Genomic DNA, 545,460 nt, shown 5'->3' with positions numbered 1-545,460 from the left:
TCTTTTGGTCTTGTTGAAGAAATGTGTGGCCCGCTGCGCTGACCCTGGGCTGTGGCCCGCTGCGCTGACCCTGGGCTGTGGCCCGCTGCGCTGACCCTGGGCTGTGGCCCGCTGCGCTGACCCTGGGCTGTGGCCCGCTGCGCTGACCCTGGGCTGTGGCCCGCTGCGCTGACCCTGGGCTGTGGCCCGCTGCGCTGACCCTGGGCTGTGGCCCGCTGCGCTGACCCTGGGCTCATTAGGCTTCCTGAAAGTCATGCTTGATGATAAGGAGGCTGCCTTTGTAGGGGTACGTCAGGTGGCAGAAATTAAAAATGAAACATTAATATAATATGTCATGGATTAAAAGTTGGAATAGAGACTATAAAATGCATATATTAAACAGATTGGATTATAACACGGATCTAAAAATCGGATGGAGGATAAAAACCTGGCGAAATGGAAAGAAATAATACTAAAACGTTGTTTAAGAACTTTTGTTTCCAGTTTACCGGGTTTTTAATTCTCTATCCCATATATTATGATCTGTTATTGATTGATTTTCTGTACATAGAACTGTAGATATTTCCATTTTGTACTTACTATGGGATCATCATCTGCTTTATACTTACTATGGGTCGTCCCCCCCCCCCCCTCCCCTCCCCACCAGCTTTCTTATTCACACAATATTTCCCTCCTTTATATGTGTTCTTAAAGGAAATCTACCTTTCGCTTTTATGCATTATGAACCAAACATACATTGAGAATGCTGTAGCTACACTGATGCAGGATCATATCTTATCTAATCCCTGAACTGAGTGGTTTTACTGAAAAAGCAATTACCGTATTTTCCGGACTATAAGGCGCACTTAAAAGCCTTGGATTTCCTTGGAAATCCAAAGTGCGCCTTATAGTCCGGTGCGCCCTATATGAGGGCAGCGGACCCTACTTACATAGGTCTCCGCTACCGGAGACAGCAGATCTCCAGCGGGAACTGCAGACCACGTGGCATGAACAACTGTTGCCGCGTGGTCTGCAGTTCCCGCTGGAGATCTGCTGTCTCCGGTAGCGGGGACCTATGTAAGTATGCCATTCTCCACCTCCCCCTCACCTTCCCCGCTCACCTTCCCCGCGTTCCGCGTCTCTTCTCGGCGTCGCGTCCCGTCGGGTCTCCGCTCCACCCTCGGACCTCCGTCACGCCCCCGACCCTGCGCCTTATAGTCTGATGCGCCTTATATATGGAATTATTACATATATAAGGCGCATCGGACTGTTGCGCCTTATATTCCGGTGCGCCTAATGGCCCGGAAAATACGGTACAAGATTAATTAGGCTTTGTCACTCCCCAGCGCTCTCCTCCCCCCAATTATGCACTGCATCAGAGAATGATGTAATCACTGTGTTGTCCCTGACAGGCAAAAATAATCAATTGCCTCACCATCCCCCAGCTGCTGTGTGTGAGTGATTTTGAGCAAAACCACTCGATTTAGGGATTAAAGATTCTAAGCAAAACCACTTGGTTTAGGGATTAAACAAGATATGTTTCTGCATCAGTGTCGGAATTCTCAAGGTATGTTTGGTTCAAAGTGCATGAAAATAGGTGGTAGATTTCCTTTAACTACATGGAACCTGATGAAGTGGGAGATTCTACCTCAAAATGTGTAATCCCAATAAACCTTGCTGTATTATATAAGATTTTATCTGTTTAATTTTTCTTCTTTCCAAAACCCAATGGTAGCTAATTCACCAGCATGGGGCATCAGAAATAGTGACTCTTACACTGCAGGTTCGCCAAAATGTTGTCTTCCCAAAAATAGTTTTTTGTGTGATATATGTAGTGCATGAACTTTACCCACATCCTGCGCTCTAACACATACGTGTCATTTCTTTCGAAGTGACTAAATCCACTGTGAGCGTGTAAAACGCTGTTAGGATGGGAGCGCACGTAGGGTATTGCTAGTAGTAACCCCCCGTGTGTCGTCTCCGCTGATGGTGGTTTCATCATCTTTACCGAGACAAATAAATCCAGATGTGTCACCACATGGACTTCTCGTATTTGCGGTCATGGCACTATATACAGTGAGGGGTCGTCGCCGGTGTGTGGTGTAAGCAGATGGGTTTGTATGTTACACAACCTCCTCACTTCTAGAAAGTGACAAAAATAGTCAAATATAAATCCTAAATAATACTGGAATTGCCATAATCCGACTTAAAGAGGACCTGTCACCCAATCTACAGTAAGCAGCTCCTAGTGCTTGAACAAACGCTGCAGTGTTAGAGTGATAGCGTTACCGGAAACCTCCGGTAACGCTATCAAACACTGTGGCGGGTTAGGATGTAATTGTCGGACAGCTCGCAAAGCTGTCCGACGTATTCATGAGGGGGCGGGGTTGGGGAGTGGCTAGGGGCGGTGACTGCCGCCTAGCGCGGGGCAGTCACTGCCGGCCTATGGAGCGAGCGGGGCGGTCCGGGGTAGAGGCAGCGCCTCGGACAGCCCCCTCATGAATACATCGGACAGCTTTGCGAGCTGTCCGATGATTACACTATACCCCGCCGCAGTGTTTGATAGCGTTACCAGAGGTTTCCGGTAACGCTATCACTGTAACACTACGGCGTTTGATCAAGCACTAGTGCCGAAAATTTAGGTGCTCTTTAACCACAGAAACGTTATCAAGATCTGTGGGGGACATGTCACCTATTCCAGGGCTCCTTATTCTTTTTCACGTAGAAGATACTTCATTACTTCGCCTGGATTTTTGGGGTCCTTGCTCTACTTAAAAGAACCCCCCCCCCCCCTCCTTTATATATTACATACTACAAGCCAGACTCTGTAAGAGGTTATGTCTTTACAATGTGAACACAAAGACTATCTAACTTACCACGGGGGGGTTATTTTTGTGTGACTATGTACTTCATGTTAGTGTTACGTTTGTCCCAAATGTTTTGTGTCGGATCGTTAAAGGAAATATCTGCAAAGACTTTGTATGTCCTCTCCATTTTTGCGTGGGTTTCCTCCGGCTCCTCTGGTTTCCTCCCACACTCAACTAGTAAGTTGATAAGATTGTGGGGGCCAGGGACTGATTTGGCAAGGTCTGTGCGTGCTATATAAATAAAGGAATTATTAGTATTAAATCTCCCACCAGGATGAATGATTGTAAACCAAGCACACTGACATACTGGTGTGTCCTCCCTCTGGCAGGATCTGCTCTTCTTTGTAGAGACCAGAAAGGTTTTTTTTTTTTCGTTCTTAAATGCTGCACTGAGGCAAAAAAATGAGGTACAAAATAGAGGGGCACCATAAAAGAGAGGCATAGGAGAGGAAAGGGCATTATGAAAGAGGGGGCTTTATAAAATGGGCCACTATAAATTAGGGCATAATGGAGTTGGTACTACAAAAGGGGGCATAATGAAAGAGGACATTCTGAATGGTGCATAAGATGAGGGGGCATCATAAAAGGGGTCACTAATGGCATGAGAGGGGGCATTATAAAATGGGCCACTATAAATAAGGGCATAATAGAGGTGGTGCTACAAAAGGGGGCATAAGGTGAGGGTGCATTATAAAAGGGGTCACTATTAATGGCATAATGTAGGGAGCACTATAAAAGGGGGAATAGGGAGAGGTGGGGGGGGGGGCTATAATGTAGGCGGTGTAAAGAGAGGGGGACATTATGTATTGGGCACAACCAAGTATTTTAGTCTGGCCTTCTAAATCCATTCTGATTCCTCAGGTGGCCCCATGGTAAATGAATTGCCCTTCCCTTCTCTGGACGACTCTTACGTCTCCTCATGATAGAAACCTACTCATAGGGAGCACTGGAGACATCTCTAACCTCTACAACGTGTCAACTCTTTAGTGGCCGCCCTGCATTTTATTATTACCCTCATTGGGTCACCTATTCAAGTTTGACTACTAAACTAATCTGTGATCTTCTGTCCAACATGTCAACACCATTGGCTTATTTATTGTATTCAATATTCTACATTTTTTTAGTTTGGTTTTCAGCGACACTTCTACTTTCTTTGTTTTCACCATGAAAAAGACCATGAAAACAATTCTCACAAAAAAAAAAAAATTTTAATAAAAAATGAGCCGTGTAATTTTCTTACTCTTAGTGTCTGCCCACTAGATTTAGTGATTTGCTGTTGTATGTAGGAAGTAGCAGCATCTTAGCTCTACCACATGTCACATCTTCTGTCAGTAGATCTTCCGCAGCGTCTCGGGTTAGTCATGGGTGTCTCGGCATCAGTTTTCTTCTTTCTATCCATCATCTGTAACATTCATGGTAAGAAAAATAATTTGACTAACTATTTTCTTTTATTAATAGCTAATGTATCCGCATCTACACAGTGGGGGAGATTTATCAGACGTCTGTTAGAGCAGAACTGTTGTAATCGTCCATGGCAACCAATCAGAGCTCAGCTTTCATTTTCCCACAACTGTTTATAAAATGAAAGCGGAGTTCTGATTGGTTTCCATGGGAAACTAGAAAAGTTTTACCTCAGAAACTTATGATAAATCTCCCCCAGTATTTGTATGTTTTATACGTAGAGAATTTATAGACTGCTGTAAACCACTAATGGGCACATCCAGTTTTGGAATTTAGGAGACAGGAGAAGTTCTATATGTAATTTTTTTTATTGTATTATATTTTATCCCTCAAACTCCCCCCCCCCCCTCCCTCCCCCCACACACACACAAAAAAAAAAAATAAAGTGTAATTTATTTTTACTATGAACTTTATATAGTATGTATTTTTCTTTAAAACCATTATTTTTAATGTTCTAAAAACCCTATAGACGGAACTAGTTTAGAGCCCTTTTTTTTTTTTTGTGCTTTCCATTGATGCCAGAAAGGGATACATATACAGGCAGTCCTCGGGTTACGTACAAGATAGGGTCCGGAGGTTTGTTCTTAAGTCGGATTTGTATGTAAGTCGAAACTGTATATTTTATAATTGTAGATCCAGACAAAAAAAATTTTTGGCCCCAGTGACAATTGGAGTTTAAACATTTTTTGCTGTTTATGAAGGATTATCAATAAAACTTCATTATAGTCACCTTACAGCCGATTTCTTGAATGTGTCGCTTCCCCGCTCAGGTCTGCCGGAGTTCACCATCTTGTTCCCGGTGTATGTGAGTGCTGATCTTGGGGCACAATTTGAATTTTAAATTCTGCGGTTTTTCCGAATCAGTCGGGTTGTCCGACGGCCACGCCCCCGATTTGTGTCGCATGAAAGCCGGCGCCAATACGCCATAATCTGATCGCGTGCAATTCTGCGCATAACAGAAATAGTCGGGAAACCCGACAGAATCGCGGTCCGCGGGCGCCTAGTAAATGTGCCCCATTCTTAGTTTCAACTTTTCTCCACAGGATCGGTCTAGTGATACTGTTATATTCCAACCTTTATGTCAATATCTGCTTACTTTAGAAGTTAGGCACAGGACAATTTTTATAGTACCAAAGAAGTCACTATAGCCCGGCAATGTACACTATAACACTTAGGCTATATTCACACTGCCGTTGCCCGCCCGTACCGTACCGTAGCGGGCAACGGCAGTGTACGGGGAGAGGAGGAGGAGGTGAGCGCAGCTCACCCCGCCCCTCTCTATAGCAACCTATGGCGCCCGGCGCCGTATTACGGGAAAAGATAGGACAGGTCCTATCTTTTTCCCGGGTACGGAACGGTACAGTGCCGCACGTGTGCTGCACTGTACCGCTCCCGTAGGGTGCCGTGCGCCCATAGAAGTGTATGGGGGACGTGTATCGGCCGTATATACGTCCCCCATACGTTAGTGTGAATGTAGCCTTAAAGCGTATATATATCTCTTATAACTATATCTCTTGAGTTGGCACCATGTCTCATGTGATGTTAAAAATGTAAGAATTGGGGGCGTGGCCGAGCTGAGTATGTGAGCGGTCGCACGCAGCCTGAGCTCCTGCACAATATCCTGATTTATCCTGAGAACACCCGATTTCTGTGCTAACTGGTGCTGGAGCAGAGAGGGGAAAGCACCCGGAAAGATCACTGACTGCAGCTGCATCGCCCGAAATGGTCACCAAGGCGGATAAGGCGAAAAGCAAGACCAGAGGTAAAGCAGAGACGGGCGGCCCGCGCACGTCATCTGCCGCTGCCGTGAATAAGACGCTGCGCAACACCCCGAAAGTGCTGGATGTAGCGGCTCGTTTAGAGCAATTTGCCCGAACCACTAACTCACCGGGTACTGCCGAGGGTCGAAGGGGGAGAGGTGGCCTACCAGCCGGAGAAGACGGCAGCCCGCGTGGACAAGATGGCGCCGGCCTGAGCGGGGAAGGGAAATCCCCTGAGAAGACACGAGGTGAGCCTGCAGACATTCAGCAGGAAACACTGCAGACAGAGAGTGAAGCTGGGGAGGAGGAACCGACCCTATCTGATGTTTTTAAAGCAGTCATGCAATGTAATGGAGCCCTGACTACATTGACTGACCACATGGGCTATGTAAAATCAGATATCTCCATAATAAGACACGATTTGCAAACGGTGAGAGAGAGAGTGTCAGCAGCAGAAGAAAGAGTGGGAGTGGTGGAGGATCTTATACCCCCGATCACTAGAGAAGTCAAAAAGACATCTGGCCAAGTGGCGACATTAATGGCGAAAGCAGATGATCTTGAAAATAGACTGCGCCGCAATAATATCCGTATAGTTGGTGTGCCAGAAAGGATAGAAGGCAAGAATCCTGACGATTTCTTTGAGGCTTGGATGCTAGAGACATTTGGCAAAGAGGCCCTTACACCACTTTTTGCTGTGGAGAGAGCCCACAGAGTACCATCCCGCCCCTTACCACCAGGGGGCCCCCCAAGACCGGTATTAGTGAAGCTGCTGCATTTTAAGGATAGAGACCGGATCCTAAGAATGGCGAGAGATAAGCAGCAATTGAGTATTGGAGGGGGTAAAGTGGCGCTCTTTCCAGATTTCTCCGGTGAAGTGCAGCGGAAACGAGCTCAGTTCCAAAACGTGAAAAGAAGGCTTCGGGACCTGGACTTACCATATGCCATGTTCTATCCAGCGAGGCTACGAGTGGTGGCCATGGATACCACTCATTTCTTTGATTCGGCAGCGGATGCTACAACCTGGCTGGACGTCCATGAAAGAGAGCTGAGGGGGAGACGAACCCCATCCCCGTAATGGCGTAAAGTTCCTATCCTGACGGACAGGCTCTATCTCCTTGGACACTGTCGGGCAAGATGGTTGATATTATAAGCATACATGCAGTGTTCTTAGCCATTTCCTAATAGTTATTATAGAAGTTAATATGTGTGAACAGAGGGTGTTCTTATGTTATTATAATGCAGGAACGTAGGAAGGTACTGACAAATTGCATTACACTTGTTTACAGAGTTAACCACTATGAAAAAGTGCAATGCCTATACTTTAATGCTACTCAGCATAGAGGTGTTTATGGGTTTTTGCCCTTGGGATTTGCAAGAAGTTGGGGAGGGTGGGAGGGATGGGGTGGGTGTTGTTATGGGTGGGAATCCCCCTGGTTTTTGGCATAATAGGAAACCTGGTTCCACTGTGATTGTCTGGGACGTAGTCAACGTGGCTCTTTTGATTGTGGGGAAATGGTGTATAGGCTATTTTTATTACTGTCTAGATGGCGAGGATACTTAATGTCCATTCGTGGAATGTGCGAGGGTTAGGTGAGGCGAATAAAAGGTATGCTGTTATGAGAGCCTTGAAAGCTATTCCCGATTCTATTGTGTGCCTGCAAGAGACTCACATGACCCCGGAAACGGTGCACCTCCTTAATAGGTCCTGGATTGGGATGGCATATCATTCCTATTTTACGGCTAATTCTAGGGGGGTAAGCGTGTTTATCCATAAGAATGTGCCATTCCGTTGCTCTAGAACCTTAATTGATTCAGAGGGGCGCTTTGTATGCTTAACGGGTACTATCTACCAAACTGATATTTGCATAGCGGCCGTATATGTCCCTCCCCCATATAATGCAGGGGTTATTAAGACAGTGTTACCGTTTGTGATGGCTGACCCAAATGTACCGACTCTCCTGAGGTTGTAGTGGATATGGAGGAATTCTATAGGGATAATGTACCTAGGGAAGGGAATGCTAGCATTTGGGATGCAGCTAAATCGCATCTTAGAGGTGTATACTTCAAACATATCTCCAGAGTTAAAAAGCGCAGTTCTAATCTCACAAATACGCTACAGGGGAGAGTAGATACCACCGAAAGGGAATATGTGGAAAACCCATCAGATGCTAACAAGGAACAGTGGCTGGAGGCACAGAAAACCCTTACTGACCACTTGCTTCAGCAAGCGGCTAACAAGCGCTTCTTTCAAAAACAGCATTACTTTATTGAGGGGGAAAGTGCGGGGCATCTGTTGGCCACAATTGTTAACGCTCAGAATGGGGCTGCGCATGTGCCGTCTTTGAGAACTGGTACTGGCGTTTTGATGGTAGATACAGTAGAAATTGTAGCAGAGTTTCAAAGATTCTATGAGGACCTTTATACATCAAGGCTGAATAAGGAAAGGTCACAAATTAGGGAATACCTAGATAAGGTTCACTTACCTACACTCACAGTAGAGCAAAGAGAGACACTGGACCAGCCGATAACAGTGGAGGAGATAGAGGAGGCACTGGACACTTTCCAGAATAATAAAGCTCCAGGGTTAGACGGCTTACCAACAGAAGCTTATAAAGAACTAAGGGAGTTGCTTATTCCAAAGTTACTAGAAGTTTACCAGGCAGCGTTTGAGACTGGGAGCTTACCAGAATCTATGAGGGAAGCGGTGATTACAGTTATACCTAAGCCAGGGAAGGATACACAGCTGACAGAATCCTATAGACCTATCTCGTTATTGACAGTGGATATTAAAATCTTGGCCAAAATTATGGCGCGACGTTTAATAACTGTTGTAGATGGGTTGATTCATAGTGACCAATCTGGTTTTATGCCCAATCGCTCCACAGCAATTAACTTACGTAGGCTTTTCCTTAACCTCCAGTCGAAGCCAGACAATGTTGGGAGCCGGGCGGTGCTCTCACTCGACGCTGCGAAGGCCTTCGATAGCGTTGAGTGGGAGTACCTATGGGTGGTCCTGGAGAAGCGGGTTTGGGTCCCAACTTTAGGAAATGGGTGCAGCTGTTATATTCTTGCCCCAAAGCAAGAGTGAGGGCTAACGGGATACTGTCTCAACCTTTTGATCTAACCAGGGGGACAAGGCAGGGGTGCCCTCTGTCACCCTTGCTGTTTGCTTTGGCAATCGAGCCACTGGCGCAAATGCTGAGGGACAGCCAGTCGATTACAGGGCTCAAGTATAACATGCATACGGAGAAAGTAGCTTTGTATGCAGACGATTTGCTTCTCTTTTTAGGTGACACAGGAGTATCGCTAGAGAGTGCCATCACTACTATAGGGCAGTTTGGAGATTTTTCCGGGCTTCGGATTAACTGGAGTAAGTCAGTATTATTACCTATTGATCCCCTCTCAGAAGACTCAACGGTAGCTAACACTCCTATTCAAGTAGTTAATACATTCAAGTACCTTGGAGTTCAGGTCTCAGCTAGAGTCCAAGATTACCTGCAGCTTAATTTGACCCCTCTTATTGCGAGATTTGCTAATAAAATCACGACATGGTGTAAGCTACCACTCTCGGTCATTGGTAGAGTCAATTTGACCAAGATGATATTAATGCCTCAACTATTGTACATTGTACATAACACCCCTATATGGATTCCCCTTAGATTTTTCCATAAATTACAGTCTTTGTTTAGAGAATTAACCTGGAAAAAAGGGGTGGCGAGGATTAAATATGAGACGCTGCAGAGGTCTAAAGAGGCTGGAGGTCTGGCGGCTCCAAATCCCTGGATTTATTTTTTGGCCTCACAATTACAACATCTGAGGGGTTGGGGAGTGGAGGAGGGGAGTGGGGCTGTTGCGGCTTTAGTTAGTGAAATGACACCTCACAGACCCTTGTTAGCGGCCGTTGAAGCTGGGTTTCCGGGACAGGGAGGAGCTAGGATCCCCATGTTGACGCTTATGGTAAAGGTCTGGGGGAAAATCAAGCAATTGATGGAGGTTGAAGGCTGCACTCTTTTCACCCCCATCTGGAAGAATCCAAAGTTACCAGAATTTTTTAGGCTGGAGGGCTTTACTCCCTGGGAACAGGCGGGTGTGAAGTTTATCCATCAGCTGCACTCTGAGGGTACTTTTAAGGCATTTTCTGACTTACAGGAGCAATTCCAATTACCACATAGCCAATTCTACAAATTTTTACAGCTAAGACATGCGTGGGATACACAGGTGACCACAACAAAACTTACCACTGGTACTGCTCCTGTGATCACAATAACGGCCGCCAAAGGGGAAACCTCAGGCCTGATCTCCTTATTGTATAGTCATTTGCTTGAAGCCTACCTAAAGAATTTTCCCCTCAATTTGAAGCAGAAATGGGAGGTGGACTTGGGACCCATCTCAGATGACCAATGGGAGGGAATTTTAGCATCAGTTCCTCAGGTGTCAACGTCTGAGGCCCTAAGGATTTCACAAATATATCTTGTTCATAGGGTGTACAGAACTCCTGCCTTCCTCTACCGCGTTGGAGTTAGGCAGGATGATGTGTGCCCTAGATGTGCCCAGGGCCCAGCTGATCATATGCACATGTTCTGGGGATGCGCATTCCTGGGTCGCTTCTGGAGTGGAGTGCTTACATATCTGGAAAGCATATTTCAACTGACTATTCCCAAGAACCCTTTACAATGTGTCCTGGGATATGTTGAGGAACTACCGGGTAATGAGAGTCTCAGATTAGCGCTCAAAAGAGCATTATATCAAGCAAGGAAGCTGATAGCTCAAAAATGGTTGAGCCCAGACCCACCTACCTTAAAAGAATATAAGGATAAAATGATTAGACTCATTCAAATGGAAAAAGGGGTTTATCTTAAGAGGAAAGCCATTAAAAAATTCGATAAGATTTGGGGAGAGTGGCCGGGAGCGAGGTCGTGATATATTGACTATAGAATGAGGAATTGTTAAAATGTGACATTATATCCTGAAATCGATTAGAAATTGGTCGTTGATAACCAGGCTTCTTACTGTCTGTAAAAAGTTCATTGAGTGAACCGTAAAGCAATATATGTATGAGACTATATGTGTAACCAGGTGGGGAGGGGGGGTTGTTGGAAGGGAGGGGGTGGGGGGGGATACTGTTTTAATGTATGTAAAACTTGAAAATGTTTAATAAAAATTTATTTGATTTAAAAAAAAAAAAAGAATTATACTACATGAATACTGAGTTATTGCTTCTATACTTAGAGATGTCAGGTGGGCCGGAGCATCTCAAGTAAGACAGTTTATAATTAATTTTTGGTGGAATTAAATACCATATCGCTGTGCGATGGAGAGAAGGAGGAGATGACCCCTCCATAGAGAAAAGCGGCACATTGGCCTGCATACGGGGATAGAGCATGCTTCATGCTCTATCTTTTCCCCATGTACGGCACGGATCGATGCCACACATGTGTACTGCCGCCATTGCCGTCTATGGGGAAGCAAATTTGCAGCCGCATATATATCCCTACAGACGGCCGTCTAAATGTACCCTTAGTTAGGGCTCCTGGCAGCACATGAGTGCTGGAGCACTGAGCCATGAGGAAAATACCTGAGTGCAGGGAGAGGCGAGAGAGCGGGTGTCTCATTCCATTAGCAACAGCAATCTTAGGAGTCACTGACAACAGGGGGAAATCTGCAAAATACAAGAGAAAGGAGTAAGATTTGGGTAACTAATCCAATTGCTAAAGGGCTTAAAATTACCTGCCCTACAACATATCAAAAGTTTTTTTAAATGATGGTTACACTTTAATTTCATGGACGTCTGGTGCATTATGGAGCAGACACCCACCACTAACACCTGTTGGCACTAATTACAGGTCATTAGAGATCATTATCCCCTGTGGTGTCATGCTCTTGGCTCTCTCACTTTCTATCCTGTGACATTCCAACCATCATCATGGGAGACTTCAACATCCCTGTTAACACTCCCATTCCCCCTCCTGCCTCTCTGCTCATAGCACTAACTACTTCTCTATCTCTTTCACAACTCTGCGATTCCCCCACTCATAATGAGGGAAACATCCTCGATCTGGTCTTCTCCCGACTTCCTTCAATATCTAATGTTACCAATTCTTCCTTTTCACTTTCACCATAACCTCCTTTCTTTTACTTTCAATAATCCTTCACCTTCTCTGAATCCTATCACTAATCGTTCATACCAGAATCCACGTGCAATAGATATTCATCAACTCACAGAAAACGTACAGTCTGCACTTTCCCCCATCTCCTCTTTCACCTGTCCAAACCTGGCTACTAACCACTATAATCACACTGTCAGAAGCGCGCTAGATGAGATGCCACCGCTCACTATCCGAAATAGACATAGGCAACATTGGCACACCGAAAAACTTGTTTCCTTCGGCAGTGCTCCAGGATTGCTGAACGTCTGTGGAGAAAATCGCGCACATCTGCAGACTTTCTACACTTCAAATTTATGCTCAAAACCTATAACTCTGCTCTTCACCTTCCTAAACAGGGACTAATCTCATATCCTCTCTCTCTAACAACCCCAAAAGGCTCTTTGATACTCTTCACTCCTTACTAACACCAAAGGTGCAGCCACCAGTCACAGACCTTGGGGCTGAAATTGGGGGATAAAATTGATTGCATTCGGCAGGAAATAATTGCTCAATCCTCTCACCCCACTAATCCCCTTCCCTCACCTCACTAAAATCTTCAACCTCTCTCTCTCTTCTGGTGTCGTCCCCTCTTCTCTCAAGCATGCTGTTGTTACCCCATTGCTACAGAAACCTTCCCTGGACCAATCCAATGCTACTAACTACCGACCAGTTTCTAACTTCCTTTTCATCTCCAAACTCCTGGAACGCCTGGTCTATTCTCGACTAACCCTCTATCTCTCAGCTAACTCTCAGCTAGAACTGCTGCTCTATGCACTGACTTTTTAAAGTCTCCAATGATCTCCTCACTGCTAAATCCAAAGGTGACTATTCACTACTCTTCTGGATCCCTTGGCAGCGTTTGATACAGTGGACCACCAGCTCCTCCTCAGGATGCTTCGCTCCATGGGCCTAAAGGACACTGCACTCTCTTGGTTTTCTTCCTATCTCTCTGACCGCACTTTCAGTGTCTCCTTTTCTGGATCTTTCTCTTCTCATCTTCCTCTCAGTGTCGGGGTTCCCCCGCGCTCAGTCCTAGGTTCTCTTCTATTCTCCCTCTATACTGCCCCCATTGGACAAACCATCAGAAGATTTGGTTTCCAGTATCATCTGTATGCTGATGACACCCAACTATATACTTCTGCACATAACATCACCCTTGCCTTAATCCAGAACTCTCTCTTCTTGAAACTTAATCTTTCTAAGACTGAACTTCTTGTCTTTCCACCATCTGCTACCCGACTATGATTTCTCCATCTCGGTCTTTGGGATCACTATAGCACCGAGGCAGCAGGCCCACTATCTTGGGGTTGTACTGGACTCTGACTTCTCCTTTTCACCATATATTCAATCTCTTGCTCACTCTTGCCTCATGCATCTCAGAAACATCTCCAGAATCCGCTCATTTCTGACAACTTTAACTTCTAAAATGCTAATTGTTGCTCTGAATCACTCTTGACTAGACTACTGTAACTCCCTACTAATTGGTCTTCCACTCGCTAAACTCTTTCCTCTACAATCTATACTTAATGCAGCAGCCAGGCTCGTCTTTCAGACCAAACGCTGCACGGTACCTCCAGTTTGTGCCAATCACTGCACTGGCTACCTGTCTCCTTCCGTATTCAAAATAATAACCCTCATCCACAAAGCTCTGAATAATGCCACACCTCCCTATCTCTCTTCTCTCATCTCAGTCTATCGCCCTTCTCGTGCTCTTCGATCTGCCAGTGATATTAGATTAATCTCTACCTTAATTCCAACCTCTCATGCACGTATCCAGGACTTCTCCCGAGTTCCACCAATTCTCTGGAGTGCTCTTCCCCGGACTCTCAGACTAATACCCACCCTCCAAACATTTCAAACGTGCTCTCAAAACTGATCTCTTTAGGCAAGCCTATCACACTCACTAACTGCATGAAATGTCAACTTTCCCTTAACTAATCCATCCTATGTCTTATATTTACCAAGCTCCAGGCTTCTCTGCAGTCACTTTCTCCTTGTACCCTGTAAATAAGATTCGGCTGTTGGTTGATTCAAGCAGCAAAATTTTTATTTTTTTTATTATTTATTATTTTAAAATTATTTTATATTATTCCCTTATAAAGAATGGCTGGACCATTATACAATCTCTTGTGTCAACCCCTTCAGCCCCTTAGACTGTAAGCTCTTGTGTCACCCCCTCATCCTCATAGACTGTAAGCTCATGTGTCACCCCCTCATCCTCATAGACTGTAAGCTCTTGTGAGCAGGGCACTCACTCCTATTGTTCCATATGACTGTTTGTACTCAGTAATGTAATATTATATTTGTATATGTCCTCTATGATTTGTAAAGCGCTACGGAATCTGATGGTGCTATATACATAAAGATTATTATAGTAATATTATATGGTGATCCGTTACCAGGATAACCTCACTATGAGACACCCATGGCTGTAATAGAATGACATGAACAAGACCAGTGATGGGCAACCTTTTGAGCTTGGTGTGTCAAAATTCGCCAAAAAAACGAGCATAACTCGGGTGCTGTGTCACCTTTAGGAAAAACCTAATTTTGTAATAACATGTCCAGCAGCGGCCTCCCCTTATTAATAACATGTCCAGCAGCGGCCTCCCTTTACTACTAAAATACCCCTAGCGCCCTCCCTTTACTACTAAAATACCCCTAGCGCCCTCCCTTTACTACTAAAATACCCCTAGCGGCCTCCCTTTACTACTAAATTACCCCTAGGGGCCTCCCTTTACTACTAAAATACCCCTAGCGGCCTCCCTTTACTACTAAAATACCCCTAGCGGCCTCCCTTTACTACTAAATTACCCCTAGCGGCCTCCCTTTACTACTAAAATACCCCTAGCGGCCTCCCTTTACTACTAAAATACCCCTAGCGGCCTCCCTTTACTACTAAAATACCCCTAGCGGCCTTCCTTTACTACTAAAATACCCCTAGCGGCCTCCTTTTACTACTAAAATACCCCTAGCGGCCTCCCTTTACTATTAAAATACCCCTAGCGGCCTCCCTTTACTACTAAAATACCCCTAGCGGCCTCCCTTTACTACTAAAATACCCCTAGCGGCCTCCCTTTACTACTAAAATACCCCTAGCGGCCTCCCTTTACTACTAAAATACCCCTAGCGGCCTCCCTTTACTACTAAAATACCCCTAGCGGCCTCCCTTTACTACTAAATTACCCCTTGCGGCCTCCCTTCACTGCTAAATTACCCCTAGCGGCCTTCCTTTACTACTAAAATACCCCTAGCGCCCTCCCTTTACTATTAAATTACCCCTAGCGCCCTCCCTTTACTACTAAAATACCCCTAGCGGCCTCCCTTTACTACTAAAATACCCCTAGCGGCCTCCCTTTAAATATAATATAATAATAAACTTACATACTTACCCAGTGATGTCTTCTTCCCTGTAGCTGTACTGCAGGCGGCTCGGCTCCTCCAGGTTGCACCGCGCGCCTCGGGTCACGTGACTGACGTGACCTGACGTCAGGTCGCCTCAGTCACGTGACGAGCAGCGCGCATTGCAGCCTGGAGGAGCCGGAGGAGTTGCAGAAGGTGGGCGGACCAACGCGGCGCCGGACAGGTAAGCAGGGGGCAGAAACACAGGGACGGGGCGGGACATTACCACAGGGGCAGCACATTACACAGGGGCAGAAACACAGGGACGGGGGCGGGACATTACCACAGGGGCAGCACATTACACAGGGGCAGAAACACAGGGACGGGGGCGGGACATTACCACAGGGGCAGCACATTACACAGGGACAGAAACACAAGGACGGGGGCGGGACATTAACATAGGGGTAGCACATTACACTGGGGCAGCACATTACACAGGGAGGGGGGCGGACAGCGGGCGCCGGGCGGCCGCGTGTCAGCAAAAATGACTACGCGTGTCAGTGCTGACACGCGTGTCATAGGTTCGCCATCACTGAACTAGACTCTGACAGAGGCAAATTCACAAATACTGCAATGCAGTTTTATTCCAGTACAGTATATTGTAACTGCAATCAGACCCCCTAGGGTTAAAGTACCTAAGGGGCCTAAAAATTGTAGAGAAAAAAACCTCAAAGTTTAAATCACCATCCTTTTCCTAGAAAAAAACAAATGTAATCATAGCAAATCATTGGCGAATGGTTACATAAAAACATTTATTAACTAACACTGTGGAAGCCAACATATACCAGACTGCTGTAGAGCAATTGTCATCACTCCCTGCCCCGAGTGGGGTTCACACTAATCCCATCATATGCCATCAAGGGCACACATCATGGCCAGTTTTATAGAACCCTTAATAATGGACTATTTTTTTAGAGAAAAGTTATAGATTGTGAACTATTTCCACACAGACAGAGAGAGAGAACATACAAACTTCATGCACATGTTATGTTATCCTTGGTGGAATTAGTGTTCAGGATCACAAGTTTGGGTCTGGCTCAAGCAACCACTGGTACCCAAACCCAAACAGAATTTCAAGTTTGCGATAGACTGAAGTCAGCCAAATCTAAACAAATATGGGTCCATTCATCACTACCCAGGACCCCAATGCTGCATGTGACAGTCCTTTCTCCATCAGGTTTGAGATAACTTTTGGTTTTTTAATGCACAAGATTTTTAATATCAGCTAATATTATCCATTATTACCCCATGTATTGTAGACTCTGAAAACCTTATAAACATAATAAAGGTAGATCAGAAAGTCAAGACGTCGGGTCGCATTGCTTAGTATCAGGATGTGGTGTTATATTGTGGCGTTGCCTTCTTATGCATCTGAGGAGACCACACAAGCTGTTTAGCAGGTTGCTCCGTGGGACCATTACATCAGAGAAGTTCCACAGCAGCATCTAGCAGGTTAAAGGAAATCTACCATTTGCTTTTATGCATTATGAACCAAGCATACCTTGAGAATGCTGTAGCTTCGCTGATGCAGAAACATATCTTGTTTAATCCCTGGTTTTGCTGAAAAAACAATTATGACATTCAGGACCTTGGGAAAACCGGATTGCATGCTTCTTGCAGTACATAAACACATTGCACAGAAGCTGTCTGCACTGTCCAGACAGGACTAATCAACTTGAGCTGGACCACTCATACATGGCAGCTTGGGGGATGGTGCAGCGATTGATTACTTCTGCCTGTCATTGATTACAACATTCTCCTGAGCAGTGTAAGAAGAGAAGCACTGAGCCAGGCAAAGGAGCGACAGAGACTCATTACCATAATTTTATAATTGTTATAATTCTGCTCCATTAATCTCTATGGAGCTGAAGGAGATTGCAGAGCGCTGCGCTCACTGATCTCCGTCAGCTCCCTAGAGATTAATGGAGCAGAACGGTCATGCACGGCTGTCTGCTCCATTAGTCTGACGGATCGACGAGGGGTCCGATGGAGGTATGTGGGACACCATCGGACCCCTTTGTTTTCATGATCTGTGGGGGTCTCAGCACTGAGCAGCATATTAGGTCCTTTCTGTGGATAGGGTCTAACTTTTCTTTGTGGGAAAACCCCTTTAATGGGTTTTGGTTATAGTTTGGGGACTCAGTCTCTAAAAGATTTGCCATATCGAAATGATCAGACTAAATATTAGTTGATTTTGATGTAATTACTGCTTTAATGTCAATTTGGTGTCTGTTTTACAGCTGAAATGACTGCCTGTCCTCCTGTCATCCCCATCACGCTGGATGTGGTGGCACAACTAGGATCCGATATACTCCTGCCCTGCAGCTTTACTACAAATCAGCTACGACAAGCAGTCAAAAATAACAGTGCCGTCATATGGTTAAAAGAAGTAGAATATATTGTAGAAATCAGCATGACGGGACAATCCAGCTTCTGGCAGTCGCATCACATTAGGTTTCAGACATTTCAGTCTTTGGCTGCAAAAGGCAATTTCTCTTTATTTCTTACAAACCTGAATACAAACGACGTGGGAAAATATTACTGCAAACTCTATAACGGAGTAGATTGTGTTGTGGGACACACTGTGTGCAAACTGGATCTGGACAAATCACGTAAGATGCTATAAATGGTTTATTTGATTTTTTCCAGTACTTTATTTTATAACCAAATACTGCAGGTGAGGATAGTAAACTTTGTAATATTTTTTATTACAGGAAAATGATTCTTTGTAGAGCCACCCCCCCCCATTGTCTTTATAATTTTCCTTCCATACTTCCCCACACAGAGCATAGATAAGGAAAAGGTGCTAATGTTTCAAATGACCTAAGGAGATTGATTGTTCAGACACCAAAGTGGAAAAGTTTTCTCTTATCCACAGGATTAACTTGCTGGTTGGTGGGGGTGGGGGTGGGGCAGTTCTAGGACCCCCACAGATTATGATAATGAGGTTCCTTAGTACCCTAAATAAACAGAGTGTGCTCCCCGCTGCTCTATCCATCTCTATGGCACCGATGTAGAAAGCCGAGAGCCGGACTTGGCATCAGCAGGAGGAGCCACAAACACGTCTAGCGCAGAAAAACTGGACAAATACACATTTCTTAATACAGCAGAAAGCAGTACACTATATAAAAAGACACATATGATGTTTTTCTCACTTTCTGACATGAAATCAGAACAAACCTTTTACATTTAGGTTAATTAGGGATTACCAAATTATTCTTATTTGCCACATGCCAGAATAATGATCAGGGCTTTGTGAAGGCCAAAACATAGAATTTGTTATCTTTAAAGAGGACCTGTCACCCAATTTATCGGCATTAGGAGCTGCTTACTAAAGTAAGCAGCTCCTAGTGCTCGATCAAACGCCCCAGTGTTAGAGTGATAGCGTTACCGGAAACCTCCGGTAACGCTATCTAATACTGCGGCAGGGTATAGTGTTATTGTCAGACAGCTCACAAAGCTGTCCGACGTATTCATGAGGGGGCGGGGTTGGGGCGCGACTAGGGGCGGAGACTGCCGCCTAGCGCGCGGCAGTCAATGCCGGCCTATGGAGCGAGTGGGGCGGTCCGGGGAAGAGACAGCGCCTCGGATCACCCCCTCATGAATACATCAGACAGCTTTGCGAGCTGTCCGATGATTACACTGTACTGGCGTTTGATCAATGGGGTGACAGGTCCTCTTTAAGCCACTTTGTAACCGGTATGGCAGTAGCTTTGGGTCATTGTCCATTTGGAAGACCCATTTACACCTAAGCTTTATATTCCTGGCCGATGTCTGGGGATGTTTCTTCAGTATTGCCACATAATGTTCTTTCCTCATGATGCATCTATTTTGTGAAGTGCACAGTTGTGATGATCTTCTTAGGTTTGCAAGCTTCATCCTCTTTCCTCCAAATGTATTGATGTTCATTATTGCCAAACTGTTCAAATATAGTTTTGTCAGACCACAGGATAAGTTTCCAAAAATGAAGGTCTTTGTTCCTGTGTGCATTTGCAAACATTAATCTGGCTTTTTATGTTTCCTTTGGAGTAATGGCTTATTACTGGTCGAGTGGCTTTTTATCCCGTGTCGATACAGAACTTGTTTCACTGTGGATAATGACACACTCTTACCGGCTTCAGCCAGCATCTTCACAAGGTCTTTTACTTTTGTTCTTGGGTTCATATACACATTTCATTTCACAGAGCCAGTGGTATGATGGCTGGATACTCCCATCTTGTTTCTACTTGTGTCTTGTTCATTTGTACAAAGTATTATACACAAGTTTCTGGAAATTGCACCTAAGGATAAACCAGAATGTGCAAGTCCACAATTCTCATCCTGATATCTTTGGCTGATTTCTTTGGAATTACCCATGAAGTTACACCACGAAGCAGTGCGTTCCAGTTGTGTCTTCAAATACATCCAAGGGGTGACTCTAATTAACTCAGATTTTGCCAATAAACCCATCAAAAGCTTCCAGAGACATGGCATCATCATATGGGCTGTCCCATTGTTTAAAGGCATAGTAATCTTAGTGTATGTAAACTTGTGACTTCACACAAAGTCATAAAAATTGCCTTAAAAATTCTCTCTCAGTGATGGACCGCTTTGTTCTAATTTGGGATGACTTTTAGAGATGTAAAAATGAGTGTTAAAATACTGCTGTCATACACAGTCACTGAGAATTTTGTTCTGATCGACTTATGGTACCTACTGCCCTCTCCCAACCCTCCCCTATGTGTCTTTTGTGAGTTATTTTTTCCCCTATGGTATTTTGTGATTTGTCACTTTTCACTTGGAAATTGTATCCACTACTGTGATGCATCGATCCAAACTGTGAGATGCCTAAACTCCTAGTTATCCACAAAATATGTTGAAATATTTTGTGCATTGGTAAAACAAAAAAAAAGTCAAGAGACAAAAGTCAAGAGATTGCTGGAAGACCCATTCATATGATTGGAAGCTTTGAAAAAACATGCTGTTGTCCGAGGCTTTCCAAAAAAAACAAAGGTGGCCGGGAGGGGGCTGCTTAAAAAAAAAAAAACATGTACTTACCTCCTGGCGCCCTCCGGGTGTCCTGCTCTGCTATTGCTTCGTGCCCCATATAATCAAACATGGCCGCGGAAGCAGGGCTGGATTCAGCTTCAGGCCGTGCCCACCCGTCCCTATTCACAGCATTGTATATGCGGGACGGATGGGTGTCTGGTCCAGCCAGGGGCCAAGGACCGGAGCCTCAGCAGTGTGGGACACCGGAGGGCGCCAGGACGTAGCTACATGTTTATTTTTTTTTAAGCAGCCTCCTTTGTTTTTTTGTAAAGTCTCGGACAACCCCTTTAATAGGAGCCAGAGTAATTTATTTCAATGTATCTTTATGCTGCCCTTTTTGTTCTTAGCTCTTAGTAGGATCAGCATCCAGAAATACACTTTTCATCCTGTATGAAATACACACTGGGATATTTTCTAGGATTTTCTAATTTTTTTTCCCTCTAAGTTTGGCAGAGCCGTACATTTCTGATTGGTCTTGCTAGTGGCTGTGGAGGCTTGCTGCTACTAATCATCATCCCCTTCGCTGTCTATGCAGGTATTACATATTCAAAATCATTGTAAATATAAGATATTTATCGATTAAAACATTCAAATCTTATGATTTTATTTTCCCCCAGTCAGCAAAAGAAGACAAAACCAGAGGAGGTAAGATTCCTTATCCGTTTTTAAATTGTTAAAATCTGGACTAAATTATTGTAGTAGATGAATAAAGAAGCGGGTCCATCAAGTCCAACCTATTATCCTACAGCGTTTATCCAGAGGAAGGCAAAACATACATACATACATAGTAGGGAATAAATTCCATCACAACTCCATATAAATCCCTGGATTAACCTAATCCATTAGACAGGGCCCCCTCTTCCGCAGTATTCCATCTATAGCAGTGGTGGCACTCGGAGCACTCTCTGTGGGCACCCAGGCCATCACCCTAGACAGGACTCAAAACCTCCTCCTGCAGTCCCTGGCCACACAGGACATGCTGTGATCAGGGCTATTTTGAAGCTACACGTCCTAAAGGAGCGTGGGACTACAGGAGGAGCAAGGAGGTGCAGACAAGGCTGCGTTATTATTGTAGCTACTGCTCTGGGTTCCGCAATTCTTCCTGTTCAGGGACCCTGGAAGGAAGCTACGATGATAATCGGAATTTCTCCTCTTTCTTGCAACTGTTTTGGTGTCATCAGGACGCTGATACAATTACAGGTAGCGACATGTTACCACTTAAATTGCCACTTTGTATTTAAATAAGTAGGTTTTGTTCTAGTTTGGGCACTCGATCTCTAAAAGGGGCTAAGCCTCTATTCAGCAGATATAAACTAATGGAAGCAACATTTTTTTTTCTCCTTATACAGGCAGTCCCCAGGTTACATAGGTTTGTTCTTAAGTTGAACTGTATATTTTATCATTGTAACCCCAGACAGAACTTTTTTGGTCTCTGTGACTATTGGATTTTAAAAATGTTGGGTTGTCATAAGAATCAGGATTAACAATAAAGCTTAACTGAAGACACCTTTAATAACTGTTATAGCTGTTTATTGTAGCCTAGGGCCAAAGTACAGTAAATTACCAACATCCAGAGGTCCGTTTTTAACTAGGGGTCGTATCTAAGTCGAGTGTTCTTAAGTAGGGGACCGCCTGTATGCTCAAAAATAGCATTAAATTTAATGCCGTGTACAAAGATAACTGCATTACATTGTATATCCTACAGGAACCAGTCAACACCTCAGCCAAATCCATACGATACAAGTTCGGCCAAAGAAGAATATGAAGTTTATGCAAATGACATCTATCATTGGGATCACTGAGAAAATTATTTTAGTAGACCCCCATGGTTACTAAATAATATTCTACAAAGATCAGTACTATAGTCCAGGTCTATAGGGTCTGAGTTTATGTACTCTATCACTTTGGGGCTGCCATGATTCTTCCACTTCAGTGACCTGGCACTTACCGATGACCAGGACAGATCTCACCAATTACATGCTGTAACAGCGCTACACCTCAAGGTTTTCAATAACCTTTGCATAAATCAATAGAAAAAAACTGATTCTAACATAAGCTGTGATGGATCTTATCAGAGAAAAGTTCCTCCATCTCCACTGCCGTGCTTATCCCTTTGCCTTCTACTCTGAAATCTCTGCTGAATTCCATCTTGCTAGGAAGATACATCAAAGCTCCCCGAAATTACATAGAAGCTGAGAAAGCAGTGAAACGCAGAAGTAAAATCTCAACAAACCATTTTACCGCTTTCTTACTTCCAGAAACCATCATTTTTTTTATTCTCCATTTACAGAGATGTATGAGGCCTTGTTTCTGTGGGACAAATTCCACTTCCTAGCAATACCATTTAATATTCTGTGCAGTGTACTGGGAAGCTGGAAAAAAAAACAAGAAAAACATAACAAAAAAAAAACAAGAAAAAAAAAACAGTTTCGACTTTCACTATGCAATCTGATTGACAGATTTCCTTTATTCTTTGGGTCTGTGTGATCACATATATACTGAATTTATAAACAGGCAGTCCCTGTACATTTCTACAAATATTAAAAATATACAAGTAGGCAGGGTCCGTAGGTTTGCTCTTAAGTTGAGTTTGTATGGAAGTCGAAAATGTATATTTTATCTTTGTAATTCCACTGACAATGGGAGTTTCAAAATTTTTTGCTGTAATTGGACCAAGGATTATCAATAAAGCTTCACAACAGACACCTTACAGCTGATCATTGCAGCCTGGGACAATAGTAAAAAGATTTTGTATTAACATATTCTGATACCCGTAACTATCTTGTGAGTATCTCAGAGTAAAGAGCTATGGTTTTATTCTTCTTATATTTGTTATTCATGGCCGCCTCTCCTGCGTGCTGCAGCTTCACTGGTTATTTACACTATGCAGGAGCAGTGTAACGGCCTGTGAAGCTGCTGCACAGAGCGGCTCTCTTAAAGGGAACTTGTCATCAGGTGCCCTTTTTCTAGCTCCCCCATGTCCCCATGGAGACTAGTGTGCACAATGCCAAGGTAAATGACAATGTATAATGGAAAAATCTACACCTCTTCTGTGTGTTATTCCACCAGTCTCACAATAACTGACGGTAAAAACTGATGAAATAAGGGAGATGTGAACTGGCCCAAGACAACATGAATTTACTCAGAACGTTTACATAGAAGTATAATGTATCCTTCTAATCACAATAGTGAATCTCTGATTTTTGTGAATATTTGGATGCCGTCCTCTTTTTTTTTGCCAGTATTTAATAGATTTATTAACTTACATTTTATACATTTCTATACAGTGTAATTTAATAAAATCTGCAAATCCCTTTCTTAAAGGGCATCTACCACCAGGATGAAGGGCTGTATGCAAATGAGCCTGAGGGGTTCCAGGCTCCATAGGTGTTAATGAAGTCTGGAGCCCCTCAGGCTCATTTGCATACAATCTTTCACCCTGGTGGTAGATGTCCTGAGCATAGGTTACAGGTTCTGTTCCTGAGCCGTCTTCCTCCGGGTCAGCTCTGAGAGCCCCTCCTGGATGTGGTAAATGGATCCAGGGTCCTTCTTCTCTTCTGCCTTAGTTAAAGCTTCTTTGAAGATGCGCTCTGCATCCACCAAGTTCTCTGTAGGGGGGGGGGGGCGGGAGGGGAATTATTATTAGATAAAACCGTGAAGAACAAAATAAGTTATTCTCTAGAGAGATATGGATTGCCCTCCCTATGACAAATTTGCTATTCATCTTCTTTATGCTGATACAAGTGAGTTAGAGGACACCTGAAACCCACATCCTGCCACATCAGGGGCTCAATCTTTCCAACTTTAAATTAGCGACTCTCTTGGCTGTACAATTCCTGCTATCACCAGATTTATCATCTAAAAAGATCTTAACTGCCCCCTTGAAATATATATATTTTAGTAAACACTTGAATTCTAGATAAAATAACACTGATAGGACAAATGGTGACACCACATTAGCACCGTATCCTGTTAGAGCTGCCTTACAGAGAGTTCCTTCTAACAAGTGAAAAAGTTTTTCACAATTTAACCCCTTTTTTTCCACCCCTCATTCCAAAAGCCATTTTTTTATTTTTCCGTTTACACAGATATATGAGTGATTGTGATCTGCAGGAAAAATTGTACTTTTCAGTTGCGCCTTTTAATATTCTATACATCCTAGAATAAAGGGGAGTGCACATATGTACCTTGATGCAAGAGGATTGTTGCCATGTTACCAAGTATAACATGATAATTTGGGTGATCAGTCTTCTGTGCCAAATCAAGTGCTTGCTTTACATAGGTATAGGCTTCATCAAAGCGGCCCTGAGCTTCCAGCACCGTAGCCAGGTCACTGAGTAGATTCACAGTCTAAAGTCACACAACACGAGACAACAAGAGAGGAATGTTATTATCGACAAATATCCTGAACAAGCAGTTATTTTTACCCAATTAGAGAGAATTTTAAGATCTTAAAGAAAATCTACCACTTGTTTTTATGTATTGTGAACCAAACATACCTTGAGAATGATGTAGCTACACTGATGCAGAAACATATCAATTATAAAATTCAGGACCTTGAGAGAGTTGGGTGCAGATTGGCTGCAGTACATAAACACATTACACAGAGAGTCCGGAACTGTTCAGACAGGACTAATCAACCTGAGCAGGATGACTCATACATAGCAGCTGGGGGATGGTGTAGAGATTGATTACTTCTGTCTCTCACAACACAGTGATTACATCATTCTCTGGAGCAGTGCATAATTAGGGTAAGAGGAGAAGCGTTGGGGCAGCCACAGGTGTGACATTATCAAAATTTTATAATAGTTTTTTCAGCAAAACCACTTGGTTCAGGGACTAAACAAGATATGTTTCTGCATCTGTGTCACTACAGCATTCTCAAGGTATGTTTGGTTCTTAATGCATAAAAGCAAATGGTAGATTTCCTTTAAAGGGGTTGTCCACTTTGAACAAATACTTGATATTATTTGTGTAAAGAAAAGTTACACAATTTTCCAATAAACTTGTTAAATCAATTTTATTAAATCAATTCCTCAGTTTTTTAATTCTATGTTTGCTGTTATTCAAACTGAAGCTTTATTGTTTACTTCCTATGGATAAGAAAAATGGTCCCTGGTCAAGTGATGTCACACAGGTGCACGGCTCGTTATATCCCTGGTCATGTGATGTCACACAGGTGCGTGTCTCATTATATCCCTGGTCATGTGATGTCACACAGGTGCACGGCTCGTTATATCCCTGGTCATGTGATGTCACACAGATGCACAGCTCGTTATATCCCTGGTCATTTGATATCACACAGGTGCACAGCTCGTTAGATCCCTGGTCATTTGATATCACACAGGTGCACGGCTCATTATATCCCTGGTCATGTGATGTCACACAGGTGCACGGCTCATTATAACACGCAGCTCTGATTATTCTCTGTGATATACCGAGCCGTGCACCCATGTGACATCACATGACCATGGACCGTTTTATATCCACAGGAAGTAAACACTGAAGCTTCCTGCAGAATGACAGCAGATAATTGTATAACTTTTCTTTACACAATATTAATTATTTACTGAAAGTGGACAACCCCTTAAACCTAATACAGGCAAACAATTTATGAGCTTTTTTATAAATGCTTGAGAGGTCAAGCACAATCGGGCAGAATTTAAAATATTTTTGTTAAATGTGCCAACATTTGGTACATTTCTGGCCCATTTTACCAAGGTTTTAGGAAAACTTTTGAAGTGTGTAGGATGTTATACAGCTACCCATGACAGTAAATTAGAGCTTTTACTAAATAATAAAGCATCACGATCAACACATCGTATTCAAACAATTAGATTCCTTCCTCATTGGTAGATATGTAATGAGTAGTGATCGACCGCATAACAAACCAGACAAGAAAAACTGATTTGCATAGATGGCCCTTTCTTGCATCTCCTTTCAGCGGTGAATTTGGGGAAGTATGTTTTACAGTCACACAAACAGACATATATTTACATATAGGCAGTATCAGACTTAAAAACACCCGACTTACAGATGACCCCCTAGTTACATACCGACCTCTCTACCCACTGTGACCTCTGATAAAGTTCTCTGGATGCTGGTCATTTGCTAAACTTTAGTGCCAAGTTGCAAGGATCAGCTACAAGGTGTTTGCAATGAAGCTTTATTGTTCATCCTTGTTCCCCTGTCAACCCAACAATTTTAAAATCCAGGCAAAAATGTTATGTCTAGAGTAACACTAACAAAATATACCAGTTCCGACTTGCATACAAATTTAACTTAAAGGGAACCTACCACCACAAATCTACCTATAAAGGAAGATTGGGTGGTAGGTGGATCAATGGGACGTGAGGATAGCCCTTTTAAGGGCTAATCCTCACGTCCCTGCACTTTTTTAATAACTTTAATTTGGTATTTATTCAAATTTACTTATGCGGCTACCGGGGCGTGGAGTAGCCGCATATGAGATTACACGAGGCGGCTACTCCACGCCCCGGTAGCCATTTTACCCCTCCTACTCACCCATCTTCGGCGCGCAGCTCCGCGTAGCTGCGCGCCCTCGTCCGGCGATCCTGCCGTCTGCGCATGCGCAGAAGAGCAGGCCCGCGCCTGTTTCGGAGTTGTGACCGCGCAGGCGCGGGCCTGCTCTTCTGCGCATGCGCAGACGGCAGGATCGCCGGACGAGGGCGCGCAGCTACGCGGAGCTGCGCGCCGAAGATGGGTGAGTAGGAGGGGTAAAATGGCTACCGGGGCGTGGAGTAGCCGCCTCGTGTAATCTCATATGCGGCTACTCCACGCCCCGGTAGCCGCATAAGTAAATTTGAATAAATACCAAATTAAAGTTATTAAAAAAGTGCAGGGACGTGAGGATTAGCCCTTAAAAGGGCTATCCTCACGTCCCATTGATCCACCTACCACAAATCTACCTTTATAGGTAGATTTGTGGTGGTAGGTGCCCTTTAACAAACCTGTTTTGTATGTATCCCCGTACATAACTGCCTATATAATATACATATATCAAAATGTAAAGACAGATTATGCATGACCATTATGGATTGTAGAAAAATACAGTATATTAAAAATAAAAATCTTTAGGAGCCGCTGTTGTGCTCACCTGTGGGTGCAGCTCTCCTTGTTCCTCTCTACAGATCCGTAAGGCTTTCTCGTACAAGGTCTGGGCATGTATGAGCTGTGAGTTGGCTACTAGATAACGTGCATAAGAATCCAGACACAAGCCTAGAAGAAGGTGAGTGTTTGTCCTTTCTTCTGCTGTACAAGAAAAACCAAAAAAAAAAAAAAAGATATTGTGATTAATAAATCTAGCAGGGATCTCAATACTATGTATATAACATGGAATATATTGTCGGATTCCACTCTATTCACAGTGCACAAGCTACAGGCTCATAAAGAATGCAGCCAAATACAACCGTTACAGTGTCGGCATCGCAGTCGAGTCCTTGCATCATATTCCTGTGCAATGTGTTCAGTCCGTGGGATCAATTTAGAGGTCTGTTTTGTTAGGGACGAAAACAAGATCATTTGCAGCCTGCCTCAATCGCTGTCAAAATCCGCCTCCCATTGATTTTAGAATCTACTTGTTGAATAAAAAAAAAAAAAGTGATCTGTATTTTCCATCAGATTCTCAGCAAAGACTCCTAGTTTGTAACCTGGTCGCCAAATTCCACCACATCTTGGCCCAATTCAAGATTCTGTGACAACCATAGAGATTTTATTAAAAGGGGTCTCAATCCCCTTGATAGAGATTATTAGATTTACCAAAGGTGTCTGAGAGCAGAACTATTCTAGTTGCCCACAGCAACCAATCAGAGATCAGCTTTCATTTTCCCACAGCTGTTTATAAAATGAAAGCTGAGCTCAGATTGAGGTAAAAACTGTTCCAGTTGCCCATGGAAATCAATCTGAGCTTAGCTTTCATTTTATAAACAGCTGTGGGAAAATGAAAGCTGATCTCTGATTGGTTGCTGTGGGCAACTAGAATAGTTCTGCTCTCAGACACCTTTGTTAAATCTAATAATCTCTCTGAGGTAAAAACTGTTCCAGTTGCCCATGGAAATTAGAGAGTTCTGATAAATCCCCCTCATATATATATTATATGGGAACTTGTCACCAAGTTTAATCCCACTTAATTACTAGCTCCCTCTGCAAAATCTCTCCCATCTTAGAACTATGCGTTTTGTGTCTTATTAAAAGATAAGATAATAGATATATATATATATATATATATATATATATATATATATATATCCAACGAAATGAAGACAGGCAGCACTCCAAAATAGTGAAAAAAACAAGGGTGTTTATTCCACCTCCCGCAACGTTTCGGCTGTAGTCTCAGCCTTTGTCAAGCTTGACAAAGGCTGAGACTACAGCCGAAACGTTGCGGGAGGTGGAATAAACACCCTTGTTTTTTTCACTATTTTGGAGTGCTGCCTGTCTTCATTTCGTTGGATATCTACTACACTCTTTCTGGTGAGATTGAGGATAGCACCCATCAACTCTTTTTTTCTCTCAAAGACTGTGCTGCTTTTTTTCTTCTTTTATATATATATATATATATATATATATATATATATAAAATTATATATATTATATATTTTAGACAAAAAGCTAGACAGATAAATGGTTAGATAGACAGATATATAAGATAGGAAATTATAGGAGATGGATAACTAGACAGATCAATGCTAGATATATAAACAGGAGATAGATGATAAAAATCTTCACCTGAGCAATCAACCAAGGGGTATTAAAAGAGCAATACATTAAGTTAGGTGACTATACATATAACTCACTAGTAAGACAGTATGGAGCAAACACTTTGCTTCTTCTACTGGTGTGTTATATGTTAAACTACATCTACAAAGCTCTTTAGATCGGTCTAAGCTTTACTTTCCTGTGTTATAGGATTTCGAGGTTAGTGATGTTAATGTCCCACTCAAGTAATAGGTCATCAATACCATTAACCTGGAAGAGCCATTAAAGGGGTTTTCCAACAAACAAAAGTTAGGCCCTATCCACGGGATAGGACCCAGCTTGCTGATCAGTGGTGGTCTCCGTGCTGAGACTAATGGACGGCAGCGCATGACCGTTCTGCTCCATTTATCTCTATGGAGCTTACAGAGATCGGTGAGCGCAGCGCTCGTCAATTTCCGTCAGCCCCATAGAGATTTATAGAGCAGAATGGTCATGCACAATCTGTGGTGGTCTCAGCACTACAACCCCACTGATCAGCAAGTTAGGGCCTAACTTTTGTTTGTTGGAAAACTTTAATGAAATTAGTCATTATTTTGGATCTAAAACTCAGTACAAGTATCCTGTAGTTTTATAGGAGTTTTCAGAAATTCATCAGACAATCCATGATTTAAAGAGACCTTGGATTGACCAAAGCAGGTGCTATGACACCCACCCCCGGCTAAGTGCAGATACCGAAGACTGGAAGTACCTCCATGACGCGGGAACCGGAAACTGTTTCTATCTTTTTTAACACTTCCTTTAACAGAGCTGGTTGTAGAACTACTATCAAAGTATCTTTACAAGCATATTCATATGTAAAGTAGACACCTGTGAGAAGATCCTCAGGCAAATCTTTTTCTTTCTCAATTTTTTCCTCCAGACTGAGAATGCAGAACTGGAATCCAGCCACGGCCAAATCATTCCTATAGAATAGAAGCGAGTCAGTGACAAGAACTGCAAGGTTAACTTGTCAGACAACGTCTCCCAATGGTAGAACCGTCATCTGCTGGTAGTAGGCAGTTCCGATTTGTACAGCACTAAGGAATATTCTGTCCCTACATAAAGATTATTATTACGGTATCTATATTTCTGGGCCTTCATTCATCATAAAATTCGTGTCCTAGTAATATGCCATAACTTTACAGGATGGGAACACCCTGATCAGATAACACTTATGCCTGAACAAAGTAGTGAAACACTAGTGTGTGGCTAAAAGGGGGTAAGAGAGGAGCCACTTACTTGTCAAGAGCTGCATAGATACTGGCCATTTTCAGTGAAATCTCAATAAACGAGTTGTCATCCTATGGAAACACAGAAATGAACAGTATAACAATCTAACAAAGCAAGAGAAAATCATGGATCTATACATGCTCACTTCACAGTTATAACACTTAAAAATAAAAGTCACAGCAATCAGTATGACACAATATATTTAAAGGGGTTATCCGGGTTTAAATTTTTTTTTATGGCCGGGCTGGGGAGGGATAGTTAAACATAATAAACATGGACTTACCTCCTCCGGCGCCGCCGATGTCCCGCGCCGCGGTCCCTTCGTTCCGTGCCCCTGTAAACAAACAGGGGCACGGAAGCCGCGCACAGGGAGCTTCCGGTCCGAGATGTGGACGGCTCCTCCCATCCGTCCCTATCTCTCAGCGTTGTAAGCGCTGGGAGATGGTGCGCATGGGAGCATCCGGCCAGCCGGAAGCTCCCTTTGCGCACTGTTACTGAAACCGGCGCACGGAGAAGACGGGCCGCGGCGCGGGACATCGGCAGCACCGGAGGAGGTAAGTACATGTTTATTATGTTTAAATAGCCCTCCCCAGCCCGGACATAAAAAAAAATTTAAACCCGGATAACCCCTTTAATATTATATTCAGCAAAGAATATAAAGGAACTCGTTTTTGTGATGGCGTATTACATGTCAACATCAAACAATAATGTGTTAAGCTTTTACCTGCTTCACTCCTTCATTTATCATGTAAACCAACGTGGTCTTAAATAACTTCTCAGCCTGTTTTTCAAAAGAAGAGAAAAAATGTTAACAACTTTAAGACAGATAAGCCCAGGAACATTTATCACATTATTTTTGCTTGTTTTTTAATGTTTTTTTGTAACATTCTTGGCTGCCTTGGTAGATTTGCACCTTATTTTAATGGGAATTTATCACTTTGTCCAGCAACTGTGAACCAGTTTTCCAGTATTGCGTCTGATTTAAGTCCACATTGACACGTTCCACTAGCGTTGTGCTTATAATGCAAAGCCAGCGCACGAGGAGACGGACCTTGGCCCAATCGAATTTGCATTTCCAGGGAAACGCATGCAATCAGTAACTAGACCCTGGTTGTCTTGTATTGTTTAAATTGCTGGAAACACATATGCAATTGGTCCAAGGCCTGTCCCCCCGTGCGCTAGTGGGTGGAAGGTGTGACGGCAGCCTAATCCAGAGCTTAAGATTTTAAAAAGTTAAAAAACTATTTGAAGCACAGCTACAAAGAGTTGCAATTTTTTGCAGAAAAAACTCCACTTTGGTGTAAGAAAAATATTACAAAGTATTGCTCAAAAATGTGTAACTTTTGTGCAGCTTGTGCAAAAGACCAACAGACTCATTTGTCAGATTTAACACCTTCAAATTAAACAAAACCCCCAAAATCCCCCAGCCCCCAAAAAAAGAGAGAGACAGGGACAAGTCTCTAGACCAGTGGTTCTCAACCTGTGGGTCGGGACCCCAGCGGGGGTCGAACGACCAAAACCGGGGGTCACCTAAAGCTATCAGAGCTGCAATTTTACTGTGTTTTTACTGCGAGTTGCATGGTTTGGGGTCACCACAGCATGAGGAACTGTATTGCGGGGTCACAGCATTAGTAAGGTTGAGAACCACTGCTCTAGACTAAAGATAAATGACCCCCACTTGAATACTTTCATTCACATACAAAGCAAGCTCTTACAACAAGGAATATTGGTGAGAGTAGAGCTGGACAATGCAGCTTACACTTACATTGTTATATTCGCCTCTTAGAAAAGCCAAGTTTGCCATCTGGAAGAAAGAAGAACAAAGAATGATATTTCAGCTGAAGAGCTTCCAGGAGCTCTATGTGTCAAGTAATTCAATTGGAGAGATGTATAGATCTGTCAGAAAACTGGAGTCATTTGTACCTGCAATACCGTGCCCCAAATTTATTTAACAATTTAGACCATTTTTAAGCAGTCTTCCCACTTGTCCCAAAAAGGGGTGTATCCTCAGTAACCAGGACAGAAAATAACCTGTGCAACAGAAAATTCAATATTGTGGTGCAGCAAATGAGACCAACTAATAGGAGGTGCAAAGTACTGATGACGAATCTTATACTGCACTAGATTAATCATCGAACATCAGACACGGAGAATAATCTGCAGTATGGTGGCTTAGTGGGTAGCACTAATTCCTTGCAGCACTGGGGTCCTGGGTTTGAATCCCAACCAGGTCAACATCTACAAAGAGTTTGTTTGTTCTTTCAGTGCTTGCGTGGGTTTCCTCTGGGTCCTCCGGTTTCCTCCCACACTCCAAAACATACTGGTAGGTTGATTAGATTGTGAGCCCCATGGGGACAGGGACTGATTTGTCATGCTTTGTGCAGCGCTGCGTAATCTGTGTGCGCTATATAAATAAAGAATTATTATTATTATTATTAATCTGGGGCAGCAGAGGACGGTCTAGTTTACACTCTCTGTAAAGACACTAAAGACACATTTGTACATTTCCCCTAATGTGTTTCCGATTGATTTGTACGCAAGTTCTTATTTTCTGATAACTGATAAAAATCAGGTGGGGGGCTGGGTGAGGGAATATGTATATTAACATAATGACACCTTTATTGTCACATGTTGGTGGCTCTCAATGTTAGGGAGCCTGATTTATGAAGTTATATATAAAGATGTTATGTAATGTTGCAATGTATTATGGATATTTGATGAAAAAAAAAAAAAAAAAACTGATAAAAATCAACCTGATTCCTAAATCGCACCCCAATAATATGGAAAGAAGCTACATAACAGATACAGTATGAATTTCGTATGACCAAGAACAGACAGGATAGAATTGCCGGGAATTGGAAACTGTTTGAATAGACATTCTTGTTGTAAGGGGAAAACAATTTTAGCAGCAATAATATTAAAATTGTTTTCCAGGATCAGAACTTTTATTTTAGGTACAAAAAAATGTGCAAGTCATTACTGCACCACCTAGATGCCCCCCCCCTCCAAAAAAAACCTTGCCTTGACAACCCATTTAATAATTTTTATTCACCCATGGCAAGAATATTGAAGACCGTATAACCTGTCACCATGAAACTAACAAACAAAAAAAATACAGAAGGGGTAACTTACCAGATCATATGTGTAAATAATGGCTCGTTTGCTTTGACACTTGTGTGCCAGATGAAGAGTCTTGTGTAAAATCTCTTCTGCTTCTTCCATTTCACCTTTCATAATAGAAAACTGAAGGGAGGAGGAACACATTTAGGGGTGGAAAAATGATATATATACACACACAAACACATATAGATATATGTAAAAAAAAACATAAATTGCGTCAAGATTCAGGCTCCATAAGACAGAGTGTTAGTGTTTTAATCTGCATGTCTCTCACTATGAATGGAACGGTCTATGTCTTCTAAAGACCTAGAGCAGTGGCAGCGAACCTATGGCACTCGTGCCAGAGATGGCACTCAGAGCCCTTTCTGTGGGCACTCAAGCCATCACCCCAGGACAGAGTTCACCAAACAGGACCAAATACATTCCAGCTGTCCCAGGCAACTTGGAGAGAAGCTAGTCTGAAAGTCTGAATTTGTCCTCCTTCTTTTAACTGTATTGGGGGGCCTCGGGCGGCCAATACAATTGAAAGAAGTGGAAGACCAGGTAGCAGTAAGTTACTGCTTAAAATGCCATGTTGGCACTTAACGGTAAGTAAGTGGATTTTGGTTGTAGTTTGGGCACTCGGTCTCTAAAAGGTTTGCCATCACTGCCCTAGAGGGTTAAAGGGGGTTTTCCAGCTGCTAAACATAATGAAATAGGAAACAGAGGGGCACATGTATCATAGTTTTGTCTCTCTAAGGTGCATTTTAGAGACATTTGGCGGCTCTTTTTTTGCGCCTTATGTATGATCCTGTCTTTTTTACTTGTGATACATGTTCAGTTTTCCGATCCTGGCAGATGCAAATTTTGGCTTCTTTTTGAGACTTTTTGTTGCAAAGGTCTCAAATCCACATGGACACAAGCCACGTGAGAGGGTTATATGCAGGAGAGGACACAAGCCATGTGAGGGGGTTACATACAGGAGAGGACACAAGCCATGTGAGGGGGTTATATACAGGATTGGACACAAGCTACATGAGGGGGTTATATGCAGGAGAGGATACAAGCCATGTGAGGGGGTTATATACAGGAGAGGACACAAGCCATGTGAGGGGGTTATATACAGGAGAGGACACAAGCCATGTGAGGGGTTTATATACAGGAGAGGACACAAGCCATGTGAGGGGTTATATACAGGAGTGGACACAAGCCATGTGAGGGGGTTATATACAGGAGAGGACACAAGCCATGTGAGGGGTTATATACAGGAGAGTATACAAGCCATGTGAGGGGGTTATATACAGGAGAGGACACAAGCCATGTGAGGGGTTATATAGAGGAGTGGATACAAGCAATGTGAGGGGTTATATACAGGAGAGGAGACAAGCCATGTGAGGGGTTATATACAGGATTGGATACAAGCCATGTGAGGGGGTTATATACAGGAGAGGACACAAGCCATGTGAGGGGGTTATATACAGGAGAGGACACAAGCCATGTGAGGGGGTTATATACAGGAGAGGACACAAGCCATGTGAGGGGGTTATATACAGGAGAGGACACAAGCCATGTGAGGGGGTTATATACAGGAGAGTATACAAGCCATGTGAGGGGGTTATATACAGGAGAGGACACAAGCCATGTGAGGGGTTATATAGAGGAGTAGATACAAGCCATGTGAGGGGTTATATACAGGAAAGGATACAAGCCATGTGAGGGGTTATATACAGGAAAGGATACAAACCATGTTAGGGGTTATATACAGGAGAGGAGACAAGCCATGTGAGGGGGTTATATACAGGAGAGGACACAAGCCATGTGAGGGGTTATATACAGGAAAGGATACAAGCCATGTGAGGGGTTATATACAGGAAAGGATACAAGCCATGTGAGGGGGTTATATACAGGAGAGGACACAAGCCATGTGAGGGGTTATATACAGGAAAGGATACAAGCCATGTGAGGGGGTTATATACAGGAGAGGATACAAGCCATGTGAGGGGTTATATACAGGAGAGGAGACAAGCCATGTGAGGGGTTATATACAGGAGAGGACACAAGCCATGTGAGGGGGTTATATACAGGAGAGGATACGAGCCATGTGAGGGGGTTATATGCAGGAGAGGACACAAGCCATGTGAGGGGTTATATACAGGAGAAGACACAAGCCATGTGAGGGGTTATATACAGGAGAGGAGACAAGCCATGTGAGGGGTTATATACAGGAGAGGACACAAGCCATGTGAGGGGGTTATATACAGGAGAGGATACGAGCCATGTGAGGGGGTTATATGCAGGAGAGGACACAAGCCATGTGAGGGCTTATATACAGGAGAGGACACAAGTCATGTGAGGAGGTTATATACAGGATTGGACACAAGCTACGTGAGGGGGTTATATGCAGGAGAGGATACAAGTCATGTGAGGGGGTTATATACAGGAGAGGACACAAGCCATGTGAGGGGGCTATATACAGGAGAGGATACAAGCCATGTGAGGGGTTATATACAGGAGTGGACACAAGCCATGTGAGGGGGTTATATACAGGAGTGGACACAAGCCATGTGAGGGGGCTATATACAGGAGAGGACACAAGCCATGTGAGGGGGCTATATACAGGAGAGGATACAAGCCATGTGAGGGGTTATATACAGGAGTGGACACAAGCCATGTGAGGGGGTTATATACAGGAGTGGACACAAGCCATGTGAGGGGGTTATATACAGGAGAGGACACAAGCCATGTGAGGGGTTATATACAGGAGAGGATACAAGACATGTGAGGGGGTTATATACAGGAGAGGACACAAGCCATGTGAGGGGGTTATATACAGGAGAGGATACAAGCCACGTGAGGGGGTTATATACAGGAGAGGATGCAAGCCACGTGAGGGGGTTATATACAGGAGAGGACACAAGCCATGTGAGGGGTTATATGCAGGAGAGGACACAAGCCATGTGAGGGGGTTATATACAGGAGAGGATACAAGCCATGTGAGGGGTTATATACAAGAGAGGATACAAGCCATGTGAGGGGGTTATATGCAGGAGAGGACACAAGCCACGTAAGGGGGTTATATGCAGGAGAGGACACAAGCCATGTGAGGGGGTTATATGCAGGAGAGGACACAAGCCATGTGAGGGGGTTATATACAGGAGAGGACACAAGCCACGTAAGGGGGTTATATGCAGGAGTGGACACTACTGTTAATTTGGGATTTAACATGTTGCATTTTTAATGCATTTTGAAACAGCTGAGGAGAGATTTTCCAAATTACAATACAGTTAACATTTGAATGTATCAAACGCATAGTAAACGCAATGTTAACACATGCGTTAATGTGGAGTTTGTATTGCATTTTGTAAACACAAAAGGTTAACAGTAATGAAATAAGGCAAATCACCTCTCCTCAGCTGTTGTAATTAGTTTCAAAATGCATTAAAACGCAATTAAACCGCTAAGTGTGACCTCACCAATAAAAAAAAAAAATTGCAAAAATTTAAGAATTTTGACAAAAGAGGCTACTGTGCAAAGCATGTGAAATAATTCCAATTTACATGTTAAAATCAGGTCCATGAAAAAAAAATTCCTTTGCACCTGCCCTGGACCAGGTGCAGAATTGCGCAAAAAATGTCACAAAAACGGCAAAGTGTTGCACGGAACATCTGGAAAACAACGATACATAGGACAAACTGCACAAAGGTGCAGACAGGGCATAATAGAAACAGAGAAGAGTTAAAAGTCCAAAAGTGACCCAAAAAAGGCAAACGTCTCCAAAATTTGACAATTTTCCTAGCTGAAACTATGATACATGTGCCCCAGACAGCTCTGTTGTCTATGTAGGTAAAAAATATCATCCCCCGTTCACTGGAATAATAGCCGAGCTGTGATGACACGATTCACCTCTAAAATAAGAACGGAGCCTTCTGCTTCCTTTGCCATTTCTCTGTTGAACAGCATATATTGGGGTGCTAGAAACCAACAAATTTAATATTAATTATTAAATTAATATTAATATCTTACCTTGGATTTCTTCAAATGATAAATAATATTTTCCTCTTCTGGTGTAAGTCCTTCATCTTTGTCCTCCACAAGTTTCGAGAAAAGAGAAAATGCTGAGAAACAATGCAAACAAACTGCGGTAATGCCAAAGCTAGAAAAACATAAACTAACATTAAAAAGGGTTGTCCTTCCAGTGTATAGAGGCTACAGCTCAGCTACTTCCCAAGTGACAGGAGCAGAGTTGCAGTTTGCCCATATCACCACTAAATACTGAGCGCAGCCTTCTTGTTTTGGCTCTGTATAACGAATCAGTCCCTGAATGCAGGAACAGGTGATTAGTGCTGGGTACAAGTGCTGGACCCTCACTGATTACCCCCTGGCACATGGGCATTTTTTTAAATAATGAGAAAATCTGAAAATTATGTTTTGCTTGATCTTGGTACACAACGTCCACTCAACAACATTAGGTACATATATGTTAATCAATGACTTATGTACTGTAAAGTTGAGCAAACCTATTACCTTATCAGGAAGGTCATTCTTAGCTGTGACAAGTTCCAATAGCCTACACTACGCTGATTTTAAAAATGCAATTTTCAGTCAGTACTTTACAAAACTTTATTTCATGTTACCTGGCTCCCTGTCAGCAGCATGGCGTAAATCCTGGGGGAAGGAGTGGCAGCTGCAGCAGCCTGTGTGCCTGTTTCTCCTCATCCATGCTTCCTCTACTCCACACCATACTCCTCCCCTCTGCCTGTTCAATCTACATGACAGCATGAGTGTGGAGTACAGAAGACTGACACAGGCACACACCGGCTGCAGAGCTTCAGCTCCCTCAGGACTCACCATAAGCTGCTGGCAGAGAGCCAGTTAATGTGAAATAAAGTTTTATAAAATAATGAAATGATTCAGAATGCAGACAAAGGCATTTTAAAAATCAGCATAGCGTAGACTATTGGAACCTGTCACCAGCTAAAATTTACATTCCTGGTGACAAGTTCACTTTATGCTTTTAAAAATCTGACATCTCTCAAGCATCCCTGATTGAGCAGGACAGTCCTGGACTTTCTAGGTTGTCTCGTTATGCAAGGCAGCAACTCTATAGAGCCATCAGCTCCCTGTCCCACCATTGAACCACTGATGTGTGCAGCAGACTCCTGATGACATCATCACGTCAACCATAATTGTGTCATTTCCTCGCACCGGTCCGATGGAGTTCACCATCTTTTTTGTTGTGCACCTTTAACACACGGTGCGCGACACAATTTGAAAATTAAATATGTCGCTCGGTCCGAATCAGTCAGACCGTCCAACGGCCCGCCCCCTAATTTGTGTCACATGAGAACTAGCGCAGCTGCACCACAAAAAGGTCGCATGTGCCACAATCCCAGCGCAGACACTTCTTAAATACCTATGCCCCATTCTGATATGAAGCTCATGTAGGTGGGTTTTGGCCGTAACACTGTGAAGCAATGGGGCACATTTACTAAGGGTCCGCGGAACGCATTTCCATCGGGTTTCGGCTTTCATGCGACACAAATCGGGTGGGGCGGGTCGTCGGACAACCCGATTGATTCGGACAAACCGTGGAATTTAACATTCAAATTGTGTCCCAAGCCATGCACTCACATGCACCAGGAAGAAGGTGAACTCCGGCGGACCTGAGCGGGGAGCGACACATGCAGGATATCGGACGCACGATCTTAGTGAATTGTGGCAGCTCCAAATCCTCATCATAAATGTGCCCCATAGTGTTTAGCGATGTTGCCAGGTAAATCACGTGCGTCGCTAGTTCCGAGCACAAATGTGTTCTGTTCTGTGTAACGTGGCCAACGTGGGCATATACTGTGCGGGGGGGGGGGGGTCATTATATTATGCAGGGATCAGTTATACACCTTGTGGACACGCTAAGGGACTGGTGAGTAGTAAATATGCCATCTTTGGAGGTATAACTTCTCCGACCTTTGTATGCATTAGTACTTATAGGGTCAGGGATAAGGATCTTGGGGGGCAATAGCAGCGCCCTCTATCTGCGGGACAGGGGGGCTCACCTGCTGCGCTCACTACTATGCCTGGAGCCCGGCCGCTGCGGTTATAGGACCCGTCTTGCCGGCCTGGGCTCTGTACACACACATACTGAAACATGCGGGCAGGAGCCACCATGCAGCAGCTCCTCCAGGTCCCCAGCCGGGACACACTGCCCGCACATAAACGCTGCACCGTCCTCAAAAGCATCGTCCTACGTCACGTGACCGCCACCTTCCATCATGTGACACCGCGCAGCCAATGGGAGTCTCATGACGAAATTTTAGAGCGACCATGGACAGTCAGGGAAGGACTGGCAGAGCGGGCGGACAGCGCTAATGCCCCCTGCAGGTGAGAGCATGAACTAACATAATCAACTACTATACAGTGCCATAGCCTTGTGGTCACCCCTTGTTACACCCTGTGCCCTCCATACCAGGCTTCTTCTGCTTTGTGCCCAACTTCTTGTCTTGCCACGAGCCCCTGTGCTATGTCTAGGGGTGATGATGCCTGAAAATACTGAAAACATCAGTATAGTTTTTGTAATAAATCTATACTTTTAAACCAATTAAAAAAAAGTCAACCAAAAAAAAAAGTCCCACCGCAGACACTTACCTCCTGTCCCCAGTGGTGTCACCCCAGGATCAGGAGAGAAATCCTGTCTTGATAGTGTCCGTCTTGTGCTACCTGCAAACACACGTGGGCTGTTCTCAGGCCACAAACAACAGATCCGTGGTCCGGTTTTGCTGTCCGTATATACATCATCGGTGTCTAATCAGTTGCTTAGCTTTATGGCCCCCCAACTGTTTTTGGGGATCCACTAAAACTGTAATGTTAGCAAACGATGTCGCTAACTTCTCCCAACCGCGTGAAGTGTCCCATTATTACATAGCAACTGATCTGCAAATACGGGCCACATGTGGCTGACATCTGTACTCAATCAGTATATTTCACCTTCCCATTGAATTCTGGGGGTGCGTTCACATGGGGTGTTCTGATGTTACTATGAAAAAGCATGCATCAGAACGCCACCTGTGAAGGCACAGTTTGGGAAGGCAAGGACCACGATCACAGACAGAACGTGTTCATGTGAATGGCGCTATTGAAATTTATCTGTCAGTGTGGCATTAGCAAAAAAAAAAAAAAAAAAAAGGACAACACACAGACAAAAACAATGCATCTAGCCTAAGGGACAATTCCCGTCTGCGTCTTGGCTTCCATTTTGCAGTTTCCGGTTTTATGGATCCATTTGAAAAAAATGCATACTTTACTTTCCTTTAGTTTCAGCTAAATTTAGTTTTTCATTATTTTACAGCCACCTGTTTTTTTTTAAATTCCAACTATCCGCTCAAATAATGGAAGGTCTAATGGAAGGTATAAAAACGGATACTAACGGACACCATTGCAAGTCCTAGCTGGTTGCTAGTATTACACAGTATTATCCCCCGCCCTCCCTTAGTGTCCTACATCTCCCCTTCCCATTGTAGCCCTCAGCTCCCTGTCACATTGTAGCCCCTTTCATATTGTGCCCCTAACTCCCCCTCATATTAAAGCCCACATTATATTTTACCTATGGTGCCCCTCCCCCCTCAGCCTATTCCCCTCTGAATGTGCTCTCCTGGCAGATTTGCAACATCCCCCACTGGGCCTAGCCTTTTCTTGGGGTGGGGGCCAGCCACTCAGTACCTGAGTGGCTGGCGGTTGCGGCCTAGGCACGCTAGTGTCACGGTGCTTGGTATGGGGAACCGGAGGGCTGTCCTACAGCCTGGCAGGTCTCCAGCAGGTGGTGTTGGCAAGAAATGATGAGGGAGAGGCTCCTATAGCGGTTCTCCCTGGGGCAACCCTTTGGTGTCTAGAGTATGAGTCCCGGTGTGGTGGACAGGGTGCCCGTGATGGTGACAGCCGTAGTAGCAGGGACCAGACGGAGGCAGACGTTGAACAAAAAACAACTTACAGTTCTTTATTGGAACCGACAGGAACCGTAGCAACGTGCCTTAACAGGATGGTGGAGTGCTGGAGATGTAGTTGGAGGGAGCCACAGGATGTAGATCATCAGCCTGGATGCAAAGGGCAGGCTGGGAGATAGCTGGGTCCTGGAAGGATGCTTCAGCTTTATCCTGGATTGCTTCAGGTATCACCCTTAAAGGTAGGATGATACCCCTACTCATACTCACTATACTAGCTATTAGCTCCACTCTTCTGAGTCTCTAATCTGAGAGAGTGAACTCTCTCCTCACACTGCACTCTCTTCTGAGAGAGAGCTGACTTCTTCTGCTTCTAGAAGTTTCCTGACCAGAGGTTTTGTTACTCCCACTGGTCAGGTGGTGGCTACTCCTCCAATTACATCTCAGCTCACAGAAACAGAGTGTAACACATGTGATTGGCTGACACATATGACATCACACAAAACACTTAACTCCTGCCTTACCAGGCAGGTTCTACCACTGCAGTGTTCCCCTGTGTTATCTAGAGACTATGTAGTGACATGCTGTGGGGCTAGTCAGACCCTACACAGGCTGCAAGCTACATAATGGGACATATTCGCAAACACAGCTCTGCCTTGCATCGGCGAGGGTGTTGCATACCCCCGGGGCAATTGAAAGAGCCGCCCTCGGCTCGACTACGGACTGATTGGGGCACAGAGGTAGATAAGGGCACTTCTGTGAAGTGCAGGCTACATGATCTGTAGGGACAAACCGCCCATGGTCCTGGAGACAGGCACCTGGGTTGGTGTCGGACTAAGACAAGGACATGTAAATGCGAAGTATGACAGTTGGTCACTCACGCCATAAAACCAAACTGTACAGTAGGAAAGGTGTGGTGTCATGTACTGTAATCCACTCCTTGCACCAGGGCCTGTATATTTGTTATATAAACACTTCTTCCCTAGCGACAAATATATAGTGTGTATATGCATTACATTGGCATATGTGACACAATGAGATATTATACAAATGTATAAGTACCTGCCGACTGACATTCTTACCCTTGTATGAGTGGCATCCAGGTGCTAACTCTGTAACACCCCCGGTCCCCTAAGGACCCGCAGTTTACGGACTACCCCCACTTACAAAACTTCGGTTTGAGGCATAAGATTGCGGTCAGGGTTTTACATAGAGAGACGGTCCGACACAGCCACACTACAATCTGCAAAGTCTATAAAAGGTTAGTGCAAACTACTGGCATAAATTGACAGTGTGCAAACATTTTGGTAAACTCTCATTGGATTAGGAGCCCAATGGGTACATATCTTATAACATAACGTTGCAAACGTTACAGAGGTAGGCTACTCAAGGTAGCAGAATAAAATGTCTCTTTACCTGAAAAGGAAAAGGCATAAAAGTGCATGCAGAATGTCCATACCTAAAAGGAAGGCATTAAATGCAATATAATAAGTCAATGAGGTAGCAACTTTTCCTTGGAGTATCTGGCAAAAGTCTCACAGAAGGTCTTTAATAGCAAAGTCCATCTTCTGGGTACAGCCCTTGATGTGGGGAAAAGTGCAATAAAAGAAGCAAAGGGTCTCCTCTTTGTGTAGAGGGACAGAGTCCTTTGTAGGAATCTCTGCTGTGGCAGAGGAAGGGGTGCTATCATAGCACATGACAGTGGGCAGTTCAAGGAGAGTCTCTTGACCGAGATAAGTAAGGGTGAGAGTCCCAGGAAAGTCTCTGGCTCTATAGGGTTAGCGGGCGCTCAGCCCAAATGGGAGTAGCAGAAATAAATATACATATGTACAATAAGCACAGTACCTGGTAAGGCTTTCAGCCCATCAGGGGTTACTCAGTATCTTCTTCGGTGGTAAGTACTTCGGTGTCAGAAAAGCGTACCTGCCTCCTCCTACTGTGTGACACCAGTTGATACTCCTGCAGGTACGCAGGAGCTTTACCTTTTGTCTCCCTTTGAGACCTCCGAAGATAACAACCTCCTCATCATCCTCCTCTGAGTCAGGCGATGGAGTCGGAGTCTCGGCTGCCTCTGATGCCTCAGGGGCTGCAGACTCTGGAGCCGGATCATCCTCCACAGGTAGCAGTATTGGATACTGTGGTGGGGATGATGGTCTCTCCGGGGTACCTCTTACTGGAGTGGAAACAACAAAACAGAGTTGAGGCACAGTCACAAGTTCTAAGAAACTGGGGGTAGGTGAACACAAGGAGGTCTGTAAGTTGGGGGTCGAGGTGAGAGGTGTGGACATAGGGGCAAAAGGACGAAGACATCTCTTCAGCCGGTTCCTATGTACCCGGAGTAGTGGACGGTCTCCTCTTGAAATCTCGTAGACTTCAGGGGAGAGACTGTCCCTAACTAGGTATGGCTCACGCTCCCAACGCCCATCTAGCTTACTGGTGGGATGGTTGTTGCGCAACCACACGCGATCTCCTGGCGCAAGAGGCTCAGCACAGGCATTACAATCGAAGTCCCTTTTTTGTTTCTCTCGGGCCTCTTCCAACCGCAGATCCACAACTTCTCTGGCATCCGCCAAGCGCCTCTGGTGTTCGTGAACCCAGTCAGTCTGGGGGAGTAAAGACTGAGAATCAGGGGACTCCATGTCCCAGGTCATATCAGCAGGGAGATGGCCGTGTCTCCCGAACATCAGATAATACGTGGTGTATCCTTTTTGCAGGGGTCAGAGTCCTCAGCATGTTGATTAGAGTCTGATTCATCTTTTCGCAAAGCCCGTTGCCTTGGGGATGATAGGCTGTGGTCCTCAGTTTTTTACAGCCATATAGAGTGCACAGCTCTTGGAAGACTTGGGACTCAAGCGCTGTTCCTTGGTCCGTAAGGATCTGGTCCGGATAGCCATAGGGGAGGATGAAGCTCTTCCACAGGGCCGCTGCGGTGGTCCTTGCAGATAGGTCTCTGACAGGTACTGCAACCACAAATTTGGTATAGTGGTCGATGATCGTGAGAGCATAACTGTGACCGGATCTGCTGGGCTCCAACTTCACATGATCCAATGCCAGGATCTCTAAGGGCCGTTGGCTCACAATGGGATGTAGAGGGGCCCTTTGATTGTTTCGCTCTCCTCGAGCGATGACGCAGGCTGGGCATTCCTGACACCAGGCTTCGATGTTGGGCTTCATGTTGACCCAGTAGAAGCGCTTTCGGAGAGTGGCTTCAGTCTTCTGAGCACCAAAGTGTCCGGACTGGTCATGGTACATATCCAGTACTATCTTGGCGTCCCTCCTGGGAATCACAATTTGATACAGCCGGTCATAAGTGATAGGGTCCAGAGTTCTTCTCTTTAGCAGACCCTGATGCATGTTCAGAGTCTTTCTCTGACGCCACAATTGAGACAGTTCTCCATCAGCTCTTCTGCGGCGGATTCTTTCAGGCACTCGCCCACTAGAGAGATAGTCCATTACTTCTCCTATCGCGCGGCTATCAGCCTGAAGACTTATCCAGAGGTCCTTTTCCGCCGGGGGCTCTGACTCTTCTTGAGGAGTAGCTGGCGCTGCCTTTGACGGTAAGGAGTAAACTCTCTGGGCATCTTGACGCACAAACCGGGCATAGAACGCTGGCATCTCCACATCTTCCCACTGAGCATCCGTGGAGGGTCCCTCCCACTGGTCAGGGAGATGGGACAGAGCGTTGGCGTTGTCATTGGTCTTACCAGCCCGGTACTTGATAGTAAAGTTGAAGTTGGCAAGTCTGGAGGCCCACCGTTGTTCCAGTGCTCCAAGACGAGCGGTGTTCAGATGCGCCAAGGGATTATTGTCTGTGAAGAAGGATGCAGCCAGGTAGTCCTTGAACTTTTCGGTCACAGCCCAGACTAACGCCAGAAACTCCAACTTGAAGGAACTGTAGTTCTGGTCGTTTTGCTCCGGTTCTCGGAGGGAACGGCTGGCGTAGGCTATGACCCTTTCAGTTCCGTTTTGGAGCTGGGATAGTACAGCCCCTAGGCCTTGCTTGCTGGCATCGGTGTATAGGGTGAAAGGCAGATTGTAGTCTGGATATCCCAACACCGGAGGCTCAGTCAACCGTTGCTTGAGCATCTGGAAGGCAGCTTCTCGTTCGGCTGTCCACCCAATGGATACTCGGGAATGTTGGCTCTCTTTTGGCAGGCCCCTTAGGAGTTCTTGCAGGGGAGCCGCCAGCTGGGCAAACTTCGGGATAAAACGCCTGTAATAACTGGCAAATCCCAGGAAGCTTTTGATGTCCCGTATGGTTGATGGGGTAGGCCAGTCGTGAACAGCTGCAATCTTCTCTGGATCTGGCTCAATTCCATGAGCGCTCACCACATGTCCCAGGTACTTGACGCTAGGTTGTAGCAGGTGGCACTTGGATGGCTTGACCTTCAACCCATGTTGGGTCAGGATTTGGAAGACTTCAGCCAGATGGTGGAGGTGGTCTTCATAAGTCTTGGAGTAGATGATGATGTCGTCCAAAAATAGCAGGACGGTCTCGAAGTTGCGATGACCCAAACATCTCTCCATCAGCCGTTGAAATGTGCCTGGGGCGTTGCATAGCCCGAACGGCATGTTGTTGAACTCGAACAGGCCCATTGGGGTGGTGAAAGCCGTCTTCTCTCTGTCTTCCGGCGCCATGGCCACTTGCCAGTAGCCACTGGTCAGATCCAGGGTAGAGAAGTAGGCAGCTGACCCTAGGGCTGCGAGGGATTCCTCGATTCGAGGCAGAGGATAGGCATCCTTGTGGGTGATATTGTTGATCTTCCTATAGTCAACACAGAATCGAAGGGTTCCATCCTTCTTTTTCACAAGGACCAGCGGGGCAGCCCATGGGCTGTGACTCTCCCGGATAACGTTGGCTGTCTTCATCTCTTGTACCAGCTTTTTCACCTCTTGGTAGCGGGCTGGAGGTATGGGCCGGTATCGTTCTTTGATAGGAGGATGAGAGCCAGTAGGGATGGTATGTTGGATTAGGGTAGTCTGCCCAAAATCCAGTGGGTGTTTGCTGAAGGCCTGGTGGTGCTTCATAACGACATCCAGGACACCTTGTACTTGGTCTGCAGGAGTAAAATCGTTGTCTCCAATATTGAGCTCAAGCCACCAGGATTGCTCGGCAGGCTCACCTTCAGCACTTTGCTTCACTTCCAACTGTTGGGAGGCAGAGAGGTTTCCACCAAGTCTTCAGGATGGACGCTGAAGAGAGTGGCTACGGCTTGGTACTTTCTCAGATCCACTGGGGAGTCTCCCACATTTAGTAGTCGAATGGGTACTTGTCCACGGGATACAGTGACTAGGCTCTTGGCAGCTAGAATGGGCAGGTCTTCATCAGCAGGTAGAGGTTCTACTATCGCCTAGTAGTCTTGACCTTGGACGCCCATGCAGGCTCGACACCATACTAACGTCTCAGTCCCAGGTTGAAGGCGGACAGGTTGGGGATCTTTGATCCGGGCTCTGCAGATTTCTCCATTAGGGCCAGCAAACTTCTGTTGCGCCGCTAGAACCTGCATAGTCTCCTGAACTACCTTCCGGGAACCGTTGGGCACTGTTGGCAGGGAGTCATGGAGAGCCTTCAGCACTTCAGGGTAGCAGTTGCGGAGGACATTGGTACCCAGTACCAGAGAGAAGTTACCGTTTTCGGGCACTCGTGTCACCACTACGCCCTGTCTGGTTAACTCAGTGTCCCCAATGGTTAGCGTGGGTTCCCAGTAGCCGCGGATGGGTATGGGTTTTCGTAGCAATAATGTTCAAGTAAGCCTTGGGAGGCTGGACTAAGGATGCTCCTCCTCGGCATTTCTCGAAGGCAGCACTCCGGAGGTTGGTCACTTGAGAGCCGGTATCAATTAAGGCCGGTAGGGTAACTCCGTTGATGGTTACATGAACCATGGGGCGAGTCCCCACGAACCTGGGCATCCAGTTGGCATCTCGGGGACTTACAGGAACTTAGCTCCAAGGGTTTGTCGTTTAACTGACGACATCCATCCTCTTCATGCCCATATTTATGGCAGTAGCTGCACCGCTGGCGGGGTTTCTTCTGACTCCAGGTGCTTAACGACTTCGCTTCTCTTGGGCGCTGTTTGGCCGGGGAGTCACGAGGGGTAGCTGACCGTGCAGAGTTCTCTGGAGGTTTCCTCCTCATGGCGGAGACAGTCACTTCCAACTGGGTCAACCGATCGAGTATTTGATGCAGGGTGTCCGCCAGATTAGGGACCTGTCCTGCTAAGCCAGCAACTTCCGTAGCCGCAGGAGTAGGTGAGGTCGACTGTATTGGATGGCAAGCTAGAGCAGATTCCTCCATTTCCACGGATTCAGGCCCTTTCTGCGGTCTAGTAGGCGGTCGGTCCCCTAATATGTCAATATGGCAATTTCCTTAAACTCAAGAAAGGAGGCCTGGGCATGTTGAGCAGAGAGGATCTTTAGTTGACACCTTTGATTTCTATCAACAAGTCCATTAATGAATTGTTCCCTCAGGGTTTGGTCAGAGGTTTCAGCGTCTTTGGGATCAAGACGGGTTATGGCCTTCCATGTCTCCTGTAGGGAGAGGGCAAAGTCTCGGAGGGACTCTTGGGGCTTCTGTCTTTTCCAGAAGAATTGCTGCTTCAACTCTGAGGCAGTACACTTGTCAAAGGTGTTGCGCAGCCTATCAAGAATTTGGACCACATTCTGACGCTGTTCTCGGGGCCAAGACTTGACTTCCCGGAGAGCGGGTCCTTTCAACTGCCCGGTTAGGATGCCCACTTTCTGTTCCTCTGTGAAGGGTTCAAGGCGAAGGTGGCTAACAACTTGTCTCTGAATTCAGGGAGAGTGTGTGATTCTCCCTCGTAGTGGGGTAACCAGGGGGCCCCCAGATAGTAGGGCATAGTCAGAAGCATCATGGTGGGGGTCACAGGGACACTAGCTGTAGCAGGGCTGAAGGGACTCTCTGGAGGACTTAACATGCTCCGGTACCCTGAGGAGGGACCAGGGGACGGGACTTGCTCCAGTCCCGTATCTTCGTCCTGGGCGGACATGACTGGCTTAGCTGAGGGAAGTCTGCAGGGTTACACAATGTCCGTTGCTATGAGCGATGGCTAGAATGGGACGTGGGCACTTTAAGACACAGTTACTATTCCCTGGGAGGTGAGCCAATAACCTAGCGTCGGAAACAATCTCTACCCCCCTTTAACTTCCCCAGTGGTACTCACTCAGGATCAGCCGCGGTGACAGGACAGTTCCGGTGCATGAAAGACTCCGTTCCCGATGTCCGGCAGGCAGCAGGGGCTCTGTGATGCTCAGCGGTGTTCTCCTCCAGTCGCAGGACACGTGCGCCGGAACTCCGGATGAGTTGCTGGCAGGCTTCAGGCGCGGCCTGCGTCGAAATCCAAGATGGCCGATTAACCCTCTTCGTTGCCGGCTACACACGCTCCAGCTCCTCCTCCACGGTACTTCGCGCCACTCGCACACCTCCCACTGGTCAGGTGGTGGCTACTCCTCCAATTACATCTCAGCTCTCAGAAACAGAGTGTAACACATGTGATTGGCTGACACATATGACATCACACAAAACACTTAACTCCTGCCTTACCAGGCAGGTTCTACCACTGCAGTGTTCCCCTGTGTTATCTAGAGACTATATAGTGACATGCTGTGGGGCTAGTCAGACCCTACACAGGCTGCAAGCTACATAATGGGACATATTCGCAAACACAGCTCTGCCTTGCATTGGCAAGGGTGTTGCAGATTCCTTTCTGATTGTGATAACCCTGCTCCCCCTCTTAGTTTGACTCCCCCAGAAGCTTCTCTTATTTTGCCTCCCTGGCAGCTTTCTCTCTTATTGTGACCCCCCAGCAGCTCCCCCTCTTATTGTGACTCCCCCCCCCCCCCAGCACACAGATTACACAGCGCTGCACAGAGCTTGCCAAATCAGTCCCTTTCCCCAATGGGGCTCACAATCTTATCAACCTACCAGTACATTTTGGAGTGTGGGAGGAAAGTGGAGAACCCGGAGCAAACACGGAGAGAACAACTCTTTGCAGATTTTTACCCTGAGACTTGAACTCATGTCCCCAGCGCTGCAACGCTGTAATGCTGACCACTAAGCTGCCAGGTGCCCTAACATGTCTTTGTAATAACCAAACCTTTCACCCTCCATTCCATTAATCTTCTGTGTCTAGCTGTGTTGCTGCGCTACTGTTATGAGGGTCCACTGATGCAACATCCCCCACCGGGGGCCCATCCTTTTCTTGGGGCCTGGAGGCAGCAAGAAATATGGAGGAAGAGGCTGAGGTACTGGTTCTCTCTGTGGTAACCCCTAAGGTGTCTGTAGGATGAGTCCCTGGGTAATTGGTGGCCCGCAGGAAGGTTACACACAACCTTGTAGTAGATTCAGACTGGTCTTGTAGAAATGGAGCTGAGTCCTGGTGATAGATCTCAGCTCTGGGCATAAGTCTCCGGACTTGCCTTGGGTTCTAGGCAGGGGCCTGAGGCACCTGAGGTTTCTGGTACAGGCGGTCCCCTACTTAAGAACACTCGACTTACATACGACCCCTAGTTACAAACGGACCTCTGGATATTGGTAATTTATTGTACTTTAGTCCTAGGCTACAATGATCAGCTGTAACAGTTATCAGAGGTGTCTGTAATGAAGCTTTAGTGTTAATATTGATTCTTATGACAACCCAACATTTTTAAAATCCAATTGTCACAGAGACCAAAAAAGTTCTGTCTGGGATTACAATGATAAAATATACAGTTCCGACTTACATACAAATTCAACTTAAGAACAAACCTACAGACCCTATCTTGTATGTAACCCGGGGACTGCCTGTATTAGGACACTGGCTATAGAAGCACTCACATATGTGCTGCTCACTCTCACTAGACTCTGCAGACTAAAAAAGACCACATGCTCCCAATCACCAGGGGTTTATATACTCCCTTGGTCAGGTGGTAGCACTTCTCCAATCAGCATCCAGCTTGCTTTACAAGAACATTATTGGACAATAACCTTATGCCTTGTTAACTGTTGCCTTACCAGGCAGTGGCTACAGCTGCAATTACTACGTTCTGCTTGAAGTAGCTTCTGGATGAGTTGCGCAGGCTCACCAGATAGATCCTAACAAGGAGAGGGTGCTATTCGCAAACACAACCACCGTGCCTTTGTATTGGCAGGGGTGTTGCAGGGCCCATGGTGCAGGAATAAGAATTGGTGGGGTTTCCCAGGTTATTTTTATGGATTTCCATACATAGAGAGCTGCAAAGGCAGATAAAAAAGGGTTGATCAATGGTGGCACCTGCACTGATCCTACACCAATGACCTCTTCTATAAATAGGCCATCAATAAGCAGGAAAATCCTTTGAGAGTTAGCAATAGAAAATCAGTTTCACTTGTCAATGCTTGTCTAGTACAGGAGGCATTGATTTTGGGGGAAAAAATCAAGCTCCACGCATATTTTTATTACAGTCTATTCTACCTACTGTCATCTGCTGACACCTAGTGGACACATGTGCTAACTGACTGGTATTTGGCTGCTGAAAGAATTTACTGCACAGCACAAATATGATGGCCTCATTCTGCAGATACATACTGTATATATTAGCAAGCCTGTACAGACTAAGAAACTACAAATCCCAAGATTCTTTGCATGACAGCTGCCTCTTATACAGTGTACCAAAGTGTTCAGGAGCAGTTGTAAACTATAGACCAGGGATACCACAAGTCCCAGACGACACTGCTGACTGTTGACATAGGAGTAAGTACTTGAATTGTATGTGATGTGGGGTAAGAACAACTCCTTAGATGGCTGTACCTACACTGCAGTCTATGCAGGTGCTGCTTGCATTTCGCTAACCAGAGGATGCTGGGAGTTGTAGTTTTACAAAATATTAAGAACTAAATTAGCTGCAGGAAAGCAGACAAATCTTTATATATATATATATATTATTCAAGAAATGCATGGACTTCCCATAGTTTACAATAGATTTTCCATAAATCTCTATTAGAAACAAACTTTAGTTTGATGAACCATAGGAGGTCCAGGTGTCTTTGGGTCTCTGTAGTGGATCTTGTATCTCTGTTCAGTGGATATTTAGTAGTAATAATCATAGTGCCATTAAATTCTGCAGCACTTTACACATCAAGGAAGACGTAACACCTAAAAAAGTTGCAAATTGTGGCGCAAATCTAAGGCTGCCCCTGACCAGAAACAAAATATGAACACGTCCAGCTGTTCAGTCCAATAAATGAACATCCAAAACCAATTCAATACAAAAACATATTGGTGTGGTAATAAATATTTAAGACATAACTTTTAATAAAAGTTGCAATAAAAACGCTGAAACTAGTCAAATCTTAACAACACCACAAAAGACAAAGAAAAATAGCTGTGAGAAATGTTTCCATAAGTATATAAATGGTTTGATCTTACCAGCTATGTAGCTACATCGGGTAGGTTGGCAGGTGGAGTCATCACAGTTGTACAGGCACGGGGATGCATAAAAAACACCTATTGCACCTTAACTAGCAGACTGTACCCTATCACCCCACATAGTTCTCGCCCTGACAAGGACAGTCCCAATACTCACCTTAAGAGGTGATCTACTCGCCCTGTCACAACGCGTTTCTGGAGGCAATAGTACGGTCTCCCTCATCGAGAGATCGAAAAATATATCTGTGATATGACTGCTTGGCAAATTTGAGATTAAGACAATGGTTTGGAAGTCTCAACGGTAACTAGCACAGTGATGTCGGGAGTACCATACACAAAGCCTTGGCTGTTTGGCTTGTTTCAGACTTTGTTGCACCTTTTATTAAAAGTTATTTTTTTTAAATATTTATTACCACACCAATATGTTTTTGTACTACCCCTGACCAGAAGTAGAAATTAGCTTAGAAGTGATTGCGACATTTAGAGACTTTTTGCGACTTTTGTTTTAGAAAGTTACAAACTTACTAAAGACCAAACGCCACGAGTATCGATAAGCAAAAACATCAAAGCTACATTTCACCAGCAGAAAAAGCCAAGGAGAAAAAAAAAAGGATGGACGAAGCCAGACATGTGCCTCATAGTCATATGAAACAATAGGAGTGGGGGCCATGTTCACAAGAGCTTACAATCTATCAATACTTGTGTCGCTTTTTGTTAAAGGGGTTTTCCCACGAATAAAGTTAGGTCCAATCCTGTGGACAGGGCCTAACTTGCTGATCAGTGCTGAGACCCCCGTAGATCGTGAGAACGAGGGGTCCGACCGACCCCTCTTCGCTTCATAAGAGTAATTGAGCAAACTGCTGCGCATGATCGTTCTGCTTGATTAATCTCTATGGAGCTGATGGAAATTGCCGAGTGCTGCGCTCACAGATCTCTGTCAGCTCCATAGAGATTAATGGAGCAGAACGGTCGTGCACGGCCGTCTGCTCCATTAGTCTGAGTAGTGGCGAGGGGTCGGGCAGAACCCTAATTTTCGTGATCTAAGGGGGTCTCATTGATCCCCACTGATCAGCAAGTTAGGCCCGATCCCGTGGATAGGGCCTAACTTTGTTTTGTGGGAAAACCCCTTTAAGTCTAGGTGGGTGGTTCTGGTAGATTTAGTACTGTAACTCATTCTATATAGAATCTCCACTTATATTCTCTAACATGTATTTCTCTTCTCTCTTATGTCTAGCACTGCTGAGTTCACACTATTCTGTGAGATGGTCCTTGGGACTCGTGTTCCTATAACATGGAGTTGACATTGCCATCCGTAGCGGAGGAGCTTCTGCGAGAAATAAAACGCCATTTCCAGGAGACCTCACAAAGTGAGCACAGACTTTAATACTTACAAAGTAATAACATACCCTGACGTATTCTAGAAATGTTACCTAACCTTCTGTATAATACAACCCAAAAACCAAAAGGCCTGCTTCAACCCTGCAAGGATACAGACAATTCTTGCCTTTATTGACATTACACACTGATTGCTTCACACTGATGGACCTGAAGGTGCACGAGCTGTAATTATCTTAGAGAATATTTAGTAATAATAACGACTCCTGCACCTTCATGTCCATCACAAGACCATGGGCAGATTTATGTCCACAGGAAGTAAACATGGCTATTGGCACACACTATGATGTCAGAAAGCGGTTGACATCATGGTATGCTATGTGCGACAGCACCGCATGGGGAACTAAGAGGTGTTTTTTTTTTAAGGCTGGGCAGGGGGAAGGCGGTGGCTGTACATTTGGGGGTGGGGCAGGCACTGGCTACATACTTGGGGGGGGCAGGCACTAGCTACATACTGGGGGGGGCAGGCACTGGCTACATACTGGGGGGGGGCAGGCACTGGCTACATACTGGGGGGGGGCAGGCACTGGCTACATACGGGGGGGCAGGCCCTGGCTATATACTTGGGGGGGGTAGGCCCTGGCTATATACTTGGGGGGGGCAGGCACTGGATATATACGAAGGGGCTGCTGGCTATATACAAGGGGGCAGGCACTGGCTATGTACTAAGGGGCTGCTGGCTATATACTGGGGCAGGCTGCTTGCTATATAATGGGGCTGGCTGTATACTATGTGGAGGCTGTGACCAATGCATTTCCCACCCTAGGCTTATATTCGAGTCGAGTTTGTGTTAAAATTAGGTGCCTTGGCTTATACTGGGATCGGCTTTTACTCAAGTATATACTGGTAATATTTCATGCAATGTTCTGGAAAGCTGGTACGGTGCAATTAACAAAAAAAACAGATTTTTGTGGCAAACTCCTATCTTTACAGCTTTACTTCTGCACTCCAAATGACACTTCCTCTTGATTCTTCTGGATGATTCGATCACAGCTATACCAAATTGATATAGGTTTTATTAGCTCTTTATAGATTTAAAATAAAAATTTTTGTGGTAGGAGCTGGCATATTACTTTTTAGCAATTTGGGAGCTATATGACTGTTTGATCAATTTTTATTCAAATATTCATGGATGGAAAAATGTTGAAAAAGTGTCAATTCTGACTTTTGGGCGCTATTTTCCATTACAGCGTTCATGGCTGGGAATAATATTTTTTTATATTTGGATAGAACAGGCATTTTGGAACGTGGTGATACCTAACATGTTTATGACTTTTACTGTATTTATATATGTATTTTTAGTGAAAGGGAGGGGGGTAATTTAAACCTTTTTATTTTATTTTTACAAATTTTTATATTTTTTTTCAATATCTTTTAAATTTTTTTTACATTATTTCAGACCCTCTAGGATACTTTAACCCTGCAGGGTCTAATTGCTCATACTGTATACTGCAATACTACTGTATTGAAGTATATAGCAATTTTACTCATGATCTCTAATAGCCTAGCATTGAAAATGGTTATAACTCTTGAACCGTGGCAACATAAAAATACAAAGTATCCTGTCAAATAGGAGAATTCCATTAATTTTGTAGCATGATTATGTTTCTAGATGTCACAGAACAGGAAATCCATTGTTACATTTACAGTCAGGAATTGAAAGTTGTATACAAAAATGGATATCTAAAGTTCTGTGCCAATTAGAAACCCGTATCCCGATATAATATTAAAGCAATTGATATTCAAATGTTATTATATTAAGCAAGATTATCATCTTTAATAAATCAGAATTGTGTTTCTAGGAGTAACCGTTCAGAAAATATGAGTTGACCGCTGTTCATAAACACGTGGTGTGTGCAAATACAGTATATATATATATATATATATATATATATATATATATGTCGTGGCGGGGGGGGGGGGGGTTTAAAAATAAAAATTATATCCCCCCCCAGAGGTAAAAAATGATCAGGCATAATAAAATTCATCATGCCTGATCCTTTCTTCAGAACGTTGTCATGTGTCATGACCGAGTTTTGTGTTATGTCTTTTTAGACTCTGAGACTTCTAGTATTGTAGATAACATTCCGGAGGAATTAGCTTGTATTTTTATATCTTGAGTAAATATATCATGTGGCTGATCTTACTGATTCCCCCATGTGCTTCTCCCATTGTCATCATCGCTTAGTTCTGTTATGGATGGCCGGCAGCAGTTTTGTTTCCTGCCAAAATTTAAGATTCAGATCTGAAAAGATTCCAAACTTTTATTGATAAAGAAATAAAACTTTTTTTTTTTTTTTTAACTCCGACCAGACATGACACAAACGCTTCCAGATCTAGATGATTCCTTGACGTCAGTGTGTTGTAATGATTAATGGAATTGGGAGTATTTTGGTTTTCCTGCAATAGATCGTGACTGTTTTCTCGTGTCTGAAATGTTTGCTGAGATGCGACACGTTCTGATCTTAGTACATGATACACGGTACATCTCTGGTGATATGACGATAGGGACGGCAGATGTTGACTTATTACAGAACGTAATAAAAATGAAAACATCTGTATAGTAGTTTATGAAGCTGTCAGCATTAACACTTCTGTAAAAGGGATTTATGGTCAACCAGATGGCAGTACCCGTCTCCGACTTCTCCATAACAAATCCGATCCCTTCTTTCTGTCTTGTGCGCCCTTGACTACTTGTACCTCTCTGAGCATTACCATGATAAGATATACTGTCTGTCTTATTATCAGTATATCTTTCTCCCAATTTTTAGGCTTATGGGTTCAATAGCCGCCACTGGTATCCACCATGTGAGTTAACCATCTTTCTAATGTGGTTTCAGGCCACAGTATTTCACAAGTAATGCTTATGATCTGGGGTACTTCACCGCCAGGGCCATATGTTTAGTTTATATGTGACCCCAAATCTCCTTTAACCCCTTAAGGACGCAGCCATTTTACAGCTTAAGGCTCAGCCCGATTTTTTGGATTCTGACTTGCTTCGCTTTATATGGTTATAACTTTTGAACACTGTTACTTATCAAAACGATTCTGAGATTGTTTTTTCCCCACATGTTGTACTTCATTTTAGTGGTAAATTTTGGCAGATAAGTTTTGCGTTTATTTACAAAAAAAAGAAAATATGATAAATTTTTTGAAAAATTTGCCATTTTCGAAATTCTAAATCATTGCGTTTTCAGGCAGATAGATTTACCACCTAAATAAGTTGCTGAATAAGATTTCCCATTTGTCTACTTTACATTTTCATAATTTCTGAAATGTCTGGATAATTTATTTTGATGTCACGCGGCTTACAAATAGAATAGCGCTTTTCCGGATTTTCAGAATTGACTATTTTGGGGATAAATACAGTTTTGAATGAAATTTTACACATTTAGCATCAAAACCCCCTATATAATCTACCCATTTTCAAATCTGCACCCCTCAAGCTATCAGAAACAGCTTTTACGAAGATTGTTAACCCCTTGAGATCTTCATAGTAATTGAATCAAAATGGAGGTGAAATTTAGAATGGTCATACTGTTCCCTTATATGTTCATTTAGCACTAAAATTTACACATTTCCAAAATATAAAAAGAGAAAACCCACCATACAATTTGTTCTGCAATTTCTCCTGAGTACAAAGACCCCCCACATGTGGCTGTGACTTGTTTTATGGGGGCACAGCGAGACGCAGAAGGGAAGGAGCACCCTGCAGCTGCCAGGATTTTAGTTTCCTCATTGGCCCCTTTTGAAGGCTATAAAATTTTCGCTTTTTCGTTATTGAGGCCATGTGACGGCATTTTTTTTGCGGGATGAGATGCTTTTTCCATTGTTACCATTTTGGGGTTGGTATCACCTATTGTTGAAAATTTAGGAACTTTTTTTGAGGGCAGGAGTAGAAAAGCATCAATTCTGTACTGGATTTTTGACTTTTTTTTTTTTGGTGTTCACCGTATAGACTAATAATCATGTTAGCTTTATTCTATGGGTTGATACGATTACGGGGATACCAGACATGAATATATTTTCTTACGTTTTACTAAATTTGTCAAACAAAACCCTAATGTGGGGAAAAATCTATAATTTTTGTATTGCCATCTTCCAAGTGGCATAACTTTGTTACGTTTTTGGCTACGGAGCTGGTTGATGGCTTGTTTTTTGCGGGACATGTTGTACTTTGCCCCAGTATCATGTCTAAGTACATATGGTTTTTTGGTCGCATTTTATAGCATTTTTTGTGGGATTGAAAAGGTAAAAATCATAATTTTTGGAGGGTTTATAACAGTTTTTTTTTACGGCGTTTATCGTGGGGGTTCAATAATGATTTACTTTTATTCTACGGGTTGTTACGAACGCGGTGATACTATATATGTGGGGTTTGTGTTATGATTTAGACTTTTTTTTTGAGTTATATGTCTCTTTATATGTTTTGGGGGTTTGGGGCATTTTTAGTGATTTATGACTTTATTTTTTTATTGAATAACTTTTTTTTTTACTTTTTTACTTTTATACCATGGGACATGAAGAAGCAATCATCTGATTGCTTCTTCATGATAATATTCTGCAATACTCATGTATTGCAGAGTATTATCAGTGTCAGCCTATACACTTGCATAGGCTGGCACTGTGCCAGTAAGATGACGTCACAGACGCCATCTTACTGGCAATTCTTGCTAGTAACTCTGGGGTCCAGATCGGACCCCAGAGTTACTATAGCAACGATCGGCGCCCCCCGAAAACGGTTCGGGGGGGCCGATCGTGGGGGAAAGACACCCCAGATGCTTGTTAGATGCCGCGGTCGCGCTGACCGCGGCATCTAAAGGGTTAAGCACCCGCGATCGGAGACAACTCCGATCGCGGGTGTTACACTGGGGTGCCGGCTATTAGTTACAGCCGGCACCCCGTGTTTCCCGATGCCGGTTCGGCTCTGATCCAGAGCCGAGCCGGCATAAGCGCCGTGGCGGATATATCCGCCACTGAGCGCTAAGTCACTGCGCTCCGTGGCGGATATATCCGCCGCGGAGCGTGAAGGGGTTAAAGGAGTTGTCCAGGATTTTTTTTTTTAACTTTTGGCCCCAGGAGGTATTAAAGTAACAGACAACTTATACTCACTTTTCTGCCACTCGCCTCCACTGATAGAGTGTTAGCCTGACCGCATCCTGTGGGCATATGTCCCTGAGGAGGGGGGGCATTGCTAGCCCCCTCCATTTCTATGTGCACCTATAAGATGAGTGTTGTGGATGGTAGAATATTCAGTAAAAAAAAAATTTGTTTGAAAAAAATTTGTTTGCCACCATTTTGAAAACCACTTTTTTGATTGCATGATATCTATTTTTATAAAGTTATTTCTACTTTTTTCTGGATAAGCAGAATACAGAATCAGTCCATCTGCTATCATTTTCCCCACAATATTTTTTAAAATTTTATTCTATATCACATTTGCCACATGTATACGGTAACTTTATTAGCTCTTCTTAAAGGAGGTAGGGTCCAAAGCCCTTTTTTTCTTTGCTTTTTCAAAAGTTTCCAGCCTGTACTTTTATTTTCATCATTTCTTTACTCTCACAAGTTCTTTTTTTTCCTGTAACCTCACTTCTAAATGAACCTTTAAAGGGGTTGTGTCACCATAGCAAATGGCTGTAATTGGGTCCAATGCATTGTGACAAGTACTTTCACCATTTACACTTATTACAAAATCTGCAGGCTTACTGAGATAACTCCTTTTGTCCTGGTTGCTGGCGCCCTCTAGTGGTAGCTGTGTCCCGTCCTGAGCCACAGCTGATCTGGCCGAGTCTGCGCACAAACATTCCACCAGCTGCTCTGCACTACAGATCACTCCACACTGAGAGATCACCTGACACACTGCAGCCAATAGGAAGTGAGACAGGGGGCAGAGAGCTCAGCCGTCTACACCAGTGAATGAGGTGATTCCCACTGCTCCACAGTTGCTTCCAGCAGCAGATACAAGGTAACTGCAGACATACATGACATCTGCTGCACAGAGGAGTCCCCCATAACATGGATCATAGCAATGTAGCAGCCCTTCCTCCCTCCACCATTAGTCAGGTCACACAGGAGCCTACAGCAGCAGATACAAGGTAACTGCAGACAGACATGGCATCTGCTGCACAGAGGAGTCCTCCATAATATGGATCATAGCAATATAGCAGCCCTTCCTCCCTCCACCATTAGTCAGGTCACACAGGAGCCTACAGCAGCAGATACAAGGTAACTGCATATATACATGACTATCTGCTGCCCAGAGGAGTCCTCCATAACATGGATCATAGCAATATAGCAGCCCTTCCTCCCTCCACCATTAGTCAGGTCACACAGGTGCCTACAGCAGCAGATACAAGGTAACTGCAGACATACATGACTATCTGCTGCCCAGAGGAGTCCCCCCTAACATGGATCATAGCAATGTATCAGCCCTTTCCTCCCTCCACCATTAGTCAGGTCACACAGGAGGCTGCAGAGATAACACAAGTAACAGGCTGAGCTCTGATCTCTCCTGATGCAGTCCTCCTCCTGTACTCTCCACCATACAGTGTCCCTCCATGTTACACTGCTGTCCTGCAGTCCTCCTCCTGTACTCTCCACCATGCACTGTCCCTCCATGTTACACTGCTGTCCTGCAGTCCTCCCTCTGTACTCTCCACCATGCACTGTCCCTCCATGTTACACTGCTGTCCTGCAGTCCTCCTCCTGTACTCTCCACCATGCACTGTCCCTCCATGTTACACTGCTGTCCTGCAGTCCTCCTCCTGTACTCTCCACCATGCACTGTCCCTCCATGTTACACTGCTGTCCTGCAGTCCTCCTCCTGTACTCTCCACCATGCACTGTCCCTCCATGTTACACTGCTCTCCTGCAGTCCTCCTCCTGTACTCTCCTCCATTCACTGTCCCTCCATGCTACACTGCTCTCCTGCAGTCCTCCTCCTGTATTCTCCACCATTCACTGTCCCTCCATGTTACACTGCTGTCCTGCAGTCCTCCTCCTGTACTCTCCACCATGCACTGTCCCTCCATGTTACACTGCTGTCCTGCAGTCCTCCTCCTGTATTCTCCACCATTCACTGTCCCTCCATGCTACACTGCTGTCCTGCAAAGGGGCCCCTGTCCCTGACTAGCAGGGAAGTAGCTAAAGATCAGTAACATGTGAGAAGCTGTCACCTATTTATCTATACATCCATGCATGTCAGCCTGACCGACCATGATGCTGTGAGAATACATAGTACATGTGTACTATGTGCAGTGACCTGTGTAGTGTGCAGGGGGCACCAGATTCAGGATTTCTGGCGCACGTTCTTCATGAATCTGGTGCCCCCTGCACTGCTTTGACTGACTGCACCAACTTTTTTTGGTGCACTTTTAACATGGGGCGTATGACACATTTCTATTGGACTTCTATTGGATCAGTAAATGCAGGGACTATTTGAGCAGAGCAGGTGGAAGGAGACTCTGAAGGCTGAGCGCTCTGTAGCGCTGAGGTGAGGCCAGTGAGTTTCCTCTGTCAGTGCTGTGCATGTGCCTGGCCCCTCCCACATCTGCTTCTGTGTGGAGCAGAATAGAGGCTGAACAAGCATCATAATAACAAATAGAAAGGTATCTTTAATTCCAGGTAACCATTACAAATAGATTTTTGAAATATTTTAACCTCTTTGACAGCTTTTTGTAGTCAATTGTTTCGTGGCATAACCCCTTTAACTGTTTTCGTCACCTGCGAAGAAGTGTTTGAGTCTCCATATCAAGGCACATAGAGTATTAATTATGATATAAGTCCCTATTTTTTGTCGCAGATTTTGTTGCATACCGTATGGCTGATTTTGGAAAGTGGCAAGTTATTTGCAGAAATTATAGGACAAATCTATGCGGTTGTCAGAAGTGTAGATTTTGGCCATGTATTAGTAGGGCACAGTCATACCCCATGGACTTGCAAGCACGAGCCACTGTGGAAACAAAATCAAAAGTGTTGCATTTGACACTCCCTGTAAGGTCCAGGCGTTTGTTACACACTCTTTTCCTTATTCCTCCTTAAATCTTCTAATACCTTTATGTCCATTATGCCGTTTCTGAGAAATTCTGTTTTTATAATGTATGCAAATGAGGTACTTGTTGCACCAAGGTTGTGTCCCAAGAGCACTTCCATTCCTCTCTGGACCACTACCTTCACCCTTAGATTAAGTAAGAGATTTGGTTTGAGAAAATTTATGGGGTGACACTGGGATGAGCTGGAATAGCAGTGCACCAGTGCTGAGTATGCATCCTGAGTGCACCAATGGCTTCATTAGCATACGGATTAAACGTGGAATATCCTTGCATAATGGACATAAATAATAAGATACATTGAAAATAACAGTGCATTTCTCTACAACATGCTGCTAGCAGATTAATACGCTTGGGGTAGGTGGCAGACTCCTTCTAACCTTTGCCGTTTAAAGATTGAGCTAGAAACCCACTTCCGGAGGCAAATTAGTTTTCTTTTTCTGCCATCGTCAAAGTCCCTATAGAATAATATGGAATTCCAGGAAGCCTTTGATGGTTTATATTCTGCTGCAAAAGACTATATACATCTTTATTAAAGTCCTTAACTTTCCTAGAAATGTTCCTTGTGCTTATTGACACATTTAATGCTCAAACATACATATGTACACAAGAGGAACAATGAATTACCCCAAATTACTCTGTCCTAATGCTTTTAGCGCAATGTGGTAATATTGGAAAACATAGCGAAATAACACAAAATAATAATAGAAAATTTAGACAAATCATTTCTAATATGTTGAAGGGCCTTGGATGACTCTCTAGTGAATGTTCAGTGTAATATTGTATAATGTTAGAGGCGTCCTCCTCTGCGGGATTATCATCGTGCTAGTACAAGTGCCATCCACTTGAGGATACAGCAACACGTTCCCAATTTCATAATGGAAAATGATATCTTCACGCTTACCAAAGCATATATTTAACTACTCACGTTTCCCGTTCAGCTTCAAGGATCTCATCATCTCACAGCTCGGCGCCACGCCAGGGTATTTGTAGAACATTAGCGCTAATATGATTTCTGTGTATCTATTCCATAGCTGATGGTGTGTGTCATAGCTATTTGTTTTCCATTTGTATTAATGTTCCCCTTATTTCTCCACTGTGGACATATATTTACCTGACTCAGAGTGTGGACACCATATTCCTTAGCTTTACTTCCATACACAAACATAGCCATGTGTTACTAGTGGCTTTCCCTGTCCGTGTTGTGCGGAGTGTTATGTCTGGATCTGGGTATAGCACAGCAGGTTGTGACAAAGGCAGGAAAGTTACCTGTGACCGTCATTGTGCTGGAGAACATCCCCGGAGTTACAGGGGAAATCTCCTCCATACATGATTATTCTTAGAAGTCGTCTTTGTTCCAGGAATTCATGGGAAAGGAAAAGTCTAAATATAATGAATGATCCAGGGTGAGTATGCTAATGTCTTTTGAAGTGTCCTTATTAGATCCAACTCTTCGTACATGTTCAAGTGAATAAGAAGACATTACGGACATAGCAGTTCCTTACTATAAGGATTTGTCTAGTAATCACACTCATTTACATAGAGAGCAGTTCAATGCTACAGCTCGGTGTTACTTGCCTCGCCTGGTCCCATGAATCCTGGTGCCGACTGTAAGTGAATCCAATAGGCGTCTTCTCTGCTCATAATGGCCGACATGATCTTACTGGTTCTGTATGTACAGGCAGTCCCCTACTTAAGAACACCCAACTTACAGAAGTCCTCTAGTTACAAACGAACCTCTGGATGTTGGTAATTTACTGTACTTTAGCCCCAGGCTACATTGAACAGCTATAACTGTTATCAAAGGTGTCTGCAATTAACGTTTTTTTGTTAATCCTGGTTAACAACATTTTTAAAATCCAATTGTCACAGAGACTAAAAGAATTTTGTCTGAAGCTACAATTATAAATTCTACAGTTCCGACTTACATACAAATTCAACTTAAGAACAAACCTACAGAACCTATCCTGTACGTAACCCGGGGACTGCCTAGCAGTATTGCATTGCCTGGCTGCCAGGGCTTGCAATGACATCCATCTCAGCGGCCTATTTGTATGGTAAATGGCCATCAATGTTTTTGCAGTTTACAATCTTGCTCTTTGAGAAACAAATCCATAAAAGTATATTGTGGCATGTCAAAAAAAAAGGCATGCTAAAAAAAAGCCTACGCATTTCAAGTTTACGCACTAAGTCATGTCTAGTCTAGAGTGTCTAGGGAACCTGAAACGGAAAGGCCTTAGTAACACCCGTTATGTCTGGCACAATATACAATATACACAATGCCATAATATACTTTTATGGACTCCTATTGTTCCATATGACTGTACTCTGTAATGTAGTATTTTATTTGTATATGTTCCCTATGAGTTGTAAAGCGCTATGGAATATGATGGCCCTATATAAATAAAGATTATTATTATGTATGAATATTTTGGAATACAGTTTGGAATATTTTTTCGCATATACCTGATGATGTGGAGCCATCATTTGTATCTCATGTTGAAGATCTCTCTCTGGTCGGAGTGAAGTTACAGCGACGTACTGGTGAGCTAATAAGTGAGAGAATCTCTGGTGAGGATAAAACAATAGGCAGTAATACTGTAGATTATAGGTCTACACCTTCCGGCTGACCTAAAACAGCCCATGTTCTACTCACAGGCTGAACGTTTCCTTAAACGACTTGCAGCATTCCTACTGCTGTATAAATGTACTGAGATAAGACAATATCAGGGAGTTACTGTCTACAATCTTGTAATATAAAGTATATGACATAAATGCAGGAGTGAAGTACAATTCCTATTCCTCATCCTGTAGGTCATCTATTCTGGCCAACACCGGGAATAGCAATGTCCTTGACTCATCCTTTAGGTTATCCTATAGACCACAGGGAAGCTAATATTAACTTTCCTCTCTTCTTCTCTGGCTAAAGATCCTGTAGTGAAGTTAGTCTGAAATGATCTGCAAATCTTGTTTTATTTGTCAAGACTCAATGGCAATAAGTGAAACGATAATTCTCCATATTCGTAAATTTCTATTGAATGTCCTAATACCATTGGCATTTTACCTGCAAATACACATCTTTCTATATGGTCCTACTATGGTAATCCCAATGCACAGAATATCTGTCCCATGTAAGCACTGCCATATAGGACTACAGGGTGATGTCTACTGATGGATTGAGACAAGACTCCAGTCTGTTTCATTATATGAAGAGCACTTTGTATTTATCTCTTCTTGCTCATGCTCTGAGCTTCCAAATAGCATTAAAATAGTGTCAGTGTTTTATCTAAACTACGGAATGATAAATCAAATGTGATCACTTCAGATCATTTACTATTCTTCTTCTTCCTGAATAGAATAACACATTGGGGCACATTTACTAAGGGTCCGAAAGCCGCATTTTCGTCGGGTTTCGCAGTTTTTTTTCCGTTTTGACCCGAATTGCCCCGGGTTTTTGGCGCACACAGATTGTGTCACGCCGGCTTGCATGCGACACAAAAATGGGGAGGGGGGCGAGTGGACGTTGGACAACTCGACTTATTCGGACAAACCGCAGAATTTAAAAAGCAAATTGTGTCGCAAGATCAGCACTCACATGCATCGGGAAGAAGCTGGTGAACTCCGGCGGACCTCAGCGGGGAAGCGACACATGCAGGAAATTGGACGCATGATCTTAGTGAATCACAGCAGACCCGAATCCTCGTCGGACAAGGCACGGCGGGGATAGCGACGGGACGGGTAAGTAAATGTGCCCCATTATGTAATGTTATTCATACTGTCAAAAAGTAACAAAAAACATGTGGGTCAAGAATACAAATGTATCTCTAATTTATCACGTGATAAATGACATTGTATGGGGATGGTATTCCCAAAAATTGTGTTTTTTTTACTGCCCTAGAACACTTTAATAAAGGGTTTCCTGGTCTGTAGCTGCAATACCACCTCTACTATATAGAGGGCGTACAGTGCGTGTGTTGACCCTACTGACTGGGTTTCTGATAGTCAGACGCCCACTGATGGCCTATACCAGTGATGGTGAACCTATGGCACGGGTGCCAGAGGTGGCACTCCGAGCCCTCTCTGTGGGCACTTAGCACAAAGGCCATCATTCAGGACTCAAGACCTCCTCCTGCAGTCAAGAACAGCTCAGGACGTGCCACATTCAGCGCTATTGTAAACTGACTTGAAGTGCAGGAGGAGCATGGAGGTTTGGACAGATCTGGATTATCATTGTAGTCCATTTTCCAGACCTGTGATTCATCCTGTTAAGGGAACCCTAGAGGGAAACTACAATAATAATCCAAATTATTCCTTCTTTCTACTGTATTTGTGTCCTCAGGACACTAATACATTTGAAACCTGTAAGTTACTTTAATTTGGCACTTTGTGCAAATATGTGACTTCTGCTTGTAGTTTCGGCACTCAGTCCCTAAAAGGTTCGCCATCACTGGCCTATACAAAGGCCTGGTGGTAAATAATTTGCATTGTTATAACCTGGGGAACAGTGTGTGACGACCCCCTATGGCAGTGTTTGTCATGGCTAGGACTGTAGCCACACAGTGCTTTACTTATGAATGTACAAGCTACAACAATAGGTCATCAATATATAAGTTCCAGAAAATAGACTTTGAAGTATCAGTCATTGCTGACCTTCTTATCAATGCCACCACCGTGCTTCTGCGGAATTGATTGTGGAAAGTTCTTCGAAATTACTGGATTATTTTATATTGAACATTTCTTCACAATATGTTAAACCTTTGTAGCAGATCTTTACAATCCTGCATAAAATAATATCCTTCAAAAGAGAATCACTGGTGGACAATCTTTACTAACCAACAGTCATTGGAATATTGATCTCTCTGAAGCTTTCACTCATACGTACAATGAAATCTCTCGAAAAATGCCATGAATTTAGAAGGATCTGGGAAATTTTAGGACTGTGGAAACTCCTGAGTGGGACATTAGAGTGATCAGGGTGAGGATAAGATTGCCTGTGGATCAGGCATAGTCTTCAGTTGTGTAAATGCTAAAGAAGATACTACAGATAGTGTGAACCAAACCCTAGAACGACTGAAGCAATAGTGTAGGGATCTCACAGCTTGTTAGTAAGATCAATACTGTACAGTGCTGGGATTTGAGAGAATCTTAAGACTGAAATCTCATCAGATTATAAATTCTTGCAAGCAGGGTCTTCACTCGTATTATTTAGACTATATAAATAAAGATGTACAGACAATCCCCTACTTAAGGACACCCTACTTACAGATGACCCCTAGTTACAAACGGAACTCTGGATGTTGGTAATTTACTGTACTTTAGCCTTAGGCTACAATAAACAGCTATAATAGTTATCACAGGTGTCTGTAATGAAGCTTTAGTGTTAATCCTGGTTCTTATGACAATCCAACATTTTTAAAATCCAATTGTCACAGAGACCAAAAATAATTTTGGCTGCGCTTACAATTATAAAATATACAGTTCCGACTTGAATACAAATTCAACTTAAGAACAAACCTACAGAACCTTTTTGGTACATAGCCCGGGGACTGCCTGTATTTATATTATTCACTTTGCTTATATACACATAGGGGTTTTTTTTTTATCATTTAGCGACTCCCTGGGAGAGTTCATGTCCATTTTTGGAGCTCTGCTATCCAGCTGATTCATTAATGTTGCTTAAGCCCTTTAATAAATTTTATGGTCTACTTTCTACTTTCTGTTAAGGATTTTTTTAAAAGTCTCAATGCATAAAAAGTCCCAGCACATCGATCAGCAGGGGACTGGAGTAGCTATGAGACTTTTTATGGGACTTTTTGAAAATGTCCCAAGTCGTGAATCTGGCGTTGCACTAGCAGTAGTTGTATGTTTACGCCAGATTAATGAAGTAGTAGAAATGGACTTTTTAGCAAAAAAAAAAAATCTCAATGAAACTTTTTTTTACACCAAAAAAACAATGATAAATAACCCCCATGTTCTTTATCCTCTTTGTTGGACCTACATTGTTTGTATGTTTTTGTGTGTATTATGCCATTGCGCTAAATATGCCATTTTTCTTATTTTTTTTTCAGTTTCTGATGAGCATCTATTGGGGTGAGTATTTCAAATATTTGAAGAAGTAAATATTTTACAAATAAACCAAGTATGAACTTTTTTTTTTTTACATCATCAAGATCAACATTTTTTCATTTGGTAACAAGCTTTTGTGTCTGGATATCTTAATGATGCTCTTACCTATTTGTAATGGTGGCCCCTGCTGATTCCCTCTCGAAGTATGCTGACACATGCTCAGTAATGCTATCCATGTCTCCGCTGATGGATTTCTGCTATTTTGCAGGGAATCTTATTGGATTGGTTGCACTGTAAGCAAATCTTTGTATATAAGTCATTCAGTAGATTGAGACCTTCTAAATTCTCATAACATTTCTACTAAATTTACAGTTTCCAAATAAATTTTCACCCAGTTATCCTTTTAAGAAAAATAATATATGCAAAGGAGATCTCAATGGAAGGAGTATAATAATCGTTACTTGCTGTCTGCTCTTCAGTTGTTGTTACCACCGATCCCCACTAAACTGCACTGCCTGCTTGTCTCTTGACATCACAGGAAACGGTAAGAGAAGTGACTTTTCTTAGTATTTCCTGTGATGTCAGGAGACATCCAAGAACTCCGGAGCATCAGTAACAATACATTGAAGGAGCAGTTAGTAACAATTGATTCTATTCTATTTTCAAAATTTAATATATTAAAAAAAATATTTTTTCTCCAAAAATGGGTAAGGGGTTATTTTTAGGGGATGCCTTTTTCCATGAACAATAATCCACATTTGTTCTTCAGCAAATGTAATTCTGTCATGATAAGAGGGGGAGCTGGTGGGGGGCACAGTAAGAGGGGGAGCTTTAAAATGAGGATGTGTTGGGTGGCACTGAATCGGGTGGTTACAATTTGAGGGAGAGCTGATTGGGGGCACAATATCGGGTGGACTCCAATGTGAGGAGGAAAAGGGGGCCACAATGTGACACAAAGCTAGGGGGAAATGGAGGGCACTGTGTTGCGGAGTAGTAAGGGGCGGAGCAAAAGGTGTGGCCTAAGGCAAATAGAATTTTAGCTGCTACAAACATTGGGAGGAATGCGTGTAGATGGTTCTAGACATTGCATCTGTTAGATCCCTCTTCCATGCAGCTCCCTCCTCCTTTTCCATGCAGCCTTCAGTTGACAGGCTGGAGGGGGGAATATTTCGAAGAGCTATAACTTTTTTACCATGGAGCCTAGAAACAGAGTCCTGGCATAAATTTAAAGAGGATATCACAAAGAATTGTGTTTCTAGGTGCCAGAAAACCAGACATATCCACAGATTAGGTTACAGCTATCTGTGAAAATCACACTCACGACTGTAACTTAACAGTGGATATCTGTGGTTCTGTGGCACCTAGAAACACAAGGAGAGATTTCCCTCTCTAAACTGACACAAGAACTGTGTTTTCAGGTTCCACAGTTCAAAAGATTTAGCCGTTGGGTTTCTGGGTAGAACATATATTTCAATCCTACTCTGAGAAGGCTGAAAAGTCATTATTATTATTATTATTATTATATTATTATACTTTTTTTTTCTGTATCTACCCTCAGCTGATGTAGCAAAGTCTCATCTGAGAATTGGCATGCTATCACAGCAATGTGAGCTTAGATGCTGACCATACTGCTTGTCAGTCTGATTTTCTAGTATAAGCTAAAGAGAAGTTTGAGCAACTTGTCAGCAGAGGTCAACAAAAAGGCTTAGATTTACAACTTTTACCAATATGTTAGGAAATTATGCACTGAGGGATATTTAAATTCGGTATTTATTATTTTCAGACTTTGATTTGGCATTAATAATAATAATAATCTTTATTTATATAGCGCCATCATATTCCTCAGCATTTTACAAATCATATTGGACTTATACAAATAAAATATTATGTTACAGAGTACAAACCGTCATATGAAACAATAGGAGTGAGGGCCCTTCTTGCAAGAGCTTACAGTCTATGAGGATGAGGGTTGACACAAGAGCTTACAGTCTATGAGGATGAGGGGGTGACACAAGAGCTTACAGTCTATGAGGATGAGGGGGTGACACAAGAGCTTACAGTCTATAAGGATGAGGGAGTGACACAATAACTTACAGCCTATGAGGATGAGGGGGTGACACAAGAGCTTACAGTCTATGAGGATGAGAGCGTGACACAAGAGCTTACAGTCTATGAGGATGAGGGGGTGACACAAGGGCTTACAGTCTATGAGGATGAGGGGGTGACACCAGAGCTTACAGTCTATGAGGATGAGGGGGTGACACAATAGCTTACAGTCTATGAGGATGAAGGGGTGACACAATAGCTTACAGTCTATGAGGCTGAAGGGGTGACACAATAGCTTAGTCTGTGAGGCTGAAGGGGTGACACAAGAGCTTACAGTCTATGAGGATGAGCGGGTTACATGAGCTTAAAGTCTGAGGGGGTGACACAAGAGCTTAAAGTCTGAGGATGAAGGGGTGACACAAGACAATCGCCTGCAGACAAGGAGTCCTTGCATCATATTTCTGTATGATGCAAGGACTTTTGTCCAAAACACTGTGCTTTGTCTTAAAGGGACTGTGAATTTAAAGGAAATCTACCATCAAAATCAGAACTTAATCATAGACCCAGGCACATTGACTGTCATAATCTTCTTATATTTGTTATCCACGGCCTCCTTCCTTCTAAAAATCAACTTTTAATTATGCTAATGATACCTGGCGGTTGACGGAGAACACCCCTACTGCAGATTCACAGGTTATTACGCTGCCTTCCCCCTGCTCCCTTAGCACTTCTCCCCCCTCCCTCCGCCTGCTATAACCTTACTCTGGCAGAGGAAGTTTCAGCACATAGTGGGGATCTGGGGTGGTAGTGCTCTGTAACAGCCAGTGAATCAGCAGCACAAATTTATAATTCTGTGGATAACATTTTTTTAGGGAGGGTTGGACAGCTTCCAATGTCTTCATACTGGTAATTTACCCCAGGCCCCTGTCATTCAAGTTTATAATCAAATAACCCCTCTCCCCCACCCCGGCTCCCCTTGCCTCTACCACACCACAAGGTGTGTACAGGTGTCTTCCCCCAGCAGCAGTCCGCCACTGGCCCAAATTACCCAAAATATGGCCAATTACAGACAGTCAATGCACAAAACAGCAACCAAACCAAAAGAGCGGGAAACCCTCTCAGGAGGGGAACCAAGATGTCGATACCATGGTTCCCCTTCTGAGAGGCTGGGGGCCACAATTCTATTTATGAAATGTAACTAGGGCTTATTTTAGCAGGCCTTCTATTTCAAGCATACTCCAACAATCCTAAAAAATCGTGCTAGGGCTTATTTCAGGGGAAACGGGGTATTTGAACATAATGCAGAATTAAAACCATTTTAAATTCATTCAGACCACCCCTTACCCATCTACTTTTCTTGGTAGAGTGAAACGTAAAATCGGATGTAGCTCTCCTGGTATTTGGATTAAGGAGCCAAATAAACCAAACCGCGTCGATTTGCATTCTGACCCCCTCACATACATGTATTGCAGAAGTGGTGCAGGATATTTCTCATGAAACGCTCAGGCTGTCCTGTATTATCGTGCAGACGGCCACCATTGTTTATTTTATAACTGATCTGATTATTTGGTTGACTTTACACAATTTACATTGAGGATGTCGCTTATTTATATATACTGTATATATAGATTAATGTACAAATAGGAATATAAATATTTAGTTGGTTATTAGATAATGGATCAATTTAATCTAGCGTTATGGGTGGCCATAGGATTTGAAAAGATAAATTGAACAGTCTGTAATTGTACATTTTATACAAATCTAAAGATAAATATAGAATTCTATATGGTTTTGGTATATGGTTCGATCTTAAAGTAGTTATTTACTTGTAGAAAAATTTTACAGGGTAAGAACCTAATAGGGTCACTAACACTTGGGACTTATTCTGATGGACGTTTTTTAGTTCTGTGTTCTTTTGGCGTTTTTTTTTGTGGACAGACTGACCCATTGGTTCCTATGGGTCAGTTCACACAGACTCTTTTCTTTCAAGGATGTGCAGACAAGGAGAAAAAAATTGCAGGGGCCACATGTGGGCCACAGACCTCTACATAAGTCAATGGATCCGCAAAAAAAAAACGGACTGCACACGGATGACATCCATATGTGGTCCGTGTTTTCTCAAATCTTTCCAATGGGCAGGGCAGAAAGTACATTAGAAACCCATCCATAATTGTTGTGGATGCGAAAACAAACAGATGACATGTGGAGTTGTACAAAAACTGATGCAGATACAATGCGGACTGAACACTGACATCACACGTCAGCATTTTGAATGAGCCCTAAATCTATTAAAGTTTCCCTTCCCTATCGGGAGCTGCAGGTAACATGAGCAGCAGGACTCTGGATTTTTTTGTGACTTCCTGTGTCCTGCTGGCTTTCATTAGATGACCGGGGCTGTGCAGAAATTACCGTAAGCACACACCTCCATCATCCAGCAGGGGTAAATAAGCCTTTTGATTGCCCTTATTGAATGGAACAGTGGTGCGCATGTGTGAACGTTGCTCTATTCACTCCTATGTGCAGTTTTGACAGTGGGGTGAGTGGAACAGTAGACATACATGAGCACCCCTACCCCCCTGGAGTGCTTGGACATTACTTGGGGACAGTACAGACATCCCAAACATTATAAATTGTTGTGGCCAACTAGCAGTCTATCTCTTGAAATTTCTAAAAAAAACTTCACTGTCGGATGCTATGTTCTGTATTACATTTTACTTTGTCCTTTTTAGATTGAAATGTATCTTTGGACCCACAGCTCTGCACGCATTGGATTTAGTTGATCAGCGGTCTGTCACTCATGTCACAAGTCCCAGTGGAAGGAGCACTTTTCAGGTGACTATTTTTGTGATGTTTCAAAACTGATGACGGCAAAGAGAAAATGTGAATGTATTGTTCATGTATCATTAATTCAACTTTAATAATTTAACTAAAATCTGTCCGTCCTACGACCTCCTAATGGCGATTTCATTTCATCATGAGGTCATCTCCTAGGGCAATATTAAAACATTTTAAGATATATATGTATATATATACTTCTCCCATACTCTATTACGATTGAGATATTTGTATATTTTTTATGTACCTTTTTGCTTATGTATTTTTGTATTATTTTCCGCTTTTATTAATTTAGTTCACTAAACTGCTGCTCATCAATCGTTATGTTTCGTCTATTATTTACTGTTTTCAGGCAATTGCTCTATTTTGGGAAAGTGAAATTGGTAACGTGATGACTGTAATACAGGACAGGCCAAAAGTTGCTAAATTTTGTACAAATAAAAGTTTGTTCCAAATTTTACATTTGCACGTCAGAAAATTTCCCGTAATGTACCCGTTCTATTCGGACAGTATTATTGGCGAAAATAAAACTTTTGATGCTTAATTTTTTTGTTAGAAAATGTAACTGAACTGTATTCCTGGGGGATAAGTTGTATGAAGATTGGTGAATATGGCACAAATTGCATCTAAATGGAAAAAGGGGAGAAAAAAAGAATAGATAAATTTAGATTTTTAGATTCATGATTTAATCTTTTGGTTTGTAAAGACTTGCCAAGGTTATCAGCTGACTCTGGGCAATAATTTCGTCAAGGCATGTAGAGAAGGATTTGTCACATATTGATAGGACAGGCGGATAAATGTTTGATAAGGTCAGACAGCTGAGACCCCCAATGATAATAAGATCAGGGGAAGAATGTACCCTGTTAATGACCTTTAGAAGAAGGGCAAGTAGGAGGCTATCCATCTATTGGCAAGCTCTATTTGTTTTAAGGTTGATTTTCTTACCTTTGTTGCTATATTCAAAAGTACCTTTTGGAATGAATCTTCCACCATGACAGAGCCCTTTTTATCTTTTCATGACCAGGAGTGTTTTAAGCTTAAAGGGGTATTCTCGTATGGGCATTCACATTCAGTTTCATTAATCTGCCATATATAAACATTTCTTGAATTAGATGTTATTAAAAAAAAATGTTCCTGTGTGAAGATAATTTATCATAAATGTAGCCATGTTGTCCCTTAGAAACGAGATAGCTTCCTCGGATACGACCACCTTTGCTGGAGTGCGTGCACAAAGAAACAAAAGGTTATTGTATATAAAATGTCTGGGAGCTACTACATGTCTCACAGCCGTCCTGTGGTAATGATTGCTGAATCCAGGTGGTCCGGCAGGACTCTATAGTGCAAGTCTGGCCACCGCTGCCAGAGTATGACATGGTCGTATCCGAGGAAGATATCTGGTTTCTAAGGGACAGAATGACTACATTTATGAGAAATTATCTTCACACAGGAACATTTTTTTTTATTAAGATCCAATTGAAGAAATGTTTACATATGGCAAATGAATTTAATTAAATGTAAATGCCCAGATGGGAAAACCCCTTTAAGGAAAGACTATAAAGTATATAAACTCTTTAAAATAGGACCTGGAGTGATGTCACAAGCAAGTGACTCTTCACATTGGCTCTTTCCATAAAGTACCCTATGGCTGTAAAAACACTGTACAGGCGGTCCCCTACTTAAGAACACCCGACTTACAGAAGACCCCTAGTTACTAACGGACCTCTGGATGTTGGCAATTTAAGATTCTTTAGTCCTAGGCTACAATAAACAGCGATTGTTATTCCTAGTTCTGATGACGCTCCAACATTTTTAAAATCCAATTCTCACAGAGACCAAAAAAAAAAAATGTGGCTTGGGTTACAATTATAAAACATACAGTTCTGACTTGCATACAAACTCAACTTAAGAACAAACCTACAGACCCTATCCTGGATGTAACCCGGGGACTGCCTGTATATTGCTTGTTCTAGTCATAATCCTTAAAGTGAAATTACACCCACAAAATATAATAATTTCTGAATAATAAGAAGAACAAAAGTTTAGACAGCAGAGAATATAGAGTCAGGCATGCCATTGGTACAGCCTTTGCAGGTACATATGGGTGCAGTAGGGAAGAGAACACCGAAGTAGGCTCCATTTTGTATGTAAATGCCCAAGAATTTCATGGCCAACATGTACTTATAGAGAGGCATTGGGATAGTGGCCTATAATAAGATATGGGATAACAAGTGGCCCACTTACTGTTCCTGAACAAGGGCCCTCACTACCTCTGTCCACCAATAATACAGTATATCTAACATACCAGTTAAAACCTCCCTTGATATGCAGAGATAAATTTCAACAAATCAAGAATTTTCAATAAAAGCAATAATAACATTTTAGGTAAAGTCGTCCAGCCCTAGTCCACCCCTTGTCTGTTATATAAATTAAAGATTATTCTTATTATTATTATAAAAAGCAGGAAGTTTTATATATTTTCACATTTAGCCTTATTTTGAGTGAATGCTGTTTCACGTGAAAGGTGGCCTATGTTTCTTCGTCAATACTTGCCGATGATCCAGGTTACGACTGACATTGTGAAGGTTTCAATGACAAGTGTCAATCAACCAAAATATCTAAGCATTCAGTGTCTTCCAAGGTCATCACTAGATACTTTCAGGATAGAGTGAAACCTCTATTCCCTTGACAATTGACAATGCCTGTGGTTCTGAAATCCATACTGTACCTCTTGCTCCATTGTGGATCTACATGACAGTGTTCCACTTAACATGAGAAAGCGAAAGGAAAGCGATGCACAAATCAGGCCAATATGTAAAAATACAAGATATGTTCCAACAATAATCTCTTTATTAATGTAAACAAAGCGGACAAAATTACCATACACAGACATCTAAAAGCATTTAAAACAAAAATATACAAAAAGTGACCAATGTGGAGATCCCGGTCTGGATCATCCACAAAAAACCTCTAAGTCCAGACACAAAATATTGTCTGTGCACCTCTACCCAGTTAGTGTGAACCTATAATGGATTAGGGACACAGTACTCTGGATGGATTGCCTAAATTATGTATATTTTGACTATACTTACCCCTCCCTGTTGGATCGCATCTTGCCCTCTTTTCTTCAAATTCTACAGTATATCGTAATCCCAGTAGACGGGTGAGAACTCTTGAATCTTGACTCTGGGAATCTTCTTCCGCCGAGCCATAGCTGGATCTCTGCCTTCTCGCACTTTTCCTGGACTTTTTGGACCTTTTTTTTATACTTTCATGAATTAGGATTTGAAAATTGTTTATACAGGCACTAGCCAATTGATACATTAGGACAAATAACCATGTCAATGTTGCATATATTTTTGTACTTGTACTTTGTACTAAACACTCACCTTTTTTGCCCTCCACTGCTGCGTCTAGTGCATTAGCATATGATACTGCGGGCCAGTAAATCAGTGACCCCTTACCATACCAACCGATTTATTCAGGGGCTTCACTTGATTTAACTCTGTGTGTTAACCCATGTGTACTTACGTCCACATTTAATTTGTGTATATCCGGAATTCTGTGCGTTAACCCATGTGTGCTTTCGTTCACACGTAATTTGTATACATTCGGAATTTATAGGCTGTCACATATTTGACCAGGAACAGGGGATGGTTGGTATTTGATCTTTTACCCTCTCCTCTTGTACTACATCTACTACATATTTCTCTATGCAATACGCATAGAATGCATGTTATACCTGTTCGATCAATTGCGCCGTGCCTTAGGCTTAGTGATGCATTTCTCCCCCTTCTCTATATATGCGCCGAATAAGTCAGACCATATCATACTGTACCGCTCTGTGGTGGATATTGTATTCCACCATACTATCATGGTTGCACCTATGTGTTCGAAACCTTTTGGTGTTTTGAGATAATAGATGTGTATCTTGTTATCCTTATTACCACGCCGTATATATCCCGGATACTTGATGGTGGATGCTGTACCTCACCACATTGTAAATATTATATATAGATGTACTTGGTTACTTGTTACTCTGACTACTACGCCGCATATTCTGGATACTTCATGGGGGACGTTGTATTTTACCACATCATTAGGGCACATAAATGACTCAAACCGATCAGTGCGCCGTTATCACAGCTACTTGGTCATTTTGTTATTTTGTTACCTTGGTTACTATGTCGTACATCCCGGCCGGGATGCGCATGCGCATTGTTCCGTCGCCAGCCCCACTTCCGGTCCTATACGTCACTTCCGTTTTCATGCAGATTGGTTCATGCAGCACTGGCGCCGCCTGTACAGTTTAGTGGAGGGCTTATTTAAGGTGAGTGTCTTATGACCATGGTTACCTACCCCTGAGGAAGTCGTCCTTGGGACGACGATACGCGTGGGGAGCCGTGTACCTCTAGTCCCACCTCGTTCCCAATGCTCTACCTACCATACAGGAGCGAATCTTTTTACCTTACATGCCGTAAGATCCCTAACTTTATCCCACTTGCACCCAGCACTTTTCTCATGTTTTCCCACACTTTTTTTTATTTTCATATACATTTTCTACTTACTAGTAGGGTAAACATAGTTGTTACATTGGTAGCACTTGCACTTTAGAGGTTGTCTGATCTTCATTAGAGCATGTTCTTGGGGCAGAATGTTGCCCATGATTTACCATTAGTTTATAAGGAGCATTGTATGTAACATCCATTATAGGTTCACACTAACTGGGTAGAGGTGCACAGACAATATTTTGTGTCTGGACTTAGAGGTTTTTTGTGGATGATCCAGACCGGGATCTCCACATTGGTCACTTTTTGTATATTTTTGTTTTAAATGCTTTTAGATGTCTGTGTATGGTAATTTTGTCCGCTTTGTTTACATTAATAAAGAGATTATTGTTGGAACATATCTTGTATTTTTACATATTGGCCTGATTTGTGCATCGCTTTCCTTTCGCTTTCTCATGTTCATGCATGGTGCACAAGGCCAGCTCTGTATTTGGTTGTGCTAACCAGCTCCCCCCTTTTTCCCAGTGTTCCACTTAACGTGTCAGTGCCATAGTTTTTTTTTTTTGAGAATTTAAACCTCCATTCATTCATAATGGAGCTCAGCTGTCAGCTTTTAATAGGAAGCAGACCATAGAGTGCACAGTCACTTTACATCTAGGGAATATTTTTATCTGCTGACTTTAGCATCCTTCAGCTCGAGTGTTCCTTCTCTTCGTCAGCCTGACACATTGATGTGCCTTGTACCATTCATTATACTTCCAGGTTTTAATATTCATGGTATTCACTAATTTCAGAACATCTGTTCCCTATTTAGGACCATGCTAGTTCTATTATGTAGGAACATTGTTATTACTTACATGTACCATTACAAAGTTTCTAGACGTTCTACAGGACCCTTGGGATGCCAACGTGACAGACAGTGTCCTTAAATATATGAGCAAAATGTTAATAATCTAATTTTATTGATGCTATAGATGAGAAACTGAAAGACCTTTTCAGGTGACTGATTTAGGGGCAGTTATATACAGTATTATACATATATTAGCAATCATAAATATTTCTTTATATATGTCTTTAAGACATATTCCAGAGAAGGCATTTCCGTGGGGTTGTAATTTTGTTGTTCAAGCACTCTGGATGTAGACATTTTAAGAGTCTTTGCGAGGCTATATTCACATGTCTTTTTATGAAACATTCAGTGTTAAACATCAGAAAAGCTCCCAGTGTATACGCTGAACACGTGCATAGACATATACTGGCAGATGGTGCATCATTTTTGCCTCCATCTGCAGAAAGACAGGATGGAAAGACACCTCAAGCTATATCTTTTCATTCTGCTTCCTTCTGCTGAGCGACATATCATCTCTGTGTAGGCCATATTAGTCTATGCGGGACGGATGCAACAGTATTGCATCCATCCATGGTCTCCGCTGAGCATACACTTTGGTAGGACTCCAGTGATGTAAGTGTCCAAATAAGGATATTGACACACAAGAGAAACACCCTGTACATCAGCAGCAGCCAATCACTGCTTGCTGACTATGTGCAATCCACCTCCCACTTTCATTGGTACTTGTCCAGACATATTCTTAACAATGAAATGTTAATGTAGCCTTCGTGTACTATAAACCTAATGTTTGTCATGTCATGGAAATCATAAGTATCTTTTTTTATGTCTCATTGCTTCTTGCATTGGCCATGACCAAATTCCCTACTTTTACCATAAGAATATCAATATATAAGAATACATGATGACCCACTGCCAACTATGAATGTGAAAATACCTATTACACAGCTCCAGAATGCTATCATATGTGCAAACTATTTTTTGCATGCTAAAACCATCAACATTTTGATTCCCTCTATCTTCATCTTATAAAAAGTTTCTTATTTTGACTGACTAACAATCTACAGTACATAGGAGATAAATGTGATCCCGCGATGGAAGGAAGATCCCTACCATGATAGTTTTCTGGCAGTGCCCTATTCTTGCATCCCCTACAAGAATGCAGTTAACCATGTGTATGGGGCGCAGTGGCCTTGTCAGCTCTATTTGTGGCCTGGTAGACCTACATCATTTCTCTTCTGACCTCTCATTCAGTCTAAGAAAATGTATAGAATTCTTACATGAGGTCAAAGTGCAAAAGTGGCTAATGGGGCATATGCTAAATAGCTTCTTGTGTTCTACGATATCATAGTTGTCTGTGTACTCACAGAGGGCATCTCATATATGCCTTTAAAATGTGAGAAAATAATAGTATACATAGAAATATAGAACAACTGTTTCAAAACCATAATCTTTTATTTGGGGCTAACCTGTGTTGTCACACTTAAAGGAAACCTACCACTTGAAGTGGTAGGTGTAAGAAGGAAATACCAAGCACCAGCTCAGGGCGAGCTGGTGCCGGAGCTTATTTTTGTTAGTGTTTTAAACCGCAGTATCGCGTACCTCCGTGCGCCGAAGCAGCTTCGGCTATAAAGTTTAAAAAGTGTTTTAAACCGCGATACAGCGGTTTAAAACTCTAACAAAAATAAGCTCCAGCACCAGCTCAGCCTGAGCTGGTGCTCGGTATTTCCTTTTAAGGCCTCATGCACAGATCATATGGGGGCCCGAGATCCGGCCACGCATTTTGAAGCCAGATCATGGCTTCTATACAGGTCTATGGCACCCAGTCATGGTGCGGTGAGCACACAGTTTTTATTTGGATCATGACTAAAATTGGCGGCCAGGGGGTGGGGGGGGGGGAGTGAGGAGAGCTCACTTTTCCTCTCATCTCTGGCCTTGGTGCTATGCTGGGATCTGGTCCTGGCAAGCATACGGTCATGTGCACGAAGCTTAAGGCTATATTCACACTAACGTGTGCCCGCCGTACCGTAGCATGTCGGGCACACGTCGGCGCCGGGGAGAGGAGGAGGGGATGAGCGCCACTGACCCTGCCCATTTCCATAGAGATACATGGGGCATGGTGCCATATTCCGGGAAAGCTAGGACATGCCCTATCTCTCCCCTGGCTACAGAAACGTACGGTGCTGCACCTTACAGCTCCCGTATGGCGCCATGCGCCCATTGCCCTCTATGGGGGGCATATATATACGCTGTATAAACGTTGGCCGTATATACATCCCCCATATGGCAGTGTGAATGTAACCTAACGCTTATAAACAGTCCATTGATAATGATGTCAGCCCCCTGGATACATAGCTGCTGGGGTTATCTTCTTTCGCAGAGTTTTGGCTGACACCTCTAGCAATATTTGAGTTGGATCTAAAAAAAAATTCTGTGTTTTATGAGCCCTGAATACCATTGCTGTGTTAATTCTTTTAGGAACACCACATTACTCACTATAGGAAAAAAGCTTACTGATAATGTCAGTGAATAGAGACATTTGTATTCTTTCACAAATATTCTGCCTCTATGGCTCAGTATAACCTCTTTCTTTTAATCTTATATAAATCAAATAACCAGAACGTTGTATGAATTAATGATACAAGCGAGTAAAAGAAACTTGGTAATATATCTAATCCGGAACAAAGCTTTTTTCTTTATCAAACTTCTTCCCTGCTCCCCCTGAATTGATATTCACTATGTAATCTATGCTGAATCTGTCTTTGCCTAGCAAGACAAACCATCAGCTTACTGAAATATCAATTTACATCTGTCCATAGAAGTTTATGGAAAAAGTTCTAATAAGTATAATTCCTTTTTTATATAGCGCACACAAATTACCCAAAGCTACACAGAGCTTGCCAGATCGGTCCATGTCCCCATGGGGCTCACAATCTAATCAACCTACCAGTATGTTTTGGAATGTGGGAGGAAACCGGAGGACTTGGTGGAAACCCACGCAAACACGAAGAGAACATACACACTCTTTGCAGATGTTGACCTGGATGGGACTTGAACCCAGGACCCCATTGCTGCAAGGATGTAGTGCTAACCACTGAGCCACTGCCCATCTGCTTCACTGCACCTGTATCAGAGTCTGCATTACACGGTACAGACACAAGTATGCCTGGAGTGGGCCTATTATGTGACAGTAAGGAGGGGGATGCACAAGGCAGTGGAAAGGTGGATAAATGCAGTTTTCCCCTTTCCTACCTAAATTCCAAGTGAGCATGAAGCGGGGGAATGGCCATAGGTGATGGCACAATTCAGTGACACAGTCCCGGTGTATGATAAATCTCCCTCATTGAATTCATCATAATATTAAATGTTATGGGCCCATAGTTCAGCATAGTGCATAACCCCATGCATCTTTGTAGCATTTTCTTTTTTTTTTTGTAAGAAATCCAATTCTTAACAAATAATTTTTTTTTATAAACTCTTAAAGGGGTTTTCCCATCCACATTTAATTTAATGAATTTGTAAGCATTTCTTCAATTGGATGTTATTAAAAAAAATGTTCCTGTTTGAAGATAATTTCTCATAATTTCACTGTAGTCCCTTAGAAACTAGATGGCTTCCTCGGATACGACCACCCCACACCCTGCCGGCAGTGGCCAGACATGCGCTATTGAGTCCTGCCCAACCACCTGGATTCAGCAATCATTACCACAGGACAGCTGTAGGATATGAAGTAACTCGCGGATATTTCATACACAAAAACCTTTTGTGTCTTTGTGCAATCCCTCCAGCTGAGGCGGTCGTATCCAAGGACACAGTCTTGTTTCTAAGAGACCATATCACTACATTTATGAGAAATTATCTTCACACAGGTTAACATTTTTTAATAATATCTAATTGAAGAAATGTTTATATATGGCAGAATAATGAAACTACCGTAAATGTGAATGCCCAGACAAGAATACCCCTTTAAAGTGTACTGCCCAATATTATAGCTGCAGGTGATATGTTGTACAGATATGCCCTATGATTTCAAAGATACCATTATTATTTCTATCCATTATGGCGTTAATGGGATATTCAGATTTAAATCTGAATGCTAATGAGGTAGTTGGTGAACCAAAGTCTTGTCCTTAACACCTGGTGCACTGCTATTTTTCCATCAGATGAGTAGGTGATTTGATTTGTGAGAAGCTTGGAGGGATTGGAAGGAAGTGATTCAGATGGGAAGAGCAGTGCTTTCGGTGTTAAGGACACAACCTGAGTGCACAAACTGCCTCATTAGCATACGGATTAAACTGGGAATATGTTGGAAATTACAAAATGGACAGAAATGATTAAATTATGTTGTAGATCACAGTGCATTTCTTTGCAACATGCTGGGAACAGATTATAATGCTTGATAGAGGTGGAAGATTCCATTTATCACCTAGAAACTCGTCTACAATGCATGGTGGCTGAGTGAGTAGCACTTCTGCCTAGCTGCGCTGGGGTCCTGGGTTCGAATCTCACCCAGGTCAACATCTGCAAAGAGTTTCTATGTTCTCTCTGTGTTTGCTTGGGTTTCCTCCGGGTACTCCGGTTTTCTCCCACACTCCAAAACATACTGTTAGGTTGTGTAGATTGTGAGCCCCATGCGGACAGGGACCAAAATGCTTTTTGCAGCGCTGCGTAATCTGTGTGCGCGATATAAATAAAGAATTATTATTACAATGTCCCGACATTCTAGTAAGGAGTCTCTTACCGCATCTACTTATAACAATGACTGAGGCACTTGTCTTGTGTTACATTAAGCACCAACGCTATAAACATATGTTTTCACTCTGCACATTCAGCTGGCGGGCAACAGTTGTGACCTCTCTCATGTACATTTGCAGCAGAAGGCTTTGTAGTCTAGTGATGGACAGGCTGTAATTGTAGCGCTTCTCCATCCAGCTGTTCTCCTCCACATCTGATCATTATATGGCTATGAAGGCAGCTTTGTCTCTGTACAATTCGGTATGCTATTTACTACTGCAATCCATATCACATTCTTGGAAAAAAAACTAGAGATTTTTTCATATTCCCAGCTGCAATCTTTTCTTTATGTATTCTGTAAATAGCAGCCACTTGGGCTAAGATTTTAAAGGAAACCTACCATGAAGAATCTAACATCAGAAGTAGATGTGATGGAAGATGCCTCCTGCCCTAATCCAGTGATGGCGAACCTTTTAGAGACCGAGTGCCCAAACTGCAATCCAAACCCACTTATTTATCGTAAAGTGCCAACATAGCAATTTAGACAGTAACTTATTGCAATCTTTACGCTCCGTGCTGTACCACAGCTTTCAACGTTACTGAGGAAACCAATATGGTTGACAGGAGGGAAAATTCGGATTGCCTTTGGAGCTTCCCTTGATAACCAAGAGCAGGAGCTTCGATGATGATAGCCTGTCTATACCTTCTCTCCCTGCAGTCTCAGGTAGACCCGGATGCTTCACTTTAAAATTACGCCCAGCGTGTCACATCCTGGGCTACCTGCAGAAGTATCTCTTAATTTCCTATCTGGTGAATTCTGTCCTGGGGCAACAGCTCGAGTGCCCACTGAGAGGGCTCAGTGTGCCACCTCTGGCACCCGTGCCATAGGTTTGCCACCACTGCCCTAATCTGTAGTTTAATAATCCTGGAACCTAACTTGTTAAAAACTTTATTTTAATAATATGTAAATTAATTGCAGAGGCCACTAGGGCGTGTACTAGCCTGGCTGGGCACTTGGAGTTGAGTCTAATCCACGCCCCAGTAGCCTCTGCAGTTAATTTACATATTACTAAAATAAAGTTTTTAACAAGTTAGGTTCCAGGATTATTAAATTACAGATCTGGGCAGAGGCAGGCAAGAAGAGTCTCCCATCACATCTACTTCTGATAGAAGATTTCTCATGGTAGGTTTCCTTTAAGGAACTTAACAATATCTTGGATGGATCCTTGTATAGAAACTCTACGTACAGTATAAGTTATACTGTAAGTCTGTAAGGCATGTAAAATGTTAAAATGTATTTGTTTCAGCTGGGAATTGACTTTTACCATTGTCCCCTCCCCCAAATAGCCAGGATCAGTACTACAGGAGGTGATGATGGATCCGAATATATCCCCCTTTATTGCAATGTAGGGGCTTGAACCAATTTGGGTCACAACCCAGAAAATATAACAATGGAAAATTTGGGGTAATTGAAGGAATAATTACAAAAGAAAAAGCAGTTTTTAAATTGTTTTAAAACCAGTTTATATTTGTAGTAAACATTATTACAGGGGTTTTAACTTGGAGACAATAGCATCATTTGGTTATAAAAACAAAATGGTATACCGTATTCTGATCTCCTCCCAGTGGCGTAACTGGGAGAGGCAGGGCCCCATAGCAGGCTTCTGAATGGGGCCCACCTCTTCCCACTTCAAAAATATACTTATTTCTATACTCACTTGTGTGAGTTACACACCATACATCATATACATACACATACAGCATATATACATCAAATATATGTACAATGTGCAGCATAATATGTATATAATGGTGCACATCCTCCACTTTTTAGTTTGTTAGGTCAAATGATGGGGCCCATGAGTCTGTGGGCCCCATAGCAACTATTATGGCTGCTACCACTGTAGTTAGGCCCCTATCTCCACCCCTTCTGTGCTTCATGTGCTTCACTTCCTGCACCAGTTGTGAATACTCAGCTGCTATTTGGCCTCAATGGAGACCTGTCTCAGCCAATGATTAGCTGGAAAGGCACTGCCACCCATTTCCTGAGGGGTGCAGGAAGTTGAGTAGAGCAGGGACTCGGTCACTGTCAGAGGCAAGGGATCAGTGGTGGTTTTATGCACTCTTTTTTTTGTTTTTATAACATTAGGTAACTACCTGACCCTAATATTTAAACGGCTTTAAAACCTCCTTAAAGGGATTGGCCACTTTTACTATAAATTTTTAACTACGGCTTGAGGGCAGACTGTCAATTGTCCAACTTACTTTAAAGGACGTCCTGATCCTCCGTTGCTGTACTGCGGTACATGGTCCATCATCTTTCTTCTTTGTCCTTCTAGTGGTCTGTGCCGCCTCAATCACTGCGGGACACGCAATTTTCTTCCTGTCTGACTTGTGCATTCCTTTATTCTCTCTGTCGGGTGCGTGCATGTTGATGAAAGTGGGCAATGATGTGCATAGCGACGCGCAAAGAAGATGGCGCCTGATGATCTCGCTCACTCAGGGAGGCCACAGAGTTCCGTGGAAACGTGCTGGGACTATAGGAAAGTGTTGAGTTTGTGGGAGGGAGAATTAGTTATTAGCAATGTATGAGATGGCAGATTAATTGCTAGTTTTAAGCTAAAGGTGGCCAGCCCACCTTTGTACCAAAGGTTGTACCAAGTCTCATTGTTATGCCCCCATCTACAAGATAGAGTATAACAATTCGATTGGTAGGAGTCCGTTTAAAGAAGTGGGGTTCCCATTCCTAATAATTAATAGCTGGAGCAGCAGATGAAGCATGTGTATTCTGCTATTTCCGGCACTCTCTTATACAGTGAATGGGATGTGCTAGAGATAGGCGAGCACTGTGATTTGTAACTTGAGACTCTCCCAAATTATTGAATGGAGCATTGGGACCTGTGCTAGACCTGTTGCTCCATCAACTAGTGAGAATGAGAGCCCCATTTTCAAATTCAGTAGGGTCTATTATCAGTTGGGCTTCCGCTTATCGGATTGTTATTCATTATCCTACATATTCTTTATCCTGAAACAATAACTTGTCTAAGCGATGTAGGCAAGAAGTTTAGAACAAAAGCAATAACAGCAGATTGAGAAGAGTTGAAAACAAATTGGATGTAAGTAGTAAGTATGATAATAGATGAGGGGATGGCTCCAGTGTGCTGATGACCTCTTCCCAAAGTTTCATTGAAGGTAGACGTGTAGCACTTGTGTGCGCATTTATTTATGCACTAAGTGGAACTGTTCTTAGTGAGTAAAGAAATGGTAGAATTTGAAATATAAAGAGTTTTAAAAATATGTAAATTCCGTCTGAGGGGCTTAGGCTGACTCTCATCTGAGCACCTCGCACCATTGCCGACTCCAGCCGGAGGAGCTAGGAGAGAGCTTTCACCCCGCACTCTCCAAGCCCTGGCTCTCTGATGTCACCGACTCTCTCCCTGCTCGGCGGAAGACGGCAGGGGTCGCAGTGCAGGGCAATTAAAAGCCGGCCATACCGATAGGTGCTCAGGTGATGTCCGCCTTTCGGCTAATTTATAGATTTTTTTTCAAAAATTGTGCCGTCTCTTCCCACACTGATTTGCACTTGGTGCATAAATAAACGTGCACATAAGTGCTATGGTAGATGTCCTTTGTGATAACTTTTTATAAAGCGTCTTTCCCACAGGAACATTGATCTTGAGAATATCTAGGAAACATAATCTATTCCTAAATCCATGGATACCATGTATTATTCAGTGCATTATGTATTGTGATATAGCTCGCTTCATATTGTCCTATCTCCTTTCTTGATGAAAATAGCTAATCTAATTGGGGGCACCCCCAGTAATCTTCTTTTGAGGACCCATTCTATCATTAGTTCAGCAATATTTTTACCCTGCAAATACCTTTTTTAGTTTCTTCACAATTTGTCAGTTTCTCATAAAGTTTCTTGGCAATTCTGATCCTTAATGAATATTGGTCAAAAACCGAAAGACGGGTTTCTATATACTTCAGTCCCTGTGAACTAAGCGATTTTATTAACAGCTTCATTAATCCCTGCAGGTGTGTTCCTCTCCGTACTGACCACATGACCTTCTGGCCACCCATGTCCTTCTGTAATGAAGGGACGTGCATGACTGGTGGCGTCCTGTTTGATGTGTAACTTTGGTGGCCTTTCTTACATGCTCTTCGGTTAGTAATGTAACATCTGAACTTTTTGTTGCTCTGTCCTGTTCATAAGAGACTCTCTGTCCAAGATACACACATCTGGGACATACAATGTGAAAACTGGAGGCTCGGACAATATTATGTTTGGATGATGCTCAGAAGACGTTCCATTTTTTTTAGCACTCAACATTTTTCTCATGGTCTCTTAACCTAAAATGAAATGTACAGTTCAACTTTATGAATATAGACATACTGTATATATTTTATCATCTGTATACATTATGCAATCTTATAAAGTTATATAATGTATTACTAAATATATATATTTTTTTATATTGACATAAATTATGATTCATTCTTTTCTTTGTAGAAGGCTAAGTCAACTTTTTCTTTTACCTGACTATAATGGAATACAGGCGGTCCCCTACTTAAGAACACCTGACTTACATACGACCCCTAGTTACAAACGGACCTCTGGTAATTGGTAATTTACTGTACTTTAGTCCTAGGCTACAATAAACAGCTATAACAGTTATCACAGGTGTCTGTAATGAAGCTTTATTGTTAATCCTGGTTCTAATGACAATCAAACATTTTTAAAATCCAATTGTCACAGAGACCAAAATAAATTTGGCTGGGGTTACAATGATAAAATATACGGTTCTGACTTGCATACAAATTCAACTTAAGAACAAACCTACAGACCCTATCTTGTATGTAACCCGGGGACTGCCTGTATATGAAATATCTATATTATACAGACAGTCCCCGGACTACATATTCTGGAAGTTGGAATAGGTATATTTTGTACCTCCAGTCAAAGTATTTTTTTGTCCATGTGACCATATCATTTTTGGAATTTTTTGGTTGTCATGGGAACAATGATTAACCATAAAGCTTCATTGCAGACACCTTTAATAATTTCCAAAGTCATGGGGGGTCCGTATTTGGGGTGCGCGGAGCTAGCCTATTAAGGTGTATTGTACAAGATTACGATCACCACAGATTAGGTCCCCTCCCCACCTGTATAGCGGTAAGCCCTCTCAATTCCAAAACGAGCCGGAAATAGGCAATCGCTTTCCCCTGCCGTTTTTGGCGACCCGCATTGCACACACGGTCGTGTGTATGAGGCCTTAGTATCCGGTTTACCTGTTTTTTATACTTGTATTTGTAACTTTGTAACCAAATTATTAAGGCGCATGCTAACACACAGGAAATGTTCTATTGGAGTGGATAAAAGTCTACTATAGTTTAAAAATGCACTAACTTTCATTAATCGTAATGGAGGTCAGTGCACCATTGTGTTTTGTCTCATCCGAGTTCTGTCATCTTGGAACTAACGTGTGATCTTTCTTGCAGTGTCACTGGGCATGCGTCCTCTCAGCGTGTTATGTTAAACGTGGTCATAAATTACTTTAGGGAAGTTATTTTTCAGATAAAGATAATTCATGACTGAGGTCCATGAACTGAGAGTCAGTGTGTTTCCTGCTTGCCTTTAGTTTAGAATTCTGCAGTGTTTTCTTGCCACAGAGACATTGAATGTAGACAACATAAAGGAATTGATCACTTTTTGATATGCTACAATTTCCTTTTTGTTACTGCAGCACCTATGTTAAAGCTCCCCGTGAGTAACCATCTGACCACCTCCCTGGCTGCATACTAATTTATTTTTAGTTTTTAGACTCTAGAATTTTACCAAGACTATTTATATTCCAAATTGTTCTGATATAAGATGAAACGGGATAATAAATAATAAAACAGGATAATAATAAAACAATTGAACTTGCCCTGCTCTGTCTCCTGGTTCCAGCTTTACAGCTGTACTTGGGTGTTGCCAGAGTAAATAACCAGGCACTAATTGCAGAGAGAAGTGCAAAGCCAAAGTGAGAGTCACAAACAAGTTTGCGGTGTCCGGGTCACTAAGCAGAGGTCAAGGATTCACAGGAACAATTCACAAACTAAACAGGAGCGCTGGAGCACACAGAAAAGACCTGATACTCCGGCACTAGTTTTCAGTTCAGGAAAATATGAGGAATGTGGATGTTGTGTATCTGGACTTTTCCAAGGCATTTGACACCGTGCCACATATAAGGTTGATACATAAAATGAGACTGCTGGGACTAGGGGAAAATCTGTGTATTGGGTTGCCAGTGGAGTGCCACAGGGGTCAGTATTGGGGCCCCTTCTTTTTAATATTTTTATTAATGACCTTGTAGTGGGTTTACATAATTTCAATATTTGCAGAGGATACTAAACTCTAAAGTGATTAATACTGAGGCCAATAGTAAAATATTACAGAAGGATTCGTGGAAGGTGGAGAAATGGTTGATGAGGTTTAATGTAGATAAATTTAAGGTTATGCACTTGGGCCATGGAAATAAAAAATACAATTATGTTCTAAACAACTTAATTTTATTGACCAGAGCCAGCCAGCTGCTGCTAAAGCAAATAAAAGTATGGGATGTATCAAGAGGAGAATATATTCTCATAATGTCTGGTTATACCACATATAGAATATTGTGTACAGTTTTAGGCACCATTGTATAAGAAGGACATAGTAGAACTGGAACGTGGAGAGCAACCAAGATTATTAGGGGGGAGAAGAATACTTAAATACATAATTTGGGATTATTCATTTTAGAAAAAAGACGGCTGGGAGGGACCCTTATTACAATGTACAAATACCTGAATGGGCAGTATGCCTAGAGGAGAGGCAGTTCCACCATCACCATAGACAGGAGGCATCCTCTACACCTAGAGGAGGCAGTTCTACCATCGCCATAGACAGGGGGCATCCTCTACACCTAGAGGAGAGGCAGTTCTACCATCACCATAGACAGGGGGCATCCTCTACACCTAGAGGAGAGGCAGTTCTACCATCACCATAGGCAGGGGGCATCCTCTACACCTAGAGGAGAGGCAGTTCTACCATCACAATAGACAGGAGGCATCCTCTACTCCTAAAATAGAGGTGGTTCTACCATCACCATAGACGGGGGGCATCCTCTACACCTACAGGAGAGGTGGTTCTACCATCACCATAGACGGGGGGCATCCTCTACACCTACAGGAGAGGTGGTTCTACCATCACCATAGACAGGGGGCATCCTCTACACCTAGAGGAGAGGAGGTTCTACCATCACCATAGACGGGGGGCATCCTCTACACCTATAGGAGAGGTGGTTCTACCATCACCATAGACAGGGGGCATCCTCTACACCTAGAGGAGAGGGGGTTCTACCATCACCATAGACAGGGGGCATCCTCTACACCTAGAGGAGAGGCGGTTCTACCATCACCATAGACAGGGGGCATCCTCTACACCTAGAGGAGAGGCGGTTCTACCATCACTATAGACAGGAGGCTTCCTCTATGCCTAGAGGAGAGGCAGTTCTACCATCGCCATAGATGGGGGGGGATCCACTACTCCTAGAGGAGAGGGGGTTCTAACATCACCATATAGACAGGGGCATCTTCTACATTTAGAGGAGAGGCTACTCTACAATCACCATAGACAGGGGGCATCCACTACTCCTACAGGAGACGCGCTTCTACAATCACCATAGACAGGGGGCATCTTTTATGCCTAGAGGAGAGGCAATTCTACCATCGCCATAGACAGGGGGCATCCTCTACGCCTAGAGAAGAGGCGGTTCCACCATCACCATAGACAGAGGAGAAGCGGTTCTACCATCGCTTTAGACAGGGGGCATCCTCTACACCTAGAGGAGGCAGTTCTACCATCACCATAGGCAGGGGGCATCCTCTAAACCTAGAGGAGAGGAGGTTCTACCTCACCATAGACAGGAGGCATCCTCTACACCTAGAGGAGAGGCAGTTCTACCATCACCATAGACAGGAGGCATCCTCTACACCTAGAGGAGTGGAGGTTCTACCATCACCATAGACAGGGGGCATCCTCTACACCTAAAGGAGAGGTGGTTCTACCATCACCATAGGCAGGGGGCATCCTCTACACCTAGAGGAGAGGAGTTTCTACCATAACCATAGACACAGGGCATCCTCTACACCTAGAGGAGAGACGGTTCTACCATCACCATAGACAGGGGGCATCCTCTACACCTAGAGGAGAGGCGGTTCTACCATCACCATTCACAGGGGCATCCACTACTCCTACAGGAGACGCGCTTCTACAATCACCATAGACAGGGGGCATCCTTTATGCCTAGAGGAGAGGCAGTTCTACCATCGCCATAGACAGGGGGCATCCTCTACACCTAGAGACGAGGCGGTTCCACCATCACCATAGACAGCGGGCATCCACTACTCTTACAGGAGACGCGCTTCTACAATCCCCATAGACAGGGGGCATCCTTTATGCCTAGAGGAGAGGTCGCTCTACCATCACTATAGACAGGGGACATCCTCTACACCTAGAGGAGAGAAGGTTCTAACATCACCATAGACAGGGGGCATCCTCTACACCTAGAGGAGAAGCGGTTCTAACATCACCATAGACAGGGGGCATCCTCTACACCTAGAGGAGAGGCGGTTCTACCATCACCATAGACAGGAGACATCCTCTACACCTAGAGGAGAGGAGGTTCTACTATCGGCATAGACAGGGGGCATCCTCTACACCTAGAGGAGAGGTGATTCTACCATCACCATAGACAGGAGACATCCTCTACACCTAGAGGAGAGGAGGTTCTACTATCGGCATAGACAGGGGGCAGCATCCTCTACACCTAGAGAAGAGGCTTAATTGAATGAGCATAAGTCAGAGTTACATACATTTGCACAGACATACAGCGTATACTGTGTCACAGCACAGACCGCGAAACGACATACACAATAAATTAAGATTCACACATAGTGTTGACAGCACACAGGAGTGTAATCCTCAACTATGCCATGAAAACACTATACTAGCACACTGCTCGCTCAATTGACCTAACTAAACGTGCATTGCATCTCACTTACGGCGACGACAAAGTGTAAAAATGGAAAAAGGTGCGGGGTGGAAGGGGAAGGGGTGGGGGTAACACTTGCCCGAAGCTTTATTGAAAGAGACACAGAAGGGGGAAAAAACAAGGAAGGGAACCTAGCAAAAGTCCACTTCCTGGTTTGGAAGAGGCGGTTCCATCATCTCCATAGACAGGGGACATCCTCTACACCTAGAGGAGAGGCAGTTCTACCATCACCATAGACAGGGGGGCATCCACTACACCTAGAGGAGAGGTGGTTCTACCATCAACATAGACAGGGACATCCTCTACACCTAGAGGAGAGGCGGTTCTACCATCACTATAGACAGGGGGCTTCCTCTATGCCTAGAGGAGAGGCAGTTCTACCATCACCATAGATGGGGGGGGGGGGATCCACTACTCCTAGAGGAGAGGTGGTTCTACCATCACCATAGACAGGGACATCCTCTACACCTAGAGGAGAGGCGGTTCTACCATCACTATAGACAGGAGGCTTCCTCTATGCCTAGAGGAGAGGCAGTTCTACCATCGCCATAGATGGGGGGGGGGATCCACTACTCCTAGAGGAGAGGGGGTTCTAACATCACCATATAGACAGGGGCATCTTCTACATTTAGAGGAGAGGCTACTCTACAATCACCATAGACAGGGGGCATCCACTACTCCTACAGGAGACGCGCTTCTACAATCACCATAGACAGGGGGCATCTTTTATGCCTAGAGGAGGCAGTTCTACCATCACCATAGACAGGAGGCATCCTCTACACCTAGAGGAGAGGTAGTTCTACCATCACCATAGACAGGAGGCATCCTCTACACCTAGAGGAGTGGAGGTTCTACCATCACCATAGACAGGGGGCATCCTCTACACCAGTGGTGGCGAACCTATGGCACTGGTGCCAGAGATGGCACTCGGAGGCATCTCTGTGGGCACACGGGCTGTCTCCCAGGCAAACAGAGTTTGCCAGACGTGGCAACTTCCTGCAGTCTCAGGCAGTCCAAATAGTGCCCTGCTATTTTAAAGTGACCCATCCTGTGCTGCTTGGTCCTGTCCGAAGAGTAAAAAGGTGTGGACAAGGTCGAATTGGAGCTCAAAGATTCTGGTAACAATAAGTTTGTTTCTGCCTAAATTGCCGTGTTGGCACTTGGGGAAAAGCTAATGGTTTTCGGGTCTCATTTTGGGCACTCCATCTCTGAAAGGTTCGCCATCACTGCTCTACACCTAAAGGAGAGGTGGTTCTACCATCACCATAGACAGGGGGCATCCTCTACACCTAGAGGAGAGGAGTTTCTACCATAACCATAGACACAGGGCATCCTCTACACCTAGAGGAGAGACGGTTCTACCATCACCATAGACAGGGGGCATCCATGAAAACACTATGCCATGAAAACACTATACTAGCACGCTGCTCGCTCAATTGACCTAACTAAACGCGCATTGCATCTCACTTACGGCGACGACAAAGTGTAAAAATGGAAAAAGGTGCGGGGTGGAAGGGGAAGGGTAACACTTGCCCGAAGCTTTATTGAAAGAGACACAGAAGGGGGAAAATACAAGGAAGGGAACCTAGCAAAAGTCCACTTCCTGGTTTGGAAGAGGCGGTTCCATCATCTCCATAGACAGGGGACATCCTCTACACCTAGAGGAGAGGCAGTTCTACCATCACCATAGACCAGGGACATCCTCTACACCTAGAGGAGAGGAGTTTCTACCATCACCATAGACAGGGGGGCATCCACTACACCTAGAGGAGAGGTGGTTCTACCATCACCATAGACAGGGACATCCTCTACACCTAGAGGAGAGGAGGTTCTACCATCACTATAGACAGGGGGCTTCCTCTATGCCTAGAGGAGAGGCAGTTCTACAATTGCCATAGATGGGGGGGGGGGATCCACTACTCCTAGAGGAGAGGTGGTTCTACCATCACCATAGACAGGGACATCCTCTACACCTAGAGGAGAGGTTATTCTACCATCACCATAGACAAAGGTTCTTTACTGGATAAGCAGTGAGACTGTTGAACTCTCTGCCGCAGGAGGTTGTTATGGTGGACTCTGTACATTTTCAAGAGCGTCCTGGATGCTTTTCTGGAGAGCAAAAATATTGCAGGTTATGGGGAAAAAACATTTAATTCTTAAAGGTTGGACTTGATAGACTTGTGTCTTTTTCCAACCTTTTATACTATGATAAGTAGTTTTATAGACCATCCCATAGAAAAGATCCTGTGATCTCAGGAGGAAGTTCCAGGATTTGTCTGTAACCAAAAAAAAAAAAATTAGAGGACTTCAAAGGTTTATTTAAGGTTTAAGAGAAGATTCAGTATGAATTGTTTCAATTCTGTCGATTCAAACTGCAAAACCAGAAAACAAGTTTTGTTGCAAGTTAGTCTTTCTTAAACATTTGTAGCTTTGACGTATTATTATGTAAAGCTTTTTAATTAAATTCCATTAGTTTATCTATTTATTTTTTTTACACTGTGTTTTTATTTTTTTAAGGTTAGACAAATGAAGCCAGTTTAGTGCATACACTATGAGGTAGCAAAACCGCCTGTCCTTAGTTCTTTGCTGCCTTAAAGCAGTTATCAGGGAAGTTTAATAAATCGCCCAGCGGACAGTTTTACGTCCCTGTTATCCAACCTGTGGCTGGAAGCTCTCCAGCTATTTTGAATCCACAACTTCTACAATGCCCAGATATCCTGCAGCTTTCTGGAAGCTGTAGTTTTGGAAAAGCTGGTGAGTCACGGGATGGAGATCACTGCTTTATGGCATTGCCTGTATAGGTAGAATTTGTTACTAAATTATTCACAAATATAATGACTTTCTGTGTAAATACTGATTATTAAATTAGCAATAAAGTCCCCCTAGTAAGCCCTGAGGAAATACGGTGTATAGGCAGTACAGGTGCTTCCTGCTATGTGGTTTGTATAGACCCAAGGCACTTGCTGAGAATAGGCCGCTCTCTTCCTTTACAGCTTTCTTAACTGGGTGTGGGATGTCATATAATGTTACTATTTGTCTTTTCAGTAAACCCTTAAACAATTTTTTTTTGTTCTGTTGTTTTTATGTTTCCTGGTTCTCAGTTTATTACTATTAAGATAATGTTGTATTGTCCAGCAAAATATCTCAACTTTCTATCGGTGTTACATAATGTCTTATTACATCTCAATTTTAGATGTACCTCACGACTCCATTTATCAAAGCCCAAGCTACAAGTTGCACATGATCAATTGATGTACACATAATTATCTTGGGCCATTCAATCATTTTCTGGTGTTTATCACTCTCATGGCTAACCTACCATGGTTGGCCCATGATCATGCACAGTGAAGAGTCCAGGGTCACACACTAATTTTTTTAATTAAATATTGATTTATGATTCAAAGAGTCCCTGCTTCCCCACTAAAGACCGAGCTGACACTGTAATCATTACAGGGACTCCTTGCATCATATATTGTTTTTTTATGTTTAATTTTTTTTTAGTCTTATAATTTTTTTGTGACTTTTAGATTGATTAATTTCTGAAAATGTATTAAGTTTGCCACAATATTTGAATGGAAAACTGTCTTTCTGCCTTTCTTCTGATGGTACTATTCACTGAATATGGGCCTAAATCCTCATGACTGAGTCACATTCCCTGTGTGCAGTCACAGTTCTGAGGTAGGGGAGGGTAAAATCTTAGGTTTTTTTCTCAGAGGTTTCCAACTCTTCCACTAGCCTCGGATGTAGCTCCCATGGTTTAAGAGATTGCAAGAGTTAGAGTTAGTATTAGGATAGGATGAATTATTCTGTTTGCTTGTTGTGACTGTGGATTGTTCGCTATTCTCTTGTATTTCTGCTTTGGTACCTGATGTGATTTCTTGTTGTGACTTTGACTGATTTGACTCCTCTTTGTACCTCTGCCCTATTATCTCTACCTGTATGTTCTAACTTCCATTGACTCCTTCTCTCCTGCTTGCAGGATCACTCCGGGTCTACTAGAAGGTTCCAGATAGTGGTTTTGTCTGTACTGTTTTGTATGCTTTCGGAGGGTAGTCTCGTAGTCTGGTTGTGGATGTACCTTTTGCTGTACAGGTTGTGACAGTATCATTTCTATGTGTGCTTTGAACCAAACTACTACCAACTGTTTATCGTTGGTAACGGGTTCAAATTTATGTCCTTCTGTTTAGGATTTAAACTAAAACCTGAGCCCACTCTGAATGTATCGATCTCTGCTCCATATGAGATAATTATAATGTGTGCGATGAAAGAATCAGACACCCAAAGTCTCTAAGGAGATTCTCTAATTTATTATTGAACTGAGTTTTTATCTGGCTTAGGAGAAGCTCGCACCCCGCTAGGTAATATGCTTGGTGGGGATTGGCTTATCTTAATTTGGTCACACTTCCGAATCTGCACATTGGCATAAACAATAAATAAAATGTCTCATGAGTTATACGCATCTACTTTACTTGGTGGTAGACAAAGAAGGTAGAAGAAGTGCTTCTTCAGGGTTACTGAAGACTTGTAGACACTACAAGGTCATTTACAAACTTAATTCCTTGAATAACTTCACTAGAAATGAAAATCATATCCATAAAACTTCTGTACTCTGGAAAATTCAGGATTATGGTCCAAAAAGATCGGTGATGACCTGTATGGCCCCTCCTGGCTCATAGGAAATCTACCATCCGTTTACTGATGGCAGCTGTGTCCTAATAAGAAGTTCCTGATGAATGTGGGGGTGTGCATAGATTAAAATACAAGGCTCCCTGAGGCACTTTGGTGATGTAGACTGAACAGCCCAGGGTAATTTGCATGACTCTTATACACTCACCGGCCACTTTATTAGGTACACCTGTCCAACTGCTCGTTAACACTTAATTTCTAATCAGCCAATCACATGGCGGCAACTCAGTGCATTTAGGCATGTAGACATGGTCAAGACAATCTCCTGCAGTTCAAACCGAGCATCAGTATGGGGAAGAAAGGTGATTTGATGCCTTTGAACGTTGCATGGTTGTTGGTGCCAGAAGGGCTGGTCTGAGTATTTCAGAAAACTGCTCATCTACTGGGATTTTCACACACAACCATCTCTAGGGTTTACAGAGAATGGTCCAAAAAGAAAAAACATCCAGTGAGCGGCAGTTCTGTGGGCAGAAATGCCTTGTTGATGCCAGAGGTCAGAGGAGAATGGGCAAACTGGTTCGAGCTGATAGAAAGGCAACAGTGACTCAAATCGCCACCTGTTACAACCAAGGTAGGCAGAAGAGCATCTCTGAACGCACAGTACGTCGAACTTTGAGGCAGATGGGCTACAGCAGCAGAAAACCACAACGGGTGCCACTCCTTTCAGTTAAGAAAAGGAAACTGAGGCTATAATTTGCACAAGCTCATCAAAATTGGACAGTAGAAGATTGGAAAAACGTTGCCTGGTCTGATGAGTCTCGATTTCTGCTGCGACATTCGGATGGTAGGGTCAGAATTTGGCGTCAACAACATGAAAGCATGGATCCATCCTGCCTTGTATCAACGGTTCAGGCTGGTGGTGGTGGTGTCATGGTGTGGGGAATATTTTCTTGGCACTCTTTGGGCCCCTTGGTACCAATTGAGCATCGTTGCAACGCCACAGCCTACCTGAGTATTGTTGCTGACCATGTCCATCCCTTTATGACCACAATGTACCCAACATCTGATGGCTACTTTCAGCAGGATAATGCGCCATGTCATAAAGCTGGAATCATCTCAGACTGGTTTCTTGAACATGACAATGAGCTCACTGTACTCAAATGGCCTCCACAGTCACCAGATCTCAATCCAATAGAGCATCTTTGGGATGTGGTGGAACGGGAGATTCGCATCACAGATGTGCAGCCGACAAATCTGCGGCAACTGTGTGATGCCATCATGTCAATATGGACCAAAATCTCTGAGGAATGCTTCCAGCACCTTGTTGAATCTATGCCACGAAGAATTGAGGCAGTTCTGAAGGCAAAAGGGGGTCCAACCCGTTACGAGCATGGTGTACCTAATAAAGTGGCCAGTGAGTGTATATCTATATTTCTGAGATCGTAGAATGATGTTACTCGGGAACTTCTTATTAGGACACATCTACCATCAGTAAACTGATGGTAGATATCCTTTTAATTAATACCCATCTGGACTAGCATAGTTATCATGTTCTATCTTTAGCAGCTGTCATCCAGCAATTGACTTGTGATGATGTACCTGGCCTATAGGATCAATAAATCCAGAAACTGACACTTCAGTCTGATTAATCTCTACCCCCATGACAACTTACAGGTCATTCTTCTGAAAAATGGTGACTCTCCCGTTTTCCATGAAGACTTCATTATGATTCTGTCAGTGTCCTGTATAATAGGTTTGGTTTGTGGGACTTAATTCTCATCATCTCCCATAGTTGTCCGCCACCTGTTCTTTTGACTAACAGCTCTGCTTTTTAGTTGTACCCCTATAGCACCCCCACACAGGGGGGGGGGGTTTCATCATATAGCGTATGCTGGTAGCCCCACCCCTCCGGCATCACTGGTTACATCAAGAGTCCTAGGCCTCCTGATGTACCGGCAGGTGGCTGCACCGTCGGCCAAGACTATGCCAGTTACTAGCTGGTGTAGTTTTGTGCAAAAACCATGCAACCGTTCAAGGTGAATATTTACATGGTCTAGGTAGTGCAGAGGTGCCGGGCTCACTCCACCGCTGGCCAGACCCCTCCACGCACCCTTGGCATGGAGCTGCCGTAAAAGATATAATCACAATTCCTGGCAGTTCTCAAGGCATTGCAATGATATCAGGGCCTCTATGCAGTTCCCCTGTAACTTAGCACTAGGGTCCTGGGTTTGAATTCAACCAAATAGCTAGCTGAATCTGTGTATTTCTCTGCAAAGAAACTCAGATAAGTTATCTGTATAGCGTTGGAGAATATGTTGGCACTATATAATGAAATAAAATAAATGTGTCAATGGAGAGAGAGGGGAAAATCACTATTTGTGTCTGTACAAAGTATCTGTCATGTTGAATGTCAGAGATCTAAGCAGAATAATGCAGCATTGTATTTTTGAAGTTGTGGGTGTCCCAGGAATGTTCCTAAAATGTTATTGTTTCATCCCTCACATGAGTCTAGGTATTTGGCTTCCTGTTACTGAGGAACCATTTTTATTCCTGCAGACCACTGCCTATTAAGTAAAACTACCCATATATCCAGAATGGAAGAACTCTTTATCCTACAGTCATAATAATATAAAATTATCTTGTCACTTCCATCCTATCCCATATTTTATTCCTCCTTTTATTTAGTTACACACTTGACAACAGCTGCTGCAGAACCTCACCACACCTCAAGTGCAAACCGCAGCTTCCAATGAACATCATAATACACACCTTGTCTTCTGTGAATATCACTATACACACTTTAGCTTCTGCAGAACCTAACAATACACATATCATCTGCTCAGTTACATTGAGCAGTGACAGCCGTGGGTCCCGGTCGACATGCCATGGTCTTCAAATAGGCAGGGACAGTTTTGTGGGCTTAGTGGTAGTTTTCTTTATCTCTTTCCCACCCTCTCCAGTCTTAATAAATACCCCCAAATGTATCTAAAATACAAAACAAACAGAAATATTGGTCTGTTCACACAACCAGTTTGCAAAAGTAAGAAGGCAGCTTAGAATAGAAGCCAACACTTTACAATTCTGGAGAATCAAGGGGTGAACTGTCCTTCTTTGTATCTGGCTTCACAGGGACAGAGCATGGCGTGACGAAGATTAACAGCTCTGTTTGTTTTCGTTGAGAAAGCTATGTATCTCAAAGAGCGGAAATCTATCACGAGAGAGCCACTGTGCCTGAAATCTCATGGCATACAACCAGCCCATCTGCTGACCCCATGTCCTTCATTTTCTGCAAGTCTAAACACAAATCAATGGTCTCCCGTCATCTATACACTTTTTGTGGAAGTCGGAGATGAACAAATCAGCTGGATTTTCCTGTGCTGTTCCTAAATTTAGAGGAGTGACAAGTGGGTTTAGGAAACCAAATAGAATTCTGCCTCATCCTTTGAAGTGTCTATAGTATAGAGGCTATGAAAGCCTTCAGACCATGGAAGAATAGTTATGGGTCATGTTTCTAAACAGTAGAGACCAACAAGAGGCCTCCAAAGAACATTAGGATGTGATTTACCTTGCCCTTTCAGGACATCACAATTTCTGCCATTGCCAACCAGTAAGAAATGACACAAAAGAATTCATGAAAATGGGAACAAAGCTTTATAAAGAGAGTTAAAAAACCTTTGTTCTGGAGGAGATCAACTGCCTTCAGAATCGCAACTTTGAGTTTCAAAAGCGTTTCATCTATATGATGAAGCCAATAATCTAGCCCCCTGCAATAACATGTGATGGGTGTGAGGATTGAGGGAGTTTCATGACACTCAACTCCTAGGCTGATTCCATTGGAGCGAGTCTAAATCGAAAAATTGTATTTTTGTTCCTTAGACAACGCCCTTAAAGGGGTTTTAAAAGAAAAAAAAAATCATTGTAGCCCAATCTGTTAACCAGAACTACAAAGAACGCTCTAGGTCCTAGATTGTCTGTGCAATTGTTTTCCATTGAGATCACAACTCAAAGTACAGTCTCAAAGTACAGCAAAAAATATAATGGTGGGCCTTAGTATTGAAGAATTAGCCTAGGATCGCATCACGTTTATATGATACGCCAGGGAAGCTCTTACTGTATACGCTGAACATATGCAGGCAGTTGGTGGCCTCCTTTTTGCCTCCATCTGCACGGTATACATCATATACTGGGGCTCATTTACTTACCCGTTCCAGTCGCGATCCAGCGATGCGTTCTTTGACGTGGATTTGGGTTTTGCACTAAGGTCATGCACTCGATATCCAGCAGGTGTTGCTGCTGCGCCGTGGTCCGCCGGAGTTCACCTGCTTCTTCCCGGTGCATGGAAGTGCTTGATCTTGCGACACATTAAGTTTTTTAAATTCCACGGTTTTTCCGAATCCGTTGGGTTTTCTGATGACCACGGCCCCCCCATTTCTGTCGCGTGAAAGCCGGCGTGATTGCGGCAAAATCCCAGCGGAATTCGGCGCAAAACTGAAAAATTTGGGAAACCCGACGAAATTGCGGCCGTGGAGCCCTTAGTAAATGAGCCCCATTGTGTTAAACACAGAATACAAACTACATCTTTCCATCCAGCTCCCTCCTGCTGAGCGACATATACACTCAATAGAGGACAGGGGACAAATGCAACGTATCGCATCCCTCCTAAGGCCTCTGCTTAGCGACTCAGCAGGAGGGGAGTTCCCAGTGATGTCACTCTCCATATAAGGACAGTGACGCCACTCAGAAAACACCCTGAATATCAGCAGCAACCAATCACTGGCTGCTGCCAATGTTTATTCCTCGTGGGAGGCCAAAGACTAAATATCCCACTAAATGCGTGTCTTTGCCCTCCGTTGTAAGGACATGTCTGGAATCTTCCCAATATATCCTAACAACATAGGGAAAAATCAGGTGTGAATGAAGTCGTAGTCTGCTCGAAAACTGAGATCTGGGCGACTATCTCCACCTGTTGTTGACTTTCCCATGAGTGAATATTGCCCCCCACTGTAACAGCAAATGCCATTTGTATGACTATTTACTTTTTTTTGCCGTTTTTGTTTGTAGAACTTTGATGAATAATTGGCTTCCAGATAACAGAACCTGCAATCCAAATAATAACAAAGCATATCTCCAGCGACCTTGTGTTCTCCAGATAAAATAATATGCTGCCATTAAATAATGGAGTGTCATTCCACAGACAAAAGCAGTATCCATTATCCAAGAACTCCGCAGAGCCAGTGTCTAATTATTAGATAAACAAAAGTTGCATACATTTATAACCCCGTAAAATAGGGCTGAGATGATAAGTGCTTCTAACCTGAGCCAAACATTTTCATCTGCCGACTGTTTACACAACACATAAAGGACGGGATCATTTCATTATATACATCTAGATGGATTGGTAATATTTTAGAAAGATCAGCTCATGTAAACTGTGCATGTGCCTTGCATTTATCAAGCTGATTTATTTATTTTTTATTTTTTTGCAAAGGATCTGAAGCGCCTGTCCCAACTGAATGGTGGTCCTTCTGTTGGCATAATGGGGAAGGACTTAAATGCCTTATGCCTGTATGACATTTTTTTAGACACTGGCATGTCTAAAATTGGCGTTCACCATAAATTAACCAGGAATGAATGTCAGGGAGTGCATTATCAATTACCAAGACTTAAAGCAAATCTAAAACCAGGATCAAGGATTAAAACCAAGCACACTGACATACTGGTGTGTGCCCTCTTTGCCCTTGTTTTTAAGAAAAAAAAAAAGGCTTAAAAAATAATAATGAACCCGAGGGGCTCTGGGCTCCATTAGCGGCTATAAATCCTGGAGCCCCTCAGTCTCATTTGCATAATTTTTAAAGATGTTTTTTTAAAAAAAAAACAGGGCATAAGAATCTAAAAGAAGAGTGAAATCTATCTGAGGGGGCACACACCAGCACGTATCTGTCCTTTGTTTTCAATCCTTGATTCTGGTGGTAGATTTCCTTTAAAGGAGATTGAAGTGGGCACAATGCTGGATCTAGGGAGCGGGAAGGAGCGGCGGAGTCGGTGAACCACATATAATAGAATGGAGCTGCAGAACGCATGCTCGCCCTGATGCTCCACACATTAGTGAACGGAATTCCTGTTCTATGGATCATGTAGGTGTCATGTTCATGATCAGTGGGTTTCCCAGCAGTTAAACCCAGAACTCTACCCAGGTTTTTGTTTGGGAAAAACAAGTATAATCAGCAGACTACCCCTGATCCCATGCAATATTCGACCCACTGAATTTAGACAAAGTTTTAAAAAGCACCAACACTCTAACCAGAAGGCTCTGACAACATTACTAGTGACTGATGCTACACATGTTCTACACATTCACCCCCAGATGTCTTCAGCTCCTTGGAGCACATCTCCACACTGCACCCATAAAAATACCAAAGTCACTTACAGTATACAATGTCACCTGGATAACTATGCTTGCTTATATTATGTATTGAAACCTCAGTACTTGTTCGATACTTTTTATAACAGTTCAATACCGTGTTTCTGTCATTTATGGTACTGAATGTCTTATCGTATTCTACAGATAAGTATCTGCAGATAAGTACAGTATCCTAGTATATGTCTGCAGGGAAATCCTCAGAGGACACATCGGGCAGGGAATCCTTTTGTATAGATCAGGGAAATACCATGAACTGTCCATATATATTGTTTTTATATTTCTGAGAATACCTGTGACAGCGAGGTTGCTGAGGACATGCTACACATTTCTATGAAGAGAAAAGCCTTTTAAGATCTCTCACCACATTTTTCACAAATACACTTAGTGGCAGGCTCCCATAAAGCCCTAGTAACTATCGGACATCCTTCATTTAGCTAAAAATTGTTTCCCTCAGATCCCCATATATTCAACTTTATAATTTTACCTGGTATCCAGGGATATCTATAGTGATTCCAGCTGGGCGTGGCCTCTTCGGGCTGAATCCAGCACCTCAATCCCATGCTTTATTATTAATGTCCTGTGACCAAGGTAACATCTCAGGTCTTTTAGCCTTCTCACATTAGCAAACTGTACTCAATGAATATATCTGATCACATGAAATCACAGCATTTCTACATCCAATACTCACTTGCTGGCCAGCTGGGGATCACATGCACCTGGGACTCTTGATGAATGTGGCTACCGTTTTATTGAATGTGGCTGCCGTTTTATTTTGCATGGTGATAGATATCTTGGCTGGTGAGCTGCTGTGAGCTGCTGCTTTATTCTTACAATGATTATTGAAACCACAGCATGCCTGCATGGAGGGATAAAGAGGAGTAGTAGTCCATGCAGGCATGCTTTGATTTCATGTCATCAGATATATGCATTGTGCACAGTTTGCTACAGTTAACACACATTCACAGTAGGGGCCGCATGAGGCAGGCAGCCAAGGAGTACATACATTAAAACAAGGCAGAGCCCACAGGGGCTCTGTTGATGCCCCAGAGCCTCTAAGGCTCAATCACAAATTTTTGAAATCTATTTTATTTTCCCCCTAATATTTCCTTTAAGTTTTTGAATGCTAAAATATATTGCAAATAGTATTGTGGCAATGCAATTCTTTTTGTTTGAGATACTACATACCATCTTCCCATTGGAAAAACTTGCCCAGTATGATGGCTTTTAAGATGTCGTCTATGCTTTGGACATACCCAAAAAGCTACTTTCACCCATTACTTGCTGGGGTATTCAGATTGTTTGTTTTTTTTTTTCTTTCGTTTTTTTTAAATAAAAGGGTGTTCTGAGACTTTTGACTCCCTCTGTATATGTGTATCTATGCATTCACTTTCAGTGTTGATTTGTTGGTCTTATCTTGTGGTCAAACTTCAATCAAGCTCCGAGTCTTCTAATTTATGTTCTAGGTTTCAGAATGACTCTGGCTACACTAAACGGATGAGCCAGGGTAGCATCGTAACCCACTCACATGGGAGTGCTACTCATACAAGCCGCAGTCGGGCTGGGAGATGTCGCTAAGATATTGGTCATATTACTTACCATGAGAATTCTCATTAACAGTTTGACAAATTTTGACACATTTTACAGTCAAAAAGATAAAAGTACCACTACAGGCAATGAATGGAGACTGGCGCAGAATACCGGAAAAGCTACTTCATGCCAATAATTTTGGAGTTGATTTGCATATATTTATGCTTTGGTATGGTTTTTATAAAGCGGATAATTTGTCTTGTCTTGTATAGTAACCTAATTTAGACATAGAAGAAATGTTCTATTGTTTTCATTCTTAAAATAAATGCCCTATGATAAAAAGCATTGTATTTGCTTTGGCTGGGGGCGCTGAGACGACTCCTTCTGATGGTTTAGCGTGTGGCGCTCACAAGTACATTCTGACATGCAAAGTTATTTTTAAGGCAGTAATTTCGGACTAATGCCACATTCTGTTTTGGCTGACATGTTTGGTCAAGTAATGTAAACTGTGAGTCTGCACGTGAACTAAGCAAAGCTGTAAATTTCACTGCAGAAAAATATTTCCGTAAATAAATCTGCCGAGAGCTTTCTGCAGCCAGAGCCTGTCATCAAGGCGGCTGCCAAGTCTGGCAAATACAGTATGTTATCTCACTGCCATGCCTTGTATTATAATGATAACATCATTTATGACACTGCTTACAATTGATTTTCCGAACTTCAACAATAAATCCATATTCAAGTGAAAATTGTTAAAGGAAATCTACCATTTGTTTTTTACGCATTGTGAACCATCAGCGAATGCTGTAGCTACACTGATGCAGATACATATCTTGTTTAATCCCTGATTCCGAGTGGTTTTGCTAAAAAAAAACAATTATAAAATTCAAGACCTTGGGAAAGCTGGGTTGGTTGCATGCAGTATGCAATTCATAAACATATTACACGGAGCTTCCTGAACTGTCCAGACAGGACTACTCAAGCTGAGCTGGATGACTCATATACAGCAGCTGGGGGATGGTGCAGCGATCCATTACTTCTGCCTGTCAGGGACAACACAGTGATTACATCATTCTCCGAAGCAGTGCATAATTACGGTAAGAGGAGAAGCACCGGGGCAGCCACATCATCAAGAGCCTCATCATAATTTTTCTAATTTTTTTTTTTCAGCAAAACCACACAATTCAGGGATTAAACTAGATATGTTTCTGTATTAGTGTAGCTACAGCGTTCTTTGGCTTTTTTTTAGACTTTTTGTTGCAAATGTCTTAAATCCACATGGACACAAGCCATGTAAGGGGGGCTTATGTACTGAAGTGGACACTACTGTAAATTTTGGATTTGAAGCCATGGCCTGCATTTTTAAGCACTCTAGTCACACCACAGGGAGATGACGACATATGAAGGTAAAAGCATGGCAGAGACGCATGTGTTGTACGTGCTATCTTGCGTTTGGTTGATTTTGAAAGCGTTTCTCTTTATTGTTGAAAGTGTAAGCAGCTGTGTTAACATTTTCACAGCTGCTTACAATTCCAGCAGAAGAAATTTCCAGAAGAAAAAAAGCTTTCTAACCAAACGCATGTTATGTAAAACACATGCATTTTTTCTGCAATGCATTTATAAAGGCATCTCAAACGCCATATGTGACTGCACCCTTGGAATTAACCAATCTATTTCAGTAAAATATAAATGCAAAAATGTATAAATTTAAAAAAAAAAACACCCAAACTTACAATGTCCAGCAACTTAAATGTGGAAAATTTTAAAGCATGTGGAATTATCCCAATTTACATGTTAAAACATGATCCATGAAAAAAAAAAATCCTTCCCTGGTCCAGGTGCAGATTTGCGGCTAAAAAGTCACAAAAGAAAGCAAAAAAAGTTAGACATAAGTGAAAAGTCGCACAAAACATTTGGAAAATAAAGATGCATAAGGCACTGCACAAGATGCAGACCGAGGTTTACTTGAGAACCGACAGCAAAAGTTGCAAAAAAGAGAGGAAACAACCATGCAGAAATAAATATACATGTCCCCCTATGAGTGATGGCGAAAAATGGTTCTGACTAGTATATGCTCTACTTTTAACAGAATAGAGGCATGGTCTGTTAAAATAATTGGCATGTGAACTGACTGGTCCTTTAAAATGCACAGCATTTAGTGCTGTTAAATACATGCACGGTCCATGAAAAGCGATCTATGTGTTGGTCAGATCCCACCGACCAAGGACAGTGCAGCGGACAGGAGTCCTTGCATCATTAGGAATTATGATACCAGGAGAACCTGACTGGCAGCCAAACGGCAGTGTCGACCCTGTAGAAGTTGTTACGATGGCTGGCTGTCGGACTCCTTGCATCATAATTCACTTTGATGCAGGGACTCCCATCCATTGCACTGTACTCAGTCCAAGGGATCTGACCAACACGGGGTCCAGTTTCCACAAACCAAGTAGGGGGCCTATTAGCTAAGTTTTTTTTACTTCAGTAATCCAAGCAAAGGTTTACCTTCAAAAAGATCATTAGGTTTCATCCAGGTCCACCTCAATACTCTAGCCAATAAATGTGCTATCTTGGGCACATGGATAACATGCCTCCCCAGCAACACTGTGGAATAAGTGGCACCAGGGATTTCTAACAGTGAATTTATGTTGGACTAAAATATTGAGGGCTAAGAAACCCATTATTTCCCCCAAGGTAATGCTACAGGGGAACAGTTCCCCCATAGATAATGGATAATAACTGGGGGTCCCCAACAGCTGAAGACCCTGGGAAAAGTTTACATGTGTACAGTTATCTTGTAAATCTGCTTCCTGTGTTCTCTTATTTCAACACTGAACCCTTGGGAAATTTCAATTCAGATAGGATGTTGTTAAATAGATTTGTGAGGATATCTTAAAAATAGGAAAATCTGGATTGTGTTCTATAGCTGGGAACTACACTAAATGTTGAACCAGTAACATAATGTAAATGTATGGGGCGGGGGAATCCCAGGAATATATGAGCGCTGTATATGTTACCTCCTAAGCTTATCCATAAATTGCTGTACTCTGCTCCTGTTTTGCTTGGGATTAAAAGGAAATTTTACTGATTTCAGATTTTTCTTGGAGGTGTAAAGACCTTTCCAGCTGATATGAGAAGATGGTGTAGGAACCAGGATTCTCTATTGGTTTTTGCACTAGAAGACAATCATAATTGTGCTTTTAATTTTTCTAGTCAATAACATCACCTATACAGTGAGGATGAGACCGTATTACTATGAGCATGCTGCCTTAGCGATGGTATGTCATGTAAGAGAAGGAGGAGCTGAGCAGATTGTACATTGTGTCCTATCTGCAGGCAGCATGTTATAGAGGAGGAGGAGCTGAGCAGATTGTACATAGTGTCCTATCTGCAGGCAGCATGTTATAGAGCAGGAGGAGCTGAGCAGATTGTACATTGTGTCCTATCATCAGCCAGCATGTTATAGAGCAGGAGGAGCTGAGCAGATTGTACATAGTGTCCTATCTGCAGGCAGCATGTTATAGAGGAAGAGGAGCTGAGCAGATTGTACATTGTGTCCTATCATCAGCCAGCATGTTATAGAGGAGGAGGAGCTGAGCAGATTGTACATAGTGTCCTATCTGCAGGCAGCATGTTATAGAGGAAGAGGAGCTGAGCAGATTGTACATTGTGTCCTATCATCAGCCAGCATGTTATAGAGGAGGAGGAGCTGAGCAGATTGTTCATAGTGTCCTATCGGCAGGCATGTTAGGGAGCAGGAGGAGCTTATAATATTGTACATAGTGTCATGTCTGCATGCAGCATGTTATAGAGCAGGAGGAGATGATCAGATTGTCCATAGTGTCCTGTCTGCAGGCATTATGTTAGGGAGGAGGAGGTTCTATATAAAAATAATAATATTAATAATTCATATAGCGCACACAGATTACGCAGCGCTGCACAAAGCATGTCAAATTGGTCCCTGTCCCCATGGGGCTCACAACCTAAACAACCTAAGGCTATATTCACACTGCCGTTGCCTGCCCGTACCGTACCGTAGCGGGCAACGGCAGTGTACGGGGAGAGGAGGAGGAGGTGAGCGCAGCTCACCCCGCCCCTCTCCATAGCAACCTATGGCGCACGGCGCCGTATTACGGGAAAAGATAGGACAGGTCCTATCTTTTTCCCGGGTACGGAACGGTACGGTGCCGCACGTGTGCTGCACCGTACCGCTCCCGTAGGGTGCCGTGCGCCCATAGAAGTGTATGGGGGACGTATATCGGCCGTATATACGTCGGCCGTATATACGTCCCCCATACGTTAGTGTGAATGTAGCCTAACAGTATGTTTTGTAGTTTGATAGGAAACCCACGCAAACATGGAGAGAACATACAAACCCTTTACAGATGTTGACCTGGGTGGGATTCGAACCTAGGACCCCACCGCTGCAAGGCAGAAGTGCTACTCACACAGCCACCGTGCAATTTCAGAATTGTTTGGCACATTGTTATAGAGCAGGAGTTGATCAGATTTTCAGCAACCCCCTCTGCCCAGGTTTTTTACGGTACACAATGCAAATGATGTGATACATGCCATTTGCGCCATAGAAAGAGTGCAGGCAGAGCATATAGTTGCGTCTCTGCCTGAGCTGCTCTTGTAATCAATCGTATGTGCATCTCAAAGACACAGATACAATTGATTCTCTGTCCTTGTGGACCCATGATTTGCCAACTGACAGATGAGGGCCTCCTTTAAGGGAACCTACCATTTGATTTGATGCATTATGAAGCAAACATACCTTGAGAATGCTGTAGCTACACTGATGCAGGATCATATCTTGGTTAATCCCTGATCTGAGTGGTTTTGCTTATAAGACAGATATAACATCATGATAATGAAGCTCTCTCGCTACTGTGTGGCTGCTTCAGCGCTTCTCCTAGCACATGACTGCATGAGAGGATGATGTAATCCCTGTGTTGTGCCTGGAGAAAGAATAATTGAGTGGTTTTACTGAAAAAACTATTATAACATTCAGGACCTTGGGAAAGCTGGGTCTGGCTGGCTGCCAAGATAAACACATTACACAGAGCTTGTAATTACAAATGGAAGTTAGTCAAGACATGACTACTCAAACTGAGCTGGATCACTCATACACAGCAGATTGGGGATGGTGCAGCAATGGATTATTCTGCCCAGAAATTACATCATCCTCTCCTGCAGTGAAAAACTCACCTGCTAGGGGAAGGGCTGAACCAGCCATAGAAGCTTCATTATCATAATGTTATATGTGTTTTATCGGCAAAACCACTCCGCTCAGGGATTAACCAAGATATGATCCTGCATCAGTGTAGCTACAGCATTCTCAAGGTGTGTTTGCTTCATAATGCATCAAATCAAATGGTAGATTTCCTTTAACCTCCAGGGTCACAGTAACTTCCCCAGGGACCACAATTGTTACACCCCTGATGTATTATTTTTATGTGATTCAGTTTGTACATGCTGCCAGGCTTTGCGGTGATATCTTGGTGTGGAGCTGGCCTGAGTACTGAAACATCTCTCCACACATTGCATCCAGATACCGGTAGCCTGCAGCCTGTGTATGAGTCCTGGCGGTGTTATGGGAACCACTGAGGATTACTCATGTTATCAATCCATCTAGTGAAGTGTCATACATAATCTTAGGCTTTGGAAAATGTATTGTCTGCTTAGAGATGCAAGCGAGGGAAAACCTTCCTGTGTATATTTAGAGCTGAACGGTATCTATGTGGGTGGATTTATATTGATCTCACTTCATACATTGCTATTATTTTCCCCTTTTTTCTCCCTTTTTCATTATTTTATGGGATTTGTTGTTAAAGCCACCTATAACTTTAAAGGGGTATTCCAGGAATAAGAATAATTCATATACAAATGGGTCCTTAAAATATAAGCTAATATGTAATTACCCGTATATGCCGGCGTATAAGACGACTGGGCGTATAAGACGACCCCCAACTTCTGCCCTAAAAATATAGAATTTGGTATATACTCACTGTATAAGACTACCCCTCTCCCAAATGAAAAAATGTCTGCTTAAAACTTTGCAAAACAAACAATAGAGCAAGTGCCTGGTGATCATAACTGTAAGCTGCGATATTAATGAAGATCCGACATGCTTCTGTAAGTGCCGCCTGTGACCCCCAGCTCTGTGACGCCGACCGCTGTGACAGGGCGGCTGCATTAGCATACAGCGCGCCGCCCCGTCAGCGCGTACTAAGCCTCTTCTAATGACTGTGAGAGGCGGACTGCCGTGCATGCGCGGCGGTCCCAGGAAGCGGCTCTCTGCGCGCTGACGGGGAAAAAAAACACCTCACACAGTGCGGCCCCCGTATATCCGGCGTATAAGACGACCCCCCACTGTAGCCATTATTTTAAGGGGTTAAAAAGTAGTCTTATACGCCAGTATATACAGTAGTTCTTATTTAAAATGTTGCTCCCCTTAGCAGAAAAATGCTGATGACATAGACTGTAATGAAGAATTAAAATGTTACTGGCTCCTTAGTCAGTCCGTTGATTTCCTCTGTACGGAGGAGACACAGGACAGAAAATGGCCGCTAGTCACATGTCCACATCATGTGTCCTGCAGCGGCCTGGGCAGGTCATGTGAGCACCACTATGTTTGGTTGTAGTTGGTAGGTTGCAGTGCATCCAGGAGGGCCAGTGTTTTGGTAAAAGGTCATCTCAGGGAGGTGTGCAGAGATGGCAGTTACACATCATTACTATGGTAACAGAGCAGGACAGTCTGTTCTATCATCACTCGGAGCAGAGCATAAGAGGGAGGAGGAGTTACTGAGGACTAATAGATTATGGGACTTGTAGTTTCCAGTGGCGGCCATCTTGGTGATAACCCCACCTACTTAAGAGGCCAAAAAATTTTGTGAATTATAAAATAAAACTAATTAAAGGGAACCTGTCACCAGGAGACCCATTTTTAGCACTCCCCCAGTCCCCACAGAGCATAGGACATACACTGCCAAAAAGTTTTTCTGTATAAAAAATTTGGTTTTACAGAAAAAAAGATATGTTATATTGTACCTTTCATTAGCATCTGCTGTGTGACTAGGCAGTTACTCTCTACCTAATAAGGTTGATCTGGTGGCAGGTTCATCTATTGTACAGCAACTGAATCCATTTTTTTTGCTACAATATGCAAATTATATAACATGGCAACTGGGGTGTGGACTAGCCGCACCATGGAGCCAGAGCTACAGCTACTCCACGTCCTAGTAGCCTCTTTGAATTCCTTCTTCCCCTCCTGTCTTTAGCGTGGAGCTTGGAGCAACTCGTCTGAGAAGCCAGAGTTCTGCGCATGTGAAGTACCTCCTGTTTGTCAGATGAGGCGCTATGTGCTTTTCACTCTGAAGCCAGAGCTGCTGCACATGAGTAGGTACGGCTACTTCACCCCTCCTGCCCGAGCTGCGCGCACTTGTTGCTGAGCCAGGGTTTTGTTCATGCACAGCAGCTATGGCTTCAGAGCCAAGGGCAGGCAGTGCCTTATCTGAGAAACCAGAGGTACTGCACATGCGCAGAACTCCGGCTTCTCAGAGGAGTTGCTGTGAGCTGCACGCTGAAGACAAGAGGGGGAGGAGGTAATCAAAGAGGCCACTGGGGCGTGGCGTGGACGTAGCTCCCGCTCCACAGCACGGCTAGTCCACGCCCCAGTAGCCACGTAAGATAATTAGCATATTTATATGATAAAAGATTTCTAACGGATTGGGCTGCTGTACAATAGATGAACCTGCTACCGGATCCACCTTATTAGGTGGATCCATGATGGTAGGTGTACTTTAAAGAACACAGACCTTTTTTGTGTTTCTGGTTTTTACCCCTCAACTTCCAAAAGCCATAACTTTTTTATTATTTAAAGATATATGAGGGCTTGTTTTCTGCTTTACAAATTTGACTCCTTAGTGGCGCCATTTAATATTCTATGAAATAAAGATGTTACAGTACAAGAATCCTCTGTAGTATTTCCCCTCCTTATTAGCCGGACAAGATTCTGCTGCTGAATGTTTGGTTGTCTGCAGGAGGATTCCTGCTCTTCGTGATAGTGTACAAAGACGGCTCCAGTATCCGGGTTCTCCAGTACGTTCCCACAAGCTGGGGCGGCTGCTGCTGCTTAGTGTGTGTTTGGTAGTACAGACCATTATGCTTGTAAACATTTTTCATCCATAGTTATATACAGACTGAGACTTGTCTTCCTGCCAAGGGTCAGAATTAGAATTTGGCAGCTGTAAACGGTCAGACATTTCCTTGACGGGTCTCCAGGGGGTGGTAAATGGGAAAGAAGAGTTTCTCTATGTGACATGAGCAGCAGCCAAATTTGCTGTCAGACTTCCTAGAACCAGGGATACATCACTGCATGCAATGCACTACTTAACCCCTTGGTGACCAACATGTATCTGACCAAGAAGTCTAAGCACTTTTTGTCTTTTATTCATCCTCATCTTAACTTTTTCCCAACAATTTTGCATGTTGAGTAGAATTTTTTTAATGGCAGCTACAAGGCTGTGTTTCGGCTTTTTCTTTGCGGGATGAGTTGTAGTTTTTATTGGTTATAATATATAATATGGGGTTCATCAGTTTTTATTAAAATAGTGCTGGAATCCTAGCCAAAACAATCCCGGTTTTTCTTCAAAAAGTCTGCTGCTCTGTTCTATAGAAAATAAATGTTAAAAAAAATTACATGGCTGCATGGCAGGTTCCCTTTAAAGGACTTGACTGCAGGGACCAAATATTGCAAAGAGCATGAGAAAGAAGCAGACAGGTCCATTCTCTTGGTAGTGGCTGAACCAAGTCACTGCAGCTTCTAAGCGGATGCTGATCTGTAGTGAACTGCTCCAATCACAACACAGAACATGGATCTGTAAGCTATTTTCTTTTGATAAGCTGCTTAGAAGAGCTGATCCCTGGGGGCAGGGTGGCTCCAGGTTTTAGTAGGCCCCTGGGCAACAGAGCCTCAGTGGGCCCCTTTGCAGTGAACTCACGTGGCAGCATTTAAAAATTTGGAAACTGAAACAATCTCCTGTTCCCTAAAATATTCCCTTGTTTATCATTCCAAACAGCCCCCTCATGGTTATTTTATATACAGCCCCATTGTTTTTTTTATACAAGCACCCCTAGATACAGCCCCCTTCACCCCCATGGATTCATTATTTACAACCTTATGTGGGCCCTCCCAGCAACTCTGGGTCCCGGAACTTGGCCAAGTATGGCCAGTGGTGGTGCCGGCCCTGCCTTGGGTTACTTCTTTTTGGACATCCCATGCCAATCTGATATTGAAGTCTATCTTCACAAACTTATTTGAAGACTTCTTCTATGTATGTTCTAAAAAGTTTAAGCCCAAAAAATTTCTTTGACTCCTACTCGTCAACTGTACTGAATTTGCTAAGGTCGTCCAGAATTTTTTAGCGAATTTATCCCATCCGAGAGCAGCTTAACCAAAAAAGGATCGCATTGACTCTTTCACATGGTTCGTCACCTCTTGCTGACAGCTTGGAAATCCAGAAATCTAAAACGGGACCTTTATTCAGTTATTGTAACATTGATAGTTTGGTGTGTTACCTTACAGACACCTTGCTGGTATGTATTACTGTTGCACTTTGTGTTTGTCACTTTATGTGAACTATGTATGTACACTTTATTTGATTGAGTCTTTAGATGTTTGATAATTGACTATGTATCACTGTAGTAGTATACTGTTACACTCATTTATTAGTTATATCAATAACAACAGTCTTATATATATTATCATTATATTATACCATAATTGTGAAGCTATATAATATGTCTGGACCTAGGTGACTTATTTATGAAATTAGATAACAGTTATAATCCAGTGTTTATACCTTTTACTTAGGTAACTGGAAGTTCAGGCAAAGTCTACACCTGTTATAAGACTTGTCACTTCTGTTCTTGTCCTGCCTTCTCCTTCTCTGTGCTCAGAAGAAATGACAGCTTGATGGTAAGTAATGTGCATGGTTGCTGCAGAGTGTCCAGTGACCTGTGGTCCGAGATACTGTATTAGAAAAGAACTAACTAAAAATACTCATAAATGCCGTTGCCAGATAGCACACCACAGCATTAAATGAGCCTGGTCGTTTCTTTCTTTTTTTTCCCCAACTTGGATTCCAACTTTTCACCAAAAAGAAAAAAAATACAATGCATTTTTCATCTTCCCATATGTACAGTAATATATATATTACGACAGCAGCGTGGGACACCGGAGGGTGCTGGAAGGTAAGTAGATCTTTGTTTTTTTAAACAGCCCCCTCCGGTCACCTTTAGTTTTTTTCAATACTCTCGGACAACCCCTTTAATGTGTCCCACAGTTTGTAAACCTAAGGATGAGGATCGGCAGTACAGTAACAGTACAGACCCAGTGAGGTAGCTATATTGGACTGCACACACATGGGGTATGTAGCATGGTTTGTGGTTATAGCGCAATTCTATGTTTGTTCCAGACACTCCTTAAGCCAACGCTTAGTAAATCCCACACAATAATATTACAACTATGACCAGAGGGAATTCATATGTGCATATCTACATTATACAGTATATCTGAGCTATGTTGATTAGTGAATTGCTCTTATATCCTTACACGTCGATCGTTTCTCACACTCAGTGCCCTAAGCAGTATTACCCCGCATCTTTTTCATATAATTTGCTATAATTGGGCATTCTGTTTGGCCTGGTTGTTGCCATCGGGATAATGAAATAATTTCTGTCCATGTGGTTTAGGAAATAAGTCATGCTTGAGGCCCTGATCAATACAGTATTAGTGGGACATATGATCCCGGAATTATACTCTCCTTACTTACCATGTGGCTTAATTTAATGGCACCAGTCAGACATTAGGAACATGTGCAGTGAGAAGAAAATCAGTGATCATTAGGGCCATTTGGTTGCCCTTATTGATAGTTGTCGTCATGGCGACCGGGCGAATAATTCCTACAATCACGTCAACTTGCATCATATTGTAGGTCGTGGAAAAATTATATCCCAGCGGCAACAGGTCATGTGTCTGGAGCCTGGAAGCAGGAGGCGCATATACATGCTCTCCTGTATACTGGATGGCATGTTAGTGTGGTTAGATGGGAGAGCAGCGTAAAGTGCCTATTATTGCACAAATGTTGAAGAAAGTATTTGCCTTCTAACTAGCCGAAAGAAAATAGGGCACATTTACTAAGGATCCGCACACCGCATTTCTGTCGGGTTTCCAGACTATTTCCGTTTTGTTCCGCATTTAACAGGGTTTTTGGCGCACGTGATCGGATTTTGGCACAATTGTGCCGACTTTCATGCAACACAAATCGGGGGACGGGCCGTCGGACAACCCGACTGATTCGGACTTGGCGCAGGATTTAAAATTCAAATTGTGTCACAAGCCATGCACTTACATACACCAGGAAGAAGGTGAACTCCAGCGGACCTCAGCAGGGAAGCGACACATGCAGGATATCAGGTGCAAGATCTTGGTGAATCGCGCCGGACTTCATCCTCGTTGGGGATCTCGACAGGACCAGGTAAGTAAATGTGCCCCATTATGTTTATAGCTTATATTTGAAACAACAATATAACATATGTCCCACTAACAGTTCCAATTTACAGTATAGAAATTAGGATCAAGCACTCCGGTATGTTTCAATATGCGTTTAATATCTTCAAGTTACAAATTTACAGCAATAGCGTATGAAGTTTCGGATGATTTTGGCCTTTGTCAAATACTTTAAGCGAAAATATACATAAACATATAATTAATAACTATTACAGTGATAACTAACAGTGGAATAGGTTACAATATATATACCGAAGATCAATTTACAAATCTCCAAAGTATCAGAATGCCGATAACAAGAAATCACCCTCTAATATGATCATGAACTAATAGGGGCACATTTACTTACCCGTCCCAGTGACGCAGCCGATCCGGAATGTCCGACGAGGATTCGGAGCTGCCGCAATTCACTTATATCGTGCTTCAAATTACCTGCATGTGTCGCTTCCCCTGCTGAGGTCCACCGGAGTTCACCTTCTTCTTCCTGGTGCATGTGAGTGCTGATCTTGCAACACAATTTGGTTTTTAAATTCAGCGGTTTGTCCGAATCTGGCGGATTGTCCGACATCCACGCCCCCCGATTTGTGTTGCATGCAAGCCGGCGCCCATGCACCACAATCCGATTGCGTGCGCCAAAAACCCAGGGCAATTCAGTGCAAAACGGAAAAAAATTGCGAAACCCAACGGAAATGTGTGCTAAATGTGTCCCATAGTAACAATCTAGATTGGGTGAATATATGACAAAATCGCAGGAGTCATCATATTGGTGTTGCATAGTAGACCTGTATCATAGGGTACAGAGGCATTGAATCTAGTACAAGGTAATACAAAGTAATACAAAAGCCTAGCTGCAGGTATACGTCCAGGGAAGTACTGGAATACATAGAAGACCGGTACACAGTAATCTCTGTACAATAAAAGGTAAAGGTAAGTGCTTACCAAGGCAAGATGAAAAGGACTGGTACTGATAGATGGCGCTGGGGATCGTGCTTACTGCATGCCCTGGAATGCGCTAGTGTCTGATGACGCGGGCTGGGTATTTAAGTCACTCCCACTGGGGGCGTGGTTAAGTGACATGGTTAGGAGAGCGTTAAGAAAAGATGCAACAGATTAGGCGCACGGCCTATTTTTATGCACACGCACCTCAAGGAGTGTCCATATTGTCCAGTCTCAATGTGTTTTGTGTGCCCGTGCTCAATCTCAAAGTGTTGCAATGGACTGGGGCTCCCACTATGTGTATATATCTATTTGTAGGAGGGATATATAGTACCATAGGGGAACCGCGGCAGTAGATGTATGTAACATACCAGAAATTTGCACCTATTAGATGTAGCGCTGGTGTATACAGCCAGCCAGCCCCCTGTAGTATACAGCCATCCAGCCAGCCCCCTGTAGTATACAGCCATCCAGCCAGCCCCCTGTAGTACACAGCCATCCAGCCCCCTGTAGTATACAGCCAGCCCCCTGTGGTATACAGTCAGCCAGCCCCCTGTTGTATACAGCCAGCCCCCTGTAGTATACAGCCAGCCAGCCCCCTGTATTATATAGCCAGCCCCCTGTGGTATACAGCCAGCCAGCCCCCTGTAGTATATAGCCAGCCAGCCCCCTGTGGTATACAGCCAGCCAGCCCCCTGTATTATATAGCCAGCCAGCCCCCTGTAGTACACAGCCAGCACCCTCCCTGTAGTATATAGCCAGCCTGCCCACTGTAGTATACAGCCATCCAGCCAGCCCCCTGTAGTACACAGCCATCCAGCCCCCTGTAGTATACAGCCAGCCCCCTGTGGTATACAGCCAGCCAGCCCCCTGTAGTATACAGCCAGCCAGCCCCCTGTAGTATACAGCCAGCCAGCCCCCTGTTGTATACAGCCAGCCCCCTGTAGTATACAGCCAGCCAGCCCCCTGTATTATGTAGCCAGCCAGCCCCCTGTAGTATACAGCCAGCCAGCCCCCTGTGTTATACAGCCAGCCAGCCCCCTGTAGTATATAGCCAGTCAGCCCCCTGTGGTATACAGCCAGCCAGCCCCCTGTATTATATAGCCAGCCAGCCCCCTGTAGTATACAGCCAGCAAGCCCCATCCCTGTAGTATACAGCCAGCCAGCCCCCTCCCTGTAGTATACACCCAGCCAGCCCCATGTAGTATACAGCGCTGTTCAGGGAAGCCAAGTGTACTTTGCCGGCTTCACTACTCAAAAAATGCAGGCGACAAAGGCTCGAGGATGGAGGGGAGTATACATTATTTTTTTTCTTTTCTTTTTTTCAAAAATCGTACAGGGAGATTGGGGAAACACATCGACCATAAGAACCAGTGGGATGTTAAGTGACCTGACAGGTTCCCTTTAATGACAACTGGTTTCCATTTTCCAGTGTGTGCGTACAAAGGGGAAAAAAAACTTGTACAGGATATGAAGCCTATTTGAGTCATCCAAATGATTATATAAGAGACGTTGCCAGTGCTTGACAATAGAGGGTTTGCCGTAGGATTGAGCACTCAGGCATACAGAGTAGAAAGACCACAAATATGTCTATCTCTCAGCATACTTTGAATATACCACAAGCAGAAAGCCACCTACCCATCAGCCCTTCTCCTGCTTAACAACAAAAGCTCAGGTGCCTTGCATTGTCTTCCTGGTGTACTGACTTTGGGGGCTCTAGCGAGCAAGCAGGGGTCAAGTAGTTCTGCAGAGCCTGAAGTACATTCAGTGCATACCATAAGCCCCACAATACTGGTCCGGCCACGTTATTAGAATAGAAAATGGAATTTGACAGGTTCTCTTTAACATTTTGCCTTTACATTAATGCCATAACCCACACAACAAGAATTTGGCAGCGAGCTGAGAAAGGCAGGTGTGTCTGAGGTTGAAGTTACAAGTGGCTTGTAATCTATTGCAATTTATTTCCCCAGGCAACTGTATTAGTCATGAGGTATTTAGGCCATGTAAGAGCGCCATTGCCGGATGTACATTAGTATATTCACAGCCATGTAATATCCACGTGTTGCGTAGTTTGAGCACAATGCCAAGTAGTTTGTCTGCACTACCCTTTCTTTGGCACATTTGTTTTAGTATTGCTCATTTGCCAGTGCAAGTTGTTCCTTCAGTTTTGTAAACGGGGTAACTGTTTCTATTGTACTTGACAAATATTTGATCACTTGGTGCCTACGTAGATATCAGTGCTACCAGGAGGTAGGATAACTAAGATCAGTGCTGTGAAAAGTAAAAATATTTAGGCTTTGGAAGGTCTAAAAATTAGGTTAAAGAAGTTTGCCCATGGTTCTTTTAATCCCCTAGTGATGTTTACACAATAAAGATCATTTGTAAACATTTACATTGCAATTTTACTCCTTTATTGCTGTTTTAGCTCCTATTGCTCAGTGATGGTCAGTGTTAGATTGCAGAGTGTAGACGGAGACTCTTTAAGCAGACACATTATGATTCCTCTGGGCTGTGAGATGCTGTGTGCTGACAATGTGCTTAGGTTATCAGGGTACAGGGTTTATATACACTTTTGTTTAGCTTCTGAACAGTCTACTAGTATCTGTCACATAGAAAGAGATGAGACAGATCAGAGATGAGAGATGGATATGACACAATGACACAGCTCTACTTACTAAAACATAGTCAGCATTCTATGCAACCCCCTTCCTTTGGATCCAGAGCTTATCTTGTCTGAAGAGCTGCTGTTGTCTCCTCTGCATTCTGGTGCCGGACCGGAAGGGTCTGTAGTGCTCTCTGCTTCCTGCCCCTCCCCCTGCAGTATAAGAGAAGCTAGAGGAAGCGGCCCAACCATAATCAGGAGTTCATGGTCGGATCCAGGGACAACCAAAATGTAAACATTTGAACTGAAAGAGACAGGTTAGAATTATATCTCTGAAATTCTGTATTTTTGTGAATAACATGGAAATAGAGAATGTGTTATTTTGTTATCCTAAGTATATTTAAGAATTTTGTCTTTGTGGGAATACCTCTTTAATGCAACATGGTAGGAAGTTACACAAAGTTTCACAAAACTAGGCCAAAATATATCAACAGTTTGTGAAAGATTAGTTTTACCCTAATCAGGAGCAAGGAGCAGTTCCCCCTCACATTGTGTGCTGAAACATCCTCTGCTGCAGTGAGATTCTGGATCTATTTTCCACCTTACTATCTTCCAGTTTCGGTATCAATTCCTCATGGTTTTCTAAATCTCAGCTTACTGTTTGCTTCATTGTTTACATCCTGTGGGTAATAAGCGGTCCCTGGTCATTTGAAGTCACACAGGTGCACAACTCGTTATATCACAGAGAGTAATCAGAGCTGTGTGATATAACGAGCCTTGCACCTGTGTGATATCACATGACCGGGGAAAGTTCTTCACCCACAGGAAGTAAACAATGAAGCTTCGTATTGAATAACAGCAACCGGAGATCTAGAAAACTGTAAGGAATAGATACATAAAGTATATTGGAAATGGTATAACTTTTCATTACACAAACCATATAAATTATTTCCTGAAAGTGGACAAAGGAAATCTACCATCAAAATCCAGCATGATAAACCAGGTGCAGATCCAGGCACTGTGACTGTAGTAAATCTTCTAGTATTTGTCATCCATGGCCTCCTTCCTCCTAAAATCAGGCTCATTGAAGGGCCCTTGTGGGTGCTACCATTCTGATTCATTCTGAATCATGTTCAGAATGAACGTTTATGGACTTTCTTCAGCCTCTCCTTATTGTATGCTGCCGGCCTTAGGCCCCTTCCACACTTGTGTTGCAGATCACGTCAGAGTCTGATCAGGGTGCGATCAGGGTTTGGTCAGTGAAAAACTAACAATTTTCATCAGAGTGCAATCAGTTTTCAGTCAGAGTTTATTCAGTGTCTCAGTTTTTCACGCGCGTTTTCAATGCATTTTCAATGGGGCAGATTTACTTACATGGTCCCGTCGCGATCACGTGGTGCGTTGTCCAACGAGGATTCGGGTCCGACGCGAACATCGTGCGTCCGAGTTCCTGCATGTGTCGCTGCTGCGCCGAGGTCCGTCGGAGTTCACCTGCTTCCTCCTGTTGCATGTGAGTTCTTGATCTTGCGACACAAATCCTTCTTTAAATTCTGCGGGTTGTCCAACGGCCACGCCCCCCCCCCCACACTTATGTCGTGCGCAAGCCGGCGCTGATGCGCCAAAATCCAATCACGTGCGCAAAAATCCCGGGGCAATACGGGAAACCCGACGAAAGTGCAGCAGATAATGCGTGTGACAAGGACTCAGGACTGAGCTCTATCTTTTCTACGGCAATTAATGCGTAAAAAACGCATTGCACTTGCATTGGACTTGCAAGTGTCTCGTGTGTGCATGAAAAAGAATGCAAGTCTGAAATAGTCTATTGATCACAATGGGTCAGAGTGCAATGCAAGTTCAAAAGCATGCACGTGAAAAGCCCAAGTTTGGAAGGGGCCTAAGAGCTGTGCATGAACGAATGCCACAAACCTCTGAAGCAATAGTCTAAAGAGGAGTGAATAAAAATTCCTACAGAACAACATGATAATCATAAGACACAACATTGTAAGGTCAAGTTTTTGCCGATAAAGTTGGCTGTATAAGTCATTGATCATCACATGTAAGTAATAGTACGTCACATGTCGGGTCCCGGTACATGGAGAGGGCTCGCGGGCCGAGCCCTCTCCATAGCCGGTAAGTCTTTGCTGCATATTGCAGCAAAGGCTTACCGGTAACACCCACGATCGGTGCCGGCACCGATCGCGGGTGTTTTACCGCTAATCGCCTTTACCGCTAATCGCCTTTGCCGGCGGCTTCAAAAAGCCGCCATCTTTCCGTGGATCGTCGCTCCCCGTGACGTCATCGGGGAGCGGCGATCCGTCGCCATGGTAACTTCGGGTCTCACGAAGACCCGAAGCTACTTCGGGTTAACCCATTCATTACCATGTGCTGTCAGCACATGGTAATGTATGAGTAGTAAAATCCCCATATACTGCCATACTGTAGTATGGCAGTATATGATAGGATCGATCAGACAACCTAGGGTTAAAGTACCCTAGGGAGTCTGAAAAATAGTAAAAATAAAAAAAAAGTTAAAATAAAAAAATTATAATAAAAAAACCTAAAAATTCAAATCACCCCCCTTTCCCTAGAATTGATATAAATATAAATAAGCAGTAAAAATCATAAACACATTAGGTATCGCCGCGTCCGAAAATGCCCGATCAAAATATGATAACGGTTTTTCACTGCGTTTAACCCCGTAACGGAAAATCGCACCCAAAGTCGAAAATGGCACTTTTTTGCCATTTAAAATTTTTTTTTAAATTCTATAAAAAGTGATCAAAAGGTCGTACAGTCCTAAAAATGATAACATTGTAAACGTCATCAAAATCCACAAAAAACGACACCACCCACAGCTCCATACACCAAAGTATGAAAAAGTTATTAGCCCCAGAAGATGGCAAAATTCCCCAAAAAAATTTTGTACAGGAGGTTTTAATTTTTTTAAATGTATGAAAACATTATAAAACCTATACAAATTTGGTATCCCCGTAATCGTACCGACCCAAAGAATAAAGTAGACATGTCATTTGGGGTGCACAATGAAATCCGTAAAATCCAAGCCCACAAGAATACGGCACAAATGCGTTTTTTTACCAATTTCACTGCATTTGGAATTTTTTTCCCGCTTCCCGGTACATGGCATGAAATATTAAATACTACCATTTTGAAGTGTAATTTGTTACGCAGAAAATAAGCCGTCACACAGCTCTGTACATGGAAAAATAAAAAAGTTACAGATTTTTGAATGTGGGGAGTGAAAAATGAAAACGCAAAATCGAAAAAGGGCTGCGGCGGGAAGGGGTTAAAATTAGGTGGATAGAACCTCAGAGAAATACTCAGTGTAATCCCATGTGCCCTTTTTTTTTATTTAAGACACGGATATTTTTTACATCTTTGACTGAAATGTATAACCATAGAATTTATATATTTATATACAGTATATCCAAAAGCAAAGCCAGTGGACCAACCTGTGAAGCGTTTTTGGTTTTTTAATTTGTGAGGGTTTCTGGTGACTATTTTTCATTTACATATTGGGATATTGAAATAAGCTGAAGAAGATGAGAAAACACATTTTGGCCATTTTCTAAGGGATAGTTATTGCATTATACAAAATGAAATTTGAATCTTGACTACAATTTTTTTCCTATTTCCTATATTAGTGTAAACATATTCTGGCGGTCTACCTGAGTCAGGCCATGAGATGCTGCCAGGATCTTTCTGTGTCCGATAAGCAGATGAGTGAAATTTTACTGGCCAAAGAAGACTAATTCCTCAGGATGACCTCCATTGAAGAGTGGGGCTTCTGTGAGGTTTGGAGATTTCCAGGATCAAAAATAATCTTATGTATATATTTGACATAAAATGCTTCGCTACAAGACATTCCTTTAAAAATATTCTGACACTTAACCTTCAATCATGTGAGATACAGGCGGTCCCCTACTTAAGGACACCCGACTTACAGACAACCCATAGTTACAGACGGACCCCTCTGCCCACTGTGACCTCTGGTGAAGCTCTCTGGATGCTTTAAAATAGTCCCAGACTGCAATAATCAGCTTAAAATTGTCTGCAATGAAGCTTTATTGATAATTCTTGGTCCTATTACAGCAAAAAAATTTTAAACTCCAATTGTCACTGGGGCAAAAAAAAAAAATTGTCGGGAACTACAATGATAAAATATACAGTTTCGACTTACATACAAATTCAACTTAAGAACAAACCTACAGTCCCTATCTTGTATGTAACCCGGGGACTGCCTGTATTTTTAAAAGTTTGTAAGCAATAAGATACCAGTTCCCTACATTTTTAATGGAATAAAGTTACACTGGTAAGTTTTTTTTCTATTTGTTCTATTTATGCTTTTGATGTAAGTATGTTCATTGTATTACATTGTATCTATTTTAGGAACTATATGTAATGGAGAAGCGTTTTTTAAAACTTTTTCAATAGATGTTTAGTCCTGAGAAAGACCAGGTATAGAATCTCTGTAATGTGTATTGTATTTGCTTCTTGTTTCATGACTGAAAGCCTAATGGTGTTTATTAGGCTATTATAACTGCACTTAATAAAGCAATAAAAAAACAATATAATCTTCTCATAGTCACTTTGTTGTATATTCAGAAAAAGGACAGACAGGACATCACCATTTATCTGCAGCACCACACTTATCTACATCAGTCAAAGTCAAGGTACTTGGCTCGGCACAGGACTCCAGGATGGGTGCATGTGCTCTGGTGCATCTGATTTGGTAGATAATCCCTGGATTATGTTTACTATATGGGAAATCATCCACATGGGAATATTTGCAACTACTTTCTGCGATCAGTGAATAACGTAAATGTATCACGAGAAGTTGGAAATAAAAGTAGTGTAAGGTCAGGCTGTCAAGATCATAACGTATGGTGCCACATTTTCTTTCTGTTCACAAGAGTAAACCGTATGCAGTACTATTATGCATAGTCCAGAACGTATTTAGAATTCTTCTGAATAACGGTGTTCAAATATTGTGTGTATATGGTAAAATCTATTCTTCACATTGCAGGTGTACGCGCGTGTCCCCCGATAGGTTCGGAGATACGCGCGCACAGCTGCAAAGTGAAGAATAGAATTAAAACATTAAAAACAGTGAACACAGGAGCATTTAAGTGCAGAACACATGGAAAGAACACTATTCTTCACATTCCAGATGTTCCGAGCATCTCCTAACTTAGCGGGAGACACACGCAAACACCTGGAAAGTGAAGAATAGTGTTATTTCAATGTGTTCTTACAAGCAAAACATCAGTAAACATCTGGAATATTTTATTATGTAATAAAAATACTGTTCACTTAATTTAATGCTCGATCTCGAGCCGCGAGTATGCTAATACTCGACTGAGCAGTATACTCAGACGAGCATCTCCATGTTCTCGGCGGGTTCGCAACAGCACCTCTTCTTCTGTCAGCCGCTGCTGACAGCACAGAGTGTGCCGGCCGGGTAGTGGACCTGGCACCGGCCTGAAGAAAGAAGAGGCACTGTCGCAGACCCGCCACGAACAGGGAGATGCTGAGTAGTCAGTTTATTTTTTTTATATACCCGAGTATAAGCAGACGGGGCATATACTATATACAGTAATTCACATATAAACCTTTACCAACAATAACCCCTTCCCCTAGAAGGCCTTATGGCAAGTGGAACCAGAGGGACTACAAGATAATGATAATTGAAAGCATTGGCTAAACAACTGCATAAATATACTACTATTAGGAAATGGCACTCCTAGCAAGGGGGAAGGAAAGTAGGGACATAATTGTTAGTACGAGGCGTGGCCCCTATCTGTCATGCCATGCTGGATGTTGTAGTTCTTTTGTAGAAAACTGTCTGGGAGACCACATGCAAACAAAAACGTGATCTTCACAGGCTGCAAAAAACAGTCCCATGAAATAGAAGAGGACTGCCCGCTCCACAAACACCGGTAAGAATAGGACCTGCTCCATAATTTACAGCCAAACAAAACAAGCCAGTAAATAATTGTCCTTGATATATTGCGGACAAGGCAATAATTACATCCAAGAAATTCATAAAAAGCAGAGCAGGATGTCCTAATTGTGATATAAAAAGTAACTTTTACCAATTACTTATAAATCATATTCATCAAGAAGCAAGAGTGCAGTATCGACCATCTAGTCATAAGAGAAGGGGGGGGTACCGCATCCAATGTGTAACCTTTGTCATTACATTTATTCAATACCATTAGACCAACATTAACATTAACCCACATTGAACACAGTCCCCACTATTTCATCACCATATGATAACATATCACAATAGTAAGTGTAGCACGGTGCATTGTCATATAACCCTGGACAAAAAATGTCAAATAAGAGACAGTAGGGAAATAATCAGGTGGATCTCACCAGTCTTCAGTGTATAGTCATAGGGCAGGTGTAGGACCTATTACACCCTACGATCAGCTGGTGTCCTGACCCCACAAGTTCTCCCGCCCTAACAAGGACGGTCCCGATACTGTCCCTAACAATACTGGTCAGTCTCTAAGATACTGGGTCCACGCCAAGATACCTAGTCACCATAATAGATTAACTTGAACAATACCAGCCAATGCTAATTTTTTCCAGTTTTCCCATTTTTTCACTATAACCCAGTGAGGCTGAGTTGGAATAGCCACACATAAAGTGAAGGCTTCAGCGCCTCTTATCTCCGTGAATCACTTTTGAGTGCATTAAACCAAAGACTCATTACCATAAAAGTTTTTGTATTGAACTCTCTTTGAGGAATCCTTGTAGATCATCTTGCTTTAAAGGGAACCTGTCACCATTTTTCACAAATACAGTACATGTAGTGACAGGTTCCCATAGACACCTTTCTTTTAGCTAAACATTATTCCCCTGGGATTCCCACATATTCAACTTTGTAGTTTAACCTGGTATCTAAGCATGGCTACAGTGAGTTGAGGTGGGCGTGGCCTCCTCGGGTAGAATCCAGCAGGTCCCATCCATCCTATCTCCTGTATGCAGCTGTAATGTCATGTGACCAGGGTGAAATCATTGCAGGTCCTATAGCTTTTTAGCATTACAAAACTGTACACCAAGCATATTGTATCACATGAAATCACAGCAGCCTGCATGGAGAGGAGTAGAAGTCTATGGAAGCTGCTGTGATTGTTTTATGTGGTCATATATGTACTTGGGGTACAGTTTGCTAATGTTAAATATATAAAGGACCTGTGATGATGTCACCCCGATCATATGACTTTAGACCACGCCCCTCGACTCCCTGCAAAGATGCATAGATACCAAGCAAGATTATAACTCTGATTTTATAGGGATCTGAGGGAAACTATTTTTAGCTAAAAGAAGGGTCAGGTAGTTACTAGGGCTCTATAGGATCCTGCCACTACCTGTATTTGTGAAAAATGTGGTGACGGGTTCCCTTTAACATCTTTGTAGTTGTACATCTGCATCATGTTATGTAACATACTCCACTGTATATCTACCGTCCAGTTAGAAATGTCTGTGGTAGGGATTCTTATGGAAATCTAGACATGAAACACTCCGTAGGAGCAATGAGGGAAGTAAAATTCCTAAAATGATCCTGTCTGCTTTTCATTACATGAATTGTATAGGAACTGTAGGAACGCTGCCTGTATTTTCATTCTTGTCCCCATCTATAGATTTTCTGGCTAACAAATCTTTATTTTTAGCTATTCTCATAATGGAAAGAAATGTCTGACTTTTTGGTCGGTGTTGACATTCTCCTGACATTGACTAGATCTTGCTGTCACTAATGTCGTCATCCCCTGTAGCGAATTCCTTTTGGTTTGAATGGTTTCCTGGTAGAAAAGGGAAGGGGAGAGATAAAAAAGTGAACCTTAACCTTAGAAAAATGGCCCAGCAAAGGCGTAAAACAGGCGGACTCAGAGAGAAGTGAAGCTTACCGTATTTTTCGAACTATAAGGCGCACAAAAAATCCTTTGATTTTCACAGAAATCAAAGGTGCGCCTTATAGTCCAGTGCGCCTTATATATGAATTGTACTTACAGACAACAGCTGCCTTGAACTGTGCACAGGTCTGCCACCTGCTGGTCATACATACTTATAATCAGGTGCGCCTTATAATCCAGTGCGCCTTATATATGAACCTAGACATTTTAGCAGGCATTTATTGATGGTGCGCCTTATAATCCGGTGCGCCTTATAGTCCGAAAAATACTTGGCCGAGTTGTGATTTTTGGCACTACTCAGGAGCCAGACATATTGAGGAAGATTTACACATCCTACCTAATAGACGGTGTAAACTTAGACTGGTTTATCTTGAGAATTTTTTTTTAATTTTAATTAATAAATTCGGTTACTGAAGAATAAATTAAGTTCATCCCTAGACACATTTGTCCTTCCTTTATCTTACTTATTTGTGATCTTACTTTGTAAGAAGTTTTGTTTGCTCTGCTCCCATCATACCTCCCATTCTCATGATATGTGCGGGTCTCATCACCTAAGGAATGGGCCTAAATTTTTAAGTGGGAAACCCCTTTAAGTAGAATTTATTTGCAAGTCGGACCTGTGTATTTTATAATTGTAGCTCCAAACTAAATTTTTTTTTGTCCCAGTGACAATTAGTACAAAATGTTGAAAATCTGTCATGTGAACAGGGATTATCAATAAAACTTCATTACAGCACCTTACAGCTGATCATTGCAGCCTGGGACTAAAGTAACATCCAGAGAGCTTCACCAGAGGTCACAGGGGGCAGAGAGGTCCGTCTGTAACTAGGGTCGTCTGTACGTCGGGTGTCCTTAAGTAGCGGGCTGCCTGTATATTATATATGCAGATCTGAGAAAAAAAATTCACCTATTTTTGGGAGAATAAAAACATTGGACATGAATAAGTCCAACATACCAATCTTTTCCTCAACATAGTCCAACTGTAAAGAGTCGCATGGACTCATATTAGCTGGTTAACCAGTCCCATTGGATCAATATTTTTTCTGCATGTTCTTGAATTGTGCATTAGCTCCATATTTTGTTGGATTAACTATCCCAATTCCAAATCAGCTGAACTAATCTAATATTATATCACAGTAGATAAAGTTGAAAAAAGATGTCAGTCCTGGCATTCTGGTTGCTAAGAACAATCCGTAGAGTAAAAGAGGAGGGAGTAGGAGTATACAAAGGGGTCACAGAAGGGGGTGGGGTGGGGCTATGTACTGAGCTAATTTTGGTTACTTCTCAATTATAACATGAAGCAGAAGCAGCTCTGTTACTTTTAGGTGTGCTATGTCTCCTCTGTTCTCTGTACCACCCCTCACCCACTGTCCTGTGATGAAGGGGGAGTGCCAGAAGCTGCTTAACAGCCTTGCTGACACATCCATCATGACTAAGGCAGCTCCTGCCGAAACGCGTTGATCCCTTACAATCAGCTTTTGTGTGTCCGCATGATTTTATCTTCAATAAAGGATCATTTTTTTCTGCATTGGACCGTCTCCGTGTTTGGCATAAGAGTGCTGGATCCAAATCTACCTTTTCTACATGTGTGTATAGTAGTCATGATGATGTAATAGATTGCAGGTATAACTATGTAAAAGTGCATAGGTGTATACATGTATGTCTGTGTAATAATTTGTGTGCTAGAACTGCTGGTGGTAGAGAGAAGAGCTCAGGATTATTGGAAGTGAAGGAATCTGCTCTGGGCTCGTTGCTCTTAGTTGAATCAGGAAGCACACCCATTTTAGGAGAAGCTGAATATGATTTTATAAGTAAGGCTGATATATATGAGGCTGGTTCTAAGGCTAGGAAGCAATCAGCACCATGACATAGGTGTTGTTTCAAAGGCTCTCTCCAGCTGTGCTACAACTATTTTTGGGCGGTAAACTTTGACTCTCTTCATTTCCTTCTTATTTTTGATTGCGATATAAGAGAAAATGGGATTCAAAGAAAGGAGAGTGAGGGTTGTTTTTTGTGTGCATTAGATTTGTATATTTTTCCTACTGCTAAAGTAAAAAAAAATAAAATAAAATTGCTTCCTTGTGACCACAGCATAAATGAAAGTTATTTTTCATGGCAAACTCCAATTTTTTTGTCCCAAGTTTTACATTTTTTCTCTATTCACAACACATCACAAAATAAACGCTCTCACTAATTACCTTGTTAGTGCTTTTATTTATACATCAAAAAAAGGCTAAAAGCAAAGTGCTGAACTACTGAAAACATTGTAACATATTGTTCAGCCTAAATAAAATAATTCAAGGCAAGGTGGCTTTTTGTTAAACAAACAAACAAAAAAAAAGTTTCATTGATCTGAGGCTTCACCATCATCTTTAACATATCGACTCGTCTTGTATGTGCAAAACCTTGACGACAACATAGACATCACATGGTGAGAAATGAAGCTGTGCACCAAAAAGTTCTAGATGGTCCATGTAGATACATAGATATTCCAGATGGTCCTATGACCCCCATCCCTTTTAAAGATGAAACCAGCAGTAAGATGCGTCAGTCATATGTTCCATTTGAAAATCACATTACAAGGGCTGGTTATACACGGGAAGGAACGTTGCTGTTGAAACAATTCTCCATATTTTCCTCTTTTTTTTTTTCTCTTTTTCTATTTTTTGTAAAACAAAGTTATACTTAAAAACAGACTTGACACACAAAAAAAATAACATTTCATGAATTTCCTGGGAATGTACATCACTAAAGCTAACATGTTCTTTATAAATATTGTAAAATTCTGCATTTTCCCAATAAAGTGCAAAACGGTACAGTATTAAAAATAAAATCACAGTATTCAAAGAAAGTTACTTCAACGAAACGGTATCATGACATGGTGTGAAACGTGTTTTGGGAGATAGACTGCACTGAGGGGGCCGTACTGTAAAGGGGCTCCAGTGATACTGGATCAGTAGAATCATTTGTAGCTTAAAATGCTGATCTGCTATAATGGGGGAAATTTATCAGAAGTGCCTGAGAGCAAAACTGTTCATGGCAACCAATCAGAGGTCAGCAGTTTCAAAAATTAAAGCTGAGCTCTGATTGGTAGCCATGAGCAGCTAGAACAATTTTGATTTCAGACACTTCTGATAAATCTCCCCCATTGTGTCAATTCCTCAGTGCATCCTTCAAGCAGCCACATGTGATACAACTTGTATTTCCGCCATTATATGGAATTGTAAGAGCATTTCCCTTCTTCTGCCAAGTTATCCATCTTATCAGTAATTTCTTAGTTACATATAAGGCTTCATGCATGCAAGTGATATGACACCTCAGCCCATACGGTATGATCATGTGATTTAATTTCATGCAGAGAGGCACAAGTTTACTTTTGGGTTTTTTTTCTTTTTGGTACTATAAAATTAATGGGAGGCATGTACTATACCATGTCTGGCATCCTTCTTGCAGACAAGTCATGGAAAAAGTCACAATTCCTGTCACAGGAGTTGCAACTTTTTTTCATTTACCCAACCACTTCCTCCACATATGTATGATAGTCTCCAATGGAAATACAGCAGTTACTACATATGAAATCTCAGCCAGTTTACACCATTTAATTATGGTGTAAATGACTTTTTTGTGTAGTGCACTTTGACCTGTAATTTGTGTAAACTAGCCCTTATGCTTCTGCATTCCATGTTCAGGCTTTCTGACATGGATTTTGACTCGCATGTCCTGTATTCCAGGTTTCATTTGCTTGGATTTCTCCCGGAATATACGGAATGTTGCACTTTTTCTCTGCTAGGGGAACAGAGTCTTGATCGCCTCCTGTTGATTGGGTGGGAGAAGTATTGTGCCACTTCCTTCCCTTCTTCTTCCCCTCCGAATTTGTGTTCACTTTATTATTCATTTTGTTACCCCTCACATGGTTATTTTTGGCCCTTCCTTTTGTAAGGTTCCTGTCTTGAAATCTCAATAAACATGTTTTGAAACTAAACTCATCACCCATCTTTTGGACAGTGGGAAAACTTGGCAGAAGCTCAGTGCTATCCTTCTTTTGGTATTTCACTTTGGGAAATTTCTTTTCAGTATTCTCTGCAATGCAGTCTTCTCCATACATAATGTAAATCACTGGTAAAATAAAACTGGATCACAGTAATGTGTAGCCCTTCACCATGAAAGTGAACTTCAGATTGTCTTGTACACAATGAAAACGTAAGAGCCCCCCATTAGACCCATCACACAATGGTTCTGAACCACGTGACCCGCTTTGTAATTTCCTTCTGCTATCACAGAAATTGTACAAATCTATAAATAAATTTATATATCTATTTACAACAACCTCCAGAGATTGGGGGATACTTGGGATTTGTGCTTTGCCCCCTGAACCTTGAATAAGCATTGACCTTTTCTTATGGTTCCAATCTGAGATCAGCCTTCAGGGACATAAAGATCTGCAGCTGTTCTCCGACTGAACCCTGCAGAGAGCAAAGCAAAGCCAGAAAATTACTCGGAGCACTTCTCAGGTCCAGTCTTTAGGAAGAAATTTAGAGAAGTGCCTGGAATAGTTAGTTCATATGGATGACATTACTGTCCCTGTCTACCGGGGGTTTTCAGACCTTCTGCTAGTTCTCAAATGCTGAATAATTGGGAATGACATTATTTCCAGTAAAAGATAGATGTAGTGTGAACATTAAAGGGGTTGTCTGGCCTGTATTTTTTTGAAGGGGGAAAGGGAGGTCAGAATTTAATTAAGAAAAGGGATAACCACATCACCAAGCTTCCATTTCAACACTTCCTGGGTAATCCATGGTGTACTTAGGTACACATCACTAGGAACCTAGGAAATATTTAAATGGAGTCAGAAAAGAAAACCTTTAAAGGGCATCTACCACCAGGAGGAAGGACTCTATGCAAATGAGCCTGAGGGGCTCCTTGGCTCCATAGGTGTTAATGGAGCCTGGAGCCCATAACGCTAGTTTGCATACATTCTTTCATCCTGGTGGTAGATGCCCTTTATAGGGACTTTATGATGCTGTTTTCGTCTATAAATGGCTCCTTGCTTGGTTGTGTGTTGTATTGCAGATCAACCCACTGGAGGCTGCAATAATATTCACACATTATGGTCAAGCATGGTGTTTCTTCAGCAAGTAAGCCCGGCAGTACTGGGCCTGAGCATCACTTGAGGAACTAGCAGAAGGAGAAGACAGATAGTATGGAATATCATTTATTACTTTTTCTCTCCATAAGTATTCCACATGGAACTTGTTACTATTACATCTCCTGAATTTTGTAGTTAAGGAAGCTTACTTTAGGTTGTTAGCATGTATATGATTCTCCTTATGCAGTCACTATATACACATACTGACCAGCAAAAACTTGATATAAATTGAACTGTATGCCAGATCGCAAAGTAAAAGAACTTTCCTGTAATAAAAAACAAAAATCTACAAAAGAATACAAAGTTACTCTACATCCAAACAACGTATAAAAGGTTGTATAAATAATGTGCTTTATAAACAAACTAATTTACATTCTTCTACAGGTTTGAAGCTTCCCTTTCACTGTAACTAAAATTGCTTTGGTTGCTCACTCTAAATGGAAATATTAGTTTTTGGGATTGCTGTATGTGCCTATCCTTCTTCTAAATGTTCCTTGAACTACGTGCATTTAATAAAAACCAGCAGAACATTTGTCAGTGCAGAGGAGTTAGGAGAAACCTTCAGCAATATCTTATAATTAGAGATGGCTTAAGTTCGGGTCCGGGGTTCAGGTGCACCCAGGTGACCCTGACGTATTGCCGGATGTGCAGATAACCCAAACGGAGGCCCTTAGGTGTCCCTCTAACCAGTTACATCTATGGCTAACAGTTGGAGCATCGATTTGCTTGATTGGCTGGATTTCTGCCAATCCGACAATATATCCGGGACGCGTAGGATGCACCTGAACCCCAGACCTGAAGTTCGGTTCTGCTCATCTCTACTTATAATAAGAAAACTATGTGTGAACATCTTAAATGAACAAAGTGCAGCAGCAAAGTGGTCAATTATATCATTAATGGTCCCACCAGTAGATATACAGTAAAAGTCCTTGTAACCTCTTCAACAACACGTAGGGCTTTGTCCACATGGGTTGGGGGGTCACATGAAAGCATTGTTGGCACTTACAGTACTTATATGCAAGTGTCTAGCGTTCCCGATGCTGCCCTTGGGGCATTTAGAAAAGTTGTCTTTTTTGCAGACAAGATACTTAGATATGATTTTACGGAAGGTGTAGCGAAAATCTCTAATTTTGTAGGCATAGATGATAGGGTTCACCACAGAGTTAGCATGAGACAAAATGATGGCCATGTACATAGCCCACTCTGGTTTTTCCTTGTGAAAGAGAGTGATGCAGTTTAGTATGTGAATGGGCAACCAGCAAAAGGCAAACAAGCCCACAATAATTGCCAGAGACTTGGCGGCGTTCACTTCTTTCTGAAGAGTGGTCCTTGAATTATCCGCGCCCACGCACTTTAGTTCTATTTGCCTGAGTTGCTTGCGGGCAACCATGAAGATCTTGATGTATATTCCCAGCATGATCAAGAGTGGTAGGAGAACACAACCAAAAAAGTTGAAGTAGACCATATAAGACATTGTGACTACTTTTTCAAACAAACATGAGACGGTGCTGTTTTTCATGGTATCGTTTCTTTCTCCGCAGTCTGATGACATGCAATTCCAACCCATCAGGGGGGTCAATCCTATGGCAAATGAAAGAATCCAGAAAACTGCAATAACTGTTCTTGCCCTTTTTCCAGTGACCAGGCTCTTGTACCTTCAAGAAAAAGAAATTATTTCAATTATTAAAATGATCATACAGCAATAGATCCATCATTATTATTAATATTGGCACCTGAAATAAGTTCATTATATTGCTTCCTGTATAACTTATGGTTCCCTACTTAAGGACACCCAACATACAGGCGACCACTAGTTACCAATGGACCTCTCTGACCACTGTGACTTCTGATGAAGCTCTCTGGATATTACTTTAGTCCCAGGCTGCAATGATCAGCTGTAAGGTGTCTGTAATGAAGCTTTATTGATAATCCTTGTTCCCATGACAGCACAAAATTTAGAAAATCCAATTGTCACTGGGACAAAATATTTTTGTCTAGAGCTACAATTATAAAATATACCTGTTACGAATTCAACTTAAAGGGGTTTGCCTATAAAAGAAAATTCTCTAATTTCAATCCCCTAGTAATGTTTACACAAAAAAGGTGATTTTAACCCCATTACTTTACAATTTTACTCAGTTTATTGTTGTATTAGCTCCTATCACTCCCTAGGCTGGTCAGTGTAAAATTCCAGAATGTGGTGGGAATCTCTAATCAGACACAATATGATTCCTCTGTGCTATGAGATGCTGTGTGCTGACAGTGTGGTTAGATTATCAGGGTACAGGTTTATCTACACTTGTATTTAGCTTCTGAACATTCGCTAGTATCTGGCACATAGAAAGAGAGATGAGACAGAGCAGAGATGAGAGATGAGATCCATGAGATGCCTATTACACGCAATGACATTCTCAGCTCTTCTACATCTCAGCCATACACTCAGTCAAACATACACTGTCAGATCTGCTGTGCCTCCCTCCCCCTCCCCTGGATAAAGACCTTATCTGTCTGTAGCTTTTACTCTCCACAAGTCTGTGTGTGTGTGCTCATCTTGGAATGCAAGGGTGGTGGTTGTAAGCAGAGAGGAGCACAGTGCAGCAGCAGACAGGACCCGGCCTGCTCCAAGCCCCTCCCTGCCCACTAGGAGGTGACCTGGGGGAATTAAGTCGCAATTCCTGGCTGTTTGTCAGAAAACTAGTATACAAGGTAAATAAAAGGTTTTTCCCAGACATTTATGGCATATCCATAGAAACTATGTGTAAAATGAAGCTGTGATGCCTTTTCTCCTGTGTTCAGAAACTGGTTAGAATTTTACATAAATAGTATAGAACTGAGGTATGCTGTATTAACAGTCCCTATAAAACTGAATTGCAGTTCAACAGTAAAATGTGTACATAATAAGATTTGCTGTTTCTGTAACTCCCATTCAGTTTTATGTGGATTACGGAAACAGCGAGCTTAAAGTCTGCACTAGCTACCCATAAACCAACACATATTATTGTTATGATGAAAAGTGAATTTTAAATACTGCAATGTGTGGGAGCCATTCTTATAGTATTTTAGACTTATATTAGTAGAGGAAGGAAAGTAGAAATGTTGTTTTGTATGGAAGACATAGGCTGGTCATGCATCACATTCCATTGTAAGGATACATTGGTCTAAAACATATTGTATACTGCTATATCCACATACAGTGGGATACGTTCTCCTGTTCCTCCACCCCTTCCCCCCGAAAGCCATAGGAGGAATGAACAACATTGGCTACTGCCGATGTATAGGGTGTTTACCCTGATGATGTCACTGTCCTTATATGGACATTGACATTATTGTGGACGTCACTGAGTGTAGGTAATTTAATGGAGGCCGAGGGAGTGATGCAATACTTTGCATCCATCCCCCATTACCTCCAATGGCCTCTGCTGATCGTAAAGGTCGTTCAAAAGGAGGGAGCAGGATGGAAAGACGTAAAAAAAGTGAGACAGAGTCAAAAAAGGAAGCCCCCATCTGCCAGTATATGTATATATATATCTAGCTGTAGCTCCCGGCGTTGCCCGGCATAGTAAATAACTGCTCTTAGCTATCTCTGTATCCCTATCCAGCTTACCTCACACATAAGCGTCTTATACTCATTGCCTATAGTAACCAATCACAGCTCAGAGCTCATATTAATCACCTGTGGCAGAACAACAACCAATCACGGCTCATCTTCCAACTGCCACAGCACCAGCAGACAATGGCTCCTGTATATGGTGGTTAATAAATGGATTTTGGAAAGTGCAAGGGTGAAAATTTCGGCCCTAAACCGAATCTATGACGTTCCCTGAGTCAGAGAGTGACTGTCCTAAATTTGGTGATTGTAAACACGACGGTACAGATTCCTTTAGTGGACATACATACAATATATATATATATATATATATTGTATATGCTTAGTGCATAAGTCAGGGGCTTTCCTGGAGTATACACTGAGCATTTACATAGAATGAGACGTGAATGTAGCCATAGAGAACAGCATATTCAGTCATCTATCTTTATATGATAGCTGTTTTGGAAAGCAAGGTTATAGCAACAAGGGTAAGCTGAAGACAATGGAAAAGGACACTAATACAAATCAATACTGGATCGCTTCATGGGTAAAGTTGTTTGCCCTTAGTGTAACATATTGATTTTTTACAACCTCAACAGCACTGAATGATCCATTCTTTCTTCCATACAACAGGAAGTCCTTTAGCCTCCTAGTGTGAATAATCCAATTTCTCAAGGGTCACAACCTCCAGCATAAACAATTGTCACCAGAGATGAATACAAATCTTTTGGTCAGTCTGGGTCACCTTTCTGAAGAGGAGGAATCAATAATCGAACAGAAGATAAGGACTTTAAAGACCTTTTCGTCATTGATGTCCTTATTGTAAGACAATATATCATCATAATATACTATAGTTAAGAATATAAAGAAGCAATTAGTATAGTAGCAACAAAAAATGCAAATTAACATTTAGGATATAAATTGATTTTAGAACAATTTAGTACAAGTTGTACAATTTAGAAAATGTTACTGTATTCTTTCCCCCCTGACTATGGAACAGTTATTATAAGTTTTTGACGGTTGGAAAAGGAAAACTATGCCTCCGTTCATTCCGTTCAGTTCCCTTTACATTAATGTCTGACTTTTAAGAAGCCTAGGACTTGACGGGATACTTTCCAAAATGAATAGACTCCCAATTGTGAACAATGCGTCTCATCAGTACAGTGTAGGGAAATGGTTTGTTAGGTAAGAGGCCATATACATACTGTAGGTTAGGTAGGGATTTTCCCCACCCTGGAAAACTTACTTGCTAATGTCTTACCCAGAATCCCTAGTTGGGCATATCATTTTGCATTGTGGAGCCCAATGCAGTTCATCAAACCTTACTGGAGAAGACAGATGATAATATCCTGCAACAAATGCAAGATCTCCATGTTTCACTAATCTCTGACAATATTCTCCATGAAATGAGAATAAAACTGGGTGTTACCATTCCCCTACACCAGTGGTGGAGAACCAATGGCACGGGTGCGAAAGGTGGCACTCAGAGCCGTCTCTGTGTGTACCCAGGTCTGCACCCCAGCACAGAGTTCCCCAACAGGTTGGGCGACTCCTGGTCTCCTCCTGCAGTTCTGGGTCACCCAGGATGTGCTGCATTTAGTGCATTTTAATGCAAGTGCTTCTGGGACTGCAGGAGGAGCAAAGGTCAGCGCTGGACTATCATTGGAGTTCCTGCTCTGGGCCCCACAATTCTTTTTGTTCATGGGGACCCTTGATTATCGAATTTTCCCTCCTTCTTCCAATGGTATTAGTGTTCTTAAGAGGCCAATACGACTCAAAGCTGTGGCAGAGCAGAGAGAAAAAGTTGCTGATTAAATTGCAGTGTCAGCACCTTGTGATAAATGTGGGTTTTTGGATGTAGTTTGGTTATACAGCCTCTAAAAGGTTCGCCATCACTGCCCACCACTGTCATAACTGATTGGACAGCATCCAACTTTGCAGATACCAACTCCCCCCAACTCCAGCTACTAAGAAAAGAATGGGTAATATGGTCATATGGCAAAGCAGGGTGTCCTAGCAATTAGATCTGAAGAAGAACCCAATAGGAAGTAGTAAATACCCCTACAGTGCCACCACAGGTTAAATGCAGTATTACACAGTGGGACAATCCATGGACAGGCCGTGCCCTCCCAACTGGAAATTGTTTCTTAATAGGATATTTCATTAAGGGTTCCTTAAATGATTCCAGAAAATTCCTTAAATTTGTACACTGTGCTAGAGATGACATGTGTCATATATATGTCCCTGCTGGGTGTAGACCTAGGTCAACATCTGCAAAGAGTTTGTATGTTCTCTCTGTGTTTGCGTGGGTTTTCTCCGGGTCCTCCGGTTTCCTCCCACACTCCAAACCTTTTTTGGTAGGTTGATTAGACTGTGAGCCCCATTGGGGACTGGGACTGATTTGTCAAGCTCTGTGCAGCGCTTCGTTATCTGTGTGCGCTATAGAAATAAAGATTTATTTTTAATCCACACATTTTGACAGGTGGTTGTAAATACCAAAATTTACACCTATTATATGTGTTTCTTTACAAGAAACCCTACTGTCCCGATAAGCCTAAATGTCACTGGCTATGCAAACCCCAGCATGCTAAAAACCAGTGTCTCATCCAGATGTCTGAATGGTGGCATTTAATCCGCATGGCCGCCTTTGGCAGAAAGGACAACCAGTCATTCTGTAGGCACCTGCACGGAGCTGACACCGCTGAATGCCGGCTCTCATTACATAAATTTGTAAGGTTGAGATTAAGTGGTATTACAGAGACATCTGCCAGGTTTAACAGCTTCCAATTCTATATATTAGAAAATTATCTTGCAGACATAGAGAGATCTGGGTCTTTGCTGGAGGATTGCACTGAAAGACATGCAGGTCCATTCATTATTTTTTGTACAGGAAATATACAGGGATTTTCTGGCTATGGGATCGGTTTACCATGGGATTGATGTGGAATTGAGAGGTTTACTGTAAATTATTACACTAAGCCGACAAGACACAACCATAATGTGTTTTACAGGTTTCACACACGACTATTTCAATGTCAAAACGTATGATGCCCCAAGACTGCAATTACGGGAAAACAAAGAGTAAAACCATAAACACGTTTCTTCTTCTTTGGGCATGAGCTGAGAAAACATACATTATCGGAAGAGCTGAATTTGAATGTATGTAGGAGGTCAGGAGGGACACGAACAGCTTCAGTGTCTTTGTCTATAGCCCTCACAAAATAAGGACATTTTGACTAAATGGCCAGCCATGTAGCCCCTATTTGTGACATCATCAACGTTATTTAAAGGAAACCTACCACTATCAAAAGTAGATGTGATGGTAGATTCTTCCTGCTGCCTCTATCCTAATTTTTCATTTAATAATCCTGGAACCTAACCCAATTTGTTAAAAAAACTTTATTTTAGTCATATGTAAATTTCCTGCAGAGGCTACTGGGGCGTGGAGTAGCCTCAGCTCCCAGTGCCCGGCCAGGCTAGTACACGCCCCAGTAGCCTCTGTAGTTAAGTTACATATTACTAAAAACAAATTAGGTTAGGTTCCAGGATTATTAAATTACAGATTAGGGTAGAGGCAGCTGGAAGAATCTATAATCAGATCTACATCTGATAGTAGAATTCTCATGATAGGTTTCCTTCAAGATGTTCAGTTCTAAATCCAAAAACAGAAGAAAAAAGATCTCCCCTTTTTGCCACCCAATACTCCATTTTAATCTCTTTTATCTACAGCTGGGATCTGTAAACTAGAGACTGTGGGGGCGTTTGCATCAAGCGGATTCATCTCGGCAACAGTCTTCATTAGCTAATGAGGTGTTAAGAGGATTTCAGTCCAATGACTAAGTTGTTTTTAGCCGTTATCGTCTGCAAATAGAGGCAGCAGATAATAATTATTACACCAGATCAGTGCATCAGCTGGAATCTGCTAGCACGTCTTCATCATCTGAAACGTTAGGCTTGTCTAGTAGACTTTTATTCCATAAGGAAAACAGAGAACTATGCAAGGCCCCCAGATATAGATAACCAGAAGGCTTAAGGGAGATTTTTTCAGTTTGAAAATAAAACTGAGATGCCAAGCATTTAATACTACCTTTTTAGAGGACCCCTATGGCCGCACTCCTACACTTCTGGTCCCATAAGACTTGAAGTGCTGACGCCAAGTTCATTCTGAATGCGACCTCGTGCCCTGCCTAAATGGGTCGTGTGCTGTTCATGTAGATGTGACCAGTGAGTCCAGGGATTGGCTCAGTGACCACATGCAAAAAATTGTAAATGACCAATCTTTCATTCTGAAGAAACATATTTCTTTGTAGCTACTCTACGACACTCTTGCCTAGTTTGAAAACCAAAATTCTGATACAAAAGTGTACAATAGCAACTAACATACCCCATAGAGGGCCATTGTTAAAGGGGGAATAAAGTATTTTAAATACGCCAATAACCCAAATTTCAAATACTCCACTAATTGATTCAGTGCAGCTTGGGTTCCGAACTCTTCTCTGCTTTCTGGTATCTACACTGGAAATACTTGCTGATCCGATCACGGAATGGCCAAGCTGGACAAGAAAGTGGACACCATCAGGACCCCAGTAAGCAACAGAATGGGAAAGGCAGTGGATTGATGTGGTACATACATTTTTTGTTACTATACTAAGCCATATAAATATAACAGTTTGACTTATCTACCCAATATATAAAGCAATATACACCCTCCATTTTGCCATCTATCACCCACTGCCTTTAGTGAGCAAGACAAATCAATAGAACCTTTAAAAAACATGCAAAAAAAAAACAAACCAAAGAAACATGGTGCTGTGTGGGGGTAGGGGGAATGTTATCATTAAGCAGGTTTCTTGCACCATTTTTTTTCAATTCCAAAAAAGCCCTTTTAATCTGGCACAGGAACACATAAGCATAGTTGTTGGGTTAATCTTCATTATTAATCCATAAATTGCAAAAAAACTATTTTTAGATTGTCTCAGGAGTTCGTAGGTTACATTTATCATAATGGCTTCTTGACTGCTTGATAAATGTGCTACATGAGGTATCTGCATTGGATTTGACACTTTTTGGTGAAGAGTCAAAACAAAAGTTTAACATTTGGCTCAATAAATTGTGCAAATATTTCCTACGCCAGGAGGGGACTAGGGGGAATTAGCAATTTTTTGAAAATTCACCATTCATAAATCTGTCTACCACATCTAGAATCACTTGATAAATCTGATGTAAGTTGGCCAAAGTAAAGAGTGGAGTAGGTTGGCAAATGTTGCAAAAAAGTCACAATTTTTTCAACCTAATTGGCCACTGAGACAATTGTGAGACATTTGTATGGCAGAAAACTGATACAACTACAATGATAAATCCTCCCCATGATGTCTCCTCTCCCCAGCATATAGACCTCATGGCTTTTATACTGCATCCATCACATCTTGTCTGAATTAGCTAATGTGATTGGGCTCCACAAATGTAATTGTTTTCTTCGAGAAGCCAAATGTGATGATCAAAGCTGTTTACAATTTGCTGTCTTTGATCGGGATGCGGTTTTAATAAAGACTGGCTAATGATTTATCAAACATTGCTGCCTGTAAATCCATGGCATTACCGAGGGAAGAAAAATCTATAACAAATAAATCAGAGGAGGAGAAAATTCAATTCCTTTTATTTGGGTCATTTGTTAGGACGAGGTTGTATCGAGAGTATCGTTATATCAATGGATACAGCCCCGTCTTGTCTCATCTTATATCTGATCACATTTGGATTTTGGGTTCATGCATAGACTTATCTTGTGTACATGCATGTGTCTGCAGGACTGTCTTACAGGCGCCACCTAAGGTTACAGTTTAGGTAAATGAAATGCTATATGAAATTTATTCCTTCCAACGTGGCCATGTGTTTAAGTGCTAAGCTAAATGTTTGGACATTGACAACATTTTATGATATATACAACTGTATCTAGATATGTAGAGTTAAAGGAGATCATCCCTTATGTAGCAACTTTGTTTACATCTGAAGGCGCCCATACACCAAGACCAAACCCATCGATTTCTCAAATCACAACTTTCAATATACAATAGTACTAGAACTACAAATACAATAAAATGTAACCATATACATGTATAACACAGACTTGACCCACTTAGTAGGATTTGTAGACCAGAGGGGAGCACTCCAGCTTAGCAATGATTAACCGGTCAATAGTTTGTCCGGACTATTTGGAGCGCATTGCACACCTTCCTCAAGGTCCTGCTGGTGTAGAATGAACCCTCTATTACACAAGGAATGTCTCATGCTTTTAATAGGACTCTTGTTACAGAATATAAGTGGTAAATCACTCCCTCTGCCCTCTCTCATATTTACTCAAACCAGTCAAGGTTAAACATTAGTTTCTGTTCAGCTGCAGCTATGGCAAGTAATTGTATTAGCCCATAAGGGATGTATTTAACCCTTCACGTAAGGTCTTAGTTTTTACAGTACATGCAATCTCTAATTTTGGTCTCATACAGGTTTGGTGCTCAAAAATTTTAAAAGGAATCCGTCATTAGTTTTGACCATAATAAACTGCAGACAATGGCAAGTATATGCTCTGAAGATCTGTGTAACCATAACTTTGGGTATGTAGTAATTAGCAGCAGGACTGTGAAAAATTTCCCAGATTTTCAGCTCCTGCAAGTTCTCTTGGCAGGTCTTTGAGCTTTCTTCCCTTTGCAGTTAAATGTTCCACAGTCCCTCCTCTCTGCTGTGTGTGACTACTGTAAGTATCCAACCAAAATCCTAGCAGAGGGGCAGGGATGTGGAGCAGCACTGAGGAAAAAGCTCTTAAGGATGAAAGAGCCTCCCAGTACTCTGCAGAGCTGGATTACAACTCCACTTTTCACAGTCCAATCACTACTAACAACATACGTATGGTAACACAGCTCTACAGGACTACAACTTTGTATGAGCAAAGCTGCTGACAGATTCCCTTTAACTTATTGGTTAGGTTGCTGTTTCCAGCAGTGAAATAGTTTTGTGTGATTGCCATATATATGGGCCATAGGGGTTCAATCTTATACTTGAAAGGCAACCACAATATGCTACAGTGTGGTCTTTTTTAAAAAGTGGGCTTAGGATAAGCTGGTTAGGACACATTATCACTTTCTCTGGAAATATGTTTTGGTTATTCAAAATAAGGGTCTGGACAGACAGTGCAGAAACCTCATGCACCAAAAGCCACACCTACTCAACAACCATGGATTACAGATCAAATCATATATTGGAAGGAATTTATTGAGTCCTACTGAACTCTCAAGTTAAAAAAAAAAAATAGTAAAAAAAAGTTTTTTGAAGTGTTTTTGAAGTCAGGTCTGTGCACTTCTTTATCACAATTCCCAAGATCAAGGATCCAAGCAATAGGTAATAGTTAAAGTGTATCTCTGATGGTGATCTATTTCTAAACAACCATACACATAGATGCAAGACCTAAAACTAGTATCTTATGTGTATTGGAAATCTTGATTTTTTTTTTTCCCCGATAGCCTTCATCTCAGTGATTAAGATGCCATTTGAGGTGTCTGGTAGGGGAAGACTAGTCCACCTGTGTACCAGATGGGTCCAGGGAACTAAGGCAATAATAAGTTATGCAATTTGAAAGCTACTAGTGGTTGTGGGTGAGCCCCCTAGGATAATTTTCCCTAGTGGGCAGCCCCTGCCCGATGCTGTGAGCTACTCTCTTGCAAGTTCAGCGTAGTGATATTAGGGTTGGGCTGGATATCTGTTAGCAAGAAGTTTCAAAATCAAAACCAAAGTTTTCTCCAAATTTATTATTTAGAAATGTACAAAATGATATCTTCATTTTCCTATCTCATGTGGTGACTCGTCAAAAAAAAAAATCTTTAAAAAGAGCTGGGGCTATAACAGAAAATCCCATGGGATACATTAAACTAATAACCTCCTACTTAGATGTACATAGCAGATGTTATTATTTTCTTTTTGATGCATTTTTAACATCTAACAAACCAGGGACATTCCATTTCCCGACCTAGGCACTCCATTTCTATTACCTTTCTATATATAAGCGCACAGAGTATTTTAATAGATTTTTTTTTCATCTACTACCAAGTATGCACATAGATATAAAACTACACACATTGCCTTTGCAGGAAGTCTTGAGTTTATTACCATGAAAATTGTAAAACTAGCAAAACACTGAAAATCAGGGCAATTTTTGAACCTGAGCAGGAAGACTCTTGGTCTTCACCCATGGGCTCTTAAGGTTGTTAGTACATGATAATGCATGTTGAGGTTTCTTGAGGCACAGAAGCTGTCAGGACCAGTCATGGTGATGTGTTTACTGGACTAGAAAAATCTTGACCATACTACAGTATTCACTTGACAGTGGATGTAAGATGGGCTGAAGGCAATGTCATAATCGTGTAGACTTAGAGTCAGGGAAGGCCCAGAGCTGCTGGGGAGGCCCACATAAGGCTGTACATAAGGAATCCATGGGGGTAAGTGGGTCTGTATCTAATGAATCAATGTATAAAATAACCATGATGGGGCTGTTTGGTATGATAGACTACAGAATATTTTAGGGAACAGGAGACCTTTGTAATTTCTGAATTTTTTATGCCTCCACGTGGGTTCACTACAAAGGGGCCCACTGAGGCTGTGTCGCCCAGGGGCCTACTGATACCTGGAGCCGACCCTGCTTACAGTGGACATAATACTTGTTTTTGGAATTATATGTTTTATCGAGAAGTGAATGCGTGATGTAACAAGAAAAGAAACCTCTTTGCAGCCAAAAATATACCTAAGTACTGTACAGGAAGAGATTGTCAACGGCAGTGTAACCTGAACCACAGGACAGTATTGTGTTACTACAGCTCAGTTTTTGTGGTGAAATATTGAGATTAAAAATCAGCTTTTTAACTGGAAAAATATCAAGGTTTTCACGTACTGCAGTTTGGTAGTAAATAATTCAAAAATGATCAAATAAATCAAAATAAATATTTTTTTCTAAAAGTTATTGAAACAAGTTTTACATTTTTAATGTGGACTTAATTCCCTGGCAAAATGTGTTTCGGTGCTTCAAAAGCTGCAATTCCTATATGTCCATCATCCCTGGCTCCAACCCCTTCTCCTTCTTATGTAAAACAGGGTGTTCTTAGTAGAAATAGTGGAAATAACATAAATTGCATCCAGTGTTTGTGACATCAGTGATGACATTCTGTACATTCAGAAACAACTTTTGCTAAGAGGAACATTGGGGGCAATGAATGGTACAAAGGTGGCAACATGACTCCCAGATTTAGACATGTTTAAATCTAAAGAAATATTGCAAACTTGTTTCCTTTTACCAGAATAAATTATTTGTTTGATGTTTGTTTTTAAAGGAGCAACAAGGGGTCCAATGGAGGTACGTGGGACCCCATCAGACCTCTCGTTTTCGTGATCTGTGGGGGTCTCATCACTGCGACCCCCACCGATCAGCAACTTAGGCCCTATCCTGTGAATTTTGTCTTTTGTTCCCGGTTCCATTTGGATATGTCTTTGGTATGTCTGTTTCTGGATGGCAAAAAATTTCATGGCATTATCAGAGGTCGTAACATGAAGATGCTGGTAGAAAATTTTGTACCTAAGCCTCAAATGTAATGTATTATTTTTAGTACGGGTCATCAGGTGTGAAGGACTGGATTTGTACATTTTTGGCTAAAACGTCACCAAAAAAATTGACAAATTTTTCTTGTGCCAATGAAAACTATAGTTAATTTGTGAATAAATTTGTAACTTTTTTAAAAGTTGCACTTAATAAATCGCCTACCGCATCTGAATTTACATGATAAATCAGGAATAAGGTAAGCGAAGTAAAAAAAAGGGGAGTGAGTTGTCAAAGAGTCACAGATTTGGTGCAAATAGGCAGATTTTGAGTCATTTTGAAGATACATTCACCCTTTAAATTTTTAAAAGTGGTGATGTCCAAATGGACCTTTTCATGCTATAAATAGGAGATTTTATTGGCTGATATATTTACGACTATTTACCCTGAATGGTAGCGGCTTCTGTATTTTACGCGCTATCACTGGAGTATTTCATTAGGCGCATAGACACAGTCTTGTCTTTACAATAAAGAAACTGTCTTGTTTGATGTCAGCAAATCAAAAGACATATTACACTAAACATGACGTAACCTAAAAGAACAAGATTGTTCGGTAAGGACATAAAGTGCAATGGAGGGAAACGGAACAAGTAGAAACTGGATGGGATCTGCTCATTGTCTGACACCGGTAAAGTCAAGACTGTATAGTCAGACAGTGAAGAAAACTTTCTCCTGCTCGATGAACAGTTACCAGATGCTACAATGGTTAATCCTGGAAGGAACGTTCTATGTATAGCTCTACAGAGCAAAGCAGTCAAGACGCGTTATTATACCTTCAGTCACAAAGTGGCTGCACAAAGGCAAAGTCTAAACTATGAGAAAAAGTGCACAAATAAAGTGATATAGAAAAAGTCAGGTTCTAATTCTAATTTACATGAACCTGTAATGAACATGTAATTGGTCTGAATGCTACGAGTAACTGACTATTGTTTTACTTTACTTTACTTTGTGTGACACAATGGGGCACATTTGCTTACCCGTCCCGTCGCAATGCCCGAGGTGCGTTGTCTGCCGAGGATTCGGAGCTGCCCCAATTCACTAAGATTGTGCATCCAATTTCCTACATGTGTCGCTTCCCCGCTGAGGTCCGCCGGAGTTCACCTTCTTCTTCCCGGTGCATGTAAGTGCATGGCTTGCGTCACAATTTTGAATCTTAAGTCCTGCGCGTTGTCCAAATCCGTCGGATCGTCCGATGGCCCGATTTGTGTCGCTTGAAAGCCGGCGACGATGCGCCAAAATACAATGATGCGCTATACAATAATCATAATCAGTGGTGGCTATTTATTCTTTAAAATACATCAGAATTTTGGCACAATTTACACCAAACACTTTTGTACTTGTTAGCACCATATTCAATGCTTAAAGGAAACTTGTCAGCAGATTTGTCAACATTAAAGTACCATCCCCCTCAGGGAGAATATGAAATGTCTTTAACCTCGTTTATGTTAAAACTCACCTGTTTACCGATAAAAAGAAAATCTCCTTCAAAGATAAGTGAGAATGAGCAGAGAAGAGTCATATTTTGCCTAAGATGAGTCAAATTTAAAGGCTGCAGGGAGGAGTCTTACTTCAGTTTCCCCTATCTTTGGTTCCATAGTACCTAGAAACATACTACTGGTATCATAAAGATAGGAATCTCATCTTTCAGATCACATCAGGCATGTGGTTCTGATAACTCTCATGGTATCATAGTATATAAGGCTCTGACCAAATGTTTCATTCTAAGTGAGTGGCTGTATACACTATGTAGAGTAATACAACTTTGTTAGTGTACGCTGACATTTTTTTGTCTCACTGTTTAGGTTAGGTCTAGCAGTCTGGATAATCTAAGAGCTACTTAGGGAATGCTAAGACATTAATAACTAATGCTTCATCGAAGAATATTTACATCCTCAGCCACGTTTCAACAAAAACAACGCAAACAGATAAAACAAAGGGAATTATTTTAATTCCAAATAATCTCCTCTTAGATTTGTTACAAATAGTAGAAAGTTAATTTGACGTAGGGCCTTGATCAGGACAACAAATATGGGTAGGAACAATCTTTCCTCATCATTACCCTGTGTAAATATACCCCTGATTAACCAAAATATAAGGCAGCACATTGCCCTTTTATTGTTCTCCCAACAACAATGTAAGTGTATGGGAGGGGCTCATAAAAATCATAAATCATAAAAATTATTGCCAATTAATTTCTAATATGTTGCAATTTTGGGCAGAGTTTACATTTGCAAATGAAATCTACAGTTCTTTTACACAGACATATTTCTAGCCAATGCTGGACTGGCCCACCATAGAATCAGAGGATCCTCCGGTGGGCCCCCAGTTCTATCCTAACACTGGATCACAGAGGGATAGTAGAAGATAACCTTATTTGGAGGCTAGTAGGGTCTATTTCTTAGGGGAGGAAGAAGGGTAAATTTTATCTGGTGGGCCCAAGGAACTCAGTCTTTCCATAACCTAGTACCAATTGACTTGCTACATCCCACCATAACGTATGCTGATCAAGGGCTTTATAATTGATCACTCATCCATATTAGCTAATTGGGGGCATGAGAAAACGGGAAAGAACCTTTACACCCTGGACAGTAAAGAGGGGGTGCTGTAGAGTAATACTAAGGAGGCCCCCCATTATGATACCAAGTGTTGACATCCAATGAGAAGATCAGAGATGTGTCCCATCTCTCTACGGGCCTCTCCTCTAGTCACCCATTACATTTTTCACATGTTACTGCTGTGTAAGCTCTCTGCACCGGAGGACTCAATACAAAATGTAAGAATTGTCTTCAGCTCAGGCAAACCTTAGGCTACAGTTTCAATGTCAAGTCATATAATGTCAGACAAGACTCATACCGTAGACTGCAATAAATCGACATTAAACCAGCACCGCACCACTAGACAATTCTGGGAACAGGCCTGTAATATCCACTCACTCTCTCTTAAGGAGGGAGACTCTTTATCCAAGCAATAACATACATTTCTTACATATTTGCCTAATTGGCCTTGAAGAATAATTAATGGTGTTGTGATTCATTGGAAATACATCATTATCACATCACCCAAGTTGGGTCAAAAAGCTAGAAGGTCATTGAACACAGAACAATTCATTTTCATTTGCCTGGTATCTGTAAATTGGGGGTCATTTGGTTCTACTAAATGTAAACGAATATTTTATTGTTTGGAATCCAAAGAAAAAATAATATAAACATGGAATTCTCTAAGCACTTTGATGCAGATTTGTTCCTTCTGTGGTCAAAATGTCATTTTATTGCTCATAATTTATTTTTTTTTTTACTTAATTTGAGCAGGTTCGTTTGGTGTGTATTCACACACAACAGTGACTTTACTTAATTACAGTAAATTGGATTTAAACAACTTGAAAAGCAGTTGTCTATGGGCACCAATGTGATATTCATGTTGCAACTTATTATACTGCGTACATATCTATCTATCTATACAGGATATAACAAAAAGGTTGAGATGGTGGAATATCTAGTGCAATACACCAAAACCAACAAATATACCGTATATTCCGGCGTATAAGACGACCTGGTGTATAAGACGACCCCCCTACTTTCCTGTTAAAATATAGAGTTTAAGATATATTCGCCGTATAAGACTACCCCTTTTCCAACGCATACAAAACACCGGTAAAAAAAAAAAAAAAAACAGATTTGAATTTAACATGGTCCTTTTTTTAATGTAAATTCTTATGACATGCAGGTATATAGCAGGAAAACTGTCGCTCATAAACATAAGGCATACAACAACATTACCATCGTCCATTTTACTGTAAATGTTACCATACTGTACCTTAAATTTTTATTTTATTAAATATTCCATGCCATGTACTCAGAAAAATTCCAAATGCAATGAAAATGGTGAAAAAACGCATTTGCGCCATTTCTTGTGGGCTTGGATATTACGTCTTTCACTGAGCGCCCCAAATGACATGTCTATTTTATTCTTTGGGTCGGTACGATTAAGGGGATACCAAATTTGTATAGGTTTTATAATGTTTTCATACATTTACAAAAATGAAAACCTCCTGTACAAAAATTATTTTTTTGATTTTGCCAACTTCTGGCGCTAATAACTTTTTTATACTTTGGTGTACGGAGCTGTGGTGGTGTCATTTTTTGAGAAATTTGATAATATTTTCAATGATATCATTTTTAGGACTGTACGACCTTTTGATCACTTTTTATAGATTTTTTTATATTTTTCAAAATGGCAAAAAAGTGCCATTTTCGACTTTGGGCGCTATTTTCCGTTACGGGTTAAACGCATTAAAAAACCGTTATCATATTTTGATAGATCGGGCATTTTCGGACGCGTCAATACCTGTTGTGTTTATGATTTTTACTGTTAATTTATATTTATGTCAGTTCTAGGGAAAGGGGGGTGATTTGAAATTTTAGGTTTTTTATTATAATTTTTTTTTTTTTAAACTTTTTTTTTTTTTATTTATACTATTTTTCAGACTCCCTAGGGTACTTTAACCCTGGGTTGTCTGATCGATCCTATCATATACTGCCATACTACAGTATGGCAGTATATGGGGATTTTCCTCCTCATTCATTACAATGTGCTATCAGCACATTGTAATGAAGGGGTTAAAATTAAATAGCCTCGGTTCTTCGGAAGACCCGAGGCTACCATGGAGACGGCGGGTGGTAAGGATTACCGGCGTATAAGACGGCCCAGAGAAGACAGAAGATTTTTCTGTCTTCAAAAGTCGTCTTATATGCCGGAATATACGGAATGTGTCAAATATTTTTTACAAATCTATCCAATGATACCAAACTTGGCCCCCCTAGGGGTGGGAGGCAACTTTAAAATCTTATATGGAAACCCCATTTTTATTGCAGATTCAGATTCCATTCCAGGTTCTAGTTATGACCCTTTGTCTTTTACAATTTTGGTGACAGATGGCTTTTGACAGATGGCAGATGGATTTTGAAAAACACACACCACACCAGAAAAATCTGAAAATAGACGCATGCAATATTTTCTTTTACAGCTATACAATGTTACCAAATTCGAGCACTCAATGTAGAGCATTCAATATTTGAAAACTTTGTAAGCAACAACAAAAAAAATTCCCCATCTTCTGAGGGGAGGAGACTTAAAGGGGTTTTCCAATGAAGACAAGTTGAGCCCTATCCACGGGACTTGATGATCAGTGGGGGGTCTCAGTGCTGAGACCCCCACAGATCGCGAAAACGAGGGGTCCGACCGACCCCTTGCTGCTCCTCAGACTAATGGAGTAGACGGCCACCATTCTACTACATTAATCTCTATGGAGCTGACGGAGATCGACGAGCGCTGAGACCCCCACTGATCAGCAAGTTAGGCCCTCTCCTGTATATATACTGCATGTCCAAATGTGTGTAAAAGTGTATAAATGTGTGAAGAACTGTATGTGTACTTATATAAGAAAACAAATTTGTGTATATATATATATACAGACAGTCCTCAGGTTACATACAAGATAGGGTCTGTAGGTTTGTTCATAATTTGAATTTGTATGTAAGTCAGAACTGTATTTTTTATAATTGTAGCCCCAGCCAGAATTTTTTTGCTCTCTGTAACAATTGGATTTTAAAAATGTTGGGTTGTCATAAGAACCAGGATTAACAATAAAGCTTCATTACAGACACTTGTGATAACTATTATAGCTGTTTATTGTAGCCCAAGGCCTAACCCTAAGTACAGTATATTACCAATATCTAGAGGTCCGTTTGTAACTAGGGATCATCTGTAAGTCAGGTGTTTTTAACGAGCCTCTTCTAGTTACACCTCTGTGTATATTAAAATTGTTTTGATCCAATGTGTATTTCGCAAGATATTCTTCCCTCTTGACCTTTTTGTTATACCCTATATATTTATTTATTAAAGGTACTAGGTCATGCCACTTACAGAAGGAAACTTGTGCCATGGTTTATGTGTCGCTATACATACCAATGCCTGTTTAAGAGAATAACAAACAGCGTTTGGAGTCTGGCATAGGTTGTAGGAAAATGTGTCCGTAAGATAAGATAACATACAGAAGCTCCGTGTAATAGTAGATAAGGGGAGCACAGGCCTTTACAGAGAGCAGGCAAGTATAACATATAAATATAATGTTATATATGAATAAAAAAATCACAATTTTTTGGGGGGGGAGATAAGCGCCAGAAATTGAGACTTTTTGTCACCCAAGTAACAGCTGTAAGGATTGATCTATTCTCCCAAATATGTAAAGTTTTTCCTAATTTGTATGGCATAGACGTAGAACATATTTATGTGTCTTTATGAAATCGATTTTCCTTCATAGCCTATAATAATCCAGTCTGCTCATTAAATCTTTGCTCCTCTCATCAGTGATGCAGAAATTGATTAATCATCCTGGTATTGTCCTGGATATTAATCATGATACCGGGAGGTCAGCGGGGACGCAGTACACACAATGTTACATGGCTTCAAACCTACTGAAAACATAATGGGCCTGACGCTGGTATTAACCTTTTAAACAAGACCATATTTCTACAGCATGGTTTCCTTAAAAATGTGTACCAAGGAAAGCCACAGCTAATTATACATTGTTTAGCATAGCTTAGTTAGTAAAATGTTAACGACCCATTATATTACACCTGAATTGATCCAAACAAAGGCAAAATATATAGATTATTTTTCCTTAATATGGTAAAAGTTTCTTCCCGACATCTACTGACTGAACCCAATTTAGTATCCGTCCCCTTAATACAGATATCTGCTGGAATTTGGGCCAGAAAACTGTCTAAGACCACTTATATCAATTTTAGAAATTTAGATCTTTAGTGTGGGAATCTGATGAGGCAACATCACCATCGGCAAAGGCGCCAGCAGGTGTGAACCTGAACTTTCGGCTGCCTTAGGCAAGCTTTAGGACGGCGCCCCCCCCCCCCAATCCCATCCAGTAGTGATATACCAGGTTATTTTTTTAGTATGTTAGTTCTCCGTACAGTGTCCCGCACTTATTCTGACATCTTCTGTGAAGAAACACTATTTTTAAGATCTGCTTTGTAGCAGGTGACTGCTTCCCCCATCCTGCTGCAGATGGTGCTGCCTGAGGCAAGACGCTCAACTCGCCTCAAGGCTGGTGCAGTCCATTGCCAGTGGCAGGAGGAGCTGTATTGGACTCAAGCTGGAGGAAGGCTCACTGTGTTGAGCCAAAATCTTGCTCTTCAATATGGAATAAATCCACCACCACATTTTGATACTATTTTTGTTTGGTGTGTTGCTATTTTCTACTATTTTTTTTAGATAGATAGATCTGGAGTCATTTCTATTGTGGCTGTTTTTGGCTAATTTCCTAAATCTACTTACAATTTGTATAATTGGCCTTAAATCTTATCAGGGATATTTACCCACCGGATTTAACACCCTAAGGTGCCAAACATGTAATTCAATTCACTGAGCACTCAAAAAAAGCTTTGTTTCTTAGCCGCCCCGGCCTTGTTTAGGAAATGTAATATTTTATGTCATCAAACCGTTTAGTTTACATTTCGGATGAGATCAGTTATAACTTAGACTGAGTTAAAGTTTTAGTTTTGTGGTCTTGGGTAAACGCGAGCTCCCTGAGGGTGTATTAGCTTCACTAAAACATTTCTCACGGTCAGATGTCCTTAAGGTCTTTTGCCTTTGAACCGCACTGTGAGAAATCCAGCGTTTTATACTTGTCGTCTTGGGGTGTTTTATATTGTGTACTGGGGATCACTACGCCCATTTTCTTGCGCAATTATCAAGTGGCTTCAAATGCAATAAATCACAAAATGTTACTTGAATGAGACCTGAGTACAACACATGCCTGCATTTAGAACTAAATGGAAAATCTTACCATGATCAGAATTACACTTTTTAACACTGTCTGTAACATGTACATTCAGAAAATGTGTTTTTATAACTGTAAGCAGTCTGGTAATCCACCTCAGCTCCATTAACTTGAGCCAAAATACCAGGCACCCTATGATTACCATCGGACATTGGTGAGAGGGTCGGTGTTAGGGGGGTGCAAAATGGGCATGTGCCCTGGGCCCCTTGTCCTAAAGGGGCCCCTTGCAAGTGGACTTTTATGGGCAGGGGAGATATTGCTCCTTTAAAACACCTTGGTTGAATGCCTGGGTGAAGAGGCTCATTATCTATCTGTCTTATTATAATTTGTCTATTTACTATATGTATATCTCTGTATTTAACCATTTATCTGTCTAGCTTTATGGCTATCATTTTATCTATTTATATATCTTTTATTACATATCTATCTCCAATCTATCATTCCATCTTCTATCTTTCTTCTACTGTATCTATCTCTCTCATATCTATCTTCTATCATCTATTTATGCATCTATAATCTGTATCATCTTTCATATATATCATCTATCATCCATCTCCCTGTCATCTGTCTATCTCCTATAAAATTCTCCTACATTCCCATATTACAGATTGTAGTTTACAAACATTACTGTGGTAAGGCAAAATGTTATTATTGTGCAGGGCTAAAGGAGACTCAAACTGACTGTGACTGCTCATAAAATAGTTTTATTTTGGGGCCCCCTTTTAGTTTTGCCCAAGGCCCCACTTTCTCTTAACCCCTACCCTGATTGGTGACAATTCTGAAATAAAATCTAAGACTAAATAAATATTAGATTGTTATGTGCAATAAAAAAAACAACTCACCAACCATAATAAACATAATAATCTCCAGCTAAACCCAACCAACATCAAACTGTGTGGCAAGGTCACCACCCACAACAGTAATAGGAGATATTTACCGTACATAAAAATAACATATTCAGTAGCAAAAAAAAGTAAAACTGTGCAGAATCTGCTGACGGCAACTCTATGGCTGCCAACTTTCCCACTGGAAACCTGTAAAAACAGTGCGGCATGACGTCTGCGGATGGAGTATAAAACTGTCTGGGCTTCATTAGAAATTTTTCAAATTCTTATTTTGGTAAAAACAATATTCTGAGCGAATACAGTATTTTTGGCTTGTACTGATTGGTAGTTTGGTGTACTTGTCAGAATGCTGCCAGCCATGACCAAGGTTAGGGCTTAGCAGGGACTATTGATGCACAACCTCTGTCTCACCATATTGTGGTGAGACAATATTGTCCAAACTGAATATTTGGTTTTTCAAGAATTTGGTGGGGAGGGGGGGGGGGGGTAGGACGGGATGGGAAAGATAAAGAAGGCATCCTCACCCTGCCCTGTGCTACTCTGCTCCAGTACTTATGTCTTTCGCCCTGGCTGTAAGTTCAGAGGACCTACTGAGGCCAATCAGTTTACCATGGCAAGTCACTTCCTTTGTTGTACCCTGGTATGAGAAGGCCAATCATTGGATGAAGAGAACTTTTGGTTGGTGTAGGTCCGAAAATCAGAAGACCCAGAATGGAGTGAGAATAGGCTTAAGTGTGCTTAAACGGGTATATCCATCTCGACATTCACATCTAATTTAATTAATCTACTATTACATACATACATTTCTTCAATTAGATGTCATTACAAAAATGTACCTGTGTGAATATAATTTCCCATATAGCCATGTTGTTAATTAGAAATCAGATAGTCATCCTTGGATATGACCAACCCTTCACATCCTGGCAGCGGTGACATGCGCTATTGAGTCCTGCCTGACCACCAGAATTCAACGTTCATTACCACAGGACGGCTGCGGGACATGTAGTAACACCTGTCCATTTCATATGCAAAAATATTTCTTCCTTTGTGCAATCCCTCCAGCAGCAGCGGTCGTATCCAAAGACAACAATCTCATTTCTAAGGGACAATGTGACAACATTTATGGGAAAGTATCTTCACACAGGTACCACCAATTGAATAACAACCGATTAATTAAATTAAATGTCGATGCCCAGATGAGAACACCCCTTTAACTGTTTTTTCCAACCCAAACCCTCCTAAAAATCCTAAATACCCTTTAAGTAAAAAACAATCAAAAGTCCAGAATCATCCGGCACCTATTCATCTAGAAAATGCATGACTTTTCACTTTTTAAAAATCAAAATCTCACAGCAAATGTTAACGTGTGATTGCAAAATAATCCAAAAAATTAAAAACGGCATAGGAGAAGATCTAATATTCTGGGAAATTCTGGAGACATGTTGTATTTATAGCTGAGAGGAACACTTCCGAAGAACTAAATTTAGACTAAGCAGGATTTGCTTCTAACTTTTTATGTGAAACATATAATTTGGAAAAAATCCATTCCTGTGTAATCCAGATTACCAGAATTTTGCTCTATAGGCATTAACACTTACAGTGCTTAGTGGTTTGTTTTTCTGGAAGATTGAATGTGCTGAGCAAATACTGAATTATTTGGCATAAAATGTTTCCCCATAAGCAGCAGATCACTGACTCATGTACGATTCACTCATAGGTTACTCTGCATTTCCTACACCTGGTAACACAGGGATTGAAGGATGGGTTTGTTATATATAATGGCAAATACAAAATGTGATTTATTTATGGAGAACACTATAAAACTGATATTTTACAGAATTCTTCTTTAATATTCTGATTGGTTAAATAGAAGTCATAGCAGTGGTAGAACCACCCACTGGACCCACTAAATCCATAAAATTCCATTCTCACACAATTATGTATGAACCTGCTCAGCTCCTCCTGCTCTATAGCATTCTGCCTGCAGATAATAATCTTTATTTCTATAATGCCATCATATTCCGTAGCGCTTTACAATTCCTAGAAGACTATGTACAATCTTCTCAGCTCCTCCTGCTCTATAACATGCTGCCTGCAGATAGAACACTATAGGGCACATTTACTTACCCAGTCACTGGAGTTCACAGAGAGGGCATTGTCCGAAGATTCACTAAGATCGTGCGCCATAAATCATGAATGTGTCACTTCCCCGATCAGGTCCGACAAAGTTCACCATCTTTCATGTGCTGCATCTTAGGGCTTGGGCTTGCAACACAATTTGAAAGGTAAATCCCGCGCTCAATCCGAATCAGTCGGACCCTCTGACGGCACGTCCCTTATTTGTGTCGCATGGAAGCAGCGCCACAAAAGTATCACATGCACCACAATCCCAGCGCACATACTTCTTAAATGCATGTCCGTGCCGTTTTAGCTTCAAAAAAGGTGCACAGTCCGACAAAAGTGTGCGCGACCCTTAGTAAATGAGCCCCATATTTACAATTTGCTCAGCTCCTCCTGCTCCATAACAAGCTGCGTGCAGATAGGACACTATATAGAATCTGCTCAGAGTCTCCTGCTATATAACATGCTGCCTGCATATAGGACACTATATATAATCTGATCAGATTCTCCTGCTCTATAACATGCTGCCTGCAGATAGGACACAATGTACAATCTGCTCAGCTCCTCCTGCTCTATAACAAGCTGCCTGCAGATATGACACTATATGCAATCTGCTCAAATTATTCTTCTATATAACATGCTGACTGCAGATAGGACACAATGAACATTCTGCTCAGCTTCTTCTGCTCTATAATATGCCAGCGACAGATCAGACTACATAGTCAAGATAACAGCCTACCTTTAATTTTTTTAACTAATTTCTATGATTTTTTTCAGTGAACAAAGAAAGCTATGTGTATATTGATACTAAGGTTACATGATATAATGCTACTCAACTCTCTGCAATAGATCCCAAGTCAGGGTTCCAATTCTGTGTTGTATAACTCCGATCTAACTTGTCTGTACACATCATGTTCTTGTTTTGTCTCAACCCTATTTTTCTTATTTATTATGTAGCAGCCTGATATCCTCTTGTTGCACATACCACAGCTACCTACCATGCCCTAGGTTTACACAGCATACTTGAGATATTACTCAGCGTTGCCTGAGGAACATGCCATTGTTTTCTCAAAATTTTAAGATGATTGAAATTACATTGTCACTCGGAAGGAAATCATCCGTGGAGCTCGGAATATACCAAGCGTCTTCCTGAAGATGCAAAAGCAATTTCATCATAGACTATACAAATGGTTTGTAGTATCACACAACTCTGGTAAAATGGTCATTTTAACAGGTTTTTATATATTAAATTGTGCAAATGTACCTATCCGGCCTCAGGGGTCTGCAGGGAACCATGGGTGATCTGACGTCGTTAGTTAATGATATAGCACAGGGGTGTCAAACTCATTTTTACTAGGGGCTACATCAGCCTCATGGTTGCCTTCAAAGGGCCGAATATTATTTTAGTACTGTATAAATGTATTACCATTATAATTGTCAGTGCTCCACAGTAGCTATTAGTCACAGTGCCTCCAAAGTAGCCAATTGTCAAAGATTCCCCACAGTAGTCAATTGTCACAGTGCCCCACAGTAGCTATTAGTCACAGTGCCTCCACAGTAGCCAATTGTCAAAGATTCCCCATAGTAGTCAATTGTCACAGTGCCCCACAGTAGCCAATTGTCAAAGATTCCCCATAGTAGTCAATTGTCACAGTGCCCCACAGTAGCTATTAGTCACAGTGCCCCGCAGTAGCCAATTGTCAAAGATTTCCCATAGTAGTCAATTGTCACAGTGCCCCACAGTAGCTATTAGTCACAGTGCCCCGCAGTAGCCAATTGTCAAAGATTTCCCATAGTAGTCAATTGTCACAGTGCCCCACAGTAGCTATTAGTCACAGTGCCCCGCAGTAGCCAATTGTCAAAGATTCCCCATAGTAGTCAATTGTCACAGTGCCCCACAGTAGCTATTAGTCACAGTGCCCCGCAGTAGCCAATTGTCAAAGATTTCCCATAGTAGTCAATTGCCACAGTGCCCCACAGTAGCTATTTGTCACAGTGCCTACACAGTTGCCAATTGTCAAAGATTCCCCATAGTCAATTATCACAGTGCCCCATAGTAGCCCATAGTTACAGTGCCCCCACAGTATCCAATCGACACAGTGACCACAGTTCATGATAAGAAGCTGAATGGTGAGAACCCGACTAGGCACCCCCTCACAGATCACAGGTATGGACCCCCACTGATGCAGAGAACAGGGCTCCCAATCTCACTAAATGACAGAGTTGCAAGTCAAGCATACATCCTGCTGCTCCTTTCAATAGTATTATAGTGTCTAAAATTGCCAAGCACAGCGCTCAGTTATCTACAGCACTCTCAATCATTGTCTATGTGAATATTGGAGATACATGAGTTCTGTGCTCAGCAATACCCGCTATTGAATGGAGTGTCAGGACAAACATGTGTCCACCCTGCAGGACAAACACCACCCATCAGTGAGAATAGTAACCTGTTTTCTAGCTTGCTGGAGAATCAGTTTCGTTATCCCCAGTGGGGGTCCTAGCAGTCGGACCCTCACCGATCAGCTTGTTATCCCCTATCCTGTTGATAGAGAATAACATGTACACTTGGTACAACCCCGTTAACAAGGGATTAATTTACATTCTGTCTTAATTTAAATACAGCATTTTGCTCCATCCTGGTTTCTTCAATGAGTTTTGTTTATCTCTTTAATAGATTGGATATAAGACAGTAAAAAAAGTTGTGTGAAAACATATTATCCGCACTTACAGATAACACAGTTTCCATAGAGATCAATAGGCTTCTTTGTTCCGATCAAGATCCTAACGACAGGACAAAAACCTTAATTACGTTTCAAGTGGTTAGGAACATAACCCTTAGGTTTGTCATATATGTCAGCGTGATTCTGACCTTACAGTATATATATATATCCGACCCGGTCGTCAAGGGATTTCTAGAAAATAATCCTCCAGTTTCTGGAAGCTTTAAATGTCATAACAGAAATTGAGTAATTCCGGACCAATTATGGATATAAAAGTGATACTGTACAATGTGAAATATCACAGATGACAGTAACACTATATCTCCAGAGACGATAATTCAGACCCTATTGAAATGTAGGTTTATTTAAAGGCGATTTCTAATAAAAGACATTTTCTAAAGTTGGGAAATCAGAGAACAGGTGTTGATGTCAATTTTCATTTTGCTGATAATATTACACGTGTTGTGCCTTTTGATATATATTAGAGAAACCTCACTATTATTATAATAACACATGATACCAAATAACACAGAATAGGGGATGAGGCTCTGATTTCTGTGGGTCCCCTGCAAGAGCATCCTAAAATCAAAGGAACTAAAGTCCCCGAGCGACCAACGTGAATAGTGCGATGTGTGACCTCTTTTTCATTCCTTTCTATATGACTCTTAAATTTGTGATAACTGGCAGTCTCACAAATATAAAAAGTGCAGTGGTCATATATGTGTACAACCATTCCATATGCATGGGGTACTTAGGGATCATTGAGCTGTGCACCCCAAATTCAAACCTCTAGATATAAAACACAATGGGGCACATTTACTTACCCGGTCCATTCGCGTTCCAGTGGCGGCTTCTCCGACGAGTGTTCGGGTCTTCCGGCGATTCATGAAGGTCCTGCGCCCGATGTCCACCAGGTGTAGCTGCTGCACCAAAGTCCGCCGAGGTGCCCCGGAGTTCATCGTCTTCATCGTGGTGCATGTGAGTATGGCCCGTGCGACCAATTTTTTTTTTAAAATGCGGCGGTTTTTCTGAATCCGTCGGGTTTTCGTTCGGCCACGCCCCCCCAATTTCCGTCGCGTGCATGCCAGCGCCGATGCGTCACAATCCGATCGCATGCGCCAAAATCCCGGGGCAATACAGGGAAAATCGGCGCAAAACTAAAAAAATTCGGGTAACACGTCGGGAAAACGTGAATCGGGCCCTTAGTAAATGACCCCCATTCAGTAAATGCCACTTATATGACAACCCCTTAAATGCATTATGAAGCTAAAGCAGGTTCCAGGAAGCAGGTCAGCGGAAGCCATGTGAGTGAATGGGGTACGGATGCAATGTTATTGCATCCATTCCTCGACCTCCGCTGAGTGTAGACTCAGGGAGATTCTCAGTGATGTTACAGTTCATATAGGGATGGTGGCGACAGTGGGGAAACACCCTGAACATTGTTAGCGGCCAATCTTTGGCTGCCGCCCATGATCACTCCTCCTCCCACTTTCACTATGGAGGGGGAGGCATTGCAGAGGTTCATTCACACAACAGTTAATGACACTTATTTTCTGTGGATTACAAAGCTGCGTAGGAGATGTAGTTCCGCTACGGAGTTTTCCTACTTTGTGTGTGTGTCAGATTTCCATCAATCACATACATTACAATGCTACTAGAAGATGCTATGGATTGTCCACCCTACATATATGCTGCATGTACAGATACCCTCAGTATTTCAGGCATGTTGTGCACAAAGCGCCAGTCTTAATACATCCGCCCCATTATATATTGCGCACTCATTCGTTTATTTGCGTTAATAAATATTTTATAATCTTCCAAAAAGCTTAAGGCACACAGTGAAATCTTTTTGTAAACCTATTTCTTTCCATGTGCTGAACCATTAACGACTAATAAGGATCATTTGTCCAAACCACTATTTAATATGCAGGCAATTAATGTCCCATCTCCCAGTGCCGGACCTGCAGTATCGATCAGTCTGTTCTCTGTGGGTTTCTTCATTACACACTGTGGTTATTAAACAGATCCTACAAATAACACAATAAACTATGCAAAGACGCCAGGTCTGCTGAGCTGTATGATTATTGGGTTATGTTACTACTGTATATTTGGTTAACAGTTGAATAGACTGGAGCGTAAGTCCAATTTTTTAAAGAACTATACAATCTAAATCCACCACAATGAAATAATAAAACATATAAGTAAACATAATTAGAAATTATTTTATGGGTTGCTTTTATATGCTTTTATATGCTACAATTTTTATGGAATGGTTTGGAGTTATGGGGGTTGCACATACTGTAAAAATACTAAATACGACACAAGGAGAACATGAATGGGGTCTTGTGAGGGGCAAAGAGGTATCAGGAGATTAGATCATAGATCTACTATAAAAATCCAGCATGATAAACCAGGAGCCCCTGGGCGACAGATCCTCAGGAGCCCCTGGGCAACAGATCCTCAGTGGGCCCCTTTGCAATAAACTCAGGTGGTGGAGTTGAAAATTCAGAAACTAAAACAGTAACCTGTTCCGTAAAATATTCCGTAGTCCCCTCATAGGCTGCTGGGGACTGAGATTGGGCCATGTGGGCCCCTCAACCCGCTCTGGGCCCCAGCGCTTGCCCAGGTATGCCGGTGCTGGCACTGGCCTGGCACTTACTGATAGATCCAGTGGTAATCTTCTTATATTTCTTATCAATGGATTCCTTCATTATAACATTAACTTTTAAAATTATGCTAATGATTTTAAAGCGCTCTGGGGTGTTATCAGAGCCCTACGTGCTACAGATTCACAGGCTGCTACACTGTGTAAGGAGAACTTCCCCCCTCCCAAAGTGTGTTGAAACTTACTGTGCTGTCTTGAGATTAAAGCAGGTGGAGGGATGGGGAAGGTGCTGTGCTAGCAGAGGCAGGTAGACAGTGAAACAACCTATGAAACCAGAGCACAGAGGAGCTCTGGTAAAACCACTATAGCCATGCAGGAAGGAGGCCACAGTCATAGATCCTATATCTAGGAGTAAGTGTCCATGCTTGATTTTGATGGTAGATTTCCTTTAAGGAGGAGACAGGTTCTATTCAGCCATGTAGTGGGTAACCATGACAGATGAATGATGCAGAGGAGTAGCAATGGGAGAAGTAGAGTAATTGGGCAGCTAAGTGGTGAGCGGACTGGATGCGAGAGGCCACTAAGAGGAATGTGGTAGTAGCCGATGTGGGAGATGACGAGATCACAAACTAACATTTTTGTAGACTCAAAGTTGAGGAATGTTTTTGAGTTGGAAGTAGCAGGAAGTGGAAAGGGCTTTGAAAATATTAAGTTTAAAACACATTGCAGGATTAAAGGTTACCCCGAGGCAGTTGATTTGTGTGACTGAAGAACATAAGGAGCTCTTAACTATGAAAGAAAAGTTCTGGTTTGGTGGCTTAAATGAGATTTATGGGTTTTAGAATGTGAGAGAAGATAAGGAACTGAAACCAAGTTTATTCGAAAACTGCAGAACTTTTCAATTACTTAGTAATTGTTAACCGTTGTTAAAACATTTAAGTTAATAGTTGAATCTTATTAAAAAACGTGACCATCAATATCTAGTCTTGGACAAAGCCTTGATAACCAACTGGTTATAAACTAATATATATTATATGAGTTAAATATAAAGATATAATGGGGCAGATTTACTTACCCGGTCCTGTCGTTAAACCCGTGGTGCGTTGTCCGACGAGGATTCGGGTCTGCCGCGATTCACTAACATTGTGCGCCCAAGTTCCTGCATCCGTCGCTTCTGCGCAAGGTCCACCAGCGAGACAATAGTAAATGTTAAATCCTGCACGTTGTCGGACGGCCCGCCCCCAGATTTCTGTTGCGTGCAAGCGGGCGCTGATGTGCGAAAATCTGATCACGTGCGCCAAAATCCCAGGGCAACTCGGTGCAAAAGGGAAATGGTTGGGAAACCCGATGAAAATGCGTCCGACGGACCCTTAGTAAATGAGCCCCAGTATGCAGTTACTATAGATGGAGCATATCGGAGCTTTCCACCCTTGGGTTACACACAGATTGGTCTCACATGTTATAACGTTCCCTTCTCTTACTTTGATTATACCAGTGGATCACCAAAAGATAAAATCTTATCTACTATGACACCACAGCAGACATGCAAGCCGAATGCCTCAAGACAGAAATAACGTAGAAATCCCCTTAGAAAGTAATGTGGTGCCAGTTAAGTCGATTTACCTATCATGACTCCATATTAAGCCGGCCACTGAGAATATAATCAGATAGTGTGGATGATAACATTACAACCTGCCCTTCCCTTACAGTATCACGGCTCAATCAGCTCAGTATACCAGAGATACTTACAAATACGTGGATATACATTACTGCCTAGTTTTATGGTTTCTGCCAGGCACCGCATGAGCCATCATCTGATAAGAAGGCAGTAATGTCATTACATTGCATATAATGTCACATAAACTCAGCGATAATCATAACCACTTTGGGGCATGGACCTTCCATCTGTTAAACCATAATCACAACTTATTGAACATCTGGGATCCAAAGCATATAAGAGTGCAGCCGTATTGGTAATTCCTTTAAAAAAGTGATTGTATTAGGATCATTTCCTTAATTGCACATCTGTAGGGAGTTACATATAACCTATAGCTACTAAATACAAGCTCCTGTTTAATATGCGTGTTTGTAGTCTACATATAGAGTTCATATAATAGCATGGAGACCGGCTGCATAGGAGCTGCAAACATTATAATCTGACGATCTTGAGATAAACCGACGGCCAATCCGACGGATTCAGAAAACACGCAGGATTTAACATATCAATTTGTGCTGCATCCAATGCACTCACATACACCTAGAGGAAGATGGTGAACTCCGGCGGACCTGATCAGGGAAGCGTCGCATGCAGGAAATCGGGAGCACGATCTTCATGAATCGCAGCAGATGGGCATTCTGGCGTACAACGCACCTCAGGGATCGCGCAGGGACCAGGTAAGTTAATGTGCCCCAATATACGGAGCTTCCTGATCTGTCCAGACAGGACCAATCAATCTAAGCTGGATGACTCATACACAGCAGTTGGGCGATGGTGCAGCAATTGAATACTTCTGCCTGTCAGGGACAACACAGTGATGACTCTTCTCTGCTTATGCTGGGCGGGACAAGGCTGAAGAAGGGGTAACAGGAGAGCACTGGGGCAGCCACAGGAGCGACAGAGCCTCATTATCATAATTTTAAGAAATTTTTCACCAAAACCACTTGACTCAGGGATTAAACAAGATATGTTTCTGCACCAGTGTAGCTACAGCTTTCTCAAGGTATGTTTGATTCATAATGCATAAAAGCAAATGGCAAATTTCCTTTAAAGAGAATCTGTCACCTGCAACCCTGCACAGTACTTTTTAGATGTCTTTATACATTTTCTACTCATATTCTTATGAAAGATACTTTAATTGATGTCTTCTGTTCCAGTCAAGTAGGTGGGGAGTTGCAGTATACAGTCGTGACAACTTGCCTCCTCACTGACACTGCTCACCAGGCTGGAGAGACTTCTACCACCAGGATCAGGGAATGGGAACCACGCACATATACATGCAGGTGTCTGGCAGGTCCGCTCTTCCTTTAGCTTCTAATGCCTTAAAACGGCATAAAAATTATGCAAATTATCCTGAAGGCTCCAGGCTCAATCAACAGCTATGGAGCCCAGAGCCCTTCAGACGTATTTGCATAATTTTTGAGTATTTTATTTGTAATAACAAGGACATAAGAGGCTAAAAGAACTGCCAGAGGGAGCACACACCAGTAGGTAAGTGTGTTGGGTTTACAATCCTTGATCCTAGATGTCCTTTAACATAATTTCTCATGTTCACTAGCTCTGATAGATATGAGGGTGCACAGCATGACACAAGTCCCCCTCTTATTATGTACAAGGTCACGAAAAAACCTCATAACGTGTGACAAGACTATAGATACAAAGGGCTAACAAGCCGCACAATCAATCACCCTCCACCGCAATCTCCTGAGAATCTACCCCAATTAGTGGCAGATGCTCCGCTTCCACAGACCTCAAAGCTGCAACAGATCTGTAACATTTCAATAAGAGCTGTAAAACTTTCACAGAACTGGATTTTCAGGAACATTTAAAAATAAAAATAGAATTGTCAACTAGCCATCAATAGCGATGCCTGTAACTAATATCCAGCAACTGTAGCTGTAAAAAACCTCAATGTATATACTAATAATAGAAGTCAATGGGATTATTGTTCTTTATTTGTTGTCCAGACAACAGGACTTTTTATTTCTAGGTGTGAGATCCCACAAGAGGGATAACATGGCGCAATGAGCAGCACTCACCACTCACAGTGTACATTTCACAACCGCTGATTCATACAAGTAGCTCGGCTTACGTGAAAGAATATTTCATAATAAATTACAGCACTGGCTTCAATGAATGTTACATCTAAAGCCAAGGCTTATTCATCTGCACCAATGTATCAGGGAACTTCCTGGGGCGCTTCCATTCAACTAAACCTATATATTTAGTGGGAGTTTTCTAATAACAGTATACACTAATAGCATTGAGATACCGAAAGATAACCAAATGTAAAATTCAAGAACTCATTGTAAAACTAAAGAAAATTCTTCTTCCAGAGGCTAATAAAATGATCAAATGCACCATTCTGGAACAACAGGCGATCCCCTTCTTAAAGGACATCTACTACCAGGATGAAGGATAGAAAACCAAGCACACTGACATACTGGTGTGTGCCCCCTCTGTCAGAATCTGCTCTTCTTTTTTAAGACAAACAAAAATTTTTCTTAAAAACAAGGGCATAAGAAGCTTAAAAGGAGAGCAGATTCTGCCAGAGGGGGCACACACCAGTATGTCAGTGTGCTTGGTTTACAATCCTTGATCTGGTGATAGATGTCCTTTAAGAACACCCAACTTATAGACAACCCATAGTTAGAAACTGACCTCTGGATGTTGGTAATTTACTGTACTTTAGCCCTAGGTTACAAAGATCAACTATAAGAATTATCAAAGGTGTCTGCAATTACTCTTTATCCTCAATCCTGGTTCTTATGACAACCCAACATTTTTTAAACCCAATTGTCACAGAGGCCAAAAAAGTTTTGGCTGGGGTTACAATGATAAAATATACAGTTCCTACTTACATACAAATTCAACTTAAGAACAAACCTAGGGAACCTATCTTGTACGTAACCCAGGGGTTGCCTGTACTACTACTTGTTACTGACGCCTATATGGTGTCTCATTACCCTGCAGGAAACACTAGGGCAATATTTTATGTTGTTTCTCAGGTCTAATTCTCTATTAGGTTCAGGCCACGTACAGCATAAAGACAAATCGCTCCACCTACCTGGAGACTAACCTGACACATGTTGTAGTGTACGGGATATCCATTGCTGTTATATGGTATGACAGCTCAACCCTATGCAATAACAGAGCCCATCCGTGATGTTTAGTGCAGACCCTCTTTTATAGCTGGGGTCGGGCGGCCCCTCTAGAAGATCATCTGGTGATCCTTATCTCTCACGAAATAGAAGGGGACCAGAGAACGACAACCAGGCTACTATGGTGTATGGTGGAGGTTGGGCCTTTAGAGTCATTTTATCTGCCAGACCCTTACACAATCATGTAATCTGTTACATAAAGATATCTTCTACCTGTGTAATGTTCATTAGAGCATCCAGATATCCCTCTAACATCTGCCATTTCATGGGTTGTTTCAGATTCTCTCTTTCACATCATGAACAGCAGACATTATCTCACTATACGTGACACATGTTAGCCCCAAGCAATGTCCAAATCAATTCAGAAATTGGATGATACTGTAGCCATCCCAGGGTCAACATCTACAAAGATTATGGATGTTCTCTACATGTTTGCTCCGGGTCTTCCGGTTTCCTCCCACACTCCAAAACATACTGGTAGGTTGATTAGATTGTGAGCCCCACGAGGACAGGGACTGATTTGGCAAATTCTGTACAGCGCTGTGTAATCTGTGTGCACTATATAAATAAAGAATTATTATTATCAGCCATAAGCTACTGCCTAGAGTTTATGGTTGTCATTCTACATTATATCATTATGCCAAGCAATACCTTAGGGATGGGCAGTCTGACATCTCGATACAGGGATGGACCTCTTCAAAACATCTTTTTGTACCAGCCGGCATCTGGAGCGGATTATTTTCTTTGGAAGTAAAGGCTCTATAATTAAGTTAAGCTTTTCTCAGTAAATTAACTACTAGACTGGACTCCTGTTACTTTGCACATCCTGAAATGCGTGTTACATAACTAACCGGAGTGCTGATAGTCATCTGGCACAGAGCAGACCAGGGCTTGACATTTACACATAGGAAATGCTCATCCTCTATTGAATTTATGAGCAGGGTCTTTCCAGCTGTACAACACATACATTAAAAATGCATATGGTACAATGACGGCAAATAAACAAAAGCACGCAATGGGGTGTATTACAGGGAGTGCTGCTGGGAGCATGGGAATCACTCATTATATGTATAACCCTACACATATTTAAACGGGTTTTCCAATGAACAAAAGTTAGGCCCTATCCACTGAGCACTGAGATACGAACAGATTGCGAAAACGAGAGGTCCGTCGTACCCAGTGTTGCTCCGTCAGAGTAATGGAGCACACTGCCACGCATGACCATTCTGCTCCCTTGACCATAATCTCTATGGGGATAGGGCCTAACATTTGTTCATGGGAAAAACTTTTTAAGCACCAAAGTAAACATAATGGGGGTCATTTACTAAGGGCCCGATTCGCGTTTTCCCGACGTGTTACCCGAATATTTCCGATTTGCGTTGATTGTACCTGATTTGCCCCGGGATTTTGGCGCACGCGATCGGATTGTGGCGCATCGGCGCTGGCATGCGCGCGACGGAAATCGGGGGACGTGGCCGAACGAAAACCCGACGTATTCGAAAAAAACACCGCATTTAAAAACCGAAAATGTGTCGCTTGGGAAGCGCTTACCTTCACCTGGTCCAGCTCGGTGTATTCCGGTGCGTTCAGATGATTTTCAGTGCAGCAGCGCCACCTGGTGGACGGTGGAGGAACTACCTTCATAAATCCCGTCCGGACCCGAATCCTGTGCAGAGAACGCGCCACTGGATCGCAAATGGGCCGGGTAAGTAAATGTGCCCTAATATTTTACTATTTTTTAGGTGGGACTAAAATACAAATGTGTTCTCTATTTAAGTTTCAGTCAGCGACGTCCCTGCGGGCTAAGGCCCTGACAACCAATACGTACCCGATAACTTTATAATACTATGTTAAAAGACTAAATTGCAAAATCACTGACGTGTATTTTCTCTCCTGCAATTATCACAAAATCCTGTTACTACTCCTCCCTCCTACAATATAATAATGGTGCTCTAAGTTTGAATTAAGTCTGACACCTGTTCCCCAATAATCTGAGCCAAGTATAAGCTGGAGATAGTCCTTTCTATCATTTTCCACAGAAGAAACTTGAGATGTATCAGCTGGGCATCATACAATGAGTCTGGTGTATTCATAAGCTTCTTAGGCAACAGTAGTAGCTCCAGATTACTCACTTACCCCCAAGGCTCTTCTCAAACCTTGGGAGTGGCATCATCGTAATATATATATATATATATATATATATATATATATATATATATATATGAATAACCTTTCCAGAAGACCATCCTTTTCAGACCTCTTTTCAGTGCAATTTTGTTTGCCTCATAGTGGTTGATTTTACTAGTTGACAAGAATAAGGGTCCAACCAATCACAGGAACAGGGATCATTGGTAGAGACACAACCAACACTCCTCCACTCCCCTAGTGCTCAGCCTAGTAGCCTGGGGCCCAAGCCTTCTAGGGTGCCCATGGCCATCCAAAACACCAACCAAATTTTATACTGAGAAGGACCTTCACTCATGAAATCCTATTATATCTGTTTATGCTCTCGATACAGATGTACAGAAGAGCCATTTCAGGACCTTTCAAGGTCTTCCAAAGGTCCTGAAAACACAGATTGAAGGAGGCAGAAGGGACACATCCTCCACACCCCAAGAAGCTTGATTCTAGTACCATATGTAGGAGGAAATTCCAGACTTGTAGGGGCTGTAATATTCTTATGGCCCAGGGCCCATGGAAGTCCTACTCTGCCTTTGCTAGTACTTTCTCTATGCCAGCGACATGAGCAGTTCAGTTTCTGCAAACAACTGTCCTATGGACAATTGTGCCATCGGTGGTGAGCGTCGCCCATGTGCCGATGACAATAGAAAATAACTGCCCAAGCCGCAAACTGAGGCAGAAATAGGACCTGCTCCATCTTCTGCGGGTGATTTGGACAAGTACATGGTTGCGGTGAAGCTCAGCTATAAGAAGGATACAATACAGTATAATGTGGCCAAGTGGAAGCCGTTAAAAAAGGGAAGTGTGCAGGAGGGCTTTGTCAAAATCACATTTGTTACAACTCAACCAAAATGACGACTCCAGAGTATTCAGCCATAGAAATCTCCAGAAACACAAATAGAAAATCACAAGAGACGACGCATTCTATTATATTTGCAAGAACAAACTGTTGTTGATTGGTATTAATTACCAAAAAAAAAAACACCTGCTATGATTTCCCTTGTATAATAAAAAGATATGGAGATAAACCGGTAACCACAATAAAACCACACTGCAAATATGTGTATGTAGTAATAAACACAATGAACTGACTCATATTAAACAATGGGAATGTACTAGTGACATCTGGGTGCACGGCCAAAGACAGGCTGAGATTTTCTTGTTGTGATTGACGTATCATAAAAGCATTTCTCAGGAAATAAAATATGACTACAACCAGCAGCCAAGTTACAGAGCAGGGCCATGGGGTATGTGTTATACTACATGTTGCCAGCAGCCAGACAAATGTAAATTTGTAACATGTTAGATACCAATTGTAATAAAGGAAGTAGCACAGCAATATGTAACAGACCCATAAAAATCATAATGGGTCTGAATGATTGTAGACGGTCAATAACTTTTCAAAAGTAATTGCGTAAATGACTAGCACAAGTAAAAACGTTTGATTTTCTCTCTAAAACATAGCCCTAAACCAAATTGCACAAATCAACTCTGTTGATTATCTGTATCAATTATCTGTATGTGTATCGAGAGTGTTTGTACCTCAGTTTCCACCTGTAAGTGTGTTGAAACTTATAGGCTATGCTTGTTTCAATAAAGATTCTGGGTAAGGAATATTCAAATAAGTTTTCCAAGTGAGATCTTTTAGAAGGAAGCTCTCTAAAAGGCACAAGAAGACTTGTGATTGAAGAAAAACACTCCCATCTGCGGACAGACACTGTTTCTGAGTTTTGCTCCTCGTCATTAAAGAGTTTGGTAAGGTAAGAGGCCATGGACACAGCCAGGAGGAGGAATGAGTCTCCTTGAGGAGACCCCTTTATAAACTATCATCTCTCCAATTAGCTACTCAAAGATAACAGCAATACAAGTCATGTTAAGTGTTATTCCTCAAGTACACACAAAGTACAGGTATTCAAAGAGTTAGGTACCATTTAAAGGGAGTGTACCTGGAATACTGGAATGCACCGCCACAGCACAGCTCCTCCCCTTTGCTCTAAGTAAATACAATAGCAAGCTTCTGGTTAGATACTACAGCAGCAGTGAGAGAACTAAGCAGTGTGAGGAGACCCCCTGAAATATAAATGCATTTTTCAAAGTCCTGCTGCTGCTGGTTACACAGATCTCCAGGGCTAATACCCAACACTGTTTAAAGCTTTCTATGGTAAAAACAGCTAGAAACTCCCTTTAAAAAATTTTATACAGATTTCCAAACTGAAAATTGATACATTAGTATAAGCTTGTATCACACACATTCAAACTAACCAGCAGAGAACCTCGTGAATCTGTGTTATTTTTACAAAATTTATGTGACCTGATAAATTAATTCTGCCTGGCATAAAACTTGTTTTTTGACAGTTCATATTCCATTTCCTAACTTTCCATTGTTGTATTCATCATTGCACAAAGCCTGCACTACATGTTACAATCCTCTTGGAAAATGTTTTCTAGAAACAAGCAGAAAACAAATGAAAGCAGGATTTAGTGAACAGTTGTCACGGCTTGAGAATCCAGGACACTACGGCTGGAAAAGTTATTAGTAACCAGGGGGTGGTGACATGAAAGAAAACATGTCAGATCTTAAAGGGGTTTTCCAGGTTGATTCTTAGGAATGGTCATCAACTTACAATCCTTGGAGGTCCCTGCACCCACTTGATATATAAATACTGAATACTCTCTTGTCTAGTGGTCAAGTCAGGTTACTACATCAGAAGTGAATTCAAGGGAACAGGAGTTGAGTTGCATTAACACATTTTGGCCACTACGCTGGGAATGGAGCTCTACTACTGTAACCACTGTTAGCTCTTTTCCAGAATCAGCAGCAAACATCTGATCAGTGATGGGTGTCAAACCCCCACAAATTTGATATTGATCTCGCTTTTCTCTATTCTTTCAATACTCCTCCCATCTTTTGGAGCCAGATCTTATAGAAAACTGGTGTAACTGGTTTATCAAAATTCAGTACTAGATGCTCCTGTTTGGCTCCTAGACATCACAACAACGACAGAAAGAAGAGCCTCGAGGCAGCTACTTTTAATTTTTCATGAACTCCATTAGAAATGAGGACTATAACTCTCATTCTCTAGGTGGTATTATGAACATTTATTTCTACAGTGCAATACTTTATTACTTTTATTTCTTTAGTGGACTTTAGGCTTATGGTTGATGATAACTTTTGCCGTCACACCCATCCCTTGGACAAAGATCACTAGGCATCGCTTCGTACATCACAGATCATTAATATAGTAAATGAACCATAACTGTGTACCAATGATGGGGGGGAAAAAATCATAATTTTAGCTGTTTAGCTGAGATCATTGCATTGGTTTTGTGGCAACGTGCAAGTCTTTGTGTAGCCCTGGTCTTACACGTAGCCCGGTTTTCCATAATCTGATTTAGAAAGTCAGGTTGTAAGTGATAATTGAATCCTTATGACCCAGATAACCCCATGTATTGTCCATGACTTCTGCAACAGATAGTAGATAGTTATCTCTGTGTGTAAATGCCAATCTGTCAGCTCAATAATTGTCTGGACAAACAGGTGACAGAGAGGACAGAGAGGTGATTGACGCCTATAGAGACAGCGCTGATCACATTACTATATTAGATGTATAGTGTATGGGCTCTTATGTAATGGTTACTCTGTGTCTGTTTACTCTTGGAGAATCTCTAGATTGTTAGTTATTGTTGATGGAGTTATCAGTGCAATCTCTGTCCCAGGCTAGGACACACTTATCACAGGATAGGAATGGATGTGGGTGTGTGTGCGCCTATTAAATACACAGATATACACCGTCAGGTAGGAATGCCACACCAATGCCGAACCAATAATCTCACTATTGTCTAGTCATAGTCATGTCTTTGGACAAGTGAACTGATGAATATGATACAACAAGCACAGTAACATACAGCATAAGGTGATCTAACAAAAATAAAATGTGGACTACATAATATTTAGATCCTTGCATTTAGCAGTAAAGAATTCAATAATCATTTTTTAGTTGATTTTAAGAGAAACCGATTGAATATTTTTACATAAAAACTCTGCAAAAAAACTTTAAGGGGCTTTTCAAAGTTATAGAAATGAAATAAAGTTGTGTTTATAAACTCGGTTAAACTTGCAGTAGGTGTGGCCCCAAGATCTGGTCATGCAAGTCAGAAACTAGGACTATGTTGCAATGAAAAGAATTTAAAGGATTCACCTCAATTTAAACTTAAAGGGATTTTCCAGCATAGACATAGCCTTTAATAGAAATTACTTACAGACGCCAATGGATGAATGAATGAATGTTTACAGCTTTCCCTTTCCAAGTCAAGCAAATAAAGTTAGGAAACCCCTATGAGTCAACCAATATATAAGGTCACATATGTATTACAAGACACGTTTGACTGCTGGGGCCCCATATTTAGGGTATGTTGTTCTCTTCTACCCCTATGCTTCCAGTCTGATCTGATTACTGTTACTTAGTAGACATCAGTTGATCTTTTATGGTTCAGCATTTCACATGTGGCAAATCTTGTCTTGATGTCAATTTCTGTAAAAAATCCTTGCAGAATGTGGCTAATAGAATTCCTTGTGCCGGAAGTATGGAACTGTGTTCCTACAGCAAAACTCTTGGCAGTAAATGTACCCCAAATGCAAACTAGATTCTCCCAAATAAAGTAATGAAATTCTTACTGAGGGATGGAGGGGGGCGCACATGTTTCCTGCTGCCTCTTTCCAAGTCTATAGGAACCGTTAAGAACATAGAGATAGGGAATCCCTTTAAGTCAAACCAATATTTAAGTTCATATCTGTATGACCAGACATGTCTGACTGCTGGGGGAACCACGTTGTTCTCTGTTTATGGCAATTAGAATGATAGATAGATAGATAGATAGATAGATAGATAGATAGATACTGCTGATAGAATACAAACTTGAGATATATTAGGTAGAAGATAGATACGATCGATATGAGATAAATGATTGATATATAGATAGATAGATACTGTAGATAGATTAGATAAACAGATACTTTAGTTATATTAGGTTGAATATATATAGATATAGAATAGATGGATACTGTATAGATAAGATAGATGAATACATATGAAATAGATAGATATGAGAGAGAAAGATACTGTAGATAGATAGATACTGTAGATAGATTAGATAAATAGACTATTTACATGTATTAGGTCGAAGATAGATAGATAGAAAGAAAGAAATATATAGGATAGATAGATAGATAGATAGATATTAGAGATAGATAGATGGATAGATAGATAGAAAGAAATATATGGGATAGATAGCTTGATAGATAGATAGCTTGATAGATATTATAGATAGATAGATAGATAGATAAATACTGTATAGATAATATAGATACATACATATGAAATAGATATGGGACAGATAGTATAGATAGTGATAGTATAGATAGATACTGTAGATATATACTGTAGATAGATTTAGATAAATATATACTTTACATATATTAGATAGAATATAGTTAGATAGATACGGGATAGATGGATACTGTATAGATAAGATAGATAGATACATATAAAATAGATATGAGATAGATATATAGATATGGGACATATGGGATAGATGCTGTAGATAGATTAGGTAGAAGATAGATATGAGATAGATAGATAGATAGATAGATAGATAGATAGATAGATAGATAGATAGATAGATAGATAGAGTAGTAATATGATAGATGTCTGAACTAGATAGATGGATAGATTTTGCCATCAGCACAGGTTTGTCTAAAACCTACAGAATGTCCTACATATAAAAGACTGTTTCCACTTCTGTCATATTTGGTTTATGATATATTTTGAATTTGCAGAGATAATGGACATATCATAATGTGTTGTGCAGTTCATTTCCTGATTATACAATTTTAATGAATGGTTTCCCCATTTTAAATTATTCAAATGTTCATAGTGTGCAAAATCAGACACTCATCTCCTCCCCGCATCCCAGCAATGTGTCTCTTACCTGAGAGGGATCTTGATAGCCAGGTACCTGTCTATAGCCACAGCTAGCAGGCTGAATATGGAGCTTTGGGTCAGCACCAGTACAAAACAGGCAAAGAACAAGCAACTATGGAAATCAGTCTTTAAGCCAATGCTGATAGTAATGGCAAAGGGGATGGCAAGCAGACCCACTGCTATATCAGCCACTGCCAGGGACACCAGGAAATAGTTGGTGGCATTTTTCAGAGTGCTGTTAATGGCCACTGCCCAGCAGACCAACACATTCCCCACAATGGACAGTACAGCAATGGTCACCTCCACAGCTATGTAAGCTGGATTTATGCTCATTTCATCTACTGGTTCATAACACATAAGGAGACAGCTTCAGGCATCTGTGGCTGGCAATGAAGGAGATTCAACTCCTACCCTGTAACTTCTTGTAGGAAATGGACAGTCAGCTGCAGCAGGAATGTGGCTTATAAGTCCTGGGGTAATGGCTGTGCCCACCTGTCACTTCTTGTCCCCAGAGGAATCCTTCATAATGTCACTTGTGATCCCTTCACATGGCCAAACCCATATGGGACCCTGGCTGTTAGCACCATGTCATATCAAGGGATCCAGGCTTCTTCTCATGTCTCAGGAGCCCCACTACTACTAGATAGCAGTGGTGATCAGCTGTGCGCCCTCATGCCAGCATGTGCCCTCAGTGGCACAGAGCTGCCCATACATCACAGCATCAGGGGACAAAAACTTTTGCAGGATCCCAGCAGCTTCTTCCAGTAATCCACAATGGGATGATGTGCAGCTTGTAGTAGTTGTCAGTAGTTGTAGTAGTAGCAGCTCCTCCACTGCTCCTCTGCTCACACTGCCTGCACTTATACACTGTACCGGCAGCTGAGCTTAGGAAACGCGTCAGCTGCTGCAGCACCTCCTCCTGCACTATAGGACCTCCTATAGGAGGCAGCAGGCCAGGCTGTCTGCATGCCCACCCACTACTCACACATTACTCCACAGCATGCTATACATCCAGCTTACTATGCAGCTGCTTGTTATCCTATTCACACAAGATGTTTTCTTAAAAATAAATCGTATCTTAATAAAAGAGATTAAAAAACATTTACAAACAGAAGAAATGGGCATCACAGCAGGCACTATACAGTGTGATTCAAAGGTTTAAGTGAAGCTGAGTTACTGATTTTACACTCAGAGGCTCAATTATACTTATTCTGGATCAGTTTCTCGGCAGTTTCAATTGGCATTAAATAGGGCTCTTTACTGAACTAAATCTAAACTGATTGTTTATATAGGGTTAATGACTTTGGACAACATCAGGCGGATGCCCTACATGATGTTCAGCCTGATCCAAACAGGTTCTGTACATGAATGTTGGTACAAAAGTGAACACATATGTAGCTAATACTGCTTTTAATAAGTTACTTGCCTTTTTAAAGGGTTAAATTACTTGGGACCCCTGATGTTACACTGGCAAGACAGAGATAAGATGCCCCACATGGTATTCAGCCTGATCCACACAGTTTCTGAACATGAATGTTGGAACAATAATGGGCATATACATAAAGTATTACTGCTACGAATAAGTAAGGCTAAATTCACACTACCGTTCCTTCTCCGTTAAAAAAGTGAAGAATGGAGGTTTAACATATCAGTCCCATTGACATCAATGTAAATTTTATGTCATCCGTTATGGCAGTTTTGTCATGGATTCGTTATCCATGTGTTTTTTCCAAACAGAGGAAAAGTACTGAAGCCTCCATCATTTTTTCTATCCAAAAACTGCACGGATAACGGATCTAAAGGGAACAAACGAATTACATAAAATTTACATTGATGTCACTGGGATTTTTAAATGATACATTAAACCTCCATTCTTTAACGGATTTAAGGATCGGAGGAAAGGAACGGTAGTGTGGAATGAGCCTGACTGGCGTCTCTATTACACTGACAACACAGAGAAAGTTGCCCTATATGATATTCAGCCTGGTCTTAATAGATTCTGGACATAAATACTGGCACGTACATGGGCATACATGTAGGTTTTACCCAGCGTTTTCAAAGGGTTAAATGACTTTGGACACCATAGAGGGTCAGCCATGTTTTGCTCACGAAAGTAGGCAGACTAATACTTTTTTACTAATATAAAAGTGTTTTTAAAGAGTTATATGCATTTTTAGTTTACACACAGAATAGAGTTTGACTTGAGCAGCTTCTAGGGATAAGAACGGGCACTGAATGCAGAGAGAGACACTGATTACAGGACAATGGGTCACTGGTGTCACACTGCCAACACACAGAGGGGGCTGTCCCAAATATAATTCTGTTAGACCTCACCAAAACAGACTCTGAGCATCAGAACTGGCATGGATGTGATCCAAATACAAGCGGTCCCCGACTTAAGGAAACCCAACTTACAGACGACCTCTAGTTACAAACTTGTTGGTAATTTACTGCACTTTAGCCCCAGGCTACATTGATCAGCTGTAACAGTTATATTGAAGATTGATTGTTAATCCTGGTTCTTACGACAACCCAAAATTTATCAAATCCAATTGTTACAGAGACCAAAAAAATTTTGGCTGGGGTTACAATTATAAAATATACAGCTCTGACTTACATACAAATTCAACAAACCTACAGAACATATCTCGTATATAACCCGGTGACTGCCTGTAACTGGTATTTGTAAAGGGTTAAAGGCTACTGATCTAACACTGAAAACAGAGAGAAAGTGACGCCTTCCATTAAATTCAGTTAAAGGGGTTGTCCAGCATGGCGGCTCTCTTCCAAAAATAGTGTCACACTTACATACGGGTTATAATGTAAATGGCCTTCAACCCTATTCATTTCAAAGGGGCTCGGTTGCAATACCAGACGCAGCCTCTCCTTATGTGAATTTGTGCATCTTTTTAATGAATAAAGGATAATGCAATTGGCCTAAGACTCGATGAGGATTCCCTTTGTACAGTGCTGGAGTGCACTTTTTTTCATCCTTTTATCCAGACGGCTGTGGAGCCGAGGTCGGAGTGCCATCTTTGAGTGTCTCGTGGTTGGGTGAGCTGGCATTTTTTTACTACTTCATTGTAGTGGGATATATATTTTTTACCCCTTTGAAGTAGTTGCACCCACTGGGGTAACTTATCTCTACCCAAAGGTCCCAGATTTCAGGCTAGCTGTAATCAAGACTGATTTCACATTTCCCATATAAAGTTCCGATGAGCCTGATCCACAGTGGCCTTAAAAATTAAGACACTTTTGTAATATATCTAAATAATCTAAATCTTTGTGAATAGAGGGTTCTCTAGTACTGGGATTGGGGAGTTGGATGGTGTATGTGGGGTTCTATATTGGTACTAATAAGGCGGGCCCTCCCAATGGCACCATGTTTGTTTCTCCGGCACTTTTAATGAGGGTACTCATTGGGTGGCACAGTGGAGAGGGGGTTGGAGCTGCTCACTAATGGCACAATGGTACTGCTTATGGTTGTGCCGATTGCTGGCGCCTTAGAGTGATTTCAATCGTTCTCTTGTGTCATGTAGGCACTCTTTGGTTTGGCCAGTCTGGGGGAAGGGCTTTAGCATCTGGAACAGTGGGTGATCTCTGTGGCACAGTTTCTGGCTGGCTTTCTTTGTGGGGACATTGTAAACTCATGTAGCAGATGCAATAGGCAGTAAATACAAGTTTTTATTTCCGAAATATTTCATGATGTTTTTAGGACAGGGGGGATAAGGTGCTGATCACATCAAATTATAAGGTCTCATGCACGTGACCTTATGGTCTTTTCTCTTCTGTATATATGTCTGTATGCTGGCCGTACATAAGGGACGTATTGCAACCATATGGCAACGTACAGCACTATATTTGTATGAATTTCATGTCATGTGACCAGGGTGATGTTTTTTTTTCCTTTACCCAGTAACATTTGCAAAATCTATGTGATGTATGTATCTTATTCCATGATATACAAGAAAAAGCAGATAATAATAATCTTTATGTGGTACAACAACAACTATTAAAAACAATTAAAAGAACCCATACTGGGTGCACATCAAAGACATCCCCAAAACCAGACGGGTTCGTCAGGGGACGAAGGGGATCTCCTGATGAAGCCCGTTTTACAGGCAATACGCGTACACTGTTTTTAATAGCTGCTATTGTACTAAATAAAGATTATTATTTTCCCATTCACATCTGCTTTTTCTTGTATATCATGGATTTAAGTTCTTCTCAGATGTAGGAATATTTATTATTTATTGCAAGGTACCCCATTAATTGTTGTATGATATGTATGGATCTTATCACATGAAATCACTGCATGCCTCTATGGATGCATGGGGAGGAGTAGATGTGCATGGAGCAATGCTGGGATTTCATGTGATAAGATACATACATGAGATAGATTTTGCAAATGTTACTAGTTAAAGGATATTATATTGAAATGCCACCCCTCGACACCAGACGACCCCTGTTCGGCCTACTGAATTTACAGACAAACTTTTAAAAAGAATCTACAAACTGATAAAAGAATGCTGCCAACATTACTTAAAATTAGTAACTGGCCCTCTGCGACCGACATGACACAATGAGCCAGTAGTCATTGAGTCACATAGACAATAGTGGCATCTAGTACTTCACAGATGACGATCAGCTCCATCATTACGTCTTCTCCTGCCCACAACTCTTGAATTTGCTGCCAGATGTCTTCAGCTACCAGCATCACATCTCTGTACTGCACCAATAGAATACCACAGTCACTTACAGTACAGTGACAGTAAGTCACCTAAATAACAGTGTACCTAAATCATATAAACCTCTCACGAAACAACAGACCCTTATTACATTATATATGGCCCCCCTTAATATATAATATGCAGCCCCCCTTACATTATAAACACAGCCAGCCCCCCTTATATTATATACACAGCCATCCCCCCTTATTATATACACAGCCAGCCCACCTTACATTATAATATGCCCATTTCTAAAATTAATAAAGCAGTTACCTCACCTCGACTCCTGTCACGTTCCCACATTGCCGGTTGCCATTCACTCCCTCTGCATTTTCCTGTATAACCTTCTCTGTGTCCGGACGCAGGCAGCGTGACATCATCCCACATCTTAAAGATACAGACGCAATATATTTTTCATGTGGGCACACATTTTGGCAGCATATTTTGCCACCTCCCTCAGGGCTTAGGCATCTGCCGCCTGAGGCAAGATTCTTATCTCGCCTCATGGCAGAGGCGGCCCTGACATTAAGTACTGAATGGTGAGGATGCATATGGCATGGGGAGGGGTAGATAGTAGGGGCCAGCCGGGCAGAACACATATCTCTGATGTCATTTAAGATAATATAAAGTTGATTTTACAGGTATGTGAGGGAAATAATTTTTAGCTAAAAAAGGGTGTCATTTAGTTAATGGGGTTTTATGTGAACTATATTTGTGAAAAATGTGGTGACATTTAGTTTCTGCCTGACATTTCAGTCTGAGTAACTTTACTTTCACTACCCATATAACTGGCACGTTATGCTTCATTCAATATGATCCTTTAGATTCAACATATACATCTTATAGGAATAACATACTATGTGCAATGTTGCAGCTGTTCCACTCCCAAATCCTTATCTGTTGCTTCCTTTACTCAATCTACTTTTAACCTTGGACAGCTCCCTATACATTATTCACATCACGTACTGGCACTACTGCACTATTGTCCTGACTATTGCTGTGGGGCCCATAAAGGGTGTAGCGGGTTTCAAATAACTCTCTATTTCTTAGTGCTGCATTTTTGGGCAAAGGCCCATAACATCTTTAGTACTAGGGCTGCAAAAAACTACATGACACCTCCAAGGCTGTGCAAGCTGTGGTCAGGGATAGAAGGGATAATGTTCTTTCTTTTGTATGACCTTTTGTATATTGAACAACAGCTGAAAATAGATATCAGATGATGTTGTTACCAACTGAAAACTGTAAATTTTAGTTTAAAAATTGAGTGTACAGCAAAAAATACTGTGGATCTATGGAACAAACTAAACTTGGCGTCTTTTACCATCAGATGCTGCTCGGTTACTCCCTAATGCATTCAATTGCTCCATTGTGGTTTATTTTATATTATAGTTCAGCACAATGAATATATTCATTCTCATCTGTCCCTGCCCTCTAGTGGAACTGGCAGTCTAAATGCCCAGCCTAAGACACATCCAGAGGGTGAAGAGATAGCAGTCACACTCATTATTAGAAAATCCTTATCATTGAAAATAAAATGCCCCAATACATGGAAGGAGGAGTTGGCGCCCCTTTACCGTTATACCACTAAAACTTTTTATGAATTACCAGCCTACACTACTTTTTGAGATTATTTGTGTCCCTTCTATCTGCTTTCACTTTGCATTTTCAGGACCTTTGGAGGACCTGCAATGGTCCTGAAATGGCTCTTGTGTACAGTGGGTACAGAGAGTATTCAGACCCCTTTAAATTTTCATTCTTTGTTTCGTTCTTTTTTTGCTCATTAATGTTCATTATGCACCCCATATTAAATAAGAAAAATGGAACTATCACGTGGTCATAAGTATTCAGACACTTAGCTCAGTATTGAGTAGAAGCAGCTTCGGAGCTAGTGCAGCCATGAGTCTTCTTGGGAAGATGCAACCATTTTTTCACACCTGGATTTGGGGATCCTCTGCCTCTTCCTTGCAGATCCTCTCCAGTTCCCTCAGGTTGGATGGTGAACATTGGTGGAAGCCATTTTCATTTCTCTCCAGAGATGCTCCATTGGGTTTAGGTCCGGGCTCTGGCTGGGCCAGTCAGGAATGGTCACAGAGTTGTTCTGAAACCTCTGCTTTGTAATTTTAGCTGTGTGCTTATGGTCCTTGTCTTATTGGAAAGTGAACCTTCGGCCCAGACTGAGGTCCAGAGAATTCTGGAAGATGTCATCATCCAGGATATCTCTATACTTGGTCGCATTCATCTTTCCTTCAATTGCAACCAATTGTCCTGTCCCTGACCCCATAGCATGCTGATGCTACCACCTTGTGTCACTGCTGGGATTGTATTAGGCAGGTGATGAGCAGTTCCTGGTTAATGGAGGATTACGGAGGCCACTGTGCTCTCCAGAACCCTGAGTGCTGCAGAAATGCTGCCAGATGTGTGACTTGCCACTATTCTGTCTCTGAGCTCCTTGGGCAGTTCCTGATTCTAATATGTCCTCATATGCCCTGTGAGCTGTGAGGTCTTATAAAGACAGGTATGTGCCTTTCCTAATTAAGTCCAATCAGTTTAATTAAACACAGCTGGATGCCAATGAAGGAGTAGAAAGGGACATGGACAACATGTGAGTTAAATATGAGTGTCACAGCAAAGGGTCTGAATATTTATGAACGAGTGATATTTCAGTTTTTATTGTTTAATAAATTAGCAAAGATATCTACATTTCAGCTTTATTTCTGTCAAGATGGGGTGCAGATTGTAGATTAATGAGAAAAATAAATAACCTTTTTGACCTTACCAAGTAACTGCAATGAAACAAAGAGCAAAAAATTTAAAGGGGTCTAAATACTTTCCGTACCCATTGTACATGTGTATTGAGAGAAGTTACAGATGTACGAGGATTTCATGGGTGAAGGCCTCCTGAATATAAAATGAGGTGGATCCATGTGTCCCCCAGAAGGCTTGGGGCCCAGGCTCCTGCCCAAACCGCCTATATTATAATCCACTACTGTCTACAGCTATTTAACTGCAGTAAACACTATCTAATTTATAATGTTGGAGGTATGTGTGTGTGTATGTCCACTAAAGGTATCTATTCCGTCGCATTTACCACCAAATTTTGCACAGTTGTTGCCTGTAACTCAGAGAACATCTTAGATCCGAAAATTTTCACCCCATGCTTTCCAAAATCCACTTATTAACCACCATATAAAGGAGCCATTGTCGGCTGCTACTGTGAAAGTTGGAAGCTGAGACATGATTGGTTGCTGTTCTGCCATAGGTCATTAATTTGAGCTCTAAGCTTTGACTGGCTACTACAGACACAGATTTATCAGAAGTATCTGAAGTAAACCTCTTCCAGTTGCCCATGGAAACCAATAAGAGATCAGATGTAATTTTATAAACAGCTGTGGGAAAATGAAACTTGAGCTCCGATTGGTTGCCATGAGCAACTAGAGCAGTTCAGCTCTCAGACACTTCTAATAAATCTCCCCATAGACAAAGTGACAGAGACAGTCACTGGAATGAGAGTGTCAGAGACAGACAGTCACTGAAATGAGAGTGCCAGAGACAGACAGTCACTGAAATTATAGTACTGGCAACAGACACAGGGGCTTATTTACTAAGGGTCCCGCGGCCACGTTACTGTCGGGTTTTCCAACTTTTTCGGGTATCGCGGGGACAGGGATTTAGAAGGGGATTGTGTCGCACGCGATCAAATTTTGGTGCATTGGCGCCGGCTTTCAGGGATATAACTTAAAAATTGTGCCATGCACTTAGATACACCGGGAGGAGGATGGTGAACTCCGGCGGACCTGAGCGAGGAAGCGACACATGCAGGAAATTGGGCGCACAATCTTCTTGAATTGTTGCACAGTGCATTTTCATCGGACAATGCACTTTTGGGAACTCCTCCGGACTGGGTAATTAAATGTGCCCCTTAGTCTCTGAAAGAGACTGCCGGCGAGACAATGAGTCTCTGAAAGAGACTGCTGGCAAGACAGTCTACAGATAGAATTTGTTGTAGCTAAGAGCAGTTATTTACTATCCCGGGCACACATGGCGTTTTGAACACGTTTTTGGTCCTTTTTTAAGCAGTTCGTCAAAAAACGCATGCGTTTTTTGAAAACGCATATGTTTTTGACATGTTTTACCAATTAACTTAAATAAAACTGGTCAAAAACTGATGCGTTTTTCAAAAACACACGCGTTTTTTAACACATAAGTTTTTTAATGCATACGTTTTTTTAACGGACTGCTTAAAAATGGACCAAAAACGTGTTCAAAACGCCATGTATGTCATTACCCTTGGGGCGCGTTCACATGTTCCGCTAGCGGTGCGTTCATAAAGCGGCGCTAGTGCACAGGGGGCGGGGCTGGGGCCTCTTGCATATGCGATCGCCCTACCCCCTGTGCGCTAGCGTCGCGTTATGAACACGGCGCTAGCGGAATGTGTGAACGCGCCCTTAGTGTTATTTGTTTTTTTATAGCCACAGTCCAGTTTCTGTATAGATTTAACATCGCACCCTATATGTTACCTCTGTGGATAACATATTGTTACACCTCCCTCTCCAGATCCCATCAATGTTCAGAATCTGATTATTGATCTCACCATTATGTAACCTTCTATTATGTATCTCGCCATATATTTACTTTCTTTGTATAAAGTGTGTAAGGTTAGAGACATATATGCTGTGTGCATCTTAGTGTGAGAACAACATTGAGGTTCAGGAAGAGGTTAATGACCAAATAACTGCTAAATCTATAACGAGGGCCACCGCCAGACCGGTGCAACATGTGATTACTTTTGTAGCTTGATGCGATGGGAAATAGCAAAATGCATTCATTCATTATTATAATGTCACTGCGTGTTATGGGATGTACACTAAAGCAAAACATTACAATGGGGAAAAATACAGAGCACATTTTTTGGAGAGGTTTCAGGCCAGTGTTTCCTAAGAAATGAGGTAATGTTGCAATATTAAAAATACGAACATTACTAGGAAGTCATACAATGTTTACTGTAATTTTCCACAAAGAGGATTTTTATTATTTTTATGGATTGGATGATCTGAGGTAATTACACCAAAAAATTGGTGACATATGTAAACTGATGCTTATTTTGCCTGAAAATTCATCATTGATTTTTTTATGTAAAATATGTCCATTGTTGACCTACCCCTACAATGAAAACAAAATTAGTAGAGACTATTAGGACACCTGCACAAAAAAAAGTTTAAAATTCGTCAGAGAATAACGCTTGCTTTTGTCCGATTTTCTTCTGACTGGCATGTGGTTTTAATGGATCCTCATAAACTGAGCGATATGAAGAAAAACTATGGTCTGCTTTTTCACAGATTGGTCATCAAAGCCTGTGGGCACTTATCTACGTATTGCTTATAGTGCAGTTAAAAAATTACAGATTTTCAACGGTGTGTGCAGCCCGCCTGAGTCTATTTACAATTTTAATAACACTTTTTCAGCCTTATTTTTAATAAGCACACTGTGCAGCTGACTATATATATATATATATATATATATATATATATATATATATATATATGTATATATATATATATATATATATATAGGCGGTCCCCTACTTAAGAACACTCGACTTACATATGACCCCTAGTTACAAACGGACCTTTGGATATTGGTGATTTATTGTACTTTAATAATCCTAGGCTACAATAATCAGCTGTAACAGTTATCAAATGTGTCTGTAATGAAGCTTTAGTGTTAACCCCTGGGCGCACCACGACGTTATACTACGTCCCTGGGGCTAGATGCTTAGCGCATCGGGACGTAGCATAACGTCCAGCTTCTTGGACCAGAAGCAGCGGCTGTCAGCTGTCTATCACAGCTGACACCGTGCTGTAACACCCGTGATCGGAGCTGACTCCGATCGCGGGTGTTAACCCCTTACACGCTGCAGTCAAGCATGACCGCTGCGTGTAAGGGTGTTCCTGCTGTGGATCTGATCCCCCGTGCCGCTTACCGGGGGATCCGATCCTCTTACGGGCAGCCCCGAAGTCTGCCTAATGCTCCAGGGCTGCCCGATGTCCCTGCCAGTCAGATCCCTTCCAGGTCTGACTGTAAACTGTCTGAGCATGCGCCTGCCTGCTCAGACAGTTTACACTGCTCTACAATGAAATAGTATTGTAGAGCAGTGTATTGAACTTGAATCAGCAATCAGAGCATCGCTGGTTCAAGTTCAAGTAAGTATAAGTAAAAACATGTAAAAACACTAAAGTTAATACATTAGAATAAATAAAAAATTAATACATAAAAATATAAGCCCCTAAAATGACATTTTCCCATAAAAACACTTAATAAACTATTAAAAACACAAACACAGATAAAAACCACCACATATTTGGTATTGCCGCGTCTATAACAATCTGTATAATAAAACAGAATCGTTACTGGGCCTGCACGGTAAACACGGGGGGATAAAACCGCAAAAAACGTTCTGAAAAAAGACAATTTTGAATTAATACCTTTAAAGAAATGATCTAAAAAGTGATTTAAAAAATGTTACGCACTCGAAAATAAGCCCACTAAAAAGAACAACTCTTCTTGCAAAAAAAAAAGCCCCTAACCAGATTTGTCAGCCGAAAAATAAAAAAATTATGCATATGAAAAGATGGTGATGCTAAAATGAACAAAATTTTGGAATCCAGTGAAGTCAGGGTGTCTTTTTTCCATGTTGCAATGATTTGGTGACACAGCACCTTTCTCAAGCATATGATATGATATGTAATCCCCTTTCATGCACACCCCAATCTTTAGCCAATGAAAAACAAGATTGGTTTTTATATGTTTGATAGCTGGTTGTTCACATTATGCTTAGGAAAGGTGCTGTGTGTCACGGGTTCTCCTGCGACACACGTCTCCACTGCCCGGGACCACCTCCATCTTATTTACTCTCCGCACTCATGTCTCTGCTCCGGCAGTCAGGCCTAGGAGGCAGGGAAGTGCGTGTTGGCTCCCAAAAATTTAAAAGCACAGCGCAACATTGATTGGCACTGGTCGTTCCCAGAATCCTTCATAAGTCAGCCTCTCCCTACACACCAAGCCGGATATTTGTGCCTTATAGCCATTTAGGAAGCTTGTTCCTGATGTCCTGTGATTACTCCAATTTCCTGTTGTGACCCGGTTCCATTATTGACTACGATCCCCTGCTGCCTGCCCTGACCTACTGCTACGTCCCCGACTCTGATCCTGTTCTGCCTGTCTCAACCTCCTGCCTGTCCTCGACCACGATCTTTCCTTAATATTCTGTACTATGCCTTGGCCACCACCAGTGGACAAAGTTGCACCTGTGGACCTGGTGGTACCACGATGCAACAAGTCCAACCCGCTTTGCCGGGGTGTAACTACAGCGGTAGCAGCCATAGCAGCCGCTATGGGGCCCGCAGTGTCAGGGGGCCCCGTCATCCGAGCTGACACAATAAAGAATGGAGGATGTGCACCATTATATCTATATTGTACTGCACATTGTCCAGCATAATATGTATATAACATATACTGTGATGTATATATGCAGTACCTGTGATGTGTATATGGTGTCTGTATACACTGTATGTGAGTATGTTGCATATGGCACTGTATGTATGTGTCTATGCACATGAGTGTATTTATATGTGTGAGTATACTAATATGTATATTTTTTTAAGTGGGAAGGGGGGCCCCATGCAGTTGCCTGCTGTGTCGGTAAGACATTACTGGGACTTGTGCTTTCCCTACAGCTGGATTGGCACAGGTTGGAGAGCTGCACCTTAGTGTTCTATATCATAATGGGTCTTTAATCATGTTTTTCACTAAATGTTAGAGGTGCCATCTGTCTTGTTTCCAGAGAGTGAAGCGGGCATCGTTCATCTAACTGATTAGATCTTATCTTTACTATGTAATTTTGATCATTTATTTTACATGATGTGTTTAATTATGCTTTACAAATCTAACCCTGACAGCTAAGACAAATAGCCCTGGATATCCAAGCTTTTGTTCAGTACATAGAATAATCCTGAATGATGAGACCTTCAGAGCAGAGAAGTTTCAACACCTCCTAATTTCCCTCTTGATGAAATGATGACAAGATGGTAAATACGGTACATTCGGTAAAAAAAAGAAGAAATGACAAAACAAAAACAGGAAAGTATATTTTTTCATTTTTTCCATTTCAAGAGTCATAATCATTTTATAAATGTAACTGAGGTCTTGTTTTTGCAGGACAAGGGCAGAGAGGAGGGGTAGTGGAACAACACAGTACATAGCAAAGAAAGCTCTTCAGGCCGAAAAAGGTATACAGGCGGACCCCTACTTAAGAAAACCCGACTTGCAGACGATCCCTAGTTGCAAACGGACCTCTGTATGTTGGTAATTTACTGTAGCCTTAGCCAACAATAAACAGCTATAATAGATATAGAAAAGGTGTCTGCAATAAAGCTTTATTGTTAATCCTGGTTCTTATGACAATCCAACATTTATAAAATCCAATCATCACAGAGACCAGAAAAAATTTGGCTGGGGTTACAATTATAAAATATACAGTTCCGACTTAATACAAATTCAACTTAAGAACAAACCTACAGAACCGATCTTGTACGTAACCCGGGGACTGCCTGTATGATAGTTACTGTATATTCTCGAGTATAAGCTGACCTGAGTATAAGCCTAGGCCCCTAATTTTATCACCAAAAACTGGGAAAAACTATTGACCCATATAAGCCAAGGGTGGGAAATGGTCACAGCCTCCCAGTTTAAAGCCAGCAAACCTCCTTTAATATATAGCCAGCCAGCCCCCTAGTCTATAGCCAGCCAACCCCAGTAGTATACAGCCAGCCCCATGTAGTATACATAGAAGGACGATATTCAGTTTACCCTTACTCGCAAAAAAGAATGGAAAAAAACGGCGCAAGGAGGATACAGGTTAAAAAGATCCAAAAAAATAACCAGTAAATGTTAGTACAAAATTGATTAATCCTCCGCCTCTACGTTCATCCACTCCACATTTAGGAAAAAAGGTGCAGTACCTTTCCAACCAGAGATTTTTGGTACTCACGGGGACAGTCCTTAGTCCATACCCAATGTCCTCAGCGTTGCATGCCTAGGGCATGAAAAATCCTCATACAGGGTAAGGTAGCTCGGCACGGCGTCCCTCCTGGGGATTCCTAAGGCAGCTCGCAGCCTCTGTGCTACTCCCAATTGTTCCCGCCCGGGAACATGTTCCTCCACTACTCGTTCCACTTTCTTCGTTCCTTCTTCTAATTACTATTAGATTTGGGAAGAGAAAGGAAACAAACGATGGTGCAGTACTTTTTAGATTGTAAAAATTGTTTTAATGGAAATACTCACAAGAGTAAAGATTAAAAAGGCCTTATAGATAAAACAAACATGCTCAGTATACCGCCCGACTCCGAGTTTCGCCTGATATGGCCTGATATGGCCATATCATGTAGTATACAGCCAGCCCCCAATATTATATAGCCAGCCCCATGTAGAATGCAGCCAGCCCCCAGTAGTATACAGCCAGACAGCCCATAGTAGTACATAGCCAGCTCCCTGAAGTATACAGCCAGCCAGTACCCAGTAGTATATAGACAGCCCCTGTAGTATACAGCCAGCCAGCACCCTTTAGTAGCCAGCCCCCTTTATTAGCTAGCCAGCCACCTTTAGTATACAGCCACCCCCCTGTAGTATACAGCCAGCCCCCAGTTTGCCCAGCACTTAACAAAAATAAACTTACATATTCACCTTCGAATTTTTCAGCATAAAAAAATTTGCAGAAAGACCTAACCTCGGCTTATACACAAATAGATTAAAAAAAACAAACTTACATACTCATCTTCCGTTTACCCTGATGCTCGGCGCAGCTCCTCTTCTGTCTTCTCCGCGATGCTCCGGTCCCCGAGGCTCCTCTTCTGTCTTCTGTCTGCTGCTTGTTACAGAAGACAGAAGAGGAGCCGTGGGGACTGGAGCAACGCGGAAAAGACAGAAGAGGAGCTGCGCCGAGCATCAGGGGAAACGGAAGATGAGTATGTAAGTTTGTTTTTTTTAATCTATTTGTGTATAAGCCGAGGTTAGGTCTTTCTGCAAATTTTTTTATGCTGAAAAATTCGAGTACATATGGTAAGTAGTGGTTTTATGGGTTTTTTTGCCATTCCCAATTAATTCTTTGCAAAAAAAAACTCATCTACTCAAACCATTAAAGATTGTCTATTTCAACAAAATCAAAGTGTAAATTTGTAATGTTCTAACAAGAATGTAAATTAAGATTAAGAATGTGATTCAACTGTAAATGTGTTCAGAATAAGATACGATCAAATAACAACAGTTTTAATCTAAAGTGCAAACTTGTCCAGTAAGAAAAATAGTGAAATTGTGTCTCAACAAGATGGTCTTTGGATCATTGTTAAAAAGGAAAAGCTTAATGACCGACTTAAGAGCACTACACAACATTTAATTCACTTTAATACACTTGAACAGTTTCCTGTATATGCAGCCAAGAGTTGAAGTGCGTGTAACTAGCATTTCACCGGCTGCGAAATATATTATCTTATTCAGGAATGTGCACATCCGGCCGTATAGTGTCTCAGAACAACCACCGATTGTACAGTGAGGCATTGTCCAGTTACTAGCAACAGGGCACGATCATGTATTATCAGATATCATCATCGTCATCATTGTTCCTGGCTCAAAAACTGTCATTATATTTAGACTATAAAACGTATTGGAAAATTTATTGTACTAATAGTAAGTGCTTGTATCTTAACAGCCTAGACAATTGCCTTCAGATGACCACAAAGATTAAAGTCTAATCGGGTCAGATTGGGAGACCTTGGTGGCCATTCAACTGGCAAACGACTGTATATTACAAACGACTGTATATTACTCTATATATACAATTCATGTATAAATGCTCAAACCTTTGGGGTCATCAAACCTTCATGTTGTGAAGATATGAGATGTGCAGCAACTGAAACAAACTTGTAACTCATGAAATAAATAAGTAGGATCTTAAATGGCCAACTGCCAAATGGCCATCATGGTCAACACCCATCTTAAAAAGTTTCCCCCCTCCCATTTACTAATGTGCCACAAACAGGAAGTTGATATCACCAACCACTCCCATTTTATTTAGGTGTATCCATATAAATGGACCACCCTGTCGATGACCTTTTTCAGAAATAATTCAGTAATTGAAAAAATATTGGTACCTCCCTGATTTTGGTCAGAAAAGGGGTACAAATCATCGATCTCATAGGCTAAAAGGCTGCGTTATCCTTTTATATTGAATACAGGGGAAGGAGTGGCACTAGTAGGATAACTTTCTTGGGATGCCTTGGAGTGTTCTCCATGTGTTATCCATATAGTTTGTCCACAGATTTTACAAAACAGACAATCCCCGACTAGAAGATACAGATGTTTGCTTGCCCAGATGGGCACACGTCAACATGCTGGAGAGGGAGAGAGATGAGCGCTCCTTAGCTCCTCTCCATAGAACAGCATCATGAGAGTTCTGACCCAATCGTTCTGGAGAAGAGGCTCTAGTCTCCTATAAGTGTATTATTCACATTCAGTTCACGTCCAGTTATAGTTTATCTTGACCTGCTCCATACCATTGTGTAAGACTCTTTTTGCTGTATTTCCAGCATTTTTCAATCTCGGCTCCTTTTAAGACTACTTCTTTCCTATCCCTATTGTGACCGGGCTTGTTGACTTTTCTTCCATAAATTGCATATTTCTTTAACAAAATCTCTATTAATCCTTTGCTGTTGCTATGGTAAACTATACAGGGACAGCTCATAGACGAAACTATCGGTTGGCATATGACCAACTAAATCCATTTTCTAAGCATTCTTCGTGAGATCTTACTAAAGTAGAACTCAATATTACCCTTTTAACTAAGCACAAGCACTCTCATTTTTGTTCCCACCTTTTTAATAGTATCACTTAATTTTTCATATAATTGTAAGGCTGTAAGAAAAATATTTGTTGGTAGCTAGAGTAATTAAGGGGATTTATCAGGGCTTGTGTACCAGAATCCTGGTGTACAAGCTCTGAAACAGGTGCAGTTCCCGACTCATGGCCATTGTGCCACCTTTGTGTGGTGTGTGAAAGGCGCACGACCAGCAGCTTAGTGGGCCTGGTCCAAACGAAACAGTCAGGTTTATCAGGAGGCCACAGTCTCCTGCGGTGGGTGCCTGGGATTGCATCATGTCGGTGCGCCAGCGTCTGATAAATCCACCCCATTGTTTTTTGGGTTTAGTTTTGTTTGTAAAGCAGTCACTGTGCTGTAAATGTTCCACCATGTTGTTACATCCCCATTACTTTTGTATTATTACCTGTGATTTATGAAAGCTTGTGTTTTGTATAGTGAGCTTTACTTTTTGGTGGTACTTTTACAGTTCCTTCGGTAGTCAAAATCTATTTCTGCTTTATATTTTTTGTAGCATGTAGATGATTTCCAGTTGATTCCTAGGTAACCTCTTTACTATTACTATGATGTAGCTGTCAGAGCATGATTTACTCTTAAAAGAGTTGGCTGCTTTACTTTATGTTTTCGTAATGTGCGTATAAATGTTGGGCAGGATATTCAGTAATTTGCCAATACACATCTAGTAAAAGTTTTTCTGATATGTGAAGAAAAGCCAACTGGTTCAGAAATGTCTTCAGCTGCCATTCCAGTCCTTAAAAATTGAAAGTTATGTGATCCAAACTGTCCATGATGAATCTACCTTCCAGGACCTTAAACTTTTATTCATGAATTATATGATGAGGTCCTAGAAGGCAGATTGGTCATGGACAGTAAGAGATCACATGACCCTCCATCTGCGACCATTTTATGGACAGGAATTACAGCTCATGAGGTGAAAGACATTTCTAAACCAGGGGCTTTACTTTACATTTCAAGAAAGCAGTGTGGAACATCAATCAATGAGAATTTTTGAGGAGCTTTGGAAATTGCTCATAATTGAACTTTAATATATCCCAGAGCGAGTTTTTTTGGGAGTGACAAATGTGTCATGGTTACTGAATGGTGTTCCATGTAAGGGCAGTAGACTGTAGTTAGATAACTCCCACTGGTGATGGTACAACACATCTTTAGGTTCCACCGTTCACATTTGGGGGTCATTTACTAAGGGCCCGAATCGAGTTTTTTTGTCAGGTTTCCAATTTGCGACTAATTGCCCCGGGTTTTTGGCGCACGCGATTGGAATGTGGCACATCGGCATGCATGCGACGCAAATTGGGGGCATGGCCATCGGAAAACCCGATGGATTCGAAAAAGACACCGTATTTTTTTAAAAAATGTGTCGCTCGACACGCACTTACCTGCACCCAGGGTAGGACGGTGAACTCTAGTGAACTCCAACGGACTTCAGCGCAGCAGCAACACCTGGTGGACATCGGGCGCACTACCTTAGTGCCTCGGGAATTATACCTTACTTACTACCTCGGGAAGACCCGATTCAGCGTCGGAGAACCAGCCGCTGGATTACGAATGGACCGGGAAATAAATCTGCCCCATTGTCTCATGGTGACTTGGAGCACTGTTTTATTACAGTAATTTGCATTAGTCATGAGAACTCTCTGACCTGGCTGGATAAATGTAGAATAACATTTCGATTTTCCTCTGATAAGTCCTTGTCTTCTCTTAATAGCTTACAATTTTTAGCTCTAGACGATAAGATGTTTGCTTCTGCTGTCCATGCGTAGGAGCATGGGCAGCTATATAATGTATTAAAAGAATACCTTGACAGGTGTTAATATATATGAATGCTCCAAAGAGCCTTGTTTTTCCAGCCAGAAGCAAAGATCCCATTCATTGCCGTTTAGTTTCCACTGTGTGAATTTTATGAGTGTCAAATAATAAAAGTTACAAGCAAAATATCATCATGACTTTTATTACCACTCGAGAGTCAATTACAGGTCTGTGGTTACTAATGGCAAATCATTTCACTTAGAGATAAAGCGGCTTTTAAAACAATGTATAAAACATACAAAAAAAATCTTCAATGTTTTTTCCACACAAAATATCAATAACAATAGGTGAAAACATGTTGGGTAAACATAGCTCTAATGTACTACAGATGACAGGCACGTTAATAAATGTGTATCCATATTAGCTGGCTAGGAGAGAACCTACCTCCCTTGAGGCATCTACTGAAAGTTTTTTGAGTGAACTCCTAAGAGGTTTGGGTTTACTAAAAGCCTTTTCTCAGAGGGCCCATTTTACAGCTCTTCTTCCTTTCGATTATTTTTATGAATGCGCCAAAGATTTCTACAAACATTTCCTACTGTAAACATTATATTCATTACAGTAACAATAGTAGTACAATAAGGATAGATAGATGATGGAGAGAGATAGGAGATTAATCAGGGCTTGATGTGTTATGCTTAGTGTGAACAGGGATATAACATACATATAAACTGCTGCTATCCTGAACAGGGATATAACATACATATAAACTGCTGCTATCCTGAACAGGGATATAACATACATATAAACTGCTACTATCCTGAACAGGGATATAACATACATATAAACTGCTGCTATCCTGAACAGGGATATAACATAAATATAAACTGCTGCTATCCTGAACAGGGATATAACATACATATAAACTGCTGCTGTCTTGAACAGGGATATAACATACATATAAACTGCTGCTATCCTGAACAGGGATATAACATAAATATAAACTGCTGCTATCCTGAACAGGGATATAACATACATATAAACTGCTGCTATCCTGAACAGGGATATAACATACATATAAACTGCTGCTGTCTTGAACAGGGATATAACATGCATATAAACTGCTGCTGTCTTGAACAGGGATATAACATATATATAAACTGCTGCTATCCTGAACAGGGATATAACATACATATAAAATGCTGCTATCCTGAACAGGGATATAACATACATATAAACCTCTGCTATCCTGAAAAGGGATATAACATACATATAAACTGCTGCTGTCTTGAACAGGGATATAACATACATATAAACTGCTGCTATCCTGAACAGGGATATAACATACATATAAAATGCTGCTATCCTGAACAGGGATATAACATACATATAAACTGCTGCTATCCTGAACAGGGATATAACATACATATAAAATGCTGCTATCCTGAACAGGGATATAACATACATATAAACCTCTGCTATCCTGAAAAGGGATATAACATACATATAAACTGCTGCTGTCTTGAACAGGGATATAACATACATATAAACTGCTGCTATCCTGAACAGGGATATAACATACATATAAAATGCTGCTATCCTGAACAGGGATATAACATACATATAAACTGCTGCTATCCTGAACAGGGATATAACATACATATAAAATGCTGCTATCCTGAACAGGGATATAACATACATATAAACCTCTGCTATCCTGAAAAGGGATATAACATACATATAAACTGCTGCTGTCTTGAACAGGGATATAACATACATATAAACTGCTGCTATCCTGAACAGGGATATAACATACATATAAAATGCTGCTATCCTGAACAGGGATATAACATACATATAAACTGCTGCTATCCTGAACAGGGATATAACATACATATAAAATGCTGCTATCCTGAACAGGGATATAACAGACATATAAACCGCTGCTATCCTGAAAAGGGATATAACATACATATAAACTGCTGCTATCCTGAACAGGGATATAACATACATATAAACTGCTGCTATCCTGAACAGGGATATAACATACATATAAAATGCTGCTATCCTGAACAGGGATATAACATACATATAAACCTCTGCTATCCTGAAAAGGGATATAACATACATATAAACTGCTGCTATCCTGAACAGGGATATAACATAAATATAAACTGCTGCTATCCTGAACAGGGATATAACATACATATAAACTGCTGCTGTCTTGAACAGGGATATAACATACATATAAACTGCTGCTATCCTGAACAGGGATATAACATAAATATAAACTGCTGCTATCCTGAACAGGGATATAACATACATATAAACTGCTGCTATCCTGAACAGGGATATAACATACATATAAACTGCTGCTGTCTTGAACAGGGATATAACATGCATATAAACTGCTGCTGTCTTGAACAGGGATATAACATACATATAAACTGCTGCTATCCTGAACAGGGATATAACATACATATAAACCTCTGCTATCCTGAACAGGGATATAACATACATATAAACCTCTGCTATCCTGAAAAGGGATATAACATACATATAAACTGCTGCTGTCTTGAACAGGGATATAACATACATATAAACTGCTGCTATCCTGAACAGGGATATAACATACATATAAAATGCTGCTATCCTGAACAGGGATATAACATACATATAAACTGCTGCTATCCTGAACAGGGATATAACATACATATAAACTGCTGCTATCCTGAACAGGGATATAACATACATATAAAATGCTGCTATCCTGAACAGGGATATAACATACATATAAACCTCTGCTATCCTGAAAAGGGATATAACATACATATAAACTGCTGCTGTCTTGAACAGGGATATAACATACATATAAACTGCTGCTATCCTGAACAGGGATATAACATACATATAAAATGCTGCTATCCTGAACAGGGATATAACATACATATAAACTGCTGCTATCCTGAACAGGGATATAACATACATATAAAATGCTGCTATCCTGAACAGGGATATAACATACATATAAACCTCTGCTATCCTGAAAAGGGATATAACATACATATAAACTGCTGCTATCCTGAACAGGGATATAACATACATATAAACTGCTGCTATCCTGAACAGGGATATAACATACATATAAACTGCTACTATCCTGAACAGGGATATAACATACATATAAACTGCTGCTATCCTGAACAGGGATATAACATAAATATAAACTGCTGCTATCCTGAACAGGGATATAACATACATATAAACTGCTGCTGTCTTGAACAGGGATATAACATACATATAAACTGCTGCTATCCTGAACAGGGATATAACATAAATATAAACTGCTGCTATCCTGAACAGGGATATAACATACATATAAACTGCTGCTATCCTGAACAGGGATATAACATACATATAAACTGCTGCTGTCTTGAACAGGGATATAACATGCATATAAACTGCTGCTATCCTGAACAGGGATATAACATACATATAAAATGCTGCTATCCTGAACAGGGATATAACATACATATAAAATGCTGCTATCCTGAACAGGGATATAACATACATATAAACCTCTGCTAGTGTCTGCTTCTCTAGAAGCAGCAGCAGCAGACAATAGCAGCAGTTTGTGTGTAAGTTATATCCCTGTTCACACTAAGCATAACACTGGTACCAGTAATACCTTAGGAGGAGTACACACCTGGGGAGGAAGACCTGATAGTGGAGTATACAATTACTAGAATTGCACCTGTGATGGATTTTCTTATAGTTATTGATATTGAAATGTTGTATTGCACATGGATGGTTATGGATTTTACCTTATATGGACTGTTCCTATTTATTTGGATTTTTACTGCATTCTCTTAATTATGTTTAATCCCAGACCATTCACATTGTACAGTATGTATGTCTTTATATACTTGCTGACCTTTGTATTTTACTACGCTTGAAGAAGGTTTAAATGGAACCTATCATGAGGTTTTCACCATTAAACCTTATAACAGGTTCTCACTGAAGTCTTCTTACTGTTTCACATTCCAATTCTATTATAAAAATCGATACCTCAAATCTTTATCTAATCCTTTTTAACCCCTTAACGCTCTGCGCCGTAGCTCTATGGCGCAGAGGTATAAGGAGTGTATGAAGAGGGCTCACGGGCTGAGTCCTCTTCATACAAAGGTGGGGGTTGTTGCATATTGCAGAAAACCCCCACCGCTAATAACCGCGGTCAGTGCTTGCACCGATCGCGGCTATTAACCCCTCCGTTGCCGCCGGCAAAGTCGCCGGCGGCGTTTAAAAGATGGCGGCGCCGTCATCTTTATTACGGTCGCCGCGGCCCCGAACGTCATCGGGGGACGGAGATTGGTGGCCATGGTAGCCTCGGGTCTTCGTTTAACCCGAGACTATCTGGCATCTGCAGATTCGTTACAATGAGCCAGTGGCTCATTGTAATGAATGTGCTGCAAAAATGCCATATATTGCAATACAGAAGTATTGCAGTATATGGTAGGAGCGATCTGACTATCTAGGGTTAATGTACCCTAGATGGTCTAAAAAATGGCGCCCAAATGTCCGAAATGCGACTTTTACACCTTTTTACATAACATAAAAAATGAAATAAAAAATGATTAAAATGTCGCACAGACCTCAAAATGGTAGCAATGAAAACGACGGCTCATTTCGCAAAAAATGACCCCTCACACATCTCCGTGCGCCAAAGTATGAAAAAGTTATTAGCGTCAGAAGATGGCAAAATTTTTTTTTTCTTTTTTGTACACATTCGTTTAATTTTTGAAAATGTATTAAAACACAATAAAACCTGTATAAATTTGGTATCACCGCGATCGCACCGAACCAAAGAATAAAGTAGGCATGTTATTTGGAGCAAAGAGTGAAAGTCGTAAAAACTGAGCCCACAACAACGTGACGCACGTGCGGTTTTTTTTCAATTTTTCCACATTTGGAATTTTTTTTCAGCTTCGCAGTACACGGCATGTTAAAATAAATAACATTACGGGAAAATAAAATTTGTTACGCACAAAATAAGCCCTCACACAGGTCTGTACACGTAAAAATGAAAAAGTTATGGATTTTTGAAGTTGGAGAGCGAGAAATGAGCCGAAAAACACTGCGTCCTTAAGGGGTTAATGTACCCTAGATGGTCTAAAAAATAGTGAAAAAAAAAAGAAAAAAAAAGTTTAAAAAATATAAAAAATTAATAAAATATTAAAAATTCAAATCACCCCCCTTTCCCTAGAACTGATATAAAACATAATAAACAGTAAAAATTACAGACACATTCGGTATTGCCGCGTCCCAAAACGCCCGATCTATCAAAATATAAAAACGGTTACGGCCAGCGGTGACCTCCGAGACGGGAAATGGCGCCCAAATATCCGAAATGCGACTTTTACATCTTTTTACATCACATAAAAAATGGAATAAAAAATGATCAATATGTCGCACAGACCTCAAAATGGTAGCAATGAAAACGCTGTTTCATTTTGCAAAAAATGACACCTCACACAGCTCAGTATGAAAAAGTTATTAGTGTCAGAAGATGGCAAACATTTTTTTTTCTTTTTTGTACACATTTGTTTAATTTTTGAAAATGTATTAAAACACAATAAAACCTATATAAATTTGGTATCACCGTGATCGCACCGAACCAAAGAATAAAGCTGAGCTGTTATTTTGAGTGCACAGTCGTAAAAACTGAGCCCACAAGAACGTGACGTTTTTTTTCAATTTTTCCACATTTGGAATTTTTTTTCAGCTTCGCAGTAATGTTGTGGATTTTTGAAGGTGGAGAGCGAGAAATGAGTGAAAAAACCCTGCTTCCTTAAGGGGTTAAAAAATAGTAGCTGGCACTTTTCCAACAGACTCACTGGGGCTCATTTATTAAGGGTCCGAATCACGCACTTTCGTGGGGTTTCATGACGATTTCTGATTTGCGCCAAATTGCCCCAGGATTTTGGCGCACGCGATTGGATTTTGGTGCATTGGCGCCATCTTTCACGCAACAGAAATCCGGGGGTGTGGCAGTCGGACAACCCGATAGATTAGGAAAAACCGTGGAATTTAAAAAAGTTGTGTCGCAAGATCAGCACTTACATGCACCGGGTGAAGGTGAACTCCGGCGGACCTTGGCGCAGCAGCAACACCTGGTGGATATCGGGCGCACGGCCTTAGTGAATCCCGGCAGACCCGAATCCTCGTTGGAGAACGTGCCGCTGGATCGCGACTGGACCGGGTAAGTAAATGTGCCCCATTGAGTCACAAGGGGCATGCGTTCTCTTCAGCCAAGTCACTGTGCGACTGTGCTGAGGGAGAGGTGGGAGAATAGAAAATATGCCCCTTGTGACTCGGTGAGTCTGCTAGCAAACTTAAGCCACCCCCTTCCCCCTGTTGGTAAAAGACTCCGGGTCCCGGGCCGCGGCCAAAGAAATTACATTTTTTTAAAAAACACGTCTATACTCACAATCGGCTTCTTCTCCCTGCAGCTCTGTCTTCTTCCCTGCCCGCGCGCACACACTATGACTTCACGCAGTGTTGCGGCCACATGATGTCATAGTGTCTGTGCACCTGTCTACCAGGAAGTGAAGAAGACGGAGCCATGGGGAGAAGCCGATAATAAGTATAGAGTTGTTTTAATTAAAGTGGATAGTTAAATAGTGAGGTGAGGCTGCTGGACGTTTCATTAAAGAGTAGCACCTACATTTCTCCCCCTAAGCTTATACTCAAGTCAATGGGGCTCATTTACTAAGAGTCGTGGATCACACTTTTGTCAAACTGTTTGCCGTTTTCGGGGATTGCACGGCTTGGACAGGTATTTAACAGATGTCTATGCTGGGATTGTGTCGCACATGTTTTTTGGTGCAGCTGCGCTGGCTTCCATGCGATAGAGATTTGGGGGAGGGGGTGCTGTCGGGTGATTCGGGCTGAACTCAGAATTTAACATTCAAACTGTGTTGCAAGCCCTAGCGCTACCATGCACCTCTAAAAAGATGGTGAACTCTGTCGGACCTGCGGGGAAGCGACATATACAGGATATTGGGCGCACGATCTTAGTGAATCGCGGCAGAGTGCATAATCGTCAGGCAATGCACTTTCTGTGAACTCAAGTAAATGAGCCCCAAATAAGGTTTCCCACTTTTTTTGTGGTAAAATTAGGTGCCCTTATATTTACCTCATAGCTAAAAGGCCAAAACAAGAGGACATTATAGGTGTGCGTGGGGATATAGAAGAAGAGGCCCCATCTTATAAAGACAGATGACAGAATAAGGAACACAATCAGGAGGAGGCAAATAGAAAAGGGTCAGGAAAGGGGGTATTTTAGACCAGGGGTTGCTGGAAATAGCGTTATATATCAGGGAGCAAGTGTGAACGGCTTCTCTATCAATTTTGCGATCCATGGGTACCCAAATTGAACATTTCCACTAAGCACACTATATAATTCTTTGTACAGGAGGACGGGGTGGTGTCTTTCTAAAATTCGCCTCCGGAGGCAGAGAAGCTAGGTTCACCCCTGGATATAAGACATGGAGATATTATCTTTCCATACTTTCCAATAGACAAAAAGTTCTTCCTGTAAAGAAAAATCTCATTCTGCTCTCTATAATAAACTGTCTCATCCTTTTTGTACACATGCAATGAATTTTTCTCCCTATCTTCCTGCGTCCATATGTTTCGGCCTAGGAGTTATCACTGTATCCTGTGTAATTGTCAGTCCAGTGTGAAAGCGCTCATAGCGTTGTTTATGTAATAAAAACTGATAACTATAATTAAAATTTCTAACAACACGGGGAGGTAGCACCCGCTCTCAGCCGCTGGGGAGTACAGATGTAGAGAGAACATATCTGTCAAAGTCGATTACTAGAGAGGGTGTGTCTGACAGGCGTAATCTACTTTCAGTACACATTATTGCTGAGGGGCCTCGCTGTCCTTTCTCAGCTACCGATCTTAAATTAGTTCCATCACAGAAAAAGGAAGTGACAGGCAGATTGAAGAACGGCCACATAAATCCAGATGATTCCTGGACAGCCCCGGTATCAGAAGGAAGATGTCTCTATTGATAGCTATATATGAATACTTCTTATGTGCCATCTTCCGGCTAGCAGTTCTTATATATAGTAGGATTGCAAACTATCTTCCCATAGAATTGTTAGCGGAACATCCCCTCTGATTTTCTGATTTGGAATTGAAAGATTTTGGGATTGTTTATCTAGGAGGAGGCAGAAGATTGATATAAAACATTAACATTTGGAAAGTCTACCTGTAAGGCTACCTGCATATGTACGTGTGCATTCTTGGACCACAAACATATGAGCCGAGGTCCCTTGTTTGTGACCCATGTGTCATTGGCATGTGAGGTTTGCTGATGTGGTAGAAAGGACGGCTCAGGCAGACATCTCATACATGGAGCTATGGAAACACTGGCCACGTATGTTTCAGCTGATTGGAATGGAATTTTGCTATCTTTTGAATAAAAAAAAAAACTATGAGGAGGAGTTTACTGTACACCAGTCTTAATAACTGTTGTACGACACCGCGGATTCACTAAGAGTTTCCAGCTTGTTAGTATTTCTGGTCTCACCTGGCATAGATTTTAGCTATAACTTGCACACGATATAGCAAATTCAATGGACCGAGGTGTGAACTGCCCCTCCATCCCCAAACATTTGAAAAAGTGGTGCAAGGGGTGCGCAAGTACAAGAATCCAAGCAGTAATAGGATCTGGTCTATATTTTGCAATCTGGCATCACTCGACCCTGACCTTATCTAATAAAAGTCAATCAGGACCACGAGCTGGCTTCATTTTTGTAGAGAATATGTTCTTTATTATAGACAAATAAAGTTCGGTGAAAGAGAAGGCATATAAGTTGATTGTGTCTGACTAGATGGCACTAATCTTAGAGCATTGAGAAAAATTTGTAGCACCCTCAGACTGGTATAGATTTACATAGTCTAACTATGAGAGAGAATAGTAAATTGGCAGTAATTACCTGTCCCGTTGCAATCCCTCAGGTGCGTTGTCAACGAGGATCCGGAGTTGCATCGTGCATCCAATTTCCTGCATGTGTCGCTTCCCTGCTGAGGTCCGCCGGAGTTCACCTTCTCCTTCCCGGTGCATGTAAGCGCATGGCTTGCGACACAATTTTGAATGATAAATCCCGCGCTCAGTCCGAATCATCCGACGGCCCGCCCTCCGATTTGTGTCGCGTGAAAGGCGGCGCCGATGCGCCAAAATCCATTCGCATGTGACACATTGGGAATCGCCGGATATTCCGACGATAGTGTGGTCCGCGGACCCTTAGTAAATGAGCCCCTTTGTGTTTATACATTCCCTTCCAATGCATATCTAAAGATGACCGAAATTGATAAGAACCCATAGAGTAACACCTGTATATCCTTGATTCAAGGATGAAGGTCAAAGGTTTCTTAATGTTTTTCCTTTAGAACTTCTACCCTCCGCCTTTGCGCCTCTCTGCTTCCAGAACAGATTTGTAAACTAAAATCTCATGAAGTTTATAAAAGTGATATACAAAGGTAGGACAAAAGTGGTAGTTTGTAGAATGTGAAACCGATACCGTTCTTATGTCTAAATTTCTTGTATTGTTGTGCAAGGGAAAGCATCTTACATAATGCAAGCTTAAGTAGGTAAGATAATCCCTGACATGATAAAAAGACAAGCGATTAAGTATTATTTGGGCTAAACTCGTGGGAGCGGAAATACAAACAATGTGAAACATGATTTGTGGATCTTTGTAGAATGGTGCCTGTGCCAGAAGCACATACGTAACCTATAATAATATAAGAACTGAAGATATTTCGTCTGTTCTGTTTCCGAGGACCATTAAACCAATTACAGATTTGTTGTTGACCAACTAGTAGGCCGTGTACTGTATACTTGTCGTGGTGGAGGAAGTGCTAAGGGACTCGAGTTTTCTGAAAATGATATTCATATCTTATTACTTCCTCGCTGAAAAGATGTTTCCACACTGCCAGGGGAGTTCTGGCCATAGTTGTTGACCCATTACAATGTGATGATACTATGATGTGGCATTATGGTTACAAGTGTTATGGATGCTTTTGGCCCTTTATAAACTTATATAGTGAATTTCCTGTCAAGCTCAAAGAGCAATAACTCTCTAAGGGACAACATGTTTATCTTTCTTTCTTCCTACTTTACATAAATAATTTAGCTTCCTCTCACTGGAAATCCAATATTTAACTTCCAAATGGATAATTTACAGATGAGCAGTTATCCTACACCCACCACTGCTACTAGGTACCTTATGTTAAAGGGGTTTTCCCACAAACTAAAGTTAGGCTCTATACCAGTGATGGCGAAGAATTTAGAGCCTGAGTGCCCGAACTTCAACCAAAAGCCACTTATTTATTGCAAAGTGCCAGCACAGCAATTTAAGCAGTAATGTATTTCTCCTTATTCTTTGACAACTTTCAATTGTTCAGCCTCCTAAAGACACCAACACAGTTGAAAGGAGGAGGGCAAATACGCCTATCATTGTAGGAAGATTCTGTAGGAAGATTCTTTGAGTCCTGTCTTGTGAACTTCATGCTGGGGTGATGGCCTGGGTGCCCACAGAGAGGGCTGCGAGTGCCGCCTCTGGCACCAGTGCCCTTTACACTGGATAGGGCCTAACTTGCTGATCTGTGGGGGTCTCATTGCTGAGACTCCCACAGATTGCGAAAATGAGGGGTCCGTCGGACACCTCGCTGCTCCGTCAGACTAATGGAGCAGATGGCCACACATGACCGTTTTGCTCCATTAATCTCTATGGAGCTGACGGAAATTGCCGAGTGCTGCGCTCAGCAATATCCGTCACCTCCAGCACTGCACTGAGACCCCCACTGATCAGCAAGTAAGGCCCTATACCGTGGATAGGGCCTAACTTTACTTTGTGGGAAAACCGCTTTAAGCTCAGTATATTAAACAGCAAGTCACCCTTTTAAACACCCCTCCACCAATGGGCACCAAGAGAACAGCCCATTTTCTATATTTGGATGCAAATGCTCTTATTCTTCCTTCTAGGCACAAGTGATTTGCACTGACTTTACTCATTCAGATTGTTTCTCTAAAGCCTAGTGTAAAGGGGGATTTTAATGGGGGACACTGCTCAAGTGTTGGGCTGACAGACACTGATCAGGAGGACATTAGGGTTTTGATGCCGCTTTGAAGTCCAAAAATTATAAAGTTGAGGAAAATATAAAAGTAAACAGATGCTGTTACATCAGTTTTCTATTTTGACAATGGGGCTTATTTACTAAGGGTCGCGGATCACACTTTCGTCTTACTTTCTGACATTTTCGTCTTTTGCATGGCTGTGAAAGGTATTTAACAGGGGTCTGTGCTGGCATTGTGTCGCATGTGATTGTATTGTGGCGCAGCTACAAATTGGAGGATGTGCTGACGGATGATCCGACTTTCAAATTGTGTCGCAAGACCATGCACTTACATGCACCGGCGCACAATCTTAGTGAACCGCGGCACAGAACATTATCATCGGAGAATGCATTTTCGAGCAACTTTATCGGACAGGTAAGTAAATGAGCCCCAATGTCTCACAACTACCAATTTGCGCTAAAAGATGCAACCTTATCCAACCTATTTCATGTTTCACTTGCTTCAGATTTATCATGTGAATCCAGATGTGATAGACAGATTTATGAAGTATGACATTTCTTATGAAGTAAGACACGAATTTAAACAAAAACCAATAAAAAAACAGAAAAAAATCTATGAGCTATTTGTGCAAAATATGCTACTTTGTTGTGACTTCAAAACGTTGCAAATCCTCTCAAAACACCTTATGTGCTACATTTATCAAGCTGTCTAAGACACTATAATACACCTTTAACAAATGTGATGAGCAAAAGATGCACAAAGGGGCATATTTATCAGGGCCTCTGCACCATGTCAGTGGCGTAGAAGCCCTGAAATAATTGCAAATGCTAGCTTATTGCTAGCATTTGCGATTAGTTGCCCCAATCCGCCACCTTCACGCCAATGGGTCGTGAAGGGGGGTTTGGCCGAGCCAAGGACGCGGACGAGCAGGAGTGGGCCGACGCGGGGTGTTACTGTCTCCGCACGGGCGCATTCACTGCTCCCGGCGACTTTTTGTGTGTGTAGCAGCTTGCTCGATACATCAAAAGCGCCGGTATATGATAAATATCCCTCAAAGAGTCTCAAAAACACTACAACATCTAGAGTAATAAACCCACATAATGATAAATCAAATTGTACTGATTTCGTGTTTTGCATTTCAAAAAACACAAAAGAAAATGATGTGTCCTTTCTCTCTTATGCACCAATTATCAGTAACAAGCATTCCAGATAATTGACCCTATGATAAGATAGTAAAAGTGCTTTAAAGTCATTTTCATTGTCATTTCATAAAATGATGAGTATGAAAAACCAACATATATAGAGCCAACCAGAGTATTAGTTATACAGGATTTTATGGAAAACACGTAAAAAATAGCAAAATATACTGTATAATTACTATACAGCCTATTCTGTGGACAATATAGTCAGAGAAAAACTACAAAGCCCAACAAAGTTATCGGCTGTCTCAAGTTTATGTATACTTGTATCTGTATATCAAGTGTGTTTTCAGCTTGGTTGGTTCATATGAACATTAGACATTGAGCTTTTTCCCAAATCCACGTGGTCTTTACATTACTATAACACGGTTGGAGGTCTTACCACCTAGTGGATTAAACAACAGTTCCACCATATAATTATGTGAACTACATGTATTGTAAGATCCTACTATGGTGTCAGCACACACCCTACAGTCACATACCCTAGTAAAGCAATGATGTTTCTGTCTTGCAGCTATGAGAAACCACCAGGATTAATTTGGGAGGCGGAGTGGTTTCTGGTGGTCCTAAGTAACCATAACACATACTCCCTTTGATTACTTTGAAACTTATAGTTTTCTATCATCCCACAGAGGTCTGGGGGATGACACCGTCATAGATGAGGCTGCCCTTAGGTGATATAAGTTCCATTGCATAGTTGTCTTATTTTATCTATCTATCTAGGTTACAGTGACCAAAGTGTGACATGAACCTCCCTTGATCTTCAGATTAATAAAGTGATAAAGTGACACCAAGGGACTAATTTTTATGATCACCTGCCAAAGATATTTTGGCCTAGTCTAATATGCTGATGTAGTTAATATGCCCCTCGTGCATCCACCACCCGCTTCCTTCTTGCCACTGATTTAATGTTTATATTGTGTTCAATTCTGATTGGATAATGTATTTTTGATTCTATGTGCAATTTTCATATATAAACTGTATCCATAATATTTGTAGTTTAGTTCCGGCCTCTTGTACAGAGCTCAAGCATATGTATTACTAATAAACCGTCCTTTCTTAAAGAAATGGTACGGGAGACTGAGAAGTTAATTTTTCTACAAAAAGATGTGTATGTTTACTACATATCTATATTCCTATACAACTACATCGATATATAGCACTGAAAAAATATATGAGCTGATGTATGTGAAATAGTAAAATGTTTGGTCTTGTTGGTATTTCATAGTATCATAGTAAAGAAGGCTAAAAAATAATAATAATAATTCCTTTATTTGTATAGCGCACATAGATTACGCTGCACAAAGCTTGTCAGATCAGTCCCTGTCCCCAATGGGGCTCACAATCTAATGAACCTATCAGTATGTTTTGGAGTGTGGGAGGAAACCCACCCAAACATGGAGTGTACATACTAACTCTTTGCAAATATTGACCCTGGGACATGAACCCAGGACCCCAGCGCTACAAGGCTGTAGTGCTAACCACTAAGCCACCGTGCTGCCCCATAAAAAGTATGGTCCAACCTTTCATTGTCCTGTAAATTAATGAGCACCACTTTGTCCAGGCGATCCCACTGTTCTGAATAAGTACTTTTGGGCATCATCAATGGTTGATATTTCACATTTCTACTATTAATGTTTTTTTATTGTTGTGATTTATTTATTTTTACACCTAAACGGAGCTGTACTTTAAAAATTCTTAGTAGTATTGTTAACTTTGCCTTATTTAGTATCAATCTGGCAAGACATGTCATTCTTGTAACTATCTATATACAGGCAGTCCCCGGGTTACATACAAGATAGGGTCCGTCGGTTTGTTCTTAAGTTGAATTTGTATGTAAGTCGAAACTGTATATTTTGTAATTGCAGTTCTAGACAATTTTTTTTTTTGACCTAGTGACAATTGGAGTTTCAAATTTTTTTGCTGTAATGGGACCAAGGATTATCAATAAAGCTTCATTACAGACACCTTACAGCTGATTATTGCAATCTGGGACCATAGTAACATCCAGAGAGCTTCACCAGAGGTCACAGTGGGCAGAGGGGTCCGTCTTTAACTACGGCTTGTCTGTATGTCGGGTGTCCTTAAGTAGGGGACCGCCTGTATTGTGAATGTTCTACCGAGCTTCTGGTGTCCCTAAAGAGCTGCACAAAATATGTTTTATGCATTTAATTGGATATAGTCGCGTTCAGGCATGGAATTAAAAGTCATGTACTAGTTCTAATGTGATTTGGTTAAATGGAAATAAGTCACCTTTACACAATTGCTGGCTTTTATCCCTAATGATAATATGTTACGAGAAATGCAAATCACTTTGATAATGATCAACCAATGGATTTGTGAGATTAGCAAGGGGCAGAAACTGCAGCTTTAAGGTTGTGTTTCCTGTCTACTGAACAGAGTTATTGTTTTATTAACAGGACCATTGCACTTTAATTTAACATTACCAGCAAGTGCAACATCGTCTACAAGGTATAGACGTCGGATCCGGTTCATGGTCGGAATTTTGATGGAACTTTGGCGATTCTTCTTAGAGCAATATTAATCTTTAGAATTTGCAGCCTCAAAACATGAAAAATAAAGCCTGGAAAAGCCCTTTAAACAACTGTATAAAAAAGACCTTTACATGTATAAGAACAGCACTTATGGTATGTAGTACAAAGAGCACATAAAAAAATATTTTTTATTGTATCGATTTTTTTTATTTTGTAGATTTTACATTCACTTCAGTTAAAGGGGTTTTCTGACTATATTAAAAACTCAGCAAAAAAATAAACCTGTACTTATCTCATCCGGCACTGCTGGTCTCCTGTGCCACGGTCAGTCGGAGCCGTGCTCCTGTCTATTTATAGGGACGTGGCACCTCCACTCTGACAACTTCCCACGGCCAGGTCCCAGTCCCAGGCAGGAATTTTAATATAGTCGGACAACCCCTTTAAGTTTTCTTAATCATTACATAGGACTAAAGTAGTATCTAATAGTCTCAGGCAGTACATGCTTAACAACCAGTCCCAGTAGCCAGACTATAACCAGTCACAGTACTTAGACTCAGGGCTCTATTGTGAAGGCATTCAAGAATAGAAGTGTTAATATTTTTTATCAATTAACAAAATACAAAGGGAATGAATCAAAAGGGAATTCTGACACCCTTTGCCTCAATTTTACTTGTACACCTTTTTTGAGCAAATTCAGCAGGGAGGTTGTTCCAAACATCTTTTACAGAACTAACTACAGATCGTCTGTTGATGTATTCCTTATACTCTCCTTCTGTCTTTTATTACAATCCCCGTCAGACTTGTTGATTTAGAGGGTGGGTAAGAACCAAATCAACACTTCAGGATTCCTTGTTCTTCTATACACAGAGGATAGTTCTTTATGGCATTGGCTGGATGTTTAGGGTTGTTGTCCTGTTGCAGACTACTTTAATAACATTTTATTAAAGAATTCTTTCCAGCCTTTTTTTCCACACCTGCATAAAATTTCTGCACAGTATTGCGTCATACTTCTGTATTCATTTTTGGAGTCACTATATAATATTTAAGGCCCATATCATGATTTAGAACTTTGTTAAGCCTGATGATAAAATAAACAGATATATCCAGGAATCACATCACTTCCAACTATACTAGTGGAGGCTGCTGGGGATCTGGATAAACCTTTTTGCGAGGATGAAGTAAGAGAGGTCATTGGGTCTTATAAAATGTTGAAAAGTTGTAACCTCCTAAGTTATAATCTCCTATGTTAACTAGACTTTTCAATGTGTTGAGCAATGAGATTCTCTATCCAAGGCAGGCAAAAGAAACTCATATAATGGTACTACCCAAACCCAAGAAAGACCTGGGAAACTCTGGCAACTATGGCCCATCTCATTAATTAATTGTTACGTCAAGATGTAGGTAAAAATCTTGGCGACTCGACTTAACAAAATAATTCCTATAGTCATACACAGTTGGGACAAAGTTGGGTTTGTCCCAGGAAGGGAGACAAGGGACAATAACCTTTGCAGAATTACCCTAATGTTATACCAGCATGCCTTCTTTCTGACTCATAGATCCAGGCACTGACTGTGGTAATCTATTAATATTTGTTATCCATGGCCTCCTTCCTACTAAAATCAATTTTTAAAATGATGATAAATGAGCCTGAAGGGCTCTAGGGGTGTTACTAGAGCCGCTTAGTGCAGTAGATTCACAGGCTGTAACAATGAGCAGAACATGTCTTACCCAACCCCCTGCTCTCTCCCTCCTAACTCTGCCTCCAGCAGCAGCAGGAAGTGCAGACTCTACAGACTTCTGGGAAGGGAGGGGCTGCTTCTTCTTGCTCACAGAGGAGGAGGCCATGTGATAGAGCTCTCTCTGTGTATTTAGCAGAGCTGGAGGTGTTCCAAGACTATAGATACAGATGTCTCCTGCACAGAATAGTGAGGTACAAGATCACCCCTGTTCCTTATTAGTCCCTTCTCTGTCTCTATCTGCACCTCATGCTGCAGCCCTTCCCCCACCTTGTTATCGGCACTATCAACTCTGTGCAGATAAGCTATTAACTCTTAGTCCCCAACGACCTACATCATAATGTACATTAACATTGGGTTTAAATACAAGCACCACAAACCCAACATTTATCAAATATGGTCCTTAATAGATCAATTATTCAGACAATGTACATATGAAAATTATTTTACATTATCAATATTTGCAAATACTCCACTTCCTCATTACATGTTGTTACTGATAATCTGGACAGACCTTGAGTCAAATGAGTCATTCATTTGTTTTTATTCAGTCAGTAACACTTGTCAAATGGATGGATTCCGGGAAATGGCGCCATTAGTACATCAGACGTTCCTTACCAACTGGATCGTCAGTCTCTGCCTGTGGCACCTCCAGGGTTCTCAGAAATCGCAGCCATTATGCTTTCATTAGAAAAGCTTTACCCCCGCACTAATTAAATGACAACAAAATATTCTTGAACAGCAATAACTGGAAGCAATCCTGGTCCCTAACAGAAGTGACTGTAAAATGGTAGGAAACAAACATAGATACAAGTCTATTGGTTGCCAAATTATCTCTGTCTGGAAGCAAAGTGCTTTTAGGAAACACAATGAATATGTCAGCGGAAATGTGGCTTTCTGTCTTTCATTTACTAATGTCCCGCAAGATCCTCAATAAAGAAAGATGAAGATTATCAAAGACTTTGCAATCAGTTATGTTTTTATCCTAGTAAGAAGGAGAAGATTTCTGAATATCTATGAGTGAATTTCCCAGTATTAAAGGACATCTACCACCAGGATGAAGGATTGTAAACCAAGCACACTGACATACTGGTGCGTGCCCACTCTGCTCTTCTATAAGCATTTTTTTGTACTTGTTTTGTTTTTTTAAAAAAAAAGCTTTATAAATTAAGCAAATAAACCTAAGGGGCTCCAGGCTCATTTGCATAATCCTTAAACCTTTTTTTTTCTTAAAAACCACGGTGTGGGAAGCTTAAAGAAGAGCAGATCCGGCCAGAGGGGGTACACACCTGCATGTAAGTGTGCTTGGTTTATAATCCTTGTAGACAAACAGGGGCACGGAAGCTGCAATGCATTTAGATTTTGGCAGGCTGAGGTGCTTGCCATGCCCACCCCTCTTGCATTATACAGCGCTGGGAATAGGAATGGTTGGGTGTGGCCAACGACCTCAGCCGGTTGGAAGTTAAACGCACTGGATAACTGGAGGGACCGGTAAAGGTTTATTTTTTTTAAGCAGCCCCCTCCTGGCTACCAATATTTTTTATAAGGTCTTGGACAACCCCTTTAAGGGTAAACTGATAGCATAAGCTGGGCATATGTAAATGAACCCTGGTGTGACACCCTTTAGCAAAACAAGTAGAGGATATACACTGTAAAATTGGTTAATCTGAAAATCTATACTTTGGTACAGATTATGTTCTCATCCTTAGGCCAGTTCCACAACTCGCATCACACTCGCAACGCATGCTGCCGGGAAAGCACGGCGCGAACGCTGCACACCAGGAATGAACTCAGCATGTCAGTTCAGTCCCGGTTTGCAGCGTTCAGGCTGTGCGTTCCCGGCAGCATGCGTTGCGAGTGTGATGCGAGTTCATCGCATCACACTCGCAAGTGTGGAACGGGCCTTTGATAAAGAATATTTGAAGAATTTGGATATTTGTGAATGATAACCGTACTACAAATAATAGACAATGTACAAGCATAAAGTATCTGGCAGAATGTGAAAACCTATTTAATTATTGGATTACAACGGAACTGTGAATGCCTGTATAGTTATAGAACTCCATATAACTGAAACTACTCACCATGTTTCCATTTTTATTCCATGTTCATGGGCTGTATGCTCGTTTTTTAAGGATCTGAAATAATGCAAAGTGAAGTTTTTTTCAAATTACCAATATCTTCTCTGAAGCTGGATGCCTTTAAGCATTATCTTTAAAGAGGTTTGTGCACAAAGTAAAGTCCCCAAATCTTAATCCCCAAACCTTAATCCTCTAGTGATGCTAACATGATAAAGATAACTTTTAACCACTTACTTTGCAATTTTACTCAACTTTTTACAGCAGCTTTTACTCCTATCAGAGCAGGAGATACCCAGAGTAACATTCAACTCTGTGGGTGGGAACTAGATGAGCAGGAATTTCCTGCTGTGCTCATGCACATGGGCTTCATGTCTCCTGCTGCCGGGGGAGATTATAATATAAAAGGTTCTACTGATATTATCTGGCACAGAAAAAGAGATATGAGATAGATCAGGGTCGGCTCCAGGTTTCAGTAGTCCCCTGGGCGACAGAGCCTCAGTGGGCACCTTGGCAGTGAACTCACGTGGCGGTATAAATTCTGGAGCGAAAACAGTCTCCGGTGCCCTCAAATATTCCCTGAGTTTATCATACCCAACAGCCCCCTCATGGTTATTTTATATACCGTATATTCCGGCGTATAAGACGACCTGGTGTATAAGACGACCCCCCTACTTTCCTGTTTAAAATATAGAGTTTAAGATATATTCGCCGTATAAGACTACCCCTTTTCCAACGCATACAAAACACCGGTAAAATTTTTTAAAAAAACAGATTTGAATTTAACATGGTCCTTTTTTTAATGTAAATTCTTATGACATGCAGGTATATAGCAGGAAAACTGTCGCTCATAAACATAAGGCATACAACAACAACATTACCATTACAGCACAGCCCCCAGTAGTATACAGCACTGCCCCCAGTAGTATACAGCACAGCCCCCAGTAGTATACAGCACAGCTCCCCAGTAGTATACAGCACAGCTCCCCAGTAGTATACAGCACAGCTCCCCAGTAGTATACAGCACTGCCCTCAGTAGTATACAGCACTGCCCCCAGTAGTATACAGCACAGCCCCCAGTAGTATACAGCACAGCCCCCAGTAGTATACAGCACAGCCCCCAGTAGTATACAGCACTGCCCCCAGTAGTATGCAGCACAGCCCCCAGTAGTATGCAGCACTGCCGCCAGTAATATGCAGCACTGCCGCCAGTAGTATACAGCACAGCCCCCAGTAGTATACAGCACAGCCCCCAGTAGTATACAGCACAGCCCCCAGTAGTATACAGCACTGCCCCCAGTAGTATACAGCACTGCCCCCAGTGGTATACAGCACTGCCCCCAGTGGTATACAGCACAGCCCCCAGTGGTATACAGCACAGCCCCCAGTGGTATACAGCACAGCCCCCAGTAGTATACAGCACAGCATTAAAAAATAAATAAACTTATATACTCACCCTCCGGTGGCCCCGATGTTCGCGCGGCTCGTCTTCAGTGTTCCGCGCCGCCATTGATCTTCCCCGGCAGGCGCCTAGTATGACGCGCCGCTGCTGACGTCATACTAGGCGCCGCCCCGGGGAAAAGCATGGCGGCGCCTAGCAGAAGAAAGAAGACGGCGCGGTGAGTATGTCCCATGCGCATCTTTTTGAGGCTGCCGGCAGCTTTGCCGGCAGCCATCGCTGTGAAAACACCCGCGATCGGTGCAGCAATATGCAGCAAAGACTTACCGGCTATGGAGAGGGCTCAGCCCGTGAGCCCTCTCCATGCAGCGCGATCCGACCGCGATCGTCTTATACGCCGTCATTACCGGCGTATAAGACGATTACCGGCGTATAAGACGACCCCAGAGAAGACAGAAGATTTTTCTGTCTTCAAAAGTCGTCTTATACGCCGGTATATACGGTAAGCCCCCCTCACATCCTATAGATTCATTAGATACAGCCCCCATGAAATCGTTACGTACAGCCTTATGTGGGCCCCCAGGAGCTCTGGGCCCCGGCACTTGCCCAGGTATGCCCAGTGCTGGCTCCGGCCCTGAGATAGATTATAGAGACATGAGATGGATAGAATATCACTAATGAGATAGAAATAAGTTAGATATATATATGAAATAGCTAACTATGAGCTAGAAAACATCATATCATGATTATTCTGGTTCATACCTAAAGAGTTACCTATACAATGAAGCTGCTCTAGCGATTTCATCAGGCACACTCAAACTTCTATATAGCATTTAGGCTTACAAAAAAGAACAACACACCAGGTCATAATGCTCCAAATTGTAAAACTAAAAAAACCTCTAAGCTACAGCTCACCTTATCAGTCACACACACAACACTACTATGTCACTTCTAACCTATCACACACACCACAGAATAGTTTTCAGGCACCATGATGTGTTTGTAGAGCCCCTGGGGCCACACATTGCATTTTCATAGCATTTTTGCATTTTGAAACACAATACAAGGACTCCACCCGCGATTGCACGTTAAGTTCACCGCCGGGAATAAATGTTTTTAAATCTTTATATATTGGACCTTTTGGGAAGCGGTGATATATTGTGTTTTTTTTTACTGGTTTCCACTTTTTTTAAAATGATTTATTGTTTTATATGTGTAAGGGGCTTTTTGAACATTTTTTAGAATTTTATTTTTCATTTTTATTTTTTGTGTTTTTTTTTTTTATTGGCACAAGCAAAATGTTGTCAAGAGTTAAGTTACACTTTAACCCCTTGACAGTTTTCACCTTCTTGCCCAGGACCTATTTTGAAAATCTAACATTGTACTTCATGTAAGTTGAAAAATTTGGGTGGCGTGTTTTGGGTTTAGCTATGAAAAAAATGAAAATATTGCCGAACGCCGCTCCAAGACATCACCGGAGGGTGGCGATAGAGACTTGTAGGCCTGCCATGAACACCGTAACGGAAAATAGCGTCCCAATAAACAGTTTTTCTCCATTTTACATAGGTCCATAAACCCAAGTGTGAAAAACTTATTGGCCTCAGAATTTGGCAAAATGGCAAATGTTTTTTTTGTAAAACAGATTTACATTTTTCTACTGAATCTACTGAAACCTAATAAAACCTATATATATGTGGTATCCCTATGATCATACTAACGAATAAAGGGTAAGTGTCATTTGGAACACAGACTGAAAGACGTAAAAACGTCACAAATGTGTTTTTGTCAATTTCACCACACCATAATTTTTTTCCAGCTTTCCATTACATTGTATGGAATATTAGATGGGGCCACTAAAAAATGTAATTTTGTCCTGGAGATAACAAGCTCATATACTGTATATTTCTGTAAGTCGGAAAATAAAAATGTTATTTTTTTTGGAATGAGGGGAGTAAAAAACAGAAATGCAAAAATGAAGGTGCTGAGTCTTGTAAGGGTTAAAGGGAACCCCATTTTTACATATACAGCTAGTGACAGGTTCCCATACAGCCCTATTAACTGACACCCTACTTTTACCTAAGAATTGTTTTCCTTAAACAATTCCACAAAGATCAACTATATGTTATATTCCCTGGCATCCGAGGGGGTGTCTCCTGCTCAGACAGCCCCTCCCATCTACTTTTCCCCATGTCCCATGCCTCTTCTCAACATGTCATGTGACCAGGGTATCATCACAGGTCCTTTAGCCTCCTAACATTAGCAAACTGTACACCATGCATATATCTGATCACAGCAGCCTCCATTGGCTTCTACTTCTCTCAATCCTCCATGGAGGGTGCTGTGATTTTATGTGATCGGATACATACATGGGGTAGATGTAGCAGGTGTAATAGGACCTTAGATGATGTCATCCTGGTCACATGACTTTAAGTACCCAGTAATGGAACAGAGCTCTCTCTCAATGTTCCGTGTAGCAGAATATCATAGCACTCAGACCTCTCAATTAGGAACAAGGAGGAAGGGCAATGCAAGTAAAATTTAACATTCAGTCCTCAATTAGTGTGAATGACTCACATCAGGTGAGTTTCATATAAGTTTACAAACTGATTTTTGTAACATTGCAGCCATGGAAAAGAAAACATTTAGGGATAAGGGCAAGGCTTTTTAAACGAAGTTTTTAATGAAGTATTTATTTTGGGTCGTTAATTTGCACAACAGGTTCTCTTTCTGTCTGGTTCAATTATGATGTCAACTAAAAAACAAATATAAGATCAACAAAAGAATAATACAAGATAACATAAGAATATGACCACAATAAAATGGCAATTCTTACATATCACATTATCCACCTGCGCTCATTTGTCTGGACTTGTGTATCTAGGTGATGGAACATTACACAGAGGATAAATGGAGATTACATTTCGGAGAGGCAGTTTAGACCCGGGGTGTCTGCAGGACAGGATTCCTCTCATTGTAGTCAGCACACACTTCTCTATCCTGACTACAGTGTATGACAGTACTTCAGCAGCTATATTACATACTAGATACCTCTTGTACAATAAAATATATGTCATGCAATGAGGATGTTCTGCCATTACTAGCAAAAATGACTTTTATTTAATAGAGAATTAAAATCCAATTCCTATGGAACCGTTATTAACAGCAATGTAAGGCTCAGCTATAGTATAGTCTCATTCATATAATGGGGAAGTTCCCTGTTTAGCTGATCTGCCGGTGTAGTAAGCCAGAGTATACCCCAGGGTATAAAGTAGCCTAGGCCAGAGTATACCCCAGAGTATAAAGTAGCCTGGGCCAGAGTATACCCCAGGGTATAAAGTAGCCTAGGCCAGAGTATACGCCAGGGTATAAAGTAGCCTAGGCCAGAGTATACCCCAGGGTATAAAGTAGCCTAGGCCAGAGTATACCCCAGAGTATAAAGTAGCCTGGGTCAGAGTATACCCCAGGGTATAAAGTAGCCTGGGCCAGAGTATACCCCAGGGTATAAAGTAACCCGGGCCAGAGTATACCCCAGGGTATAAAGTAACCCAGGCCAGAGTATACCCCAGGGTATAAAGTAGCCTAGGCCAGAGTATACCCCAGGGTATAAAGTATCCTAGGCCAGAGTATACCCCAGAGTATAGAGTAGCCTGGGTCAGAGTATACCCCAGGGTATAAAGTACCTGGGCCAGAGTATACCCCAGGGTATAAAGTATCCTGGGCCAGAGTATACCCCAGGGTATAAATTAGCCTGGGCCAGAGTATACCCCAGGGTATAAAGTAACCCAGGCCAGAGTATACCCCAGGGTATAAAGTAGCCTGGGCCAGAGTATACCCCAGAGTATAAAGTAGCCTGGGCCAGATTATACCCCAGGGTATAAAGTAGCCTGGGCCAGAGTATACCCCAGGGTATAAAGTAGCCTGGGCCAGAGTATACCCCAGGGTATAAAGTAGCCTGGGCCAGAGTATACCCCAGGGTATAAAGTAGCCTAGGCCAGAGTATACCCCAGTGTATAAAGTAGCCTGGGCCAGACTATACCCCAGGGCAGTGATGGCGAACCTTTTAGCGTCCGAGTGCCCAAAAAGACACCCTCCTTATTTATCGCGAGGTGCCAACCAAAAGTTAAAGCAGTAACTTACTGCTCCCTGTTCTTCAACAATCATATTGGCCTCCTGAGGACAGCAACACAATAGAAAGATGGAAAATTTGCATCATTTTAGCTTTTTTCCAGTGTCCCTCTGTAGACCTGTAGCAAGAGGTCCTCCAAAGGTAATTCGGCCCTGTCTATTCATTCTCCCTCTTCCTACAGTCCCAAGTAGCGAAGTAAGTATCAAAATATGACTGAAAGCAGCATCTTTTCAGTTGCTTGAAACTGCAGGAAGATTCTTACTGTCCTGTCTGGTGTGCGGGGCGATGGCCAGGGTGCCCACAGAAAGGGCTCTGAGTGCCACCTCTGGCACCCGTGCCATAGGTTCGCCACCACTGCCCCAGGGTATAAAGTAGCCTGGGCCAGAGTATACCCCAGGGTATAAAGTAGCCTGGGCCAGAGTATACCCCATGGTATAAAGTAGCCTGGGCCAGAGTATACCCCATGGTATAAAGTAGCCTGGGCCAGAGTATACCCCATGGTATAAAGTAGCCTAGGCCAGAGTATACCCCCCACGGCCAGATTATACAGTGGGTATAAAGTAGCCTAGGCCTGAATATACCCCAGGGTATAAAGTAGCCTGGGCCAGAGTATACCCCAGGGTATAAAGTAGCCTAGGACAGAGTATTCCCCGGGGTATAAATTAGCCTAGGCCAGAGTATACCCCCCAATGGCCAAATTATACAGCGTAGTGTAAAGTAGCCTAGGCCAGATTAAACTGCGCCCAGGCCAGACTATACCCCTCAAACGTGGAGATTGGTCTATTCTGCCCCAAGCCAAAGTATACAAGGGGGGGAAACTCTATAGTAGTAGGTATAAAATAACTTTGGTAGTCTATCCATCCAGGTTATAATGTTATCTCTTCACTGGTTTTCTCACCTTTTATAAGTTAACTTTGACTTTTATTTTATAATGTACAGTCAAGTTTTTCTGGTTAAAGTCATACAAATAGGGCCCCACAGTGGCTTAGCATTACAGCCTTGCAGCACTGGGGTTCTGGGTTCAAGTCCCAGGTCAACATCTGCAAAGAGTTTGTATGTTCTCTCAGTGTTTGCGTGGGTTTCCTCGGATCCTCCAGTTTCCTCCCACACTCCAAAACATACTGGTGGGGTGATTAGATTGTGAGCCCCATGGGGGACAGGGAATGATATGGCAATGTGTGTGCACAATATAAATAAAGAATAATTTTTATTATTTTCGGGTTTTATCATGGCTATTATATGATGAAAATTTTTGGTTATAAAAGTAAAATGTGAATTTGATATTATGTTGCATTAACACTTTGCGTTTACCATGTGTTAAAATTGTGTTGACTTAAACCAAGTTTTTTTTAAAGCAACGTGATGTTTATAGTGCATTTATATAATGTCGACGCAATATTTGCCTCCATTCTCCCCCCTTTCAATTACATTGCCTTTACCTTGCAATGACATCACATTGATGTAAACCAACCATTTAAAACAGCATTTACGTAAACGTGATGTTTGCACTGTGTTTACAGCAACGCAATAATCGCACACTGTTTGCATAAATGCAATTTGAACATTATTTTAAACCTTGTTTATGTAACCCTTACAGGACTCAGACCTTTATCGTTTTTGCGTTTCTGTTTTTAACTCCCCTCATTCTAAACGCGATAACTTTTTTTATTTTTCCTTTAACAGAGATATATGGGCTTGTAATCTGCAGGACAAAATGTCATTTTTAGTGGAACCATTTAATATTCCATGCAATGTACTGGAAAGCTGGAAAAAAAATTCCAACTCCAGTGAAATTTGACACATTTGTGACATTTTCTTTTGGGCCCTGTTATTACGGCTTTCATTCTGCACTCAAAATGACACCTCAGCTTTATTCTTTGGGTCGGTGTGATCACAGGGATAATACATTTATATAGGTTTTATTAGACTTTAGTTGATTTACAAAAATTAAAATCTTTTAATTTTAAATTTTTAAAATCTTTTTTACAAAAGAGGCCAGTAACATTATTGTTATCATTGTTATTATTATTTATAGAGCACCATTAATTCCATGCTGCTGTGCAATCAGTAAGGGGTTTACATACATTACATTAAGACAAGAACAAATGCAAGTACAAATACAGAACTACAGTGATCAACAACTTTTTCACACTTCTGTGTAGGGACCTATGTAAGGTGTATTTTTTTTGCAGTACCAACTGATATTTTAAAATGGGTGATGTTGCATATAGAAAGAGCTCAGCCTGTGATCTTTCTCCATACACACCCTGCAGCACCAGAAGGCAATAGTATGTCCTGGTGTGTGAAGGGGTTAAACATAGTGGGGCACATTTACTTACCCGGTCTGTGGAGTCCAAAAGTGCCCCCGATATCCTGCATGGTCGCTTCCCCGCTCAGGTCCAACAAAGTTCACATTCTTCTTCCTGGTGCATGTAAGTGCATTGTCTTGCGACACGATTTGTAAGTCCAAATCAGTCGGATCGTCCGAAGGCACGCCCCCCAATTTCTGTTGCATACGTTCGTGTGCGCCACAATCCCAGTGCATAGATGATGATTTAACCCTTACGAATGGACTGCCTACTTAGTATCACCTGCAAATATTGAAACTTGACTGTGTAAACCCACTACAAGGTCATTAATAAAAATATTGCCCCCAATACTGACCCCTGTGGCACTCCACTGGTAACGTCAACCCAATCTGAGAATGTGCCATTAATACACAGATTTTCCCCTAGTCCCAGTAGTCTCATTTTATGTACCAACCTTTTATGCGGCACGATGTCAAATGCCTTTAAAAAAATCCAGATATACAAAATCCACAGCGTCCCCCAGATCTAGTCTGGAACTTACTTCTTCGTAGATACCAATCAGGACCGATCTCTCATAAACCCATGCTGACGCTGGGTTATAAGGTTGTGCACAGTGAGATACTCCAGGATAGCATCTCTAACAAACCCCTCAAATATTTCCCCTACCACAGAAGTTAGACTCACAGGTCTATAGTTTCCAGGATCGCTTTTTGATCCTTTTTTGGACATTGGTATTACATTTGCTATGCGCCAGTCCTGTGGAACATAACCAGTCCTCAGTGAATCTTCAAATATTAAAAATAACAGTCTGTCTATCATGGTACATACTTCATGTAGAACCCTGGGAGTGTACACCATCTGGCCCCGATGATTTCTTTATCTTAGTGGTTGCGAGGCGGCACCGTACCTCTTCCTGGGTAAAACTGTTGACACTCCAAAGAGAATTTACATCATTCCTCATTGTGTCTTCCACCAGGGGATTTTCCTGGGTAAAGACAGTTGAGAAGGCGACATTCAGTAGATTGGCCCTTTCCTCATCTCCTTCCACCATGGCCCCCATGTTATTCCTAAGAGGGCCCACACTCTCAGTTTTTAGTTTCTTATGATTTATATACTTGAAAAATAATTTGGGATTATTTTTGCTCTCCCTGGCAATATTTCTCTCAGCCTCTATTTTTGTGGCCTTTATCTGCTTTTTACAGGATTTATTTTTCTCTCAATAATCCTGTAATGCCTCATTGCTTCCTTCGCGTTTTAGCACCTTAAAGGGCACCTACCACCACAAATCTACCTATAAAGGTAGATTGGGTGGTAGGTGGATCATTGGGACGTGAGGATAGCCCTTTTAAGGGCTAATCCTCACGTCCCTGCACTTTTTTGAGAACTTTAATTTGATATTTATTCAAATTTACTTATGTGGCTACCGGGGCGTGGAGTAGCCGCTTATGAGATTACACGAGGCGGCTACTCCACGCCCCGGTAGCCACTTTACCCCTCCTACTCACCCATCTTCGGCGCGCAGCTACGCGTAGCTGCGCGCCCTCGTCCGGCGAGCCTGCCGTCTGCGCATGCGCAGAAGAGCAGGCCCGCGCCTGCGCGGTCACAACTCCGAAACAGGCGCGGGCCTGCTCTTCTGCGCATGCGCAGACGGCAGGCTCCCCGGACGAGGGCGCGCAGCTACGCGGAGCTGCGCGCCGAAGATGGGTGAGTAGGAGGGGTAAAGTGGCTACCGGGGCGTGGAGTAGCCGCCTCGTGTAATCTCATAAGCGGCTACTCCACGCCCCGGTAGCCACATAAGTAAATTTGAATAAATATCAAATTAAAGTTCTCAAAAAAGTGCAGGGACGTGAGGATTAGCCCTTAAAAGGGCTATCCTCACGTCCCAATGATCCACCTACCACCCAATCTACCTTTATAGGTAGATTTGTGGTGGTAGGTTCCCTTTAAATCCCTTACCTTTCTTTCTTATTGGTTTCCTTACAAGACTAGTTAGCCACATTGGCTTTTTCTTGTTCCGCTTATGCTTTTTCCCATTTTTTTGGGGGGGGGGGGGGGGCTTTTGTCTTTGAGAAGATTGTCCCAGGTTTTCCCTTAGTTGCTGAAAATTTGCCCTCCTGAAGTTTAGAGTGTTGCCCCTTCCCTAGCGCTCTTAGTAAAGTGTAATACAAAATGAATGATATCATGTTCACTATTACCCAGTTTCTCCCCAACATGTACTTTTGATATTCTGTCAGTTCTGTTGCTTAGGATAAGGTCCAACAGTGCCCCCCATCTTGTTGGCTCCAGGACTAGTTGTGACAGGTAATTGTCTTTTGTTGTCTACAAAAACCTGCTACCTGGTTTCTGCCGCCCAGTCAATATCTGGGTAATTGAAGTCCCCCATGATAAGTACTTCACCATGCTTTGAAGCCGCATCCATTTCACTTATCAGCATTTCCTCTGCTGCCTCCATTATATTTGGAGCCTTATAACAAACCCCTAGTAATATTTTATTATTCTTTTTCCCTCCCTTCATCTCCACCCATAGGGACTCCACATTTCCTTTTGCGTCACCGATGTCACCGATGTCATCTCACAGAACATATAAACAAAGCCCTCCCCCTTTTTAATTTATACTATCATTTCTAAAAAGATAAAAAGACTATAACCATCTATAGTAACAGCCCAGTCATAGCCACTGTGCAGCCATGTCTCGCTGATACCCACTATATCATATTTCCGCTCCAACATCAAGTGTTACAGTAAGTCTATTTTGTTTGTGAGGCTTCTGGCATTTGTGTACATACACTTTATATGGTTTTCCCTGTCCTTATTCCTTTTCTTCTTATTCCCCAATCTCATTGCAGCCCCCCTTCCTCCCCCATGGACTATGACTCTTCCCAGCTCTCTATGTACACCGTCTATTTGCCCTGCACAAGTGTAGTTGCCCTCCCCCCAGGTCTCTAGTTTAAACACTCCTCCAACCTTCTAGCCATTTTTCCCCCCAAAAGAGCTGCACCCTCCCCATTGAGGTGCAGCCCATCCCTACTGTAGAGCCTGTAGCCGACTGAAAAGTCAGACGAGTTCTCCATGAACCCAAACCCCTCCTTCCTACACCAACTTTTGAGCCACTTATTTACCTCCCTGATCTCCCGCTGCCTTTCTGGTGTGGCACATGGTACAGGTAGAATTTTTGGAGAAAACTACCTTAGAGGTCCTTACCCTGAGCTTATGGCCTAAATCCCTGAAATCATTTTTAAGGACCTTCCACCTACCTCTTACTTTGTCATTAGTGCCAATGTGGACCATGACTGCTGGTTCCTCACCAGCCCCTCCCAGTAATCTGTCAACCCGATCCGCATGGTCTTTGCACAGTCTTTGTGACAGATTGCCCTGTGTGTTCCCCTAATAATCGATTTTTCCAACTACCAGCACCTGTCTGACCTTGCCTGTGCTCCCATTACCCTGCTTACTGGAGAAAACAGTCCCCTGGTGGCTAGAGGTCATATCTTGCTGCAGCCGCTTTGGGATTAGCGCAGCTTTGACAGGTATTTAACAGGTATCTGTGCTGGGATTGTGTTGCACGCATTGGATTGTTGCACAGCTGTGCCCGCATTAATGCAGCAGAAATCGGGGTGTGTGCTGACGGATGATCCGACTGGGATTTAAGATTCAAATTGTGTTGTAAGACAATGCACTTACATGCAGCAAGAAGAAGATGGTGAACTCCGATGTACCTGAGCGTGGAAGCAACACTTACAGGATATCGGGCGCACGATCTAAGTGAATCGCGGACACTCCAAGGAACGGGTAAGTAAATGTATCCCACTGTATAATAACTTAACGCAAAGGTGGAGGTGTATATTGGACATGCCCCATATTTTACGGCATGGTGGTCCCATTTGATATCGGCGTGATCGAGTGCCATAAATATCTATGGGGGATGTGATCTGACCTTACATTGAGAGAAGTGTCTAGTTCTACACTGCACTGGTTTAAAGAATGACACATTAAATGGGTTTTCAAGCTTTAAAAAAAAAAATTATAAATTGGGACGGGGGATCTATAAGAACAAAAAAAACGTATTGTTACCTCCTCTGGCCCTCAACTTGTCCTGCACCACCACCTGTCTGCAGGGCCGCCGATAGGGCAGTACAACTGGTACTGCCCTATGGGGCCCGGACTCTAAGACACTAGGGGGGGGGGGCGGGGGCCCGGCCGGTGGGCCGCAGACTGTGCGGTCTGTGCTGCACAATATGTGTGGGGTGGAGGCGCCGGGGGCCGCTGGTTAACCCCTTCCCGACGCGCGCCGTACTAGTACGGCGCGCGCCGGGTCCCGGTACATGGAGAGGGCTTGCGGGCCGAGCCCTCTCCATAGCCGGTAAGTCTTTGCTGCATATTGCAGCAAAGGCTTACCGGTAACACCCGCGATCGGTGCTAGCACCGATCGCGGGTGCTTTCACGGAGATCGCCGCCGGCAATGCTGCCGGAGGCTCCAAAAAGATGGCGCCGCATGGGCGCCGCCATCTTGCCGTGGATCGCCACTCCCCGATGACGTCACGGGGAGCGGTGATCCGTTGCCATGACAGCTTCGGGTCTCACGAAGGCCCGAAGCAGTCTCGTTTTAACCCATTCATTACAATGTGCTATCAGCACATTGTAATGAATGAGGAGTAAAATCCCCATATACTGCCATATTGCAGTATGGCAGCATATGGTAGGATCGATCAGACAACTTAGGGTTAAAGTACCCTAGGGATTCTGAAAAATAGTAAAAGTAAAAGTAAAAAAAAGTTTAAAAAAAAAAAATTATAATAAAAAAACCTAAAAATTCAAATCACCCCCCTTTCCCTAGAACTGATATTAATATTAATAAACAGTAAAAATCATAAACACATTAGGTATCGCCGCGTCTGAAAATGTCCGATCTATCAAAATATAATTACGGTTTTTCACTGCGTTTAACCTCGTAACGGAAAATAGCGTCCAAAGTCAAAAATGACATTTTTTTGCCATTTTGGAAAATATAAAAAAATTAATAAAAAGTGATCAAAAGGTTGCACAGTCCTAAAAATGATAGCAATGAAAACGACATCAAAAGTCGCAAAAAATGACACCACCCACAGCTCCGTACACCAAAGTATGAAAAAGTTATTGCCGCCAGAAGTTGGCAAAATCAAAAAAAAAATTTTGTACAGGAGGTTTTAATTTTTTTAAATGTATGAAAACATTATAAAACCTATACAAATTTGGTATCCACGTGATCGTACCGACCCAAAGAATAAATTAGACATGTCATTTGTGGCACACAGTGAAAGCTGTAAAATCCAAGCCCACATGAAAGTGTTGCAAATGTGTTTTTTCACCATTTTCACTGCATTTGTAATTTTTTTCCCGCTTCCCAGTACGCGCCATGGAATATTGAATACCGTCACTGCAAAGTGCAATTTGTTACGCAGAAAATAAGCCATAACACAGCTCTTTATGTGGAAAAATAAAAAAGTTATAGATTTTTGAAGGTGGGGAGTGAAAAATGGAAGTGAAAAAACTAAAAAAGGCCAAGTCGTGAAGGGGTTAAGTGCGCAGTGCGCTGCGTACAGTTCTTTCATGCTTACCCTGCCGCCAGCGTCGCGTCGGTCTCTGCGCGCTTCCTCCTGGGCTGGCTGTGTGATCCCGCGAGATCCAGTGCTGGGTCACAGGTCTCGCGGGATCACACACTGTCTGCAGGAGAAGAAGGCGCGCGCAAGAGAACGAGAAGAAGACCGGAGCAGCCTTTTCCTTTTTGTAAATATATTTTGTGGCTGGGGCCAGAAGAGTGTGCCTTGTCGTAGCAACAGGCCTCAAACCCTGTTTGTGAAAGGTCACTGCGGGGGGCAGGAGGCTTGTTCGGTTTTGGGGTGTGTTGGGGCCCAGACACTTTTGCTGTATGGGGCCCCGAATTTCCTGATGGCTGCCCTGCCTGTCTGTCCCATACCCATGTTTGTTTACAGAGCTAGGTGCTCCCTTCCAAAAACTTCTGCTTGTCTAATGCTTTATCCGGCATGTGACAGTGGATGGGTAGGTGTTTCTGCCTCAGTAAACAAACAGGAGCACAGCACTGTAGGTAAGTATAGTTTTTTTCCTTTTTTTTTTTTTTTTTTACAGGCCCCCCAGAGCAGACAGACAACCCCTTTAATACCTCTCCTCCAAAATGTTTTGTTACATTCAAAAACATGATAGTAGCGAGTATTATATGTGACCCGTAAAATACATTTCAGAGCAGATAGTAGATTTGTCTTCCTTTGGCTCTGAGCGTTCATGTTTGGGTTTCATTCTCCTGGCATATGGGATGAATGATGGGAACATTTGCTGGCCGCCACTGCGTAGTCTGAGCGCACGGTCACTTGCTATGTAGATTAATAGCATATTTAGAAATCTGTTTATTTAAGACATAAACCAAGATATGCTAATGACACAAGATTTTTTCCACTGAGTATTGTCATCCCCAAGCTAATGATTTATAAGATGCGTAGCTATACATTGAAGAGTAGATAAAAGCAAGTTCTTTAGACGGTTATTAAACACACAATATACAAGCGATGCGACCCCCATTTACACAGCACAATGCAAAGTACAGTGAGGAATGATCATTTAAATGGAAATGTACCATGAAAATCAATCATGATAAACCAGGGACACTTAATGATAGATCCAGGCACCGGGACTGTGGTAATTTTCTAATATTTGTTATCCATTTCCTCCATCCCTCTAAAATCAACTTTTAACATTATGCTAATGACCTGAAGGACTCTGTCGGCATCAACAGAACTCCTTACTGCTGCTGATTCACAGGCTGTTACAATGAGCACAACAGGACTTCCCTCCCCCTACAGACTGAGCCCTATGCATACATGGTGGGTGTCTGTATGAGACTCCAGGACCTCTCATTTGGAAGGATCTATAACAGATCCCTAACAATTCTCCATATACTATACTATAGTATTACAGTATAAAGTAATAATAAAGTATGAACAAACCATTAAAGGTTAAAGTACCTTTGGGGGTCTAAAGAGTAATTTAAAAAAACGGAAGAAAAATAATAAAAATCTTTTAAAGAAAATGTAAAATACCTTTCCCTACAAGTAAAATAAAAATAAATCAAAAATAAAATAAAAAACATGTTAAGTATAGTCACATCCAAAAAGTCCCGATCTCTCAACATATAAAAAGGTTTATTCCTATCGATAAACCCCGTAATAGAAAATAGCGCCCAAATATTTGTTCCACAACTATTTTGCCATTTTGCCACAGTACAAAAAATGTAAGAAAAAGTGATCAGAAGGTTGCACAGTGTGTGCAAGAATATGGCGCAAATGTGGTTTTTTTCTACAATTTAATTGCATTTGGAATTTTTGTACAGCTTCCTGCTTCGACTATGAAATGCTGTCACTAGGACGTACAATTTGTTACACAGAAAACAAGCCCCTCTACAGCTCTGTCACTGGAAAAATAAAAGTGCTATGGATTTTTAACCCCTTAATCATTTTAGCTAACTTTCGTATGTGGCGGTTTAATGGCCATGACTTCTATTTTTTGTATGCTACCTGAAAAATTTTAGCAGTGTTTTTTTCGGGACATATAAGTCTAGTTAAACGTAAAAAAAGTTTAACAATTTTTTTTGTTTTATTTGGGGTTAAAAGTTGAAAGAAGGCTTTATTTTTTTGTAATTTTTAGTATATATATATTTTGTGAAGGCTGATGTTGATTGGGGCTGTTCTGGGCCTTATTGGACATTGTTCATGGACTGGGCCTTATCAGACCCAGCAGCTCTAAATAACCCCTTTAGACCCAGCTCTCATGTGACAGACGGGTCTATAGTGCCAGCTCTGCTCCTCCCTGCATTGCGCTACTGCAGCGCGATGCTGGATGGAGGGGGCGTAACTACAGCGGTAGCAGCCATAGCGGCTGCTATGGGGCCCACAGTATCAGGGGGTCCCAGTATCTGACTTAACACACTAAAAAATGGTGAATGTGTACTATTATATACATATTATGCTGCACATTGTACATCATAATAGTCAGAAACTCGGATAAAAAATGTCAGGTGAAAGTGACGGCAGGACAAGGGATCTCTCATCTCTAGCTTCCTGCCATCTACTTCCCCCATGGGGTCTGCAGTTACTGGGACAGATATGTGGCCTAAACCACCTGGGATAAAAGACTGCCTGGCAAATGGGTTAGGGGGGCCCCAGTCAGAAGTTTGCTATGGGGCCCAGCCTCTTCTAGTGAAGAAGGGAGAACCGGTAATAAATCGCATCTCCCTAGGAGCTCCAGATGTCTCTGACACCCGGAGGCCCAGTCTTTCTCCATCGAATATTGGGTGTGCAGTAGAAAACTGCAGCGACATCTAGACTCAGTGGGCCGTCAGAGAGGAGTTAAAGACAGGGAGTGAAAAATGGAAATGCAAAAAACAAAAATGGTCCTTAACGTGTTAAAGTTATAAATTTTGTGTGTGTAGTCAGATGACCAAAAGCAGAAATAAAATAACATAAAGAAGCCACAATTTATAACCAATTGTACCCTAAAGGGGAATGTTCAGTACAACTGATCATCTGCCAACATAAAGGGCAAATGCTTCGATTGGAGGCTTTTCTCTCCAGGATTTCCCTATTCATAATATTTGTTCCCTGATAACACCTATTCATTGTGTCTTTTCTATTAATACTATCAATTCTTTAAAATAAACATTGAACCGTGGGTCCCAATTATGTGCTGGCTAATTAAGAATATTGTATGAATATAGTGTTTGCACAGCAAACACAGGTCCTGGGGATGAAATTAAATCATAGACCAACAGTCAGTGATGTGACTGGACCCAACAGCTATTCATGTATTTGCAAAGTATGGTTATAACCCCCTACAACTATCATGTGTTAAAAAAGTGGGCTCATCCTTAGACTACATTAACTTAGGCTCATTTACTAAGGGTCCGCATGGCGCATTTTCGTCGGGTTTTTGGCGCACGTGATCGGATTTTGGCGCAATCACACCGACTTGCATGCGACACAAATCGGGGCTGTGGCCAACAGACAACCCAACTGATTCGGACTAAGCGTGGGATTTACAATTCAAATTGTGTCACAGGACAATGCACTCACATACACCGGGAAGAAGAAAGTGAAATCAGCGGGGAAGCAACAGATGCAGGAAAATGGATTCACGATCTTGAAGAATCACGCCAGACATCATCCTCGTTGGAGAATGCACCTCAGGGATCGCGACTGGACTGGGTAAGAGTCTGTAGGTTATGGTCTTCAGGATGTAGCGAAAAGGCCCAATGCGGTCCATTCCTATAGGTAATTCCACAGGAGGTGTAGTAGTAGTCTGCTGGTGATGCACGCTTTAAGCTAGGTCCTGCATAAGCCCAACAGAGCACTCATCTGAGTATAGGTAAACAATTATGTCAGGTCAGGAGGGGTGAAAGAGAAAGTAAACTCCCCTTGTCTCTCCCTATTTGACAACTGCTCTAGGTGACTATCCCAACTAGGCAATGTTCTCAACACTAATTCGTGTATTGGATAGAGATTATGGAAAACCAAAGCAAAGATGAATAATACATGTCAAAACTGAGAGTTAAAACCGAGTCAAGCCAACAAACCAAGGTAAAATCGTAGTCAAGAGAATAGTCAAAGGTATGAACCAAGGTCAATCACTTAGATGCAGTGAAATACAGAATCCGGAAACAAAGTGTAGTACAGGTTAGGCAACAAATTCAGGCTAATGAAGGAAACAACCAACATCCCTGGCACAGTAGTCCAGCCCCAAAGATAGTTTTATATATGGATAATAAGAGATAATAAGATGACTGAGAGCCAGCTGAGAAAATCACGGCCTACCTCTCAAAGCAGCACCGCAAAAAGGGAATGTGACAGCTACCCTTCTTGTGGACAAATCCCTGACAAAAAGAATATTATTGACTAATGGTTAAAGTACAGTTACAATCCTTCAAAGGAACAGCACAAAGAATAGCTTTTAAAATAGTTGCTTCCAAGTAGGTAGATAACTGTAAAGTTATAATGATTTTACCAAATTATTATATGTGATTTCCCCCTTTGAAAACAAACAGAACGAGGCCTACTTTGTGCTGATCGTCCTTTTCTTTCCAAAGTTATGGCATTTTCTGTTCTGAAAGTGTTTGACAAACAACTTTCTCACTGAAGCTAAAGTGGCTGGAGACTAATGTCTGTCTGTCTATGCCCTCAAGCTGGGGCCAGTTAACTTGCCCACAGATCCCAGGATGCCTTGTGTTCTCTCTCAAAGTAATTTAGCAGTAAATACATTAAATACATTTAGACTCCCACAAATAAATCCATTGAACAGAAGAAAAAATCATAAGTAAACCAGTTACATGCAGTCTATAACCAGTGCTGGGTGAGCACTAAGGGTTAATAGGTTCTCTGCACAGATCTGATGAAAAGCAGTGGTAAGGGCTACAGCATGGAGGTGCAGAGAGAGACAGATAAAGTTCTGTAGAATCACAGACTAGGATTGAGGGACTGATAGGGAATGGAGGGGGGACCTCACTATTCTGTGCAGGAGACATATGTATCAACAGTCTTGAACACATACAGCTCTGCTACATACATAGAGAGAGCTCTGTCGCATGATCTCCTCCTCTGTGAGCAGGGAGCATCAGCCCCTCCCATGAAACCATCCAGTTTGTAGAGTTTGTTTATTCTACAGACTCCAAGGCTTGTCAGCACAGGCAGGGAAAGCAGCCACTGCAGCAATGAGGTAATCTGAGGGGGATAGCAAAGACACTGCTGCATATAGGTAAAAAAGAAAATAGGCAAAGCTGTTTTACACCCCTAGACCTATTGATTTATGGAAAACCTTTACAGTTACACTTTATGTCAACATATCTGGAGTGGCTACATGTCCTTCATAAGCATTCTGCGTTAATTGACCACCTAAGAAATTGTAGTGTTTACTGTGTCTTTGACACAAAACATAATATAATGTTTGTGTTGTTATTTATGTTATTCCTGGAATGAAATGTCATTTCTGTGTAAGATATGGAAACTGTCTGTGGTATGTGTATCATCTCTGTCTACCATTCATAAATTTATAGTGGGGCATGCTGTCATGCATAGACAGAACAGTAAAACAACACTATAATAGCATAAAAACATGAACAGGGAAGTAGAGCGTTGTCTGGCAGAAACAGATTAATGTATCTACAAAACTGAATGCAGTCTGTAACTGTAGCAGCAAAAAAACAAGAAATCAATTTATTCCTGCAATAAATAAAGTGTGTGAAAAATGGATTGTGAGTAATAAATATTTTATGTCTTAGAGGCTCAACTGGTAGTTTATAATTTTATAGATAGGTTTTTATTTCTTTGGCGAGCTCTATATTGCAATATTTTGCCAACATTTACTAATATTGAGAAGGCTAGAGGTTTTCTTTTGGCAAACTAAGCCAACTTCTTTGCTGGCTATAAAAAGTTTTTCAGTCCCAAAGATACTTTTTTATTACCAAAGATTTCTTGGGATCTGGGGTTTGGATTTATTTTTAGCACCCTGCCCATCGTCATAAAGGAAATCCAACTTACAGATGACTTGCAGTTATAGATGGAACTCTCTGGCCACTGTGACCTACAAAATATACCTGTTCGGACTGAGATGCAAACTCAACTTAAAGGGAACTTGTCAGTAAAACTAACCCACGCTAACTAAACAAATCTTTAAAAAATGTTATAAAGCAGTACAACTATCCCTATATTGTTCTTCCTCAAGCCTATAAACTTTCACCATCTATGCAAATGACCCCATTTGAGTAGAACCATCCTCTTTCCTTTGAGCTGAATATGGCATATTCATGTTCATCCAGCACAGCTAGACCTCCAGCTTCCTGTTTGACAGGGGGCATGCTTTCTTTTCAGTAGAGGAACATTTGGCTTAGCTAACTTATTCACCTCCTTAAGAAATTAGAGAGTCATTGGCTGTGTGTGACTTACTGAAGAGAATTCCTGAGGGAAGGGGTAAAGAAAGATCTGATTTCGCTTTAGTGAGTCACATACAGCCAATGTCTCTCTAATTTCTTAAGGTGGCGGATAAGGTAACTAAGCCAAATGTGTCTCTTCTGAAAAGAAAGCATGCCCTCTGTCAATCAGACCACCCAATTAATAATAAACCTTGCCTGTTTAGTCATTTGGCAAACTTATAACTTATAAATGGCCATATCACTCTTCCCCCCTAGCCTCTTCAAAGTAATACGTCCGAGTCGGGGCTTCTTCTCACTGACCGCATCAGGCAATTCTCACACCTACACGGTCAGCAAAGGTGTGAGATGGGGATGCTAAAGACGGGGATCCAAACTTTACCCTGTCTTGTCCATTTGCTAATTGATGCTAGACAACCCCAAGCATAGTGCGCCACATATGCAGATCGATGCAGAGACCAGGCGGCGGGATCCGCTACATCTCCACACATCCGCAAGAAGATGCTGAACATGCAGGCGCGAGAATTGCCTGACGCAGTTGGTGAGAAGAGAAGCCAGGGACAAGCAAATAACTGTAACCGTACAAAGGGGAGAAGCGAGGGAAGGGGGTGACATGGGCATTTTTTAAAGAATGTTTTCTCAGAGCTAGGTGGTAACCGCTGCTCACTGGACACACCCCATTGACTGGACACCGCAGGACAGGTAAACTTTGATATAAATTTGCCAAATAATTAAAAAAGCAAGATTTATTATAAAAAATACAGTTTGGGAATGTGCAGCAATAATACAATCAGGCAGCACTGTGAAAATAGTATTCAAGCTAGTGGGTGCAGGCCAGTGAGGGTCTGACGTGCATAAGCGATGAAGGAAATACAGGCGGTCCCCTACTCAAGAACACTTGACTTACATACGACCCCTAGTTACAAACGGACCTCTGGATATTGGTAATTTATTGTACTTTAGTCCTAGGCTACAATGATCAGCTGTAACAGTTATCACAGGTGTCTGTAATGAAGCTTTAGTGTTAATATTGATTCTTATGACAACCCAACATTTTTAAAATCCAATTGTCACAGAGACCAAAAAAGTTCTGTCTGGGATTACTATGATAAAATATACAGTTCCGACTTACATACAAATTCAACTTAAGAACAAACCTACAGACCCTATCTTGTATGTAACCCGGGGCCTGCCTGTAGCAGCACTCCGTCTCCCATTCAAGGATTTTTATTCACATGTGGATACAAACTGACGTTTCAGCTAACTCAATGTAGCCATTTTCAAGCAGTTTGAGAATGTACCTACTATTTGCCATACTATTTTTTACAGTATATCGTCTTCAGGATCGATTGTGCCAGCGCAATCTGCAACAGGAGATCTGCTGTTACATACAGCCTGGTCCCTGCTGTGTCTGCCCGACATGGAGATCGCTCCTTGCCGGGCAGTTTAACTAAAAAAAGCTAAAAATTGCAATCTGAGTGATTCCTACCTCCCAAAAACATGTATTAGAAAGCGATCAAAAAGTCAGATGTACCCTATAAAAGTAATAATAACCATACTAAATTATAGACTAATAATATCATGTTCATTATACTGAGTAAATGTTTAAATTAAAAAACAAGCGGCAAAACAGCAATTTTATTCTGTACAGATGCAAAAAAGAGTTAATAAATTTAAATCATTTAAATCATACTATTTTTTTTTAAAAATTAAACCCGTTGGAAAATACAAATCTTCCCGCAAAGAAACAAGCCCCTCTATGCCCATGTGAGATAAAAAATAAAAAAGTTATATCTTTTGGAATTTGAGCAGGAAAAAAAACAAAAAAAGATCTGTGTCCTGAAGGCCATTTTAGGCTGTGTCCTTAAGAGGTTAAGTATAATGTGCAAACTCTTGCAAATCTCTAGTGGTATGTAAATCATGAAAAATTCTGCATGCACTTAAGAACATGAAAAATGAAAATCGCTCTCAGGTAAGAACATAGATAATGGTTTCTAAAAGCTTTACATCTATATATTAATCGTGTTTCCCTTTTAATTTATTAATCCCATATTTAAACGTTTGCTCTTCATCCTGATCCTGCCTATAATGAGTAGCTGTGAGTCACATGTCCTGGTCCCTACGTCTATGGGGTTGATGAAATCCGGATTTAGTCTACGCACTTGCACATCACAGGGCAGATTCATCTTCAGCTGATGTCTATTCACCTGACCTCAAGCGCACGTCAACCTTATTTATAACACAATACCCTTGTGTACACCATTCGTTATGTGTGATGTTAATGACATCACTTGACTAGAAGCATAGTCGTCAACAGCAGCCGGCATAGAGAGACAACATGAAACGCCAAAACAAGTATTGATTCACAATTGCTGACAATTACCATGGAGCTCAAGAACTTCCTAGAGATAACAAAAATGGAAACGCAACTTATTCATCCTTTCAGGCTACAAGAAAGGGACAATTCACATGAATATTTGAATGTATTTAGTATAAATATGTTACATACAGTAGACATATATTGAGTATGAATTAAAACATAGGGGCTTATTTACTAAGGGACGCGGATTGCACTTTTGTCGGACTGTTTTCAGGATTTTGGGAAGTCCTATAGAAGTGAATGGATGATTGGACAATGTTGCGTACCAGCACTTTATTCATGGCACTCTTAAAAGTGCCTGTGTGATTACTGGTTCAGAACCCGAGGAAAAAGATACTTATCCCTTACATTGTGGTCACAGGATAAGTTTACATACACTACAACAGTGGCTCCCCCTTTTCTTTCCAGAGTTATGGCATTTTCTGTTTTGAAGCTACTTGTCACAAATTTTCTTCAGCAGCAGTAAAATAGGCAGAGACTAATCTCTTTCCGTCTTTGCCCTGAAGCCTTATCAAATCCCATGATGCATTGTGTTCTTTCAATTACTTTATCAGTAAATCCAGTGAGATTCCTACAAGGAAATCCACTTAGCTCTGTATAATGTGAACATACATTCACATACAGGACTAGATATTGACTAGCCTGGTAGTTTTCATCACATGGAAGAGGATGCTGCATGTGATAAGTAGTAGAAACCACCAGTAAAATAGTTACATTATGTGTATGGTCTGCACAGTGTGAACTCTAAGGGTTAGCAGCTTCTCTGCTATGTAGAAAGTGTCCAGGCTGCAAGAGTGGAGTGGAGGGTTGCTGTAGAGGAGTGTATGACACAACTTGAAATACAGAGAAAGACAGAGAAAGACCTGTAGAATCAAGGACTGCGATGGAGGGACAGGGGAGATCTTCTACCTCACCATTCTGTATAAGAGATTTCTGCATCTAAAGATCAGCACAGACACAGCTCTCCTGCTAACTACACATACCCACAGAGAATCACATGACCTCCCCATTTCTCGCTACAGAGTGAGCAGGGAGCAGCAACCCCTCCCACCTGTAAAACTGTATCTGTATCCTTTGTGTAAACAAGCTCACAAGGATAACCATTATGGCCAGGGGAGACACATTACACCTAGAAATGGGTTTCCACAGAACTTTTCATACTGTGGGTACCATGCCAGGAGCTTCACTCTTCCCTGCCTCAGGAATAAGAGAGATGTTGGCTGTGTGTGACTCGCTTAAGAGAATTCCTGAGGAACGGGGGAATAAGGGACTTGAGAGAGACATTGGCTGTTTGTGAGTCGCTGCAGATAAATCAGCTCCCTCATCCCCCCTCCCCCCTTTAGGCTTCAGGCACAGCTGTGGAGGAGGCTTATGAATATGCCAGACTCAGCATTGAAGAAGACGCTGATTGGCCTCACATAAGGGGATTTCCATACATGGTGAAATAACTTCAAGAAAAGAATGTGAACATTTAGAGGAACAATTTAGGGATGGTTGCACTTCATTCTAATAGCAAGTTTGAAATGTCTAGCAGAAGCCTCCATTCACTAATAAAATGTCCAGCAGCAGCCTCCCATCCTCAATAAAATGCCAAGCAGAGCCCCTTTATAATGAATTGTCAACATGGCCCACTTTATAATGAAATGCCCAGCATGGCCCCCTTAAAAATTAACAAATGTATATACTTACCACTGGCGGTCCCCCAAGCTCCTCTTCTCCTTGTGGCTCCTCCCGGCAATGCTGGCAGCGGCACCTCCATGGTCTCTGCCCGTACACACAGTATGACATAAAATGGTGGCGACACTGGTGCCTCATATTAAGGCATTAACGTGCCTCTGCTCACACTGCCAGGAGGGGCCACAAGGAGCCCAAAAGAGAAGAGGAGCTGCAGGGAGCACCGGACAGGTATGTCCTAAGTTTATTATATATTTATATACTCAAGTATAAGCTGAGTAGGGCATTTTCAGCACAAAAATTGTGCTGAAAAACTCAGCTTATACTTGAGTGCATATGGTAATTTAAAAAACTATAACCACTAAAATGGAAAAAAAGGGTCCTTTAATGTTTTTGCACTTTTAACTATCCCTATGTGTCATGAAAAAAACATTGCACACACAAAAAAGATCTTATGGCCCTTAGACCAATAAGTATGAAAATTTGCTAAAAACTTCCTGCTCATTAAAGCCTTTTAAGGCCGGATCAAAAATGGTTTAAGGACTAAGGTTTAACCTGCAGACTGCCCCCCTGTTAAATGCTCGAGAAGGTTAAAGCTGTATTGTGCGGCAAGACAAATAACTCTGAGACTGTGATGTATATTACCTTAATGACAAAGTTACTGGATGTAGTATGTCTACAGTAACACGTAAAAGGTATCTCTACATATGATTGGGCCAGATGACGATGTTACCACCTTTATCGGAAGGTTTCATTGTAATATATAAGCCTCAACTCAGCTTGTCACTGCTCTATTGTATTGTTTGAAGCCTAAATTAGATAAGATAGGATAGGATAGCAACACTATACAGTATATAAATAGATAAGGTTAACAAATGTTTCGCCCATGTCAGTACCTGTTTTCTGGAAAGGGGGTTGTATACAGTATCATCTCTTCCTGGAGACTGCAAAGATCTCCTATTCACCTCCAATGCCATAAAGCAAACACATCCTATTCCACTATTGTCTGTTGTGCAAAGAGAAAACATAGCTAGGAAGTGTGTGTAAGACATTTATTCCAGAAACAAAGGACACATGGACATTTTCTAAGATACCAACATGGAATATGTACATATGGAACTAATGTATTATTTTATTAACCCCTTAATGATCCTCAAGATAATTAACCTAAAAATGACAACCCCCCCCCCCCCAAAAAAAAAACAATTTAAGTAGTTAACTATGAAAAGTCCATATTTGGTAACATTACAGTTGAATCTGTGTAATAACATAGAAAAAAGAAAAAAAATGATAAATTATGTACCTCAAATAGAACAAATAAAACTTGTCAAATAAAAACAACCCTCATATAGCTTTACAATACACAAAAATGAAACTTGCAATGACCTGCATGATAGTGTTAAAAAATTGTCCACTCTACAAAAAATTCTATTGATTTTTTTACCTCAAAATACAACCATTAAAATTTTAACCTGCCCATACAGCTATATGTTCATAAAAAAAATGAAAAGTTATGACATATACACAAAAATGACTTTTTTCCATAAAATGGTGCAAAAGAATTTAAATTAAAAAAACCTACACTCTGCTCAATAAACAGCTTAAAATATCAAATTAGTGAATTGCAGTTATTGCAATTTCCCCCTCAAAGAATTTTTAATAAGTTGTATTTACCTGAAAATGGTGACGCTAAAAATGAATTCATTCTACAAAAAACAAGCCCTTTTATAGCCATATCTACAACAAGAAAAAAGGGCTCTTGAAATGCACTTTAAAAAATTCCTTGGTAGTTTGATACCAAAACATGTATTCAGGGGACATCAAAATAGAAATGTTCCTTTTTGTAGTCATCATCGTCTCTGCGCAGACCATACATGGGCATCTTTTATAGCATCCTACAAATACTCTCAAGTAAGTGGATTGTCCTATAATGTCATACTGTAAATACAGTCACTCTAATTTATGTTTGGTAAACCAAGTCTACTATGTAACGTTATAAAAATAAAAATGGTGAAATAAATAGAACTTGGCCGATAATTTGCTTATATTTACCCAGATCTGTGTCTCTCTTGTTTGTTATGAGACTAAACATATGGAGAAAAGAAAGTTTATGCGAGGCACAGCTCCAGCAACACTGACGTTAATAACCAGGGTTCCTCTGAAGAGCTCTCTTTTTGCAATTTAAGGAAACGTGAATATTTCTCGTTATTCCATTCATATGTTAAGATGGATGTCAGATTTCAGCTTATTATATACTACTATTGATGTAACTAGCAGCTCATTGTCACTTCATAATGGACAAACAAACCCTGCAAAAAACATACCAAAGAATGAAGTCTTACAGCAAAGATGGACCAGAACCCTTTCAAGACCAGCCATCAAAAATATACAGATCGAGCCCTCTCCATACGCGGTGATTGTCAGCTGTATTGAAAAGCTGACATGTGCCTGTAACTGCCACGGTCATTGCAGGTACCAATTCGGGCAGTTCACCTGTTAGAAGTTGGGTCAAACCCAACTCCAGAACCTAACAATGCTCCATATGGCTGACACCATCTTGGATGGCCTCTCCCCATCGGTGTTCCCCCCCCCCCCCCCGAAGTCATTGATGGGCACCATGACAGCTGGGAGCCATAATTCTGTATCCTGTATTACAGTCTTTCAAAAAATAGTAATAGTAAAAGAAGGTTTTACAAATTTTTAAAAAAATCTTAAAATTTTAATAAATAATTCTAATAAATAAACAAGTAAAATTCTAAACATATTCGGTATCAAAAAGTTCCCAAAAATTATGATCCACCAAAGTATGAAAACAATTATTCCCGGCTGTCGCGGTTCCGCACGACGAACCGTCAGAAAGTCTTTGTGGGAAGAGACTGTAGACTCCCTGGACCACCACGGGGGATAATGGTACTAGCCGCAACCCAGGACCGAAGTATAAGCGGCCCCTGGACTTCTCCAGAGCCCGCCGCAAGTGGGATGGTCTTGTTGCGGTGGGGTGCCACCAGGTCGTTCCACGGGTGCAACTAGGCCCGCGGTGGCAGCCAAGGTAGGGAAGCAGGAAACAGGAACCACAGGATGGCACAGGAATCACAGGGACAGATCACAGGAGTAGGAACCGCTGGAAGGATCACAGGAGCTGGACACAGGAACGGACCTCGGGAAGGCAGGACCTCGGCAGGATGGCAGGACCTTGGCTGGGTGACAGGACCTCTGCTGGATCGCATGCAGCGGGAGCGCGCGGCCTATTTGGAGGAGGCGTGTGGCCTGGACGGGACCACAGCCTGGACCTGGAGAGGTAAGTACGGGCCGAGGGGGGGAGAACACCAAAGCGCGGAGCATGGGTGGATCGCAGGGGCACCCATGACACCTGCTGTAAACCCCATGAAGGAAAATAGCACCTAAACGTCCGAATCGCTATTTTTTAATGCAAGGGTTTTAATTTTTTTAAAGTATTAAGACATAGCTAAATTAAATAAATTTAGTATCTATGTGATTGTACTGATGCAAAGAATAAAGGAGAGGTGTCATCTTGAACGCTTATTGAAAATTGTACAAATATAACCCATCACAATGTTACACAGCTTAAATTTTTGCCAATTCCCTCACATCTGGAAGGTTTTTCCAGCTTCCCAATAAATGGCACAATATAGTATATTGTGCCGTTAGAAAGTACAATTTGTCTAGCCGATAACAAGCTCTCACATAGCTTTGTAAACATTGAAAAATCAAAAAGATATGGCTTGTGGAAGGAGAATTGCAAATAAACTAAAAATTGGATTACCGTATATACTCGATTATAAGCCGACACGGGTATAAGCCAAGACCCCTAATTTTACCACCAACTGGGAAAACCTATTGACTTGAGTATAAGCCGAGGGTGGGAAATGCATTGGTCCCTCCCCTCCCCTGGCAGTATATAGCCAGCAAGCCCCCATTAGTATACAGCCAGCCTGCCCCCTGTAGTATACATCCAGCCTGCCCCTTGTAGTATATAGCCAGCCCCCTGTAGTATGGAGCCAGCCAGCTCCTGTAGTAATATACATCCAGCCTGCCACCTGTAGCAGTATACAGCCAGCCCCCCCAGTGTATAGCCAGCAAGCCCCTGTAGTATACAGTCAGCCTTCCCCCTGTAGTATACAGCCAGCCTTCCCCCTGTAGTATACAGCTAGCCTGCCCCCTGTAGTATACAGCCAGCCTGCCCCCTGTAGTATACAGAAATTTGAATGTATTGATTACAATGGGGCTCTGTGACTATAATCATTATAGTTGACACTATTGTGGCTACAGTAGAGGTCCAGTGACAAAAGTGGGTATTGTTGGGGTCTGAAGGGTGCTGTGACTTTAATGGCTACAGTATGGGCCCTGTAGCCATAGTCGCTATTATTAGTGCGGCGCTATGACTATAGTGACTACATTGAGACCTTGTGACTTTGGTGGCTTTTCAGTGGGGGCCATATGACTGTTGTGGTTAGAATGGGGCCCTGTTACTATAGTAGGTACAGTTTGGTCAGTGCTTATCTTGACTACAGTGGGGCCCTGCGATTATATTTAGAGATGAGAAGACACAATGGTCGGGTTTGGTGTTTGAGTTTGGCCGCTCATCTCTAATTATATGGTACAAACAACGTTATCCACCCCCTTTTTTCATGGCTACTTTCACACTGGTATAGTAGATTTTTCCATTCATTTTGGAGATTGTGCATCTTGTTATTTTTGTTGTGGTAGTCATATGTTACCTATATGTGAGTTTATTGACTGTTTCTGTATAGGCAGGGTGTAGGGGAGTTTATCTAGGACACTGTTCTGAACTTTTAGGTGCCCAGTTTTGACGTTATACCCTATTACATCTTTTTAAGTAGTTTTATTTTTTTGTGTGTGCATTTCATGACATAATAAAGATTTTTATTTACATTTATCTTTGGTCACTTGTTGCATCTCTTTGTTCTTTGTGTAGCTACTGGTATATATTGATGCTTGACCGCTTTATAGATGCGGTGCTCTCCTCGACTTTTCTGTTTGTATATTGACTGCTGTTGGTGCATTATCAGTAGATTGGCTACTATTGTGACACCTTTACTGTATTGCATATAGTGGGGGGCACTATTAATGTTTTAGCTACTGTGGGGGCACTGTTACGATATTGGCTACAGTAGGGGCATTGTTGCAAAGTTGGATATTGATGATTACTATTACTATGTTGGCTACTGTGATAAAATTAAGAACCTAACATTTTTGTTTTTCTAAATCTGAAGAATTATAGCAGATGAATGAGAACCCTTCAATGAGATGCCCTCTGTAGGTCACTAAATTTATAGTAAATGATGGAATTACATGTGGGATTACAATTCTGCAGCATATCTGTGCTGTGACTCTTTGTTATCTTCTTCTATGAGGGCACCTACATGGAGACTTTCTGTTATTCATTTTACCTGTACAGCTACAGCAGCAGTATACAGCCATACAGGAAGCTACAACGATACATAGAGTTTCATACTGGCTTGGGGATCTCTACTCTCAATCAAACAGCAGCACTACATGACTGATTTTCAGGCTTATCAGGTGTTATAGTTTAGTAGAAGATAGTATGTGTCTCCAGTGATGACTGGATACTGTGCAGCTGCACCAAAATCAAAATTTGGAGAAATAGATGATTTGTCATTTTCTCTTCATGGAGAATATAAATATTTACTGTCACAACATTTCAGAAGTGATGTCAGATCTATAGGCCATAGTATTGCAGTGCACTGACTTGAACAAGTGATCAGAGCATTCCTTGTTCAAATCCAGGTATAAAAATTGTCAAAAAGTGAAAACATTTTTATAATAAAAAAAATCAGTCCATGAAACCGTACCCCTACATAGAAGTACCTAAAAAAAGGTAAAACAAAACACAAAAGTAAACCCATGTATTTGGTATTACTGGTCAGATTAACATTTACTAAATGTTAATTTACTACTATGTTAATATACAGTGAGTTAAAGGCGGCAGCTTGATTTCACTACATTCGTCATCAGCAATTTCTGTACAGCTAATGATCTCAATAACAAAGCCATCAGTGAATAATCAATGAGTATTATGCAAAATGAAAAAAAAAACCTGATAGCATATGCATAGCCACAATAGAGTTATTTTACTTTTAATATGCCTGTTAATCTTAATACTGCTATTTCAAGCCTTAATTACCTTTAGATCAATATTATTTAAATTGATTAAAACTTAGTAACATCACAAGTTTATTATCCAGTCAAAATATTATCTGTATTTATCTGGTTTCTGATGCCCCTGCTCCTTTCCCTAGTGCGATGGACTGTGGCACTACACAGTCTATACCAGAAGTGTAACTTTAAGGGGTGCTGTGAGTGTGGTTGTCACGGTCACACATACAAAAGGAGTAAAAGTCTCTATGGGAAGGGTCCGGAGGGAGGAGTCTGTGGACCAGTGGACCCTCTGGACCACCGCGGAAGATGGTATGAGGCCCGCGGTGGCAGCCAAGATACAGGAAACAGTCCAAACCTGAGATGACAGCAGGAACACAGAGGAACACTGGTAACACTGGCACGGACTGGAGACACCGCTGGACTAGAACCCTGGGAGGCACAGCAGGAAGCACGGAGACAGCCTGAAGACTTGATACAGGATGGCAGGAGCACACGGAGGTACACTGGTAACGCTGGAGACAGGAACACAGAGGAACACTGGTAACGCTGGAGACAGGAACAACAGGAGCGTATGGGAACGCTGGAGACACATAGGAAGCGTAGGAACGCAGGATGGCTTTCACTTAAAAGGAAATGACACTGAAGACAGGAAAACAGGAAAGCGTCCGGGAACCCTAATGGGCTTTCCCTTCCACAGCAACGGCTTAGGGAAGCCTGATATGGAAACCATAGGAGATCCTAGGAGAAGATCAGGCAGGGAGTGAAGGGATTATAAAGGTGAGCCGGATTAGCAAGAGCCAATTAGGAGGGCGCTGGCCCTTGAAGTCTTAAAGAGCCAACGCGCCCTAGCAATGGGAGCGTGCAGCCTAGCAGGAGTACAGCCTGGAGCATGGAGAGGTGAGTCCAGGCCGGGGAGTTGGGACCGCGGCACATTCGGATGGTAGGGTCAGAATTTGGCGTCAACAACATGAAAGCATGGATCCATCCTGCCTTGTATCAACAGTTCAGGCTGGTGGTGGTGGTGTCATGGTGTGGGGAATATTTTCTTGGCACTCTTTGGGCCTACCTGAGTGTTGTTGCTGACCATGTCCATCCCTTTATGACCACAATGTACCCAACATCTGATGGCTACTTTCAGCAGGATAATGCGCCATGTCATAAAGCTGGAATCATCTCAGACTGGTTTCTTGAACATGACAATGAGGTCACTGTACTCAAATGACCTCCACAGTCACCAGATCGCAATCCAATAGAGCATCTTTGGGATGTGGTGGAACGGGAGATTCGCATCATGGATGTGCAGCCGACAAACCTGCAGCAACTGTGTGATGCCATCATGTCAATATGGACCAAAATCTCTGAGGAGCTTCCAGCACCTTGTTGTATCTATGCCACGAAGAATTGAGGCAGTTCTGAAGGCAAAAGGGGGTCCAACCCGTTACTAGCATGGTGTACCTAATAAAGTGGCTGGTGAGTGTAAGTCAACTTGCATGATGCAAAAAACTGAGCATTGGCATTATAGTGGCCATTAGCAAAAAGGATCAAGCATGTTGCAGTTCAGCATGCTTGATCTTTCATAAGCAGCAGCTAGATCTCCATCCAGCAGCTCTGAGAAGATTGCAGATGAAGGAAGGAGGCGATTTTTCTAAGGCTACTGGGGTGTGGAGGATCCTAGGCTTCCGGATCTCAGCCAGACTACTACACACCCTAGTAGCCTCTGCAAGTAATACATGCGGTCCCCGACTTAAGAACACCCAACTTACAGACGACCCTTAGTTACAAGCAGAGCTCTGGATGTTGGAAATTTACTGTACTTAGCTCTAGGCTACAATAAACAGCTATATCAGTTATCAGAGGTGTCTGTAATGAAGCTTTTAATTCTGGTTCTTATGACAATCCAACATTTTTAAAATCCAATTGTCACAGAGACTAAAATCAATTTGTCTGGGGTTACAATTATAAAATAAACAGTTCCGACTTACATACAAATTCAACTTAAGAACAAACCTACAGAACCTAACTTGTATGTAACCCGGGGACTACCTGTATACATGTTATCTAAATCAAATTTCAAGCAGTTAGATTATTTTCCAGGACTAGTAAATGAAAGATTAGGGCTGAGGTTGGCAGGAGGAATCTACCATTAGATCTATTTCTGATTGTATATTCCGGTAGGTTTCCTGTAATATACACATAGATGCTCAGCCATTCCAGGGGTGCATGTTTTTGATGAATTTAACAAATAATGCAGTCGGCAAACTGAGCCTTTAGACCTTGACTATGTCATATCTACTAAACCAAAAAAATTAAGTAACTACAGGTGATCTATCCTTTATACATTACTTGGCCTTGTGAAGAAATCTTATTTCTTGTTCTCTTGTTCTCTATGACAGATGACCAGAACATTATTACACATTAGACACTACGGTGAATATTGTTAAATCTAAAACTGATGGTAAAAATAAGATAAAAATAGCAGCATGTCATGCATAACACATTTATGGAACCTGCTCCATGTCTTACCTTGTATATCAATGTCAATGGGCCGCCTTACCTAATGTTCTGCATTATCTTACTGATAGCAGGTAAAATGAGCTATTACTAGTGTCTGCTTCCCATGAGTAATGGCACATTCACAGCAATGTACATATCCCAAGCCAGACTGAGTGATCATTTGCTGAAGTTAATTTATTTAACTACTTACCGCACTATGAAGAATAATCGGAGCATTCATGGGGTTATGCGAGGGGAGAACAATGGCTCGCTGATCATAACATGGAGGCAAATACTCAAAAGTTTACTATAAAGTTTAATAAAGTTTACTATTGTCAACCACATGAATCCTTTAGTTTAGTATAGTCAATTTAATGATACGTACAATGTTTCCTAATTTGATTTCCTTTATGTTCTGCATCCATTACTCCTTTTTGGTTGTCTGGTTTGGTCACCTACATGAAAGTTTGTACTTATTGTCTAATAACCAAATTCAAAAGATTCAACCTGCCCCCCTCATAGCAGAGACGGGACTAGAAGGTGAGTCAGTCTGATGGCACCTTCAATACAAGGCAATACTTCAGCTCATGTTATGCTTACTTGTTATCCATGGCCTCCTTCCTTCTAAAATCAACTTTTAAAATTATGCTAATGAGCCTGAAAAGCTACTAGGACAGCTCCCAGTGCCTCTCCGTGCTGCAAAGTCCCCCTTCTCCTGCTCGGTATTCCCCCCTCCTTCTGCCTGATGTAATCTTACTGCAGCACAGGAAGTTTCAGCACACAGTGGGCAGGGAGAAGTGCTCCAGCACAGTGTAACAGTCTGTGAATCTGCAGCATGGAGGGGCTCCAGGAACTACTCTAGTAACCTTTCAGGCTCATTAGAATAATTTTCAAAGTTGATTTTAGAAGGAAGAAAACTACCCCAGTCACAGTGCCTGGATCTATGAGTAAGTGTCCCTTTATGAGTACGTTTCCTTTAATTATGATAAAGGATTTAATTATATTAGATAACCGTACTTCAATGAGGTAAATAAAAGATGACCCGTCTCTTAATCATATACCTCTCACGGAGGGGTTAAGTTGTATCTGTGATACTTTCTACATTGCCAGGTTCTTACTAATGACAGGAGACAACGGATGCAGACATGCTGCGCAAACCAAACCGAATATGTTTATGAGAAATATTAAGGTTTAATAGTATTACAGATCATAGGTACATTTATATTCAATTACAAAGCTAGCATGGGCATTACCACTCTCCAGCGTTCTCTGCTTTCAAGGGCACATTTAACCCATAAAACCAATGGACTCTAAACTCATACACCAATCCTAACAATTAAAGATCCACATCTGCAGACTGTCCACATGGTGCTCGCACTGGTAATATGTCTGGGAAAAATCCAAAATGAAAGAATCCTTATAAGAAAGGCCTAGGGGCTAAAACAGGATTCTCAATGGAGGTAATTTTTTTCTTAAGGCTGTAGCTATCACTTGTGAGAGATAAACAATTAGCAGGTTTGTCTTTAAATACAGCCCGGACATATAGGAGCTTATTAACTATGGGTCAGTGGATCGCATTTTCGTCAGGCTCCCCGACGTTTTCGGGATTTGCGCCGCTGGGACAGGTATTTAGCAGGGGATTGTGTCGCACGCGATCAGATTTTGGCGCAGCTGCGCTGGGTTTCATGTGACGGAACTCGGGGGCCGGCTGTCGGACGTTCCGACTGATTCAGACTGAGCACGTAATTTAACATTCAAATTGGGTTGCAAAATTAAGCAATTACATGCACCAGGAAAAAGAAGGTGAACTCCGGCGATCCTAAGCAACACATGCAGGATATCGGGTGCACAATCGTAGTGAATCGCGGCACAGTGCATTCCGGTCAGACAATGCACTTAGGGTGAACTCCATCGGCTGGGTAAGTAAATGTGCCCCATAATGTATAGTAATATGTTGTGTACATATTGGCCCAGGTATATGAAACTGGTACAGTTTGCCTCCCTACTGTGCACTTTGCGCCATATTATTTAAAAGGGTTTTCCCATGAAAGAAAGTTCTCAAATTTTAATCCCCTAGTGATGATTACACAATAAAAGCTCATTTTAACCCTTTACTAAACAATTTTACTCAGTTTTTTTTGCTGTTTTAGCTCCTATCACTCGGTGATGACCAGTGAACATTTCCAGAGTGTGGGTGGGGACTCTCTAAGCAGACACTTCATGATCCCTCTGAGCTGTGAGATACTGTGTGTTGACAATCTTATCTACACTTTTATTAACCTTCTGAATATTCTACTAGCCTCTAACTCACCTAATCATTAAAACACAGAGTCATCTTTGTTATAAAGACCTTCTCTGTCCCTTGCTTGTAGAGTAAGTCTCACACTGCTGATTGCCGGCTGGTTTTGTAATGCATTGGGGAGGGATAGGAGGCAGAGCGCAATGCAGTGCGCAGACAAGAGATGCTATTCATGAGAAGACTCCAACCATAGATTTACGGTCATATACAGGGACAACCTAATTTGTAAACACCACGCCAGGTTGGAATTCTATCTGTGAAATGCTGTATTTTTGTTGATAACAGTGAAATAGAGAATGGGGCAAATTTACTTATCTGGTCCTGTCGCGATCCCCGATTTGGACGGTCTGGCGAAGATGAAGTCCGGCGCGATTCAAGAAGCTCGTGCGCCCGAGTTCCTGCATCCATCGCTTCGCCGCTCAGTTCTGCCTGAGTTCACCTTCTTCTTCCCGGGGCTTGTAAGTGCGTGTCCTGCGACACAATTCCAAATGTTAAATCATGCGCGTAGTCCGAGTCTGTTGAGTTTGTCTGACGGTCCAGCCCCCCGATTTGTGTCACATGTAAGCCGGCGCCGATGTGACACAATCCCCGGCGCCATGCAGCGCAAAACGGAAATCGATGGGAAACCCAGTCCAAAATACACTCCGCGGACCCTTCGTAAATGAGCCCCAACGTGTTTTTTTGTTATCCTGAGTATATTTAAGAATCTTGTCTTCGTGGGAATACCCCTTTAATAGGGTCCGATGCTCTTAGTAAATCTGGTCTGTTTTCAGGATATGACACAGTTGCACCTATTTTTTTCTTGGTGCACTTAGCTTCATGCTATTGTGATACACACCAACACGCCGCTTTAGGTGCACAAGTTTAAAAAGTATCAGACAAAATGCTGCCGTGACACAATAGTGGCACAAACATATAATAAATACATGTGAAAATGTATACAAAAAAAATAGGAGCAGACACAATAATATCTGGACCATTGTATTCACTCATGTAATAATATTACACCAGTTCTACATTTCTCTCTTTTTTATTGGCGTCAACATCCTCAAATATGACTCAAGCAATGAGCATTCCTCCTAGGAGCCGTTTCTCCACAGGGGGTAATTAGATAAGAGAGAGAAACCGCAAAGAAACCTGGCAGATGCTGCCTGCATTAGCTAATGTTCACACCTAAGGACATGCACATCCTGGTCCTAGAAACAATGGAGGCATCATTAGTATGCATACCTTTACACTCAGCAGTGAATGTGGGGGGAGATTTCCTGCCTAAACCACACAAAGAAAAATCATATCTGTCCAATAAACTCATGGTTATGATCAGGGTCGGCTCCAGGTTTCAGTAGGCCCCTGGGGCTCACAATCAGAGCCTCAGTGGGTCCCTTTGCAGGGAACTCATGTGGCAGCATTAAAATTTCAGAAGCTAAAAAAGTCTCCTGTTCCCTAAAATATAACTTAATATATCATACTAAACAGCACCCTCATAATTATTTTATTAAAAAAAAACACTCATCCCCCACAAATTCATTATGAACAGCCTTATGTGGGCCCCCCGAGCAGCTCTGGGCCCCAGCACTTGCCCAGGTACACCCAGTGCTGGCGCCAGCCCTGGTTATAATTCCCATTTACAGGAGAGGGTTAAGGGATTTTAGTCTATCTATCTCTTAAATTTCAAGAATTTAGCTCGGTGGGAACATGTTCGAATTACAAACACCCCTGATTTTACCTCGAGGGTGGAAGCAAAAACTCACTGGATTTAAATTAGTCAGACCAGGGAACCACTATGCCAGCCTTGGAAAACCCATCTTTAACGCATGGCTGCCCGAATTGTCTTTGCTGAGATCCCCAGCCAAATTCATTCTAACTATTTCATAGTTAGGTTACAGTACTTGGTTTATTCATCACATTTTATTTTCATAACTGTTGTGTGCATTGTAGGTAAATTGTCTTATAATCTCTTTTTACCTGACAGGTTTATATTTTATCTGTGCACTGTACTTCTCTGTATATTAAATCTTAAGCGTAATAAGTCTCTGCTTGTAGCCTTAGAGAATCTAAGTTTCTGAAGAGGTTTACGTTACTAGGTTTCTTGCATATTTAGTGATTACATATTTAGTGTGATTTACCAGTGTAAATTGTCTGTGTGATTGAGGTGCCTACTTAGTGGAGTAAATTATGGGTGGTGGAAGCTTTTTCTGTGGGTGCTGAGAGCTCTATGGAGTAGATTTAGAAATAAAAACGCCCATGGATAGTTGGGTGGGATTTATGTTGTAAATTTGGAGTTCCCCTTGTAGTGTAAGTGTACCCAGTGACCGAACTAAAGAGCAAGGGTTCATCCCAACTCATATGTATAATTTCTTCCATATATAGACTAACTTGTACAAGAGTGTACAAGAAATTTGAAACTTAGATGAAACATTACAAAAAAAAACCAAAAACTCCATACAAAGTGCACAATGTGCTCAAATCTTATAGATAAGGCAGTGCTAGTGAGAAACCCATAAATAATAATATATGTTTATAAGAATATTATTTTTTCCTTACGTATGCACAATATAATAGTTTTTTTCTGTGGTGTTTTTGTCCTACTGTTAGGCCGAGACCCAGGTATAGCATCCATTTGGCTGGAGAGAGGGAGGAGTGAGCGCTCCTTACCACTCTCCAGAGGGAGAAGCGGTGCCGAACCGTACGTATGGTGAAAGATAGAGAATGCTTTTTTTTTCTATGGTGGCACGATACGGTGACATGTGTGTGCTCACCATACCATACCGTGCACATTGCACTGCTACGGCTGACGCTCATACATTTAGCATTCAGCCGCCATATACGGTCATTTGAAAGAGGCCTAACTATGGGGATTTGGTCATAATTCACAGAAAATGTTGCAGTAAATTTCATGTTTACATAAGTTCGATTTGTATAGAACACCAAGATCCAAAACTGTTGTTGTTTCCAACTCGCATAACCAGTATTTCATTTAAAAAAAAACGATTCCACTGCTTTATATCTTATATGTGCAACACCCTCGCCGATGCAATGGCGAGGTAGTGCTTGCGAATACGTCCCATCTGTAGGTAACACCACATTACACTACATGGTCCTTATAGGATCAAGGGGAATTGCAGTGGTTAATCCTGCCTGGCAAGGCAGATGTTAATCTGTGATGTAATTATATCATCCAATGTCTGTGTTACATCCTGTCTTTGTGCACTGAGAGGTAATTGGAGGAGCAGCCACCACCTGACCAAAGGGAGGTAATAAAACCCCCTAGCCAAGAATGTTCTAGGTTCTTAGAGAGAAATCTCTCTCAGGAGAGAGACCGGTCCTAGTCAGGCCCTCTGGGTCTGCAGGACGCAAGCAGAGAGTAGTTAGCTGAGCAGCAGCTCAGAGACTCTAGCACACCAGACCAGTGCAGGAAGAGCCTAGCCCCTGCCTGAAGTGGAAGATAAGACTAGAGCTAGTGTAGTGAGGAAAGGGGTATCATTCCTACCTTCAAGGGTGATACCTGAAGAGATCCAGGACCGAGCTGAAGCATCCTCTAGGACACAGCTGCCTCCCAGCCTGCCCTATACATCCAGGCTGGTGCGATACATCCTGTGGCTCCCTCCAAATACCTCTCCAGTACTCCACCTGTTAAAGGCACGTTTTCTGCAGTTCCTGCCGGTTGCAATAAACGAACTGTAAGTTGTTTTCTTCAACTTCTGCCTCCGTCTGGTCCCTGCTACTACCCCTGCCTTCATCACCGGCACCCTGTCCATCACACAGAGACTCACACTCGGGACATTAAGGGGTTGCCCCAGGGAGATCCGCTATAGCAGCCGCTCCCTCATCATTTCTTGCCAACACCACCCTGCTGGAGACCTGCCAGGCTGTAGGACAGCCCTCCGGTTCCCCCGTACCAAGCACCGTGACAACAGCGTGCTTAGGCCGCAACCGCCAGCCACTCCGGTATCGCGGGCCCGGCTGTCTCCAGGCCTCACCTCAAGGGCTAGGCCCCTTGCAAGTGGCGTCACGAACAGGATTGATACTTCTGTGCCTTATTACGGCATTAAAGACTTTCCTTTATTAAAAAGACTGTGCTGCCTAACCCTGCTGCCATCCGGGTTTAGGCCCAAGTACTTGTGTGTTTCTGGACTGAACTGTGTTATACTGCTGCCACGTGCTGTCGAGCTCCGCTCCAGCACTCAAGAGGTTAATCCTTGAGTCAGCTGTGTCAGCTCTGCTACATCCGGCGCTACCGCGCCTGAAGAATTTACCTCAGAAACTGTGGCGCAGCAAGTAATTCCAGCCCGCCAAAACCTTCACTGGCGGGAAAACCCAGAGACATCGCTAAGCTCCGCCCCTGCGCGTATGGCGCGAAATCTGCCTCAGCGCGCTGTGACGCAGCAGAAAATTCAGCCCGCCACAGCTCCTGGCGGGAAAGACTCCAGCTCCGCCCTCTGGCGCGAAACTCTCCCGCGCTGCAACGCCAGTGAGAGCCCATGAGGTACCTCAGAGTCAGCGCAGCCGCCATCCAGCATCAGAGAGGTTAATCGGCCATCTTGGATTTCTCCACGTGCTGTCTTCTGTCCTGCCGACATGCCGCACAGCCTCCGAGATGAAGAACCAAGTGTCGCATGGCCTGCCCACGAGCCTCGGGCACCTTCATCTGCTGCACCGCTTACTGCTGTCTCCTGTACGCAGTCTCCAATGGCGGATTCTCCACAGCGGCTGCCTCCTCCGATTCCGGACCTCCTGAGGACCCCCGTGGATGTGAGTACCAAGGCCCTCAGGGCCTATATCACAGTGACTGTTACTATATCTCCCTTAGCCCCGGCTGGGGTACAGTCCGGCCTCCCTGCAGAGGGTCAACATCTTCCCATAGGAGGCCCGGCTACAATAGGGACTCTCTTAAAGGGGCCTGACCCCTTATCTAATGCTGCTGATCGTCCTGCGGAGTATCCAGGACCACCTGCTAAGAGGCCCAGGCTGTCCGGTGAGAACGCCCTGCCAGATACAGAGGTTACCACCGCCAGCGCAACAGCGCCCCCAAGAGCTACAGGTCAGTCCAGGAACAACAATCCTTCAGCTGTCAGCAGTGAAGAAGTTACAGCTCCTGCGGTCATCATCATGCGCTCCACAGCGCCCCCAGCTACAGAAGGTCAGCCAGAGAAGTGCCTGCCTCCTTCCTTTGCTGAGATGCCTGCCGCCGCAGATGACCTCCCTGCTGTCCCAGCTCCAGCTTCTGGGTGTTCCAGGTCAGCAGTTCCAGTGTCTACCACCAGATGTCTTCAGGTGACAGATCTCAACACTGCTTTCTTCACCCAGGCTGATGATGTCCCTGCTGCAGTTCCTGCTCCCATGCCTGCAGCCATTGCTCTTGAGCAGCAAGATTAACCCCTGAAGGGCTGTAGCCCACTTCAGGTACTGCACTATGTACATATTGTATATTTCTGTCCTTACCCCAAAGAGCCAGAGACTTTCCTGAGACTCTTACCCTTATTTATCTCAGTCAAGAGATTATACACTGTCATGTGCTATGATAGCACCCTTCCTCTGCCACAGCAGAGAGTTTCTTCAAAGGACCCTGTCCCTCTCCAAAAAGAGGAGACCCTTTGCTTCTTCATTGCACTTTTCCCCACATCAAGGGCTGTACCCAGAAGATGGACTTTGTCATTAGAGACCTTCTGTGAGACTTTTGCCAATTCCAAGGAAAAGTTGCTATGTTCATTGACTTATTTTTATAGTGCACTTAATGCCTTCCTTTTTAGGTACGAACATTATGCATGCACTTTTATGCCTTTCCTTTGCAGGAAAAGAGACATTTGCTACCGTGCTACTCTGAGTAGCCTATCTGTAACGTTATGTTATAAGATGTGTACCCATTGGGCTGCTAAGCCAATGTGATTTTGCTAACCTGTTGCACACTGTCATATCTGCCAGTAGTATGCATTAACCCTTTCATAGGCTTTTCAGGTTGTAGTGTGGCTGTGTCGGACCGTCTTTTATGTAAACACTGACCGCTACCTGATCCCTCAAACTGAGGTTTGCACGTGGGGGTAGTCCGTAAACTGCGGGTCTTTAGGGGACCGGGGGTGTTACACAGTTAGCACCTGGATGCCACCCATACATGGGTAAGGATGCCAGTCAGGAGGTACTTGTGTCGCATATGCTAACGCAATGCAGATAGACACCATATAATTGCCGCCAGGGAAGAAGCGTTGATAAAACAAATATACAGGCCTTGGTGCAAGGAGTGGATTACAGGACATGACACCACACCTTTCCTACTGTACAGTTCGGTTTAATGGCGTCAGCGACCAACTGTCATACAGCTACATGTTTTTTTTGTTTGTCTTCAGTCCGACACCAACCCAGGTGCCTGTCTCCAGGACCATGGGCGGTTTGTCCCTACACTTCACATAGCCTGCACTTCCTAGAAGTGCCCTTAGCCCCCCTCTGTGCCCCAAAACAACTGTAGTCGAGCCGAGGGCGGCTCTTTCAATTGCCCCCGGGGTATGCAACACCCTCGCCGATGCAATGGCGAGGTAGTGCTTGCGAATACGTCCCATCTGTAGGTAACACCACATTACACTACATGGTCCTTATAGGATCAAGGGGAATTGCAGTGGTTAATCCTGCCTGGCAAGGCAGATGTTAATCTGTGATGTAATTATATCATCCAATGTCTGTGTTACATCCTGTCTTTGTGCACTGAGAGGTAATTGGAGGAGCAGCCACCACCTGACCAAAGGGAGGTAATAAAACCCCCTAGCCAAGAATGTTCTAGGTTCTTAGAGAGAAATCTCTCTCAGGAGAGAGACCGGTCCTAGTCAGGCCCTCTGGGTCTGCAGGACGCAAGCAGAGAGTAGTTAGCTGAGCAGCAGCTCAGAGACTCTAGCACACCAGACCAGTGCAGGAAGAGCCTAGCCCCTGCCTGAAGTGGAAGATAAGACTAGAGCTAGTGTAGTGAGGAAAGGGGTATCATTCCTACCTTCAAGGGTGATACCTGAAGAGATCCAGGACCGAGCTGAAGCATCCTCTAGGACACAGCTGCCTCCCAGCCTGCCCTATACATCCAGGCTGGTGCGATACATCCTGTGGCTCCCTCCAAATACCTCTCCAGTACTCCACCTGTTAAAGGCACGTTTTCTGCAGTTCCTGCCGGTTGCAATAAACGAACTGTAAGTTGTTTTCTTCAACTACTGCCTCTGTCTGGTCCCTGCTACTACCCCTGCCTTCATCACCGGCACCCTGTCCATCACACAGAGACTCACACTCGGGACATTAAGGGGTTGCCCCAGGGAGATCCGCTATAGCAGCCGCTCCCTCATCATTTCTTGCCAACACCACCCTGCTGGAGACCTGCCAGGCTGTAGGACAGCCCTCCGGTTCCCCCGTACCAAGCACCGTGACAACAGCGTGCTTAGGCCGCAACCGCCAGCCACTCCGGTATCGCGGGCCCGGCTGTCTCCAGGCCTCACCTCAAGGGCTAGGCCCCGGTGGGGGATGTTGCATATGTTATGTAAATTATACAATTAATGTTTCTCCTAAGATGCTAAGGAGTTAAAGGTATGTATACTATTTGTGTGACCTTATCTGATTCTCCTGACAACCTACTCTTTTTACGTAGTCAGTGAAGGCATTTAAAAAATATATAAAATATAATGTAGGCTGTTTTTGCATTGATCCCTCAAAACAAAAAATTAAAGCTAATCAAATACTTGTACCTCAAATGTGCCATTGAAAAATACAACTGGTCATGCAAAATAGGGAAAAAAAACAAGCCCCATAGATCAACTTTTACAGAAAAATAATCAAGTTCAGACTCTTGAAATTTGATGGTAAACAAGTGGAGTGATTAGGGAGTGGGGTGTTTATTCTAATTTTCTTATATGGGGGGGGGGGGAGGATACAAAATGAAGATCCCACACAAGGTATCATTCAAACTAAGCAATTGTGAAGTTTACAATAGCCAGAAAGTTAATAAAGCCATTATTTTATTTTTTCCAACTAATTTGCACAGGGCCTGTACTCTAAATGATATCTGAAATGATTACATGAGATAATAACATTACTTTATGGACTTGAGTGAAACAAGGACATGTTTTTCTTTCAATTTGTAAGCCTCTGATTATCATAACATGTACTGTAATATCTTACACAAAACTGAAGGGACATTACGGAGAGATCAAGAATTCACCTCCACAGTGGTTGCAGAAGTTGGTAGTTGGTAGGTTTTTAACATATTATAATACAGGTAGCCCTCCCTAGCCCCCTAACTGCATTATTTTTTTATAATTAAAGGGGTATTCTCATCTCACAAAGTTTTGCTTCATTAATCCCTAACAGAAAAAAAAAATTCTTCAATTTATTGTTTTTTAAAAAACAATAAAATACGGCCACGCTCCTCAGCAGCAGTGGCCGTGCAGGAGGCTGGAATGAGGCTCACCGGCCTTTGAACCTGCCAGGAAAATGTGAACGCACATAGTTAGCGCATGCGCAGTTCACATGTGCCAGCCAGCTTGCGCGCTAAAACAGGACATCTTCCGGGCATTAGCACGCCGGCACTGCTAAGTCCTCTTCATATAAAAGCAGCCGTCCGGCTCTAGTGAGCGAGGTGGAACTGTGAACTGGCTGGGAGGCCTCTTTCCAGGCGCTGGATTGGCGGTGGCCGTATCTTATGTCAACACAGAGCTGTTGCTAGGGGACAGGTAAGCCCTATTAACAGTATATTATGGGCATGTAGTTAGGTTTTTTTTTTAAAAAAACTATACATTTAAGAAATATTTTTCTTCTGTTAGGGATTGATTTAAATAAACCCCTGACAATTTTTTTTCCCTATTATTTACTGTTTACTTTTTTGTCTAAAAACATAAGGTTTGGTTTTGCAGCTTTCAAAAACATTTAATATTTTTACTTTTCCTTACAAAGGGGAATTTTTTTTTACAGAACCTCTAGCATCTATGAGATTTCAAATCTACCATGTACGTTATGCAGAGCATTTCTGAATCACTCTGAGAGCTCACACACAGCTTAGTATATCTCCTGTTTTATAGCTGTATACCCTATTTTGAATATTGCTGGGGGTCCCGTTCTCAAGTTCATCAGAAGCCCCTGCAGTCAGACTAGTTATCAACTACGCCTGTCCCAGTGCTGTAAAAAACACTGGGACAGGAGACGGGTGGGTGTACCGGGCGACTGGAAGTTGTCGGAGCAGAGGTGTCGTGCCCCTGAAAACAAACAGGGGCGCAGCTCCAATGAACAGCAGCGTGGGAGTCCGGGAGCGCCGGAGGAGGTAAGTACAGCTTTATTTTATTTGAGCTGCCCTTCCCAGCCCACCTGCAGAGTTAGTCATAAAGCCAGACAGCCCCTTTAAGTAAATGGCTCCTAGGAAAAAATCATTAAAAACGTTATTTTGCTTGATCAGAGATCCCATGTGGTTGTATTACACGTCCGCATCTGTCTATACTTAGAGCATTCTGTGGTCTAAGGAATTCAATTTAATTTCCTTGGGAATTAGCCCAAGAGCCATTCATAGAACACATGATATTACTTCCTTATCTTGTAGATATGGACACTATAAACACACATCTTACTGCGTGCAGAGTCCCAGTGACCCATACGATACGAGAGGTCATCGTGGAACAAATGTTTTACATAAATGATCTTACTTGGTGTCAGAGCTGATGACAACACTGGAGAGTTTCACATGAAATCATCATATGTTTCCTATTCTTTCTGTCATAAAATATTGTTGATAGTAGTTAATTGTGGTGAGAAAAGAGATAAAATCTAGTAAGTAATTCTACCATATCCATTTAAGTTACTTTGTTGTAATTCACGTTCATTTTCACCTGCAATGAACTAGACACATATTTCCAAATATACAGATGTGTCCTTGACTAACCTTTCTCTATATTGTGCATGTTAAGAAATAAAATGACTAGATGATCAAAACAACAAGGTTTCATAGCGCTCTGCCACAGGATGTCCATCCACATTTAGCGATATCTATATGGGGTTGTGGGGTTGTGTTTTAGAATCAACTTGTAACATTATTGTATTGATTTCTATAGAATAGAATTTAGAATTCTGAAAAAGAACCTTCTACATCTCATATAACTCTTTGCATCCTTTCATTGATTTAGAGCGAATTTGGTTCCCTAGCCCTTACTTCTCCCGAATAATTACCCGGTGGGCCCCTGAGCCAGATAGGCCCCTATTATCTGCCTGATTGATGTATAACTGAGAATACTGGCCCAGAGCAAAGGCTCGGCACTATGGTCTGTTATCACAGACAAGTAGCTAGGAACCTCCTAAACTACTTGATTATCAATAGCAAATGAGGCCTTCATGGAGCAGACTTCAATGGTTATATTGTACACTATAGTGTAAAAATCTCATGTACAGCAACACATTAGTAAAACGTGTAAATGTTGCAACCTCACTTTTTGTCAATTCCCCTGCATTTGAAATCTACTTTCAGTACATTGCACAGAAAATTAAATGGTGCCACTTGAAAGTATAGTTTGTCCTGCAGAAAACAAGCCCTCATTTAGTTTTGTACACTGAAAAAATAAACAATTATTGCTTTTGAAAAGTGAGTGAGTAAAAATAAAAATTGCTTCTATCCTTAAAAGCCTTTCTGGGAGCAAGAAAGAGATGACTAGCTGAGTGTTGTACCTATACCCAGAAGATTAGGGATTGTACAGATCACGCATGGCTGGATGCTACACAACTACAGTATCCTCAGGTTTGGATGTGTCAGTAAGTCAAGGTGACCTCTTCCATTAAAGTCATATGGATGTATTCTGGAGGGGGTAGCACCTGAGCTCTGCATTATTAAAAACAAGTGTTTTTACTATTAATAACCTCATATGCTATTTATAGCTATAGTACATCCCCGTGATGAAGGTTCCCAGTAATCCCTCATGAAAGCTATTAGTGAAGACCTGGGAGATACCATTAGGCTAAGTTTACATCGGTCACCAATGGTGCAGATTTCTACAAGGAGTAAGCAACTAAAAATAAGCTACAATTTATATATTACTATAGAAAATTAAATTTGTTTGCCAAAAAATCCCATTGTGCTTGAGTTGATTCCAGTCTAATAATTTCTATGACAATACAGACTAAGGTCTTCATCTTTTAGGTTGGAGCACGGCACCAACGACCTGGTGGTACCACGCTGTAACAAGTCCAACCCGCTTTGTGGCGAGGTCTGGTGAAATCAAGGTTCCACTTAGACTCCACTCCCTTGTATCGGCTTACGTCATCGTCCACGGTGGTACAGTGGGTCCACTACCCCTTTACTGCAGCATATTGGCTCTGTGCTCACAGCTCCATTGTGCATCATAGAAGTACAACATGAAGAAGCTACAGTATATAAACTGTAGACTACACATTTATAGTAACAGACAAACATGTAAAAAAGACACATTTAAATACATGTAAATTTTGTATAAGCACCAAGGTAAACAACTACATAACATCATTATGTTTTAAATCTAATAAACTAAGGGCCACATTTATCACTTTTGTGCGCCTAAGTATACTAGTTGCGCCTAAATTCTGGCGCACTGTTTTGCCAGAATTATCACTAGCTACAACCATCTGTGATAAGTATATTTTCTGCCTCTTATTAATCCCTTCACTATAACACAGTTTAGGCGCAGTTTAGGCGCAGTTTAGGCGCAATGTTAGATTCTGGCACTTACATGTCATCCTGCTACAAGCTCCTCTCTGCTTCTCCCACATCCCAGAATGAAGATAACACTCACAGCAGCACCCAGGTGTGTGACACCCAGCACCCAGTGACCTCCTCAGCAGTGGCTTCTCCTGGAGGGGATCCCCCAGTGCTGGTCTCCTGCTGCACCCCTGTAATTCTGCACAGTATCCCCCTCAGACACTGTGCAGAATTACATGGGGGACACTTGTTTGTAGTATCTGCAAACTTCTGCAAACTTGTGCAAAGTTCTCTTCTCTCTTGCTGTGAGCTCAGCGTTTTGCAGAATGTTTTGTAAATAGAAGGTGATGAACTGTAAATAGAGTCTGCAGCTCCTGTCTGCAGTGTATCTAATGTATCTATTATCTGTTCCAGTGTCTGTAATGTATCTAATGTATCTATTATATGTTCTAGTGTCTGCAGTGTATCTAATGTATCTATTATATGTTCCAGTGTCTGGCTGAGCTCTGCTGCTAGAAATGAGCTGTTCTGCAAAGGGGCTCAGTGCTTTCTTCTCAGATAACGCCACCTTCGGGCTGGAGTGTTTTTGCGCCTAAATGAAAACGTTGCAAGTGATGAATATCATTAGGTGCAGCAAAACATCTGGATTGGTAAGATAGATGAGGGAAAACTGCTTATTTTTGCTGCGTGGCTAGTTTGGCGTTTAATCGCACAAATGGCGCAAAAACGGTGCGTCTGAATGAAAAGGCGCAAAAACAACAGAAAAAATGAGTGATACATGTGGCCCTAAGCTCTTATTGTCAACAGTGTAATGTAAAATGAATGAAATATAAAACTACAACACATATCAAAGTAATTTGCTAGTTATTTTTATTGACATTTACCAAAGTTGGTAAACATTGGTAGACATTTTTAATTTGCATGTACAAGTAAATGGGAATTTATCATACTATGGGGCAGATTTATCTTAGTCTGATGCACATTTTTTGGTTGTATTTTAGTGACTTTTTGGGTGCATTTGGGTGTTTGCGCAATTTTTTGCAACTTTTCCCAGCAGTTCGCCGGAGTTCACTGTGTATCTGATGACGTGCGACACAATCCCAGCACAAACCCCTGTTAAATACCTGTCATAGCCGTGCAATCCCCGAAAACCGTGAACAGTCCGGCGAAAGTGAAATCTGCGACCCTTAGTAAATAAGCCCCACTATGTACAATATGCTCAGCTCCTCCTGCTCTATAACATGCTGCCTGCAGATAGAACACACTGTACAATCTATGCCTCTCATTCCAATGTTCTATTCTATGGGATTTCTTCTAGTATTAGTTTCTTTCTAGCACTGCTCCACCACAATAAAAACTGTAAAGCTACTAACACGGGAATGTGCCATCAGTGTTTACCTAAAAACCATAATAAAGAAAAATTAAACACAATGACCCACATTTATTAAAGCGTTTGCGCCAGTTTTCTGTCTGACTTTGCACTGAAAAGAACTTGTAAACTGCTTGCACATGTATTTATATCGTGTCTGCGCCAGTTTTGTTTTGCGGCTGCACTGTGTCCGACAAGAAGAGAAAAAATGTGCACCTAAAGGTTCATGTTAGTGCTTAGTCGGAGTTTGCGCCAGATTTCTTACAGGTGCACACTTTCATAGCAGCGCAGGGTGCGACAGCTAATGAAGATCCCCCCCCCCCCCACAGGCAAACTGCACATAGAACAGACTGCACTAGTTGTGATAAATATGGGCCAATGTAGCTTGTATTCCTGTGACAAAATCTGTGAATTAATCTGATAAACAATCCGAAAATGAACAAACATTCCAATAGTTTGTACTGTTGGAGGTCTAAGATACCAAAGATGCCATAGCAGCAGTGTCCCGGCACTGGCACTCACCCAATAGTTTGTTTTCCTTTAGACTTAAGATAAGGAAAAGCTAAAAACACCAAAGGCACCAAAAATAAACCCTAATAAACAAACACAACTAGGATATCAGATTCCAGCAACCACCACGAAGAACAAAGATCAATGTCATTCATCTTCCAGTCCTTATTAACCACAGCTGAATACTCAAGAGGAAGAGAAAAGCAAGAAGTTTGTTAGTAATGTCTAAGACATGGAAACAACCTTTAGCCTCCCGACTACTGAGAGTTACAGGAATGGGACGAGTTTCTATTATTTTCACATACCAAAGCCTTTACACTCTTTATATTAGTGAAATATTGAGGATTTTTTTAACAAAATCATTGTACAAAAATGGAGCAAGACAATGTTGTAATCAGTCAAAAGGTCTTTAAAAATGAGATGTGGGAGACTTGTCTGCTCCTCTGAAAAAATTTGGTTAAATTACACAATGTTGAGTTTAATACACAATGGGAAGGATGTAGCAGGAGAAAGTGGATATAGAGGTGACAATCCAAAATCTTGAAATGATGATAAATAATGTGTAAATAGGTGATGCATTTGCATATGATATCCTGGGCAGTTATAGTAAGAAAAAGGAGAAAAAAAAATATTGCAGTAGATTTTCTGTAGAAACTATCATTTACAGATCACGCAATCAAGGAGGTTACATAAAAACATTCCCTTCTCTCTAAACAATTGGAAAATCTTAATGAACATAATTATAACCTGAGTCAATGGTATCTAAAAATAGAAAAAAGTAAAAAAGGTATTTACAGGAAAAAAGGAACATCTTAAAGGAGTATGTTTTATCATATATAATATATACAGGCGGTCCCCTACTTAAGGACACCCAACTTACAGACGACCCCTAGTTAAAGAAGGACCCCTCTGTCCCCATGTGACCTCTGGTGAAGTCTCTGGATGTTACTATAGTCCCAGGCTGCAATGATCATCTGTAAGGTGTCTGTAATGAAGCTTTATTGATAATCCTTGGTCCCATTACAGCAAAAAATTTAGAAACTCCAATTGTCACTGGGGCAAAAAAAATGTTGTCTGGATCTACAATTATAAAATATACAGTTTCGACTTACATACAAATTCAACTTAAGAACAAACCTATGGGACCCATCTTGTACGTTACCAGGGGACTGCCTTTGTATAATATATAGAAACCAGAAGGGTACTCAAGTTTTAATTTCTATAGAAAATTGTATGTAACTCTAAGCAATACACAGACTGGAATGCTCTATGTTATAATAAAGATACAGCAAATATCTGCAATTTTTAGGGATATATTTTGGAAAATTAATCATTATTTGTGAGAATTAGTGCATGTGACATGGCCCATTGGGTTGCCTATATTTAGTGAGAAAAAGTGATGTATTTTGCAGCTCTTCAGACCTCAATCCCTCGGTGAGTCTCTTGTCCTGTATAAACAGTATAATTTTACTTTTTTGCAAAAAAATTAAAAACAGCCAATAAGTTTTTAATGCCCCTACAGTACCGCCACAGGGAAAGTAAAGCATTATACAATATTACCCGATGCGTCAGAGACACTTGTTAAAGCTGATGTCTATTTTATATAACAAATGAGAGTCACAAATGGGAATTTTCCTCTTAACCAAAAATTTCCAAAAACGTTCTAATTTTTTTAAATCCCTTCTTTAATATACAGTACATAGTTAAGAGTTTGGAGCGCCAGTTGTGATAAAATGTACTTGTATTTCTAAAGTAATTTAAAGAAAAATCAAACATAATTCACATAAAATAACATCAGGTACATCAGGCAACTACAACCTCAGATAAACATCAATTTAGGAGTTGTCTGTTTAAAGATGCTGTTCCAAAATTGTTGTGGAGTGTTCAGATGCATCTTTGTGAACTTAAAGGAAACCTACCACTTGAAATGGTCGGTGTAAGCTGCAAATACCGAGCACCAGCTCAGGAAGAGCTGGTGCCGGAGCTTATTTTCGTTTTTGTGATAAACCGCTGTATCGCGGTTTAAACACTTTTTAATCTTTATATGTGAAGCCGCTTCAGCGCTTCAGAGCTGGTGCTCGGTATTTGCAGCTTACACCTACCATTTCAAGTGGTAGGTTTCCATGCTTACAGTATTTTTTGGACTATAAGGCGCACCGGAGTATAAGGCGCACCATCAATAAATGCCTGCTAAAATGTCTAGATTCTTATATAAGGCGCACTGGACTATAAGGCTCTCCATCAATAAATGCCTGCTAAAATGTCTAGGTTCATATATAAGGCGCACTGGATTATAAGGCGCACCTGATTATAAGGATGTATGACCAGCAGGTGGCAGACCTGTGCACAGTTCAAGGCAGCTGTTGTCTGTCAGAACGGTTCATATATAAGGCGCACTGGACTATAAGGCGCGCCTATGATTTGTGAGAGAATCAAAGGATTTTTTGTGCGCCTTATAGTCCGAAAAATATGGTATATGATATTTTTCTAAAAAAGCTAAAGTTCACTCTTTTTCTTATTGTACTGTCATGAACTTGAACATGTAACATACTAAAACCCCGGTGTAGATGGTCCACTGTCTTGAATGTTTTCCATTTGTGAACACTGTAAAATGATGGACTTTACATTGTTTGGGTATGGACTCACTGTCTTCTGTTCTAAATGTGGTCACACTCACTGATGATCAATAAATCAAGGGCTTCACATTATCAAACTGCTACTTACACTTATAACCCCTTTGTAAGCAATAAGAGCGTTCATAATATTTTACAATCTCTGTTGGCAATCTCCCTCAGCTCCAAAGAGATGAACGGGGCAGCCCGACAAAGCACAACCGGCTGCTCCCCTCAGTGAATGACGAGGGTTCAGACAGGGGTAAATCGGACCACATTGGAAACCCCGTTCTTGTAATCTCTGGGGGGCTCATCACTGAGACCCTCACCGATTAGCAAGTTAGGCCCTATGCTGTGGATGTTTCATGGGAAAACCCCTTTAAAACATAAAATGTAATTAGTTATGTGTTTTTGTTGGAATGAGCTCACATTTACCTAATTGTGAGTCCTAATATAATTGGAAGATGGTGTACTTTCCTTTTCTCATGACCATGTAGTATACAAATGTATAGTAAATGATACCCGTATATTAGATTAACAATGGCTCCTGACCAAATGATTGACAGTGAAATCATAAACATGTAATTAACCATACAGTAGAAAGCATATGTTGTATATAATTGCCCACCGACCTTTCCTCAAAAGCCTATGGAAGAACAATGTGCGAACATAGAAACACAAAAACACCACCTTAACAACAAACGTGACTTATTATTTCACAAGCGATAAGTGCAGTTTATGAAGAGGAGGCTGTCGAAAGAATCATTATATACAATTAAATTACATTAGATTACTATGAATTTATGAATTTGCACGCAAGGTATCATTTTGCTTGATTAGCTGTATGGCTGAGATAAGGTAAAGTCATGGGAAGATCACATGGGTACGTACAGTATAGATAGATATAGAGAAGGCCAACACAGGCTATGGAACCTAACTTAAAATATATCACTTTTGCAACCAACTGTAAAATAAAAAGTTAAAGCGTAAACTAATACTTCCTGTATCCAGAACCCGTGCAGAACTATGTGTCTTCATGGTCACAGACTACAAACATACTTGTGTAGTCTGAACCTGAAGTGGAGGTACCCTCTTCCACCCGCCTCCTCTTCTTGGCGGTGGTGGTGATCCCTAAATAAGAGAACATGTTGCTTCATTTACTTTTATGGGACTGCTGTAGATAGCTAAGCAGGGTCCTAAACTTTCACCATGAGTACTCAGTTATCTCTGGATTGACCAAATGCTGGATTCAGATAGGAGAAAGGGATCCCCATGCATGTTATTGGTGTGGACCCTCATCAAACAGAGTATTACTGACACACCCCTTTAATACTGGAATCGTTTGAGGTAAATAGACAATTCAACTTATAGATGAAAAAGAAGATTTTATTCCTGTTCCAACTGTATCTGAATACCTGAACAATAGTAGATTTAATTAACTTACATTACTTTGTAGAGATTGGACATGTCTACCTATTGTTTCCCTGCCTGGCGATTTTTGAGAATAGACTCATTATTACTCGCTGGAAAAAGAAGTGAGTCCATCAAGTTTAAGAACTAAACAAATGTTTGGTCCCGTGATATTTTTGCTCTCCAGAAAGGCATCCAGGCCTCTCTTGAACATGTACAGGCATGTGTAGGCTTGTTCTTAAGTTGAATTTATATGTAAGCCAGAACTGTATATTTTATTATCGTAGCTCCAGGCAAATTTTTTTGGGCCTCTGTGACAATTTGATTTTTAAAATGTTGGATTGTCTTAAGAACCAGGATCAACAATAAAGCTCAATTACAGACACCTCTGATAACTGTTATAGCTGTTTAATGTAGCCTAAGGTTATAGTACAGCAAATTACTAACATCCAGAGGTCCGTTTGTAACTAGGGGTCGTCTGTAAGCTGGGTGTTCTGAAGTAGGGGACTGCCTGTACATAGAGTCCACCATAACAACCTCCTGTAGCAGAGAGTTCCATAGTCTCACTGCTCTTACAGTAAAGAATCCCTGTCTATGGTGATGGTAGAGTCGCCTCTCCTCTAGGCATAAAGGATGCCCCTGTCTATGGCGATGGTAGATCCACCTCTTCCCTAGGTGTAGAGGATGTCCCCTGTCTATGGTGATAGTAGAACCTCCACTCCTCTAGTTGTAGTGGATGCCCCCTGTCTATGGTGATGGTAGAGCTGCCTCTCCTCTAGGTGTAGAGGATGCCCCCTGTCTATGGTGATGGTAGAACCACCTCTCCTCTAGGTGTAGAGGATGCCCCCTGTCTATGGTGATGGTAGAGCCACCTCTCCTCTAGGTGTAGAGGATGCCTCCCGTCTACGGCGATGGTAGAACCGCCTCTCCTCTGGGTGTAGAGGATGCCCCCTGTCTGTGGTGATGGTTGAACTGCCTCTCCTCTAGGCATAGAGAATGCCCTGTCTATGGTAGAACCACCTCTCCTCTAGGCATAGAGGATGCCCCCATGTATGGCGATGGTAGAACTGCCTCTCCCCTAGGTGTAGAGGATGTCCCCTGTCTATGGTGATGGTAGGGACTCCTCTCCTCTAGGTGTAGGGGCTGCCTCCTGTCTATGGTGATGGTAGAACTGCCTCTCCTCTAGGTGTAGAGGATGCTCTCTGTCTATGGTGATGGTAGAACCTCCTCTCCTCTAGTTGTAGTGGATGCCCCCTGTCTGTGGTGATGGTAGAACCTCCTCTCCTCTAGGTGTAGAGGATGCTTTCTGTCTATGGCGTTGGTAGAACCACCTCTCCTCTAGGTGTAGAGGATGCCCCCTGTATATGGTGATGGTAGAGCCGCCTCTCCTCTAGGTGTAGAGAATGCCCCGTGTCTATGGCAATGGTAGAACCGCCTCTCCTCTAGGTGTAGAGGATGTCCCTGTCTATGGTGATGGTAGAACCACCTCTCCTCTAGGTGTAGAGGATGCCCCCTGTCTATTGTGATGGTAGAACCTCCTCTCCTCTAGGTGTAGAGGATGATCCCTGTCTATGGTGATGGTAGAGCCACCTCTCCCATAGGCGTACATGATGGTCCCTTGTCCTAATCACAGGCCTACTTATAAAAAGATCTTTGGAGAGATCCTTGTACTGTCCGTTCAGGTATTTGTACATTGTAATGAGGTCTCCCATCAGCCGTCTATTTTCTAAACTGAATAACCCCAAATTTAGTAATCTGTCATTTTATTGTAGTGCCTGCATTCATCTGATAATCTTTTTATACACAATTTATACACCGGTGCCCAAAACTGCATACAATATTCCATGTGTGGCCTGAACAGTGAGTTGAATAAGGGTAAAACTATGTCCTTATCTTGAGAATCTATTGCTCTTTTGATACATTCCATAAAAATTAAGTTTACCATCCACCAATAGGCCCAAGTATATCCATTATATAATATGCTATTACATATGGCAGTCCACAGAAATAGAGAAAATAATTTCACTATGACCGGAGCCCCAATATTCTTCTTCTCTCTCGTTATTCCATCTTAAAACACAGATAAAAAGCACCAATCCTCAGTTTCTCCTGCTGAAAGTATGTCACCATTCAGACCAGCACCATCGCACTCTCATTATAATAATAATTCTTTATTTATATAGCGCACACAGATTACGCAGCACTGCACTCAAATTTGGTCATTATCCTCCTTTAACCAAATATTAAACGTCGCTCTTATACTGGCAGTGAACATGAGGTGTTAATGTGGAATTATGGCGCGTAATCATAGTTTAGTGTAAGAGCAGTATGCAATTTGTTGGTAGCGACTTTAGAATTATATACAATTACTTGACTTTTCCCATATCCTTGAGCTTGTTATTGTGATGAAAGTTTAGTAACCTGACCCCTATAGAAAAAGTCATTTTTTATTGTCTATATGTTGGTTTATGGGCACAAAAGGATATATTTCACAGTCACCATTTGTTCGCATATCACAAATAGAATTTACTTAACAGAAAATTGTGAAAATTACTGTGGTGTAAAGTACATTCCCCTGCTCACATATTTAAAGGCTACTATTGGATAATGTACCTCTTGGTGAAAAATTATTGACAGCTAGACATGCATTTATGTCCCACTCAAAGACATTTTCCCAAGATGACTGCACGTCGGCCACTGCTGACATCATAGTTTGTGCAGGACCTGGCTGATGTTGCTAAATTGGTCATTTGCAATATTTTGGGTCCACTTTTTGCAAATTTACACCACTTCAATTCTGAAAAGCGGTTGTGTTAAACTGGGTAAGTTAAACATTTTCTTGCTGGATTTTTTAGTCTGTGCTTCTTTTGCCATACCTCAGCACTACAGTTTTTTTTTTTTTTTTAAATTTTGCTTACATTCTTGACTATTGTTCTGTTTATATAACTCTGTACTTTGCATGCTATCCCTGTTGTGACACAGATTCTCCATCTACCCTTTGTGTTATTTGTTTGTCTGTCTTGTTATGGTGCTGGAGGGTAACATCTAAATGGTTGTCCTGTATCACCTAGGACATGCAGAGGCAAGTTAACAGAGACTTAGACGTGCTGGAGTTTAGGGGTTCTCTGTCTTGTCCAGGAGTCCAGTGTCAAAATTACAAGGTTATTCTTTAGCAGTGGCTGAGCAGACCGAGCATAATAATGATATTGTGTTGCATGACAGTGAACATATTATATCAGAATCTGGTATGGCAGCTACGGGGTCTTGGAGAGCCCAGTGCTGGGTGGCCCATGATGGAAACCTGTGTAGAACTCCCCTCTTCAGCAGCTGATACTGGCTGCTATGGAAAGAGTGTTGCAGGGGATCAGAGTGGTGTTGTCAATGTTTTTTTTCCACTAGTTTTCTTGAATGAGATTTTTGAAAAAGGGTGCAAATAAATTCAGATCACTTACTTGGGTCTATAGTACATAGAAACATGTTCGTCTTGTCAGATCTTTCACATAACATAAGATTTTTGGTTCCGTGACCAATGGCAATGTGTCACCAGAATTTTAACAACGCCATCAAGTAGATTACCTTAAGAAAATTGCCTCCAAAGTCATATTCAAAGAAACTATCAAGCATCATACGTGGACAGAATACAGTCATATGTTACAATAGATGAGTTTGTCTGGTGTCAAGATGAGAAAAGAGATCATGGTTCTGGGAGTTGGATCTGTATATCATATTCCAAACGATACATTTAATTGCCTATATGTATAGATGTGCAGTTAAAAAGAACATTATTGCTAAGATTCACAATTTTAAAATGATACCAGAAACCATGATCAAAAGAATCAAGAGACAAAATTCAACATGAGAAGAAGTCATGAAGATGATGTCCCATTAAAATAGATGCTTTAATGAAAAATGTTTAAAAACATATAGAAACTGTATAGAAAGGAGCTGACTTTGATGCATTTCGGACAGGTTAGTTGTCCTTAGTCTTACAGGCCTGTAAGCTTAACTTCCATTGTGGGGAAAATATTGGAAGGGTTAGTAAAAGACTATATATTGGAGTATGTGACAAAAGTGACAGCCAGCATGGGTTTACTAAGAATAGAAGTTGTCAAACTAACCTGATCTGCTTCTATGAAGAGGTGAGCAGGTGCCTGGATGGAGGAGCAGCTGTGGATATTGTGTTATTGGACTTTACAAAGGCATTTGACACTGTCCCACATAGACGCCTGATGGTTAAAATTTGGGCTATTGGTTTGGCAGAAATCATTTGCAATTGGATTGAGAACTGGCTGAAGAATCGTATCCAGAGAGTTGTGGTCAATGATTCCTACTCGGAATGGTCACCAGTTATGAGTGGTGTACCCCAGGGTTCTGTACTTGGCCCACTACTATTTAATATATTTATTAATGATATAGAGGTAGGAATTAATAGCAATGTGTCTATTTTTTGTAGATGACACCAAACTGTGTACTGTAATACAGTCTATGGAGGATGTTCATAGGCTGCAGGGTGACTTGGACAAACTGAATGTTTGGTGATCCACTTGCCAAACGAGGTTCAATGTGGATAAATGTAAGGTTATGCACCTGGGGGCTAATAATCCAAAGGCAAAATATGTCCTTGGGGGAGTAAATCTGGGAGAGTCCCTTGTTGAGAAGGACCTGGGGGTACTAGTAGATCATAACTTGAATAATAGCATGCAATGTCAATCAGCTGCCTCTAAAGCCAGTAGGATCTTGTGATGTATCAAAAGTGGTATGGACTCTCGGGATAAGGATATAATATTACCACTGTACAAAGCATTGGTTCGGCCTCACCTGGAATATGCTGTCCAGTTCTTGGCACCGGTTCATAAAAAGGATGCCCTGGAGCTGGAGAGGGTTCAACGTAGAGCCACAAAACTGATAAGGGGTATGGAGGGTCTTAGTTATGAGGAAAGATTAAAACAACTAGGTTTATTTAGTCTGGAAAAGAGATGACTAAGAGGGGACATGATTAATTTATTTAAATATATGAATGGTCCATACAAAAAATATAGTGGTAAGTTGTTTCAGATTAAATCAAATTAAAAGACGAGGGGCCACCGTCTCCATCTGGAGAAATCAAGGTTTAATCACCGGAGGTGACAGGGCTCTTTTACTATGAGAACTGTCAATCTGTGGAATAGCCTGCCTCAGGCGCTGGTCACGGCAGGGACAGCAGAGAGCTTCAAGAAGGGTCTAGATGCCTTTTTAGACCTAAATAACATTGACACCTATGTTATATAGAATTGTTTCCCCTAAATCCCTTCCTCATCGACAAGTGTCTTTTTTCAACCGTATAACCTATGATAATGGATAGTTTGACATTCCCCATCCTTTTTTCCTCCAAAATTAGTTAAGAATTGTGAGGACAGGAAGTTGATCCCACCAAAATTTGCAAGTTCAGCTCAATTTTCTCTTATACCTCCGAGGGTCTTATGTTTAGTTCAACTAAACCATGGGAGTAAAAGGCCATAATAAAAAAAAGAATACTACAGCCATTCGAAAGTGGTTGAGCGTATGATGAGATTTACACCTGTTGAGGGTACATAAGGACTGGACTGTACACCTAGTAATGTATATCTATACACCTGACACGCGATAAAAGCATACCTACCAAAGCTCAAAGAGTGATTAATAAAACACAACGCACAAAATAGCCCTGGCATAGCAGCAAGCTGAAAAAATATTGACTTTGTGAGCGCTACAAAGAAATCTTTTGATTTTAGAAAAACTGTAAATATTGTTTCAGCTTTTATTTGTCCGGGAAGCGTTTATAAATCTTACTGGTGTGCACAGCCGGTTCTATGCCCCAGGTAGCTCGTCGGATGTTGCAACAGATTTATTTAAAGCATCATTTATACTGGAGATGAAACCTGAACACAGCAGATCAGATGAAATGCTAATAAGTCAATTGGGTGGTTTATCAATGAGAAAGGTCATACACAGAGCCCAGTGCACTTCCTAGACCTATATGACCCTGCATGTCTGTAACACCTTACATAGGTTGCCTCACAATAAAATAAAAATGTATTATTTTCAAAAACATTTCAATAGCCTTTTTTTTATTGTGGCCAACCATAAACTTTTTGGGGATTATTTATTAGGGCTTCTACACCTGACAACTGGCATGGAAGCCTTAAAATAATCGTGAATGCCTGGCCATCCGCCAGTACTTGGGATTATTTCCCCCTTCACGCCAACTCCCCATCAAGGGGGCGAGGCCAGTTGTGTAGAAATAAGCACAGTCGGCAACCAGATTTATCAAGAGGCCAGAGCATCTTGATATTTAATGGACAGGCCATTACAAAATAGTGTCCATTAGAGTCTAAGTCTCCCATAGAGCCTGATCACCTCTGTGCACCATCTGTTGTATATAAATGGTAATTGCAGCTGTATCTGCCTGGAAGGGATATGTTTATGTTGACCAATGGAATGTTTTGTTTACAACAAATTGTACAAAGGCCCTGGTTGGATAACCCCTGAACTGACTACTCCCAAGTTATAAAACCCCTTGTAGCTGAAAAGTTCCAGAGTTTTTTCTAAGATGGAGTAAGAAGACCACAACTCAGCATATTGGCTGCAGACTACAGGTTTGTTGCTGCAGGACCCTGAGCTATACCAGGGCCTGCCTTGAATTCTGCTGCTGAAGCAGCCATCCATCTCTCCAGCCTGAAGCCAAGTATGCCAGGCTGTGAGCCTTCAACCAGCGACCGGGACCAGTAGAACTGTTGCCTTGGCTGGTTGCCCACGTTGAAGTTCAAGTTCTGGAAATAAAAGAACTGAGAGTTTATAGTTGACATTCCTTGTCTCTGAGTGATCCCTGACAAAGCTGCTAACACCAAGGGCTTCCTATCTACCATCTAGCGAGGGATTCTCCAGGGACTGCCCTATGGAGAACTACTATTCATTTGGTACTCAATTACCAAAGGGAAACCAGCTGCCCCCAAGACCAAAAGAGGTCAGGCCCAAGTAGAGGATGTTGTAAGTGGCGTCACAAACAGGATATTTACTTCTGTGCCTTATGCTGGAATAAAGAACTGTGTTTTACTGAGCTGTGTTGCCTACCCCTGCTTCTACAACATGTGATTGAACTGTATTATTCGGACTCTGTTATTCTGCTGTATCGTCCTTTGGGAGCACTGCTCCATCACCTAGTGTTAATCGAGCCAAGAGTGTGCTTGCATTGATGAGCTGTGTTGTGGGAGCACAGCTTCAGCACTCAAATGGTTAACCACCACACAGCAAAAATTCTCAGCCCGCCAAAAGTCTAATGGCAGGAAAACCCAGTCTGCACGGGCTAATCACCACCCAAGTGGCGTGAATCCTGCACCAGCACTGTTTCACAGGAAGAAATTCAAGCCCGCCAAAGCTTAAGCTCTGCCCTACTTGCAGGAAGTACCACGGAGGGGAAGATGAGCGCTGCAGACATCCAACGAGGAAGAGGGTTAATCGGCCATCTTGGATTCTTCCATGTGCTGTCCCCTATCCGGCCGGCATGCCGTACACCTGTCGGAGTGGGGAACCAGGTGTTGAAAGGCCAACCGAGAGGCGGCGGACCCTTCCCTCTGCTGCACCTCTTGTCACCATCTTCTGCACTAAGCTTAAAATGGCGGATTCTCCATGGCGGCTGCTTCCTCCGATTCTGGACCTGCAGATAACCACCTCCGATGTAACTGCAATGACCCCCAGGGTCCTCATCACGGTGATTTTTACTATCTCTTCCCTAGCCCCAGTTGGTGTTCAGTCTGGCCTCCCTGTTGATGACCAACATCTCCACTTAGGAGGTCTGACTACAAAAGACTCTGTCTTGGGGGGCATGAACCCTGAACAAAAGCTGCTGACCAGCCTGAGCAGTGCCCAGGACCACCAGCTAAGAAGCCTACGCTGTCCAGCGAGAACACCCTGCCATCTACTCAGGTACCAAAGGGAATCCAGCTGCCCCTAAGCCCAAAAAAGTTCAGGCCACGGTGGGGGATGTATCAAGTTGCTCTGGAGGGGCTGCAACACTATTATATGATAATTAACTCCCATCATATAGAAATAGAGAGGAAATAGTCGATTCGACTAATAAAAGCTAATTCACAAAAATGAGTGAACAGGTGGATGGATTTAAAAAAAAATGATCAGTGGCTCAACTGCAATTAAATGAGGGATGTAGTATTTTGTTTGTGGGGACAGGTCCTATCTAAACTATTGCCCTTTGATTTTTACAATTTCCCCTGTCACACCTACATCCAAAAGAGAGTCCTATGGTCTACAAAATAGTGGGTCAAGTCCTGTAGCGTAACAGATAAAGTTTTGGTCGATAGAAAAAGCCAAAATGTTTTTATATGCACTTTAGTCACTGGATTTGTTTTGGAGACTTTGTTTCCTAGTATTGTAGAATGATGATAGATATGTTTCTTCACATGACCTGAGGGCACTTTCAGGACACGAGCCGGGGTGCTGTCAGAGAGCAGGTAATTACTGAGAAGGGAGTGTACCCTCACATAGTAAGCACTGCAGAACTTGTAATTGAGTATAACATGTATTATCAAATTCCATATAATTTTGCTTTCAGCATATTAATATTAAATATTAAAGATAATTCGCCACACAGCAAACCCCTTGGATTTCTGCCGGTAAATAGCGCAGTATAGTAATATCATTCTACAGTACATAAATATCTCAAAGAATATTTGTGCTGGAAAGGTCCATCGTGGTTGTCGAAGGTTATTCCATCCTAATATTAATCATGTATTATTGCTCCAAAGAATTTTAATGGAGCAACTTCTCTTGATTAAAAATGTCCTTTCGTTTTGTCTCTACAGCTCCCATGCACACAAATGTGTCTCTATATTAACATTGTACAAGCCTCACGTAGTGGTTTGATCTGCTATCTGCATGTTTGCATTTCATTGTACCATATTATGAATAAGGACCAATTCACATCATTGTTATTTCATGTTTTGTTTTGTATTAGTTATTGTTATTAGTTAAGCATGGACCAGTTGTGGAGACTGTATACAAATAAGACAGGCAGTCCCCTACTTAAGGACACCCGACTTACAGAGGACTCCCAGTTACAGACAGACCTCTCTGTACCCTGTGACCTCTGGTGAAGCTCTCTGGATGTTACTTTAGTCCCAGGTTACAATGATCAGCTGTAAGGTGTCTGTAATGAAGCTTTATTGATAATCCTTGGTCCCATTACAGCAAAACATTTTGAAAATCCAATTGTCACTGGGACAAAAAATATTTTCTCTGGTGCTACAATTGTAAAATATACAATTCCAACTTACATACAAACAAGAACAAACCTAAAGAACCTTTCTTGTACATAACCCAGGGACTGCCTGTAATGGAAAGATCTGCAATAGTTGTCTGTGCCAATCACTAAATAGGAATTACAGGAGTCTTTGCATTTAACTCAAAAATTAGAGAAGACCCATAAGTTTTATACATACTTGCCAACTCTGCAGGAGAGGTTAAGGGTTTAAAAAATAAAAAAATAACAGAGACCTCCCAAAGTACTAGAAGAGTGGGGAAATCTCTCACATCCCCCAGGATCTCTGACATATTGAATTTCCCTTGGGCACTATATGTTCTGGTCATGTCCCAAAAAAAGAGGTGTGACTGACACGTACAGTGACCTTAACATTTTCCGGTGTAATTTATGTGCCTCCTTACAGTGTTTAATTTGGCATATACAGTACCTGGGTACCTAAAAATATAGGGGTCCTCTGGAACCATCTGTGTAAAGGAAGGCATAGTGTCAAAGTCCCTCATGTTTTTCTACTTATGTTCACTTATTTTTACCTCAAGTTTGAGGTTTTTAGTTAGTCTCTGTGGTATGTCAAATCTGTGGTGTTTTTCCGCACTTTTTCTCAGTTTTTTTTCCAGGGTTTGGCTATTGCTGCATAGTGATATGCTAGGGTACACTGTGATTCGTCATGAGCAGGTCAAATGAAATGGTTGTTACAAGGTTCTTTTTTGTCTGATTGGTCCAGTGGTCTGGAAACTCACCTCTAAAAGCGGTGGTGACCTGTGGTCTTGGCCAGTCTTCAAGCAACCCAGCCGAGAGACGCCCCGCTCTATAATGTGTTCAGAATCTTTATAATGTGCTGCTAGTGGGCATTTTATCTCACAGGTAATGCTGGGGGGATTCAGTTAGACTGTACTACTCTCTGCTGTTAAACGTTTTTAATTATTACTTTTAATTAAATTAATTATCTAATGCTTAATTATTTAATGAATTGCTTACTCACTAATAAAGCTTTTTTTTGGAATACATGCTATATTGTTTGCATGAATAGAACTTTTCAATCTTTTTCAAACTTTTTAAAGTTTTTTTTCTATTTGCTTTAATGTTTACAGTCTGTGGGGAAGATTTATCTGGTCTTCTACTTCATTTTTCTTTCAGCGCAGCACAGAAACAATCATAAATTCTTGCACACTGCGTGGCCTTTATCGTATGTCAGCGCACATGTGACGATTTATGATAAATTCTGCCCTGTATCTCAAGTTTTTATTACTCTCCAAGCTGGTGGGTGTAGACTTAGCTGCTGCGACTTAGTCCTCCCCCTCCATTCTCCATAGACATCTATGTACTCTGAAACTTCAGCATCTATTTTTTTTAGCAAGATAGATAACAAGATCTTAAAAAGTTAACAGAATAGCAGTGGTGTAACTAGAAGCCCCAGTGCAAAGTCTGTGCCGGGCCCCCGACTATAATGTATGGTTTATAGTAATAGTCTTCTCATATGGGAAAGTGACACCATAAGGGCCCCCTAGACCTCTTGGGCCCAGGTGCGACCGCAACCTCTGCACTCCCTATAGTTACGCCCCTGCAGAATAGTTTACTTCCTGTATAAAATATATAGGCCTATGGTATATTTAATCTTGGTAACCAGTGTGTAAATCTCAGGCTTTTAAATTCCTTATAGAATATAAATAACATCCTAAAATGAACATTACTAAAAATATTTTAAATGCGATCAACATAAAAACTTGACTAAACCCATAGGAATTTTTTTTTCTGATGAATTCCCTTTAATCCATTGAAAGATTATTTTATGTCAATAAATATAAATCACAATACAAGAACAATCTGGAGGATATTTAATATTAGTTGCAATTTATTTCAAAGGGATAACCATCTTCTCCATTACAATATTCTGCTATCACCGACAAAAACAATCCAAGTTGTCCTATCCAAGGCTTGTCAAGCTGATGCCTCTGGCTATAGTGACACTATGGGGGGTGTGAGGGAAAATAAGGACCGACCCCCTTTACTTTTTGGGAATTGCATATGTGAAAGTAAGTCCATGGTGTCTTGCTTTGTCTGCTGGTAGTAAAGGGTTAATCTATCAGGAAATGCTTTTGTAACTAAAGCATGGCACTTCTCAGAGATGATCTTGTACAACGTGAACGTGTGCATCTCATGCAATACAAAAAAAACTGGTGACTTGTGAAGTAATGTCCACTCTCGGATGTTAGATGTCCCTTCACCCACCTACATTAATTCTTCTAGAAATATCCAATCCCGTGTAATAGACGTTAACAATCTGTCTAGTAGTGTTTAATTGACAAATGTTTACACTTCCTAGTAAAGATAATGCACACTCATTTTTCTGTGACCCGCAGAAAATTATGTCCGTCGTTGGTGTGGTTGAAGGCATCTCAGACCCTTGTGGATCAGGAACCTCAGAAATAGTGTTGTAGGACTTAGTGTATCCGTGCCAGAGGCTGATGGTAGGGCATACTGAGCGTGGCATTACAATTCTCACATTTGATGATGGAAGGATTGAGATATCATACGTCAAATCGTCAGCACCTGGTTTCAAGAACTCAACATGTTGGCAAGTTGCATCCACACATTGATGTTACAGCGTGTAGCTCCGCTCTCAGCGAGAAAGACCTGATCAATAAAGTGAATGTGTGCTTCCTCTGTAGCCGTCTTCCTATTCACAGCCTTTCTTTAGGTCTCAAAATACTTGTAGATCTGAGACACGTACTGCATCACACTCTGCCAGTCTGGACGATCTGTGAACATCAACTCATTGAGCTCCTGCAGAGAAAAGAAATTGATCAGTGAGAGATGACACCAACCAGCTGTCCTCTGTAGTACACAGCCACTGCTGGTAAACCAGACCTCAATCACTATATATTCTTATATAAAGACGGTTTATCAAGGAGCGGAAACTTTTTATAAACTATAATCAAAATAGGTATACTATATTAAATAACAAGTAGTATTCATCTCACTCATCCCTTGCAACTTGATGGATCAGTCTCTACCTCCTTGTCCCATTTCATAGTTACGCAGTAAACAAGGTTGGGTAAAGAGTCCATCAAGTCCAACCTGTTATTCTACAGTGCTAATCCTGAGGAATACAAACTATAGGATAAACACCAATTATTTAGCATTTAAGGGGTTCGTCCGACTATTTAAAAACTTAGCAGGTGGGCGGGGGCTTTTAAAAAAAAAAATAAACCGGGGCACAACTTCGACGGACCACAGCGTGGGAGACCAGGAGTGCCAGAGTTTTTTTTACAAGCCCTCCCCAACCTACCATTTAAGTTTTACAAATAGTTGGACAAACTCTTTATCGGGAAAATTCCTTCCAAACTCCAAATTTGGAGCCGTGTCCTTTGGTGATTGTCTGAATTAACTTTTCCTGTTTGGTGAAATAGAAGTGGAGAAGTGAGGGGATTACTGTAGCCCCTTAACACATTTTGACATAAATATATTTCAAAATGCCTTTAAGGATGTATGAAGAGGGTTCACCGGATGAGTACAGGCGGTCCCCTACTTAAGGACACCCGACTTACAGACAACCCATAGTTACAGACGGACCCCTCTGCCCACTGTGACCTCTGGTGAAGCTCTCTGGATGCTTTAAAATAGTCCCAGATTGCAATAATCAGCTTAAAATTGTCTGCAATGAAGCTTTATTGATAATTCTTGGTCCTATTACAGCAAAAAAATTTGAAACTCCAATTGTCACTGGGGCAAAAAAAAAAAATTGTCGGGAACTACAATGATAAAATATACAGTTTCGACTTACATACAAATTCAACTTAAGAACAAACCTACAGTCCCTATCTTGTATGTAACCCGGGGACTGCCTGTAGTTATTTTGTTCTCTTTGGGGGGCAGGGGTAATGCAAGTCCCCGGCTTCTCACCTGCTTGATTAACTTAAGTCTCCTCCCTTCTGAAGATGGGGATTTTTCTTGCGCCTACAAAGTTTTCAAATATTGAACCCTGTACTGGAGTGCTGGAATTTTGTAACATTAGAAAAATATTGCATACATCTATATTAAGATTTTGGATCTGATGTGTATTTATCAAAGTATCACCTTTTTCCACATTTTTGCACACAATTGAGATTTTGGCCATTTGTCACCAAAATTGAAAAAGACCTAGGTCAAATAAACGCAATTTTTTCCTGGGAATTTAAAAAAATTTCTGCAATAATGGGGATTCCCGTTTAATATTTTAAAGTTGCCCCCCACTCCCAGGTAGGGGGCCAAGTTTGGTATGATGGAATATATTTTTCCACAAAATTGACACGTATATTTTTAGTTTTTCGATTGGATGTGAGGCTGCATTGCATGGAGATTTTCAGTCATGGAGTCACTCTTTTTTTCTTTTAAAGAGTTGAGCGTTTTTCTTGTATATTTTTCACGTTTTTACGAGCATTTATAGGAGAGTGTGCTGATTTGTTTAATTGCTTGTTTAATTAGTTTTTTGCCTCTAGGGATGAATTTTTTTATGATTTATTGCCTTTGGATTATGTGTGTTTGTCTGTGCGAGGTGTCTGCATAATTTATACAAAAATAGAATACCGGTACTTACCAAACTGGCTTTAATTCCTATGCTTTCTGCCGCTTGGAAGGCTAACATTAGATTTCTCTTCTGCAGAATAAAAGAAATGCAAAATATTAAGAGAGAAACGCCATTTAAAGCATCATCTTGGATTTATTTACATCAAATGGAACATTTCTGACTTATTCTGTGGAGTGATGTTATGGTCTTATATCTCTCATTTGTAGATACAGACACTTGGCCAAGCCGTGTAGGAATGCTTTTGGGGAGATTGTAGGAATATTTATCAGCCAACTTCTTCCTTCTATGGGGAAGCTAAAGTTGTAGTATGAATGTTTGCCAAAATCGACAAGGCTGGCACATGGGATTTACGAACAATATACAATTACAACAAACAGTCATAAAAATGGTTTTTTTTTTTTAAATGAATCCCAGCAGAGTAGCAAAGTCTTCCCCCATGATTCCCAAAACATTCTTTTCCTACAATCCATTTCTTATTTTTGCAGCTGGACCAAGGACTCAATCCCATTACCATATTTTCTGAATGCCATAACAATAACGGACTCTGGTTCTGATGAGGAATTTACTACAGCCCAACAAGAAACAGACAAAATTTAGAAATGTTCCATTTCCCACCATTCCATCTTTTTTCTTTTTCTTGGACTTGACCCCATTGCTTTTCAAGAATGTCATGGATCACATAGAAAAGAAATAGACATTGCTGACGTGAAAGATCCTCAAGAGAAGGAGGTAATGTCATCATATGACATCTGCCCGACAATTACTGCCCAGACAGGAAAAATATTCAATAGCTATGACTGGTTAGTATAGTTTTTTATTAAAAAACTGTGTCTAACATTCTGATATCATTACAGGCGGTCCCCTACTTAAGGACACCCGACTTACAGACAACCCATAGTTACAGACCGACCCCTCTGACCTCTGGTTAAGCTCTCTGAATGCTTTACTATAGTCCCAGGCTGCAATACTCAGATGTAAGGTGTCTGTAATGAAGCTTTATTGATAATCCTTGGTCCTATTACAGCAAATAATGTTTAAACTCCAAATGTCACCGGGGCCAAAATTTTTTTTGTCTGGATCTACAATTATAAAATATACAGTTTCGACTTACATACAAATTCAACTTAAGAACAATCCTCCAGACCCTATCTTGTACGTAACCCGGGGACTGCCTGTATTGTAAAAAGTGTTGGACTGTGTATTGTATTTTATCAGGCTGTGGGGCGACTATTGACACCACCATGGTCAACACTGGAGCAATTTCTACTTAGCCAAACTACTTAAAGGGGTTGGCCACTTCACCTCATGTTTTTTGTAATGTGTGTAAGTGTTGGGGGCAGGATATTAGGTAATTTATCAAGATACATCTATTAAAAGTTCTGCTCCGCTTTCTTGATATGTAAAGTGAAGGCTCTTGTCTGCAGCCGGACATTCCTGTCCATAAAATGACTGCAGATGGAGAGTGATGTGATCTCTATCTGTCACCGAACAATCGTTAGTTAGAGATCACATGACCCTCCATCTGCGGCCATTTTATGGTCAGGAATGTCCGGCTCTGGAGGTAAAAGACAGGAGGCTTCACTTTACATATCAGGAAAGTGGCACAGAACTATTAATAGTATATTGGGAAATAGTATATTGGGAAATTACCTAATATCCTGCCCCCCCATACCTATACACACATTACAGAAAATATGAAGTAAAGTGGCCAACCCCTTTAAGACACTTCGATACAGTTAAAGTATATAACTGCCTAAGGATATCAGCTATCAGGGCATCTGAAATGTGGATATTACTCTGCTTACCAGGATAGTGCATCCCACAAAAGTGGTACAACTTGAGTGAAGTTTTTGAGCATATAGTCAGAGGATGAAAATATAGCGGATGTGAGTCTTACATTGACAGAATGGAGTGAGTGGGTTGGACAGTAGACGGAGGTAAGTGGAGGTTCAGAACTGTCTAAAGCTTTGTGGATGAGGGTGATTTTTAAATGGTATTTTGTGCTGGATAAGCAACCTGTACAATAACTGGTTACCGGTAAGTATAGCATTTGAGGGTTTCATGATGAGTAAAGGGCACAAGATACCGTAAATCCTAGATTTGTGACAGTTGTCAAAATCTCAACCAAATATTTCTCATAATTGACCCTCATATGGTCAGTCGTATAAAAAGGTAGACAGGAAGAGGATGGAGAACCCTATGTGGTACTATTAGCCATTTTGCTTTGACAGCTCACAGGTCCTCGGTATTCACAGCTATAAAATGTGGGAATCAGACAATCTATGAAGAAACTTGTTTTCCAGGAAACTATCATTCTGCTCCGTGTTTATTGACCCGCTGTGACTGCCCACAGTGACCCGGGGTCTTCTCTTAGTGCACATGTATGTGTTTGGCTTCCTCATAATTAGACTTTCATTTGAGAAGTGACATAAGATTCATAAACCATCTTGGCGCCTGTGAGGAGGAGGTTAAACGTGCTCAGAAAGATCAGGATTTGTGGTTTTAATCATATGAGATGACAGACGTGTGGCTTCATTACAGCCTTTGCTTAAAAAATAATTATGAAATATTTCTAAAGGAGATTAACCCCTTCAGGACTAAGCTCTTTTCCATTTCTCATTCTGCACATTCCAAAATCCATAACATTTTTATTTTTCCCTTTGCAGACCCATTTGAAGGCTTGGTATCTGTGCGACAAATTGTACTTTATAGAGGGGCTATTTAATATTTCATAAAATGTACTGTAAAGCTGGAAAAAAAATTCTTAATAGAATTGTACCAAATGTATTTGTGTCATTTTCTTACAGGTTTGGATTTTATGGCCATAACCATTTTTTTTTTTTAATAAAATTTTTTTTTTTTACAAAAAACACTGGAATACACAACTTTTTGCATTATCATATTATGATAACCCTCTGTGTAGGGAGCTGTTTTAAGGACATCTACCAGCAGATTACTATTACTTACCCCCTCCTGTCCCATCCCACATGTCCCAAGCTTCATTTCTTCATATATTTGCATGGCCACATTTCTGTAAAAAATGAGTTTATAAAATATGCTAATTATCCTGTGGTGCTCTGCAGAGCACCAGCAGGCTCCACCATAATATAATCCTAGCTGCGTTCAGGGAGTCGGTGATGTCATCAGGTGGCGTGTGCCAGAAAAGGGAGAGTTTGATACAATAGGTTTCTCTCTGGGGCAACCCCTGAGGTTTATATGGGAGTCCCTGAATGATGAAGGACAGGGTGCCTGTCATGGTGAGACAGCCTGATCCGGGGATCACACGGAGGCACGTTGTGCAATTCAACTTACAGTTCTTTATTCAACTTCAAACAGCAGGAGACAGCCTTAACTTCAGAATACAGCGGTACGTCAGCAGGCTGGAGGGCTGATGGAGACAGCTGGTCCGCAGGAAGGTTTGCTGTACCTGGTGATAGCTTCAGGCTGGGCTGGTAAAGATGGAGCCGAGTCCAGATGGTGAACCTCTGCTCTGGGACTCAGTCTTCTCTGACTTGCCCTGGGTGCCTGAGACACCTCTGCTTCTTGGTATTATGACACTGTCTGGTGCAGCTCTGTAGGAGCTGCACTCTCCTCTGCTTGCTTTGCTGACATGTGCTCCAAGATGGAGTCTCTCACTTCTGACTAGTTCCGACTTTCTGCTCTCGCCATGTGCTCCCGCCCACCAGGGGTTTTTATACTCCATGGTGAGGTGGTAGCACCTTCCAACCAGCTTCCAGCTTGCTTTACAATAGTATAAAGATTCTTATTGGATAACAACATTTCACATTGATAACTCTTGCCTTACCAGGCAGTGGCTACAGCTACAATTACAAAGTTTTCCATGTTACAGCCTCCGACATGAAAGGGTGCACTTTGGCAACACCTACCTAACCCTTTGCATCTGCAGGGGTTTTGCATGTGCTAAAACTCCCTGCTGCAGTACAATCACGGCAGGAAGAGGGAAGTTCCGAGGGAACAGGGGAGGGACCTGCTCCTGCACAGTGTAACAGCCTGTGAAGATACAACATGAAGGGGTTCTGGAAAAAAACCATGGGCATTAGCATACTTTTAAAATTTCACTTTAGAAGGAAGAAGGCCATGGATAACAAGTATAAGAAGATGACCACAGTCTTGGTGCCTGGGTCTATGAGTAAGCGTGATTTTGATGGTAGTTTTCCTTCAAACCATATATTAAATTATATTTATTTATGCAGATTTGTGAGTTATATCTCAAAACCCTTAAAGGGCTAGGCCTTGAGAAAACTTCTGGACATGACAGAGTGGGGTCCTCTGCTTGGGATGAGGCACAGTGAAGAGCTCCTGCTTAGCACTTGACTATCTTTGTCAGTCCAATAGACATAACATGATGATGAATATGGTAATATGATCCCGAGTATAGTAGTTGATAGATTAAGAACATGTTTTCAGGTTGATGAAATTGAAACAGGTCTCTAGTATCAAATAATGTGATTTATATTATACAGTAGTCCTTTTAGACAATGAATAGATTATGAAATATGAACACCCTCTGGAGAAATGACACATTGTCCTACCAGTGATTAACACATACGGTGTTGGCAGCGTTCCTCTTCGGACTTGGGGCATGTCACTACATGCAAGAGGTAAACTCCAATTTCCCACCTTGTATGTCCAGTCCCCTGCAGAGCTGGAGTGGTCTGCAAGGGGCTATTATTATCACAATGTTAGAGCTCTAATTGCTTCATTAACACATTGTTGGGTCTCATTGCACTAAAAAGCGTGACTAAATACATAGTAGGTGTTATTTACAGGGTGTAGTATACAATACCAACTGAGAGTTCAACACTCACGGAATAGGGAAAAGGATGTACATTTTAAAACACTGCAAATAAAAACACCCTATTAATAACCATCACAACCTTAAAAGATAACTACCTCTTCCTATGACACTTCGAGAACACTCACACACTAATGAAGCATCACACATGGGAGCATCTCAGAACTTTAGTGGATTCCAGAGTTATTTCAACTAATGCTATTGTTACAATAAAATGAGTTAAAAAAAAAAGTCTTTTCAAGTATTTTAGGGAAAGTCCACAGCTATGTACAGCTATGTGGAAATGTGACCAAGAAAATTTTCAGTTGGCAGAATTGAGACATTTATTGTGTTTGTACTTTTGGAGATTTTGAATGTTTACAGAAGCAAGACAGTTCTAGGGAATCGGTGCAGCACCAGAGAAAAGCAGTGATTATAATGTAAAGCTTTTTTTATGGTTTATGGCTAAAGGTTTTATGACTTCCTGCACCAAAAAAGGATTTGGTACCACTTTTTTTTTTAAAGCAGGAAGGAAAATCATTTAAATACATATACATCTATGAAAAACTAAACACAATCAATGAGTTATTTTACAAGGGGTGGGAGATAATGGTTGGAGAAACAAAGGAAGAGACAGGTTGAAATGCAACCCTTATTTCCTTACCAATTGGGGTGCCAGGCTTGTTTACAGGCCAAACATATATTAGAACTTGCTGATGTCTTCATTATTCGCTAACAAATATATCATTTGCATGACCAGCTTTAATTAGTCCCTTCCTTAACCCCTACAAAGGCGGCATAGTCTTTTATGGACCCATTTACAAGTAGTAATGGTAGTATTGGTGGTGGGTGTACATTAGGAAAGAACTTGCAGCAAGGATAGAAACATGGCCAAGAGTCGACAGGCAGGATGCAATAAGCTGCAAGAAGCTGTATTCTGGAAACAGGTCAGAGGGCGATATCAGGGGAACCCCAAGAATTAGGCAATGAAACCAAAGGACGGTACAAGAGCGTAGTCCAGAGGAACATCTGCAAAGAGTTTGTATGTTCTCTCTGTGTTTGCATGGGTTTCCTCCGGGTCCTCCGGTTTTCTCCCACACTCCAAAAACATACTGGTGGGTTGATTAGACTGTGAGCCCCATTGGGGACAGGGACTGCTTTAGCAAGCTTTGTGCAGCGCTGTGTAATCTGTGTGTGCTATATAAATAAAGGAATTATTATTATAAGGCCAAGGTGAGACTCAGGAACATAGTAACATAAAGAGACAAGGTGACAGAAATTAAATCTCCGTTATGGTTCTAGGATCGCATGCGACGATCATAAACTGATTGCCTTAACAATCCATAAGGGTCGGCTCCAGGTTTCAATAGGTCCCTGGGTGACAGAACCTCAGTTGGTCCATTTGCAGTGAACTCTTGGCATTAAAAATTCAGAAACTAAAATATTCCTTAATTTATTATACCAAACAACCCCCTCATGGTTATTTTATTTATAGCCCCGCTCAACCCCTATGGATTCATCAGATACAGCCCCTCCCCCAATGGATTATTTATGTACAGCCGTATGTGGGCCCCCTCAGGAGCCCTGGGCCCCGGTACTTGCCAAGGTATGCCCAGTGCTGGCGCCGACCCCGACTCTACTATCATCTAAGAGTGGAAGAGCCATAACATTATCTTGCTAGGTGACATCAAAAGAAAGACGGAAAAGTCCACATGACGAGAGTACTCAAAGGAATTACGTGAGATAGCAGAAAGCCATTGAGTGTTTATCCCCCGGAAACTGGAAGCCGATGCTATGGTTGTAGATATGTCGATATTTGTATGAGTCATAATAGAAACAGCTGCAGTACAAATATTGTAAGTCATATTTTAATTGGGGTCAGGTCTTGTCTTATAAAGAAGGATTATCACTATGCAGCCAGGCTGGATAACAGTAATGAACTGAATAAGAAACTAGTGAATTGTCTACTTACGTCTGACATTGAGGTTAACTACACAATGGTGAAATGACGTCACACTGTAAACCAACAGAACTGATATAGCACCAGATATGCTTCCTCCAACGGTTTCCATAAAGATCCCAGTGAGATAAACTAATGTGGAAACAACGGACAGCACATAACTGATCCTATAGCTTGTTACGTGTCTTAAAGTTCTCATATTTACACAGCTGTATTACCCACTTATTTTATTACTATACAAATAAGACTTACTGGGTGTACTGTACCCAAGTAGCAAGTAACCAAGGGCATCCATATCAAGAAAATATCTGATAAATGGCTGACTGACTTCTAAATGTTTGCCTATTTGATGGTTTGGAAAGACAGAATGTAATGATAAATGTTTCCAATACAGGGGAGGACACCTATTTATGTCAGAATAGAAAGGGAAAAATACACACTGAATACCACGTCAGGTAATAGGTATCGGGGCCTTATCTTTTAGGCTATGTCTGGAACACGACCACCATATTGAAATCTTCCATGTTGGATTAAGGGCAAGTATTAGAAATCTGATTTTTGTCAGTTGATTTCTGGGACAATTCTGCTCTTGTTTTTGATGCTACATGTCCACTTACCCATTATCATTGATCTAGTATGACTTCTTTCAAGATGGCGTCCGTGCACCAGACATAACCAAAAAGAAAGTCCCCATCAACATTTGCTTGCTCAGAATTCCGTTATGTCATTCCCTTACGTATCCCAAATTAAAGGGTGTCCTGGGACTATTATTTTAATGAATACAAAGGACATGGAGAAAGAAATAATTGCGATGTAAGATGTTCATTCTCAAATTGGTTTCGGATTACGGAGACCTGCAGCCTCTCACGCAATGCTCCCTGGGAAAAGGTGTTCTCAGTTTCATGAAAACCATCTCTTTCTCCATGGAGTATTACCTGCATTCAGATAAAAGCTGGGGCAACCAGAGATTTTTTTTTTCCATCTTTTAATTGAGATTTAATCACAAATATTTATCCTATAAAACATATTTCATTTCATATTTCAGTTCATAAATGCCAACATCGCTTAAAACCAAGTGTAACATTAAAGGAAATCAACCACTCAAAAAACACAAAAACCCCTAGAAATACTCACCCACGCTCCTCTCTATCTTGATCTAACTTATAATTAGCACCACAGAACATGAGGACAAGATGTCCTTCTAATTATGCACACCCCTGCACTGCCCTCTCCCATGCTGGGAGCATGGGAGAGCGAGGTGATGTCACGAGAGAGGCGTGAATTCAGCATGGGAGAGGGAGGTGCGGGGGCGTGCATATTAGCAGCCCGGAGCACCGGACATCTTGTCCCTGCACTCTGTGCTGCTAATTATAAATTTGTTTTCTAGGTGATCCCAGCTTGTCATGACTAGTCATGACAGCGCCGGGATCAAGATGAAGAAGAGCGGAGAAGAGCATTTCTAGATGTATTGTGAGTGGTTGATTTCCTTTAATTAAATGTATCCCATAGATTGGTATAGACAAATGTCTAGGCTTATTGTCGTTAACATGCAAATTTGAAATTTTATTATGAATGCAAAAAATATCTATAAACTTTATTTTAACAAATGATGCCAAAACTTCTGTCAAAGTGATAACCTGAATACAGATCGTCATCTTTTTATTATGAATGTGCTCTAAAACCTTTCTATTTTCTCTTGTAGATTAAATATTAAAATATTGAAAGGACTCACAATCGGGGACAGGTTAGCCACGAAGTCTGTACTCACACTGTCAGCATTTTATAAAAATAAAAGACCTCACTTGACTGATGTGAATCTGTTCTTATCTGTGAATACCAAGTTCCACAGAAACAAAACTAAAAACAAAAACTAAAAACTTTTAAAACAAAAAAGACTTATCTTTACACATTGTTGTATATGAAATATATTTTTTTGAATTATTTAATTCTCATTTTTTCCACACCACTTATTTTATTTAATAAATGTACCACATTCTGCAGTTTTCACTCAGACCACTTGGTTTGATTATAGACTGACAGTCATGAATTATTTAAAGCAGTGACTTTATTTACACCACAGAAAAAAATCAATAGAAGATAACTCATTACATCACTACTGACAATAGATGATGTCACAGCTTATCTCCTCCTCCCTGTACAATGACCTCTATATAGATAACACTGACCCATCATTACATCACTACTGACAATAGATGATGTCACAGCTTATCTCCTCCCTCTCCCTGTACAATGACCTCTATATAGATAACACTGACCCATCATTACATCACTACTGACAATAGATGATGTCACAGCTTATCTCCTCCCTCTCCCTGTACAATTACCTCTATATAGATAACACTGACCTATCATTACATCACTACTGACAATAGATGATGCCGCAGCTTATCTCCTCCTCCTCCCTGTACAACGACCTCTATATATATAACACTGACTCATCATTACATCACTACTGACAAAAGATGATGTCACAGCTTATCTCCTCCCCCTCCCTGTACAATGATCTCTATATAGATAACACTGACCCATCATTACATCACTACTGACAATAGATGTCACAGCTTATCTCCTCCCCTCCCTGTACAATGATCTCTATATAAATAACATTGGCCCATCATTACATAACTACTAACAATACATGATGTCACAGCTTATCTCCTCCCCCCTGTACAATGACCTCTATATAGATAACACTGACCCATCATTACATCACTACTGACAATAGATGTCACAGCTTATCTCCTCCCCCCTGTACAATGACCTCTATATAGATAACACTGACCCATCATTATATCACTACTGACAATAGATGATGTCGCAGCTTATCTCCTCCTCCTCCCTGTACAACGACCTCTATATAGATAACACTGACCCATCATTACATCACTACTGACAATAGATGATGTCACAGCTTATCTCCTCCCCCTCCCTGTACAATGACCTCTATATAGATAACACTGACCCATCATTACATCACTACTGACAATAGATGATGTCACAGCTTATCCCCTCCCCCTCCCTGTACAATGACCTCTATATAGATAACACTGACCCATCATTACATCACTACAGACAATAGATGATGTCACAGCTTATCTCCTCCCCTCCCTGTACAATGACCTCTTTATAGATAACACTGACCCATCATTACATCACTACTGACAATAGATGATGTCACAGCTTATCTCCTCCCCTCCCTGTACAATGACCTCTTTATAGATAACACTGACCCATCATTACATCACTACTGACAATAGATGATGTCACAGCTTATCCCCTCCCCCTCCCCTGTACAATGACCTCTATATAGATAACACTGACCCATCATTACATCACTACTGACAATAGATGATGTCACAGCTTATCTCCTCCGCCTCCCTGTACAATGACCTCTATATAGATAACACTGACCCATCATTACATCACTACTGACAATAGATGATGTCACAGCTTATCTCCTCCCCCTCCCTGTACAATGACCTCTATATAGATAACAGTGACCCATCATTACATCACTACTGACAATAGATGATGTCACAGCTTATCTCCTCCCCCTCCCTGTACAATGACCTCTATATAGATAACACTGACCCATCATTACATCACTACTGACAATAGATGATGTCACAGCTTATCTTCCCCTCCTCCCTGTACAATGACCTCTATATAGATAACACTGACCCATCATTACATCACTACTGACAATAGATGATGTCACAGCTTATCTCCTCCGCCTCCCCTGCACCTCTATATAGAGAACACTGACCCATTATTAGACAATAGATGATGTCACAGCTTATTTCCTACCCCATCCTCTCAGCAAATGGGTTTTTAACCATTAATTATGAAATACATAATTGGGGACTAGCACTCAGCATTGACTTTCTATTAGTAATTGTCACTGAATGTTGACCAGGGTTTAACAAACCCATTGAATCATTTGTTTCAACATGCTGTACAACTGTTTAACTTTTCTACGTTTCTTCTGGGAATGCATAAGCAATGCACAAACACTTTCTACATCTCTGTTACATCTCTCTCCTAGGCTACAGTCACTGATTTTTGGATACGTTCAGCATATAAGCCTGGAAAGCTCCCAGCATGTATAGTAAATGTGTCCATAGATATATTCTGGTAGAAAAGGCATCCTCTTTTACTCTTTCCGCACAGCATAGGTTGCAGAAAGCTACTTTTTCCCATCCTGCTTCCTGCTGCAGAGTGATGTATATGCTCAGCTGAGGCCGCAACAGCCTATGGTGGACAGATGCAACTGTATGGCATCTGCAACACCCCTGCCAATACATAGGCAGGGCGGTAGTTGCGAAGCACGTCCCCTCCAGGCCAGGAGCTGTTAGGGGAGTCACAAACCCTCTATGAAGGTTCTGGAACCTGGTCATTATGTAATAACTGCTGTAGATCCTGCCTGAACAGGCGATAGTTAAGTGGGTGTAGAAAGTTATTGACCAGTGAGTTGGCGATATTGTAACCTGGAGTGTGATTGGAGATCACAGGCCTCTTGGACCTCATGCTCCTTCTTAGGAGCCTGCTCTTTACCACCAGCTCTCTTGAGAGCACATCCTCTGAACCGCAAGGTCTTTCTACAGAGACAAAGTGAACAGAGAGAGACACCTTCAGTACTGACACTCAAGCCAATCCCAAGACCAGGAGACTCAGATCCAGAGCTGCAACTTCCACAGTTGGGACACCGCTCCATCCAAATACTTCCACCCTGCATCTACTGCCAGGCTGGTGAACTATTCCTGAGGACCACTCTCTATGACCACTCCAGTACCAGATCGCCTATTAACCATTTTGGGCCCATTGCCTGCAAACTGTTGTTCAATAAGGAACCGTGAGTTAATTTGCACAATGTCGTCTCCGTCTGATCCCTGGATACGGCTGTCTACCACCACGGGTTCCCCCATCCATTACCCAGGGACCTATCTTACAGACACTCAGGGGTTGCCCCAGGGAGAACCAGTACATCAGCCTCTCCCTCCTTATTTCTTGCACACACTGCGTGCTGGAGACCTGCCAGGCTGTAGGACAGCCTCACGGTCCCCATACCAAGCACCGTGACTAAGCGTGCCTAGGCCGCCGCCGCCAACCACTCCGGCTGCCTCCAGGCCCCAAGAAAAGGCTAGGCCCCGGTGGGAAATGTTGCACATCCATCCCCTGCCTCCGCTGAGTGGAAATTTACGTAATTCAGGAGGCACACGGTTCATTGGCAGTAGCCAATCACTGGCTGCTGCCGATGTTCACTCCTCCTCCTGCTTTCACGGAGGAGGGGTAGCACAGGACGACATAGCCCACTGTATGAACATTCAGTGTGATAGGCTGCTTCCTTCTGTTGTAAGGATATGTTGGGAATCAACCCTTACCATAGAGGACTAAAACCGTGATACAAATCTACCCTTAGGCTACATGCACACTGCGCGGGGAGAGGAGGAGGAGGTGAGAGCCGCTCACCCCTGCCCCTCTCCATAGGGATGTATGGGCCACGGCGCCATAATACGGGAAAAGATAGGACATGTCCTATCTTTTCCCGGGCTACGGAGCAGTACGGTGCCGCACGTGTGCTGCACCGTACCGCTCCCGTACCATGCCATGAGCCCATAGAAGTGTATGGGGGACGTATATCGGCCGTATATACGTTCCCCATACATGTGTGTGAATGCAGCCTTAGAGAGTATGTTGGTGATGCGGTATAATTATGTGTTTTGCACATAAATTGCAGAAAACTAGTAATCTGGATTTTTGCGGCATATATAACAGTAGGTTCCATGACAACAGCCACAAGGTATTCATTACATTGGTGCCCCACGACACAATCAAGAGAAGGAAATCTTAAAAAAAGATCAATTTTGGTGCATGAATTCTGCATCAATTTACACTGGGATGGTAGACTGTGGTGAAAGGGGTTAATGAAAATGCGCAGGACCAAAAAAGTCTCCAAATTCACAAAGGTAAAATAGAACTTGGTAGACTAGCTTTTAGCTTGTCCATTTTTGTGCCATAAATTGCAACAAATAGGAAACCAACCCACCCAAGCGTGGATGACATTAAGTTCACCGCAGTGTAAAATAAAGGTATTGTATATTGCTGAGTGTAAAAAACAAATGTTTCAATATAAATACATAGGGGCTTATTTACTAAGATCCTGCGGCCGCATTTCTTTCGGGATTTCCGACGTTTTCGGGGATCGCGCTAGGGATTGCGTCGCACTCGATCGGATTGTGTTGCAATCCTGCAGGCTTTCACTCGACACAAATCAGGGGACGGGCTAACGGACGATCCGACAGATTCGGACAACACGCGGGATTTAACATTTAAAATTGTGTCGCAAGCCAAGCACTTACATGCACTGGGAAGACGAAGGTGACCTCCGGCGGACCTGAGCGGGGTAGCGACACATGCAGGACAACGGTTGCACGCTGGAAGTGAATCGCGACAGCTGTTGGTTCTCATCGGGGATCGTACCTCAGGGAATGCACCGGGACAGGTAAGTAAACCTGCCGCATAGAGTCAGTGTGGTTATTTAAACCCTTGGACATCTGGTGTCCAACGGTAAAAACCAATAGATCTCACAATTGTGTAATTTACAGTTTCTATCCCCTCCTCTTTCGGTACATGATACAGGCTTATATCATGCACCTTTACCTGATGCAATAATGTTTTTTAAATTTTTTATTCCATTTTTTATACTTCGAATGCTCTATATATCCACCTTTTACTTTTCCCTACTTCATGAATATGGCACACAAAGGCATGGGGGGAAAAAAGCTGCCGGAAAGCCAATAATAAATGCCCCCCAGGGTGTTTTCCAACCCAATAACACTGGATTGAACAGTCTGTGGATATATAAACGAGGAGACACACATTCTATCATATTTCTATCTCTCGATGACTATGCTCCTACAGCAAACCCAGTGCAGTCCACATTCCTCCAGTTAACAAATCTTCCTAAATGTTTTATTTAGTTGCAGCTCAATATGAGAACACTTTAAATAATATTAAATACCATTCTGCAATGTGCACAGCGCGGACCAGAAAATGGAAAATATGACTTGTGATGCACAGATCCTCTCGGGCAAATATTGTGCTTCATTTCCATCAAGCATTTAATCGCAGCGCTCCCAGCCTGCGGGCAGCCTTTTATTGAAAAATATAAAGGTGTCTCGCCATTTGGGCAGGGATCACGTAAAAAAAACGCTCCTACAATTTCTCCTACAGTTTCTTTACAATTTAATTGTGCAGTTTCTTCTGTCTACAGAAAAAATGGATATTAGATACAAAATAAAATGCGGGTGAAGATGAGAAATTAGAAAGTGATTTGACACATGCAAACACAGGGATATTCCACTACTATAATATTAATGGGGTATTCCCATCTGGACATTTACATTGAATTCGCCTGCCATATAGAAACATTTCTTCAACTGGATTTAATTAAAAAAAAAGTAACTTCCCATAGAAGTAGTCATATGGTCTCTTAGAAACAAGATTGTTTTCCTTGGATACGTCCATTGTTTGCTCAAAAAACAAGTCGTTATTGCATATTAAATGTTCAGCAGATACTGCATGTCCCACAGCCGTCCTCTGGTAATGAACGCTGAATCCAGGAGGTTAGGCAGGACTCCATAGCACATTCCTGGCCACCGCTACCAGACTGCAGGGTGGTCGTGTCCAAGGACAACTATCTGGTTTCTAAGGGACAACATGGCTACATTTATGGAAAATTATCTTCACGCAGTCACATATTTTTTCATATATTATCGTATTAAAGGAGAAACTAGAATTTTGTTTCTAGGTGCAATGGTTCAGGTGATATAGGCATTTGAAGTGTGCCCCCTCCAAATGGTCAGTAGAAGGCACTTTCTATTATTGCAGAAGTACATGCACCCTCTGCATATGTAGCTGAATCTGGGAAAGGTGATGGAATAATGATGTACATATTTATAACATAGTTTGGTAAAAGTTACTACTGTTTAAAAAACACTTTAATCTGAAAAATTACAAAAAAGATTATTTTTTCACCTTGGCAAATTTTAAATGTGTAATTATTAAAACTATGGTATCAAGATAAAGTCTCACATGTCTTGAAAAAAACTAAGTTAAATTTGTTATGATTTGTTGAGCTTTTCCAGAGATGTCGTCATTTAAAGAAGTGCATAGCACAGTGATGGCGAACCTTTTATAGACCCGGGTGCCCACACTACAACCAAAATCCAATTATTTACTGAAGAGTGCCAACATGGCATGTTAAGTAGTAACTTATTGCTCCCTGTTCCTCCACATCTTTCAATCCTACTGGCCCCCCGAGGCCACCAATACATTTTAAAAAAGGAGGGCAAAATCAGACTATCATTGTAGCTTCTCTCCAGGGTCTCTCTGTAAAGGAAGAATGAAGGGTCCAGCAGAACGACCTCCAAAGATTATGCAGTTCTGTAAAAACCATCTAACTTTTCCACAGTTCCAAACAGCCAAAGAAGTGTCGCTTTAAAATAGCGCAGGGAGCACCATTTTGTATGTTGCCTGGGACTGCAGGAAGATTCCGTTTTTGGTGAACTCTGTCCCGGGGCGATGGCCTGAGAGCCCGCATAAAAGGGCTCTGAGTGCCACCTCTGGCACCCGTGCCATAGGTTCGCCACCACTGGCGTCAAAAATTTACCTGGTCTTTCTGACACCAATGACCATCGGTACTGAAAGGCTTAATGATCTATATGTCATCAAAATGAGACCTGTGAAGAGTCTCCTCACACAGACTTTGATCACTGTTTGTAGAAGGTAAAATTACTGCACAAAAATGGAACAAGAGAGTACCTTGTCTTGGCTGTTGAGCTCATGGTATGGGATGTGAGCTGGCAGATATGTGTGCAGCAGGGCACAGAACGCCAGGCCGTCGCTCCAACTGCTACTGAAGTTTGTTATATCGATATTCTGTGAAAACACAAAAGCACAATACATTTAGTGCTGTGTCCATAAAACACAAGGGGCTACAAAAACAACTCTCTCTCCGCTTAGACTCCAGTCTACTTTAATGACTCTTTTGTTACAACGTCAAAGCTAAAGTCTAATGAACAATTAATTACTGAACTTGGCCGAGTCAAGTCCTTCACTGCTTCCTGTATTTGCCATTATTGGAATAAAGCCGGGTTTCCTTTCATGAATTATGAGCTGTTGCCAACATACAACATTCGTCCATGACAGCGGCTCAGTAACTAAACAGGTTCAATGAGAAATGGTTGTGCCATATATGAAGTCATCTGAGGTCAATACACTATTGTACCGTATATACCACATAAGTGAATGTATGCTACTTCTGTTAGCCTTTGCTACGTCTTATTTTTTACTTACTCACATGACCATCTGATCAAAATGGGCAATTAAACATATTCTAAATGAAAAAAAAATTATTAAATTATTGTGACATTTGTTGTTTAATATTGGAGACAGAAGGAATTTTGTATTATTTAATTTTTTGATGAACCGTGAATTCAAACAAACTCATTTTCATTCTATAAATAATGCCGCTGATCTTTTTGTAGTTTGTCAGACACCCAACAATCTAGAGCGTTTCCGTTTTGTAGGCAAACCCCTAAAAGCAGTGGCATATCTACTGTATAGGGGCTCCATGGTACACAGTTATAACAGGTCCCATAAGCCTAGGGTGACCACAGCACTTTACTCTGTTTTGATATCTGGAAGTTAAAGTATTGTAAATTGCTCTTCCTTGTTCTCTGCACTGATATAATTTATGACATAAACTGCCAGACAAGGACGATCTTTCCTCTACACAGAGATCATTATTTTTTTTAATAGTAAAAATAGGCTAGTACAGTATATAATCAAGTAACAGGCTTTTTTTTTAGAAGGAGTTGATAAATTGTACATAAACTTATTTTAGGACCTAAATATTTAGAGAACCTGGCAACAAAGCCTGATGCCGAAAGGTACAGAGGCAAGCCAGGTCCGAGTATAAGGTGTTTGGGAGTACCAAACTAAACTTCTATACCTTTGTCCATGAGACTGTAGCTATGTTACCTGCCTTTAAGTTACTCAACCAGACATTGGGGCAGATTTATAAAAAGTGTCCTAAGGTTAGACAGTGCAATGTTAGACTAGACTGTCTAGACAGTATACGACTGTCTAGTTGTACTCTGCACCTCCTATTAGTTGGCTTACTTAAGCTAGAAAATTAGGACAAAATTCTGTTGGGTCAGTAGTATTTTTGGCGCAAGTACCTTTTTGGCACTTTTCACAGGACACACCCCTTTTGTCAAGCTAGTTGTAGGAGAGCCAGAAAACTGTCTAAAAACTGTCCCTTTAGAAATGTGGTGCAGAGAAGTTTTTTTTGCGCAAAATACGACATAATTCTGTCGTAGACAAATTACCATATATACTCGAGTATAAGCCTATTTTTTCAGCACAGAAAATGTGCTGAAAACCCAAACTTCGGCTTATACCTGAGTAAAAAAAATATAGGTTTTACCAGGTTTTTGTGGTAAAATTAGGGGCCTCGGCTTATACGTGGGTCGGTTTATACTTGAGTAATACATTTACCTCACTGTCTTCGCCTTTGCACTAAACCTACATTTGGGCCTAAACCTAGGTAAAAGATTTCGAAGCTTCATCATCAACTTCTTCAAGACTATACGCAGCCCTTCTCTTCACAGCCGGTAAACAGAATCTCTCAGACTGTGCTAAGTAAACAAGACATGAAAGCTGTATACCAATAGTTATAGGCTGCTGCCAATTTATTCCTCGCTAAGGATTTTGCTTCTTCATTTCCATCTGATCCAACTTAAATTAAATGAATTCCCAGGATGCCTGTGTTGTTGCAGGATGCTCGCTGAAATAACCCTCTCCTGGACCTTTACTCACTACAACATTGCTGTACGAAACCTCTTACCGTCCATTCAGAATCTGAACTAGCATTTTTGTAAGTGACAGCACAGAGCAAAATGAACAAATCCATATCCATATTTTTTTATTTCATAAGGAGACTTGTGATACGGTCAGTAGCAAAAGAACTTCATTTATACTGAAACTTGAGAGGTTATCTGATGAGCTACATGCACTAGGTGACCTCTAGTATGCAGCCCTACACTACCAAAATTTACACCAGCATCGCCCACTGTTACATCCGAGCACCCTGATCCCCACACTCTCTCTTATGTAATTGTTTATTGAACTGAAGAGTGCATAAATCAACTTTTTAAAATATATAAATGGAGTTTTAATGCAATAGGAGGGCATCACCTCTGGCTTCACTGGCTAATATATCAACCCTACTTTCTTTCCGCCCCCGGGATTTCAAGAGAATAATCAGACATCACCAGTAATGGGGAGGGACTCAGGAGGAGGAGACTCGGGAGAAGGCGGAGCCTAGAGGGGCTCTGTTGACATCCCACAAACAGTTCTTCCTCATTTACATATTTTTGAAAGTTGTTTTTTTTAAAACAAAAGAGCACATCACTCAAGGATCGGGGTAACGTATCATGAATAATAATAATAATTATTTTATTTATATAGTGCACACATATTACGCAGCGCTGCTCAAAGCTTGCCAGATCAGTCCTTGTCCCCATGGGGCTCACAATCTAATCAACCCACCAGTATGTTTTGGAGTGTGGGAGGAAACCGGAGGACCTGGTGGAAACCCATGCAAACATAAATTTGAAAATAATGATACATAACTACAGCAGCAGAAGTAGCAGATTTAAATATGGTTTACAGGTCCTTAAACTATAGCACTGAACTGGACCAATGAAGTAAGCTTCAGACCATGCCTGTCTGAATCTGCCCCAGCAGGGTATTTACAGTTTCAGTGGACATTCTAAAGGTCAAGTAAATGGAGATCCACATTATATGGGCCCGGGCTTTCTATTACCATGAGGACCTAGGACCAACATGTCTCCAATGCACGTTGATCTTTCATTTGATGGCTTGGCCGTCTTTGCAATTTCCCAAAAAGTTGGGAAAAAAGCCAATAAAAGTCCATAACTAAAAACAACATGTGATGTTGTATGCTACCACTTAGCAGCAAGTTGGTGGGGTTGCAGTAAAACATGTAATCCAGGAGGTTTATGGGAAGATACAGAATGCAGATTCATCACCATTTGGTAAAATATTTTTTGATGACACAAATGAATCAGCAGTAATACACAGTAGCTGCAGACAAACTTTTTGATAAGGTTATAGGAAATATTGAAGAACCAAAAAAACAACCCCGGGGTTATATGTTGTGCAGCTGGATTATCCAGTATGAGTCAACATTTAGAAACAAGAATGCTCACAATTGCTCAATTACCATTAGCTAATGTAAGAACAATGGGGGAGATTTATCATGCTGCCTAGGAGTAAGAATGTGCTTAGTTGCCCATGGCAACCAATCACAGTTTAGCTTTCATTTTATCAGTGCTCATGAATATTTTAAAGGGGAGCTGTAATTAGTTGCCAATTCTTACTCTTAGGCAGCTTGATAAATCTCCCCCAATGTTCATGACGTGCCCAGCACACATAAAATCTGTTGGGAATATCAAAATTAAGATATATTTAATTATTTTATAGGGGAAATGGGAAATATCCAGTTAATTGTTGAGGTTGATAACAAAACCTACAATAATGAATACCTTTTCAAACACAACAATGGAAAGATTTATGAGCTGAAGTAGCTGTAATGTTGTCTCTTCTTAAACACTTGTAAAAGAATGAAAAGAGCGCCACACTTTCCTGCAGGCTATGTCTGGTACTACAGCTCCCATATGGACAAGGTTGAGTTGCAAACCCAGACATATTGCAGTCCTAGAGCTGTGCAGTCTAGTCTGTAAAAAGTTAAACTATTTAGTTCCAGGGTCCTTTTTTTTGTACATGGGACGTTCGCTGACAGTATTGAGTCTCCATGCAATACTGTATATAACAAATTAAATATTTAAATGGGTTCCTGAGCAAGAGAACTCTACAAATCTGGTTAAACTAATATTTCACTTGTATGTTGCAGTGCTGGGGACCTTGGTTCAAGTCCTAGGGTAAACATCTGCAAAGAATTTGCATGTTCTCTCTGTGTTTGCATGGGTTTCCTCCGGGTCCTCCGGTTTCCTCCCACATTCCAAAACATACTGCTGGGTTGATTAGATTATGAGCCCCATGGGGACAGGGACAGATTTGGCAAGCTCTGTGCAGCGCTACGTAATCTGTAGGTGCTAAATAAATAAAGGAATTATTATTATCAAAGTCCTAGAACTAGCCCTTTTTTTGGAGATTTCCATTTTTTGTTCCCCTACTTTAAAAAGCACATAACTTTTTTATTTTTCCATGTACAGAGCACTTGTAATCTTAAATGGCGGTACTCAGGGGCGTCTGTAGGTCAAAAGATCCGGGGCAAGAGCCCCGAATCTCCTTGGGTCAGCAGATCATCTGCCCCGCTGCCCGGGAGATTCCTTCCTTCTCTCATCAAGATCTGTGTCTGAGGACACAGATCGTGACGAGAAGGAGTGCAGGCGCTGCTTTCCCCCGCAAGGACCTAGCCTCCGGGAGTTCCGGAGGCTGAAGGACCTGTGATGATGTATGTCATGATCACATGATCTGCAGGGGGAAAGCAGCGCACAGAGAGAGAGAGAGCTGCATCTGTGAGGTGAGAAACATGATAGGGACTAGGGAAGGAGGAGAACATTGTGGGCAGTGTGGGGCACATTACTTACTGGGGTGGCTGTGTGGGGCACATTACTTACTGGGGGGGCTGTGTGGGGCACATTACTTACTGGGGGGGGCTGTGTGTGGGCACATTACTTACTGGGGGGGGCTGTGTGTGGGCACATTACTTACTGGGAGGGCTGTGTGTGGGCACATTACTTACTGGGGGGGGGCTGTGTGAGGCACATTACTTACTGGGGGGCTGTTTGGGCACATTACTTACTGGGGGGCTGTGTGTGGGCACATTACTTACTGGGGGGCTGTGTGTGGGCACATTACTTACTGGGGGGCTGTGTGTGGGCACATTACTTACTGGAGGGCTGTGTGAGAACATTACTTACTGGGAGGGCTGTGTGTGGGCACATTACTTACTGGAGGGCTGTGTGAGGACATTACTTACTGGGGGGCTGTGTGGGCACATTACTTACTGGGGGGGGTGTGGGCACATTACTTACTGGGGGGCTGTGTGTGGGCACATTACTTACTGGGGGGGCTGTGTGGGGCACATAACTTACTGGGGGGGCTGTGTGGGGCACATAACTTACTGGGGGGGCTGTGTGGGGCACATTACTTACTGGGGGGGCTGTGTGGGCACATTACTTATTGGGGGGCTGTGTGGGTGACATTACTGGGGGGCTGTGTGGGAACATTACTTACCTGGGGCTGTGTGGGCACATTACTTACTGGGGGGGCTGTGTGGGAACATTACTTACTGGGGGGGGCTGTGTGAGGACATTACTGGGGGGCTGTGTGGGCACATTACTTACTGGGGGGGCTGTGTGGGCACATTACTTACTGGGGGGCTGTGTGAGGCACATTACTTACTGGGAGGGCTGTGTGTGGGCACATTACTTACTGGGGGGCTGTGTGAGGACATAACTTGCTGGGGGGCTGTGTGGGCAAATTACTTACTGGGGGGCTGTGTGGTCACATTACTTACTGGGGGGCTGTGTGGGCACATTACTTACTGGGGGGCTGTGTGGGGCACATAACTTACTGGGGGGCTGTGGGGTCACATTACTTGGGGGGCAGTGTGGGCACATTTCTTACTGGGGGGCTGTGTGGGCACATTACTTACTGGGGGGCTGTGTGGGGCATTACTTACTGGGGGGCTGTGTGGTCACATTACTTACTTGGGGGGGCTGTGTGTGAGGACATAACTTGCTGGGGGGCTGTGTGGGCAAATTACTTACTGTGGGGCTGTGTGGTCACATTACTTACTGGGGGGCTGTGTGGGCACATTACTTACTGGGGGGCTGTGTGGGGCACATAACTTACTGGGGGGCTGTGTGGTCACATTACTTGGGGGGCAGTGTGGGCACATTTCTTACTGGGGGGCTGTGTGGGCACATTACTTACTGGGGGGCTGTGTGGGGCACATTACTTACTGGGGGGCTGTGTGGTCACATTACTTACTTGGGGGGGCTGTGTGTGAGGACATTACTTACTGGGGGGCTGTGTGGGCACATTACTTACTGGGGGGGCTGTGTGGTCACATTACTTACTGGGGGGCTGTGTGGTCACATTACTTACTGGGGGGCTGTGTGGGCACATTACTTACTGGGGGCTGTGTGGTCACAGTACTTGGGGGGGGGCTGTGTGTGAGGACATTACTTACTGGGGGGCTGTGTGGGGCACATTACTTACTGGGGGGCTGTGTGGGGCACATTACTTACTGGGGGGCTGTGTGGTCACAGTACCTACTTGGGGGGGCTGTGTGTGAGGACATTACTTACTGGGGGGCTATGTGGGCACATTACATACTGGGGGGCTGTGTGGGCACATTACTTACTGGGGGGGCTGTGTGAGGACATTACTTACTGGGGGGCTGTGTGGTCACAGTACTTACTTGGGGGGGCTGTGTGTGGGCACATTACTTACTGGGGGGCTGTGTGGGCACATTACTTACTGGGAGGGCTGTGTGGTCACATTACTTACTGGGGGGGCTGTGTGAGGACATTACTTACTGGGGGGGCTGTGTGGTCACAGTACTTACTTGGGGGGGCTGTGTGTGGGCACATTACTTACTGGGGGGCTGTGTGGGCACATTACCTACTGGGAGGGCTGTGTGGTCACATTACTTACTGGGGGGCTGTGTGTGGGCACATTACTTACTGGGGGGCTGTGTGTGGGCACATTACTTACTGTGGGGCTGTGTGAGGACATTTCTTGGAGCGTGTTCACACATGGCACTAGGACAGGCCTTGGTTTAATACATATATTTTCCAGTAATACACAAGTGATGGGTAACATGCACCTGGTTTTGTTTAAATGCAAGACAAAGTGTGAGCGCTGCCTTTCAGTATTTGGGGAGATTGTTAGGGGCGGCAGCAGGATAACACTGCCCGGGAACAAAGATGTAGGGACAATGAGGAACATAAGATGTGGTGATGCCTAATGGAGAAGATATAGGACACGTCACCTACAGGCACAGTAGGGATTTCACCTTTGTTCTCTGTAGCTGTATATGCCAGAAGTAACCTTGTTATTGGCACAACCACATGTGAGGGGGTTATGTACACTGAAATGCAATACACATGCATTGGGGCCCGTGCACCGAATCTTTTACCACCCTAGCAACGCCCCTGGCGGTACTTAACATTTCGTGCAGTTAATATTTGAGTTGGTATGATCCTGGGGAATCCACATTTATATAGATTTAATAAGTTTGCAATAGATTTTAAAAAATGAAAACCTTTTGTAAAAGAAAAAGTAGTTTGTTTTCCCATATTCTGACGCTAATAACCTCCAGCCATAGTCATTAAGAAACGTCTCCAGCAAAAAGCAGAACAAGGAGTCTGGAAAGTGATTGAAATGCCCCCTCCACCCGCACAGAGACCTCAGATCACAGCATCAAGCCAAGTCTGGAATTATATAAAGGCAGAAGAATTTAATAAATAAGATATGTGGTTTGTTTTCAAAAATGTTTGGAACAACCTCCCTGCTGAGTGGCTTCAGAACAGTCTCACCAAATATAGATAATAGTTAATTCTTTGTCTATTGTAACTTGATAAAATAAATAAACCAATCCATCTTTTATTTTAATTCCCGCTTTGCTGTGCCTTTCCACATCTGCCTAGAATTTTTGCACAGCCCTGTACGTTTAGGAGGAATGGTCAAACGAAATGGTCTAATCACCTCAGCTTTCTAGATTTCCCAGTTTACAGTGATGTGAACATACATTTACAGGTGCGTGACACAATTACCATGGTTTCATGATGGATTTACTAGATTGAGCAGTGCAGTTGACGTTTGTTTGCAGTCTTACGGGTAGCGTGATCCATGTTAATTGTCAATTTGTAGTACATTTGAGGAAGTGATGATCTCATTAACCTTTCCCAGGGGTCAAGACAAATTAGCTTTTGCACAGGTTGCTAAGTCTTTTTTAAAAGTACAATAACAACATATCAGTGGTGAAAAACCTCTCATCCAGACATGACCTATGGGTCATCTCCACGGAGCAGTTCATGGATCTATTTCTAATTGCTTCATAACCATTACAAAACAGTGGTACAAAGCCGCTGGACTCATGGTAACCAAAATTTGGTGGCGATCATTAATACTAGATATTCTTTATTAAAGAGGGATAAATGCGAAGCTAAACCATCTCCAAACAATATATTTGTGTTTCTATACAGTGGTTTGCTATGCACTTGTGGATTGACTACCATGGGCCAGTGCATATTACAAGTATTTTAGTCATTTTTATTTTGTAGAGGTGCAAATTAGCACTCTCTAAAAAAAGATAGGAGATCCGTGTCTCTAGTGTAACTTTTTTAAAGGAAATCTGCCATCAGAGTCCATCATGATAAACCAGGGACATTACTCATAGATCCAGGTACCGTGACTTTGGTAATCTTCTTATATTTGTTATCCATAGCCTCCTTCCTTCCAAAATCTGAGAGGTTCTGGGGGGTGGTATCCAGAGCCCCTCAGTGATGTATTTTCACAAGGTGTTACAATGAGCAGAGAAGGTCTCGCTCCTCCTGCACTTCCTGCGGCTGCTAGATTACATAGGCAGAAGGAGAAAGGAGAGAGCACGGGGTTGGGTGAGATATGTTCTGCTCATTGTAACAGCCTGTCAACCTGCAGCACTAAAGGGTTTGGAAACACTCACCAGAGCCCCTCAGACTCATTAGCATAATTGTAAAAGTTTTTTAGAAGGAATGAGGCCATGGATAACAAATATAAGAATATTACTACAGTCATGGTGCCTGGTTTATTATGATGGATTTCCTTTAAGATAGAGCTACTTTAAAGAACATATCAGGGGTATTGGGTACACTAAACCAACAGGTTCTTATGGATCTGGATTTTTGTGTTCCAAACTCTAATATATCACCTTGGTCCGTATCAGCTGTTAAAAAATCAAACACTTAACTAGAGATGAGTCTGATACAGTACATTGAGCGCAACTCTGCGGCTTCCAGCAGCTTACGGCAGAGACCAAAAGATGCAGACAAGGGTAAGTAGGAATCTGTTTTTTTTCATTGTGGGCCAGGACAAAAATTATATAGGCCGATTTGGGACAATAATACACAGCTCCATAAGGATATGTGGGCAGTTAAGTTCCCTTTATCTCCCTGGTCGGATCAATTTAAGTCATTGTCCATCCTTTTTACATGCGCTATTTGAGGAAGTTAACTAAACCATATTCAGCCTCTGAAGTTCCGCCCCATTGCACGTCCATGCCGACTGTGAACCCCCACTAGTGCAGTGTCTTCAGTTAAGGTTGGGGCCAGAGGAGTTTTTGCACATGCTCCCAGTCCCTGGCTTCTGCACATGCTCCCAGTCCTTGGCTTCTGAACATGCTCTCAGTCCCTGGCTTCTGCACATGCTCTCAGTCCTTGGCTTCTGCACATGCTCCCAGTCCCTGGCTTCTGCACATGTTCCCACAGTCCCTGGTTTCTGCACATGCTCCCACAGTCCCTGGCTTCTGCACATGCTCCCAGCCCCTGGTTTCTGCATATGCTCCCAGCCCCTGGCTTCTGCACATGCTCCCAGCCCCTGGTTTCTGCATATGCTCCCAGCCCCTGGCTTCTGCACATGCTCCCAGCCCCTGGCTTCTGCACATGCTCCCAGCCCCTGGTTTCTGCACATGCTCCCAGCCCCTGGCTTCTGCACATGCTCCCAGCCCCTGGCTTCTGCACATGCTCCCAGCCCCTGGCTTCTGCACATGCTCCCAGCCCCTGGCTTCTGCACATGCTCCCAGCCCCTGGCTTCTGCACATGCTCCCAGCCCCTGGCTTCTGCGCATGCTCCCAGTCCCTGGCTTCTGCGCATGCTCCCAGCCCCTGGTTTCTGCATATGCTCCAAGCCCCTGGTTTCTGCATATGCTCCCAGCCCCTGGCTTCTGCACATGCTCCCAGCCCCTGGTTTCTGCATATGCTCCCAGCCCCTGGCTTCTGCACATGCTCCCAGTCCCTGGCTTCTGCACATGCTCCCATCCCCTGGCTTCTGCACATTCTCCCAGCCCCTGGCTTCTGCACATGCTCACAGTCCCTGGCTTCTGCACATGCTCCCAGTCCCTGGCTTATCCACATGCTCCAAGCCCCTGGTTTCTGCACAAGCTCCCAGCCCCTGGCTTCTGCACATGCTCCCTGCCCCTGGTTTCTGAACATGCTCCCAGTCCCTGGCTTCTGCACTTGCTCCCTGCCCCTGGTTTCTGAACATGCTCCCAGTCCCTGGCTTCTGCACATGCTCCCTGCCCCTGGCTTCTGAACATGCTCCCGATCCCTGGGCAGCATTGCAGAAGCTATTCAGGGCATGGAGTAACCTTAGCCCTGGAAGTTCACAGAGGCTTCTTCATGCCCTGAGTAGCCTCTGAAGGTAATTTGCATAATTACACATTAAACTTTGGCCTTCTCTATAAGAAATTATTAGATATCCCACCAGTGAGCCACACATGGGTTATCTGCCTCTGGAACTGCTGAAAAACTAGTTTCCAGATGGTAGATATCCCTGAACTGGTTAACAAACGTTTGAATAGTCTGTGGGGTGCAGTTTTGAAATTGGGAGTAATTAATTGGACTTTCTAAAAGACCATTGAAGAGTTGTTTAACCTATCACCTATGCACAAGATAGTAGATAATCTAATTGGTGAGAATCTGATTTCTGGGACCCATACTGATCACAAGCACAGGACCCTCCACCAATGGAGAGAACATAAATCCCATTCTCCCTATTGAGTTGAGGGGAATTTTGAGCACACACCTTGATGCTCCATTAATTGGAATGGAAATGTTGGATAATGCCAAGCACAATGCTCATCTATCTCCCATTCACTGTCTATGAGAGAGTCAGAGCTAACCAGAGCGATGTTAGGCAATTTCCAACACTCCCATACTATTCAATGGAGCGGCAGGACTCATGCTAGTGAGACCAGGGCCACCATTCTCCAGATTTCTGGGGGTTTTGTTCTTGTAATCGTGAGATTCCCAGTAGTATGACCCTCAATGAGCAGCTTGTTAAACCAAATCCACAGGATAGAAGAAAGCGTGTTAACAGCACAGCCCTTTAAAAGACCCCTGACAATGAAATTCTTCTGTAAAAAAAAAGAGGTTTTTGAAACTTTTTTACATCGTTCCTATTGATATTATGCATATAGAAATCCTATCATTTGATTTAATGCATTATGAACAGTACATACCTTGAAAATGATGTAGCTTCACTGATGCAGGCACATATCTTGTTTTTTTTTTTCAACAAATCCACTCAGAGATTAAACAATTATAAAATTATGATAATGAAGCTCTCTCGCTCCTTTGCCTGACTCTGAGCCTTTCCTCTCACATTAGTTATGTACTGCACCAGAAGTAATCAATCGCTGCACCATCCCCCAGCTGCTGTGTATGAGTGATCCAGCTCATGTTGATTAGTCCTGTCTGGACTGTTCAGAAAGCTCTGTGTAACCTTTCCCAAGGTCCTGAACGTTATAATTGTTTTTTCAGCAAAACCACTCAGCTCAGGAATTAAACAAGATATGTGCCTGCATCAGCGTAGCTACATCATTCTCAAGGTATGTTTGGTTCATAATGCATGAAATCACATGGTAGATTTCCATTAAGTTAATACTTCTATATCTCATAATTCAATAATTCTGGAGCATTCTTTTTTGTTACCAGTTTTAGGGGAGGGGTCACTATATACTGTTCAATCAGTAATGAGTGTATTAGACTGTGCAGGACACACCTCTTTCACCAGAGAAATGGTAACAGCTGTCAATTTATTCATAAATTTGTAGAAGGATTAACACAAATAGTATAACACAGAGTTATAAGACAAAATGCTCCAGAACTGTTATTTCCCTGGGAGTAATAACTAAAACAGATGTGTCAGAAGGGGCGGGTTTTAAAATCTTTAGAAGTTATTTTCGGCAATCTACATTTTTTGTTGTCTGTTATTTAAACTAAAACATGACAACATGGTCCAGGGACTTTGTTATTCTTCCGTACACAACTCTTCCTTCCATCCTCAGCTTTCCCAGTCGCACAGGGTTTCCTCCTGTCAGTGTAGCCTAAGTAATTGCGCTAAAATGATTACAAAAACAGATGAGGGCAAGAGAGTATAGGATAATACACAGCAAGGACGGTCATGGGTCACTACATGTGACGTGCTGGGTAAGTTCCTTACACGTTTACACGTTTTTGAGAAAATAATGTACTTTTCTGCCAATAACGTCAGTAAGGCACAAGACACTACGTGCCTCAGCAAAGTCATTGGGTCACAGCACTGCATGGACAGGGGCACAACTAACTGCAATTATAGCTCACTGATCATTTCCGAAAACTAAACATATGTTATAAAATGCAGACAACATATATAAAATAGAAGGCCAGCTGCTAGAACTAAAAAAAAACACAGAAAAGCCAAAAACTTGATAACACAAAGTTAATTTCCGCTCTGGATTTTACAACTTTATTCCACATTCCTTCTTCCTTGTGATAATACAGAGCGGGAAACTCATCCTCTGTAGGGCTATTTATCTGTGAAGGGACAGGCACAGTCCGTACATTCTTTGGCTGCCGACCCCTTGCCAACGTCAGCTTTGCCAGCATGTCTTCCATTAGTTCAGCATGTTCTCCGCTGCAGTGACTGTTGTATTTCACTCCCCAGGCAAATTCTTATAACAAAAAGATCCCCAAAAAACAAAGAGTATATAAAGTGTAACTCAAAACACCCACCGCAGCCAAATAACCTCAAGTGTATGTTCACATCTGAATCCCGTTTTACAGAACAGTGGCACATCATTCATCTGGTATCAATAACCATCAATATCTCTCAACCTCCTTATATATCTTCCATGGGTGACCATATGTTGTGGTGAAATTAACCACTTTTAGACTATCACTTGTCACGGACAAGACACAAGGGTGATACATGTCAAAAATTGGAAGATCTACCATCCGAGGAGCGAGCACTCCTGAAGATGTTACTAAGTCCTTCTGAAATCATCAGGTCGAGCTTCACATAACGTGCCTGCAGGGGTGCACCAGCCATGAGGAGAGTTGAGCCTCTCACCTCAGGCAGCACCACCTGCAGCAAGATGGGGAGCAACATCAGGGGCACCATCTCCTGCTAAAAAGCAGGACCTGACACTAAAAAATAATGTCTCTTCTTATCCGAGGCAGCAGACAGTTTAGGTTCATCCCTGCGTGCATGGGCATCTAAATAACATAAAGCAACCTTAGAGGGTGCCATTAAACAAAATATAGTCACTTACCGCCCCCTGAAACTGTAATACCAACACTCCTGGTCCCTGCTGCACTCACCTACCAGAATGTCTCCTGACACCACAAAAAACCCTGCAGGAGGCTGCTCAGCCAATGACAAGTTGGTGCAATGACTTGCCTCCTGATTGGCTGAGCATTTGAGCATTTTCTGTGATGACAGGAGCCATCCAGGAGGTCTTGCAGTGCAGAGAGTAGTGTGTAACTATATTTTATTTTATGACTCTTTGTAAAGCACATTAACATGCACTTAATTTATCTTATACCATTGTGGTCCTTAAGGGTGACAAAATCTAGTAGCGCTGTCACTACACAAATGTTGATTCCCTCCCATGAATCTTATACTATTAGGTAGTTTATTGGCAGCTTACATTTCCCCTGTGTAATTAGGATTTTTAATGGGATGCAGCTGTATAAAAAAGACTACAATAGTGCTGTGAGCAATTAAAATATAGTACCAGGAAGCACATATTCATATTCAAGGGGTATTCTCCCAAAATGCATTTCTGCAGGATATAGGCCCATTGCTATATCTGTTATATAATATACATATGTTATTTCTGTGCTATAAACTGGCCTACAGCGCTGTAACCCATCTAACACTGGATCACCCATATTCCTTGTAATGATAATGGGGCACATGTATCATAAGTCTGCCTTTGTCCATCTGTTTTTTGGAGACTTTTCTTGGCTTTTCTGCTGGTCAGATGTATCTTAGCAGTTTCTCCTTATTGATACATGTGGCATTTGGTGTTTTTAAAACAAAAGTCACAAAAAGTGGTAATCTGTTCTAAGCTGATTTTATGCCTGTTCAGGGGCAGCCATAGATTTGCGCCTAAATTTGCGGCCTTCACATCTGGATTCAGGTGATAATTCAGGGAACACCGCAAGTCTGATACCTGTGCCCCAATGTGTTTCCAGGTGGCAGGTGTTACATTAATGCAGCACCATCTGGTGGACGCAAGACTGAAGACTCCCTAGATTGGAATGAACAGTATTTCAGTGTGTATGCTGGGATTTTTAAGGGCAGTAAACTTCCCAAATTACAATAACAAGACACTCTAAGGCCCCCCTTGCCCTCGACATGCATCACTGCTCAGAACTATTCTCAGGGGTACAGAGATTATAGCGAGTTCTTGTCTAGAAACTGTGGTCATTTTCCCATGAATACTAAAGTTTAAACACAATGAAACAACTCGGATTTTAATATATTTTAATATAATTTTTTTATATTTTACTATAAATCTCTGTCCTTGCAAAATGACACTTTTACGTCAAGAAAACTAAACTTCCTAAAGCCCCTTCGCATTGGAGATGTTCCAGCACGTGCGGCGGGAGATGTCAGCCTTCTAATCTATAGCTGTCTGTTTAATTGGTTCAAGCTCAACTCTTCAATGGAAACGAATTTCCCTTTGTTTTCTAGGAAGCCGTAATTGAGAAAATAGTCTGCGGAACCACAAAGGGGTCAGAGACTCGGCAGTCACGTATCTGCCAGGGCTCAGGTGTGCAATGAAAATGCTTCAATCATTGCTTATTTGGTTTGATATCTAATTCTTCTTAATTGTACTTAAACTAATTATTCCATATGGTCCCCACAACCGCTGTTCTTAATCATTCCACACCCTCGTGTATTATATAATATAATAGGGACTCCCAATAATAGATATAATCTTCCCCCATCTGCAACACACCCAACATAAAATGAGCATCAATAGAATATGCACTGAACAGATAAACAGAGGAAGGTGTTGATGAAAAGCGAAAGAAGCTAAAATTGGATCGCTATTGAAATTGTAGAATGTAACACAGAAGCTACAATGTATTTTAATCATCCACAAGATTAATTTGCACCGATGCTTACGGTCACGGGTGCCCCCCCTAGCCATGTCACGGATCGCGGGCACACCAGTGCCCCTCTCTGTGGTGCTTAAATTTTGTTATGCAATTTCTCCCGAGTACACAGACCCCCCACATGTGGCTTTTATTTGTTTTATGGGCGCACAGCGAGGTGCAGAAGGGAAGGAGGGACCTGCAGCTGCCAGGTTTCCTCATTGGCCCCTTCTGTAGGCTATAACATTTTTGCTTTTTCATTACTGGGGCCATGTGACGGCATTTTTTTTGTGGGACGAGATGCTTTTTCCAGTGTTACCATTTTGGGGTTGGTATAGAAAGTTGGAGTAGAAAGCATCAATTCTGTACTGGACTTTTTTTCCATGTTCACCGTTTAGCCTAAAAAATCATGTTTTCTTTATTCTATGGGTCTATACGATTACGGGGATACTAGACTTGAATATTTTTTCTTAAGTTTTACTAAATTTGCCAATTTAAACCCTAATGTGGGGAAAAATCTATCATTTTTACATAGCTGTCCAAGTGGCATAACATTTTTACTTTTTTGGCTTGTTTTTTGCTGGACATGTTGTACTTTGTAACAGTATCATTCTGGAGAACATATGTTTTGTTCATCACTTTTTATTGGGATTCAATAGGTAAAAATCATAATTTTTGGAGTGTTTTTTAAGTTTTTTTTTTTTTTTACAACGTTCATCGTACAGGTTCAGTAATTATTTAATTTTATTCTACGGATTGTTATGGAAGCGGTGATACTATATATGTGGGGCTTGTGTATGATTTAGACTTTTTTTTAGCATTATATGTCTCTTTCGATGTTATGGGGCTTATGGACATTTTTTGTGCATAGGCTGACACTGTGTCTTTCAGGCACTGCCACTGCCTGATCGGACGCCAGGGCTGCCATTGCAATGATCGCACCGCCTGAAAACAGGGGGGGGGGGGTTTAAAGGCAAGCTAAATGTCGCGGTCACGCTGACTGCAGCATTTAACGGGTTGAACACCTGCGATTGAAGCCCAGATTACCGCTGACAACCTGCGACCCTTGATGCCGGCTCGGCTCCGGTGCAGAGCGCTAAACCCCCGTATGGCGCTGAGCGCTAAACGTGGGAGCCAGCACCATACATGTACGGCGCAGAGCGCTAAGGGGTAAAAAGAACCATTCTGGAGAATCTTGGGCTACATGCACATGAACGTATTTCTGGGACGCCTGCTAACTGTTAAAACAATGGCTGGCACACGGCCCCATGGGCTTATACACATACCTTTCTGAGAGCCAATTGCCCATATTTTGAGCAGGTCCTATTCCTGACTGTGTTTGCAGCTGGAGTGGCCCTCCAATGGCAAACAGGCCACAAACAATGGACATAGCTCCTGATATGCTCATTTATGGATAAATTAACAATTGGATGTTACCAGTGATTGACACAGTGAAAGACACACTACTTTGACAAATTATACATGAATTGGAAATACAGTGGATTGATACAATACAGAGTTGTTAGAAAAGATTCTCTGGAAATGTTATTTTCTGGCCAATACAAGGATTCAATAAAACAGATTGTATTTGATAAGTGAATCCATTTATTGTATTGTCCGGTCAATGCCTATAGAGCGAGAGGCAGCACCTGATGAGATACACGTCTGTATCAGGGAGCTGTCCCTTGGGATGTGACATAAGACTGCCATCAGGAAAACAGAGCTGCTGTTTTCCACTTTCCACACGCAGCCAGTGATGTAATGGCTTTTATGTAGAACATCCCAAGCATCCTGTTTGTTTTCAAGAAACTTCTCTACGTGGGCCGTATCTACCCACCCCAGCCGAGTGTCCATTCCCATACGTTCCTGTAGACTTCCTGCATCTCAAGGATATAATGTATAGCCTTCAGCAGAACGTGTGAAAATTCATGCAATCGCTGTTAGAACGGCAACTTAAATGTCACTGGACTGTAATAAAGATAATATTTCAGAATTCCGGTCTCTCCGCTTCCATGGGAACTGTTCGCATTCTGTCAACATTTATTTAGTAGAAGGCGCACACTGGGAGCACGTATTTATGACATGTGTATATCACTGCAGAGGTTATGCATCACATTATGCCACTTTTTGTTCTTGACCCTCAAAACAACATAACCGTAAAAGATATTACCATTTATAAAAAATGCTCGGTAACTTTTCATCAAATCTGGAAACAAGAAACTTTGTAGTATATTGTATTTGATCAGAGAAAAGGGATGTGTGTTGAATTCTGTCTTTCTAGGAAGATGGACAGACACACACTGGGGTGTCAAATTACATGAAGCAGGAGGAGGAGTCTCAGGAGTCTCCACCCACCAGCACAGTGGACTTCAAATGTTCAGGGAGAGACTGCAGAGGGAAAAACTGATATAAAATGGTTATTACAAGTAACATAAGGAGTGTGCATTATAGCTGTTGTGGTAGTCAATATTTGTAAAGGTAGTTTTATTGTAAAAATAGATTTTTTTTAATTTATTTTCCATTTGAGTCTTTGGTAATACTTTAAAGAAACCCTTTTTTATAATTCTTATGAGCTCATGAGATTGATCATGTACTTAATGTACAGAGTATAATATCTGTTTGTTGCTGTCAGTTAGAAATCAGACTATTACACTCTGCTTCCAGCCTAATGGCTTATTTACACGGCTGTGTCTAGAAAACTTGTATCTGCCACATTTCTCAACCCGGCTGTGATTTATGATGCTGCATGAATCAGACGCACCGCAAAGACAACATCAGGTTTATTATTATTTGTGTGATGTCTACATGACCGCTCTTGTTAAAGGCAATGTGAGTGTTCAGCTATTGCATAGAATTCTATGTTACAAGGTGACAGATCAGATATATTTTTACTACGCACTTTTACTTATACCTTTCCCTATTTTTGAGAGCAATAAATAGTTAAAATGTGGATTGTGTAATATGAGAGGGATGTAGAAGGGGTCATGTTTTCTGAACTATTTATTCCTCATCTATGAGTGTAATTATGAGGATAAATAGATGCATTGGGGGTATTTATTATTTTCGGTGCTAGGTGTTATTTATTGTGCCCATGTTTGCACTGTTAATGTCTTTGGCGCGTTGTAAGATGAACTATTAAGTACAAAAATGGCAAACCACATTCATGAAGGGTTTAGGGGTTGGTACACTTGCTTTTTGTTTAGTCTGATTATGCACCACAAAATGCGGTAAAGAAAAGTGTTGGGCAGCTAAAAGTACAGGACAAATGTCAGGGATTAAAAGTTGTGTCCAAATTGAGCGACAAAAGAAATAAAGAGTATCAGGCAACTGAGGTTTTTGTGGCGCCGCTAAATCTGTCCAGACAGGGGCGAAAGAAAAAACCCTGGGATTGCCCAACAAAAAACAAGAGCAAAAAAAAAAAGAACTTTTTTGATCTTACCAAGTGGCTGCAATAAAAGAAGGAGTGACAAATTTTTAAAGGGTCTGAATATGTTCCGTACCCACTCGATCCAAAGTTATACACAAAACAGTGTACCTTTAGAAAGCCCAAATACTGGTTCAAGGTACAAGGCAGTGTTCATCAAATTTATTAGACCCAATGCACATTTATAAAGGGGTTTGTACCCATTAATAAACCAGCGTGTTCTGAACGTCCCTGTGACCATTCCTAACTGGGCCAGCCAGAGCCCGGACCTGAACCCAATTAAGCATCTCTGGAGAGACTTGAGAATGGCTTCCACCAATGTTCACCTTCCAACCGGAGGGAACTAGGGAGAATCTAAAAGGAAGAGGCAGAGGATCCCCAAATCCAGGCGTGAAAAACTTGTTGCATCTTCCCAAGAAGACTCCTGGCTGTACTAGATTTAAAGCTGCTTCTACTCAATACTGAGCAAAGGGGCTGAATACTTATGACCATGTGATATCTCAGTTTTTCTTGTTACATAAATTAGCAAAAATATCTACATTTCTGTTTTTTTCCCATCAAGATGGGGTGCAGAGTTTACATTAATGTGGGAAAAAAAGAACTTTTTTAATCTTACCAATTGGCTGCAATGAAACAGAGTGAAAAATGTAAAGGGGTCTGAATACTTTCCATACTCACTGTATGTTGTCAGTAGCAGCAGGACAGTGATTGTAACTTCTCCTAATGCAATGTGGAGCAAATCCTCACACTACTGTGCTCTTGCTCCTCTGCACTGAGCTGTTCTACAGTTCTGCTCTAAAAGCTTTTTCAGGATTCTGAGCAGTGGGGAGGAACTCTGGAACAGGTCAAGTCACAGAGCACTGCAATTTAAGTACAGCTACACAGTATACCAAGTCCAGCTACAATCCTGGAATATAAATGCATTTTTTTTCACAGTCTTGGTGCAACTAACACGCACATAGGTATGGTTACACAGATGTCTAGTGTCATACCTAACAATGTCTCTAGCTTTATATGGTCATAACTGTCAGATTCCCAATCAGTGTAATGGGCCTTTAGAGGGCTCATAGTAACCACAGCCTCAGCTGATGTGATTCAGCATGCCCTAACCTGTTGAACAGTGCTATAGATTACAAGGGATATTCATCTCTACTCCCTTTCCCAAAAGAATTTATTTGATTTGATCTTGACCTACACAATCCAAGCTGCAATAGTAACTACAGTATCTCAGAAAGCATTCATAAGATTTTATTTTTAGATTTACTGTCCAGTTTCGCTTGTAAATACCAAGATGCCGTTGTAGTATCAGTTATGGGTGGCCAACAGACATAATATATGACAAAGATACATCCTGCAGATCATATTGAATTTATGTGTGTGTGTGTATGAGCAGGCAGATGTGGGTGTTCTAGTATTTCATGCGGAGCATAACATTACAGCATCAGCAATATCCAATTCCAAGAAGAATCAGTCAAGTTTGTTGATACAAATATAAAAATAAATATAGTAACAATTCTCCAGAAATGTTCAAAATGAAAAGAAGAGAAGAACAACTTTATATGGTGTTATTTACAATCGATGACTCGGGTTTACCAGATAACATCACTCTTTGGGTCTATCCTCCATCTACACAGAACATGTGTTGTATCACCAGCCTTTCCGTTACAATAGCACACAAGGATATAGCATTATGTGTACATAGGGTACAAACCTAGTGGCAACTGATCCACTCCACAGTAGCCTCTAAATGGTGTTTACTATCTGTTTGGGTCCATTATTTTGTTAGCCCAATTACCACCAGGTTTGGGCATTTCTGAATGGACTCTATATAGGAGTTTTGCTAATTTTATAGAAAGATTAGCGATATGATTTTATAGAACTCACCGAATAACCCTCCGTTTTCTTTTGGCACCATTTGAGCAGAGCATTTCTTTTCGAGCCTCCATATTCTCTGGCTAAGGCAGCTAATGGGTCCTTTCTTTCCACACTGAACAAAGAAAATGAAAAATATAAAAATAGGCTGTAGTACGGTAAATAAGGTAACAATATATGAGCAGATAAGTTCTTGATTCGTACATCAGTAGTGTATAAAACACTAAAAGAATTATATACAGGCGGTCCCCTACTTACATACGACCCCTAGTTACAAACGGACCTCTGGATGTTGGTGATTTACTGAACTTTAGCCTTAGGCTACAATAAACAGCTGTAACAGTTATCAGAGGTGTCTGCAGTGAAGCTTTATTGTTAATCCTGGTTCTTATGGCAACCCAACATTTTTGAAATCCAATAGTCACAGACACCAAAAAAAATTGTCTGGGGTTACAATTGTAAAGTGTACAGTTCCGACTTACATACAAATTCAACTTAAGAACAAACCTACAGAACCTTTCTTGTATGTAACCCGGGGACTGCCTGTACTGCACTTATGGTCTTCCCTTCCTGCTACTTGATGTAGACTCCAGCCACTGCATCCAGAGGAAGAATGAATGGAGATCTGGTCTGTTTCCAGAATTTCTACTTCAAAGTGAATGATGGAAGTCTCATGCAAGACTCACTTTCCCATTGATTTCGTGCTGGCAGAGTTTGGAACAGCTGCATCTATAAGACATTCATAGCATATTCTATGGATATGGCATAAATGGCTGTGGAGAAGTTCAGTGCAGAGAGCTAACAGAAGAGCATGTGAGTCGTGAGTATACCCGGAGTATATCAACCTTTGTTTTGCAAAAAAACATGATGATCATAATTAGAGAAGAGCAATGACAGCAGAACAGAAAGAGATTAAAATAAAATTTTCTGAAGGTCACAACAGTCGCCAATCAGTAGAAAGTGCACAGGCTTTTGGCTTTGAATGACTTCAGCACATCTGCGGCCACAGGACATCACTAGTCTTTCACATGGCTATGGTGAGATTTTGGTCCACTCTTCTTCCAGTCTCTTGCACAGTTCTGTGATACTGGTGGGTTTCTTTACCATAACTTTATCATCAAGGATTTTCAAGAGTTATTTTATTGGGTTTAGATCAGGACTCTGGGCTGGCCAATTCATTGTTTTAGTGTTTTCACTGCTTTACCCATTTTGCTTTGTGACAGGGGGCATTGTACTGCATGACAATTGCTGGCTGATTGAGTAATGTACACAAGGAAAGAAGCATGTGTTGTTAAAGAAGGTTCTAACACACATTTTTATTCACATTCCCCAAACCATGTCACTTCCTCAACTACCTCTCACTGACTTCTATACACACTATGGGGGAGATTTATCATTAGTCCTATGTAGCTTCTTGGCGTATAATTGTCACAATTTTTTGCGCAAACACCGTTTTTGCAGGTTTTTTTAGCAAGAAAAAAAACACAACTCCAAAGTCACCTAGTCCCAGGTCAACATCTGCAATGAGTTTGTATGTTCTCTCTGTGTTTCCGTGGGTTTCCTCCGGGTCCTCCGGTTTTCTCCCACACTCCAAAAACATACTGGTAGGTTGTTTAGATTGTGAGCCCCAAGTGGACAGGGATCAATTTGTCATGCTTTGTGCAGCGCTCCGTAATCTGTGTGCACTATATAAATAAGGAATTATTATTATTTTTATTATTAAGTCATGCAATGGCGAAGAAAATACACCACATCGTGTGCAACACCACATTTATCAACTGAGAATTTTCAAAAGAATGCAAATTTAATTGCAAAACTATACCACATAGGAGGTGGTGTATGGGGATCCATTGCTACTACAGGGGGAAGTTTTAGCTTAATTTTAATGTTTTTGCTCAATTTTATGTTTGAGGATTTTTCTGAGAATTTCCTGTGCAAAAACATAGCATATCAGAAATAGAGCACATGTTAAACATACATGCGACTGGTGCAGTCTATTCACATAGAGAACACACAGCTGATAACACTGCACATACACTGGACTATAAATCAGACTGTTGGAAACCTGCCAGTCTAACACAATGCTCAAAATCCTGCCTAATGATAAATCTCCTCCTGTGAGTTCAGTTTTTCTGCAGTTTGTTGACTAATATAATGATTCCCATCAGATCCAGATAAATAAAACTTGCTCTCATCAATAAAATGAACTGTGGACCACTTCTCTGTCCACACAACATGCACTTCCCAGGAAAGGGGAGTCTAGCCAATTCATTCTTTCTGCTAATGAGAGGTTTGGTCAGTGCAGTGTGGGCTTTCAGTCTAAATGCTTTTAAATGTCGAGACACGTTATGATGATCTTTACCCTATACAGTGCTGAACTAGTGAACAATCCACCTGCAGTGTTAAAACGATTATCCCTGGAGAGTCTACGCATTATCCTGTCCTCTCTTGCATTTGTCTTATAAGCCTAACTAACATTCTTGGAGACTTATATGAGTTTGTGATGTTCTAAAGATACAATATTCTAGAAATCACACACTTGGAATGACCAATTTCTCTTGCTATGGTTGATAGGGTCACCCCTTTGGCCTTCATCTGGACAAACTGCTGCCAGAGGGTTTCAGTCACTTTGGGATGGCACAGCATGTTTGCAAAGTCATTGAAAATGGGAAAGTTAGATAGCAAGGTAAATAGGATTTGTCAAATAGTTAAGGAAATTAGCAGCAGGTGCTTGCAGGTATCTCTAGTTCTCTAATATTGATCTGCGATCTTTTACAATGATCTAATTTACATTTTTACTCTGTGCCTTAGAATATATACTGTATTCAACTTATGAAATAATATTAAAATACAGGCTGTCCCAGGGTTACATACAAGATAGGGACTGTAGGTTTGTTCTTAAGTTGAGTTTGTATGTAAGTCGGAACTGTATACTTTATCATTGTAACCCCAGCCAAATTATTTTTGGTCTCTGTAACAATTGGATTGTAAAAATGTTTGATTGTCATTAGAACCAGGATTAACAATAAAGCTTCATTGCAGACGCCTGTGATAACTGTTACAGCTGATTATTGTAGCCTAAGACTAAAGTACAGTAAATTACCAATATCCAGAGGTCCGTTTGTAACTAGTGGTCGTATGTAAGTCAGGTGTTCTTAAGTAGGGGACCGCCTGTACTGCTGTTTTGCTCATGTTAGTATATATTCTCATATAGAATTACACAATGACCTTGATATTCTGGAAATTACGTTCTCTAATTTTGATCTGCAGTGTATATACACACTAGCTGTAGTACCCAACGTTGCTTACCTCTTACCTATAATAAAATGGAATGGGGAATTATTGGTCTGTAATTGCCAATATATAAAACCCCGCAAAATTAGTATACACAAAAGGAACCTGTCAGTTAATTAATAACCCCCAAATATATTTTTTAAAAACCAATAGTAGAAAAGCAGGGGTTAGGAGGTAAGATTTTTCATTACGGAGACTTCGACCGGAATCTGGGATTCTGGAAATCATGCAAATATGTTTTCCCGGATGGGATAAGGAAGACATTGCCTCTTAGCTACATTGTAAGGCAGATGTACTAGATTAACAGACGTAGGAAAAAAGGATTCCGTGTCCAGCTTCATCCAAGATAATCCACACTTTTATTAGGGCATAATTGTTAAAATTCCAGAGTGTTACATGGCCAACATGTTTCAAGCGGGCAGACCGCTCTTAATCAAGCCATGATTAAGAGCGGTCTGCCCGCTTGAAACATGTTGGCCATGTAACACTCTGGAATTTTAACAATTATGCCCTAATAAAAGTGTGGATTATCTTGGATGAAGCTGGACACGGAATCCTTTTTTCCTACGTCTGTTAACTTGTTGCAGCCCTTGCAGTGGGGCAGTCCGTGCTTCATTGGATTCTCCTGTTTGGCGTGAGGTGAGCTGGACTCTTTCAACTTTTCCAGATGTACTAGATTGGCTTTCATCCCGCATCATGTCATTAGGCTTCCGGAAAGTAATCCTTTTTTTATGTTGCCTGCCTTACAGTGTAGCTAAGAGGCTAGCTTTTCATGGAAAACATATTTGCTTTTTAGAAAGCAATGCAATTGCAACACCCTCGCCGATGCAAGGCAGAGCTGTGTTTGCAAATACGTCCCACCATGTAGCTTGCAGCCTGTGTACGGTCTGATTACCCTCACAGCATGTCACTACATAACACTAGATAACACAGATGAACTCTGCAGTGGTAGATCCTGCATGGTAAGGCAGGAGTTAATTGCTTTATGTGATGTAAAATGTGTCATCCAATCACATGTCTTATCCTAATGTATTGTAAGCTGGGATGTAATTGGAGGAGTAACCACCACATGACCAAGAGCTGAGAGAAAGTGATGGTTGGAGATTTCCAACAGTCAGTTCAGTCAGAGAAGTGAGTCTGACAGGATTCAGTCAGAAAGACTAGCCAGTCAGACCAAGCAGTGAGTTAGACAGAGAGATAGGAAAGGGGTATCATCCTACCTTCAAGGGTGATACCTGAAGCACTCCAGGACGAGCTGAAGCTTCCTATTAGGACACAGCTACCTCCCAGCCTGCCCTCTGCATCCAGGCTGGCAATCTACCTCCTGTGGCTCCCTCCAAGTACATCTCAGCAATCCACTACTCTGTTAAAGGCACGTTGCTGCGGTTCCTGTCGGTTCCAATAAAGAACTGTAAGTTGTTTTTGTTCAACCTCTGCCTCCGTCTGGTCCCTGCTACTACAACTACCATCATCACAGGCACCCTGTCCACCACACAGAGACTTATACTCTAGACACCAAAGGGTTGCCCCAGGGAGATCCGCTATAGCAGCCTCTCCCTCATCATTTCTTGCCAACACCACCCTGCTGGAGACCTGCCAGGCTGTAGGACAGCCCTCCGGTTCCCCATTCCAAGCACCGTGACACTAGCGTGCCTAGGCCGCAACCGCCAGCCACTCAGATACTGCGGGCCCCGGCTGACTCCAGGCCCCGAGAAAAGGCTAGGCCCCGGTGGGGGATGTTGCACAATCATACCTAAATTGTTCCTCTTCATGCCTATACACTTTCACATTCTGTTCCCAAAGTTATCTTACCATGTTTGCAAATCACCCTATGTGAATCTGATCTGTATCTTTCTCAGTGCCCCTCCCTCAGAAATTCCCTTCAGCAAGTCACAAACAGCCAATGTTTGTATAAACTTCCTCATCCCCCCTCCCTCAGGAATTACCTTCAGCAAGTCACACACAGCCACCGTTTCTCTTAAGTCCCACATCCCCCTCCCTCAGGAATGTGCAAAATTTTGTGATTGTAAATGCAATGGTCCCTACATACATACACACACATGCATATACCCAGCTTTATATTATATATATTCATGTACTTTACATGGATCGCAGGAACACATGTCCCTTACCCGTGCCCCAGCTATTGCTTCCATAGATCTATTTTTCCTAAGGTGTTAAACATTGCAAAGTCATATATTGCCCTAATAAATATTCATTGCCTTTGCTTGTATAAAAAGTAGCATTTTCCTGGAGCAGGCATTAATAAAGATTTGATTAGATATTCACCTAAACAAGACACTGACTGATCTAATTAGAGGAAGACAAAGATAAAATGATCTTTTCAATAAGCATTATCTCGTCTGGAGAAAGTGCTAGGAAAGAGAATTAGAGAGATAAAAAGGAATATGTCATCAACAAAGAAGGATATTGGATATAGTATTAAATACACTAAATACTACATGTATGAAATATATGGGAAGACCGTAGCAGTTTTCTAAAAACTAGGAAAAAAACAACTCTGCAGTAACTTGAGGCTTCAAAATTGGAATTTGTACCTATAAAAGGTGAAGGTGAGCCCCTGCTCTTGTAGTGCAAATGGAGGGTGAAACTTGGAAAAGGGCAAATTGGGACACTAAACCACCGATCTATAAGGACATGTGGGTGGTTTAGTGTCCCACAAATTGCTATGACAGGTCTTCTTTAAAGCAATACATACATAAACACTTTGGGGAAGATTTGCCAATGGCAACCAATCATAGTATATAAGGCTGGAAAAAGACGCAAGTCCAACCTTTAAGAATTAAATAAATGTTTTATCCCCATAACCCGTGATATTTTTTCTCCACAGAAAGTCATCCAGGCCTCTCTTGAACATGTACAAAGTATCCGCCATAACAACCTCCTGCGGCAGAGAGTTCCATAGTCTCACTGCTCTTACAGTAAAGAACCTTTGTCTATGGTGATGGTAGAATCGCCTCTCCTCTAGGCGTAGAGGATGCCCCCTTGTCCTGGTCACAGGCCTAGGTATAAAAACATCTTTGGAGAGATCCTTGTACTGTCCATTCAGGTATTTGTACATTGTAATGAGGTCTCCCCTCAATCGTCTTTTTTCTAAACTGAATAATCCCAAATTTTGTAAACTGTCAGTGTATTCTAATCCCTCCATTCCCCTAATAATCTTGGTTGCTCTCCTCTGCACCCGTTCCAGCTCTACTATATCCTTTTTATACACTGGTGCCCAAAACTGTACACAATGGGGCAGATTTATCAGAATATTTCTAGTTTCCCATGGCAACCAATTACAGCTCAGCTTCCATTTTACCAGTTCTCATGAATATTTTAAAGGGGAGCTGTGATTGGTTGCCATGGGCAACTAGAAATATTCTGACTTTCAGACAGCTTGATAAATCTGCCCCAATATTCCATGTGTGGTCTAACCAGGGATTTGTATAAGGGCAAAACTATGTCTTTATCATGCGAATCTATTCCTCTCTTGATACATCCCACAATTTTATATGCTTTAGCAGCAGCCGCCTGGCTCTGGTCACTAAAATTAAGTTTACCATCCACCAATACCCCCAAGTCCTTTTCAGCTCCAGTTTTACTAAGTAATTGACCATTCAGAACATAATTACACTTTTTGCTTCCATGGACCAAGTGCATAACTACATTTATCTACATTAAACCTCATCAACCATTTCTCTGCCCACTCCTCAAGCTTCCACAAATCCCTCTGTAATGCTAAACTATCAACCTCAGTATTTATTACTTTACACAGCTTAGTATCATCTGCAAATATTGAAACTTGACTGTGTAAACCCACTACAAGGTCATTAATAAAAATATTAAAAAGAAGTGGCCCCAATACTGACCCCTGTGGCACTCCACTGGTAACGTAAACCCAATCTGAGAATGTGCCATTAATGACGACCCTTTGTTTTCTATCACTAAGCCAATTACTTACCCAAATACACAAATTTTCTCCTATTCCCAGCAGTCTCATTTTATATACCAACCTTTTATGGGGCTCGGTGTCAAATGCCTTTGAAAAGTCCAGATATACAACATCCACAGAGTCCCACAGATCCAGTCTTGAACTTACCTCCTCGTAGAAACCAATCAGATTAGTCTGACAGGACCGATCTCTCATAAACCCATGCTGACGCTGGGTTATAAGGTTGTGCACAGTGAGATACTCCAGGATAGCATCTCTAACAAGCCCCTCGAATATTTTGCCCACCACAGCAGTTAGACTCACGGGTCTGTAGTTTCCAGGATCGCTATTTGATCCTTTTTTGTATATTGGTATTACATTTGCTATGCGCCAGTCCTGTGGAACATAACCAGTCCTCAGTGAATCTTCAAATATTAAAAATAACGGTCTGTCTATCACCGTACATAGTTCATTCAGAACCCGGGGGTGTATGCCATATGGCCCCGGTGATTTATCTATCTTAGTGGTTGCGAGGCGGCGCCGTACCTCTTCCGGTTAAACTGTTGACATTCCAAAAAGAATTTACATTATTCCTCATTGTGTCTTCCACCAGGGGATTTTCCTGGGTAAAGACAGTTGAGAAGGCGACATTTAGTAGATTGGCCCTTTCCTCATCTCCTTCCACCATGACCCCCTGAATCAGAGCTCTGCTTTCATTTTCCCATATCTATTTATAAAATTAAAGGTGAGCTCTGATTGGTTTCCATGGGCAACTCCAACAGATTTAACCTCAAAAGCTTGATGATAAATCTCCATATTGAAGAAATATATTTATATCAGAATCCATTTAGAATATCCCTTCATAATATTACATTTCGCAGATTTTTCTTTTTAATGTACTTAACGCCAATATGGCGGTAAATATTTTACAGCATTCGCAATGTTTTCACTAAATACAGAATGACAATGAGCAAAATTAATAAGCATCCTTGCTAGATAATACAAAGAACAGAAGGAAGGATCTTAAAAATGTTTCCCTGACGTCACAATTGTTGGGATAGAGGGAAGTTCAAGCACAACTCATTGAGTTTAGAGGTGCTTCAAGTCCAATGATCCCCAGGGAGGAAATGGCCGCACACAAAACAAGCGCCATTATTTATCTGACAAGGTCAGGAGTACGTACAGGAGAAAATAGGAGCTTCATGTCAGTCCCTCACCCACATTGCTTAAGAACGGAGCAGAATGGAAGGAAGTGTATACCAGCATTCTTACATTCCTTCAATCCCCTGGTGCGCCATCGACAGCTGTCCATATGGATGAAGTGATTCTGTATTTCCCTCAAGGAAGGAAGTAGTACAGTGTTAAAGTAACATCAATGTCAAGGAGCAGAGAGTGGGGCCCAGTGAACTACTAAGTTACATGTTGTTTTTTAAAATGCATTCAAACCAAAGCCCAACCCCTGTGACTACCCCAGGATTTTGTCAGGATGCAAGAGTAAGTTACAACACACATTATATTGTAACGCAAATGCTTAGAAAAGGCAGAGAGGCATTTTTGCACTGCAGGTGTCATGGGGTTTTACAATCTGTCTTTAGTGAAAATTAGGTCCCTGGTGACATGTTCCCTTTAAAAAAAAAAACAGCTACTTCTTTTTTTGCCTTCTTTTCTACAATTAGGCAATTCATTTAACTTTCCCTTTGACTGCAGAGGTGGGTAGTAGGAAATCTTTGCTGAGTGCCACTAATTTAATACCATTCATCTACCAAAATAAAGGCTACAAACAAGGCCCTGCAATGGGATGTCCTCAATGTTACTGGAATATTTTTTTACTCTGGCTAGACATGGCTATAATGTTGTTATTTGCTCTATAGAATATGTGTATAATAGAAAGCCACTACTGAGTAATTCAGGCCAGGAAACACAAGGGTGTTATTACACATATGTCATGTCTGATTGGGTATTTTTGTTGATCTAAAATTGTAAATGGCTAGTCGTGGTTTTGCACCTGAGGAGTAAACCTGACGTGATATTTAGCCAAATGTGTTGAAAAATATTGACATACTTTTACTTCGAGGGGTTGTCCAGCTTAGAAAAAAAAATCATATTAAAAAGGTAAGAATCCAGCCCTCTACCCCCTATTTCTGTTGCAGTTCTGTAGTTTACAAAATCACAATAATGATGTGACCTGAAATATGAAATTCTTATCTTTAAAACAACACCAATATCATGTTTCTAGGTAGTGTAGAACCCAAGTGGCACCCATTTCAGGAATATGGCCTGCATTAGAGCTCACAAATGGTGAGATTACTAAAGTCATTATTGAGAATAAAGCTCACCTAAACTTTCAGCAAATTTTGTTTTTGGAAAAGTTTCTGGACGTGTGACTTGTGATTCTGGTCTAAAATCTCACACCTCTCTAGTTTCCCAGCAAAGACCTGATCTGTGACTCTAATCTGACACTTTAGTGAGGTTCCATCTTTTTGCTAGTAAGACAAAATTTTGCAGAAAGAAGAGAGTGAAAGGAAGAATTATAAGAGAAGGGAATACGATAGGAGCCATAGTAGGTGGGCAAGGAAGCAGTTTGCTTTGATGAGGTTCACAAGACAAATTTTAAATTGAGAAATGTTTGGGGGGAATTCATCATTACCTTGCAACAGTTTTTAGACTGCCTTTGGAGCTCGGCTATTCGATAGATTTATTAAAGTGGCTTTGTCTGTTTGATTTGTCTACTGATGGTGTGTATTGTTTTTGGTGTGTTCACAACTTTAAAAAAAAGTTGGGCACCACAAAAACATTTTTTTTAAAGGCTACAAATACTCACCTCCACTCCTCTAACATTGTTCCCGGGGCTGTCCGTCGCTAGTCTTGACACATCGGGATAACCTAGAAAAGAAACTTATAATTAGCAGCACGGAGCACAGGGACAAGACGTCCGGTGCTCCGGGCTGTTAATTATGCACGATCCCGCACCTGCCTCTCCCATGCTGGGAGCATGGATGAAGGAGGTGATGTCACCTCACGTGAGAGGTGTGAATTCATGCTTCTCGCTTGACATCACCTCCCTTTCCCAGCATTGCAGAGGGAGGTGGCGAGGGCAAGGCCTTTATATCCAGCCTTGTAGTTTGTGACGAACAATAAACTTGTTGCAACGTGTTATTATATCCAACCAGTGTTAAATTTCCTGTGTGACTCTTTGACAGTAAAAATTTGCAAAAATGTGTCATTATCATGATGCCAAAAAGCCAAAAACAGATGGTAAATCTCCCTCATTGATCATAGTAGAATATTTCTGAGTTTTTGAGAGAAATTCTCTTCTTTATCTTAACATTAAGTGCAGCTTACTTAGTGGTGTTACCATCTAGCGAGTAAATAAGATGGCAGGAAAATATCAGTTATCACTACTATAACATTTGCTTTATAGAAATTAATCATCTAATAAGAAATCAATATAGCGTCTGCAAGAAATGAACAATGACGAGTAACATGCAGAGTGGAAAGCGAGCAGGCAACAGAGCAACATTCATTAAAGGGAAGGGGTCAATATCTGTTCTTTTGTAATTTCTCTCATTTATTACATGGCCCTTGGAGGATTGAAGATGATGTGGAACACGTGAAGTTAATTGAAATAAATGAATGAATGACAAGAAGCCATTTGAGCTGATGTGGAAAACAATGTGCCAGATCCCAGGAGCCTTTTGTACTATATCAATGTTATCGCTCTTAATGGTACTTGATGTAAAAAAAAAAAAAAAAAAAACAGAAGTTACAGGGAGATAATGACACCCATTTTACCATTTATTTGTGCTAATATTATTCCGTTATTGCCACTTTTTTAGCACTTTGAGGTCGTCGCTCATCAATCTGCACTGTAATTAAGCTAAACTCTTTTTTTTTAGTATGAATTTTATTATACATTTTTTCAATAAGATGTTTTAATCTACTCAGTGCTATCAATCTGTTATGGCAAGAAAATACTGGCTCAAATAAAGGAGTTTATAAAGGTGTACAGATGCTTTATGGCTTTATAGATTTTTCCACATGTGAATAAACCATTAAAATTGGTTTTATACATAAGTGTGATTAGAAGTGTCCTTCCTTACCCTTTTACTAGGTTTAAAGTCACCTGCTTTTATCCCATTAAACCACATAGAATTCTCTTTATTAAGTGAAATTTCAACCATTTACCTGTAAAAAAATTTCCTCCAAGCAAGGCCAGCGCCAGCACTGTGCATACATGGCCAAGTGCCGGGGCCCAGGGCTGCTGGGGGGCCTACATAAGGCTGTACATAAGGAATCCATGGGGGTGAGGCGGGCTGTATCTAATAAATACATAGGAGTAAGAGGGGCTTTATAAAAAAATAACTATGAGGGGGTTGTTTTGGATGATAAACTAGGGAATTATTTTAGGTAACAGGAGACTGTTTTAGTTTCTGAATTTTTAATGCTGCCACATGTGAGGCTCTGTCGCCAAGGGGCCTACTGAAGCCTGGAGCTGACAAAGTCACACACAAATGAGCAGAGAAGAATCATCATTTTTGCATGAGATTAGTCAAGTTTAGAGGTATACAGGGAGCATCGCTTCAGATGGCCTTATCTTCAGTACTGTAGTACCCATACATAATTTTGGTTTTTATATTTAAAAATCTTGCTGGGGAATGGAGCATATCCAACCAGGGAGACCTTGGGGTACATTTATCAGGATTTCCATGCCGTTAAACTGGTGTAAAAGCCCTGATAACATCACAATTGCTCGTGAACCACCAGTAACGGCGATTATTTCCCCCTTCACAAGGGGGCATGGAGGGGGTATGTACAGTCTATGTACAGTCATTATTTTGACAAAGTGAATAGTAAAGGACTGAATAATAGTAATTGAATAATAGAGGATTGCAACAATGCAGAGTTCTAGATGCTCCACACTTAAAAAAAAAACAACTGGACTCCAGATTCAAAAAAAAGGTAAAGCTGGAGAATTGTAGATTGATCCTAACCAAGAAAGAGGACCTGAGCTGCTGAAAAGATTTTGATAAGTCAGGTTGGATAAGACTTCAAAGGAAAGTTGACAGTACAATACAACAGCTGAAATCTAATGATGAATTTCCGATTCCCTGGACTAATGCTGCCTGGACTGTAGCCGTAGAAACTCATGTAAAAATTGAAAGCAGATCCCGTCACCATAGATAAAACTTCTTTTATTTAATACATGATAAAAAACAGACTAGTTGATATCGTCACCCATAGTAGTTATAGTAGTCGCCCTTTTTTTAACCTAATACCGAATAAAAGAGGAAGTTTTATCTACAATCCTGGGATCTGCTTTTAGTTTTTACATAGATAAAGCTGCCTATGTTTCGTCTAAGTTGTATTACCAAAACATAAAACAGAATTGAAACATATAAGCAGGGGCATAACTAGAAGCTGATGGGCCCCAGTGCAAAGTCTGTGCCAGGGCCCCGACTATAATGTATGGTTTATAGTAATAGTCTTCTCATATGGGAAAGTGACACCATAAGGGCCCCCTAAACCTCTTGGGACCGGGTGCGACCACAACCTCAGCACCCCCTCAAGTTACGCCCCTGCGTATAAGTTATTTACTACTAGGAGCAACGTATCCAGGACCCAGTATCCTTCTCACAAGAACTGTGTAGCTTTGCCCTCTCCCAATGTTCTTTTAAAGCTGTCCCAGGATTTCCATTTTGCTGTTCCATTACGGAAACAGAAGAACTGGAGACGAGCTGATGGAACCGTCCTATTATATGTATGTGACCTTACCTGAGTTTACTCTGAGGTGATAGAGAATCCAAGGCAAAGGGTGAAGAATTTCTTGATCCAAAGCTTAAAGATGTATGAGTATTAAGCGATTCCAGGGAAGGACTCTTACGCGGAAACCGATCCGGAGTCATGTCTTCTCTTTGTCCTTTCAGTTTGTCTGAAGATATAAATAAAAACATTACTTAAGACACCAAAAATGGCAAGTAAACCATAATATATACAATGCTGATCAGGTTAGAGTAGATGTATATTGCTGCTGACTTCGACAATTGGAGGAATCAAAGTAATGGACTAAAGTGTTCTCCATGGTTTTCTCTATACATGAAGTAGAAGGGCAGAGGTGAGAAGTCAAAAATCACATTCTTATGCATAAAACACTGCTTAATTGCTCAATTTGGAAAAATATACCCTAGATGAAAGCAATGCCGTGAGGCTATACAGAGCCAAATCACAGCAGGACACTGAAGAAAGTACAGATTGTACAGATTTATTATTACACCAAAACACCACTGCAATAACGTCAAAGATCAAGACTAAAAAAAAAAAAGAAATTTCTAAGAAGAAATAGATATCAAGTGAACAAAGTTACTAAGAACTAAATAATCAGCAATAAATTCCTTAAAAAAGTAGTATAATAGTTATAACAATAACCAAACAAATGTACAAACTTTTCCCTCGTTTCAGGAAATCCTCCAAATATGAAAAAAATCTATCTCCTCCCTAATACACAATTACACATTAATAAAAAGAGAAAGGACAGGAAAGAGTCATGAATTGGGAACAGTCATGCATCTTGTGACATTATCTGTAAATATTTCCAGATAATTGCACAATAAGGATTTAGAAAAATAGCTGCAATGACCGTAATAGGAGGTAACTACATTCTAATTAGAGACACAAGTGTAAAGGGCCCCTGTGGCGATGGTGGAGATAATCTATGACATCATCTATTGTCAGTAGTGATGTAATGATGGGTCAGTGTTATCTATATAGAGGTCATTGTACAGGGGAGGAGGAGGAGATAAGCTGTGACATCTATTGTCAGTAGTGATGTATTGATGGGTCAGTGTTATCTATATAGAGGTCATTGTACAGGGAGGAGGAGATAAGCTGTGACATCATCTATTGTCAGTAGTGATGTAATGATGGGTCAGTGTTATCTATATAGAGGTCATTGTATAGGGAGGGGGGAGGAGATAAGCTGTGACATCATCTATTGTCAGTAGTGATGTAATGATGGGTCAGTGTTATCTATATAGAGGTCATTGTACAGGGAGAGGGAGGAGATAAGCTGTGACATCATCTATTGTCAGTAGTGATGTAATGATGGGTCAGTGTTATCTATATAGAGGTCATTGTACAGGGAGGGGGAGGAGATAAGCTGTGACATCATTTATTGTCAGTAGTGATGTAATGATGGGTCAGTGTTATCTATACAGAGGCCATTGTACAGGAGGAGGAGGAGATAAGCTGTGACATCATCTATTGTCAGTAGTGATGTAATGATGGGTCAGTGTTATCTATATAGAGGTCATTGTACAGGGAGAGGGAGGAGATAAGCTGTGACATCATCTATTGTCAGTAGTGATGTAATGATGGGTCAGTGTTATCTATATAGAGGTCATTGTACAGGGAGAGGGAGGAGATAAGCTGTGACATCATCTATTGTCAGTAGTGATGTAATGATGGGTCAGTGTTATCTATATAGAGGTCATTGTACAGGGAGGAGGAGATAAGCTGTGACATCATCTATTGTCAGTAGTAATGTAATGATGGGTCAGTGTTATCTATATAGAGGTCATTATACAGGGAGGGGGAGGAGATAAGCTGTGACATCATCTATTGTCAGTAGTGATGTAATGATGGGTCAGCGTTATCTATATAGAGGTCACTGTACAGGGAGAGGGAGGAGATACGCTGTGACATCATCTATTGTCAGTAGTGATGTAATGATGGGTCAGTGTTATCTATATAGAGGTCACTGTACAGGGAGAGGGAGGAGATAAGCTGTGACATCATCTATTGTCAGTAGTGATGTAATGATGGGTCAGCGTTATCTATATAGAGGTCATTGTACAGGGAGGGGGAGGAGATAAGCTGTGACATCATCTAGGGAGGAGGAGGAGATAGATGGTGTTTTCTATTTGATGTCCAAACTAGAGTGGAGTGAAAATAGAGGAGCAGCACTTCCTAGGGTGATGCCACACATGGCGTTTTGAACCCGTTTTTGGTCCGTTTTTAAGCAGTCCGTTAAAAAACGCATGCGTTTTGAAAACGCATCCATTTTTGACCAGTTTTAATTAAGATAATTGGTAAAACCTGTCAAAAATGGATGCGTTTTTAAAAAACACATGCGTTTTTAAAAAAGGGTTGCATTTTTTAACGGACTGCTTAAAAAAACTGACCAAAAACTGTTTCAAAACGCCATGTGTGGCATCACCCTTAATCATAAGTCCTCGCCCATTATGATCCACACCTGCTTTTGTCTTCAAAAACTGCATCAGAAAAACTGAACGTGTGTAAGCTCTGCATCTGATTTGCAGGTAAAAACTGTGTAATTCATAGATTTTCCATTTTTGTGCAGCAAAAGGTGGATCCCGTGATGGGACCCTTAACCTGTATTACGGTCTACTAAAAGGAACTATCCATGCTGGTGTTTGCACTAGGACAGACGTTTTGAGTCCTCAACAAACACAAGAGACGGCTCAGATTCCACAGCTGTGACCAAACCACTTAGAACTAGATTCAGGGTGACTTTTCCGAAGTTCCCAGCAGTTTTCCCATCCCTTACTTCTGTGTGAACACTGCAGCCTCTGTTTAGTGGATTACATCAGTGTTGTTTTAAATGGGAAGCGCACAAAGCCTCCCTTGTGTTCTCGGCCAAACGTTATTGGGACTCCAGTGGTTTCTATTATTATGCCCTACAGTTGGCAGTGAACGCTGGACACATATTATCAGCTGACATTTGTAAAGAAAATACACATTGCCCTGCACACCCCTCAAACCCGGCCAAGTGTACAGTGTAAATCACATTAACTACAACTGGTAGTGGTGAGAGTCATGTAATACTGGATCCAGATCTGAGAGGATATTAAACTACACCACATGTAAAACTGCACATAAAATATATTTTATTACACTATATGAATTATAATTCTGTACTTAAGCCCCTATTACAAGGATAATTTTGACCCAGGGACCCTAAAGGTTGCAAACAACTTCAATTCTACTTGCTACATGATACAGATGTATAAGAGAATGCACTAGAGGCTCAGGGGCGTAACTACAAGGGTAGAAGCCAAAGTAGCTGCTATGGGGCCCGCTTTGTCAGGGGGCCCTGGCATCAGGGGTATTAGATGTGTATTGGGTGTGTATATGCTGTATGTGTGTGAGTGGGGGTGTATATACTGTATGTGTGTGTTAATGCTGTATGTCTGTATATGGTATTGAATGTATATGTGTATTTTCTCTATATGTGTGTAGATGTGATGTGTATTTGCTGTGTGTGTATATGCTGCATGGGTCAGTATGGTACTGTATGTATTTGTGTATATACTGTATGTATGTATATATGGTGTGCTTATACTATATGTGTGTATTTAAGTATATGCATGGCTTCTGTATATATGAGTGTATAAATGTGTGTGATTTTAAGGGGGAAGGGAGGCCCCATTGGGAATAATCAAAGGGCAGAAAAAAGGACTAGTGGGGGTTTGTGCAGAAGAAGAAAGGTGACTGGTTCCCTTTAAAAAAAAAATCCTTAATTCAAAAGTCATTGTCCCGGAATTATTGACTTTCCGACATTTGTCATTTTTTTTTTTTTGCTTTGCCTGTTCCACCCTATTTCTGAAGTGTTGGTCTACAATATTGGTTCTTTTTTCAACACTCACACATTTTTTTTGGGGGGGGGGGGAGGGAGGGGGCAAACAATTTGGCTGCAGCTTTGGCTCAACACTTTTCCTGCCCTTCTAGTTTCCAATGATTCATTTTTTGGCTGCAAAAATCTGGTCTATGGAGTTCTATTTCACCTTCATGAATGTGGAGTTAGTTCAGACCATTTTCAGGTGTACGCCAATTCATTAATCCCCTGCGCCAAAATCTCGCATCCCAGTCTATAACACTGCATGATTTGCATGCACGAAAACACAGGCCCTGCACCAAAATTGATGAATGGCCCCGCCATATATATCAATTAGCTTATAATTAAACCTTGTAGGTTCTCTCAGGTGTGTCTATTTTTCCACCCCTTGGATAGCAATGAGCTAGTTCACATACATTGTTGGAGTCCATATCTGCTGAATATTTGGACAAAAACAGTGGGGTAGAGAGTACAACTCTCTAAGCAGACACTTCTAGTGCTGTGAGATGCTGTGTGCTGACAATGTGGTTAGAGGATCAGGGTACAGGGTTTATCTACACCTTATTTAGCTTCTGAACATACTAGAATCCAACACATACTAGAATCCAACACATAGAAAAAGATAGATGAGAGATAATGATATCCATGAGATGGATATAACACACAATGACACTCCGCTAAATCAGCTATAACACACAGCTGTGTGTGTCTTAGTCTGATCATGTAACATCACAGCCTGCGTCCTTTGAGAGACCCAGGCACCATCGCCACAACAATGATAGCTGCTGCAGCGCCTGGGTCATAGAGAAGAGCAGAGGAGCAACAAGGAACCGGTAGCACAGGTATGCGAGTATTATTATTATTTTTTTTTTTCTGTGGCTACCTATCTACTGGTGGGCATGTGCAGGCGCTCCCTATCAACTGGTGGGCATGTGCAGGGGCTACCTATCTACTTGTGGGCTTGTGCAGGGGCTACCTATAATCTGTGGGGCATGTGCATATTGTATGGCTCTCACAGAATTACTTTTTAAAATATGTGCCATTCATGCTCTCTCAGCCAACAAGGTTGCCTTAAAGGAAATCTAGCATCATAATCCATCATGATAAACCAGGGACACTTACTCATAGATCCAGGCACAATGACAATCCAGGCAATCTTCTTACATTTGTTATCCATGTCCTCTTTCCTTCTAAAATCAACTTTTAAAATTGTGCAGTGAGCAGGAAGCACTTACTGCAGAAAGTGCTGAGGATGTAGTGGGGGTGAGAAAGTATAACAGTCCATAAAGCCAGATCACAGAGGGGCTGATGTAGTTTAATTTTAAAAATTGATGGATAACAAGTATAAGAATATCACCACTGTGACTGAATCTATGAATAAGTGTCCCTGGTTTATCATGCTTGATTTTGATGGAAGATTTTCTTTAAAGAATCTTACAGTTTTAGAACTTATTCAATCATCTGTTCCGCTACATACGTTGGAAACCACACGTACAACCAAGGGATATACCCTGAACCCATACCAGTTGTATCCAGTCAGTTTTCTGACATGGAAAATGATTTAAGATAAAGCCAAACACATGAGAGGAAGCCTGGTAAAATATATAGCTACGGGATCCTACAACAATGCAGAGCAGCCTATTGACAATAATTCCTATTGAGTTGTGTGAACGCCATCTCAAAATAGACACATCCGGACTTCACAAATACTTTCAGATTTTCTCTTATTGAGCCAGTTTTAAAAATAGAATCTGGACAGTATCCCAGGCACGCACATCTTAACAGCTCCAGAAAAAGACGACCACTTGGACAGCGTTCAAGTCATTGTAAAGCGCGGCGCGTTCCCTTCTACAATTACTAAACAGCCTTGTGTATTGGCAGCACGTTACCTGAGAAATCTAATTGCTTCTCTGTGTCTTTGCTGGAAAGCTTGGCGATGCTGGAAGCCGAGAGTCTCTGTGATACAAGGAAAGGTATATTACTAACACATCGGAATACAAAACACGTAAATGCTAATATAATACACTCGAGAAGGAAAAAATAGTCTATATAATTAGACTCTGGTAGTAGTTCTGTAATAACGGAAACGTCACTGCTGAATTTCAGTCATGGAAATCTTGTTTGAAACTCATGGCCACAAAATAACAGAAAAATGGGGTGCGGGAATCATTGTAGGTGCTTCACTATTACATTTTCATATGTTAAAACATTAATGATAACTCCCATGTATTCATATTTTTGGAATTTTTTTTTTCTCAAGTACTATACGTCACTGTACAGCCAAATTGAGAAAGGATCGGTCCCAGCTCCGTAATTAAAAATAGTAACTTGCTCTATTATGACATGTTAAAATACAGCGACAAAACTATCAATACTAAGAAACTGTCACGTTTCGGGCAAAAGAAAAATCACATTCCCTTAATCATATTGTTAACTTCCTTTATTATGACATGTTAAAATACAGCGACAAAACTATCCATACTAAGCAGCTGACGCGTTTCGGGCAAATGAAAAATCACATGCCCTTAATCTCAGCTCCTTATTCATATGATTAAGGGCACGTGATTTTCCTATTGCCTAAAACGCGTCAGCTGCTTAGTATGGATAGTTTTGTCGCTGTATTTTAACAAGTCATAATAAAGGAAGTTACTAATTTTATTATGTAGCTGGGACCGATCCTTTTTCAATTCGCCTGTAAAGTTTTTTGGCTGTGGTGCAGGCAGCCTGGTCTCCGAGCTGCAACGAGAATCAATGGGATTCAACTGTATATGGCAATTGGCTGGGCTGTGAAGGATCCTTACAAAGTGATTTTCTCAACTATACGTCACTGCCTCAAATGGTGTTTTTCAATTTTAGATACATAAGGGGTCAACTTATTGGAGACCTCAACTATCTACAGATTTAATGAACTCTGTACTTAATGAAGAAATATGGAGCCTGGTACCCGCCAGGCTCATTTGCATCATTTTTCAAGCCTTTTATTTAGCAAAAACAAGGACACAAAAATCTGGTAAAGCCCCACAGAGCCTGACATTAGCATAATTTTAAAAGTTGAATTTAGAAGGAAGGAGGCCATGGAAAAAAAATATATAAGAAGATTACCACAGTCACAGTTTCTGTATCTATGAGTAACTGTCTCATGATGAATTTGGATGGTAGATTTCCGTAAAATGAGTTAACATGAAATCTATTGACTTTGTCTTCATTTTAGCTTACATTTTCTTTAACACTCAGATGGATCCCAATGTTTGATAGCAGTTTTGAGGTTAAAGCCCTCTTACACAAAGAAGGAATTTGTCACAGAGACATCCAAAACATGACATCATCTCCCTTTATTCACATGATGAGACACAATCAATGCCTGTACTCCCCTCCACCAGACTCTCATTCCATTATGTCTCCCCTTAATGAGCCGAGAGGATTCATTATCTGATGGCCGTGAAAATTGTCAGCTTTCCTTTTAGTTCTGGCACCGGGACTGTCCAAAAGTGGCAAAAATATTCCTGCATTAACCCTTCACCTACAAAACTACATCCATAAATGTATAAAATACTCAGTAAAATATTCTCATGTGTTTTGTAAGTTTCTTTTAGAGTGAAATGTGAGTTCACAGTGTAGAACTGTACATCAAATGACATAGCAGGCACACTCCTGGTTAAAGGGGGTTTCCAGCTTACAAATCTACACAAAAGAACATGCATGTATCAGAACGATCATCAAACTACCAATTGTAGGGGAATGAGATCATAGCTTTCAGGGGTAGCGATGGCAGAATAATAATGTGTGATAAGCTGGCACTGTGTGCTGAACTTAAACAATGGAAAACAAATAATTCTGGTAGATCACTTTGTAGGAAGAATGGATGTTTTAATGGAACAAACACATGTTCATCATCGTACCGCGTCATATCCAAACGTTGCGCTGTGATTTACTGCGTCCACGTACACTCTATTGTTTAAAGCATGACCCATCTTCCAGTATACACATAGTTTTCGGTGTGTGGAGCCAGGGGATGGGCATGTAGAATTTATTTGACTTATAAAAATAAGTTGTATAACGGTGAATCAGCTACATGAAGTGGTCACATATTATATTTAGTGCATACACGGAAAGGTGAATGCAAAGTTTTTGTTATTTTCATAGACTCAAATATAAACCAAGTTAGGATTTTTCAGCACATTTTTTGGTGTTTTTTATTTTGTTCAGTGGTGCAATTTTGTAAGCTATAAACTGTGAGGACTTATCTTTTGTGGTATGAGATGTATTTTTCAGTTATACTATTTTGGGGTAGCTATGCCCTATTGATGAAAATGTATTTATTTTTTTTGTGTGGGGGCAGTAGAAAAAAATTAAATGATTTTGTACATTTTTTTTGGTGTTCACCATGTATAGTAAGTAACATGTTATCTTTATTCTTTGAGTCAGTAGTATTATGGCAATACCACGCGTTTTACCAAATCTATAGTTTTTGCATTGCCATTTTCCTAGCAGCATACATTTTATTTTTAAGTATACTACTTTTATTTAATTTTTTTTTTGTCTATGTAGCTGGTTTAGCGCTTATTTTTTGCAACACGTGTTGTACTTTATAACAGTACCATTTTGGTATAGATAAAAATTTTTGTTCACTTTTTATTGCATTCTATGTGGGACAAGATAAAAATGTGATAAAAATCATTAACTTTTTTTCAGGGCATTCATTGTGAGGGTTCAATAATTTTTTAGTTTTATAGTACAGATAGGCTGACACAGGAACTCTGTTTACTAAAGGAGTACATCGCAACAATCGGCACCCGCCCCAAGAACACAAAGGGGGGGGGGGCGAAATGGGGCAATCTGCCCCTCATGCTTTACACCACTGCCGAGCAACGGTTCCATGACCTACAGGTGCAGCTGCATGGAGAGATAAGTTACAGTGTTCCATGATGTACCTGTATAGGAAGGAGTTAAAACCTTTAAGCTTTATTAATCCAAAAAAAGTTTTTTCTATAAATACTCACATGGCCAATACACGTAAAACAGAATAAACGTAGCACTTGGCATAGTTAAGCACCGCATTTCAAGCAATTCACTGTATGTCTATAAAGAACCCTATTTATTAACTTAATAAAGCTTAAATAGACACAAAAATCCATCATGAGAAACCCAGGACACTTACTCATAGATACAGACAGTGTGACTGTGGTAATCTTATTATATTTGTTAACTATGGCTTCCTTCTAAAACCAACTATTAAAATAATGCTAATAAGCCAGAAGGGCTCTGGGGCCATTACCAGAGCCCCTCTATGCTGTAGCTACACAAGTTGCTACTTCTCCCCTACTTCACCTCCACTTTCCCCTCATTCTGCCATTTGTAATCTGCCGCACGGGAAGCTTCAGCCCACAGTGGAAGGGGGAAGTACACCTGCACAGTGTAACAGCCTCTGAAGCTGCAGCACAGAGGAGCTCTTGTAACAACCCGTCGGAGCCAATCTGGCTCATAATCAGAATTTTAAAACTTTATTTTAATAGTTCATTAAATGTCAGACACTGTGTAAAGTTGAAATCAACTGAAATCTGATTTCTACATTTTTTTAAATTAATATATTCGCAAAAAATTATGAATAATAATAGAATAAGGTTATATCATGAATTATATGATCAATGCTTTCTTCCAAAAAGTTTAAGCAAAATTAGAGAAGTACCTGCATAGGGGATACCGCTGCTGCTGGGGCAGTCCTCACAGGAATCCCACTCAGTGGACTGCGAGGTACAGAATGCACTGGGATATTTGGACTCCCACCACCTGTGAAATTAATAAACGACAAGTCTAAAATTGTCATAGACAGCCAGGTAATAGAGGTAGTCGTGTTACATACAAGATAGGTTCCCTGGGTTTGTACTTAAGTTGAATTTGTATGTAAGTCAAAACTGTATATTTTATAATTGTAGATCCAGACCAAAAATTGTTTGCCCCAGTGACAATTGGAGTTTTAAATTTTTTTGTCCCCCATAGACGGCAATGGGTGCACAGCGCCGTACGGAAGCGGTACGGTGCTGCACATGTGCGGCACCATACCGCTCCCTACCCCGGGAAAAGATAGGATATGTCCTATCTTTTCCCATATTACGGCGCCGTGCGCCATACATCCCAATGTAGAGGGGCGGGGATGAGCAGTGCTCGCCTCCTAATCCTCTCCCCAAGCGGTGCTGTGTGCCCGCCGTGCTACCGTACGGCGGGCAACGGCAGTGTGCATGTAGCACACACATAAGTGTTTCACAGGGGTGACATAAAATGGAAGTGCGATTTAGAAACTGTAATTTCTTTGGAAAATACATTCATTTAGGCCAAAAAATGACACATTCACATTGTATTAAAAGAGGAAATGCTCAGCAAAGTATAATAATATATGGTGGGGACTGCTGTATGGTCACACGACCGGATATAGAATGAAAGCAAATACATTCAGAGCAGATTTGTATTGTCATATTGTACAGGTTATAATTTTTGTTTTAGTAATGCGAACATATGAGGGCTTATTATTTGTGGGATGAGATACACTGTATAGGTAATTAATTTTGGGGGGGGGGGTCTCTAGGTTAATACTGAGATTTCAAGGGGGACACAAAGAAAATTATCAATTTGTTTTGTTTTGGATTTTTAGCCCTTTTTTTGGTTGCTAACATAAAAGTTTATCTTTATACTCGGGTTCACTACTATTACGGTGATACCTCATTAATATAGTTTTACTCAATTTTACTGAGCAAAACCAATATTGAAGTATCTGCAACTTTTCAGAGGCATAACTTCTGTATTTTTCCGTAGAGAGAGCTGGTTCAGGGCTTCTTTTTTGTGAAAAGAGTTGTTCTTTTCAGTGGTATCATTGGGCACTCAACATTTTTTGTCTGTATTTGATGAAAAATTACATATCACAGGAAGTTTTTTGTGTTTTTTTTTACACTGTTCGCCGTGTGGATTTATTGTTGCTTTAGATTTAATGCCCCTGCAGTAAGCCAGCCCCTTTGCCCCTGCAGTCAGCCAGCCCCTTTGCCCCTGCAGTCAGCCAGCCCCTTTGCCCCTGCAGTCAGCCAGCCCCTTTGCCCCTGCAGTCAGCCAGCCCCTTTGCCCCTGTAGTCAGCCAGCCCCTTTGCCCCTGCAGTCAGCCAGCCCCTTTGCCCCTGCAGTCAGCCAGCCCCTTTGCCCCTGCAGTCAGCCAGCCCCTTTGCCCCTGCAGTCAGCCAGCCACTTTGCCCCTGCAGTCAGCCAGCCCCCTAAAATACTTTATTTTAACTTGTTTTTAGACTAAGGGTTGAACAAGCCTCTGCACACATGCAATACGCATGTATTGCAGTGTGAAATGTAACTGATGCAAGCTCGGTTAGTTACAGCCGGGTACTGCCAGGAGGCAGAATCCAGCGTCCAGGGGGGCCGGCAGCATCGGGACACACCAAACTATAAAAGGTGGCGCATCAGAAGAAGTATCCTTAATGACCACAGAAAAAACACGATAAGGTGGTCATTAATGGATTAAAATCTAGTGGGGTATGGACAGGTGTGCCCAAAAAAGGAAATAGTATTTACCTTGATTCGTCTCCTGGGTCATTGTGGTACTTCCAGTCTTTAGCACTTTGGCCAATCACTGGCCTCTTCGGACAATGGCGTCCCTTGGTTCCAAGTAGAGATGAGCAGACCCGACGGTTCAGTTCGGCCCCGGACAGCCAATCTGGCAAGTTGACTCCCCTAGCAACTAGCCAAAGCTTTGATTGGCCAGGGGGTGTTTGGGTTAGGTGGCCAAACCCAAAAGCTGAACCCAACCATCGGGACCACTCATCTCTAGTTCAAAGAGGTCTCTGATTAGCCAAAGTGGTTCCCTTGATACTTTTCCATAACTGGATAGGAACCCATTTTTTATGGCACATCTCCAGAATTACTGAAGAGCTCCTTTAAAAGAAGTTTTCTCAATCTCCACCAAATAGTTTACATCCTTATTATAATAGTAATTCCAATTGGGATGGGGGGGTATCTTTTTTTTTAGTTTCAAACAACTATGGACAGTGTATCTAACGGCAAAGAGCCTGACAAGCATTTTTTGAGATGAAACAACAATAAGTGTGGCCTCTGGTTTTCTCCGTGACATGTGAGGTCCAGGCCACTCATCCACTAATGACTGCAATAAAGACTGGCGGGGCAACAAACATGGGCAGGATTAGGAACTGTTCTGAGTTTCGTGGCTCGGCCAATCGTCTCACATACAGGACAGTGGAAACTACAGTCGTGTGTACAAACCCATAGAAATTAATTTGTCAATTAATGGATATCGCACAGTCTACAACAATGGTCATGTGCATAAGATGCTTGTAGGTAAGCAAGACAGAGAAGATCCACAGTGTGGCGCAACTTCACTTTGGTAAGAATCTTTATTGCAAATGAACTACGCGTTTCGGCGCTTGGACCAGCGCCTTCGTCAGGTTCGGCAAACAAGATAAAAGGTAACATACATGGCTATATTTTATACATAGAGGCTGGGAGCCTCATTCTCAAAAAGGGGAGGTACGTCATAGGTAAGATGGTGGGATAGGAAGATGCTGCTGTCCATCAGTGGCAGCCCCGTGTTTTTTACAGGTTAAAACAATAAATATTTGGATAATAACACAATGACACAATAATAACACAATAACACAATAATAATAATACAGTAATAATCCTGCATACTTCATATAGATACAGATAGGTTGGTTAAAAATAGCATGTTAATAAAGAAGAAAAAAAAAAAAAAAAAAAAAAAAATTTTGAAAAACAATAATAAGGGGTTTACCCTGGATCCAGTGGGAAGGTGTATTGTTGGGGCTTATGTTTGGTTGGTTGTGGGCTACTTGTGGTCATGGTAACCGGACGCTTTAGTTAAAGTTCCTTGTGTTCGGACGCTTGAAGCAAGATTCTACGGAAGGCGGTCTGGGACAAAAAGATTTCCGTTCGTTGTATCAAAAAGGACCAAGTGAGGAGCAAAGTGTTCACTATATTTTCAGTCGGTGTGGCCTCTTACATTATGATGAAGGTGGTTGGGTCTGCTAGTTCTCTTGGAGTGTGGTGGCCGTATATCTCAATTTTCGAAGGTCTCTATAGCTTCATTTAAACCTTCGGGGGTTAATGTGTGTAGCCTGTAGATCCAATAAGATTCTTTTTTGTTAAGTATAGTTGTTCTATCTGGGGTATCCTCCGGGATGTGTTCAATGGGAGTGATCGTAATACAGCTAAAATCTTTGTTATGTATGGTAGTTAGATGTCTAGATAAACTTTGAAGTAAAAAGCCGGCTTTAGTCTTGCATCGGTGCCCGTTCAGTCGCATCCTCAGGGATTGTGTGGTACGTCCCACATACTGTAGCCCACAGTTGCAGGTTATTAAATATATTATATAGTTAGAATCGCATGTCATTCTATGTTTGATTTTGAATTGTTCTCTGGTAATATTGGAATGAAAGAAAGTTTTTTTGTCTGTGATGGAAGAGCAGCAGAGGCATTTTTTATGGTGGCATTTGTATGCTCCTTTCGGCGGTGTTCTCCCTTGTGTCACTTCAGGTTTTTTGAGTTCCTTAGTTTACTTGGGGCGATTATGTTCTTTAAGCTTCTAGCTTTTCTGAATGTAATCTTAGGAGTAATTGGCAAGTCTTTGGCCAAATGTGGATCATCTCTCAGGATCTTCCAGTTTTTTTGTAATAGGTTTCTGATAGCCTGGTAACCAGGCTATCAGAAACCTATTACAAAAAAACTGGAAGAACTGGTAACCAGGCTATCAGAAACCAGCTATCAGTCGATGCGCCCTGGTCTTTTCCCTTCTACTCCTGATTCATAGAATCGGTCCAGACCCTCTCCATGTGCATAAGAGCTTATGTTAACTGTATCATTTGGAAATCCATCTATGTGAGTATTTGCGAGATAATTTATTTAATGTCTGTAGATCTTACCTTGGGGACCCACATCAAATGACTTGATTAAGGACTTTACTGTAGCTGCATTTTCATTGGACGTCGTCGTGACTTGACTCACACCATGACCCTGCCATCTGATAGCACTGCCTCCGTCCACAGCATCCTCCGCCAACAACTTTCTGGAAATTGACACATTTCTTTGTTAATTACTACTTCCAATAGTTCTATAACAAAATGTCTCACAAATCAAGTCCAATCCAGTCTAGAAATACATGGCCAAGTAGAGCCCCAAATATAATATAGGGTCATATCAATGCTTTCTCCGTACGTGCCCCTAGAAGCGGTGCAACTGCTCCCTTCCCACCCCTCACGTTATGATATTGTTGCCAAGTTTACATAATGCTACAATAAAAGAGGTTTGAGATATATCACACACTACAGGTTCAATAATGTGAATGAAAATCCATCTCCATTAAGAAAACTATGAGCAACACTAGGCACGGCCATAACGACTTGTATGAGCTAATGTAGTAATACGGCACATTAATGAGCTACTTGCACTTTGTAAATGGAAATAAATGCTAAACCAAGATATGAAGCCTCTCCACACAATACTTTTATTTTCCCATCTGATTCCAATGTGCAGGAAATGTAACATAGTAAAAGAATCAGAGAGGCCTGGGGGAAACCGAGGCGATTTCCTGCATATCATTTGTCTACCGTACAAGGGAAGCAATAAGAGGTAATGTGTCTTATTACGACTTTACATAGGAAAGATTCTGTAATAATGGACTCTTCTAGAACCCTTGGAAGGATGTAAATTGCAAAAATATCATTTATACTAAAATCTTATCATATAATGTAACAAGAGAGTGGGGCTGAGTACTGAACATGGACATCTGAGCTTTCATGCTCTAACAGAGTGAGTGCCTTATATCCGAAAAACATCCAATGTTGTAATGACCTTAAGACTTGGGTGAGCTTTGCGTGACCTGGATACCAGGGACTTTGAGATATATAGAAGTGAGAGTGGGATCACAGTTTGGGACCAGGGCAATTGAGAATGAGTGACCTGTGTTTTGGCCAAAATAAGAGATTTCCCCTGTGACCAGGGGATAGGGGAATTTATTTATAAAGCGAGGGCTTATGATGAAGGCCTCACCCCCTCTGTCCTGGTGGATATATCAAGAGGATTAGACCACTTTATGTATCCGTTTGACGGCCAAGTCGTCAGGTAAAACTATGCCAGACATGACCTGGAGTAGTTTTGCGTAAAAAACCTGCAAAAAAAATTTGACTGGAAGTCTATCCCACATAAATATTTCCGTATCGTATTTCCATTTTTTGTGTGTTCTTTAAATGTGATGTAAATTTTTCCAAGTTTTTTTTTTTTGGTCAGGAAGAACAAGATTAAAATACACAATTATATTGTAATGGAAATGCTCAGAAAAGGCAGAAAGGCATCTTTGCAATGCATGTGTAACCTTCTGCAACCTGTCTTTAGTGAAAATGAAGTCCAATTGACAGGTTCTCTTTAACTCTTAGTGCTCACATAGCACAGACTATAAACTTAATGCAACGGTTTCACTGCTGGTTTTTACCACGTTTTACATGCTGCATGCTCCTGCATCTGAAGAAGGCTGTCAGGCTAGTAACGATATATATTATATACATATATATCCTGTATTTACACTAAATTACTGCTAATTTACTGCTAAATTACTGAATTAGAGAACACATAATATCAAGGGAAGTGAGGGCAACCTCATATTCACTCATGTTGCCCAGCAGGGCAGGTACAGGAAGAAGTGATTTTTGACAAGCAGCTGCAGAACAGAAAACACCACAACAGAAAGTGTTGAGGAACACAGTATAGGCATTGTTCTGTTTGTTTTTAAATGACAATTCGCTAAAAATCATTATGACATACGAGTTACCCTTCAAAGAAATTTCATTTAAGCTTTTAGAGTTCCTCTAAAACGAACATTTTATTAGTGTAACTGATGCAAATTTGGAAACATCACATCTGTTAGAGTAAGAGGGTTTTGTCTAGCATAACAACAGCCATTCATTGGTCGAATACATTTTGATGGTAGGTTTTTTTTTTTTTATTCAGGGTTTTTTTTATTTCCGGTCACTCAAAGGTGAAAAGTAAAAAGTAAAAAAAATAACATCCAGTTCTTCACCAGATGAAAGGGGCGGGTTATTTCAAACAAAACGGTGGTTCCATTTTATGCTAGATCAGGACTTTGGCAGAAACTCGTTGATTGCTTTACATGTGTTTAACGGAAGATGTAAGAAACAATTGAAAATTTTTCATGGAAGAAATACCCCGGTGAAGTGCCAGATGTTATTTTTTTCATGAACAAACCTCGGGTTTTCCATGCACCACGGGACTCTTCTGGTAGCAGAGTGTGTCTTATCAGGTGTCTATGCTATTGCAAGTTTTTCAAAGATTAAAATACCTATATTTTAAAAAACTTTCTTTACTAATACTGTGAAACCCCGGTTACAGGTAAAATGTACACTTTTAGTGTACATACCCATGACTGTTGTTTTTGGACGTGTTCTAGCCATGGTTTCGATTACTGACAAATGGGGGGAGATTAATAAGTGCTTCTATGCTACTTTTCTGGCGTAGAAGCATCGATATAATCGCAATTTCATGCTCACTGTAAGAAAGGTTGATTATTCTGGTGACTACGTCAACACCACACCATGTGGGTGTCGAGGGGGCTTGAAGTGACCAGGGGAGGGGGCGGGCATCGACGTTCCTGCCCCATACCTGCACAATTTTTTAAAATGTTTTACTGAAATCTATGCCAGTTTGGACCTGGCGTAGTTTTGTCTGCCGGCCATTCTGGTCTAAGCCTTATGATGTATCCGCGTGGGGACAGGGGGCGTGGCTTTAACATATGTATGATATATCCCCGCCACGGTTCTTATATATTTCTATGGGCTCACGCACAAAGTTGGGGTTTCCACTGCTTTGTGTATGATCTGAAGTACCTTATTCGCCGATAACACTTGAACCACAAACAACGGACCGCAGCTTTGTTGCTCAGAGTCTTGAGCTATGCTGGGTCTAGATAAATCCAGCAGCAGCCATACAGGCAATCACATGATTAATCTTTCTCCTGTTCTCTGAGCACCACACTTTGACTTGATCAGAGAAGACAGAAGCCCGACTGATGTTCGGATGCCCAATCACTCCAGCAGCCAGAGGTAACAGGGTGATCCAGCCCCCTTGCCAAAAGATAATGATACCTGGGATTGTATACCATGCATTGACCATAAGGCCATTAACAGCAACGCCAACTATTCCCATCAGGAGGCGCTATACAGAAAATAGTCTCACTTCTGTTATTACCTACTATGAATTTTCTCAATCACGAAGACTTACATGCAGGACTGCCACTAGGAAGTTTGGGGCCCTGACTGGTACATTTTATGGGCCATTTGGCTCTGTGTGCACCGTGAGTTCCTTACACCTGGTAAGGGAAGAGGGTTTTCTGTGATTTGTGGGCCACTTTTCCTCCTCGGGTCCCCCTGAACAGAGTCACACTCAAACCCCCCCCCCCCCTGATGGTGGCCCTGCTTACATGGATATAGAGGTGAATTGATCGGTTCAATTAATACTCTTCTCTAACACACACACCACTTGTTAATTTGCCTTCTCCATGGCATAAGCAAGAAGTCATCGAACAATAAGTCTTGAGAAGAAAAGAGTATGAAGACCACAAGAGGAAAGAAGTAGGAAAAATAGTTAATGCTGAACTGGCTCATTTACGAATTCTGTGAATGGTCTGGCTAGGATGGTGCCAGCGCTTTTATTAGCAGTAATCCTTCTGGCAGATAGATAGTTGTCCATAATGAAAGCTTTTGAGACGCCGGAGATATAAATAGAGAGTCTGTTTCCTTATCCTGGAGAGAGATTACCGAGACGTCCTCTATTCTGAGTGCTGACAGTGACTGGACAAATTAAAGAGACAAGATTTGCAGTCTTACCACTCTCTGCACACTTCATCAGAGAGAGTTACTCTATCTTGTCATGTCAACTCAGTCCTTGCAAAACTGGCAAACATCTCAGCTCTCATAGATGGCACCAACATTTATTCCAGGAAAGCGGGTTACTTTAAATAAGGGGTTATCCGGGTTTAAAAAATTACTTAGGGCCGGGCTGGGGAGGGCTATTTAAACACAATAAACATGTACTTACCTCCTCCGGTGCTGCCGATGTCCCGCGCCGCGGCCGGCCGGATGCTCCCATGCGACACCATCTCCCAGCGCTTACAACGCTGAGAGATAGGGACGGATGGGAGGAGCCGTCCACATCGCGGACCGGAAGCTCCCTGTGCGCGGCTTCCGTGCCCCTGTAAACAAACAGGGGCACGGATCGAAGGGACCGCGGCGCGGGACATCGGCGGTGCCGGAGGAGGTAAGTACATGTTTATTATGTTTAACTAGCCCTCCCCAGCCCGGCCATAAAACATTTTTTAAACCCGGATAACCCCTTTAAAGAAAATGGTCACATCTCCGCTGCTTCTGCTCTATAACATGCTGCCTGCATATAGCACACTATGTTCAATCTGCTCAGCCCCTCCTGCTCTATAACATGCTACCTAGAGATAGGGCACTATGTACCATCTGCTCAGCTACTGCTGCTCTATAGCACACTGCCTGCATATCAGACACTATTTACAATCTGCTCAGCATCTCCCGCTGTATAACATGCTGCCTGCAGATTGTACATGTGTGCCCTATCTGCTCAGCTCCTCCTGCTCTATAACATGCTACCTAGAGATAGGGCACTATGTACCATCTGCTCAGCTACTGCTGCTCTATAGCACACTGCCTGCATATCAGACACTATTTACAATCTGCTCAGCATCTCCCGCTGTATAACATGCTGCCTGCAGGTTGTACATGTGTGCCCTATCTGCTCAGCTCCTACTGGTCTATAACACACTACCTAGAGATTGTGCATAGTGCCCCATCTGCTCAGCTACATCTGCTGTATAGCACACTGCCTGCATATCAGACACTATTTACAATCTGCTCAGCATCTCCTGCTGTATAACATGCTGCCTGCAGATTGTACATGTGAGCCATATCTGCTCAGCTCCTCCTGCTCTATAACATGCTACCTAGAGATAGGAGACTATGCAAAATCTGCTCAGCTACCTCTGCTCTATAGAACACTGCCTGGATATAGGACACACACCATGTACAATCTGCACAGCATCTCCTGCTTTTAAAAAAGATTCCTGCAGATTTACAATATGCTCATCTTTTCCTGCTCTATAACATACTGATGTCTGCAATCATGGTCGCAGGGTGTTCAACCGCGATTACAGTGCCAAGAGAAGGGGGCATCTCCTTAGCACAGTGACCCGTTACTTTAGTACTAGATGAGGCCAGAGAAGGCCGCACTACTACCAAACTAGTAGCTTTTATATCATATGTTAGACACCAGTACAGCCAATAATGGTCTTCAACTGCATTATGTGTATGTATTGTATAAATACATATACTGCAGCATTATTTTATAACTTATATTGGGGGGGGGGGGGTTGATTTATTATGGGGGCACAATCTCTAGTGGCTCTAGATTATATAAGAACAATCCTAATTTATAATACTGATATATAATATATATAACACTGGATAGAAGCGGCATGCTTCTTAACCATGTGAGAACCATGGTAGGTGTCAAAATTGTTAATGTGGTGTAAATTGTTCCCATGACTTGTTTTGTTTTGGACATTCAGAACTTTGAATTACATTCTGTATATTGTGTGTATTTTTGTATCCATACCCAATAGCTTCTGATGCCGACTCATTAGACTCCACAGTTCAATATTGCTCTGAGCTGCTCAGGGAGCGGTGGTATGAGGGTTATATTACTATATTATGCAAAAAAACTAAAAAATGTTTGTACTTTAGCTGCAATGAAAACAGCAATAGCATGACAATACATAATCAAAGCTATGGGCACCGGAAGTGAATGATTCTTCTCAGCTCATTTGCCTATGGCTTTAAAGGAGATTCTTTATAGGCAAATAGGCAAGATCCTGCATAAAAGATGGAATTATAAAAAGGATATTTCATACCCTACCTGAGGAGGTTTGTAGTATTTCCATAGAGTCAGTTTATTAAAGGGGTTGTCCGAGACTTATTAAAGGGAACCTGTCACCAGGGACCTCATTTTCACTAAAGACAGATTGTAAAAGCCCATGACACCTGCAGTGCAAAAATGCCTCTCTGCCTTTTCTAAGCATTTGCATTACAATATAATTGTATATTATAACTTACGTTGCATCCTGACAAAATCCTGGGGTAGTCACAGGGGCTGGGCTTTGGTTTGTATGCATTTCAAAAAACAACATGCGACTTGTCTGAGCTGCAGGCTGCCTCCATCTTTATGCTCCTGTACAGCTTATCCTTCCTCCATTGATGTCAGGCTGACCAGGCTGTGACCTCTGAGAAGAAGCAGAAGGTGGAGCTGTACAGGAGCACAATGGCGGGGGCTAAGATCTGAGGAGTGAGTAACACAGACAAGTCATATGTTGTTTTTTGAAATGCATCCAAACCAAAGTCCAGCCTCTGGGACTAAATCAGGATTTTGTCATGGAGCAACTCACAATTATATTGTAATGCAAATGCTTAGAAAAGGCAGAAAGGCAGATTTGCACTGCAGGTGTGATGGGCTTCTGCAACCTGTCTTTAGTGAAAATGAGGTCCCTGGTAACAGGTTCCCTTTAAAATAATAAAAAAGTGGCTACTAAAAAAAATAAAGATGTACTTACCTGGCTGCGGGAGCAGTGCTGGACTCAGCTTCCGGCTGGACCCGACAACCATCTGTCCCGCGTATACAATGCTGTGAATAGGGATGGGTGTACGTGACTGGCCACGGCCGGCCGGCAGCTCGTATACATGCCGCACGGATCGGAGCGACAGCAGCGCGAGACACCCAGAGGGTGCCAGAAAGTAAGTACATGTTTAATTTTTGAAGCAGCCCCCCCCCCTGGCCTCGGACTACCCCTTTAAAGACGCATTTCAGCACATATATTGCAGCTGCAACTAACCCGTAATACATGTGAAACTGTCCAATAAGGGTTTTATTCTCCGATTCCCATAATAAAAACAGTTCTTTATATGGAAATTATGCCATAAACATTTCCATTTTGAATCGAATTTGGCTTTACGTCTCATCTGAATCCAAGATGTTGTGCACCATGTGGAGTTGTCCTTTCAAACCCAATTTCACCATATCTTATGCTCTCACATAAAACAGGCTCGAAAAGATCACAAAATCCCCTCTGCTTCATCACTCGGCAATAAACACAAACCACACAGAGAATCATATCCATTAGACGCTTTATTTGTGTAGGAAAATATGTCATTTGCATAACAACTATTTTCTCGCTGCCAAGAAAACAGAGAACTTGGCGGCGGACAATCACTTTTTCAGAATTGAAGCACTTCATAAAAATGCCCTGGTTTCACATAAACATATCTGGGAAACATTTATGGAGGCCAGAGTCTAAAGGGAAAGGAGGCCGCTCCCTTAAAGGGATGTGATTGAGATTTTTTTGGACGCCTGGGCGCGACCTTTTCTCCCTTTCACTGCCCCTCATAAACGTCTCTCACAAAATATAAGCTTTGTACAAACTCCAAAATCATTTTTCAATTAGATTAATTTTTGACAATGTCTTCGTCATAATGCAAAATATACAAAATGGTTATGAATTCAGCATTACATGTCCACTTCCTCAATGGCAGGCTGAGAATCACAGAATAATAAGTAAGACACCACCTTGACTTTTCTATTTTTCATTCTCTATGCTTTGCTTTCAATCAAATGAAGGCTAAGCACAACATCACAGGAGCAGCTAGAGACCATACCATTTCTGACTGGCAGGGGAGAGCGAACATTTCCTAATAATTTAGGAGACTATATTGTATAGTTAAAAAGCCGAGCTGTGATCTCCTTTATTATGAATATGTGACATGAACGGTCTATCCATCAGCAGAAGTTTGTGCCCCCCCTCAGCCAGTGGAGAGCATGTGTCTAGTATCACTTTATTGGGAGATGGACCATTTTAATTCTTGCTGTTGCATTAAATATTAATTTTCTCTCTACATTTTTGCTAAGTGGATGGGTTTCATCTACTGTGGAAAACTTTATTCTGACCCATCATCTGACTTATTCCTGCTACTACACTGTTCTCTCACAACTAGAGATGAGTAGACCCGATGCTTGAGTTTGGGGTTTGGCCACTAGGTTCATAGCTCAACAGCCAATCCTTCAAATTGACACCCCTAGCAAAGAGTCTCTACCCAATCACCAAACATAGCTATGGCTAGTAGCTAGGGGCGTGGATTTACTCCTGGCCAATCGCACTCAAGGCTAGCAGATAGGTGCGCCGATTTACCCCTGGCCAATCATAGCCATGACTAGTAGATAGGCGCGCCAATTTACCCCTGGCCAATCATAGCCATGACTAGTAGATAGGCGCGCCAATTTACCCCTGGCCAATCATAGCCATGACTAGTAGATAGGGGTGTTGATTTACTCCTGGCTAGTAGCTAGGGGCGTCGATTTGCCAGATTGGTTATTTGGCTGCTAATCTGGCAATATGTCTGGGTCATGCCGCCAACATTTTAATAAATGATAGCAAGAATGGCATAATCACAATTAAAATACACCTAAAAAAATATATATATCAGGCCCCAGTCCCTCATTATTGCAGAAACTAAAATGAAAAATTACATTTCTGAACACCCCAGCAAGTAAGGGATGAGGGGGGCTATCTTTTAGGCTATTTCTGGTACATGGCCTCCATTTTATAAGCTGCCATATTGGATTAAGAACAAGGTTTTCCAATGGGAAGGTGGTCATGAAGCATCTCAAAGATGGCCATGATCATCTCAGAAATCAGATTTGTAATATCTAGTATGGTTCAAAGGTATTTAACACAGAGATCCACCATAGATCCTCATGCCGGTTCATAATGATTGGACCCAGTGCCTACAGCTCTGTATTCAGCACCATGGACAACATATTAAATAGCTGTGCATCACAATGAACGTTCCCGGTTGTTGTTGCAACTTTCTGGACCAATTTGGCAAGCTCTGTGCAGCGCTGCGTAATCTGTGTGCGCTATATAAAGAATTATTCTTATTATTATGCTGTGTTTATAACTTTTGAACGACAAGAGGCGTTACTAATCTGATCACAGCAATCCATATCCGAGACAAATCTTCTTTGAAATGCTACTTGATCACCTTCCCCTTAATTCAATATAGCAGCTGTCACAGTGGTGGGCATAGCCCCCTCACTTATTACTTGCTGAGGGATTTCGATTAAATCTTAATTTCTGAAATCGTTTCTGGAACTTTTGACTCGCGCTTTGTTCTGCAGTACAATGAGACAAAGGTGATCATTATATATTCACATCTTAACCCATGTAACCAAATTTCTCAATATTAAAAGAAACCTCGTTGTGTCATGTATCGTTTTTTACTTTCTATAGTGCAAATAGTAGGAATGTTTCATTGGACATCCAATAACCTACTAATACTGACATCTAGTGGTTGGGAGTGGTATAACAAAGTGACTGCTACATGTACTGGACATTATATACTGTATGGATTGATCTATAAAAGAAACCTTACTACAAAAGCATCACATGAGCACAATATTAATATTTATAAGGAGGAAGTAATATAGTAGCACTGCCGCTGATACAGTGTAACAGTAACAGCAGAACACTTGCTCGATGCTCTGCAGTTTGGTAACTGTAATTGTCATCCCTTTTAATACAATAATACAACATAACACTAAATGTATGGCTCTCTGAGATCCGGGTGACTGGCCAGTACCGGCTTTATTCTGGGTCCATGGCTCCTTGGTCGTCCTATTGCTAGCTAGCACAGGCAGCATAACTGCAAAAATAGAGCATATGTGTCATAGAGGACCAAGTACAAGTATTAGAAGCAAGTCAAGTTACATGTACATGAGTGTATCCGATCGTAATATTAGCTACAGGAGACCTAGGTAGGTGCACATATATTTGCAACGTTAAGCGAACAGGTAGCTAGACATGAACAGATAAAAAAAAGCACAAATGTGTCAGAACCGACAAAACGGGCTTCACACACATACAACGGGACAGCAAGTTTTACAATGTTGTTGTAGTCACTGCTAGTTATATGGGGTTAGCACCGCTGCCCTGCAATACAGGCTGCGATTACAGGGAGGGAGAAGCTTCATCTGTTCATGTAGTTATCGTGCTACACAGATCCCCTTTAAATTAAAAAAACTACAAAGTGCATGTTCTCCCTTTTTTTCTTTTTAAATTTAAAAAAATAAAGTATGGTAAAAAAAAAAAAAAAAAAAGGTCACTTACTCTTCTTAACTCTGTGGCAATCTTTATAAATCTGTTATCCATTCAACATTTACCATATTGCCAATGAGCAAGAAGGGCTCTGAGGGGAGTTACCAGAGCCCCTCTGTGGTGTAACTTCACAGGCTTTTACAATGTCTCCCTCCCCCTTCCTGTTGTATTCTCACACCATGGGGGAGGTGGGAGTGCTCCTGCACAGCGTAACAACCTGTGAAGCTACAGACCAGAACAGCGACCCTTCATGCTTATTAGCATAATTTTAAAAATGGATTTTAGAAGGAACAAGGCCATGGATAACAAGTATAAGAAGATTACCACAGTCACGGTGCCTGAATCTATGAGTAATGTCCCTGGTTTATCATCATGGATTTTGATTTTCTTTAAATTGTCTAAAATATATATATTTCAAGGCAGTCTAGCAGCTCAAACATCCTCCCACAATTAAAAAGTCAGCGTAGTTATAGGTATAAGTGGTAAAGGTAAAACCTCTCCCTTGGTGCATTGAGAAACACATTTGCATTAAATGCTAACAGACCTGTAAGTCTATAATCACCTTTTAGTGCACGTTTATGGCTTTTGTACGGTTTTTTCCAGTCTCTTACCTCTGTTTCATGTTGCTTGCTTCAGAATCTAATTTGCTGGTTTTCAGAAGATCTTGAACCAGGGACATCTTTTTCCCCCTTAACAGCAGAAGGATCACATCAGATAAGAGGAGGCAGGGACGTATATCCTAAATAGGAGGCCTATGTGAAAACTCTACACAACGCTCTGGTGCAAAAAGGAGCCCGCGTGCCTGCCGTCAAATATCAATAAGGCCTGGATATAAAAATATGGAGTCCCTGGGAATAAAAAATGCTGAAACCTCGGCGCATGTGATAATTCGGTATATTCCGCAGCTTTCTACACAGCACAAGACACAAAGACCGTCTGCAGATGTGGAGGCTCCTTGGCGCAGTCATAGTACAAAAAAATAGTTAACAAAATTGTAAAAGTAGCGAGAGGTTAAAAAAAACTTTCAGATATATTGACTACTCTAAGGGGCGGACCTTGGGAGTCACCTGGTTTATGCGTTGTCGTATTATTTACTAAGTTGCTGGTTAGGTCCTCATTTCTCCTCCCATTCCTCCCAATATTTCCTTTTTCAGCCACAGAAATAACTGTTGGTGAAAACTAGTTATTCTGCTGCAGTGGAAAGTAAAACTAAATTGCTACTTCTAAGTCGCTTTCAACTATGATTATTGGGTTTGATAAGAATTTCAGCATAAATATGATTAAAGGAACACTTACTCTTTTTGCATTTAAATGAGTGTAGTAGTTTTGTATAGTGACTATGTATGCAGGATAAGAGTAGTAGTAAGAGTAGTAAGAGTAGTAAGAGTAGTAGTACTATGCTGGGCCAATATATACGGTAGATATAAGAGGAGTAATACTGTGATATGCCCATAGATAAAGGATAGGAGTAGTAGTACTGTGCTTGTATATACAGAATAGGAGTAGTAATACTGTGTTGTAGGCATATATACAGTATAGGAGGAATTGTACTGTTCGGTGCTATATATGTAGTATAGGAGGAGTAGTACTATACTGTACTCATGTATACAGGATATGAGTAGTACTGTGCTCATAGATACAGCATAGTAGTAGTAGTACTGTGCTGTAGCCATATCTACCGGACAGAGGAAATAGTACTGTTCAGTGACATATTTGCAGTATATGAGTGAAATTGTGATGTACCCATTTATACAGAATAGGAGTAGCCATATACTGCAGTATAAGAGCAGTAGTACTGTGCGGTGGCCATACATAGTAGTGATTTGATGTGCATATATGCAGGATGGAAGTAGCTAAACAGTAGTTGCATGGTTGAAGACCGTTTGCATATTACTTTGATGTACTGCGTCATGCCACCATCAAACTTGCGAGTGAGTGGTTTTGGTGGGGAAAGGCTCCTTTGGAGCACTTGAAATGCCCATCTTGTATTATAATCCACTACTGCTCCATCAGTTTAGAGTGCAAAGTTTATCCTAATCAGAAACCCTTAACAGGCAGTCCCCGGGTAGGTTCCATAGGTTTTTTTCTTAAGTTGAATTTGTATGCAAGTTGAACCTGTATACTTAATAATTGTAGATCCAGACAAAATTTTTTTACCCCAGTGACAACAGGAGTTTCAAAATTTTTGGCTTTAATTGGACCATAGATTATCAATAAAACTTTATTACAGGCACCTCACAGTTGATCATATAGTATAGCTTGGGACTATAGTAAAGCATCCAGAGAGCTTCACCAGAGTCACAGTAGGCAGAGGGGTCCGTCTTTAACTAGGGGACATCTGTAAGTCGGGTGTCCTTAATTGACCCTGAGAGCAGTCACAATATCCAAGCTCCCTTAAATCCCTTTAACTTTTCATCTTTTGGTTCCCAAACTATGATGGTCTTGCACAAAAACATATTTGTAAGGGCCATTTTAGAAAGTCTTATATGGTCTTGGTCCATACCCCCATAATAGGGAATATTGACATGGATTTTCATCATGATAACCTTTCACTTTTAAAAGTTCTAGTTTGGGTTTTTTTTTCTGTGCCCAAATAAAAATCAATAACCCAACGCATCCGTCAGAGAACACCATGCATGTACTCAAATATCTAACCCAAAAACTCTATAACAAAGACATAAACAAATTAATAGTAAGAAAGTAATAGCTGCCAGTTTGGAGTTCTGCTTGTTTTCACTACTAATAAGAATATTATCCGTACACTGGACAAACGTTTATCTCAATATCATTGTAGAAAGATTCCCATAGTGAAGAGATAATGATTGTAGTAAAATAACATTAGTGTCAGCTTATTGTGCTGCTTATTATGACTAATGAGGAGTCAGGGGGAACACGGTTGTGTATTTTAAGGGAAGCAAAATATGCAAACTCCCCGATGACCAACACATGGCACAAACTGCAGTCTCCATCGAGATTACCAGACCGCGCCCCATGTTTATACGACCTTTGCTATCACTTAAGTCCTGTCCCCAGAACGTCTGCTTGTCTGTCTCCCATGAATCGAGATGGAGAAAACAGATCCAATAAAGCTGCACATATCGCTAGGCTAAAAGATCCATGGCCCGCGCCTCAAATCAGCAGGACACTTGTCCTGCTGTTTGAGCAGCTCTCCCCACGTTCACCTCGGTGCCCTCTGGGTGCAGATAGAGATGAGTAATGTAATGGAGCAGGCAGCTCCCTCCTTCACTACAGACAGAAGGACACACAGTGACGTCATTACACCGCGTCTCCAGCCTCCAGCAGCTGATTGCAGAGCTGGAGAAGGACCCGCGCTATGATGACGTCACCGCGTCTTGTCCTGCACGCTGGCAAGAAGAGGAGAAGCAGGAAGGAAGGTGAGTAGTAGTGTTGTTTTTTTTAATTCACAGTGGAGGAAGTTGCTAAGGGGGACATTTATTGTGGACGACATGCATTTTTGGGGGCAAGGGAGCTGGGGAGCTAATGGGAATATTCATTTGGGGGGGGGGGGCACATCCATTGCTTGGGAGGGAGGGCTGGGGGGGAAATAAATGGCAGTGTGCCTATATACTGGGGAGGATAAGGGGGGTTTCAGTGTGCTTCTACATATATAATATGTAGGGAGAGGGGTGCAGTGTGCTGCTACCTATTTAATGGGTGGGGAGATGGGTAAGGGAGTGAAGTGTGCTGCTACCCATATACCATGGGGGGGAGGAAGAGCAAGGGGGGTTTCAGTGTGCTGCCTACCTATAAAATGGGTGGAGGGGGGGGGGGCTGTAGTGTGCAGGCTACCTATGTACTGCGTGGGAAGGGAAGGTTCCAGTATGCTGTATACTAGGGGAGGGGGCTTCTTTAAGCTAGAACACTGTTCGCGGGAGGGCTGCAGTGTGCTGTCTACCTATATACTCCCAGGGGGGCTGCAGTGTGCTGCCTTCCTATATACTCCCAGGGGGGCTGCAGTGTGTTGGCTACCTATATATTATTGGGGATGGCTGCAGTATGCTGGCTACCTATATACTGTTGGGGGGCTGCAGTGTGCTGGCTACCTATATACCGGGGGGCTGTAGTGTTCTGTATACCTTTATACTGGGGGGTTGCAGTGTGCAGGATACACATATACTGTGCGAGTGGGGGAGATGCAGTGCGCTGGATACCTATATACTTGGGGGGGGGGGGGTATCATGGTTTTAAGCTGCTTTTGTGAATATTCATTGTTTGGATTAGTTTTCTCCCTGTGGTTACCAGAACAGCGCTACCATCCTGCAGGGGTGATGCCTTAGAGCAGTGATGGGGAACCTTTTTGAGACAAAGTGCCCAAACTACAACCAAAATCCACTTATTTACCGTGAAGTGCCAACATGGCATTTGAAGCAGTAACTTATTGCTCCCTGTTCTTCCAAATCTTTCAATCGTATCGGCCCCCTGAGGCAACCAATACACTTCAAAGAAGAAGGGCAAATTCAGACATCATTGTAGCTTCTCTACAGGCTCAGTAGAGGAAGAATGTTGGGTCCAGCAGCAGGACCTCCAAAGATATTGCAGTTCTGTCAGCACCTTCTCACCATTCCTGCAATTCCAAACGGCCAATGAAGTGTCGCTTTAAAATAGTGCTGAGAGCAGCATCTCTTAAGTTTCCTGGGACTGCAGGAAGTTTTGATGGATCTGGCTCTGGTGGATATTTGGTGGATCTGGATCTGGTGGATATTTGGCTAACTCTGTCCTGGGGAGATGGTCTGAGTGCCCACAGAAATGGCTCCGAGTGCCACCTCTGGCACCCGTGCCATAGGTTCGCCACCACTGCCTTAGAGGCATATATAGCTAATATAGGGTGCACAGTATCTATATTTATTACAATTACATTAATCATTCATTATTGGGGTACTGTATACAAGTAAAATTAGAGGGCTTTGCAGATATGTAAAATCATTTATATATATCAATTCATAGGGTCTGGGAATTGGTCCTGGTGTTTCCTGTGGATAGGGCCTAACTTGTTTTGTGGGAAAACCCCTTTAATGTTTTTGGTGCACTGCTTAAAAAACTGTGTGAAAAAATAAATTACTCTACACATTCATGAAGGGGTTTAGAAGTTTGTAGATTTGATTTTTGTTGCAATTGAGCTCCAGGTAAAATATTTGACTTGCCCCTACATTGGTTTGTTGATATAGTGGTTAGATCCCTACTCCCTTCTCCGGTAACTAAAGACTGATCCCAGAACCAAACTGTAGCTTGGCCCCCTGATTGCCAGGGTCATGAAATGAAGGGACCCAAAGATATGTTTTTATTCCTTACCCTCCAAAACGTATATACATTTTCAAAACATCAAATCAGTTGTGACATCTTTTCTAACAGGTCAGTTTAGATGAACTGGCTCAGCTCTATGTATATAATATAGTATGCATAGCAGCTCTACACAATACTATGTAAAGTGAAGTCTTCTCTGAATGAAGTAAAAAAAAAAGATTAAAAGGAGAATACTGTAACCCTTGAAGCTGCATATTTCTCTATAGCCTTAGTTACTTGAATATATACTGACCTTCTGGTTCTGACAATGGCAAAGGTGTGGAAAGTAGGGAATGTCTAGCAGCTTTTGTCGTGAAGGATTTATAATGCTTGGAAGGGTTAAACAGTCACAAGTTATTCCCTATCCACAGGTTCCGATCATGAGAACAGAGGTTTTTTTTTACCCCTAAATGAATGGTGTGGAAAGTCAGACATGTGTGCGGCCACTCTATTCACTGTCCAGGACACTGACAGACATAGCCAAGTACGGTGCTCCACTATTTCCATCAGTGTCACAGAGATGAATAGTACACCAGGGAGCATGTGCGACCAGCTGCTCTATTTATTTAGGGTACAATGGACCCGTGTTCTGGTGATCCTACTCCGGGCACTCCCATGATCAGCAAGTATCCCCTATCTCAGTTTATTTTTGTGGATTGACAACACCTTTAAATTGCAAGATGTCATAAGGAGATAAAAAAATCTTGTACAGTAAATTGTGGGCAAAATTTCAATCACCGTGACCTTTATAGATACACAACTGACCAAACGGGCGGTCTACAAAATCCACAAGATAAGGAAGGAGTAGTGTCAGATCTTAGGCGTTCACAAGATCACTCAACCTCTCGATCAATGGAGCAGCCAGCAACTAGACCAATGTAGAAGGCAGTAGTGTTGTGCATCTGATCATCCGAGACAAAGTAAATGAGACTATAAAGAGGTTTCCAGGTTTATGCAAAAAATGCATTATCAATCTTGGGTCTCATGGACATGATAGAGCCGGCATAGAGATCTATAGTGCACATTCGCACAATAGACTCATTATGGAGTGACATGAATCTCCTCATCCCCACCAGTTTCTGTCTCTCTCTAACCCGCATGCAACTATGGGCATGTCAGGGCAGAGAGCAACAAGGGAGCGGGTTGTGGCCCTCAGGTCGGAAATGGCAGATTTTGGCCCGTATTTACTAAGCGCCCAGTGCATTTTAGCAATGGTGCCACAAAATATGGAGCAGGTCATATTCCTGCCCATGTTGCGTTGTGTGCACCCGAAACAACTTGTAAACTTTCCGATTTGCGTCCTTTTTCAGCACGCAGCCACGTGCACAATGCCATCCTCTCTAGACCTAAATCAGGTGATCCCATCACCAGTCACAACATGCTAGATCATTTTCTTTAATGGACATAGTTTAGCAGCACAAACAAAAATGGCACAAAATCTGTTTACATACAAGAACATTAGTAATATGAAAATACAATAAAATTTACTGTTTAAGCACAAAAACACAGAACAGAAGTATGAGAGAACAGAAGCGCACACATACAGCAGGGGACAGATTTGGCCATCACAGACGGGAAGGGACGCTATGACTTATGTCTATCGCTGAGCCATAATGTCCTATAGCATCTCAGTCTAAATCATGAGCAGTGGCATCCATTATAATGTACTCATATGGTGTAGAAGACTGTGCAGCTTGTTATTGGTTTAAAAAAGCTAACAACAAAAATATAGACATTGACATATTCTTAATCAGTGCCAAAAAGCCATCAAAAACACCTTGTTCTAAATTTATGAAGGGTATTAGACACTTTTGCGAACCATAGGGAAAGTGGGGTTCACAAAAAATTGTGAAATATGCTATAGCTTTCCTGCAGACTAAGGAAACTAATAGGAGGTGCAATGTGAAACTCGACGGTCTTATTATATTAAAACAGATTTATCATCCAGCTTCAGACACTGTGGGGTAGATTTATCAGAAGTGTCTGAGAGCAGAGCTGTTCTAGTTGCCTATGGCAGCCAATCAGAGCACAGCTTTCATTTTTTATTTCGGAGAAACTATTTTGATGGTCCTTCGATATATAGAGATGATGTGATGGTACCACTACGTGGAAAATAACTATACATATTTCATGGATATTAATGGTGTGTGTGACTCTCTGTAGGAGTCCCCAAATTTCGGCAGAATTCTGAAACCAAGCTAACCAAGATAGGAATGGCAAATCAATGGTGTCCTGACCTGCTCCCCCTCATGTCTTCCAGCTCCAGGTGAAGATGGGCATTTTTTTCTTCCTCTTCCTGCAGCCTCCTCTTCACAGCCCGCAGCTCTTGCTGAGCTTCACATTTGATGTCATTTGCCACCACCACAGCTGTCTGTAGGTCGGCCTGGAACCGTTTCCATTCTTCAGCATCCTCCTATGATGGAATAACCATTCAGGTCACTACTGACATCTCAACACTAGGGGGCAGTGCATGTATTCTTAAAGGAAAATCTACCACAATGGTGAAGGATTGTAAACCAAGCACACTGACATACTGGTGTGTGCACCCTCTGGCAGGATCTGATCTTCTCTTAGCTCCTTTATGTCCTTGCTTTTACCAAAAAAGGCTTTAAAAATTATGCAAATGAGCCTGAGGGACTCATGAGGGGCTCATTTGAATAGTTTTTAAAGCCTTTTTTGAAAAATTAAGGCATTAGAAGCTAAAAGAAGAACATATCCTGCCAGAAGGGGCGCACTCCAGCCTGTATGTCTGCTTGGTTTACAATTCTTCATCCTGATGGTTTTTTTTCCTTTAAAGAGCACATTTTTAGGGTCGAGAAAAAGTTTTAGAAAACTAACTTATTACTATATCCTTGAGCATAAAGCAAGTACAATAATATTATTTCTCTACTGCTCTGTATTATGGTCAATTGAATATCCTTGTACGTTACTGCAATAAAAATATTTATGAAGCACCAACATATTTTTGCACATTTAGAGCAAAGAAAAACAACTAGAACTAATAAAATGCTAAATATTTAATTAAGCTAGCAAAGAAAAGTAGTCAGTGTTCACGGATTGTATATCTAATGCATTTCTTACCTTCATTTGCTTTGTAAGGAGCTTCAGTTGTCTTTCTAGATCCTGTTTTTGTTCCTCCAGTTTATCTACTTTATCTATAGAAGGAAAATACAGTCACGGTATTAGAAGCTATTTCCATACAGGACTAGGTCATTCTACATTGTAGCCACTGGGTGGTGCCATTTCTCCACAACTATTGAAGAATTTGTGAAAGACAATGTAACCTCATGTAATGGAAAGTAGATACATGACATATGACAATCAAGGTATTGTCCACATATTTAGCAAGAATTAAAAAAGTGTCAAAACCACATTACACATAACCATTTCTGATCCAGATTAACCACACATTTTGCAATTGGTACAACAGGAAAGTTCCCATTACACAAAGTTATTATATTCTCCATACTAGTATACTCGCTGTAGTCACTGTTCTCTCCTCTCTCCTATGGAAACAACCATTTTGTTAATTTGTATTTAATTTTTACATTATTTGGTGGGGATCCAGCATAAAATTATTCAGCTATATATGATATATCCATTTATAGGTAGTCAATATCCAACCCAGTAAAGAGCCTTGAAACCGGACTATGCACCATTAAAGCTGCTATCCATATATCTATCAATCTATTAATATGCACACTTAATTAGAAGTATTTGTTAGTATGCTAAATTGGTTATATATTGGTGAGTGTAAGCAAAATTTTGGTTCATTTTACATGGACTCCCCCATAAAGAATAGCAAAGATTTACATTCACTTTTAAAAGACAGAGTTAGAGGAGGACAACACAACCAGTCACACTATAGATTCAGCGGTAAAAGAGACCCCAGAGCTTGTGATCAGTGGAGTTACCAGTACTCAGACCGCCAACAATCTCAGCAATGCAGCTCCATTATACTACAGATAACCAGACCCCAATGATAACATATTGATAGATTATCCTAGGGATATTGACACTGTAGGACAGATCAGTATTCCAGTATAACACTCGCATCCACGACAGATCTCTTCTAAATTTTAAAGAACATATTGAGGAAATTGGCAAAAGATGGGGGAGCCACATTTTAAAAGGAGTCATGTCTTTTGCACTGCAAGATATTGGGGAACACAATGGGCTAGGTCAGTGGTGGCGAACCTATGGCGAGTCTCGCTTTCTCCGCCCACACAATGGGGCTCATTTACTAAGAGTCGCAGATCGCACTCTTGTCGGACTTTGCAACTTTTTCAGGGATAACGTGGCTTGCACAGGTATTTAAGAAGTGTCTGCACTGGGATTTTGGTGCACGTAATCTTTTTTTGTGCAGCTGCACCATGCGACACAAATTGGGGGGACGTTCCGTCAGAAGATCCGACAGATTCGGACAGAGCGCGGGATTTAAAGGGAACCTACCACCACGAATCTACCTATAAAGGTAGATCGGGTGGTAGGTGGATGTAAGGGACGTGAGGAGAGCTCTTTTTAGAGCTAATCCTCACATCCCCGCTAACTTTTAGGAAACTTTATTGACCTAATATGTAAATTTCGTTATGCGGCTACTGGGGCCTGGAGTAGCCAGCACGAGGCTACACAGCGCGGCTACTCCACGCCCCAGTAGCCACATTACTCCTCCTACCCTGTTGCGTGCGGCGCGCAGCTCCTCGTAGCTGCGCGCCCTCGTCCGTCATGATGGCGTTCTGCGCATGTGCAGTAGCCGGCTTGTCGGACGAAATTTACATATTAGGTCAATAAAGTTTCCCAAAAGTTAGCGGGGACGTGAGGATTAGCTCTAAAAAGAGCTATCTTCACGTCCCTTACATCCACCTACCACCCGATCTACCTTTATAGGTAGATTCGTGGTGGTAGGTTCTCTTTAACATTCAAATTGTGTCGCAAGCCCAAGCACTTACATGCACCACGATGAAGAAGGTGAACGCCGTCTGACCTGGGCGTAGAGGCGAACATGCAGGATATCGGGCGCACGATCTTAGTGAATCGCGGCACAATGCACTTCCTGTGAACTCCAGGGGATGGGCAATTTAATGTGCCCCAATATGATTGACAGATGTTCCTGTATAGGCGTGCATGCAGGAAGTTCTGCCAATCAACAGTATTACTGTATTGTTTTTAATCATATGGAATAATAAAAGAATGTGGTTTTATCGATCTCAAGTGCTGGAGGACATTCTTTTGTTTTGGATTACAATTCTTCCAAATCTGATATACATATATATTGCATGATGTAACCACTATTTTCTATAACACATAAGTTATTGCCTTAGTCACCATCATGTAGCATATATCCGACCTGCGAGCAGCGCTGCTATATTATCTAATCACAAGCAGCTTCCTGCCTGGAAAAATACTAAGTGAGCTGGAGTTTTGTGTTCAGTTCCTTTTTCAATGTGTACAGCCTTGAATTGAGGAGTGGGGGAAGGAGATGATCTTCAAGGACAATGTATGAAGTGTAGCTTCCAGGGGGACAAGGCATTGACACAGCATTACATATAATTCAGTTAACCTCCACATCCCATACATGCACCAGATCTGTCAATTAATTGTTGGAACCGGTGATCAGCCGAAAGACAAAATAATGGGCATAAAAAGATGTTAACAATGATGGTCAACCGGTTCTACATTGACATCAGGCCAAATATTATTGTTGTTTTCCCCAAGAAACCCCTTCCAACCATGGGAGATCAGATTTGATGCAAAGTTTGGCTCAGAATATGTGCATAAAATCAATACATCAATACTTGGAAATGAAGGTCAGTGTGGCAGTAAGTCGCCGTCGGCTCAACCAGAGTCGGGCCCAGTCACCCACCGGTTCAGTTCTATGGGACCTCTTTGGGATTTCCTGGAAAACTATTTCCTACTATCTGCAATAGTGCACAGGTAGAGGATTTGCACAAGTGTGCCATTCGTAGGGAGCACTTTGGGGGACTTTGATCTCTGTATCACTGAGAATCCCAGCAGTCGGATCCCTATAAGTCAGTCGCTTATCCACTAACCACTGGATAAGTGTCCATAATGTGGATACCACTTGTACACTTGTGGTCAGGAGTCTTGGGTGCCAGGTGGCGCTCCTTTTGGCAAGTAAAGTTAACAGGCCCGTTGTGACCATACAGTGTTCACACACCCAAAACTGGCACGGATTAGTGTGGCGTTGCTTTGTTTGGGTATAAATATAGTAAACAATCATGAATTTGACAGATCAAGCAAAGCCCTAGTAAGCCCAGCTATATATACAAGGCAGACCAGATACTCATCGCCATATTCAACAAATTTACTTTAACACAGTTTCCATAACTTTTCTATATGTTCAATACTTACTTTCCAGATCAGTGATGAGTTGGTTGTTGTGTAGTTTCACAGCACGATGTTGTTCTACTTGGTCTTCCAGCTCAAAAATGGTGTCCTTCATGTCCTTTATTTCAGACTCTCGCTCGGTGCTCTTCTCCAGTAGCTTGACATTTGCAGATTTAAGCTGCTCTTCCCTTTGGTCACCAAGTTCCTTTAGGTCATGACATTCAGTTTCCACCTGGGAAAATAGACAGGCATAAAATATTACCAGTTTCTTCCAGCCCATAGAAGATTTAAAATGGGTGGTTTGGGTGGCAGCCCTGGTCCAAAAGCTTCTCAGGGGCCCATGGCCATCCACACCACAAAGATTTATACTGTAGAGAAAATACAGGGAAGAATCTCCAGCCCTGATATTAACACATACAAGAACCCTTACAGGACCTTTAAAGATCCTCTCAAGGTCGTTTCACGCAGTCGATGAAAGTCTTAATCTGCCCCTGCACCAGCATAGAGCGGTGGTACTGCTCACAACGTTACAAGGTCTTCATATCTTTTGTGCTATATGGACATTTGTAGAGAAGAACACAGAAGCAAAATATACACGTACATGTAATAAGATGTAATTATAATAAAAGTATACCCCAAATGTCCCAAATTAACAGGACATTTCCCTATTTCTCCAACTGTACTGGTGCACTGGATGGTGGATTGAACGTCCCAAAAAAACTATCTTCATCCCCCAGATTCCCCATGAACGGACATTATATAGTTTGAGTATGGGTGGGTCACAGGAAAGGGGGTATTATACTGTCTTGGCACAACAGGGAGTGGTGTTGAGGAATGAAAAGTTTCTGTTGTGCACCAAGTGTGCCACAATTTATGCTCCTCTTTCGCTATTCTGAAAGTTGGGAGGTATATTTAAGCAGTAAAGAAGCAATCTAATGTAGAAATTTGTCTTAAGACAACCCCAAGCCACCCAAGGCCTGAAGTCGTGGAGGGGAAGAGCACATTGCCATGTTCATTAGTATTGTATATGTACATGTATGGTGTTGTACATGTAAGGGGTACGTGTCTTGGACATTCTGAGGATGCTGTGCACAGGGTAACAGGGGCTTTGCTATACAAAAAAAATGGGGCTTCAGCAGAGGCGTAACTAGGAGAGGCTGGACCCCATAGCAGACATGTGAATGGGGCCCCTCTTCACCCTTAAAAAATATACATATTGGTAAACGCACATATATTTATACACTCATATACACACACACTTACATACAGCATATACACACATACATACAGTATTTACCAACCATATACGTATAGAATTTACACATATACAAACTACACCATACACATCCAGCAACATATACACAGACATACAGCATATATGCAACACCCTCGCCGATGCAATGGCGAGGTAGTGCTTGCGAATACGTCCCACCTGTAGGTAACACCATATTACACTACATGGTCCTTATAGGATCAAGGGGAAATTGCAGTGGTTAATCCTGCCTGGCAAGGCAGAGGTTAAGTATTTTGTATAATGCAAGATGCTATTGACCAATGTCTGTGTTACATCCTGTCTCTGTGCACTGAGAGGTAATTGGAGGAGCAGCCACCTCCTGACCAAGGGAAGGTAATAAAACCCCTAGCCCAGAATGTTCTGGAGGATTCCAGTATGAGTTCTTAGAGAGAGGAGAAAGAGAGAAATCTCTCTCAGGAGAGAGACCGGTCCTAGTCAGGCCCTCTGGGTCTGCAGGACGCAAGCAGAGAGTAGTTAGCTGAGCAGCAGCTCAGAGACTCTAGCATACCAGACCAGTGCAGGAAGAGCCTAGCCCCTGCCTGAAGTGGAAGATTAGACTAGAGCTAGTGTAGTGAGGAAAAGGGGTATCATCCTACCTTCAAGGGTGATACCTGAAGAGATCCAGGACCGAGCTGAAGCTTCCTACCAGGACACAGCTGCCTCCCAGCCTGCCCTCCACATCCAGGCTGGTGAACTACATCCTGTGGCTCCCTCCAAATACCTCTCCAGTACTCCACCTGTTAAAGACACGTTTTCTGCAGTTCCTGCCGGTTGCAATAAACGAACTGTAAGTTGTTTTCTTCAACCTCTGTCTCCGTCTGGTCCCTGCTACTACAACTACCCTCATCACCGGCACCCTGTCCATCACCCAGAGACTCACACTCGGGACATTAAGGGGTTGCCCCAGGGAGATCCGCTATAGCAGCCGCTCCCTCATCATTTCTTGCCAACACCACCCTGCTGGAGACCTGCCAGGCTGTAGGACAGCCCTCCGGTTCCCCCGTACCAAGCACCGTGACAATAGCGTGCTTAGGCCGCAACCGCCAGCCACTCCGGTACCGCGGGCCCCGGCTGTATCCAGGCCTCACCGCAAGGGCTAGGCCCCGGTGGGGGGATGTTGCATATACACATCACCATATAAACACATAGAGTATAAACACACCCAATACCCCAGATGCTGGGGCCCCCTAACACTATGGGCCCCATAGCAGCTGCTATGGCTGCTACTCCTGTAGTTATGCCCACTGGTCTCCAGGACACATCAATGACAGCAGCAGTTTTTAAAAATGATGTAAGTTTATTTTATATAGGCACGAGGGTCCCATTAATACAAAGAGAGCTGAAATCTCCCATCATTCTGCTGTGTCTCTGCGGGGGGATGCTTTAGATATTTGAATATGTATATATTAAATTGCTCCACTACTTATGTTGATTATCTCCATATGTAAAGTGCTAAGCACACAAATATGGACATGCCCTTTATATACCGCACACCCATGATATTTTACTCCTGAGGACACATACGTGCACCATTAATCAGTAGTGACGTCTTGGCCCGCCCTACAGCATTGTCAGAGAATGGCGTTTCTTGCCTTATTGGGTTCCTCTGTTCAGCTTATGGAAAGTCAGGACTCGGCTGATCATGAAATCATTACTTATTTCATAAGTCACTCAAGGCTGAGTGAACGGAGAAACAGGATGAACACTCATTGTGTGCGGGGATTAACAATACCACAGGGTACAGACATTTACCACATCAACAAAGGTGTGGCCATTACTGCATATGGAACAGACTCAAATATTCGGAGCCCTGGGGTTAGTCTATGACATCACTCACCGTGATATATTCATCACAGGGCGATCACCAGGAAACGGCGAGTGCCAGACTCCAACATACAGGAACATCAGTTTTATCGTTGACTCATCCTGATCATAAGCAGCTCAAATTATATATGTAGATCTATACTGAAGGTCCTTATAGCATTGCTACAAATTTGGGTAATTGAATTGTATTTTTGTGGTCCATAGATGAATATAATGTGAGGCCCTTGTGTAGAAACATAAAGCAGACCTCCGTCCACCATATTGTCAATCTACTTAATTCAAGAGCCATCATTTTTAAACATTGTGCTTGTGAATACACCAGACTCATAAATTATATGACCCCGAGTATATTGGTTTACCACTGCTTGAATCCATTTGTTTATGATGATACTAAACATACAAATACTTACATCCAGGTCATACTTTTATATTTACCGTCAAAATGGCTCACTAAGTAACGGGCTTCTGTGTTGAGGCCGAGAGTAAATGTAGAGGTGGTCATATCAAATCATATCTCATGGGAGTTCCAGAAACAGCTGAGCACCACAATTTCCGTCTGCCTTTTAGTTATAATACGCTTAATAATTGCTCATTCACATATCAATGATATATTCAGCAACACCTATAGGAGTTGGTACACTTTTCAAAATAAGTCTAATTAATATTCATTTATGCAAATTAGGACCACCCCCTTTGGTTTTAGGTACATTGGACAAAATTTTAATTCCAGCAACCTTAATTCACATGGTGTACTCTACTGTTTTTATTAGTACAAGTCAGCTTGGATCTCCCTGAAGAAAAGACTATACCTGGCGATCCTCTATTTTAGAAGGTAGAAGCACTTACAAGCCCTAAAAGAAGAAAGCTGAGAGTTTTGAAATATGTTGGACATTGCTGTCTACTGTCCGACTTTCTGTAACCTAAGTGATGTCACTTCTGGCAGGTCCTTACACGAAGTGTATTGGAGTCTAGCCACCGGTCAGGGCTCCTCCAATCTACATGCATCGTATAGTAGCTTGGTCATTGGATCCCAACTTTACCAGGACTCGGTGCTAGATATCTGCTTTCTACTTAACATTAGTTTTTTTAGTCTTGTTCTCAGGATATTTGTGTTCATTTTACTATAGGGAGGGGAAGGGAGTACATCAAACCATCTATCAGGGGAGTAACTTGAGGGGGTGCAGAGGTTGCGGTCGCACCAGGGCCCAAAAGGTTTAGGGGGTCCTTATGGTGTCACTTTCCCATATGAGAAGACTAGTACTATATACCATACATTATAGTCGGGGCCCTGGCACAGACTTTGCACTGGGGCCCATCAGCTTCTGCCATCTATAAAGTTGTTGCAACGTTCCCGTGACTCTCAATGAAGTATAAAAAGAGCTACACATGTGTGGGCACCTCTCCATATACTCTTCCCCAGTGCAGACCTACGAGTCTCCATGGTTACAGACTACAAACTACCTTGGATGTAGTGAGCTCGTGGAATCATACAGTTTTACTGTCAACAGACGCCCAACAAAAACCACACACATACACATGCATTTAATTAACCAACTACATTTACCTTATGAGAAAAATTAATGCAGTTATTTGTTGCTTGTTTTATCCCACAACTGTTATTCTTTCATGAGTACAAATAATTTAGAAAAAAACACATCTAATAAAACATATGAATATAAGAAAAAAAACCCTAAAAACCAAAGTAAACATTGTATGTACAGCTAACAAAAGTATGGAAAATGTGAAATCAATGAATAAAAGAAAATAAAAACAACAACATAAAAAACATACAGCAGGATTCTATTACATCTCAATACTGAAACATTCTCTAATTTCCCACAAGACTCTGTAACATCAGGCAAATAATTCTACTGTATTCCCCTCACCTCATAAACTTCCAAGCACATCTGGAATCCCCTGACCTTCTCACATCTGGGGGTGCCGTTTGGCATTGATATACAAGTCAACCAAATCCAGCTGCCCACCGCTTCCTTCTCCTCTTTCCCATCCCCATCCGCAACATCCATTGACCCCATCCTCCGGGACACAGTATAAAGCACAAATCACCGAAATGCCTCACACATTGATTTCTTCCTGGAACTAGCAAACCCTTATTCTAAACACCTGGAGCCCTACACAAATATCCCCAATCCAGACTGAACGCTCAGTAAAATTGTGGTTTCTTCTCCGTACAATACATTCTCTACAAGTTATGTGCATGAAGATGTCTGATCTTTGTCGGAACTCAAACTTTTAGTTCATGGCCAGTGACAGGGAGCTCATGTATAATCTGTTCCATCTATTTAACTTCTTTAAACTCTCCATTATCTATATAGAGGTCAGTGTAAAGGTGGGGGAGGAGATAAGCTGTGACATCATCTATTGTCAGTAGTGATGTAATGATAGGTAACTGTTATCTATATAGAGGTCATTGTACAGGGAGGGGGAGGAGATAAGCTGTGATATCATCTATTGTCAGTAGTGATGTAATGATGGGTCAGTGTTTTCTATATAGAGGTCAATGTACAGGGAGGGGGAGGAGATAAGCTGTGACATCATCTATTGTCAGTAGTGATGTAATGATGGGTCAGTATTATCTATATAGAGGTCATTGTACACGGAGGAGGAGATAAGCTGTGACATCCTCTATTGTCAGTAGTGATGTAATGATGGGTCAGTGTTATCTATATAGAGGTCATTGTACAGTGAGGAGGAGGGGATAAGCTGTGACATCATCTATTGTCAGTAGTGATGTAATGATAGGTCAGTGGTATCTATATAGAGGTCATTGTAAAGGGAGGGGGAGGAGATAAGCTGTGACATCATCTATTGTCAGTAGTGATGTAATGATAGGTAAGTGGTATCTATATAGAGGTCATTGTAAAGGGAGGAGGAGGAGATAAGCTGTGACATCATCTATTATCAGTAGTGATGTAATGATGGGTCAGTGTTATCTACATAGAGGTCATTGTACAGGGAGGGGGAGGAGATAAGCTGTGACATCATCTATTGTCAGTAGTGATGTAATGATGGATCAGTGTAATCTATATAGAGGTCATTGTACAGTGAGGAGGAGGAGATAAGCTGTGACATCATCTATTGTCAGTAGTGATGTAATGATGGGTCAGTGTTATCTATATAGAGGTCATTGTACAGGGAGGGGGAGGAGATAAGCTGTGACATCATCTATGGTCAGTAGTGATGTAATGAGGTGTCAGTGGTGTTATCGATATCAAGATCATTCTATAGGGAGGGGGAGTAGAGAAATCTGAATTGGTTAAAGGTATATTCCAGAATTATTTCATTGACTGAATTTCCTTAGATGATACTCCAATATGTGATCAACAAGCATCCAATATGGAGGACCCACAAAATCCGCAGTTTTAAGTGATCACATTGTTATTCCATAGTAATGAAGTTTCGAAAAATATGTAAAGGAGTCTGAAGAGCCCAGGCAGCCGTCACCTGAGTGTTCCCCCTCCCATTTATTGCAGACAGCTGGTGAAGTTAGCCGGTTGCGCATGCGCGAGCAGTCTTTCCAGCGCACCCAGCAGGTCACTAGTGTGATCACGCAAGGAAAGACTTCTCAGACAGCCAACGTCACCAGCTGTCTGCGATAATTGGGACGGGACGAGGGTTGCATATAGAGTAGGAAGGGCAAAACATTTTAGGAGACGGTGGAGCCATGTGACACGCAAGTGAAGTCAGCCTGAGCACCTCTGGCTCATCTACATGTATTTATAAACTTAATTTCTACGGAATAACAATTTACTCGATTTAATGAAAACCAGTTCCATCCACCCCTAAAGGTAACGAGTATGCTTGTGATAGAAAAAATTAAAGGACATCTTCTATCCCAAATAGCTAAATCTGAGGGAAGGAGAACCTGGTATGCATTTGTCTTATTTCAACCCATGTAACTATGTGACATAAGCACATATGTATAACACATGATGCATGGCCTCATCTGCTTCCCCTGGAATACAGTCAGATACATGGGATTGCATGTGCTGTGGAAACATAAATGGACGGGCTGGCAAATGATCAAAATATGATCAAAAGCAAGAAGAGCCCGAAATACATCCCATTAAAATGTTTTCAGAAAAATATTGAACCAGATTCGGATCTTCCCTTTCTATGGGTGTAGGTTTGTCAGGGAGAAGCAAAGTAGAGAGTAGCTGGTCTAGCTTAAAACCATCAATAATCCTAAGAAATATGTTTAACACAAAACTTGAAAATATTCAAGGACTTCTTAGTAGACACAGGTTGGGTTGCCGGCATATAAAACCTAAATGGGAGATGTCCTCAATACAAGAGTGGACAGCAGGGGCGTAACTACAGTATAGCGGTAGCAGCCATAGCAGCTGAGGGCCCACAGTGTCAGGGGCCTCATTAATTGACCTGTCCCACTCCTCCCTCTTCCATGCTGAGCATTGGTGAATTCACGCCTCTGACATCACCTCCCTCTCACAGCATGTGAGAGGGAGGTGTGGGGGAGTGCATAATTAGCAGCACGTAGCGCCGGATATCTTGTCCCCGTGCTCCATGCTGCAAATTATACGTTTCTTTTCTAGGTTATTTCTAGGTGAGCGTGTTTTTTTTAAGTGATTGATTTCCTTTAAAACACTGAATTAAAAAAAAAACTAACATTTCATAAAAAATATATAGTCAACTCACCTTAGCCAGAAGACACTGGAGTTGTTTCACTTCACTGTTGGCCTTCAGGAGCTCTTGTCGAAGTTCTGAGCAGGTCAGCTCTAGATCTTTGTCCATGTAGGCAGATTTTAGCAACTGTTTAGATGACTTCTCTGGACTGTTTGCTACTGTTGTGATTTCAGGTACCTTCTGCTTCTCTCCATCCAGTTGAGTCTTTAAAGAGCTTATTTCTGTTTTGAGACCCTCAATTATGACTTTTTGGTCCTCCACAGTTTTTGATGTAAAGCTTTTTTCTCTTCGTTCACTGTCCAATAGATTTTGTAATTTACTGGTTTCGTCTTTTAGTCTTTTGACCATTACTTGAGTTTCTTGGTGCTCCTTTTCAAGACTTCTCAGGCTTCCTGTCAATTGCTGTTGAATATTTAGCAACTTTTCCCTTTCGAATTGAGACTGTTCGACAAGATCTGAATACTTCTTCTCAATCTCGACTAACTTACTCTGGACCTGTGCTTCTTCCGTCTTTGACCGTTCTTGTAACAGGGCCATTAGTTTCTCGTTTTCCTGACTGAGTTGTTCTGCTCTCTGTCTTTGTTGCTGCAGAGAACTCTCCAAAAAAGACTTCTCCTCCACTAGTTTCTCGCTCTCCATTGTTAGCTCTTGTACCATGAGATTCTGATCAGATAATTCTTGTAATGTAGCCTGAAGTTCTTCTGCAGTACTATGCTGATTTTCCTCCATTTTATGTATCCTTTCAGTCAATGAGGCTACAGAAAGGTCACTTACGTTATTTGGAGAACTACCACTGGTTGAACATTTAGATCCTTGGCATGGAATGCTCCCTGAGGAACCAGGTCTAGAAGGGACATCGGATATATGCTCAAAATCTGAATCCGGTGATAAAGATGCTTTTGTGACATCGCTACTTGAAGAACCCGATATGTGCAAACCACTTTCTCCTCCTGGCAAGTGACAGTTCTCAGATCCACCAACCAACAAACTCTTAACCTTACTCCCTACACTGGTGCCTTCTGTGGAAGGAGATATGATGCTGCTATATGTCCCTTTGCTGGTAATGGTATCAGAAAGAGGGGACTGGTCTAAACTATTTAACTTCTCCCTTAGGTCACGGTTTTCTTGCCTAAGGAAACTGAGCTCTTTTTGGAGAGCTATGGTCTTGTCCTGCAGAGTTTTCAACAATAATTCAGGGTCACTACCTTGCAGAAGATGAATTTCCACAGGGGTTTCCAGCAGGTTCAGGATCTCAGGACCACAACTTTCTTTGCATTTCTGCAGTTCAGTTTGTAGTTTGCTAATTTCAAAATCTTTAGTTTTTGCCTCTGCCAAGAGCTCCTTAACTTGTGATTCCAATACGGATTTGTTGTTGGATTCATTTTCTTGTCTAGGTTTTGAAGGGGCACGGATAGTCTTCGGTGTAGGAGTGCCGGGAGAAGTAGGGCTTGGTAGTGTTTTCTTAGTTGTCGGGGTCTGAGCACGCAGAGGTGTTCGGTCTCTTGCTATTTGGGTAGATAGCTCTCGAGGAGTTGGTATACCAGTCCTTTTCGTAGCCGACAGTCCTAAAATACAAATGTTATATCTTAATATTCAATATGGATATTCTTTTCTGAGCACAAACTAAAGGACAGTACTGAAATTGATATGGTAATTCTCACTTATTTAGAATAGTTTATCAACCAGGCATCTGCATCTTTGACTGAACCTCAAAATATACATTACTACACCCAAAATACACAGTGATAAGTATTCATTACACACTGAGGCAGTGTAACCAATAGTGTTCATGTGGGTAGTCCCAAACTTAAAGACTCCTAGTACCATTTCCAGTACTTATCCCAGGGCCTACCTGCATATTAGACAGTACAAAGGGGTGTTCCCATTTCAGCAAATTGTTATTTTTATGATAAAAGTTAAACAATATTCCAATATACTTTCTGTATAAATTCTTTGCAGTTTTCTAGATCTCTGCTTGCGGTCATTCTATGGAAACCTTCTAGGTCAGTGGTGGCGAACCTATGGCACTGGTGCCAGAGAGGGCACTCGGAGGCCTTTCCTTGGGCACACGGGCTGTCTCCCAGGCACAGAGTTTGCCAGACATGGCATCTTCCTGCAGTCTCAGGCAGTCCAAGTAGCGCCCTGCCATTTTACTGTGCTGCTTGGTCCTGAGTGAAAAGGTATGGACAGGGTCGGATTGGAGCTCAAAGATTCTGGTTAAGCAATAAGTTTGTTACTGCCTAAATTGCTGGGTCGGCACTTTGGGAAAAGCTAGTATTTTTTGGGTCACATTTTGGACACTTCATCTCTAAAAGGTTCACCATCACTGTTCTAGGTTTACTAATAGTGGACAGAAATCTTACCATGGTCACACAGGTGCACAGCTTGTTATAACACAGAGAGTAATCGGAGCTGTGAGTTATAACAAGCTGTGCACTTGTGTGACCATAGTCAGATTTCTGTCCACTAGTATTAAACATAGAAGCTTTCCATAGAATGACAGCAAGCAGAGATCTAGAAAACTCTAAGGAATTGAAACAGAAAGTATATTGGAAAATTGTATAACTTTTTATCATAAAAATAATGACATTGATTTGCTGTAATGGGAATAACCCTTTATACTATGAGCGGTGGCAGATTAAGTGTGTGATGCTAGATGAGAAATATGGCTAATGCTTCAGGCACGCCGCAAAATGTGCTGTATGTGGACCACAAACAAGGGAGGCGATTTGTGTCCTGTCTGCCATTGGTGGGTGATCGGTGCCCAAGTGGAATGATAATAGAAATGGACTACCCGAGCCACAAACTTGGGCAGCAAAACGATCTATCTTTTGAGGCTGTGGTTACACGCTGCGTTTTGCTTGCGTTTAATGCATGCGTTTTCAAACAGCTGAAGGGGAGATTTGCCCAATTACATTGTCAACATTGCATTTACAAAATGCATGCATTAACTTAATGTTAATGTATGTGTTTATTAACGCAATGTTAACAACAATGTAATCGGGCAAATCTCCCCTTCAGCTGTTTGAAAACGCAGGCAAAACGCAGCGTGTGACCGCACCCTGAGACCCGGGCAGTCGTCTCATACTTTGCACTGTTTTACAATCCATTATGTTTTAAAATAAATTGCTCCACTCTTGGAGGTTTTTGCATCTCGGCCATCTCATTCAAGTCTAAGGCAACAATAAATTCATGGTTTGCTCTCGGCCCACTAACAACTGACCACATTGTCAGCCGTTTATGCTTTGTGTTGCCAAGAGACTCATTTTTACAAGAAGCCACTATTTAACCAGCCAATCAAATATTTTGCGCATCCACAAAAATGGTAAACAAATCAAAAACCAAAACGGAACGACTATAGAGACAAACACTGCTGTAATGACAAGATGAAAAAAAAGATACAAAACCTGCCAAAGAGAGGCCTGTTGTTTGCATCCACACAAAATAAAAAGACAATAGTGTACACAAGGCCTATGTTTTTAAATATAATAATAATTCTTTATTTATATAGCGCACAGAGATTACACAGCGCTGCACAGAGCTTGCCAAATCAGTCCCTGTCCCCATGGGGCTCACAATCTAAACAACCTACCAGTATGTTTTGGAGTGTGGGAAACCAGAGGACCCGGAGGAAACCCACGCAAACACGGAGAGAACATACAAACTCTTTGCAGATGTTGACCCTGGGACTTGAACCCAGGACCCCAGCACTGCAAGGCTGTAATGCTTTACAGACAGTGAACACTCTAAATACCAAGTGCATAAAAAATGGCCTGTACCCCGTGTCCCTTCTTCTCACCTCACAAGGTAGCTACAAGAGGCATTTCCATTCTGGAAAACTTATTTGCATATTTCCCTTCTTCTCATACAGTCCGGAGCATGTCCCCTTCTTTCTCCCACAGCTTTTTCCTCCATATTTCTTAGCCCCTCAGCATCCTCACGTACCTCACATGGCTACAACGCCTTGCCCCACACCTCTCTCTCAATACACAGAATATGTTTCCTTCCAAGAACAGTTCCTAAAAACTGTATAGTAAACAGATGAAGAAAAAGGAAAATCATCTTATCTTCTTATCTTAAGGTGGGCAAACATCGCGCACAGGAGAGGAGGAGGGGGTGAGCGCTGCTCGCCCCACCCCTCTCCATTGCGATACATGGAGCAGGGCACCATAATCCGGGGAAAGATAGAACATATCCTATCTTTTACCCGGGTACGGTGCGGCACCGTACCGCCATTCCGTGCGCCACTGCCGGCCTATGGGTGGTGTATATACGGCTGCAAGCTTGTGGCCGTATATACGTCCCCCAACAATTGTATGAATGTAGCCCAAATCTATCTATATATCTATATCCCTTCAGTAAGCCTGTTATTCCTGTCTAAAGAACGGACCTAAGCAGTCCCAAAATCTTCCTTGTAACATCTTATATATCAGTTAGCCATTAAAACGTATCACAGTCTCAAGAAGGTGACTTTATTTGACCTATCAAAAGCAATGGGAATTTTTTGGGGGAAAAAAAAAATTGTAAAACTGCCAAACCTTCTTAGAAAAAAAACACTCATATAAAAAAAGATTATAGCAAAGAAAAAAAATTAGCTGCATAAAAGAGAAAAAGCATGAAAAAACCCTGTGTACAGTGCAGCCTCTGTCTTGGGTTGAAGACCCGGTAGACTAAAAAACAAAGCAAGTAGTGTTTAGAGAAAAGGAAGATAGCAAAGGACATTCAGACTACAGAGCCGACAGCCCACTCATACAGGTCAAAGAGTTAGACGTCCACAGCTGGAGAATTCCAAGCTAAAAAGGAGAGAAAAGAACAAGATACGTTGGTAATGAAGCCATTATTAGAGGAGGGGGAGATTGCGTCACACCGGAGACAAATGGCCCCGCATTCTGCTACAATCACAGCACTATTAATCCCTGTCATGCCTTCTCAAGAGCGTCTCCAAGCACTTTCTACAGATTTGTACACATTCCCTATGGTGGAACACACGCAGCATTGAATACCCCTCATCTCTCTAGTAACATCATAATGAAGAAGGGGGGGGGGGGATTGTGCTCATGAAGATAATAATAATAATAAGAATCTTTATTTATATAGCGCCATCAAACTCCGTAGCGCTTTACAAATCATAGGGGACATATACAACTATATTACATTACAAAGAACAAACAGTCATATGGAACAATAGGAGTGAGGGCCCTGCTCACAAGAGCTTACAGACTACGAGGATGAGGGGGTGACACAAGAGGTTGTATAATGGTCCAGCCATTCTTTATAAGGGAACAATATAAAATAATTTAATAAATAATTTACTGAACAACGATGTTGCTGCTTGAACCAGCCATCAGCCGCCATCTTATGTACAGGGTCCTAGGTGAAAAAGACTGCAGAGAAGCCTGGAGCTTGGTATATATCTGCTGTTTGCCCGATAACAGATAGGATAGTACATAGGATGGATTAGTAAAGGGAGAGTTGACATTTCATGCAGTTAGCGAGTGTGATAGGCTTGCCTAAAGCTTTGGAGGGTGGGTATTAGTCTCAGAGTCTGGGGAAGGGCATTCCAGAGAATTGGTGCAACTCGGGAGAAGTCCTGGAGACGTGCATGGGAGGTTCGAATTAAGGTAGAGATTAATCTAATGTCACTGGCAGATCGAAGAGCACGGGAAGCGTGACAGACTGAGATGAGAGAAGAGAGATAGGAAGGTGCAGCATTATTCAGAGCTTTGTGGATGAGGGTTATTATTTTAAAGTGAATACGGAAGGAGACAGGTAGCCAGTGCAGTGATTGGCACAAACTGGAGGCATCTGTGTAGCGTTTGGCCTGAAAGACGAGCCTGGCTGCTGCATTAAGACTAGATTGAAGAGGAAAGAGTTTAGAGAGTGGAAGACCAATTAGTAGGGAGTTACAGTAGTCTAGTCGAGAGTGAATAAGTGCAACAATTAGCATTTTAGAAGTCTCAAATGTCAGAAACGGACGGATTCTGGAGATGTTTCTGAGATGCATACGGCAAGAGTGAGCAAGAGATTGAATATATGGTAAAAAGGAGAGGTCAGTGTCCAGCACAACCCCAAGACAGCGGGCCTGCTGCCTCGGTGCTATAGTGATCCCACAGACCGAGATGGAGAGGTCAGGGGTGGTTTGGTTAGTAGATGGTGGAAAGACAAGAAGTTCAGTCTTAGAAAGATTAAGTTTCAAGAAGAGAGAGGACATGATGTAAGAGACAGCAGAAAAGACAATCACTAGTGTTCTGGATTAAGGCAAGGGTGATGTTACGTGCTGAGGTATACAGCTGGGTGTCATCAGCATAAAGATGATACTGGAAACCAAATCTGCTGATGGTTTGTCCAATGGGGGCAGTATAGAGAGAGAAGAGAAGAGGACCTAGGACTGATCACTGAGGAACCCCGACACTGAGAGGAAGATGAGAAGAGAAAGATCCAGAAAAGGAGACACAAAGTGCGGTCAGAGAGATAGGAAGAAAACCAAGAGAGTGCAGTGTCCTTTAGGCCAATGGAGTGAAGCATCCTAAGGAGGAGCTGGTGGTCCACAGTATCGAACGCTGCTGATAGATCCAGGAGAATGAGGAGAGAAGAGTCACCTTTGGATTTTGCAGTGAGGAGATCATTGGAGGAGGAATTACTGGTCTTAATCCAAAAAGCGAATGTCACCAAGTAGTGATGTATTGATGGGTCAGTGTTATCTATATAGAGGTCATTGTACAGGGAGGAGGAGGAGATAAGCTGTGACATCATCTATTGTCAGTAGTGATGTATTGATGGGTCAGTGTTATCTATATAGAGGTCATTGTACAGGGAGGGGGAGGAGATAAGCTGTGACATCATCTATTGTCAGTAGTGATGTAATGATGGGTCAGTGTTATCTATATAGAGGTCATTGTACAGGGAGGAGGAGGAGATAAGCTGTGACATCATCTATTGTCAGTAGTGATGTATTGATGGGTCAGTGTTATCTATATAGAGGTCATTGTACAGGGAGGGGGAGGAGATAAGCTGTGACATCATCTATTGTCAGTAGTGATGTAATGATGGGTCAGTGTTATCTATATAGAGGTCATTGTACAGGGAGGGGGAGGAGATAAGCTGTGACATCATCCATTGTCAGTAGTGATGTAATGATGGGTCAGTGTTATCTATATAGAGGTCATTGTACAGGGAGGAGGAGGGGATAAGCTGTAACATCATCTATTGTCAGTAGTGATGTAATGATGGGTCAGTGTTATCTATATAGAGGTCATTGTACAGGGAGGAGGAGGAGATAAGCTGTGACATCATCTATTGTCAGTAGTGATGTAATGATGGGTCAGTGTTATCTATATAGAGGTCATTGTACAGGGAGGGGGAGGAGATAAGCTGTGACATCATCCATTGTCACGAGTGATGTTATGATGGGTCAGTCTTATCTATATAGAGGTCATTGTACAGGGAGGAGGAGGAGATAAGCTGTGACATCATCTATTGTCAGTAGTGATGTAATGATGGGTCAGTGTTATCTATATAGAGGTCATTGTAGAGGGAGGGGGAGGAAATAAGCTGTGACATCTATTGTCAGTAGTGATGTAATGATGGGTCAGTGTTATCTATATAGAGGTCATTGTACAGGGAGGGGGAGGAGATAAGCTGTGACATCATCTATTGTCAGTAGTGATGTAATGATGGGTCAGTGTTATCTCCTCCCTTCCCCTCCCTGTACAATGACCTCTATATAGATAACACTGACCCATCATTACATCACTACTGACAATAGATGATGTCACAGCTTATCTCCTCCCCCTCCCTGTACAATGACCTCTATATAGATAAGACTGACCCATCATTACATCACTACTGACAATAGATGATGTCACAGCTAATTTCCTCCCCCTCCCTCTACAATGACCTCTATATAGATAACACTGACCCATCATTACATCACTACTGACAATAGATGATGTCACAGCTTATCTCCTCCCCCTCCCTGTACAATGACCTCTATATTGATACCCCTGGCCCTTCAACACATCACTACTGACAATAGATGATGTCACAGCTTATCTCCTCCCCCTCCCTGTACAATGACCTCTATATAGATAACACTGACCCATCATTACATCACTACTGACAATAGATGTCACAGCTTATTTCCTCCCCCTCCCTCTACAATGACCTCTATATAGATAACACTGACCCATCATTACATCACTACTGACAATAGATGATGTCACAGCTTATCTATATAGAGGTCATTGTACAGGGAGAGGGAGGAGATAAGCTGTGACATCATCTATTGTCAGTAGTGATGTGTTGAAGGGCCAGGGGTATCAATATAGAGGTCATTGTACAGGGAGGGGGAGGAGATAAGCTGTGACATCATCTATTGTCAGTAGTGATGTAATGATGGGTCAGTCTTATCTATATAGAGGTCATTGTACAGGGAGGAGGAGGAGATAAGCTGTGACCTCCTCTATTATCAGTAATGATGAAATGTTTGCTATTAAGCAATTATCTAATATTCTAATTATGTTTTTTGTGATTTTGTGCATAAACAGGTTGACTACCTGACTACACACTTAGCAAGCATCAGTTTATTTTTAGGCTTAGTGGCCAAGGTGAAAGTTGCATGATACACCTGGTATATAGTAAAAAGGATATTGCATTTACCTAGTGTCATCAAATGCATTTAATGGATAATATAAAAAAATCTACAAAGCCCTCATAAGTCTTGTTGGTAGGGGATATAACAAGGTTTTATAGCTACAGAATATATAGCACCTGTCAGCACTGCCAAAACATTACTCCCATTACTCTCACGCTTTTTTTTGTTGTTGTTTGGGTGATTTATTTCTTAGTCAGTGCATCACATTTATCTAAACTAGTATTTCCTAAGAATTGATATAATGTATAGCTACTTGCATGTCAGGCTGGTTTCACTTTGGCAGTTTTTTTTCACATGAGCGATATATTTCACTGAACCCATTTTGGCCCATGGACACATACAGATTGGTTTTCTCTCCCTGGCTTCAATGATTTTTTTACTAATACCTTACTGACCCATTCTTTTTAATGGGCCTTTTAACACTTTAGTTTTTCCCCACTGATCAACTGTTATCAGTGAAAATTTAAAAAAAAACGTTTTCGACTGATTACTGAAAAAACTGAAGTGTGAAAAAGTATCTGCACGTGTTCATAAGCCAAAATGGGTTCAATGAAAAATCACTCATGTGAAAAAAAAACGCCAATGTGAAACCACCCACACTTCAAACAAACAATTCTACCTGATGGGACAGGTAGTTAAAAAAAATTAAAGGGAACTTGTCATCAGTAACTGGCATTTCAAACCGTGTAATACCTTCTAGTTTTTGTTTCTTTCATGGTCCAGTGTGGTGGCATCTTCTAGAAAATCAATTTTGAAGCGAGATGTAAATTGGTTGCATAAAGTCAAGGAGGTGGAGAGTTTAACACTGAAGTCAAGGTGGGGTGAGCTCTGAACGCCTCCTCCTCTGTGATAGACATCATGCATCAGACTTCAAGAGATCTGGTTAGTGATTTTTCTGGTTGCATGACCATCAATTACAGTGAAGGGTAGGGCTTCTGCCTTGCAGTGCTGGGGTCTTGGGTTCAATTCCCACCTAGGTCAACATCTGCAAAGAGTTTGTATGTTCTCTCTGTGTTTGCGTGGGTTTCCTCCGGTTTCCTCTCACACTCCAAAACATACTGTTAGGTTGCCCCATGGGGACAGGGACCAATTTGACATGTTTTGTACAGTGCTGCATAATCTATGTGCGCTATATAAATAAAGAATTATTATTATTATTATTATTAAGGGGGGCTTTCTGAGGAAGAGAGAACTTGACTTCAGTGTTAAGCTCTGCACCTCCTTGACTTTATACAGCCAGTTTACATCTCACTTCAAAGTTGATTTTCTGGATGATGCCACCTCACTGGGTCATGAAAGAAACACAATCTGGAAGGTGTTCAGATGCTTGACAACATACTGGTAGTGGGTTATTAGGTCAATTTCTGCTGACAGTTTCCCTTTAAGAAAACAATGCCTCAGCATTGTTATTTATGGCAACAACTTATGCTGTAATTAGGGCTCTACTGCTCCTTTCTATGCGCTAGAGCGACACCCCCAGTCACCACAAAAAAATTCCTGAAAGCGCACTTTTGTGTCATGTCTTCATATAGTAGCTATGGAGCTGGCAGTATGCAGAGTCCTGACTTTATTGCTCGGCAGCTCCGATATGTATGCGCAGAAGGTAGTCAAACATTGTGATGACTCAGCAATGCTTTTATTTATACAGGGCAAATACAAGAAGCGCTCTGTGGATTTAACTCCTGTAGATCTGTATTATGCCAAGCAGTCAATAAGAGAAAAACTTATAGACAATGTTACACCATTATTATAACCAAAATGGCCGTAATATGGAAGATATGATGAAAGTGTGGGAAGCAGCGCTTTTGAATACCCGTGGATCATGTAAAGCTATGACGTATTCAAACTGGGTTGTTGCATTTCACACACTGAATACAGTAATCTCTCAAGTATCTTCATCAGAGCTCAAACCAATACTACTGTCAGAAGATCTTATTCCACAAGGAATAAGATCAGACACCAGTCAACTTGGATAGTAACTTAATGATAAATCTATATGGATACTATATGCCAGTGGTGGTGAACCTATGGCACTGGTGCCAGAGATGGCACTCGGAGACCTCTCTGTGGGCACACGGGCTGTGTCCCAGACACAGAGTTTGCCTGACATGACACCTTCCTGCAGTCTCAGGCAGTCCAAGTAGTGACCCATCCTGTGCTGCTTGGTCCTGTCTGAAGAGTAAGAAGGTGTGGACAGGGTCGGATTGGAGCTAAAAGATTCTGGTAGCAATAAGTTTGTTACTGCCTAAATTGCCGTTTTGGCACTTTTGGAAAAGTTAGTGTGTTTGAGGTCTCATTTTGGGCACTCGATCTCTAAAAGGTTCGCCGTCACTGCTATATGCTATCGACTCATATACACTTAGAGGGGGAGATTTATCAGTAGTGTCTGAGGTAAAACTGTACTAGTTGCCCATCAAAACCAATCAGAGCTCAACTTTCATTTTATAAACAGCTGTGGGAAAATGAAAATTGAGCTCTGATTGGTTGCCCTTGGCAATTAGAGCAAGTCTTCTCTCAGTCACTTCTAATAAATCTCACCCTGAAAGTATAAAGTTACTGTCAATTTTTATTCTACTTTTAAGCAACTATCGTAAAGGATATGGCCCGATAAACACATGGTTTGCTTACAAATATGCTCAAGACTTGGGCCATAAATGAACGTGAACAAGAATGGAAGCGCAACTGATCTCTTGGATTAAAAGGAAATCTAACAACAAAATCCAGCATGATAAACCAGGGACACTTACTCATAGATCCAGACACAATGACTGAGGTAACAGTCTTTTATTTGATATTTATGGCCTCCTTAAATAATGAGCAAAGCAGGTCTCATCTCCCCCTGGACAGCCAGAGGGAGGAGGGAGAGAGCTGGGGTTTGGGCGAGACATGTTCTGCTCATTGTAACAACCTGTGAATCTGGAGCAAGGAGGCTCCCTTGCCTGGCTTATAATGATGAATTTTGATGATAGATTTTCTTTAAGTCTATTATTATTGTTGCTCTGCGAACAGCGCCCTCTCCAGGTTAGGAGCCGAGTCATGAACCCTCTAGGAAGGTTCTAGAACTTGGTCATTACGTAATAGCAGCTGTAGATTCTGCCTGAACAGGCAATAGTTAAGTGGATGTAAGTTATTGACCAACGATGTTGCTGCAATGTAAAGTGGAGTGTGATTGGAGAGGTGCTACCCACTGACAAGGAGAATAAAATCCCTGGGCTGGGAGGAACACAGCCTCTTTACCACCAGCTCTCTTGGAGAGCACATGTTCATTTACCAGCAGTCCAGACCACATGGTCTGAGTGAAGAGATAGATAGTGTTTAGTACACCTTCAGTACTGACACTTGACCTAATCCCAGGACCAGAGTCCGGAGACTCCAATCCAGAGCTGTAGCTTCCACAGTTTGGACACAGCTCCATCCCAGCCTGCATCTACTACCAGGCTGGTGCACTACTCCTGAGGACCCTCTCCATGACCACTCCAGTAATCCGAATCTGCTGTAAGATCTTTTAGGCCCGTTGACTGCTGTTGTTCAATAAAGAACTGTAAGTTGATTAGCACAACGTTTCCTCCGTCTGATCCCTGGATACGGCTGTCTACCACCACGGGCTTCCCCATCCATTAGCCAGGGACATATCTTACAGACACTCAAGAGTTGCCCCAGGGAGAACCAGTACATCAGCCTCTCCCTTCATATTTCTTGCACACACCATCTGCTGGAGACCTACCAGGCTGTAGGACAGACCTCCAGTCCTGATACCAAGCACCGTGACATCAGCGTGCCTAGGCCGCAACCGCCAGCCACTCTGGTATTCTGGGCCCCGGCTGCCTCCAGGCCCCAAGAAAAAGCTAGACCCCGGTGGGGGATATTGCTAAAGCGTTCCTCAAAGAAGGCTGGAACATATCATATTGTATAGGTATATAGCAATACTTTTTGCCTTTTGTCTTATTTTTTCTGTATAGCTTTTTTAGTTATTGCATAGTAAAGTATCCTTTTTTCTGTAGTATATTAACATATACTGGACCAAGTGAGACATAAGAGTATACTTTTACCCTCTGTAGACTGGATAGAGCATTAAAATAATTGATCATAGGAAGACTAGTAATGTTAGTAAAAAGATAACAGCATAGGCAATTCCCATGTTAATAGGAAGTGTCCACACTCAGCACATATAATTCATATACTTTTAGGAGGAGTAACAGAAAATTACTTATCTAAATATCAGGGGAGATTATAGGTGCTCTTCAATAATCACTATTTTTTACAATGACATCTAGCTCACCAGATGATCCTCGGGGGTGTGGCTTCTGAAAACTCAGCTCCTTGGGGGAACATCTATCCAGAGATGCAGCTGCCGGACAGATTTTAGGATCACATATCATTGTTCTTTGGGAATGTTGGGTTTCTTTAGAAAACCATCTCCTTCTAAGTTTTACATAATTGCAATACTTTAAAATCAGTTCACTCGTCCCGTCATCTTTCTTTCAGAGCCAACAACTGTGGTTTCCCTAGAGTTCTTATAACAGACCAGAAAGTGTATTAGAAGGTCCTGGGAAAATCTAATCTGGTTCTTATACAGAGCCATAAATAAGCTAACATTGGAAGTCCAGCCAGACACACCTTAATCCAAAAGGAAAATCTTGGTGGTCCTCATATTAGAACACACCCAAACCACATGTGCTTCCTTTTAGGTGGTATGTTAATAAGGACAATAACACATTAAATGGGTGGGTCTATAATAGATTTTTAGGGAAACACTATTATGATATCTCCTGTTGCAGACTCTGTGGTGGTCTGGTTGGCGTTCAATAAATTAAGAGGATGAGGGAGTCCTTAATGCGTCTTCAATTACCACTAAATAAAATTTCATAAAGGTTTTTGTTATTACAGTTTATGTATGGACTAATGCACAAGAAAAAAGTTTGAGGTCGTCTCCTAGCCCTTGTTTTTCTGTGGGCTCATGCACACAACAGAGCCGAAAAAATACAAAGCATCAAGTTTGCGGCTCAGACAGTCATTTCATCTATCATTGGTCTGTGATATACACATGTTTCTGTGAATAAGGCCTTTCAGCTTAGAGACAAAAAAATCTATGGTTTACATATCAGCACATACATAAAAACATCTGATCATTGAAAGTTCCTAAAAAGTAGCTGAATACAACCGCAGATTTACAACACAGAAGATTTCCATTGACCCCTTCCGCATCCCTTTTGGTTTTTGCATTTTCATTTTTTACTTTCCACCTTCAAAAATCTATAACTTTTTTATTTTTCCATGTACAGAGCTATGTTATGGCGTATTTTCTGCGTGAAAAATTGCACTTCATAGTGATTGCATTTAATATTCCATGCCGTGTACTGGGAAGCGGGAAAAAAATTCCAAATGCAGCAAAATTGGTAAAAAAAAACCACATTTGCGCAGTTTTCTTGTGGGCTTGGATTTTACGGATTTCACTGTACGCCCCAAATGACAAGTCTAGTTTATTCTTTGGGTCGATACGATTGCGGGGATACCAAATTTGTATAGGTTTTATAATGTTTTCATACATTTACAAAAATTAAAACCTCCTGTACAAAAATTTTGGGGGGAATTTGCGGTCTTCTGGCGCTAATAACTTTTTTATACTTTGGTATACAGAGCTTTGGGAGGTGTCGTTTTTAGCGACTTTTGATGAAGTTTACAATGCTATCATTTTTAGGACTTTACGACCTTTTGATCACTTTTTTATAGAATCTTATTTTTTTTTTTTTTTTAAATGACAAAAAAGTGCCATATTCAACTTTTTCTGTTACGGAGTTAAACGCAGTGAAAAAAACGTTATTATATTTTGATCGGCATTTTCGGACGTGTGTTTATGATTTTTACTGTTTATTTAGATTTAGATTTATTTACATCAGTTCTAGGGAAAGGGGGGTGATTTGAATTTTTATTTTTTTTATTATACTTTTTTTCTTAAGTTTTTTTTAAATTTTTATTTTTACTATTTTTCAGACTCCCTAGGGTACTTTAACCCTAGGTTGTCTGTACGATCCTATCATATAGTGCCCTACTACAGTATGGCAGTATATGGCGATTTTCCTCCTCATTCATTACAATGTGCTGATAGCACATTGTAATGAATGGGTTAACACGAAGAAGCCTCGGTTCTTCGGAATACCTGAGGCTGTTATGGTGACGGATCGCCGCTCCCCGATGACGTCACAGGGAGCGACGATCCTCAGCAAGATGACGGCGCCCATGCCACTGGCAATCGGCAGGTGTTAACGGTAAGCCTTTGCTGCAATATGCAGCAAAGACTTACCAGTTATGGAGAGGGCTCAGCCCGTGAGCCCTCTCCATGTACCTGCACCCGGCATGTGACGTACTATTACGTTACATGTCGGGAAGGATTTAAAGGGGTGTTCTCATTTCGACAAATTAATATTATTGTTTGTATGATGAAAAATTATAACTTTTTCCAATGTACTTTCTGTATAAATTCCTCACAGTTTTCGATATCTCTGCTTGCTGTCCTTCTATAGAAAGCTTTTATGTTTACTTTCAGGGGACAGAAATCTGACCATGGTCACACAGGTGCACGGCTCATTATAGCACACAGCTCTGATTACCCTCTGTGATACAAATATAGTACAAGCCGTGCACCTGTGTGACCAGGGTCAGATTTCTGTCCACTGGAAGTAAACAATGAAGCTTCATACAGAATGACAGCAAGCAGAGATCTAGAAAATCATGAGGAATTAATACAGAAAGTGTATTTGAAAATTGTAGAACTTTTCATTATTTAAACAATAACATTAATTTGCTGAAATGGGAATATCCCTTTAAACAGCTTTGTTGGTTTATTTTCTATAAAAGCAATACTCAATAAGTGATTTGTTACAAACTGCACCGGTGGGCAGAGTCACCTCTAGACACACCCAAAAAGTCATTTGAGTAAAGCAGCCTTCTCTGCCACCTGCACAGCGGGAAATCTTAGCACCAACTTATGCGCCAATCAGCAGCTAGATTACTGAATTTGAGAATCTCTTACTTTATTTTAAAAGATTTTTTTGTACAACAGTTTTTTTATGCAGGATTTTTTGAAAAAAATTCCAAAGTAAACAAGAACTTTCAAACATTATTTGGTAACATGAAATATTACTCATGCAGTAAAAAGTACATTAGAAATATTAGAAACTTGAGAGCCCTGTCACCGAATGTTTCCCAAATACCATGAAAAGAAGTAACCTGACCGCAGCTCCAGGATTCTGTAGGCCGCTTTGCAGTGAACTCGCATGGCAGCATAAAAAATTTAGAAACTAAGGGTGAGGGCACGCATGGCGTTTTGAACACGTTTTTGGCCCATTTTTAAGCAGTCTATCAAAAAACACATGCGTATTTGACAGGTTTGAATTAAGATAATTAGTTAAACCTGTCAAAACCAGATGCGTTTTTGACAGACTGATCACCCTAAAACAGTGATGGCGAACCTTTTAGAGACCGAGTGCCCAAACTCCAAACCAAAGTCCATGTAATCATCGCAAAGTGCCAACACGTCTATTTAGCCTAAAATCACACCATACCACTCTATAAGGGACATATAATACTGCCACATGATGACCATTACCAGTACAAGATAAATACCACCATACTGATAATAACCAGACCACTAAAGAAAGTCCAACATCACCAATTATGACACAAAGCAGGAGCAAATACAGTGGAGAATAATACCCCCATCCAGTGAGGGGCACTACCCCCATCCAGTGAGGGGCACTACCCCCATCCAGTGAGGGACACTACCCCCATCCAGTGAGGGACACTACCCCCATCCAGTGAGGGACACTAGCCCCATCCAGTGAGGGACACTAGCCCCATCCAGTGAGGGACACTAGCCCCATCCAGTGAGGGACACTAGCCCCATCCAGTGAGGGACACTAGCCCCATCCAGTGAGGAACACTACCCCCATCCAGTGAGGAACACTACCCCCATCCAGTGAGGAACACTACCCCCATCCAGTGAGGAACACTACCCCCATCCAGTGAGGAACACTACCCCCATCCAGGGGCAATATGAAGGATTTTTTAAATCGGCAGGGGGTGTGTAGGGTATAGTGTAAAATGTTGTAGGGTGGAGGGTGGGAGCACTGAGCAGCAAATCTTCATGGAATCAGGCAGGTGAATTTACCATCAAATCACCACAAATGACACATGTCTGTGGCCACACACATACATACATACATATACATATATATACTGCCCTTGGTTTGGAGCTCTGGGCACCTGTGCCATGCTGTCAGTGAGGGCAGTGTAGTGCACCCCAGGGTCACTGGCAGCATAGCACAGAGACAGGAGATCTGAGCCAAGGGCAGTACATATGTGGCCACAGACATGTGTCATACAGGGCAGTTTGGGACAGTAAACAATAAGCACCTATAGTTGTTTAGTGTCCCAAAGCTGCCTGCCTGCTGCCTGTGACATATACACAGAGCAGCTCCTGCCCTCCTGCTGCACTCCTCTGTACTTACTGGGCACCAGCTGCTGTAAGCTCCGGCAGTTCTCTCTCACTCTCCTCGTGTTCCAAGCTGAAGGGGGAGGGGCAGGGAGTTGAGGGGCGGGCACTGACCTGCTGCTGTGTCTCTAGGCAGCACTGTTGAGCACAGAGCAGGTCTGATGCAGCCCACAGTAAGAGATCGCTGGAGCTCTCGGCAGCTTTTCCTGCCTGGCCAGTTCTACAGAGACGGCAGTGGAGATGGTGCGCGTGCCCTCTCTGGCACGCGTGCCATAGGTTCGCCACCACTGCCCTAAAACAAACAAGCAGTCTCCTGTCCCTTAAAATATTCCCTAGTTTATCATACCAAACAGCCCCCTTATGGTTATTTTATAACCAGCCCCCTCATGGTTTTTTTTATATAAAGCCCCCCTAACCCCCATGAATTCCTTATGTTCAGCATTATGTGGGCCCCCCAATAGCTCTGGGCCCCACCAGTTGCTCGGGTATGCCCAGTGGTAGCGCTGGCCCTGCATGACCAACTCAAGGAGTGACATGGGGGGGGGGCAGCTGCTGTTTGGTTTTACAGCATTTCAGGGAAACACTGCATTAACAATCATTTTTCTGTCTCTAAAAATCATCCCATGAGGCCTAGATCAGATGAAATTACTTGATTCTGTTGTGCTAAAGTACCGTGAGATGTCCTCATTTTATTAATATTTTATTTTACGTTTATTAAATTTTCCTTATTCCCACAAGAAATCTGGAAAACACTTTGTAAGTTCAGCCTTGGAAAACAATATTTAACAATTCGGGTACAGAATTTCATTTGCATATGTACTTCTGTAAAATATGACAGGGCGTGATCTATTTATGACACTTGGAAGTGCAAGCTCCCTAACCCCAAGCAGAGACTACGTCACTCACACTTTCCAGAAGGGGATAACGATTACTGCCTTATAGACTTTGGCCAAATACTGATTTCATCGCCTCTTCATATCACAGCGATTCCCACTGGAAGAGACAATTACTTTGTTTGCAGAGCGTTAGTCATAGCGGCAACACCCTCTTGGCCTTGAGAACTGGACTTTTTGTATGTCAACAAGAACACATTTATATACAGTGCCATATGATTGATAGCATCAGTTGGCTTTATTACCAAAAGTAAAGATTACTCAAATTACTACTTTATTATCTCAAAGTAAATAGGACAACCATATGTAGACATTTTATGTTTCTATAGCATTGAAGGCCACACTCAAAGGGATAGTTAAAATGTTAAAAAACAAACATTGTAAACATATAATATAGAATGAAAACATAACAATTATTATCCTATTTTGTTCAAGTTGACTTGGTATCACATCACTAGTAGAGATGAGAGGACCCAACACTCCGATTCAGCTGCCCGACATGGTGGTCCATTGTTTATAGCCCGACAGTCATCAGTGTGTGAGCTCCACTCACGGGCTGAAGACATTGGTTATATAAAATTATACTAAGGAGCCTTGCGTTTTTTTTTCAGAGCACCTCAGTGCTGAAGCTTCACAGGCTGTTACAATGAGCATAGCAGGACTCCCCTCCTTCTACACTTCCTGCTGCTGTTTTATCACACAGAGGACACATACTCATAAATCCAAGCACTGTGGCTGTGATAATCTTCTTATATTTGTTATCAATGGCCTCCTACTGCTAAAATCCACTTTTGAAATTATGCTAATGAATCTGATGGGTTTCTGGGGGTGTATCCAGAGCCTATCAGTGATGTCTTTTCACAGGCTGTTACAATTAGCAGAGAAGGTCTTGCTCCTCCTGCACTTCCTGCTGCTTCTAGAGGGAGGCAAAAGGAGGGGAAGAGAGAAGGCCGGAGAGGAGAAATGTTCTGCTCATTGTAAAAGCTTGTGGATCTGCAGCAACGAGTTGCTTTGGTTACAATCCCACAGCCCTTCAGGCTCATTGGTATCATTTTAAAAGTCACATTGCCTGGATCTATGAATAAGTGTCCCTGATTTATCATGATGGATTTTGATGGTTGTTTCTTATGTTTACTTGTGCTATTGATTTTTGTAAAGTTTGTTGAAAAGTTAGTGACCATTTAGGTCTTACAGTAATCCAGGACAATCATTCTAAAAACCACAACCCTGCAGCTGCAACATGAGTAAAGCCAATAAATCACTAAATAAAACAAGCTTTTTCCTTAAAAAAATTCGAATAAATCCAAGAGTCTCAATCGTAGAATAAGCGTAGAATGTGCCAAGTTGCGTCCAATAGCAAAACCAAGTGTATATAAGGAGGGAAGATGTGACTCCTGATGTCGGTATTAGATATAAGAAGGAAAGGGGATGTTATAAAATAATGAAGAGCGGCAATCCTCCAGACCGCGGCCGGCTACATGATACTATCGTATTTACATTCTTCAGGCCTTGGTTTGTATTAGTTTGGCACAGATACTTTAGACTCAGTCCATTCACAGAGAACAGGAGAACAGACTTGTATGACAAGTCCAAGCGATCTGTAAACCCTTCCCTAATAACTAAATCATTTCAGAGCTTAAACAACTACTATAAATTCATCTTGTTCCTAATCGCACTCATTTTGCATACCGAGCATGGTCTCATCCGTACATCAGCATATTAATGTGACATGGCAATGAGTGACGCTCCTCTGGGATATTACTACATATACCGGATTCTGGCTAGATGACAATGGGTGCGGGGTACTTCATTATATAATCAAGATTAGATCAACTTGATATTATCTGCTGAAATGCTTTAATAAATTACATGTGAAATCGTGAAGTAGTAGTGGTGGCTCAAAATTATCTTTACATTTATTTTATGTCCAGACTGAATGTCTTAAATAGCTTTTTTTCCCCTATCCCCCACGAATCAGGAGAACGGGGGTCCCCAAATCTCTATTGAACTGACAGACATGAACAGTTCTGGGCTACTTCTTCCAGAATGGAGCGGCTGTGCACATGCTCGACTTGTCGCTCCATTCATTTTGGGTGCTAAAAAACTATTCACATGGTCCCACCACTGACACCACTACCGATCAGCAAGTTATTGGATAACATGTTGTGACTCCTTTAACACAATACCCCTTACAACCCCAGACAACTATAACTCCAATCCCAGCTGTAAACCTCTTGGCACCTGGATTGGTGCTTTTGGGTTGCCCCGTTTCAGTTGTTCTATCAGTTTCTATACAACTGCAAGGCAACAATGCACAGGATGACTGGTAGAAATTAAAGGGTCAATTATGATAAGTCGTAACCCTCATCTTTATGAATTAATCTGATTGGTGGGGGTCTGACTTGTAGGATCCAGTCAGAAGAACGAGGGGTCCTGTTGCCACTAACTGATGGAGTGGCAGATCGGGTTTGCCTAATGCTTTTCGACTGCTGTAAAACCATAGTAGCATCGGAAATTGAAGGTACTCGGGTACCTTCATCACTATTACAGACAGTGAGATTGCCGACTGCTGTGCTCCACAATTTCATACACGTCTATAGAATTCAATGGAGAAGCAGGATGCAGACACGACCTGCCGCTCCATTAATTCGTGATAACAGGACCCTCGGCATTGTGATCAGTGGGGATCCGTTCTTGTGATCGGTGGGGAATCCTACGGATAGGGCATAACAATCAACCTTTGTACAACCCCTTTACACTGAATAGACACCATGTAGTACTACATTTACCTTTCCTTTATTACGTTCCCTTTCGGCTGACTACCCATGAGTAGGACGAGTAGCTCAGGTACCAAAGCACAGTGTATATGCAGCAAACTCAGGACAGGGGTAATTTTGCAGAAATGAGGAGCGACTGTAAATACCCAAATGATTTAATAATAGGGCACCAGATTGACTGTACTTTATGTGCTTACTGTGGATGTATTAATAGGAGTCAAGGTAAAGGAGAATTAATACACGTTAAAAAAAATTTGATATCATCACTGCTTTTTAATAAAAAGGACTTTCTGGGGCAGAAAACTTTTACTAGTTTAATGAAGTAATTTGGGGACTAACACTGGGTCATTACCACTACCGTCATTCAGAAATGACCCTTGATGATAATTGCCCGGTATAAGACGGCCTTTACTCAACACAGGGCTGATCCCTACAGCAGGATGTGCATTATCCTTACATCACAGCTACTATTTATAATCTGTGTTGATGGTTACTTACATTAGCTTTGAAGCTTAGTCCTTGTTATCTTTCATTTCCCGACTGAAGGTCTAATTATGTGTCTTTAGATCAAGGAAAACAGGAAGTATGATGTGTAAAGGAAAAACTCATCCTACACAAAAATTTATCACAACCCAATTTCTGCCAAAATTGTAAAAGTTGTGTTTCTGGACAGTGTAATCATTTCAGAAACTCTTCATAGAGAGTTTAGCTTTAACCCTGACCTATTACACTGAAGGGAGCCAGAAATAGCCAATTCTGTCTTCTGTATAGAAAAACATGACCTAATGAAAAGCATGGTTAGTACATAATAATTCGAGGTCTGTCCAGTGTGACAGCACTGCTACGCTATTGGACCCCCCACAATATTATTTGTAATACCTTTCCTTTGGATAAGCCATTATGTTGTTATGCTGAAAAACCCGTTAATTAAAGTGATCATTGTTATAGGCCAGTGATGGTGAACCTTTAAGAGACCGAGTGCCCAAACTATAACCAAAATCCACTTATTTACCGTAAAGTGCCAACATTGCATTTTAAGCAGTAACTTATTGCTACCTGCTCTTCAACATCTATCAGTCGTACAGGTCCCTTCAGGCCACTAATACAGTTGAAAGAAGGAGGGCACATTCAGACAACATTGTAGCTTCTCACCAGGGTCTCTCTGTACAGTAAGACTGTAGGGTCCAGTAGGATGACCTACAAAGATACTGCAGTTCTATCAACACCTTCTTACTTTTACCGCAGTTCCAAACAGCCAATGAAGTGTCTGTCATTTAAAAATAGCACTGATTACAGCATCTCTTAAATTGCCTGGGTCTGCAGGAAGATTTGGTGAATTTGGTCCTGTTTAGTGAGCTCTGTCTTGGGGTCAATGGCCTGAGTGGCCACAGAAAGGGCTTTGAGTGCCACCTCTGGCACCCGTGCCATAGGTTCGCCACCGCTGTTTTAGGCGCTTTGACCCGGACACAGAGTATTGTGTCAGCTTCCAACACTCCAACCTGTGCCGTTATCCGGCTGTAAACAATGGATCTGTGGGTTGGCTAATGGATACAACATTTCCTTGTCACAACTTTTATGTAAGAGATCTCTGAGGACATGCTCCAGATTCTCATACTATATCCATTCACTGATTTTGTTGTCTTGGTACATGTCTAGGAAATTCTGACACAGTTTTTTTTTTTGCCAAATGAAAACTGCTGGCAGCACATGTTTAGTGATATCCCTAATACTTTCTGTCAGAAGTTAGAATGTGCAGTCTAAGAAGAAGAGCAACAAACAACAATTTTAATTCCAAAAAGTTAAAACCTGCTCCTTCTTCCAGTGTGGAGGACAATTATGTCCTTATATTTAATAGTCTGTCAAATGTCCCATGTAGGCCACATTAATATTTTCTTAAAGGGGTTTTCCCACAAACAAAAGTTAGGCCCTATCCACACTCGGCAATTTCTGTCAGCTCCATAGAGATGGAGCAGAACGGTCATGCGCAGCCGTCTGCTACATTAGCTTGGCGGAGCGACGAGGGGTCTGATGGAAGTAGGTGGAACCCCATTGGAACCCTCCTTTTCGGTGATCTGTGGGGGTCTCATCACTGAGACGCCCACTGAATAGCAAGTTAGGCCCAATCCCGTGGGTGAGCACTCAACACCCCTCCCATTGAAAGATGAATGGGCAACGCTATAATACAGCAAAATATAGGACATGTCCTAAATTTTTCTGTGCTTGGTCATGGTGCAGTGAGACTGTGTGTGCTTACCGTTCCATGACCGGGTGCCACAAAAGTCTATGGGGACCGTTATCCATTTTCAAATTGTGTGTCTGGATCACAGTCCCCCCTTCCATTCATATGCATGAGGCCTTTAATGAGGTTTACCAAGTTTGTTAGCCATCTAATCTGTGGCCATCTGACACAGCATTCGCCAATTTCTAACGCTTTCATAGTACTGAAAGGCAAGCGGCAAGGTACATACATAACAAGGGGAAGCCTGTTCTCATGATGGTGAGGGGTCCGTTCTTATGGATACTACAGGATAGTAGATAATCAAACTTGGTGAAACCCAGATTTAACCAAATCATCCAATGCCTATAGGATAAACCATTAAAGGGAACCTGGCATGAGAAATTTGCCTAAAAAACACTACCAGTATGTTGTCAAGCAGCTGAGCAACTTCTAGATCATGTTAGTTTCACAGTCTGGTGTGGTGGCATCATCCAGAAAATCAACTTTGAAGTGAGATGTAAATTGGTTTTATGAAGTCAAGGAGGCGGAGAGATTAACACTGAAGTCATCCTTTCCCTGCCTTAGAACACCCTATACACTGTAATTGATGGTCCTGCGTCCAGGGACATGATTTTTTTTAGATCTCCTCAAGTCCAGCGCATGATGTCATCCAACTTACATCTTACTTCAAAGTTGATTTTATTGGGTGAAACAACCAAGCTGGGCCATGAAAGTAACGTTATCTGAAAGATGTTCAACTGCTTGACAACATCCTGGCAGTGGTTTATTATGCCAATTTCTAATGACAGGTTTAAAGGAGGTGGCCTGTAATAGGCCATAAATATCGGTAAAGGGTCCTACATCTAACTCTTACACTAATCAACTGTTCTCTACTACATACACAAATCACAAAGAGTCATAAAAAATGGGTGTCATGTCACAGAGACACGGAGGAACACAGGGACAGAGAGACAACTGATCAGCCATTGATGACCTTTCCAGTGGATAGGTTTTCAGTATAAACTTGGCCAACCCCTTTAATATGTAATCAGTTGGGGTAGGGGAGGAGAGGAAACCACTTTTAAGATAACAAATGATTGTGCAAATGGAAAGAGGTACAGATTTGAGAACCACCAACAGAAGACCTTCCGTCAGAAAACTAAACATCTACATCTTCCTATACCATTGTGTCTGGTCTACAAGGGTTGAACATTTTAACTGTAGTCATAGAGTCATAGTGATGGTGAATCTCACTACAGAGAATTGTGTTTAAAATATAAAAATTACAGCCTGCAAAACATCCTCAGATTACCAAGGAAGCATCACTCAACCAAGCACACGTGGATCCAAAGCAGCTCAGTAGTTAAAATGTGGTGGTTTGAGGTTAAGTTTTTGGGCTTTTATTTTTCATTGCTTTGCACTAAATACTCATGAATACAAATAAAGTCAACACCGCACTGAAATGGTAATTTCTAGTACGCAAATAAATTGGTGTCTTACCGCAATGAAACATCCACTTAAAAAGTGATATCTAGGGAGCTTTGCAGCTTTCATAGATTATAACTCTTAAAGCTTTAAGTAGTTAACATAAGAAAAGAGTATAAAATACAGAATTGCATTAATCCAAACATGCTGGGAATAATTCTTGCCACACATCGACACACACAAGTTTTTGTTGTGTTCGGGAGCAATCTGATGGATGGACCTTCGAGGAAAAATTGATGATGCAGCTGAATACACAGTCTTCCTTTTGGCCCATCACAGGATTATTTGCTTGATTTTTCTTCTTATGGATTAATAACTGTAATCTAAGACCTGCAATTTTTTTATCACAAATTAAGCCAAATTGTGAAATATTTCTAATTAGTAAAACCTTTCCCAGTAAAACGCATTACTTAATCATGTCAAAAAACCTCTGTGTTTTGTGCATCATGCATCAATAGGGTTGGGAGCATACAGGAAAGTTTAACAGGGTAAGTGAGTGACCCTATTGGGGTACTTTCTGGAAGCCCCTGGGAGTGGAAGGTACCAGACGACTGAATTTTGGACTTCCTTTGACATCCCGTGTCCTGTTAGCAGTCATTAGTGTTTGCATGCCTCCTCCATCATAATCACTCCCATATCAGTTGTTGGAGTGGTGTGCGGACATCCTCGGCACACCCCTCCAACCTCTCATAGGGGAGTGGTTATGAGAGGGGGCTTCCCAAACCATACTGATTGCACAGCCCCTGCGTTTGCCGGAAGTACATGGGACCTAACAGGAAATCCCTTCTCTGCTGGCCGGTTGGATCATGTGACCCTCCACACCTGGAGCCTCCCTGCGGCTCGAAGGAAGGTTTAACAGGGTAAGTTTAATACAGGTGACCTATCAAATGGCTCTTAACCCTTTCAAATGATTTGCATGAAAGATTTTCACTAATTTCTCAGTATACTTGCACCTTTTTAATAGTGCAGGCCAACCTCACAAGCCCAAGAATCATCTACAGAAAAAAAAACAGGTATAAAACGTTGCAAATGATAAATGTCTCCCAAAATGTCTGTATGTACAACTAACACACAATACCCTACTTCATCCTAAAATACCAGACTGTATTATAACATTTTTAGATTTTTCTTTGTATAACATAAGCTATATGTTCATAACAGATTCTATACATTTCTATAATATTCCAGAACACATTGCCAACTCTGTTGCAGAGATAAAATTAGCTCAATGTTTTGATGTAATGCAGATAAATTGTATGGGGTAAGACAGAGAGAACAGCACTTTGCTACAATCTGTTTCCAGTCCAATGAACACCATCTAAATTAAATATGAGGAACTAAGGACATGCATGGATGAACTCGGCTGTATATCTCACAATATTCCTCAGAAAAGTAGATCCTGTTATAGAGAGAATTTATAATTTCATGGATGTTGTCTTCTCTTTACAACATTGACATCAGATCCTTTTTGTTAATTTACCTCTAAAACGGATACCCACAATAAATTCATCAACTGGTCCTATATAAAAGGAGATTGACAGACGGAAAGAGCACATTGAGAGTAAGCGGAGCCCCCGGCCAGGAAAGGTCATTCTTATGTTATACACTTGGTTTGGATAAATAAACTACACTAGAGGATCACTTCTCACTTGTATTTGTTTTTGTATTACCTTAACCAAAATTAAAGGGGATATCCCCACAAATGAAACCTATTTTTGATCTACTGGATAGCAAATAAGCTGTAGATCAGTGCAATTCAACCATTATTGATCTCGATAACCAGGGAGCCTCACAACCACAACCAAGGCATTATAATAAGATAGTACAGGTTGCCCTACTTGCCAATTAACGTGTGCATTCACGATCCACAAACAACGAAACCATAGTATATTGATTGACGCCCATGTGAAGTCCGCTCCTGGGTCAATGATAGCAGAAAAGAGTGCCAGACCTGCTCCGAGTTTTTTTTCGGCTCATGGGAATTACGCCCATGTGTACGAGCCCATAGAAATGCATAAGTCCGTATGCTATCCATTAAATCAACGGATAGCTTGCCAACAAATTCTACGTTTGTGTGTAGATAAGCCACTTTAATAGAGGACAAAAGTTGTAAGATTCATATACGGGAAAGTAAAAATACACAGCAACTCTATCTAATACTACATATCTATTATCTATAAGTCTGATTAAAGAAAATCTGTCCATGCAGTTTAGTCTGTTATCATGTGCTGTTGATCTACAAACTTCATAATGGTAGAAGTCGACTCTTCTCATCCTAGGGATGTTTTTACATCTTCACTCATTACTCAGTAGAGCACTAGGATATAGGCGGTTTTGGGCAGTAGCCCAGCACCCAAGCCTATGGCCAGCCAAACCACCCCGAGAAGGACCTTCACCTATGAAAGCCTTGTACATCTGTACACAATATATACATGTGTTCTCAATACACATGTACACAAGAGCCATTTCTGGACCTTTGAAGATCATCCAAAAGGTCCTGAAGCCACAGAAAGGCATCCTGCATTCTCTAAGGAGCTTGATTGTAGTACAAATGTAGGAAGCGGAGTCCAGACTTTTATGGGCTATAATAATTATACAGCCCAGGGCCACTGCAGTCTTAATCAGCCCCTGCTCATTACTTATATAAAATAGGGACAAAAACAATGCAATATGTCAAATAGCAGCTACAAATAGAGAGCTTTGGACCCTATTGACTATAATCGTGTCTGCTGGGTTTTTATTAGGAAATTCAGTTTTTAACCAAAAAACCTAGCACAGAATGACACCCATTTTGTAAATCTTAGGTAACAATCTTCAACAGGGGCCCCAAGTGTAGTCAATGATGCAGATATGAACAAGCCCTTGTGTAATTTAACACATGAACATTTCTACAGAAAACAACCTTACTCTACAGAAGGTCAATTTAGGTAAACCATTAAAAAGCTGTTAAAACCTGACATCTAGAAAGTATTTCTGCTTCCAACCTTTCAACCAATCTGTCATCACCTGGCCCCAAGATAAAACTATGAGAACAGCATAGATTATAACACATAAAAAGAACTGGGAACCTCTGGCAGGTTATTGTGTTTTGATTAACATAAAATTATAGACGAATAATATTTAGTCTAATGGATAAAAGAAACGTTGAGTTTTGGCATTAAAATGATAAATAATCAGATGTTATATAGTGACTATTACAAAGCCAATAAGGTCAACATTAAAGGGGTATACCCACGAAGACGAATACATTTAGGATAACAAAATAACATCAATGTTAACAACAAAAATGCAGCATTTCACAGATATAATTCCAACCTGTCTGTATCAGTCCTGGTGTACACAATTTCGGTTGCTTATTCGACCATAAATCTTCTGACTACGGTTGGGCAGGGCAGATTCCTCTCACAAATAGCTTCTACTGTCTGCACACTGCAGTGTGAGAAGAGGTCACTCACACACAGACACTTCCTGCCGGCAAGCAGCAGCGTGCACACACTGTACTAGCTACAGGCAAGATAAGGTCTTTATAGCTACAGGCAAGATAGGTCTTTATAGCTACAGGCAAGATAAGGTCTTTTACAGCAGGGGGAGGAGGTATAGCAGAGCTTACTCGGTGTGTGTTATAGCTGAGATATACTACAGCTGACAGCAGGGGCATAACTACAGTGCAGTGTCAGTGTCATATATGAATGTAATATGTATATTTTAAAGTGGGAAGAGGGGAACCATTGCTATGGGGCCCTGCCTCTCCTAGTCACACCCCTGGCTTACAGCGTGTGTCATAGGTGAGCTAGCAGAGCTGAGAGTGTCATTGTGTGTTATATCCATCTCATCATCTTTAATCTGTCTCACTTCTTTTTTTCTATGTGTCAGATACTGGTAGAATGTTGAGAAGCTAAAGAAAATTTTAGATAAATCCTGTATCCCGATAATCTAGGCACATTGACAGCACACAGCCTCTCATAGCACAGAGGAATCATGAAGTGTCTGCTTAGAGAGTCCCCACCCACACTCTGGAATTTGACACTGACCATCACTGAGTGATAGGAGCTAAAACAGCAATTAAACTGAGTAAAATTGTAAAGTAAGGGGCTTAAATTATCATTATTGTGTGAACATCACTAAGGGATTCATGGGAAAACCCCTTTATGGGCCTGCTTAAATGGAGTCTAAGTACTCCTAAATCACCCCACAAGTAAAAGCAGAATTGTATAGGGCACTTTAATAGGGTTAGCCTCTTACTTTTAATTAATAAAAAGTCAGCGCTGCAATATTAAGCACAACACATAAATAAGTAGAGGAACCAAATGAAATGTTTCTGCATCTAAGGAAGAACATTTACAACTACTATGAACCTGTGATTAAGTCATTTCCTAGTTAGTCATCTATGTGGTTGTCAATAATAAATGGCCCCACAACTAACATCTACAAGATGCATAGACTTGCCTGGGTAACGGCCACTCAGCTTCCCTGTGGAGAGAGCTTTGCTCCCCCCTCCTTCTCTGGCCAGCTTGCAGCTCAAGGCACATGTCTGCTACTGGGAACGTGTACATGAGGCCTTATTCTGAGTATATTTAAGAATGTTGTCTTCATGGGAAGACCCCTTTAAGTCCAGCAGGTCAGGAGTAGAGTTACAACAAAGTTGGGGTGCATCCCGCTCGACCCATATATATTGCCAGATTGGCATCAATGCATGGGTGTCCACCTGACCAGTCCCAGTTATGGCTAGTAGTCAATGCTGGATTGGCTGCACGCCCTCCAATCCGGCAATATGACCGGGTCATGTGGGACGCACCCTAACTTAAAGTTTGATTCCTCTCATCTCAGGAGTTACAGAAATAGACTATAGAGTAAAATAGCAGTAATGGAAAAAGCTGTGTCAAGCCGTTTCTGACCACCTCGAAGAGATGAGAATAACTTGCTCATTTTTACACACTTTTTTTTTTTTTTACTTTATTTCTGTAATTGTATTGACCCAGAGCCTCAACAACTTGTTTTCAATACAGTGACCACCATAAAAACAAACTCATAAAAATTCAGTACTTCATTTTTTCATTCCTCAACCCAAAACTCTATTCCAAATGAAGAAAAACTGAAAGGTGCCTTTAGAAAATAGAACAAGCCTTGCAAAACACAAGCTCACTTAACTTTGTTGACGCAAAAACAAAAAGCCCTTGAAAAACTAATGTGACCTACAGTTCACATATGCGTTGGGCACTTTGCAAGGAGCCTCTGTAACAGATTTCATCACATGTGACAGGAAACTGAACCCAACAGACCCCATTAAAAGTCTAAGTAGGGGAGTCTGTCATGGGATGAATCCAGTATGTTATAGCTTCCCTTATAAAAGCCATATGAGAATGGTAAACATTGGGCAGCACTTGTCTGTCATGAGAGATGTCATGCACAAAATCTTTCTTGAACATAGGTTTCCATTAATCTCACATTCTCTTAACCCTATTTTAATTTTTTTTCTACTTACGACCCCATATGACAAAATGTAGACCCCCCTTAAGGATACACTCCGCCTGCTACATAACAGAAAACAGACTGAAAACATTAACCATACCTCAATGTTTCCACTAGGGAGGAAATGATAAGCCGGACTGGGGGGGCTATGGATGTAATTAAATCTTGAAAGGCAGATATTTTACAACATGTTGTCAAACCTGGCGGCTTTCATTTGGTCATTATGTTCCTGAAAGTCAGATATTTGTTTTGTGTTGGAAACAAGATCCTGACACTTCTTGACAGCCACAGAAAGAATTTCCCCTCTCCAACCACCAAAGGAACATGTGTTGAATGAGAACGGAAAAAGGGATAACCCTTATCATCAACATAAAACAAAAGTCAACTTTTACTTTTCCAGTCCAGAAACGGGGACTGAATGTGAAGATGACAGAATTACCAAACCTTCCAGGAAGCTTACAGTGCATCTCCTCATCTTTAAGACGCGTCATTTGTATTAAAGTCTTTGTTAAAAGCAGCAACTTTCGGAAAATTTATTGGAAAATTACTGTATACAACTATTGGCATGGCAGTCAACTACAATCCCTGAACCAGCAGATGCCATCATCAACTTACAATCTGTAGTGTTCTACAATCTAAATCTAAGGAACTTTTAAGTAAGATTTCCTTCAGCTCATACAGCTCATGTGTACAGGCAGTCCCCGGGTTATGTACAAAATAGGGTTAGGAAGTTTGTTCTTAAGTTGAATTTGTATGTAAGTCGAAACTGTATATTTTATAATTGTAGATCCATTGCTGAAATAATAACTTTGCAAGAGTGCCGGAGACGCACCGGCTGACGGCGCCCGAACGCCTCTCAGTTTCCCAGGAGTTTAATATATTTACGCCCCTCCCACTGCAAAAGCCTCTTCCTGCCACCAGCCACGGAATAACGATCCGGCCGGTGACATCAGAGCCGGGGCAAGGAGAGAGCAAAGCTGTGCACTCTCCTAGTTCCCCGGACAGGAGCAGGAGTGGGGGCACGTGAATATATTAAAGTCCGGGGAAGCCGAGAGGTGCTCGGGCACAGTCAGCCTGAGCGCCTCTGTCACTTTTCTAAAGTTATGATTTCGGCATTAAAAATTAAAATTAAAAATTTCGCTGAATTAAAAGTAAAACACGATCCATCCATCCCCTAGACATAATGAGCAGCCGATTTAGGACACTCTACCACCAGTAATCTGGTGGTAGATGTCCTTTAACCTGTTAGTAAGACAAGATAACACAGTCTGTAGTGTATAAAGAGATCTGCTCTGTGATAAATAATAAGTTAATACACTTCCAAACACATTGACCCGAGCTACGTCCATCATAGTGAACTTTGAAATGTAATTTATTAAATAAATCTTTCATCCGTCCTTTCCCCTCTGCCTTTCTTCCTTATTTAAGCAGTTTTTGTAAACCAGCTTTCTGTCCTGTATCCACTGAGAGATAAAAAACCTGATAAAGTGCCTAATGACTTAAAGGAAATCTTCCATCAAAATTCATCATGATAATCCAGGGATACTTACTCATAGAGCCAGGCACTGTGACTGTGGTAATCTTATATTTGTTATCCATCGCCTCCTTCCTCCCAAAATCAATGTTTAAAATTATACTAAAATCAGCCAGAAATGCACTCTAGCCCCTTTGTGCTTTACAGGCTGTTACACTGTCTCCCACTCAGTACTTCCCCACTCCCTCTGAATGCTGTAACCTCAGAGCAGCAGAGAAAGTTCCAGCACACAGTGGGAGGGCGGGGAAGTGCTGCTACACAGTGTAACAGCCTGTGAAGATACAGCACAGAAGGGCTCCAATAGAGCCAGTCTAGCTCATTAATATATTTTTAAAAGTTGAATTTAGAAGTAAGAAAACCATGGATAACAAATATAAGAAGATGACCACAGACAAGAGGCCTGGATCTATGAGTAAGCATTCCTGGATTATCATGCTTCATTTTGATGGCAGATTTCCTTTTGGTGCTATAATTCCCTGGATAGTCTACTCTCCCCAGAGAGCTAAATCATTAATAAACATATTCTCTAGTAATGGAAAGAGTTTATCATTAGCCTCGTTATCTATCTGAAGTGGATAGACCTCAGAAGGTTTCCAAATACAGTACTCACTACAAGAGAAAGAAGCAGAAACAAGGCACAAAAGTTGGTGGTTTACTTAATAGTAATGAAGTATTTTAATTTAATCATCCACACTTTTCACTTCTGAAATACAATTTTTAAAACATTTTCAAAAAGTTCTGTTATTCTTTAAAAACTCAGCTTTCCTTCTAGTGCACCATTGATATTGTCAAAGGTTGAATGGGTGAAGTCCATGCCACTCATGTTTTATCCTCACTGTTCTCATTACAGAGAAGCCCTTTAATGACAGAAGCTCCTTGGATATCCAGCAAACAGCTGATGATAATCTGCAGCTGGAGAAATGCAGTATCGCGAGGACATCTTGAGACTGTCTGGGCCATACTTATTGAAGACTTTCAGCTGTGGTTTAAGACAAGGGTACCGTGTCGTGGATCCCTTTGTATGACATCCACATGCCCTAAAAGTGTGAGTTGCAGGGTATGTCATATGACTGAAGGCTGTGACTACTCACAAAAGTTCGTTTGTAGTCTGTTACCATAGAGACGTATAAAACCAGAAGCTTTATACACAAACTTATAGCATACGTTGAGTGCATAAAACAAATAAAATAGCATCTCAGTCGTACATGTGTGGCCTACGATGCATCTCGGCTCTACTGAAGGGAATGGGTATTGGCAGTAAGTCCACATGTCCTCTATGGTTAGGTGTGACATTATTTCTGAAAAAAGGAGCCATATATTTGTATCTGGAGGAAGACACCTTTAAATCATGACTCTTACATAGTTGCCTCATGCATTATAAAATTTGCATTGAAGAAGCTTTTTTATGATGTTTAGGGATAAGCATCTTGCACTTTATGAAGGAGACCCATTTCTCTGTATTGCCACATTGCGATGTTTAATTGCTGGACATAAATGGACAATAATAATCTCTGAACATTCCATCTGTTAACATTCCCAATGATGTAAGACAACACTGTAGTTATCAGATGCCACCAACAGCGTTTTCTCAGCTGGCGGAGAGCTCTCCTACCGGGTCTTTAAATGTCACGGCCGATGTGAAAAAGCTTATACAAACTACACAGACAATGCACCTCCAAGACTCGAGCTGTTGCTAGGAAAAATGCTGACCCGTACAAAGCGCACGGTTTATGTGCATCGTTAAATTCTCAGCCAACTCTTAAAAAGTGGAGCTTAAAAATAGTATTCGTAGCGCCACTATATAATGCATCGGACCAAAACATCAGATCGGATTTTACAACCATGCAAAGTTAGGCATTGCTTGTATAGAACAACAGCTCACCTATTTAGCCAAAAATTTGTTGTCAGACATCCGACAGTGTGAACAGTGCCCGGGTCACAGAAAGAGAGGAATCATGTGCCGTTTCAGGTGCATGATGATTGAAAAAAACAGGTGGATCCAGCACTCGTTCTGAATAGATTAAAAGTCCATATTCTTTATTTTAATCAATTATGGTACAAAAAGACAAAAATAATACATGTACAGGCAGTCCCCGGTTACATACAAGATGGGGTCTGTAGGTTTGTTCTTAAGTTGAATTTGTATGTAAATCAGAACTGCATACTTTATCAGTGTAATCCCAGCCAGAACTTTTTTGGTCTCTGTGACAATTGGATTTTAAAAATGTTGGGTTGTCATAAGAATCAATATTAACAATAAAGCTTCATTACAGACACCTGTGCTAACTGTTACAGCTGATTATTGTAGCCTAGGACTAAAGTACAATAAATTACCAATATCCAGAGGTCCGTTTGTAACTAGGGGTCGTGTGTAAGTCGAGTGTTCTTAAGTAGGGGACCGCCTGTACAGAGCAATGATGCTCACTGCTAAAAGTAACGCGGCAGACCTATGCGTTTCGGACAATGACTTTCATGTCGTCTTTAATCATGGTCTCTCTCAGTGATGGCGATTGGCGAACCTTTTGGAGACAGAGTGCCCAAACTACAAGCTAAATCCACTTATTTACCGTGAAGTGCCAACATGGCTTTTTAAGAAGTAACTTATTGCTGCCTGTTCTTCCACATCTATCAATCGTATTGGCCCCTGAAGCCACCAATACCGTTGAACGAAGGAGGGCCAATTCAGACTATCATTGTAGCTTCTCTCCAGGGTCTCTATGTACAGGAAGAATGGTGGGTCCAGAATGGTGAGAGAAGCATCTCTTGAGTTGCCTGGGACTGCAGGAAGGTTTGGTGCATTTGGTCATATTTGGTGAACTCTGTCCTGGCGCAATGGTTTGAGTGCCCACAGAAATGGCTCTGAGTGCCACCTCTGGAACCCATGACTTGTCCACTTTGTGCAATGGAAAGTTATATACCGTAATTTTCCAATAAACTTTCTTTATCAATTCCTCATGGTTTTCTAGATCTCTGCTTAATGTCTTTCTATATAACGCTTCATTGTACTTTCTGTGGATAGGAGCTGGTATCCAATCATGCGATGTCACACAGGTGTACAGTTCGTTAGTTCACTGGTCCTGTGGCGCACACCACTTGTTTTATCAACCTTCATGTGATGTCACACAGGTGCATGGCTTGTTTTATCCCTGGTTATGTGGTGTCACACAGGTTCACGCCTCGTAATATCACACAGATGTGATTACTCTCTGTGATATAACAAAGACATCACATGACCATGGACTGATTTTTGTCCATAGTTAGTAAACAATGAAGCTTCCCATTCAATTACAGTAAGCAGAGATCTAAAAAAAAACTGTGAGGAATAGTTACATGAAGTATATTGGAAAATTGTAACTTCTCATTACAAAAATAATGAGTGGACAACTTTCAGATCTGCCACTAACCTTCAATGCAAAATCTTCTCAATGTAAAATCCCAGGGTGTGGACGGGGCCTCTCTAAACAGACAAATTATAATCCATCTAGTTCTGTGGTTAGATTATCAGGGTACAAGGTGTATATAGACTTATCTAGCTTCTGACATAGTACTAACACATGGAGAGAGAGATGTGACGAATCTTAGAAGCATGAGATGATAACACAGAGGCTGATAGACCATTACACTGTTACACTGTGAGCTCTGCTACATATCACAGATATGTGCCTGCCATCCCCCTTCCCCTGGATTCTTCTCAGGTTTCTTTATCTCTCAGATGTCAGTACAGAAAGCTGACTTACACAAACTGCTTATACAAGGAAGAGAGGCAGAGGAAAAAGAAAGTTTACCATTATCATCTGCAACATTAATTAGTGCAGATTTGTCTAAAATTTAGTTGTACTTTAAACATCACTACTGTAGCATGGTCTGCAAAGAAAACACTTCCATAATCAACGTAAATGTGACCCATTATGCATCACAGCTGCGTGTGTGCTACAACAGCGACAGACTAACTAGTTTTCTTTGAGCTCAATATATCAGAAGCATAAATGGATCCAGGTTTTCTACCATGTATCAGTGTAGGCAAACAAAGAATCAACTTTCAGAGTAGACGACAAAGCTGAATGTAGCATAACCTTAACGGCACACACAATCATCTCACCATCAAAGCCATACTGTGTCCAGGACCCTATATGGCAGAGGTTACACAGGACTCACCAAAGTCTGTTATGAATTTAAAGGGCAGGTCATGTTTGATGGATAAGTTAAGAAGTGAGATTAAGTGGCCACAATTGTGTTTCTTCATTTCCTTAGGTAATATAAATCAATAAAAATTGACAGCAAAAATCCAACCAATCCTTACGGAGATCTATCCCTGTTTGGTAGTAAAGCTAAAATAAAAATATTTGTCTTCTTGAGGATCCCAGCGCTGGTCTTGATTAAGCTTGACACGCCGCGATCGCTGTAGAGGTAGAGTTCGAAAAAGCTGCTACAGGGTGTCCAGCGCCTATTGCACAGAAGGCTGAATAATTAAAAGCCTGGAGCGCCGGTGATCGTGCCCAGAACTCTGTTGCTGCTTTTCAAAAACTTCTTTTAGAGCAATTCCAATGTGTCAAGCTTAATGAACAGTATTTATGAAGACATACCTAAAGGGAACCTATCACTGGGAGACCGTTTTTTTAGCACACGGCCAGTCCCCAGAGAGCATAGTGCATACACTGCCAGAGAGGTAGGTAGGTTTTATAGAAAAAAAAAGATATGTTATATAGTTCTTTTCAATGCCAGGTGCTCTAACTAGGCACTGGTCCCCTGGGAGTGGCTATAGAGGAGCAGGGGGTGTCGCTAAGACAAGTGATGGGCGTTTTCATATATTTGAAAAGGACACATGCAGGAGCGGATTTCCAAGGTTGGGAGGTGGGACTGCTCCTCTATAGCCACTCCCAGGGGACTAGTGCCTAGTCACAGATCACATGGCATTGAAAGATACTATATAACATATATTGTTTCTGTAAAACCTATTTTTTATACAAAAACTCTTTGGCAGTGTATGTTCTATGCTCAGTGGGGACTGGGGGAGTGCTGAAAATGGGTCTCCTGGTGACAGGTTCCCTTTATTAATTCATGTTCCAAACCTTCTACAATAACTAAGTAATTGTAGAAATGGCAGCAATTTCAGTCTATTTGAATGTATAAGAAAATATTCAAAACAACATTCACTGTATTCTTTGTCAGGTTTATACCTTGGATTTGCATAGAAAAAGTTTTGTTCCTACCATTTACTAGCATGCAGATAATATGGGAAAAAACTACCAAGAGGATGACCTCTGTATACATCCGTATCATGCTGTACACACTAAATGATAAAAATACTGTATATTGTCGATGTTGAAGACAAAGACCAAAATAATCTTTATGGCCATCTCCTCCCGCTCAACCAACTAATCCATGATTAAATCAGCCAAATATGAAAGTTTATTTTAAGTGACAGAAAAAGCGCCATCAGGCAACTTTGTCATCACTTACTGCCCTCAGAATAAAGGAAAGGGCATGGTGAAATCTAATTGGTCTTATACTCTGCTAGTCACTGCTAGAGTTCAAAAATTTTTCATAGGTCAGATATAAAAAAAATAACTGGATGGATCTGAAAAATTACCTACTGGATACATAGGTATTCAGGAGAAAGAATAGACGTTAATATTGTGGTCACGTCATGCTGACAATAACAGGTTACTTGGCCATATTCCAACTATGGATCTTTGATATAGAAATATTTGTATTCATACATCTTGCCTTATACAGTATAACGATGGTCTTGGGGCTGGTAATCAATATCACTGACATGCTGATGTTAGAAGGTCAGCAAGGTAATGTTCTGTAATAAACAGCAACGACTCTATATACCGTTTATATATTTTATAGGATATCCTGGGAACTTAGCCTGCAAAGCACTTTCTTACCTAGTTTTTCACCCTTAGGGATCATTCACATGGCTGTATGGGGGCCGTGATGATGGCCCCAATAGACCTGAATAGCTCCAAGTCACAGCGCGTTGAGCACATGGTGCATCAGCACACCGTGACCAAGTCCGGCGCTCCTCTGCCTACGGAGGGAGGTAAAGAGCACTTACCGGTCCCACCTCCTACCGGCCCTGTCGTAATGAAGCCATCGTATTCCTGTAGATGCAGCAGCACAATAAAGTAGTAATAATACTGTCAAGTAAACCTATGTTGTATCCACACAGCAATCCAGCATAGGCCTTGTAACCTTCCTAAATAAAGGAGTCCTCCAGCATAATATAAGGGAGCTTCTTTATACTCACAGAGATGAGCAGACCCGTAATTTCATTTCGGGTTTGGCCGCGTAACCCAGACGTATTGCCGGATTGGCATCACCCTTACCAGAGGTTGCCAGAGAGGACCGAAACACTCCTCCTGTAGTTTGAGGAAGCCGAGGACATGACAAATTAAGTGCTATTTTAAAGCAACATATCCTTGGCTAGCTACAAGAGGAGCAACGAGGTGTGGGCAGGGCTATCATTAGTGGTCCTGATCTGGGGCCAAGTATTCTTTCTGAAAATTGTTAACCCCCCACAAGTCAAATCTTTTTAATTGTTTACATTTACTTGCCACACATGGTAGCAGAATCAAGCTACTTGGGAAAGGAGGATGGGTCCCTTCTGGTTGCGTTCTGCATTTTGGGAGACCGTCAAATGTCCTGGAAGGACCCTTGTATGCATGTGTGTCAAGAGCAGGATCTCATGTGTGTCAAGAGCAGGATCTCATGTGTGAGATGGCTTGATGTCCTTCTCTTTATAGTCTCTACAGGGCAGTACCAATCTTTGTGGTTGGTATAAGAGTCCATAAGCCAATGGACTGCTGCCCAAACCAGCCATATTATAATCTGCTACTTATATTACAGTATACAGAAACACAACACATTGATCCAAGAAACTGAACATGAATGAGTTACAGTGCTAGATTTTCCAGTGCGGTCTAGTAGACCGATCTATACACAATCATTGATTGACTCATCAGTAAATGCATAAATTAGAATAAGTATTAACTATCGATCCCTATGCAGCTTGTTTATACAGAAATGTCACACGTAAAGCTAAAAATCTAACACCAGAGATATCTCACCAGTATATGTCAGAGGTCGGTCTCATGAGTGGGTGCGGAAATGCTGGTAATTGGGAATATGCTAATGTTATTACATAACCATTAGTCCCACAGTCTCATAGCAATGAATAGAAATGTTGGATTAAATCAAAAATCATAACTAGTATACGGTAATACAACAGAAAAATCTGCTTTATTACGATTTATGACAATAAATAGGCTCCTTCAAAATGTTATACTAAAAATGTATGAAAACAAGAAATAGCAACTCATTTGCTAACATGGTCCACATTACTTATTAATCCCGCTCATTATAAGCAAGGACATCTACGTAGACGCCTAACACTATGGAGACGCTAAGTAGCACTCATTCTAAAAATGTCACGTTTACTATACATCTTACATCTTGGAGGCTTTGCCTATAGAAGTGTATATTTCCAAAGACTGATAAGAGACTGCTGGCACAGATACTATAATAACATACATTATATTCCCCACATGGAGAGAATTCAATAAAACAGCTGGAGATGATCATTTATTTTGTCAGATCTTTCCCTCTTTATATTATTCTGTATTACTTCTAGATTTCATTCTGCGACTACTACAGAAAAGCCGGATATCCTCGAGGCTGTACATATTGTAATATCTAGTTTTGACTGGAAGGAAAACCACCTGAGAATATCCCAATGCTATGGAATTTAAATAAAAATGCAAATTGATCGCATAGTGATACATTCCTGTCTGCTGCCGCGGAGAACGATTCAGTATTGGGAATGTGCATAAACTTAAACTTTTTTTTAACTAAAGGGAAAAAGTATCAGCTTTTAAATAAAGGAACAAGTTTAGCTCTGCTCAATAGGTAGAGGGGTAGAACCCTTCCAGGCATGATGGCTCCTTAGTTCTGTAACACACTGGGGGGCATTTATTATTGACTTTCCAATATATCCTTTTTTTTTGTTTGTGTTTTTTATGCCTTGCTGCGCCTCAATTATGAAGTGTTGTCACAATATAGGTCCTTTCCCTACACACACACCTTTTATTTTTTGTCGGGGGAGGGGCAACTTCAAATCTCAACACTTTTTGGGCGCTTCTAGTTTCCCAACACTTTTAATTTTTATTGCACACGGCAAAAAGCTGTACTTTCTATAAACCAATGTTCCATCCAATCCATCCTTCCATCCAGGTACACAATTGCTCAAGTAAAGATTTTAGTTTGATGTGCAGATTTTGAACTGAAAAAAAATGTAAAGGAAATTTACCACCATGATTGTAAACCAAGCACACTGACATGCTGGTGTGTGTCCCCTCTAGCAGGATCCACTCTACTTTTAGCTTCTTATGCCTTTTAAATTTTTGAAATAAGCCACAGAGGCTTCAAGTTCCATAGGTGTTTATGCAGCCTGGAGCCCCCCAGGCTCATTTGCATAACTCTTAATGATTTTTTTCTTAAAAACAAAGGCATTAGAAGCTTAAAGAACAGTGGACCCTGCCAGAGTGGGCACACACCAGAATGTCAATGTGCTTGGTTTACGATCCTTGATCCTGGTGGTTGACCTTTAAAACATTCCCATCTCTTTGCAATTAGGAACCAGTGGGAACCAATGTTAAAGTGGCGATTTGGAACACTAAACCACCCGAAGGTGCTGAGGGCCAATGGTTTAGTGTCCCAAATCGCCCTTTAGCAAGTCTCTCTTTGAGACTCAAAAAACGTTTTACTTGCCTAGAGATGGGTCCGTTGCGTCTCATCTGACCCATCTCTTGTGCTCCCTGTGCCTGGGCACTACTTCATTGAAGCCAGAGCTGTGCACCCCAGCTTCAATGCACAGGCCCCATAACCACAGTGCATGCGCAGTGAAGCTGCGGTGTACTACACTGGCTTCACTACGTGACTTTGTAGGCTTGATACGAGCTTGAGCAAAAACAATTGGCACTTTTCGATTAGTAAAGTAAATTTGCCCAAATGTTTTTGTCCTTTTGTAGAATATTTAATTATATCGGAACCCCTGTGTATACTAATAGTAATGTACAAGAATACATCAACTTTTGTCACCTCCAAGTCAGTCCTTCATGCACGGTGACCAAACATGAAGAACCTGTTTGCACAGTTGGATACGTATAATTTTGGTGTTATTTTTAAACCAGGTTTTCCCTTTAAATCACTTACATACCAACATACAGGAAGACACCTAGAAGGACAATTACATTTCTACATACCTTAAAGGACACCTGTCATCAGGTCTCTGCCACTAGTCCTGTCACCTCTACCTGTTGGAGCAGCTCACAAGGATCCCATCCCAGCCTTTATCTAGTTATTTCATACATTATTCATTGTAAAATCACATATTTTTTATCAAGTAAATGAGGCTGGTCACATGGTCAGAGGCAGTGATGTCACCCCTGTTACCCCTCCCCTCTCCTCCCCCTGCTCATATCTGTGTGTAATGTATAGTAAAGCATTGCTAGTGTGTGTGCTGCATCTGCTGACATGCTGCATCCTCCTAATATACAGGTGAGAGACACAGACATCAGCTACACATGAATCTGACATGTTCTGCTGTAACATGGCTGCATGGAGCTGCTGTATCTCTCCTGTATACACACACATGCACACACAGGCTGCAGGGGGCGTGGCCACCAGCACCAGGAAGCACATCATTATACAGCCCCACACCATTATACAGGCTGTCAGTCATGCACTGGGGGTGTGGCTGTACCTCCCACTCATGAATAGAGTGGACAGCTTGAATATGCTAATGCTTCATTGGACATTTCACAGGTCATTTGCATACAGCTTTAGGACCTCATTGCTTAGGTTTACAGGCATGTAGAGGGACAATGAAGGGATAGAGGCAATGCTCTCTAATGGCAGTTTATGAAAATATATTTAGTTTAGGGGGGTTATTTTGCCTGACGGGTTCTCTTTAAATCATTTAATTCAACGCTCACCTTTAATTACCAGAAATGGCAAAACATTTAGAGGGTGTGGAAGTTCTCATTACTGTACATACAGTAAAGTCTAAAACCTTAGAAGGTGCCTAAATATATACCGCTAGGTATGTGACTTAAAAAAAAAATAGAAGTAATGCAAAAACAATATGTATTCCTGACCTTGGAGATAACTTTGCATCGTTTAACCTCTAAAAGTCCACATAGTTTTTATTCCAATGGTGGACACGTGAGATAACGTGTAAAAGTAAAGTAAATGACTAATTGTTATGTATATGACCATATGACTTCCTTGATACTAAAACGAGTGATAAGAAACTCTGCACTTAAGGAATGTTTACTATTTTCAAGGAATCCATAGCAAGGTGAATTCCTAGACTCATTCACTTATCAGGTGCAGCGTGATGATGTAGTTATAGACAATGTTCACCTAATGCAGCTATAATGTAATACATTTTACTTTATGAAATTAAAAAGTTTTAAAAGATTTTGCAAATGGTTAACATATTGGCCCATGTCCGCGTTGAGGATCAGAATATAATCTAGGTCTAGTATATGCACAAAGGTAAACGTTAAAGGGAATCCATCAACTGTTTTGACCATAATAAACTGCAGACAGTAATAGTAATAGCAGAACTCAATTACATAATTGCCTCAGACCAATGAGATCCGTAGTAATCCATAGTAATCCAATAATAACAGGGCAGATTCCTGCAGTTATTCTGTGAATAGGATACAGTATGGTGGCTCATTGGTCACAAACTCTGGAGTCATAGGTTTAAATTCAGCCAAAGATCACATCTTCATGCAGGAAACGTTTCGTTCAAAATAAACTACAGAATCAGAGTAGATAGTGGGATGAAAAACACAGGTCGGTTAAAGGGGTTGTACAGCATTGATTGTTATCCCTTATCCATGGAATAGGACATAAAAATTTGATGGGCGTAGGTCTGAGACCCTGATCTAATTTCACAAGAACGTACATGCCATTCTCAATGGCTGAAAGAAGCAGGGGGTTGATCATATGTCCTGTTGCTAATTTCAATACTTTATGGTAGCAGAATTTGCTGGACACAGCGCTCGGGTATCTCTGGCACTCCTATTCACTGTCAATGAAAAACCATGAGATATCCAAGCCCCATGCTTGGCAATTTCCAGCACTCCCGTAATATTGTATGGAGCAGCAGGACACATGCTCTACCTGCAGATTCATTCCTTTAATGAATTCATCCTGTGGCTGTGAGTTCTGTGCTGTGCAATATGTTATCACTATATAAGTGAAGGGAATAAATCTGTCAGCAGACAACAGGAAGAAGAGACCTAGTTAGTCTGTGGATGGGATTTCCCGCTCTGCGAGTTCCCTTTTCCAGTACTGAATCACTATTGTCTTAAAATTATTTATATGATCTGATCAAATAATTCCATTCATACACTGTAAGTTCTTGAGAACAGTGCCGTTATCCCCATTATATCATCTAACCATGTAAATACTGTACAATGTCTTACTTTATTTCGATATACACTCACCGGCCACTTTATTAGGTACACCTGTCCAACTGCACGTTAACACTTAATTTCTAATCAGCCAATCACATGGTGACAACTCAGAGCATTTAGGCATGTAGACATGGTCAAGACAATCTCCTGCAGTTCAAATCGAGCATCAGTATGGGGAAGAAAGGTGATTTGATTCCTTTGAACGTGGCATGGTTGTTGGTGCCAGAAGGGCTGGTCTGAGTATTTCAGAAACTGCTGATCTACTGGGATTTTCACACACAACCATCTCTAGGGTTTACAGAGAATGATCCGAAAAAGAAAAAACATCCAGTGAGCGGCAGTTCTGTGGGCGGAAATGCCTTGTTGATGCCAGAGGTCAGAGGAGAATGGGCAGACTGGTTCGAGCTGATAGAGAGGCAACAGTGACTCAAATCGCCACCCGTTACAACCAAGGTAGGCAGAAGAGCATCTCTGAACGCACAGTACGTCGAACTTTGAGGTAGATGGGCTACAGCAGCAGAAGACCACACCGGGTGCCACTCCTTTCAGCTAAGAACAGGAAACTGAAGCTACAATTTGCACAAGCTCATCGAAATTGGACAGTAGAAGATTGGAAAAACGTTGCCTGGTCTGATGAGTCTCGATTTCTGCTGCAACATTCGGTTGGTAGGGTCAGAATTTGGCGTCAACAACATGAAAGCATGGATCCATCCTGCCTTGTATCAATGGTTCAGGCTGGTGGTGGTGGTGTCATGGTGTGGGGAATATTTTCTTGGCACTCTTTGGGCCCCTTGGTACCAACGCCACAGCCTACCTGAGTATTGTTGCTGACCATGTCCATCCCTTTATGACCACAATGTACCCTGTAACATCTGATGGCTACTTTCAGCAGGATAATGCGCCATGTCATAAAGCTGGAATCATCTCAGACAGGTTTATTGAACATGACAATGAGGTCACTGTACTCAAATGGCCTCCACAGTCACCAGATCTTAATCCAATAGAGCATCTTTGGGATGTGGTGGAACGGGAGATTCGCATCATGGATGTGCAGCCGACAAATCTGCGGCAACTGTGTGATGCCATCATGTCAATATGGACCAAAATCTCTGAGGAATGCTTCCAGCACCTTGTTGAATCTATGCCACGAAGAATTGAGGCAGTTCTGAAGGCAAAAGGGGGTCCAACCCGTCACTAGCATGGTGTACCTAATAAAGTGGCCGTTGAGTGTATGTTCTGCATGGTCTATTAAGCGCTGCAGTATATGATGGAGCTATTTGAAGAAATATTAATGACTTTCCACTTAATATGTTTGTATATATCCCTCTCTCTCTATAAATAGATATGATAAAACATAGAGTGAGGCCAAATTCACACAGCCATGTGTTTCCCGGGCCAGAACCCATGCTCACTGCACCGGGTGCCATAGACCTCAATTTTGTGGGCAGATCACAGCCCCCATTAGGGTCTTAGGCTACAAACACCTGACCACAGTTGTTCCTTGAATCACGGACAGTGCATAGGCTACATTTTATGTACTGACCACAGTGTAGGGGAGAGCACTCAGAGCATCATAGTATATATATGACACAAAGTGCTTCATGGTTACAGTTTGGCACTGCCATTAAAAGGGACTCCTTGCATCGTTTATCACTACGATGCTCAAGAGTATCGCTCTTTGCACTGTGGTTGGTCCAGTAAAATCCAGCCAGCAAATTGTCCAGGATACAAGGACTGACCACAGCCGTTTACTTTTAATCGAATTGCTACTAAACTGTCCAAGCTGAATAGGACCATTTCACATTCAAATTTTTGGCAACCAAAACCAAAGAGGCGTATGGCATACACCATAGCAAAATCTAAACTTCTACTAACTACACAAATAGGAGATCCTGGTCCTCCATCCCATTTCTAATATGTTTGCTCTCCTTTGGTGGACAGATGCCCAAATCCCTGCAGATTCTTAGCAGTCATCAAAATGAGAACCTGGATTATGTTGCCTATAAACATGTCCATTGAGCTGAAAATTGCACTATAGACCATCAAGTAAAACTGCATTTATCTGCATAGGGTGGATTGTATCTCTAACAATGGCTCTATTTTTAGTAAGTTTATAATTTAAGTTCTATGTGTATAAGGTCCGTTATAAGGTCACACAATATCCAGGTCCTGTATTTCTGTGATGTATTAATCCGGACATACGTGACGTTTTTAATCCATATGTGGATGTATGTCACTGCATCTGTATCGTATAAAATATGGTGGGCTAGCAAATGATGGCAGGCTGACAGAAAGCATTTCCCACCGGTTCTGGTCTCCTTGCATACTGCACAAATATACCAAAGCCTATGGAGCGCAACTGTATGCGGCACGTATGCAACTCGAATTTAAACACTCCCATAGACTTCTATGGGAGGATACAGAACAGAAATACCGAACAAGGGTACATTCAGACATCAGCGTACTGGAGAGGAGGTGGGATGAGCGCTGCTCACCCCTCCCTTGTCCATAGAGCCGGCGCCATAACGTTGAAATAAAGGACACCGCACTGTGATAGGGCGCCAAAGGCTTCAATGCAAATTGTGCAGCTAGATATCGGTCCCCATTACGGCCTTGTGAATGACCCCTAAAATAGGACATTTAAATGGATGGCCATATTGTCCATGGAAATGAATAGGACTAGCACACGGCGCCGTATCACGTAGAAAGATAGGACGTATGCTGCACCGCTCCCGTACAGGGCCGTGAGCCCATAGAAGTGTAAGGGGGACGTATATCGGCCCTATATATGTCCCCCATACATGTGTGTGAATGTAGCCTTAGTCAGTATACAAGATACATTGTGGGGGGGGCATTTATTATTGGCTTTGCAACAGTTTGACAGCCGCGGGCCTTGCACCATATTTACAATACATTGCGCCACAATTTAGCTTCTTTTGTGACATTCACAATTTTTCTTTGGTCACTCAATTTGGGCGCAGCTTTGGAATCCTAAAACTTTTCCTGCAGTCCTTATTTTTCCAACACCTTTTTCTGGCGCACACTTAAGACCCACAAAAAGTAAATCTACCAAGCTATATAACACCTTCATGACTGTGGAGAGTCACTTCAGACACTTTCTGCTGTGCGCCAAATTATGAAGCCCTTGTGGTACAATCTAAAATCAGTCTAAAAAAACCCCCACACAATTTGTGGTCCTGGGTTCAAATCCTACCCTGGTCAACTTCTGCAAAGAGTTTGTATGTTCTCTCCGTGTTTGCGTGGGTTTCCTCCCACACTCCAAAACATACTGGTAGGTTGTTTAGATTGTGAGTCACATGGGGACAGGGACCAATTTTCCATGCTTTGTACAGCGCTGTGTAATTTGTGTGTGCCATATAAATAAAGAATTATTATTAATATATAGTCAAGCTCCTGTTATCCGAGTCCATGCTGTAGATCAGAGGCCATACAACTTCCATAAGTTATAGAATGATAACCATGGCAACCTAGGCCTTCTTGAGCCTGTGGTACCAAATGTATCTCTGTAAACCACTGATAATACAAGAGTGTATTTTACGTCATCCCTTAAATCTCTGCAGTTTATTGCGTCGTCAAATGTTTCAAGTACATTTTGGGCTGAGATAATAAAGCGACCCTGGGCAGGCTGGCAGCTTTACCGGGTGCTGTACTCTCGAGCACACAGACTGCAGAGCTCTGCATCATATGTCACATCTTGTTTTGGGTTGTACAACATTTCTGCAATGTCTTGTACTTTAGGATGATGACATCTGGTCAGGTTGATCCAATAACCGGCAGATCAATATTCCGTATCTGAAACTCACACATTCCTATAGACAGCCATGTGTCGGCCGCTGTAATCTTACCTCATCATCTCTACATAAAGCAGTGTACGACACTCACTCGTATTTGGCATATAAGGTATTTTTATCACCTGTACTTTTTTTTTCTCAGATTTTCACATTTCATTACATTTTTTTACTTTTTAGAACCTTTTTCAGTAACAACCTACCTTACCATTAAAACGTATAACTTAATCTTAAAAATTGCGCTAAAAACTAACCTGAATACTTTGTGATATTTGCGAAGGCCGACTTTAATTAAAAAATAAAATTGCGGTTTTTATGCCTTTTTTGACAATCTGACATTGATACAATATCTAAAAACAGAATAGTCAGTAGAAATGGATTAAACACACACATATATATATATATATATATATATATATATATATATATAGGCTAAATTCATGCGATAGTTTTGTGTTGATGTGAAAACCTTTAATGCAGGATATAAATATAGATCTATAAAACCTTTATTTAAAATCTAAAAAAATATTACCATATATTAAAATAAAATAAAATTTAGATACGTTATTCGCCCATACACCTGTTTGAATACGTAAGGCATATCCTATACATAACAGGGTCCACCGCTAATGTATGTGCCATCTGTTTAATTAAAGGGGGGGTCTCCGGGTCACACCCACCTCTTGTAGCATTAAGCATTTATGCAAATTGATCTAAATCTACATTGTGTCCATCTTTTGCGTCCGGCTTAAGCAGTAATCGTCCTGTAGTGATGTGTGCGCCCATTCTCCAGCTGAGCGGCCTCATGCCAGGAGGGCAGGGTTAAAACTTCCCAGCTGCAGAGGGATAATCAGTGACAGGCACCCGGGCAGCCTGCAGATACCGGCTTCCTCATTGTCACACACACACACAATCGCTGCTGTTCTCGGGACACAAGGTCACAACTTCATCTACAATTTGCATAGCCATACACGCTACAAGGCTTCATAGTAAATGATCCCACAAACCTTGCTCCTGCTCCTCAGGTTTGGCCGGCTGGTTCCCCATGATGCAGGAGACTGGTCAGTCCTATCACATTGGCCTGTACATATTCCAAGTCACTTCTGTATTGTGTGCTACATAGAAAACTCCAAGCCTCAGCAGTGAGGACTAAGCCTGGGTGCCTGTGCTAGGGCAGTGCTGGACATCCCTCCTACCTCATTACAATAGTGAGCACAGCAAGGCAGGGCTATGCAGCTAATTAGCCGGCTGCCTCCTGGAAAGAAAGAATAGAGGTGACTCAACATGTGATGGGGCCACACAGAGGCCAGCGAGAGGCACTGCAGGCTGCAGGGAGGGAATACAGCGTATACTGTACATCTGCTTCCAGTATTGTGTATGGGAATTCCTGCAGAGTCAGCATTATACGCTTATACATCTGCCCATACCTATGCAATGCGAACCTATATTCCTCATAGATTGTAAGCTCTTGTGGGCAGGGGCCTCATCCCTATTGTATCATCTGACCACATTGCTGCTATGTAATGTCTTATTCTGTACCCCACGATTTCTAAAGTGCTACAGGATTAATGGTGTTATGGAAGATGATTATTTATTATTATATTCACAACTAGTAATGATACAATTGCGTCACTCACAACACAGAGGGGGGGATTTACTAATTCATCCGCGAGCACGACTGTAGGCATCAAAGATCAGTCTCCTGGAAGCACAGCCCGATGTATTAAAATGGCGCACGGCTGTAAGTAATTAATGGGTAGACGGAACATTTTTAGGCGCAATTTTTGGCGCACAATAGTCCAGGAAAAAAATGGTCAGAGAACAAAATTAAGGCGCAGTCCATGTAAGATTTTGGAGCACATCTCATTTTTATGGCGCACGACTGACTAGTTACGTCTACCCATTAATTACTTACAGCCGTGCGCCATAAAAATGAGATGTGCGCCAAAATCTTACATGGACTGCGCCTTAATTTTGCTCTCTGACCATTTTTTTCCTGGACTATTTTGTGCCAAAAATTGCGCCTAAAAATGCCGACAAAATACACATAAATGTGACGGATGATGTGGAAAAGTTAGGCCACGCCCACTTGCGAGAAAAAAGCCAGGATAGTCGGAAACATCTTTTTTTTCTAGCGCAAACTCATTATAAACGATCCGCAAAAAATTTCGGCTTTATTTGGCGCAGATACGATAATACATGTCCCCTAGAATATTGCAATTAGTTTTACTAATAAGGGGGCACATTTATGAATGGTTTTGCGTCTGTGTTCTTTTTTTTACCGGGAAATCCCAGGGTTTATTCTTTTGGACTTGTTCCGATAGATTTACAGAATTTTGGCGCCACAAAAACCTCAGTTTTCTGACACTTTTAGTTTCTCAACAATTTTGTGTGGCACAATTTTTGACGCAAAATGAGACCTCCAAAAAGCAAGTCTACCAACTTATATACCCCTATACATTTATCAATATGATGCACAGAGTTCAGTCCCCGGCAAAGTGATCAGTCCGCAACACTTTTCACGTTCCGTGATCACAGACTGATCATGGACAGTGTGAATATGCCCTAAGCATGCAGACCGAAAAAAAAGGGCATGAGCATCAGAAAAGGTTCATAATCGTAGCAGAGACACTTCATAATTAAGGCGCACAAGGCAAAGCAAGAAAATTAAAATCCACCAAAAAAATTACAAAATAATAAATGCCCCCCAATGTTTCTGAACATCTGGTCTAGTATAAATCTGTCTTGTTTCACTCTACACCTCATATTACAGTCTAAGGCGCACCATCAATAAATGCCTTCTAAAATGTCTAGGTTCATATATAAGGCGCACCTGATTATAAGGATGCATGACCAGTAGGTGGCAGACCTGTGCACAGTTCAAGGCAGCTGTTGTCTGTAAGTAAGGTCCATATATAAGGCGCACTGGACTATAAGGCGCACCTTTGATTTCTGAGAAAATCAAAGGATTTTTTGTGCGCCTTATAGTCCGAAAAATACGGCAGTTGGTTTACCCTAGAAAACTGTGCCAAAATTCATAAAGTGTCCTGGTGGGTCTCCGAAACAAGAATCGGCACAGTGATTCATGGTCCGACCACGGCTGTGTGTTTAAATCAAATGTATCTCCTATATAAAGCCAGGTCTAGTGTTATATAATCCTAGGGCTATCAGAAATGTATTTTTCATAATGACCTCCAACCTGTAGCCCTCCAGTGCTGTCAAAAAACTCAGTTTTTGACACTAATACTTTTTACTAATATTTTTTGTATCCCTCTATGGCACAATTTTCGCCACATGATTAGACCAACAAAATGCGCCTCTATGGGGCACATTTACTTACCCGTACCGTCACGATCCCCGCTGTGTGTTGTCCGTCGAGGATTCGGAGCTGCCGCGATTCACTAAGATCGTGCGCCCGCTGAGGTCCGCTGGAGTTCACCATCTTCTTCCTGGTGCATGTAAGTGCATGGCTTGCGACATAATTTTGAATGTTAAATCCCGCTCTCAGTCCGAATCAGTCGGGTTGTCCGACGACCATGCCCCTGATTTGTTGCATGAAAGTTGTCGCGATTGCACCAAAATCCGATTACGTGCGCCAAAAACCCCAGTTAAATGTGGCGCTAAACGCAAAAAGTCGGGAAACCCGACGAAAATGCGGTCCACGGACCTCTCTGTGCCCCTATGTGTTTTGGCTGACTCTTTGCACAATTGATCATTTATAATGGATGAATCCTGACAAGTTTGACATCAGTGACATCAGTATGTGCATTAACCATGTACTGTGACATCAATGTAGTACCCCTGTACTGTGACATTACTGAGTGTATTATTCCTGTACTGTGACATCACTGTGTGTATTATCCCTGTACTGTCACATCACTGTGTGTATTATCCCTGTACTGTGACATCACAGTGTGTATTATCCTTGTACTGTGACATTACTGAGTGTATTATCCCTGTACTGTGACATCACTGTGTGTATTATCCCTGTACTGTGACATCACTGTGTGTATTATCCCTGTACTGTGACATCACTGTGTGTATTATCCCTGTACTGTGACATTACTGAGTGTATTATTCCTGTACTGTGACATCACTCTGTGCATTATCCCTGTACTGTGACATCACTGTGTGTATTATCCCTGCATTGTGACATCACTATGTGTATTATCCCTAAACTGTGACATCACAGTGTGTATTATCCCTGTACTGTGACATCACTGTGTGTATTGTCCCTGTACAGTGAGATCACTGTGTGTATTATCCCGGTGCTGTGACATCGCTGTGTGCATTATCCCTGTACTGTAAAATCACTTTGGGGGTCATTTACTAAGGGCCCGATTCGCGTTTTCCCGACGTGTTACCCGAATATTTCCGATTTGCACCGATTGTACCTGAATTGCCCAGGGATTGTGGCGCACGCGATCGGATTGTGGCGCATCGGCGCCGGCATGCGCGCGACAGAAATCGGGGGGCGTGGCCGAACGAAAACCCGACGTATTCGGAAAAACCGCCGCATTTAAAAACCGAAAAAGTGTCGCTTGGGAAGCGCTTACCTTCACCTGGTCTGAGGTGGTGCATTCCGGCGCGTTGAGATGATTTTCAGCGCAGCAGCGCCACCTGGTGGACGGCGGAGGAACTACCTTCATAAATCCCGGCCGGACCTGAATCTTGTGCAGAGAACGCGCCGCTGGATCGCGAATGGGCCGGGTAAGTAAATGTGCCCCTTTGTGTACCACTTCTGTCCTGTGACATCACTGTGTGTTTTATCTCTTTACTGTGACATCACTGTGATTATCATCCCTGTACTGTGACATCCCTGTGTGTATTATCCCTGTATGGTGACATCACTGTGTGTATTATCCATACCTCCCAACCGTCCCGCTTTCAGCGTGACAGTCCCGTTTTATGGGCTCTGTCACGCTGCCACGGAAGGGGGAGAGAATGTCCCGGGCCCCGCCCACTTTTTCCGCTTTGTCCCGCCTCCTCCAGCCCCCGTAGTTTAGAGCTGCAGAGCAGCCAAGGCATGGGGGCCGGGAGGAGGCGGGACCAGCCCCTGCTCCCTCCTCACATGATGTCTGCACCAATCATGTGAGGAGCGAGCTCCGCCCCCGGCTGGCCACGCCCCCTCCGCGAGTCCAGGGGAGAAGATGAAATGACAGCAGGTAAGAGACTGAGGGGATAGGGGGAGCACAGGGAGAGGAGCCAGGAGGAGGATGGAGGCTACAGAAAGGACAGGGGGGCTGGGGCACAGGAGGAGGACAGGGGGGTGCTGGAGGCTACAGCAGGACAGGGGGGGCTGGAGGCTACAGGGGGAGCTGGAGGCTACTGGAGGAGGAAAGAGGGTCTGGGGCACAGCAAGAGGACAGGGGGGTGCTGGAGCCTACGGGGGGCTGGAGGCTGCTGGAGGAGGAAAGGGGGGCTGGGGCACAGGAAGAGGACAGGGGGGTGGTGGAGGCTACTGGAGGAAGAAAGGGGGAGCTGGGGCACAGGAAGAGGACAAGGGGGTGCTGGAGGCTACAGGGGGGGCTGGAGGCTACTGGAGGAGGAAAGGGGGGGCTGGGGCACAGGAAGAGGACAGGGGGGTGCTGGAGGCTACTGGAGGAAGAAAGGGGGAGCTGGGGCACAGGAAGAGGACAAGGGGGTGCTGGAGGCTACAGGGGGGGCTGGAGGCTACTGAAGGAGGAAAGGGGGGGCTGGGGCACAGGAAGAGGACAGGGGGGTGCTGGAGGCTACTGGAGGAAGAAAGGGGGAGCTGGGGCACAGGAAGAGGACAAGGGGGTGCTGGAGGCTACAGGGGGGGCTGGAGGGTACTGGAGGAGGAAAGGGGGGCTGGGGCACAGGAAGAGGACAGGGGGGTGCTGTAGGCTACAGGGGGGGCTGGAGGCTACTGGAGGAGGAAAGGGGGGCTGGAGGCTACTGGAGGAGGAAAGGGGGGGCTGGGGCACAGGAAGAGGACAGGGGGGTGCTGGAGGCTACTGGAGGAGGAAAGGGGGAGCTGGGGCACAGGAAGAGGACAGGGGGGTGCTGGAGGCTACAGGGGGGCTGGAGGCTACTGGAGGAGGAAAGGGGGGGGGCTGGGGCACAGGAAGAGGACAGGGGGGTGCTGGAGGCTACAGGGGGGGCTGGAGGGTACTGGAGGAGGAAAGGGGAGCTGGGGCACAGGAAGAGGACAGGGGGGTGCTGGAGGCTACAGGGGGGGCTGGAGGCTACTGGAGGAGGAAAGAGGGGCTGGGGCACAGGAAGAGGACAGGGGGTGCTGGAGGCTACGGGGGGCTGGAGGCTACTGGAGGAGGACAGGGGGGGCTGGAGGCTACAGGAGCAGGACAGGGGGGTCTGGAGGCTACAGCAGGACAGGAGGAGGCTCGTGGGGGACAGGAGGAGGCTGCTGGGGGACAGGAGGAGGCTACTGGAGGACAGGAGGAGGCTACTGGAGGACAGGAGGAGGAGGCTGGGGACAGGAGGAGGCTGAGGACAGGAGGATGCTTGAGTAGGCTGGGGGACAGAAGGAGGCTGGAGGGCAGGAGGAGGAGGCTGGGGGACAGGTGGAGGCTGCTAGGGGACAGGTGGAGCCGGGAGGAGGCTGCAGGAGGACAGGAGGAGGCTGCAGGAGGACAGGAGGAGGAGGCTTCAGGAGGAGGAGGCTACAGGAGCACAGGAGGAGGCTACAGGAGCACAGGAGGAGGCTACAGGAGCACAGGATGAGGCGGCTGGGGACAGGTGGAGGAGGCTGGGGGACAGGAGGAGGCTGGGGGACAGGAGGAGGCTTCAGGAGGAGGCTGCTGGGGGACAGGAGGAGTAGGCTGGAGGACAGGAGGAGTAGGCTGGGGGACAGGAGGAGTAGGCTGGAGGACAGGAGGAGGAGGCTGAAGGACAGGTGGAGGCTGGAGGACAGGAGGATGCTTGAGGAGGCTGGAGGACAGGTGGAGACTGCTGGGGGACAGATGAAGGCTGGGGGACAGGAGGAGTAGGCTGGGGGACAGGAGGAGTAGGCTGGGGGACAGGAGGAGTAGGCTGGAGGACAGGAGGAGGAGGCTGAAGGACAGGTGGAGGCTGGAGGACAGGAGGATGCTTGAGGAGGCTGGAGGACAGGTGGAGACTGCTGGGGGACAGATGAAGGCTGGAGGACAGGAGGAGGAGGCTGGGGGACAGGAGGAGGAGGCTGGAGGACAGGGGGCTACAGGAGGAGGCTGGAGGACAGGGGGCTACAGGAGGAGGCTGGAGGACAGGGGGCTACAGGAGGAGGCTGGGGGACAGGAGGAGGAGACTGAAGGACAGGAGGATGATTGAGGGGGAGGTCGGAGGACAGGAGGATTCTGGAGGGGACTGTGGGACTGGAGGACAGGTGGAGGATGCTGAAGGAGGAGGCCGGAGGACAGGGGGCTACAGAAGGAGGCTGGAGGACAGGGGGCTACAGGAGGAGGCTGGAGGACAGGGGGTTACAGGAGGAGGCTGGAGGACAGGAGGCTGGAGGACTGGAGGCTACAGAAGGAGGCTGGAGGACTGGAGGAGGAGGCTGGGGGACAGGTGGAGGCTGCTAGGGTACAGGTGGAGGTGGGAGGAGGCTGCAGGAGGACAGGAGGAGGAGGCTTCAGGAGGCTACAGGAGCACAGGAGGAGGCTACAGGAGCACAGGAAAAGGCTACAGGAGCACAGGAGGAGGCGGCTGGGGGACAGGTGGAGGAGGCTGGGGGACAGGAGGAGGCTTCAGGAGGAGGCTGCTGGGGGACAGGTGGAGGCTGCTGGGGGACAGGAGGAGTAGGCTGGGGGACAGGAGGAGTAGGCTGGAGGACAGGAGGAGGAGGCTGAAGGACAGGTGGAGGCTGGAGGACAGGAGGATGCTTGAGGAGGCTGGATGACAGGTGGAGACTGCTGGGGGACAGATAAAGGCTGGAGGACAGGAGGAGGAGGCTGAAGGACAGGAGGAGGAGGCTGGGGGACAGGAGGAGGAGGCTGGAGGACAGGAGGAGGAGGCTGGAGGACAGGGGGCTACAGGAGGAGGCTGGAGGACAGGGGGCTACAGGAGGAGGCTGGAGGACAGGGGGCTACAGGAGGAGGCTGGAGGACAGGAGGCTGGAGGACAGGAGGCTACAGGAGGAGGCTGGAGGACTGGAGGCTACAGGAGGAGGCTGGAGGACAGGAGGCTGGAGGACTGGAGGCTACAGGAGAAGGCTGGAGGACAGGAGGATACATTATGAGCAGGATAGAGAACAGGGTCCACACCATGTGAGGAGTGGTGGGGGTAGGATACAGATAATATTATGTGTAAGTTTGGGGAGATAAATAAAAGTGGAAAACGAAATGTCAAGGGAGGATAAAATTAAAGAGGGGGTTTTATATGTTGCAGATTTGCTTTATGGGGTATTATACGGGTCCATGGGGGTGGGGGGTGGCCAAAGTAAGGGGCACTGTACTATGTGGGGACCGTCAAGGTTGATATTATGCTATACTTGTGGGTGGGACAATGGGCGTGGTTTAGAAAAGGGGGAGGGGCTTTTGTCCCTCTTTCTCTTGTCCAAAAGTTGGGAGGTATGATTATCCCTTGCACTATGACATCACTGTGTGTATTATCCCTGTACTATGACGTCACTGTGTGTATTATCTCTGTACTGTGACATCACTGTGTGTATTATCCCTGTACTGTGACATCACTGTGTGTATTATCTCTGTACTGTGACATCACTGTGTGTATTATCCCAGTATTGTGACATCATTGTGTGTATCATTCCTGTACTGTGACATCACTGTGTGTATTATCCCTGTACTGTGACATCACTGTGTGTATTATCCCTGTACTGTGACATCACTGTGTGTTTTATCCCAGTATTGTGACATCATTGTGTGTATCATTCCTGTACTGTGACATCACTGTGTGTATTATCCCTGTACTATGACATCATTGTGTGTATTATCCCTGCATTGTGACATCACTGTGGGGGTCATTTACTAAGGGCCCGATTCGCGTTTTCCTGACGTGTTACCCGAATATTTCCGATTTGCGCCGATTGTACCTGAATTGCCCCGGGATTGTGGCGCACGCGATCGGATTGTGGCGCATCGGCGCCGGCTTGCGCGCGACGTAAATCGGGGGGCGTGGCCGAACGAAAACCCGACGTATTCGGAAAAACCGCCGCATTTAAAAACCGAAAAAGTGTCACTTGGGAAGCGCTTACCTTCACCTGGTCCGAGGTGGTGCATTCCGGCGCGTTGAGATGATTTTCAGCGCAGCAGCGCCACCTGGTGGACGGCGGAGGAACTACCTTCATAGATCCCGGCCGGACCGGAATCCTGTGCAGAGAACGCGCCGCTGGATCGCGAATGGGCCGGGTAAGTAAATCTGCCCCTGTGTGTATTATCCCTGTACTGTGACATCACTGTGCGTATTGTCCATGTACTGTGAGATCCCTGTGCATATTATCCCTGTACTGTGAGATCACTGTTTTTATTATCCCGGTGCTGTGACATCGCTGTGTGCATTATCCTTGTACTGTGATATCACTTTGTGTACCACTTCTGTTCTGTGACATCACTGTGTGTTTTATCTCTTTACTGTGACATCACTGTGCTTATCATCCCTGTCCTGTGACATCACTGTGTGTATCATCCCTGTACTGTGACATTATCAATGCCTATCATTATCAGAGCCCACATGTGTGAGTAACTAATATTGTGGAAAGGTGTTTAAAACTTTATTATAGTAGTTGAACATATTGTGACTAAAGGACTATATTTGTGTAAAAAAAATAGCATTGGGTCCATAATAATTATGGAATATATTACAAATGCTTGTGGTACGTCCCCTTTCTCCAAATTCTGACCACTATGCTGTGACAATACATCTCAGCTGGTCAGCCACAGTTAACCAGTTATTGCTTACCAGTTAACCAGTAACTAGTTGTGATTCTGACCAGTGTGTCCCCGGCTATAGACAAATACTCTGCAGACAGAGGCAAGTCTACATAGTCTCTAATAAGAGCTTGAACTCCATAGATCCAGAAGATAATCATTGTCACATGTGACCTCACCCCCTCATTTATTATAGCAATAAGGAAATGGGGATTTTAGAAAACATTGGTTTGAGCAAGGAAAATTCCTCAGGGAGAAATTTGCAGAACTTTATCCTGGTTCATTGAATTTCCAGAAAATGGTCAAAAGAAAAAGCTCTATTTACTGTCACTACTTTTTTATGTGTATGTTGAATATAACGCCTAACGCGTTTTGTTTTTACATGAATACTTTCTGCTGATGAATGAATGACTAAGGGCCTATGTATGTGCCAGAGCCAGTATGGGTTAGGAGGAGGAATATATCCCCTTAAAGGGAACCTGTCACCAGGAACCTCATTTTTACTACAGGCAGGTTGCAGAAGCACGTCACACCTGCTGTGCAAATATGTCTTTCTGCCTTTTCTAAGCATTTGCATTACAATATAATTGTTTGTTATAACTTACCTTGTACCCTGGCAGAATCCTTTGTGTAGGAGTTGGGCTTTGGTTTGGATGCATTTCAAAAAGCAACATTGTCTGTGTTACCCACTCCTCAGCTCTCAGCCCCCACCATTGTGCTCCTGTACATCTACTCCCTCTCTCACTGATGTCAGCTCACCAGGCTGTGACTTCTGTGAAGGAGCAGGAGGGAGGAACTGTACAGGAGCTAAAAGGTGGGGGCCAAAATGTGAGGAGTGAGTAACACAGACAAGTCACATGTTGTTTTTTAAATGCATCCAAACCAAAGCACAACCCCTAGGACTACACAGAGGATTTTGTATGAGTGCAAGGTAAGTTATAACACACAATAATATTGTAATGCAAATACTTAGATAAAGCAGAAAAGCATATTTTCATTTCAGCTGTAATGGCTTCTGAAGCCTGTCTTTAGAGAAAATGAGGTCCCTGGTGACAGGTTCCCTTTAAGGAGGCTGCCTTTGTAGGCCTGCAGAGTTTTGGAGGCCATTCATTTTCTGGGTAAGGATGTGCAAATAGGTTTTCCAAGATGACATAAAATAACTATGCTTTTAGTTCTACTGTTAATAAGGCAACTTCCTATACAACACTGCTTGACTTTCAAGAAGCCTAGTGACATGACCTGGGACCAGGGGCGGACTGGCCATAGACTTAACCAGGAGACTTCCCGGTGGGCCGGTGCTCTGAGCAGCTGATGGGGCCGGTCCCTTCCTCCTCTGTATGTGCAGGGCCGGGGCCCCTCCTTCTCTCCCTCACTACATGTGCCGGCTGTCGGCCAGCTCACTTCCTATGCTCAGGCTCCTGCACTCCCCTCCCTCCCTCCCTGATGCATCCATATGATAAACTAACCTTATGATATGGATGCACAGCAGGGGTGGCAGTGCAGGAGCCTGTTCTCCCCTGCAGATGTCAGCCCTAGCGCTGAGCTCCTCACAGGCCCTGCCCATTACACAGGAGGCCACGCCCCCACAGCACAGCCCGGGCCTAGCAGCATGGAGGAAGAGGTGAGTGCTGGAGGGGTGGAAGGTGCCTGCTGTGTGTGTGTATGGGAGATGGGGCTGGTGCCTGCTGTGTGTGTGTATGGGAGATGGGGCTGGTGCCTGCTGTGTTTGTGTGTGTGTGTGTATGGGGGATGGAGCTGGTGCCTGCTGTGTGTGTGTGTATGGGAGATGGGGCTGGTGCCTGCTGTATGTGTATGAGAGATGGGGCTGGTGCATGCTGTGTGTGTGTGTGTGTGTGTGTATGGGAGATGGGGCTGGTGCCTGCTGTGTTTGTGTGTGTGTGTGTGTGTGTGTGTGTGTGTGTGTGTGTATGGGAGATGGGGCTGGTGCCTGCTGTGTGTATATGGGAGATGGGGCTGGTGCATGCTGTGTGTGTGTGTATGGGAGATGGGGCTGGTGCCTGCTGTGTGTATGGGAGATAGGGCTGGTGCATGCTGTGTGTGTGTGTATGGTAGATGGGGGCTGGTGCCTGCTGTGTGTGTGTATGGGAGATGGGGCTGGTGCATGCTGTGTGTGTGTATGGGAGATGGAGCTGGTGCATGCTGTGTGTGTGTATGGGAGATGGGGCTGGTGCCTGCTGTGTGTATATGGGAGATGGGGCTGGTGCATGCTGTGTGTGTGTGTATGGGAGATGGGGCTGGTGCATGCTGTGTGTATGGGAGATAGGGCTGGTGCATGCTGTGTGTGTGTATGGGAGATAGGGCTGGTGCATGCTGTGTGTGTGTATGGGAGATGGAGCTGGTGCATGCTGTGTGTGTGTATGGGAGATGGAGCTGGTGCATGCTGTGTGTGTGTATGGGAGATGGAGCTGGTGCATGCTGTGTGTGTGTATGGGAGATGGAGCTGGTGCATGCTGTGTGTGTGTATGGGAGATGGAGCTGGTGCATGCTGTGTGTGTGTATGGGAGATGGAGCTGGTGCATGCTGTGTGTGTGTATGGGAGATGGAGCTGGTGCCTGCTGTGTGTGTGGGGAGATGGGGCTGGTGCATGCTGTGTGTGTGTGTATGGGAGATGGAGCTGGTGCATGCTGTGTGTGTGTGTATGGGAGATGGAGCTGGTGCATGCTGTGTGTGTGTATGGGAGATGGAGCTGGTGCATGCTGTGTGTGTGTATGGGAGATGGAGCTGGTGCATGCTGTGTGTGTGTATGGGAGATGGAGCTGGTGCCTGCTGTGTGTGTGGGGAGATGGGGCTGGTGCATGCTGTGTGTGTGTGTATGGGAGATGGAGCTGGTGCATGCTGTGTGTGTGTGTATGGGAGATGGAGCTGGTGCATGCTGTGTGTGTGTGTATGGGAGATGGAGCTGGTGCATGCTGTGTGTGTGTGGGAGATGGGGCTGGTGCCTGCTGTGTGTGTGTATGGGAGATGGGGCTGGTGCATGCTGTGTGTGTGTGTGTATGGGAGATGGGGCTGGTGCATGCTGTGTGTGTGTGTATGGGAGATGGAGCTGGTGCATGCTGTGTATGTCTATGGGAGATGGGGCTGGTGCCTGCTGTGTGTGTGTGTGTATGGGAGATGGGGCTGGTGCATGCTGTGTGTGTGTGTATGGGAGATGGAGCTGGTGCATGCTGTGTATGTCTATGGGAGATGGGGCTGGTGCATGCTGTGTGTGTGTGGGGAGATGGGGCTGGTGCCTGCTGTGTGTGTGGGGAGATGGGGCTGGTGCCTGCTGTGTGTGTATGGGAGATGAGGCTGGTGCCTGCTGTGTGTGTGGGAGGGGGGGGGGCTGGCGCATGCTTTGTGTGAGGGTGCGTCCACATGTTACGTTTTGGCTTGTGTTTTCATTGTGTTTGAAACGCATTATAACAGCTGAGGAGGGGTGATTTGCCTAATTACATTACTGTTTACATTTGTAAATGCAAATGTTAACAGTAATGTAATTAGGCAGATCACCCCTCCTCAGCTGTTGTAATGTGTTTCAAATGCAATGAAAACCCAGGCCAACACGCAATGTGTGAACGCGCCCTTAGCGTTTTGATTCCGCTTTGTAACTGAATCAAAACGAATTTTGGCGGCCCATGGCCGATCACACATGAGTCTCTATGCAAACGTATGTGATTGGCAATCAGTGCGTATTGTGTAAATGCGGCACACCGGGCTCTCATTGTGATGCATGCATTTACATACAAACACTTATGCGATAGGCCGCTGGCCACCCCAGTGCGTCTTGATTCAGTTACAAAACAGAATCAAAACGCTAACGTGTGGAATGACCCTTATTGTCGCTTATAGTTAGTTGACTCCGCCTACTTGTGATGGCCACGCCTAAAGTAAATTGGCTCCGCCTATATCATGGGGCCACTTTTAATCTTTTTCCAGGGCCACTTTAAATTCCCAGTCCGCCCCTGCCTGGGACTGGGAGAATAAGCATACCAGTAAGGAATAGACACCCAACGGTAGACAGGGCAGTTTCAGAGTCATTGCCCCACGTATGGAAAAATGGGTGGCCATATGGTTCCATACTACACTATAAAGTAGCACTATTGTATTGTGGCCCCATACTGCATCATTATAAAAGATACGTCTTACTAGAATCCCATATTAGACTTAGTTGACTCCTGTAAGTTTTCATTATGCTCTTCTGTTATAAAGAATAAAGGAAGGTAAATAATAATAGTAATTTAAGGTCCTTATATGCACAGAGTTGCATGTGATGTGATGCATGTGCAAGATGTGATGTGAACCCATTTATTTCTAATTGCTCTGTTACAGCTTTCAATCGTACTGGCATCCTGAGGACGTCAATACAGTTGAAGGAAGAGAAATTCGGATTATCTTTGTAGCTTTCCTCCTGGGTCCCTCTGGACAGGAACAATCACATGAGTCCAATGATAATCCAACCCTCTCTACACCTTCTGCAGTCCCAAGCATCCCAAGATGTTTTGCTTTTAAATAGCGCTTAGCATGGTGTTATGTCCTGGGACTGCAAGAGGAGGTCTTGAGTCCTTTCAGGTGAACTCTGCATCATGGCAATGACCTGGATGCCTACAGAGAGGATTCGAGAGTGCCACCTCTGGCACCTTTGCCATAGGTTCCAAACCACTGGTTACAGGCAGTCCCCAGGTTACGTACAAGATATGTTCTTTAAGTTTGTTCTTAAGTTGAATTTATATGTAAGTCGGAACAGGTATATTTTATAATTGTAGGTTCAGTGTGTGTCCCAGTAAAGTAACATCCAGAGTGCTTCCCCAGAGGTCACAGTGGGCAGAGAAGTCCGCTTGTAACTAAAAGTGGTGTAGAAGTCGCAAAATAATCGCAAAATAAACTAGCGTATTTCTAGAACTTGCAATAATTTTCCCCCTTCAGTGGAGGAATGCCCTGGCGTGGAGAAATCCTGTCCCAAAGCCTGCGCACTCGCTGCAGACAGCGACTCATCACAAATGAAAAGTCACTTATTTGTACGCCAGGTAGGACCTAGTGTAGAAATAAGCGCTGCATAGCCACCCGCCAGATACATCAAGAGGCCTAAGCCCAAGGTCTTTATATTTTCCCCTGAACTTTTTATGTCACAGCACATTGGTATTCAGAGCTTAGGGACACGACCAAGACATCCGGCAGCATAGTAGCTTGTATCCATTCATTACACAATTTAATAAAATCAACAGAACTGAGAATTTAACCCCGACTGCTTTCTAGGCTAACAAGGCCCATTCTAACACAGCTGCACATTGCTTGAACTTTCAGCAGTGACAGGATGAAGATATCAAAGCAACAGGCAGACGGGCTCTACTCATGCAGAAGGAATTGGCAGACTTATTATTACAAAGAAAAATCCACCAAAAAGGTTCTTTGTTGAAATTGTTACCTTTTTAGGTAATATAGTTTATAATATAACATGCTGGTGATGAAAGCTTTCTTAGCATTAGTTAATCTGGGGATATTTTTGGCAATTTCGTGAGCCAAAGGGTGGAATGTTCTCCTACGTGGGAGCGAGGGGCAGAAATAACAAATGGAGCAGTGGGAAGGTTTACTGTGAATTGTTCTGAAGCAAATAGAAACAAAAGTCCATTAATACGAGGGCCAAAATCTGTGCTGAATTCAGCAAGTCATGCAGACGGCAACGTCCTAATCCCTTCCATTTTTACTGAGTTTTATATCAATGATTCAACTCTTTTAACATCACAAAAGTAAAACAAAAGTAACTTTATACAAAAAAAATGTGCAAAGACTGAAAGTGACCATAAATACTTACTGTATTACAGAAATGTCATAAGCATCTGATATTTCAAGACTTTCTGCTATTTTTTCTTTACTTTAGTTTATTAAGATTATTAAAATCCGAATAATAAATCATTATCTCTATAGCGTCATCATATTTCGCAGCGCTTTACAGATCATGGGGTACATAGTCAGACAATACAGAGTAACAATATGGACAGTAACAATGGGAGGGAGGGTCCTGGTCACAACAGCTTACAATCTATAGGATAAGTGATGACATGAGATTGGCGAAGGAGACAACAACCAACACCAATAGACTTTCAATATTTCAGTGTAACATTAAGACAAGTTATTTAGACTCTTCTTTCTTAATACATAGTACAGCGGCTCCGCTCATCCTTTAATCACCTGAATAGGATTGAGCTGCAAACAAGCCATGGGATGAAAGGACCTGACGTCAATGGCCTGTGATGTAGATGTGGTGTTCAACAGAACTTCCTTAGTAGAAGTGAGCAATGAAAATGTACCACAATATGTATTTTAAGACAGGGAATTGCTACAGATTAGCTTAAAGGAAACCTACCACTTGTAGTGGCAGGTTTCCGATGGCAATACCGGGCACCAGCTCAGGGTGAGCTGGTGCCGGAGCTTATTTTAGTTAGTGTTTTAAACCGCGGTATCGCGGTTTAAAACACTTTTTAAACTTTATAGCCGGCGCAGGCAGGTACGCGCTCGGCGCTTACCGTGCACGCGGCTACATAGGAAGTGAATGAGAGCCGCGTGCACGGTAAGCGCCGAGCGCGTACCTGCCTGCGCCGGCTATAAAGTTTAAAAAGTGTTTTAAACCGCGATACTGCGGTTTAAAACACTAACTAAAATAAGCTCCGGCACCAGCTCACCCTGAGCTGGTGCCTGGTATTGCCATCAGAAACCTGCCACTACAAGTGGTAGGTTTCCTTTAAGTAGAATTACTGAGCGCTCACCACCAGTGATTTATAGTGAAAGCATAGTGGATGGGAGTTTTATTTTTAAAAAAATTGCAAAAAACTGTAAAATAATTTGCAGCATGTTAATATTTGCAACCTGTTAGGTGCTGTACATTATATACTCAGCTCTTCCTGCTATATAACATGCTACCTGCAGATAGGACACTATGGAACACATTTACTAACCCGTCCGGAGGAGTTCCTGAAAGTGCATTATCCAACGATAATGTACTGTGGCGTGATTTACTAAGATTGTGCACCTGATGTCCTGCATGTGTCACTTCCCTGCTAAGGTCTGCTGGCGTTCACCATCTTTTTCCTGGTGCATGTAACTGCATTAATTGCAACACAATTTTAATCTTAAATTCCGCGCTCATGTTGCATGAATGCTGGCACCGCTGTGCCAAAATCCAATTGCGTGCGGCACATTCCCCTTCTAAATACCTGTCCCAGCGGCGCAAATCCTGAATACCATGAACAGTCCGACTGAAATGCGATCTGCGGACCCTTAGTAAATAAGGCCTTATGAACTACCTACTCAGCTCCCTCTGCTCTAAAACATGCTGTTGGCTGATAAAAGACTATGGGCCACACTTATTTAGAAAATCGAAAACTGCACTAAAAGTGCTCTTTCAGTGTATAATGCTGGGTACGACTGATTCATTAAGAATATGCGGCTGAAATCATGAATCTGTCGCTTCCCTGCACTGGCTCAGCAGAGTTCACCATCTTTTTTGTGGTGCACCTTTAACAAAGCATCCGTGGTTGATCCAGCTCACAGAGGGTGATGATTTTTTTGTTGAAGGTTGATAGAAAGGTACGCTGTGTCTTAAAGCTCAATGGAGCACAGAATAGAGCCTCCTAAACGGTTCAAACTTTAGCATCCTTAGTTGATCCAGCTCACAGAGGCTAACACATTTTTAAAAGTCAACTTTACCATAGTCTTTTAGTTTTCAACATTGCAAATATTTACTAAAGTATATATTTAGTGTTTTAAATGTATTTAGATCAAACAAATGTATAATAGACAGTCTCACTTCAGCCCACCTAACCTGTGCATGTTATAGCGCATCCTAGCACGTATTTATATGTCTACGATTGTTCCTAGCGTGCATGGTCTAGAATCGGGGGACGAGGCGTTGGACAACCCGACTGATTCGGACAAACCGCGGAATTTAAAATTCAAATTGTGTCCCGAGATCAGCACTCTCATACACCGGGAAGAAGATGGTGAACTCCGGCGGACCTGAGCGGGGAAGCGACACATTCAAGAAATCGGGCGCACGCTGTAAGTGAATCGTGGCAGCTCCAAATCCTGGTCGGATATTCCGGATCGGCGGACGCAACGGGACGGATAAGTAAATGTGCCCCACTGTGGGCGGATAACACAGATAATTTTTATAATTTGTTTTTGAGCATTAGTGAATTGTGTGCACATGTCTAGTGTCTAAGGGCTTGCTCTCCATAGCCTTATGTTCAAATTTGTATGATCAGTGATCTCTCTTTAACATATGATAGGCCAGCAATTCAAGGGTTAATGTTGGTTTGCACCTTTTCCCCTCCCACTGGACATAAGGTCTAGAAGAGGAGGCTTTTTTAAACCGAGTTTGTTCACACAATTTTAGATCATGACTAAGGCTATACGGTGAAACGCATTGATCTAATATTACGATGTACCTGAATTTGTGATCGCTATGTCGAATTTTAACCAATAAAGAAAAGGATTTCTTCACCTGAATCGTGAGTGACGGATTCTCTTTCTATTTTAAGTCACCTTTAACATAGGGCGTGTAACACAATTTCCATGACAAATATGGTGCGCAGACACTTCTTAAATACTTCTGCACACCGTTTTAGCCATGAAGAACGTGCATATTCAACAAGTGCAGCGTGAAGCCCTTAGTAAATGTTCCCCTATGTACACTCTGCTCATCTCCTCCTCCTCTACAACATGCTTCATACAGATCGTACACTATGTACAACCTGCTCAGCCTCTCCCGATAACATGTTTCCTGCAGACATGACAGGTTACCTTTAAGGCTGGAATTACATGGCAATAATATATCAGTATAACACATACTGCGTTATAGTCATAAATCCTGTCCTGTGTGCTGATCGGATGAGTAAAACATAAAATCTTTGCAGATATATTACAATCCCGTTAAAATATGAACATCTCGGGGGTTATTTATTATTGGTTTTTCTTTTCCTTTTTTTGGATTAAAAAAGTCTCAAAATAGTCGCATTAAGGTTTTTTGGGACTTTTTTGGTATTGGTTAACTAAAAGCTACCCATTATGTATGACCATCTGCGACCCTGTCCCTTTTTTACATGCAATCATGAGCTACTGTACTTGCAACAAATATATATCCTGGATGTCTACTTTGAATGTGTCTTCTCTGAATTCTCCATGATTATTACTCAAGTAATATTCATGCAGAATTCACAGTGTATAGAAACCTTATGGGTCCTACTACTTCTGTCAAGTGACGCCCCTAATATCACGATGTACTGGACCTTGTGCTGCGGTCTACCAGCAAATAGTAAATTATTATCTTTTCTGTTTGGCCTATACCACTGAATACCTAAAAAGTTTTAATAAAAACTAAATAAAGAAACAAATTGCTTATAATATATGAGATGTCAGCTCTTGTTTAGCTGACACCTATTGGACATAAAATACAACCCGATGTCCTAGAACATCTGATATAAAATATGTTACTCATCATAATTGTTTGAGTCATGCTCATATATAAGACTTGTGAATCCTTAGTAACTAAATACAAGTCACTGACAAGTAAAGGAAACCGCACGAGTCTAAATAAATATCAGTAAACCATTATGTCCTCTGCTTGTGATTAAGCCACCACTGAACTGTATAATATTACAGTCATAAATGAATAATAATTTTTTTATGGTGACCCCATCTTTATAAGATTTTTAGTTTTCTAAAGGCTGGCAAAGGCTTCGAAAAAAGTTTGACCCACGGGATTGTGGTTCGTAAAGGTTTGCGATTCCTTGAAGTTGTGCAATTTGGTGGATTTTTAAAGCTGTATTCATTGGTTAAATTAGTAGTTAAGGTTATCAAAGTTGGTTTGGTGTGGGTCCAGTCCAAAACTAGCTTAGTGTGGGAGTGCTGGTTGGACTGATTTGGCAATGATCACCCATCCTAAAAGGAGATCATCAATATATATGCTATAGAAAACTTTTTTCATATATTTATCTCCCTCTACCTTTGTTTTTTTTTTACAAATGGCAAACAACGGATCACTGGCCGGTTGTTTGCAGGTCTTTTGTAACTGAAGTGTGAAATCCGCTCATATGACGATAACAGGAGAAACAAACCCCCCCCCCCACCCTCTGACTACATCTTTGTAAGTTTTCAAGCAAAGTGACATGTGCATTGAGAAGTAGAGAGGAATCGCATCTGTGATGTCTTTTTGTGAATGCCTGACTACACCTGGCTTGTCAGTTATGGCATGGCAGAGCAAACAAGAGTACGGCGCATGCACAGGATTTACTTGCAAAACGTACTATGTCATGGCCAGAAGGGATGGGGGAAGAGGGAGCTGTGTAGGACGCTGATTCTGTGACTTGATGACTTGTATCCCGAAGGGAGATGCCCACATGACTTGGCCGTCTCCCAAACAATGTAACAGAAACTTTTGAAATTGTAATTTTGGGTGACTACCGTAATAGATCAACTTTTATATTAGGACTGGAAACTGTCCATCATTTTAAATATGAAATCTAGAGGACAGGTTCTCTTTAATTAGAATTTTCCAAGATTTATAAGAATTTAACTAGGAGAAGAAACTGAGTATAAGTATAAAACAGCCCTTTACATCCACCTCTTCAATCCTCCACCTCTCCAACATCGCCACTTTGTCTTCATCAGTCTTTGCTGGGTTCTTACAGCAATCACGTGTCACACAACATTCATGTGTCAGCTGCAGCCAATCATCGTTCATGTGCAGTGATCATAACAATAATGTATGTGATGTCATCACTAAATAAAGCAAGCATAGACTTACGAGGACCACCCGAGTGCTAAGCTGAAGCTGTAGTCAATTGTAGAGGGGAAAGGGGTTTTTATCTTTTTAAAACCTATGCCTTAAATGCCAGCACTTCGGAGGATGGGAGAGACCGGGTGAGGAGTCCTGGTGCCCGGTGGTAGTTAGGCATTATGGGGGAGCGTTGGATCCAGTGGCTGTATTAGAGGCAGGTAAATTGGGGAATAAAGGGAGTTGCTACCCAACACTAGTATTGATGCAAAAAATCTGGAAGGTCTACAAACAGATAATGGGGATAGGATCTTGGACAAAATATACTCCGCTATGGGATAATCCATATCTGGGGGAGGTGTACATGCTGGATAATACTCAAAGGTGGAAACAGAAGGGGGTAAAATATTTAAGCCAGGTATACGACGGATCCAACCTTAAATCTTTTAGTCAACTGGAGGAGGAATTTGAGGTGCCCAGGAGTATGTTTTATCAATATTTGCAGTTGAGATATGGCTTGCAGGCGCAGTTTGGACCTGAGGAGATTGAGATTTCGTCACTGGGGGTTATGACAGGGGTAGTACAAGCCCAGAATATGAGGAACCTTATATCGATACTGTATGGGGCGATATTGGATAAACGGCTGGGTGATTTGATGAACACAACAAAGAGGAAATGGGACCTTGAGGTCGGGGAATTGCCGGATGATGAATGGGAGGAGATTTTAGAATCGCTGCATAAAATATCCTTGAATGTAGCACAGAGGCGGTCCCAACTTTTTCTTTTACACAGGGCATATAGAACCCCGTTAGTGTTGTATAAGATGGGATTGAGGGCGGACTCAAAATGCCCACGATGCCTAGCTGAGGGGGCGGACATACTACATATGTTCTGGACATGCCCGGAGTTAAGGGGGTTGTGGAACGAGATCCAGCGGTTAATACAAAAGGTTTATGGCGTTCAAATTCAGCAAGATCCTAAAGTGTGTGTATTGGGATTCGTGGGTGAGGTAGATGTCACTAGGGAAGAACAGACGGCAGTGGCTAAGGTGTTGTATCAAGTACGTAAGACCATTGCAAGGCACTGGTTGGATGCTGATCCCCCGAGGATGTCAGAAATCAAAAGCTCGCTGAATACTACAATTAAGATGGAATTGGGAGTATATCTAAAGAGAGATGCAGTTAAGAAGTTCGGGAAACAATGGAAAAAATGGCTGGAATGCCCAGGAATGGGAACAGAAGATCTGATCCGGAGATGGCAAAGAGTATGCCCTGTAGGTTAGATGAAATTGGGAGGGAAAAGGTGAACTGAGGTTAGAAAGGAGATAGCTCTTTGGGAGATAGAATACGGAATACCTCTTGAGGAACATGGTACAGCCAGACCTGGGAGGGGGGAGTTGGGGGGGGGGGAATGTTCATATGTTCAGAATTAATGCTTTATATTTACAGTTGAACTGGTGCCATTCGTATATGTCTACTGTAATACACATATGCTTTAATAAAAGTTACCTGATTTAAAAAAAAAAAACCTATGCCTTAGTCGCTAAAGGGGGTTTGATAAACTTTAGAAAACTCCTTAAGTATTCCATTCCACCTGCTGTCACATGTAAGAGATGCTGAACATCAGCATCTAATAGCAGCAACTAATTTCATGCTATGCCTTCTAGTCTTGGAGGTTAAAGTATATAATAAAATGAAATTAATGCACATTTTTTATACTATTTTCAGCATACAATTATTATTAATAATATCCATGGGCAAGATGCAGTAGCACCACCTCGAATACTCGTTCACTAACTATCAATAGAAAAAACTCTGTAGGAAGCGTATATCAAGTTAAATCAGTAATTTGGGGGAGGCTTTACCCATGAAATTTGTACTTGTGACCTGGCTATGCCCTTTCACTGTCTAACCTTCTCCTCCTCTTCACCCTCTGCCCTATCCATTGTCTTCCTGAACTTTCTTCACCATAGTCTTCAGTATTGTTTCCACCTTCCTACCCTTCCTACTATAGTTCCTTCTCCAGGGATAACTTGTTAACTTGTCAAGCTAAATTCTACCCAACAATCCTACACAGTTACAAAGACGTATTTATGGTGGTTTGGCGTCATAGACCGGTTATAGACATTCCAGACCTGGACTCATGAATGCTTCCAGAACAATCACATGACCTTGCTTTGGCTCCAGCCTTAAATCGATGGCAAGCTATTTCCTTTATAAGTAATGCTCCAGAAGTTCTGCGCAACTTTCAAACATTTTACCACTCTGGGAATCAAGAATAAGAGAAAGAATGCCTAGTACGAATGAGAGGAGATCCATGCTAGACCCAAAAATGATGGCTCCATCCTGATCTAGGAAATAGATAGGGTGACACCTGTGGTCATGTATGTTTGGGCTTGGCTTACTTGTAAACAGTATCAGAACTGAGTAAAGTATGACTTTGACTCAGTACAAAGCAGCGTCAGTTTTAGAGAGCAAAAAAAAATGTTCCCCATTGATTTCCATGTATGGAAGATTACCTTACATTACAATTGTGTTACAATTACGGAATAAAATATGCTATTTTTTCTGCTATTACATAATGGAAAGGGTAATGGAACATATGGAATGCAAGTTTGAATTGTGCCTAATATGTTGATGTACTATGAAGCATAAAATGCATAATTTGGGTCTCTTTCATAATATTATGTGTTTTCGGAGGCAGCAAATTTACTGTGAAAATGTGGATGGTCTACTTGAAAAGGTTTAATTGCATATGGCTTTTAAGTCTTATTTTCCTCTGGCAAAGCAGAAATACACTAGAGGTACACTGGTGATAACATTGTGCCCAGAAGCATCAGGTATACATGTAATATAAGAGTCACAATGGATGCCAGACAGGTGCACAAAGAGAACATCCTCCACCTGTTGTGTTCAGCTCCATAACAAAAGCTAATGCTTGTATCATGGTGTATGTAGTATGAATAAATAGTAACAGGACTGTCACCACTTATTGTCTGGTGGTCAGTCTCTCCTTGGTGCCAGTATAGTCCATCTACAGAGGTCAAGTTACTTATGGTGACACAGAAGTCCTTATGATTCCCTTTGAAGGTCAACCAGGTGTACAGAGTCTAAAAGAATGTGCTTGCTCTGCTGAGAATCCTGGGTAAGGCATATGCAAATAAGTTTGTCAGGGTAAGGAGAGGAAAACTTTTCCTCCAGTGCTACCTTAAAAGAAAATATACCATTTGATTCCATGTATTATGAACCAAACATACCTTGAGAATGATGTAATTACACTCATGCAGAAGCATATCTTGTTTAATTCGTGAGTTAAGTGGTTTTGCTAAAAAAAATGATGACATTGAGGACCTTGTGAAAGCTGAACTGCATGCTGCTTGCAGTTCATAAACACATTAGTCCAGACAGGACTAATCAACCTGAGATGGATCACTCATACACAGCAGCTGAGGGATGGTGCAGTGATCGATTACTTCTGCCAGTCAGGCGCAACACAGTGATTACATCATTCTCTGGTGCAGTGCATACTTAAAGGGGTTGTCCGAGTTTTGAAAAAAATATATATGTGGCCGGGAGTGGGCTGCCTAAAACAATAAAGCTGTACTTACCTTCCGGTGCCCTCCGGTATCCAGCGCTGCTGTCGCTTCCGGCCGGACCCGACAACCTTCCGGCCCCCATACACAATGCTGTGTATAGGGACGGATAGGCGTACCCGGCCACGGCCGGCCGGAAGCTGAATGCAGCGCTGGATACCGGAGGGCACCGGAAGGTAAGTACAGCTTTATTGTTTTAGGCAGCCCGCTCCCGGCCACATATATATTTTTTTTTAAAACTCGAACAACCCCTTTAATGTGAGAGGAGAAGCACTGAGCCACACACAGAAGCAACAGAGCTTCATTATGCATTATACTTTATCATATATTACAGTGGTGGCGAACCTATGACACGGGTGCCAGAGGTGGCACTCTGAGCCATTTCTGTGGGCACTCAGACCATCAGTTCACCAAATAGGACCAAATCTTCCTGCAACTTGAGCGACACTTCTCTGGAACTGTGGGAAAAGTGAGAAGGTGATGACAGAACTGCATTATCTTTGGAGGTCCTTCTGCTGGAGCCACCGTTCTTTCTCTACAGAGAGACCAACAACCTACAAGCTACAAGAAGAGTCTGATTTGCCCTCCTTCTTTAAATTGTATTGGTGGCCTCAGGGGCTGATACGATTGAAAGATGTGGAAGAACAGGCAGCAATAAGTTATTGCTTAAAATGCCATGTTGGCACTTCACTGTAAATAAGTGGATTTTGGTTGTAGTTTGGGCACTCGGTCTCCAAAAGGTTCACCATCACTGATATATTATAATTGTTTTTTCAGCAAAACCACTCGGTGCAGGGATTAAACAAGGTATGTTTCCGCATCTGTGTAGCTACAGCATTCTCAAGGTATGTTTGATTCATAATACAGGCAGTCCCCTACTTAAGAACACATGACTTACAGACAACCCCTAGTTACAAACGGACCTCTGGATGTTGGTAAATTACTGTACTTTAGCCTAAGGCTACAATAATCAGCTGTAACAGTTATCACAGGTGTCTGTAATGAAGCTTTAGTGTTAATCCTGGTTCTTATGGCAACCCAACATTTTTAAAATCCAATTATCACAGAGACCAAAAAAAATTTGGGGTTACAATGATAAAATATACAGTTCCGACTTACATACAAATGTAACTTAAGAACAAACCTACAGAACCTATCATTTACGTAACCCAGGGACTGCCTGTACATAAAATCAAATTTCTTTAAAGGGAACCAATCAACAGATTTTACCCCATTAAACTACTAGCTCCCTTAGGTAGGGTATAACATTTTATTTTCCAGAATTTTCAAAATTTTTTGACATCTCACCTGTTTACCTAAAAGCTTCTCTATGGATGCCCCAGTTTAGCTATAATTCCGGGTCATGTAACTAGGCTTTTTGAAAGTCAGACAATGATGAAGAGGGAGCTTAATTATTTAAGGTAGCACTGAAGGCATAGAGTTTTCTGTCCTGAAACAAAATTATTTCTACAGATAATTTTGCAGTGCTTGGGTGCTTTGTGCTACCACAGAGGGCCAGCTCTGTAAATTGTACCTTTATTACTGTGAATGGGAGTCCATTTCTATCACATGAATCTCATTTGGAATTCCCTCCTTTCTTGGAGGCACATAAGTTTTCACAAAATAAAGCCAAAGGTCTCTCTCTGAAACAACAGTTCACATTTTCCATAGACAAAAAATGAAAGAATAGGAAAAACTCAGCATATGTTGTATGACCTGCATTACAGCCTCTCCACAAGAGTCCACAATGAGGCTTTTAATATTTTACACCTTCCTGAATTTCAACCTAATTGTCCTCTGGGACAATTTAAGGAAGGAATGTAACCATGAACTATCCACGTACTAAGCATTATAACCATCCCACTGCGTCTACTCCAATTGATTTCTGTGTCTTCCAATTATGGTTAAATATTCTATTTCAATGTTCATTTGTCAGACTCATATTAACTAAATGCATCAGATGAAGATCTACTTCAGTTCAGACAACAGAAAAATCAGAGAGTCTATGAGTATGTTACTTGCTGAATTGAAATATTAAATGGATGGATTTGAGCCGGGCTCCCAATTAAGAGAAGAGATGCAATACCTGACACGACCCATGCACTGAAGTGGCGCTGTTATAGAAAGATATCTACAATATTTTCTAGTTTCATACAAATGCTTAAGGCCGACGGCACACATGGCGTTTTGAACCTGTTTTGGGGCCGTTTTTATGCAGTCCGTTAAAAACCACATGCGTTTTTTGAAAATGCATCCATTTTTAACCGGTTTGACTAATTATCTTAATTAAAACGGGTCAAAACGGATGCGTTTTCAACGCATGTGGTTTTTAACTGACTGTTCAAAAACGGCCCGAAAACGGGTTCTAAACGTCATGTTCCAGCAGCCTTACTCTGTTAGGGCAATTTGTAATACTATCTCACCTGCAGTGGCTTATGACCCATTAAGGTCATCTGCCGGGGAGCTCCAATGTTCATCTGGACCTCTCTGAAAGCCCTGACAGAGCAGTGACGTCTTACTCCATGAGAAGATGACAACCCAACATATGCCAGGAGAGAGCAGGGAGGAGATAAGTAATTTTTGTAAACTGCTTTGCAAACACAAGAGACCATGAATTGGGGCAGGCAGAAAGGGGGCTACTCACTAAGAATAGAGATAATAAGGGGCACCTACTAATAACTGTTAAAGGGGGGGGCAGTAAGAGGGTACAAGAATGGGGCAAAAAGGGGACACAGTAAGAATGCGGCACCAAGGGGGCACTTGCTAACAATGGGGAAAAAATGGTCGCTGGCCATTTGTCAGCATATCTTCACTCTGCGCCAATCAGGATGTCTCGCTATGTTTCATCTATACCCTTTATGTGATTTTAAGAAGTTTTTGGAATAAAAGTTACATGGTTTAATCCACACTTGGTGCAGCATGCGATTTTTCTCTGCCAAGCAAAGATGGGGTGCTTACTAATAGAGAGGGCAAAAAGGGGGCAATTACTTAGAATGAGGGCAAAAAGGTACACTTATTTACAAGGAGGGCAAAAATGTGAACCTTTACTAAAAAAAGGGGCTCTTCTTAAAAATGTAGTATTAAACATAAGGGGACAAAAAGGGGGCACTGACTAAGTAATGTGGTATTAAGCACTTGATAAGTTGGAGGTGTCAATGAAGGGGGCTGTAACTCTAAAAGGGGGCAGTGAACTGAAGTAGGGACATAACCTAAGAGGGAGCCTGAACCTTAGTTGGGACAAGGAAGAGGACACTACACTTAAGTGGCAGCAAAAAAAAGGGACAATTAAACTAATAGGGGTAAAGAAGGGACTAATCCAAAGAGGGAGCAGATAATATTTTTTGTCTTTTTGTAGTTGTATTGATTATCCTCACTGTAAGGGGCAAGGGGGCCCTATTAGGACTTTTGGCCTTGAGGATTCAATAGCTATAATGTCCAACTTGAAGGGTTTTAAAAGATCAATGGATTATGGACTGTACTGTCAGGGCTGAAACACACAATCGTGCATAGTCCATGAATCTCGGACTCTGTGTAGGCCGAATTTCATGCACTGAACACTGCTGAGAAACTGGACTCCGAGCATTATAGTGATATATGATACAAGGAGTCCCTGCTTCCCCACATGATTATGGTTTGGCGCTGTTTTCTGGAAATTCACAGGCCAAGCGTGTTTGTGTGTTTTAAGCCTACATCCCATTCTTGAAGATTTAGGGTGAATGGGCACAGCCCAGATTATGCAGATATTCCATGTGGATCTTTATGAGAAAAATCTGCTGCAAAATATATGGTGTCAAAAATCAATGCAGATGTATGAATTCACAGAATGCCCTATATCAGTGGTGGCGAACCTATGGCACGGGTGCCAGAGGTGGCACTTAGAGCCATTTCTGTGGGCACCCCAGGGCAGAGTTCACCAGAAAGGAACAAATCCACCGAATCTTCCTGCAGTCCCAGGCAACTTAAGAGATGCTGCTCTCAGCGCTATTTTAAAGCAACACTTCATTGGCCATTTGGAACTGCAGGAAAAGTGAAAAGGTTTGGACAGAACTGCAATATCTTTGGAGGTCCTTTTGCTCGACCCACCATTCTTCCTGTACAGAGAGATCCAGGAGAGAAGCTACAATAACAGTCTGAATTTCAACTGTATTGGTGGCCTCAGGGGGCCGATACAATTGAAAGATGTGTAAAAACAGGTAGCAATTAGTTACTGCATAAAATGCCCTGTTGGCACATCATGGTAAATAAGTGGATTTTAGTTGTCGCTTGGGCACTCGGTCTGTAAAAGGTTCGCCATCACTGCCCTATATAATACAATCTACTTGTAAACTTGCAGCACAATTTAATTCCTTTAGACCCATGCATAAACCTTATATGCTCACGTGGCGATGAGGATTTTCCTTGGGTGCAGTTCTGTGAATTAAAGACGCTTCCACAAAAGCAAATAAAATCCCTGGCATTGCTATTCGTTGGACATGAGATGAACCCTGCACATTCTTAAGCATGAATCACTATCTGTCATATGTTTATAACTCACTGAGGAATTTTTATTGTCCTGTATTTTCAGTTATCGTATGAGACATTGTGGACCCTTGTAACCTGCCACAACGGCAGTGATCCCGTCACACTGTTATCCTGTGAGTCCTGCATGGATGGAGCCAGCAAAGGCCTTCATATGAGATGTGTATTAGTAATATAGTTATGTGTTGAAATTGGAAATAAATCATACAGAGTAATTGGAATATTGTGTTATACAATAAAATATGAAACTAAAGAATTAGTATATGATAAAATTCTGCATGCTCCATCCTTTATTTCCCTCATCTGTCATGGATAGTGTTCCTGTATACATAAGATAGTCAGCTGATTTTGCCAACATTGATTTTTCTCTTCGGTGAATAGGGATCTTTACCTTCTTCTCATCTCTGAAACTCCAAACTGAAAAGAATATTAAAAGAAATTACTATACAGGCGGTCCCCTACTTAAAGGAAACCTACCACTTGAAGTGGCAGGTTTCAGAAGAAAACACCGAGCACCAGCTCAGGGTGAGCTGGTGCCGGAGCTTATTTTTGTTAGCGTTTTAAACCGCGGTATCGCGGTTTAAAACACTTTTTAAACTGTTTAGCCGGCGCAGGGAGGTACGCACTCGGCGCTTACCATGCGCGCGGCTCTCCTTCACTTCCTATGTAGCCGCGCGCATGGTAAGCGCCGAGCGTGTACCTCCCTGCGCCGGCTATACAGTTTAAAAAGTGTTTTAAACCGCGATACCGCGGTTTAAAACACTAACAAAAATAAGCTCCGGCACCAGCTCAGCCTGGTAGGTTACCAGCTCAAGTGGTAGGTTTCCTTTAAGAACACCCAACTTACAGACAACCCCTAGTTACAAACAGACCTCTGGTAATTGGTAATTTACTGTACTTTAGCCTTAGACTACAATAAAGTGCTTTAATAGTTATTAAATGTGTCTGCAATGAAGCTTTATTGTTAATCCTGGTTCTTATGACAATCCAACATTTTTAAAATCCAGTTGTTACAAAGACCAAAAAGTTACAATGATAAAATATACAGTTTCGACTTACATACAAATTCAACTTAAGAACAAACCTACAGAACTTGTATGTAACCAGGGGACTGCCTGTATTTTTAGGCACCTTTTCACCTTGGCATTATTTCAACCATGTTGTCGGCATGTCTTTTTGCTTGGTTTTAAATGAAATATTTTATGAAATTGCACCCTAAAGGGTATTTCCCTTTTAGGGGATTTTAGAAAAGGTACATTTATATTTACGTTTTTTTTTTATAGAAAGGACCAAAATAAGTATTCTTATAAATATAATAAAAGAGGATATTCAGGATGATAAGTGCTTTAGTCAGGTCACAACATGATATCCTGTGGTAGATTGCTGGCCTACAGTATAAGTGTATATATCAAGTGAAATAAGGTCACTGAAACATCTTATCATCATATATCCTAAATATTTTACAGATTTCTCTTACACGGATGGTGTAGAACATTTGTCAATGTTCTCATATCTAACTAAACATTTGTTTCTGCTGAAGAGCCTTTGGGTATAAAAATATTTGTATTTAAATGCACTGGGCCAAATTTATTAAATGGGTTTTCCCGACATAGGATAGGGCCTAACTTGCTGATTGGTGGGGGTCTTAGTGATGGGACCCTATAGATCATGAGAATGGGGGTCCGATGGGGTCCATTGTACTACGCTCGGACCCCTCGTCGCTCCATGAGATGAGCAGTCAGTAGCACTTGGTCAGACTCCCCATTCATCTCTATGGGGTACATCTGACCCCTCATTTGGAGCTTAAAGAGATTGTCAAGTGAGTTGTTTGCCAATCTCCGGCAGATCCATAGATATGAAAGGAGCAGTCTGACCATGCGCGACCGGCTGCTCCAGTCACCTCGGGTAGCGACTAGGGTACAACGGACCTCTGTTCTCATGATCTGTGGGGGACCCATCACCGATCAGCAGGTTAGGCTATGCTATGGATATGGCTTAACTTGTTTTGTGAGAAAGCCCATTTAATAAATTTGGCCCAGTGCCTTACAATACAAATATTTTTTTACCCAAAGGCTTTTAAGCAGGAACAAATTTGCACTAAAAAGAACGCGCACAAGTATTTATAAAGTGTCTGCGCCAGTTTCGTGTCGCGGCTGTTCTGTGTCAGACCAGAGAGAAATAAATGTGCACCTGAAGGGCGTGTTCCTGCTTAGTCGGATTTTGCGCCACATTTATTACTGACATATGTCGCAATTCTGTCTGCGCCACAATTCATGCAGCAAGAAATTTGTGCACACTTCCCAAGCAGTGCTTGGGGCACCAGACTAATGAAGACCGGGCGCCAGTTTTTAATTAATCTGGCGCACTCTGCACACTCCACAGGGAAACTGCACACTACTTATGATAAATGTGATCCACTCTGTCTACCATGATACCTCTACTATATTAAGGAGATTTATCATCAAGTTTCTAAGGTAAAACTGTTCTAGTTGCCCATGGAAACCAATCAGAGCTCAGTTTTAATTTTATAAACAGATATGGGAAAATGAAAGCTAAGCTCTGATTGGCTGCCATGGGCAACTAGAACGATTTTGCCCTAGGAAACTTATGATAAATCTCCCAATATGTATATAATGGTGCACATCTTCCACAGTACACAGCATGAATCGCTAGCTCACACTAGTGACAGTAACTACCGGACTAGAGATCTCTCATCTTCAACTAATTCCTGCCATGTACTTCCCCCATGTGGTCATCAGCTACTTGGACAGATTTGTATATAAAGTTATATATCAGTCCATAAATGTGTGTATATAAGTGTATAAATGTGTGTAAGAGTGTATAAATATGTGAATATACAAATATGTATATTTTTTGAGGGGATAGCGGGGGGAGGCCCATTCAGAAGTCTGCTATGGGGCCCTGACTCGCCTAGTTACTCCCCTGAAGCCAAGGTGGGAATAATAGTGTCTTTCCAGCATAAGAAGATCCAATCCAAAGAATTGTGGCCAAAATAATATAGATATTCATCCATGTGTATGGAAGCTAAAACATAGTAATAAACTAATAACTAGTCAGTGACATCTCACTTCCTGTACAAGGCACAGTGACAGAACACCAGGCTTATCTGCTCTGTCTGCTGCAGGATGTTCTTGCAATGACCGGATGGAAAAAGCTGCATTTTTGGAACTAATTGGATTCTTTGAAACTGGTAAAACGACATAATTATAATTCACTGTAAAAGAGATAAGAGGAACAAATAGCAAAGCTCTCCATAACACCGAGCCACACAGAATATAACAAGTATATTATAGATCAGTGATGGTGAATCTTTTAGACACGGAGTGCCCAGACTACAACCAAAACCCATTTATTTATCCCAAAGTGTCAAAATTTAAGTACAATTTAAGCAGTAACTTCTTGCTGTTATAGCTTTCAATCGTATCAGTATCCTAAGAACACCAATACACTAGAAAGAAAGGGTAACAAATTCAGGTTCCCCTGAATAGGAAGAATTTTCAGGCCTAGAGCTGAAGCTACGATGATAATCCAGATCTGCCCACACCTTCCCATTCCTCCTGTAGTCTCAGGCAGCGCTGTCACTTTAAGATAGCACTGAGCGCAGAAAGTCCTGGGCTTCATGGGAGTCCATGAAGATACCTCGTGTCCTCTTTGGTGATGACCTGGGTGCCCACAGATCTGGCTCCGAGTGCCACCTCTGGCACCCGTGCCATAGCTTCGCCATAGATGGTTCTGTACCTGAATATGAAAACTTTATGAATACAAGACTTAGCCAAGAGACTAAATCTGACCATACAAGTCACCTCCAGCTGCCAAGAAATATTGAAGACAATGGCAATTCTGTGCAGGCACGTGCTTCATATTTGCCTCATGATCAATCTTGTTGTCCTTGAAGGGTCGATCTACTGATCAAGTGAAAATTGTTCTGGAATGGTGACAGAAACAGAACTACAGTGATGTGTTTTTTTCAATCTTCATCTAGAGTTATACTATTGGAATAACTGTATGCAGTGTTCAAGGTAAATTCCAAAGTTTCTGCTGCTGGTGGCTTCAGATTTATACACATTTTATACAGTTTTTCCCCCAAAATGTAAAAAAAATCTGTTTTCAGAAACATTTGCACGACTATATGGAATTTTATTGATATATGTATTTAATTTAGTATTTATATAATAATTTTATAAAGTGAGTATATAAATGAGAACGTTTCTATTCCCTGGCAACAAGCACAGATACAAAATAGTTTCAATGCTTTTCACTATATAGTGTTCAGGGTTTAAAACCTGTAAACCTCTGAAACCATAAGTAGCCAGACATTAAAGGGATATTCCCATCTTCTAAAATAATGACATAAGGTAAGTAGATATAATCAATTTATGATCAGTGGGAGGGGATCCAGCCTAGGGAACTTAAAGGATATTTAACACCGGGATGAAGGATTGTAAACCAAGCCCACTGCCAAACTGGTATGTACCTTCACTGGCAGGATCCACTCTTGATTCTTATGCCCTTGTTTGGAAGAAAAAAAAGCTTTACAAAGTATGCAAATGAGTCTGAAAGATCAGTATGTTAGTGTGCTTGGTTTACAATACTTCATCCTGGTGGTAGATTTCCTTTAACACATCTCTAGAATAAAGGGGTACATAGTTATTAGTTAGAAGCAGTGGTGTACAATAGAAGCAGTGTTACAATGATGACCATGACATTTTCCATGTAGTCTAAAACTTAAGTAGGTCAGGACCCATTTGCTTATTCTGTTCTGCAGGAAGTGCAAACATGCAGCTAACAATGGGGCTCATTTACTAAGGGTCCGAACGCCGCACTTTCGCCGGGTTTCCCGAAATTGCCCCGAGATTTTGGCCCACGCGATCAAGATTGTGTCGCATTGGCACCGGCTTTCACGCGAAATAAATCGGGGGGCATGGCCGTCCGGACAACCCAACGGATTCTGAAAAAATGCAGAATTTAAAAAATTTTTTTGTGTTGCAAGATCACGCACTCACATGCACCAGGAAGAAGAAGGTGAACTCTGGCGGACCTCAGCGCAGCAGTGACACCTGCTGGATATCGGGCGCACAACCTTAGTGAATTCCTGCAGACCCGAATCCACGTCGGACAACTCGCCGCGGGATCGCAACTGGACCAGGTAGGTAAATGAGCCCCATTGTGTCTATTTGACCCTATGTTCTTTCTGGTCGGTTCTCTAACCCGAGCTATTTGGCCTGATTATTTTCTACCTGTCTTTTTGTTATTGGTGTTTCTGCATTACCTTCTGGTGTTTTTAGGTCCCAGCTGTGGTAATTTGTATTATCCTATCAGGAGTGGCCGGGCTTCATTTAGGCTGGTTTAGTTATTCAGTCTTCGCTAGGTAGTGTTATATTTGCAGCTTATCCCTGGCTCTGTTCTGTTGGAACATCTATACTTTCTAGTAGCTTGTTACTTTGTCTGTTGTAAGAAATTATGTGATGTTCTCTTGTATTCTCTCACCACTTTCCTGTCTGTTCCCCTTTGTCTGTGTTTCCTTAATAGTGAGGTGCCTCGTGGACCTGCTCTGGTTGTTACTTGTTATTCCTGTTCTCCCTTTTGCCATCTTTCCTGTATTCAGCCTCGGTTGTGTGTTTGTGTGCATGCTGGGATTGCTAGTTCACCAAGTTTTACATTAGGGGGTGGCCCAAATTTAGTACACCAGATCTTAGTATCCTTTAGTCCTTTCCCCTACTTTCTGGATAGGTTTTTGTGTTGAGAGAGAGAAGTTGTCAGGTCCGGGTAAGCTGACCATCACCCGCAGGCAGGGACTAGCTTAGCCATACAGTAAGGGATTGTTTTCCCTTCCCCGATTCCCTAGTTCTAGCTGCTCTTTACAATGTTTCCTGCTTCCTTATAAACCGTGACACCGACAAACTCCTGGGACTTAAGGAGTAATATTACATACTTTAGCTTTGATAAATCAAGACCCCCTTCCTTTACCCCTTCTCCCTTCAGTGTTTACCCTTGGCTTGTGTCTTTCTTGTCTTTCTGTTTTGTCATTCTATAATGCTTATGTTCTTTTCTGCATTAGGTGACTAAAATAGCTGTATTGGATATTATTATGTTACAGGTGTCCCCGGACCACACAAGTAAGGAGAGGGAGATAATCCTTGTCTCCACCCATAATATGCATTGACATGTTTTGTATCTTTGTATAGTTAAGGCACAGTTCCATTGCTTTATTATCAGTATTACCCCACGCGGGGATTCATGGTAGACCCAATTTTTTTCTATCCAACTTTTTAAATAAAAAACATTGAAACAAAAATATTCTTGATGCCCGCCCCTCTGGAAGACTCTACCAGCCTCCTTATACCGTTGTCTTCCACTGTTGTACTGGAGTCATGTATTAGAGCCTTGACCTACCGGAAGAGCCTCTGATGCTCTGATGGGCCACTCCTACACTTCATGTAGCAATGTCATCAGTCTGAGCACAGGATGCTGAGATTTTAAAGACACACCTGGGTATGCATGTGGTTGTGGTGTGAGGGCATTGTTAGGGAGTGCTAAGGCCTGCAGTGTCAGACTAGCCTACGGGAGCAGCAGGGGATCCTGCGGTGGACCTACGCTCTAAGGCTACATTCACACGAACGTATTGGGGACGTATATACGGCTGACGTAGTGCACCATATATTACTTTGGAGAGGGGCAGGGGTGAACGGGCCTCCTCTCCCCGGTGCCGATGTGTGCTACGGTGCGGCTGGCACACGTTAATGTGAATATAGCCTTAGGAGTATCTTAGGGGTTGCTAATAGAGATGAGCGAACATACTCGTCCGAGCTTGATGCTCGTTCGAGCATTAGCGTACTCGAAACTGCTCGTTGCTCGGACGAATACTTCGCCCGCTCGAGAAAATGGCATCTCCCGCTGTTTTGCTTTTTGGCGGCCAGAAACAGACCCAATCACAAGCCAGGAGACTCTGCCCTCCACCCAGCATGACGTGGTACCCTTACACGTCGATAGCAGTGGTTGGCTGGCCAGATCAGGTGACCCTGGAATAGACTAGCCCCTGCCTGCGCTGCTCGGATCATTCTCTGTCTGGATGCCGCTAGGGAGAGAGCTGCTGCTGGTCAGGGAAAGCGTTAGGCTGTTCTATTAGCTTACTGTTAGGCAGGAGTGATTCTACAACAACCCAACAGCCCTTCTTAGGGCTACAATAACGTTATACTTTTTTTTTTTTATTTGCAGCTAGTACCATATTGTGAGGAATTTGCAGGGAGACTTGCTACCGTTGTGTTTAGCTCTTAGTGACACACATATCCACCTCAAACACCAAAGTGGGAAAATGTATTAGGGGTTTGATTTCAATTAGGCACAGTCTGCCATTTCCTTTTTATTTTACGTTTATTTTTTCATAACTCAGCGTCATCTCATCTGGCATAGCAGTGTGCTTTCATACTTGGCTAGAAAATAGCCATAGGAGAATCCAAACGGCTTACTTAGGCCTACAATAGCGTTATATATATTTTATTTCTGGTTGATCTGCTGGTGGCTGTCCTTGCTGTAGTGCATCGACTACCATATTGTGAGGAATTTGTAGTGAGACTTGCGACCGTTGTGTTTAGCGCTTAGTGACGCACATATCCATCGCAAAGACCGAAGTGGGAAAATTTATTAGGGGTTTGATTTCAATTAGGCACAGTCTGCCATTTACTTTTTATTTTACGTTTATTTTTTCGTAACTCAGCGTCATCTCATCTGGCATAGCAGTGTGCTTTCATACTTGGCTAGAAAATAGCCATAGCAATAGGATAGCATCGTTTGGTTTTAAAAACTAAAAAACACAAAAAAAAAAAAAAACACCAAAAAACACAAAAAAAAGTTAAAAAAAAATTAAAGTTATAACTTTCATTTTCAAAATGTTTAACCCGAGGGCTAGGGGTAGAGGACGAGGGCGGGGACGTGGGCGTCCAACTACTGCAGGGGTCAGAGGCCGTGGTCCTGGGCTGGGTGAGACACCACCTGCTGATGAGGGAGCAGGGGAACGCCGCAGAGCTACACTCCCTAGGTTCATGTCTGAAGTTACTGGGACTCGTGGTAGAGCACTGTTGAGGCCAGAACAGTGCGAACAGGTTATGTCGTGGATTGCCGACAATGCTTCGAGCAATTTGTCCACCAGTCAGTCTTCCACGCAGTCCACCCATGTCACCGAAATCGGCACTCCTCCAGCTCCTGCACCTCAGCCTCCTCCCCCCCAGTCTGCCCCCTCCCAGGAAAATTTGGCATTTGAACCGGCATACTCTGAGGAACTGTTTTCTGGACCCTTCCCACAGTCACAAACCACTTGTCCGGTTGCTGCTGAGCAATTTTCCGATGCCCAGGTTTTCCACCAGTCGCAGTCTGTGGGTGATGATGACCTTCTTGACGTAGTGGAAGAAGTGTGTAAAGAGGTGTCCGACGATGAGGAGACACGGTTGTCAGACAGTGGTGAAGTTGTTGTCAGGGCAGGAAGTCCGAGGGGGGAGCAGACTGAGGGATCGGAGGATGATGAGGTGACAGACCCAAGCTGGGTTGAGAGGCCGGGTGAACACAGTGCTTCTGAGACGGAGGAGAGTCCTCGACCAGAACAGGTTGGAAGAGGCAGTGGTGGGGCCAGACGGAGAGGCAGGGCCAGAGCAGGTGCATCAGCCCCAAATGTGTCACGTAGTGGGGCTCCCGCGGCGAGGGCTAGATTTTCAGAAGTCTGGAGGTTCTTTAAGGAAACACCGGATGACCGACGGACTGTGGTGTGCAACCTTTGCCAAACCAGGATCAGCAGGGGTTCCACCACTACTAGCTTAACTACCACCAGTATGCGCAGGCATATGAATGCTAAACACCCCACTCAGTGGCACCAAGCCCGTTCACCTCCGGCCGTGCACACCACTGCTCCTTCCCCTGTGTCAGCTGATAGTCAGCCCCCTGCCCAGGACCCTGGCACAAAAACCCCATCGTCGCCTCCACGATCCTCCACAGCATCCACCAGCGTTCAGCTCTCCATACCCCAGACGCTGGAGCGGAAACGGAAATATAGTGCAACCCACCCGCACGCCCAAGCCCTTAATGTCCACATCTCCAGATTGCTTAGCCTGGAGATGCTGCCCTATAGGCTAGTAGAGACCGAGGCCTTTTGCAACCTCATGGCGGCGGCCGCCCCTCGGTATTCGGTCCCCAGCCGCCACTACTTTTCCCGATGTGCCGTCCCAGCCCTGCACCAGCACGTGTCAGACAACATCATCCGTGCCCTGACCAACGCCGTTTCTGACAAGGTCCACCTGACCACGGACACGTGGACGAGTGCTGCCGGGCAGGGCCACTATATATCGCTGCCGGCACATTGGGTTAACTTGGTGGAGGCTGGGACTGAGTCTGACCCTGCGGCTGGTCATATACTGCCGACGCCGAGGATTGCGGGGCCTACCTCGGTCCAGGTCTTTCAGGCCTCTATGCCTCCTCCTCCTCCCACCCCTCCTCCACCTCCTCCTCCGAACTACCATCCGTGGGCATGGCGCCATCAGTCGGTAGCTCTAGGCACAGCAGCAGTGCCGTCGCTAAGCGACAGCAGGCGGTGCTCAAACTGCTGAGCCTAGGCGATAAAAGGCACACCGCCCAAGAGCTATTACAGGGCATTCCACATCAAACTTGTTAACTTTGTCGCCACCCTGCTGTGTAATCCACAAAATATACTGGCAAACTTTTATCATTTACCGATATTATTTCAGCGCTTCTTGCGCATCTGTTTACATTCCCCTCACCCGCCATATCCTAAACTTATAAGAACGCTACTACACTTGATCTTATACAAAAGGTTCTTAGAAGTGCTGTTTGGGGAGTAGCCTAGAGACAGGGGCTTGGATTGGCGAAAGCTCGCCTGGAAGCGGAGCGCCAGCTCCATCCCAAGATCCAACTAACATAGTTTTAACTGCAGCACCTTTAATCTACTACTAGTTCACTGCCTCCATAATAATAATAATAATAATAATCTTTATTTATATAGCACCATCATATTCCGTAGCGCTTTACAAATCATAGGAAACAAATACAAATGTAATGTAACAGAGCACAACATTTGTATGGAACAACAGGAGTGAGGTCCCTGCTCGCCAGAGCTTACGGTTTATGAAGATGATGGGGTAACACGAGGTAAAAGAATATTTAATGGCCAAGCCATTCTTCTTAGGGAATAGAACAAAATATAATAAATGGAATTGCTGTCGCTTGAACCCCTCAGCCGTCATCTTATATACCAGGTCCAGGGTGAATGGGACTGCAGAGAAGTCTGGTGCCTGTTGGTTGCTGGATAACAGATGGGAGGACGACACAGGACGGGTTAGTAGAAGAGTTAAAACTCCATGCAGTTAATGAGTGTTATAGGCTTGCCTAAAGAAATGGGTTTTAAGAGCACGTTTGAAACTTTGGAGGTTAGGTATTAGTCTGATAGTCCGGGGCAGAGCATTCCATAGAATTGGTGCAGCTCTAGAGAAGTCTTGGAGACGCGAGTGGGAGGTCCGCACTAGGGTAGAGGTTAATCTAAGATCACTGGCGGATCTAAGAGCACGGGTTGGGCGATAGACTGAGATAAGAGAGGAGAGGTAGGGGGGTGCAGCATTATACAGAGCTTTATGGATGAGGGTTATTATTTTAAACTGTATTCGAAAGGAGACTGGCAGCCAGTGCAGCGACTGGCATGAACTGTAGGCATACATGGTCCCCTTATCAAACGAGCTGTGTCAGGCAGAATTTTGGGTTGTTTTCATGGCTTCCACAACAAACTTGTTAACTTTGTCGCCACCCTGCTGTGTAATCCACAAAATATACTGGCAAACTTTTATCATTTACCAATATTATTTCAGCGCTTCTTGCGCATCTGTTTACATTCCCCTCACCCGCCATATAATAAACTTATAAGAACGCTACTACACTTGATCTTATACAAAAGGTTCTTAGAAGTGCTGTTTGGGGAGTAGCCTAGAGACAGGGGCTTGGATTGGCGAAAGCTCGCCTGGCAGCGGAGCGCCAGCTCCATGCCAAGATCCAACTAACATAGTTTTAACTGCAGCACCTTTAATCTACTACTAGTTCACTGCCTCCATACATGGTCCCCTTATCAAACGAGCTGTGTCAGGCAGAATTTTGGGTTGTTTTCATGGCTTCCATGTTAACTTTGTCGCCACCCTGCTGTGTAATCCACAAAATATACTGGCAAACTTTTATCATGTACCGATATTATTTGAGCGCTTCTTGCTCACCTCCTTTGGTTCCTCTCTGCCACCCATTGGTTTGAAGCCTGAGTCCATTTAGGGTATGTCGCCATGCCACTCTCTAGCCTGCCGCTGCTGCCGCTGCCTCTGCATGCCGTCCCCTATAGTGTCAGGGTCAATTATTGGATGTTTTAGATGCTATCTAGCCTCATTCGGTCACTCTGTCATTGCCATGCTGTTGCCCATAATTTTGGCATAATGGTGCGATTAAGCAGCCTCAGAGGCATCCATGCATGCTGCCCCTGCTGTTTCCTGTCCATTTCCATGGTGTTTCCATCCTTTTCTGAGGTTTCCAGGTGTTTGGCCAAGCTTCCCTGTGCAGAGCCTTGGTCCCCTTGAAAAATGCTCGAGTCTCCCATTGACTTCAATGGGGCTCGTTATTCGAGACGAGCACTCGAGCATCGGGAAAAGTTTGTCTCGAATAACGAGTACCCGAGCATTTTAGTGCTCGCTCATCTCTAGTTGCTAAGCCCTGCAATGTTGCACAAGCCTACCAGAGGATCCTTCCAACAGAAGGAAATGTAATTTGGATGCTAGTGGGGTCTATTTTTTAGAGGATGATGAAGGGTTGGCCCAGAATAATATTATCTAGTCTGCCCAATTGTGTAGCACAAATAAAGTGAGGATGAAAAAGGGTAAAGTAGACTCTAAATGTAAACAAATCCATCATATTTTAATATGATTTACAAGTCTTTCATTTCCATTTATAGGGGTTTCCTACAACTGTACCAATAAGACCCATAAAAGGTAACAAAAATACTGTACATCCAAGAAATCCCTTGTGCAATAACATTCTCATCATACACGTGAGTCACATTTACTGAAGAAACAAACTAGTCTACAATATTCTATATACAGACACTCATTTCCAGTGATTCATGGTAAGAAAAGTGCAATGATAAATCACAATGATGATCATCTAAATGAAGACTGGTTTGTCAGCAGTGGATTTACTAGTTGCTAGAGTAAAATTGCAGAAATCTGCAGTCTCACTATAACTTGGTGTCTATAGATCCTAAACCCAATTAATGTTGTACAATGAAAGGCTACAATACTTTCTGGTTTAAAACACTGGAAGCCAATACTTTACGCTTGTTGGTCACATGTACGTAAGTTGCACGCAATTGGTTTGCATCAGTCATGATTCGGCAGAGGCTGGAAACATTGGGTTCAGTGGTGCTAGGACGGGACTAATTCATAGGGTGATCACTGTTCTTTTTGTATCTTTCAATGTTTTTAAATGTTTTGAGCACTGATATAATTTTTGGATATCTCAGGCAACCCCTTATTAAATATACTGTTCACAAACTTCATGAGAAAGCAGGACGTTCTCTTCTCTAAACTCCTTTCCAGATCACGAAACCTTCCCTGTGGCCACTCCCTAATAATGAACTCCATCCAACATTATCTAATCCAAAGAAAAACAATATTTCACTTTGCGTCCAGGAAAATTTTCCTATTTCTGTACAAAGACCTTATCTTTTCTATTTCCTCATTGTGTTGACATATTCATACTGTTAAATATTTTATAGGTTATTTAGGATTTAGTATTAAGAGATAACCCATCTCGTATTGTTAGGGTATATGCAGGGTGAATAATAATATAAGTGGTCCTTTTGGCCTCTTCCCTGCAGAGCATTTCTCCAGGCCACTTGTTGACCTGCATTTAAAGAAAATCTGCCACCTTGATGCTCAAGCAGCAGAGCCAATTGGGGTTCCTACTAGCCAGCCCCTAACCGCTGAAATAGGACTAAGGTATGCTATAAATCCCACATCCACAGCCAACCAATTCCACTGCCTTAGGTGGGCCAGCAGAGAGGAATGTTTATATCCTATTACCTGCTGCTTCGTTGGACTAAGTGCCATTAAAGAGACTGTCGCACATATCTTCAACATCTGCAATTTGTGAAACCCGACGAAAATGCGGCCGCAGGACCCTTAGTAAATAAGCCCCATTGTAATGAATGCAGCGGCAACATACGTGTGCCACCGAAGGTCCACTCAGTTGCAGGATTAAGGACCCTGTGTTCATGTGATAAGTGGGGTCTCGGCTGTGGATGGGGGTCTAGGTTAAATTGGTTGGTAAGCCCTATTAAATATTAAGTTTTTCTTCTATAGGAACTTCTGAGTTTGTCATGTTTTAAATTCTTGGAAGGAAAATAAGCTACATTAGAAGACCCATGAGCTTAACACAACATGAAGCCACTTATTATATCACTGCACACAAGGCCCGTCTGCAACTGAGTTGAAATATTGCATAGATATACATTTTAACGAGACATTCCCAGGCACAAATACATCCCATTACATAGGAACATGTCCCTTCTGTATTACCAGACTGGAATTTCTTACAGTAGACAGTATCCTTACGGGCAAATCATTAATAGTAAGTATATGTTACAGCTCTGGCTTCAAGAGTATTCATTACCAACTTATTCATAGCAATTAGGTAACGCCAGGCTGGATGCCAGTCACTTAGTGGCAAGTCAGTGTTGTATCCTGCCCACACCGCACCTGTATACAGTATACTATACAAATTGTCACGTACATGGAACCTGTTGGATTGATCTGAAGCCAGCACCGGACCGCAGACAATAGAGATTGCTCTTAGGGCAATTACAAGACACGTTCCCAGAATCCATGACCTGCAAAATCTGTTCTAATGAACCTTTATATGTTTCCTGGAAAAAGCAAATAGTCTTAATAGAACAAAGATTTGCTGCTTCACAATGTAAACTATGATTAGGGACATAGCCAGCACCAGGTACATGAGCCTAATTTTCTTTAAAGTTGGATTGAGTAAAAAGTTAGATCTTCTTGGACTCCCCATTAGATCTATGGAATATGAGAAGTTCAGTTTACCCCTAAGCAAGTAACATATCTATGAGGGAACTTAGGCCCCATGTATGTAGGTCACATATGCAATTATAGTAAAAAAAAAGTAATCATATAAATTAATTTATAGAAGCTTCAAGAAATGGGCAGGTGACAAGCTGAAACATTGGTAGCCTCAGATACAGATTTACATATCATGCACTATAAAAAATGTGTTTCAGTTTAAGACTCTCTAACTTTCCAAATTTCAAAATACATTGGTGTGTGTATCTAAATAGTTACTATTAATACATCCGGCATACGACAATATAACACCAGGCCCAGTCTGTTATAGGATTGCACTATTACTTGCGCCTGTTAGAGGGGAAATGATCACAATTCCTGTCCATGCGCCAGAAAAAAAAGGTTTCTATCAAGGCTTCTACACTGCTCTGCTTTTGTACAGAAATCAATATATCCTTGTGAACGATGAATGAGCGGTTATCTTTGTCCGTCTAAAGGTTCTCATATATCTCACATTCGTAAAACTCTAAGATATGATTAGACAATTTGATATCTTTTCATAGGAAGATAATGGGGTGGATTTATCAGTGTGTCACAAGGCAATGGGGGGAAAAGGTAAGATAATCTTTAAATGTGTTATAGATACCAGCGAAGATCAGATTGCTCTAGACTGACTTCCTGTTGTCTTATTCTGTGGTAGGTCGGCCTATCAGTCCCCTTAAGTCCCGAGGTTCAGCTACAACCATGGCCAGACAATGGGATGGGTTCCCGGGGCGTGCACCCCAGGGCCCCCACTACTTTGCCCTTTAAAAGGCCCCCATCAGATGTGGGCAATTCAATTGCCCACTTTATGTTTGTCTCTGGCTCTTCACCTGGTTCTCTCCAGCCGGTGGACTTGTTTCTTTGGCAAAGCGAGGGAACAATACGTTCCCTGCTCTGCGATAAACAGTGGCGTGCACAGGACGTTGGTGTCCTAGCGCAGATGGCAGAGTGATGTCAAACACTGCACCTCCTGCAACAGAGCGCTAACTTCCTGAAAGAAGAAAATGTTGCGACCCACCGGGGGAATGGGGAAGGGCGAGTACAATATATTTTACGTAATACATAGATGTATTACTACATCTGGGGGCTGTATATAGCTATACTACTGCGGGGCTGTATATAGATGTATACTGGGAGAAGGCTGTATATAGATATATTACTGGGGGGGAGGCTGTATATTGGTGTATTAATGGGGGAGGGGTCTGTATATAGATGTATTACTTGGAGGAGGCTGTATATAGATCTGTTACTGGTGGGGGAGGCTGTATATATATGTATTAATTTGGGGGAGGCTGCTATATATAGATGTATTACAGGGAGTAGGCAGCTCTATATAGATGTATTACTGGGGGGAGGCAGCTGTATATAGATGTATTACAGGGAGTAGACGGCTGTATATAGATGTATTACTGGGAGTAGACGGCTGTATATAAATGTATTACTGGGGGGAGGCGGCTGTATATAGATGTATTACAGGGAGTAGACGGCTGTATATAGATGTATTGCTGGGGGGAGGCGGCTGTATATAGATGTATTACAGGGAGTAGACGGCTGTATATAGATGTATTACTGGGGGGAGGCAGCTGTATATAGATGTATCACTGGTCCAAATGCATAGAATGGAGGCTTATTGCCAATAATTCTACCAAAATATCTAAATTTAAGTGACCAGATTATGTGACCAGATCACTAATCTACCAACCCCCCCCCCCCCCCACCACCACCCGAACAGCATCAATAAGACCTTAGGCTAATTTTAGATGAACATTTATATAGGTTCAGCCATCTAACGAAATATAGTTTCTGCCCCCTCACTGACATCACACTCGCAGGGTCACATGACTAGTGAATAGTGAGCAGGAGGATGCATATGTATGCTACAAATCCATCACATTTTGCGCCCGGGGCCCCCACCAACCTTAATCCTGCCCTGGCTATGACTCTTACCCCTAGACCCTCTAATACTACAAAGTTAGGACAGTGAGGGTCATAAAGGTTGGATATCCACCAATCTTAAAGATAAGGTCTATTAGGAGGGAAATATCCCAAAGTCTCCATGTACTTTCGTAGACTGTCTAAGCCTAGGGCTCTACAGAACAAGCCTGGTATGATCTAATAGATGTGACTGAAGTGACGCTCCCCCTGCAGCCTCCAAAGTTGACTCATCTCAACTGCCAAACAGGAGCAGGGAGGAGGGTGAGACAGTGTAACAGCCTGTGAATCTGCAGCACTGACTGGCTCTGGGAAACCGCCCCAGTAGCCTTCCAGCTCATTAGTATCATTTTAAAAGTTGATATTAGAAGGGAGGAAACCATGGATAGCAAATATTTAAAAATTACCACAGTCCCGGTACTTACTTACCCGGTCCATTCGTGATCCCGCGGTGCGTTGTCCGACACTGATTCGGAGCTTGCCGGGATTCACTAAGGTTGTGCGCCCGATATCCACTAGGTGTCGCTGCTGCGCTGAAGTCCACCAGAGTTCACCTGCTTCGTCCCGGTGTATGAGAGTGCTATTCTTGCGACACAAATTTTTTTTTTTAATTCCGCTGCCTTTCCGAATCAGTCGGGTTTTCCGACAGCCAAGCCACCCCATTTCTGTCGCGTGAAAGCCTGCGCCAATGCGGCACAATCCGATTGCGTGCGCCAAAATTCTGGTGCAATTCTGCACAAATCGGAAATATTTGGGAAACCCGACGAAAGTGCGCGCTTCGGACACTTAGTAAATGAGCCCCAGTGTCCCTGGTTTATCATGATGGATTTTGATGGTAGATTTCCTTTAATATGTCACCATGCAGAACACCACCATCGATAGTGCTACATGCGTGACAGCAGCCTTACTACGTTAATGTAATGCGCTCTGCGCACCTCTCAGGGAGAATATCCCATGTTTATTATTGTGCATGTATATCCTGAGAAGACTAGTTCTATACTGCCCTCTGCTGGGCAGACAACATGCTTTCATGAGCACATCATATGGTTTTGAGTTCAAGAAATAAACTGAAAAAAATACTCAAAATACACAAAAAAAGTAATAAAAATTAAAACTGTTAGAATGTTCTTTTATTGGCTGCACTCACCTAATAATGATAGAAACGGGAACAATTTCCAAAGTACTTATTATACATACGGTTTTACTACACCCTGGTAATGTTTTAGTGAGATATAAAGGCTATATATACTTATATACTTATTTATATATGCACATATATGTTGCATATTGGGCAGCACGGTGGCTGAGTGTGTAGCACTTCTGCCTTGCAGCACTGGGGTCCTGGGTTCCAATCCCACCCAAGTCAACAACTGCAAAGAGTTTGTATGTTCTCTCTGTGTTTGTGTGGGTTTCCTCTGGTTTCCTCCCACACTCAAAAAACATACTGGTGGGTTGTTTAGATTGTGAGCCCCATGGGGACAGGGACCACTCTGACATGCTTTGTGCAGCGCTGCGTAATCTGTATGCGCTATATAAAGAATTATTATTATTATTGCGCTCTCTGTGACTCACTGCTTTTCTCTGTGTCACTTCCATTATCTGTTCAAAGGCCGCTAAGACGTCTGTGACGGATGCTAATAGCAGGGCAGAGGTGGAAGATAATTCTCCAGACTACTGCACATCATAGGTTTACTGTACACTCCCACCATTCCCACATTACTCTACACAGTAGACAGATTAGATGGATAACACCGGATGTAGAGTTTATACAATTATTTGGGTTGCCGGCTTGAACCCTCTCCATCTGTGTAAACTGCAGCAGTGTTAAAGGGGTTTGGTTCTAATACGGTGGATAAAAAATAACAATCAACCTGGTACAACCCCTTTAAGGTCCAGGGGCGCCTGGCATAAGTTTAAGACAAACTGCCCTTAAAGGGCATGTATGACACATCTTCTTTTTGTCTGAGCTCCTCTTCTGCTTTGTTACTTATATTTTGTGATCTTCTTCACAGCGGCCTAAAGGTCGTAAGCAGCAATAGACTGCAGCAGACCTATTGAAGTCTATGGAAAAGTGGAATAGAGAGGAAAGTATTTTTTGTTTTTTCTACACCACCCAAGGCCACTAATAAATAAATATATTGATCCTTGAAAACCTATTCAAAAGTAAAAATATACTAAACCTCAATGCATGTAATCTTTCAACACCTTTCAACATTTTTCAGAAATCATTAGTCCAGTGAGTGTACATGAGCTGTAACATTAATTCTGGTCACTGGTATGCACATCTATGAAGTCTGAACTCTAGTTTTAAGCCTTCTATGTGCTTGTAAGTGAAGAGCCAGTTGCTGTGACTCACTGCTCCCATCTCCTCTCCATAGACACATAGCTGCTGTGACTCACTGCTCCCGTCTCCTCTCCATAGACACATAGCTGCTGTGACTCACTGCTCCCCTCTCCTCTTTATAGACACATAACTGCTGTGACTAACTGCTCCCCTCTCCTCTCCATAGACACATATCTGCTGTGACTCACTGCAACCCCTCTCCATAGATATATAGCGGCTGTGACTCATTACTTCCTCTCTCCTCTCCATAGACACAGAGCTGCTTTGACTCATTGCCCACACTCTCCTCTCCCTAGACACCTAGATGGTGTGACTCACTGCTCCCCTTCTCCTCTCCATAGACACCTAGATGATGCGACTCACTGCTCTCCCTCTCCTCTCCATAGACACATAGCTGCTGTGACTCACTGCTCCCCTCTCCATAGACACCTCGATGATGTGACTCACTGCTCCCCCTCTGCTCTCCATAAACAAATAGCTGCTGTGACACACTGCTCCGCTCTACATAGACACCTAGATGATGTGACTCACTGCTCCCCCTCTGCTCTCCATAAACGAATAGCTGCTGTGACACACTGCTCCGCTCTACATAGACACCTAGATGATGTGACTCACTGCTCCCCCTCTGCTCTCCATAAACGAATAGCTGCTGTGACTCACTGCTCCCCTCTCCATAGGCACATAGCTGCTGTGACTCACTGCTCCTCACTCCACTCCTTAGTCACATAGTTGCTGTGACTCACTGCCTACCTCTCCTTTCCATAGACACATAGCTGCTGTGACTTACTACTCCTCATAGACACATAGTTGCTGTGACTTACTACTCCTCATAGACACATAGTTGCTGTGACTCACTGCTCCCCTCTCCTATCCATAGACACCTAGATGTTGTGACTCACTGCTCCCCCTCTCCTCTCCGTAGACACAAAGCTGCTGTGACTCACTGCTCCCCTCTGCATAGACACCTAGATGATGTGACTCACTGCTGCTCACTCCTACCTATATGATTATCACTGCTCCCCCTATCCTCTTCATAGACACATAGCTGCTGTGACTTACTGCTCCTCATATACACATAGCTGGTGTGACTTACTGTTCCTCATAGACACATAACTGCTGTGGCTGACTGCTCCCTTTCTCCCCTCCATAGACACCTAGATAATGTGACTCAGTGCTGCCCCTCTCTATAGACACATAGCTCCTGTGACTCACTGTTCCCCTCTCTTACATTTTTGTAAGCTTCTGTCCACTTCTGGCAAAACAAACACAGAAGTCACTGAAATTTCAGAGTGAGAAACAGATTAAGAAGGAAGAAGGATGGTTACAGCCAGTGGAGTAGGTGGGAGGATTTTGTGGAGGGAACCATCCAACTTTGGAGCTTTGTGGCAGGTATCAAAGCCAAATTAATGAGACCCTGTCACCTGAAATTACCCCATTACACTATTAACCCACAAAGGTAGGGGATGAAATGTCCTTTCTACAATCTCCTCTTTAATGTGAAATCTCACTCCCTTAGCTATAAAAAATCCCCTCAAGTTATGTAAAAGTCATATTTTGCCTGAGGCTACAGAGACCCCTATTTTTAGTTCTATGGGATCTAGAAACTTTTGTGTCATATTAATATATAATAATTCATATATATGAATCCTCCCATAGCCTCTAAACTTGACTCATCTCAGGAATCAGGGGAAAGTGGCAACCTAACCCCATACAAGAGCTGCATAAAGGCATGATGGCAATTTAGGGCCACCAAACCTACTAACCGGTTGCATATAAGACAGGCCCTGTCGCTGACTGCAAGAATATAGGGGCTCATTTACTAAGGGTCCGCAGACCGCATTTTCACAGGGTTTCCCAACGATTTCCCGACGGGGGCGTGGCCATCGGACAACCCGACTGATTCTGACTCCGCGCGGGATTTAACACTTCGAAATGGTGACGCAAGAAATGCACTTACAAGCACCGGGAAGAAGAAGGTGAAACCTCGGCGGGGAGCGACGGATGCAGGAACTCGTGCGCACGAGCTTCGTGAATGGTGCCGGACTTCATCTTCGTTGGACTGTACGAATCGGGGATCGTGACAGGACCAGGTAAGTAGTAAATTTGCCCCAATGTTTCACGTACAGCACATTGAGAAAAGCTGACATGTCATATAATACATCAAGCTGCACTTTTCCGGTCTACCACAATGTGGCGTTACCAGTCCATTAGACATCCTCTCATCACAGGACAGGTGATATATACCCCAATATGACATCCTTGTGATTTATATTTCTCATCTTTCATCTTTCTCATCACACCAGGACTGTGGTTCTGTGAGCTACAGTTAAAGATACAGGCAGGAATTGGAGTTTACATTTCCAACTCTGTCTTTAATTCCCTGTATCTCCAATTCTGTAATTCATAGAACCATAAGCTTGATGTGATCTAAGAGCTGGGATAGTTATCTTTAATATGATTCTAGATACTATAGAACTGAAGATAGTGGCATTTGAAGTGACTCTGCACCTGTAGCCTCTAAACTTGACTCATCTCAGGAAAATATGACTCTTCTCTGCTCATTTACACATAATTTCTAATGTTCCTTTTTATGATATAATAATGCATGTTTACCTATAAAAATTACCTACAAAGTCTTTTGCAAATGTGCAGAAAATAGTCACTTTTTAGTCGCTTTTAGAGGCTGGAGAGGGAGTGTCACTTGACTCTTTAATCTTATCATTATTATGACACCAAAAGCCCGTTTCTAAATATTATAGGGGCATCTGAAGTGAGAATTCCCCTACAACCTCTAAAACGGACTCATCGCAGGCAAAAAGTGACAAACTTAAGCTCTTTTCAGTTCATTATCCTATGACTTCGGAGTAGATTCTTTTAGAAACAGGTGAGATTTAACATAAAAGGAGGAATTCTATTGAAACTTCTTACCCTATCTGAGGGTGCTGCTAGTTTAATATGGTAAAAGCTGGTGACAGTGTCCCTTTGAGGAACAAATCCAATGCCATGCTGTATTCTGTCCACAGATGAACACACATGTACAGAAACAGAAATCTGGAACTACATTATGTAGTGTATACGTCATGTATACAATGTACCTGTATTAGTCCTGAATCTGCTCTCCGACAGCTCAGAAATGCCTCCGGTTGTGATAGTCTTCTTCAGTCTGGACGTTGTGATGGCAGTGCTGCCCCCTGGCTTTGTAAGCATGTCATCACTGCTGGCTCTTTTTAACTGGAATTAACAAGAATGTGTCTCACTGATCTTTTCTGTACAAAATGATCAATTTTCAAAGTGTCAAAAGCCATAGAACTGTCATCAATTCAAGAAACTGAAGTCATAAATATCCTTTGTTTTTAAGCAATGACTCATTAGGCTTCTCACAATCACATGCATAATGTCAGAGACAGACACAGAGCTAGGAAAAGTGATAAGATGGCAATAGAAGGGATCATTTGCTACATTCAAAATAATCACCACAAAAGAAGTGTAGGAAATAGGGCATACAGGATATAAACTATTCTTTTCTTCTTGATATAATCATTCCATAAAGTTACAATATACTACTGTAATGCTGTTAAACATTTCCCCCATTCACATTCAGCTATATATACCCCCTGCAGCCTTGTGCCATTCTTTGTAAAACCTGTACATACAGTATACCTGCGTGAAAGGAAGTTGCAGTTAAGTTTTTCCCCATTCTGTGTTTAAGAACAAAAGTAAAAACATTTGTTTAGTGAACATCATAAAGCCAAGCTTGCTATATTTTTCCATTCAGTGTTTCATGCTGGATGTAATGTATATTGGGCAGATAAAGGGCTGCCCAGACTCTTGTCTGCACTACTTTTGCTTTACGTGTGTACTTCTGCTTTTTCAATATTTGGCTTATGTTCTTGACTATTCATCGGTGTCTGCAATTCTGTACTTTTTAGTACAGATCTCAGTGTTGACCCAGATTGTTGACCTCACCTTTGTGTTATTTGCTCGTCTGTCTTGTTACATAATAATAATTCTTTTATATATATAGCCTCTACAGAATATGCAGTGTTGCACAGAGCTTGCCAAATTAGTCCCTGTCCCCATGGGGCTACATGTCCACACTTTGTCGCAGGAACGGACCATCTTTGTGGTTGTCCCCTGTTGCCTAGGGTACACAGAGCCAATCATGGCGGACTGTTGGGGGGGATCGAGTTTTAGGGTTCACTGTCTTGTCTGCTGTCCCTGAGAACAGTATTCCCATTACAATAGTCTATAGATATGTTCAGCGTGTACGATAAGACCTTTCCTGGTGTATACACTGAACGTATCCAAAAATTGACATGTAAATGTATACTAAGTGACATATTTGGTTGTCAGATGTGGCATGACGTTCAGATAAGTATAAGTAGAATACTCTATAACTGCTTGTTGAATAAAGTGAGACCAGAATGAAATCTTCAAATCTTTTAGTACAATTATTCTTTTTAAAAACCATAAACCATGTACACAAAGTAAAGAGTGGACACATTTCGAATGGAACATCATCCTTAATCGTAACATCTGTCACTCTGCTTACCTTACTTATCCGGGACTCGAATGCAAGTGAATTGGTTGACCTAGAGGTCCTCATCCCAAAGGCAATAGTCGGAATGGCTCTCGCTCTCTCTGTCCCATGGCTTCCCTGTTTGTTCTGTGCACTTAAAGAACGTGCAGAGCTCTTCATACCCTACAAACACAGTATGACATTCAGATGAGTATGTGGTTAAATTGGTGGACCAAATCACTATCTAAATCTTTCCTCTTTACTAAAGTTTTATTTGCATCCAAAAAAGGTTCTATAATAAAATGTTTCCAGAATACAAAAGTAGTAAAACATAAAAAGACTATACATATTTGGTATTGCTGGAATCCTACTGACCCAACTGATGTTGGAAAATCACAAACCCTCAAAAGTTACATCTGTCAGAATGTGCGATCTTAAAACTGCAAAAATGTATTTGGTTTTGAAGACAATAAATATCCCTGGACCAGAAGGGGTTAAAGATTTGAATCTCATCTTTCAGATCTCATCAGGCTTGTGGTTCTGTGAGCTACAGAACTAGAGTTATGGACAGTAAAACTATTAGTTGGAAATGCAAGCCACAAAAAGAGGTCCTCTGTAGCTCACAGAAACAGAAGCCTGATGAGTTTGGAGATTGCGCCATTTTCTTCTATTCTTTGATATTACAGCTTCAGACGCATCAGAAACAGTGGGTCAGTATACTATCTACATCATGGAAATCACAGGTAGCAGAAGCCCATGAAAAACTCCCATATGACCCCTTTTAGCCGTATTGGAAATATATTTAGATTTTAACATGGTGTTAAAGGTACCTAATATGTATAGTCAGCAGTTTGTTTTTCGTAAATTTTCTTTTTTTTTTATGTCAGGTCAGGTGGGCAGGCCCCCTGGCACTGTGGGCCCAGTAAATGCTGCTATGGCTGCTGTGGCAGTAGTTACACCTTTGCTTATTGGAAACATAACGTTGGTGGTACACACACACTACAGCCTAATACAGAGTGCAGCCAGAGGCTATAGAAGTGCGCTGTCGACATGTGAGCCTCTGTATACCAAAAGAGAGCGGCCGTGATGGGATTTTTATTCCACCTGGTGAACCAAGTCTCATTCCAGACGACCTCTTTAAGGTGCCCCCAAAAACTCAAGTAGAAACACTTGTTTTCCACATATTTTAAGATCTTACTACAATAAAACCTAATATTTCCTTCAAAAGATGTTGCCTTTTAGATCCCTTTCAGGTGCCGGTTACAAGCTACAAACATGATTGGCAGATAGACATCTATGGTGCCAGCACATGGTGGGTGACAAGCTACCAAGCTGCACCTGTACTTTGTATTAGATGAAAATAGCACAAACAGTACAGCCTGGCAATGAGTGTGGGTAGTGATGTGTACAGACACCCCCGTCCACTTCCAATGAGTTAACTCGTTACAATAATTTTATTTTTTACGTAAATCTGAGGAAATATCTGTAAAATAATAGCTTTGTTGGCCTTCCCTGGGGAGCTCCAGCCACAAACAGCAGCTGCAGTCCATGTCCAGAGCCTAACAAATACTTACTACAAGCTGGAAATTGGTCAGATATTATAATTGGTCAAATAAACTATTGTCAAAAACTTTAAAAAAAACTTTAAAATCTGATGGTTTCTTCCTTGGTTTCAGCTTAGTTTTTATTTGGGATGGAAGTCGTAATTCAACTATTGGATTTTAAAGGCTAAATTCGCAACCTGTGATGAGGGCCGGCAAAACGCATGGGCAGGCTGGTCAATTGCCCAGGGCCCCCAACTATTGGCAAGTCTGTAGTGACTGGCAAATATTTCAATAGCACCTTGGTCGGACAGAGGTGCTATTGATATGTAGATAGTTGCAGACAAAACCTGTTTGTCTGTGCTGCTCTTCAGTCTGCGGAGCTCCCAGGCCAACAACTCCCCATAGAGCCGAGACCCGGCAAAAGAGCAGGGAGAAGAACGAGGCAGTGTGGGAAAAGAACAAGTATTCGTTTTATTATTTTATTAATTGGCATCTCATTCACATTATGGGGGAGATTTATCATTAGGCAGGATTTTGAGCAGTTGTCTATGTGTTAGACTGGCAGGTTTCCAACAGTTGGATTTATCAGCTGTGTGTGCAATGTTTTTGCACAGGAAATTCTCAGATACCTCAAACATAAAATTGAGTAAAATTGTTAAAATTGAGCAAAAACGTCAAAATTGAGCAAAAACGTCAAAATTGAGCAAGTTTGTGCAAGTTTGAGATAAATCTCCCCCCCCCTGTAGTAGCAATGGATCCCCATACACCACCTCCTATGTGGTTTAGTTTTGCAATTTAATCTGCGTTCTTTTTAAAATTCTCAGTTGATAAATGTGGTGTTACACACTCTGTGGGGTATTTTATCCGCCATTGCGTGACTTTAGAGTTGCGTTTTTTTCTCGCTAAAAAAAACCTGCAACACAGGAGACCATGTTGGATTAAAAAAATGTCCGCAATGCTTTATTATTGGGTAAGCAAATAAAAAAAATAAGGAATTTAATCACTTTTATTATCAATATACAAACTGACAGCATATCTATATAACTTAGTCTCCCCAGCATGAAGTGGGAGACAAAACCCCGACTAATAAGCAGAAATAATAGAAAGAATGGGGAGCTGACTGGCACTGACACCCCGCTGACAGCCTCATTTATACTTATGAGTAGCTGCCAATCAGCTGACCGCCGACGATACTCTGCCCAGTTACAGCTCTGCTATAGATCCAGCTGTTTACCAATAACAACTGATCTTAACCTTCAGCGAATCAGAGGGCAGCATCTGCTAAAAATTATCTGACAGGAAAGAGCGGGAAAAACACCTCATAAAAATGTTGGGCAAAACAAAACTCAATCCAATTAACCCTTCCAACACTACTATGCTTCTGAATAACCAGAAAGAAATGAGAGCCTAAGGGACTGTGTCACCATGACCCCCCCCCCCCCCCCCACACCCTTCAATAAAATTATCAGGGGCCCCTTGTCATCTGTAATGTTGTCATCTTCTTTGGATCAGGGTGTGGGCGATTTTTAAAGATCTGTATATGAATTCAGTGGGATTAATATAGTAGGGGATCAGGAATTGGCTGATGGGAGTGCGGTCTGCTGTCTGTCTACTTATCTGTCTTTTCTCTTTATCTATCTTCTATATATCAATATTGCACCTCTTAACTATCTAGAAAAAAAAATAGCAGGTGAAATAAACTGGGAACTTTATTCCACGCTGTAACGTTTCCGCCGAGGAGCCTTTTTCATGCTTAAAGGGAACCTGTCATCAGAAATTGACCTAACTAACCATTACCAGTATGTTGTGAAGCAGATTAACACCAGATTATGTTTCTTTCATGGCTCAGTGTGGTGGCATCATTCAGAAAATCAACTTTATAGCAAATTGTAAATCAGTTGTATAAAGTCATGGAGGCGGAGAGCTCAGCATTGCAGTCAAGCTCTCTCTTCTTCAGAATGAAGGAGATTTGGTTAGTGAGGTGTTTAGATAGCGGACCATCAATTACAGTGAAGAGGCCATTCTGAAGTGAGGAAAGCTTGAATTCAGTTTAAAACTCCGCGCCTCCTTGACTTTATACAACCATGTCACTTGAAAGTTGATTTTCTGGACGATGCCACCGCGCTGGACCATGAAATAGACATAATCAAGAAGGTGTTCAGCTGCTCAATGACATACTGGTAGTGCTTTCTAAGGTCAATTTCTGCCAACAGGTTCCCTTCAAAGGGAACCTGTCACCAGGGACCTAATTTTCACTAAAGACAGATTGTAAAAGCCCATGACACCTGCAGTGCAAAAATGCCTCTCTGCCTTTTCTAAGCATTCGCATTACAGTATAATTGTGTGTTATAACTTACTCTGGCATCCTGGGGTAGTTACAGGGGCTGGGCTTTGGTTTGGATGCATTTCAAAAAACAACATGTGACTTGTCTGAGCTGCAGGCTGCCTCATCTTTGTGCTTCTCTACAGCTTGTCCCTCCCCCACTGATGTCAGGCTGACCAGGCTGTGACCTCTGAGAAGGAGCAGGAGCTGTACAGGTGGGGGCTATGCTCTGAGGAGTGAGTAACACAGACAAGTCACATGTTGTTTTTTTAAATGCATCTAAACCAAAGCCCAGCCCCTGTGACTACCCCAGGATTCTTTCAGGATGAAAGGTAAGTTATAACACACAATTATATTGTAATGCAAATGCTTAGAGAAAGCAGAAAGCCATCTTTGCACTGCAGGTGTCATGGGCTTCTGCAACCAGTCTTTAGTGAAAATGAGGTCCCTGGTGACAGGTTCCCTTTAAAACGTTATAGATTATTTCACTTGATACCTGGACTGGACTGCTGCTATTGCTCTACATATATTTCTAATACTTTTATTTTGGGGACTCACTTTTAGTTTTGCCCAGGGCCTCACTTTGTGTAAAACTGTCTCTGCCCGTGATCAATCCAATCGTTTTCCAATTCGGGTATAAAAACCTTCATGGTTACAGTATAAAATGTATTTTTTCAGTGCAGCTTAGAAAATAAAGTCTGATATTCCATTCAGAATGATAAGTGTCCCTATAGTTTGCATCTCTAAATAAGCAATCCTGCAAAGCACCAGGGTACAAATGAGATAACTGTTCAGTTTGGGATCTTCAAAGCGCTTTGTGTCAATTATTCTGATGTAAAGCAGAAAACTTGCGAGAACACATTCTTTCAAGTATTTGCATAATATGGAAGAAATATGTATTCCATAAAATCCTCCAATGATGCACAAAGCAAAATAAGTGGTGACACAGAGCGCATTGTGATCGGCAGCAACAATAGTAACAGTTAGAAGACCACATGAGCCAAATATGCCCCGAGCATAATATGCTTTTAAAAAACTTTCAAATAACTTTTTATACTCGTCTTGAGATCTAGTACATAGCTTCTGGCCCCCGAGGACCTATTGAGAGAACAATTTACCCCAATTAACATGTAGAAGTTAAAGTTTCTTCCTTCCCCAGCATCAAGGAAACATCTTTTCTATTTAGCTCATGAGATAAATCGTCATGTTCTCTAAATATATGACAAAGCTGAGGATTTCAACTAAAATCAAAGTCATGCGTAAAAATATAAGTTATTCATTTGTCCTCTTCCATTAAATTTTTATTTATCTATAAACTATTTGTGTTTAGGAATAGGTGGTAACCAATATGGCTGACATTGCACCTTGAACGAGTGATGGTTCAGATTTTCAGTATGGCAATACTGTTTAGTTATATAACATCTATTTTCCTTTATCATTTTACCTGATCCTTTAATACAACACAGCAGCGGTAGATATTCTATTTAGGTGAGTATTACACAGAGACTGGTTGGATTATTGTCAATAGGGTAATTTTGACCCCGACCTACTGCAGTGTCAACGTAACATAATCATCTTAGATAAGTTGTACAGACATTTTGATCAAATAAATTGCATGCACCAGGGGTCACGGATTTCTGAATGGGGCACCCCTTCCCCCTCAAAAAACATGCATATTTGTATACATTATACATTTGAATTACAATAACACACATTTATACATTCATATATATAAAAACATACTCGTGTATGTAGAAGACCTCACCTCGGCTTATACATGAGTCAATAAAAAATATAAACTTATATACTCACCCTCCCGCGGCCCTGATGCTTAGCCCGGTTCCCTGATGTTGGCATGGCTCCTCTTCTGTCTTCCCCGTGGCTCCTCTTCTTTCTTCGGTCTTATGTAACACCGGCACAGCCATGTTATCTGCCAGCCGGCGCATAGTATGACGTCATCAGCGGCCGCATCATAGTATGCGACGGCTACCAGATAACATGGCTGCGTCTATGCCGGCTGTTACAGAAGACCGAAGAAAGAAGAGGAGCCGCAGGGAAGACAGAAGAGGAACCGACAACGGGAGCTGCGCAGAGCATCAGGGCCGTTGGAGGGTGCATATATAAGTTTATTTTTTTTAAGTGCTGGGTGAGTTTGCTGTATACTACTACAGGGGGATGGTAGGCTGTATACTATAGGGCAGTGGTGGCGAACCTATGGCACGGGTGCCAGGGGCGGCACTCGGAGCCCTTTCTGTGGGCACCCAGGCCATCACCCCAGTTAACCAGACAGGACTCAATGAATCTTCCTACAATGATAGACGAATTTGACCTCCTCCTTTAAACTGCGTTGGTGTCCATAGGAGGCTGAAAGATTGAAAGTTGAGAACTTAAGAACAAGGAGAAATACATTATTGCTTAAATTGCTGCGCTGGCACTTTGCAATAAATAAGTGGCTTTTGGTTGAAGTTTGGCACTCAGGCTCTAAAAGGTTGGCCATCACTGCTATAGGGAGTTGGCTGTATACTACAGGGGGGCAGGCTGGCTGTATACTACAGGGGGATGGCTGCTTACCTACTACAGGGGCAGGCTGGCTGTATAGTACAGGGGACTGGCTGGCTGTATAGTACAGGGGGCTGGCTGGCTGTATACTACAGGGGGCAAGCAGGCTGTATACTACAGGAGGCAGGCTGGCTGTATATTACAGGGGGCAGGCTGACTGTATACTACAGGGGGCAGGCTGACTGTATACTACAGGGGGCTGGCTGACTGTATACTACAGGGGGCTGGCTATCTACTACAGTGGCAGGCTGGCTGTATACTACAGGGGCAGGCTGGCTATATACTACTTGGAGCTAGCTGGCTATATACTACAAGGGGCTTGCTGATTATATACTGGGGGGGGGGGCTGTGACCAATGCATTTACCACCCTTGACTTATAGTTTTAAGTGGTAAAATTGGGGGCCTCAGCTTATTCTGGGGTCGGCTTATACTCGAGTATATACGGTATATACTTACAGTCTTACACACAATTATACACTCATGTACAAACATTAATGCACTGATATATTGCTTTATACACTTAATCATACAGTATATACACTTCTTATACACACCCACAGTATATACACATTAAATACAGGCACATATAGTATATATACAGTACATGATATATACATACTATGTGTACACATGTATGCAGTATAAAACACCAAATATACACATATAGCACATAGCTTCGGGTTCTTCAGGTCCTCTTTGGAACTTCCCAAGAAGGAGCCGAATAGGCGCAGAAGAACCAGAAGATGATCCGAAGGACACGAGGCGGCACCGAAGCATGGGAAGCAGAAGAGGACCTACGGGGGACGTCGGAAAGGTGAGTTTTGACTTTATTTTTTTCTTGTCTCGAGTAAAGTGCACCAGATTTATTGTGCATCATTTATGCCTAAAATAACTGCAGTGAAGTAATTCAGCTAGAGATGGTGTAGAGTCTGGTAAGGTGGATGAAATTTATCATACTGTACCTGCCACTGTGATAAATGCTTCACACTTTTCATTTTTGCTCCGCTAGTTTTATGCTGTCTAAGTTATGACAGAAACTATAAATCAGTCCTATTACAAAAAGTGAGTGTCCATGGACTACTCCTTGAATAATCCAACACAGTTATACAATAGATAGATTTCAGTACCATGCTCTGAAGTAAGTGGCGCTGAGTCATCCATATGAATGGGAGAACTGGTGTGCAAGGGCAGTCACTTCTTCGAATCTTCTGAGATTGTCCCATAAGTTACGGGAGCATATATATGTAGGTATATATGTGCAACAATGCTGCATTCATATGCGCCATGATTGCTAGATAACCCTGTAGTGGGACCACCAGTAATCACACACTTTCTTGTATGGAGAGGGCTAAGCCCTCTCCATATAAGGTGGATGTTTGCTGCATATTGCAGAAAACATCTACCATTAACACCCGAGGTTCGTGCCGGCACCGATCATGGGTGATAACCATGTAGATGCCTCCGGCGAAGCTGGCGAAGGCATTAAAATTCAAGCGGTGTGTGGGCACCGCTATAATGAGGGTTGTGTCCTGTAACAGCCTTGGGTCATACAAAGACCCGAGGCTGTCTAGTTTTAACACATATCTTACAATGTGCGATTTGCGTAAATCCCTAAATACTGCCATGTATATGGTAGTATATGATTGGATCAATCAGACAACCTAGGGTTAAAGTGCCCTAGGAGGTTTGAAAAATAGTAAAAAATAAAGTAAAAAAAGTAAAAAAAAATAAATAAATTAAAAAACCTAAAATTTAAATCAACCTCATTTCCCTATGGAACTTATATAAATATAAATAAACAGTAAAAATCATAAATAATTATTCTTGGTGAAAAACATAAAAAATTCAATAAAAAGTGATCAAAAGGTTGTACAGTCCTCATAATGGTATCATTGAAAACGTCATCAAAAGTCGCAAAAAAATGACACCACCCACAGCTCTGTACACCCAAGTTTGAAAAAGTTATTAGCTCCAGAAATGGCAAATTGAAGAATTATTTGGAGGTTTTAATTTTTGTAAATGTATGAAAACATTATGAAACCTATATAAATTTGGTATCCCTGTAATCGACCCAAAGAATAAAGTAGACATGTAATTTCGGATGCACAGTGAAAGACGTAAAATCCAAGCCCACAAGAAAACGTCCTAAATGTAATTTTTCACCAATTTCACTGCATTTGGAATTTTTTTCCCAGTTTCCCAGTACACGGCATGGAATATTAAATACCACCACTATAAAGTGCAATCTATTACGGAGAATACAAGCCATCACAGAGCTCTGTACATGGAAAAATAAAAAAGTTATGGAGTGGGGAGTAAAAAATGGAAATGGAAAAACTAAAAAGGGTCTTAACAGCCTGTGAATCTGCAGCACTAAGGGGCTCTGGGAATTGCCCCAGTAGCTCTTCTAGCTCACGTTCTTGGGCAGTTCTTGGTGTGTTTTTAAACGTACTGAAAACGCATACGTTGTTGTATGTTTGGCATGTGTTTGACTGGTTTGAATCCATTTCACAACTCCTTAGGCCCCTTCCACACTTGTGTTTTTCACGCACGTGTTATGTGCGTGCTTTTGGCGTGCAGAACTTGCATTGCACTCTGACCCATTGTAATCAATGGGCTTTTTCACACTTGCACTTTTTTCACGCACACACGCATGGTTTTTTTAACGCGCGTTTAAATCTCGACATGCTCTACTTTTGCAAGTCACGCTCGTAAAAAACCGACCTTACAAGTCTATGGAGATGCATCAAATCAGAATTGCACTCTGAGACACTTGCAAGTGCAATGCGTTTTTCACGCATCAATTGCCATAGAAAAGATAGAGCTCAGTCCTGAGTGAAAAACGCATGAAAAATGTGTGAAAAACGCATTGAAATTGCATTGAAAACGCGCGTGAAAAACTGAGACACTGAACAAACTCTGACTGAAAACTGATTGAACTCTGATGCAAAATGTCAGTTTTTCACTGACCAAACCCTGATCGCTCCCTGATCAGACTCTGACGTTATCTGCAACGCAATTCTGGAAGGGGCCTTACACTTCCAGAAATGAACAAAAACATATTTAACCCAGCCAGACGCATCGTACACATACAAAAAACGCACCAAGAACTGTCTAAGAACGCACCGTGTTACAGCACACTACAAGTAGAAGGAAACCATTGATAGCACATATGAGAAGATTACCACAGTCCCGGTGCCTGGATCTATGAGTAAGTGTCCCTGATTTATCATGATGGATTTTGATGGTATATTACCTTTAAGATATCAAACACTCAAAATCCAAACAGCTATGTTCATGGGACCACCTTTCCCCCAAAATGTGGAGTGACATCTGCATTAAAATGTAATCCTTCTAAATGTCAAATATTGATATCACTTCCTATAAATATGCTAAAAATTGCCATTGTAAGGAAATATGGGAGTATGGGCAACCTAGGGTTTTTTTTTAAGGGCAGTTGCATACGGACATATTAACCTACCTGAACCCAGAACAGCTGACCTTATCAAAGTTGCCAAGTTTAGTTCTGCTGTTTTGGGTTTCAGTTGCTAAATCCAGCAGATGCACATAACGACCGCAGAACAACAACTTCATCATTTTCTGCAAATTCTGCACAACCTAGATAATAATCTTCAAATGTCAAACCATTATCAATAAAAAAAACGTCAAGCTCATCTGATTGTATCTCACAGTTCCTCGGGATGTCATAATTATAAAAAAAAATTGTATTTTAGGCCAACTTCAGGCAAGCAGATTATGAACCAAACTCACAGCAGAATCAGAATCTAGGGATATCATTTAGGCAAGGGCTATTCTAAATAAATTGTATCCACAGCTTCCAAGCATTTTAAAAGCTGCCCCATGACTCCAAGCGCTACTTGGTGTCATCATCACCTTGGGGCTTATTTATTAAGGGTCGCGGATCTCACTTTCAGCGGACTGTTCACCATTTTCAGGATATGCGCAGCTTTGACAGGTATTTAACAGAGGTGCCTGTGCTGCCTTCCGTACAACACAGATTGGGGGCCGTGCCGTCAGACGATCCGAAAGATTCGGACTGAGTGCGGGATTTATCTTTCAAATTGTGGCGCAAGACAATGCACTTACATGCACCAGGAAGAAGATGGTGAACTCTGTTGGACCTGAGCGGGGAAGCGACACATGCAGGATATCGGGAGCACGATCTTAGTGATTCGCGGCACAGTGCATTATCGTCGGACAATGCACTTTAGGTTAACTCCTCGGACCGGGTAAGTAAATGTGCCCCCTTAACTCTATATTTCCCACACCCACACATAAAACTGATGTATATCTGGTAATCAAATTATTCCAGAACCAGACAGAACAAGCTATAATATTACCTCCATACTGTTGGTAGGAAAAGCTCACTGTACAAAGACTGTTTTTACAATCACTACACAAGAAACAAATGAATAATAAAGCCACTCTATGACCATTAAATAGCGAGGAATAAAACCACCAAACTGTTACTTAAAAAAAAAAATATACACAAAAACAATCATCACCAATAATATTGCTGTACTTGAAGCAAATATTACTTTCATACAGTGAAAGGACAATATACCCGTATTACCGATACAAGACAATATGACCTTAATAACTGTACAAAGTTAAAAAAAATACTGACACTACAAAGTGAATAAATAATACCACCCTAGTGATAAATGATAAAATCCACTATACAAAAATCAATATTAGAACTATATGGTTGCGTATAAATTATACTTGTAATTGGATATCTAATAAGATACATATTATCCATCTCTAATTCCTTTCCCATCTGGCCCATAGTAGGCCCTGTAGTGGTAATAAGGACTATTTAGTCACTCTCAAGTAGTGTTTAGAGTGCCGCAAATACAGTTCCCCCAGAAAGGCTTCAGAAAGTAGAAAAAAATCACATGCGCAAAAGTGAACAAAACGGCTTATTTATACAGGGAAGTCCGTGGTTATAAACAGACCCGAAAGCAGATTTAATTTCTTACAGGAACTGAATGCGACAGCTTGTTTATTAGTCTCTCAAGATATCAGCTTATGGGCTTATGTACGCGGCTATGTTATGTCTTCATGCACAAGTCGTATATCTGGAGTGAGAACAGAATATTGATTAAATATTCCGGTAATGAGCTACTGCAAAAACTACTGTGTGGGGTTGGATTTATATATAAAGCAACCCAAGAAATAGTTTAAGGCAGATGCCATGGTGGGATGCTGTCTATTCTCCCAGATTAGTTGCTAAAATAAGATTAAAGCTATAGTACACCCCCTGCCATTCAGCACTGAACTGCGTATTAGGAGAGCCCCAGACAAAGCATTGCAGATCCGCGCCTTCTATCATGTGACTCATATTCTAGCACTTGGATGTGGCAACCATCTTTCTTTGACAGTATCAGTAGACATCACTAACACGTCTACTAAATATCCAAGCAAGTCTGTGGCGGCCACTGTACTGGTTACCCATCTCCTTTCACATACAGTTTAAAATAATCACTCTCATCCACAAAGCTCTGCATGATGCTGCACCTCTCTTCCTCTTCTCTCTCATCTCAGTCTTCGTCCCAACCCGTGCTCTTTGATCTGACAGTGATGTTAAATTAATCTCCACCTTAATTTGAACCTCTCACTCATGTCTCCAAGACTTCTCCTGAGCTGCACCAATTTTTTGGAACGCCCTTCCCCAGACTATGAGACTAATACCCAACCTCCAAAGTTTCAAAGGTGCTTTTAAAACCCATCTCTTTAGGTAAGGCTATCACACTCGCTAACTCCGCCAACTCTCTCTTTAATTACCCATCCTATGTCCTCCTCCCGTCTGTTATCCAGCTAACATCGGATATACACCAAGGTCCAGGCTTCTCTGCAGTCCTATTGACCTATTGGCGGCTGAGGGCTGGTTAAAGCAGCAGCATCTTTATTTAATAAATTATATCATACTGTTCCCTTATAAAGAATAACTGGACCATTATACAAGCTCTTATACCTCTTGTGTCACCACCTTTATCCTCATAGACTGTAAGCTGTTGTGTCCTCTCTTCATCCTCATAGACTGTAAGCTGTTGTGTCCTCTCTTCATCCTCATAGACTGTAAGCTCTTGTGTCACCCCCTCATCCTCATAGACTGTAAGCTCTTGTGTCACCTCCTCATCCTCATAGACTGTAAGCTCTTGTGTCACCCCCTCATCCTCATAGACTGTAAGCTCTTGTGTCACCCCTCATCCTCATAGACTGAAAGCTCTTGTGTCACCCCCTTATCCTCAAAGACTATAAGCTCTTGTGTCACCCCTTCATCCTCATAGACTGTAAGCTCTTGTGTCACCCGCTCATCCTCATAGACTGTAAGCTCTAGTGTCCCACTTCATCCTCATAGACTGTAAGCTCTTGTGTTACCCCCTCATCCTCATAGACTGTAAGCTCTTGTGTCACCCCATTCATCCTCATAGACTGTAAGCTCTTGTGTCACCCCCTCAACCTCATAGACTGTAAGCTCTTGTGTCACTCCTTCATCCTCATAGACTGTAAGCTCTTGTGTCACCCCCTCATCCTCATAGACTGTAAGCTCTCGTGTCACCCCCTCATCCTCATAGACTGTAAGCTCTTGTGTCACCCCCTCATCCTCATAGACTGTAAGCTCTTGTGTCACCCCCTCATCCTCATAGACTGTAAGCTCTTGTGTCACCCCCTCATCCTCATAGACTGTAAGCTCTTGTGTCACCCCCTCATCCTCATAGACTGTAAGCTCTTGTGTTACTCCCTCATCCTCATAGACTGTAAGCTCTTGTGTCACCCCCTCATCCTCCTAGACTGTAAGCTCTGGTGTCATCCCCTCATCCTCATAGACTCGAAGCTCTTGAGTCACCCCTTCATCCTCATAGACTGTAAGCTCTTGTGTCCCCCTCATCCTCATAGACTGTAAGCTCTTGTGAGCAGGGCCTTGTATATGTCCCCTATGATAAGTAAAGCGTAAAGGAATATGGAATATGGAAGTAAAGGAATATGATGGTGCTATAATGGTGCAGCACTTAAGGCTGTACATAAGCAATCCATGGGGAAGAGGGGGGCTGTATCTAATGAAACCCTAAAGGGTGAGGGGGTTTTATATAAAATAACCATGAGGGGGCTGTATAGAAAATAACTATGAGGTGTAAACTAAAAGTGAACATTTTAGGGAACAGGGACTTTTTTAGTTTCTGAATTTTTTATGTTGCCACATGAGTTCACTGCAAAGCGGCCTACTGAGGCTCTGGCACCCAGGGGCCTACTGGACTTGGAGCCGCCCCTGGTGGGACGGCTTCTATGTAAAAAGGGGTTATGTTGATGACACCGAATATGTCCACATTTGACGGATATACTACAGATTGTCTTCTCGTATTTGCAGGAGGAAACTTTGCAGTGTATTGCAACAAGGGTTTAACAAAATCTTATCCACATAATTCTGCATAAAATGTGCTTGTATCTCAAATCCACCGCATGCCAAGATATGTCACAATTTCTGTATCAGAGATTACCTGCTTTACAATTCATATAGTGAAATACGCAGCAAATCTGCAACAAAATGTACATGGCAGTGTATAAATACAATTACTATATAACTCCAAAAGTCTAAAGTAATTTTTAGCTGGTGACAGGTTCCCATAGCCTGGGCTATGCTGCTGATTTTAAAAATGCCTTTGTCAGCATTCTAAATCATTAGTTTATATGTGTTTAATTCACATTATCTGTCTCCGTGTGGTGGGTACCGCTGCCTGTCATGTGCATTGAGCAAACAGAGGAGGGAGGGGGATGGTGTGTACTAGAGGAAGAATACATGAGGAGACACAGGCACACACCAGCCGCAGCTGCCCCCAGCCCCAGGACCCTCTATAAACACACCACAAATGCACCTTAAACTTATATATATCCTTGTCTCATTAAAACCAATTAATTATAATTATACAATTACAATTATTATTATTATTATTATTATTCAATATAAGATGTCAGATTTTGTGTTTTTCTCATCCTCTACAGAAAGAGTTATTGAGGGAGATTTGTGAATTTTTTAGTGTACTTACCCTAAAATAATCGCAATAATAGCAAACCACTTGTAATTGCGATCACTTCCCCCTTTATATCACACCAAGTAGGCGTGTAGGGGCGTGAAGGGGGGCCTGGCCAGTGAAAGAAGTAGGCCAACACATGCTTTCCTGCCCCATGCCAGCACATTCGATATAACGTGACTGAAAGTTCATATATGGGAAATTCATCATACGCCGGTGCACAAGAAATGTATGATTCAGTCAATGGAGGAGATTTATCAAGCTGCCTAAGAGTAAGAATGTGCTTGTGCAATTACAGCTCCCCTTTAAAATATTCATGAGCACTGGTAAAATGAAAGTTGAGCTGTAATTGGTTGCCATGGACAACTAAGCACATTCTTACTCTTAGCCAGCTTGATAAATCTCCCCCAATAAGTTAGAGGCACCCTAAATGGACACCACCAAAAAGTACAACTTGTCTTGCAAAAAATAAGCTCTCAGAACTCAAGCGGAAAATAAGGAAAAAGTCTCCATGTCCTAAAGGCCACATCTAGCTACGTTCTCTATTGGTTAAGGAGTCTACACCATTAGAAGACCTCTTCATCATTACATTTTTGGTTGTCATCTCAAAGAGGTTCTACACATTAGATCCGTCATTGCATCATGGTGTCCATCCTTCAAAATTCTTTGCTTTATTTTCAATAACACAATCTCCAGACCAAAAAGACATTGGGGCACATTTACTTACCTGGTCCTGCCGCTATTACCGATCCGGACTGTGCAACAAGGATGAAGTCTGGCGCGATTCACCAAGATTGTGCGCCCGATATCCTGCATGTGTCGCTTCCCCACTGAAGTCCGCCGGGGTTCACCTTCTTCTTTCCAGTGCATGTAGGTGCATGTCTTGCGATACAATTTGAATTTTAAATCCCGCACATAGTCCGAATCAGTCGAGTTGTCCGATGACCACGCCCCCAGATTTGTGTCGCATGAAAGTCGCCACCAAATTGCAATTGCGTGCGCTAAAAACCCCTGTTAAATGCGGCACAACACGGAAATCGCTGGGAAACCTGACCAAAATGCGGTCCGCGGACCCTTTGTAAATGAGCCTTATTATATTATGTAGCTAAATATTAGTAAGAAATTTCAGCGGAAAATAATTATATATAATGGAGAAATGGGAAGATATAGTGTAGAACGCTAAATAATGAAAATATATTGAAATGTGATAGCAAAAAAAAACCCCTTCCGAAAAAGAAAAATGTCATCTGCGTCTGGAGAAGAAATTCTGGCGACACATCAGGGATTATTAATTACCGTTTCGACATGCTGCTATATTTAGGTCCAAGGACGGCGATTTTGTCCTATGCCACATGTGAATTCACTGCTCATCCTCCTCCATGTAAGAACCTTGTCAGACGCTCCAAACTCAGGGGATCCATCTATATTAGGGTCATTAGGGGGAAAGTAACAGGGTTTCGGTACTTACAGATAGTTTTTGTAGGATCTATTTTTTTTCAAAGGGGAACTGCTCCCTTCTCCGCGCTGTCAGCATGTGTACACCAGACTGAGTAATTCAGTGTTTTCTGTTCTTCATATAGAGGAAAACCACAGTTCAGTAAGAAGCAGGCTGCTTGAGCAATGATTCACATACGGAAGCAAGCTGGCTTCACTAGTTCTCTGGCACCGAGCGGCGTACACAACAGACAGGCTAATGTAGGAAAAAAGAATATGTCTTCTGTAGCTCCAGGTTTACTCAATATTACACCCGGTGTGAGTCTAAATGCTTCCACGTCTACACAAGAGTTTTGATGTTTTGAAAAGGATTATTGGGGGCTATGGATTGCTGGGGATTGTAGTGGCACATGTGATAGAATTATGAGTTCCCTTTTACACTGCACGCATGGGGACGTATAATGGACCGCAAACTATGTTCCCATAAATGGCTATAGCGCCCATGGCAGAACTGTACAGTGCCACACACGTGTGGCAACGTACCATACCGTGCACAGGAAAAAGACAGGACATTCTCTATCTTTCCCCGTACGTATGTCCAGACGCCGTGCATCGCTATGGAGAGGGAAGGGATGATCAGCCCGCTGCTGTGTGCACACCCAGGCTACAACTGAGCGAACACACGACAGTGTGAAAGTAGCCATGGAAAGCTTGGAAAATAGTTGCTGTGTTTTTTGAAGGCTGGAAATTAATGTGGTTCCTTTCACAAAGAGGAAACACCCATAAGTGCTCACACTCCAAACTTTCCCTCAGTAATATAATTCTGCATTCTACAAATACATAGAAAAGTTAGGGCTCTGGATCTCATCCCATTACTCATTATTCTGATGTTTTTATCTGCGTCTTTTGCAGTTCGTACTGTCACGCTGAGAAGACGCTGACTTCCATTTGGATCTTTTCAGTCGGCAGGCTGAAGTGCGAGTTGAATATATAAGAGATCTGCCCCTCTTACCTGGAGCATGCCCCCTACTCTAATAAATAACATTTGCAAAAAGTTTGTATGTTCTCTCCGTGTTTGCTTGGGCTTCCTCTGGGTCCTCTGGTTTCCTCCCACACTCCAAAACATACAGATAGGTTGGTTAGATTGTGAGCCCCATTGGGGACAGGGACTGATTTGGCAAACTCTGTGCAGCACTGTGTAATCTGTGTGCGCTATATAAATAAAGAATTATTATTATTCTCTGTGAGGTCCAACCTGCTTTGCTTGTGATAAGTGTGTACTTCTGTTTTTTACGTTCTTGACTATTCTTTTGCATATACAATTCTGTACTTTACATACTATCTATGTTGTGACCTGGATTGTCGCCCTCCCATTTGTGTTATTTGCTTGTCTGTCTTGTTACATTTTGGCACAGGGAGGGACTGCCTTCATAGTTGTCCTATATCACCGAGGATACACCGAGGTAAGCAGGCAGGGCAGTTGGGGGGATGGAGTGTTAGAAGTCACTGTCCTATCTGTTGTCCATAAGTTCAATGTCCGAATTATGCCTGTCTTATTTTTACAGAGAGAAGGGCTTCTAGGTTGAGTGCATAAACCATAAACTTATATATAAAATACATTATAAAATATGTTACCTTACACTGCTTTTGAGTCCGCAGTATTTTTGTCCTGAATAGTCTAAAATCCTGCAGAAAATAGAAGACTTAATTTAATGAAAGTCCATTCAATCAATGACTGAATAATGCCTGGGGTGGCTGTTCCAGCCAGTTGTCTTACAGGAACATGGCTGAGCTTATGGCACATACAGAGAACAATTTGGTTATATAATTCTCAGTTCTCATTGTAATATAGATAAAGGAGGAGATTATGAAGTAGCTGGGTATTCATTATTCTTTTATTCTGCTTTCTTTATGTTTAAAGGGCTTGTCCAGGAATAATTTTTTATTATACACACCTTTAGTGAAGGTAAGTACAGTACAAGCTCTTTGTTATTTCTAAATGTCACAATTTTGCTGCAAATAAACTCCAGTCCCGAGCAGGCATAGGCAAAAGTTGTAGAGCAGGCATAGGCCAAGGGTTGTAGAAAAATGTGAAGGACTTTTGTGGGACTTTAAAAAAAAAGCCAAAAAACAACAGACACACAGGTCTGATATATCACCCTCTACAATAAGGTCCAAAATCTAGAAAAAGGAAAAAAAGACATGTAAAAATGCCCTGACTAAAGATAAATGACCCCTTTATCTGTATTTGATTTATATTTCCATACATGTGTGAATGAGTTCTTAAGTTTTTTTTATTGTCTTTGTTTGTTTTCTTTGTTTTTCAGCAGATTCCATTCTAATTGCAGTATTCTATTACCAAGTCACTTACTACATACAGCAGTAAAGGAAAGACAATTTATTGATCAAGAACAAATATGTAGACCAGGAATACGTGTGCAAATAAGTACCAGATGGCAGCTGTAAATCATTTGTTCTATTCAATTACCGATCTATGCTCCAAATATACAGCAGTGTAGAAAAAGGTCCCTCTGCCTTCAGCAATTAAACTTGAGAAGCAAAAAAGCAGTAAAATTATGTTTTTCTGCTTTGGAAACCAGGAACTAAACTCCAGCTGCTGCAAAAGCTGTGTCCAGAAAGCTGGAGCTGTGAGAATCATTAGGAACGGACTGTGAATAAGCGAGCTCTGGAGAAGAGTATCCGAATTTTAACCCTTTCAGGTGAAAAGTCATTGGCTAGAGGATGCTGTGAAATTTTTTGTGTTTAAATTGTACGTATTGTATAGCATTTATTTAAAGGGGTTTACAGACCTGAATTTCATCCATACCATACATCCAGATGGGTATTATAGGTCATCAAGCTCAGACTGATCCAATCAATCCCTTTTTAAAGTATATAAAAGTACACCTGGAGTCACATGGGCATCTGAGTCCTCATCATCATCTGAGTGGCATCACCATCTCCTCTCTGCTCTGCTAGCGCTTCCTGACTCCCTCCTGCAACTGTGAGCTGACAGAGATGCACTTGCAGCTAACGGCAAGGAGGGAAGGGAGAGCTAGGAGAGCAGATAATGATGCAGCATTAGAAAAAACTAAATTTTAAAAGCATTGTAAAAGACAAAATGACTCAATCCATTTTGCTGGCAGGGAGCCAGGTATACTGCTATATACTTCTAAAGTGAAAGGAACCAGAAATGTTAATCATAAAAGAATATTGGGAATTGGTATAATAAAGGCTATTGGAACCAAGTAGTTGAAAATATGTAATCCTGATATCAAGTTCCCTTTTAATATACCAACTTCTTTGTCTTATGCCTTACTTGTTCTGAAGACTTCTACAACTTGGAAAACAAGGTTGTATAAAGACTGCCATGGGCCCTGGGATGTATGAATATTATTGCCGTAATGACTTCCTACATATGGTACTAAAACAAGCTTTTTGGGGAATGGAGGATGTGTCTCTATTGCCACTTCTCAATTTCCGGTTTAAGGACCTTTGGAGGATTTCATGGGTTGGATAATGTTATATATCCCTCCCCCCTTTTTTATTATCTTATTTCTGTTGTTTTTCCCTTGTCTTCCTTTTTTCATTCTTGTTGTATTACCATTACCTTTTTAAAGTCTAATAAAATTGACTGAACATAAAATTCGGTGGGTGCTTTGGGTGGCCATAGGCCCCCTAGAAGGCTTGGATCCCTGGCTACTGCCCAAATCTCCTATATTATAGTCCACTACTGTTAGGAAACTATGTATAGGTATATTATTTGTACGCTTAATTTTCTACAACATATGAACAAATAAGAGTTGAATTTTTCCAGTACATGCATAGACACTGAGGTCATTTCCTTGTATGGATGAAGAAATTCCTGTTCAGAACAGTAATTTTAGTGACCAGGCAGATTACACCAGAAAGCCAAATTTTTTCCATTTTACCTGTCAAAAATTGTAATTTTGATTGCTAAAAAAACCACAGATGTGGAAAGATAATATTTACAATTTACAGGTTTTTTTTTTTTACTGAATCTAAATCACAGGAAAAACAAACTATATTATAATACCTGTAATTAGTAGAAAAAGTATAAGGTTATTCAAAGATCAACAAACTTCCCCGCTCAGGTCTGACGGATTTCACCATCTTCCTGGCGGTGTATGTAAGTGCATCGTTTGTGACACAATTTTAAAGTTAAATCCCGCAGTTTGTCCGAATCAGTCAGATCTTCAGACGGCCCGTCCCCTCCGATTTGTGTCACATGAAAGCCGGCGACGCTGCTCCAAAATCCAATCGCGTGCACCAAAATCCCCTTCTAAATGCCCAGCTGTGCAAATCCGAAAATGTCAGAATATATGACTAAAGTGCGGTCCGGGGGACCCTTAGTAAATAAGCCCCTATATGTCTTGTAAATTGTAGGTCCAATATATAATTCTCAGTTGTCTTTGAGCAGGAGGAGGGAGACCAGCTTCTGCGAGGTCTCCCATAGACACAACTGAAGAAAACATAGACATATTCTTCTCCCCTGGTCTTTCTAATTCACTCATTGTATGTTATTTGATGATCACTATGTAGCAATCACAACACATTTTTCCTGTGTAATGACCATCCCCAGTAAATATTCACTCCTTATTACTATTCCTATGGATAGGTCAACAATAATACTATCTGGAAAACTATTTTCTTTTTGTTTTATTCTTCTCCATAACTACAGTGAATCTATACACTCCATCCCTACCAATAGGTAACATCTCTTTCACACACACAAGTAATGGAACCTGTATTTTTCTACTAGCAATATAGTCTACATAGTTATGGTCTGTCCATCCTTATCAATTTCTGAAAAACCTCAAACTGATATTTTTATGAATACTAACAGCTTCAAATGGTTTCACTAAATACAACACTAACATTATGGAAATAAAGCCTTCAGTGTTCTTGCAGAGAGTAACAGACGGCCTTTTCATACAAGCATCGGCTCAAGTCTTCCGAGACTGTGCCATACAGATCCGATGACACACCACTTGACTGTGCATGCGAAATTACCCTCCTGAACGTGCCCTTTACAAACGTCACGCGAAGACCACCAGGCCGATCACAACGTGCTTGGATCCTGTATACTTTATATTTCTGAAATTCCATGGTACTGTACACATCTGCACTTTAATGAAGGGAGACTGCCAGAGAAAGAGAACTCTGCGGCCACATGTGCGCCGCCTTTCATGCCATTTTATAAAAATAGCACAGAACATAGAATTCAGAACTTCTAGACATTCAGACTTTCTTAAGGTCACCACCGCCATAAAGAGTTGTAATTATAGAGCGAAAATAAAGTGGATAATTCTATAAAACTATCATCTAACAAGAAGGGTTATGCTTTATTTTGATGGTTTCTGGCAATGGTCCATGCATAAAAATGTCTAACATGAGAAATGATGCCAGAAATATAGTTGTATAGAAGTTGAAGCTTCAAAAGCTAAAAGATCACATTGAGACCTTCATCTCTGTAATTGTTATTAAAAGCTTATTAATGTAGTTATAATACAGATAATACCCTTGTCATGTTCTAGACCTGAAACCCTGTCTGGACTTCCTCTTCTTCTGGTGCTGGTGCTTAGAACAGTCCCAAGTTTTATTGTTATTCCCAATCCTAAGGATAGGAGGATAAGAATCGTATTGGTGGGGATCCAACCACTAGGACCTTGATAAACATGAAACAGGGGTCCCCTCCTGACTAATAAATGAATTTATTAGGTCAAGCATCCGTCCAGTAACTCAATGCAATGTGTATGGAAGTGCAGGAAGTTGCTGAGCACAGAACTGGGTTATTTTCTGCATTCTCATGACATAACTTGAGTTATGTCAGTGTTGTGCTCAGCTATTTCCAATGCTCCCATATTAGTGAATGGAGCAGCAGGTCCGGCATACAATAATTATTGAGACTCATTCTTGTGGTTGGTAGTGAAAAGAGGATAACAATAAAGTGTTGGACAACCCCTTTACAGGGAAATCACCCTGCCTCATGATTGAGGTCCCTGGTTTCTGTGCTATCACATGATAATTAATCCTGTTTGACTTTAGGATCGGCCTTGTCCTTGTTCCTCAACATCACTCCTTTAGATGTTTCCATTGGTATGTGTTGTCCTACTTTGGTCTTAAACCTTCGGATATATTTCTGGTTTTGTAGGATGGTTACCATCCTATATATTGGCCTCTTGCATTCTGACTGTTCCCACGATCGTAAACTTCCCAAAATGGTATCAAAGAAAATGTCAGCTCATCCTTCAAAAAGACACGTTACCCAGCTCTACAAAGTCATATGACAGACTTTCATTATTGATATATAGATATTTGGTATAACACAATCAATCCAATATAAATATTGCTTCTCATAATGGGTACAGAGCTAAAGACTAAAAGGGATGTCGCATTAGGACAATACAAGCCAAAAGAACCGAGCCTGTAATAAAATGCCTCAAATTAAATTATTTTGTAAATTTCTCTGAATTTGGAAATTTTTCTTCTAGCTTTAGTACATTACATGGAATATTAAATACTGACACCAGGATTTACATGTTATTTAAATAAAAGCCTCATACATATCTATTAACAGAAAAAAGTTCTGGCTTTGTGGAGCTGGGGAGCAAAAAAAGGAAATGCAAAAAATTGGCCCCTTACACACGTCCGTATGCATATCCCAGCTGTACCCGGACATAGAACATGTCCACCTGGGGAGGGGAGGGGGAGTGAGCGCTCCTCATTACTCCCTTCTCTGTTAAAAAGGGATTTTGAGGATTGGACTCCTGGTCATGGTGCAGTGAGGCACCTTGACTGGGTGCCTACTGGGTGCCTATGGACCCTGGAGCTCTATGGGGGCCATGATATGACTTAAACGGTCATGTACATGGGGCCTAAGTATTCATCCTCCATGTTGCAGTGACCTGTATAACTATTATTTACCATCTGCAATCTTCCATTCCAAACATCCTAAATCTTCAAGTCTACTAGAAAATAAATGTATTACAAAAGGTCCTTCAAGTTCTGGAGTAAACAAGAAAAAAAGCCTGAATAATAATAAAAATAAGAGCCGCCTCCAAACTCAGTTTATTTCCTTTCGGCAGCAGAGGCCCCGGGTTGCCAGCGCCGTCTGTTCCATGTGACGCATATCAGACATCAGGCTACACATATCAGTTTTCGAGCAGGAAAGGGTAAGCCAGGAATCTATCTTTCTGGCTGACCATCTGGAGTTAGGAAAATAAAAAGCAGGTATGAGGAGAGAAGCAATTATTTGCACAGCAGAGAAAGCAGCTCAGGGTGAGATATAGAATCTAAGGCCCCGAAGGAAAAATACAATGATGTGAAATAGTGAGACAATAATCAAAGACCTTATTACAATACATATAATGGGGCAGATTTACTTACCCGGTCCATTCGCGATCCAGCGGCGCGTTCTGTGTGGAGGATTCGGGTCTTCCGGCGATTCACTAAGGTAGTTCCCCCAATGTCCACTTGGTGTCGCTGCTACGCTGAAGTTCGTCAGAATGCACTGAAGTTCACCAAGCCTGGCCGGGTGCAGGTAAGCGCGTGTCATGCAATACTTTTTTTTTTTTTAATGCGGTGGTTTTTCCGAATCTGATGGGTTTTCGTACGGCCACGCCCCCGATTTCCGTTGCGTGCACACCAGCGCCGATGCACCACAATCCAATCGCGTGTGCCAAAACCCCCGGGCAATTCATGGAAAATCGGCGCAAAACGGAAAAAATTCAGGTAACCCGCCGGAAAACGCGATTCGGGCCCTTAGTAAATGACCCCCAATGTGTTTCTATTATACCAAAAAAAAAACTGAATTCCTGATAGCTTACAAATCCTTACTGAGAAGTTTATTGTGATCTAAATAAGTTTCTACTATTATCAAACCTTTCTTAAAGCAAACCTGTCATCAGGAAAATCCTTTTTAGAGCTGGTGACATGTTCCAATAGCCTATGCTGTTCTGATTTAAAAATGCCTATTACAGCATTCTGAATCATTTCAGTAGTTTATAATAGTTTTATTTACATTACCTGGCTCCCTGCCTGCAGCAAGTGGTGAGTCCCATGGGAGGCAGCTGCAGCCTGTGTGTGCCTGTGTCTCCTCATGGATTCTTTCTCTCCTCCACACCATCCCCTGGATAAGTTTGAAGGAGGTGTAACACCCCTGCCAATACATAGGTAGGCTGGTAGTTGCAAATAGCGCCCTCTCCAGGTTAAGAACCTGATCATTATGTAATAGCAGCTGTAGATCCTGCCTGAATAGGCGATGGTTAAATGGGTGTAAGTTATTGACCAATGAGTTGGCTGGATTGTAAACTGGAGTGTGATTGGAGAGGTGCTACCACCTGACAAGGGGGAGCAATAAAACACCAGGCCTCTTGGACCTCATGCTTCTTCTCAGGAACCTGTACATGCTCTAGACCGCATGGTCTGTCTACAGAGACTGAGTGAAGAGAGAGACAATGTTTAGTACACCTTCAGTACTGACACTTAACCTAATGCCAAGACCAGAGTCAGGAGACTCAAATCCAGAGCCGCAGCTTCCACAGTTTGGACACAGCTCCATCCCAGCCTGCATCTACTACCAGGCTGGTGCACTATTCCTGAGGACCCTCTCCATGACCACTCCAGTTCCAGAATCTGCTGTTAACCCGTTGCCTGCTACCTGTTTAATAAAGAACCATGAGTTAATTTGCACAACATTGCGTCCTTCTGATCCCTGGATACGACTGTCTACCACCACGTGCTTCCCCATCCATTACTCAGGGACCTATCTTATAGACACTCAGGGGTTGCCCCAGGGAGAACCAGTACATCAGCCTCTAGCTCCTTATTTCTTGCACACACCACCTGCTGGAGACCTGCCAGGCTGTAGGACAGCCCTCCGGTCCCCATACCAAGCACCGTGACATCAGCGTACCTAGGCCGCAGCCGCCAGCCACTCCGGTATTCTGGGCCCCGGCTGCCTGCCTTTTCACATTAGGCAGGACTGATCTGGAGTTTAACATATTCACCATACTGTAAAAATCCAATATTTTGTGTCCATAAAGTAACAAAAAATTACATTTTAGGGTGTTTTAGACAAAGTGGGACAGTTTTCTGTCGGACTTTGCGTGTTCTTTTAAGTGCAAACTGTTTGCACATTATTTAACGGAGTGTCAGCACCACATTTGTGTTGCGGCTGCATTATTCTTCATGCAACACAAATTTCACAACATCCAAGGCAAAAATATTGTATTAGTAATGCTTATTTTCATCATTCAGTATACAGAAAGGTGCTGGGCACTAGTTGTTCACTGTTGACAATTGATGCGCATCCTTTCAAGCATTTTTTATTATAAATATGAATATTGCAGGTTATAATAGTAAACTTTGTAAAAAGCTTCTCTGCCACATTGTGCTCCTTTTTGTCCTGTAGCGAGCAGTGTATTTGGAAGCCTTCAGAAGGTTGTAAACAGAAGATATAACTAAAGGATATACTATTTACACACCTGGAGAATATATCCCCTGATCATTTCATTGATTTCACTTGATAATTTCATATCATGTGACTGTCTGTAAAAAGTTAGGAAGGAAATTATTTTCTGTATGGAGAATTCCATTGCAAACAACCTTAATAGGTCATTAAGTCAGTGCAAGTCTTATTATACTCTGGGTAAAGAATAAGCAAATATGTTTTTCAGTGTGGGAAAAAGAAAACCTATGTCTCCATTTGGGTGATGTTTTCCATCATTTTTGTATACGTATCTTCAGTTGCCGGATGATGCTTGCTCTGAATTCCAGGGACCATTTGTTCATATATTTTCATCTTTTAGGTTATTTACTGGTTTTCACAAAAAAAACTGCCAACTTACTATATATTAATAGTTGTGTAGTTGCATCTATATATTAATATTTAACATTTACATCCTTCTATAACAACTGCACACTTAGCTTTGCTTGGTCTTTTGGCATATACAGCCACCTATTTTAGTATATTATTCAAATTTTTTCATATATATTTGTGACGGGACAGTGATTAGGGTAGTGGTTATGTGTCGGGGGACTGTTAATGTATTATTGGGTGCTCCAGTGTTCCTTTTGCTGGGTACATGGTACCTTTTTTAATTGTTTTAATTCTTTTTGTCCTTCTGTTGGACCATATATATGTATTGATGTATTATTAAACATGAAATGTTTTTGCTACATGGCACATGTCTTTTTGTTAGATTCAAAGATCTTAAATAGGTAGCTCCCTATATATCAAAGCCTGACTTCAGGAAGCCTTCTGTCTAATATGCTTTGACTAGAGACCCTAACTTTATATTTTGGCATTTAGGTCTCTACACCTAACCTGGACATAACTCAGACATATTGGGGCACATTTACTTACCTGTCCGGAGGAGTTCACAGAAAGTGCATTGTCTGACGATAATAAACTCTGCAGCAATTCACCGAGATCATGCGCCCGATATTGTGCATGTGTCGATTCCCCACTCAGGTCCGATGGAGTCCACATTTGTTAAGGAGGTCGCACTGGTTTCGGACGCCATCTTGACTACTGTCCGCCATCTTAGATACAGCGGCCACCTTGGGGGGGGGGTATGCTTCCCTCTTAGACGCTATAGGGTTAAATGTTTTAATTCAGCTATTTTTCTCATTTAAACTGTTGTTTGCCTTTTCACAATATCCTTGGCATTATAAGTACCGTCCTTCGGGCCTCTGTATTCTTGTTATTTATTTTGGTTATGAAGAAGCTTCTAGGAGCCATTGTGTAGATAAGCATGGCTGTAAACAAGGCCTAGTCATTTTTCTCAGAATGTGCTGGTACAAAAACATAATGGCCAATAGAATCTAAGTGTCTTATCAACACCCCAAATGCTGATCTTCATGTGTTAAAATATAGCTGTATCTGTTTGAAATAAACAGTTTGATTTGAGTGCATTGGAAGACCGACTGTGTTTTTCATTTACTCTGTCAGCTCGCTGCCGGCAGCTATCTCATCCTCCCTCAAAGGGTTAATTAGGACTCACCTTACATAAGTCAAGAGGGCTGTTGGGGCCCTGCATAAAAATCCCTAACAATATTTGGCGTCCATCTGGGTGGGTTTAGGAGTAAACAACAACAGCACCGAGACAGCCTCCGTGAAGTGTCCCCGCTGGCTCGGTGAACAGAACTGACCAGAGCGCTCTCAGGGTAAGATATTAATTTTTTCTTGTCTACCTTGATATGTCACTTCTGGTTCACTGGTTGGACGGACCGGGTAAGACTGTCTCTGTGTTATGTATTTGCCACTGTTGTTCACTGTAACCTAAGCTCAGAGTTTTTGGCAAAGAACCACTTTGTAAGGTGATGGACAGAGACAGAACAGTGACGGATGGTCAGACAGTCTGTGGTGTTAGCTGAAGCAGTGAGACGGGAAGTAGTAACCCTTAGATGTCTGCAATGCTAGAGTGGGAGAGTGGGAGATATTCTGTTGTGATTATCATAGTGTCTATAGTACTGTTTGACTGGTGCCAATAGGGTTACCCATAGAGGTATAGAGCTCAATTTGTGCACGTGCAGCGGAGACCCGCTCTGATCAAGTGTGTGTTTAGCTTTCTTTTTTTTGGGAGTCTGAACAGCCTCGTGGGACTGTAAGAACTAGTAGTGACTTAGTAAAGAGTCGGTAAGAGAGTGGACTTGGTGTAGTCGGTGAAAGAGTAGTGACAGGTCAGAGTTGACTTGGTGTAGAGTCCTCTGTGGATGTCTGGTATCTAGTTTCTTTGGGGTCAGTAAATCGAGGTGTTGGCATTCGCTGTGTCTGTGGGGACAAGTTTGGTTGTGTTGCAGTAGTAGGCATTTATGATCAGTTGTGAATTGGAATTGAGCCAAGTGCATTGCAGACAAAAAGATGTAGGTAGACAGAAGATTGGCATGATGTAAGTAGACAGAAGGTTGTTGAGATAAGTAGAACTGATGGAAAAGTGCAAGTTGACATGATCGGACATAAGGGCTGGTAGTTTTGGGTTTGAAGTAAAAAGTATTGAAGGTTTGAAGGTTTTGGGATGTGTCAGATGATCTGATGATTGTACAAGTGGGAAAACTTGATTTGCAAACAGACACTTATAGCCTCTGACTTTGACGGACGGACCAGGACAGAGTGACAGGAATCCTTCAGAGTGCCCAATGAAGAAAGAGACAGGCGATAAGGGACATTTCAAAGTTTTTGATGTGGAAAGAATTTGAGAAAAAAGAGATTTTATTATATTTTCCTTGGAGAGAAAAATGGCCCCTGTAACCCAGACTCCACCCCTGTATCTGGTGGTTAGAGAAGATGACACGCCCTGCCATCCTTCAGTGGCGGCCATCTTAAGTCAGTTTATTTTTCAGTGGCGGCCATTTTAAGTTATATTCCCTTCAAGTCGATGAAAGTTGATTGCTGTTGGCAGCCATAAAAGCTGTTGTGGGGCTTTGTAGGATAACAGCTGACCATGCTTGCGGCATCTGCTAGGGGTCTTGGAGTGTGGGAGCTTGTTTGAGTATTATTCAAATTTATTGATCCCGACAATTAGAGAAAATTTACTATGAAAAAGTGTTACAATGTCTCCGGCACCTGCTTTCTGGCATTTAAGGGGTTAACAAAAGGGTGGGGGCTGTTGGAGCTGCGTTTTGTTTTGTGAAGACATGTACATGGCCTTGACGCTGAAGTTCTCCAAAAGTCTTGGGCTCTGTCTGAGCTGTGTTATCACTTTGAGTTCTGTTCTGACCTTGACGCTACAGTAAGCTGAAGTTGTTTACAGAAGGGGGCAGATCGCTGCGTTTAGACTTCTCCCTGACAATGTAAAAAAAACTTGAAGGAAGTTATTTGATTGTGGAACAAGAATACAGTATGATGTGATGTCCTCCTGTGTACCCCATGAACAGACTAAGCAAGAATGAGCCCCCCAACTGTATTACAGAGCCTGTGACTGACTTTTGTTCCTTTTTGATTAACAATCAACACAAGTGTACCTGGATTTTATTGAGACGTTGGACTCTGGCCAGAACTTTATAGGTAGCGCAGAACACTGGACTGGAGATGTGGTGGAGGGACTCTGATATTGACGTTCAGAGGGAATAGAGGATGTTTCACAGACCACGCCAAAGTGAGATTGACAACATCTCCGGAAGTCTCAACCGACCAACCCAAGTGGGCGTTGCGGGGAGGAGACATTACTGTAGTGAGTGGCGGAGACGGCCCAGACAGGGCAAGACAAGGGGGGTGGTTATGGACAAGGATGTCAGCGAGAACAGCCCCCCCAAACAGAGTTATCGCCTTTCATTGTAGAATTCTCCCCTGCTAGTCCGATGATGATTTTAGCCCATTCCCGGTCAAGAAAAGACTCAGAAAGAACAGCCGGATACATGTAGCATGGTCCATGACCTCCAAGCTGCCAATGAGTGTACTGAAGCCCAGTGGTCCCTAGCCCAAACTGGCAGCAGTCCCTGAGAGTGACATATTATTCACTGTTATTGATTTGGCAAATGTTTTTCTCTCTGTGCCCCTACATGAAGATTACCAGTACCTATTTGCCTTTACCAGTTCAGTATTCCAGTATATCTGATGCAGATTCCCACAAGGGGGGTAAAACTCACCCAGTCAGTACCCCACGGCCCTACAGGGAGTAGACTGGCAGACTAGCCCCTTACTGGATGTTCTCCTTTTCAGTATGCGGAAGATCTACTGTTTTTGTTTGCCAGGATGCATTTATTGACCTTATGTGTTTTCTGTTCCAGAAGGGTTACAAAGTTTCCTGAGACAAACTCCGGTACTGCCAGGAGAAGGTGGTCTTCCTAGGCCACTGCTTCTCAGCCACAGGCAGATACCTGACAGAGGAAAGAAAGCTGGCAGTCCAGAATGTGCCCCTGCCCTGAGGCCCTAAGCCTCTTCACATGATTCTAGGACTGGCCAGCTCCTGCAGCCTGGGATAAGGTCTGCTGCCTCCAGCCCAATGCTGCCCCTTTCTGACTGAATTGCCTCTTCCCCATTTGCCCTTAGTCAGGAGGCAGTTGATGCATTCCATAGCCTTAAGCTGGTAAATCCTGTCTGCCCCGGCTCTAGGCACATGCCACGGAACCAGACCTTTTATTTTATTTTGCACGGAGTATCTAGGAGACAGGTGTCTTAGCCCAGGAACGTGGTGGCCTCCCCAGTGACCTACTCTTAGGCCCGTTTAGACTCAGTCTTGTGGGGAGCCCCTCATGTGTTAGTAGCTGCAGCCAGCAATCTGCTCAGCAAGGCCAGTGAGCTGATCCTAGACCCTAGATCACTCAGTTACAGTGCAAACCCCACATACCTTGCACAGTGTCCTCACCCAAGTACAGCCCAAGCATCTGAGCAAAGGCCAGACAGCTCAGACTCCAGTGTGCACTCCTGATGCCCCAGGACACACTGATAAGGTGCACAGCTCTGAATCCTTCATTCTATCGCCAGTCTTCCAGGATTCAGAGAGGGGGGAGAGAAGGGTGATTAACCCAGATGTTGAGTTTTTTCTCATAGATGGCTCTAGGTCTGCAGGAGAAGACAGACGGTTCTACACTGGATATGCAGTGGTCACTGGCGCACATGAGGTAGTACAAGCAGAACCACTCCCTCCGCACAGGTCAGCGCAGGAGGTGAAGTGACGGCACTCAGGGAAGCGCTACGGCTGGTGGAAGGTAAAAGGGCGAACATCTATACTCAAGGTATAGGTCTGGGGTCTTAACACGACTATGAACCCTTATGGAAGGCTAGAGATTTCCTCACCTCTGCAGGGACCCCCTTTAAACATGGCACGCTGGTTATAGATCATGGATCCTCTCTTACTTCCACAAGAGGTGGGGATAATAAAAGGAAAAGCACACACAATTTGGTAACTCCACAAGCCAAGGGCAAGTATGTGGCTGACGGGATGGCAAAGGCAGCTGCACAGATGGAGCCTGGAGACTGTCCTGAAGTCTCAGCGGGGAGTTCTGAGCTAAAAGTTTGATCCACAGGTGTTCCAGTCCCTGGTGGCCCGAGTGTCATCAGAAGTGAAGGAAGTGTGGAGGAAAGCTGGAGCCCAGATGCCAATGGGACCTGGATGCTGGGAGAGAGAGTGTGCCTGCCCGGAGCCCTGCACCCGACAGTAAGTGAAGTAGCCTACGGACACACACACATATTCCAAATGGCCATGCTAGTGCACATAAACCACCAGTGGTTTGCCCCGGGCATTACTACCCCTGTCACTAGAGTAGTGAAAGCCTGTATAGTCTGTGCCCGCCACAGCCGGGTAAGGTGGTAAAGACCCCACAGAAGGTGACACCCAAGCTGCTGTATCCCTTCCAGAGACTGCAGATGGATTATAACCAGCTACCAAAAAGTGGTACATAGGAATACGTGATTGTGTGCATTGATCTCTTTCCAGGGTGGCCAGAAGCTTCTCCCATGACCAAGGCTACTGCCAGAGCTGCAGCCAAGAAGTTGGTGAGTGAGATTTTTTCTTCAGGTTTGGACTTCCAGAGACCAAAGAGTCCGGTCGCAGAACCCACTTCACTGGACAGGTAAAGACCTGAAACCTTGTCCCTCCTGGGTGTAGAACAGGCCCTGAACACCCCTCAGCATCCCCAAGTTAGTGGTGGGATTGAAAGACTAAACTGCACTCTTAAGTTAGAGAGCCAGGAGGCCATGGAAGAAACAGGGAAACCATGGCGCGAGTGCTTTCCTGCTGACCATCATTCAGTTAGGACCACACTCAACAGAAAGATGGGATTGTCCTCCTTTGAAGTATTTTTTGGCTGTGCACCCAGACCAGGCCCCTACTTCCCACAGACCCTAGAGATGATGGCAGGAAACCAGGTGGAACATGCCCCAGTTGAGCCAGGCCTTGGAAAAGGTCTGCAAAAGTGTTTCTGATTCCTTTTTCAGATGCAAACAGAGACCTCAGGACGCATAACCTGAAACCTGGAGACTACGTGGTGGTAAAGAGAGACACCAGAGAGAGAGTGAGAGTCTGGAGCCTCGCAACGACGGTCCTTTCCAAGTCCTGATGACCAGTGCCACGCCTGAAGCTAGAGGAGATTTGTGAATTATATCGGAGATGCTTCCCAGAACCGCATGGCTTTGGACATGACCCTTGCTGAGAAGGGAGGAGTCTGTAAGATGGTGGGAGTGGCTTGTCGCATATACATCCCAGATGACATCGCCCCCTATGCATCCATTACCCATGCTCGTGAAAAGATTGAAGGACTGTCCAGGGAACTCAAGAGAAACTCTGGGGTGGACACTTTGTTCTTCACTTTGTGGTTGGGGGATTGGAAGGGTTTCCTTTAAGTGGGGGTAATATTGGGGATTGTGATTTTGCTCTTGTCACTTATTACGTGTTGTGTGGTCCCCCTCATCAAGTCCACCATGTCCCAGATGGCCGTCCGGGCAGTAAGAACCACCAGAGTAGAAGTGCTCGGAATGGAGAATGATTCCCATTTGGAGAACCAGCCTGATAATAAACCTATGAACCATGGGAACTCAGTGATGTGATTTGAGTGTGCAGACCTTTAACCCTTTTAGTGACTGGCCTCTGGGGGATCTGGTGAAGAGTTAACAAGTCCAGCAGGTACGGGCTTAGCCTACCTGTATGTACCTGGAGCTTGAGGAGGTCGCTTTAAGAGGTTGTAGGTCTGCAGTCTCAAACAAGGGGGGAATTGTTAAGGAGGTCGCACTGGTTTCGGACGCCATCTTGACTACTGTCCGCCATCTTAGATACAGCGGCCACCTTGGGGGGGGGGGTATGCTTCCCTCTTAGACGCTATAGGGTTAAATGTTTTAATTCAGCTATTTTTCTCATTTAAACTGTTGTTTGCCTTTTCACAATATCCTTGGCATTATAAGTACCGTCCTTCGGGCCTCTGTATTCTTGTTATTTATTTTGGTTATGAAGAAGCTTCTAGGAGCCATTGTGTAGATAAGCATGGCTGTAAACAAGGCCTAGTCATTTTTCTCAGAATGTGCTGGTACAAAAGCATAATGGCCAATAGGATCTAGGTATCTTATCAACACCCCAAATGCTGATCTTCATGTGTTAAAATATAGCTGTATCTGTTTGAAATAAACAGTTTGATTTGAGTGCATTGGAAGACCGACTGTGTTTTTCATTTACTCTGTCAGCTCGCTGCCGGCAGCTATCTCATCCTCCCACAAAGGGTTAATTAGGACTCACCTTACATAAGTCAAGAGGGCTGTTGGGGCCCTGCATAAAAATCCCTAACAACATTCTTCTCCCCAATGCATGTAAGTGCTTGATCTTGCGACACAATTTGAAAGTTAAATCCCGCACTCAGTCGAAATCAGTCGGATCATTCGACGGCTCATATAACCCCCCCCCCCCCCCTTCCATTTCTGTTGCATGAAAGCCAGCGCAGCCACTCCACAATCTGATCGCGTGCGAAAAAATCCCCTGTTAAATATCTGTCACAGCCATTGGGAAGTTCGACGAAAGTGCGTCCACGGACCCTTGGTAAATAAGCACCATTGTGTCATATACTGCAGAGCAACTAATCCAGCCTGGCAAAAAGGCATGGCTTACTGGGCCTGGTTATGCCTGGTTACTGGGGGGCATAAATCTGCTGAATTGGTTGCTCTGCAGTGTATCACACAACATGTCCAGGTTATGTCTGGGTTACCGAACCAGTTCGGGTCCACTCATTTCTAGTTTCGACTAGACAACCATTCCAAATGAATATAGACTGCTGCAATTCTTTTCCACCACCACCTTTAAATGATCTGCAATAATAAATTTGTTTGTTTTAAGATGCACATAGGGGCGTAACTAAAGCTTCATGGACACTGATGCAAAGATTCAGCTTACTTTTTTTCTTATCTTAAACATTACATCCAAAACTACGTGTTCTGCCCTGTTCAATTCACAGTTTTGCAGCTGTGAAGATCCAATGATAACAGGAAGAGGCCCGAAGACCAACATCTGTTTCACAGACTGAACTCCGTGTTTCTTCAGGATTTAAGGAAGAACTATTTAAAAAGCAATATTACACATTTAACAGTGACACCCACAGAAGTTCACCAGCATTCCCCATTTTAAGCCAATATTGGAGCCATCAATAAGTGTAAAACAGTTTAGATGAAGTTTAAATCTGTTCCATCTGTGGGGAATTGCTCTGGTAGTTGACAGGTAGCAGTGCAGGAAGCAGTGACACACGCAGGTTTAAAAGTCCAACTTAAGTGTTTATTCACACTTGCAAAACAGAACACAATTTCAGCCTTGGTTTAGGCACATGCAAAAACATTACAAAAGTAATTCCTGCCCGGCTAGGCGCTGTCTAATACAATTGTCGGACCCTAGCTATCCGGGTACCAGGCTGCCTGGCACACGCTCTTGGCCAGCAGCAAGACAGGAGACCCTCAGTTACCTTTGCTGTGAGAATGCAATCTCGCTTTCAGCTCTCCAGGTAGTGCCTCTCCTACTGCTTCTGGCCTGCAGACTAAATCAAGCCCTGACGAAGCCTGTGACCCGCACCTGTGGGCTATACAAAAGCCCAGGACTGAAGCCCGGGTGGAGTAGGAGTCCCACTACCAGCCTACCCCTACTCCATAATAAGCAGGCCCAGTACGGACATTACAAATGTGTCTGTGTTAGCGAGGCCAACACAGACCAAACAGACTATTCCTGCTTATCATGTCTGCATTAACCCTTGGGTTACTGCAGACAAACCCAGGGCTTTTACCACCAGCATTTCATCGGCCTGTAAGACAGATAGCGGTTTTCCCACACAATACCTCTTACTTTCTCACATACCCTCCCCCTCAGTTCAGACCCACCGGGGCGAACTCCTGACATTAAGCAATGCGTTCGGGACAAGGCATCTGCATTGCCCTGTAGCTTCCCGGCTCTGTGCTCCACCATGAAACTGAAATTTTGGAGGGACAAGAACCACCTAGTGACCCTGGCATTCTTCTCCTTAGTTCTACTCATCCACGTGAGAGGAGAGTGGTCAGTTATGAGACGGAACTGTCGTCCCAGCAAGTAGTACCGTAGGGACTCCAATGCCCACTTTATCGCCAGACATTCCTTCTCTACGATACTGTAATTTTTCTCTGCTGGCGTGAGCTTCCTGCTCAGGTAGGTAATGGGATGTTCTTCTCCATTCACCTCCTGAGACAGGACAGCTCCCAGTCCTACATCTGACGCATCCGTCTGCACAATAAACTCTCTCTTGAAGTTTGGCGTAATGAGGACGGGAGATCCACACAATGCAGACTTCAAGGCCTGAAAAGCCCCTTCTGCTTGTTCATTCCACCGCACCATGACAGGCCTTTTACCCTTCAGCAGGTCTGTCAAGGGAGCGGACACGGTGGCAAAGTTTGGTATAAACCGTCTGTAGTACCCGACAATGCCCAGGAATGCCCTGACTTGTTTCGTGCTCACTGGTTGAGGCCAACCCTGTATAGCGTCAATCTTGTTGACCTGAGGTTTAATTATACCTCGACCAATCACATACCCCAAATAGTGTGTCTCCTCCATTCCCAGCGCACACTTCTTGGGGTTTGCAGTCAGGCCCGCTGCCCTTAGAGAGTTCACTACGGCCTGTACCTTGGCCAAGTGACTCGCTCAGTCTTGGCTGTAGATGATAATATCATCTAGATAGGCTGAGGCGTATCTCCTATGTGGCTTTAACACTATGTCCATTAACCGTTGAAAGGTAGCGGGGGCCCCATGAAGCCCAAACGGTAATACAACATAGTGAAAAAGGCCCTCAGGGGTGATAAAGGCTGTCTTTTCTTTAGCCCTATCTGTCAGGGGTACCTGCCAATATCCTTTAGTTAGATCCAGGGTGGTGAAGTACCGAGCACCCCCTAGTCTCTCAATAAGCTCGTCCACCCGGGGCATGGGGTAGGCATCAAACTTAGACACCTCATTCAATTTTCTAAAATCGTTGCAAAATCGCAACGTCCCATCCGGTTTGGGAATTAGAACAATTGGACTGGCCCACTCACTTTTGGACTCCTCAATTACCCCTAGCTTCAGCATCTTCTGAACCTCCTCTGATATGGCTTGTCTACGAGCTTCAGGGACTCTGTACGGCCTTAATCTTACCCTTACCCCTGGCTCAGTGACAATGTCATGTTTAATTACAGATGTGTAGCCTGGCAACTCTGAGAACACATCTGTATTTCTTGCTACAAACTCTCGAGCCTCTCGCTGTTGCTCTTTGGTTAGGGTATCGGCTATTCGCACTTCTGCCTCCGGCACAGGCTTACCTGCAGCCTGTGAGGGTATCGCAGGAGGTGGACTAGCCAGAACCATCTCTGTATGCAGACTCTCTCTGTCTTTCCAGGCCTTTAACAGATTAACATGATAAGTCTGCTCGGGTTTTCTCCGTCCGGGCTGACGTATCCTGTAGTTCACCTCTCCTATTTTCTCTATCACCTCATACGGTCCTTGCCATTTAGCGAGAAACTTACTTTCTACAGTGGGGACTAGCACCAACACACGATCACCGGGACTAAAGCTCCTTACTTTTGCTGACCTGTTATAAACCCGGCTTTGAGTTCTTTGTGCCTCCTCCATATGCTCTTTGACAATGGGCATGACGGCTGCCACCCTGTCCTGCATATCTGCGATATGGTCTATTACACTTTTGTGGGGGGTGGGCTCTTGTTCCCATGTCTCCTTGGCTATGTCCAGGAGACCCCTGGGATGTCTGCCATACACTAACTCAAACGGTGAGAACCCAGTAGAGGCTTGTGGAACCTCTCGGATGGCGAACATTAAATATGGCAACAGTACATCCCAGTCCTTCCCATCCTTGTTTACCACCTTTTTTAGCATACTCTTTAAAGTTTTGTTAAACCGTTCTACCAATCCATCCGTCTGAGGATGGTACACAGAGGTGCGTAACTGTTTAATATTAAAGAGCCGACATAGCTCCTTGGTGACTTTTGACATAAAAGGAGTCCCCTGATCTGTGAGGATCTCCTTGGGAAGTCCCACCCGGCAGAACATGGCAAACAACTCTTTAGCAATTAGTTTCGCCGAGGTGTGCCGCAGTGGGATGGCCTCAGGATATCGGGTAGCATAGTCCATGACTACCAGGATATGCTGATGCCCCCGAGCAGATTTAACCAAAGGACCGACCAAATCCATGGCGACCCTTTCAAAGGGTACCTCAATAATGGGCAGAGGTACCAACAGACTTCGAAAGTGTACCATGGGAGCATGCAATTGACAATCAGGGCAAGTTTCACAATACCTTTTTACCCTATCGTACACTCCGGGCCAATAAAAACGCTGCAAGATGCGTTCCAGAGTTTTTGTGGTACCTAAGTGCCCTCCCATCACATGCTTATGTGCAAGGTCTAACACCATCTGACGATATGGCTGAGGTACCATTAACTGCTCCCGGGTTTCACCGTGGACCTTATCAATGCGGTACAATAACTCCTGATTTACCACCACTCGAGGGAACAACTTATCCGCACCTGGGTGCTGAGGTACACCATTAATCTCTACCACATTTTCTCTGGCGCGGACCAGAGTGGGGTCCTGGAGTTGTGCAGTACCAAAGTTGTCACGGGATACCTCCAAATCCGACAACTGCGGTCCTGTCACTACCTCCTCAGTTTCGCCTGCCATAACATCTAGGGGAAACATTACACTTCCATCTTCTGTGGCGGTCACCCCTACGGCAGGAACTCCAGAATCTGGGTCATCAGGCTGGGGTTCAGAGATCTGACCAGACAACACAGGAGAACAACCCCCCAACTCTTGGTTTCCCCGCCATAGAGTCCAGAACATGGGGAAGTCCCGTCCCAAGATAAGGTCATGGGGCAAGTTCTTGACAACCGCTGCCTCATGTAGTGTCTCTCCACAAGAGGTCTGGAAGTTAATAACTGTGGTGGGGTAGTCCTTTACGTCCCCATGGATGCACAGGACTCCAACTGTGCGCCCTGTGACCGCCTTGGGGTCTGTGAGGGACCCATTAATCAAGGTCACCCGACTGCCTGAATCCAGCAGGGCCAACGCTGGATGCCCTGCCACAGTCACCCGGCACAGGTGGTGCTCATCAGCAGAGTCGGGGCTAGTAGCTGTGTAGACAGGGGCAGCATAGAGAGAAACCCTTCAGGCGGAACTGCAGTCCATGGGCTCTGAGGAATTGGGGCAATGGGCTGCAATATGACCTGGATCATGGCAGGTCCAACAGGTGGGAGCCTCCCCCCTCCTCCTCCCCTGGGGTACTTCCCGGACATTGGGTGTTGTCCTGCCCCGGCAATTTGTGGGTGACAAGACCTTCCGTGCCTTAAGGCCTGTCTTGGTATAAGGGGCTTTCTTTGTTAGGGCCTGAGTGGCACAAAACCTCTCCACCAACCCCACCAGCGCATCGGCATCAGACGGGTCCCCGTGTCCCACCCATTGTTGGATCTCACCCGGCAAGGCCCTCAGGAAACGGTCCAAAACAACCTTCTCGACCATCTGGGCTGGGGTTGATGTCTCCGGCTGAAGCCACTTGCGGACCAAGTGAACAAGTTGGTGCATCTGCCCCCTCGGTGGTAGCGCCTCCTGGTATCTCCAGCTATTCACTCTTTGAGCGCGTAGATGCTGATCAACTCCTAGTCGGGCCAAGATCTCTGCCTTTACCTTGGAGTAGTCCCGGGCATACTCCTTGCTCAGGTCGTAGTATGCCTGCTGGGGATCAGCGACGAGGAAGGGGGCCAACACCTCTGCCCAGTGCTGCTGTGGCAACCTCTCTCGGGTGGCCACCCTCTCAAAGCCTGTCAGATAGGCCTCCACATCATCCTCGGCGGTCATCTTGGTCATAGCTTTGCGGACCTCTTTCCTGGCGTCCTTCACCGTCATTGCTGGGACAGTCCTTTGCTGAGCAGCGGTCAGGGCTGTTACCTGCTGGAGCAGCAATCTGTTTGTCTCTTGCTGCTGCACGTTGGACTGGACAAGCTGCTTGATTAACTCCTCCATGGCTGTGGCTTGCAGCTTCAGTGCTGTCCAGGACATGCACTAGTGTATACTTCACTGCACTATGCCCGCTCCAATCCACCATGTGTGGGGAATTGCTCTGGTAGTTGACAGGTAGCAGTGCAGGAAGCAGTGACACACGCAGGTTTAAAAGTCCAACTTAAGTGTTTATTCACACTTGCAAAACAGAACACAATTTCAGCCTTGGTTTAGGCACATGCAAAAACATTACAAAAGTAATTCTAGTCTAATACAATTGTCGGACCCTAGCTATCCGGTACCAGGCTGCCTGGCACACGCTCTTGGCCAGCAGCAAGACAGGAGACCCTCAGTTACCTTTGCTGTGAGAATGCAATCTCGCTTTCAGCTCTCCAGGTAGTGCCTCTCCTACTGCTTCTGGCCTGCAGACTAAATCAAGCCCTGACGAAGCCTGTGACCCGCACCTGTGGGCTATACAAAAGCCCAGGACTGAAGCCCGGGTGGAGTAGGAGTCCCACTACCAGCCTACCCCTACTCCATAATAAGCAGGCCCAGTACGGACATTACAAATGTGTCTGTGTTAGCGAGGCCAACACAGACCAAACAGACTATTCCTGCTTATCATGTCTGCATTAACCCTTGGGTTACCACCAGCATTTCATCGGCCTGTAAGACAGATAGCGGTTTTCCCACACAATACCTCTTACTTTCTCACACATCATATAAACATTTATTCATATGGGTTCTCTCTGCTCACCAATATGTGTAGAGTCACAAAAAATAAACACCATTTATCCATTACAGAATGCGTGATGTCAAAGATAGTCCAGTGGTCATGACTATCTTTCATACAACCGCATGGGGGACGTAAGTTCAGCCCCGAGCTTGCGGCCCTACTTACGGCCCCCCTCATAGACGGCAATGGCTGCACAGAGCAATACACTCAGTACACAGGGAAAAGATAGGACATGTTCTATATTTCACCGTGTGCACAGCCCGTACATGGGCATACTTGTGTGTGAATTCAGCCTTAGCTTTAAGGCATGAGTAGGAAACTCTACAATAAATATTCACGGATATGACAAATCCATGCAAAAACATGCATAAATAGTTGACAGAAAATAGCTGTTTTCTAAAAAAAAAAAAAAAAGGATGCCCACAAAGTGGTCTGTGTCTCTTCCACTTGTCACAGGTTTTTTGAAGATTCGCCAAAAAACAGAAGTTAAATGATCTCATTAACCTGTACCAATGCCTTGAAGGGTCACATGATTGTTATCTAGCAACAGATCCTCAAATACGGACCGCACGACGTGTATCCACTGTTATACGAGAAAATCCAATGACCTATGACAAGCATACGGATCCAAGGAAAACATGGCTCTGTCCATGAGCCCATAGAAAGGAACATGTCCATACACTATATCTCGAATTAACTGATAGCATATGGACTAAAACAACATTGATGTGCATGAAGGGAGCCTGTCGTGACGATTTGGGACACTTTATACTTAACCAGAGATGAGTCTGGGAAGGCACAACACACTCATCTCTTCTGCTTCCAGCGCTTGCACATTGCTTCCTTGTGGACCCAGGTAACTATAAGGGTTTGTTTTATTACCATGGGCCCAGAATGAAATGATACAAGGCAATTTGGGATAATTAACCATGAATTCATAAGGACCTCTGGGTAGTTGAGTGTCCCAAATCTCCCTGACAGGTTCCCTTTAAACAAACCCACAGGGTTTACATGTGTCTATAGCCTCAGCTCCCTATGTAAAAATCTCACCCACATGGCTGGCAATGCTATAATATGGAGTTTCTATGAGTAAATCTGCAGAATTTCAGTGACAAATGTCGTGTTTACTTTTTTTTAGTCAAATCAATTAACATAATATATATAAAACAATTGTTAGACCTACATACATTATGATATTTAAACTTCCCCTTTGATATTCTTTGATATGCAGTTACATGAAGCAGTTTTATCAGTTTGCTGACGTCACGTCCCCTTGCTGCTGCCAGTGTGCACCACATGAAGGCTGTACTTCTCTTTATCCAAACATACACTGATAGTAACCCTACAACCACATCCTCAATGTACATTAAAGGATATTCAGCCCATTTCATGTGGTTGTGGTCTTCATACAAAGCTATGTATATAACAGGCTCCCCGACTAGTCAGTACAGCAAAAATAATGAGGAAGTCATGTGGTTACTTGACTAGGCCGGATAACAGTGGTGCCGAGCCAGCAGTTTTGTTTCATCAATTTATCACTTAATATTGTGTTTCTTGAGGAGCAGCTTATCCCAGGAACTTTAACTTTAAAATTAACCAAGTGGTGAAGCTGGGGTCATGGACGACCTCTCCTCCCTGGTTATTAAATTGTAGGAGGATCTGTAGATGCAAGAAAATACAACAGCGAAAACCATGTGTGCGTTTTCAATATATTGCCGGCCTACAAAAGAACTGATGAAAAATGCAGCAACTTTCTGTGGACAATGAAACACTTCATTGTGAACGAGGCATTTGTATAAGTTCAGTCACGACTCACTTGCTCTTCGTTAGTCCATGAAAGCGATTAAACCAGATAATACATATTGTTTATGTAATTAAAATTTATACAATTTTCAAATATACTTTCTAGATCTCTGCTTGCTGTCATTATATAGGAACTTCATTGGTTACTTCCTGTGGATACAAACCAGACCCTGGTCATGTGATGTCACACAGGTGACACACAGGTGCATGACTTGTTACAACACTGCTCTAATTACTCTCTGTAATATAACAACCGTGCACCTGTGTGACATCACATGACCAAGGATATAACGAGCCATGCTCCTGTGTAACATCACAAACGAGAGATATAAGGAGCCCTGTACCTGTGTGACATCACATGACCAGGGATATAACGAGCCGTGCACCTGTGTGACATCACATGACCAGGGATATAACGAGCCGTGCACCTGTGTGACATCACATGACCAGGGAAATAACAGGCCGTACACCTGTGTGACATAACATGACCAGGGATATAACAGGCCGTGCACCTGTGTGACATCACATGACCAGGGAAATAACAGGCCGTACGCCTGTGTGACATAACATGACCAGGGATATAACAGGCCGTACACCTGTGTGACATCACATGACCGAGGACTGTTTTTTAAAAAACAGGAAGAAAACAATTAAACTTCCTGTTAAAAAACAACAAGCAAAGATCTAGAGAACCGTGAAGAAAATGTAATAAATACAGAAAATATATTAGAAAACTGTATAACGCTTCATTACACAAACAGTATAAATTATTTGCTGTAGGTATTATCACTATGAATAAGAGTGGGATGTTTAGTTTGAAAATGTGGTAGAGTGAAATTAAAAAAAATGTTTTAACTATATTTTTCTCATTTGGATTCTGGAGTGACCACCATGTTTCTCCTTGGTGAAGATAGTAAAAGGTTCTCATTAATTGGGCTTTCTAACTAATGTAATCATGTGGTGTAATCATGTGGTGTAATCATGTAGTGCCCATACTCGCCACTGCTCTATTCACTTCTCTGGAGATACGGAGGGCAGGTTCTCATGAAGACTTTCTGAATCCACTGTATATTACTTCTAGTTAGGGAACACATCAGGAGGTGTTTGGAAATATAATAGTAATCTTTAATTCCGCAGCGCTTTACAAATCATGGGGGATATACACTCACCGGCCACTTTATTAGGTACACCATGCTAGTAACGGGTTGGACCCCCTTTTGCCTTCAGAACTGCCTCAATTCTTCGTGGCATAGATTCAACAAGGTGCTGGAAGCATTCCTCAGAGATTTTGGTCCATATTGACATGCTGGCATCACACAGTTGCCGCAGATTTGTCGGCTGCACATCCATGATGCGAATCTCCCGTTCCACCACATCCCAAAGATGCTCTATTGGATTGAGATCTGGTGACTGTGGAGGCCATTTGAGTACAGTGACCTCATTGTCATGTTCAAGAAACCAGTCTGAGATGATTCCAGCTTTATGACATGGCGCATTATCCTGCTGAAAGTAGCCATCAGATGTTGGGTACATTGTGGTCATAAAGGGATGGACATGGTCAGCAACAATACTCAGGTAGGCTGTGGCGTTGCAACGATGCTCAATTGGTAGCAAGGGGCCCAAAGAGTGCCAAGAAAATATTCCCCACACCATGACACCACCACCACCAGCCTGAACCGTTGATACAAGGCAGGATGGATCCATGCTTTCATGTTGTTGACGCCAAATTCTGACCCTACCATCCGAATGTCGCTGCAGAAATCGAGACTCATCAGACCAGGCAACGTTTTTCCACTCTTCTACTGTCCATTTTCAATGAGCTTATGCAAATTGTAGCCTCAGTTTCCTGTTCTTAGCTGAAAGGAGTGGCACCCGGTGTGGTCTTCTGCTGCTGTAGCCCATCTGCCTCAAAGTTCGACGTACTGTGCGTTCAGAGATGCTCTTCTGCCTACCTGGGTTGTAACGGGTGGCAATTTGAGTCACTGTTGCCTTTCTATCAGCTCGAACCAGTCTGCCCATTCTCCTCTGACCTCTGGCATCAACAAGGCATTTCCGCCCACGGAACTGCCGCTCACTGGATGTTTTTTCTTTTTCAGACCATTCTCTGTAAACCCTAGAGATGGTTGTGCGTGAAAATCCCAGTAGATCAGCAGTTTCTGAAATACTCAGACCAGCCCTTCTGGCACCAACAACCATGCCACGTTCAAAGGCACTCAAATCACCTTTCTTCCCCATACTGATGCTCGATTTGAACTGCAGGAGATTGTCAATGCACTGAGTTGCCGCCATGTGATTGGCTGATTAGAAATTAATGCAGTAGAAACCTGGGATCGAGGGACTGTGGGGCAAAGCTCCAAGTCCCAACGAATGGTAAAGAGAAGATGCAGAGGAAGAGATAAAAAGCGCAGCTGTCGTGTGATACCGTAAAATATAGATGGAGAAGAGTAAGGCCAAACTCTCACCTTGTGGAGGGTGGTATGGGCATATAGAAAAGTTGCTACCAGCAGCTGCCGCTCCTTGGATGCCACGTTCACCGAGGACCAGGACCCCGGGACGATGTGGAAATGAGAAGAGAGCCCGAAGAGACGTTTAGGAAGGCGCTTGGTGCAATCAGCAAACACAGAGTTCCAGGGCTTGAAGGAATCTCTTTTTTGTTTCTACTTTAAAAGTAGGTGATAAAATAAAAGTATACAAACGTAATAAAATAAAATGAAATAAAATGCGACGCGTTTCAGCCCCGATCTGGGGCTTTCATCAGGCATGATCGGGCTCTCTTCTGATTAGAAATTAAGTACAATACAGTACAGTACAGTACAATAAAATAAGACAATACAAGGTAAGACAAGGTCATATGGAAACAATACAAGTGTGGGCCCTGCTCGCAAGAGCTTACAGTCTGAGGGCGAAGGGGGACAAATAAACTGCTAGCACTTGGACTGCTCATGATCTAGTAAAATTAGTCATACTTGTGGGTTTTCAGTGTTTCATCATTTCTGATGTCAATCTCATGATGTTTATAAGTATTGCTACTTAACCCTTAGAGGACGGAGCCAGTTTTGGCCTTTAGAACACAGGAACTTTTTCTCTTTATTTCAAGTTCTAAAACTTTTTGTACAAAATTGTACAAGTACAATTTGTACTTTTTGGTGGCGTTTGGAGTACCTAAAACGTTCTGTGTGATGCCATATGATAAGGCGCTGCCTGATGTAGGATTGCGCTACAACCTGCGAACGTTCATTCCTGAATATTCACAGGCTAAGACAAGTGGCCGCGAGTGCACCCCCGGCACCAGCCCACTCCCCCACCAGTCGCCCCTCCCCCCCCCCCTTTCACCCCTACCTGGGGTGTAAGTGGTGTAAAGGGAGAAATAATCACAATAACAGGGCTATTTCAGGGCTTGTCTGCCAGTAAAGTTCTGATAATTCTCCCCTTATGACTGTATTTTATCAACTGTTTTGGAAGAGGATAACAAAACAAAGACTAATTTTGCCAATTTATTTTTACGTCGTGGCTCTGATCACATGGGCTTAGCTTCTGAGCCCGTGAAAGCATAATGGTGTAACTGTACGCATAGCGCTAATTTTTGGCCACCATAATGCGCTTCAAGGTTAATATGCCGGTGTGTATACCACAAGTGACGCGTATCTTTTATTAATAGGAATGGTGTTCTGCAAGTGGCACATGTGACTTGACTAGTGATGTGTATGTCTCAGTTTCTACCACTTAATTTACTTTTACTTAAGTTTCTATGGGACTGTCGGTTGATCCACCACTCTATTCTCATAAGGTACCCACTGTTCTTGTGATCTTTGGGGGTATGAGTGCTAGAAACTCACCAGACGATTCCCTAATCGAAAACCTGAGACTTGAGGTCCTCATAGGTCACTGATTTTTTTCTGCACAATAGTTCTCCGTTAAGGTTTTACAAAAACATAAGAAAAAGAAAAATATAACAGCACCCATATAGGAAATGCAACACTGACCAGAAGATTGACCCATAGAGAAGAAGGTTTCAAGTCTAAACAAATAGACAGAATTCCTTCAAAGGGGGTCAAGACATTCAGCGAACAGAGGCAGTGGCGTAACTAGAAGCTGATGGGCCCCAGTGCAAAGTCTGTGCCAGGTCCCAGACTATAATGTCTGGTTTATAGTACTAGTTTTCTCATATGTGAAATTGACACCTTATGGGCCCCCTAAACCTCTTGGGCCCGATTGTGACCACACCCTCTGCACCCCCTCAAGTTACGCCCCTGCATAGAGGTCAATTTTGTATTGGCCAAATACCAAGATTCAGTTCTCTTGACTGGAAGAGGGAGCATTTGAGGGAAATCCATTTCCACAAAAATGTACTTGTCTGTTTTGGAAGTAAAGAAAACAAAAATCAATTTCTTATGATCTTATTGATTGGTTTTCTTCTATCATGTTCATAGTGATGGCTGGAAAGAGTTAACACAATAGATGATGCCCACAGACGGACAACGCAGCATTTACATGAAATCCAAGTAAGTCGGTTATTTGAAGGTGAAAAAATAATTTCATGATACCACAGAATAAACTACTATGCAGAAAATGACTTATTCCAGACAAAACAGTCCTGATGTTAAATTGTGAGGGAACAGGAAATTGGTTTCAGATGTTTCAGTTGTTGGAATGTTTCTGCAGTCGGTGCAATCTCAGCGACCTTTAAAATAGACAGTGACAATGATGTCTTCTATGACAAAAATGATAAACTGCAGATGACAATCTAACTGCAGAGCATCTGCCCACTAGATAACACATCATATGGGAGAGAGTACAGCAGCCTGCTTACATAACCTTCTGCAGTAGAATATCACATACAAATCAGTATAGTAATCATATCCATAATTAACACCTTAAAGGGATATTCCCACAAACACAAGATTATTAAATGTACTCAGGATAACAAAATAACACATTCTTTAATGCACTGTTTTTAACAGCATTTCACAAATATAAGTATATCAGTCCTGGTATACACAATTTTGGTTGTCCCTGGCCCCGACCCTGTTTTTTTTAGTTTAGGGTCGGGAGACATATAGTTCTCCTGCCTGACATTGCGCTAAGCTGCTCTCTGCCTCTAGACCCTCACCCTTGCATTCCAAGGTGAGCTTACACACACACACACACACACACACACACTGGGGCTTATTTACTAAGGGTCCGCAGATCGCACTTCTGTAGGATTTTCGAAGTTTTGGGAATTTTCACCGCTGTGACAGGTATTTAACTGGGGATTGTGACGCAGTTGGGGCGGGCCATCGGGCGATCCGACTGATTTGGACCGAGCGCAGGATTTAAGATTCAAATTGTGTTGCAAAACAATGCACTTACATGCACCAGGAAGAAGGAGGTGAACTCCGGCGGAATTGAGCGGGGAAGAGACAGATGCAGGATATGGGGCGCATGATCTTCGTTAATCGCGGCAGAGTGTATTTCACTAGGACAATGCACTTTCGGAGATTGCGACTGGACAGGTAAGTAAATGTGAGTAAATGTAAGTAACTGACTTCCTGCCAGTGTGTGAGGAGAGTATAGCTACAAGCTACAGGCAGATAAGATCCTTATCCAGGGCTGAGGGATAGAGGTATATAGCAGAGCTGACAGTATGTAACAGCTGTAATAGCAGAGGGGAGAAAGTCATGTGTAATATGCATCTCATGGATCTCATCATCTCTCATCTCTAATCTGTCTCATCCTGCTTTTCAAGTGTCAGATACTAGTACAATGTCAGAAGCCCCAGGAAAGTGTATATAAACCTGTACCCTGATAATCTAACCACATTGTCAGCACAGAGTACTAGAGGAATCATGAAGTTTCTGCTTAGAGAGCCCCCGCCCACACTCTAGAATCTTACACTCATCATAGGAGCTAAAACAGCAATGAAACTGAGTAAAATTAGGGGATTGAAATTTGATAATTATCTTTCATAGGCAAACCCGTATAAAGGAAAGTCCATGAGGCAAGTGTGTTTTGAAGGAAATCCTTACACCTGTGAGCATTTGGTGATCCTCCCCGTCCTCATGAAAGTGCAAAAGGATACACCCTCTGGTTGCAGACAATGAAAAAGATTCAAACGATCCAGCACTTTTTTTAATGAAAAATTCTTGCTTCTTTATTAAACCAGCATATAAAATCGATCAGCACATAGTGGTATCCACAAACAGCTACGCGTTTCGAGTAAAAAAAAATCTTCATCATGGCTGATGATGGCTGATGGCACCCATGATGAAGAGTTTTTTTTACTCGAAACATCGATTTTATATGATGGTTTAATAAAGAAGCAAGAATTTTTCATAAAAAAAAGTGCTGGATCGTTTGAATCTTTTTCAAAACCCCTATAAAGACCCGGCCTAAAATGGCCTTCAGGAGCTTTTGTTTTTCCCTGCTCATATTCCAAGACAAATAACTTTTTTATTTTCTCTTCGACATAGGCATATGAGGGCTTGTTTTTTGTGGTAAGATTTGTATTTTTCAAAGGGTTCATTTGTATGGTAAAACATAGCATAATGATTCAAATTTATTAACTCTTTCCTAAAGGGAAACCGTGGTTTAGCCACTTGTTTTTTTAATTAAAACTTTAACACAGAACACCGTAGAGTATAATAAAGAAGATACAACTATTCTGTAGGTTAGTACTATTAAGGAGACACCACATGTACAGATTTTCTTATGTTTTACTACTTCACATTTGCCTATATGTCTCCATACTCTGAGAACTAAAACGTTTTTATTCCTCAATCAAAGTATTATTAGGGCTTGTTTTTTGCGGTAAAAGTTAACAGATTGGTACTATTATTTTTTATCGTTTTCTATTATATATTTTTGGGAAGTAGGAAGCACTAAAATGGCAATTTTTAATTAATTTTCTATTATTTTTTTTTTATACCCTTCAAGATACGGGTACAATAATGTAATATCTGCTTGGCCAAGGTCACTACAGACAGGCCAGTGTGGGGGAGTTATTTTGTTTTTCAGTACAAAATATAATTATTTACTGTATATGGAAATGGGTGATTTTTATGGGTTTTTTAATTTTTTTTTATTTATTTACTTTTTAAAAAACTTAACTTCTTTTACTTTCTCACTAGGGCACTTACACTGGGGATACCTTGTACCTCTTACAATACATTGCAGTCCTTCTGTACTGTAATGTATTGTATCTGTCAGAATTTTTATGACAGCTTGCCTATGAGACCCAGTCTTAAACCCATCCAGACCAAATCCCAACTCCTAGGACTACACAGAGGATTCTGGCAGGGTGCAAGGTAAATAATAACACACAATTATATTTCGATGCAAATTCTTAGGGAAAGTAGAAAGACATATTTGCAATGCAGGTGTAATGGGCTTTTGCAAACTGTCTTTTGTGAAAATTAGGCCCCTGGTTACAGGTTCCCTATAAAGAGGTGACATTAAACTGTTTCGGAACAGGTGGAATTTTTTTAATGTTAGGAGTAAGGTATGAATTGTACATTAGCTTGTAAGGTGTTATCAGCAAATTGTACAACAGTGGACACTCTTTGGAAGATCTTTAGATTGGAAGTGCTGCTGAGTAACTTATACAGACCGTCCCTGGGTTACCAACAAGGTTTTGTAAGTTTTTTCTTAAAGGAGGGGAGCACTTCCCCCTCCCACCATATGCTGAAATTTCTTATGATTACAGCAGGCAGAGGGAGGGAGGAAGTCTAAGGGGGGAGGGGGAGACAGTGTAACATCCTGTAAAGCTGCAGCACAGAGGGTAACACCCCCAGAGCCCCTACTGATTTTAAAAGTTAATTTTAGAAGGAAGGATGCCATGAATAGCAAATATAAGAAGATTTCCATAGTCAAGGTGCCTGGATCTATGATAATTAATGGGCTGTAAGCTGTTGCTTGCAGCTTATTTGAAATAGGCAAGTGAGCGCATCTCACGCCATTCATGTCCAAAGGAAGTAACTACCCCTGCTGCAAAGACAGGGCCTACCTATCTTTTGCGGTGCGATGGAAATCAGTGCAGTGAGGCATGTTGCATTCAGGGTCGGCACCAGCGCTGGGCATACTTGGGCAAGTGCTGGGGACCAGAGCTGCTGGGGGGGGGGGCCGCCACATAAGGCTGTACATAATGAATCCATGGGGGTGAGGGCTTATATATATATATATATATATATATATATATATATATAATAACTATGAGGGGCTTTTTGGTATGATAAACTAGGGAAAAGTTTGGGCAACATGAGACTGTTTAAGTTACCGAATTTTTAATGCTGCCAAGTGGGTCCACTGCAAAGAGGCCCACTGAGGCGTTGTCACCCAGGGGCTTACTGAAACCTGGAGCCGACCCTGGTTGCATCAATAGATGTCTATGGGGCCGTGAGTTATCCGGTTAGCTCACTGCTAATGCCCCTGATGGTACTAAAACTACCCAATACTTGTGATATTGGAAATAAAGTGATGATATTATAAAGAATATATCACTTATAACTCTGGCCACAGACTATATGCAGAGAAGAGATCACATCCACATCCGACCACAGATGATATGGGTAGATCACATATAAATTCATCTACAGTATGGAGATTTTATAATTTCATCTGCACAGGGTATAATATCTGTGATGGGAGCATTCACATTTTATTTTTCCTAAATTCCACACAAAGTACTTCCTAAAAGAAGACTATACAAAATAGACATAGGAGATGATGTCTAGGCAGGGCCAGAACTGGGCAAACCTGGGCAAGTGCCGGGGTCCAGAGCTGCTGGGGGGGCCCATGTAAGGCTGTACATAAGGAATACATGGGGATAAGGGGTGCTGTATCTAATCAATCCATAGGTGGTGAGGGCGGCTTTATATAAAATAACCATGAGGGGCTGTTATGAATTATAAACTAGGAATAGTTTGGGGAACAGGAAACTGTTAGTGTCTGTATTTTTAATGTCGCCATGTGAGTTTACTGCAAAGGGGCCCACTGAGGCTCTGTCGCCCAGGGGCCTACTCTAACCTGGAGCCGACCCTGCCCATAGGTGTGCGATTCAACTTACAGACTAACATATGTATATGCCGAGCATTCAGCTCTGCCCAATGCAAAGAGGTCTCAGGAAATTCTTACATCTTACATGTAGTCCTTACAAGGAGTCATTCTCATTGTCAGATGTCTATGAGCATCCATGTAATGTCTTTATATACAGAAGCTTGTTCAGTCACAGGAACTGGGGTTGCTGCCAAGTATCTCATAGAAGAACACTAACTTCATTACATAAAAAGAGCAACGTAAGAAAAAGTCCGGAATAATAAAACTTCTCGAGACAAACTGAATTAATAGTCAAGCCAATGTTATGCAAGGTGAGGATGAATCTCTGAATTCTGCACAATACATTCACCGCACACAGTATAACACTGCCAGCTCCTCAAGCTATGATCATATAAGCTCTACTGAAGGTCCTCTAAGGCCAAATGGCCAGAAAAACAATCACTTCATGGAAACTAAGCTTCCTGGAGATTTGGACAGACATGACTTTGTATGTAATCCACAGTAAACATCTTGGACGGGTCCATGTGCTGAAATTGGAGAGTGTCAAAGGCGTAAAATAATAAAACTATCTACAAAAGGTCTATTTTTCACCAAATTATGTACAAAGATTATACAAAACCTCATAAAATAAAAAGAATAGAATAAATATAAATTGAAATGATGCTGTTCTCTTCCTTTCCTGCTCCAAAGTGAAAACACAGAGACAAGAACAGGACAAACACATAAGAATAGTCGTACAAATACGGGCCAGAACCAAGAGGACAATACTGTACAGAATGAAGAGACAAAAAGATTCCCAGGGGGTCAGATAATCAAAAAATATGAAAGTGCGGAAAACCTTAGCAAGCTCCAAAGAAGGCTTATAGCAAAGACTAGGAAGTGTGCAGACAATCCTCTTATGAGATATCAGAGTCCTGGTGCAGTGAGTGAGGGGAAGAATGTGATTGGAGGAGGCATCTGTCCATCACAGCTAGCTTAACCATCTACAGCCCAGAACAAAGTCAATAGGAGACAGAAGGGTGTGGTGGCACACAGGATTTTGCAGATATTACAAAAATACAAAAACATTGGGAATTCTAATCGTACCACTAACTAGGCATAAACTGTGTAGCATCTTAATCCCCAGCACAGAAACCCAGCATAGTTTGATCAAAGGGACATGTGCATGCATCTGCCATAATCTTAAAACATCACCAGGTGAGTTCTAAGTAGGAAAGTGTAGGAAGTCACTAATATAGGAGCTGTGTTCAACACAATATTGAGGATAACTTTTCCTGAGAACTTCGTAGGCGTTGGAAAAGTGATAAAGTTCCCACTTTGGCACTAACCAAGCACACTACGTCTCAGATTTATCAAAAGTGAGATTTATTTAATAGATCTGGCCCTATAACTTGTGTGGTAATTTTTCCTATACTATAAATGCAGATAACATCTAGGACAACAGATTCAAGTTTCTGTGACCACTGCACAAGTAGCCATTTTGCATGTTTTGTTTTAACATGTTCCTGATCAGTAGTTATGAATGCATTTTGATCCATAATATGAGCAGCGATTGTCTAAAATGACTGGTACCAGCCTACGTAAATTTGCCACTAAATTCATCTGGAAGGACTCTTCCCCCAGAATAAAATACAGCCTCCTGACTAAACATAAAGAGGACGGGGGGGCAGGACTCCCGGACTTTACCCGCTACTATAGAGCATCCATATGCAAAGTAGTCCTCGACATCGCTTCGCAGAATAAAGACAAACTGTGGGTCGGTATTGAGAGTGCTTTCCCTAAATTTAGTAATCTACCTGGTCTATTCTGGTTACCCCCCAACACCAACTGGGAGCTCTTGAGAGTCTCTCCCCTAATATCAGGGGTATTAAAAGCTTGGAGTAAGTTTGCAGCTAATTCCAAAGTAACTAACATTCCCGGCCCACTATCTCCTGCCAGGGACTTCCCAGGCCTCCCCCAAGTGCTCACATCCTCCCCACTCCTGGAACCTATTGACGGGAAACCCCGAAAATTGCTGACCTTATCTCTGATACAGGAATACGCCCCCTCACTGATATATTAGGTGAGAAGGGAAGCTACCCAGGGGTTTGGCTCCACTACCTACAATTGAGGAGCTTTTTGTCTTCCCTGACCCCCACGGAGTGTTTTTTCAAGGACCTAACCACATTTGAAAACGTATGTTCTAAACAAATTGTACCTTCGCATGGTGTGTCTTTCCTATATAGGTTATTATCTGATACCAATACCGAGGACCACCTCTTGCCGTACATGTCGGCATGGGAAGAGGAACTGGGGGAGAGTTTTGCCAAGGAATCATGGGAGAAATCCCTAATCCTCACCCACAAAATGTCTGGTGAAATACAAGAAACGAACTACAAGATCCTTACTCGCTGGTATAGAACCCCAGTGCGCCTCCACAACATGTTTCCATCTGCCTCGCCAACTTGTTGGCGCTGCCATTCCGCTTTAGGAACCATGCACCACGTTTGCCGGGACTGTAAGGCTGAGGCCTCCATCTGGTCTGCCGTCTGGGACCTCTATAGGGATATTTGTGGAGCTTCTGGGGATCTCACACCTGCAATCGCGCTCAATGCTACCAGGTCGCCTTCGCGACATTAAGAAAGGTATCTTAAGACACTTTCTGGTGGCCTTCAGGTTGGTGATCCCCAGACTCTGGAAATCTACGACTCCCCCTTCCCGGTTGATGTGGGTCGAGGAGGTAGATCGTATCTGTCGGATGGAACAACTCCGTGCACCAGACGGCAACCGGATGGAGACCTACTTCTCCACCTGGTCGAAATGGACCCAGTGGAGAAACTCGGACTTGTTTACTGCTTGGCTTACGTGTGACCCCCGATAACTGAGGCATTTTCCATTTTTCCGATACACATATATCTTTTCTCAATGACCCCTCTCCCTCCCCCGCCCCCCACCTTCCCTCCCTCCCCCTCCATCCTTCCCCACAATTCCTTTGCCCCAGTTTATTCTTATTACTTATTTTTACAAAAAGGTGCCTTGAGTGTCTGCATTTGCGTTATTTACCATTTCTCATGACTACATTATGGGGCTGCGTCCCGAATATCCTGACCGCCATGTAGGTCTCTGGGTACTTGCACTTTGTTTTTACTGTTTATACTATTGTCACTTTTACTCACAACTCTGTTTTTCAATAAAAATTTTTATTGAACCATAAAATGACTGGTACCATTAGTGCACAACAGATACCATTGAAATGAAGAGGAAACATTTCGGCTGCAGTGACTGGAAAGGCGCCCATACGTGTACGGCTCTCTCTTTTTACTTTTAAAGTTTTCAAACAACTTTATTTTAGTAATATTAGCCGCAGAGGCTACAGGGGCGTGGAGTAGCCTTAGCTTCCAGTGCCTGGCCGCGCTAGGACACGCCCCAGTAGCCTCTGCAATTAAGTATGTGTTCAACCTCCCCAGCTGCCTAGGGGTTCTCCAGATTGATGGAAACCCCCTTTCAAGCTAACAATTATATAAAGGGAAATTAACTATTACCCAATGTCCCTTATTGTCTTGCATCTTGGTGTAAAACAACTGGCTGGAGCAAAGATAAGAAATCCCTGCCCCTTTCTTTAGCTTCCAAAACAAATAGATGGAGCAGATCAGCTTAACCCTTTCTGCAACATATGGGAAAAAAAAACCTAGCATACTGTAAAACAGCACCAGCAACTATATTTCATGTTCATGTTTTATTTCAGTTTCATGTCACTTTAATGTAAATAAAATAAAAGACAGCGGCCAATGGGATGAGCTCATATCGATTTCCGGGTGAAATGTCCTTCAGAACTTCTGGAAAGATACAGGGGTTGACCATTGAATGAATTACATTATATAAATTGAATTCTACCCTTCATCTATCCTTTCTGATGTATTATAATACAGTATCACAAAAAAAAACGTCGTAACAGCTATGAAGTATTATAGGAGGGCCAGGGCCGATATGGGGAAATTGACTTATACTGGAACAAATGTGTGTCAGCTAGGAGAGAAATCTGATTATGGTGATAGGAGTGGGAGGATTGTTCTCTGGCATAAATTGCTCCCTTCTCAGCTCTGTTTGGTATCATGCAGCTAAAATGCTTCTACCACTGCTTCACAGCCTGCAAGAACAAGCTTAGGTAGATCTGTAACTGCAACATGTTATTGTCACGGCATGCTGGGGTTTAACATATCAACCCGGATGGCGTTTCACATGTTTGGCTCAGTAAAGTAGTTACCTACTGCATGAAACAAATGTCTTAAAGGGAACCTCATCTGCAGGCAGGATGTTATAGAGCAGGAGGGGCTGAGTATATTGTACATGGTGTCCTATTTGCAAACGGATGTTATAGAGCAGGAGAAGTTGAGTAGATTGTACACAATGGGACACATTTATTAAAGCCCCCGCACCAGTTTTTTGCACACTCTTTTCAATGCAAAGTGCTTGCACATGTATCAATATGGATTAATAAAGTGTAGTGGCTGCACTTAGCCCGGGGCGACACAAAATTCTGCACTGGAGGGGGCGTTCCGATGCGCAATTGGACCGTGCACCACATTGATCATGCAGTGTCCACAGAATTGTGTTGCACATCTCTATGTTAAAGGTGTACAAAAAAAAAGTGGTGCACTCTGTTGGAGTAGAGCAGGGGGCGCCAGATTTATGAAGAACCTGAAACACATTTCATGAATCTGCGCCCCCTGCACACTATACGACATACTGCACATAGTACACACCGCACTGTTTTTCATAAATGTGGGCCAGTGTCTACAGGCAGGGCGGGGTTAAGGTTAGCGGGGGCACTTGGCACAAAATCTGTTGGAGGCCCCCACTAAATGTAGCCCAGCCAGGGTACATATTCAGCATCTGTGTAATAGGCAGGGTCCCCCCTCAGCCAGTCATCCATGTAATAGGCAGGGTCCCCCCTCAGCCAGTAATCCATGTAATAGGCAAAGCATCCCTTAGTCAGTAGTCCATTAGGCAGGGTACGCCCTCAGTCATTCATTAGGCAGGGTCCACCTTAGTAATTAGGCAGGGTTGCCCTCTTAGTAATCACTTGGTTCCACTTATTATTAGGCCGTGCCGCCCCTCTTAATAATCAATTAGGCAGGGTCCCCCCTTAGTCAGTAATCCATGTAATAGGCAGGATCCCCCTTAGCCAGTAATCCATTAAGCAGGGTCCCCCTTAGTTATCCATTAGGCAGGGTCCCCCTTAGTTATCCATTAGGCAGGGTTTCCCTTTGCAATTAGGCAGGGTTCCCCTTAGTAATCAATTAGATAACCCAACCCCCACAGTTAATATTTAGCCCCAGGCAGCTGCTTACAAGGATTTTACTTCAACTTTGAAGTCACACTGACAGGTTCCTTTTAAAGGAAATCAACTTCTTTTTGCATCAAAATCAAGCATGGATAAACCAGGGACACTTACAGGCACTGTGACTGTGGTAATCTCCTTATATTTGTTATCCATGACCTCCTTCCTTCTAAAATCAATTTTTATAACTAAGCTAATGAATCAGTTGGGTTCTGGATGGGATGGGGGGGGGGGTTGTTACCAGAGCCCCTCTGTGCTACAGCTTCACAGTTGTAAGCTGGCTCTTTCACGTGAACGACAGCAGTAGGCTGGTTCACTTAACCATGCCCTCAATATTGTAACCCGACCCCTTACACATTGACTACACTCCTTTTAACATGAAGTGGGGATGGGTATTTTGGTAATAACATAGCAAGCTGTTCAGGAGTCACATGAGTTGGCTCTTTTTAGTGAGCTCATCTGCAGCACAGAGTGGCTCTGGTAACAATCCAAGGAGCCCTTGAGGCATAATTTTAAAAGTTGTTTTTAGAAGGAAGGAGGCCATGGATAACAAATACAAGAAGATTACCACAGTCACTGTGCCTGGATCAATGAGTAAGTGTCCCTGGTCTGTCATGATGGATTTTGATGTCAGGGGATGCTCTTTTTCTAAGTCACTATCCTATCCCGGTAACAGAACAGTCTGGTGCAATTTCATGAGCAATATCAGTAACACTAGATTAGACTAAAAAAGTCCCTAGTGGCCTTTATGAAAAGTGAAACTTTTTTAATATTGCACAAAATCAATTTTTAACCCCTTTCCGCCTATAGTCACATCTGTATAGTATGATATATGTCCACATGGTAAAGGGGGTACATATATATAGTACTGACATATAAAAAGCAGCATCATATACATAATGCAGCAGGCACACTGATGTGTTCTGCACTAGTAGAGTAGAGCAGAGAGGTTAGTAATGCAGTGCAGCAGATGAGTGCACCCTCACCCTGCACAGATCAATAGTCTCATACACAGCAATGGGAGATTCATCCTCCTATATACATCCCCTGCTGCATCCTGTGCTGGACTGGACATCTATGACAGAGGTGATTATGGAACAGGTGATCTATGTGCAGTGATCAGCCCCCCACTCTGTACAAGTCCCCCATTATATGCACTGCCCCATTACAGATGGGACCCCACAGCCCCCAGTAATTGGAAGCTCTTACCTCGCTCTCTAAGCCCCGATCTCTTCTGCAGCTGACAGGTACCTGTTGTAATAGTCACATACCACCACTAGAGGTCCTCAGGCGCCTATCCCAAGCCTCCTCCCCCCTCTAACGCCTCCGCACTCCAAGACCGCACAGCTGCCTGGGAAATGTAGTTTCTTACCGTCCGCATTAGGAGGCATCGTTTTTATCCCAGAACTACATTACCCATGATTCTAAAGGATGAGCAGGGAACAAGCTTTATTTTGGGGACTGTAGTCTTTTCCATGACGACGACCTGCACCCCCACATGTCCTTGCAGAGCTACAATGCAGTTTTTTCTTTCACATTAACTCGTTCATGGTGATGTGCAAGGGGATTAATGCTGATCTGGGTGACATGGAGGATGCTGGAGGAATACATTGCATTGTAGTCTATGGAAGGTGCATGGAGGACACAGGGACTGGATGTAGTGGATCTGACAGTGATGTGGTTTTATGTAACATCTGATCATTGTATTTTTATTTTGTTCTTTTATATAGCACCAACATATTCCGCAGCGCAGTACAGATGTGTTGTAATCACTTACATCCGTCCCTGACCATATAATAACATCCGTCATACAGATCGGGATCAGATTGCTGCGTCTATGGGGAAATATGAACCGTACTGACAGATCAGGTCGTCTACAGGTCATATAAAAACTATGCACAAAAAGTGAGAGATATTTGGCTTGTGGGTGAAATTTCAGAATGAACCTAAGGCTGGTGCCACACATAACGCTTTGTCTGCGTTTGCAAACCCACCGGGGCGGCCCGCGGCCCGTTCGCATCGTTATTTTAATGCAAAACACCGCGGCTCGTTCCCGATCGCAGGCGTTTCCATAGAAACGCCGATGCGATCGGACCGAGGCCCGCCCCGGTGGGTTCGGCTTTGTCTGCGTTTGCAAACGCAGACAAAGCGGTGTGTGTGGCACCAGCCTAAGGGTAATGCCACACGTGGCGCTTTGAACCCGTTTTTGGTCCGTTTTTAATCAGTCCGTTAAAACACGCATCAGTTATTGACAGGTTTTACCAATTATCTTAATTGAAACTGGTCAAAAACTGATGCGTTTTAAAAAACTCGTGGTCTTTAAAAACGCATGCATTTTTGAATGGACTGCTGGGGAGATTTATCAGAAGCGTTTGGGGTAAAACTGTTCTATTTGACCATAGAAACCAATCAGAACTCGGCTTTCATTTTATAAACAGCAGTGAGGAAATATCATATAATGTGATCACCTCTAAACTTTTGAATGCATATGTACCGCGTAGATGTGTCTGAGCATGATGAGTTCACTGCACATGCGTCCCTTATGGACGCTGCGCTGAAGTCAGAGATCATTAAGGAAAGTCAGCGGGCTGCGGACGGATTGATCATCGCTGGACCCGGAGGACCTGCATTCAGGTGAGTTTATCACAGTTTATTATTTTTTTTAAATCGTGGGGGCCCGGCTGCATAATAATTAATTTAGGCTGCAGTCTGGGCCTGATAATGAATAGAGGCTGCAGGCTAGGCAGGGCAGGGCAAGTGACAGTGGGACTGTGGGCATAAAAACTAATAGAGGCTGCGCTGCAGCCTGGGCCTAATAATTGATAGAGGCCGTCACATGAGTTCACTGTTAAAGGAAACCTACCACTTCTGATGGTAGGTATTAACTGTAAACACCGGGCACCAGCTCAGGGTGAGCTGGTGCCGGAGCTTACCTTTGCTAGTGTTTTAAACCGCTATATCGCGGTTTAAACACATTTTGATGAACAGACCCGAGGTAGCTTCGGCGCTGCGCAGATAACCATTAACAGTGGTAGGTTTCCTTTAAGGAGCCCACTGAGGCTCTTTCGTCCAGGGGCCCACTGAAACCTGGAGCCGGCCCTGGGCCTAACTTGCTGATCAGTGAGGGTCTCAGTGATGGAGCCGACAGAACGGAAATTGCCGAGTCCTATACCCGGCAATCTCCATCAGCTGCATAGAGATGAGATGGAGCAGAACGGTGGATAGGACTTAACTTGGTTCGTGGCTCAACCCCTATAACTGCTTCTAGATCATGTATGTTTCATGGCCCAGTGTGGTGGTATCTTGCAGAAAATCAAATTTGAAGTGAAATATAAAATGGTAGTATGTAGGGGGCATGTACTGTGCTACCTAAATACTGGGGAGTGTCAGGGGCATAATTAGGCGAAGCAGGGACACATAGCAGACTTCTGATAGAGGACCCCCTCCTCGCTTAAAAATATACATATTACATTATATCATACTCACATATTTATATACCTATATGCATAAACACACACATTTATACACTCTTACACACATATGCATACATATACAGCACATACACATTACATATACACATACAGAGCCATATACCAAAGTACATCGTATATACACACTTACAGTATATACACATCATACACCATATACACATACAGCATATACATATCACAGAAATATACAGCATATATACATGACATATGTTATGTACATATTATGCTGTACAATGCTCAGCATAATTTGTATATAATGGAACACATCCTCCATTCTTTAGTGTCAGGTTGGTTGACGGGGGCCGCTTTACACTGTGGGCCCTATAGAGGCTGCTATGGCTGCTACCACTGTAGTTATGCCCCTGGAGAATGTGCTGTGCTACCTATATACTGGGGGCATGCGCTGGCTTACATATATACTGGGGGCATGTGCTGTGATACCTATATACAGGGGGGCATGTACTGTGCTATCTATATATAGGAGGCATGTGTTGGCTTACAAATATACTGGGGGGCATGTGCCGTGCTACCTATATACTGGGGGCATTTACTGGCTTACTGATTAATAGGGGGAACTGCATAAGCCGCGCCTTCACGTGGACTCCCCTAGTAGCTTTTGCAGGTTATGTGCATATCTAGATTATAACCTTTATATTCTAATAAATTAAAAAAGATGTGCAGGGATGGCCACACATCAGAAATCTACCTCTGGAAACTAAAAAAACTTGCTTTCCAGGCGGTAGATTTCTTTTAATTATCTGACAACCCCTATAATTTTCCAGTTTGCATTGACTGCAAAAATGTTTCGCCGTTCAAATGTGACTGAAACCCTCTGGCAGCAGGCTGTCTAGATGAAGGCCAAAAGTAATGACCCAAGCAGCCATAGCAAGAGAAGTTCCATAGCAAGTTGACCATTCCAAGTCTGTGATTTCTGAAGTTGGAATTGCAGGGTAAGAAACTGTCTGGTCATACAGGATCTTGACATTTAAGAGCATTTGGGCCCCCTCTGCACTGAACAAACCTCTCATTAGAAGAAATAATCAAAAGGCAAGACTCACCTTTGCTGAGTAGCATGTTGTGTGGAGAAGAAGTGGTCCACAGTTCATGGTAATGATGAAAGCAAGTTCAATTTATGTAGATCTGATTGAAAACATTATGTTCATCGATAGCCTGAAAGCAAAGTGTGTAAAGAAGGAGGAGGAGGAAGTGGCATGATTTGGGGAATGTTTTCTACATTGATACATTTACATGTCAGAGTGAAAGTGTGTATAAAAACCTTCTTCAACAACACATTGGGGCTTATTTACTGAGGGTGATGCCACACGTCCCGTTTTTGGTCCGTTTAAAAAAAAAACCATGCTTTTTCGACCATTTACCATGCGTTTGGCTGCAAAGAAGAATTTATCTTAATAGATAAACAGGTTCAAAGCAGGCAAACGCATGGTAAATAGTAAAAAACGGATGCGTTTTTAAAACACATGCGCTTTTAAACGGACTGAAAACCCATGTTTAAAAACGAACCAAAAACACCATGTGTGGCATCACCCTAAGGGCACATTCACACGTTCCGCTAGCGTCTCGTTAATAACGTGACGCTAGCGCACTGGGGGCATGGCTCCCGGAAAACGCATATGCGATCGGCCCGAGCCCCACCTGTTCATAACGCGCTGCTAGCGGAATGTGTGAACGCCCCCTCAGGGTTGCGCTGCTCGCTTTCGTCAGACTTTGCACCTTTTTCGGGGATTTCATTGCTTGGACAGGTATTTAACAGGTGTCTGCGCTGGGATTTTGGCGCACATGATCAGTTTTTGTCTGTGGTTCATTGATTTCCACGGATGCCTCAATGAGCCATTGTTTTTAAAGGGGTTTTCCCACGAAAGAAAATTCTCAAATTTCCATCCCCTAGTGATGTTAACACAATAAAGATCATTTTTAACCCTTTACTTACAATACTTTACTTACAAGTTTTATTGCTGTTTTAGCTCCTATCACTCAGAGATGGTCTATGGAACCGCAATAAAAAGCTTACAATGTTTTTTTCACTGATGAGGCTGTAAAAGTAGATGTTATGTTTTCAAACTAATTCTAAACCTTAATTTTTTTTTTGCGGATGCAGAGTCAAATCAGAAGCAAAACGCAACAGACATGCAGCACACACACCAATGTGAAACCACGTGCCATTTTTGTCACATTTTTAAACGCATCCAAAATATAAGTGGGAGCGTTTTGGCCAAACCCCCTCCCACTAGCGTTTTGGTGACAAAAACGGCACGTGGAAAACCGTCCTTAGGTTGCATTCATATGTGGCGTTAAAGCATGCGTTTGGAAAAACAGAATGTTAACAGCAATGTAATTAGGCAAATCTCTCCTAAAGGCTGATGCCACCCAATCGTTTTGAACACGTTTTTGGGCCGTTTTTTAAGCAGTCCGTTAAAAAACGCATGCGCTAAAAAACGCATCAGTTTTTTGAAAACGCAAACGTTTTTGTCTGTTAATTGCGCAAATTCGGAATAACGGACAAAACGCATGCATTTTCAAAAAAAACGGATGCACTTTTTAACGATCTGAAAACGCACTAACTAAAACGGCCCAAAAACGCCACGTGTGTCTTCACCCTAAGGGCGCATTCATACGTTGCGTTTTGAGCTGCGTTTTCATCGCGTTTGAAACGCATATACAACAACATAACGCATATACTACAACAACATAACAAACACAAACGGTAATGTAATTAGGCAAATTACCTCTCATCAGCTGTTGTAATGCGTTTTAAAACGCAATGAAAACGCAACCAAAGCGCAACGTGTGAACCCGCCCTAAGGCGATGCCACACGTCCCTAGTACATAGGGGATGGGGCTCAGGACGATCGCATATGCGTTTCCCGGGAAACGGGTGCCATTGATAACTCGATTGCCCCGAGCCCCGCCCCCTGTGCGCTAGCGTCGCGTTATGACACGCCTTCAGGCAGTGCTCACAAAACGCGTAGCACCCCGTTTTTTTGTTGCTTTTTTGACGCATTTCATAGCCTTCAGGGCGCGTTTCCACGTTCCGCTAGAGCCGCGTTCATAACACGACGCTAGCGCACAGGGGGCGGAGTTTGGGGCAATCGCATATGCGTTTACAGAGAAACGCATGCGATCGGGTTATCGGCCCGAGCCCCGCCCACTGTGCGCTAGCGTCGCGTTATGTACGCGACGATAGCGGAACGTGTGAACGCGCCCTCAGCCTTGATCACGTGCTGAGGTTACACTGCGTTCCCATTGCATCTGCTAAAAAACGGCAAAAAACGCGGCACAACACATTGTGTGAACGCGTTTTGAAATGTGTATGAATTATTATTAAAAATGCAGTCTTGGAGGAGTATTGACCGGTAGTAGCAATTTATGCAGGATAAAAGTTGGTCATTCATTGTGTCTCAGCCCCCCGCCCGGTTACAGCTGGTGACCAGTCCGGTTACTTATAACCTCATAGACCTGGGAGGGGGCGGAGCAGCGATCACGTGATGCTTTGACCTTGTGTCGAATCTGCCGCTGCTGTTACTCCGCTTTCCTCCTGGCTCCTCTAACATTGCCACATTAATTCTTAAACGGTGCCCGGTAATAGCCAGCGCGGTGCGCTAGATAACGGTGACGTTATATAGAAGCACAGTCCTATTTTACATTCTCCTCCCGTGTGGAAAGTGCGGCGCAGAATCTATCACGTGCGTCAGTGTCATGGCGGCGCCCGGTGCAGGCACAGGGATGACCCCCGGGACTCCGTCCTCAGCCCCCGGGGATGGCTCCTTGCAGTACAGCCTGATCCTGGAGCACCTGGTGGGAGAGAAGAGGAAGCCGCGGGATGTGATTCCTGGGGGGCTCGGGGGGATCCCCTCACCCATCAAAACTGAGGAGCAGAAGATGATGGAGCGGGTGATGGAGAGCTGCGCCTTCAAGGCGGCCCTGGCCTGTGTAGGAGGTGAGTGTCCTGTCACCCGTCCACAGGGGGCGCAATCACTTGGACAGGAGCGGGGTAAACACCTTTCACTGGGATTTTGTCCTCTCTGTGAGGTCATCAACTTGTCATGTGACACAAGTCTGCAGTGACGTCACATCATCATCAGCCATGAGGTCATCTAATGGGGTACAGCTTTGTATACTCTTAAAGGGGTTGTACCTAGATTGATTGTTGTCTCCCATCCACAGGATAGAGCAGTGATGGCGAACCTTTTAGAGCCTGAGTGCCCAAACTTCAACCAAAAGCCACTTATTTATTGCAAAGTGACAGCGCAGCACTTTAAGCAGTAATTTATTTCTCCTTGTTCAATGACAACTTTCAATCCTTCAGCCTCCTAAGGACACAGGAGGAGGGCAAATACGCCTATCATTGTAGGAAGGTTCTGCAGGCAGATTCTTTGAGTTCTTTCTGGTGAACTTCATTCTGGGGTGAATGCCTGGGTGCCCACAGAAAGGGCTCAGAGTGCCGCCTCTGGCACCAGTGCCATAGGTTCGCCACCACTGGGATAGAGGATAAGAGGCTGAGGGTCTGACTGCTGGGACCCCCACTAATCCTGAGAGAGGGGGTGGTTCTGTTCTCACTAATAGGTGGGACAGTAGTGGGAGCTGCTGCTTCTCCATGGGAAACTATGGGAGAGTCAGAAATTACACAAGGCTGGGGCATCTGGCCCTCCGGTGGACACGGGATAGCAATTAAACTTGGCACAACAGTAAGATGGCAACTCAGTGGAGGGAGGGGAGACTTTTTTTTTTTTCTTGCCCTTCATGTTACCCTTTTACTTCTAGGAAGCTTTTACATCAGGAAATAGGGGACTGAATTCATTCACACCAGTATTCTGGCATGTAAATCAGTAATTCTGGCGGAGCCCTACCACGTACCTTTTTGGGATGTAGCAAATACGATTGCAAAACTGTAAATGCAAATAGAGTTCAAAAAGACGCAAACCAGCACTTGGCATCATTTTCCACACCAATCAGCTTTGAAGAGTATCCGCCTCCATGCTGAGGTAGCGGATAAAGATAATGTCTAGTATTGGGCCCCTTTCACACGAATGTATATGGTGGTCACATACTAGTCATGGACATGGCAACTAGCACAAGGCTCAGTATGTTATGGTGAGTACATGTGTCACCCTACTGTGCGCAGACTGAAGAATGATAGAGCGTGTCCATCCTTTTCCGAAATATTGCGCATATGCATGGGTCTTTATGGTGAGGGAGGGGTGAGACGTGCTCTCCCCTTCTCCAGCTGGCCATGCACTAAGCCTGGGTCCTGGCCTGGTGTAGCATATATACGCCTGTGTCCAAGAGGCCTTATAGGAGCCATGTATACATGGGCATAGACGTCCTTGGTCTAGCTTTTGACCCAAATGTCTGAAACCCCTTTAAAAGGATGATCTATGGGGAACAGAAAAGTCAAAATAGTGCAGGAGGCTGCAGGTGACCACACGTATAATAGCACTTGTAAGGCTCAGCTTTGAATGTCTAACCTGGTACAAGCTGTAATATGATGAGAAAAGGATTGTGAACCCTGTAAAATAATTAGAAAAATGGAAATGGACGGCATTTCCGACGTGTTTCGACGCTAGTGCGTCTTACTCATGAGTAAGCTGATTTAGCTGTTCCTGTGTTGCACCCCAAATGGAATGAAATAAAGGATGAAGCTTGCTTAACACAGAACCGCTGTGGCTTACTAAGAGTGGCGTCCATTTTTCTGCATGGACTGATGGAGTTGAGGACCTATAGACGTGCACCGCCACATGGAGGTACCGTTGGAGGCTGTTTAAAGGTGATTGGGTGAACGAACCAGAGTTACTTTGTTTTTCTATAAAACTATTTGTCCGAAAAATTTGACCTAAAAAAAAAATGACTTCAGAAAAAGTTAATTTGCGCCCTGGGAAAAAAAAAATTCTGTTGTGCAGGGGCCTAACCAACTGGTCACTGACCATAAAATGCTTCCAACTGGAGCCCATGAGTAACGTTCACCAGTGCACCATCTCCCCCTTTATTACATGCCAGGTCGTCACTCATCCCTCATACCCGAGTTGTTTGAAGTATAAACACGTTATTGAACATGAGGCTGACGTTGATGATCCTCTATTATGTGTCATTTTCATTCATTTATTATTTCTGGTAATTTACTGGAAGAAGGAACCTGATCCTAAAAAACGTATCAAACGTCAAAGAGACAACTTGCCAATGTCACGGTGGGTGGTCACAGAGCCTCTGTTCTCCCATAACTGAAGTGATTGTTGTATCTGGCCCCTTTCCTTGTGTATTATGTGTTACTGGCTGGAGGACTCCCAGGATAGGTGACTGTATGATGTATCTGTTATGTTATTAGCTTCTCTGTCTGAACGAGGTGCTTATTTTCTATACACTTTGTATGTTTTACGTAAATGGTCAGAACTGACTACAGCAGCGATCTCCCGTTACACCTTCACATAACCCCACATCCAGTGACTCTGTGATCAGCATTGTCTGATATCTAATGGCCTCTGCTTTCTTTTTTAGGTTTTGTCCTGGGTGGAGCATTTGGCGTTTTCACGGCTGGTATTGACGCCAATGTCGGATTTGACCCCAAGGATCCGTATCGTACACCTACTGCCAAAGAAGTACTGAAGGATATGGGTCAGAGAGGGATGTCCTACGCCAAAAACTTTGCCATTGTTGGTGCAATGTTCTCCTGTACAGAGTGTTTAGTAGAATCTGTAAGTTTCGGCATCTACCATGTCAGTTCTCTGTTACACGGAGCGGTTTGGGTGATGGTTGTAGCTCAGATATTTATGTAGGAATGTGAAGGACCCCACTAGGTGTAGGGAGGAGGCAGGAGTTTCTTATACTTGCTACTTGAGGATAAGGCCAGGAACAATGCAGCCTGAAGACCCCATACACAGAATAAATGAAACTGTGCCAACCGATTTTTAATGGGACCCACTAACTTTTTATCTGGGGGTCTATTGACTCTCCCATGATGTTGGGGAAAGGAAGGATTGGGTGTGTTGAATTTTAATCTTTAGTCACTCATTGGCAAAGACGGGTTCATGGGTTGTCCAAGGAGGATAAACCCTTTGTTACTCGTGCCCAAACGATTTATTTAATTGCTGCTGGAAGTGGCTAGAAATAAATGAAGTGAAATGACAGTATTTGAACATTTAAAATCACTGCCAGACATGTGCTATTTGCAGATGTTAAGCAGATGTGTCCCTCTCAGTAACACGTGTTGGGTTTATAGGTCCTGGATGCTTCTGCCATCTCTGGCCCTTTTGTATGGGCACAGCGAAGCTGTAGTCCTGGGCACTGGCACTGCACCTGGCAGCTTTCACTATACATTGCTGCAGGGTGGGCAACAGGAATTTGAAAAACTGTTTTATATTCCAGGATTGGGACTTTTCCTAGAGAGATGCAGCTACTGTATTTTTTTTAACTATAACACGCACCCCAGATGTAGTCATCCCTCAAAAAACAAACTTCAAGATGGCAGATTGTATTTAAAATATCAACACCCACGATTGCTGATAGCGCTAATCGTGGATGTTTGCTGCCTTATGGAGAGCCTGTTACCCCTCTAAAGAACCTTAACAGCCATGTTAAATCACATGTTGTTAAAGAGGTTTTCCTATGAAGGTAAGTTGGGCTCTATCCATGGGATAGGGCCTAACTTGCTGACCAGTGGGTGCCTCAGTGCGGATCGCAAGATGAGGGGTCCTACCGACCCCTGTCGCTCCATGAGAGTAATGGAGCAGAACGGTCATGTGCGGCCATTTGCTTCATTAGTCTGAGGAGCAGCAAGGAATTGGTCTGACCCCTCGTTTTTGCGATCTGCGGGGGTCTCCACACTGAGACCCCCACTGATCAGCAAGTTGGGGCCTATCCCGTGGATTGTATATGTGTATTCTCTACCTCAGTAATATGGGGGCTGGAGATGGCTACTTCAAAAGTCACTGATGGGAACCTTGTGTGATTGTCTGTGCGGCCTGAGCTGTAGATGCTGAGCTGTTTTGTGTACAGAACCTTTCTCATGCCATTATATCTGTCCTATAGTCAGATTTGGGGGTGTCTTCCCCGCAGGCTGAGGATCCATCTAATAGCAGTGATTCCTGTCAGCGCTGGCAGCTTTACCTCTATATGAGGTGTAATCCTCCGGCGATGTGTGGGCTGGTTTTGTCTTCCTGTTATTTTTAGCGAGTAATTGCCAAACTGCAGAGAGAAACTACATGAAGTTCCTGAGCTCTTCTATAGAAATGTTCTGCGCTCCGCCTACACATCGGCGCCAATCTCCTGAAGAAAGAAGGGTGTCTGTTAGCAGAACATATCCCAAATGTCCAGGGGAACAATGTACTTCATGGAGTTTTCCCACCCGAAACATATTGATGGGTCATCAGTATCAGATAAGTAGGGATGTGATATCCGGCAGCCTCACACGGCTGCTTCACTGCAGAGTAACATCATTAAACTGTCATCATAATGACCTCTGCGGGGACTCCTTGCATCATATATCACTATGCATGGAGTGCTGTCCTTTGCGGCTGGACCGTGCCAGCCATGCGTTTTTCATGGAATAAGAATGACATCATTGATGTATCTGGATGATTTCTGTCCTACAGTTGAAATGAACTTTGGCTGATTTAATTCTTTTTATTTATTTTTTTTCTCTCTTTCTAAGTATCGAGGAAAGTCTGACTGGAAGAATAGTGTAATTAGTGGATGTATCACAGGGGGCGCCATTGGATTCAGAGGTAAGTGGATAAATGGTAGATGATTGCGGACTGTTCTACTATGTCTGCTCGGCGGTCTGCAGCCGCACAATGACTATTGGATATGGTCCCCTGCCGGTCACTACTGAGGAAGTTTAGCATGGAAATTATCAATGTCACCACAGTCCAGTGCAGATCCCATGGAAAACTAGACCAAAAAGTCCTGCAGGCAACATAAAGGTAACACTAATGGCGTCCAGATGGGCCCCACCATGAATACACTTAGGTGGAGATACATTATGCCTTATTCATTATGGAGAAGGCGCATAAATCTCCCCTCTCCACCAATTCTCTCATTTACCTGACCTGCATGCTACTTTGGTTGGGAAGAGGTGTGAATGTCCTCCACAATTACTATAGTCCACATCCGAAAACCAGCAGAGACTATAGCAGAAATTTCTGCCAGATCAGACATAATCTTAGGTCTGAACTGGTGTCAATGGCGCCGGATCCTCCTAGGAGTTATGGCTGCCGGAGAACCGGCGGGTGGGGATTGGCATTTACTGTGAATGTGAATGTGAATCTTTATGAATTTTCCCCTTAGTCTCACAGAGATCAGTGATCACTCCCTGAAGTGTGACGGGTGAGGCTCAGACACCTACAGCTGCGGGACACCGGGTGCGAGAATCCTAAGGTGACCCCTCCTCCCTCCATAGAGAATAGCGGCGCACGGCCGCACACACCGAAAGATGTAGCATGCTCTATCTTTTTGCGGTGTGTGGCCCGGATCGGTGCCCCACATGTGTGGCACTGTATCTGCGCCGTGCCGCTATTGGGGTCTATGGGGACGTACATGTACGTCCCCGCAGACGGCCGTGTGAATAAGCCCTAAACCTGTGTTCACACGCTGTACTTACAAGGCAGACGTCTCACATCACAAGGATTTTACCAAAAATAATTAATTCATTGGGGGAGATTTCTCAGAAGTATTTGAGGTAAAACTGTCCCATGGAAACCAATCAGAGCTCAGCTTTAATTTTATAAACAGCTGTGGGAAAATGAAAGCTGAGCTCTGATTGGTTACTATAGGCAACTAGCACAGATTTATCAGACACTTCTGATAAATCTCCCCTATTGTTTCCATGTTAACAGTGAATTAACCCCTTGTGTGAAATGCTGTTCAATGGAGTCCATCATCAACCAGTTTCCAGCATAGTGTATGAATACAGCCTGAGGCTACCTGCACCCCCCACTGCCTACAAACCACAGATTTTATGTCCTCTTTTTGCTGTCAGTGTGTCTATAGTAATTTTATCATTTTTGATTGATTTGTTTGCAAAAAAAGGTCCATTTATCATTTGATTTAGTGAATCTACCACTTGTTCCCAGCCCTATAGAGTTTCACATGATTGTATTATCCAGTAAGTGATCCATAGATACAGAGGCCACACGGGTAACGTGCTGATAGACTCCCACGAGAGGGCAGAGCCGCAATGATGGGGAGGAGTAGGACCTGCTCTGAGTTCTGCATCTTAGGGTCTCCTATCACACAGAAACCACAGCCCTGTGTAACCAGAAACACAGAAGCCACAGCCCATAGAAATACATGAACCAAGCGAGAGTCACAGGGGTCCTATCCCTCTATATAATGGAGGTGCAGGCTGAGCAGGTGTCTGGCGGCTCCCTTCAGTGTCTGTAGCACTCACCTTCCTCTCCTGAGACATCGGAGGAGATTTATGACTGCGCTTGTGACTGGAGAAGTTTGTGCAATTGTCTCCTAGAGCAGCCGGTCCCCGGATACAGCAAGACCAGAGCCTCCTGATGTATCTGGAGGGGGGGGGGAACTTTCATCATAGGCATTGGCCTATAATAAATCCCCCCTTTCCCTTTGAGTGTAGTTATGGGGTGTATGCTCCCCTGCCCCTCCATCATCTAGGGCACATTCTAACGGTCAGTCTTTCAGATGCAGTTTTTGAAGCCAATTACAGGTATGGGTCATAATGGGTCAGAGCAGCTCATTGGGAGAAGCTGCTCCTCTATTTTCGCTCCATTCCTGGTTTGGGCATCAAAAACTGCATCTGAAAACCTGACCGTGTGGACGCACCTCAGGATGAATGAGACTCTTGATTGGTGACTGTCCCAACACATCAGGTTGTTTCCTTCGATCCTGTGCATAGGGGATACCTATAAAATCTGGGCCCAACCCATAGGGTAGTGAGGCCGTCCTCCGGTGTCACCACCGCCACCTTCACTGGTGATCCATATTGATCTGTATTGGACTACTAATGGCTGAGCAGGCCTAGTGTGTAGTAACCGGGTTGTTTTCTCTTACAGCCGGTGTAAAAGCTGGAGCTCTGGGCTGCGGAGGATTTGCTGCTTTTTCTGCTGTGATAGACTATTACCTGCGGTAGAGGCTCCCTGCAGCCAGGGGGCGCTGCATCACCATGGACAGCATTGCCTGCTAGACACATGGAAGGACTGAGGACGTCTGTGACTCTTATGATTTTTTTTATCTTTTTTTTTTTATGTTGTTTTACATGTAAAGAACTTCCTAAAGCTGGACATAAATCCTGCAGGAGAGCGCTGGACCTCACATCTCTGCTTTATCTGGAAAGTCATAAATTGTTATAGGTTTTATCAAGGAGCATATTTATTCCTCTGTACATATTGTATAATTCTGCAGTAGAAGTAAAGGGATCCCCCCACCCCTGAGAAGAAACCGTACAATGTTTCATGATCACTGCAGGCCACAGGGAGCGCTGTAGGACTTGTGTGCTGCCCCCACAGGGGGGCGGCTTTCCAAATTTTACTGAATAATAAAAACTTATATGACAATAAAGATTACAAAGTCTCAGAAGAGAGCTCTGACATCCTGCCATAGTGTGGGCTCAGACCCTGGTTATTAAGGATCACAGGGGGCGCTAGAGGGTTCTCGTCATGACAATATGGGGGACATGTGTAATGAGGTCTTTTTTAATCTTCTACATGACACTTCATGCACCAGGTCTATAAAGGGAGACCCTGCAGTGTCCATTATAATTATCGGTTATTATTAGCTGCTCCTGTAATTTGCAAATCTCGGTTTTCAGCAAATGGCCTCAAAATGAAATGGGATCATGTAGGAGCCAGGATGGGGTTTCATCCCTTAATCTCTGCAGGAAACCGCCCCCCCATATAGGACTGACAGCCTCTACTCATTGCCCCCAGACAACACATGTGCAGGACAGGCCCGGATGTGCGGGTGATCTAACAAGTCTAATGGTTTTTTTTTTTGTTGTTGTTTATTTTGAGCTTTTAAGATTTTTTTTTTTTCCCCCTTTTAGCTCCCTTTGAGGGCTAAAACAGCCATTGTCGGGATTGGTGGTAATTAAAGTGTAATTAAAATATTACATTTTTTTTTTTTGAATTGCAGAAATGAATAGAGCAGGAGATAATAGTTAACTTTGTAATAAACTTTAAGTACAACCACTGTCTGCTGATCTATGTCCTGTAGTGAGCAGTGTGTCTGAAAGGCTTAATCCATATGTACAGCATATCCTCAGCTCTGTAAGGAGAGTAGTCTAGAGACTAAAGAGAATACTGTAAGACATTGGACAGGATTGAAATGCTTAAAGGAACACTCCCCTCACAGCTCAAGTACACCTTGTGCAGGGCCTAAGGGGAGGAGTAGGACTCCAGGTTCCTGCTCCTCCCTTCAGGCCCTGCACCAGAATTGCTGTCCCTTGACAGTTTGTCATTTTCCAGTCAACGCTGACAATCTTGTCAATTACTCCTGAAAATGTATGATGAGGATTAGTACAACTTATTGCATAATGACATTTCCCAACATGATGTAATGCCTCTGCCTTTACTATCTCTCATGTATTATCACAGCTTCAATTCTGGAGACCCCTGCACATACACGGGTTTCTCAGCAATGTGTAACTTCTCCGTCCCCTGCATATTCTACAGGTGGATTACCTCCACTGCTGTGTAAAATAAGCAGCAGCACAGCCAGCTTTGTGAAGGAGTTGCACAGACTCTACAGCAGTACAATATGAGTTGAAAAAAGCCATATAAAAAAAAAAAGATGCCATTGACATTCCACTAGGGGATTCTGGGAAAATATGCAAATAGGTTTTGCCAACCTGTGATAAGGAAAACCATCCCTCTGCGGCTACATTGTAAGTCAGCTAAATGATATGATCACATACTGATCCCGGGTTCTGATCCGCTATGTGGAAGTGACGCAGATTTGTCCCGTTTCCCTATGACTGTGCTCTGGATAACAATCAACATGCGCTCTCAGCGAGACTCCAGCCCTACGGTTCCTGTTTGTATTATAGATACACTTTAGGAATGTTTTTCCAAATATTCCTTCTCTTTAACCACATGTTCTCTAACCTCAAAGTAAATTGTGTTGGTTCTCCAAAATGCTTCTGCTTACACTGGAGACATCCCAGACCCCGCTAACCACGTATTACAGGGAACACCTGCAGATAGGACACTTAGTGAGTGCAGCCTGCGATGTGTCAGTGTGACAGATCACTGAGATAACTCGTAGTCCTGTGTACACTTGTCTATGGAGAGCTCTCATACATCCCAGCACTTGCAAAACTTTCTTCCCTGGTGACCTTCAAAGGCCGTGTTCACACAGTGTGTGGTTTCTATTAAATAAATCTATGGCCACTTTCTCACTGCAGTATGAGAATGAGCGGGTCCCAAATACTTCCTATAGACTTTACTTCTAAAGTTACAAATTTTATCCTATAGGTTCTATTTTGGCTGTTGTGAGGTATTCATGGGGGACTATATATGCCTCAGCAATCAAAATGAATGACCAACCCTAATGGTCGGGACCACCCGAACAGTTCATTGTGATCTTGACTATGGCGCAGAGGTACAAAGTAGCCTGATCTCACAAACCATGTAGTTGTGTTTTACAAGCATAGATTGCTTCTTGAGAGCAGAATATGAGGGAGAGAACGGTGGGCTGGGTAATTAGGACTCTCACTGTCAATCACAGTTTGTGGGCAGAGTAATCGGGACTCTCACAGTCAGTCATTGTGTGGGCGGAGTAATCAGGACTCACTGTCAATTACAGTGCGTGGGAGGGGTAATCAGTATTCTCACTGTCAATCACTGTGTGTGGGAGGAGTAATCAGGAGTCTCGCTGTCAGTCAGTGTGTGTGGGAGGGGTAATCAGGAGTCTCGCTGTCAGTCAGTGTGTGTGTGTGTGTGTATAATCAGGACTCTCACTTTCAGTCATTGTGTGTGTGTGTGGGGGGGTAATCAGGACTCTCACTGTAAATGACTGCGTGTAGGTTGGATAATCATAACTCTCACTCAATCACTCTGGGTGGGGTAATCGGGACTCTCATGGTCAGTCACTGTGTGTGGATGGGGTAATCAGGACTCACTGTCAATCACTGGATGTAGTTGAGGTAATCAGGACTCTCACTGCGCTCAGAAGGTAAGAGTTCTCCTTAAGCCAGTTCCCTACAGAGATCCAACCAGGTTGGAACATCACTGTCTACAGTTGGGAGTCTGTTCCTTCTGGAATAGATATACTGGTTTGGCTTAATCCCACATCATGTTATCAGGCTTCTTGTAAGTCATGCTTGATGTTGAGGGGGCTGCCTTTCAAGGAAGCAAAAGGAAAACATATTTGCATACTTGTCAGTCACTGTGTGTGGGTGGGGTAATCGGGACTCTCACTGCCAATCATTGTGTGAGGGTGGGGTAATCAGGAATCTCACTGCCAATCACTGTGTGAGGGTGGGGTAATCAGGACTCTCACTGCCAATCACTGTGTGAGGGCGGGGTAATCAGGAATCTCACTGCCAATCACTGTGTGAGGGTGGGGTAATCAGGACTCTCACTGCCAATCACTGTGTGAGGGCGGGGTAATCAGGACTCTCACTGCCAATCACTGTGTGAGGGTGGGGTAATCAGGACTCTTTTCACCTCTCCTAGGATTTCAGGATTTACTCTGCTTTTACCTCTGCACCACAACAAATAAACCTATACATCATAGAGGTCATCTTCTCTCCCACATTATGGGACACCCTGGGGCAGGAGAAAGCTCTCGAAAGCCACTTGCACTGTATTTTCAATAAAATAACTGTTTGACTTTTAATCAAAGGTAAAAAAAAAACCCAAACCAGTTTTGTAAATCTTTTATTAACTAACATTATCAATACTATTTTTGCTCAGATTCTAGCATCATAATAATATACATACAAGGCAACAGTACAGACACAAAATAAAATATACAAAGCATCTTTCTTTCATCGCTTGAGATTTTTTTTTCATTTTTTTTTTTACTCGGGCTTCATAAATAGAATATTGATGCATAAAAATAAAAACACCTCAAACCCAAACAGAAGTCCTAGAAAATCAACGTATCTTCTGTCTACTGTGAATAATCGTGTGAATGTGGAGTGCAAGGGGGGGGGGCGTTGTCTGGTTCCTCATTGCCCCCCAGAACGTTCATTGTGCGGTTCCTGTTCTCTAGTCACATGGCCGGATTGCCGGGTTATATCCACATGTATCAGGTAACATAGAACAAGACGGATTACCTATGATCACAGGACAGAGACAGATATGGAATCATTTGTACAAAACTCAGAAAAAAAATCAATTTTTCTTTTTCAGTAGATCATTTAAAAAATAAATAAAAAAACAGAGGGTGTCCCTTTTAAAAACATGTTTTTCCATCCAGAGCTCTGTGGAATCCAGTTGGATTTCATTATTAGAAGCATCAGGGCTGGTCCTTTCTCTAATGGTGAAACTAGTCTCATGCTAGAGCGAGGAAAGGTCATGTCCGATAGAAGGTCAAAGATCAAAAATGCCTTTCTGCCCCATGCTTCTTAGATTAGGGGCAGGATTTGGCGTTCACATGGTAAGGAGTGGGATCACCATAATATGGGCTCTACCAACTACAGGATGTCTATATTTTACCCACAGACTAAAATTAGGCCCTATCCACGGGATAGGGCCCAACTTGCTGATCAGTGGGGGCCTGAGAACACATTGCTCCGTCAGACTAATTAAGCAGACGGCCTATTCTGTAGGATCTTTGAGGATCCACTCCTGTCTTTGGAAGAGAATGTAGGATGTAATGATCATCCATTTATATATGATGGAATATGTTTAATATTAGAGCAGGAAACAGGTCATTCTAATCATATAGTATGGCGCTATATATCAGGGGCTAAAAGTTATGGGGGTCTTAGTCAATGAAGTCAAAGGGTCGTCAACATTCAATTTTGCAGCTTCTATACAGAGATGACTTATTCTGCTATGACCAAGGGGTTAACAAGCCAAGATGGTTGGCATGTGCCTAAGATTAGTCAATCCGGTTTCTCCTCTTATTGGAGATGACGCAGCAGTGACATACATTCTGCGCAGACATTGATCCAGCAGGGGATACTTTGCAAGTTAAGCTCTGGAGTCTGTAGAACATATAGAGCAGTTTGTGTCAATCCTAACCAAGAATTAGCCAGAAGCTCTTAAAATGTACCACATGTATTAATGGCTGATGCTGGAGGACACTTCTGGTGGTTCTTTATGCCCTCTTTAGCTTGGCTTTATGGCACCCATGTTCCTGCAATACTTCCAGGCCCAGACACCATAGTAAATTTACTTTACAACGTTCCCCTCAGATTAATGTAACAGGTAATGTATCCGACCTTCCGCATACATCTCCTGAATGATTCCACAGACTCTACACCCTCCGCAGGATAACTCTGCGCTCCGCACTTCTTACTTCTGGAAACTCCCAATGGAACGGCTGATGAATTTACCAGAATCCATAAAGCATTAGACCCAGTAGTTCTGCCAGATGACCCACAACTGTTTGCAGATCATCAAGTTCTCAAGACAACATTAACATTCATGAAGGTCATTTATGTGGAAACAGACCTGATGAAATAGACTGTAAGCTCTTGTGATCAGGGCCCTCACTCCTATTGTTTCATCTGATTATTATTACTCTGTAATGTCTT

General features: G+C 42.3%; 5 protein-coding genes and 1 long non-coding RNA gene across 13 annotated transcripts; 3 read left to right on the top strand and 3 right to left on the bottom strand.

The window, feature by feature from the left end:
- The first annotated feature begins 20,996 nt into the window (after positions 1 to 20,996).
- On the top strand, positions 20,997 to 22,893 carry LOC140119401 (uncharacterized). Its single transcript, XR_011853367.1, has 3 exons — positions 20,997 to 21,178; positions 21,261 to 21,288; positions 22,349 to 22,893. It is a non-coding gene; the product is annotated as an uncharacterized lncRNA (long non-coding RNA).
- A 197-nt stretch (positions 22,894 to 23,090) lies between these two features.
- Positions 23,091 to 39,985, bottom strand: TTC19 (tetratricopeptide repeat domain 19). Of its 2 annotated transcripts, none has more exons than XM_072138387.1 (10): positions 39,783 to 39,985; positions 37,753 to 37,844; positions 33,763 to 33,873; positions 32,396 to 32,434; positions 31,355 to 31,411; positions 30,640 to 30,701; positions 30,229 to 30,323; positions 27,761 to 27,912; positions 24,831 to 24,993; positions 23,091 to 24,251 (listed from the first exon to the last, which is right to left on the bottom strand). In XM_072138387.1, the coding sequence occupies exons 1-10, from the start codon at positions 39,964 to 39,966 to the stop codon at positions 24,109 to 24,111; spliced, it is 1,098 nt and encodes a 365-aa protein (XP_071994488.1). In that variant the 5' UTR covers positions 39,967 to 39,985; the 3' UTR covers positions 23,091 to 24,108. The 2 variants fall into 2 exon arrangements, with proteins under 2 accessions (XP_071994488.1, XP_071994487.1); XM_072138386.1 differs by having other exon boundaries at positions 27,761 to 27,915; positions 39,783 to 39,982.
- On the top strand, positions 39,986 to 123,880 carry ZSWIM7 (zinc finger SWIM-type containing 7). Of its 3 annotated transcripts, none has more exons than XM_072138388.1 (6): positions 39,986 to 40,107; positions 53,298 to 53,430; positions 67,578 to 67,599; positions 72,351 to 72,453; positions 114,068 to 114,172; positions 122,966 to 123,880. In XM_072138388.1, exons 2-6 carry the CDS (start codon positions 53,355 to 53,357, stop codon positions 123,071 to 123,073), a joined length of 414 nt encoding a protein of 137 aa, XP_071994489.1. In that variant the 5' UTR covers positions 39,986 to 40,107; positions 53,298 to 53,354; the 3' UTR covers positions 123,074 to 123,880. The 3 variants fall into 3 exon arrangements, with proteins under 3 accessions (XP_071994489.1, XP_071994490.1, XP_071994491.1); XM_072138389.1 differs by having other exon boundaries at positions 40,028 to 40,107; positions 53,293 to 53,430; XM_072138390.1 differs by lacking the exons at positions 39,986 to 40,107; positions 53,298 to 53,430 and adding an exon at positions 54,413 to 54,470.
- A 5,952-nt stretch (positions 123,881 to 129,832) lies between these two features.
- Positions 129,833 to 175,657, bottom strand: ADORA2B (adenosine A2b receptor). The gene is made up of 2 exons (XM_072138385.1): positions 174,803 to 175,657; positions 129,833 to 134,047 (listed from the first exon to the last, which is right to left on the bottom strand). Exons 1-2 carry the CDS (start codon positions 175,150 to 175,152, stop codon positions 133,372 to 133,374), a joined length of 1,026 nt encoding a protein of 341 aa, XP_071994486.1. The 5' UTR covers positions 175,153 to 175,657; the 3' UTR covers positions 129,833 to 133,371.
- A 99,658-nt stretch (positions 175,658 to 275,315) lies between these two features.
- Positions 275,316 to 526,562, bottom strand: SPECC1 (sperm antigen with calponin homology and coiled-coil domains 1). 5 transcript variants are annotated; one of them, XM_072138380.1, is made up of 16 exons: positions 526,501 to 526,519; positions 485,497 to 485,598; positions 469,581 to 469,730; positions 468,124 to 468,259; positions 371,047 to 372,599; positions 363,276 to 363,483; positions 359,985 to 360,058; positions 359,141 to 359,316; positions 341,236 to 341,378; positions 336,978 to 337,078; positions 333,181 to 333,247; positions 327,433 to 327,589; positions 314,442 to 314,544; positions 293,704 to 293,820; positions 278,114 to 278,173; positions 275,316 to 276,321 (listed from the first exon to the last, which is right to left on the bottom strand). In XM_072138380.1, the coding sequence occupies exons 3-16, from the start codon at positions 469,725 to 469,727 to the stop codon at positions 276,232 to 276,234; spliced, it is 3,132 nt and encodes a 1,043-aa protein (XP_071994481.1). In that variant the 5' UTR covers positions 469,728 to 469,730; positions 485,497 to 485,598; positions 526,501 to 526,519; the 3' UTR covers positions 275,316 to 276,231. The 5 variants fall into 5 exon arrangements, with proteins under 5 accessions (XP_071994481.1, XP_071994480.1, XP_071994482.1 ...); XM_072138379.1 differs by lacking the exon at positions 485,497 to 485,598 and having other exon boundaries at positions 526,501 to 526,562; XM_072138381.1 differs by lacking the exons at positions 468,124 to 468,259; positions 469,581 to 469,730; positions 485,497 to 485,598; positions 526,501 to 526,519 and adding an exon at positions 418,869 to 419,098 and having other exon boundaries at positions 275,317 to 276,321.
- Positions 526,563 to 532,259: 5,697 nt separating this feature from the next.
- On the top strand, positions 532,260 to 540,942 carry TIMM22 (translocase of inner mitochondrial membrane 22). Its single transcript, XM_072138378.1, has 4 exons — positions 532,260 to 532,737; positions 535,290 to 535,486; positions 537,442 to 537,514; positions 539,807 to 540,942. Exons 1-4 carry the CDS (start codon positions 532,497 to 532,499, stop codon positions 539,881 to 539,883), a joined length of 588 nt encoding a protein of 195 aa, XP_071994479.1. The 5' UTR covers positions 532,260 to 532,496; the 3' UTR covers positions 539,884 to 540,942.
- The last annotated feature ends 4,518 nt before the right edge of the window (positions 540,943 to 545,460 follow it).

The sequence above is a fragment of the Engystomops pustulosus genome, chromosome 2 (genome assembly GCF_040894005.1).
Source record: "Engystomops pustulosus chromosome 2, aEngPut4.maternal, whole genome shotgun sequence".
Classification (NCBI taxonomy): Eukaryota; Metazoa; Chordata; class Amphibia; order Anura; family Leptodactylidae; genus Engystomops; species Engystomops pustulosus.
This window is presented reverse-complemented; position numbering and strand designations above follow the sequence as displayed.

Excerpts from the sequence above, each read along its gene's own strand:
- TIMM22 (XM_072138378.1), top strand. The coding sequence starts at position 532,497 with ATGGCGGCGCCCGGTGCAGGCACAGGGATGACCCCCGGGACTCCGTCC. Across the intron at positions 532,738-535,289 it reads GGCCCTGGCCTGTGTAGGAG|GTTTTGTCCTGGGTGGAGCA; the intron begins GTGAGTGTCCTG and ends TTTCTTTTTTAG. Across the intron at positions 535,487-537,441 it reads CAGAGTGTTTAGTAGAATCT|TATCGAGGAAAGTCTGACTG; the intron begins GTAAGTTTCGGC and ends TCTCTTTCTAAG.
- ZSWIM7 (XM_072138388.1), top strand. The coding sequence starts at position 53,355 with ATGGAGTTGACATTGCCATCCGTAGCGGAGGAGCTTCTGCGAGAAATA. Across the intron at positions 53,431-67,577 it reads TTTCCAGGAGACCTCACAAA|TTTCTGATGAGCATCTATTG; the intron begins GTGAGCACAGAC and ends TTTTTTTTTCAG. Across the intron at positions 114,173-122,965 it reads GAAGAAATGACAGCTTGATG|TGTAAACATATTCTGGCGGT; the intron begins GTAAGTAATGTG and ends TTCCTATATTAG.
- ADORA2B (XM_072138385.1), bottom strand. The coding sequence starts at position 175,152 with ATGTGTTATGAACCAGTAGATGAAATGAGCATAAATCCAGCTTACATA. Across the intron at positions 134,048-174,802 it reads GCTATCAAGATCCCTCTCAG|GTACAAGAGCCTGGTCACTG; the intron begins GTAAGAGACACA and ends TTTTTCTTGAAG.
- TTC19 (XM_072138386.1), bottom strand. The coding sequence starts at position 39,966 with ATGCTTTTGAGGACGGTGCAGCGTTTATGTGCGGGCAGTGTGTCCCGG. Across the intron at positions 32,435-33,762 it reads TTATTTACACATATGATCTG|ATGGCAAACTTGGCTTTTCT; the intron begins GTAAGTTACCCC and ends TCTTTCTTCCAG. Across the intron at positions 24,252-24,830 it reads AACAATCCTCTTGCATCAAG|AGAACTTGGTGGATGCAGAG; the intron begins GTACATATGTGC and ends CCCCCCCTACAG.
- SPECC1 (XM_072138379.1), bottom strand. The coding sequence starts at position 469,727 with ATGAAGAGCTCTGCACGTTCTTTAAGTGCACAGAACAAACAGGGAAGC. Across the intron at positions 363,484-371,046 it reads TCCAGTGTCTTCTGGCTAAG|GTGGAAACTGAATGTCATGA; the intron begins GTGAGTTGACTA and ends CTATTTTCCCAG. Across the intron at positions 359,317-359,984 it reads TCCTTACAAAGCAAATGAAG|GAGGATGCTGAAGAATGGAA; the intron begins GTAAGAAATGCA and ends ATTCCATCATAG.